This window comes from Pelodiscus sinensis, chromosome 8 (genome assembly GCF_049634645.1).
Source record: "Pelodiscus sinensis isolate JC-2024 chromosome 8, ASM4963464v1, whole genome shotgun sequence".
NCBI classification, from domain to species: domain Eukaryota; kingdom Metazoa; phylum Chordata; order Testudines; family Trionychidae; genus Pelodiscus; species Pelodiscus sinensis.
The window spans coordinates 61017867-61594582 of NC_134718.1; the positions used below are offsets into that span (position 1 = coordinate 61017867).

Below are 576716 nucleotides of genomic sequence, written 5' to 3' on the forward strand. Positions count from 1 at the left end.
AGGGAAGCCTGCACACTGAACCCCTCATCCCCAGCCCCACCCCAGAACAAAGATTTAAATGAAGAAAAACAAAACTTATATGAGGTAAGGACCCAAGCAATGCCAGGTAAATCTTCTAGTGATTCATATTGTTAGTACCTAGATGCCAGAATGTGGGTTGCATTAGAAATACCTTAACAGTTAGGTAGAAATATTTGTTATTGGTTGTCTTCATGGAAACCATCTTCCATATGTTTGTTCCTCCACCTCTTTTCTACCTCATTCTGGAAGGTTGCCCATATTTTCCAAAGGGAAAATGGGACACTGTGTGGAGCTGGCCCTAGCTCCTCCCTCCCCCCAAGAAAGACTGGCCCAAGTTGCTCATCAGATCTTGTGCCCCTCCCCTTGCTCCCCCCACCCCTGCCTCTGGCTGGCAAAAGCCACTTATCCAAGCCCCTTCCTCCCCACATAGGGGACAGGCAAGGCTCACAAAAGCAGCATGCTAGATAGTGACTATTTTTCCCAAAGGCTGGGGCTGGTGTCACTGTTTGCTCAAAGCCAGCCTACCTCCTGCCAGAGCCCTGCTCCCCCACCTGAAGCGTGGGGCTGGGATTGCAGCTTGTTCTCCCCGCTGCATGTTCCTTTGCGCGCGCACGCACACACACACACACACACACACACACACACTTTTTTTTAATTAACAAAAGTGGCAATTTATCCCATTTGCTCTTGCTGACTTGAGCAGTTGGCAAAAGCAAGTGGGACAAATGCTCACTCTTGCCAAAGAAGTCAGGGCAGCCAGGACATGGCTGAATAAAGGGACTGTCCTGGCCAAAATGGGATGTATGGTCACCCTACATAAAGGGCCCAAACCAAATTCAATGTAATTCAATCAGAGTCTCTCTAGTGACTTCAGTGAGCTTTCAGTCAGACCCTGAGCTAATCTGGAGGGCCAGGTGCAAATGAGTGTAGTTTTCTTGAAGGCAAAGGGGCGATGGTGACTTATATCAGACGAGTATGGGGCATATGTATTTTTACTGATTGATTTTTGTCTTAGCAACTCCAAAACTGTCGTCAAGTGATATGCCAGCACAACCACATCCAGCTCCACATGACATGACCACTCTAATTTAAAGGAAACATAAATTTGTGAGAGGGAAAGACCAGGTGCCCTTCATTTCAAACAATAGGTAGGAGACCCTAATTATGTGCTAAACAGAGTATGGAAAATTCTGCAGCAGGGTCAAAAATGCCAAATATTGTTAGGCTGTAAGTAAAGTTCAATTCAAAGAGATAAACGAAGTGTGAAGATAGCTACAGTTGCACATAAATGCATTATAGAATATGTATTATGGAAGCAGGGCAACAGGTTATTGCTGATAAGCTGCAAAATAGCTAATATAAGTGGAGTGATGTGCCCTTCCTGTACAAATTAAATTGTGAAGGTAACTGTTACCTAGCTCTATCATAAAAATTCAGGCAAAGTAACTGTAGCATTGAATTCAATAAATATGCATAATGAATAGCCTATTAACATAATATGAACAATACCAATAGACCTTGACCATAGTCCAATCATGTATTTCAGTCTCCACTAAATTGGATTTACTAGTTTTTGCAACATTACATAAGTTGTTTATCAAAGAATAAGGTCTAAAACCACCTTGCATATTGGAGGGGTAAATTACTACAGGAATAGAACAAACTCTCTTTTTTCAGTGCCACTCATAATATCGCAGGATGAGTGTGTTCTTTTCAAAACAGCCCACAAGGTAAACATCCAGCCATGCAGAAGTCACTCTTAGCCCTGCTTCACAAAGAGACTAGTAGCATTGAGAGCTTGCTACCATGAGACCTAAATGATTAAGATACTTTGATTGGAACAGAGATGCATGTAATTTATTTTCCTTTCTCAAGATTAAAAAGATCTTCTCATTTCCCAAGGGAAAAACAGTGTATTTTTGTGGGGTTTTTTTTTTACAGTCTTTTGGGTGATATTACAATTGTTTAGAAAATATCAAAGCTGTGTCCATTGCTGGTAAGTGCTGCTACAGAAATGTTTCAATTAATTATTTATAAAAGAGCAATATGTAGGTCATTTTCTATTGATATGCAATTTATAAAAATCTCCTATGTTGCCAGAATAAGCTGAGCAGTTTTTGCATGTTAAGGGTCCTGTTCTTTGCTGGCCTAAATGAGTGTGATGTGCAAACACTCACCAAATCCCACCTCCTTTTTGTTTTTTACCTTTCCCCCCTGTGTTTGCATCCCTTTGCAATGTATCTCTGTAGGAGGGAGCACTACTGTACATACTGCATCTGTCTTTATCTTTCAGCACTTCCCCAGAGGGTGAGCATTTCTTTGGTACTCTCTGCATGAAGTCAACCAGTACCAAAGTAACAAAATACAGGACTGTGTAGCACTTTAAAGACGAACAAGATGGTTTATTAGGTGATGAGCTTTCGTGGGCCAGAGTAGTACCAGAGTAGTCTTTTCTAAAACATGATTTATTTAAAATAAAGAGAAAATAGTAGTAAATCACAGTTTGAGGAATAAGTCTGCCAATTTATTCGTTACTTCTGTGTTGTAAAATATTTAGAAGGTAGCCTGCAGTGGGATTAAAACTTCCATGTAGTATCTGAAACAGACTTTTGTCTGGGGAGATGGAACAGGTGACTGTCCACAAAGGAAAACGGCCAGAACTGTGACAAAAATCATGCAAAAAAAAAACCTAACAGGTGTAACAAATCTCATTTGAATATTTTGGAAAATCTGAAGTAAGGAATGTTGCTCTTAGCTTAGTTACAGAAAAAAGATCTTGCCTCTCTAGAAATCTGCTCTCTGATGATTTCCTGATTACCCTAGATACAAACTCTGTGTGTGCATGTTTGTGTGTATCTCTCTCGTGTCCAGAGAAGTCTCTCCCTGTCCTCCATCCAATATGCTTATGATGATCCAGGGAGCTTTTTATCAGTTCAAGATGAGGATGCATCAATAATTCTACAGTTGAGTATTTGATGAGTAATACTGCCTGCAGGCAATGCAAAGTCTTTGACCCCTATATAAAGACAAAGATTTTTCCCCCATTAGTGATTTCCCTCCCCTTCTTGTCTCTAATACCAGTATTTCAAAGGCGACCTTGATCTCCGCTTCCTTAGATATAGAATAATAGAAATGTAGAGTCTCCAGCCTCCTGCCCTGAGACAGAAGTAAATAAACATAGATCATCCCTGACAGGTGTTTGTCCAACTTGTTCTTAAAAATCAGAATGGGATTCCACAACCTCCCTTAGAAGCCTATTTCAGAGCTTAACTACCCTTAAAAAGATTCCCCCGCCCCCCCCCCCCCAATAACTAATCTTAATCTCTCTTACTGCAGATTAATACCAATACTTCTTGTCCTACCTTCAGTGGACATGGCGAACAGTTAATCACTGAACAATTGAGCACAGGTGTGCTGGCAGCTATAGTGGGGTGAGGAGGCGGTCTAAGGGAGCATCGGGGTCATCATGCCTGCCTTGGATGCTGCTGTCTTGCACGGGGCTTTCATAGCTTGCCACATGGGAGTGTCCACACTAACACTATTTCGAAATAGCTATTTTAAAAATAGCATTATTCCCCAAGGAAAGCGGAAGTACAGATTTCTAAATAAGCAGCCCATCTTTTCGAAATAACGGGCTTGGTAATGTGGACGCTTCTCTTATAAATTCAAACTAAGGGGTGTTATTTTGAAATAACACCATAGTGTAGACCAGGGCAATCTGTCCACATCTTTCCTGAAGTGTGGTGCCCAGAATTGAGCATAGGACTCCAACTAATGCTCCACCAGAGGCAAGTGCAGCAGAACAATTACTTGTCACATCTAATATACAACATGTCTCCTTGATGCACCCCCAAATGGTATTAGCTTTTTCTACAGCTGCATCACATTCAGTTTGTGATCCATTATAAACCATCACCACCATCATCCCCAATCCTTTTCAGCAGTAGTACAGCGTAGCCAGTGATTTCCCATTTTGTTCATTTCCTTCCTAAGTGAATTAGTTTGCACTTGTCTTCATTGAATTTCATCTTGTTGAATTTAGACCAATTCTCCAATTTATAACAAGGTCCTGTTGAATTCTTTGCCTGAGTTCCAAAGTCTTTGAAGCCCCTCCCAGCTTGATGTCACCTGTAAATCTTATAAACATACTCTCTGCTGTATTATCCAAGTCACCAATGAAAATATTGCATAGTACCAGACTCAGGACTGACCCCTGTAGCATGAGATGCACATTCCCAGTCTGACAGCAAACTACTTTTTGTATAAGACATTGGCTGGCTAGCACACTACCTTCCACATCCTAATGACGTAACCAAATAAACAATGGGTACTTAGAGAAGGTGAAAATTATTCTTATCAGCTTCTTGTAACTTAAACACTCTAATTCACATCCCCGCCCCTTTCTCCTCCCCTTCCTCTATTTATTTTTGGATCTGGATTTTTAATACTCCATTCATCTGAAGAAGAGGGTTGTGCCCATGAAAGCTCATGATACCATCTACTGTACAGGTTTTGTTAATCATTAAGGTGCTGCTAGACTATTCATTGTTTTTTAAGTTTTTCCAGTTACAGACTAACTCGGCTACCCCTCTGATACTTTTTGAATATAATCTTTCAACCAGTTGTGCACGCACTTTATAATTATTTCATTTAATTTCATTTCCCTAGTTTGCTTATGAGGATGCCAAGTGTGTCAAAAGAATTGCAAAATCAAGATATATCATGTTTGCAGTTTCCTCTCATCTACTAAATCAGTAATCCAATAAAAAAGGAAATTAAGTTGGTTTCACATAATATGTTCTTGGCTGATCCATGCTGGATATTCCTATTGACCCTATTATCCTCTAGCTGATTACAAATTGAATCTTAGAATCATAGAACACTAGAACATGAAGGGACTTTGAGAGGTCATCAAGTCCAGTCCCTTGCCCTCATGGCAGGACCAAGTACCATCTACATCATCCCTGACAGATGTCTACCTAACCTACTCTAAAACATCTCCAGTGATGGAGATTCCACAGCCTCACTAGGCAATTCATACCAGTGTTTAACCACCCTGACAGTTAGGAAGTTTTTCTTAATGTCCAACGTAAACCTCTCTTACTGCAGTTTAAGACCATTGCTTCTTGTCCTGTCATCAGAGGCCAGGAGGAACACTTTTTCTCCCTCCTCCTTGAAACACCTTTTTAGATACTTAAAAATTTCTATTATGTCCCCTCTCAGTCTTTTCCTTTCTAAACTAAACAAACACAACTCTTTCAGTCTTCCCTCATAGGTCATGTTTTCTAGACCTTTAATCACTTTTGTTGCTCTTCTCTGGACCTTCTCCAATTTCTCCACATCTTCCTTGAAATATGGTGCCGGGTGCCCAGAACTGGACACAATACTCCCACTGAGGCCTGAGAATTGCTTCTCGTGTCTTGCTCATAACACTCCTGCTTAATGTGTCTCAGAATCATGTTTGCTTTTTTTGCAACAGAGTCACACTGTTGACTCATATTTAGCTTGTGGATAACTATGACCCCTAAATCCCTTTTTGCAGTACTCCTTCCTACACAATTGTTTCCCATTCTAGATATATGGAGCACTTTGCATTTGTCCTTATTAAACTTCATCCTATTTACCTCAGACCATTTTTCTAGTTTGTCCAGATCGTTTTGAATTATGACCCTATCCTCCAAAGCACTTGCAACCCCTCCCAGCTTGGTATCATCTGCAAATTTAGTAAGTGTGCTCTCTATGCCAATATCTAAATCCTTGATGAAGATATTGACCAGAACCGGTCCCAAAACAGACCCCTGCCTAATCCCACTTGTTATAATCTTCCAGCATGACTGTGAACCATTAATGACTACTCTCTGAGAATGGTTATCCTGCCAGTTATGCACCTATCTTATAGTAGCCCCATCTAAGTAGTATTTCCCTAGTTTATTGATAAGAAGGTTGTGCAAAACCATATCAAATGTTTTACTAAAGTCTACATATATCACATCCACCGCTTCTCTCTTATCCACAAGATTTGTTATACTATCAAAGAAAGCTATCAGATTGGTTTACAAATCCATGCTGGCAGTTACCTCTCATCTTATTATCTTCCAGATATTTGCAGATGAATTCCTTAATTATTTGTTTCATTATCTTTCCTGGCACAAAAGCTAAGATGACTGGTCTGTAGTTTCCTGGGTTGTTCTTATTTCCCTTTTTATAGATGGGCACTATATTTGCCCTTTTCCAGTCTTCTGGAATCTCTCTCGACTTTCATGACTTTTCAGATATGATAGCTAATGGCACAGATACCTCATCTAACCGCTGCTCAAATATTCTAGGATGCATTTAATCAGCCCCTGGTGACTTGATTAACAACTTGTTCCAGTGTCTTTCCAAATATTGAAGTTAAGCTGACTGGTCTATAATTCTCAGAGTTCTCTTTGTTCCTCTTTTTAAAGATATTTACCCTTCTCCAGTCCTCAGGGACATTAACCAGTTCTTAGGGACTTTAACTTTTCCATGAGTTCTTGAAGAACTGATAACATGCCGACTTTCATTTCACATCCATCATTCTTGGAATTGTTGTCAGATCCACATCTTGTATTCAACTTCTATTGTAGCTAATCACAGATGCAGCACAGATTTGCATCTTTTAAAGTCTCTCATCAATTTTCCTTGGTCACAAAATAGAAATGATTGATAGCCCCTTTGTCAAAAGGTGAAATTCCACTGAAGTCCAGTTATATTGGTAGAAAATTTGACACTATGGACTCATTCCTGAAAGGTGATGAGCACTTCAACCCTGGTACAACAAAGCATTTAATCCCATTCTGAATTTAAGCATCTGTAGCCTCATTGATTTCACAAGAAAAACACATCCGAATTGGCTGAATCCCCATTAGTCTATGTTTGTCATAGAGCATAGAGTCTCACAGCAAATCTGGCCCAACATTTTGGATTTATAAGAGATCTATGGCTTTCAAATATGGTGTTATAAATCTGGGTCAAAGCCATTCTTTGACAAGGTTACAGGACTAATAGATGGAGGGAAGCAGTAGATGTGAGATCTTGATTTTAGTAGGGCTTTTGGTACAGTCCCATAGTACATTCTCCTAAGCAAACTGAGGAAATGTAATTCAGATAAAATTACTACAAGGTTACTGCACAACTGATCAACAGATTATTCTCAAAGAATAGTTACCAGGGATTTATTGTAAAACTGGAGGCCCCTCCAGGGGGTCTCTCCTGGGTCCAGTACTATTCAACATTTTCATTAATGCCTTTTTCATTTTTAACAACACTAATGACATTTTCATTAATGACTTTGATAATGGCGGGTGGGTGTGCTTATAAAATTTGCAGATAACTACCAACCTAGGAGGGAGGTTACAAGCAAGGTAGAAGACAGGATTAGAAATCAAAACAACTGTGACAACTCAGACCATTGGTCTGAACTCTACAAAATGAAATGCAATAAAGACAAGCACAAAGGCAATTATGTACTTAAGCAGAAAAATCAAATGCATAAATAGAAAATGGGAGGAAATGACTACAAAAATATGACGCTGTTGCAAAAATGTCTTATACAGTACTAAGTTATATTAATAGAAGCCTTATATGCAAGAAAGGGGAGGTAATTGTCCTACTCTGCTTGCCATTGCTGAGGCCTCGGATAAAGTACTGTCTCCAGTTCTGGGTACTACACTTTAGGAAAGATGTGGACAAACTGACAACAATGATAATGGTATAAGAGGTTTAAAAAACATGACCTATGAGGAAAGGTTAAAAATAAGCCTTCAAATCTGTTAAGGGTTGTTAGAGAAAGGTGACCAATTTTTTTCCCAATGTCCACTGTAGGTAGAACAAGGAGTATAGGTCTTAATTTAGGTTAGATATTAGGGAAAAAATTCTAACTCTAAGCATTGTTACACTCTGAAATAGTCTTCCAAAGGAGGTTATGAAATCCTCATACATGGTGGTTTTATTAAGAACTGGGTAGACTAATACTGATCAGGGATGATACTATATACTTAATCCTGCCTCTGTGTACAATGCTGGACTATTAAGGTTGACTATTAAGGTTCCTTTGAGTCATACATTTCTAGGTTTCTCTGAAATCCATGAGTCTTTTCCACTGCCTTTGGATCAGGTCAATAGCAAGGGTGTAATGCAACTATGTATGCGCGTATATGTGTTTTTGTAATCCACTGGTGACTTGTATTGCAGATTCCCCTCTGTGCTTGATTCCAAAGAATATGTTTGTTTCAACCCTAGCTATGGATATTTGGGTCTTTAGCTCAGGAGGTCTCTAGCATGTTAGACAAAATGGTATCCATTACATATGCCTGGCTTTTTGTTGAATCACATAATATACTAGTGCTCACAAATGTTTCTTTTCTATTAGTTGTTCCAAATAATAGAAAAATATTAGAGTTGTGCAAATCTCAGCAGTCTCCACTCACAACCACTCTGGTCCTGTAGCTATGGAAATATATGTTTCACTTAAATTACAACACAGGAACATTAAAAATGTTCATAGAAATATGGTATACTGCTTTGAAAGGTAACTAGCTATAATTGTGACGGCACACATATTTTAGTTCTGCATTTAATATGCAGTATCATTAATTGCACTATAATTACAGTATTTTAAAATGCCATACCAACCGTGTTTAGTCTTTTTTAGTTTTATCTTCCAATCAGTGTTCCATCTTCGTTGTCCAGATGGATGAAGCATGCCATGGTAGGAGGGAATGACTCGGAAAGATCATGCCAAGGTCTCTAATCAAATGGTAAATTTTTTCAAATGAATCTGAATTATTTGTTTTTTATTATTAATCATAGTTGCAATCCGCTTATGAATGTGTGTTGATTAGTTAGTTGTCATCTTAGGGAAACAATGAGAGCTTCTATTTACCCAGATATACTGTGCTAGCATTATTATTTACTACTGATTTGATTTGATGGGGAAATTTACATTACCTCTGCAGATAGACCCACTTAATCTTATTCATGATGTTAATTATATACGCATATATTGCAATTTTATTTTTATGGTTATTATTAGGACTTGTTTATCTGTGTAGCAATTATGTATGCACATACACACCATGTCTGTTATGCAAATAATATCTTCAAACCATGACTTTAGTCAGACAGCCATGAGCTGTGATCTTGTCTACTCCTACAAGCCAGGCCTTATCAAATGTTAAATCTTCAAGGAAAAATTGAGGAGTTGCAAGGATTGGTATGGTGGATTCTGTAGGTGGCACTCTTCCATCCGAGATAGTACTGAGAACCTCTGGTGTGGATTTAATTAGATGTAAAACTGAACTCCTGACCATTTGTAACTATCAAAGATCCCATGACATTTCTAGCCAGTATAGAACTTAGCTAACCCTTGCTCATTAGGCAGCTGTATCCTGTCCATCAAAATTCTTCCTGAAATTTCAATTTGGTGAGAAAGTCTTTACTTCTTGCCTTTCACTATTGTGCAGTGTTGTCACATTCTTTTAAATTGCTGATGGAACCTCATCCCAGAAGATGGGTGTACTTCAAGAGAAATTCTCTATTCTGTGAAGAAAAAAACCCTCAGCCACCACAGGATTCCCTATTTCATGACTCTGTGTTTCACATCAAATATTCTTAGTTTGCAAGATTTTTTTCTAATTGCCAATCCTTTAAACTCAGGCAAGCTGATTTCTTTCCTTCTTATTCATCACACCACCAAGAAAGGTTTTGTAGGCTAAATTACTGGTATTCCTTTAGTGACATCTACGCAGCCTCATTTTTCATCATAAATAAATAAATTAATTAATTAATTAAATAAATAAAAAGAGAAGATAGGCAGTGAAGGTCGAAACGCTTGTTATAGCAACACAGAGCTCTGGCAATCAGTCGAGCTAGGCAAATTTTTCATAATGAATAATTTTAGACAAACTGCTTCTTTTTCTGTTTGTGAATTGTCTATGAGTAGATTGTTGTTTTCTCTCATTAAAACAATTTAAAGTACCTAATTTTTTCCGACAACAACTTTTTTATCTGCAAGCAATTTGTCCCAAGTAGTCTGTATTCAAAACTGGAGCTGTTTTTTATATGTGATATGGGTAATGCATTGGATTCCTTTATTGATAACTTATTAGATAGCTATGTTCCACCAAGTCTATTAAGTAAACAAGGGTATGTCTACACTACCACCCTAGTTCAAATTAGGGTGGTTAATGTAGTCAATCGAAGTTGCAAATGATGCCCGGGATTTATATATCCCGGGCTTCATTTGCGTCTTGCGGGGCGCCGCCATTTTTAAATCCCCAGTAGTTCGGACTCTGTGCCTGCGGCTACACGTGGCACGGAGTAAGTAGTTCTAATTAGGCTTTCTAATTCAAACTACTGTTACACCTAAGTTCAAAATCCTAATTCGAACTACCTACTCCGTGCCGCGTGTAGCCGCGGGCATGGAGTCCGAACTACCGGGGATTTAAAAATGGCGGCACCCGGCAAAATGCAAATGAAGCCCGGGATATTTAAATCCCAGGCTTCATTTGCAACTTCGATTGACTACATTAACCACCCTAGTTCGAACTAGGGTGGTAGTGTAGACATACCCCAATACAGACAGGCAAAGATTAATTTTATCTATTCCATTTAGTTTATCCCCTTCACCATCATTCTCACTTCTGTCTAACACTTTTTCACATTCATTTAGTCCCTTGTTTATTGGTAGGAAGAAATCCCAAGAGGCCTCTGAACAGCCCTGGGTTTAAAAGGATTTCTGCATCACCATTCCCAGAGCTTTCACACCAATATCTGCAGCCTGCCACTTAGGATAGTGGTTATGTGCAGTTAAGGGCATAAATAGGAGTTATCAAAATCATACTCATGCAGCTGACACAGCTATCTTAACTGTGTTTATATGGAGAAGGAGGTGCAGAGAGGCTTGGTTCAGGTTTAAATGTCACATTTTGCCATCTGAAAACCCATCCATGTTCCTCTGTATTTCTTCTTCGGTTTATAAGTTACACTTTCTTTAAATTCATGCTCCTGAAGAACTCTGTAAGCACTCTTTATTTTTTGTGGTTTCCACTGTAACTTTTCAGTGTCAGCTGTTCTGACATTGTCTCAGCTTACAATTTATCTCTATCAAGCTACACAGGGTATCTTTCCGGAGAAATGCTATGCTACTACTCTCATTTATTAATCCAGAGTTTCTTTTCTGTGAAGATCACAAGTATTTCCTTACATTCAAAGTTTCCATGAACAATCATGTTAGCTAGCCCCCTCATTAGGATATTCATGGATCACAAGATAACCACAAACACAGAATGAACTCTTAAAAAAATCTGGACAAGTATCTGCAATTTTTTTCTGTAAGTTGGCTACAATGGAGCTCTGTTCAGGAATAACAGTCCATTTGTGCACAATGAATTGCAGGATCACAGCATAAGATCTATTAATTGTAATTTGTCCTCAACTTCCATGATTTCATTGGTATTTGAGGGTGGTCAGCTCCTCTCAAGATTAGGCCCAATGACGGAAAAAAATAATGAAAAGCTCAGCTTCTCTTAGCTTTTTTACCCCACCATTTCAATATTTGGTTTTTGAGGTGGTTGTGCTTGCTAATCTGATTATAGAATTCACATTCTTATCAATTGTATGCAAAGTTCTGCATTCTTATTTTTGTAACTTGACTCCAAGTGCGTGCATCTGCATATGCCCTACTTCTGGGTCTTATTCATTGTTTGTTACAGCTCTGTTCCCGTGGCAATTTCCAAGGGCACAGTTCTTGCAATCTCTAAACTGGGGTGGATGTACTTCCATTGTTGGACCTCATATTAGTGACCAGGGCCAGCTCTAGGCACCAGCAAATCAAGCACGTGCTTGGGGCGGCACATTTCCAGGGGCGGCATTTCCAGATAAGCAGCCACCCCCGGCAAAGCCTGGCCCCGTCCCTCCCCTCCCCTCCCTGCCAATTTTAAAAGGCCGTGGGAGACACCAGTACCCACTGTGCAGCGCTGGAACCATGCATGCCCAGAGCTTGCTGGCCACCCTCTGCCTCCTGCTGCTGCCCGGCTTCGCCACCTACTTCGAGTCAGCCCTGCCCACAGAGGGCAGGGGCGGGTTCGCAGGGGAATGGCCCCAGTGCAGGAAGTGCAGGCTCCCCTCTGGCCAGGGCCATGGTGGCTGCAGGGGGCCAGGCACCCGCTAGGGCCCCTGCGCTCTGGGCATGGCCACATGGACCGTGCTGGACAAGGCCCTGCAGGCACTGGAGAAGCTGTAGATACTGGTAAAGCAGCCAGGCCTGGGGCTGAGGAACAACGCCCCCTGCCTGCCCCAGCTCCTGCCCCAGACACGCTAGCACCTGCTGCTGATCCGGGGCCAGCCCAGCCTGAACCTGAGCTGCCTCTGGGAGGCCGGCTACTTCCCCGTCTTCATCAGCAACCTCCAGCGCAAGGCCAAGCAGGCCACCAAGCTCTCCAAGGGAGACCCCGAGCGAATTTGTCAGGAGGGGTCGGCCTCCAGGGTGAGGTGGGGATGCCCAGAGCTGTGAGTTGGGAGTGAGGGACACTGGCAGGGCTGTGGGTCAGGTGTGAGGGTCACCGGCAGCTGGTGGGGGGATCCTATGGCTGGCCTGGCTGTGGGGGCTGTGGGTCAGGAGTGAGGGTCACTGGCAGCTGGGAGGGGGGGCAGGGCTGGGCTGGATGTGGGGACTGTGGATCGGGAGTGAGGGGTTCTTGTCCATAGGGAGGGGCTGGACAGGGGAAAGGCTATTGTGACCCAGCAGTGAATGAAAGGGGAGGGGGAGTTTACTTGAAGCGCCTTTGCCTCTATGGAAAAAAAATAATTAAAATTATATTTGTAGGATGAACTAATAGCTTTATCTGAGCTAATAAGTCTTAAAACATTTCCTCTAAAAGTATTAGAATATATAGCAAGAAATGATTTTTTCACTCCAAACACTGCTATAGCATTATGCATTCTTTTAACATTACCAGTATCAGTGCCTCTGGTGAGCGCAGTTTCTCAAAACTGAAATTACTAACAAATTATTTGAGGTCCACCATGTCTCAAAATAGTTTGTCAGGACTCGCATTAATTTCAATTGAAAGTACCATTGCAAAAAAATTTAGATTTTATTGAATTATTAAAAGACTACGCAAGTATAAAAACCAGAAAAATGCAGTTCATATAAATTCTTTTAATTTATGAGAAACTGGGTGCACCGGAAGACACTAACATTTTTCATTACAGTGTATAGTTGAACACAAATTGTTTGTAATTGTGATTTTGTTAACATTAAATGAGTATACTAGTAGGAAATTGTTTTATTTCACTAACTACAAATTTTCTGTTTTCATTTTTTTATTATTTTAAACAGTCAAAAAAAAAAAAAAACCCAAACCAAACCAAAAACATTGCAAAGTGCAAACATGTGTAAAAGCCAACTAAAAAGGGCGGGGAAGGAGTGGCCAAAATTTTTTTTGCTTGGGATGGCAAAAAACCTAGAGCCGGCCCTGTTAGTGACTTCTTTGAAATGTTTAATGACCCTTTTGAAAGTTTGTTATATTTTGTTCTACACTGAGTTTGTGGCCCAGTTATAAAATGTCTATATGCATATGAAAGTTATTTTATAAAGGTACCTTGCAGGAAGGGTACCTGTATAAATAAATACAGGGTGATGTCATGCCAAGAGTCTACTACAAACACCTCCCCAGGAAGATGAGGTGGATAAGGCTTTTTTTTTTTTTTTTAAATAGCTAACAATCATCCAAAGTGCAGGATTTGGTGGTGATGGGTGACTTCAACTATCCAGACATATGTTGGGAAACTAACACAGCAGGGCACAGACTATCCAATAAGTTCTTAGATTGCATTGGAGACAATTTTTTATTTCAGAAGGTTAAGAAAGCTACTGGGGGGAAGCTGTGCTAGATTTGATTTTAACAAATAGGAGGGAACTGGTTGAAAATTTGAAAGTGGGAGGTAGCTTGGGTGAAAATGATCATGAAATCATAGAGTTAATGATTCTAAGGAACGGTAAAAGGGAGAACAGCAAAATAGAGACAATGGATTTCAATAATTACTGGAGATTGATGCTGATTCTGGGAGAGTCCAGGCCAGTCCTGGAAGGTGGACAACTCTTCCTATAACCAGTAGCCAAGGCCTACTCAGTCCTCCTTGCTGCTGCTTCCCTGGGCTACTTCTTCCCGCAGGCTCTCTCTCCCACAACTGCTCTAGGCTCTCTTTCCTCTCAGCTCCAGGATTCTCAGGCCTGATCAACACTAGACAAAGCAGTTCAGCTTAAGATATGCCATCCAGCTACACAAAATGTGTACAGGCAGTCCCCGACTTACGCGGATCCGACTTATGTCGGATCCGCAGTTACGAACGGGGCTGCCCCAGAGTTACGAACGGTCCTGCCGCCCGTGTACTCTGAGGCTTTGCTCTGCGTCTCCCTGGTCTGCAGACCAGGAAGACGCAGAGCAAAGCCGTAGAGGGGCTCGGGCAGCGGGGCAGCCCCGCTGCCCGAGCCCCCCCCCCGCGCAGCTTTGCAAAGCCGCGGGGAAGCCGGCGGCGGGGCAGCCCAAGCGCGCCTGGACTGCTCCGCTGCCGGCTTCCCCGCGGCTTTGCAAAGCGGCGGGGGGGCTCGGGCAGTGGGGCACCCCAGGCACGCCTGGGCTGCTCCACCGCCGGCTTCCCCGTGGCTTTGCAAAGCTGCAGGGGGGCTCGGGCAGCGAGGCAGCCCAGGCTGCCTGGACTGCTCCGCTGCCGGCTTCCCCGAGGCTTTGCAAAGCCGAGGGGGGGGCTCGGGCAGCGGGGCACCCCAGGCGTGCCTGGGCTGCTCTGCTGCTGGCTTCCCCGAGGCTTTGCAAAGCCGCGGGGGAAGCCGGCAGCGGGACAGCCCAGACGCCCCGCGGCTGTCCCGCTGCCGGCGTCCTCAGTGGCTTTGCTCCCCGTCTCCCTGGTCTGCTGGTCTCCAGCAGACCAGGGAGACGGGGAGCAAAGCCGCGGAGGACCCAGGCGGCGGGACCGCGGTGCGTCTCGGTCTGCCGCCCGTGTCTTCCTGGTCTGCTGGGGTGGGGGGGGTGCACTAATATGCCCCCCCCCCCCGAGCAGACTAGGCTTTTCTCCGGACGCCTGTGGCAGAGCAGCTGGGGTGCTGCCGGTTGGTCCCGCAGCGCCGCTCTGGGCGCTACTGGTCCAACCCAGCAGCACCCCAGCTGCTCTGGTCCTGATTCAGCCACTGCTGGTCAGTTTCAGCAGCGGCTGAATCAGGATGCCTGGGGCAGAGCAGATGGGATGCTGCTGGGTTGGTCCAGTAGTGCCGAGGAGCGGCGCTACTGGAGCAACCCAGCAGCACCCCAGCTGCTCTGCCCCAGGCGTCCTGATTTAGCCGCTGCTGAAACTGACCAGCGCTGACTACAGGAAGCCCGAGGCAGAGTTGCTCTGCCCCGGGCTTCCTGGAATCAGCTGCTGATCAGTTTCAGCAGCAGCTGACTTGGGGACGCTTGGGGTTCTTAAGTTGATTCTGTATGTAAGTCAGAACTGGCGGTCAGTTTCAGCAGCGGCTGAATCTGGACGCTAGTTCCGACTTACATACAGATTCAACTTAAGAACAAACCTACAGTCCCTATCTTGTACGTAACCCGGGGACTGCCTGTATTTGAATTCAGCTTACTGTAAGCCAAGCCACCACATTGCAGGAAGCTGATGGGAACACATGCTCCCATCACCTTCCCTTATTCCTCACAGAATGAGGAGTACAGGATGCCAGTGGGGGCTGTCCTCAGTGTTTGATTAGGGGAGTCTACACTAGACCCACTAAATCAAACACCTGAAGATCGATCTCCAGAGAGTCAATCTTCTCCACAGTGTGGACGTACCCTCAATGTCCTCCCTTTGGGATCCCCTAATAAATATCTTACACTAAAAGTATCTAGCAAGTATCCACATTCTGTCCTTTTTATCAGGGCTAGCACTAGAGCCTTCTCTAGGTTGCTCCTGGCTGCTTGCCAGACTTGTCTGGCTGTGATCACGGAACTTCCTCTTCACACTCCCAGATTCTATACAGCCCTCCACTCCCAGATTCTATACAGCTCCCTTCTGCTACAGGCTTCTTTTCTTTATACCAACCACTCAGCTCATGCTCACCCGGGTTTCACGAGCATTTAAACTTGGCTCTTCCTCCAGATCCAGCTTGGTATGTTAATTGGACTCATAGGCCCACATTAACCCATTCAGGGCTTGTGTTGGGGATGCATTCCATCACACAGAAAAAAGTGAACACTGAATCCCCGTGAGATGACGTTCATTGATATGTCACAGTGAATATTTCACGGGTAGAACCAAGTCAGTTATCTTAACCCCCAGAGAAGTTAATCAGATAAGCAGGCGTGTGGCTGTCAAATGCTGTTATCGGTGACTGCAATAAAAAGAGGTATTTAACAACATCCACGTTTAGAAAAGAATCTGGAAGATGGCCAGCAAATGTCTCCTATTACGTTGCTCTCGCTTTGAAATTCCAAAGGTTTACATGAGCTGGGAGGCGTGACTAAGGAGTGTCAGGATTAGCTAATGATTAAAGTAGTTCTTGTCGGTACATAAACTGCCATTTTAGGAATGGTGTTATTGAAAACTGCTGAGTCTAGTGCTGCTGCTAGCACTATGCTCTCCAGTCGCTAGACTTAGGGAGTGCAAGGAATGGGAATGGGACTAGCCCTCATGCAAGGGGGTAGTTGGAGTGGGGATAGCTTCTTGGATTTTGCTTGCCCTTTCCCATAGTGGGACACATGGAACTAGCACTTAATTTTCTTATAGAAATATTAATATATGAATAAAGCGTTTAGAGCTAGATTTTGATTTAAAGGTGAAGCGTGGGCTAGCATGAGCTGCACAGCATGGAAAGCTCCCAGCAGGAGTTTTTGCTCTGGTTGATATTCCTCCCAGGAGTACCCAAAGAGCAGTAACAACACCTGATGTTAACAGTACATCATTCACTTTAGTCCAGGAGTGGCAAGCTCTACTGGTCAATGCAAAATGGAGAGGGAGGGCCCTGCTCCTTTTGAGTGCCACTGTTTATGTTGAAGCAAAATGCAGGACAATGTAGCACTTTGACTAACAAGATGGTTTATTAGATGATGAGCTTTCGTGGGCCAGACCCACTTCCTCAGATCAAATAGTGGAAGAAAGTAGTCACAACCATATATACCAAAGGATACAATTAAAAAAAATGAACAAATATGAAAAGGACAAATCACATTGTAGAACAGAAGGGGGATGCGGGGGGGGTGGGAAGGGGGAGGAAGGAAGGTAAGTGTCTGTGAATTGCTGATATTAAAGGTAGGGAGAGTGGGATGTTTGTGAGTTAATGGTATTACAGGTGATAATTGGGGAAACTGTCTTGGTAATGGGTGAGAAAGTTCAAAGTCTTGTTAAGTCCTTGTTGGCAAGTGTCGAATTTTAACATGAATGACAGTTCAGAGGATTCCCTTTCAAGTGCAGATGTAAAAGGTCTTTGTAGCAGAATGCAGGTGGCTAAGTCATTTAGAGAGTGTCCTTTCTGGTTAAAGTGGCAAGAAACTGTTTTCTCTTTGTGATCTTGTCTGATATCTGTTTTGTGGGCATTAATCCTTTGGCGAAGTGTCTGAGATGTTTGTCCAATGTACATAGCAGACGGACACTTTTGGCACATGATAGCATAGATTATATTTCTGGATGCGCAGGAATATGTGTTCTTGATCTTATAACTCACTTGGTTAGGTCCAATAATGGTATCAGCAGAATGAATATGTGGACAAAGCTGGCAACGGGGTTTGTTGCAAGGGAAGGTACCAGGGTTGGTATTAGTGTGGTATGTCCTGTGGTGGTTGGTAAGAATCATCTTGAGGTTAGGTGGTTGTCTATAGGAGACTATGGGTCTGTCTCCCAGAGCCTCTTTGAGTATGGTATCCTGTTCCAATATAGGCTGTAGTTTATTGATAATGTGTTGGACAGGTTTAAGTTGGGGGTTGTAGGTGATGACAAGTGGTGTTCTATTGTTGGTTTTCTTGGGTCTGTCTTGAAGTAGATGGTTTCTAGGTATTCGTCTGGCTCTTTCAATTTGTTTTTTTATTTCTCTGGGTGGGTAGTTGAGATTTATAAATGCTTGGTAGAGATCCTGAAGCTTCTGGTCTCTGTCAGTGGGGTTAGAGCAGATGCGGTTGTATCGAAGGGCTTGGCTATAGACGATGGATCGTGTGGTGTGTTCTGGATGGGAGCTGGATGCATGTAGGTAACTGTATGAGTCGGTGGGTTTTCTGTAGAGAGTGGTGTCTAATTTTCCATTGTTGATTTGTACGGTGGTGTCCAGGAAGTGGATCTCTCGTGTAGAATGGTCCAGGCTGAGGTTGATGGTGGGGTGTAGGTTGTTGAAATCTCTGTGGAATATCTCCAGTGTTTCTTGGCCATGTGTCCAGATCATAAAGATGTCATCGATGTACCGTAGGTAGAGGAGGAGTGAAAGGGGACGGGAGTTGAGGAAACGTTGTTCTAGGTCAGCCATAAAGATGTTAGCATACTGTGGGGCCATGCGTGTACCCATGGCTGTGCTGCTGATCTGGAGGTATAAGTTGTTCTCAAACTGGAAATAATTGTGGGTGAGAACAAAGTTACATAGGTCTGCTATCAGGTTGGCAGTAGTGTCCTCTGGGATAGTGTTTCTAATTGCTTGTAATCCGTCTTCATGTGGGATGTTGGTATATAGAGCTTCTACATCCATGGTGGCAAGGATGGTATTATTGGGGAGGTTATCGATGTTTTGTAGTTTCCTTAGGAAGTCAGTAGTGTCTCGGAGATAGCTGGGGGTATTGGTTACGAAGGGTTTGAGAAGAGTGTCTACATAGCTGGATAGACCAGTAATGAGCGTGCCAATACCAGAGATGATGGGACGTCCGGGGTGCCCAGGTTTATGGATCTTAGGAAGTAGATAGAACAATCCTGGTCGGGGGTCAGAAGGTGATTCTGTGAGGATTTGTTCCCGAGTAGCTGTGGGGAGGCTTTTAAGGAGACAGTGTAGTTTCTTTTGGTAGTCCAAGGTGGGGTCATAGGGGAGAGGTTTGTAAAATGTGGTGTTCGAGAGTTGTCTGGTTGCCTCCTGGTTATAATCGGCCTTATTCATAATGACCACAGCACCCCCTTTGTCAGCTGGTTTGATTATAATGTCCAGGTTGTTTTTGAGACTCTGGATGGCATGGTGTTCAGCGCGGCTAAGATTGTGTGTCGCTTGTTGTCGTTTGCGAATAATGTCAGTCTGTGCGTTGTTGTGGAAGCTGTGTATATAGAAATCCAGATTGTAATTCTGACCGTCAGGGGGAGTCCATATAGAATTATTTTTCCTTTGGTGTTGGTAGGGGGGATCTGGTAGGTCAGATTGATGTTCAGTGGTGGTTTGGAAATATTCTCGGAGATGGAGGCGGCGAAAAAAAGCCTCAAGGTCACCACAAAATTGTATCCAGTTTGTGGGGGACGTGGGGCAGAAAGAGAGACCCCGGGACAAGACAGACTCTTCTGCTGGATTGAGTTTGTAGCTGGAGAGGTTAACAATATTATCCGGTGGGTTGAGGCAGTTGCTGTTTATGTTAGCAGTGTGAAATTCCACATACCACTGTCTCCTGCACAAGAGTAGAAATTGGTTAGGGGATTGTTCCTTTCATCTCTTTGCTCTTTTTTGCTACTATGACTACTCCAGGCCTTTACACAGTGGTCCTTAAATCTGGTCATTCCAAATGCTGTAGGATTGCTCTACCACACTTCTACAGGATGATCCTAAGTAATTCTCACAACTGATAGAGAAACTGCAGATTATAAGAATATTCTTTCAGTTATAAGTCTGTGTCTTGCTTCAAGGGAAGAAATAACAACAAAGATGTCTGAACAAATATAGAGTGTCTTTTTTTTCTGATATACCTGTACTAAAGACATGTGGGAGCAAAGACCTCTGAACAGTTAATCATTCCTTAAAGAGAACAGATTTGCAAATCCTTCGGAATATCCACTTCTTATAACCATGTTATTGGTCTTGACTGGAGGGAGACTGATTATTTAATCCTAGCTTTTGCCCATATTTAAAAAGAATTCTAGATTATACTTTGGGTGCAACGTGTGCATCATTATGGAAGAAATACAAAATGAAGGACCAATATTCATTGATACAGTAGATGCCTCTTAGTTTATTTCTGCCAAAAGAGAGAGAGTGATATCAGGGGCAGCCCGTGGATGCAGGAAACCTTGGCAGTTGCCTAGGGCGCCATGTTTAATGCGGCGCCAATGATGACATCATGCCATTGAGGGCTATGCAGGCGGGGGCGCCGATTACGCATTCCGCATAGGGCGCCAGTTGCCAGCAGCTCTCCTCGAGCCGCTCCTGAGTGATATAGTTCATGTGGTTGTACATTCTTTCAATAAAGAATGTCACTTATTCGCAAGTTTCTATCAATGCTGATGATCAATAAAATGTATAGTTAAATAAAATGAGCAGCAACAGTTTTAACTAATTTAACATCAAAACCTTGCTCCTGAATTAACTGAAATCTGTCTGTACTGCAGCATCTTCATACTGTCAAAAGAAGAAGAATGGTCCAATGAATGAAGTTCTAGCCTTGGACTCAGGAGACTCTCAGTCAGGACCTTGTTTCCCACAAACTACCTGTGTGACCTTTAGCAAGTCACTTAGGGATAGATTTTTAAAAGCACTTAGATATCTAAAGATGCATATTGTTGCCTAGTAAGATCTTAGGTGCCTAAGTGTGCCTAGGTGCCTAAGTGTTTTTAAAAATCCTACTAGGTGTCTATCACATCTTTAGGCCTCTAAATACCTTTTAAAAAGCTGCCTCTCTGTGCCTCAGTTCCCCATCTGTAAAATGGGATAGTAGTAGTTCCCTCCCTCTTCAGGATGTGTAAGAATAAATTATGAGGCACTCAAATAATGGGGGCCATTCCTATCATAGGCTATTTTAAAAATACTTTGCTACCTTAACCAGAATAACTGAGCAAAATTCTCTCTATTGAATCTCTACTTTAAAAAAAAATGAAGACAATTTGGGTTTTTCTCAGGAAATTGTTCATATGTATTGCGCTAAAGACAGAACAATGTCTGAAATCCAGGATGGGATATTTGGCCTTGATTTGATCCAAAGGGCTGCCAACAAACCAAACCTCCCATTCCATTCCTCATATAAGGTCTCCAAGTGAATGTGTACACTGCATGCTGGTCCGTGTCAGTTGACTTTGACGCACGGGGCTGTAAAATTGTGGGGAAACATTCGGGCTCAAGCTGGAGTCCAGGCTCTGGTACCCTTCCCCATCATAGGGTACTAGAGATTGGGCTCCAGAATCTACACTACAGTATAACAGCCCTGCAACCTAACCTCTGTGAGGCTGAGTCAGCTGACAGACAGTCTTCCCCCTCAATACAAACTTTGTGGTGTGTGCGCTACTTCCCACCAGGCCTGCTGACAGGGGTGAGGGGAAAACAGGGTAACCTCCCTGAGGCCTTGCAATTCTAACGGGCCCGGAGTTCTGGCCATCATACCACTGGCAGGGAGGGGCAGGGAGAACTGAGGTTCAAGGCTTCAGGCCAAATGAACTCTTCAGGGGTTCCAAGGTTAGTGGATTTTGTGGGCACTCCTAGGCTCTGGGGTAGAGTAAAAAATGAGGAATCATGCCAGTGCGTGGGATAGAGATGGGAGTGCATGATCTAGATGGGAGGTAGGGTGCTGGAGTAGGCTGAGTGTAGGGTGTCTGGCCAAAGGAGAGGGGGCAGGAGCAGGCTGGGGTAGGTGTCTGGCTAGGGGGAGGGGGCAGGAGGAAACTGGGGGTAGGTGTCTGGCCAGGGGGAGGGGGCAGGGGCAGGATGGGGGTGCAGGGTCTGTGTGGCACTTACTTGCTTTTGCGCACCACACTGTTCTCAGGCTCCCTGTCCCAGACACAGCTTCCCTTTGGTCCATTAGCTGGATTCTGGCCAATGGAGCAGTAGGAAAAGCCTCCAGGCACATGTCTGTGCACCGCTGTTCCCTCAGCTAGTGAAGGGGGAGTGCCTGTGAGTGCGTGTGGCTCCACTTCCTCCCCGATCATGCAGCAAGACTCAGGGCTTTCTCCACCCCTACCATCCCTCAATAGGATGTTGCTGTTGGCTCCAATCTTGCGGGAGGGTGCAAGGCTAGATTGCCAGCATGGGCTCCCCATTGTGAGGGGGCATCGAGCTCAAGCTGTAAACCATATTTGGTCACTGACCTCTGCTCCAAGGGCAGTGTGTGTCGGGCGGGAGCACACTCTGGGCAATGTTGAGGACTATGGGGAAGGGGACCAGCATGGTATGCTCGCTATCTTTCTTCTTCTACTTGACATCCTGCCCCTTCCAGGAGTAAGGAGGCCACCTCCCCCACTTTCCTTTCTCCTGCTTCCAACCCAAGGCTTCATAGAATCTCTCTTAAATTGTCCCTGTGAGGAGAGGGCTTCACAGAAAATGTAAAATGAGGTGTCATCAGAGGAGGTTTTGGAACAAATTGATAAACTTTACAGTAACAAGTCAGGTCTAGAGAACATAACCTATGAAGGAAGGCTGAAAGAACTGGGTTTGTTTAGTTTAGAAAAGAGAAGACTGAGGGGGGACATGATAGCCGTTTTCAGGTATCTAAAAGGGTGTTATAAGGAGGAGGGAGAAAACTTGTTCATCTTGGCCCCTGAGGACAGAACAAGAAGCAATGGGCTTAAACTGCAGCAAGGGAGGTTTAGATTGGATGTTAGGAAAAAGTTCCTAACCGTTAGGGTGGTCAAGCACTGGATTAAATTGCCCAGGGAGGTTGTGAAATCTTCACCTCTGGAGATACTTAAGAGTAGGTTAAATAAATGTCTATCAGGGATGGTCTAGACAGTACTTGGTCCTGCCATGAGGGCAGGGGACTGGACTCGATGACCTCCCAAGGTCCTTTCCAGTCCTAGTATTCTATGATTCTAAGTCACCGGGACCAAACAGCATTCAACCAAGAGTTCTGAAAGAACTCAAATGTGAAATTGCGGAACTATGAACTGTGGTCTATAATCTATGCTCTAAATCAGCTTCTGTACCTAATAACTGGAAGATAGCTAATGTGATGCCAATATTTAAAAAGGGCTCTAGAGGTGATCCTGGCAATTACAGAGCAGTAAGTCTATCGTCAGTACCGGGAAAATTAGTTGACACTATAGTAAAGAATAAAATTGTCAGACACATAGATGAACATAATTTGTTGAAGGAAAGTCAACATTGTTTCTGTAAAGGGAAATAATGCCTTACTAATCTACTAGGCTACATCTACACTGCAAGGTTTTTGCACAAAAACAGCTGTGAAAAACAAACAAAACAAAACAAACAAAAGGAAATTTTTCTTCACTCAGTGCACAGTCATCCTGTGGAACACTTTGACAGAGGATGTTGTGAAGACCATAACTTTAACAGGGTTCAAAAAAGATAAATTTATGGAGGTTAGGTCCATCAATACTTATTAGCCAGAATGGGTAGAAATGGTGTCCCTACCCTCTGTTTGTCTGGAAATGGATGACAGGAGAAGAATCACGTGATGATTACCTGTTGTGTTCCCTCCCTCTGGGGCATCTGATATTGGCCACTATTGGCAGACAGGATCCTGGGCTAGATGGAACTTTGGTCTGACCCAGTATGGCTGTTCTTATGTTCTATGTCCTTAAGGAGGTTGAATTATGCTCCCTCTCAGCCCCATTGCCCAGAGATATCTTCCGTGAGTAGATAGTCCCATGATCTGAGAGACTCCATGTGATTCGGGGGCCAATCTGTTGCCTATTCTGGGGAGGAGTATGTGAGTGTGGAACTCTACCTTAATTATCAGAATTCTCCTCCCTAAAGGGCTAATTACTACAGGATTTCCCATGGCAGGCCCCTGGTCCTGACTCTGTTACTGACTGCAGCGTGAACTAGGAAAGATTTTAACCATGCTACGCCTCAGTTTTTCCATCTATAAAATGGAGATAATATACACTTTTGCAGAGTTCTTTGGAAATGAAAATTGCTCAAAAGTACAGTGTAATTATTATTAGTCTTTTATGAAGTAATAACTATTTGTATAATTATTTAGGCCTTCTGAAACTCTGTGATGAATGTGAATTTGCTTTTACTCTTCATTTTCTGTTTAAATAGGCTATGACACTGTTTTTGTTTTTTTGCCAATTACAATACTGCCATCTTCTATCTCTTTAAAAAAAATAACTGAAACAATAAAGTGTATTCATGTTACAGGCTAATATAATACATTCTTTTACAGTATTGGAAAATAATCAAGCTGTCTAGTAGGAGGTTATTTTCTCTTTTGTGTGTTCAATAAAAAGAAACTCTTACAGCAAAATCTCTTTTTGGAACACTTGGTTAATAAGAAACAATACTGAAGGCCTCTTCTGGCTATTATTTAAATGATGGATCTGTGAATGTTTTTGCAAAATGCTTTTTTTCCCAAAGAATTACAACTTGACATAGGTCCAGTTAATGAAGCTCTAATGTGGAATTACAGAAATTAAATATTTTGGCAGAATTCTGTAGTAGTGTCTTAATTTTGTACATATTTTAATGGAGGGGTTGACTGTGTATCTTGTTTCATAGTATCAGACCAGATTTTGTACCTACTCCTGGAGGCATATTACAGCCTCCTGAGGCATGCTGTAATTTATACTGAGGACTGTCATATTAGTTTTGAGATGGTAAAACAAAATGTGATTAAAAATTGATTTTGGATGCCTGAAATTGTGAGCTAGGCCTTGCGAGTTGCTGAGCACCTGCAGGCTATGTCTTCACTGGTAGGTTCTTGCGCAAGAACATCTTGCGCAAGGGTTCTTGTGCAAGAAGTTTTGCGCAAGAACATGTCCACACTGCCATGTGCAAGATCTGCTTTTGCGCAAGAGCATCCATGGCAGTGTGGATGCTCTCTAGCGCAATAAAGCTCTGATGGCCATTTTAGCCATAGGGCTTTCTTGCACAAGAACCCCCTGCCGCGCGTCCACAGTGCCATCTTGCACAAGAACTCTTGCGCAAGAGAGCTTAAACCTGTTAGAAAAGAGCGTAGTTCTTGCACAAGAAGCTCTCTCTTACCACGCTCTACTGTAAACCTTCTTGCACAAGAGCAGGTGGGCAGTGTGGACACTCTGCGGAAGAACGGCCATTCTTGCGCAATAATCTGCCCAGAGTAGACATAGCCACAGATGCCTTTTGACTTTGGATTGATGTTCTAAGTGCTCAGTATCTGAAAATCAGGCCCACACGTGGGTTGGTTAATAAAACCAAGTGAAGGCAAGGGAACTTTCTGGTTCTTTACAATGAGTGTGTAGTTTGGATCCAGAGACTTGGTAGCAGTTTGCAGGGTTTTGTTAAGTAAATATATATTAAATGTTTGAAAGGGAGGTTTACACTGTTGTGAAATGTCTATGTAAGGTTATTTATAGTCTATTGTTAGAAATTGTGAATGAAATATTTAAATATGAATCTGCTCTTTAAACAATGAAATTCCCCAAAGGAGGATTAAGACTTGCTTGTGCAATGGGGTGAGCACTCTTGGCACTAATCCAGTGAAGTGTACTTTTAAACTTAAGCACCTGCGTAGTCCCATAAGCTTTCAGGGTTAAGCCCTCGATGTGTGGCATGATTGGAACATAGCTTATATTTAGAATAATACATGGTTTCTTGTAGGACTTGTACAGTGCAGGTGTCATTATGGCTGGGCAGGCAAAATGCAACTTTGTGGAGGTTTCTGCAAAATCTAACCCGATCTGGAGGTATGCAATCCCTGGCTCTTTTGCAAGGGATGGCAAGTAAACATTGACCTTGATAGTTTTGGCAGCTAACTCCTAGAGCTTCCACCCCCATGACTATGTCATTACATCACTGGAGAGATGGTGGATATTAGTTTTTGTCATAATCTACCTTCATCCCTGATGGCATCAGTGACCTCACCGTATTTTCTTGCTTTAACTCTCCTGCTTCCACTCTCAAACACCTTGTGACTCAGCTACTATCCACCATGCAAACAATTTCTGTTTTCTTAAAAAAAAAAAAATATTGTATTGTTTTCATAATTCAAACTATAATATCTTTTGTGTGTTGAGTTTTCATAATGACTAACATGACCAATATAGAGGTTGGCTCTTTGGCTGGCTCTCTTCAGCTCTTCAAATTCCTTTTAGTGTGTCACTGAGTGAATCTGTATTTTTAATGCAGAGCAAGCTTGGTAATTCAAGATAAGAAGCGAGGTAAACCCCAGGAATTTGTATGATAATCTTTTAGAACAAAAAAAACCCAAAATAGTTTATGGCTTTTCCTATTTCATTATAAACATTTTAACATAACACACAAAACATGCAAGTAATAGATATATAAAAGGGAAGGAAATATCTCAAGTTTACCTCAGGCTACCTCTACACTGCAGGCTTCTTGTGCAAGAATTGTTTTACACAAGAGTTCTTGTGCAAAAGGTCTTCCACAAGAGTGCATCCACACTGCCATGTGCTTTTGTGGAAGAGATTTGTTTTTGCGCAAGAGTGCCCATGGCAGTGTGGATGCTCTCTTGCACAAGAAAGCTCTGATAGCCATTTTAGCCATAAGGCTTTCTTGTGCAAGAAACCCCTGTTGCCTTTTTGTGGAAGGGCTCTTGCGCAAGAGGGCTTATTCCTCGTGGGGAGAGGAATAATTCTTGTGCAATAAGTCCTGTTTTCTGATGCTTTACTGTAAATTTACTTGTGCAAGAATGCACGTGCAGTGTAGATGCTCTGCAAATTTTTGCACAAGAACAGCTGTTCTTGCTCAAAACCCTGCAGTGTAGTCATAGCCTCAGAGTTTATTGCAAGCATAGGGGGTCCAGTTCTTTGGTGATATGTTTACTTGCAAGCTGTCATTCACCCACTAACTTTGGCATTCTAGGCTAAAACAGGATATGTTCCTTGATAAACAAGGAAGGAAAAATCTGTCTTTAGCTAGAATTATTAAATTCCTCCCCTGCAAGATGGACTGTGATTTCCTATAGAGTGATAATCCTACTCCCAGGTTAATCAGCCTGATTTTGAGCTTATTTATATTGGTGTAAATCTAGAGTAAGTCCATCAGTCGAGGAGTGAGTTCAGAATTGGGCCCTCTGAATTCAGTGGGAGCAGCCCTGGACTCGGTGTATTTTTAGATTTTGTATAAACATGTGGTTCATAATTTAAGTAAAATCAGACATGTTGGCTCTAGCTAATCTAAAATTTGCCAGGAAATTAATATGTTCTGTTCTTTTCACTTTATTTACAGTTTTAATAATCAGTTACTTATCTTTCTTGCATTTTAGGTGCAGGGTCATGTTCTTAATGGGTGATTGAATCAGTTCCTCGGTCATCTCTAATGTACTCTGCAAATGAAGGGATCAAACCAATATTTGCCCACATCACATTGGAGTTCAGAGAATTTCAGACATATAAAGAATAAATATGAATGTTCCAAGGTAGAAAACAAACTCGCTGCAAGTATAAGTTCATACAGATCTTTCACTTTCTTTTTCAGAATTTGGGCATTAGAACTATAACGGATTAGCTATGATACAGGAATTGGAAAAATACATTGTAGGTGTTTGATGTGCATGTGAACAAACTGAACATCTCACAGCAAGATATCTTACAAGACTGGGAAGAGATGACAAGAAAATGAAGAAGTGGGGAGGAAAAAGAAGCACAGAACAGGTCTTTATAGTTCACGTGTATGAGTTTTTTGTTTGTATTGTGGCTATCTTTATCTAATTGCACCTGCTATGTTTGTGAGCATATTTTTGTGAAACGACACGTATGCCTTAGTAAATTATGGGTCTAGCTAAGGAAGGGAAAGGGAGATGCAATTGATTGGTCAGCATGAGAATAAAGTTCAAATTGCTAGCTACGCCCCTAGTTTAATAGATATTCCTGGAGTGAACACAGAGCTGTAATTCACTTGAGAGCTTTTGCTGATACCATGAACCACAGGACCACAGCTCCAGCAGTTTATGACTGGCAGTTTGTCTCAAGCAAGTTCAACCTTAAATTCATTTTTGGGCTACGTGTTATGCATTATATATATACTACATTAACATCTGTATTTTATGCTGAAAGTGTAACACTTTAAACAGTAAATGTTTAGTTTCTAAACTAACCAAGCTCAATGAACTATGTACCACAGGGTGAACCGAATTTCTGCTACCTTAAATATCGGGAAACACGAACATTACAAGGTAAGCGGGGGTTTTTTCGCTACCTTCGGGTTCAGTGGTACCTTGTAAGGCATGGGCCTGCATTAGTGATAGGGTAGAAGTACACTCTCTCACAATGAGGCTATGTCTACACTAAAGAGTTTTTTTGGAAGAACTTCTCTTATGTCCACACTGGAATCATGTTCTTTTGAAACAAAATTGAAAGAACAGAGGGGGTTTTCCAACATTAATAAACCTCCTTCTACGAGGAAGATGCATTTTTCCAAAAGAGGTCTTTTGGAAAAAGGAGCATGTGGACGGGGAAGAGGGAGTTCTTTCGAAAGAAGAGGAAAGAGGATAAAGTACAGGTGCCCTGGTGGCCACTCCATTCACAGCTAAAATGAGAGAGAGTGTCAATTCAGTGTGGATGCAATCTTTCGAAAAAACAGATCACTTTTTCGATGCACTTTAGCAACGTGGATGCGTGCTCTTTCGTAAGAAGTTTTTTTGAAACATCTCTTCAGGAAAAACTTCTTCCGAAAGAAGCCTGCAGACTAAACGTAGCCTGTGACACTATACTTCAGGAAAGAACAGAGATAGCCCTGAACCAAAATTCTTAAACATCTTTCCAAGTTGTGGGAAGTTTTGAATGCTAGGAAGAATGTTGTGCAGCTGCTCCTCCTGGCCAGGATGTTCCACTGTTGCACTGCTTGTGGGTTTTATTACCATCTCCTCCTACTTTGCCAAGCTCGCTCAATTTTATGTCCTCTTCCTCGCACTATACAGGGGAAAATGTATTGATGATAAATGGAAGTTTGTTATATGTTAATTAGCTTATTAAATGTACACACAGCTGCACTATAGACTGGTATGGAGAGTTTCCTTCCCATCCTTTTCTAGCACAAGAGTAGGCTTGGAAAGGTTAGATTTTTATTGGTAAATGTCAATTTCACCAAACACCCAAACCAATGGAAAAGTATTTCCAATAATAATAATTGAAATGTACAGCTAGACAAAGTAACAAAAATGCTTTCTGAGTACTTACTGGTGTCAAAAATCCAGTTATTTAGATTTTTAAAATTAGGCTTCTCACAATGAATGAATAGTAAAGACAGGTATGATTTGTTGGTGTAAGGATAGTTATTTTGTATATTTTGACAAAGGATGAGGAAAGTTTGTTTTAATATTGACAAAGCTTCAACTTTTTGAATCTCAGCATCTACTGTTAGTAAATTGTCCGACCAGCCCCATAATTTCCATGGTGATATGGGTCACTTATAAAAAAAAAAAAGCAAATTCTTCTAAATATACTTAACAAAAAATAGGTGTTTCCCAGGGGTGTGGATTCTGCTATTCTAAGAAATAACTGCACTAGGGAGATACTGTGTTTCTAGCCTACTTCTTCCTATGCCTGATTGAAGTGGTAAGGGGTGCGCGGGATATGCGTAGCCCCACCCCGGGTGCGTGGCGCTCCTTACCACTTCAATCAGGCTTCCCCCATAGGTTGGTGTCCCGGGCAGCTGCCCAGCTAGCCCCCCCCTCACCTTATTCCGGCCCTGCTGGCACTAATGGGGATGATTATTAAGGCCAAGGGTATATTTAGATTCTCTGACACTTCAGTGTTTCTGTTCCTTTAATAAAAATCAAAATACTAAACTGTTTATATGGCTCCTGATTTCAACTAATCTCCACCCCTCTTCTGCCTTAACGTATGGCATTAAGATTGCCGCTGCCCAAGATTACACTGCTCTCCATCTGCTATATCTCCCTCTCACAGGCTAGGTCTTCCTCCTGCAACCCTCCCCCCCATCTGCTCTGTGCGAAGGCAGGCCACGCTTGTGCTGAAAGCACTGGACTTGGGAGCGCTGAGTGCGGTTCCTAGCTCTGCCTTAAACCCTAGTTAAGCAAGTCAGTCACGTCACCGCCCGGTGCCTCAGTTTCCCCCTCTGCCAGGCAGGGCTAATGCTTCCTTTCTCCCACCCTCTGGATTGCAAACTCTTTGGGGGGCAAGGGCTGCCTCATTCAGTACAACTGCAGAGGGGTGCCAGGCGCATCTCCCAGTAGCATCTTCTGATGACCTCCCCCCTTTGCTACCCACTCCCACTAGCTCTCCTGCTTCCCCAGCCTTGGCTCTTTCCCCCGGGCCCCATCCCCCCGCCGGAGCGTAGACACCTCGCACATGCTCACTGGGGCCGCGGCGGCGCTCTGAGCATGTGCAGGAGGGGGCCGGGCCGCCGCCGCTGCAGCGTGGGGCTGTGTCTGGCGCCCCTCCCGCCCAGGTCCCAGGTGAGGCTGCGCTGGGCGGGGTGAGGTGCGCAGCGGAGCCCCCTTCCCGCCTGGCGGCCGCGGCCTCTTTGCCCCGCGCTGCCCGCCCCGGGCGCTGCAGGCGGCATGAGCGGCTCCGAGGAGGAGCAGCGGCTGGAGCGGATCACCAGCCTGAAAGCGCAAGGTAAGGCAGCGGCGGCCGGCCTGCGGCGTGCGCCCGGGCCGCCAGGGGCTGGTGCGCTGCAGGGAGCGGCTGCTGGGGCAGGCTGGAGAGCCATTGCACCAGCCCGCGTGCGGCGGGACGTGCCCCAGCTGCTGGGCCAGCGGTTGCCAAGGGGGGGTCGGCGTTAGAGCGGTGAGGCTGGGCCAAGGGGTCCAGGCGCTGGCTAGGTGGATCTGGCGCCGCCTCCTTACCCATGTGTGACTCAGCTTGAGAAGAGGGGTGGGGACAAAGGCGCGCTACAACTGCTTACCTTGGCCTCAGCATCAGCCAGGGGAGGTGCGGCCGCGCCTACCTGGTTTATTCTCCCTCTGCCACTTCCTTTTTGTTTCCATTTGAGATTTTCCTCTTGTTCCCTATTCTCTCGGTCAACTCCCCGTCGAGGTGTTTTATAGCTTTAATGGCTACACTCTTCCCTTTTCACTGGCTGTACATCAGTAAATCATCTTCCAGCACCCACCTATTTTTGCTTGATTGATTGTAGCCAGGGCTGCAGTTGGCATAGGGAATGATGGATGTGGGTTGATTTGGGCTGACGGGAGAGAGAATAAAATATTTCAAGATGTATGTGGTTTAACTTCTCTCTTTCTTGCTCCCAGCACTTGGGCAGAATAGCCTTTTAGTCGAATGAAAAATAATCCTGTGCAATAAACCCATTATCAGATCCCCAAATAAATTGCCTGAAATGGACCCTGGTGAACCCCAGACATATATCTTCCAAAAGGAGGCACATTAGGCAAAAGATTTCTGAGCAGAAGTGCCATTTGTTTCATGAGGTAAGACTGCAGCTACCCAGGAGTCTTGCAAGGGAAGCAAAAACTAGATACAGTTCCTTGCCATTTCTGAGCTAACTTTCAGAACCTTGTGTTCCCCTGAGGAATGCGGGACGTATTTAAAGTACTGAAGAAATAATAACAACTAAAAGTTTGTTCACTGCATAAGAATCATAGTCCACTCTTGATCTGGGTGCAAACCTCACATAGACATCAGTGAGACTTCTGTTGTGCCTAGAATGTGGTATGGAGTCCCTAGAATGTGGCATGGAGTCCTAAGTTCAACTGAAAATAAAATTTGGCCGTTGCTACCAATGAGTTTGCTACCCCTTCTTTAGTTGCTATCCTCTGCTTTTCATAAAGGCATTTGGTGTTTCAGCTCTGTGGATGTGGAGGTCTCTTGAATGCATGTTGTCACAGTTCAGGGCACCTGCACCTGGTATTTTCCCATTGTTGTGCAACAAGGGCACTTCCTCTCAGACTTCTAACTCCCCAGTTAGTGCAATCCAAGGGGCAGATCCACATGTCTCGCCCTGCTGATCCAGGTATTTGCAGGCTTCATAGTTCCTGCCCTTGCCTCTTTATTCCCAACACTGACAGATTGCCCAAGGACACCTGTTTGCTTTCTCCTCAGAGGTGGTTAATAGGTTTAATTGCTACAGTTTTAAAGTGCTTCCTAGGAAAGCCTGTTCTACTCTTTAGATAAAAAAGTGTAACAGAGAAGATCTATTAAAAACAAATAAACTACATGTATTCTAATGAGCTTATGAGAGTCCACCCCAACTCTATGGATTCTAGCAGGAGCAGTCCTTCAGTTGTGATTGCATTGTGATTGCAAGTGCACCAGTTTCAGCTCAGAACAAGCGCCTAGTCCTATGGGATATGGATAGATCCAGTCCTTTCAACCCTACCCTAAGGATTGGGGCCCTCTGTGGACCAATGATCCTGTCCCTTTGGTGAATCAAGAAGGCGGCCCTGAGCTAGTTTAAAACCAGGTTGTTTTCCAATCACCACCAACAACAAAACTGCCTTTCTTTGTCTCTTGGTCCCTGAAGAATGCATTTGGAACAAGAATTGTGTCTACCGCACCAAGGGAATGGCTTCAAACGGTTGATAATGGGGGAAATACATTAGCATCCACCTCCCTACCGGAGAAGAAACATACAATGCTAAAATAACATATACACACTTCACAACACTATTAATCCTAATTCATTGAGGCTTCTTAGTTCCATGAGGCTTTGTTCAGGATATGAAAGGGTATTGTTAGACTATCGCACTATTATACCATGATGTTTGGTTTAATCTCTAAGTAGAGAAATGACCTCCGAGAACTGGCTTTATCAAATGCTTGCTTTACAAATATGCATTTTCTTGAGCATGGCAGCTCATGTCCTCACATACAAAGGATTTGTATCTGTGTAGTAGTCACATACGAAGAATTTGTAGCTTCACCTTTATTTTTTGCAGAAGACTTATGACTTGAGATGCATTTTGTTGGTGTATGTTACATCACATTTCCTTCAGCCATTCTTAAACTACCCTCTGCTGCAGTATGAAATTTTTGTTTCGAAAAGGAACTTTGCACCTACAGCTAGTAGTAGTTTGCATTGCTATATTAGAATAGTAGGATGCAATTTTCTCTTCTATCAAATAGGAATGATGTAGGTCTGGTGGTTGGCATGGGTGCTTATGTTGTGTATGAGTTTAGTCGGATATACATTTACCCCCTCTCCTTCATTGTATAGTAGAAGTTTTGCTATGTCTTTAACCAAAATTCACCTGAATTTTTCTACCATTAACTCTAAGACTTCAGAAAGTTTTAGAGGTGTGTGTTGTTGTTGTTGTTGTTTTAAATTTCCCAGTAACTACCCTAACTACTAGATCCACTACTGCTCTAATTTGTATTCTGGCCTGTGAACAGGTTCAATAAGTGTTTGTTCATGGTTCTTAAGTGGACACATTTTTCTAATTCAACACCAGATACACAAGTGCAAACAAAGTTATTCTAAACAACTAGTCTTCACTGCTTTCCATCAGCACTATTGGTTACAAAATACCAACAATCACTGAAATGATTACACAACTTGGAGTATTCCTGACAGGCACTGGAGGGAAAATCCTGATCTTATTGAAATCAGTTGGAATAGGGCCAGGATTTCACCCTTGGTGTCACGGGATTTCCAGCCAGACAGCCACAACACTGTTAAACATCTAATGGAGCTTACAGCATTCCAGAAAAGAGATCATAACTCAACTATGTGTTGTCCTAAATTCACATCTGTAACTGAATGGGACACTCTTACATGCAAAGTGGAGCCACATTTTAACCTAAATGATATAGTATCAGAGGGGTAGCCATGTTAGTCTGAATCTGCAAAAGCGACGAGGAGTCCTGTGGCACCTTATAGACTAACTGAAGTGTAGGAGCATAAGCTTTCGTGGGCAAAGACCCACTTCGTCAGATGCATGTAGTGGAAATTTCCAGAGGCAGGAATAAATATGCAGGCCAGGATCAGGCTGGAGATGACCAGGTGGATCCAATCAAGGAGGATGAGGCCCACTTCTAGCAGCTGATCTGGAGGTGTGAATTCCAAGAGAATAGAAGCTGCTTTTGTAGTTAGCAAGCCATTCACAGTCTTTGTTTAATCCAGAGTTGATTGTGTCAAACTTAAAGATGAACTGTAGCTCAGCAGTTTCTCTTTGAAGTCTGGTCCTGAAGTTTTTTTGCTGCAGGATGGCTACTTTTAGATCTGCAATTGTGTGTCCAGGAAGATTGAAGTGTTCCCCTACAGGTTTTTGTATGTTGCCATTCCTATCATCAGATTTGTGTCCATTGATTCTTTTACGTAGGGACTGTCCTGTTTGGCCGATGTATATAGCAGTGGGGCATTGTTGGCACATGATGGCATATTTACCTTGTGGTCCACTGTGATCCCTAGATCTCTTTCTGCAGTACTCCTGTATGTGTGAGACTGATTGTTCCTTCCTAAGTTAAGCACTTTGCATTTGTTCTTATTAAACTTCATCCTGTTTACCTCAGACCATTTATCCAGTTTGTCCAGATCATTTTGAATGATCACCCCTATCCTCCAAAGAGGTTGCAACCCCTCCCAGCTTGGTATCGTCTGCAAACTTAATAAGCGTACTCTCTCTGCCAATATCTAAATCACTGATGAAGATACTGAACAGAACCAGTCCCAAAACAGATTCTTGCAGAACCCCACTTGTTATGCCTCCCAGCAGGATTGTGAACCATTAGTAACTTCTCTCTGAGAATAGTTATCCAGCCAGTTATGCACCCACCTTATAGTACCCCAATCTAAGTTGTGTTTGCCTAGTTTATTGGTAAGAAGATCATGCGAGACCATATCAAATGCCTTACTAAAGTCTAGGTATGCCACGCCCACTACTTCTCCCTTATCCACAAGACTCATTATCCTATTAAAGAAAGCTATCAGATTGGTTTGACATGATTTGTTCTTTACATATCCATGCTGGCTGTCACCTATCACCTTATTATCTTCCAGGTGTTTGCAGATGAATTCCTTAATTACTTGCTCTATTATCTTTCCTTGCGCAGAAGCTGAATTGACTGGTCTGTAGTTTCCTGGATTGTTCTCATCTCCCTTTATAGATGGGCACTATATTTGCCCTTTTCCAGTCTTCTGAAATCTCTCTCGTCTTCCACGATTTTTCAGTGATGATAGCGAAAGGCTCAGATACCTCCTCTATCAGCTCCTTGAATATTCTAGGATGCATTTCATCAGGCCCTGGTGACTTGCAGACATCTAAGTTTTCTAAGTGATTTTTAATTTGTTCTGTTTTTATTTCATCTTCTAAACCAGTGGTTCTTAACCTTACTGCAGCCTGCACCCCTTATGTTCTCACACCCCTTATTAAAAATCATTGAAGTAGGTCAGTTCTTTAAGATATATCATAAAAATCTGGCATGTCTTGCACCCCCAGAAAGGGCATCTCACACCCCGAAGGGGTGTGTGCATCTCAGGTTAAGAACCACTGTTCTAAACCTACCTCCTTCCCACTAGCATTCACTCTGTTAGGCATTCCTTCATCATCAGAGTTCTTGGTGAAGACCAAAACAAAGAAGTCATTAAGCGCCTTTGCCATTTACAAGTTTCCTGTTACTGTTTCTCCTTCCTCACTGAGCACTACTCATAGTGGGCCTACTCTGTCCTTAGTCTTCCTCTTGCTACTAATATATTTATAGACACTCTTCTTGTTTCCCTTTGTCTGTAGCTAGTTTGAGCTTGTTTTGTGCTTTTGCCTTTCTAATATTACCCCTGCATACCTTTGTTTGTTTATATTCATCCTTTGTAATTTGTACTAGATTCCAATTTTATATGACTCCTTTTTTATTTTTAGATCATGCAAGATTGCCTGCTTAAGCCAAGGTTGCCTTTTACCATTCTTTCTATCTTTCCTATGCAGCGGAATAGTTTGCTTTTGGGCTCTTAATAATGTCCCTTTGAAAAACTACCTACTATTTTCAGTTGTTTTTCCCCTTAGTCTTGCTTCCCATGAGACCTTACCTACCAGCTCTTTGAGTTTACTAAAATCTACCTTCCTGAAATCCTTTGTCTCTATTTTGCTGTTCTCCCTTTTACCATTACTTAGCATCATGACCTCTATGATTTCATGATCACTTTCACCCAAGCTGCTTTCCACTTTCAAATTTTCAACCAGCTCTTCCCTATTTGTTAAAATCAAATCTAGAACAGCTCCCCTCCCCTCCTCCCCCGTTGCTTTCTTAACCTTCTGAAATAAAAAATTGTCTCCAGTGCAATCCAAGAACTCATTGAATAGTCTGTGCCCCGCTGTATTAGTTTCCCAACATATGTCTGGATAGTTGAAGACATACCAGCTTATGCTGAACTGCCTGTCCTCTGTGCTGCTGCCTCTAATAAATGACCTCCGTGAAGCTGGTGCTCATAGGGCGCAGGCTTTTAAGCCAACTTCCTCGATCACGGCGCCTGCCTGCATGCATACCTTCCTCCCTCCCACCCCCGGTTGCCTCTGTGGGAGGCAGCAAGGGGGGGAGGAAGCAGGTGGCTTGGCAGAGTTGACGTGCGCATTGAGTTGGCTTAAAAGCCAGGTCTCTATGTGTATTTGCTCCTGCCTGCTCCCCTGCTTACTGCCTCTGATAAAGAGGCAGCGGGAGTGTAGTCGTTTGGGTTAACCAACTCTTAATGCAATCTGACAAATTCATTATCATCCTTGTTAAAAGGATGTGTCTCTGAATCTGTAATGCTGTCTCATGATCAAGGTGCGGTGGCTGTTGGGCAGTTTCTTTTCCATATTGAGCATTGCAAACCTTGTTACAATCATTAAGGGGAGCCATTCACCAGTTGAAATCCTGCATGGATGTCTTCTGCGTTTATTGTAGTTTTAACACATTCTTTCATTTAAATTTAATGACTGGTTTTCAAGAACACACAAAGATAAATCTTTCTGCAAAGTCTTAATGGCTAAGCTTTATAATGTATCGATGCACTTAATATACTTCCCAGTGAAGAGACCTGCGAGACTGCAAGATGCTGTCTTGGGGCCTGATTCTGCAAGTGCTTTGCATTGACATACACAGGCACTCAGGTTCACATGCAAGTGAATTTATGCTTCTGCAGGCTGTTAGTCATAGTCTGCATGTATGTGTAAATATTTAAAAGTAACTTCAAATGCATGCGTACAGGATTTTTTAGAAGCACTTGATCCTTAAGGTGATATCAGTGCTTATTTTTCTGGTGATGACTTGGTTTCTAAATTGTACTCTCATCCATAATGTGTCATGAGAAACATTATTTCATGGTTCTCTCTGCACATATGGCTGCATAGGATCCTCTCCAACTCATTCTGATAATGTTCTCCTCCCTAACTTCTATTTCTGACAGGTTTTATTATATTTTTTTAAATTACCCTTTTAAGTCCAGGAGCCTTTTGTGCTGAATCTTTTCCACAAAAGCTACTGCCTCATGCACCATCACTTCTTTTCGAGGTGGTGTTTTTACCACTAGAAAGACTAAAAAACCAGTCCTTGGGGTGTTGTTAAGAGGTGTGACAGTACTTGTGATTCATTGAGAAATGTGTACATAGGATGAGAAATCCACTCAAATGTCAACCAAACATTTTTCTGTTATCTTGATAATTTTTCTTTGTAATGAAGCAAATTCATAGAGGAGTCATAAGTTTTCTCCATTCCAGGATTGTTAGGACAATAATCATATTCCATAAATGAAGTATGTTTGAGTTTTTTTTGTTTGTGGGGAATGGTCTATTGTCCACTTGAAGACTGACCATTCGTTCTAGCTGAAGCAGCTGATCATGTGGTAAGGCTAACAGACCATAACCAGTGAGTTTCTAATTACTTTTTTTCCTATAGAAATGTTCTCTAACTGGTTGGGCTGTGTGTTATACCTTCCTATGGTATAAACTATAGGGTAGGCTTGGACCCCAAGAAACTCCACAAGGTGAACCAGCATGGAAGCTCCCAATTAAAACTCCTCTCAGAGGATATATTGTGGAGTCTCTGGCCCTCCCAGCACCATGGATCCTGGAGAATGGTATAGAGCAGAAGATCAAGTCTTGTGGATGATTGACCACTTTATAGTGTATTCTCTGTGCTGCTTTTTCCTCTTTCTCTTATGAAAGTATGGCTACTGTTATGTCGTGGGGAGTTTCACAGCATAGGAAGAAATCAGTGGAAAGGCAGTGAGCTGGAGTAGGTGCAAGTGTCCATTTTATTGCATAGCACAGAACTCACCAGAACAAGCCCAGACTAGCTGAGCTGACCCCAGTGACCTACTCAGTTACCATAACAACAAGATCTAGATCTACAACCCAATATACAACAGCTACTACAGGAGTTGTGCTTATAAAGCTGCCCAGTGTGCACTTACACAAATCTACCCTCTCTGCCAGAGTGAATGTGGGGAGCATAACATTGTTTTTTTTTTCTGCCAGTCCTAAGTGTGAATCCAAGTTATCTGTGGCTCCAGTGGAGTCCACCCCTGTTCAATCTTACCTGAAACCCTTTAAGGTGTTGACATTGAAATTTGGAAAAGGAGAGGGAACATAAAGTAGAGCCTCAGTTATCCTCCTTTTATGCCCTACCAGCGATTAAGAGTTCTTATCTTTGCTACACTTGTTTTACTATGGTGGGGTAGTGTTGTTTGAGAAATGTGCTGTGTGACAGACCCAGTTTGATTTTTGGACCTAATCTCTTGCATTCCATGCTTGCAGGAACCGCAAGCACAACACCATCACCTCCTTATGGCAGGTCTGCACATAAAACTTCTGCTTATGTAATATTAGTTAAGGATGTGACTTATTTATTTAAATATAATTTCTGTACCAGCAAAAGCACTAGTGTTGATTAGGGATATTAAAATATGCGTTATTGTGTGAACATAAGAATGGCCATACTGAGTCAGACCAAAAGTCCATATAGCTCCAGTATCCTGTCTTCCGATAGTGAGCAATGCCAGATGCGCTAAAGGGAGTGAACAGAACAGGTAATCATCAAGTGACTCCTCTCCACTCATCTATTTCCAGCCTCTTACAAATAGAGGCTAGGGATGCCTTTCCTACCCATCCTGGCTAATAGCCATTGTAGGACCTATCCTCCATGAATTTATCTAGTTCTTTTTTGTACCCTATTAAGTCCTGGTCTTCACAACATTTTCTGGCAAGGAGTTCTACAGGTTGACTGTGTACTGCATGAAGATAAACCTCCTTTTGTTTGTTTTAAACCTGCTACATATTAATTTCATTTGGTGACCTCTAGTTCTTATGGGAAAAAGAAAATAACTTTTCCTTATTCACTTTTCTCCAGACCAGTCAAGATGTTATATACCTCCATCATATTCCCCCTCCCTTAGTCTCCTCTTTTTTAAGATGAAAAGTCCCAGTCTTTTTAATCTCTCTGTTCCAAATCCCTAATAATTTTTGTTGCCCTTTTCTGAACCTTTCCCAATGTCAAGATAGTTTTTTTGAGATGAGACAACCACATCTGTCCTCAGTATTCAAGATATGGGCGTACCATGGATTTATACAGAGGCAATAAGATATTCTCTGTCTTATTCTCTATCCCTTTTGTAATGATTCCTAACATTGTTTGCATTTTGACTGCTGCTGCACACTGAATGGATGTTTTCAGAGAACTATCCACAATGACTCCAAGATCTCTCTCTTGATGGATATAGATAAATTAGTCCCCATCATTTTGTATGTATAGTTGAGATTATTTTTTCCAATATGCATTACTTCCCATTTATCAGCATTAACATTCATTTGCCATTTTGTTGCCCAGTCACCTAGTTTTGTGAGATCCTTTTGAAGCTCTTTACAGTCTGCTTTGTTCTTAACTATCGTGAGCAGTTTGGTATAATCTGAAAATGTTGCCACCTCACTGATTACCCCTTTCTCCAGATCACTTATAAATAGGTTAAATAGGATTGGTCCCAGGCTGGACCTTTGGGGGACACCATTAGTTACCTCTCCCTATTCTGAAAACTGACCATTTATTCCTACCCTTTGTTTTCTGTCTTTTAACCAGTTATCAATCCATGAGAGGACCTTCCGTCTTATCCTGTGACAACTAACTTTACTTAAAAGCCTTTGGTGAGGGACCTTGTCAAAGGCTTTCTGGAAATCTAAGTACACTATATCCATTGGATCCCCCTTGTCCACATGCTTGTTTTGACCCCCCTCAAAGAACTCTAGTTAGAGTAGTAAGGAATGATTTCCCTTTACAGAATCCATGTTGACTTTCCTCCAGCAAATTATGTCCATCTATGTGTCTGACAATTTATTCTTTACTATAGTTTCAACTAATTTAACCAGTACTGATGTTAGACTGATTGGTCTGTAATTGCCAGGATCACCTCTAGAGCCCTTTTTAAATATTAACATCACATTAGCTATCTTCCAGTTATTAGGTACAGAAGCTGATTTAGAGGACAGGTTACAAACCACACTTCATAGTTCCACAATTTCACATTTGAGTTCTTTCAGAACTCTTGGGTGAATGCCGCCTAGTCCCAGTGACTTGTTACTGATTATCAGTTTGTTCCAAAATCTCCTCTGACACCTCAATCTGGGACAGTTCCTCTGATTAGTGATCTAAAAAGAATAGCTCAGGTTTGGAAATATCCCTAACATCCTTAGCTGTAACATGTCCACCATGATTTCAACAGCTTCCACCCCACCATCAACCTCAGCCTGGACCAATCTACATGGGAGGTCCACTTCCTGGACACCACCATACAAATAAGTGGCGGTCTCAAAAACACCACCCTATACTGAAAACCTACCGACTGCTGTGCCTACCTTAATGCCTCCAGCTTCCATCCTGGACACACCACATGATCCATTGTCTACAGCCAAGCACTGAGATACAACCGCATTTGCTCCAACCCCTCAGACAGAGACCAACACCTACAAGATCTTCAACAAGCATTCTTGAAACTACGATACCAACATGAGGAAGTTAGGAAACAGATCAACAAAGCCAGAGGTGTACCCAGAAGCCTCCTGCTGTGGGACAAACCCAAAAAAGAAACCAACAGAATACCACTGGCCATCACCTACAGTCTCAGCTAAAACCTCTCCAATGGATCATCAGTGATCTACAACCCATCCTAGACAACAATCCCTCACTTTCACAGGCCTTGGGGGGCAGGCCAGTCCTCGCACACAGACAGCCCGCCAACCTGAAGTATGTTCTCACCAGCAACTATACACCACACTACAGTAACTCTAACTCAGGAACCAATCCCTGCAACAAACCTTGGTGCCAACTCTGCCCACAAATCTGCATCAGCAACACCATCACAGGACCTAACCAGATCAGCCGCACCATCACTGACTGGTTCATTCACCTGCACATCTACCAATGTAATATATGCCATCATGTGCCAGCAATGCCCCTCTGCTATATACATTGGCGAAACTGGACAGTTCCTACGCAAAAGAATAAATGGACACAAATCCAATATTAGGAATGGCAATATACAAAAACCTATAGGAGAACATTTCAATCTCCCTGGACACACAATAGCAGATTTAAAGGTAGCCATCCTGCAGCAAAAAAACTTCAGGACCAGACTTCAGAGAGAAACTGCTGAGCTGCAGTTCATCTGCAAATTTGACACCATCAGCTCAAGATTAAACAAAGACTGTGAATGGCTAGCCAATTACAAAAGCAGTTTCTCCTCTCTTGGTGTTCACACCTCCAGGTCAGCTGCTAGAAGTGGGCCTCATCCTCCCTGATTGAATTTACCTCATTATCTCTAGCCTGATTCTTGCCTGCATATTTATACCTGCCTCTGGAAATTTCCACTACATGCATCTGACGAAGTGGGTCTTTGCCCATGAAAGCTTAAGCTCCAATACATCTGTTAGTCTATAAGGTGCTACAGGACTCCTTGTCATTCTTAGCTGTGAAGACCAAAGTAAAGGATTTATTTAGTTTCTCCACAGTGACAGTACTTCAAACAGCTCAGTACATGGAACTCCAGATAAATAGACAAACTCAAACTCAGCATACAGTATGTTTCAGGCAACCAGCAAGTACCCCCAAACACACACACTACAGACAACCACTTACCTAAGGGTCCTGAAATCACTCCTCCTCCATCTGGAGAACTCCCTCACTAAACTCCCTGTTAGCTACTCCTGTTTGCTAAACCTGTAACCTCTGAAAAACTCCATGGTTGCACACACCTGCAGCCAGCTCCCCGGTAGCCAGTGTGCGCCGCTCCTGGGGCACCGACTACCATTCCCACTCTGTTGCCTCTGATATACAGACAGCAGTGTGAGGTGGCAGCCGGCTCCCCAGGAATGAGGCAGGAGCCTGTGTGTAATGGTGAATGTTATTGATAAGGCTAGGCTTATTGGTTAACGGTTTTCACATTTATACATTCATAATCTTATACTGGCCAAAGTGCTTTCGCCAGTGTAGCTTATTTCATTCAGGGAAACAGTTTAAGCTGTACTGGCAAAAGCACTCATGCCAGTGTATGCTAGAGCTGCTGCAAGACTTTTCTGATATAAATTAGGTATTCATCTGGAGGAGTAGATGATGGACTGAGCTTTGCTTTCCTTGACAGCTCTATTTACAAAGTGATTAAATGACCATTTCAACCCAGTAACACTGATTAAGTGGAGTCTTTGGTTGATTTGACATGGAAGGACACTCAACCATATTCTCTGGAGGTTACTCAGATCTCTTTAAAATAAAAATACAAAAATGTACACAAATGTAACACTGAAGCTACTTGAATGTTTGCAAGTTGGGAAATGTGAAACATTAGAAACACAAACATTGTAGCTTGTGATTTTAGGTGGTTTTGGTCACTGCCACCTATTGTTAATGTTGCCCAGTAGTTTCCATGATTAGATCCTGTTGTTGCTATTTGTGAAGACTAAAACAAATGAACTGGAATTTAATACCAGGTGTCTGCCTTTGGCTGATTTTTTGGAAAATTTCAGCACATTTTTTTCAGTTTTCCTTTTCAAAGGAAAAACATGATTTGTCCATTTAGACTCCCCTGCCTCCCCTCTTGCACAAGTGATTTCATTTTAAAGCTTTTGTGCCTCCACGGTCTGGAACAGGGACTTGAAATTTGGCAGTGTAGGGTGGTACAGTTAGTTGGGGTTTCAGAGCGGTGGGTTTTTTTGTTTTGCTGTCCCTGTGAAAATCCACCTGAATCTGGTCAACTAACAAGTCTCTGAAAATTGCAGTTCACACATGCTCAGAAGAGACTTGTTGGAGTTTGCCAGGTAGAGTTCTTGAAGATTCCATTGGTATTGGGTTCTCCATGCTGAGGCTGCAGGGACTGAGCAGACTTCTTCCTGCAGTTGCTTCTTCATTCATCAGGCACAGGAACTGAGGGAGACTGTCTTCTCTGCCCCCTTTAATTCCCATACTAGTGCTCAGGCTGCAAGGAGAAAATAGGCTGACTTGAATTCAGATCCGTGAGAAGCCAGGCTTGAGCAGGGTGCTGGTGGGGGAGCAGAGACTGGGATGAAGACAGGTTGGGGGCAGGTAGAGAGAGGGATGTACAGAATGGCCTGTAACCACTTGAGCACACTTTTCTCAAACTGGAATAGAACCCAGGAATCCTGCACCTCTCTATTCCATTTCTATGAGGAAATAGCGGTGAAATGTACTGCCAAAGGGTCTCATCCCCCGGACAGTGCTGGCCCACACAGAAAGCCACAGCCTGCTGTTGCTATCAGTTTGTTAGTTCATGTGACAGAGGTCTGCTGTGTGGACCTGAGAGGTCTAACTCTGCTGATGAGCTTTGAGAGAGTCAGTATGGTTCTACATGATATAATTTGTTTGTTTGATTTGTTTCATTAAATCTGAAAAATTACATACCAAACATATACTAATGGAATGTAAGGTGCAAGTCAAATAAGTAAGGAAATGCTGATATAAAGGTTGCCAGTGTATCCTTAAATTGGTCATCTTGAGCATCTTCGCAACCTTAACATTTTCAATGTTTTTTTGTGTGTAATATTAATATGTGATTGTATACTTACCCTATTAGAAGATTTTCATTGGCTTAGGCTTCCTGTATAACTTCTATGTTTTTATGATTATGCATGCACAATACACTTAAGTAGGCTATTTGTTGTCTTGTGTATTTGACGCTGTTACAATTGTTCAATGGTACGTCTTGTAAGCTGTCTCTCCAAGAAATCTTATAAGTTGCATTAACAGTATATATGGCTTATGATTTTTGTTTTACTCCATGTATAAGTTTTCATATGACATCCTTAAACATCAGAATCAACTGAATGGAGTTTGCTAAAACTGAAAATATTACACCTGTAGGTTGAATTTAAGCATGAGACTTTTGGCTCAAAAGATGTTCATTTCAAAAAGGTTATATGCAACTGCCAAAAAGGGTAATATCAAGAGCACTACTAGAGCACTTCATGTAATACATATAGACGTGTCTGTCTAGTGTTCGCTGTAAAGCAAACTTCATCATTGCAAACTTCTGCTTTTATGTTATTGTTCCAGCAGTAAGTCATCTTTTAGCATTTTGTAATAAATTAACATCAAATAATGGTCTGCTGGTAGCAGATTCAGCTCCGGGGAAAATGCATCTTTGTATCTTATCAACGAAACAGTGACCACCACATTTATATTTTCATCTTTTGCTTTAGTTGTTTGCTGAACTTCAGCATACCAGAACGTCATTAATATAAGTTTCCTGGGGGACCCATTGGGAGCAATTGACTTGGGACCAAATGAACATCGTATCAGTGAACAAAGTACATTGAAGATTTTAATTTAATAATAATGATAATACAGTTACATAGGTGTTTTCAGCAGATGGGCCAGCATATCAGCACTCTTTTTATGGCCCCATGGGATTTTTGCAGACTTGAACAAAAGCAGTCATGTTCCAGAGTCCGCAAACAGCTAGCAGGAATAGTAGGCACCAGGGTCCCCTGTAATCTGTGGGTTTGTGAGACCACCCAGGGGAGGTTCAAATGCCGCCCACCTGATTAGCAGACTGACCACAGCTAGGGTTTTTTTTTTGTTTCTACTGGTGGGGCATGCTTACACATGCTTTGGGTGCACATAAAAAATTATTCTGCACGTGGATGGAAAAGATTAAATGGAACATTGGTATGCACCAGTCTCACTGATTTTTACACTAACTTAAATCCATTGACTTTAATAGTTAATCTTGATTTACATCAGTGTAACTGGAAGTAGAATGACAGTATCTGTGAGATATGTAATGTATCCCTGTTGTGTGTGAGGTGATGACTCTGACAGTTAGGGTATGTCTAGACTACATGGCTCCGTCGATGAAGCCATGTAGATGAGTTTACTAGACATAGGAAAATGAAGCGGCGATTTAAATAATCGCTGCTTCATTTATATCAAAATGGCCACCGCACTGTGCCGATCAGCTGTTTGGCGGCACATCAGGGCAGTCTGGATGCACCGTGGTCGACAAGGGAAACCTTTATCGACCGCCCTGGTATGCCTCGTGAAATGAGGCTTTCCGGGGCAGTCGACAAATTATGGGTATGTTTGCACTGCCACCCTAGTTCGAACTAGGGTGGCTAATGTAGGCATTCGAAGTTGCAAATGAAGCCTGGAATTTAAATATCCCAGGCTTCATTTGCATCTTGCTGGGCGCCGCCATTTTTAAATCCCCGTTAGTGCGGACTCCGTGTCTGCGGCTACACGTGGTACGGAGTAGGTAGTTCGAATTAGGCTCTCTAACTCTAACCCTAACCCCCCCCCCCCCAGCCTACTCCCTATCTCCGAGGCTGAATTCACCCTGGCCCTGCCTCTTTGCTCCCTGCACCTGGCTGCTGGGGATGAGGGCTGAGGCCTGCCTCATTGCTCCTCTCACCCCTTGTGGCTCCTGGATCTCTTCCTCCCCATGAGGGAGGAGGGGACACGACTCCCAGCCGCTCCCCAGAGCACTGGGGAAGCCAGGTGGCTGCCTGCCTGCACCCCAGGGTTCTGGGGAGACTGGGAAAGCTGTGTGGCTGCCGCTCGCCCCAGCACCAGGGAAGTTGGGCCCTCGGCACCAGGAAGGGAGGTAGAGAGGTGGCTGAGGGGGGGAGGGGCTGTGGGACAGAGAGTGACATGATGACATCACTCAGTCATCCAGCAGGAAAAACTTTTTTATATATATAGAAAGAGATGTATAAATTAAAAGATGGTTGATTCTAGTGGTTTGGACTCTGTCTTGAGACACTGAAGATCAGATTCCATGCCCTCCTTTTCCACTGACTTTTTGACCATGGGCAAGTCACTATGGATCAGATTTGTAAAGTTATTTATGTCCAACTCCCAATTTAAATCAATGGAAGTTAAGGCATTCTATAACTCTATTCCCCATCTGTGAATGTATTGTGAAGATAAATATGTTAAAAATTGTGAAGTACTCAGAGATTACAGTAATGGGGAGGAGTCGTAAAAGTATTTTAGATACTTTGAGTCACCAGTCCTAAGGCAGTATCTGATCTCTAATCTGTTCTAATTTGGATTTAAAACTAAACTTGTTGGAGAACACTTTAATCTTCCCGGACACTCATTAATGGAGCTCCAAGTTTCTGTTTTGTTTTAGACCAATTCCACAAGCCAAATACACAGAGAAGGATTGGAACTTAACTTCATTCACACAACTTGATTCACATAAGTTTAATTTTTATGCTAATAGCCATCCTCTATTGAGTTCAGACTATCTTCCACCTTTTAATGACTTAAACAACCAACCAAACAATGGAGATGCTAATGGTTCTTAATAGCCTCTTGTAACTGTTTGTACATTCTGCTCTCTTTTTCTTCCTCCCCTCCTCTTTTTCTCTTCCCCCACCCCCTTCCCTTATTTATTCTTGGTTCTGGACTTACTATACTCTGGTCATCTGAAGAAGTGGGTTTTGCCCATGAAAGCTTATGATACCATCTACGTGTTTTGTTAGTCTTTAAGGTGCTACTAGACTATTTGTTGTTTTTTAAGTTTTTCCTTTTATATACTAACTCTGCTACCCCTCTGAAGCTTGTTAGTATGAGTCTGTCTAGCTCACTGTTGGTTGAAGAAGCTGATTTTTAAGACCCTGATGCTCCATAGGTTCCTGAAGTCTGATGAGTTGGTTTAATTCAACCACACATTATTGGGTTTAAGACAAGAGTTATTAGGTAAAGTTCTCTAAACTGTGTTACATAGGAGGTCAGATTAGATAACTTTGACAGCTTTAAAATGAATGACTATGGAAGTCAGTTGGATTTCTGTTCATGGAACAACTCATGAGAGTACTATTATACTATGTTAATATTGTTTTTTAATTCTTTTTTTTTTGTAGCTATTGGTGAATATGAAGATCTTAGAGCAGCAAACAAGAAAACAAAAGAGGAGGTTTGTACTCTGCAATATGTTTCCTTAAACACCTAATGTACTAGATAGCTGAAGTAAGTAGACAAAGACTTCCAGTGAGTCAAAGTACATTGAGAGGATTTTTGTTGTCTCTTGTAGCAGCTGAAGGCTAACTATACACTAGAGGTGAAGAATAACATACAGCGATGCATATGATTATTGTGAGACAAACACATTCCTCAGTGATGTAGCAGCAAGTTCCTGCTTGGCCTTGTGGCTTGAATACATGGATTGTAAATTTAAAAACTAACAGTTACACAGCCTAGCCTTGTCTACCTTAGACATATTTTTTAACATGTTTTTAACCTTGGTCGCAGCAGCGCCCAGTGTAAAAGTGCTTAAAATGTGAATGTAGAGCAAGAGAGAATGTAGAAAATGTAAACCATTCAAACATGTCATGGGAAGACTTGCTTCCCCTAACTATGAATCTCATTTGTCAGAACCAATTTACCAAATGCATATTTATGATTTAAAAAAAATCTAAAAAGACCTTGTGAACGTAGGCATGCAATACAAAAAATACATTTGAAATCAGTCTTTCCTCCCAGATTTTCCATCCATTTTAATAGAAATAAAAATTATAGATGTGCCCGATCCCATAGGCATGATGAAGTTGAAACTCCCCTGGACTTCATATGGACCAGTCACAACTACAAGACTGGACCTCTTAAAGTAATAAGTAAAACATTGAGGATCTCAGAATCGCTGGTAATCCCCAAAATGACTCGGGTTTAGCCATGCTACTTCCATTGGAATCAGCTGATGGTTCTGCAGCCTTTCAGTGGAAATTCTTAATCATTAAATCCCTGAGTTAGTTTTGAAACCTCAGCCAGTGACTCTGGAAGTGTCATATTTGATGCTCAGGCTCTGAAGTCCTGCTCCCTATCCCCAGTGACAAAATCTGTCTCTGTCCAAGTTAGTTTTTTTTTTTTTTTTTTTTAATTTCCATCCTGTTTCTTCTTTTGCTCTGAACTTACGTCTGCCACACCAAAACTCCAACCCTGGTCTCATAGTGATCCGTTCTATAGTCTAGGACAGAGATGGGCAAATTCTGGCCTGCAGGCTGGATGCAGTCTGCAGGGCTAATTTCTGGCAAGCCCCCACTTCTGTATTTACCTGTGCCTCTGCAGGTATCGGGTGGTTGCAGCTCTTATTGCCTGCAGATCGCTGTTCTCAACCAATTGGAGTGGTGGGAAGGGGCACGGACTGGGACACTGATTGCCACTGTTCCATTTGGCCATGAATGGCAATTCGCAGGCAACAAGAGCTGTGAATGCCCGATACATGCTGAGGTGCAGGTAAATATAGCAGTGGTGCTCTGCCAGGGATTAACCCTGGAAGGACATCGTATTTTTATTGCCCACCCCTGGTCTCGACTCTAGGAGACCAGATCATATCTGCCTTCATAGAGCTTTCAGCAGGACTGATCAACATTTTTTGTCAAAGCTTTCCTCCCTCCCAGCAAAATTAATTTTTTTTGCAAATAAATAATTGTTCAGAATTTCCTCACATTTTAAACAAAAAAAGAAAACTTTGTTTTTTGCTGCCATTTTTTTGCCTACCTCTAGTGTTGAGCATTGAGGTCTTGGTCCTGCAAAATACCTAACCATGTTTAACTTTATTTCAATGGGATTGCTGATATGCTTAGTTATGCAAGTACTTATGTTCTTTGCAGGATAATGATCACAATGCTCTGGACTTTGCTGCATTGATCCCTGAGTGTGAATGGGAGGAAGTGTGGTCCTGTGGACTGGGTATAGAACTTGAAACCAGGCATTCTGATTTCTGTTCTTTGCTGTGCCTTTCTCTCACTGTGTAACCCTGAGAAAGTTGCATCACCTCTCTGCATCTCTGCCCATTTGTAGAAAGGGGATGATTATAGAAACCACTTTGCTTTGAGACCTACATGTGGAAAGCACAATGTAAGATCTAAATGGTGTGTGTGGTGTTCTACCACAGTTTATTGGCCATTTTCCCTAAATGAAGAGCTGTGTTTTTATGAATATGGAAGATGCCATGCCAGATACTTTTCTTTCTTGGGGAAAAAAGGAATTTGGTATATATTAGAAAGTAGAAAGTGCTACATAGTCCTGTTTTTTATTCAAAATGCAAGCAGAGTTCAGTACACAACAAATAGCTTGTTTCAAAAGTAACCTGAAAAGAAAAATGAAAAATAGATCTATGCTCTTTGTACATCTTTACTGCAGAAAGAAGGCTTTTTTGTTTTTGTTTTTGCTGCTTGTTTTTGTATTGGAAAATACCTCAATTTCTATCTTCTTTTCCCCTGGAAGATTCTATGAAGAACTAGACTATGATGTCAGAGAGATCAGGGAAAACTTGATTAAAAGAGGAACTGGTTTTAATAAGGCTATTAGCACAAAAATGTTTTTATATATTAAAACTCAAGTAACAGGAGGAAAGATATCGCAGTCAAAAATTCAACAATTCCCCCCTCCCATCCTACTAAGGTGTACACAGTCAACATTAAGTTCTCCAAGTGAGGTATTCAGCAAAACAAGACTGACATGGCTAATATGTGAAGACAAAAGCAAATAATCCTGACCACCTTTTTCCTCAAAAAATTCCTTTAAAGCATCGTTTATGTATCGTAATGGAGTGAAAAAGGTCCTTTTTATTTAAAAAACAAAACATAATAGAACTAAAGATGTCAAGGTAACTAAGTCATATGAAAATTTACCCTCTGCCCTCCAAGGTACTAAATATGCAGCTCTGAAGAATTCAGAGTCAGGGAATGAATAAATATTTATGAATACTTGCTATAGATAATCACACGGAAACTACTTTTTTGAATCCGCATTGGCAATGTTTTGTCAACCTGACAGTAGAAGAGGGAATAAGACCAATATCTTTCAAGAAATAGTATATACAGTATCTCTGAATCTGTTTTTTAATATTGTTAATGTTCTTTCCTTGTGTTGCTTTCACAGAGAAGGAATAGTTAATTTGGGATATTTTAAATGTCAGTAAAACTAGAATTTCTTAAAAAGAAGAAACAGTGTACATTTTCATTGTTTGCTTGTACGTATGCAGTTTCTTTGAGACCAAATGGCAAATAGTACTGCAGTGAGAAAAGGAAACTAATTACTTGGCTGTTAGAAAATTAATCTCCTATTAGCAACCCTCTATCTAGAAACAAAGAAAAGGATCCCTATGTTGATGACATGCTTCTTTTTGTCTGTATGTTGAATGTGGCAAGTGTCATGTGAGTCCTTCTTGGATAGTGCTTAAATTTTAATTTGATATTTCATTACATTTGTAACATTTTAAAGTTCTTTGTAAAATGACCGTCTTAAAAAAAAAAAAAAGGAATGTTTGGCTGTGTAGTTAGTAGCTTAATTCTCTGTACGATGATGTTGTATACTTTGATAAATCCAGACATTTAGGTTAAATAATCACCCGTGATTATTACAGTGAACAGTTAGAATGTACTAAGCCTTCATATCTAATACATGACTCAGAAAGATGGTTCTCTTATTTAAAGTGAAAAATAAGTTGTCTCTTCTTATTTAGGGCTGGATCTTGCACTATTGCAATTAATAGGAGCTCTGGCATTGATGTCAATGGGTACAGGATAACTGAGCTCATTATAAGGATCTAGGGATGAAATTCTGGCTTCATTCCCTCAATGAAAAATTCCCATTGACATCAGTGCATCTCAGATTTCACCCTACGGCTCCAGACTTCCAGTGTGCTTTGCCTGGTGGGCTCATGTGTCCATGCAGAGTCTCATTTAAGTCAGTGGCGTTTCATGTGGGTGCAAGAAACAGCTTAAATGTGTCACATGGCAAGATCAGCGCGTGGGATAGGCAATGACAGTTTTTATGCTATACTGACCCAAGATCCTGATCAAATTTGAAGTCTTTCATCCCTCTCCCAACATGCGCTATACTAAACTGCATGGGTATCTTCGGCATTCACATATTTTCACTTGTAATAATGCCTTCCCTCTTTCCTGGGTGTTGAGACAGAAAGTGTGTGACACTTTCCTACTCTTTGAAAGCGAACATTGGCATGCTAGCTGGCCGATTCCAGGGATATTAGCTAGCAAAACTGAAATTTCAGAAGACCTTTGAGATTACAGTTTTAGACTTGGCCAATGAAGAATTGCTTGGTAACTTGAATAGCCAGAAGGCAGAAATCTAAACTTTAGTATGAGCCACTAGGGATGTGAAAGTGTAATCGTGTACATGATTAACCAATGAGCCCGGGTTCATCGGTTAATGTTCACAGTTACATGCAGGCTCCTGGTATGTGCAGGGAACCAGCTTAAAAATTGGCTCCCCACCTGCATCGACTCATGAAGAGTTGCCTGCCACCCTAAGCTGCTGCCTCGGTATCAGAGTTAGCAGCGCGGGGCAGGAGGTGGGAGCCAGTATGTATGGGGAGCAGACTGCCACCCTATTTGTAACTGCTGACATTTTCAGTGGGTACATGGTTATTTAATTGCACATGTTTTTAACCTCCCTCTTAGCCATTCGCCACATCTCTTTAACATGATTTGTACCTGTACCAGCTTTTGAAAGATCAGGTCCTAGAGAAAAATTAACATAAAATTAATTCAGTAAATTGAACTAAAGTGATCTAATTCTTGAAAATAACAACAGATTTTTATTTGCTTGCTAAGAAATTCAGACTGAGTTGCTAAGCAACAATTATATAATATCATAACTTGCTACAGTGCTTAATAAAAAACACAAAGACACTATAAATATTACACAACTGACGACATAAACACATATGCCTTAAAGTCATATTTTACTATAGCAAAGAAGCCTTATGCATGTTGGTGACTCATGCATGTTGGTGACTTCTTATGTATCCATTTTGATTTTAATATCTAAACATTTATCCTGTAATGGCTACTGTTAGGGTTGCCAGGTGTCCGGTATTTTCGCCTCCTTTCTGATTAAAAAAAAAAAATTCAGAAAATACCGGACACCTAAGATGTCCGGTATTTTCTGATTTCCCCCCCCGCCCCGCCCCCCAGCCAGGAGGCGAAAATGCCGGGCACCTGGCAACCCTACAAACACGCCTGGCACAAATTTAAACCCTACAAACTCAGCGCCCGGCTTCCCTCGTCCTCCCCCCGAGCCCTCCTGACCCCAGCCCCCATGCTTACCTGGTTCCTCAAGGCTGCCGGCACAAAATGGCTGCCGGCAAAAAGACCAAGGGGAAGCAATGACTCCCCTGTGTCTTAGTGCTCAACTTCTCCCCTATTCCTATCCCTGCACTCACTCTTAAAGGGGACATGCTGTTTTATTTTATTTTTTTTTGCTTAACAACTTTGGTTTCTCCCCCCCTGCCCCTTTTTCCTTCAACAGAATTTTTTCCCAGTGTTTTTTTTTTTGGGGGGGGGAAGAGGGGGACAGGTGATCAGTATTTTTGCTTCAACCATCTGGCAGCCCTAACTGTTAAATGGGAAATGTTAGTTAATACTGACAGTGGAAAGTTTGGTGAACTACTTTAAACTTGTTTCACAATAATGTCTTATATAATTACAATTAGTGATAGACTTTACACATTAATGGTAATCTTATGTACTTCTGTTCTTGCATTTGATGCCTATTGATATGAACATAAAGTATGTATTTTTAATGTTTCTCTTTCAACAAGGTTATTGTGTTTTTTATTTTATTTTACTTTTTGTTTTGCTTACCCTGAAGAAACAATAGTAGTTTTGGAAGCAACTGTCAGTTTTAGATTTGATGTCCAAAATTAAGTGTGGTGTTCTTTTAAACACAAGGTTGATTAGCTAATTTAAATGAATTATAAGCAAGTAAATGAAGACAGTTTTTGTTCCTCATTTTAAGAAACGGAGTGGGGCAGGGGAGATGGAATGATCTACATAATAAATTCAATGGGACTTTGAGGGGATTGAATCTGGCTGTGGAGGGACTAACTGTGTAGATCTGGTTGCATGGTTGAAGTCAGTGTGCTCAATGCTGCCCTCACTGAAATCATTGGTAAAACCTCCTTTGTCATGAGGCACAGCAGCAACAAATGAAATCTTGAGAGAATTATGACTTAGGATGGAAATTGTTTGCAGAGTTAGGAGTCAAGCCTGCAGTCTCAATCCTGCAAACAGATATGACTAACAGTGCACGTGAGTAATCCCATTGCGTTCAGTGGGACTACTTGTGTGTGTAAAGATTTGCCTTAGAACTACACACATTTGAATATATATGTCTAAGTAGGCTTCAGTGGGACTGCGTATGCAAAGACCGGCCTTGTGAGAGAAAGTCTGGAGGACTGGGCCATTAGCTTCTCATTACAAGATTTGGAGGGTGTTTTATCTAGCAGTTAGAGCCAGAGACTGTATTGGGACTTCTGGGTCCTAATCTTGACTGGCAGTGACTCAGTGTGACCTTGGGCAAGTTATAAAGGATCCAAACCGCTTCCCCTTAAATTCGATTGCAAGACTTCCATTGTTTTCACTAGGCTTTGGATCAGGCCCTTAATCTCTTTACATAGTTACAACTCCAGTAATAATGCTTCCCTGGGAGTTGAGGCAAACAGCTTGTGAAGCATTTTGCAATCCATGGATGAAGTGTGGCAGTACAATGTGCTGTTGCTCTACAGTATTAATCATTAGCTAAGAGTAGATCACACAGAATCCCTGTGCAAGGCAGTGTTGCTCTTCAATGAGGGTGACAAGTGAAACAGCAGTTTTAAAAAAAAGATACAAAAATTATTTTGCTTTTCTCCACTTCCCTTCTCTAGGCCGCTCTCCTAAAGTGAGGTAGGACAGAAGCTTCCTGCTGCAAAAACTGAGAGGAGGGAAAGAAGCAACAAGATGTTAGATTAATTATTAGTAAATAGAAACTGAGGTGTTGCTTTCCTTTCCTTTCCCTTCCCTCCCTCTCTTCCTTTTTTGGGGAAAACATTCAGCCATTATCAGAGAAGTGAGTTTTATGGGCTCATGGTGTCGAGGAACCAGGAATATTCCTAGCCTGTGAGCCCTACTCTAGCAATGTTTAGTTCTGGGACTAGTGATGTAAACGTTTAACCAGTTACCCAGTAAGTAGCCATACTGGCATGCTTACCCGGTAACTGGTTAACTGGTGGCCCAGCCTGGCTGGAGCAGCCTGCTGCCCATGTGACTTAAGGTACACAGACAGTGCTTCAGCCTTTTCCCCCTTGCTGGCTCTCCCTCTTTAGCTGCTTTGGGACTGGTTATTCTCTGCTTCCCTCCAACCAACAGTTACAAGAAGAAGGTACCAACCTCATCCTGACAGTCACTGCAGCTTGCTTTCTCCATTCCCTACCTGGCTTCACTACCTTCATCAGAAGCAGCTGACTGTGCTGCAAGAGGCGTCTGATCCCCTCCCCTGCAGCTACTCGCTGAGAGAGGCAATTGTTTGCTCAGTGCAGCTCCTATTCCTCATGGTTTTTCCTAGGATACCCCCAGATATAGTGTTTAACCAGTTAACTTTTTAACCAGGAATTTACATTCCTCGCTGGGTCTCTCCCTGGCTCCACCTGCCACCCCACGCAATCTAAAATGTCCCAGGGGGCCCCTGCCACCACCACCGGCAGCACAGCGGAGTTAGAGTGCCAGCTGCCAGCACATCCCTGCAGCTCCAGAGAGAGGTGGGTGTTCCTTGTGGCCAGTGGGAGCTGTGAACGTGGTGTGTGCAGGCAGCAGCACACATGGTAAGAGCCGCTGCCAGAGAGAGCGTCCCAGTTAAGTGCTGCACCCTCCCCCACTCCATCGCCTCCTACCTCCAAATTCCCTGCACCCCCATACTCTCTCCTGGGCACCCACTTCTGTCCTAAACTCCCTCCCAGAGCCTGGACCCCAATCCCGTGCCCAGCCCAAAGCGTAAACAAATCACGCAAACTCTGTGCCCAAGTCTGCACCCCAAACATTCTCCCATATCTAAACTCCCTCCTAAGGCCTTAGATAGGTGAGGGGGAGCTTGGGTGGGGAGGGGTACAGTCTGGGCATTCAGAGCACCACCCACCAAAATTTCTATAAAACTGCCACCCCTGGCCATTACGTATCAATAAAACCCCCTAAGGTACCCAGACAATGCTTCATCCATTTTCCCTCATTCCCTCTTTAGCTGCTTTAGGGCGGGTTATTCTCTCCCCTCTGCTTTTCTCCCAGCAACCTACAGTTACATGGAGAAACTGCCAACCCCACCCAGCTCTCTGCCAGTCCCTGCAGCTTGCTTTCTTCATCCCCTTCCTGGCTTCACTACTTTCCTCATCATCAGCTGACCCTGCTGCAAGAAGGGGGGGTAGGGGGAGGTGGGAGGCAGGATCTTATCCCCTCCCCACCCTGCAGCTACTTTCACTGAGATAGGCACTTGCTTGCTCATTGCAGCTCCTTTTCCTCATGTTTTTCATAGGATGCCCCCAAAAGTGGCTTCTGCAGCCTTTGCTGAGGCCTAGCTCCCTCCCTGGTTTCCCCCTCAGCTGAGTAGTGGGAATGGCCTGATCCATAGCCCATTGGAGTTAATGGAAAGATTCCAATTTTCTTTTGTCTGCTTTGGATCAGGCCCTTTGTTCCTGTGAGCTCCACGTTCAGTTGTCTGAAAGTGGGGTCCCCAGTGAGGAAATTGAAAATAGAAACACAATTTATTTTCAAAAATATTTTTTTTTAATTTGGCAGGATCATCTGAAATGTTTAACATGAAATCTGGAGATGTAGTTACACTGTAAGGATACTGATTTGGTGAATCCGTTCCATCGTTAGTTACTGCAGTCCTACCTGTGAGATAGAATGTACTTACATTGAGCATTCAGGATGCAAGGTGGGTGGGTTATTGTTTTTTATTGGACCAACTTCTGTTGATGAGAGAGAGAAGCTTACACAGAGCTGTTCTGTCCCAAACCTAAAGAAGAGCTCTATATAAGCTCAAAAGGTTATGACTCTTGTCAGTAAAAGTTGGTCCAATAAAAAATATAACCTACTCACCTTGTGTCTCTAATCTTCTGGGACCAGCACAGCTATAAGAATGTTGCCTGCTTCCATTGGCCATGTAAGAGATGTTATGTGGAAAGATTTCATGAAGTTCTCTCTGTAATGGTGTCATTCTTCCTCATACAGTCATGTGTTTTCCATGATTTGGATGATCACTTACAGTGTGTGTCATATGAGCTGTGCTCATTATTTCTTGGAATTACATCTATTATATGGAGTTGTGAAAGCTGTAGTGGCAAGTTACCAATTAAGTGTTCATTTGATTCTTCTCCTTTTAAAAAGAATTTCCATCATAAGAATGACACTCAGAACACTCACATCTCTTCTGCTCTAAAACTGAAACAACCCCCAAAGAGAGATTTTAATTATTTCCGCAACCTCTCCACCGCCATGCCAATTTTGAATGGTTTTTCTACCAAAAAGAGAGAGGTGCCAAAGACTTTATGTAGTGCACTAGGGAATTCACTATTGCTGTTGAGTTTACATGGAAAGCACTCGGGTGCTGTGGGGATGGGCAGCAGTATAAATCCCCCAAGTGAGAGAGATTTGTACAGAAATCAAGGAAAAAGTGCAAAAAAGTAGATGGTGTTGCTGATAAATATACGGTATATTTCACATGCCATTAATGTTACTTCTATGATTGTAAAATGTGTGCTAGAATTTACTGACACCTGGTTCGGACAAAGTGACACTCCTAAAATAATTGCAGACTAGCTGTGCTCATTTCAGTAACACTACAGTATAGAAACAAGACTGATTGCACTCTAGTCAGCTGTGATGTCAAACATCTCAGGAAACAACTTACTTTTCACAGATCTTTAGGGGCTGAGGGCAAAACAGCTATGGGTGTATAGGTTCCTTGTCTTTCTTAACCCTCTTTCCTAGGGTTTTATATGAATATTACACATACAATTAATTATACAACTATGTTTGCAGCTCTTCTTGAATTCCTATTTTCTCTTCCCTTATGCAGTGTGACAAAATTAAACAAGAGCGAGATGAGGCATTCAGAAAACTTGAAGAGCTTCAAAAAAGTAAGTAGGCTTTTTCAATGGAAATGTTAACTCTTAGAGTAAGACCTACAAGAATAACACTTGGCTTCACAGTGCACCATGGACAATGCAGCAGTTCAGGTTCAATTGCATTTTCTCCTTCAAAGCCCAGTTTTAAAGAGGTTTATCACACACCATTTCAGCTTGCATCAGGTTAAATGCTAGCACAGCAGTTGTTGACTCAATCCGTGAACTCAGTTAAGCCATCTTCAGGTGGGAAGCTCTCAAAACGTACTGGCCAAATTCTGCTTTGTCTCCCCAGTATAACGCAGTTGAATTACTCTGGAATTATACCCATGTAAACTGAATAGTTGTACCCATGTAAACTGAGTAGTGGTGGTGTGTGCGTGTGGTGTGTTTTTTTTGGGGGTTTTTTTTGTGTTTTTTTTTTGTGTGTAGAGGGAAGTGAGTCAAGCTGGTAAAAGAGAAATGGCATAAAAGCATTCTAGTACTATACACCACAGTCCCTTGGTAATTTTTATAGCAAGTCCTATTTTATCCTGTGAAAAATGTCACGATCCAATTTTACACTTTTTATGGTAATGGTTTTATTGACACTGTATAGTGTCGAGAACTAACAAAGCACAGCTAATGGGAGTGGAAGTATCCTAGTGGAATAGCTCCTCATAAGGGACCATTAAAATAGGATTTTGGTCTGTTACATCTGCTTTATGTCAATGCATGATGAGCATTAGGAATACAGGATTTGGAAAGCACACACACAAATATGCTGTGTGAGACTAAGTTTAATTTAAACTTTTTTTTGGAGGGGGGGGCATAATTGCTCATAAATATATTATAGCAAATTAATCTAAAAATGATAACCTTTACTCACCTAAAATGATCTTGTATATTTGCTTCATAAGGGAAGGATGTTCTTAAATAATCATTCCTGTGGAAAAAACTGCAGACTCTTGCTTTTTTATTTTTTTACGATACTGTGAATACCAGAGAGTGGCAAAAATGTCAAGTAGTTAAGGCTTAAAATTCAAAGTAATACTGGATGTAAAAATTTTATAGGTTTCCTTTATCTTCCTTTTAGGTTTTTAAAGAACATACCTTGTAAACACAGTGATAAAATGCCAGGAATATTAGGATTTTAAGGCAATAATAGAGCCCATTATTTAAATGACAATATAAAAGGCAATTATATTGATGAAGAGCTACACCGGCTTTGTGTCTGTGAATAAACTTGGCCTGTACTCAGCTTCTATTTGTTCTCCTGGCATAAACACATATTGTGTGTGATTCCAGTTTAATGGGGCCCCGTTTGTATGCCAAGCAGCTGCATTTTAGGCCCTATTGCGTGATTTCATAGCTCTCTGAAAATTGGTTCTATTCAGCACAAGAGATAGAAGATGGTGGTGGGGGGGCAAGCTTCAACACACAATCATTTCTTTTCAATTGGAGCCAGCAAGGTTGATGACAACATGACCATTGTGTTATAATGATAAGACCACTAAGGATCTGTACCTCTCATCAAGGCTTTCACACAACAGCAGATACAATTTAATTCACTGCTCTGTCAGCAGTGCTGATACCATTATGCCGTCTGTCTCCACAGTTATAATCACTGTCCTCCGAGAAATGCAGTTGAAATGATCTTGAGCAGTCAAAGAAACTCTCAATTAAGGCTGCCACTTCCAATGTGTCAGATTGTGTCTTATGCACTTGGTACAATTTTCACTTCCAATCCTGTTTATTTACAATGTCTACCAGTAATTACACTTAACGTGTCATTTAGTGAGGGTGCCCCTGCCAAGGAGATTGTTGGGTGCTGCTGTACCATTGAGTGGGAGTTTCTCGCAGTCAATGCCATCAGCAGCTTTTAGTCCCTGATGGGATGCAGTAGTAATGTTGATAATGCAAGTATCGTGCTCATCAAGTCATAATTAGATGCCACTCAAATGTGCCACTTGTAATAACAGTGTTGATTCATGTTTTCTCGGTGACTGCAACTACTAATTAGTTAAGTGGTTTTTGGCTGGCCTGCATTTGCTGCAGATTATTATTACCCCTGAAAAAACGTCAAGGTTAGAGATGTTTCTGGCCACTTAGTGCTGCTTTATGAATTTTAATATTAACATAATAAGAACTTTGGGCAGACTTAGGAAGTAATATATTTTTGTGTTTAATTTGGAGAGAATTTTTTCCCTGAGTTTAATCATAATTGCGGGTTAATTAAGCTTAAGTGAACCAAGAGTAATCTCTAGTTGTACTATCTGACCTGTTCCTTGTTCTCTAACTTTAACTAGTTTCGCATGCAGGATTTTAGCTAGGGTTCTTTCTGTCCTGATGGGTTTACAATATGTCCATCCGTCTCGATTTCTGAGTTTATGATGCAACAACAACAAAAGAAAAAGCACAAATAGTCAATTTCTTTAGTTTCCCTCTCTAAAATATGTTCCTCCACATCCTCCAGTGAAGGGCAGCTGTTTTGCTCCATATCAGTAGTGTAGTCTTTCTGTAAAGCAAGCATAACTAGCCACAAAAGATCACACCAGCATAGGCAGTTCCACAGGGACTGAGAGACTCGTGGTGTTCTTCTCTCTACTGCCAAGTTAGGGAATGTGATCTGAGGATAGGTAGAGGTTGTTGGACAGGTTTCCTCGATGTTTTGCAAATATCCAGCTGTTGTTCTGGCCTTTTCAGGCTGCTGGTGGTCAGTAGAAATTAGAGCAGACTAAGGGCAACTTTGATTTTTCCTGGAAAATGAACCCTGCACATATAGTGGTCCCAGAATCAGGGAATGTCGAGGTGACTTAAAACAGTCACCTTTGTCCCAGCTTGTGTGACCTGCCTTCCACCTGTAGCCACATACTTGGCCCATAATTTCCAAGTTACTTTACATTTCAAAACAAAATGTTCTTGTATTATTGACTCCATAGCATTATTAAAAGCACATTTGTAAAATAATGGTGAAACTTCTCAACTGACAGTGCTTTGCTGTCTTCCTAAACTGTTTAATCTGTGTAGTGTATGGTATCTGGGCACTGGTAGTGCCTGTTCCAATTTTTAACTTGTTTTATATCTGTGTAATGAGCTGCATGGCATGAAAATATGTTTCCAATCACTATTCTCAAGCTTGTTCTGGTGAGAAAATACCCCTATTTCTTTAGTGTATGAATCTGTAAGTTTTAACTCTCTGTCCCTCTGGCAATACATACTATGAATGGATTTTCCAGTTTTCCTCCCTTCAAGCTAAATTCTGCCACTCTAGCTGATGTTGTGTTCTGTGAGTGGTCCTGTTTTCTTATTGAAATCTTGATTCCTTTCTGTGCAAGGAAAGGAATAAGCCAGCATAGTCGGCTGCAGAGTCCCAGTACACTAGAAGGTGTCAAAATTAAGCCCTTAGAATAAAGATGGGACAGTTATTAGGATGCTAACCTGGGGACTAGAGAGACCCAGACTCAGTTCCCTATTCTGCCACAGAATTCCTGTGTGATCTTGGGCAACTCACTTAGAAGAGGGGATTTTCTAAGCCATAGATTATGGTTGAAACAAAATACAGGACTATGTAGCACTTTAAAGACTAACAAGATGGTTTATTAGATGATGAGCTTTCGTGGGCCAGACCCACTTCCTCAGATCAAATAATGGAAAAAAATTGTCACAACCAAATATACCAATTGTGACAATTTTCTTCCACTATTTGATCTGAGGAAGTGAAGTGGGTCTGGCCCACGAAAGCTCATCATCTAATAAACCATCTTGTTAGTCTTTAAAGTGCTACATAATCGTGTATTTTGTTTCAGCTACACTAGACTAACACGGCTACATTTCTATCACTAGATTATGGTTGGTATTTAACTCTCACTGAAGTCAATGGGAGTTAGGGACCTAACTGCCATCTGTGGTCTTTAATCACTCTGTGCTTCAGTTCCCCCTCTGTGAAACGAGGATCATATTACTTCCCTATTTGTGAGGTTTGAGGGTAAATACATTTATACATTGTGAGATGCTTAGATGCCAGGGTTCTGGGGACCATATAAGCATGTAAGAAACCAGATGATCTATTTCACAATCATTCTGAAATAATCTCAGCAGTTCTAATGTGGATCTTTCCAATGTGTGCTACTATCATCACTGTGTCTGATTTTAGGCTCTCCGGTCTCACCAAGGGATCTATGTGCCTGTTGGGGGTTTACCTACATATTAGGGATATTAAAAATCATGTATTTGTGAAACTGCTGAAATGTTTAGCAGTTATATGTTTACACGCAGGGGGCAGGCGAGAGCTGGTGCTCGTGGGGAGTTGGCTTCTAAGCCGGTTCTCCACCTGTATCGGCTCCCACCTGCCCTCCCACGCTGCTGCCTCTGATATAGAGGCCGTGAAGGGAGAGGGAGGAAGGACAACTCCATAGGAGCCGGTACACACAGGGAGCTGGCTTGAAAACCAGCTTTCTGCATGTACTGGCTCCCACCTGTGCCCTTCTCCCCAGTGCTGCTGTCTCTTCATCAGAGGCAGCAGTGCAGGGTGCAGGCGGCTACGCAGGAGTGCTATGTAACTGTTAGGGATAGCTGATAAGCCTGAGTACATGCTAACATCCCCACTATGTATATCTTTGCAGGACTAGGTGCACAGGTTGTAAAGTCTTTGTTTTGTTCTCTCTGTCCCTGGCACTGTACTAACTCCAGCCATAAATCTCTCTCTCTAAAAACAAACAAACAAAAAAAAAACCCACCACCGTTTCCTGTGGGATGACAGAGTGACGGCAGCATGTCACTCGGTGTCTACAGGCACTGTCCCCACCAACTGATCTTGTCCCTACTGTGGCAGGGAAAGTTTGAAGGAGTTTGGGGAGGCGGAGGCAGGAAGCTTCGGCAGGGAGGGGAGCCGGCAAACGGGATTTGTGGGCTTCCACTGCAGCCTGGGGGTGGGGGAAGGAACGAGGGAGGGGATTGTTGTCCCGAGAGAGGCAAAGGCTGTGGAGCCAGACCTTGGGGGGCATCCCTGTGTGCAACCTGGGGCTGGAGCTGCTGCCAGAGCGCAGAGTCACTGCTCTGAAATGCCAGGAGTGCAGAGTGGCTACTGCTCCTGCACGGCCTGGAGACATTTGGGATTTGACATGTGCAAAGGAAAATCAACCCCCCAAAAAAAGCCCAAGAGGAGGAAGGAAGCGTGGCCTAGGGAGGAAGAGGGGCAGGCTCCTGCCAATCCTGCCTGCTGCCTTCTCCTGCTAAGGTCGGGGTGGCAGGGCCATAGATTACCCCTCAGGACCTTCCGTCCCACCTGCGGTCCTGCTTGCACCACTTTGGCAGCACAACCTCCTCACAAGTCTGTGTAGATAGGCCTGGAGCTTGGGGGCAGGGAGTGAGGAGCAGCTGGGGGGCTGAAGAGTCAGGGCAGAGCCCATATGGTGGGCACATGTGTGGGCTCCCTCCAGAGGGGGGAGGGTAGAAAGCACTGAGGCTGCTGCTTCCCTTCCCGTATAGGAGAACAGCAGCGCAGGGATGTGCTCCAAGAGGCTGTCTGCAGGGCTCGGAGTGAGGAGGATGGGGGGTATGCGGTTTTGGCTTGGGGGGGCAGGCTGAAGTGCCAACGTGGCCCCAGCCCATTCATTCAACACCCTGCTGAGCCCCTGCACCCTGAGCCCCCTCTCACACCCACTGCCAAGACCCTGCACCCCCAGCATCCTAACATACCTCCTCCACCAAGACCCCACGCCCCGAGCCTGCTCACTCACCACCCTGCTGAGAGTCTGCAACCCCAGCCCACTCCTGCACCCTTCCTGCTCCTGCATCCTCTTCCCCACTCCTGGGCAGACACCTACCCCTAAAGAGAGGACGGTTGGTGAGCATAGTTCTCTCACTTTCTGGCCGCAAAAGCCAATAGATCCGCGTGTGGGTGTGGGTGTGGGTGTTGGGGGGAGGGAGGAGGGGATTAATGAGCATAACAAACAAGGAGCGCAGCCCCCCCAGTAATAATTAAAATATAAAAACCTTTGTTATTGCATCGTTCTGATTGCACAGATAAAATTAAGTCAGGAAATGCCAAAGTTAAAAGTTTCAACAGCAGTATTCATTATGCTGTGTTGCATGCCCATCCTATGGCTTTTATGGTGTATTGTTCATCCAGTAACAGAATTCTACATTATACCTTGAATGGTCTCATTGAATTTAGTGAGCATGCTTGTGGAGTAAGGTGCTACTCCATGTGAGTGCCCTGTGGTCTGAACAAACTCATACTTTGGGTCAGGGATGCACTCTCCCTCGCCTTCCCTTACTTTTCTTTGTACAGCACCTAGTATTATGAAGTTCTGGTTAGGGATGTAATAGTATAGTCGATTAAACAATTAACCAATAAGCAAAAGCTTATTGGTTAATGCTATCAACTACATACACTCCCTCTCCACCTCCCCAGTAAATTTTTTTAGAGGTCTGGCCAGCAGCCTGGCTCAATTTCAGCTTGCACCGGGTCCCAGGAGCTACCCCTGCTGCGGCTTTGCATTAAAAATATTTTAGGAGCTGGGCAGGCAGGCAGCCTGGTTTGCACTGCAGGGCAACTCCTGGGACTAAGCTGGGTTGCTCCCCGGCTGCCTGCCCAGTTCATAAAATACTTTTAATGCAGAACTGCAGCAGAGGTATCTCCCAGGACCTGGCATGAGCCGGGACTGAGTGCTTGCAGGACTAACCCTTATCAATTAATCGTGTAGTTGACAAAAACTTTGTCAACTGCACAATTAATGAATTACACACTTCTTAACATTCCTGGTTCTGGTCCCATTAGAGCTCCTGTGTGCCATTACAATAAAATGAATACATAATGATCATTGCCAACATTTTTTCTTCTGGACTTAAAAATTCTATCCATTATATGACATGCTTTTTACTGATGAGTAGTTTCTATAATTATTTTATTGCTAGCATGATTGTTAATCTGAATGTTGCTTACAAAGTATATCTCTTATTCTGTTTTCATAATCTTTCCACTGTACATGCATTCATACAGGCTGTGCTTTTCGGAATTAGCAATACCATTTTTAAAAGTGAGTGATGTGTAGTCATAATCACAGGATGAGTGTGTCAATTACAGCTGACTAGTTTTTAAAAACTTTTAGTAAGAAACATTTTTCCTTTTTCTAGTTTCTCACATGGTTATTGAAGAAGTAAATTGTATGCAGAACCACCTTGAAATTGAAAAGACTTGTCGTGAAAGTGCTGAAACTTTGGCTTCTAAGGTAAGAACAATTAATACAGTTCAGTTGTATTTAAATTCTGATTTCATGATCTCATTCTGAAAGAAGGGTTTTTAGTCTCTGTTAGCACAGCAGATGTCTGTTTGCCTTCTTTTAGGACATGAAATACCTTTTAAGATAGATAAAACTGTAATTCATGTGTGAAATACTGTACAGTATATTTGTTGTTTTGATGGAAGGTGCCTTCTGTTTAGAAGTATGTGTAGTTATGTTTTTGGAACAGCAAGCAAGATAACAGTAATTCACTGAGCATTACTTTTTATAGCCCATTTTTATATGCATTTGGGCTAAATGGTAAACAAGTTTAAAACTATTCCACATCCGACATAAAGGAATAATGAGCATCTCGGTATCTGAATCAAATGAAAAAGTCAGCCAAAGCATTACATTTCAGGTGATTGTTCATGAAAGCTAACCGAGGGCAGGCAAAAGGTGACCTTCAGTGCTCTGTTGATTGCATCTAGTCTGATGAATTTACCAAGTGTGTAATTTTCTATATTCCATCTCATCAGAAGTACATTATTATTAAAGAATGTTTTTATCTCTGTGTTATGTATTTTTGGTTGTGCAAAATGCATCTGAGCCACTTCATCAGAAAATGGATTACAGCAATTTTGAACCAAATTTCATTAGCAATGCCAGCTGGGTTTTTTTGTCTGCCCAAAGTACTTCTTCGGATGTGGCAGAAATCACACCAACAAGAAATCTGTTTAATTTAGATGCATTAGCAATGTACTTTCCAGAGATATTTACTTAATTGTTTGCATAATGACACAGTATTAGAATTCATAAGGTAGTCAATCCGCATATAACTAAGAAAAGTAATTTGTCTGTAAGTTTCCTTTCCTCAGTTCATGATGTGTAACATACATAGTGACATATGGCTGGCCGAAGACGAGGACTGTCCAGTGGGGCTGATGTGCTTGTTAGTATGTGTTGATTAAAACATGGAAGGTTCCTTTTGCTTCCTTTATCTCAGTCTTTGGAAGGTAGATGTGTTTTGAAGACGCTCAAAGCCAACCTCCCATTGTTATGGGTGGGAGTTTTGCTTGGATCCTGGGTTCTTTACCTTTTACCCAGTACAGTAACAGTAGGTAACATCCTTCTACTCAGAGGATGGATGGTCTCTGGCTGAATTTTCTCAGATTGTATAGGCCAGGGTGCGTTGTCCTTGGAGGCAGATCAGGGCCCAGTCTCCATAGGTACAGAGAGAGGTGCTTGGATGTTGTCACATGGGCATATGTCATCCTTTGTGCACCGTGGAACTTTGCTTTGGGGACCTGTGTGCATGCGGGCAGAGTACAGATGTGGAACAACCAAGGAAAGGCTGGGAGAGAGACTTAAGCTAATTTTTAGCTAGCTGGATCCTCCAGTTCTTCCAGTCACCACCAACTCACTTCATGGCAGGGTTCATGTAAGCTGCTTCATTGTGTTTGTCCAGTCATTCATCTGCTTAGCATACAGCCCAGCTACTGGGGACGGGCATAGACCTGTGGCAGTGGTTCTCAGACTTTTTGGCCTGTGGCCACCCTGCACAATGCAAACCCTTCCACGGACCACCAGCCAACTGCCTGTGATGACAAAATGGGTGTGGGGAGGACTGGCCTGGCTGGGTGGTAGGATGCAGGAGTGGGTTGGGAGTGAGGATCTGGGTGGAAGATTGGGTGCAGCGGCAGGCTGAAGGTGGGGGTATGGGTGGGAGGTTTGGTTTCAGGAGCCGCTTGAGGGTGGGAAGTCGGCTGCGAGAGCGGGGTGGAGATTCTGGGAGGGAAGGTGCAGTAGTAGGGTGGGGGAACTTGGTGGTGGAGGATGTGGGAGGGGAAGGGAGTCCAGGCTCTGGGCATGAGGTGGACGGGGGGTGCTTACCTGGCCCCATGCCTCCCATTGACTGTGATTCTGGCCAATGGGAGCAGTGGGAAAAGTCTCCAGGCAAGTGGAGGGGAACTGAAGCACACAGTTCCTTCCTGCACAAGCCAAACCCAGCCCGTGAGGCTCACTCCCCGCCTTGCAGCGGGAAGCCGGCACTGGTGCTCCAACCTTACTGGGGGCGGAGGGGGGGTAGTGGGGCTGGAGCATCAACGCAGGCTCCCTGCTGCATGTGGGGGTGGGGGTGATCCCTGAGCCCATAGGCCTGCCTGCAAGGTGGTCGTGGACCACTAGTGGTCTGTGGACTACACTTTGAGAACCACTGACCTGTGGCTATGACCTATAGTGCATTCAATGTTTTCAATTCTGTGTTATGACTGTCTTCTTACATATATGTTATGTTAGGTCACTGGCATGAAAATAATTACATGCTAAGTGTGACTTCTATAGGATTAGCACTTTCATTAATACCAATGTGAGGTTAAAGGCAGGAGCTGAGGCAGCTATCACAAAGAATATATAGGGTTTAAGTAAGCGTGTTAATTTGATTTGAGCCTATCTAGGATCTCCACTCACCAGAAGTACCAGAGAGAAACATTTCTTATATGAAGTAAGAAATGGACCTTACTGATCCAAATCACATCAGAGCAGTTGGTGGGGCCATTTTTAGTGTTACATGCTGTATTGTAAAGTAGTATCATTTTGTCTGGCTTTCTGCATGATTGACAAATCTTCTGGTTAAAAAGCAAAGAAGCAGAACACACTTAGTGAGGGTTTTCTTTTCTTTTCAATATGTTAATCTAACCTTAATTATAGCTACATACTGTGTGTATCTTTGCTTTTCAGTTGAATAAAGAAAATAAGACCCTGAAAAGAATTAGCATGTTGTATATGGCTAAATTGGGGCCAGATATCATTACAGAAGAAATTAACATTGATGACGATGATTCATCCACAGAAACTGAAGGTAGCTCAGATTCATGCAGCTCGGTGCATTGTCAACAGCAAATAAAAGGTGAGCTCTGGTTTTGAATAGACTGTGTTGTGAGGATAAGTTACCATATCAAACATATCTACCATAGAACAAATTACAGTGCAATGACCTAGTAATCCTACACACGGGGAAGAGATTTCAGTGTTGTTGACTCAATAAATTAAACATTTGCATCAGTCTAGTAACTGATGCAAACATTTGTTACTTTTTACGTACACAAGAAGACTGAGGGCAGGATCACTTGTGGCATTTTTCCAGTTGCTGTTTGCCTTGCATGCCTGTTCAGGAAACTTTACACACAGTTTGCTGCTAGCTTTCATTGTGTGTGTATTTGTTTGTGTCCATCTAACTTCACTGGAGGTATTGTTAAAATGAATGTGCTAAACTGAGATGTTTGCAGCAGGATAAACAGCAAAGCTTGAGGGTGACATAAGGTGTTTGTTAGGGATGCGATGTATGTAAACGGTTTACCTTCATGGTTATACACAGCCCCACTCCCCGCTCCTGCAGCAGGGCAGGGGGGAAGCAGGAGCCTGTGTGCGTGAGGAGTTGTCTGGTTCCCCACGAGCTGCCTTCTCTCTCCCCGCATGTGGTTACACTTTTACCTGATTAAATGCATTTTAACAGCCCTAGTGTACATTCTAGAGAACTCTTCTTTATTAATAAGTTTCTGGGTTCCCTTTTCTTTTCATGTAAGCCATCTGTACTGGAGTAAGAGCTTCCCTTCCAGCCCGATTCTGCTGTGAAGTCATAAGTCTGTGTTGACTATGATGGCATGGATTCTGACAAAGGGCATGCATGTATTTCCCAAATTCAGCATTATGAGACAGGGGAAAATGCTCCCTTCTTGAAAGAACCCCCCTCTACTGTTTCTAATCACAATAACTGTAATCCTACGACTTAGTGTTTTATGGTCCTGAGCTTTAATGGTGTTAATAACTCTGTTTAACTTGGGTGACCTCAATTACTGCTGCAGCTTATCTTAGTGAAAGAATGTGGATCTAAAAATCAGGCACTGTGCAGATATTAAACTAGTTAGTTGTGTAGTAGAGAAGTATGATTCTCCCCATTTTACCTATTGAAAAGATGAGGCACAGAACCGATAAATGCTACGCTGCCCAGCGAATCACTGTCAGAGCTGGGATCAAAACTCAAAAGTTCTAGTACAGGTTGAGCTTCCCTTGTCCGGCACCCTCGGGACTGGAGAGGCTCTGAACAAGGTAATATGCTGCACCGGGGGAGGTCAGACATTCAGGCTATTCCAGGGCTTCCCTCTTGGCAGCTGCCCCAGGAGAACCCAGAGACCTGATCCCTTCCAGCTCACCTGCCTGGGTCTGCTGCCCCCAGCCTGCTTGTGAGGCTCTGATCCCTATCCTCAGCCCTATGTGGGGCAGCAGCTGCTCCTGGGGTTATCTGACTCTGGTCCCATGCATGGTGGCGGCTGCTCGCAGGGCTCTCTACACCCAGGTCACTGCCCCTGCAGGCCGCCGTCAACCAAACCAGCTCCACTCCCAGCTGCTCTCAACCTCTGCAGCTGGGCTCTCTGGTCTAGCAACATCTGTGGTCCTGCCAGACTAAGGGTGTTGCTGCCCAGGGAGTCCTGGACCAGAGAGGTTCAACCTGTACTTTTCTTTGGAGAAAGAAGCCAAGGATCCTGTTGGAGGTTGAGAAGAGAGGGAGTAGGGAAAAGTTGGGTTGCTGAGAAGCTAAGGACGCTGCCGAGGACAGGGAGAAAATACCCCTCCAAAGGTTCAGAAAAGCATGCCCACAGTGGGGGCCAGAGGGGAGAAGGGTGCATTGTATCTCTAGTCACTGCTGAAGATGCCATTATAAAGGGAAATGAGGTCTGTTGTCCAGAACTTAGAATATCTGGTTTCTGTTCCCTGTTCTGTCACTGACTCACTATTAGATCTTGAGCAAATTACAACCCTCAAGTGCCTCAGACTTTCCTTCTGTACAGTAGAAGAAGAATAAATAATTTTGCCTACGTCACATGGGCGTTGGGAGTCTTCCTTAATATTTGTTACATGATACTGGAACAAAAGTGCAAAGTATTTTTAGCAGTGGCATAATAATCACTGTAGTAGGAGGGGATATATTGTGTGTCTGTCTGGAGGGAGATTACATTTGTTTAAAATGGGACATCTTTGCTAATTTGTCCCCAAAACGACACAGAGAAAACATCCCCAATCCTTGCCAATTTATTTGCAAGGATGCCTACATGGAAAGTTCTGTGGGTGCCTATCTCAGAGCAAGATGGAGGCTCCTATTTGGACAAAAAGAAGAAATGTGAAAAGCCCAATATTTCCAGGGATTTTAAATAATTTTAATCACCACTCCCAGTATGCAAGATGTCCAGCGATCTCTGCCCATTCTGCAATTGAAGAACAACAGATATTGAAGTTAATGGCTTGGCATTCAAAGAGCAGCAGTAGTATGAAGAATTGAGGGCAGGTGGGGAAGGAGAGGTTTCAATGAGAACGAATACATACCAGTAAAACTGTATCTTTGTATATTTTTTTTGTTTTTGTTTTTTTTAGTGCTAAGCAACTATTCTAAACTAAACCTTTATGCTTCCATTAAGTAGTGTTTGTAATCAAATGTTTTATTCCATTGTAATTTAATTATCAAAATATGAAGTAAATTAAGAAACAAATTCTGAGGAGAAAATTACTAGAATTAGCTCTTCTATCAATAAAAAAGGTTATATTCTGACTCCCGTCAAATTATGTCATAAGGGTTATAAAATTGGCAGCTATTCAGGAGAATTTTTTCACAGAAAACCTCCCAAAGTATTAAGTGCCTGTTGTTTGTTTATATCTTATTGTGACAAGAGATCATGATCCGAAAGGAATTAAAGTGCATTAATTTGTTTTACAGGGATCCTATAAAATTTATTTTTCTATTGCCACATGGCCTCATCTTGTGAGATGTTGAGCATCTTCTGAGAGCACAGAAGGTCTTCAGCAATTGGCAGCATTGGACCCATAGTAGAATATTGCCTTGCAAAGAGAGTTTACTGCAGAATGCAAAAAAAGAGAAGACAAAAGAACAGGATGAGGGAGTTTACCTTGGTAGAGCAAATCTGAAACTGTAGCCACCTTGCAGATCTGTTATATGACACTGAGGAGAAGCACACGTTTGCCTGTCTATTATGCTGTGTACTGTGACTGATATTTTGTCTTTGTAGCCTAGTGTTTCATGCTCAGCCTTAGCCACCTAATTGTTGGATTTGTTCCCCGTCCCAACCAAGCATAAGATGAAAAATATTTTTTTCCCTCCTGAAAATATAGAGCTGCGAGATCAAATTATATCTGATCAGGAGCAAAAGAAGACCATAACTGTTGAACTGGAAAACCTGAGGCGCAAACTTGTAGAAGTAATTGAAGAAGTATGTATTGTAGTGTGGGAAGTGAAGCCATTAGTGTGTATTCAGTACTTTCTGTATGTAGTGTGTTGGTTGAAAACAGTCAGTTGTGAAGTTAATTGAATACTGCCTAATCGGAGGGTTCACCAACCTTGTTGTGCTACGAAGGAGGGAAATATAATGTGAGGTGGGGAACTCCTTTTAACCCCTTTGAAAATTACAGCTTGAACCTGAAAGTATGTTCTCAAATCAGAAATTAACTATTAAAAGTAAATTTTAGCATCTTACGTAAGATGCAATAATATATTATGCTATTAAATAGATTCTCACTATTTTATTATTAATCTGTGTTTTATTTATACTCCTTTTAGGGAAATAAAATAAAGGAAGAAAAAGCTGTTCTTACAGCAGAAGTTCATGAGCAGAGAAAACTACTGGAAAAATGTAACCGAGGTGTGTGTTCTTAATATTGTTTTTCTCCATCTCCCTACCTTAAGCATCTTTTATCTCCAGATAATCAGCAGAGCTTTTTCTTAATTTGTCTTGTAATTTATCTCCGTAGTGACTGAAGTGACATTGGGGCCATTTTGGGCTAGGTACTGTGTAAACCAGGAGGACCTCATGCCTAGGGGCTGGATGCGGTCCCCGGCTTGCCTAAATCTGGCCCCTGAGGTTCAGAGACATCTCCAGCAGTGGGGAGCCCATGCTGGCACACTAGCCCCTCACTGCCCCACCACAGGCCCTGAGCACACAATCTACTAGGCTGGGCCCCGACAGGCTCTGGTGTGGGAGGGGAATGTGGGGAGTGTCTTTATCCTCAGACGGGGGCCACATCAGTGAGGGGTTTCGGGTTTTTTGTTACTTAACTTCTCACTAGTGTGCGTCCCTTCCCCCCTCCATTTGGTTTTTCTGTGGGTCAGTGGCCCCTGTCCCAAAAAACGTTCCCCACCCCCTGTAAATACACAGTAGGAGACAGTCCCTTTTCTAAAAAAGTCCATTCTTTAAATAGTCAAGGCAGGTGGAGTTTGGTAGTGATGAGGAACCAAGGCACAAAGAGAATTAAATGACATTACCCAGAGTTTCACAGGGAGTCTGTGGCAGAGGTGGAAATTAAACCCAGGTCTCCTGAGGCCTAGTCTGTTGTCTTAACCACAAGGACCAACCTTCCTTTTTACATAAATACTTAATTTTAAATATCTACAATTTCATATGCATGAGAGTTTTTCATTCAAAATGGCACACCTAAGGGGTTGCATCCAGAGAGCGAGAGCGATCGATCTCCCCTCACTGATAGAGCATTTCCTGTTTTAAGTCTTCTCTAACTCATTTCCTCACAATCATTCTCCACCAACTCCTATGGGAAAACAAGTAAGTAGATCCTGCAATATCCTCCCAAAATCTTCCAATTCAGGCTATTACCGACCAAAGGGCACAGTAAGTTTCAGAGGCCATGGTCGTCTCACAGAATATTCTCCAACCAACTCTGGACCGTTACATCATGAAGAGACTATTAAGTTTATCAGATGGCATGTGTCACACTGGTACATGGATGTGGTCTCCCAAGTAGCTAAGATTCCAGAAAATGTATGACATCATAGGAAGATGTATATAGGATCAGCATAGTCTGTGCCCTTGTGTGTTTGCCTTGTGGGTGTACCCTAAAATAGCGGCATGATGCACAGTACCTAGGAAGTATTTGCTGGTGTGTTGGGATGGATGAAAGCAATAGCTCTTCTTAAAACCTTCTACAATGTTTTGTTGAAATTTCTTCCTGTGCTTGAGCAAAAGGACAATCCGTCTTCCCATATTTGAAGTTTGTACTCAGAGTATCTAATGGAGTAGGCTACTAACAGCCAAAAGCCTAGCTCAGCGATATCTTTGAAATGCCCTTCTACCTTTAAGATAGGATACGTAGGCAGACAAAATTACTTTATCATAGACTGATCCCTCTGTACTTTGAGTGAGCTAGCAAAGTGCTACAGATTACTGATTTGCTAGTTGTAATGTACTATATTCCTGTTAGCTTTTGAATACTGTACAACTCTGTTGCAGAGTTCTGTAGAGGTAGAATCAATACATTATTTTGGCCAGGAATGGTGAATTATCTTAAGTTTTTCTCATTGTTTTGTTTAAGAATTTTCCTTTTTGTGTAATTTGAAAATCAGTTGGATTTTAGCAGCCTATAATCCACGTCACAAAGTACCACTGACAGTGCTTTGCTTTAGACACAGTTAAGCTTGTCTCCATAGAGGCAGGGGATTTACTGAGGGTGGTGTTAGAAATTGTATGTCATTACTCTTGGAACCTAGTCCTTAGTCAGTTAGAACTGAAGTGCATTGAGAGAACAATGTGTGCAAGTAGTCATTAAGAGACTTTTTTTTTAAAGAGTTTATTGATATTACCCGCAGGTCAGGATTGAGGTGGATGGGCAGAACAATATGAGGAAGCTTGCACACTACACTGCCTGACTTCACTATGGCTAATTTTTTAGCCTGCAATATCAGTCTCATTTGCATGACCATTGTTTTAACATATTGCATTCAACTGTACTGATAATACTTTTTGGTGGCAATCTTATTGGTCTCTGATGTAAAGTGACTCCTTGATACGGAGCCACTAATGTCAGTTTTCTGGAAATACACGCTGCTTTACCAAATGCGCAACAATCTTTTATGGATTGTGTATTATGCTTATGGTGCATGCTGACGTGGGGAAATAGGGGCCCTGTGCTCGTTACCGGGTTATTTGAGTCCAAGTATGACAAAGTAAGTAGATACTGTGCACTTTCTTATTCCTTCAGTAATAAGGGAGTGGGGAAATGGGCGGAGCCTCAGCTTATCCCCTGCTCGCTGGCATGCAACAATGAAATGACAATCTCTGTCTAGAAATACTGCAGCATTGTTACCAGAGAAAGAGGGAGAGTGGAGAGGGGAAAACAAAACAAAACAGAAGCTCAGAAAAAAATCAGCCTAATAGCCTCATGGAAAATAGGAATTAAATTTAAGCCTGTAGCCTGTCATGGATTTGTTTTCAACTAGCTACAAAGATGGGTGCCATTATAAAAGCATGGCTGGATGGATGGTGTTAAGGGATAGCATACTAAGTAGGCCTTAACACATGAAGAATTATGTTTGGAAATTGAAACAGTTAATTTATAGAATTCACTATGGTACGAAGTCACCTTCACACCATGACCTATTTCATTGGCAGTACGTGAGACAAATAATAGAAATAATGTCCTTTTTATTGTTTATATAACAAGAGACGTCCCAAAGTACTTTCCCAACATTACAACGCATAGGGTGCATATGCATGCATGGGGAGCATTTGTGCATCTGTGTTCTAGGGATGTTAAAAATCATGTATTTGGGGAAATGTGTAACCACTGAAATTTTTAGTGGTTACACATTTTCATGCAGAGGGGCAGGTGAGAACTGGCTTTTAAGCCGGGTTTTAAGCTGGCTCCCTGCGAGCATTGGCTCCTGTCTCCTCGCCCCCTTTATGCCTCCACTGCTGCCTCTGTCGGAGGTGGCCTCTGGAGCCAGACTGTGCGGAGAGCCAGCTTAAAAAACAGCTTCCCATGAGCACCAGCTCTCACCTCCCTAATACAAAGGCAGCAAGGGAAGGTGGTGCATGTAACCATTAAGATTAATCGATAAATTTGGGCTTATCGGTTAATCATGTAAATGGATACATGCTGACAACCCTACTGTGAACACACACAGATGTGCATAAAATGTAAGTAAATTGTGTGTGTCATTTCATCTGCCATTGAAAGGTAGCACTCGCTGTGTGGAATTTAGCTATATAACTGTCCGTAGCAACACTATACAACAGTTTAGGACCATAAGAAAATAATGCAGTACCTAATGGTTCCGTGTTATAAAGTTCAATATCTAATGGTTCAATGGTATAAGAAGGAACTTTTGGAGGAAGAAATCGAGGGCAAACCAAAGTCAGAGTAACACAAGTGGTTGAAAATGAATGCAGAAATATCAACCCATAGAACTGTTTTATATTTTTTGTAAGGACTCAAAATATACTGAGCAGTCTTGGCCTATGCCTTGTCCAGTAGGCTTTTAGCATTAATGCGCAGGAATAGTGTCCCTAGCCTGTGTTTGTCGTGGGCTGGAAATGGAAAACAGGAGGGGCATCACTTGATGTTTACCTGTTTCTGTTCATTCCTTCTGTGGCATCTGGAATTGGTCACTGTTAGAAGACAGGATACTGGGTTAGATGGACCTTGGGTCTGACCCAGTACGGCCGTTATGTTCTTATAAAACAAACTGTGTTTTTGTTAATTTTTTTCCTAGCCTTTTAAAAATTCATTTTGTCCTTTTGTTTTGGTTTTTTAAATAGTGTCTGTACTGGCAGTGGAAGAATATGAAGAACTCCAGGAGAACTTTGAGTTGGAAAAGAATCTACGGAAGAAAGCAGAATCATTTGCACAAGAGGTGAGTAGCTCTTATAGAAATCCTGTAGATGAAGCAATTCCATACAATATGGATCTTGTAAAATACAAACAGGGTTTTGCCTGACTTATAGCTAAGGAGAACACGTTTAAGGAGAACACCAAATATTGCAAGAATCACAATAAAATAAGAATTGGCAAAACTGCAGTGTGGTCAACAGTAAAAGCATGTTCGGTCCGATTGGAAATGTCTGTTCCATTTTTAACACATGGGCTCAGGCAAATAGAATGTGCTATCCGGGGTGCAAAATTTCTTTTTATCTTTTTAATCAATTATTTCATGAAATTTCTGCTTGATTACTTCTGTGTATCTAACTACACCGACTGTGCTAGTGATCATATTGTGAGGGCATTTTTTCATGGGAAAATATGGAAGGGAGTGGATATGTTTTCTGTTTGGTGTGTTTGCCAATTACACCTTTTGTCTTGGCCCAGGTATTCATAACACTTCATAGATGAATAGAGTCATAGAAGAAATTATTTTAAAAGAGAGCCAAAAAAGCCCCCAAGCTTTGTTGGTCTGAGAGCCTTAGGTAGGCTATGAATGAACTTAAAGACCTGTGGGTTCTTTAGCAGAAGATGATGATACTGTGAATGTAACCCACAATCACATAGTTCTGTGTTGTCATCCTCTTGCTAGTGATTGGACCATATGCAGAGGTATACCCGTGGCTAGCAGAGCTGGATTTCTTAGCTCAGTTGGTGGAGGCACATGCTTGTAGAACCAGAAGTCCAAGGTTCAGTTTCCCCTCCCTGCAACCCATAAGTCAGGAGATCTGTGTTGAAAGCATGGAGGGCATTCCAGCTCCAAAACTAGTGTGCATTGCTGTTGTGCACAGCAAATGACTCTCTAGTTCCTGTTCAGCTGTGTATTTGAATAATTGAACTAACTATTCATTCATACAAATATTCAAGGAGAAAGAGAAGAGATTCAAAGACAAGGTTGCTATGTTCTGCCAGATTCATTAATTCATTCATCTAGGGCTAGATATTGAAGGGTAATGAGATACCTTAAGACACAGATGGATGCCTAGCAGGATTTTCAAGAGTATCTCGGCATTTAACTCTCAATGATTTCAAAGATATAACAGTTTACTTCAGTGTAGGATATGTTCCATTGACTTCCATGCGATGGCTTCAGTGAATATGGAGTACTCATGTATTTAAGGCTTTGCAGGATTGAACTCTTTATGTATACATGAATGACCTTTAGTGCCTTTGAAAGCAGTATGGGAAAAAAAGGCTAGAGAAGGAGACCAATGTTTACCAAAGAAGGGTCAATAGTAGCTTTGTTTAGTTAGGGATGTATCTTAACAACTTGCTGTGGGCTATTTTCGTGTATCTATCTCGGGTGTCAAGTATCAGAGGGGTAGCCATGTTAGTCTGAATCTGCAAAAGCTGTGAGGAGTCCTGTGGCATCTTCAGTTAGTCTATAAGGTGCCACAGGACTCCTCGCCGCTATCTTGGGTGGGTAATCATTTTTGATGGGGGAGCCATTCCAAGAATTTGGTAAGTAGCCAAGGGCCACACTTTTCCATTATATTAATGGAGGAGGTGGGGGTCTGGGATAGAGGTTGGATGCAGAATGGAAGTTGGAATAAGGGATTGGTGTGGAAGAGGGAGAGTGGGGTCTGAGATGGAATTTGTGTGAAGGAGGGGGTTGTGAGCTGGGGCAGTGGACTAGGGTACATGAAGAGAGTACAGAGGTTTCGATTTTGACTTGGCCCAGGAGATTGGGGTGCAGGTTCTGGGAGGGGGTATGGGTCCAGGAGCGGGGGTGCAGAGGGTTATGGGATATGTGAGGTGGGGAACCAGAGGGTTGGGGGAGGAAGGGACTGGGGTGCCAGAGTCTGGCCCTGGTGATAGAGGTTTACCTAGACAACTCCCAGCCAGGAGCCAAGCAGGTTCTTCAGTCAGGCTCCCTGCTTTTCATGCCCCCACCAGCTGCTCAGAGCAGCCAGCTGAAGGGGACGTGTGGTTCTCTGAAGGCTGCAAGCCTGAGACAGGGGGAGGGGAAGCACTTTGCATGCTATCTGTTCTTCAAACAGGCAGCTCTCATTGGCCATAAATTGGCCAATGGGAACTGCAAGTTTGTGCTGGGGGCAGAGGCCCTTTTCCCCATGTTTGCAGCATTTAGAGATGCACATGTTCCCGCAGCAAGCTTTTCTCAATGGTGTGTGGGAGTGGGGCAGTCAGGGAGGTTGGCTGAGGCTCCCATTGTCCATGGGCCAGATGTGGTGGCTTTGTGGTCCAGATGCTGCCCTCAACCCTTATTTTTTACCTCTCCTGGTTTATCAGTTTGGAGGTGGTTGGTCTGATTGAGGTTTTGGTTTTTTTTCATATATTTATAATGAAAATGAGCAAATGCAGGCATATGCCATCTCGTACATCACAATGAACTTACCAAGAACATGCTATGTTTGCATTCCTGTGCATCATATCCACATTGAAAACAGAAAAGTGAGAACAGGCTGACAGGGAAGCACTCTGAAAAGAAAAGCCTTCATTAGATAGCTGGCAGTTTATCAAGTGCCATTGGCTATAAATTTTTCAAGGCACAGTCCTAATGAATATGTTAAGAACAACCACATGCTGAACTAGATTTGCATCTCATCATACTCCAGGAAAGAGGTCTTAGGATGTTACTGTACTTTTTTTTGTAAGTTCTTCCCTCAGTCCCAGAAACTGTGGAACAATGTTTCAGACACTTAAACTAGTAACAATATAATATGTCTGAGCGCAACAGCAGAGACTTGTCTACATGGAGACTTTGTACACAGCAAGTTGGGGTGTGAATCTGTCACACTTATTTGCCACATGCTAACTGGCCATATGGACCCTGCTACTGTTCTGTAAAAGTTCCATGGTGTACTTTGCCATTATTGCTATTTTGAAATGGGAAACACCCTAATGTGCCATGCACAAAGGCCCAGATTTTTAAAGGTAATTTGGCATTGCTGTGTTGCAAGGATGACCTGAATTGAAGGCCTAAACTGCATTTTAAAATGGGACCTAGGTGGCTACAAACCTGAATCCAATTGACAGTGTGGACCTATGTCTCTATGAAGACAAGCCCATAATTGTGAACCTCTGCTCAGGGCATATTTCAGTCAAGTACCATTGACTTGCTAAACCCTTAATTATTTAATGAACCAGTTTGTAACGAAAGCAGATTTAGATTTAAGTAATAGCCATATGTTAAAAATGCTCTTGTATATGAATCAGTACCAACCAGTGTAAATCTGGCAGCCCCTCCAAAATGATGATGAAAGAACAGTCAAATGGAAAATAAAAATTATCCATTGAAGAAAACAAACATAATCCTTTCTTATATGTTCCTTACACCTTTCCAACCATAAGAACATACGGAAAGAGATTGTCTTTCACGCTTTTCCTTTGAGACAACAGCTTTGGGCTATTTTGGACCAAAAAGGGAAGTGTTTTCCGAAGTCCTGGATCTCTTGAACAAAATCTTGGTAGCAAACCCTCTTCTTTTAGTATCAAGGGACCTGGAGCTTGAATGCTTCAGTTGGTCACAACTATAGAAGCATGGCAAGGGAAGAGGGCCAGACTCAGGTAGTAGCCTCTCTGGTCATTTATGGTGAGTTGAAATCAATGGGAACATTTCCATTGGTTTATCTTTTCTTTAAATAATTTAGAATCAGGGCCTAATTGGTTTCTTATAGATCAAAAACCATACCTGAAACTTTACTTCAGATTACTCAAAACAAAAGCAACTGCAGATGTGTAAACCAAAGTGAATGCTTGCCTATATATATGTAATAAAAATATTTACCTCTAGATTGTGTTGTCTTGCTTTAAATAATTTGTTCTTAGGACATTTTAACTTACTCATCACATGTAAGAGGAAGTTCTTCTCCACACAGCGCATAGTCAATCTGTGGAACTCCTTGCCTGAGGAGGTTGTGAAGGCTAGGACTATAACCGTGTTTAAAAGAGAACCAGATAAATTCATGGATAAGTCCATTAATGGCTATTAGCCAGTACGTGCGGGTAAGGAATGGTGTCCCTAGCTTCTGTTTGTCAGAGGATGGAGGTGGATGGCAGGAGAGAGATCGCTTGATCATTACCTGTTCAGTTCACTCCCTCTGGGACACCTGGCATTGCCCACTGTCGGCAGACAGGATACTGGGCTGGATGGACCTTTGGTCTGACCCAGTATGGCCATTCTTATGTTCTTATGTACTACAGTTAAGTGGCAAGCATCAATTTTCCTCTTTTAAGTTGTCTTGGACTATACAGTTGCTGCTGTTTTATTTCCATTTTTTTTACCTGCCATTATGTCCATGTAATATTTATATCCTGATCAACATATAGGATTACTAATCATCACCCGACATACCCTACATTTTACCAGGTCTTTCACACTTCGTACCATTGCTTTAATTTTCCCTTCTGAAGTCCAGCACAGTTATTTACTTCTGAATACTGGATTATGCAGAGAGAGTTCCATCTAAGAGTTTTACCTCTGTCAGAGATAAGTAATGTGTGTCTACAGAGCTAGGGTATTTGCCAAAATGTACAAGGGCGTTGTCTGCTGTTATGGGCCCAGAATTTTGAACTGACTGAATAAAAGCAAAACAAATGTACCCACAGAACTGAGATTTTCATAATTAAAATAATTATATGTAAGCTGCTTTTATATAGATTCAAAGTTTGACCTGCAAAGTGTGTTAAACAAACACCGCAGGTATACCAGACCATAAAGGTGAAATTGATGGTAGAAGCTACCATAAAAGTGGAAGTGATTACTTTTTTGACTTAACTGAATTTTGACAATGAAGAGACTAAACAAAAAAAAGGCAAAAAAATTATATTTATAAATTAATTTAGCTACTAAGAGTGATTATCATCTTAAAATCGCTTTATTAATTTTTAACCTAGTGTTACAAACGACACCTAATAATTTTCTTCTCCGATGTCTTTCAGATGTGAGGTTTTTTTTTTTTTTTTTTTCAAGTTTGTTAGCATTTGACAGTATAACCCACTGGTCAGTTTGTATTGCATTTCCTCCTTTGTAGCGAACCCATAGAGAATATGGGTCTGTTACAGCTCTCATATGGAGAGCCTGACTCTCTAGCTCAAGTGCTATACTTAAGCTTTTCAGCACTGGAGGTCCCTGGTTCAATCCCTGATGTGCAAACCAAGATAGCAGCAATTAGTATGAAGTCCATTTTACTGTTACCCCTGTTGATAGTTTGGTTTGCACATAACCAGCAGAGAAAAGAAAAGCATTTTAAAGTATTGGAAAATGTGATCGCAAAATCAGCATTTTCAGATGGATTCAGGGACAGTAGGAGTATATGAAACTAGTTTTAATAATTTTGACATGGATTTCAAGCTGCTATTTCTTTAGTATTCTGAGGAGGTGTTTAATGCATGGGCTACAACCTGCAGTCGCATCCATGCAGGCAGACCTTTGCACTCGTGAAGTTCGGTGAAGCTTCATGTGAGTGCAAGAATCTACTCACACAGCTGATGGCAGAATTGGAATCCGAGAAGGAATATGTTTAACAAAATACAATTTTTAGCATGTTGGTTGGATACAATGTTATAATTACTGCATTATGTTAACTCTGGCATTTCTGACATCACTGATTTCCACAATACCCTAGTTTCCAAGGAATTGCACATGTGGACTTCTGTATTTGCCAGTACTCCTCTCTGTCCCCTCCCCATGGTGGGTGGGGAGGGGTGGAGAGGCCGAGCAGAGACAGAATGTGGGCAGGATTTTGGGGGTGGGGTGGAAGAGGCTGAGTGGGGGTGGAACAGAACAGCAGGTGAGGCTTTGAGGGGCAAAAGGTGGGGCAGAGTGGAGGGCGGGGCCACACTCTGGGCACTGGGGCCCATAAAAGGGTAATCCAGCCTTGTTGGTGCTGAGCCACCTATGGAGTTAGTGCTCAAGCCAGGAACATCTCTTTGGACGTTGTGAAGTACTCTGACATCTCATTTTGTAAGGCAAGTTGTTGGTTTTTTGTTTTTTGGTTTTTTGTTTAGAATTGTAGCATGTGTGTTAAGAAAAATGTTGCTAAATGGCATAGAACTTGCTTTTAGTTTACCAGGAATATACAGGCCAATGGATTCGTTGTGATGAACAGTATTAGGAGTGAGTGTAGACTCTGCTAAAGCCATTTTTTTAATTTTTTTTTCGCTCAAAGTTAATATTAACCATATTTATTGAGAGCTTCAGGGTAAAACCATTCAAAGCATTGGTGCTGGAAATGTAGCCTCAGAGTGTGGGGCTTGTCTCCACTTACAGAAGGGTCGATGCTCTGGGTTTGATTTAGCGGCTCTAGGAAAGATCCGCTAAATCGAATGCTTAGGATGCCCCCTTCAGCCGCAGTACTTCTTGCTGTCGCAGGGACTAAGGGAAGTCAACAGGAGGGTTTCTGCCGTTGTCCTCCTGCTGTGGGGCCGCCTAGGAAAGTCAGTGCAAGATATGTTGACTCTAGCTATACAATTCACATAGCTGGAGTTGTGTATCTTACACTGATTTTCTCTGCCAGTGTAGACCTGGCCTAACATGCATGCGTTGATGCTGAGCCATGAAATAGCATAGTAATGCCAGAATGTACATGTTATCACAGTGCATTTCGGTCTTCTGTATGACTATTTTGTGAGCCTAAAAATATTCTCCTGGCTTTTTATCAGGAGTGGGGATCCTTTTTTGGGTTGGTACTGCTAATCCACGGAAAAATCAGTTAGGAGCTGAACACAAGTGAGAATTGTGTTCAATAAACAAACAAAACCACCTCAGTCGGGTGAAAAGGAGAAAAAACTTAAACAATAACGAATAGTCTTGCAGCACTTTAGAGACTAAAAAAAATGTAGATGGTATCATGAGCTTTCATGGGCACAACCCACTTCTTCAGATGAAGGAGGAGAAGGACACTCCCTACATATTCCCCTTGCACACCAGAGCCCTAGGGGGCCCAGTCTAGTAGATTTTATGCTCCAGTCCCGTGAGGGAATTGGTGGGGGCTGGAATACAACATGGGTTCCCCAATGCTGGAGGAGAGCGCCGAACCTTGGCGGATGGATCTAGGCAAGCCAGCCCCTGGGCCTTAGGTTCCCCATCTCAGATTTAGTTAATAGGGGCTTTTTACCTAGAGGGTCCTTATTTACTTTTAAAAAGAGATTAAACATCTGCATCTCCTCTTAATTTTAGTGGGATATCCCATAGGTGGATATGGAGGACAGGGCCCACCATTTAAAATCTAATCCTCCGTGGTACAATTATGCATCTCCCAGATGACACTCTTAGGGTCTTAGGGTACCATTACTGCAGAGATGGCAGGAGTCAGTAAACCATGCAGGCAGCTGGAACAGAGTGCATTTATGTGTGATGCTCTTTGTGCCCTCTGCCTTTCCTATAAGGGATGAGGATCTGCCACTGAAGTGCAAGCAGTCGGGAGTGGAGTATGTATGCTATGTGCAGGTGAAAGAGAAAATGCGAGAGTGCACATGCATGGGAATGAGTGAACACTTAAAAATCAACGCTTTTGATTAAAAGAAAATCCAATGTAGCTTTAATTATAGTCGTTCTGTTAGCACCACCATAATATGTATTTAGTTAATCAAAAATGATGTAACTTCAAACATTAGAATTCATTCTCTTTAGAGGTTCTAAAGATACTGAGTAAATATTGTCAGCTGTGGTAGGGGGGGCAGGGGAGAAAGAAAAAGGGCTTAAAGTGAGTCATCCTTTGTGAAAGCTACTGGAATCTTCATAAAAGAACTAAATAAATGGCGGGAGTGCGGAGGTGGGGGAAGGGATGGGAGAATGGAAAAATCTGTATCCACCTGAATAAGCCAGGGCTGTTAACCTAGGGATCTTGGCAAACGTAATCAAAATGCTAGTGTCATATTTTAAGAAACATTTTAAGATTCATCAGTTCTTTGTGAAATGCTATACAAGGAAACAAAGGCACAAGGAGGGGATCTTGAAGGCCACAGCTGTAATGTAGAGGCTAGACCTGAAAAGCAGTATTCCACAAAGGAGAGCAAACTGTGTTAGGTACCATGAACACAAATGAAAAGGAAGATATGACAGTCATGGAAGGGGGCGAGGGGAAGGCAGAGCTAAGGATCTTAATGCTGCAGTCACATATGCTCGATAAAATATTTAATACAAAACACGTATTAAGCATATATCTTGCATTGCTGGCACACTTGTAAAGTACTTGTAGTCACTTGGTTAGTATACCTTGTTGGCTCTCATACAATACCTGCACCTGAAATTACTTTTGAAACCTTTCTGAGAAATGAGGAAGTATGTTTCTCCTGGTTAAGAGTACAAGGCTGCTTTATGTTGCCCGTGTCTAAGAAAAATGAGAAACAAGTGGGTTTGTTAGGGCTGCTCTTACTTTGCATATTAGAATGTCTGCTTAAACACATCACTTGGTGAAAGAAGCAGGCTTCTGTAAATGTTTACATTCTGAATAACAGAATGGTTTTCATTCAGCTGGTATATTTTAAGCCAGCGTAGGCTATATCCAGGAGCAAATACACATTTTATAGGCCTCTCTTTAATAGAGTTAAAATAAAACAACCTTGAACCGCACCCTGCATAGAGCTTGCTTTATTTTTCTCTAATTACAGATGAATTTAAGTGTGTGTGTGTGTGTGTGTGTGTGTGTGTGTATAAATCAACTGTACAGTACTGTGTGTGTGTGTGTGTGTATAAATCAACTGTACAGTACAGTGTCTGTATTTAACTTTGTTACCTTCAGGATGCCCCATCTCATTATGGGGCCCTGTGGAAGTGCTGGGTTGTCACTTTATTTACTCCAGGATTGAGCCGTTCTATATAAAAAAGGGCAGATGCTGTTGTTGTTTTTGTGACTCTTAAGAAGGACTATCATAATTGCTACAAATGATGAGGACCTATGCCCCTCATGAGATTGCATGCAATTGAGTCAGAGATCTCAGTGTGTTGCATTAGTGATGAGCTGCACAAAAACTCTTGTTTGGATCCATTAATAGCGTTTGAGTCACTTATAATGACCGTGTGGCATGTCTGCAAGTGGATACTGCAAGACCTCCGCTCCTAAAAAGACTTTTCTGTTATGCATAAGCTGCATCTATGTATTACCAAGGACAGTTAACAAAAGCTGGTGTGTAATAATTATACTTTAATTTTTGATGGTTAATATCTGTTTATTTTTAACCTTTTTTTTTTTACTTTTATCTATTTAAATTTTCACAATTGCAGGGAATTATGGGGGGAAATCAGAAAAGAATTATTTAATGACAGATGTTGAGATTCAAAAAATTAAAGCTTTAAAACACAAATTGTCAACATCTCATGTCAAACTATACAAAGTAAATATTCTTACCTCAAACATTATTTTTTCCAGCTGCATTTTTCTTTGTAAATGTTGATGATCATCTAAGGACATATTTTGTGTGTGTGTGTGTATAAATATGTTGAAATCGACATTTACCAATACGCCTGGAAACAATAATTTAATTCACTGTCTAGCTAGTCAAACTGAAAAGAATTGAAATGGGGAAGGGATATATTTAGGTTGTAGACTCTAAGCTTGGATCTCTGCACCTTCAGAGCATGATACAAGACTAATCTCTCTGATCAAGCTTTCATCTAAGAACAGAGTAGTTAAATGGCCACAGCTGCATGCTAGGAAGTGTATCCCCTAAATCTGATTCCTCTAACATCAGCCATTTAATCTGTAGGGAAGAGGGTTAAGAGATTTTTCTTGTGCCTTGCCAACCTTAGAGGGTCTTCAGTGACATGGCTGAATGACCTCTTTCTGCTGGGGTATTAGAATCCAGTAAACAAACCACCTCTCTACCCTTGCTAAGGTCTTCAGCCCTGGCTTGGGGACCTTTAAAATGCAGCCCCTTATTCAGAGTCTCAAATAAGCCCTGTTTCCTTCTTCAGGTTTACACCACTTTACCTATAGCAGTTAGGCCAGCTCAGTATTCCAGATTCCAATGCAGTTGCTACCTGCACAAAACTCTCTCCCTCCCTCCCTCCCTCCGGGGGCACCCACTTCCTAAGGCTCAAAGCATAAACCTGTTAATTTAAATACTATCCCCTTATCCAATTCCTAGAGCTCAGGACATAATTTCCTGTGGGTTTGTGGGGCCTTTTATCAGTGAAAGAGCTTTACACTGTAATATCCTTACTCTCTATTTATTAACAGTTATCAAGAAAGCAGGATACACATTGCTTAAAAAAAAAAAAAAAAAAAAAAAAAGCACCCATGGTCAATCTTAATCAAGGAGACAGACTTTCCCTGTTTGCCAAGCAAGGTTAGTCTCCTCATCTGGATTCTGGTTGCTATATGACATGGTCGTGCACAGAATCTTGAGCTGTGTCTTGGAGGTGAGATTGTCATCTTTTTTTTCCAGGTCTTTCCTTCTTATTATTCTGTTGCTTCTTTCTGCTGGTCATCTTCGACTCCAGCTTATATATTGAAACTTGAGAGTCCTGCTTAGCTATATCCTAACCAATTATTTTACCTAGATTTTACTAATCAGTCCCACCATATTATAACATAATTCCTTTACCAGTTATATCCTACCATCTTAAATGATTTGCACCTAGCAAAATAACTATACAGAAGACTTGGCAATTAAAAAAACAGATATACAGACAAACAATAGGGGAGTGGGACCGTAAGGATCAACCAATAAAGAAATGAGGATCATTACTTTCTACTGAAGCAATAGAACTGAGGCTTATAAGCATAAGAGACAATTTTCACATCAGTGGATCTTTTCATATGCTTAAAGTTAAGCATGAGTTTGTGTTTTGCTAACTTGAGGCCTGCATGCAGAACCCAATTATTAGCTTTCCCAGAATTATACTTTGTACATGTGCGCACCCGCTTAAAACTCAAAAAGTTCTGTAGCCCATGCTGGGCTGAGGAAAGTTGAGTTTTTTAATAGGTCAGTATCCAAACAATGAATTTCTTACTGTTTAAATTAAATGTTCCTTTCTAAATTCTTCCATTTAAAAAAAATGCTATGTGATTTGCTGCTGTAATATTTTTATGCAGTGTAGCAGGCAAAGTAGTCCAATTCTTGGTCTGTGCTACAAATGAACAGTTTCAAAGCACATTTTCATAAATATTCTCTTTAGGAAACATTGGACTAAATTGTATGGTACTTTACATCAGTGCAAATGCAAACTAACCTCACCATCATTAATGCTATATAATGCTCTTTTAGGCTTCAGTGTGGTGGGATCATAGTAGTGTCCAAACAATGCAAAACAGCATCCTCCAACCAGCCCATTCCCACTGTGGAGAAGTAGATGAAAGGTTCCTTTAAAATGTAAGATAAGGAGGTAAACCTCTTAGACCTAACTCTCACTAGATCCCACAGTCCCACTTGTTCATGGCCCCAGTGTTCACGTAAAACTATGAAGCCATAGTGTATTAACTGCAAAGGGCATCTGTAGCTCAGGGTTGTAACAAAGCATAGTTAAATGTTCCTACTCCATCAAGGTGACTTTTCAGTTCTTTGGGATCTGCAGTGAGTGGATCAAGTAGCGGTCCTGAGAGTTTGAAAACGGAGTCTATGAGTAGCTTGGCAGGGAGTTAGAATCTTGCTCTTGTTTTCTTATGGAGGTGTTATTTTTGAAAGTCTCCAAATTCTGGATGTTACCTAGATGCAGCTCAGAGTTCTCAGAGTTAAATTTTAACTCTTCTAACCAGCAAGAATTCCCAGTTCAAATTCAGCATCAGCATCAACAACAAAAGCAAGTGCATGGGATGCAGCATTGTGTAATGGTCAGAGGAGTTGTCACCTCGGAGGAAATCCTAGTCCCACGGATGACTCTGGTAAAACTCCATTGATTCTTGTCTCAACTCTGCCATTGGATTGGTACTTGACCAAGTGGCAGTCTTTCTCTTCCACAGATTCTCTATTTATAAAATTGGAATAATGACATTTAGCATCTGTAATATAACAGGTGGCCTAGGGGCACCACTGTGAAGGTCAAATCAGGGCAAACTGCTTAAAACCAGGCCTGCTTGCAGCCCAAGACTGGGATCCTTCCTATAGGGCTCCAAACTAGTCACACACACAACTTCAGCTACAAGTCTAGCCAGCAAAAAGTTGTACAAGAAAATCCCCTTAGACGTTCCAGCTTTACATGTGCCACAACCAGCACCATTCCTTACACTGGTGAGAGGTTATAAAAACCAGTCTCACCAAATCTGAACTGGTTCTATCAGTCCTAAAGGACCACCCACAGTCCCCGGTCAGTTTATACCTCAGATCTTACCCAAAAGAGCATGCTGAGCCAATTCTTTAGCATCTAAAATCTAAAGTTTTATTGATTTTAAAAAAAGAAAGAAAAGGTTGAAAGTAGGATTGTTAAAGCACATTACATACACCAATCACACATATGTTCTTGATGCAGGCTCTTAGCAGAGAAGTAACAAACTACTAGCTTAAAGTCTCTGAAGTATATCCTGTGTTAGGCTGGGTCAACAAATCCTTCCTGGCCTTCTGTCCGTAGCAAGGATACTTCTGAAGTCAAAAGCAGGATTGAAGGCAAAGATGGAGGAACCATCAGGATCCCTCCCAAACTGGACCTGATCATATGTTCAAGTGACCTGTCCAAATCCTTTTAGGCAGGCAGCCATAGTGTGCCTGCTGGTCTGCAGGTTCCCAGCCGCACTCCTCAGGTGTTCATTGGCAACCTTCAGAGCCATTGTCCACGCAGCATCGTTTTTCAGCACAGTTATTCACTGAATAACCACTCCTCCCAATAGGTGGTCGACACCTATTGCTGTCTCCCAGACAGAACATTTAAAATATAAGTACAAAGCTCATATTCATAACTTCACATATAAACATTATACACGTATATGAGTAGCATGGACAGAATCATCTAAGCATAAGCTTTCATTAGACACTTCACTTGGCCCACTTGGTACAGAATTTGGGGCAAACGTACAACAGTGGGTGCAACAATGATCTGCATTTGCCTGTTACAACTGAATAACGTGACAGCGTCCTCCATAAAACACGTTTAAATCTTTGGATGATGTGCCTTTTATCTTTATCAATCTACTCTTCTCTGTAAATCTTCTTTAGCTGTAATAGTGGTTTCAGTAGATTCTCCCTAGTGCTGGCTTATGCTTCTAGTATTGATTGGGATGTTCTACAGATAATTGTCTGACAAGTGGTGAAGTCAGAACTAATCCATCAGTTACTTAAATTCCATCACAGATCACATAATCTCTTCAAGTAGATCTTTTGCTCTGTCAACAAACACGTTGATATTTTGGTGCTAAATACAGGATTTTGTGCAGTTGAAATTTGTTTTAACTAGCGGTTCCTGGGAACTTAATTTTTTATGTAATAAAAATGAATGTCTTTTATTTAGTGCAGATGAACTGACCTCCCAAGTTAGGGTAGAGTCATATTTTCCCCTCACTTATTCTGTTTTTTCCATCTTATCTATCCTATTCTGTTTTGTTCACTTAATTTAGGGCCTGATCTTGCAAATACTTATGCATAGCATGATATGGGACTACTCATGTTGAATAAATTACTCTCATTCATGATTACAGAGTCAGGCCCATACATGATAAGTATTTTTAAAATCTACATCTCCCTTTATCCATATTTTGTAAGCACTAGGCACAGCATTTATCATGCTAATAAAGTAGAATTAGTCAAAAAACCCAGGCAATTTTCTGTGAAACTTTTTGAACAAAATGTTTTCACTCATTTTTGTGTTTGAAAGTTTTTTTGATTTTCATAGGAAAACCTTGAGATAAAATTAATTGAAATTTTCTCCTCTCCTCCTCTCCCCCCAAACTTTGCTAAGTGGCTAAATTCTAATGTTTTATGTTTTGGATTTTTCAAAATCTGATATAGTCTGAAAAAGCTAGCATGCAAAAAGCAACCTTCCCTAAACTTATAGCCATCATTCATTCCTTTAAATTTGTTGGTAAAAAAGGAATGAAAGTAGAGAGGTGTGGAATTAAAAAAAAAAAAATCTAAAGTAAAAATTTTCATTTTGCTTTGAAACTTGTCAGGAAAATTTTGAAACATTTTTTTTCCACCTGTAAGCACTGTTGTATTTTGACAAAATCCTGTTTTTCATTAGGAAAATGTTTTGACTGAAAAACTGTGACCAGTTCTGTTAGTAATATATTGTAAGCACCTTAATTTGCATTGATAAACATTTTCCACAACAGAATTATAGAGAAATAGTTATGCTGTTTTCTCATGTTTCTGTCTTTTCAGAGAAGACTTAAATTCTCTGGGGGTAACTATTCTGTATGACTCAGGCCATGTCTTCACTTTCCAGATATCAATCTTCTGGCATTTGATTTAGCAGGCCTAATTAAGTCCCGCTAAATCAAATGCTGAGGGAGGCTCTGGTCGGCAGCAGTACTCCTTGTGACTGCGCCTGTCAGCCTCCCTCTGTGAAGATGGTGCCAAGCTCGGTTTAAGATAAGATAAGCCTACTTCAGCAACATATTTTTTATAGCTGGAACTGCATACCATAACTTGACCTTCTGGGTCTAATGTCGACTTAGACTTAGTGACTTTGTTCTGTGGAATTATTGGTTTCAAGTTTCCGTTTGCCAAATTGATATTGAGTCCTGATTCTTCTTTTACTTTCCTCTCCTTTAAACCACTAACACAAGTGCAAAGCAAGTGTTAAATGCTGCCATGTTTCTCATAGACTTTAGTAGAGCTGAATCAGATCCTAAAGCACAACTTGGGGTTTAGGGCAATTGAAATTCAGGGATCAATTTAATTCCATTACTCTACTTATAGGATACTAAGCTCCCGTTGGTAAAGAATTAAGTCATCTTGGGTTATGTAGCTTCTGAGTAAAGCGTACTCTCTTGTTCCAATAAATCAAGCTTGTAATTCTTACTGGAAATGTATTATCACAGTTTAAGGCTGTTGTCATGCTCTCCATTAATAACCTTTATTTCCATAGGTTTATGGAGGAATTCTAAAATGTTGATAGACTGAAATTAGCCGTAAATTATTTCAGTACAGAAACCATTTTAAATGCACACATTTGCAGTGTTGCTTCACACTAGTATAACTGAAAAATGACACCCTGCTAATGATTAGCCCATCATATAGTCTAATTGCTCTTATATTGTGCAAATCAAAATAACACGACACAGAAATTAAACCTTTTAAAAGTGGCTTCTGTTCATGTACAATAACTGCTTGCTGGATTTTCAGTAAGGCTTTTTTTGAGATCTTTACAGAAGTTTTCACTCTGCTTCTAATTTAGTGCCTGCAGTAAACTGCAGGTAGCATCAATTATAGGCACAAATGAAAGGATTCGGGCAACTAGCTACCAAGAAATCCCAGATGTAGAAATGTGGGTGTTAAATTCAAGCAGTTTTTCTAATCCTTTATTTTCCAAAATATGTGAGCAAGAGTGTCACCTCATTGGAGTCAGTAGGGACCAGCCTGGACAGACCACTGGGTCCATGCAGGACCTCATGAATGTCAGTGGGTGCCATATAGCAGCAGTTCCCAGCAGCCAGGCTGCAAACAGCTAGTTGCCAGGCTGTGGCGGCTGTTGGAGCTCAAGCCTGCTGTTCCTCCAGCAGCTGTGGTGGCTCAGGCGGGACTGCAGGAGGCAGAGAAGGAGGTGCCTCCCCACTCTGTGCTTGGGGAGGGAGGGGGCATGAAGGAGGAGGGAAGCACGCACGCTGCCAACAGCCGTTCCCCCCTGCCCGCATGGCTGCTTTTGTCAGTGGCAGCAGGAGCAGGTGGAGCAGGAGGCACCTCCCAGGTCTCGGCGCTTCCCCCCCCCCCGCACAGCTGCTTTTGCCGGTGGAGGCGCTGGGGCTGAGGCAGAGTAGATGGCGCCTTCTCCTCCTCCCCCGCTTGTGTGGCCACTTTTGTCAGAGGCAGCTCTGGGGCTGACGCAGCAGCAGGAGGAGGTAGAGCAGGAGGTGCCTCCTTCGCTCCTGCCCCCATATTGGTGGCTGGTCAGAGCTCCACACTCTCCTCCCTTTTATCTGATGGTAGAGGATGTTGATCAGCACGGGACCCCGCTGCCGCTGTGGCTTTGCTCCCGGTGTCCCTGGTCTCCTGGAGACGGTCCCCAGCAGACCAGGGACACCCGGAGCAAAGCCGGGGAGGCAGAGGGGTCCCGCGCCTCTGAGGCTTTGCTGTGGCAAAGCTGGGGAGGCACGGGACCCTGCCGCCGCTGCGGCTTTGCTTCCAGTGCCTCTGGTCTGCTGGGGACCATCTCCAGCAGACCAGGGACACCGGGAGCAAAGCTGCAGCGGTGGCGGAGTCCCGCGCCTCTGAGGCTTTGCCACAGCAAAGCCTCAGAGGCACGGGACCCCTCCACCTCCCCGGCTTTGCTCCAGGTGTCCCTGGTCTGCTGGAGATGGTCCCCAGCAGACCAGGGGCACCCGGAGCAGCTTTTCTCGCCCCGGAGGTCGAGGTGGCGGGACCGCTGCGCTCTGGGCGGTCCCGCTGCCTGCGAGCTCCGGGGCGAGAGCCCTGGTCGTAAGTGCGGATCCGACATAAGTCGGATCCGCGTAACTCGGGGACTGCCTGTAGTCATAGTTTCTTCTTCACTGAATACTTTTAGTTCCTTAGTGCCTTTGTCCCTGCATAGCTGTACCCAATGAGATGTTCTTTGTTGGCTTTTTTAATATTAAGCCCACATTGCTTCTCTCTGTTCTTGCACTCAGATTGCATTTGTGAGTCATCTCGGGCCAGTCTACATAGAAGAGCTACAGCAATGCAGTTGTCTCAGTGTAGTTGTCACTGAAATGCTTTTGGTGAAGACGTTCTAAGCTGATGGGTAGAGCTCTGCAACTCTGCGGATATACTCTTTATATCTGCAACTTTCTGCATCTCTGGATATGGACGCGGATATATTTACAGATACAGATGTGGATGTGGATACAAATTTTATATCAAGAACCCTGCAAATTTGTGGATATCCACTTAATATCCATAGATATGGATGCAGACATCCACAGTTCATTTTTGTAGATGTGGATACAAATTTAGTATCCACACATTGCTCTAACGATGGCGAACATTCCCCGGTTGGCATAATAAAGCATTTCTGTGAGAAATAACAGCGACGTTGATGGCAGAAGCTCTTCTGCCAACATATTACTGTTGACATCGGCTCTTAAGTTTGTATAACTTACGTCACTCAATGAGATGGCTTATTCACGCCCTTAAAGTTATACCAAAGTAAGTAGTAGTGTAGATGAGCCTGTTAAGTTCAGCAGTTAGCTGAACTTAATAATAAAACATAATGTGAATGGTACCAATAGAGTGCTAGATAGAAACTTGCAGAAGTCAGTTAAATAAAAAATACAGACATCTGATTGCATTTTTTTTAATAACATACAGTTAAGTCCAATAATAATGGATTGGAAGAAATGGTTTGTCAGAATGTTGTGCTGATAACTTTGGCCGGGAAATAAGCAGTGAGGGAAACTGTCAAGATTTCATGGAGCTTGTATTTATAATAATTTGGTCATAAATCATTGTGCTGAACAATGGATCAATTTTTCAGCAATTTGGGGACAATCACTGTATGCAGGGTGTGTTTTTCATGAATGATTGAAAATGTCTCCTACAGGATAAACGATGGCTGTGCTACATTCAGTGTTCTTATAAGAGATCGCCTCTCTTAGTTATAGCTGTCTTTTCTCCTACAAAGTTCAGTACAGCCCTGTGCGGATAAAAATTGGTATCCTCGTCTGCAAAAAATGATCCACAGATAGCTACATCCCTAGCTTAAAGCAGATATCTGCAGATTTGCAGGGCTGTAAAGATCAGGTTTACTTGGACCATCTTAGATTCCTTGCACACCCAACCCCCCACTGACCTCAGAAACAGTCCCCATCTTAGTGGCTGCATAGAACAGCAGGGATAGCTCCTTGGAGAATTTTATTACAAGAGAGCAGAATTCTTCCTGGAGCTTTCCAGCAGACAAAGGGAAGTGCCCTCTACATTCGATCTATGTGAAGGCCTGTGCAGTGCTTTTCGAAGGCTCAGTGTCCTATTTAAAAGACCTGGAGTAGTGACACTTACCTGATAATTTTCCCCTCACATTCTTCAAACCAAAACGATCAGCACTTGGGAATGGGAAAGAAGTGGATGGGGATTAAAAGGGGATCAATGGCTTTAAGGGTGAGTCGTAGAGCGTGTATGTGTTCCATTTGTGCTAGCCCTAAATCATGCTAAATGGCACCATCTTCCCAGCGGAGTAGGTATGATGACTGATTACATGGATTTGGGGAGAAATTCACCTTTCTCTTTCTCACAAACATGCAGATGTGCACGTGCACACATCACCCAGTAAATGTGCCTTTTGTTGGGAACTAAGCAAGGGATTGGGGGTGGTCTACCACCTGACCATGGTCACTGTTACAGACCCTCTGCTCTTCTGGCTCCTATCCCAGCGACTGAATTTCTCATTTAGTGAAGAACTGACTTTGTAAGTGCTTGTATACTCGGTGAGCTTTAATCTCTAAAGAGAATATTAATTTAAAGCATCTCAGAACTTAGAGTGTTGCAAACACACAATTTTAATAATAAATGACATCGTTCTCTTAAAAAGGAGGCACTTTATGCACTTAGCTATTGTAAACTTCCTTTTTTCACTCTCTGAGTTTCTTAATCAATGCCAGAGGATTTAGTGTGTTTTATTATTATATATCTGATTCAGGTTAAGTTCAAGTTTGCTTAACTATTCAGTTATTGGTGGAGGGTTTGTTTTTTGGCAGATGTATATTGAACAAAACAAGTTGAAAAGACAAAGTCATCTGCTTCTGCAAAATTCTGCTCCTGATCAGCAGCTTTTGAAAGCTTTAGATGAAAATGCCAAGTTGACCCAAACATTGGAAGAAGAGAGACTTCAGCACCAACAAAAGGTAGTGTAAGATTTTTCAACTGCTACAGGATTTTCGATAGTTTCTCAAACACATATTAATTACCACTTATTAAAAGTTATTAGCAGAGTTAAATGTAGAGATCCAGTCCTCTTCCTATACCCTGTCTCTTTGAGTCGTTGGTATGGTTTGAAAACAAAATCTTTAGTCTTATGACCTATTTCCTTTCTTCAAGACAGCAGGTAAGCACATGCTTAGTTTTAAGCATGTACTTAAAATTGCAGATTAGATTTCAGCATTTTCTTTCTTGAGTCAGTTCTGGAAAGCATGATCCTTGAACACTGAAGGTAAAGGAACGACCTCACTAGCTAGTAGTTATAGGAAGTGCTTAACTCTTATGAACTAGCCACTAAACACAAATCAGAGTATGTGCTAGTCTGGATTACCAAAGCACTAGGAAACCTGAATGGATGATAAATTAGAGTATTGTTTTTTAAATTAACATGGCTGATGTCACATTGACAAGTGTTAGTATGTATATACCATGGGGAAAGCGGTGATTTTTCAGGAAGAAATTAAATGAAGATAAAGTAGGATTCAGATATCTGTGATGGGGAGGTGATTCCAGAGATATAGGAAAATGAGAGCAATAGAAGGAAGTATAAATACCACAATATCGAGGAACTATTGAATAAGATAGAAATGGTACAAAACGCTGTGCATATGGGTGCTCTGGAAAACCCTATTGTTATGAATGGTCTGAGGGAGATGTCATCTTTGATCTTTACAGATCTCTGAAGTAAGACTGTGCAGTATATCACTGTATTAGGGATGTAACAGTGCAGCCATTTAGTTAACCCAGGGGTAGTTAACCCAGGGGTGGCCAACCCATTTAACAAAGAGAGCTGAAACAGCTGCGGAAAAAATGCGAAGAAGCTGCACCAGAATTGTCAAGCAAAAAAAAAAAAAAAAAAAAGGAGGCTACCTCTTTAAGGAGAAAGCAAGCTTAGGCTTTTTCAGCCATATCAGGCTCCTATTGGTAGCCGTCATCTTGGGTGCCATTTTGAATCACTGACCAGGGGAGCTGGGGGTCATGGGAGGGTGGGGTGCAGGAGCGGCTTCATGAGCTGCACTTTTGGTGGGGGAAGAGCTGCATGCAGCTCACAAGCTATGGGTTGGCCACGGCTGACTTAACCTATAAGCATGAGCTTATTGGTTATCATAATGGTTACACGCCACCTCCAAGCCTAGCTCCTAGGGAGCGGCTTAAAAGCTGGCTCCCAGCATGCACTGGCTCCCTGGGAGAAGGGCAGCAGGCAGGAGCCGATGCGCAGTGGGAGCCGGCTTAAAAACTGGCTTCAGGTGTGCACCAGATGCCAGGGATCCAGCTGCCGTCCTGCACTGTGGGCTTTGCAGTCTGATGTTCAAACTGCAGAGCCTGCAGTACAGCTGGCTCCCCAGAAGTGGGGCTGGGAGCTGGCTACCAGTTCACACTGGCTGCCGGTTCTGCTCCCAGGGAGCCGGCTACGCTGCAGTGTAGGCTTTATACGGCAATACCCATAGCACGTAACTGTGTATCCACTAACATTTTTAATGATTACACAGTTTTTAACATCCCTAGAGTTGATGATCATCTCTACCAGCTGAGGAGCTGCACCTAAAACTCACTGTAGTTCTCAGTGTGTGTATATACCATAGGGTAATAGTCCCCCAATTTTTTTGTCCATGAATTCCACCCCACCTCCCAGAAGCCATGATGGAGTCGAGTCCATGGTCAGGAGTGGGGCTGGTGCTGCATCTGGGGACTCAGAGCCAGAAGCAAACCCCTGGAGGAGCTGGGAGCAGAGCAGGTGCCAGTGGCTGAGTCCGTGGCTGAAGAGAAAGAGACTGAGCATGGGGGCTGGCTGGGTCTTTGCTGCAACCCTCTGAATATGTCCCCTCACCTCCCACCCCATAGTTTGGGTATCACTGCCATAGGATGGTGTTCAGTAGCTGCGTACGCATGCACACACACAGAGAGAGCTTGGTAGTTCATCCATTGATAACTGCATGAACCCCTGAAGGAGTGAGTTTTAAAATTATAACCTTTAAACAGAACCAATTAATTTTAGAAAGCACATTAATATTTTCCTCGAATGAAGAAGCATTAAGAAACCATTCAAGTAAGACGATTACATCTCGGCAAAGAGAAGAATGCCTTAGACATTGAGCATTGGCCTGCTAAACCCAGGGTTGTGAGTTCAATCCTTGCGGAGGCCATTTAGGGATTGGGGCAAAAATTCATCAGGCATGGTACTTGGTCCTGCTGTGAAGGCAGGGGACTGGACTCGATGACCTTGCAAGGTCCCTTCCAGTTCTAGGAGATAGGCAATCTCCATTATAAAACTATAAAACTTAGACAGACATTCCTGGTCTGGAGATGTTTGCAAAACAAAATTGGGGTTAGATTAGAAAATTAACAATGAGGTCTTTGTGACTGTCTGTCAAAAATATTTGCTTAAAATAAAATATTTGCTTTTCATTTATTTTACTGCAGTTTACAGTATTCCTGCTAATCTGATATTTTGTAAGGTCTGTAGTGTCTGGTAAATTGCCCATCTATTCATCAAGGCAAAAGACAGACTGAACATTTATTTTTTTATTGTAATAATGTCTGGTGTTTGCCATCTGCAGGTTAAAGAATTAGAAGAGAAGCTAGAAAATGAAGCACTACGTAAGGAGATTGGCTGTCTTAAACAGCAGCTGGAACTTCTGGAAGAAGATAAAAAGGAGTTAGAACTAAAGTGTCAGAACTCTGAAGAAAAAGTTAAAAACCTAAAGCATTCAGGTAAAATCACATAATTAAATTAAGTTTAAAAGTGAAATTCTCTCCAGGGTTACTGGTGCACACTTAATAGATTTATACATAATACTCTTGAGATGAAGCCATGAACATCTGTGCATATCTGGTGTTTCACAGTACGAGCTTCAGCAAATCCACTCAACAAAATGTCCAGAATTTATTTAGTAGAAAAATGTCTAAAACTTTTGTGGCATTATTATGGGCATTCAAACCTTCCTGGAGAATAAGAAGTTAAAGGAACTGCTCTGGTTCAGGCAGCCCTGTCCAGCCACACTTGTAAGGTCTGAAGAAAGTGGAGGTAGGACTTTAAAAAGGGAAGTAAAACAGCTCAGAGGTAGTGGGCAGTGGAAGGGAGCAGACAGTGGCTCTGAGGGAGAAGTGTCCAGGAACTCATTGTCTAAGACCTGACATTGCAGATCTGAGCAAACCCTGTAAAGGAGAGCCAAGTGACTTAGATTGATCTAGGGAGGCTAATGAGGGCAACCGAAATTGCAAATCAGGCCCGGGATTTAAATATCCTGCGCTTGATTTGCATGTTCCTGGCCGGTCGCCATTTTAGAAATTGACTAGTCTGAAGTAACTGCCCAAGTCTACATGTGGCAGTGAAACGGGATTCCGATTTAAAGCCCTAACTTGAATTAGCTGGTATTCCTCCTGCAGTGAGGTTTACCAGCTAATTTGATTTAGGGGCTTTAAATCGGAATCATAAATAGAACATGACTGTTCTTCCCTGAGACACACACGCGGCTTATCATATTGCAACCCTAGTATACAGATGATGGGGATGGCGGGAGAGGAGTTTCCATATACAGAAAAGTTTCCATATGTGGAATAGGGATGTGAGCGACTAGTAGAGTAGTTGACTCATTTACAAAGTGGAAGTTAAATCCTAGTGAGGAAAATAGAAAGGAGCATAAACTGTGTCAAATTAAGTGTAAAAAATATAATAAAGCCAAAAAGGAGTTTGAAGAGCAGCTAGCCAAAAACTCAGAGAAATAGCAAAATGTTTTTAAATACATCAGAAACAGGAAGCCTGCCAAGCAACCAGTGGGACCCCTGAACAATAAAGAGGCTAAAGGAGCACTCAAAGGTGATAGTCATTGCAGAGAAACTACATGAATGATTGAGGATATTAGGGAGATTCCCAAAAATAAATATTCTCTGTAGGTGACAAATCTGAGGAATTGTCCCAGATTGAGGTGTCATTAGATGAGGATTTGGAACAAATTGATAAACTTAACAGTAACAAGTTACTGGGGCCAGACAGTATTCACCCAAGAGTTCTGAAAGAACTCAAATGTGAAACTATTAACTGTGGTTTGTAACCTGTCCTCTAAATCACCTTCTGTGCCTAATGACTGGAAGATAGCTAATGTGATGCCAATAATTAAAAAGAGCTCAAGAAGTGATGTTGGCAATTCCAAACCGGTAAGCCTAACGTCAGTACCAGGCAAATTAGTTGAAACTATAGTAAAGAATAAAATTGTCCAGACACATAGATGGACATAATTTATTGGGGAAAAGTCAACATGGATTCTGTAAAGGGAAATAATGCCTTACTAATCTACTAGAATTCCTTGAGGGGGTCAACAAGCATGTGGACAAGGGGGATCCAGTGGATATAGTGTACTTAGATTTCCGGAAAGCCATTGACAAGGACCCTCACCAAAGGCTTTTAAGTAAAGTTAGTTGTCCTGGGATAAGAGGGAAGGTCCTCTCATGGATTGATAACTGGTTAAAAAACAGAAAACAAAGGGTAGAAATTAATGGTCACTTTTCAGAATGGAGAGAGGTAACTAATGGTGTCCCCCAAAGGTCCATCCTGGGACCAATCCTATTTAACCTCTGTATAAAAGTGATCTGGAGAAAGGGGTAATCAGTGAAGTGGCAAAATTTGCAGATGATACTAAACTGCTCAATATAGTTAAGACCAAAGCAGACTGTGAAGAGCTTCAAAAGTGTCTCACAAAAGTAGGTGATTGGGTAACAAAATGGCAAATGAATATTAATGTTGATAAATGCAAAGTTAGGCATATTGGAAAAAAAAATCCCAACTATACATACAAATGATGGGGACTAATTTATCTATATCCACCCGAGAGAGATCTTGGAGTCATTGTGGCTAGTTCTCTGAAAACATCCATTCAGTATGCAGCAGCAGTCAAAAAGCAAAGAGAATGTTTGGAACTCCTTGTCAGAGGATGTTGTGAAGACCAGGACTTTAACAGGGTTCAAAAAAGAACTAGATAAATTCATGGAGGTTAGGTCCATCAATGGTTATTGGGTAGGATTGGTTTCCCAAGCCTTTTTTTGTCATCCTATCCCTTTGTAACCTATCCCTTAAATCGGCTTCCGTACCTAATGACTGGAAGATAGCCAACATGACACCAATATTTAAAAAGGGCTCTAGAGGCGATCCGAGCAACTATAGACCGGTAAGTCTAACTTCAGTACTGGGCAATTTAGTCAAAACAATAGTAAAGAATACAATTGTGAAGCATGTGGAAGAACATAATTTATTGGACAAAAGTCAACATGGTTTCTGTAAAGGGAAATCCTGTCTTACTAATCTGAGTTCTTTGAAGGGGTTAACAAATATGCGGACAAGGGGATCCAGTAGATATAGTATACTTACATTTTCAGAAAGCCTTTGACAAGGTCCCTCACCAAAGGCTCTTGTGTAAATTACATGGCCATGGGATAAGAGGGAAGGTCCTTTCTTGGATTGAGAACTGGTTAAAAGACAGGAAACAAAGGGTAGGAATAAATGGTAAATTTTCAGAATGTAGAAGGGTAACTAGTGATGTCCCCCAAGGGTCAGTCTTGGGACCAATCCTGTTTAACTTATTCATAAATGATCTGGAGATAGGGGTAAGCAGTGAGGTGGTTAAGTTTGCAGATGATACCAAACTGTTTAGGATAGTCAAGACAGAAGCAGACTGTAAGGGACTCCAAGAAGATCTCATCAAACTGAGTGACTGGGCAACAAAATGGCAAATGAAATTTAATGTGGATAAGTGTAAAGTAATGCACATCAGGAAAAATAACCCCAACTATACGTACAGTATGATGGGGGCTAATTTGGCTACGACAAATCAGGGAAGAGATCTTGGCGTTATTGTGGACAGTTCTCTGAAAACTTCCACACAGTGTGCAGCGACGGTCAAAAAGGCAAATAGGATGCTAGGAATTATTAAGAAAGGGATAGAAAATAAGACCCAGAATATCTTACTGCCCCTGTATAAAACTATAGTACGCCCACATCTTGAATAGTGTGTACAGATGTGGTCTCCTCACCTCAAAAAAGATATTTTGGCGTTGGAAAGGGTTCAGAAAAGGACAACTAAAATGATTAGGGGTTTGGAATAGGTCCCATACAAAGAGAGGTTTAAGCGACTGGGACTTTTCAGTTTAGAAAAGAGGAGACTGAGGGGGGATATGATAGAGGTATATAAAATCATGAGTGGTGTGGAGAGGGCCGATAAAGAAAAGTTATTTATTAGTTCCCTAAATAGAAGAACTAGAGGACACCAAATGAAATTAATGGGTAGCAGGTTTAAAACTAATAAAAGAAAGTTCTTCTTCACACAGCGTGTAGTCAACCTGTGGAACTGCTTGCCAGAGGAGGCTGTGAAGGCTAGGACTATATTAGATTTTAAAGAGAAGCTAGATAATTTAATTGAGGTTAGGTCCATAAAAGGCTATTAGCCAGGGGATAAAATGGTGTTCTTGGCCTCTGTTTGTCAGAGGCTGGAGAGGGATGGCAGGAGACAAATCGCTTGATCATTGTCTTCGGTCCACCCTCTCTGGGGTATCTGGTGCTGGCCACTGTCGGCAGACAGGCTACTGGGCTAGATGGACCTTTGGTCTGACCCAGTATGGCCATTCATATGTTCTTATCCCTTTATCAGAAGCAGCAAGGGTAGGGGAGCTAGAGGTTGGGGGAAAACGGCTTAAAAGCCAGTTCCCCCAGCACCATCTCCGTAAGAAGCAAGGGACACAGAGGCACAGCAGGGACTGGGCATGAGCCGGAACAACTGAGTCCCAGCTTGCGCTAGTTCCTCGCTGCGGCTCTGCCTTTTAAATGTAGTAAGAGCAGTCTAGGCTTAGCTTATTACAGTTAAAAGGCATAGATGCAGTGGCTCTGCAGTTTCCCCATTTATTGAATAGTTGATGGAAATTCCATCAACTTCTCGATTAGCTGATTAAACGCTATTTAACATCCTTAATGTGGAAGTTATGAAGCAACTTAAGAAACCACACAGTCATTTAGTAGTCTTGATCAAGCAGTTATCAGTAAATTTGTGGGAATGATTTAGCCCTTCAGACTTTGTTGTGAGAAAACACCTCCTGCTGAAGTGTGGTTTTTTTCCTCATATTACAGGCTCTTCTGATACTGACATTTAAAAGGTAAATACTGTATTCAGAGCTCAGTACAGGGAATTAACAACACGACTCCTGTGGGTTTTAATGGCTGAAATCCATGGGAGTTGTGTGTCTTAATTCCTAGTGCATCATGCTAAACATTTACCCCCTTACTATCTGACTGAAAAAATTGTCTGGCTTTCTGACTGCTATTTGTCCAGTTCATAGGCTAAACCAAATCCTCAAGAACAGTGACAAAATTCACTTAAAGTATGTACAGTATGGAACAACTACTGTAATTTAGTTATCAGAATCTTATAGGGTAGAATGGTGCCTGACCAGCTTACAGCATCATGCCTATTAAATGCTAAAAACTGTAATTTAATGCTTTTTATTTAAAATTGCCATTTCATAATAAATTCAAAATATAGTTAGCAGCAGGTGAACCACTGTTTAACTGTCCAAACACAGCTGGAATGTGTAGATGGAAAATGTCAGAGAGAAAAAAGCATCCCAGTGCGGTGGTGTGAGCTTCTGGAAAAAATGTTTCATAATTTTGTGTGTGTCAAATTAATCATAGACTCATAGAATTGAATGGAAAGACTTATTAGATCATGGTGTCCATCCCACAATCAACATGGGTTTGTTAGATGCTTGGCTTCCATGATAATAAGCAGGGCTCGACAATCTATGTAATCTACTCGCCCGTGGCAAGTAGGTTACATCCCGAAATAGCCGGGTTCAGGCGATCTGCGCATGTGCAGAACGCTGGACTGCGTGGCTGGCGAGCGGGGCTTGCCGCGGCTCAGCAAGCCCTGATGATAAGAAGGTAAAATTCCCTAAGGAAAAAATATATAATTTTTAGAGCTTGTTTGTTCTGTCTAATTTTAGAGGTCCCACGTAACCTGGTTGTCATGGTATTTTCCTGATAGTCATCCTAAACTTGGCATATAATTAAGTTTTTAAAAACAGAAAACTAAATTATTTATTTAGTTTTACATCTGTTGTATCATTATATTGCACTAGAGTTTCCCAGCATTGCTCAGCTCCTTAGCTCAATTAATTTTCATTTTTCCTCATTTAAATCATTCCTCTTGGATGAAGCTGGGGATGAGGAATTCACTATGCAGGCTGCCTCAGGGAGAGAGGACTACACCCCCCCTGTCCCCACCCCCCCGAAGTCTGTCCCCTCCCCATCCCCAAATTCTGTCCCCATCCCCATACTCTGTCCCCACTCCCCTGTCCCCAGCTGTAGAACTCCATCCCCATTCCCATCCCCACTGCCCGAACTCTGTCCCCATTCCCCTGTCCCCAGCTACAGAACTCGGTTCCTTCCCCATCCGCATCCCCACTCTCACTCCCCGAACTCTGTCCCCACTCCTCGTCCCCATCCCCAGAACTCTGTCCTCATTCCCCTGTCCCGAGCCACAGAACTGTCCCCACTGGCACCCTGTCCCCAGCTGCAGAAACCTGTCCTCTGCCCTCCCAGCACCCTGTTCCCTCTCCCCTGCCTTCAGCTGCAGAACTCTGTCCCTACTGGCACCCTGTCCCCTGCCAAAGCACCCACTAGCACCCTTCCCCAGTACTGTGTCCTCTGTTCCTACTAACACAGTTGGGGCCACATTAGTGAAGCTTGGGGGGTGGGGAGGTGGAGGAAGATTTTTTTGCATCTCATTTGTGTGGCCCAAACTGACTTTTCTTGGGTCAGTGACCCCTGGCTCAAGACAGGCTCCCTGCCCTTCTCAGAAATAAAGACAATTCAGAAACTTTTTGTTTGACACAGTATTTTATTTAAAAATGAATCCTGGCCAACAAACCCCAAATAGGGGCCAAGCTCCCACCTGGCCACAGCATCATAACACTCCTGCACTCCCTTTTCCCCCAGACCCTACATCTGAGCCTATCATACACTGGAACCCCCTGCCCTGAGCCCCTCACATACCCCAACCCAAATTCCTGAACCCTCACATCCAGAAGTCTGTGGCTTGCTTAGTACCCCAACCCTACATCTGACCCCAGCACTCCCCAGCCTGGCGCCCTCTCCCTGAACCAGTGCCCCTTGTTCATCTTCTCCTGCATCCAGATTTTCTCCCAGAGCTTGCACCTCTCACTCCTTCCCACACCCAAATCCCTCATTCCCACCCCAGACCGTACACATCCTGTCTCAACCCAGCAAGTTTACGACTAGACTGCAGAGGAGACTAGAGAGGGCGGAGCTTCAAGGAAGGGGCGGGGCAGTAGATCTTGGCTTGTTCTGTCATTTAAAAAGTCATCTTAGGTGTGAAAAGGTTGGAGACCACTGATCTAGCTGAAGCAGTCTTGGAAGTGATAGTAATCATCGTTGAGAACTCATAAGGGCAAACATGGTACCATTCTTCAAAATGGGAACAAAAAGGATTTGGGGAATTGATTAATCATCTGAATTTTGATACCTGGAAAGACACTAGAGCAAATTATTAAGCACTCATTTTGTAAGCATCTGGGTAGTAACCCTGTCAAAGAAGGAAATTGGTTTGGGATAATTTCTTTCTGACAAATCCTCACTGGCTATTCCTTAGAACCCTAATATCTGCCAGATGCTTACAAAATGAGTAGGGGGGAAGCAGTAGATGTGATATATCTTGACTGTAGTAAGGCTTCTAACCAAGTCCATCATGGCCCTTTTCTTTGATAAACTAGGGAAGTGTCATCTAGGTAAAATTACTTAACGTGAGTGCACAACTGGTTAAAAGTTCCTGCTCAAAGAGTTGTTATGCAGGGTTCACTGCCAAACTGTGAGGATGTGTCTAAGTGTAGTTCTGCAGGGGTCAGTCCGGCATCTGGTACGATTCAATAGTGTCATTAATGACTTGAATAATGAGGTGGGCAGTGTCCTTACAACATTTTCTGATGACACCAAGCTGGAAGGGGTGGCAAGCATGTTGAAGGACAGGATTACAATTTAAAAAGGCCTTGATAAATTGGAAAATTGATGTGAAATCAGCAAGATGAAATTTACTAAATTCAAACACAAAGAACTTCACTTAGGAAGGAAAAGAATCAAATGCTCAAATACAAAGTGGGGAGTAACTGGATAAGTGGTATTATAGTTGACAAGGATCTGAGGGTTACAGTGGATCACAAATTGAGAAATAGTCAACAACACGATGCAGCTGTGTAAAACTGTTGTTCTGGTGCGTATTAACAGGAATATGATATGGGAGATAATTGTTCTGTTCAACTGAGGCTGACCAGTGCTGAATAGAAGTACAGATTGCTCCTCTAAAATCCAGGATTCTCTGGTCTGGCAACATCCATGGTCCGGCATAACCACTGATGTTCCAGGACCAGAGAGTCCTGGTATGATGCAGAGGGGTGAGGATCCAGGGGCTAGTGTGTGGCACAGTTGAGCTGTGAGTGGGGAGCCAGGAGCTGGCTCACGGCTCAGCTGGGCTGCTTTGGAGGTGGGGGGAAGAGCAGGAAGCCAGCGTGCTCTTTAGGAAGTAGGTGAACATATTGGAGAGAGTCCAGAAGAGAGCAACAAAAATGATACAAAGTTTATAAAACCTGACCTAGGAGGACAGGTTAAAAAAAAAACTGGGCATGTTTAGTTTTGAAAAAAGATGGGGGAAGGAGATTGATAACAGTCTACAGATATGTTAAGGCAGGGCTACTCAACTTCAGAAGCCCTGGGGGCCACAGTGATACAGCAAATACCGAGGGTCGCAACTTAAGTGTGGTTGCATATATATGCAAATAGCTTCTTTCACACTGACAGGCATGAATACAAAGACTAAGGCGAGACTGTACGACATGCAGGCCCCATTTAAGTCAGTTCTGCTGATATTAATAAAATGTAATATTTACCCAATTTCCACCCATATGACAGCACTTTTAATGAGCAATGACAGTCCAGGAATTTAACTACTAAAATTCATATCAACAGAAGATTATTATATGGAGTATTCCTTTGTTTTGGCTCCCACCCGTGGGCCACATGTTCAGCCCCACGTAAACCCAATCTGCACTGTGGGCCGCAAACTGTGGGGGGAGGGATAGCTCAGTGGTTTGAGCATTGGCCTGCTAAACCCAGTGTTGTAAGTTCAATCCTTGAGGAGGCCATTTAGGGATTTGGGGCAGAAATTTGTCAGGGATGTTACTTGGCCCTGCTGTGAAGGCAGGGGACTGGGCTTGATGACCTCTCAAGGTCCCTTCCAATTCTAGGAGATAGGCAAGAACTAATGGGCCAGCCGTATGTGGCCTGTGGGCCACATGCTGAGTAGTTCTGTGTTAATATCTATTATAAAGAGGATGGTAATCAATTGTTCTCCATATGCACTGAAGACAGAGCAAGAAATAATGGACCTAATCATCAGCAAGGGAACTTTAGATTAGATGATATGAAAAGGATAGTTCAGCACTGAAATAGACTTGGGAATCCACATCATTGGAGTTTTTTAAGAGCAGGTTGGACAAACCCCTCTGAGGCATAGCCTAAGTTTCCTTGTTCCTGCCATGGAGCAGGTGTCTGGACTTGTTGACTCTTGAGGTTTCTTCCAACCCTACATTGCTATGATTCTATGGGGAACCCATAACTCAGGCTCTGATTCAGAATAGACCTTAAAAACATGCTGAAGTCCATCTGTGTTCAGGCCTAATTGCTTTCTTGAGCAATTCCCAAGCCTGGGCTTATCTGGAAATACTGAGTTGAAGTCATTTCAATTAGGGATGTGAGGACTGGTTGACTATTCTATGAGCAAATGCTTATGGGATATCCTGTTGACTAGTAGCTTTCCCCCCCTCCCCTTGCTGCTTCTATCGGAAAGAGGCAGCAAGAGGAGTGGGGGGGAAGAGGTGGGAGTACTTCAAAGCAGCAGCGCCATGTGGGAGCCTGGGGTCAGTGAGGGAATGATCCAGGGCTCCACGTGGCTCTTTTGCCTTTGTAGTGTAGCTACACCCCTAGGGCAAAATGCATCAACTATTTGATTAGTCAATTACTCGCAATTTCACATCCCTAATTTCAATAGCCTTTAGTGTTGAAGAAAGTTGTTTGGTGCAGTTAATATTGAACACGTTTCGCCTGCGAAGTTCACTTGACAGCACTTGTATATAGTCTTTTCACTGTTTCCCCTGTGTACTGAGCTAGCTTCCCCTAGTTTGTGTTTCCCCTGTGTACTGAGGTAGCTTCCCCTAGTTTCTCTCATGTAGCAAAAGAGAAAAACATGTTGTAAAGAATGTGACTGTAAAACCTGCAGCTCATTATCAAGGGGTTTCTATTTGTTGTGATGCCCCTTTGATAGCTATAAAAACCAGCAGTCATCTGGTTTCTCCTTAAGGCTCCATTCATGGTATGTGAAGAGTTTAATCTTATGCAGCTAGGTTTCAGTTCTCAGAAGCTGACTTGATTGTAGAAATTGTATTCTTCTAGATCAGTGGCGTTGGTACAGATGAATGCAAAGACTGTCACTGTCCCAGTGTGATAGCAGATCTGGCATTGAGACGTGCTGCCATTTTGCTTTTGAATGAATCAGTGGTTTTTCTTTACAGGCAGAACTTCTGTTCTAGTTTCCAAACCCAGTAGCAGATGGGGAAATGCTTTTACTGACAACTCATTCTGCTTTTCTGTTGCTATCATGCAGTTGATGAACTCCAGAAACGAATACTCAAGTCAGAAAATCCCGTACCGCCACCTCCCCCACCACCACCACCTCCACTGCCCCCTCCACCTCCCAATCCAATTCGGTAAGTGCTAGAAGTTGGTCTATTCTGTCATTGGACAACAGATACTGTAAAATATATTTCTGAACAGCCATATTTAGACTCGTGCTGCTTTTACCTTTTATTAGCTCATGCGACTTGCTTAATTCTATTACACAATCGAAATACAGGTTGAACCTCTCTAGTTTGGCATCCTCGGGACTTGACCAGTGCTGAACTAGAGAATTTGCCAAACCACAGAAGGTCAATATTGTCTAACAGCATTACTAACACTTCCTCTGCTTAATGGGATCTTAGAGGACATTTAGGGGTAAATTAGAGCTACATTACAGCACAGAACACTGAGCACCAGGACTGGAGGCTGTAAACAAAGTATATGGGACTGTGGGAAACATGGCTGCACATCCATGATAAGAGGACATCTGGCTAACTAAAATCATACCAGAACACAGATGTTGCTGGATCAGAGTGCCGGAGTAGAGATTTTCAATCTGTATTTTATTCAGTTCCCCTGCAACTTATATACACATTTGAATAGAATGTTTAGAATATAAATTCATCCTATGCTATAAACCTCTTGAGAGACATTCCATAGCAAGTCAGGGTGGAAAAGACAATCCATTTTAAATGCCTGAATAACTTTTATATGTGTTCAGAAGCTCAGAAGGAATTTGAAGTGTTTGGAGTAATTATCATAGATAGCTACATTTACAGGACATATTTCATAGAGTGCTTTAAAAGTTGGGAGTTAGAGACATCATTTATTTAGGACAGGTTTCTGGATCTTCTGTTCAGAGAGATCTTTTTTCTTTTCAATAAGGTGTCATTATTTAAGATGGTACAGAAAATGTCAAGCCTAGGCCTTGGATTTGGTGATGAGAGAAATGTTGAAGAGTGTTCTAAAATAAGTAGTAGCTAAATTGTGATATAAACAGATTATTTTACAAACCTATGAACAATTAAACAGGAATTATTGCAACAGTTTATTTCAATCTGTCCTGAACACAATACTGTCTATAGAACCAAAAGAACTTGCATATTATGTAACATCACAAATTGCAAGAAAAATAAAAATCCATAATGACTAATATGGGCATTTCAAAAGTTTATTTTTAATTGTATTAAACGACATGTATACAGTCCAGTTGCCGTAACAGGTAATCCAAAGAAAGACAGAAACAATAAAGTAAGTATATGCAATGTATTTATCATAAAATGTTATGTTTATGAAATGTAAATATAAATGGATATTTCAAAACCTGACATGAACCAGATGTAAATTATTTTACTTCAATAAGGAAGTAATATTATTAAATGAAAACATTTATTTTTACAACAGTCTCCTTGACTGGAAAAAAATGTTATTCTGAAGCATTCTTGGGATATTTCCTGATAGTGTAAAACAAATACACAAATGAAATGTAGCCATAAGATATTATGTTGCAGTGTAAACATCTCAACATTATTTTTGGCATAATGGTACTGTGCCAAGTTCAAATATATGATTTTTAAAGCAAAATTCCCTATTTGTGTTACTAATACATTTAAACTAAAAGATTTTCATTTGTTAGCATAATATTGAAGTGCTTGTACTGCTAACACTACAGAAGAATGTTTTTGTTTTTTTTTTACAATCAATGGAATTAAACACATCTGTTGGTCGTAAGTTTTATAAACTTTTATTTTAAAAATAACCCCAAAATACTGCCACTTGAAAGTAATTATATTTCACAGTGCTTATCATGTTTTTTTATATTTTTTTTTTATCAAAACACACAAGCTCTGATTTTTTTCTGTTGATCTAGTAAACGTAGGTCAATATATATTCACTGAAGAATGAGGGAATAATATGCTTACCCTCTAGCAGTGTTCTCTGGTGAATAATGCTTGACATTAATATGTGCAATCTTTCATTCTTTTTATTCTGCGAGAGGGCTTTAATTTGTTGTGTCACAATGCCATGTTACCTTTTAATACTTAGCTCTTAAGTGTGCTACATGATGCCTGGCAACAGTAAAGGAAAAGTAAATAATATCTTTGTATTTTTAGGGTTGCTTCACCTCTGTCTCTGTATGGAAATAAAGATTAACACCTCTTTTGTAAATAGGAGAACTATAAATCAGTGATGCAAGCATTCAGTGCTGGCTTGTTTTATAATATATGACACATGTTCAGGGTCAGTTCTAAAGATACAGATGTTGTTCATAAGAGAAAGCAGGGTGAATATCTTCATTTTAATTGTCCTGAAAAGGTCCCTTATGTCCATGATTCGTAAGAGATCTCATCCTAGCAGCAGTGTGACCAAAAAAGAAAAAGCTCCTCCGCAAGAATCAGGTATGGCTCATCCTATTTCAAACAAATGGGGGGGGAGTGTTAGGGGGGTGTCACTTGTTAGATAATTCAAAAATAAAATAGTTTTCAACACTTGCTTCCACCCGTTTTTGGAACCATTCAACCTTTGGTGTCAGTTTTAGTACAAAGCAGGTTAGTAAAGACTAATTATTGTTACTATCTGTCCATACTAATAGGATAGTAGCACATGAAGGACCAAATGTGCTAGGTGCTGTGCACCTTTGTTGAAGAACAAAGACCCCAGTCTTGTAAACAGTTATACCCAAGCATAATTTTATGCAGATGAGTAGTCCCATTCATACTTGTACACACGAATAATTCACTTATGTAATTATTTGATGGATTGTCACTGTTTTCTCATTGTGTGTAACTGTCTATAGGAATGTGGACTAAACAGACAAGCCCAAGTGAGAGAAGGGAAATATTATCCCCATTTTACAGATGTGGTAACTGAGGCACGGAGTTTAAGTGATTTTTGCCAAGGTGTCACAGAAAGTTTATGGCTGTTAGCCGTTTACCAGACCACGAGAAATGAGATTACCAGTTACTGGTCCAAGATCATCAGAGAAATGACCTTGTAACCGTGTTATAAAGAGCTAATTGTATTTTCCAGTAACTGTTCAATGATGCTAGACCTATGTTGTCTTCATTTATTGTGGGTTTTTTTAACGGAAAGCATTTTAGATGTTTTGATTACACCTTTTTGTTGACTTTTCCCAACTCTGATTGAAGGAAATACTGTGAATAGTACGCCTCCCTCTTCCATTATTTATTAGTAAACTATTTAACAGTACTGATCTTTTTTCAATCACACACAAATTGCTTCTTCCCCTCATAGTTGAATGGTCATAAAAAAGATTAGAAGAGGTTTCTCTTGATTTGGTTACTGTATCTAACTTCAGATTTAGGACTTACAAGGAGTGATTCCTATTCCTCACAGCCAATTAATCTTTAACATTTGAAACAGACTGGGAAATAAAATCCTGGCATTAAATTGAGGCACAGTGCAGGAACTGCACTTTTATGGATCTTTAGTGTTATTTGGAGAGAGGGTTTTCTTAAAATTCCTGTTCTGTTAGGCACAGCATCAGATTGGAATAGTGTTGACCATATTTCTCTATTTAGCTCTCCTAATAAGGTTGGCCTTTTTTGTATGGTACAATGAAATGGTTTTAGTCCTATCTTCCAGTGCATCAATATATTAGTTGGAAAAGCTGACCTTCATCAGATAAGACTTTCTGTTTTACGTGAACATTTCACAGGTCTGTTGTTGGGTTCCTTGAAAGCTAGATCCCTTGATAGTGTTTAGGTGTTTTCATTTTTACAGTTAGTTCTATTGTTTTTCTTTTGAGACTTTTGGGGACAGATTCAGCAAGATTCATGAATACATGCATTACTTTCAGCATGTCGAGTAGCCCCTTTCCTTGAATTTAAACATGTGCTTAAGTTCCTTGCTGAATTAGGGGCTTGATACTTCCTCATCTGTAGGCATCATTGGTTTGACCATCTTGACCAACTCTAATCAAGCCAGTGAGATTATTTCCATTTACTGTGGTTTCAGTGAGATCAGAATATGACCTCCTGATTTAGTTAAGGTTACTATCTTCTTGGGATTTGAACCTAAAGACCTGCAATTCCGACTACTCCGAATAAGACCTGGTTCCCAGTAGGGATGTAAGTGACTAGTCAACTATCCAGTAAGCCAGCGTTTCCCAAACTATGGGCTGTGGCCCAGTACTGGGCTGCGGGAAAAAATACCGGGCCTCAGCATGCCTAGTGGCTGCCAGCAGGGCCAGCCTTAGGGCGATTCGGGCCCCGCGCCCCTGAACTCAGAAGTGCCAGCGAGTTATAGAGCCGGGGGCCCTGCTCCACCAATATGTGGAGCTGGGTCTCTCCCCCAGCTCTGCCTGGTGCTAGCGTGGGTCTCCCACGCAGGCGCGTCTTCCCACCCCGCCCCCAGAGCATCCCCGCCGTGCGCGGCTCCTCCTCCCCGCCTGCTGCTGCCCATGTGCGGCATTGCACATGGGCGGGGTGGATGCCCGGGAGTGACATGACATCACGGCCCGGGATTTTAAAAGTCTTCGGAGGCACGTGGCGGGGCCACACTGGCTCCGGCGGCCTCCAGCCCCGCAATGTGGAAGGCAGAAGGTAGGGAACGGGCTTGGGCAGAGGCAAGGAGGTGGTGGCGGTCTTGCACGGAGGAGGAGGAGTGGAAGGAAAAGGGGCTTGGGAGAGGAAGGCACCAAGGGACAGGGTGCAGGAGAGAGAGACAAATGCCAGGGGGCCAAGTATAGACAATGAGGGAAAGGGCAGGAGGGGAGGTGTCAGTGGGAGGGGGGACAGGGTGATACTGGGAGAGGAGAGGAGAGGGGAAGGGCATTGGGGGCTGGAGGAGGAGGTGCTGGGAGAAGGCTTGAAAGAAGGGGTGGGCATGAGAGAGGTGGGGATGGAGCAAGTCATGTGTGAGGGCACAGGGGCAGGAGGGAATGGGGCAGAAAGTGCTGAGGGGGTGGGTATCAGGTAAAGAGAGGGCAAAGGGGGCAGGGACAATAAGGGAAGGGGGAGGCACCAGGAGGGTACAGGGCTAAGGGAAGGTGCAGGTGCCAGAGGATTCTGGGGTGAGGAGGAGGGGAGAGCTGGCCACCAGAAGCAGCACTGGGTGGGGGAATCGGGGCAGGCTGGGGAGATTCGGGGGCCAGTGGAAGCAGGGCTGCCGGGGGGTGCGATGTTGGGGGCAGGGAGCTGGCCAGGGAAGATGCGGGGGGGGGGGGGGGAGAGAAGTGGCCGCCGGAAGGAGGGCTGGATGCAGGCAGCGGGGCTGGCCAAGGGAGATTGGGAGGAGAAGCGGGGGGGGACCTGGCTGCCCAGGAGGGGGTTGGGGGAAGTGGGGCTGGCCAGAGGCGCAGCGGGGGGAGCAAGGGGGAGGAATGAATCGGCATGCGGGGAGTGGGACTGACCCGGCCATATGTAGATCTTGGGACGCTGCTCCTGTTCCCCCCCCCCCCCCCCACAAAGCATAAGATAGTCAACTAGTCGTTCTCCTTCCCCTCCCCCCCCCAGCCTTGTTGCCTGTGCCAGAGGGAGGCAGCAGGTGGAGGGAGCAGGAGCCAGTGCTGGGGGGAAAAAAAGCTTGTTCCCTCCAGAAGCATCTCGGGAGTGGGGGAGGAGAAGGAGCGCAGTGAGGAACTAGTAGCGCTTCTGCCTTCAGAATGTAGTGAGAGTGAAGGTCTTGCTTCACTTCAAAAGCAGAAGCGCCGTGGGGAGCATGGGGCCAGTGGGGGACTCAAGCAGTCCTCCACTCGCCTTGTGCTCCCTGCTTCTGAAATGTACAAGAGCCCCTCAGGGCTCATTTCAAAACTGAAGTGTGTGGGGAGCACAGGCTCAGTCGTGAGTCCCCCGCTGGCCCCGTGCTCCCCGTGGCGCTTCTGCCTTTGAAATGTAGCAGGAGCTGGCGGTGCTCTTGCTATATTACGAAGGTGGAGACGCCCTCATCGACTAATTGAGTAGTTGATGCAAATTCAATGGACTATTTGATTAGTTGATTAATGTAAATTTAACATCCCTACTTCCAAGTCTGAACTGGAATCTTGCACTAGCTTAACACACCACCTGGAGAAAATATTGTCTTGATTCATTAGTGGGCTCCTAGGTGCTGTGCTGTTACAATGATTATAATTAGTATAATTATCTGACTGTAAAAGAGCGGAAGGTTTGAAGCCAGATCAGCAACTTGTGTAAATTGATTTAGATCATTTGGAGGCAATGGGATTGTAACAATTTACAAATGAGGAACTGTGTAGGATCCTGCATATGGTTGTGAGGTTCCTGGATCACCCTAAATCCAGGTAGTACAACTCTGTAAAATGATACAAAGTAGATTCTTCTGATGTCGGCTAACATGTGGATCGTGTTATTTCCATCTTACCATACCTTAAGTGATGTAAGGGGTACCTCTCTGGGGAAGGGAGAAGCTAGGGGCTAGGACAGAGGCCATCCTGTGGAAAAACCCTATAAATAGCCAAGATCAGAGTTAGAAACAAAGCTTATGTTGAAGTTTAGTTCTCATTTTTATTAATAATACAGCCAAATCTGAGAGAGTTTGTATTCTATATTGCACCTGCTCACGCTGACATGAGGAATATTTTCAGGTATACAGTTATCCACATTGCATGTTAATTGTTCCTTGATCATTGCTTTTTGTGACTACATTCCTATCTATTTGTAACTTGGAGCATGTGGTGAATGTTACTTCTTTCTATATATATAAAAAAGTTTTTCCTGTGGGACAACAGAGTGATGTCATCACGTCACTCTGCGTCCCACAGCTCCTCCCCCCCTCAGTCTCCCAGCCTCCTCCCTTCTTTACTGGTGCTGAGGGCCCGGTCTCCCTGGTGCTGGGACAAACGGCAGCCATGTGGCTTCCCTGGTGCTCCGGGGATGGTCTGGGAGTTGCGCCCCTCATGGGTGGAGAGGGTCCAAGAGTCATGCGTCCTTCCCTGGGGGGGGCTGGGAGCCACGAGGCCTCCACCCTTGTGGCCAGAGTCACGGTCAGGCCTCATGCCCCGCTCCCTCCCCCCGGCAGCCAGATGAGGGGGCAAAGAGGCAGGGGCAGGGGGCAAGGGCTGGGGTGGCTTTGGCCTCGGGACAGGGAGGAAGAGCCAGGGTGGCCTTGGACCCTCCTCAGCAGCTGGGGGGGTGGGGGAGGTAGGCCTGGGGCCAGGGTGGCCTTGGCCCTTGGCCCTCCCTGGCAGCTGGGAGTGGGAGGGGGAAAGCTGGGCCAGCCTCAGCCTGACCCAAGCCCCCCTAGCACCCAGTAAGCAGGGTGGGAGAGCTGGGGCTGGCCTGGCTTTGCGGGGTCCCAGTGACTGGTTGGAGAGAGCCAGGGTGTGCCAAGGCTGCCATGCCTCACCCTGGCCCTCCCCGGCCTCTGGTGTGGGGGTGGAGCTGGGCAGTGTTCCCTCAAAGCTGCGGGGCGGCACAGCTCCACAGGTGATTGATCAGCCCTGCTCAGTCAGAGACTCAGGGCTCCCTGCATGGAGTTAGCTGACTGGGCAGGGCTGATTAATCACCTGTGGAGCTGTGCTGCCCCACAGCTTGGAGGGAACACTAGAGCCAGGGCTGCCTACCCCCAGAGAGGAGGGTTGGTGAGCATAGTGAGCAGGGGGCACCACCCCCTAGAATTTTTAAAATGTAAAGTATTTTCTTGATCAGATATCTAGCATCTTTAACCTGATACTGTTTATCCCTTACAAACAGGGGAAGAAGTAAAAGATTTGAAGAGACAAGCGGTTGAAGAAATGATGGACAGAATTAAAAAGGGAGTTCACCTAAGGCCAGTTAATCAGTCAACCAGACCCAAGGCAAAGGTTTGGAATAATTAAACATTGGTTTCTTAGACTCCTAGAATACTGGGGCTGGAAGGAAACTCGAATGGTCAAGTCCTGTACCCTGCACCATCTAGACCAGGGATGAGGAACCTCAGACCCAGGGGCCAGATGCAGCCTCTGACTTGCCTGGCTCCAGTCCCCTGAAGCTCAGGGCCCCCACCCAGCATTGGGGAGCCCATGCTGGCATTCCAGCCCACCCCGTCCCCTGTTGGCCTGGTGCTCGGCTGGCGCGCACAAAATCTACTAGGCTGGATTTCCCTAGGCTTTAGTGTGCAAGGGGAACGTGAGGAATGTCTTTCTCCTCAGTTGGGGGCCACATCAGAGAGAGGTTTTTTTTATTTTTGTTTTTTCTTCTCACTTGTGTGGCCCCAGACTGATTTTGTTTTGGGTCAGCAGTTTCTGACCCAAAAAAGGTTCCCCAGCCCTGATCTGGATCATCCCTGGCAGGTATTGTCTAACCTGCTCTTAAAAATCTTCCATGACGGAGATTCCACAACATCCTTAGGCAATTTATTCCAGTGTTTAACCACCATGACAGTTAGGAAGTTTTTCCTACCTAAACCTTCCTTGTTGCAATTTAAGCCCATTGTTTCTTGTCTTATCAGAGGTCAAGGAAAATATTTTTTTCTTGCTCCTCCGACTTTTAGGAACTTGAAAGTTATCATGTCCTCTCTATCTTCTTTTTTTCCAGACTAAACAAACCCAGTTCTTTCAATCTTCCCTCATAGGTCATGTTTTTTAGACCTTCAGTCATTTTTATTGCTCTTCTCTGAACCTTCTCCAGTTTGTCTACACCTTTCCTGAAATGTGGCTCCCAGAACTGGACAAAACAGTCCAGTTGAGGCCTAATCAGTGCAGAGTAGAGGGAAAGAATTACTTCTCGTGCTTTGCTTACAACACTCCTGTTAATACTTCCCAGAATCATATTTGTTTTTTTCCAACAGTGTCACACTGTTGACTTATATTTAGCTTATGGTCCACTATAACCTCTAGATTCCTTTTTTCTGTACTTTTTCTTAGACAGTAATTTCCCATTTTGTATGTATGCAACTGATTGTTCTCTCCTAAGTGGAGTACTTTGCTTTTGTCTTAATTGAGTTTCATCCTATTTAGCTCAGACCAGACCATTTCTCCTATTGGCCCAGGTCAATTTAAATTATAATCCTATCCTCCAAAGCATTTGCAATCCCTCCCAGGTTGGTATCATCTGAGAACTTTATAACCATACTCTCTACCATTATCTAAATCGTTGATGAAGGTATTGAACATAACTGGTCCCAAAAGGGATCTATATGAAATCCACTTGTTCTACCCATCCAGTGTGACTTTGAACCATTGATAACTATTCTCTGGGAATGATTATCCAACCAGTTATGCACCCACTTATAGATACACCATCTGGGTTGTATTTTCTTAGTTTATTTATAAGAAGGTCATGCAAAACTGTAACGAATGCTTTACTAAAGTTTAGGTATACCACATCTATCCACAAGTTTTGTTATCCTATCAAAGAAAACTATCAGGTTGGTTTGATATTATTTCTTCTTGACAAATCCATGCTATTTCTTACCACCATATTATCTTCTAGATGTTTGCAAATAGATTCCATAATTATTTGCTCCATTATCTTTCCTGGCACAGAAGTTAAACTGACTAATCTGTACTTTCCTGGGTTGTACTTTGTTCCGTTTTTGTAGCTGGATGTTTGCCTTTTTCCAGCATTCTGGAATTTTTCCCGTCTTCCATGACTTCTGAAAGATAATGCTAGTTGCTCAGATATCTCCTCTGTCAGCTTCTTGAGTATTCTAGGATGCATTTCATCAGGTCCTGGTGACTTACAGATATGTAACTTTTCTAAGTAATTTTTAACTTGATCTTTTCCTATTTTAACTTCTGAACCTACCCCATTTCCACTAGCATTCACCATGATATATGTTCAATAACAACCAACCTTCTTGGTGAAATCGTTTTATATTTAATCTTGAACTGGGAGAAATTAGAATACTGTTAGCCTCATATGTTAATATATGCTGAAAACAAATTGCATTTACCATAATGCATTTATCAGAGCACATTTTTTTCTTTTGCTTGTTGTTTGAATAGAATAAGGTAAAGTCGTGGATTGTCTGCTGGACAGTACACCATTCAGCCTGAAAGGTTGAAGGAGGAGAAAATAATTGGGATGTAGGCTGTAGTCATCATGTAGTCTAGCTATAATACTGCATTTTTGTCCTCATTCTAGCCATCTAGCCCTTAAGTAATTTTTGTTGATTCTCTTAGAACTTTATCCTTATTCACAAGGTCTTTTTGGTATGTGAGTATTCAGAAGGGTCTTGGGTGCATTTGCCTTGATTCACAGAGACACTAACAGAGAGCACCTTCTCAAGCGTCATAGTCCAATAGAGCAGCGAGGAGTCCTGTGGCACCTTATAGACTAACTGAAGTATTGTAGGAGCATAAGCTTTCATGGGCAAAGACCCACTTCGTCAGATGCATGTCCAATAGAGGACACTCTTTTAGAAATCTCTAAGTAAACATAACTAATATGAAACAGAACTGAAAGACCAAGTTGAAGAAGAATGTGATTGGGTAATGTAAAGACATTCTGAAAGACTTGATCCTTAAACGACAGTCTAATATACTTTTCATCTCATCGGTATTTCTATTTTTTCCCTGTATGCAAGACATAGCAGTAATGTGTAAACCCATCTGCAGCAGCTGTCTGCACAAAAGCTTGAAATAGCCTGTAAACAAAGGGTAAGATAATAGAATATTGGATATGGAGAAAGTAGTGGATATGATAAACTTTGACTTTAGCAAAGCTTTTGATATAGTCTTCCACAGTATTCTTGCCAGCAAGATAAACAAGTAAGGCTTGGATGACTGGATAGAAAACTGGCTAAATCATCGGGCTCAATGAGTGGTTATCAGTGACTCAATGTCTAGTTGGCAGCTGGTATCAAATACAATGCCCGGGGTTACTCCTGGGTCTGGTTTTGTTCCACATCTTCATGAATGCTGTGGATGATGGGATGGTTTGCACCCTCAGCAAGTTGAGGATGACACTATGCTGGGGGGAGAGGTAGATATGATGGAGATAGGGTCCAGAGTGACTGCTCAAAGCAGCTGGCAGCTTCATGTGGCTCTCTGCACTGCATGTGGGAGGATTGAGCATGCTGCCTCCCTTCTCCTGGGATGGGGCGGTGCAGCACAACCTCTCAGCTCCCATTGGCCAGATTCTGGCCAATAGGAGCTGAGAAATTGTGCTGGGGGGTGGAGGCAATGTTCAATGCCTCTCTCCCTTCCGTTGGGCAGAGAGACACATTGAACAATCAGCTGCTCTATGTCCAGACTCCCAGTGGAGTAGGCTGTGGGCCAGATTAAAAGATTTGGCAGGCCAGATCCAGCCTGCGAGCTAAATCTTGCCTGCCTCGATTTATGCAGTGCCTCTAAAATATTGTTTAAAAACTTATTCCCAGCAGCCATTCATGACTCTTGGTACATAACCCATATATATGGGTTTTATTTATATATATGGGTTATTATACAATGCATTCCTGATCAGCATGTCACCAGTTTACACTTGATACCTTGCAAGATATCTTATTTACCAGGCTTTGCCAACAAACCCATTGCAGACTCATGTCTTGTGTTTTAGGACAAACAAAACAAATGCTTCTTCTACAGTCAGTATGTTCACAATCAGATTTGATTGTGTGTTTTGTTTAATTACAGCCAGAAACACCAAAAGCTTCTGAAGGTGCAGTGAAAGAACTAAAGGAGATACTGGTAAGTACACATGTTTACATTCTGTTGTTCTGTTTTCATTTGAGATGAGAGGGCCTTTTGAGGATGGGTAGATATAAATAGAGCCATAGAGATGTTTCTCTCACTACCTTCTTCTTACAGATATTTAAAGAACTAGAATGCCTTAATCTTTCTGTCCATATTTATTTAAATAATACATATGCATTTCTTATTAAGTAAAGCATTTAAATTTGGTATTTTGCTCAGCTTTGACAAAATGTGTTCAGCTTATTAGTGTTTTGTAAAGTACTTAGTCTGTACATTGTACATGTTCATTAGTTGCGTCTTTTGAGCAGGTGCTAAAATTGTGTTGAATAAAAATTAAATCAGCATCACTTCTTCTACTTGGCTTCTCTAGTCCTGAGAATTAATAGTTGAGGTGTAAGTTCAGCATAGGCATAGGATGAAATCCTGTCCTCATTGGAACCCAGGGGAGTTTGTTCTGGATTTCAGCAAGCCCAGGGTTTTATCGATATATTAATATTGCGCACGTGCTTGATAGTCAGTGTCAATAAGCAAAGATTTAAATAACCTGTATTCATATATATTATAATATTGTACAGCAATGGTTTAAAATACTACAGCTGACAGCATTGCCACTGCAGTGTTAGGGGCCTTCACTATGCTATTTTAAAACTGAGAACAATATTTTATGCCATCATCTTTGGCTTACCTGGTTGCATTCTTTTCTAGTCCACGGGACTGAGTTCAAGCCTCTTCTTCCCACCTCTTCTCTCTCCCCCCAGGTGATATGCTGAGAAGAGAATTTGCAGTAAGTCTGCAGTCCTGGGGTAGTAATAGTCTGGTGGTAGTTCTGTCCATCTTTGGCAGAAATTATTCACTAGCTGTAAGTTAAAGATCCAGTAGTGCCTTTGTGAAGAAAGTAGAGGATTATCCTGAAGCTGTGGCTAGTGTTCCATCTGCTAGGAACTAACTTCAGTTGCCCAAGGCTGAGAGTTAGGTCAATGTATGAGATGGCTCTTTCATTTGCTGGAAAGGGCCAGTTCACGATTGAACTCAGCCTTTGCCGTTGACTTCAGTCTGAGCAAGAGGAGACCCCTGATCACCGTGCTATCAGTATCTAGCTCAAGGGTGGGCAATAATTTTTAAGAAGGGGCCACTTCCTAAATTTCTGAAGTGGCCCTGGGCCAGAGGACTTCTCGTGTCCTCCCTTCTTCCCCCAGCCTGGAGTGGGGGAGTGCCTGAAGTTTAGTTCTGCAGCCCTCCTTTCCTCCCTCCCCCCGAGAATTGTCAGCTGTTTTAAAATAGCTGGTGGTTCCCTCTAAGTACTGCAATGGGAGGAGATCTTGCACGCTCCCTGGGCCGGGCCTGGGGGTTGTGGGAGCTCGTGATGTCTTTCACTCCCTGCCCCCACCCTGCCAGAGGCGTGCGGCAGCTAGAAAGAGCTGTTGGCAGTATTAAAACATGTGGCGGTTCCCTCTGATGCTGCGTGCACCTGACGGGGGGAGAAGACTTTGCAAGCTCCCCTCCCCCCATCCCTCCCCGGGCCAGTCAGGGCTGTTTTAAAACAGCTGGCGTTTCTCTCTAGGTGCCGTGTGCCCTTGGCAGAGGAGGGGGGAGAAGAGTTCACACGCTCTCCCATCCCCAGGTCTCGACTGGCTGGGGGCAAGGGAGTGGCAGGGTGACCACGGGACAGATCCAGTGCGCAGAGGCCCCTTTGCCCACCCTGGTCTAGCTCAATGCTTTTTTTGTAACTCTTCAGGCTATTTAAAGTATGAGAGGTGCTATTTAAACTAGACTCTAATCTGTTCTTGAGACTAATCATTATGCACAGTCAGATGACAAACATGGGGGTGGATGCTGAAGAAATAAATACTTACTTGTTTGTTGTTACTTTGCTAATTGTGCATTCCATGCAGACCTCCATATAATTGTGTTAAACACATTTATATTCATTCTGTAAATTGCAGAGTTCAAGGAAAGCAACTCATTTATTTGGTTTAGTTTTAGGTCTGTATGATTAATATACTCCTGAGGAATATTACTTGGTAATAATGCCCCAGCTCAATTAATTTCAGAATATCTAAAAGCTAAAATATATTAACTTATTGAGGGAAAAGCTTATGGAACGGGTACCATATGAGGAGAGGTTAAAGAGACTGGGACTTTTCAGTTTAGAAAAGAGGAGACTGAAGGGGGATATGATAGAGGTCTATAAAATCATGAGTGGTGTGGAGAGGGCCGATAAAGAAAAGTTATTTATTAGTTCCCTAAATAGAAGAACTAGAGGACACCAAATGAAATTAATGGGTAGCAGGTTTAAAACTAATAAAAGAAAGTTCTTCTTCACACAGCGTGTAGTCAACCTGTGGAACTGCTTGCCAGAGGAGGCTGTGAAGGCTAGGACTATAATAGAGTTTAAAGAGAAGCTAGATAATTTCATGGAGGTTAGGTCCATAAAAGGCTATTAGCCAGGGGATAAAATGGTGTTCTTGGCCTCTGTCTGTCAAAGGCTGGAGAGGGATGGCAGGAGACATATTGCTTGAACATTGTCTTCAGTCTACCCTCTCTGGGGTACCTGGTGCTGGCCACTGTCGGTAGACAGGATACTGGGCTAGATGGACCTTTGGTCTGACCCAGTACGGCCATTCTTATGTTCTTATGTAAGCTGTTTTGATGGAGTCATGGAAATAGTGCTACCTCTGTGACTTAAAAGCTGCTGTTTACTTTTGTAATCTAGTACCCCATTCAAGAGTGTACAGGTGCAGCACTGTAGCTTGTCTCTCTTCACTGATTATTCTGACAAAATGTTCCACTTCCAGATTGCAAAATTTACTGTCACGGCTTCTAAGCTGCCAGGAAGTAATAATTGCTTGTGCCTGTCATGAAACTCTATAGGAGGGCAATACCATGTCAGAAAATAGCGCCAAGTGAGCAGTTGATCCACTGAAGAGAGTGAGTAGGACTGAGCGTTGAAGATACCAGTTGTGTGCTGTCTCAAAATGGTGATAAAACAACTCAAGGTCTGTAAGATGAGCTGGTTAGCAATGAGTTGCACCATGCAGGGCCTTGAAACAGGTGATATTGGTCATGTCCCAAAGATTAGAGCCTGGCCATTCCCCTTCCAGAACATTGCCTTCTAGACTCCAACAAGATTGTCTTCCCATGTGTTGTATCATGCAAGCAAGGTAGTAACAAACTTCAACAGGCCTTTATTTACCAAAGGTGAAACCTCTTTACAAAGCTGCTGCTGCTCCCCTTTGTAGCTCTTACTCAGGCCTGGCCCATCTCCTACCCCCGCCTTCCTGTTTCCCGTGCTTCCAGATTCCCAACAGCCAGTGCTCCCAGTTCTAATAGTTACAAGCAGCATCTAAAACACCACACTATGTCTCTTTAACTGGTTACATGATGCTTTTGGGGAGGAATTGTGAGACACTGACGTTATCAACTTCAATGTCGGTCTCATGACAGTGAGAGACCAGGCTTGTCTGGCAATAGGTCCAAGATTTTGCCTTCTTTACAGTAGGATACCTATGACCACCGATGACAAGGTCTTTGTAGACTCACTCTTTTGGCCTGGCTTTCTCACAGCCATAACTAGAATTAGCAAAGGAGACACAAGCAAGAAGAGTAGCAAAGGGAAGTATAAAGACAAGCAGGCGAGAGGGAAAATAAATTGGAGAAGATAAGAAGGAAATGGGTGAGAGTAGAGGAGAAAGAGTACCCCAAACTGTCAGAAGGAAGTAGGGGGAAAAATTAAGGGTGCTCCCATCTGTGAATTTATTTTTAACTCACACAGAGTTAAAAAAGAAATTCACAGATGGAAGTGACCTTGATTTTTTTTTCCCCTCTGCTTCCTTCTGATAGAGTAGTTCTTATCTTATTTCTAGTCCTATATACATGTGTATAATGTTGCAAAGAATGCGCTAGACTGCCATGTTTTAGTAGTCATTTTTGACAACCAATTCCCAATTATTAATGCAGTTCAACAGTGAATAAATACGTATTGCTGCTTTTATTCAAATGAACTTTATATTCTCATGGGCCTTACAGTAACCCCAATGTCTTAGATTGCTCACAACTCCCCTTGAGTGCATCCACCACTAAGGCCCGTGAACATACAAAAGGTTCTGTCAAACAGGAGGTTGTTGGTTGGGTTATTTGTTTGTTTGTTTTTTTTTAAATAAGATCTTGAGGAATTTTTTGTTTGTTTTGTTTGTTTGTTTGTTTGTTTTAACACTGCATTTTTTACCTAAGCTGAGGTAAGTTTTCTTTTCAGTAACATGCTGTGTGGATCTCTAACGGGTTTTTTTGCAACTGCTGGCAAACAGGCTTCACATAGGTCACAAACAATGGTGAGACTCAGAGACAACAATAAATATATGTCCCAGAGTGTGAGCGCCATTTATAAACTTTTAGGACGATTTTACAGTCGATTTGGTACTGGACAAGATGGCAGTGTAACTCCAGCTAGACTGGAGGAGCATGCCGAGCATGCTTTGTGTCAGTTAAAATTCCAGTGGCAACCTTTTTAGAGGTTTCAGCTTAAGAAGCCTTTTTCTTAGGAGACCTGTAAAATAAGGCCCTGCTTCTTGGCCTAAGCCAGAGGTTACAAAAGTGTTAGTCTCCGCATAAGGCAGCAATGGTGTTGGTCTGTGAAAGGAAGCTGTAACCAGACATCTGATACTGCCACCAAAGGACACAGCCAAGAGTTTTTGGAGAGCAATGAAGATTTGTGAGGTCAGCACAAGGAGAGTGAGCATTTCTTTTTGTAAATTAAATGAACCAGCCATAACCATGACTAGTCTGGTAGTGTAGTATGGTTTTGAAGCTTTGTTCAATTATCTTTTTGTAGCAGAAAAAAGAAACATTAATGCTTTCAGTACAGGCAGTCCCCGGGTTACGTGCATCTGACTTATGTCGGATCCCTACTTAAGAACGGGGTAAGGGAACCCCGAACTATCAGCGCTCCCCCCCCCCCCCCCCAACAGACCGCCGAGACACGCCGCGGCGGTCCCGCCGCCCACGTCCTCCGTGGCGAGAAAAGCTGCTCCACGTCTCCGTGGTCGTCTGGGGGGGCCCCCCAGCAGACCAGGAAGACGCAGAGCAAAGCCGCAGAGGACGCGGGCGGCAGGACCGCGGTGCATCTGGGCGGTCCTACCGCCCGCGTCCTCCACGATGAGAAAAGCTGCTCCGCGTCTCCCTGGTCTGCTGGGGGGGGCTCCCCCAGTAGACTAGGGAGACGCGGAGCGGCTTTTCTCGCCGCGGAGGACGCGGGTGGCAGGACAGCGGCGCGTCTCGGCGGTCCCGCCACCCGCGTCCTCTGCGGCGAGAAAAGCCGCTCCGCGTCTCCCTGGTCTGCTGGGGGGGGGGGCGCAGCTAGTGCACCCCCACTCTTCCCCCAGCAGACTAGGCTTTTCTCGCCGCAGGGGACGCGCCGAGACGCGCCGTCGTCCCGCCGCCCCCGTTCTCCGCGGCGAGAAAAGCCTGGTCTGCTGGGGATTGGGGGGGGGGGGGCACAGCTAGTGCGCCCCCTCCCCCCCCCAGCAGACCAGGCTTTTCTCACCACTGGTCAGTTTCAGCAGCGGCTGAATCAGGACGCCTGGGGTAGAGCAGCTGGGGGGCTGTCGGGTTGGTCCCACAGCGCCGAGGTGCGGTGCTGCAGGGACCTACCCGGCAACACCCCAGCTGCTTTGTCCCAGGCGTCCAGATTCAGCCGCTGTTGAAACTGATCAGCGGCTGATTCCAGGAAGCCCGGGGCAGAGCAGCTCTGCCTCAGGCTTCCTGTAGTCAGCTGCTGGTCAGTTTCAGCAGCTGCTGAATCAGGAACACCTGGGGTACAATATGTACCAGTTCCGACTTACATACAAATTCAACTTAAGAACAAACCTACAGTCCCTATCTTGTACATAACCCGGGGACTGCCTGTATACTGACTTGAGACACTATGGGTGTGTCTAGACTACAGGTTTTTTTTTTTCCCCCCCAAAGTGGCCTTTTTCGAAAAAACTTCCTCTGCATCTAGACTGCTGCCACGTTCTTTCGAAAGTAAATCGAAAGAACGTGGCAGTTTTTTTTGACAGCAGAAAACCTTATTTTATGAGGAAGAATGCCTTTTTTCAAAAGTGCTCTTTTGAAAAAAGGTGCTATGTAATGCAAACTGTGCTTTTTCGAAAGAGAGCATCCACACTGCCTGGGTGCTTTTTTTTCGAAAGTACCAGTTGTAGTCTAGACGCTCTTTTTTGAAAGTATCTTTCAAAAAAGCCTCTTTTGAAAGAGGCTTGCAGTCTACACGTAGCCTATATGTCACCTATGAATGAACTTCATTTCGAAAAGATAGTGTACTATAGCAATCAATTAAATGTGGTTCTTTGGCCTTCAGCTAATAGAGAAAGTTTGTTGTTAACAAGATATTCCTCTTGTGCAATCTTGTTAAGATGTTCACAGCTTTATCAGGGAAATGTTTTAGTATTTGTGTTAATAGTTGGATTTGTTTCAGTAACGCTACTTAGCATATACATTGCACTTTAGAAATACTCCACCAGATTTCACCCAGAGCCAGCTTGACTCTTTACTGCACAGTGGGATTCACCAAGAAGGAACTTCTTTAGCTTGATCTCAGGGCTTCATGAAGTCTGTTCAGGGGAAGTACTAAACTGCATAGATATAATCTCTCCTGGGCCAGCACTACCCCCTTTTTGGACAATCCTGATCCCTCAAGGGATGGAATTTCTCCACAGATGGAATTTTCCACTGGCAGGTGCCTTCTTCTGGGCTTCATTATGGGCCAGTAAAGCTCACAAACTCTCTGTACTTACGGATCTCTCCCCATTTTGCCAGTAGATAAATTGGGGTAGAGAGGTTAAGTGACCTGCCAAGTGTCTTGCAAGGACTCTGTGAACATATTAGAATCTGCAGTTCCTGGTTTATAGTGCCGACCAAGCAGAACTGTTACTTAGTTAATCTAAAATGGTATCGGTTACCATCTCCAATATCTATTTTACTTGCTCAACCTTCTGCAAAGTTTTGGAAGGGCATGTGTTCTTATGATCTATGTTTTGGGAGGGCATATGTTCTTACATCTGTCAGGGATGGTCTAGATGGTACTGGGTTTTGCTGTGAGGGCAGCATTCTGGACTCGATGACCTCTTGAGGTCCCTTCCAGTTCTAATGTTCTCTGATTCTATGAGCTTCTGTGTATATTTTTTATTACAGGATACGCTCAACAAATCTACCAGTTCGAGAAGCTTAAAATCCCTTGAAACAGACAGCAGTGAAACTGAGTTAGAAAGAATTTTACGGCGCAGAAAGGTGACAGCCGAGCAAGACAGCAGCAGTGAGTTGGCTTGATCCTTTCGTAGTCCTGCTATTGAGTTTCAGAGAACTTGTGTTAAAGCTATTTAAACGCCAAATTGCTCTGTCTTTAAGACCTTTCCAGGTTCACCCAGTGTTATTGGGGAGAGCTCTAATTGCTTCCCAACTGATCCATTTCCCCTTAATAGCTGCACTCTGCCATCACGATTTTTTCTACTATAAATGTGTCTCAGTGCTCTCCGCCCACCCTTGTAAACCTTCTGCTCCCAAGCTCAGACAGCATTACTGAAGTCCTTGGGCTGTCTTTGCCTGTCTGTGTTTCCTGCAAAGGTGTACTTCATAAATTAATGTAAAATAGGAGAATGATAACCACCATATTGAATTTACTGTCTCTGAAGAAAGCAAGCACTTGTGGCAATATTTAACGGTTTTAAAGCTTTGTTCAAATATATTTTTATAGCAGAAAAGAAAAACATTAACACCTTCAATATACTTACCATTCCATGCCTCTCAGCTGAGTGAATTCAGACAGCAGCTGGGGTTCTGTAGTTCCCCTGGGACCCTTCTAAAGTCTAGGCTTTGTTGGATTGAGCCATGGCATTTTGACACTGTAGAGAAAAATAAGCTGATTCTAAATGGAATGCATTTCAACACTTTCTGTGAACTGGAAATTACTCTTTAAGGAAATGATTTGACCAAGCTAATTGACTGGAATTATATTGAGCTGGTCTGTGATTCAGTACTCCGGACAACTAGGGGTAACAAATATGCTAAGCTCGCTTTGGGTTTTAGGTCCAGCTGGAGTGTTGGCCACATCAGAATCCAAATCCATGCCAGTGTTAGGCTCAGACTCTACTACAGCAGTGAACAAGAAAACTCTAGAGGCAGAATTCAGCTCCGAAACACCCGAGTCAGGCACAGGGGCTCTTCAAATGAAGGAAAGCGCAAGTTCCAAGGTTACATTTCAGTAAGTAACGCTATTTATGAACCTCTAGTCCTATGGGAATGCCAGACCTGTTTCACTGGTGTATTTTTATGCCATTTACATCACTTTGTCAATCAGGAAACATGCAATATGTAACTGCCCGTACAAGTTGTCTCAGTCCTGCCTGGAGACTGAACTTTGCATTATAACAAACTTCTTCTCTGCCTAGAGTCAGTGAATGTACTGCCCAGAGAGATTCAGGATCTGTTGCTACAGAAAGATAGTGGGACTTTTTGAGGAACAGCAAAATGCTTCACTTGAGGTATTTTTCCCATTGTCAGTAAGAGGGAATACTGGTGGGCAGTGTAGTATTGAATTTATGAACTGTTTGGTTTTTTTAAACTAACGTTAGTAGTGAATAAACTTGACCAGTTGAAAAGCATTTGTTTTGGGTATTTCCCCTCCGTGGGCCAAAATAAATGTACATTTTCACAATTTCATTTTCAGTTTTAAATAATATTTACCAGCAGGAAATGGAAATGTCGAACTATCTGGAAACTACAGGATTTAGCTGCTGAAAGAAAATGTAAAATTGGATACTATTTTGACATAACAGAGGATTCTTTTTGCACAACAGATTGAAGCTTCAAAGTGCCATTTAAGCATCAAAGAGTTAATCCTGCTTCAGAAATATACATTTCAGGCAGATCCGGTTGAAGATCAGTTTGTTTTATAACAATGCAAACCTCTTTTTGAAATTAGTCTGCAGATTTGCTTTAGTTCTCTTGCCAGGATGGTTGTCAGGTAGTCTGTCTTTTAAAGAAAAAGGAAATAGGTGAGACAAATCAGATCAGCAGAATATTATAATCATGGTTAATTAAACCTCTGATTTCCTGTTCCATCAGTAGAGAAAGAACACCTATTCTCGTAGGTCTCCATTGCTCAGTTCAAAGGGGCGAATCAGGACAAATGAACTGGAAATTCAATTCCGATATATTTTTTGTGAACTGGTATTTGCTTTATTGTCTTGTTGGTGCTTTTATCTCTTTCTCTTTGTGTTTTTTTGTTTTGTTTTAATGGAAGGCCTTATATCCTTTCTATGCCTTACAGTTTTATTTAACCCTGATTTGAATTTTAAAAGCAAATTTCCCTGTCTAATTAGGTGTCTTCCTCCACTGAAATATATTCAGTAAGTGTCCTTAACAGAAAGATGATGTATACTTACTCTTTATCTTTCTGATTTAAATTTGTTTAACAGCTAATTTGACCTCAATAATGTAGCTGTATTTTTTAACCAATACCCTGATATAGAGGCAATTTGGAAGAGGTGAGTTAGTTTTTGTGAAACACTGTATTGTTAGTCTATAGATTTTTACATTTTGAACAGATAATCTTAATCAGAAAATTCTGCAACTCCTACCACCTTTTGTCTACCTTTTATTCCAGCAAACTAAGTGGAAATTACATTTGCAAGAAAGGAAATGAAATAATTGCAGGCCCAAGGTCTTACAGAATGCGTGGTGAATTGACAGTGAAAAGGATCTTGTGTTGACAGTCACAGTTGTTATGTGCTGTAAAAGCATATGTGAAGCTTAATTTATTTTGCAGATTGCCTATTCTGTGAGAACCTAAAAGACACATTTAATTTTAATCTGTTAATGCGCCAATACAAATGCTGTGGGCCAGGTTCTCTAGTGAGGTGTGCTGTTCCATTGGTGTTAACAGATCTAACGGGAGGGTGAGGGGGGGAACAATCCCAAAGCCATTTTCAAAGAGAGGTCTCCAAGGGAATACAGATGGTGCAGGGTTCTTGTGCTGTTCTCCCTTCATGATGCTGGACTGGGAGGGAAAAGAGGAAATGTCCAGGATACCTTACACCCTACTGATATCTAACGGCATTTTTGGTCCCTTGGGGTTATTTGCAATCAGGATCCCTTGAAGCAGCTGTAGGCCTTAGTATACGTTGCTTTAGACCGAGGATTGAAGTGAGGGCAAAGCCATTTTGCTGAACACAGCTGCCAACTTGACACTGTAATTAAGCAACATCCTAGACTTGGCTCTTAGTTAACCATACAGGTAAGAAACAAACAACACTCTGCTTTGAGCAGATACCTAAGCAAGAGGTACAAGTAAATTAACAATCACTGTCCTTCTGCCCAAAGTAAGGGGCTTTATCCATCTCATTGCCATTTAGATTTCTTTAAACTCTGACAAAGGTGTGACCTACGTTGTTGTTGTTGTTGTTCAGTGGTTTGTCAGACCACCTACAGTGAATCCTGTCTTGCAAGAGTATACTCCCTAATTATAGGAACTCTTTTCCAGTGTAATCTTTTTCTGTGATCAAATTTTGAATGTGAAGATCTATAGCATCTCTATCGAAAAATCATATAACCAGTCCTGCATGATATATTGTTTTTGCTTTATTGTCCATCTTCTATAGTCCATAGTCCGAATGGCGCTTAAACACTGTTAGCTATCAGTAAAGGCTCAATTTGACAACCTTTACTCATACTGATCACCTTATACTAATGAAGGGACTCATGTAATTTACTGACACTTGTAGACGCATGCCCACAGAACTCAATGAGAGTTTTGCTATTGACTTGAGTGGGGCCAAAATTTCACTCATTGCATGTGAATGAAGTTTCTTGTTTGCTTACAAGATGGTGACTTAAATAAAATAATTAAGCACTCCTTAATCTGAGCCAGGATTCTAGAACTGGGTCTTACATGAGTAGATGCAGGTCAGTTCTAAAATATCCCTGTAAAACAGAGACCATAACTGATCATATTTCAGAATTTGGAAAAAAAATTAGTTCAGAGGAAAATGTTTTGTTTTTGACCATCAGTTCAGTAATTGCAATACAAAACATTAATAAAATGAAAGGTAGAAGCTCGTGTGGAATCGGTGAATCTGCGTGGAGGGGGGGAGAGACAAAGGAAGGAATGGGTCACAAAACAGAAATTGAGGGCCTTCGCTTAACTTTAAGACAATTCCCCATACAACTGTCCTCCCAGACATTTATCCCAGCAGGAATCTAATTTAATGGCAATTCCTCAAGAGAGACTAGGTGATGTTTTGTTCGGTTGGAAGCCAGGGGAGTTCCCATGGCTCCTGTGGTGTGTACACAGAAAGGAAAGGTGTGCCTCCTTCTCCCACCCCCCACCCCTCCTTTTTTTTCCACACTTAGTAAACACTTGTTTCCAGGGCTGTAGATGACTCGGTTAACAGAATGAACCACGCAGAGGGGAAGGTTTAATCTGATGATTTTATACAATTAAAGGATTTATTCTCCTTCTCTCAGCTGTAATCTTAGTACCACTGAATTGTCTACTGACACTGCAGGAAACAGCTCGGCCTCAGCGAGACACAACTACAAAGGTTTTCCGTGAGCAAGTTGAACATAGACAATTAAGCTTGAACAACAAAATGAGCAGGACAATGGGATGTTGGAAGTAGAGAATCTTCTTATTTTTAACAAATAGTTTTAAAAGTAACTAACAAAGTCTAGGGGCATCTGTGTGCATTGCGTATACCATGTATAAAAATATCTTAAATTACAATGCAGATAGTTGACACTGAAACAGTATTAAAAACCATTCAGTTTCAGTGACCTTCACTTATTCAGGCTGGTAATGAAAATGGCAATGCTTTTAGGTAGTTTGAAAATCCAACCTGCTATCTATGGGATATTTCTAAAAATTCAGTTCTGTTGAGTGTTCAGTTCTTTATAACAAATACCACCTGCCTAGAACTTTCAGCATGGGCAAGGTATTCCATGAGTCTCTATTGGAAGGTTTCTTTCTCCTGGTATGGGCCACAGTGAGAGATAGGGAAAAGGAACAGCTGGACCAGTGTTCTAATCCATTGTGGCAATTTCTACAACCCAAAACTCACATTTGAAAGGCACTAGAGCGTAAAGAAGTTTCTGTGAAAATTCATTGTTTCTATATACTGGTATAACAGGTGTTTGCCATCAGTTCTTGGCATTTTGTTCACTTCTCTGCTACTGGTTCTGATGTGCCTTTCTGCAGCAGTTGCTGTGTTCACACTCTAAGGTCACATCTAGCGGGTCTAGTTAAAGCGAATGCTGAGGACACCCTCATCAGTCAGTACTTCTGTTCCTCATGAGGAGTAAGGGAAGACAATGGGAGCATTTCTCCCATCAACCTCCTGCTGTGGGGAGGGTGCCAAAGTTCAAATTAAGGTACATCGACTCCAGCTACGCAATTATGGTAACATAGCTGGAGTTGCATTTTTAATTCAAACTTGGGCCAGATCTACACTAGGGCATAAGGGTGAATTTATTCGCCTGCTGATGTGTGCTACACCTCTATAGAGGGCCACTGTGTTGGCTTATATGCTTAAATAGCCTAGTGAAGAAAGGAATTACTGGAGGTGGGTCTGGAGACAGGTTATTGATCTCTGATTTGGCCCAAATCCCCAGTTCAGGGAGCTGTAGAGGGCACACAATTTGGAGTAGTAGCCTCTGGAAAGTTGTATTCAGCCTTGTGGATTGAGGGGGATAAATGTCACACATGCTGACCCCTGTTCAGTTCTGTGAATAAAGCTCATTTACTGACATTTTCTAGTAGAGAAATGAATTTTGCCTTAGGTTGTGGGGAGGTTGTACAAGGAAATAACAAACCAAGTATGAGAGATGCGCTGTGTAGCTGGAAATCATCTTTTTCGCTAACAGAAATTGGCCTGATGCAACCTGTTACCTAACCTAGCTTGCCTCTGGTTCACAACTGTCATAACGCTTCAAACCATATTTCATTTTAGACAAAGAGAGCGCTCTTTTCATGAGATTTTGCTTTGATGTGCTAAATTTAATAGGGAAATCCTGAAATTGTTGTTAATGTAGAATTGTGTTTAATGCCGTCAAAATGTAGAATCAAAACATGAATGTTTCAATAGTGGCTTTTTTTACTCCTTAATGTCCTTTTTGGCCTTGTGCATTTGCAAATGGTCATGGCTGTGTCCAGACATGTATTTAGCAATATTTGGCTTTTAATATCTATAACAAAATTATATTAACAGAAAACCAGATTGAAATAATCTTAAAATTGCAATGCAAACCAGTGTCAAAAAGGAAAATCCACATCAAAGCTGACCGAGTCAATCTTCTGTTTGTCCTGTTACACTGCACCTGCCCCCAAGGTCAGAATCATTGCAAAAGTAACAGTGGCGCTAGTTCTCAGATGCATAGTCAGTCATAACTCTTTGTTTTGCTGCTTTTGTTGGCTTGTGTCACAGTGCTAATGTGGGTATTTTAGGTTAAAATTGCAAGCAATCCTACCCGTAACTGCATGGGAGCTGACATATTAGACTGTCAGTTACATTTTTACACGATAAACTGTAATGTATTTAGGTTTCATATCCTAGAAACACTGTCAGTTTTAAAATATTATATGTGTTGAATTAAGCACTATTATTATGTAAATATCAACTCAGAATATTTCAGCCTTCAACATATTTTTTCATAACTAATAATTTGAGTTTGACATCCAAAATAAAATTCTGAATGGAAAGAAGGTTGGTATAGAACTGGAAGTAAATATCTCAGTTGGATTTGTAGTTGTAGTAATAAAAAAAGGAAGCTAACCATACTACGCACTAATTGTTCTCTCAGGCTTTTTTGTGACAATAAAAGTTGATTTTTTTTTCCCCCACAATGTGTGAGATTTTCTTCGCTTTTTAAAATGACTTTGTTTAGCCTTGGACTGACACTTTGCCATGCCAAATTTCAATTATATTTGAACCTTTAGGAGTGAGATATATACATGGGATTTATAATTTTTTAAACAATAACACTCCATAGCAGCAGTCCTTCCAAACTGGTGTAGCTATGTAAAGGACTTGAAGAAGAAAATTCTAGTAAAATGAACTGTGAATAGTAATTCTTTTACACCAAGAAGTGTAACATTGTATTTAATCACCGGATTTCTCCATTAAACTATTTTATATCGACAGATTTAAATCTTTCATTTTTCAGTACTTGAAGGTGGTAAATATGATTGCAGTTTTATCCATTTTTATTGTAAGTGAAACAGACTTCAGAGTGTTTGGCTGTGCATCAGTTGTTGGATGGCTGCCACACACTAATGCAGACTCCCCGCTGTGAGCCCAGTGAAGAATTATACTTTGATTCACCAGATTGTATTAAATAGTCCAGCTGTTGAGATTTGAAAGATAGTTACCTCCAAAGTGAAATAAAAATGAACGTGGCATTTATGGCTTTGACCATTTTTATAGTGTTGGGCAATCAGCTTTTCAGAGGTAGCACTTTCTAAAATAACCCTCTTGTAGTTACACTGCTTTGAAAAGTTTCATTTACTATAATGCTCAAAATATCCCACCTTGTATTTGCAGCAAAAATAAGCTTGAGTGAGGCAGAATTTGCATAAAATAAGTGTTATTTTCTGTTAATTTTGTGTGTTTTGATCGTATTCCGCATTGTCTGCAACTGCATCTATTAGTGCCAGTTTCAGAATTAATTAATTTGTTCTGAAGTTGTTACATTGCATATGATACTTGTGAAGGGCACTTGAACGTGGAATTTCACTAAATACAGCAGCGATGTGCCATTTGAAATGTAGATGCAAAATATCGCTCTTTTGCATAAACCAGATGAGAAATTTCACTTTTAGGATGTAGAATACAAACCTTCAGTGCAGCTTTCTATTTCTGTGACTTGACTTGCATAAGTTCATGTTGCAGGATTTACTACCTCTGTCAGTCAGGTGGGAGTCCATGAAATCTCATCACTTGAGTTGAGTTTCATTTGCTGAACTAGGAAACTGTACATGCTTGTCTTCTAAAAGGATGTAGCTGCTCCAGAGAAGCCCCTTCTTTCGTCGCCTTTAGGCTAAGCCATAGTAATGCTTGCCCTGTTCTACACCGGTACAGTTGATCGAGCAGTCCTGTGGCACCTTAGAGTGCCACAAATTTATTAAGTCATGAGCTTTCATGAGTATAACTCACTTCATCAAATGAGTTGTAATGGAAAGTACAGAATTTGGGGTATGCGTAACAGCAAAAGAAGTTACCTGTCAATTGTAGGAACAATGTTAATGAAGCTGATTAAGTCAGAATGGATGTGGAGATGCAAATATCAAAAGTGGGGAAATTGGCTTTGTAGCTCATTAATTTAGTTAAGATCTTTATTTAAGCCTAAAGTCACCCTCAGGGGTTGCACTCATGTAGCTGTACCAGTGCAAAACTCCTTACCGTAGCGAAGACCTTACAAACAATGAGGTGTCCTGTGGCACCTGAAAGACTAACAGATTTATTTGGGCACAAGCTTTCATGGATAAAACCCACTTTCTCAAATGCGTCTGAAGTGGTTTTTACCCACAAAAGCTTAAACACAAATAAATCCTTTAGTCTTTAAGGTGCCACAGGACTCCTCATTGTTTTTAGATACAGACTAACACGGCTTCTCCTCTGAGGCCTAATATATGTTGAGCTATAAGGTCAAACTTAAGATTGGTTTTGTAAAATAGAAGGCACATGTCCCCACAGTGGACAAGAATGTGATGTACGTCAATGTATTGTGGTCCCAGTCAGGTGACTGCCATCGACTTTCTGAGAGATTCACTGTGGATAGCTGTCCCTACAGTTCTTGCTGCCCCTTTGCATTGTGAGAGTCTGGGTACATGTCACCAGCATCCCATAATGCACTTGTCTCCTACTCTCCCTCCCTGTTGGAAAGACTCCGATAACAGTCTTTTTGCACCTTCCTCCCTCCCCCCAGTTATCTGTGCAGATGCCATAGCAAGGTAAGCTTTAGGGATGTCAACGTGTAGTCAACTAATTAATCTGATCAGCTACACACTCCCCCGCCCCCTTGCTGCCTCTGTATTCGAAGCAGCAATGGTGCCTGTGAGGAGCTGGCTTTAAGCCTGCACCCTGATAGAGAGGCAGCAGCACAGAGGGTAAGAGGGGCAGGCTGGAGCCAATACGTGTGGAAAGCCAGCTTTCAAGCAGGCTCCCTGCACATGCTGGCTCCACAGACCCATATGCGCTCCCCACCCCCATCCCTCCGCTGCTTCCTACAGAGGCAGTGAGGTTGGGTAGGTAGGAACCGGTTTCCCCTAGCACCAGCTCCGCAATGTCGCCTACCAACCCCTCTACTGCCTCTACAGCACTGGAGGGGAGGGCAGGGTAAGCTGCTGCAAACATGGACAGAGGCTGTTCTGCAGCCCCTGTCTATGGGGATCTCATGGAGCAGCCTGTCTTTGGTGAGCTTTGGCCTGCAATCAGAGGCTATTCTGCAGCAGCAGCCCTTGTGCATAGGGGGTCTAGTTTTTAAACTTGCTCTCCTGGCAGCTTTCCACTCTGCGCTGCTGTCTCTGATACAGAGGCAGTGTGGCAGGGGGCTCCCTGAAGCAGGCCGGGAGTGCACTGGCTGCCAGCTCCCCCCGACTCCCTCCCCCAGGACTATCGAATAGTCATATAACAGCTAAGATTTCATGCGGTTACATGACTATACAATTACACGATATCGAACATCCCTAGTAAGCATGGAATCCATTTTGGAACCTGTTCCGCAGCAAAGTATTATGGCAATCATGATAACTGTGGTGGGCCTCAGTCTGGAGTATATCCAGGGTCCGCTGGAATGAGGGAAAATCGTGGGAGGCTGTGAACATACTCTTCCTCTTCAAGCACTTGCTCGTGTCTGTTCAGTATCGGGGTGTGTGCCTGCCTCATGCACCGGCGCGGAAGTTTTCCGTAAGCAGTACTTGTAGGGGCCAGGGTCAATTTGGAGTGGGGAAATTGACAGTGGGGTCTGTAAGGAAACGTGAAGGACAGACTTTACAGGAGATGTGTTGTCTTGTAGGGATGTAAAATCCTGTTAATCGGTTAATTGTTACATTCAACTGATTAACTGCTTAAATCATAGAATAATGGGACTGGAAGGGACCTCGAGAGGTCATCGAATCCAGCCCCCCGCCCTCAAGGCAGGACCAAGCTCCGTCTACACCATCCCTGACAGATGTCTATCTAACCTGTTCTTAAATATCTCCAGAGAGGGAGATTCCACCACCTCCCTTGGCAATTTATTCCAATATTTGACCACCCTGACAGTTAGGAATTTTTTCCTAATGTCCAGTCTAAACCTCCCCTGCTGCACTTTAAGCCCATTACTCCTTGTCCTGTCCTCAGAAACCAAGAGGAACAAATTTTCTCCTTCCTCCTTGTGACACCCTTTTAGATATTTGAAAACCGCTATCATGTCCCCCCTTAATCTTCTTTTTTCCAAACTAAACAAGCCCAGTTCATGAAGCCTGGCTTCATAGGTCATGTTCTCTAAACCTTTAATCATTCTTGTCGCTCTTCTCTGTACCCTTTCCAATTTCTCCACATCTTTCTTGAAATGTGGCGCCCAGAACTGGACACAGTACTCCAGCTGATGCCTAACTAGTGCAGAGTAGAGCAGCAGAATGACTTCACGAGTTTTGCTTACAACACACCTGTTGATACAACCTAGAATCATATTTGCTTTTTTTGCAACAGCATCACACTGTTGACTCATATTCAACTTGTGGTCCACTATGACCCCTAGATCCCTTTCTGCCATGCTCCTTCCTAGACAGTCGCTTCCCATCTTGTATGTATGGAACTGATTGTTCCTTCCTAAGTGGAGCACTTTGCATTTCTCTTTATTAAACCTCATCCTGTTTACCTCTGACCATTTCTCTAACTTGCTAAGGTCATTTTGAATTATGTCCCTATCCTCCAAAGAAGTTGCAACCCCACCCAGTTTGGTATCATCTGCAAACTTAATAAGCATACTCTCTATCCCAATATCTACATCATTGATGAAGATATTGAACAGTACGGGTCCCAAAACAGACCCTTGAGGAACTCTACTTGTTATCCCTTTCCAGCAGGATTTAGAACCGTTAACAACAACTCTCTGACTACGGTTATCCAGCCAATTATGCACCCACCTTATCGTGGCCCTATCTAAGTTGGTTTGCAGGGGGTGGTGGCTGTGCTCTAGCAGCCCCCCACCCATGACACAGTGGGCTGCTGTGGCCAGGCCCAGCCTATGCAGGTGAGGCTGCTCCAGCTGGACTACTGGAGCACACATCCCCCACCTGTGGTGTAGCAGGCCTGGCTGAATAGGTAGGCTGCCGGATATCCGGTAAGCACCTTAACCGCCGATATCCCTATTATCAAGCATGAGACCTAATCTCTTAGCATAAAAAATGATAGAGATGAGTTATGTACAAGGTCACAGTTACGCTTTTAAGTGCCCATTATGCACCAAGTACGCACAGAGATTTTTGGAGTGCAGCTGGACCCAGGTTAGTGGCAAGCCTGGTAAGGGACAGGCTGGAGCTTGAGTCTGTGGAAGTTAGGAGGTCTGGGTGTGGTGGCAGGGCAGGAGCACATTTGGTGGCCATGTTTGGCACCCCCCCATTTGCCAGGAGAGTGCAACTTGCCTTTTCCATCGGAGCATGGAGGAGTTAGAGGGGAGGGGGTGGGGGGAAGGGGTCTGGGTGTGGCGGCAGGGCAGGGGCTCATGCCATGCTTCATTGGGGATGAGCAAACGGAGGTTTACTGCAGAGGCATCAGTTAATAGCTTACCTTGCTTCATCCAGGTTGCCATGCACAATGTCAGTCTTCAAATCACACACAGTGGCTAGACATCTTAATCTTAAGCTCTATGAGAGCTTTAGGAGGATTCCCACTTCGTCTCCAGACACTTTAACAAGCTGTTCCAGGGAGCCCCCACTGTATAGAAAGAGTGGCCCCCACAGATCACACCCAGTGGTCTTAACTCACTGGTAGCATGATTATAAAATGTGAACTCACTAAAAGTGCTCTGCCCATCATCCGAGTCCGGCTGTGAAAGATCCTGGGAGGAGGAGATTGTTTCCAAAGTTATAAAAAGGTCCTGGCTGTCGGGGAGATTGGTTGCCCTGCTCGCCTACGGACCATTCTCCTCCTCCTCCTCCTCCTCCTCCTCTTCCACACTTTCCTCCATGCTGCTGCCAGAGGAGTGTATTGGGAGGAATCCACAGACTGGCTAGGGAAGCTGGTCTCCTAGGATCACATGCACCTGCTCACAGAATAAGTGTGTTTGTGATTATTATCTAGACTGTCCGTTTGCCTCCTTTGTCTTTTGGTACGACTGCCTCAGTTCCTTTATTTTTATGCGACACTGCTGGGCATCTCTTTTGTGTCCTTTCTCCTCCTTTATGCATAGGTATCTGCAGTTCTTTTGCTGGTTCATAGTTCTGTGAGAGCAGATTCCTCTCCTGCATGTTCCATGCTGGTGCTCATGTGTGACCCTGAGCATTCATAGTCAGGTGTGTTGCTGAGGTGTGCTCCCTACTCTGATGTCTGCTCACCATGCTGTCCACACAGGAAATTAAATTCACATGTTCCCGTGGCTTTCTTGTGCATGTGGAGAACAGCAGAGTTGTTGAAAGTCCTGGCCAGAATGGTCACAGCGGGATACCTGTAGGCCAAGAACATCAGCTTTCACAGTGTTGCGCCTCCACTATCTCAAAGTCGACCATGCAAGGTTGAATTTACTGTTACTTCCTGTGAAAAACAAGAGTCCTGAAATTCTCCTTTAATGGCCCTTAAAGTAGATGGAACAGGATTGGCGATAAGGCCTCCTTGGTTAGAAAATCAACCTAACATTGCTAAGTTCAACCTAAACTCTCAGTGTAAACCAGGCCTGAGGCTTATAGTTTGCTTTGTGGCTGTCTCACTAGGCAAGTAAACACAACGTTCTTTCTCCTTTAAGGATCTCCCCACTGCAAACAATCTGAATATAGTGCTATTACCCTCTGCATATTAGTGAATTTCTTGTGCCTGGAGTTTCAAAAGTGCCTTGCATTGAGAGCGATGCAGAGTGTGAGCACAGTTTAAAATCTGACAACCTAAGCCTACCTCTCTTGCATGGGGCAGAGGGACATCAGAGGTTCTGTTCATCCTCTTCAAGGGTGCAAAATGCAGATGTGGACAAGAATCCAGGTTTTTTTCTACTTTGTTACAGTATTGTGGTATGAACATCCTGAGTTTTATTTACTGCCACCTCCTTGGCTGACGTTTGGAATCTGAAACCTGGGGTCCAGCTATGAATTGTGTAGAAAAATCACAGAAAAGAGAATGCCACTTAAAAACTACTTTTTCCTTCATAGTCTGAACATCCTTGTTTGTTGCTATGTAACTTAATTTTTCCTGGTTTACTTCTTAATATACTACAAATACACTATGAACTGATTATTATACTGCTGTGAAATTGCCTATACCATGCAACTGTCTTGGTCATTCATGCTGTTAATAATTTAAATACATTTCTGCTCATAAATGTGGTGATAATTTCTTTTATCTGTCGATTTATTTATTCTATTTTTCTTTCCAGATCACCTAGTTACTTGGGATTTGCAAGAAAAGCAATCAGCAGTGAAAATCAAGCAGAGTCCATTGTAGTTTTAGATCTTATTTCCACCAGTGAAGCACAAACGAAAGACAAGATGCCTGAAAATATTATAAATCAACACAAGATGAAAGAAGAAAAAACCAAACAATTATACGAAGAAACTAGTGTTGACAAAACAAAAGACTCAGACAGTTCTAATTGCTAATTGTGATGCTAAAAGACTGATAGTGAATTGGCTGCTTAGGTGAATTGGCAAGGTCTACATTCTGCACTCGGAACTATATTCAGTAATAGTTTACTGGAATGGCCTATTGTATGCAATTCTGTTATTTGCCTTTGTAGGTAACATAACTATACACAACTCAAAATCCATTTTAATTTTGGTCTCCTATGTGTATTTTCCTAGATAATAGATCACTCACAATTTTTCAACTTTATACAAAAAAAAACCCTTCTTTAGTGTAAACACAAAGAAGAATTCTTCCTCATTTACACTGGATAATGTCAATAAAAATCAGTTTTAAACACTGCCTTAAATTTTTTTTTATGCCTGTTTGATACAGGACTCCCACTGATCTTCTCCTCACTAACATCTCCACATGGGCTATTGTAAATAGTTTTAAAGCACAAACATGAAGTGGTTTCTTCAGTAACTGGTTGACATTAGCAGTGAAAATAGGCAATGCGGTGTGACAGTTTGGTACCAACTGTTTTGGTAACTGTTCCAACATATAGAATGCCAAACTGATGCTTCTTTGGCCTGTGGGAATTGAAACTTGTTACGTTCTGATCACACTCCCATTGAAATCAGTGGAAAGATTCTTGACTCCAGTGGATTGAGGCCCTCACTAGAGTGTGAATAGGAAGATAATGAACAAGGCCCTAACCTGCAAAACTGTGCCTACACGCACATTTCCACTCACACGTTACTGGATTGGAGTCTGACAATCCATTCCTGTACATCATTACACATGCAAATAATCCTTATGCATAAGAGTCCATTATAGTCTGATTTTAATGAGCCAACTCCCGCTGAAGTAAACGTAAATCCTTTTGAGCTGAGGGCAAGGGATGGTCCTCCTATATGTTGTTGAGCAAATCACTTAATTTCTCCGTGCCTCAGTTTCCCATCTTGTTCTCTCAACTTTTGTCTATCATCACTGTTTAGATTGTAAGCTCTTCCGAGCATGGATAGCACCCAGCACAATGGAGATTTGAAGTTGGTTGCAGCCTCTAGTGGACTACTGGACTCCTGTGAAGTAAATTCAGGATCAGGGCTCTTTGTCATTTTGCAATTGAGCTGCCCTCCGCTCCCATTGACTTCAACAGCAGATCCAATATTACTCACACACAAACTTACAACGTGATCCTTGTAAGCTCTTTACTGTGGTGACATGAGTTGTGTTATGGGATAAAACAAATACCACATTTTATCATCACAGCCTTCCTTTCTAATGAACATAAAGAGTGATGGGCACACAACTTACCTTTCACTACCAATCCCCATTCCATAGAAAATTTTAAAAATCAGACCAATATTTCACACTAGTTGTCTATTACATTGAATAAGGCAAATGTAATCAGGGATTTGTTTTTTAACTTAAACTGAAGATTGGTGTTACTGATGTTGAGTGGTGATGTACTTGAATGCACTATTAGATTTTTTTTTATGTCCATAAGAAATAGTGGTGGTATTTTAACTATTGAATGAATGTGTTCAGTTTGTTAGCTTGGCTTTGCATGGATCTGTCTGGTGCTTCTCTTTTAGAAAGAAAATGATAGTCATGAATGTGGTAGTTGTGCCTTTTTGGGGTGGAGCATGTTTGCTAAGCAAATCTTGGTTGATCTAATTAGTCAACTAAATGTATTTCCTAAATTTGGGGAAATTTGTCATTTTATTGTATATCTACAGTTCTGTGAGGGTTTTTTTTTCTAATAGTTAATTTTACACTTAGATATCTGTTTGCTTACACTAAATTTAAAATGTAAAATTTTATAAATGTATTTTTCCTCAAGTTATTATTACTGATGTGTATGTTAACTGCAAGCTGTCCTAAAACAAGATTTTTTAAAAAAAAAATATTTCTTTCATGTAAACTGTTTCTGTTACACTGATGTAAATTATTTCTTTTTACTCTAGCTTATTAAAATATTACTGACAGTTTCCCAGACATTGTGAAATCTTGATATTGTTATTTCCTTCTTGAAAATGGTGTTACTTCTTTTACCTATGCAAAGTGCAGCTCTTTTTGTCTACACTTGGGATTTACCCTTGTCATCAATTGTTAGAATAAATTCCTGATGTATATCAGGCTAATCAGAGGTGTTGTATGATGAAATGCTGAACAGTCAAGTTTCTTTTTTTCATAAATTGTCCTTAGTTGTTTGTTCTTGTATATAAAGCTTAAGCATTATTTTAAAATGAGTAGACACTTATTGTTTAAAATGTAAATATAGTTATACAGAAATTAGAGAAAATAACGCTAATGCCATTCAGTCCTCCAAAATCTTGTTTTAGACATGTAGAGTAAGATTTTCAAAACTTTTCACTACTATCCAAATTTTGTTTCCACTGAAATCAGTGGTCCACAGGAAGCAGAGATTGGCCAGTGTTGGACAGTTTTTGTAAATCCCATCCAAAGTATCTTCAGATAAATGTTGTGGAATATCTAAAATAGCAAACCACTTATTGTGTATGATTATTTTGTGTTGCAAATTTTCCGAGATTAAAATATACACAAAGACTTTAGTACAGGTTGCACCTCTATAAAGTGAAACTCTCTGGTCCAGCAACATCTGTGGTCCAGGAGGACCACAGATGTTCCAGGATCAGAGAGTTCTGGTGCGCTGCAGGGAGTAGAGGGCCCAATGCAGAGGGGGGGAAATGCATGGCCAAGCTGGGTTGGGGGGGGAGGTGGGCATATAGCTCAACTGGGCTGGGATGAGTGGGAGCCAGCACATGGCTCTGCTGGGCTGCCGGGAGAGGGGCAGGAGCGAGCATGCGGTTCAGCTGGGCTACGTGGGGATGGTGGTGGCTTAGCTGGACTGGGGAGGGATTAAGGAAGCCCAGTGGGGGAGATAGGGCTAGCAGCAGGGTGGCCAGAAATGACCACTCCTATTCTGGTAAATCTTTCATCCAGGATCAGTCAGGCCCTGATTATGCTACTAGGGAGGTCCAACCTGTGCTACAGTGTCTTGTAACAGTTCTAGAGACAGAGCGAGTGAAGTAATACCTATTGAACCCACTTCTGTTGGTAAGACAGACAACTTTTTGAACTTACGCAGAGCTCTTTTTCAGTCTGGGAAAGATACACGGCATGTCAGAGCTAAGTACAAGATGGTACAGATACAGCAAAATTGGAGACGAATGCCCAGGTACAAAACCAGGACCAAGATAGGGTATGAATGAAAACAAAGTAATCGTTGAATTTCAGGCATTTAAAAATAGTTTATTGGCAGGCAGATGTAACAAGGTAGAATTAATGGCAATCAAGCAACTGATGATTCATCCACCATGAGAATTCACTAGGGCTTTCGCCTTATTGTATACACTTGAGGGGACATCCCTTGTACTCAAGTGGAAACTTTAGTATGGTTCCATACAAGAATTTATTCCCTCCTCGCGAAACTAATGGCATCGTCAGAGCCTCACAATTCCAAATTTAGGATCTAAGCATAAGTGGTGCTGAGCACCCTCAACTCCTATAAACTTTAATGAGAACTGAGGACTCTCAGCACCTTGCAGGACTAAACCCCTGATGATATCGTAGTGCCAAACTGTCAGTAAGGAAACACTTATGGGTCCATTTTAGAAGCCTCGTTGAGGTGTGGGGCACTACTATGTGAGGAAACAGAGTGCTGGTCCTGGGCCAGCACAGACTGAGAGTGCTGTGAAGGCCAGGGGCCCTGCTCTATGGGAGGGAATGCATTGAAAAGTTCTTCCACTGTTTGTGCTTCTTCAGCAAAATCAACAAATTCATGGTTTTCTCCTGAACCTGCAGTGGGAAAAAAAAGTATGATTGTTTCAAACAAACTTGTAAATATTACACTAGATTTTTAAAATATAATCCTAAGTGATGCATGTATTATGTTTAATTTTAGGTACATTTATAATTTTAATATTAATAATCTCACTATTTCCCATGGTCCTAATCTGCAATTGACAGAGCAGCTATGCTAGACTGTTAAAGATATTAAGACACCTAGAGATGCTGACAGGTGCCTAATGAAATATCAAAAGTGGCATCTAATTCCCAGATGCCCTTTGCACTTTTGAAAATCCCACTAGACAACTATCTGCATCTTTAGGTGCCTAAATATTTTTAACAGTCTGGCCCTTAGAGCCTAATGGAGCTAAATGCAGATGTAGCAGCTCACCCCATACACTCTTGGTTGCAATATTGGATCAGAACCTGGGTCCATAGCAGCCCTAGTTTAACTTTCAGGGCATGTTGACAGGTCGCTCCCTTCTCTCTGATCTATGTAGAGATGGGAGTAATTGGTGAGTGATGGTGATTTTGCTACTGGGGTTTATTACTGCTAGTGCAACAAAGTGCTAAAGTTTGGGGTGTATTTTTAAACATTTGTCAATGCTTGGCATCTTTAGTGTACAAAAATAATGCATTTACTTAAATGCCAGTTAAGTTTACACTGCTGTAGTTATCTGCTCTATCATTTGAAATCTACATAAGAAAGATTGTGCTGTACATGCATGTTCAAGTAAGTTCCTTTCCTAGTAAAAGGGACATGGCCAACTTATATTTAGGCTATTATATTACTATATTTCTGTTGTTGTAATTTTTACTTATGTAAACTGTTTTTATTTTTGTATAGTCCCAACTAAGTCCAATGTGAGAAGTAATGATGTTGGGGAAAGCAAGTCATGTATTTTTTTAAGAATGTGAAGGGGTGTTAATAAACATTTTATCCCCCCCATTTACATTAACAGTGTTCCTTGAACTCCCTCACCCTCTGAATTGAACAGAAGGAGGGCTATTACTTTTGTAAGGAACATTTTGGGCTCTGGAGCCCTATACATGTGTAAAAATGTATGCGGAGCCCCGGTGGTCCACTGATTGTGTTGTACCTATCGATGTTTCCAGTTTGTCAACCTTGCGGAGCCCCTGGAGATGTCTCGCAGAGCCCTGGCGCTCCATGGAGCACAGTATGAGAAACACTGATGTAGAGTATATGGTTACTGACAGTTATCATCTTAGGCTACATCTACATTGCACTTTCTTATTATTTTCAGGACAGAATGGCTCTTGCACAAGAGGGGGGTTTTGCGCAAGAAGGAGCAGTGTAGATTGCTGCTTGTGCAAAAGCCCCTTGTGCAAAATGGTAGCTCATTAAGTATGCAAATGAGGCATAGTGATATTCATCATCACCATGCCTCATTTGCATATGTTCTTGAGCAAGAAAGCGCAATGTAGACTTACCCTTAGACTATAAGAAAAATCTACAGTTAGTGTAAGTATAAAAGAATGGAAATATACTACATGCTGCACATGTGAATATAAAGTGTGAAAAAACTGAGATATTCAAGAAATAATAGGTCTTTTTTCCTCTGTTACACAAGTATAAATCAAGACTCCACAGATAGTGACGTTATACTAGCATAAAAGTGGCATGAGAGAAGATGCAGGCCACATCATGCATCCTGGTACATACAAGGAGCACAGCTAAGGTTGCACATGTATCCTTAACATTAGAGTTTCCTGATTCTGAGTGCTTCCTCATGCAACATGAACGTTCTTAGCTTAGTTTTTTGTAAAGAATATTACTGTGAAATGGGATATAAACTGAAGCTTTGCAAAAGCATCTGCTTTTGGCTAAAATTTGTGTGGAGAAACCTTCATCTGAATTTAATTGAAATGTTTATCTTATTTTTGCCAACATGGGCTTACAGATTCTACCCAATTAATTCTGCTGAAAAATGTGATGTAGGTTATCCCTCAAGAATGGGACCTTTTTAACATTCAGGTAAACAGATAATCCATTAGAACAACAATATACGTTGTGGCAAGTGCCATCCTAGTTTTTTGTTGCTGCTTATTTATAGTCTTTTCATTCCCCTTCCCTCCTGTGGAGCAGTTTCAATCATTCCTCCTCCAATCTTTGTTCTCTTATTCATTGCATGCTGAAAACAAGTAAGAAAGAAGCTCATACACAGTATTCCGTTCTTGGCTAGTTCTTCCTCTATAGCAAGAAGGCGGTTGTATTTGGTCACTCTCTCTCCACGGGAAAGACCTCCCAACTTGATAAACCTGGCACCCAGGCCAACAGCCTTAGGGCAACAAAATGAATATTTTAAAATTCCACAGTTTAGAAGTTAAATAATTTTCTTCACAGTTATTTAATTTGATATCCTAAAGTAAACCTTACTCTCAACAGTACTTCTTATCTATGTGGAAATAAAATCTTCCTTTAAGTAAAGATGTAGTTGGAGTTGCACACTAATTATCACGGTCATAGGAAATTAAATTTGCAAATGCAATGTCAATATAAACAGACTAACAGAGCTAAGACTTACTATGAAAAATTGTTATTAATATTCAAGAATAATTTAGTAATTCATCTGCATCTTTACAGAACAACATATGCAAATGGAGAACACATACTTTTAAGTAGGTTCTTTTTATCCTGTTTTGGCAATTTTCTTGCTTTTAGAAAAAAATAAAAGTTCAAAGATTAACTCAGTAAAAGGTGATTTTTCTAGGGAATAAATCCATTTAATAAATTATATGCTTTTCTCAAATACAGTTTTTCTCCTAAATACCAGTTCATGATAAAAACAATGGTTTAGCAATTCTGAAACTGAACAATTTTCAATACATACCAGATCCACAAGACTATCATCAGAAGATTCTCCAGCTGAAGTTCCTAATATGGCAATATGTCTTTGACCTATATAATATAATATTTTAGCCTTTATTAGTAATATTTTATATATTTTTTACAAACATGGCTCTCTGAGGTTAAATACAAATAGGGGAAAGATTAATTAAATTCTCTGTTATAAAGGTACACAAATATCAATTTAATTGTTGCAATACCGTCTGCATTTTAGGGTTCTCAAGCAATTTAAAAAATGGTGATTAATCGCACTCTTAAACAATAAAATACCAATTGAAAATTACTGTATATTTTGGATATCCTGCTTCTTGCTTACAATGTCACTTGAAAGTGAGAACAGGCATTTTCATAACATTGCAAGCAAGATATTTATGTGCCAGATCACTAAAGAGCCACGAGTCCCTTCATGCGTTAAACATCATTCCAGAGGATATGCATCCAGGCTGATGATGGCTTCTGCTTGATAATGATCCAAAACAGTCCAGACCAACACATGTTCAATTCCATCATGTTAACCAGATGCCACCAGCAAAAAAGGGATTTTATTTTTTTGGTCATTTGAGTTCTTTAATGTCTGCATGAGTGTTGCTCTTAAGACTTCTGAAACCATGCTCAGTAGCTCATCCCTCTGATTCTGGAAGGCACTTCAGATTCTTAAACTTTGGATCAAGTGCTGTAGCTATCTTTAGAAATATCACATTTGTACATTTGCATGTCATCAAAACTGCAGTGAAAATGTTCTTATAATAAACACGTGCTGGATCATCAGCCGAGACTGATATAACATGAAATACATGGCAGAATGCAGGTAAAACAGCATAAGCGGTATACAATTCTCCACGGAGTTCATTCACAAATTTAACTAACACATTATTTTTCTAATGAACCTCATCAGCATGGACACATGTCCTCTGGAATGGTGGTCAATGCATGACGGGGTATATGAATGTTTAGCGTATATGACATGTAAATACCTGTTTGTACTTTCAGGTGACATAAATGTAAACTAATTTGCTTCTTATAGTGACTGGCTGAACAAGAAGTAGGACGGAGTGGACTTGGAACATGGTTTTGTTTCTGAGTGCAGTTATGTTACTGCACAAGGTGAGTAACTTCTTTTTCACAGTCCTTTTCGCTAGTCCAAGGCCACTCGTGCACCAAGAGGGAAGGGAGACCTGGGCCCTCCCCCACTCCAGGTCTCAGCCCAGTACCTTAAGAACAGGGGATCCCCACACATGTGCATGCCGCGGCCTCAGAGCATGCCCTATAGTGCACTATAACACTATAACAAAAAAATTCTACAGTTAAAGTTGTGCTTTCATGATATAGTTCTTGTATGAGATGAATTAAAATACTATATTTTTTGTTTTTACAGTGCAAATACTTGTAATAAAAGTAATATAAAGTGAGCACTATACAACTGATATTCTGTTATTTAACTATGCAATTAGAACTGATTAATTGCGATTAATTTTTGAGTAAATTATGTGAGTTAACTGGGATTGACAACCCTCATTTTTATTATAGCTCCTTTTATCTTAAAACTTTTTTTTTCTTTCAGCATGGCTAAGGTCATGCCCAACATGTGCCCCCTAATTTTTATAATAATGCAGACCATGCTGATCATTCTGGCTATTCTTTAGGGATAAAAGTATAAAGTTCTAGGTTGTGTATTCTAATTCTAAATGTTTTCTCTAGCATAGCAGAAATGATTCTTGTTAACTATGAAAAGCAGCCTTTCCAACTTGTGTGATATAAATCCCAAAGATGAGAGATTTTTTTCTTAATTTGCTTTATTTTGGATAGGAGAGTAACAGTTACATATATAAAAATGTATTCATCAATAAAGTCTTTGGAAATATTTAAAGAACAAAATAACATTCACAGATGTAGACTCCCACAAGTATTACATATAGTAATCACCATGGATCAATAACAGAGAATCATTCATTTATCTGACTAAGCTACATTAGTGGACCAAACTAGTTTTGTTTGTTTATGGAAATGTGACGGGGTGGTAGGGTTTGAAAGGGAAAACCCCGCTCCCCGCACTGAAACGGCACTTGGCTGGGCATGCTCGGAGGCTGCTGTACGCACATGTGTGGGGATTCCCTGTTCTTAAGGTACTGGGCTGAGACCTGGAGTGAGGGAGGGCCCAGGTCTCCCTTCCCTCTTGGCACACGAGTGGCCTTGGACTAGCGAAAAGGACTGTGAAAAAGAAGTTACTCACCTTGTGCAGTAACAATGGTTCTTCGAGATGCGTGTCCCGTGGGTGCTCCAACTTGTCCAGACACAGCAGATCGGAGAACTTTTCCAGCCTTAGTCTGCCAGACTGCGCATGTGCGGAGTGCAGCTCGTGGCTTTTCGCGCCATTCGAATGCGCGTGGTCTGGTTCCCACCAGTTCCTCCTGCCTCTTGATCTGAAAACCATAAAATAGAGAAACTCTGAACAGGAGAGGTGGGCGGGTCGTGGAGCACCCACAGGACACGCATTTCGAAGAACCATCGTTACTGCACAAGGTGCGTAACTACTACTACTTCGAGCTGTGTCCTGTGAGTGTTCCACTGTAGGTGAAATGTACAGCAGTAGCTCGCGAATGGAGGCGGGTTCGGAGCTAATGTGCCGTAACCATGGATAACATTGCTGACGCCACCGCTGAATCTGGTATTAGGAGATTGGGGATGGCATAATTTGTAGCAAAGGTTGGAAGACCACGTGGCAGCCCTACAAATATCTCTCAATGGAACTCCCTTGAGGAAAGCAGTGGACGTTGCAACAGCCCGAGTCGAGTGGGCCCTCAATGTCGACAGCAGTGGTTTGTTTCGCAGGTTATAGCAACTCCTTATACACTGCATAATAATGGAGGAGATGCGTTGTGCAGACAATGGACGGCCCTTAGAGCATTCCGCTATTGATGTTAGTAGTGAGTCCACGTTTCAAAAGGGTCTGGTTCTTTCGATATAGAAGGCCAGCGCTCATCTGACATCCCAAGTGTGTAGGCGCGCATGTTCGGGCGAAGGGTGTGGTTTAGGGTGGAAGATAGGCAAAACTATAGGCTCGTTGATTTGAAAACGGGAGTTCAGTTTGGGGAGAAAACGCAGCTGTGGTCGCAATATTACTCCTTGGTGCGTGAATATTGTATAGGGAGGTGAGGCTGATAGAGCAGCTAATTTGCTGACTCTCCTTGCGGAGGTAATTGCTAGCAAGAAAATGACCTTCATGGATAGGTTATGGAGGTTGCACATCGCTAATGGCTCAAAAGGTTTACTCGTCAAAGCATTCAGAACCATTTCGAGATCCCAAGGGTCCTTCAGGTTGGGTATAATGTGGATACAAGTTGGCCATTCCTTTCAGGAACCTTTTCATTATTGGATGGGAGAATACGGAGTATCCCTCAACAGGTTGGTGAAAGGCGGTTATTGCGGCGACATGTACTTTAATGGAAGCGCAGGTAAGGCCAGAATTCTTGAGATGCACCAGGTAGTCTACGAAGCACTGTATGGGTGCAGAAGTTGGGTTCAGGCCCATTTGGAAACACCATGACGAGAAGCGAGACCATTTTGAGAGGTAAGTAGTTCGCGTAGATAATTTTCTACTATTTTGTAATATGTGTTTGACAGATTGCGAACATGCTATTTCTGACTGTTGGAACCAACTAGGTACCACGCTATCAGTGTGAGATGGTCTACCTGCGGATGGAGTAGGGAGCGATGATTCTGTGAAAGAAGATCATGTTGTATCAGTAAAGGATATGGAGAACATATCGACATACGATGAAGGTAAGGCTACCATATTTGCCGTTACCAAGAGGGGGCTATTAGGATCACTGTGGCTCCCTCTCGGATAATTTTCTCCACGACCCTGGTTATCAAAGGTATGGGAGGGAACCCATATAGCAGGTGACGTCCTCAGTTGTATAGGAAAGCTTCCCCTTTCAAACCTCGCCCAATTCCCGCTCTTGAGCAATACTGAGGACATTTCGCGTTATGGTGAGTGGCATATAGGTCTACTGACGGAAATCCCCAACATTGAAATATCGCAGAAAGCACTTTGGGATGTAATTCCCACTCGTGCTTGAGAGAAAAATGTCTGCTCAGGGAATCGGCTGTGACATTGTGCTGGCCCGGGAGATATTCTGCAATTAGAGAGACATTGTGATTGTTGCACAGATTCCATAGATGTACCGCTTCTGCGCACAAGGAGTGGGGATCTGGCTCCACCTTACTTGTTTATATAATAAACGGTCGTCATATTGTCGGTGAGGATTCATGTGACTTGCCCTTGAATAATGGGAAGGAAATGTTGGCAGGCTTTGTACACTGCCCTGAGTTCCAGAAAGTTGATGTGCATCAACGATTCGTCAGGAGTCCATAGGTCTTGTACTTGCTCGTGCCCAAGGTGAGCGCCTCATCCAATGAGTGACGCATCGGTTGTAAGCTGTGCTGACGACTGTGGGCGATGAAAGGGTACACCCAACATTAGATTGCCTGGAACGGTCCACCAAGCTAGTGACGCTTTGATGTGGGTGGGAATCGTTACTTTCATATGTACGTCACGGACGTTTGGGGGGCATACCCTTGCCATCCAATGTTGAAGGGAGCGAAAACATAACCTTGCATGTTTGACGACATACATCGTGGAAGCCATGTGTCCCATGAGTTGTAGACACCGTAGTATGGGAACCGTTGGACTGATGAGCAAAATCTGGATCAAATCCTGTATTGCCTGGAACCTTTCTGTTGGCAAGAAAGCTCGCTCGTGTGTAGAGTCGAGATGAACTCCGATGAATTGTATTGATTGGTTCTCCAAGGACGACTTCAGGATATTGAGAATGAGAACCAGCACTTCAAAGACTATGTGTGTGGTATCTGTAGCATGGTGTGCTTCCTGCAATGATTGAGCTCTGATTAGGCAGTCATCGAGGTACAGAAAAATCATAATGTGTAGACGACGAAGATATGTAGTCACTACGGCAAGGGTCTTGGAGAAAACCTGTGGAGCCGACGAGAGACCAAATGGCAGGACCTTGTACTGGAAATGGTCTGTGTCAATTTGGAAGCCAGGGTAACCATTCAGAATCGTTGTTTTCACAGGTAACAGTTGAGACTGCAGAAATCTCCATCCCCCCGATTTTTTTTCCATTAAGAAATATCGGGAGTAAAACCCTCTGCCCTTGAACTCGTTTGGAAGAGCCTCTATCGCACCAATGGTCTGAGTAACCTCTTGCCTGAGCAAGGACTCGTGAGATGGGTCCCTTGAAAGGGACAGGGCAGGGGTGATGGGGGAAGGCAACGGCATGAATGGAATGGTATAACCAAGCCTAATTGTTTGAAGGACCCATTTGTCGTTGGTGATGTAGGCCCATTGATGGAGATATGGTCTCAAGCGGTGGTGGAAGACTGTCATTGTAGCACTCAGACCAGAGATAGTGGGAAAGGTTCACAATCCCTCAACAGGAGCGTCAAACCTGCTGTATGTTACCCTGTTGGGTAGACGCTTTAGGTGGTGGATGTCTTTGTTGTTGGTGTTGTCTACTCCTTTGTTGTTCGTGCGGCCTGTATGGAGGAGGCTGCCAGAGAAGGGGTCTTTGCTTTTGGTAGGGAGTGAATTGTTTCCGGCAGTACGGTGGTGTGTACATGCCCAACATTTTTAAAGTGGTCCTGGAATCTTTCCCTGAGAGGAGGAATTGGTCCATCTTATCAGAAAAGAGATGTTGCCTGTTGAAAGGTAGATCCTCGACTTTTGATAAAGTCGGTCCTTAGGGACAGACGACTGCTGCAACCAGGATGCCCTGCGCATAACGACCGATGTAGCAGTCATGCACACTGCAGTGTCGGCTGTATCCAGGGCAATACGTAAAGCTGTTCTTGAGGCTGCATATCCTTCCTGAATTACTGCCTTCAAGATGTCCCGTTTAGCCTCTGTTAAGTGCTGAAACAATTATACCAAATTTGGCAGGGACGAAATACTTTTTATCTGTCTTTTTATTCGTGGGCGGGGTGGATGCGGGCAACAGCCCACATATCATCAGATATCTGCGGGCAACTGCCAAATATCATCAGATATCTCTAGAATGGCTTCACCTAACAGCAATGAGATTTTTGGGCTGATGAGACTGCTTGATATTACGGAGAAGGTGATGTTGTTTCTGTTGCACATCCCCCATTTGCACCTTTTGGCTCTCTGCCACTCTTTTAAAAAGCTCTTGAAACTGGTGTAGGTCATCCGAAGGTGAGGTGTCTCCTTGAAAAACTGCGTCGTCTGGGGACGAGGAAGATTGGTCCGTAGGCGATCCATCAGGTTCAGGCTCTCGAGTGGAAAGAGATGGTTGTGTGGCTCGAGTGTGTGAAGGAGACCCTGATGGAGTTGGTGGTCTTGAAGATGGGGGAGGAGCAGGATGCTCCCCGGTGAGAGAGGAACGGGAGTGCGCATAAGGTGACCGGTGGTGATGAGACGACAACCTATGGTGATGATAGGGTGATGCAGAACACCGGTACCATCTATCCGTCAGAATGGGTCGAAAGCATGGGTGATCTTGGAGACCGTGTCCTCTCTCTATAATAGATGGTGTAGCTGGATGACGGATGATCATGACGGTAGAGCTGTCCTGATTGTGGAGAAGCATGGCCAGTACGAGAGTACCTAGAGTACGCTGGGGATGGTGACCATACTTCAGGTGAGAATTCTGGGTTTGGTGACAGAGAAAGTAGTTTCTTGGTTCTGTGATGGGTAGGTAATGCCAACAACTGTTCCAGTGGAGAGGAAGTTGGAGTGGAGAGTGCTGTATGAGGAATTATCTCCACTGGTACCAAAGAAGATGGTGCCGAAGTGCCCTCCGGTATCGAGGGGTGGGCCGATGTCGAGCATGTCGTTGCCGGCGATTGTGATGGGCCCGAGTGGCGTTTGGAGGGAGAGGATCGCCTCGGTTCTGGACAGCGTCTCAAAGGAGATGGACATCTTGGTGCCGGTGAGCGCCTTGATAGAGAGAGACGCCTCTGTGACGACGATCGGTCCGGTGCTGAAGGGCAACTCGGTGCTGGAAAACGTCTCGGCGGATAGAGACACTTCGACGCCGGTGAATGCCTCACCAGTGATCGGTGTCTCAGTGTCAGCGAGTGTAAAGGAGGCAAAAGACTCCTCGGCGTCAATGATCGACTCGGTGCCAGCCAGCTTGTAGGAGACGAAGGGCACTCATGTGTCACACAGCATTTGTGCGCCAGTGGTCTTGGTGCCGATTGCCTTGGAGGCGAGGAACGTCTCGGTGCCGCATGTGCTTGGGGCAAAGAGCAACTCTGAAATCGCGGTTGTGCTAGAGTATGCGTCGGTGCTAATGAGCGCTCCTGTGCCGAGGAGCGGCTCAGTGCCGGAGCCAGTGCCGGGGAGTGTCCTGCACCGGGAGAGGTTCTCAGAGCTGTGGAGGTCCTTGGAGGCAGTTTGGAGACTGAGGGAATGGCTGAGACCATGGATCCCGATACAGAAGGGCTTGGAGCTGACTTACTTCGGCTGTCTTTTGGCTCTGCAGCGCCGCATGTGACAGATGCCACTGAGGTCCCTGGCTTATCGCAAATACTCACCCGTGAAGGTGGAAGGGATCGCGCTGCAGATGGTCTCTTCTTCGTCTTCTTGGTTTGTTCTGCATGCCCTTTCGGTTGCCGGGCTTGGGGCTGCAGGTCTTTAGTAACTAAGAACTATAACTATAACTTCTAACTATATATGGGTATGTCTACACTACAATGTTAGTTCGAACTAACATTCATAGCCGCTACACTAGCGCTCCGCTAGTTCGAATTTGAATCGATCTAGCGGAGCACTTAGTTCGAACTAGGAAAACCTCATTTTACGAGGATTAAGCCTAGTTCGAACTTACTAGTTCGAATTAAGGGGTGTGTAGCCCCTTAATTCGAACTAGTGGGAGGCTAGCCCTCCCCAGGTTTCCCTGGTGGCCACTCTGGCCAACACCAGGGAAACTCTATGCCCCCCTCCCGGCCCCCTTAAAGGGGCACAGGCTGGCTACGGTGCCCGTGCCAGGTGCAAGCCTGCCAGCACCCAGCCAGCAGACCCTGCACCTGGCATGGCACAGAGCCACCCACCCGATGTCCCCCAGCCCACCCCCTCTTCCCGGGACCAGGCTGGCGGCTCCCAGGAGCTTGCCCTGGACCGCAAGAGGCAGGCACCTTCCTGGGCTAGTGCGGACATCGTGGACCTCGTCCACGATCTCCGCACTAGACACAGGAAAGTGGCCGGCTAGGGCAGGAGAGCTGCCAGCCTGGCCACCCAGGAGCAGGTGTGCATGAAAATCAAGGGGGTCCACTGAGACCCCCGACCCTGAGCCCTGAGCTTACAATGGCCGTCCTGGGTCAGACCAAAGGTCCATCTAGCCCAGTAGCCTGTCTGCCGACAGCGACCAACCCTAGGGACCCTGGAGGGGATGGACCGAAGACAGTGACCAAGCCATTTGTCTCGTGCCATCCCTCTCCAGCCTTCCACAAACTTTGGGCAGGGACACCACTCCTACCCCCTGGCTAAGACTACTCCATGGACCCAACCTCCATGACTTGATCTCACTTCCCTTTCAACTCTGTTCTAGTTGTAGCCTTCACAGCCTCCTGCAGCAAGGAGTTCCACAGGTTAACTATTTGCTTTGTCAAGAACAACAACTTTCTCTTACTAGTTTCAAGCCTGCTACCCATTCCTTTCCTTTGGTGTCCTCTAGTCCTTCTTTAGGGGAACTCATGAAGAACTTTTCTGAATGCACCCTCTCCACCCAACCCTTGCTTTTAGAGACCTCTATCCTGTCCCCGCTCCATCTCCTCTTTTCTAAGCTGAACAGTCCCAGTCTCTGTAGCCTTTCTTCATCTGGGACCTGTTCCCAACCCCTGATCATGTTAGTTGCCCTCCCCTCTCCCAGCCTTTCTCTTCCCCTCTCCCACCTCCTTTTCCCAGTCTCCCCCAGTTTTGTTCAATAAAGACAGAGTCAATGTTGGAAGAAACGTTATCTTTATTTTGTACATCAATAAGAAGGGGGGCTAGGGAAGGGTAAGTGGAAGGAGGTGAGGGAGGAATGGGGTACGAGCCCCCGATGGGGAGGACTGGGCTGGCTCTGCGGGCTTCTGGGGGTGGAAGCTCTCCTGCAGCCCCCCGATTGTCCCCTCTCCCCAGATGACAGCCTGCGGCAAGTGCAGCCGGGCTGATGGCCGAGTGATGTGATGTGCCCAGTGTGGGTACTCCGGGCAATCCAAGCCAGGACTGCTTTGCAAGCGGGGCACCCCTTAGAACTGTCTGTCCAGGGTGGGGGTCGGGACCCTTTAAGCGCAGCCCTTGGCTAGCCTGAGACAGCAGCTCCACGCTCTAAGTCCTCCTCTCATGCCCTGCCAGCACTGCTTCCGGCCATCCTTAAGCCCTTTTCAGGGTCCACTCAATGTGGACTTGCTAGTTCGAATTAGCAAAACGCTAATTCGAACTAGTTTTTAGTTCTAGACGCGTTAGTTTGAATTAGCTTAGTTCGAATTAACTAATTCGAACTAAGTTAGTTCGAATTAACGTTGTAGTATAGACGTACCCTATAAAAATTAAGAACAAGCTCTCTCTGTGTCTCTATGAAACAGGAGTTCACGAGAGAGTGATCAGTCCGTCCGTGGCTGAGGACAGTCAGGAGGAACCATGCACACTCAAACGGCGCGAAAAGCCATGAGCCACTCTCTGCGCATGCGCGGTCCGGCACACTACGGCTGGAAAAGATCTCCAATCTGTGGCACCGGGAAAAGCCCAACACCTACAGTGGAGCACCCACGGGACACTGCTTGAAGAAGAAAGGACTGGAGTTGGATGACAGCAAACTACAACAGAAAACATTTCAGTTTCCTCCACATCAGTTTTTGTTTGTTGTTTCAGTTCTGGTGTCTGAATATAACATTAGCCCTAGCTTGAAAATACATTCACATTGAGCACATGCACCCTGGTGCATCTGAAGCACTGGAACATATTATAAGGACTCCTTAAATATTTTCAGAATATATGAACTCCTATATACATATGGCTGGCAATCAAGCCATGAATTTTAAATTTCTTTTAACAAGCACTTCCTCAACTGTCAACTGCTATATTTAAATGTGCAACATTATATATATTCATGGATTACATAGGTGTAGCCATATTATGTATTTGTTATAAGATTCTTGAAAAGATTTTTCTGCCACTCACCATCGAGAAGTCTGGTAAGTTCTGTAAGGTCAGATATCTTAGTCTGATTTGTGTATTTTATTATCAGACCACTACATTTTGGTATATTTATATTTTGATCCTCTAGAAGTTTAGAAATATTTTTGGATGCATCTTCTGCAATCAAATAACATTTGGAACCAAGAGTATCACACATACTGCTCCACTGCTGGCCATCCTGTGTAAAGGAAATGATTAGATATTTAAAGGACAAATTCAGGAAAACAACTTAAAAAAATTGAGGCGTGAAAACAAGGTGTGTAGGGGGGTGGCAGGGAGAGGGGAGAAACACATCCAAGTGTAAAATCTTGACCTCACTAAAGTCAATGGATGTTTTGCCATTAACTTCAGTGGGACCAAGATTTCACCCCACGACTATCTTTCACACAGATAAATTATTTTAAATAAATACCGTCACAAATAAAATATTTCACTGCCACTTTGTTTGACTGTAGGGATTTTGCTAGGGGCAAGAAGAAACCTAGTCACTGGTAAAAAAGCATCAGCTAATATACTACAGGTTAGACCTCCCTGGTACAGCACTTTCAGAACCTGAGTGGTCCTGAAGGAGAGATTTTGCCAGACCAAGGGAGGTAGTTTCTGGTCCCCCTGTCACTGGCCCTCCCCCCGAGCCCAACTCTGCTCCAGGTCCAGCCTCCCGGCCAGTTGTCCACCTGCCACCAGCCCCACTGCCCTGCCACGGCAGCCCATGGTCCTGCTGCTGGGGCTTCCAGCTCCAATGCAGCAGACCACTAACCTGCCACCGGTGCTCCCAGTCCCACTGGCCCTGCCAGCCTGCAGTCCTGCCACCAGAACTCTGATTCCTCCCCCACTCCTGGTCCCACAGTAGATCACTGCTCAGCTGCCAGTATTCCCAACTCTGCCAGCCCTACCTGAGCAGCATTGGCCCCACTGCCAGCGCTCCTCTCCTCACCTTGCCAGCCCTGTTGCAGTAGCTGGTGGTCCCACTGCTGGGGGTTCTAGCCCTACCACAGCAGACTGCTCCCTCGCCCACAGAGCTTTTCTGCCAGAGCCCACTGGCATTCCAGCCACCCTACTACTGGATTCCTGTGGCAAAGCGCCCAGCCGCTGGCCTCCCTGCAACCAGCCTAGCTGGATTCCTGGCTCCTGCCTCTTGCCCTCCCACCAAGTGTCTCTGGTCCAGCAACATCAGTGATTTGGCAGGTGCTGGACCAGCAAGTCCAGGTTGAGAGAGGTTAAACCTATACTGCAAAATGAACTGAATATATAAGTCTGCTAGCCAGATTACTCTCCTGCAAATTTGATTAAAGGAAAACTAATGGAATATAAAATATTTTCCAGTCACTTGATCCAATGTAAAATATGGCTAAATAGCTAAACATTTATTTTAAAATCCACATTTCATTTAAATATGACAGTAGATTTCCCCAGCTCGCATTAGGTAAGTTCAGCATTATTTTTAGTGATCTTGGATTAGCATAGCATACATGTTATACTAAATTTCCTGCCTCTTCTCGCTACCCCAAATACCATTTACTGACAATAAAATGGATATTTTGGAATATATAATTTACCAATAAAGTTTGCCTTTTTTTGTTCATAAATTATCAATGAATAGATTGTAAAATTCTCAAATGTATAAGAGATTTATGAATTTCCTCCATGAATAATTCTTGCTGTACCAAACACAGAATTGTGGATATCTGTAATTAGAAATTTCCACTATGCAGGGCTCCAATTCAATGAAGCATTTAAGCACGTACTTCACTCACATCGAAGTTAATGGCATATAAGCACATGCCTAAAGTTAAGCACACAAAGTATTTTGCTGTGTAAGAATGGAATGATCAAATGGGACCAGATCAGTCATAATACATAAGTGTTCAAATGTTGTGTTGTGTTCAAACAATGTGTTGTGAATTTGCTTTGTATGTTTTTTAATACTAAATTACTTTAAAATGCTCCATATTTTCAATTTTGATATTCTGCAGATTTCTGTATTGAAAGCACATGACTCCTTCATGGCTGCTGTCAAGGGAAGTTGGAAGTTTTGGCAGTTAGGAACAATTTGGACTTTTGGCACCTGGGGAAGAGCGAGAATCAGTTTAGGATTGTGACAAAAGCAAAGCTACTTATACATTTCTGCTACGATGATCAGAAGTGAAATAGTTTAAAATGTTTATATTTAAATGATCACCTTTAGGTTTCAGAGTTAACGACTCATTGAGAGAATAGGGCAGTTCACTCTTCTCAGAACTATTGTTTCAGGCTATGCACAGATTCAGGAAGACAACATTGCATTGCATTTACCCTTAGTACAGATTTTTAAGCTTGTCTTCATAAAACATACTAGTTTAAAATAAGAGCTTAGGAATTAGATGCACAATTCTTCTCCAAGGGATGGATTCCACATTAAATTGTGTAGCTATAGAAAAGGAAGTTACTCAACTTGTGTAGTAACAATGGTTCTTCAAGGTATGTGCCCCGGGGGTGCTCCACTAGGTGACTTCATAGTAGTAATCAGGTAAAACAAAGGATGGTGGGCTTTGGAGTAACCGTTTATTGGAGGTGGATAATATCACAGTGGCTAGAGAGGCATCATTGGACAGATGTGGAAGAATGGCGTAGTGCTTCATGAAGGTGTGATTTGATGACCATGTAGCACACAGTAGATGTCCCGAAGGGAGATACACCTCATTAGGAAGGCTGTGGATGTTGATACCCGCTTTGGTGGAGTGTACTCTTGGTGGAGTAATGAGCTTTCTGTGTCAGAGTATAGCATTGTGTAATACAGGAGACAATGATGTTGGAGATATTATGCAATGAACAGGACATCCCCACTCTGGAGCAATACTGGGGGCACTTGGCATTGGTGTGGGAAGCAAAAAGATTGATATGAGGCTATCCCAGTTCCAAAATATGGGTTGGAGTACTTGATGGTTGATCTCTCATTCGTACTTGGTGAAGTGTCTTCTCAAGGTATCCATTGCAGCATTGCTAATTCCAGGCAGATTCGAAGCAGTCAGGGTTATATTGTTGCTGATGCATCAGTTCCACAGACAGTTTGCCTCTGCACACAGCAAGCAAGAACGTGCCCCATCTTGGCGACTGATATAATACATGGTTGTCATGTTGTCAGTGAGTATTCTCACTATGTGGTTGCTGATGTGTGCTCAGAAGTGCTTGCAAGCATTCGCAACCACTTGAAGTTGCAGGAGGTTTATATGGAAAGCTGTTTCATGGCTGGACCATCGATCCTCTGGGAAATGTCCATCTAGGTATGCCCCCCATCTGATCATGGACACATTGGTCATGATCTGTACTGATGGCTGCTCACACTGGAATGGTACTCACACTAAAAGGTTGTTTGGGGCAGTCTACCACTTGAGGAAGGCTAATACATTGGGAGGGGGAGAGACATGCTACAGAGAGAGATGTTTCGCTAGTCTGGTGTGAAGCACCGTAGCGCGTGGAGAAGCATGTCATTAACGTCTAACATGACTTGGAGTGGTGTGCGCCAAGGAACCCTCTACCATGCCTGTGAATGCGGCACTGATGACGGTGACATCAGTGCCAGTAATCATATTGGTTCTGGGCTAGAGGCCCTAGGCAGCACCTCGTTGGACTTGGAGTAAGCGTTGGCCAGTACGGAAGGTTTTGTCGGTGCCGACAGTGCTGGCATGATGGACATTTTATCTGGTTTGCATGCCTTTGCCCGTGTCAGCGTTGTGACCGGCGCTGATGCAGATGATGTTACGTACCAGGACTTTGGTTCTGTCACTGTTGCAGTATGGATGGTTGTGGTGTCGGATGTTCCCAGCTTGTCCCTGGTGCTGACAAGGCTGGATTGCGAAACTCTCTTTTTAGCTGCCATTTTCGGTGTGGGGGAGCTCACTCATCATTTTTCAGCCCTAGGAGGGTCAGAATAGGAGGAAGATTCCCTGGACTCAGATGGTTGAAATGCCTTGTCAAAAAGGATGCAGATGCTTTTGCGCAAAAACTTGCCAGTTGTCTACACTGGCCGCTTGATTTTGCGCAAAAGCACTGACGTTCTACTGTCCGAAATCAGTGCTTCTTGCGCAAATGCTTTGACGTTCCCATTTGTGCAAAAGCCCTTTTCCGGAAATGTTTTTGTGCAAGAGGGCCAGTGTAGACAGCTAAAAACTGTTTTGTGCAAAAAAGCCCCAATGGCGAAAATGGCAATCGGGGCTTTCTTGCGCAAAACCATGTCTAGATTAGCACGGATGCTTTTCCGCAAAAAGTGCTTTAGCGGAAAAGCGTCCATGCCAATCTAGATGCTCTTTCCACAAATGCTTTTAACGGAAAAACTTTTCTGTTAAAAGCATTTGCGGAAAATCATGCCAGTCTAGACGTAGCCTCAGAATGAGGATTAAGTAAGATATACAGGTGATATATAAGTGTTGTACTGGCTCTTTGGACAGGAGTGAATTTTACCCACAAGTGTTTGTTTATGGCTTTTTATTTACAGGTAGTCCCCGGGTTACATACAAGATAGGGACTGTAGGTTTGTTCTTAAGTTGAATTTGTATGTAAGTCGGAACTGGTACATATTGTAGGGGAAATTCTAGCCAAACATTTCTCCAGAGCTCAGTTTTATTCTCCCACACCTCACTTCCCTCAGTACTTTATTCTCAAGCTGAGGTGTCTGCTGAGAGAAGCCGCTCCGCATCCCCCTGGTCTGTTGGGGGGAGTGCTAGCTTCGTGTCTCCCTGGTTTGCTGGGGGGAAGCAGCTAGTACGGAGTTGCCTCACCCCGTTTGTAAGTAGGGATCCGATGTAAGTCGGATGCATGTAACCCGGGGACTGCCTGTATTTTAGAAAATACATTTTCCAGAGCATTACTTCTAAGCATTATAGATACCTCTGTCTTACCTCTTTCCTCAGGGGATCTACTAGTGCAATAATAGAAGGATATTTGTTAATTAGGTCCACATACATATCAACCATTTCATCAGGACTCTTGTATGTTCCAGTTAATATTTCATATTTGCCTTTGGTCTAAAACATAAGTTAAATATGTAAAAGATAAAAATGGTGGCAATGTTGTGGTAAACAATTACTATTGCAATAATGAAGCCCAGTAACCACAAAACCCTCCTTTGGTGAGTGCAGGATACATAGCTGTTATTTCAGTACAGAGACCAATAGCTATTTACTCAGGCTTTGTGTGAGGTGGATGGAGTTAACCTCATGTTATTTTTAGACCTCTGCATTTCCTAAAGTTGCCAACTCCCATGATTTTATTGTGAGCTTTACAAAATTGGGGGGAGGGTATTTACTGAAAATTTCTGCTGCTGAATAAAGACACTGGCCAAAAACCTTTGTTTTCAAACAAACAAAGAAAAAACAGCTCCCTCAACCCTTCCCCCCCCAAAACACATTTCTATCCCTAATGGCTGTAGAGAAAATCTTGAAATATGAAATGAGGGCAGCCTAAAAACTCAGAAACCAGAAGGCAAAGTAAAAAACAAAATATCTTTGGTTTTGTACCAATCTTATGATTTGTGGGACCAGACTCAGGATTTTTACACTTTTGAGGCTGGCAACACCACGGCTACGTCTACACTGGCCACAATTTCTGGAAAAGCCATGCAAATCAGGTAAGTCAGGTTAGGGAAATCCTACTTCGAAGTAGGAATAAGAGATCCTCCAGAAAAGGGCTTTATTCCGGAGGATCGCGCCAGTCTAGACGCTTTTTTTCCGGCTTTTCCCCAAGCCGTAAAAAAAGCGGCGGACATGTTTATTTAAATCCCCCGGGGATATTTAAATCCCCCGTGGATTTCCCTATCCTGACTTACCTGATTTGCATGGCTTTTCCGGAAATTGTGGCCAGTGTAGACGTAGCTGTCACGTGTAGAATTAATGGTAGAATTCCAAACTATAGCCGAAAAACTTTTTCATCACTTTTGCATGCCATTAATATTATGGCAGTTTCTGTTTAATCAATCAAGATTCTGTTCATCTTAAAATAGGATTTTTGGGTGTCCCAACTAGCCATTTCTGTTGCACACCACAAGCATCTTAAAAATGTTAAATATTAAAAATGAACATTTTCTGTTATTGACAGCCCTCAAAACACAAAGCCAGACAGACTAGCACTTGATCTTTTTCAAATAAAAAGTATACTGAGTGATTTCTGACCACAGAGTTTCCACACCATAAGGTGCAGGGAATGCAGGCCTGGGTGGCGAAGCCTGCTGAAGTCCCCGGGTAATCAGATCCGAGACCAGTGGAAGTGCACGACAGGCTTAGGTGGGTCGAGAACCAGTGCTGCTTGGGCACGCTGGAGCAATGAGGATAAGGGATGCCCTGAACTCCTGCACCCACAGGAGCACATTGTGGACTAGTGGAAACAGTGGGAATGTGTAGAGGAGACCCCTGGGCCAGGGTATGAGTAATCCATCTCCCTGGGAGTTCTGCCCCAGCCCCATGAGGGAGCAGCACCTTGGGCACTTCCTTTTCTGTCAGGTGGCGAACAGGTTCAGAAAGGGAAACCCCCATTTGCGGAAGATCCAAATGACCACATCCCCCCTGAGAGATTACTCGTGGCTGGAGAATGACCTGCTTAGCCGGTCTGCCATGGCGTCCTGCGAGATAGGAGGCCATTCGGTGAATATCTGCCTCAATGCAGACGTTCCACAGGTGAAGGGCTTCCTGACACAGGTGAGGAGGGTGGGCCCCGTCCTGTCTGTTGATGTATGAAACTGTCGACATATTGTCTGACAGGATGAGGACTGACTTGCTCCTGAGCCAAGGAAGGAAGGCCACACAGGCACAGCAGACCGCCTGCTGCTCCTTGACATTGATTTGCAGGGAGAGGTCATCCTGGAACTACATACCTTCAGTCTTCATGTCTCCAAGGTGGGCCCCCCCAACTGCTGTCTGAAACATCCATCATGAGCAAGAGGGTTGGTATGGGTCTGGAGAATGGGATTCCGGTACAAACCTCCTCCTCCTGGGTCCACCAGTCCAGGGAGTGAAGGACATCAGAGGTAACTGTCAACACCCTGTCCCGCAGTGAAAAGCTGGGGTGTGGGTCCACGCCAACCACATCCGGAGTGCTGCGTGACATAGGTACATGTGGTCATTAGACCCAGAAAGCACATGCAGTCCCTGGCTATGGTTATCGGGAACGCTTGCATGTCCAGAACCACTGATCTGATCACCAGGAAGTGGGACCTGGGGAGGGAGGCCCTGTCCGATGTGGAGTCTAGATTGGTGCCCACAAACTATCACCGAAGTAGGCACCAAAGTCAATCTGGCCATGTTCAGGAGCAGGTCCAACTCCCGAAAGAGGTCTTGGACCAAGGTGACGTGGCCCCATACTGGATTCATGGATCGCCCTCTCAAAAGCCAGTTGTCCAGATAGGGGAACTCCTGGATGCCTCTTTTTTTCTCAGAGCAGCGGTGATGACAGCCATACACTTTGTGAAGACCCAGGGGGCCGTGAAAAAACCAAAGAGAAGGGTCGTAAACTGATAGTTGTCCCTGCCCACTGTAAAGCAGAGGAACCGGCGATGGTAGGGAGCAATGGAAATGTGAAAATATGTGTCCTTTAGATTGAGGGCAGCGTACCAGTCTCCAGGACTAAAGAAGAAATGACGGATGCCAGAGTCATTATCTTGAATTTGGTCTTGACGATGAAGGCATTGAGATACCTGAGATCCAGGATGGGATGAAACCTACCCTTGGCTTTGGGGATGAGGAAGTATTGGGAATAGAAGTCCCTGCCCAAAACCATGGTGGAGGGGAGGACCAGCTCTACGGCCCCCAGGGTGAGGAACTGAAGAACCTCCTCCCAAAGTAGAAGCTCATGAGAGGAACAGGGGAGGGGAAGAGAGGACAAAATGGAAGGGGATGACATACCCCCTTCCCACCATTTCCAGGACCCAACGGTCGGAGGTAATGGACTGCCAGGCCCGATGGAAAGGGAATAGAGGGTTTTGGAAAGGGAAGGATAAGACTGGTAAGCTGTCCTTGGACGCACCCTCAAAACTCTTGATGGGGCCCCGAGGACTTGGTGGGTGGGCCCTGACCTTGATCCTGGGCCAGCTGGGGCCAGCGCCTGCCATTTCTCCCATTGCTGTTCCTACTGTGATGACGGGAGAAGTCAGGACATGTGCCCTGCTGGGGAAGTCTGGGGGTGTTCCTGCCTGAGAAGGAATGCCATTGGGTTGCTGGGGTGTGAATATCCAGGGACTTTAACGTGGCCTGGGTGTCCTTGAGACCATGCAGACGCTGGTCTGTCTGCTCGGAGAACAGAGACAGGCCCTCAAAGGAGAGGTCCTAGATGGTACTCTGGAGTTCCAGGGGCATGCCAGACCCTTGCAGCCAGGAGCTGCAGCGTAGCACCAGCCCTGTAGTCATAGCCTGTGCATCTGCATCAGCTGCATCAAGGGCTGCCCAGAGCACTGCCTTACAGATTGTTCTTCCTTCCTCTGAGAGGGCTCTAAATTTGGGCTGAGAGTCTCTGGGGAGCAGCTCAGTAAACTTGTCCATGGAGGCCTAGGTATTATAGGCATAGTGAGACAGCAGAACCTGCTGGTTCGCTATGTGAAATTGGAGGCCCCCGGATGTGTAAGCTTTCCTGCCCAACAGGTCCATCTTCTTGGCATCCCTGTTCCTGGGGGTGGCACTTGGCTGGTCCTGCCACTCCCTTTGGTTTACTGCCTGGATGACTGAGGACCCGGGAGGTGGATGGGAAAATAAGTATTTGTTGCCCTCCTGGGACACAAAGTACCGCTCTTGTCCGTCACTGGGATAGAGGCTGGGGTTTGCTAGAGAGACTTCAAGATCTTGGCCACCATTTTGTAGAAAGGAAGTGCCGCTCTCGTAGGGGTGTCAGACTGTAGGATGTTGACCGTAGAGTCAGAGTCCTCCAACACCGTCTCAGGCTGGACCCTGATGCCAGGTGGCAAAGAAGGTCCTGATGTGCTCTCAGATCCATGGAAGGCATAGAGGGAAGAGTATTGCCCAGGGCCTCATCCGGGGAGGAAGATGAGGACTCCTTTGGGCCCATCTCCTCAGGGGCCATGGCTTGTGAGGGGGCCTGAGAGGCCACAGATGAAGGCACTTTAGGTGACTGGGCCACTGGGACCTCGCTCCCCGACGGCCGTGGGAACACCTGGCCCAGTGGAAGTGACTGCCCTGACATGGGGGACTGAGTCAGTGGAGTCTAGGGCACCTGCCCTAGACCCAGAGAAGACCAACTCCAGCCTAAAGGGGCTCCCACCCTAGCTCTGGTTGTAGGCCTAGGGGGTCCAAAATAGCCACTAACTGGGTGCTTGTGGGGGCCAGGACTGCTGCATCACTGGTATCGGAACCGGCTGCACCCACTGCTGTTGCTGCTGATGAGCGGAGGTACTACAGTGCCGTGTCTGATAGCAAGAACAGGACCAGTGCCGGGACTGGGATCTGTCTCCCCTAAATGACCATATAGATTCCACCTCCAAGTCAGTCAAATAGTCCGAGGCCGATCAGGTTGGAGCTGAAGTGGATGCAGACGGTGACCTTGCTGACTAGAGCTGCTGGGCCATCAATTCCGACTTGCCACAGTGCCGAGTAGGAGGAGGAGGCATGGCCAGGCCCGATGGGTCTTGAGTGGGGCTGGCAGCCACAGAGCTCGGTGCCACACCCGGTGCTGCTCGAGGGCCCTGCCGCTGGCTTCGGTGCCGAGTCACAGGTCGGGGTTGAAACTGCCACCAGTGCTGGTACTGCGGGCAGTGCTATACTTGGTGCCAGGACTGCATGTGGAGCATAGTGGTGTTTCCTCAGCTCCTGTGCCAGGGTGCTGGGTGCACTGGCTACTGATCAGTGCCAATCGGGGTCCTGATCAAGTGCCTAAGTAGGAGAGGTGGATAGTTCAATCGAGTTCCTGGCAGCTCGAAAGCCTCCGGAGTAGAAGGCTCTGGGAAGTCCCCCACTGGACTGAGATCCTGGTGTGGACTAAGTTGCTTGCCCGACCAAGATGGTCCAGGCTTAGCACCTGATGGTGCCATGTGCCCCACTTGAGGGTTAATGTAGAGCACTCACTGTGGGGGTGACCTGCCCCTGCTCGACCTCTATTTCTGAAGCACTGGGGATTGAGACCAGTGCCGAGGTTTGCGTGGTGCCAGGGAAGGGCGTGAATGTCCTGACATCTCCTGCAGCAAGGCCAGTGCGCTTTGAGTCACCGGTGCCAGGTCAGACATGAGTGCCAGCTGTAAAGCTGCCTCCATCAGGATAATCTTGAGGCGTGACTCTCTCTCTCGCTTCATGCACACCTTGAACGCTTTGTAGATTTTTGCAGACCTCCGACAAGTGGATCTTGCCCAAGCACTTAAAGCAGGCAGAGTGCGGGTCACTGCAGGCCAGAAGTCTTTGGCACTTCTTACAAGGCTTGAAGGCTTAGGGCCCGGGCATGCCCTGCCACTCGCACCAGAAGCAAAAACCGTGGTGGGTCCTTAGTGCAGGATAACACCACTTAACTTAAAAGGAAAAACTGATAAGAACGTAACTGAAACTAGAACAAAGAACTGTAACAGTGAGTAACTGCTAAAGGGTGCTTGCTGAGCAAGAGCAGAAGCACATTCCAATATCTGTCACGGGTGGTAAGAAGGAACCGAGGGGGTGGAGGGCCAGCAGGGCTATATATTGGCCGGTATACCACACCAGGGGGCTCCCCTGCAGGCTCGACGGGTACTAAGGGAAAAATTTCAGATGACGCATGCACTCTGCACACATATGCTTACATGGAATGGACATGAGCAGTCACTCGAAGAATATGAAGATATTAAGACACATTTTAAGACAGGGTGGGTGGCAGCTAGACATAAATTAATTTGCATATTGCTATGAAAGAAGGTGCTTTTATAACTTGGACTTGCATCTAGTTTAGTGAAATGTGAAATTAATCTGGCTTGCTCAATTTAATTAGCAATGAATATTTGTCCATGAAAGCAGTTTGCTACAATTAACAAGGATTAATCAGAAAAGTCTCAAAAATTGGAGTAGAGCTGCTTTCCACAATTAGCCTTTCAGTGTTGAAATTCTAAAATATAACGCGATAAAGGGATGGATGATGTTGCCACAACTATTCCAAGTGTCTTTAAAGAGAGCCACGGCTGCTATGCCAGGTCATAAGAAGAAATAGTTGCAGTGGAGCCATTGTGCCTTGCTCCACGCAAGATTTTATTCCCATGTATCCATTTTGTTAGTAGGTATGGGTATATTTTGTCACACTAGCTGCCCCTATCCCTTCTTCCCCATATTCACATGCAGAGAGTCACTACAGAGCTCTGCTGCACAGTACACAAAAGGATGAGAAAACAGTGATCTCCATGCATTTTGCTTCCTTCCACTCACCTATAACATTTCGCTGTGTTGAATAGTGCACACCACTTGGGGCTACATGTTCAAAGCCTAGTGTAGCAGGGGAGGGAGATGTGCTTTTGTTATATGTTTAACAGAAGTGTTGGAGCATAAGCTTTCGTGGGCAAAGACTCACTTTGTCAGATGCATGACATGCATCTGACGAAGTGGGTCTTTGCCCATGAAAGCTTTTGCTTCAACACTTCTGTTAGTCTATAAGGTGCCACAGGACTCCTTGCCGCTTTTGCAGATTCAGACTAACACAGCTACCGCTCTGACACTTGTATGTTTGTACACTAACTATCACAAAACAAATAATAAATATTAACAATATGAAATTAGCAATCACTTTAAAATCAGTTAAAAAGAGCTTAAATAACTTACATAGTCCATCAATTCATGAGCAGCGCAATTTATTGCTAAATGTACATCTATTCCTAGTTCCAGACCTAGATTCTTGCAAGCTGTTTGCATTAAGATCAGAGGTTGTTCTAGACTATCGCACCCTGTTATTAAGCACCCCAAGTGGGATATTCTTTTTAAAGCAGGTGGCTGGAAATAAAACACAAAGAATGCTTGTATTAACATATGGTAGCTATATGACAGTAGGATTCTAGTCAACCTCAGCTCAGAAAAATATAACATTCTCTCACAAAATACAATTAAAAACCTTATAGACAATACACTACATAATAAGAGGTTCCCAAGAGTTGTTCCATGGAGGGCAAGCTTGTTTGTGAAACTATGGCTGGTCCCATGGTTCTGGCTCACCTGTTTCCCGATGCTACCATTCATTAAAAGACAGCAAACTTGCTGTAAAGGCTCTCTTAATATTGCCTTTCCACACAAGCAAATCCTGAAATTGCTAAAAAACACAGTTCCAAAATTATAAATGGGCTTGGTCTTCACATCTGCGATTACCTTATGGATCTTTTTCCTACACAATGTCCATTAAGAAGTGATGCATACTCTGAAAAAGTTTTCCTTGCTGTGTAGATCATGTCTTTTCTACAAAACTGGTTCCTTTTACTTTCAATGTCATTACTTTTTAAATTCACTTCTATTGTCTCAACACAACACCATTGCTACACTCAAGAAGTAGTACAGCTCACTCAAGCTCTCATGAGGAAACAAAATGTTGTAGGGAAACATAGTTATGATCTTTATCTTGTTGAACATTATGTAATGTAATTATATAATAATGTTTCTGATATGGGAATTGACTAGCCAGCCATAAGCAGATTTGCACTAAATCAAAAGTCTCAGCTTTGTTTTGGTGTTTAACCAGCTACAAAACTTGTGTTACTTTGTAGACTCTACTACTATGTATGTTATGTAATAAATTTGTTTTGTAGCCTGTTACTCCCAGGATATTAGAGATGAGGTAATATCTTTTGTTGGACCAACATCTGTTGGTGAGTCAGGCAAGCTTTCAAGTGTACAAAAACTCTTTGGGGAATCATTCTTAACACAAATATGTACCAATACTTTCAGAACTTCAGACTTCCTGTCTTCACCTCCATGTAGAGTCTTTTGTACCACAAATTCATTTGCGAGTGCTCTGTCCCACAATGGAAATTGGTCTGCTTCATGTGGGGTAGCCCATGTTTGTCAGGAGACAAGAGAGCATAGTATTTGTCATGACCATGAGGGTTAGCCAGCAACGTGGGGACCAGGGCTGGCCTTAAGCCGATTCGGCTATATCAGGCCCCGCACCTCAGGGGGCCCCGCACCCTACACCCGGAAATCAGCTCCCTCGGCTCAGCTGGCTGGGCTCCTCGCCCTTACTTACGCATGCTGCCAGCTGCTGCTGCTGCTGCTGCCATGCAGGTGAGCGGGGAGACGCCCGGGCATGTCCTGACGTCACGCCCGGGATTTTGAAACTGAAAAGGCGGAGGGGGCGGCACATGCGGTATGGCGTCTGGCCCAGCAGAACATTGGGGAGGGGAAAAACTAGGGGAAGGAGTGGGAGAAGAAAAGGCTTGTGCAGAGGGGGAAGAAAGAAGAAGGTACCAAGAGACAGGGGTGCAGGAAAGACAAATGCCAGGGGGCCAAGTGCACAGGGGCATGAGGGGAATGGGGGCAGAGAGTGGTGAGGGGATGGTCATCAGGGAAAAAGAAGGCAGGGGCAGTGAGGGAGAGAGAGGCACGAAGAGGGTGCAGGGCTAAGGGAAGGTGCAAGTGCTAGGGGATTCTGGGGGTGAGGCAGAAGGGGAGACACCTGCAGGGGAGGGACCAGCACCAGAGGAGAGAGGCAGGGCAGGTGTATAGCGGGAGGTGTTAGCAGAGAGGTAGCTCACATGATCAGAGTGGGGCTACTGGAGGAGTGGGCACAGGGGGGAGAGAAGGGCTGGTGGAGGGGGGTCGCAGGAGAGCTGAGGGCAGTGAGAAGGGCAGGAGTCAGGACAACAGAGGAGGGTGAGAAGTTTGGGGGCAGCAGGTCCCAGAGATGATGGAGCAAGGAGAGGAGACATGGCAGCAGAGAGAAAAGGGAAAGTTTTATAAAATATTTATTAATAACTTGGTATGCTGCCCACAACCAGTTTGTTTGCGCCCCACGGTACAGTTTGGGTTTATATGGGGATCAACACGTGGCTGGTGAGTGGGAGCCAAAACAAAAAAATAGTCAGTATAATGATCTTCTGTTAATATGTTTTAGTAGTTACATTCTTGGACTGTCATTGCTCATGAAAAATGCTGTCACATGGGTAGAAATCGGGTAAATATTGCATTTTATTAATATCAGCAGAGCTGACTTAAATGGGGCCTATGTATTGTGTAGTCTTCTCTTAATCTTTGTATTCATGCCTGTAACTGTGAGAGAAGCTATTTGTATATATTTGCTTGCATATGCAAACACATTTAAGTTGAAGCCCTCAGCATGTTCTGTAAGTATCAGTATGGCCCCTGGGGCTTCCAAAGTTGAGTTGCCCTAGCTCATCCCTGACAGGTGTCTGTCTAACCTGGTCTTAAATATCTGCAATTTAAGCCCATTGCTTCTCATCCTAACCTCAGAGGCCAACCATAACAATTTTTCTTCCTTCTCCTTATGATACTCTTTTAGATACTTGAAAGCTGCTCTCATGTCCCTTTTTGGTCTTATCTTTTCCAAGGTAAACAAGGCCAATTTCTTCAGCCTTGCCTCACATCTCATGTTCTCTAGACCTTTCATCGTTTGTCGATAGTCTCTGGATTTTCTCCAGTTTTTCCACATTTCCTGAAATGTGGCACCGAGAACTTGACATGATACTCCAGCCGGGGCCTAATGTAGATAGCTCATTCCCTGCCTAGAGGATGTGAGACCGGGTAGGTTAATTTCCAATCCTCCTATTTATTCTTTTCCTAAGTTAGGAGGGCACAGTAGTTCTGATGGAGGTTGGAGAGGGGATGGAAGCCAGATCCAAGATCAATGAGCCCTGGGAAGTGGGCCCATTGAAAGGAGACTGGATCTGTGGATGCGTTGGGGGGTCTGCAACAAGGGCCTTCTTTGGAAGCCCCCTCTTTGGAGGTGAATGTGGCAGCATTGAGACACCACCCAAAAGCAGGTGCCACAGACACTAACTGCAGATTCATGGGATGGCTCTCACAGATCTTGCACATGCATAAGATGATAGATCTGCAGGAGGGGGGGGCAGTGCAGTAGTCAGGGGGCCGGAGGGGACAGTTCCCCTTGGGAGAAAAATAATATAAAATGTAGTTAAAAATAGATGTCATATATCTATCTCATCTTTACACACCTTTGAAAATCTGGTCATAAGTGTCCTAGTCAGTTCTGAACATGAGATGTAGGAGCCCAGGCCTAATTTCTTCAGGCTTTTTTTTTTTTTTTTTTTTTTTTTTTTGAACATTTATCTACACTCCTTTCTCTTTCACTATCCAATAAATGCATGGATCCAAATTATAGGTGCTTTGTGAATATGCTGACTTGAGAGTGGAAAGATTTCATATTGTCATGTATGATTCCTGGTAACCCATCTCAAATAAGAAAAACTAGGTTGATACCTGTTCAAATCAGGAGCTGTTGAATTCAGTTCACCATTTGCAGTATCTCATTAGGATGTTTAGTGGAGAAGACATTGTTTTGTTTTATTTATACTGTGGGCAAAGCATGGGCTCACAAGAATTCCTCCATTGTTTTACCATGAGTCTCAAAACATTTGGTATTTTTCTAAAGGCCTGCAGTCAATTGATTATGTAGGAATCTGTTTCATTTAAAAAAAAGTTCTCTATACTTCTGGGCCTTACAGCTAAGAGGAAAGCTTTAAAACATGAACCCTAAATACTCAAGAAACAAAAGGCCAATAAAAATCCAACATGTTTTATTTTTAAAAAATCATATGATTTGTAGACCATTCTCATAACTTTGTGTAGGCGTTCCTTGTGATTTTTGGGTTGGCAATACTGCTCTTTGATTGGTGAATTTAGAGAGGTCTCTCCCTTCAGTTTCCCTTTCCACCCTCCTTTTTTGTCACAGGTCATCAGAGAATCATAGAGACAATGGAGAGGAGGGTGAGTCCATGACTATGGTTAATGACTGGTCCGGGTGACTAATTATTATCAGCCAGTAGTCTGAATGAGCTATCTACTGCCATCTGTTAATCAACTGTAGGAAAAGGCTTCACGAGCAGACCTTATTTATATAGACAACTTACTTTGCCACAGAGATCAGTAGACACACTTGCTGTCTCAAGGTTATCAATTTTGGCTCTTTTGGGTTGAAATTAACTTAAAACTTGGAGCTGGGAGAATTAAATGTTGTTATCCATATTGTATGATTAAAAGACCTGAACTTTATATGACCTGGCTTAGAGTCTACCATAACTTGGACACTAAGCAGAGGATAGTGAGTCACATCTAACTTAAAGTCACAGAAGATGGAAACAGGTTTTATTTCTGGTGGTATGGAGTCTATTTGAGAGTCCTCAATTATATCTGACACTTTACATCCAGAGTTTAAAGGCAGGACTGACTAGAATCAATTGAGAGTCCTTGTCTTGTCTCAGTGATCACTTGAGCAAAAATCATTGATAAAATCTTGTGTAGACTGACCTTGGACTCAACATGCAGGCAATATGTGTTGAAGGGCAGTGCAAAGGAGGCAATGGTGGTGAGGTACCATATTACCTAGTGAAATCATTGGTGCTGAAATAACTAAGGACTGGAATTTGACCACAGAACTGACACTTTCTTAACAAAGACTCCATTTTTGCTATTAAAAAATAAATCAATGTAAGAAAAAATTGCAACACTTGCTGGTAATTTTTAAAAATCAAACTTTAAACTTTATTGAAAAAATTGGATAGTTTGCAACTGAAAATATTTGACTTCCATTTAAGGCAACTGATTTAATTTTGTGTAAAATTTTGCATAATAAAGGATGTCATCTTTAAAAAAAATGTTCAATTATATAGTTACACATTCTGATCAGATCTACTTGATGTGATATTTGTGTGTGGTTGTGGTTTGTTGTGTATGTGTGTTTTTTTTTTTTTTTTTGCTCCTCAACAAAAAATCCTGGGTGGGATGGAAGTTGGGGGGTCCCGCTGTTACCTCAGTTTGCAGTTAAGAGTTATAAGGTTGTGTGAAAGAAACTTGTGAGATGTTATGAGTGCGGACCATATCAAACTAAGATATTGGTTCGAACTAAGGGTATTCAAACTAGTAGTTAATTCGGACTATCTACATTAGTCCGGACTAAGGAAAGGGACTAGATAGAGGCTTCCCACCTTTTTGCCCACTGCACATGGCACTAATGCTTTGCACTCAGCCCCAAACAGCTTTGCACTCAGCACCAAATGGCTTTGCACACGGCTCAAAATCTAAGCACACTACCCGCAAAATTGTGCACCCGGCACCCTTGAGGTTTTCCCGCCTCAGAGAGTTTATATACCTTGGCTAAACAGGAGTTCTGGTTCTGGATTCTTCACTCCACCTGAGAGCGACTACCTTGATTTTTGATCCAGTTCCATTTTCTTTTGGTTTCGTAGTTTTCCTTGTCAGTGTGTATGAGAGAGTGAAAGAGTGTGAGTGTAGACAGTCATGTGTTAGTGTGAGAGTGGTGGGTATTTTTGGGGTTTTGGTGACCTGTGGAGTATTCCTGGGTCTGAAGACCAATTGGTTCCCCACAGATTACATTCGGAGAGCGGAAGGCCTTCGATGATAATCTACAGCCTGCCTACCCTAACCCAGAGGGCTTGGTCCAGTGTCATCATGGGACTCCTCACAGTTCCTCTGCCAAGGCTTGCAATTAGCTGCGGCATTGAGGTCGTGAGCTCCTCATGTGTCTACACCACGTGATTGTAAAGTATACTCCTTGTGTATCTAGGGATCTTTTCTATCTTCTTAATTTTCAGGGATAGGGAGGGAACTGTTTAGGAAGTTATTACCTGCTGTTCTGTATTTCAAATTTTACAATATATGGTTGGGCTCCAAATTAAGTCTCTTGTGTCTTATTTCCAGGAAAATCCGTGCCGGTGATAGATACGGCCTTGAGTAATTGGCCTCAGGCAAGCTCTCTTCTGGGACTTGGGACATTTAACATCAATCTCAAGTTAGAGCGCGTCCAAATTAGGTTTCAAAATGAATCATTACTGCGTCCCAGGGTAACACCGCCAATACAGTTCGAATTGGGCCCCACACTTCCTAAAGCAAGCCCTGCTGGGGACTAAGAGGTCAACTGTACCTAGCCAGGTAGCAGGCATCAAATAGAAATGCAAGTACGAATTTCAAACTGGGACAGAGGAATTTTTGGTTTTTCCCTTCTTTGTCCTTGAGCAGTTTTCTCCAGATACTGAGGGGGACAGACAAAATGTCTCTATCCAAGAAAAGATTCTTCACTATATATCAGTAGGGTAAAGTTTAGATAAATCCATTAGGTTTTATTGTTTTATGGTTTGGGAATGGGAATCTGATGACGGTGAATTTAAAAATGGGTTTTCCTCTCCTTTGTAGCTAAGCTTTTGGCCCTTGGGGGTCCTCCATGAGTATATTAATTGGTGACTTTTCCATCTAGTCATTATGCTAGCAACAGGAATATTGTGGTGATAATAAAAGTTCTTTCTCTTCTTTTTTTTTTTACTAACCTGGTATTGGTTAATTTTTTTGTGTCCTGGTTTTAATTTAGGGCTGAGATTTCCTAAGTGATCTCTTCCCTAGTTTTCTTACCATTACTTGGGTGGTGGCAGTGGATTTTTATCCCTCAAAATCTAGGTTTTTAAAATTTTGGGGGGAAGTTTTATACCAAAACCTGGATAGACAAGGTTTTGGGGTACTTTTGTGGGTCCCCACTTCTGCATTCATTGTGCCAGAGTGGGGATTTAGCCTTTACAGTATTGAATATACTAACAAATATAGCTGAAGTCATATACTGGTAACCTGATGCTACCATTTAAACAGATTGAGAACAAGTTATGTGAATGACTATAATAGCTGTCCTGGGTTCTGTTGAGGAAGAATTTAGTTGGAAAGTGACACGCTGTGTCTGCTTAAACTCATGATGCACTAAAGAAGTAAGATCCAAAAGAAGGAGCAGAAGATTAGCTATAGAGACTGAGCTGAGGACTTTCTTTCATATACATTTGGAGAGATAGGTACAGTTCAGATTAATGTGAGAGAGTGTGTCTCATACTAGGTGGAAGAGGTGAAAAGACAATTTATTTCGCTCATAGTTATCTAGATACAGCATTAAGAAAGAATAAGATCCTGCAATGGAGAGTGTATTAGCGAAGCAGTCCACCTGAGTGCTATCAAATTCCCGGCAGAAGGCTTAAGTTTGCGTTTTCATGTGATTTCTCTAAGTTTCTTTTAGATTTCTTGATTTTTGCTTCCTCCTGACCTCTAGTTTACACCTAAAACTTAGCTTGACCTAGCTACATTGCTACAAGAATTAGTTAAGCTGACCTAAGCCCTGGTACAGATACTGTGAAGGTTATGTCTACTACACAGAAGTTAGATGCTTGCAGCTGGTCCTTGTCAGCTGACTTGGGCTCCTAGGGCTGTTTAAGGGCGGTATAGATTTTCAGGCTCAGATGGGAGCCTGAGCTCTCAGACACTTCAAAGGAGAAAGGTCCCAGAGCTCAGGCTCTAGTACAAGCCCAAACATCTACACCACAGTTACACAGTCCCTTACCCTAAACCCTACAAGCCTGACTCTGCTGACACAGGCCAGCCACTGAGTGCAAACATACCTTAAGAGTTGATGAAAAATTCTTCCTAGCTACCATCTCTTGTGGGGGTAGAATAATTCAGTGAGGGGAGAAAACCTTACTGTAATGTGTAGCTATACTTTTGGGCTACAGTACCACAGTGCCAAAGCTGTGCAGTTGTACCATCTGTAGCAGAGCCAAGCCCTTTGACACCAGTCTCTTATTTAATCCTTTTGACCTGTTTAAGTAAAGCAAATACAGTAGAGTCCCGATTATCTGACCTAAACGGGACCGACAGGTGGTCAGATTACCGAAAATGTTGGATAATAGGGAGTACAGGGAGGGAGGGATAGCTGCTGGCGCCGCTTGGTCCCCATCCCTGCCTGGCCTCTTCCCTCCCTGCAGCTCCCGGGCGCGGGCTGGGAGAATGTCTCCGCTCACTGCCCTATCGCTCTCCTGACGCTGCTGATGCTGCTCCTGCCGGCACCACTTGGAACCCATCCTTGCTTGGCCCCTTCCCTCCCTGCAGCTCCCGGGTGTGGGGCCATTCTCCCAGCCCGCACCCGGGAGATGCAGAGAGGGAAGAGGCCTGGCAGGGATGGGAACCAAGCAGCTCTGGCAGGAGGCTCCAACCCATGGGAGGCTTCTGGAGCCTCTTCAACCGGGGAGGCTGCATGCGGCATAGCAGTGCAGGGTGGCTGGCCTTGAGGGCTGCATACTTGTGCTGTGCTTGGCTGACAATGGTCTGTGGCTATGTCGGATAAAGCGGAATGTCGGATTACCGAAGGTCGGACAATCCAGGCTCTACTGTAAGTAGTCTAAAATTGATCTGCCCTGGAAAACAGGTTGTCAGAACAAGATTATAACAGGGACTCAGTCTTGAATGGTTATACACTAATAGAGTGCCTGCTAGCATTGTGTTAACAAAACATAGAAGTCCCTTATATAGACTATTTACATTGCTAAAAATATATTTTTAGGCTGTATCTACATTGGTGCGATGTTGCGCCAAAGCGGCTGCTTTTGCGCAAAAACATGCTGCCTGTCTACACTGGCGGGGAGTTCTTGCACAAGAACACTGACATTCTAATGTGTGAAATCAGTGCTTCTTGCGCAAGAACTATGATGCTCCCGCTCAAGAATAAGCCCTCTTGCGCAAGATGCCAGTGTGGACAGGCAACATGAATTTCTTGCTCAAGAAAGCCCGATGGTTAAAATGGCCATCAGAGCTTTCTTGCGCAAGAGAGCATCTACACTGGCACGGATGCTCTTGCGCAAAAGCGCATCTCTTGCACAAAGGCACATACCAGTGTAGATGCTCTTTTGCGCAAATACTTTAACGCAAGAACTCTTGTGTTAAAGAGTATTTGTGCAAGATCATGCCAATGTAGACGTAGCCTCAGATAAAATAGTATATTGACATTTCATTCATTATGGGGCTTTATATATTGCATAGCCAACTCTCAAAATATCATTTCATCAGCCTCTTCAGGCTAAAAAAGAATGTAACAAATAAAAAACCAACCCTTCTATATTAAGCAAAACTTCCAAAACTTCAGTAGCACATCATGCACCCTAAAATCCATTAAAATTTTTAATAGCTTTGGTTTTAATTATTTATAATACCTAAGTAGTTGTTTGACAATACAATTTACAGTTTCAGAGGGGTGTGGTAAGTCAAGTAGAGTGGTTCCCCATGCAGTTGTGCCACTGGGGTAGGAAGCAATACAGTGGGCATGCCTACACAGCAGGGCAAAAGTCAAATTAAGCTATGCAACTTGAGCTTCATCAAGTGTGTAGCTTAAGTTGAAATAGCTTAATTTGTCTTTTGGCGCTGTCTACACAGCAGGAAGTCAAAGGAAGGACACTCTTCCTTCAACTTCCCTTACTCTTCGTAAAATGAGGATTACAGGAGTCGGAATAAGAAGTCCTTCAGCTCACCTTTATATCAAAATAATGGCTTGCAGTGTAGACATGCTCTTTGTTATTTCAGAATAATGTTGGTTATTTTGAAAAAACACTGCTGTACCAACATAGCCAATGGGTCACAAATCATGCATGCAGTTGACTCAAGACACTATGTAGTGGGAGGATCATGCTCTCTGCTGCGTCACTGGCCTCCCAAAATCTTCCTCCTCAATGCATCAGGGTCTCCACGAGAAGAACCACATGGAGTTTCTTATCACATTTTGAGGGGTGAGGTTGGTGTTAGTAATATAATCGAAAAAACACTTCCTATTATGCAAAATGTAGAAGTCTTGGCTTTGACTTTTTAAAAGGGCCACTGTAAATGAACATTTTATAACATAGAATGTTTGAGCTTCCTGTTGTTCATCATAATCTTTTAGAAGTTTAAAACTAAAATCTTTTTTCTTACCGGAGTTTTTTTCACTGCACTACGTGCACTGCCTTTTTTATTGTCTATTAGCTGAGGGCTGGACTGTTGGGGAAAAAGAGCAATGAAGCAGTTGTGTTTGTGAAAATTCAAGGATTACACAGTTATTTCAGGGAGAGAAAAGAAAAAAGGAGTTGAACAAACTTTGATTTTGTAAAGTTAAATGTTTTAGATTTGAAAACATTATTTTGGAAAACACAAAAAAAAAGAGTATTCCATGAACAGTATGTTACAAAGAAAATGATATTGTTTTATTATCACACAATAATTCATCTCCAAATGTTCATTTCAAGGAAGAATGTGCATTGTTGCTTTTTCCAGATTTTCACTTGCTATGCCAGCTGCATATGTACTTTCCAATCCTTACGAAATGTATGCATGCATATAACTTTATACACTTTGGGTGCAGCTATACAGCACCCTAAACTCGCAATAAGATACGCACTTTGCACTACGTAAATTGTGTATATTATTTTGAAAATATTTCTAAATTTGAAGTTTGGCATGTCCAGGGCTCAACAAATCATGTAATCTACTCGCCCATGGCAAGTAGATTACAAGCCGGCACAGCCAGCACCGCACGATCTGCTCATGCGGAGCGCGATCTGCGCATGTGCAGCTCGGAGAACCGCGTGGCTGGCGAGCTCTGGGCATGTCTACACAGCATCACATTTCAAAATAACATGCTATTTCAAGCCATCCCTTATACCTCACGCAACGAGGTTTGCTGGGATGGCAAAATAGCGTGCCTATTATTTTGTAAAATATTTCAAAATAATGGGCAGCTTGTGTAGAGGCAAGGTAGCTATTTCGGGATACCTCCGGTATCCTGAAATAGCTGTGCAGTGTAGAAGTATCCTTGGTCAATAATCATATTGATAAATTTGTGTGTAAATTTAAACATGTGTTTGGAGAATCAGGGTCATTTCTTTTACACTGTACTTGGTGCTGTATTGTGGTTCCTTCTTACCCTAAATTTTCTTGGAAATATAATGGAAGAGCTAATTGTCTTGTGTTTGTGAAAATGTTCTATCCTGATGAAAATTCAATGTCACCAAAGGTGTGTGTTTGAGAGACAGAGAGAGATAGAGAAGGCAAAAGACATTGTTAACCCACTTAAGTTTGCCTGTGTCATGCCCATCCAGTTCAACAAATTCAGTAAAACTAAAACTTCGTAAAGCCAGAAAATACAGATAGATACATTTCCCCTAGAGCTGGCAATAATCACTGAAAATTATCTGCATGCACTCCGTTCATTGTGTTGACTGTAGTAGGTGTACTAAATGATGGAGGAAAAAAGTGGAGCAGCTTGGAAGAACTGTGATTTTGATATGAAGAGGTCTGGGTCTGAGTCCCCTCATATATGTTATTAAAGGAGAGATATGTATGGGTGTCAGCATTAGTTCAATTCAGAACTGTGTAGGTTTTGTCAGTAGCAGGGAGTAGAGTTTTATTGCATGGGTATTGTCAGTAGAGAGGTGGGATATGAAAGAACTCTGTGGATTTAATGTTGGGTACGGGAAGGTCCCCATCCTCACCTCCTTGAGTTCCAAGCCCTCTTCCCTTCTCTCCACCCATTTCCATGTATTTCCCTTCCCCATAAAACTTACATCCCTCACTGCATACCTGACCCTCTCTTCTCTTTTTACCACTTACTCTTGCAATCTTCACCCCTTCCCTCCCAGTGAGCACTCGGCATGTGTAATTTATTTTCCTTTCAAAAATAGTTACAGAACCTTCTATCTCAAAAATACCCTTGATATAGGCAGCTGTTTCCACAATTGTTTACAATTCATTCATAGATTTCAGCCCAAGATTTCAAACGTCAAAATTGCTAAGATCTGTAAACTTCACAAAATACTATTTATTATTTTACTTTTCTGGAGCCTGTCTCTCAGATAACCATTTGTTAAATGGCCCCAAATTTGGATCACTGATTTTACCTCACCACCCTCTTAAGCAAACCAAATTTCAAGGCAATCTAATTACCTTACAGATTTTAGGCCACTTAGAACAGTCAAGCTTTAAACAGAAAGCTGGTCTTAATATTAACTATAATAGAACTATTGCTCTGCTATATTGTGTCTATAATATGTGAGCATGTGAAATAAATGCATTGGCTATATTGGACCTAGAGTGATCAGACAGTAAGTGTGAAAAATCAAGGACACTTCTTGAGCGGGGGAGACAGTTGCATATATAAGACAAAGCCACTAATATTAGGATGGTCCTGATAATATCCAGACATCTGGTCACCCTAATGCCATAGAAATGTAACACATGGCCCAATTTTTTCAATATACACAGGCAACAGATATGAATGTCAATACATCTTTTTTCCTGTATTAGAAAGGCCATGTTAAATATATCAGCAGTATTAGCTCAACAAATTGTTAAATTAGGATTAGTTTTTCTTACCCCTTTACCTACAGGATCCAGCAACCTCACCATTTGTTTCTGAATATCCAGAAGCCTTTCAATGCCCTTTAAATTAAATAATAATAGTCAACCAAACCAGATTATTTTGTATTAAGAATGTAAATAAAAACACGGGGAAATTTACTTTTATTTTAAAAAAGGTGTCCTAACGCACACATTCCAATGCAGTTTTTTATTTGGTAGGTCTGATTAGCAGAAAGGAAAAAAAAATCACATGCTATCCACAGCCTTCTGATTGGGTAAATCTGTCCAATGTTAGAGAACCAGGAGCAGTGGAGCTAGCACCAATGATTCCTTGTCGTGGTGAATGTGAGTATGAAGAAAGATATCCTGTTCAACCCCAAGAAGAACCCTACTTCAATTAACAACGAGCAGACTGATTGGTCTATCCCCTTAAGATCTAAGAAGAGGAGGAAAGCTAGAATACTGCCCATCTCAAAAAGTGATGCAGGCACCAGGAAAGAAAGCCACCTATCTATGCGCCACCCCATGACATGTAATTTCAGCTAAGGGATGTTGTGGGAGAAGTCCCCAATGGATTGAGGAGATGATATTTAGGGGTCAAATATTATCTGTATATCAGACCATGTCTACTAATTAGCACTTTCCTAGCTCTATCTAAGTAAGGGCTTGTCTATACAAGGATACTCTGATAAATTAATCTGAATTAACTTTTAAAGGAGGTTAGTTAAACTGTATTAAATGTCTGAGTGGATTCTCTTATTCAGAATCCAGAATATGATTTAGAGTAATTCACTCCCAAAGTGAATTGTGCTAAAGTGAATTAAGGGCACGTTCTTTCTGAATCAAAGCGTCCACCCAGGATTTTAATGCAGTTTAACTAACCAACATTAAATTCACACATTTAGTTAATCTGGATTAATTTTTCTGAGTGTCTTTGTGCAGACAAGCTCTAAGAAATTGGCATCTGAACACCTCACAAGCACTTATGTTTATCTCCCACAACTCTGTGAAGAAGGAAAGTATTGTGATCTCAATTTTATAAGCAAGGAACAGAGGAACAGAGAAGTTAAGGTAACACAGAAAGGTGGCAATCAGAAACTGAACTCCAATATCGAGTCATAATCTACTGCTTAACCACAAGACCTCTTCATCTTCAACTGAATAAGGAAAAGATTAACTGTCCCTTCCTAAATCATATGCCTTCATAGTATGTTAATCATGCCTACACAGGTGCACTAGTGGAAGCAGAGGTCACTGTCGATAACATAACTACACAGGGGGCATGATGTACTTGTAGCAAAGAATCTTCACTCCCCCACTCCAGCACCCAGGAGGTATTATGCCTTTGAAAGGCACAATGTCTGAAACTCCATCAATAGGTTATGGTGGCAATTATAAACAACAAGAGTTAAGATCAACTACTTTGTTCAGGTCACTGGCATACAAAACAGAAGCTACATGCATATGAGGCAGGCATTGTATGAAGATATATTCTGTAATGCCACATATAGTTAAGCAAATAAGGTGTTGACCCAGCCTGCTCTTATCTACCCTTTCTGCCCCTTTAATGGGTTTCTGTTCTTCTTTGCTTTCCCTTCTACACTGTTTCATTTTAAAAACAATTTGTTCCCAAAGATTTTGTATCTTATTGTGTACTTTTTTTAGGGTCATTCTTTTACTGTGTGCTATGCACTGAATGATATTATGATGTATTACCTATGAATGGCAAGTTGCATTTTATATAAGCCATTTTATATGCTTCCATTGTATTTCAGAACTCTGCTGCTGCTTTTAATTAAATTGATTCCTGTGATCCACTAGACACTCATACTTTACATTTGGAGAGCTGCAATATAAAACATTCCATATTCTAACCATTCAGTTCTGCAATAATATTTTGTTAAAGAAAATTTTGTCTCTCCTGCAAATAGAAATTTAAAAAATCACTTTTTTGGAACTGTATCTAAAAGATATGTGGTCAAAATTATGATATCAATTAAAGTGAAAATAGTAGCATACAGTACTTGTTTAACTGTTAACTCTGTGGGTGGGATGAGCATCACTTCTTTCATTAAGTTCAGTTTTCCAGATGATGATTTTCCACAGCTCAACAGAGTGACCATTGGCAGTGGCACAATAAATTTCTTAGGCAAATCCTGAAATTGAGAGAACCTTGTGAAAATAAACTCTTTAACTCTTATTGTTTAACCCAGTGTTTTCTTTATTTTCATTACAGACTGATCCAAAGCCCATTCAAGTGAGTGTAAAGATTCCCTCCATTCACCTCAATGAATTTTGGATTATGTAACATAAGGAGTCATCTGTCTATGGATATCAAACTATACAGCTTTCCGGAACATTGAACATTCCTGAAGTACACAACTTTGGAACAATGACTACAGCTGAGGAAAAATGAAAAGAAAATATAGACAAGTACCTGGTGTTTCATCAATGCAAGATGTAAGTACAAAGGTGTTTTGTTAATGCTGGCACCAGTTTTAGCAACAGCAAGTGATAATCCCCCAATGGCTATGCTACCACAGAGCACAGGTTCAATGGGTTCCGCAGGTGGAATTGGTTTCTCTGCAACAGAAGTCTTCTTCCCTAAGGTGATTAAGAATATTGACTAAATGTTTTCTTGGTTTAAAATTCAGTTATATACCTACAATCAGAATTCTAAAAAAAAGTAAAATATTTCCATTTAAGCATCATGCATATTATATGATGCACTAATACTATCTTAACTATTAATTTGATCTTTATTTCAATTAATGAATCTTTTTCATGTATCTTGCAGTCCTTACCGCTATCCATTCCAACTCCTTTCCGATTTTAAATCCCTCCTCAAAATTCACTTCCTTCAGCTTTTACCCACCAATCTCTATGTTATCTTTTGCCCTTCTCTGTATTTAGATGTAATAATCTAATCTCTCAAGCTCCATACACAAAGGGCTCGTCTACACTGGCCCCTTTTCCGAAAGGGGCATGCTAATTTCACAGGTCGTAATAGGGAAATCCGCGGGGGATTTAAATATCCCCCATGGCATTTAAATAAAAATGTCCGCCGCTTTTTTCCGGCTTTTAGAAAAGCCAGAAAAGAGCGTCTACACTGGCCCCGATCCTCCGGAAAAAAGCCCTTTTCCGGAGGATCGGGGCCAGTGTAGATACTCTTTTCCGGCTTTTCTAAAAGCCGGAAAAAAGCGGCGGACATTTTTATTTAAATGCCGCGGGGGATATTTAAATCCCCCGCAGATTTCCCTATTACGACCTGTGAAATTAGCATGCCCCTTTCGGAAAAGGGGTCAGTGTAGACGTAGCCAAAGTATTCTTTGCACGTTGTTGTAAACCTCATCCCTCCCTTTCTTTTTTGTTCTCATCATTTTCTACATTTATCTAGTTTACATTATAAGCTGATTGAGACAAAGTGCACCTTTTGTTTTCTGCAAAGCAACATGCACATTATGAAGAATAATATAGCACCCTTTAGTTATGAGCTCAGGGGACCTGATTTTCAAGTGTTCAACACCCACAATTTGGGCTAGATTTTTCAAAAGTCCTCAGCTTGCAATATACCTCCTTTGAAAATCCTATCATTATTTTGGTTTCTAAATACATGCTCTTTTGACAATCTGACCCTACATACAAGCATCCCAGAGTAATGTTCAATAACAAAAGAAAAATACAACAGAGTACATTTATAATACTGTAACTGAAGATTCAACCAAATAGGACCTTGACTACATTTACAGCATATGATAGATAACGCCACTTACACCCACAGAGTGAAGAGTCTCACAAATAGGATGGAGTAAGTGAATGATCAAAAGCTAAAGCAAACAGTTATTTTGTTCTGCAACCAGAGTACATTTTAAAACTCACTACTGGAAATTGAGTATCTGCCACGGCTTCACTGTGAGTCACAAGTGGTAGCTATTGACTTCTATAGCCAAAACTGTCTTAAATAAGTGTGAATTTGTCTATTTTTACATTCAGCAAGAAATCAATAATGACTAACTACATAGTCAATGACAGCTGGGTATCAAAACTCCCTAACTAAAACTACTGTGTGACACAAAAGATCACATCTGATGATGGATGTAACTGGGAATAAACATATCTAATAATCTAAGTTGGAAAGTATATGTATATTTGCATTAATGTACACGTTTATAACACAATCTCAAGACATTACACAGATATTACAAAATAAGCAGAAAGACAAGAAGAGAGAGTTACTCACCTTGTGCAGTAACGTCTATTCTTTGAGATGTGTGTCCCCCTGGCTGCTCCACTCAAGGTGCTGGGCTCGTCCTGGTGCTGGAAACCAGAGGATTTTTGGTAGCAGTAGCCCTACTGGACTGCACATGCGCGACTGCTGCCTTGCGCCGCTCAGCTGAGAGCAATCTGGTCTTATCAGTTTCCCTCTCAACCGGAAGCATCTGAAAAAGAGAAAAACAGAAGCTCCGAAGCAAGGAGGAGGGAGGGACATGGAGCACCCACAGGGACACACATCTCGAAGAACAGACGTTACTGCACAAGGTGAGTAACTCTCTCTTCTTCGTTGAGTAGCGTCCCCGAGGGTGCTCCACTTGAGGTGAGTACACAGCCATGGTCCAATGCTACACGCGTGCTTCAGACTTACTGCCTCTGCACTGTGGACAGGACAGCTTGGGCCACTGCTGAATCGGTCTTCAGTATGTTCGCCAGGGCATAGTGTTTAGCGAAGGTAAGAGCAGACGACCAGGTTGCTGCACGGCATATATCTCACAATGGCACACCCTTAAGATAGGCAGTGGATGCGGCCATGCCTCTGGTAGAATGGGCATGAGGTCACGTTGGAAGCGATTTGTTATGCAGAGCATAACATCGTGTGACGCATGTGACAGTCAAGCTGGAGATGTGTTGTGTGGAAAGTTGTTTGCCTTTGGAACGCTTGGCTGTAGACAAGAACAAGCACTGAGACTTCCTAAAGGCACATGTCCTGTCGAGGTAAAAAGCCAACTCTTATCTGACATCTAGCATGTGCAGTCGTGACTCTTCCTGGGAGGAGTGAAGTTTGGCGTAGAATGTCGGTAGACTTATGAGTTTGTTTATATGGAAGGCAGAATTCACCTTCGGTAAAAAGGTGGGGTGTATGCGAAGAACCACAACCATGGTCATAAAATATTGTGTACGGCAGATCAGCAGAGAGAGCCACTAATTCACTCACTCGGCAAGCTGACATCATGGCAAGTAGGAACACTACTTTCATTGTGAGCATTCATAAGTCACATGTCGCATGTGGTTCAAAGGGGAGGTGAGTCAGAGTGTCCAAGACTAAAGGCAAGTCCCACTGTTCCGGTGGGGTCCTGTGAGGTGGATATAGGTTGTTTAGCCCCTTTAAAAACCATTTGGTGAGAGGATGTGCAAATACCGAATAACTGTCGCTAGAGAGATGGAAGGACGAAATTGCCGCCAAAAGCACTCTGAGGGAAGGAATCGCCAACCCCACCAACTTTTAGGTGCAGAATATAATCTAGCACCTGTTGGACAGGTAAGAAGAGAGGGTCGAAATCTCTTGCTGAACACCAGGACTGGAACCGATACCATTTCTGAAGGTAAGTCTTGCGAGTAGTGTGTTGCCTGCTGTTAATCAACACATGCCTCACCTCCTGAGAACAGATTAACTCATGCTCTTGGAGCCAGCTAGGAGCCACGCCGTCATGTGCATGCGCTTGATGTGCGGATGGATCATTGTACCATGTTGTTGAGACAGTAAACTGAACAGCCTCGGTAGTCATTGTGGCTGGGCCACCGACATTCTCGACAATTGTGTTAGCCACGTTTGTTGGAGCCAAAAGGGCATTATCAAAATTACTGTTGCCCCTTCTAATGTTATTTTATCCAGAACCTTTGGAATGAGAGGGAGAGGAAGAAAGGCATAAAGCAGTTGGTGATGACTCCAGTCAAGGAGGAAGGCAACCCCCAAGGAATCTGTGCTGATGCCCGTCTGTGAGCAATACTGATGGCACTTCCTGTTGTGACGGGTGGTGAAGAGGTCTATATCAGGAAAGCCCCAGAGATGGAACAGGTTGCGAATGACTGTGTTGTGCAACTCCCATTCGTGTTGAGGAAGGAAGTGCCTGCTGAGGGTATCGGCGATAACATTGTCCTTGCTGGGAAGGTAAGATGTGATCAGGGTAATACCCTGCCAATTCACCCAGTTCCATAAACGTACCACTTCTGCACAGAGGGGGCATGAATGTGCGCCTCCTTGCCGAATGATATAATACACCGTGCATATGTTGTCGGTGAGAATCTGGATCGTAAGGCCTCGAATGATGTGGAGAAAGTGTTTGCAAGCATTAAATACTGCTCGTATCTCAAGGAAATTTATGTGCAAGGATTCTTGGGGCGTCCAGAGACCCTGAGCTCGATGTTCCTGCAAATGGGCTCCCCAGCCAAGTAGGGAAGCATCCATTGTGATCTGCAGGGAAGGCCTCTGGCTGTGAAAGGGGACCCCGTTAACATATTTCTGGGGTTGTTCCACCATGCCAGCGAGGTCCTGTCCTGTTTGGGAATAGAAAACTGTCCTGTTTGTGCCATGTGTACTGGGCTTGTAAACAATGAACAGCCAATGCTGAAGGCTGCGCAGGTGGAGTCTCGCGTACAGTACCACATATGTGGTGGCTGCCATATGGCCAAGCAGTTGCAGTCAAGTAAGTATGCGGGATCTGGGAGAAATTGAAACAGTCTGTACCAAATCCCGGATTAGTTGGAACCTCTTCATGGGTGAGTAGGCTCTTGTGGTCAGAGAATCGAGTCTTGCACCGATGAACTCTAACTCATAACTCGGTGTCAAGGAGGACTTCTCAAAATTGATTATGAGCCTAAGAGTCTCAAACATTGTCATGGTAGTGGTAACTGCCCATGTGGCTTCATTGAGCATGGGGGCCTTTATTAGGCAATTGTCCAAATACGGAAAGATCATGATGTCGCGGCGACGAAGGTAAGCCGCTTCCACCGCCTGGGTCTTGGAAAACACTCGTGGCGCTGCTGAAAGTCCGAAAGGTAACATTTGGTATTGGTAATGGTCAGCTCCTACTATGAAACGAGGGAACCGCTTGTGGGCAGGATGTATTGTTATATGAAAATAGGTGTCCTGTAGATCGAGGGATGCGAACCAATCCCCTTTGTCGAAAGCTGGGATGATAGATGCTAACGTGACCATCTTGAACTTTTGTTTCCGCAGGTGGCGGTTGAGCCAACGTAGGTCCAGGATAGCCTCCTTCCTCCCCCCCATTTCTTCTGGGTGAGGAAGTAACAAGAGTAAAAACCTCTCCCACAAAATTGAGTTGGCACCCTCTCCACTGTTCCTGTAGTAAGCAAATGAGAGACCTCTTGTTGTAGAAGTATCTCGTGAGAGGGGTCCCTGAAAAGGGACGGGGAAGGGGGGAGGGAGAAGGGATGGAACTGAAAGGGATGACGTATCCTGAAGCAACTATGTCATAGACCAAATGATTGGTTGTTATGAGACCAACGTTGTTGATAAGGTCTCAGCCGATGATGGAACAAGCCTTGCACGTTGTCTGGAGTCTCCGTCAAAGGGGTGATACACAGTCCCTTGATTAGCACATCAAACCTGCTGCCGACCTTGCTGGTGAACGGGTGCTTTGTTAGGTTGTTGTTGTCGCTTTTGCGGACGTTGTCTCAGCCTCTGTTGTTCATATGGTCTGGCTCGAGGTGTCGCATAAGAGAAGGGCCTCTGTTTGTTATATGGCAGGTATCTCTTGCGTATATAGGGAGGTGTGTACATCCCCAGCGTTCGCAAAGTAATGTGGGAAGCCTTGCCCGACTGGAATACCTGATCAGTTGACTGAGCGAAGAATGACTTGTGATCAAAGGGTAAGTCTTCTACCTTGTTTAGTAGATCTTTCGGGGAAGCAGCTTGATGTAACCAGGAAGCACAACGCATGACTACAGAAGTAGCTGTGGCATGAGTCGCTGCATCAGCAGTGTCAAGAGTGATCTGCAATCCTGTTCAGGCCGTTGTGTAGCCCTCCTGTATTACCGCCTTTAGAATTTGACGCTTTGAGTCTGGTAAATGTTCTAAAAGGGGAACTAATTTTGAATAATTGTCAAAATCATGATTTGCGAGGGGAGCCGCATAATTACACATTATCAGTGCTGAAGTGGTGGAAGAGTACACTTTCCTGCCCAAGAGGTCTAGGTGTTTGGCCTCTTTGTCATTTACAGTATTTTTAGCCTGTGCTGTCTTGGACCTTTGTTGTGAGGTGTCCATGACAAGGGAATTGGGCTGGGGGTGAATAAACAAGAACTCCATACCCTTCTGGTTTATGAAATACTTCTTATCCGATTGTTTGTTGGTTGGCAAGGACATAGCTGGAGTCTGCTAGATGTTGTTGGCAATTTCCAAAATGGCGTCATAAAACTTCAATTTCTTGGAAGGTTGCAAGTTCTTAAGTAAAGGATGCTGTTTTAGTTGAACATCCGTAGTTTGAGTGTTCTGAGATTGAGCAACCCTCTTAAAAAGTTCTTGAAATTGCTTATGGTCTTCAGTTGGAGATAAATCTCCGGGGAAACTGCGTCGTCTGGCGACAAAGATGAGTGGTCGGCAGGGGAATCCGGGCTCTGAGGTTCCCGGCTTGGAATGTGGTTGTCTTGCTGTTCCTCATGAGTTTGGATCGAGGCAATGTCCTCCTCAGGAGTTGGTAGAACTGTCAGAGGGTGCAAGACATAGAGACACCGGTCTACTGGAGCACGGGGATCACAAACACAGGTACTTCCTGCCAAGTGAGTAATGATGTTTATGGTAGTAACAGTCGTAATACCATCTGTGATTATATGAGCCCGGTGAGCATCTCGGAGAATATCCTAGTAGTGTTACATACCAACGCAAATATCTTGAGGGTCTTGAAGACCCCGGTGAAATAGATCTAATGGAGTAGCGGGAGGGAGATTGAGAGTAATGCGCTTGTTAATATTTTCATGGCAGTGAGTGATAAGGTGACCTGTAGTAATGGTCCCTGGTTGATCTATAACGAGGAGCACGGTGATGGCTGCCAGTGTATGATGAGGTTGGTGACAAAGGTCCAGGAGAAGAAACAGAACGGTTTGGTGTGAGCTATGGTGTTCAGACTCGTCTTGACTTGCGCTATGCCTCAGTCTGCATGGAGCAGTTGAGAGGGGAAGAGGGTGCCACCTGCAATGAGGTGGGTGGTAAAGAAACAGTCTCCATAGACTGGTTGTAGCTCAGCTGAAGCACCGGTGCCACTGGAGTAGGTGCCGCTAGACTAGTGTAGCCAGACAGGAACCCCCCCTTGTAACATCCATTTTTGCTTGCCTGGAGCATCCAGGGCACACAGAGCAGAAGGCCCAGGCTGTGTGACTGTGAATGGCTGTAAACAGAGATACGCCAATTGCTGACCAAGAGGCTGCCAAGGAGTGCCCTTGACTCAAACCCATATTGATACGAACACACATCCGTCCGCGGGGGAAGGAATCTCTCGCCCAGTAAAAAAATGTCTAGTATTCACAATTTAGTTATCTCTCTCTTGCAAGTGTAAATTAACTTGAAACTTGCTTGTAAGAACTGGCGCCACAAAACGGACCAGTACAATTCGGCATCTTAGATAAGAAAGAGGATACGGGCCCCCAGGGGCATATAGATGGGTCCAGCAGCACATTTTCTCTGAGTGTCAATCTACCATCTATCTGCTGGTCGGGTTAGGTGTTTGATCTCCCGAAGTTCCAGAGGGGACGCCCACCTCGTATTCGTCTTTCCTAGGAATTGAGAGACTGGCCCTGGCCTGACACGCTGGAGTCGAGAGGCACGGAAAGGGGTAAAAATTGTACCTGGTTGTGGTCCTTTGCTTAAGTATTTATATACATAGTGTTAGAGCTCTTTAAAGATTAAGCTGTCACTTGGTACCATTATTTCTATTTTCTATCTTTACCTTTTTCCTGTGATCATTTTTTTCCTGTGATCATTTTTAAGACCTATATATATCTATAGATATATAGATATATATATATTTGCTAGCATTTAAGAAATAGAGCAATAGCCATTGTAACCATATGCTTTTATAAGTCTTTTAATAAACCTGTAACTGTTTAAACTTTAACCTGACTCCTCCAGTTGCTGTAACAGAACCAAGCACAATTTAAAAGAACTTCAGCCGGTCATAAAGGGACAGACATAGGGAAAGCTTGGGCGTTTGGATCTGTGTCACTCCCAGGTGACAAGATTCGTTGGGGCACCTTTTCAGCCTTTCCTAGGCTGCCCGCTGCGAAGGAACCCCTGTGTTCTAGCAGCTAAAATCTAAGTTGTAATAAGCTCTTCCTATATAACGGGGCGTCTGTTGGCCTACTGGCCACCCTCTGCGACGGGACCCCGGTCCTAGCAGTAAAGACACGGACGTTAAACCTTTTCTCGGAAACATACACACACACACTGCCCTGACCATCGGCTGACAACTAGTTAGTTGCGGGACTGGAGGATGCAGTGTCGGTGCCAAGGGCTGTGGAGTAACAGTGCCTGCCTGTGGCACTGATGCCGATGCCTCTGGCACCGAGGAAAGCGGAGGTGCAGTTGCCGGCACCGCTGATGTGGATGCTGGCACAATTGCACTCATCTGCACATGCGCTGGATAAGCCGGTGCCAGGGCAGCCATTGTTGGCTTCAAACTGGCCATTGTAGCTGTTGCCGGTGCCGAGTCAGCTCGCAGCCCTGTCAATGGGACGCCTTGACAAAACGTGAGAGGTGCCCGATGTATCTCCGACACTCACCCTCTCAGAGGGGTTAGAGGTCCTGTGAGGAGACCCTTGAGCCGGTGCACGAGCTTCATGCGTCCCTGAGGCAGTGGAAGACAGCTCAGTCCTTTCAGAGGTCTGAAGGGCTTTGTTAAATAAAAGCATCCTCAGCCTCAGCTCCCGGTCATGCCTGGCACGGGCGGTTAATTAGACCCTCTCCAAGGCATTTTATACACCACGAGTGCCCGTCCATGGCATCCTGGCACTGGGTGCATTTCTTAAAGCCAGGTGATCCTGGCATAGTCTTTATCTATTGACTGAAACTTAAAACTTGAACTATGACAAGAAAAATTCTTTTCTTTTTTAATAGAACTGTAACTACCAAGAAAACAACGAAGCTAACTCTAATAAACAGTAAACTGAGGAAAAACTCTATTTCTAAAACTCATCTCCCGTTCTTCTCAGACAGGAGGGGGAGCATGTCCTAACTCCATCTGTGGCTGCGGACAGTTGAAGGGAAACTGACAAGACCGGACCGCACTCAGCTGAGCGGCGCAAGGCAGCAGTCGTGCATGCGCGGTCCGATAGGGCTACTACTACCAAAAATCCTCCGGTTTGCTGAGCCGGGACAAGCCCAGCACCTCAAGTGGAACACCCACAGGGACACTACTTGAGAAAGAACAAGATAAATATGATGGGGGTATCAAAGGTGTTGGGTCACTCTCCAATTCCACAGAAAGAAGATAATAGAAAGGAGGCCATTTCTTTGAGCAAGGGAGGATGGCAACATGTACTGCCTTTTGTCCATATGTTTATAATCATTGGTTTCTACCACCCATTTGCTTTTGCGTTCAGCATTCTTTTTGTGTTTCCCAATTTCTCTTCTCTTTTCCCCATTGGTTGTTCTCCCCATCTTCATTCCACTCACATTTTCCTGTTTATACCTATGGCTCCCACTTCCTCCATCATTTTCTTTTCTATAATCCATTCAGATCCTCCTTAATCTCATTCCTCAAAATGAAGAATGGACCCCCCTGGCTAGGCCAATCACAACTTGGAAAGAGGCTCTGTTACACTATCCCATGTGGCTGACTGAGCATGCTTTGTTCTCTCCTTTTCCTACCCCAAGTTCTGCAGTGGAGATTACTTATTCTCACTGCAGACTGGTGCTCTAATAGCCTTGGTCTATAACTCCCGTTATTTTGAAATAAGGGGATGGTTATTTTGAAATACTAACTCCGCTTCCCACATAAAATGACTCTTATTCACAACAGGGGTAGTGTGGATGTTCCAGTACTACTATTTTGAAATAACTACTCCCCAGAGTCATTCAAAGTACAGTAAACTTCCGATAATCCGGCACCTTTGGGACCCAGGGGGTGCCGGATTATCAGATATGTCGGACTATCGGAAGGGGGGGCTATGAGGGGTCTGGCGTGGGGGGGGTGCCACCCCAGACCTCTCATAGCCCCCCCCTTCCAATAGTCCGGCTCTGCCCCAGGCATCCCTGATTCAGCTGCTGCTGAAACTGACCAGCGTCTCTGAATTGGAGACGCCTGGGGCTGGACTGCTGCCGGGTTGGTCGGGGTAACGCCGACCCTCGGCACAGCAAGACCAACCAGGCAGCACCCCAGCTGCTCTTGGGGACGCCTGGGGCAGAGCAGCTGGGGTGCTGCTGGGTTGGTCCCGCAGCGCCGCTCCTTGGCGCTACTAGATCAACCCGGCAGTACCCCAGCTGCTCTGCCCCAGGCGTCCCCAAGTCAGCCGCTGCTGAAATTGACCAAGAGCTGACTCCGGGAAGCCTGAGGCAGAGCTGCTCTGCCCCGGGGCTTCCCTGAGTCAGCCGCTGGTCAATTTCAGCAGTGGCTGACTTGGGGATGCCTGGGGCAGAGCAGCTGGGGTGCTGCCGGGTTGATCTAGTAGCACCGAGGAGCGGTGGTGCGGGACCAACCCAGCAGCACCCCAGCTGCTCTGCCCCAGGTGTCTCCAAGTCAGCAGCTGCTGAAATTGACCAAGAGCTGACTCCAGCAAGCCTGAGGCAGAGCAGCTCTGCCTCGGGCTTCCTGGAATCAGCCGCTGGTCAATTTCAGCAGCGGCTGAATCAAGACGCCTGGGGTGCTGCCGGGTTGGTCCCGAAGCCCCCAGGGGCAGCGCTAGGGGACCTACCCAGCAGCGCCCAGCTGCTCTGCCTCCGGCTTCCTCTATTCAGCCGCTGGTCAGTTTTAGCAGCGGCTGAATAGAGGAAGCTGGGGGCAGAGCAGCTCCAATGGTCCGGCTGCGGAGCACTTCCAGGTTCCTGATGGTGCCGGACCATCAGGAATGTCAGACCATCAGATGCCGGACCAATGGAGTTTTACTGTAATTACTTCCCAGTATTTCCTGGGGCTCTAAGTCAAGGTAGTGTGTCTACATTAAGAGAGCCTGCCTCAGACTAATTTTGAGACTTCCCTGTGGTGTGGACATGCTATTTCAAAATAGTTATTTCCAGAGTTAATATTTCTAAATAAATTATTTTGAAATAATTTCCTAGTGTAGACATGCCTGTAGTGAGGAACTGCAGCTACAGGTAGTGGAATATAGTTACAAAAGCACTGTAGAGAAGCACAGCTACCTTCAATGCCCATTGGGAGCTACAGAATGCACGCTACCATCTTTGTTGACTATCTTTTTCAGGAAATATTAGAAGAAAATAAATTAAAACCTAATTTGGGTCCCTTTTTTTTGCCAGTCGGTGTTACAGTTGAAACAGCGGGAACACATGGAAGTGCAGAAATTGCTTCTTTTTGTTCTTCCCTTTCAATTTCCATTCTTTCTTTTTCTTCTTCTACCTTCTTTGCAAAGTATTCTCTAAGAGGAAAAGAAAAGGCACAATGATGGGTTGCTTAAGAATATTATTAGGTAAAAGAGGAGCAAGCATGGGCTACTGAGAAAAATGCATCTTAGGAGATGAAGTAAGATCTATTCATGAGTCTGCTTCTGAGTTCTCATGTAAACCTGGGAAAGTCAATACATGTACACTTTTCTGCCTTAGTCTAGCCAACTCTAAAATAGGTTTAATAATGCACAACACAAAGGGATGTTATAAAGCTAAGTAGATATGTACTTTGAAAACTTTGGACAAAAGAAGTAACAGAAGGGGAAAGTATACCTATCCAAATGAGAGTGCCAGTGCTGGTTAGTAATTACACTCCATTTTAAGCTATTTCAAATAGGAAGCCTAATCCGAACTACCTAGTCCGTGCCGTGTGTAGCTGCGGGCATAGAGTCCGAACTAGCAGACATTTAAAAATGGCGGCGCCCGGCAAGATGCAAATGAAGCCCGGGAAATTCAAATCCCGGGCTTCATTTGCAACTTCGGTTGCCTACATTAACCACCCTAGTTCAAACTAGGGTGGTAGTGTAGACATACCCTGAGGGTCCATGGAAGAACTTTAATGCTACTTATGTCCTAAAGGTCACTTGAAGAAGTAGCAGAGCTTCTGGCTGAGAAAGATTCCAACCTAAGCTCCATGAGCTGCTGAAGGAAAGACCCATGTATTGAAATCAATGGAAAGACTCCCATTGACTTCACTGGGCACTAGATCAATTCCATACATAGATCCAGTGTGTGAGGACTGTGGCTAATTTTCCAGATCATGACCAAAAATGGGGGAGGTACATATGTTGGCAGTATATTCTAAATCTCATCTTTGTATTCTGCACAATGTTGGTTTATTTGGATTTTGTACTTGCTGGAATTAGGGTTGCTAACTTTCTAATCACATAAAACCAAACCTCCTGCCTCGACCCTTCCCGTAGGCCCTGTCCAAGCTTCACCCACTGCTCACTCCATTGCCTGTCTGTCACTTGCTCTTCCTCTCCCTCACTCGCTTTCATTAGGCTGGACAGCGATGGGGTATAGGCTGTGGGCTGGAGGTGCAGGCTCTGAGAGGGCCCAGAAATTAGAGATTCAGAGTGTGAGAGGGCTCCAGTTGGGCAGGGAATACGGCATGGGGAAGCTCCAGCTGGGGGTGCAAGCTCTGGGATGGGGCTAGGGATGAAGGTTTGAAGTGCAAAAGGGGACTCTAGGTTAGGCAGGGGATTGAGGTGTGGAGGAAGTTTGGGGTGCAGGTCCCGGTGATGCTTGCCAGGGAATGGCACCCCTAGGCACATGGTCAGCCAGAGAAGCTCTTTGTGCTGCACTTTACACTCACAGGCATTGCCCCATACAGCTCCTGTTGGTCACAGTTCCTGGCCAATGGGAGCTACAGAGCCCTCACTCGGGGTAGGACCAGCTCTGAGAGCCTCTCAGTTCATGGCAACCCCTACACTTTGGGGTTGCAGAGATCTGGCAGCCACTTCTAGGAATAGCGCAGAGACAGGGCAGATAGGGATCCTGCCTTAGCCCTGGATACCCACTGCGCTGTCGACTGGAGATGCCAGGGTCCCTTTTCAACCAGAAAACTGGACACCTCGTAACCCTAGCTAGGATGAATTTCACATTATATAAATACAGCAGTGGGAAATAATATAGTGTACAGCTTCACGTGGCAGTAATATCCTAGAAATATTGTGTAGAAAGAATCAGGAATAACATTAGAAAAAAATACTGAGATTTTAAATATATTATTTTATTTACAACACAGTTATTTGCATGTCAAGTGCAAGAATTTGTTTTACTACTGTAAAAATCAATTAAATAAATATGCAGGACCTACCCAAGTAGCTCATCAACTTTACACTGGTCAGTAGGTTTCAAGTCTCTGAGCATTTCGTTCAGTGATCCATTTACCCATTCTAGGGCTCTATTAATAGAATCATTTATTTCTTTCTCATCAGCATCAATTGCTTCAGGGGAAGCATTTTCAAGGATTTCAGAGTGAGAAGAGACCATGATAGAACAAATGCTCTGCAAAATGATTGTGAAAAGCTTACAAACTATTCCAGTTCTAAATTTGAAATGTCACTTTAAAAGATTTCAAAGATACGGCCTTAAACATATCCCCTTGCCTGCAACTTAATTGATCCAATAGGCTTTTTCTTGGTTTCTTGTGCTCCTGCAATTATGGCTTTTCATCTAAGATTTTCAAACTATTAATGAGTATTACTTATGTGTTAATTTTCCTGTCACACATTTTTTATATTCATTTTATAGAACAGTAAGGTAAGATTTAGTGTGATTTAGCAACTGGCCCAAAATAAGGCCCTGAGCCTGCATATCTGATCCATGCCAACAGACCCTTAAACCTATGTGGCGTCTCCAATCCAATTCAGTGGGGCTCTGCATGAAAACAGGGATCAGACTGCACCTATGACATTGACAGCACTGGGAACAGAACCCAATACTCCTAGTTTGTGTTTTAGCCACTAGAATATTGTTAAAACTCTGCTAGACAAGGTGGGGGAGGTAGTATCTTTTACTGGACAAACTTCTCTTAGTAAACGAGACAAGCTTTCAAGCTTTCTCATAAGTCTTTGGCAGGTCTGAAGTGTGAACTTCTTTGCGTAAGTTATTGCTTTTTCAGATCTTTCAGCAATGGAAATTCTTTACAAATATTAGTGAAAATAGACTGAAAAATATACAAAATAAATGTTTTAAAAAGATGACTAGAGGTAACTTTATTTAGGAAAAAATCAAAACATTGCATCTATTTCCTCTTATGAAATAAGCATCTGCACAAGTAAGTTTCATAAGTGCTATTCGCCTGGTAATATGTTTATAAATTGCATTAACAAATCAGACACAAAAAGGGTTAATGACAGTATCAAATATGTATAAATGCTGGTGAACCACAATTAAGGATACAATTCACAGTGGTCATCAATTCTGTGATTTTTCCTGGACCTCTGTGACGACTTCTGGGACAGCTGTCAGCCTTATGACTGCAAGCATAGCTGACTGGCAGTCAGCCCTAGCACAGTATCTCTCAGACTAGCTGGAGAACCCGCTGGAGCAGCGGCTCCCGGCCCGCTGGAGCAGCAGCTGAGGTTGGGTCAGTTCCTGTGGGGCTGGAGCAGCAGTAGCCAGCACCTGTCACAGGAGCAGTAGCTGGACTGGAGCAGCTGAAAGCCCCAGCAGCACTCTATTTGTCCCCCTCTATCCACCCCAGCCGCTTTTAGTAAAAGTTGGAGACAGGTCATGGGCTTCTGTGAATTTGTTTACTTCTGCAATCACTATCTGACTTCTTATTAAAAATGCCCATAACAGAATCTTAACCATGTACAGGAATTGTCAACTGTTGCAGTAAAAAAAAAAAAGTCATATAATGGAAATGTGAATTTTAAAATGAACTCCATTTTGACTAGTCACTAATTACTGTGCATCCTTTACAGATTTCCTAAGGGAATGACTGCCTTAAGGAAGTTAAACAAAATGAACCTAAAACACTTTCCAATCTGGATTTTTTATTTATATATAAACACCATCTCCTTTTCTGAGCATCTTCAATTAAGTTAATTATAGTTATATTACTAGGAGGGTGTAAACAGCTACCATCTATAGTGCAATTGAGAGACAAAGTGGATGAGGTAATATCTTTTATTGGACTAACTTCTCTTGGTGAGAGAGAGAAGCTTTTAAGCTTATACAGAGCTCTTCTTCAGTTCTAGGCGTGTCACAGCTAAATATAAGATAGAACAGATTGTTTAGCATAAGCAGTTAACATGTGTTTCAGTGGACCATTCAAGTTGAAGGGTCTGTTAACATCATTCCAGTTGGGGGGGGAGGGAAAGTAGCTTGGATGGGAGGGGGTTGTTAATGGGTTACAGATTGTTGGACTGAGTCATAAACCCAGTGTTTCTATTCAGTCATCTATGGAACACCTTGGATGCTAATACAGAATAATGCTAATGTGAGAGGAATACAGCACTAGTCTTGAACTTCTGGAACACACAATAATATTTTTGAATAGAGTGAAACACACATTGCACTAAACTCTCAGGGTGAAAACCTGTTCTTTCACATGAACTGTGTTAATATTAGACAGTGTGCTTTTTTTCCCTGAAATACAATAGTGTAATAGGAATAAAAAGATATGTAACTAAAAAAAAATGAGAGAAAATAAATGTAGAGTAAAAATGTTTATACAAGCAGAATTGCCTCCAAGACCAGGAACAGTTCTAATGCCCTGATCCTGCAAATACATATATATGTAAGTTTAAGCACATGTGTAGTAAGGCTGTGAATGTTTAACTGGTAAGTCTCACCCTTAATGGTTAAGGTTAACTAGTGGGGACTGGAATAGCTTCTCACCTGACACAGGCAGGAGGGTGATCCAGCTCCATGGAGGACCCTCCACGGACAGGGACCGCTCTAGTTTGGCTGGTGCAGGGAGGGGGGGCCTGCAGCAGGCAGGGGGAACACGCCACTGGGCTGGAGGAGCCCCTCCATTCACCTTTCCCCTTTAATTGGTTAAACAGTTAAACAATATGTTTAACCATTTAATTAATTAAATGGGATTTTACATCCCTAATGTGTAGTTCTGTTGACTTCAGTGGGATTATTGAGCACATGTGTGTGTGTTTATAGGATTGATGCCTCACTTAGCACATTACCAGTGAAAGAAGACTCAGAAAGGTGCCACTGAAACATTTTTTAAAAAAGAAAAGCAAGACACAAAACTCCAAAACTCGTGTTATGTAGGGAGGAGGAGTTAAATTAGGGTCCAAGTCTAAGAAGTGCTAAAAGCTATATTCTGCCACCAATGGAATCAAGAGTTTTTCATGTGGTTGCTTTGGCTGCATAACAGGATATTTTTTGTGAGATAAGCAAGAGGGTACAATTATATGACAAACAACAACATATATAAATGTAATTTCACATGTGGGTCACAAATTGAAATACAATCATTATTATTCCCAAAACAGTGAATTCTGTATAATATTTGGGGGTAGTGCAAATTAGTCAATTTTCATTTGAGTTTTGCTACTTCTGACTTACAAAAGTAATTATTTCAGGAACTTGATCTACACTTATCTCCTCCATCTTGTCTCAATAACTAAAATGACCCATCACTAACAATGGTGAAGATGAGCATCTCTCTGTAATAATGTCCTGTTTGGATATATAACAAAATAAGATGCAGCTCATACCTTCTCATGGTTTTTAACCGTGCAAAATATTTCCACTTCTAATGTTGGTCGACCAGCTCCATCAAAGACTTTTCTTCCAATTAATTTGCATATCACTGGAGGTTTTGAAAATTTAGAGAAGTAGTTAGCCTTGAAGAAGAGAAAAAGTTTGATTAAAAAAAAATCAATTTTCTGTGTAAATTAGCCTTTCATTTTATTTTAGCATTAAATCAATCACTGGGTAAATCTATTTTTGTGCCTTGATAGTCATCAGGGTACTTCAGGTAATAGCATTCTTATTCCTGTGTTGTGTGCTTAAGAATCATTCTAAAACCTGGGCTTACACGACTGTTGACAATCTATATAATATTAATTTCTATTAATGTTCATATTGTGACAGATATTACAGCCCCATAGTGTTTAATTGGATACTCTTATATTAAATTTATGAATGGTTTATGTATTATTGTGTCCTTCTACATGAGGGAAGGTTACCACAACTCCACCAGTAGTTTAAACATACAACTCTCTGGAGTAGTTTGAATATACTGCTTTAGGCTAGTTTTCCAGAGACTAGGAAAAAAAGAAAGGGCTTTTGGTATAAAATAATTGGTTTTAATTCATTTGTGACCTTCCTTTTGATTCAGCAAATGGACTGGACCATTGCTCCTAGGGAGAAACCAACTCTGGAGGGAGGGGATGGAAGAGTGTTGATCTATCAAGGCCCCCTAAGACTGATGAGTGATTTCTGGCATGTTTAATAAGCATGTTAGACCTTCCATTGTTTTTTTTTTGGGGGGGGGGGGGGGGGTTCTGTGATGCTTTTATACTAAGAATAAATGTGCACAGCTCAGAAAAAGCAACATGGTAAACAATGTTCCCTCTAATCTTTTCCATCCATGTGTGGATTTTTTCCATCCATGTGCAGAATAGCATTTTAACGTACGCTGAAGCATGTGTGAATGCGCACCCACAATAGAAAACACAAAATCTAGCTGTGGATACTCTGTTAATCATCTGGGCGATAGGGATGCCCAGGCTGAAGCCTCCCAACACAGGTTGGGGGGTGGAGAGACGGGAGCTGCTCCAGCCTGGCTGGGCCAACTGCAATGTGCCATAGGTGCTCCAGACCAGCTGGCTTCACCGAACCATGACACAGAAGACCCAGGCAGGCCACAGCGGCCTCTAGCTTGTGGTGCGGTGGGATCCCTGCAGGCACCAGAGCTTGTCTAGCCAGCTAAGGGCCAAGCTGGAGGAGCCCCCACTGACTGCAGGCTATCCAGGCCCCAGTTAACCAGTTAAAATTATATCATTTAATCAGTTAACATTTTAAAGGAATATCTACATCCCGACAGTAGCATTTGAATGCCTCCTGAGGGGCAGCACAAGCAATAGCTTACAAGGAACAGTGATGGTAACTTGTAAATAGGCTTGGTAGGATTCAGTTTTAATCAGTAAATATCAATTTCAACTGACACGCTGCAAATGACTGAAAAAATATTAATTGGTACAAGACTGAATGTCACTGGCCCTGCAAAAGAGCAAGGAACCCTCTGCAACCATGCTGTCATGGGACTGAATGAGCTGGTGTTCAGCAGTGAAGATGCAGAGGGCTCCCTGAATGACTCTTGTGGCAGTACAGGAACCCCATAATAGCTCTCCTGGCTCGGGAGTGCCAAGGGACTCTGCTGTACTCTGCCAGGAACACAGTCTTCCTCACATCTTACGGGGTGTCACCAGCCCTGCAGCTCTGTTATCACCATAGTGAGGAAACAGGGCCATGACACCAGAGCTGCAGAGGGCTTCTTGCCTGGCTGCATGACTGAACCAATCTCCACACGTGCAATATGTGAGGAGGCTGTGATTACTGTGATCTAGAAAATCAGAGACCACCAGCAAGAACCCCCAGCTATGAGGAAGGTCCTTGTAGGAACAGCTCCCACACTTCTGGCTGGTGAGTGAATGAGTCTAGCGACATCCAATTCCTGCAGACACAAGTCACAGAGGTCCCACCAAGGGGAGGAGACACCAATGATACTCTAATTTTTTCCACCCATATGCAGAATACATTTAATTATGTGCACAAAGGTATGACTAATGTGCACCACTGGTAGAAATACATGTTGCTGGCTGGAGGCAATCTACTAATCAGCTGGGCAGCATCTTGAAAGGAGAATGCAAAGTACTCTACTTAGGAAGGAATAATCAGTTTCACACATAAAGAAAGGGAAGTGACTGTCTAGGAAGGAGTACTGCAGAAAGGGATCTAAGGGTCATACTGGACCACAAGCTAAATATGTGTCAACAGTGTGATGCTGTTGCAAAACAAGCAACATGATTCTGGGATGCATTAACAGGAATGTTGTGAGCAAGATATGAGAAGTCATTCTTCTGCTCTACTCTGCACTGATTAGGTCTCAATTTGAGTATTGTGTCCAGTTCTTGGCACCGCATTTCAAGACAGATATGGAGAAATTGGAGAAAGTCCAAAGAAGAGCAACAAGAATGATTAAAGGCCCAGAGAACCATCCTGTGAAGGAAGACTGAAAGAATTGGTCTTGTTTAGTTTGGAAAGGAGAAGACTGAGAGGGGACATGATAGCGGTTTTCGGGTATCTAAAAAGGTGTCACGATGCGGGAGAAAAATTGTTCTCCTTGGCCTCTGAGGATAGGACAAGAAGCAATGTGCCTAAACTGCAGCAAAGGAGGTTTAGGTTGGACATTAGGAAAAACTTCCTGTCAGGATGGTTAAACACTGGAATAAGTTGCCTAGGGAGGTTGCGGAATCTCCATTAGTGGAAATATTTAAGAGCAGGTTAGACAGACATCTATCAGGGATGGTATAGACCAGGCATGTCAAACTGGTGATTGTCGGGGCGCATGCAGCCTGATCAAAATTTTTTCCAGCCCATCAGTACATTTTTATAAAGGAATAAAGTGCAGCCCGCTTGGCATTCACATGGCTGAGTGCAGATCACAGCCAGCCGGGCTGCTCTGCGCTGCAGTGACTGCTCACGAGGCCGCTCTGTGCACAGAACCCAGCACAGGCTCGCGGCCGGCCGGGCTGCTCTGTGCTGGGTGCTCTGCACACGTGCTCACAGCCAGCTGAGCCACTCTGCCCATGGCTCCCAGCACGCTCTCACAGCTGGCCACTGTGCTCATGCCGCCCCAGCGCATCTGAGGAAGAAATGTGTGGCGGCAGCAATAGCGACTCCGGAACCCAGATATTAGATAGGGGGACCTGGATGTGGGGGAGAGAGGCGGCATTAGGTTTGGGGGGCCTGGCTGTGAGGGAGAGAAGTTTATACCTGTTTTTATTTCAACAAAACAAGTTATGTATCATATAAAAATTAAAAAGTACCTTAAATGTATATGTAAATTAAAAATTATTTTATCTGAGCAAATAATTTCACAAATCAAATTATTGTAGTATATTAAAACAAGACATGAAAAAATATTATAAACTATACCTAAAACATAATCTATAACAATAAATAATTACGACTTTCTGATAAAGTACATTTTCTTTGGTGGCCTGAAAGCTATCAGTTTTTGTTTGTGCGGCCCTCAGTAGGCTTCGAGTTTAACATGCCTGGTCTAGATAGTACTGGGTCCTGCCATGAGGACAAGGGACTGGACTCGATGACTTCTCGAGGTCCCTTCTAGTTTTAGTTTTCTATGAGTCTATGAATCTCTCCTGGGTGATCACCCAAGCACATTGCTTAGAGCAGAGGTGGGCAATAAAATGGCGGCAGTTTACCAGGGTTAGCTCCAGGTAGGATGCAGATGCTATACTGTATTTACTTGCACTTCCACAGGTACGGGTGACTGTGACTCCCATTGGCCGTGGATCAGAAAGGAGTGGAAAATTGGTCCCTACCTAACGACAGGTGATGGCTACAAGACTGGGAATTTCTAAAGCAGACCATAGAGGAAGAATACAGATGCAGTTACTCCAAAAACTGACATGCATAACTCGCCTCTCAGGCTGTGTCTACACTACATGCCTCTGTCGGCAGAGGCATGTAGATTAGGGTTGTAGGCAAAAGTAAATGAAGCCACGATTTAAATGATCGCGGCTTCATTTACATTTACATGGCTGCCATGCTGAGCCAACAAACAGCTGATCATCTGTTTGTCGGCTCGCCGCTAGTCTGGATGTTCCCCCTGTTGACATCAAAGCCCTTTGTCGGCAGCCCCGTTATTCCTCATGGAATGAGGTTTACCGGGGCTGCCGACAAAGGGCTTTGATGTCGACAGGGGGAACGTCCAGACTAGCGGTGAGCCAACAAATAGCTGATCAACTGTTTGTCGGCTCAGCGCGGCAGCCATGTAAATGTAAATGAAGCCGCGATCATTTAAATTGCGGCTTCATTTACCTTTGCTGAACAAACAAATCTACATGCCTCTGCCAACAGAGGCATGTAGTGTAGACGTACCCTCACTGTCTGGGGGCCCATTCAGGAGTTTGTGATGCTGCAGGAGTATGGTGTTCTGTTCTTGAAAAAGACATGTAAAAAAAAACGGCACCAGCCTATCTCTAACTAGTACAGGGAAAAAGACAAAGGAGATAGCAGAGTTGTCCTGATTAGGATAACGCCATTTGGAGGATGACTCGTGAAATCTGGCATGTCTTAATTTATTAGTTAAAAAACTACTATCAAGCAATGCTGGAGGTTGAAAAAAGCCACCCTCTTTCAAAAAGAGGTTCTCATACGTGGTGCAATGTGTATACACTGCTGCTGAGTTCATAATGTCTGCCACTTTTGCCTTCACTTAGGCATATGTTAAGGATATTAGAGAAACAGCCTGGGTAAGATAATATCTTTTATTGGACCAATTTTTCTTGGTCTCCTGTCTCTCTCACCCACAGAAGTTGGTCCAATAAAAGGTAACTAGGGGTCTGCACTTACTGCTCGCTACACTCGCCAACCCCTCTCTCGTGGGGGGTAGGCAACTCCGGTTAACCCGCAGCCACCAAGGAGGGCTACAGCAGCCTCTCTCCCCCCTTCCCCATCTTCAGCCGTGCCAACCTAGGTCCCTTCTCTTTCTCCCGGCCATGCCAGTGTGGGCCCCTTTCCCATCCCCAGCCATGCCAGCCCAGATCCCTTCTCTCTCCCCCGGCTGTGTCAGCTGGGCCCTTTCTCCCTCTCTGCCTACGCCAGCCCAGGCCTGTTTGCCCTCCCCTGGCCATGCTAGCCCAGGCCTTTTCTCCTTCTTTGTCTCCCCACCACCAACTGTGCCCCTCCAAGCCCTTTTAACCGCCCCCCCCCCAGCTGCACCCCCCTGGGCCCTTTCTCCCTCTCTGCCCCTACCCGTGGCCGCCCCAGCCCAGGCACTTTCTCTTTCTACCCCAGCCACACCAGCCTGGGACCCTTTTCCCCTCGCTGTACCCCCCAGTCCTTTTCTCTCTCCTGCTCCCAGCCATGCCCCCCGAGCTCTTTCTCTTACCTTCCACCCCCTCTTCAGCTGTGACCTAACCCTAATCCCATCCCTCTCAGCCACAGCGGGCCCAGCTCTCTCCCCCGGGGCTTCTGGGGGAGGGGATAGAGGGGGCCACTCACAGGCCCTACACTCTTCCCCCCCACCAACAGGGGGAGGGGGCCCACTCATAGGCCCCACACTTTTTCTCCTGGCTGCCAGGGGAGAGAAGGGGGACCGCTTGCAGGCCTCATGCTCCTCCCCCCGAACAACAGCTGAGCACCAGAGAGGACTGAGGCCCCACACAGCAGTTGAGAACTAGGGAAAGGAAGGAGGGAGGAAGGGGCTGCAGGAGGCAGAGTGATGTGATGACATCACACTGTCATCCTGCAGGAAAAGGTTTTTTATAGAGAGAAAGAGTTTACCAACCTCATCACTACTGACTTCAGTCACTAATCATATAAGTTAAAGGAAAAATATTTCTAAGTATTTAAAGAGAGGAAGCAAATAAGAGAGCTGACTACAAGACACAGCACAAAGAAAAAAGGATTGCTTGTAAATGTTTCTTTTACCCAACACAAGCACTTCATCTTCTCAGCTTTCTTCAGCTAAATATGTAGATAATGTGACAAGCTGACTAAGTCAAGTTGCTCATAGAGGAATCATTAATTATTTACAGTTGTTCAATCTGCGCTGATACAGTAAATGCCCCAGAGGGACATGCAGGTTGGATAGACATCTATCAGGGATGATCTAGGTTATGCTTGGTCCTGCCATGAGGGCAGGGGACTGAACGATCGCTCAAGGTTCTTTCCAGTTCTTTCCAAAGACAGCTGAAAAGAAACGATCACCAAATCCAGAGTGATTGTAAAGTAGGAAGTGAACTATAGCAGTTTGGAACTAAAGACACCAGTGTAACTATTGATGAAATCCTGATGAATGGAGTGTTGCACAGAGTAGAAAGCTACACTGAGGAGATAGAGGCACACCTAACTAAGAAGCAGAGTACAAAAAATTTCAAATATCACAAATTTTGTACGATTTACCATTTTAATAAAATATAGTCTGAAATTAGTGGTCACATCTTATCCTGGAGAGTAATTATACTTGAGGGCACATGGAACAATGTAATGAATAATGCATAAGTTTCAAGGCTTCATTAGCATAGAGACATTCTTATAGGAGGAAGCATTGGAAGGTAATTTTTTAAAACAGCTTCTTGTTGGCCATTCCAATGGGTATTTTACTAGCGATGCTAGCTCCTGTGTCTGACTGTGCAGAGCTTTGCTGCAAGATGCTCAGAGACTCTCTGAAGGCAGGGAGGTGGAGTGGCCTAGCAGATACAGCATTTGCCCGGGGAGTGCAGAGTTGAGGGCTTGAGACCCTCTGCCCACCCTGGGAGCACCCAGACAGCCAATACTGACTGCTCACAAGAAGTCATTCTTCTGCTCTACTCTGCACTGATTAGGTCTCAATTGGAGTATTGTGTCCAGTTCTGGGCACCACATTTCAAGAAAGATGTGGAGAAATTGGAAAAGGTCCAGAGAAGAGCAACAAGAATGATTAAAGGTCTAGAGAACACGACGTATGAAGGAAGACTGAAATTACTGGTCTTGTTTAGTTTGGAAAGGCGAAGACTGAGAGGGGATATGATAGCAGTTTTCAGGTATCTAAAAGGGTGTCACAACATGGGAGAAAAATGGTTCTCCTTGGCCTCTGAGGATCGAACAAGAAGCAGTGGGCTTAAACTGCAGCAAGGGAGATTTAGGTTGGACATTAAGAAAAACTTCCTAACTGTCAGGATGGTTAAATACTGGAATAAGTTGCCTAGGGAGGTTGTGGAATCTCCATCACTGGAGATATTTAAGTGCAGGTTAGCTAGACATCTATCAGGGATGGCCTAGATCAGTGTTTCTTAAACTTTTTAAGACTGAGGAACACCAAACAATATATATTTTTTTTAAATGGGGAACACCAAGGATTCTTTTTTCAAGAAAAAAAACCCCCGGCCCCCAGGGAAAATTTGTCGAGCAAAACAAAAATAACCACCGGACCAGGAGAGAAGGTAGAGGAGGGTCTCGGGGTAGGGTGTCAGGCCAGAAGGGAGAGTAGAGGAGGGGACTTGGGGCAGGGAGGGTGCAGAAGGAGACTTGGGCCAGGGTGTCAGTGTCAGAGCAAGCTGGGAATGCCGGGTCTTGGCAGGGGGAAGGGAGTGAGGGGGGTCTGGGCATCAGGGGGGATGCTTACCTGGCTTGGCACCCTGCTGCAGCAGGGAAAGCCTCCAGGGAGCATGCTCTTGTTCCTCAGGGGGGAGGTGGGGTGGGTTGTGGAGAGCTCAGTCAACACTCCCTTCCCCTCCTCCCCCCATGCAGTAGGGAGTCTAGCGCAGCTGCAGCACCAGGCCAGGCTTCCCGCTGGCAGGGGAAGAGTAGAAACTCCAACCGTCCCCACCAGATGAAACTCTGCCACTTCCCCAGCAGGCTGGGGAGGGGTGCAGGAGAGAAAGAGCAGCAGTGCATGGGGGGCAGCAGAGCCCAAGCGTGCCCCGTGGGGGGGTACGGGCAGCAGAGCCCGAATGCGACGCATGTGGGGGGGAAGGGCAGCAGAGCTTGAGCCAGGTTCCCTGGAGGCACCAGTTTTAAAACGCCGAGATCCGGAAGCAGCTCCTCATCTCCGGCCACCTTTCCCCCTCCCAGCGGCCGCTCCTCATCTCCGGCCACCGCTCCCCCTTCCAGCAGCAGTGGCCTCTGTAAAAGCAGCCGCCTGCACACGTGGAGGAGGAGGAGGCTGCGCAGCAGCAGAGGGCCGTCCTGAGGGCTAGGGGGAGACAGGACTCTGCAGGGGGTGAGGGAGCAGAATTTTTTCTGTTTTCTCCTCGGCACACCTCTGACTGTCTCTGTCGCGGAACACAGTTTAAGAAACGCTGGTCTAGATGATACTGGGTCCGCCATGAGGGCAGGGGACTGTACTCGATGACCTCTCAAGGTCTCTTCCAGTTCTAGTGTTCTATGATTCTGACAGAGGTGGGCTGATTGTCTGTTTCACCAAGGCCTAAGGGGATCTGATTACCACTAGCAGTGTGAAAACTAACCAGACTCCTTTTATCTTCATTCTGCTGCTGCTTGGCAGAGGTCTGCACAGCAGTTGTGGCTGTGAAAGCATCTCCCTACAGTCACAGAGTGAAATACTTTCCAGTCTTGTTATTCAATCAAGCTATCTTAGCATAACTGAATAGCTCTGTTAAAAGGGCCATCTCATGCTGTCATTCCAGCAGCTGACAAACTCAAACGTTCAAAAATAAAAAATCGTGTCCCTACCCTCACACTGTGACATGTTTTCAAATCCGTTTTAAGGTAAATTCAGCTCTGGTTTCTAGGCTAGGGCGCAGGCGGAGCCATTTTTAAAGCTTTGCTCCACTGCCCGAGGATTAAATGCTCTTTTGGTAGAAACTGGAATGGTCACAAAATCCCAAGAATCCAGGAGCTGGGGCTTCATGAAAATCAGCCAGGAGCCAAGCCTGATGCTAATATCACCTGAGCTGCACCCTTACACTGGGGCAGCATGGGGGGGGGGGGGGTCAGTCATGGGAAGCACCTTCTGAGTGATGCTGTGGCAGGCCCCAGGCCTTCTGCCACGGGGGGAGGAGGGAGGGTTGAGCCTCATTCTCGCTCCCTCCAGCACCTAAGCACCCCCCCCTTTGGCCTCCACCTTTCCCACCCATTGCCCCTGCGCGCGCGGGATTATGGGAGCCGTCAAGTGGGGGGGGGGGTGAGATAGCGCTGTCCTGGCGCATTAGCCGGCCCCTCTCTGCCCTCCAGTTCGGCGCCTGCGCACTGCCTCTCCCTCTGTAAGTACCAGGTGGCCATAGAGGTCCGCGGGACGCAGGTAAAATGTGGCGTTGAGCGCCTCCTCCAGCCGCTGCGGGACCTCGTTGCTGCGATAATACTCGGCCGCCTGGTGCCTGAGGTCTGGGAGACACCGCTGCTGCCGCCGCCCGCCTTCCCCACCGGGCTCCATCGGGTTGAGAAGGCTGCTGCTGCTAGGAGACGGGGCGCGCGCGCCGACTTCTCGCGACAGCTGCCGCCGGCGGTTGCTTTCCGCGTGCTCTGTGCCAAGAGTCGACCGTTAGACCCCGCCCTCAATCCCTAATCGCCCCTCCCCCCGCGCGGTTTCCCTCCGGCTCGGGCCCTCCCCGCCTCTGCCAGCGAGCTGCTGCGTGACCCTGGGCAAGTCACTCGCCAGCCCTGAAGCCTTCAGTTTTGCCCGGGAGCCGCGGCGGCTGAGCGTGCTTCCCGCTCTTCCTCACACGCGGCCTTTGGGCTGCAGGTGATGTGCCGTTGCCATGGCTGTGTGAGCAGCTGGGAATTCATCGCGATGGGTGGCGTCGCCCTGGCTATAAACTGTACCACGTTGCTGGGCTGCTTCTGGCTGCCCAGAGAGTCAGATGTTCAAGGTGAGGGTAGGCGCTCGCTCTCCGCCTCTTCCAGGGCTTGGTTATGCACTTGAGGGCTAGACACTTCCAAGCGAGTTCCCGTCTTGTGTTAAAACTGTCTTTGAACAACAAAATTGCGCAAGATTAGCATCCTGAAAGAGAGACAGATTATAGCTTGTGAAATAGCTAGTGAGGACAAAGCTGCCAAGTGCCCCCAGCAACTTCACTTCTGCTTTTAAAAGCCCTTTACTTTCAATGGGGGGGGGGGAGAAACATTTCACAACCTAAATGATCATTTTTAGTCTACAATTTCTCACCACAAAACTCTCTTCTCGCCCTGTACATTGGTTAAAGTGACTGAAAATGGAGACACTTTAAATGCTATTAGCTGAACACTTCCTCGCTTCTAAAACCAACTTGTGTAGACCTTGTGACTCATTTGTATGTTCACTTATCTGGGGTTGTTGGCAATCAAGAAAAATCCCTACACATTTTTTTCCCTATTGAGATATTCCAGTATTTCTCTGAAAACCTAATCCCTCTTTCTATGTCCGCTGCTTTCTCAGAATAATTTTCTGAACTGACACCTGGTATTCCTTAAGGAATTTGGCTTTCTCCGTCGTCGCAGTTTAGCAAATTTAAATAGTCATCTGAAACTGAGCTTGTGGAAATCTAAAATGTTAATTTCTTGCCTTATGCCTTTTATAAGGGTGTTGATAAAGCATTGATTAACTAAAGTTCTCAATCATATTCTGAGGCTACTTGTAATTGAATGAAAACTTTGAGATTTTTTTTCCAACACTGCTGGTCAACTGTAAGGAAGCAGTGACTAGAAGGCAGTTTTGACAATGATTGGTTCTTCTTGACTAACCCATCTAAAATAACAGTAAATAATCTCTTAGAAATATTTGTCATTTTAATTTATTGATAAAACTAACATGTGTATTTTCTTTAGTTGCTGATAATTTCCATTAACACTAATAAAAGCTGCAGGTATGTAGTAAAAGAAGGATTTATTCTACCTATTCTTGTGGTAACTCATTAATAAAGCCGTTTCATGCTATTAGTGATGCCTATGCAACCCTATTATTGTCAGTAGGCAAACACTGGTGTAATAAATGGGGATTCAGTGAACAGCTGTGTTAATTGAAAGGAATTCAACTCTTTCTCTTAGCTTTGTTAATTCCATCTGTTAAGAGGAGTAAAACACCATTTATAACTTGTATCTGTTTACTTTAGTAACAAATACAGGTTGAACGTCTGGCACTTTCGGGTCCGGTGTGATTTTAGTTAGCCAGATGCTCATATCCATGATTAGTTGACAAGTTTCTTGTGGCAACATAAAGTTTGTTTACAGCCCACAGTTCTGGCTCTCAGTTTTCTGTGCTGCTATTTACCCTAATTTACCCCTAAATGTCTTCTAAGAGTCAAGTCAGCAGTGGAAGTGGTGGTAATCCTACTAGACAATATTGACCTCTCGTGGTCTGGCAAATTCTCTGGTTTGTTACCAGTCAGGTCCCAAGGGTGCTGGACTAGAGAGGTTCAACCACTATGACTAAATATCTGCAAGGAACAGATAAGGATAGAGATGTCACTTGTACTAATTTATGCTGTAAGATATTACTATTGCTGAATGTCACCTCCTTCCTCAGTAGAATTTGGGTGGTGGTTTAACTTCGATGAATTTAGCCTATAGTTCTTTCTTGGTCTTCTGCAATAAGAATTCAAATTTCTGTAATTAAAAAAAAAAAAAAGGATTAAAATTACAAAAAACACACCATGTAAGTATGCCATCAGTACTATAGTGTGTAAAAATCCATTTACATTACAATAAAGATTATGCCTTAATAAACATGTAAGGTTAAAAAGGTTCACAAATCCTTGTCTTTGGATATGTAGAGTAGTGAAGGGCTGTGGTACAATTTCTTTGTTAGAATGTCTTCAATGCCTAAATAAGTCTAATAGGATTATCAGCTTCCCTCATATGTCACATAATTCAGAAGAATATCTAAAAAGATTTTTCACTTTACATTTCAGAAGTTGGTTGCATCATTCTTTAATGATTACCTAATACAGATAAAGAAGATGGTATGTGTAATTTGTATCATAGTGAAATAATATAAATAGAAAACAATATCCCAAAACCAGATACAGTATGTTTAGATGACACCATCCTTTTTCTTAAAATTGTAAAATAACTCTGTATATTTCTGTCTTATTTGAATTATATCTCTAGCTTCACTGGATATGTATTTCCTTTTTTGTTTATATTATAAGGCACACATATTGGGAAATATACATCATCAAGAACAGAGATGCATTGGTCTTTGTTTGCTTATTAGGGGTTATTAATATGCTTTCTGTCGTAAGTATTTTTATGGTGCCAGTCAACATAGTATAGATAGAGGCACTGTAATACCTATATTTCATATAGACCTGTAAGCAACGAATAACAGATTTATTTTTTGCAACATTATAATTGAGCGCTCAAGACATGAGCTCAGATCCTTAAATCTGCTAAGATCATAGTCTTTCTGTTGTCCATATTCTTGTCAGAGTTCACAATGGGGTACAATGTAATCACTTTCTACAAATAATAGGGTGGTCTTTGGAGTCAAGTCTGAGTATGAGAGAAATCCATGTATTTAGAAATGTAAAATCAGGGGTGCCTTTTCTGCTTTGCAATGCAAATGTTTTCAAAGTACAGTATTGCTCTTTAGTTTCATAAGCAAAGGCAACCTTTATCACATCCGTCAGTACTTTTGTAGAGTTCATCTTCACTTTCATCTTGAGGTAGTCTATTAATGACATGGGCTTGAATCATAAACTTAAGGTTAGTCTGACCTGATTTAGTCCTATATTTACATGGCCAGCCATGAAATTTAAGTTGAGATTCAAATCTACATCTAAACTTTCCCACATTTGGGATAAACTTAAAAACAACAAATAATCTGGTAGAACTTTAAAGACTAACAAAACATGTAGATGGTATCGTGAGCTTTCGTGGGCACAGCCCACTTCTTCAGATGACCATTTGGGAGATATTTGTGTTTGGGATAGTGATTCAGACAGATCCGTCCCAGACAGATCTGTTCCATCCACTTCATTCCCCCTCTCCCATGTTTCTCTTTTAGTTTCAGTATTACTCATATGAGTATTCATTCTCCCCTATAATTATCCAAAACTTTTATGATTTCTTCAAGTTGTGGCTTTCACAACCTCAGGGACACTTGTGGGTCTGTTAGGCTCTACCCAAGGCAGCTGTACCTCAGATTTTTCAAAAGACGGCTTTAGGACTAAAATGTGAGAGTTGGTAGCCTTTGATTTAGCATGCTCATTTTCCAAAGGAAGTTTTAAATAAAAATAGTTAAAAATAAAGAGGTGTTTTAAATTCTAATTTTGAGCTGCTCTAGAGCACTGGAATCCAAAAAGAAATATTCCACCAAATTGTTTAGGTCCCTGTATTGTCACCAACTTCTATGCTTATAGAAAACTGGCCTCAAATTTTTCTAAATCTATTTGTGGATTCTAATGTGTAGATTTTAATTTTCCTTAGTTTACAGGTTATTGAGAGAATAAAGAAGGAGCGGTTTCAGTTTATGCTTTCAAGGCCTACTTACAAGATTTCTTTGTACACAAGTTATGAAGGGGCTATTTATGAGCGATCATGTCAAGGCCTACTTAACGGCTTCTTAGTTCAAGGATCGTTGACACAATAAACCATGACTCTCTTGGCAATGTTATTGTCTGTTGAATTAGTGCACTTGTGAGCATTCACAAAGCCTATACATTAAAGATCCTTGTGAAATTTTCTGTTTCAAGCATATTACTAAGATAAGAAATATATATCTTTATTCATCAGTTATGCTTTTTATACCAAAGTAGCAATAAGATGTTATTTCAAAAATAAGAGCAAGATAGCATTAATAAACTATTTAAAGAGCATATATTAACAAAAAATAAAGAACAAAACCAAACCCCCACAACTAAGGTGAGAGCGCTGTAGAGCAGAGCCAGAGGATCATATATTTGAGTTTGTAAATGGAGGAGTCAGGTGAGCCTCCCTTCAGCTAATCAGCTTTTTACCTGGGAAAAATGGCTGAGAGACAGCTAATCCTTCTTTTTCAGAACACTTTTGAAATGGAGTCTAGACTCTGATATAGTCACCAAATTTTTCACTTCTACAAGCCTATGGTTCTAATTAATTATATGGCGATAGATCCAACACATGTAGATTTTGGGACCTAAAAGTAGTAAGTATCACTATGATTATCCTGACTGATGTCTGGTGTGACACAATTTCTCCTTGCCGTGGAGAGGAAATATACTTCCCTACACCTAAGTGAACTCTATTGACCTCAATGGCTTGTTGTTGAACTGAGGGTATCTTTAGTGAAGGGGACTTATATGTCATGTATGTCTGAACATTAAACAATAGTCACTAGAAGTGAACAGGTGACCCGTGTAATAGTTATAAATAACTATTATCTATTGAATATAATTGGTTTTAAATTACAGATAACTTCAAGTATATTTTAAAATGAATATCATGATAAAGAAAAAAATATTTGCTCAGTATTCAGCTTTTGGAAATCACTGAAGGTTAAACAGTTTTTATCACCTCTTTTTTTCCTCCAGAGAACTGAAACTTCTGGATTCTAGAGTTCAAAAGGAAGATGATAATTTAGTATTGTTATTTTTACACTGTTTTGAGACAAAATGTGTAATCATGTTTTCTTCTGAAAAGACATTATTTCCCAGGGTACAGCTCTAACTTTTACACTCTTAATCACTTGGGACATGTCTTGAACTTTTAACCTTTTCTAAGCTCTGATGCTGCAAATGATGGTCTAGCCTACTTGACACACAACCAAATTGTAGTTCAAAGTGGATGTCACAAACACTATGGTACCATCTGGAGTAAATATTTGGCTATCACGTTGGGATGAGCCAATAAAATCATAAATTCAAAATGTACTATTTTCTCCATTCCGCTAATTCAGGTTTCTGCAGTATACACACATTTTAATTTTCACTTAACCCCATTTCCACTGCAAATAATTTTCATATAACATGAATATAATTTTCAGACAAGATATGAAATTAATATCACATTACTATAATACAGTTCCACTCATGACCTGCTATAAGTCAGATGTAAATAGCTTCCCTTAGCCTAGGGAAATGATGTATAAGTCTTGGAGCAAAAGGGTCCTGAATTATGTATCCATTGCTTCCACCGTTGCTTGTGTTTAATCATATCCTGTACTTGATAACCTTTATTAAATGAAACCTGACAGAAGCATGACAAATATCATTAACCCCTTTTTAAAAATCTAGGAAAATCCACACACAAAGCTAAGTGAATGGTAAGATTGCACTGGTAAGCAGTCAGAGGTGAGGAAATGCCAATGTTAATGCTGCGTGTCTGATTTTTAACTGCCTTATTAATAAGAAACTTTAGGACACATGACACAAAAATAGTTACACTTCTACATACACTTAAATAATATACTTTATAAATGCAACTTTGTATGTATATTGCTTTAGTGACTGAGCTTCTAATACAAATGACTGTTCAAAGGCATATCTGTCTGCAAAGAGTCTGTTCAAGGAATAGTTAGTTCATAGGTACTGGTAACATTTATGTAATTACATAATTAATGTGTAAATTATCTCAAGGCAAAATCTTGAGAGGCATTGAGTACCTTCAACTTCCATTGAACTCAGCATGAAGTCAGCTCATGTCATCTCTTAGAAGATGGTTTGAAATCAAAGATATACTGGAATGCCACAACAGGTGAAATTAGCGGTGTATTACAAGATGTGTATACAGGCAGAGTCTAACAAATCAGCAGATATTCTCTTGATATTTGCTGATATGTAGATATCCATGGCTCATTTTTGCAGATACAGATGTGGATTTGGATATAAATTTTGTATCTAGAACCCCAAAAATGTGCAGATATCTGCTTTTGCACCTTGAAAGTTTCCTAAATTTTGAGGACGTAGTAGTGGCTGGTAATCATCCAGTTGGCAGGTGCTTCTCTCTTTTCCGGATTAAAACATTGACAACAATTAGAACACAAGAATCAGATATATGGATAGTTGTAGTAATAGAGAGATTAAAAAGACTTGGACTTTTCAGCTTAGAAAAGAGGAGATTGAGGGGGGATATGATAGAGGTCTATAAAATCATGGCTGGTATGGAAAAAATAACAAAGTTATTTACTTATTCCCACAATAAAAGAACTAGGAATCACCAAATGAAATTACTAGGCAGCAGGTTTAAAACCAACAAAAAGGAAGTTTTTCTTCACTCAGCACATAGTCAACCTGTAGAACTCCTTGCCAGAGGAAGTGGTGAAGGCTAGAACTTTAACAGGGTTCAAAAAAGAGCTAGATAGATTCATGGAGGTTAGGTCCATCAATGCTATTAGCTAGGATAGGTACGAATGGTATCCCTAGCCTCTGTTTCTCTGGAGGTGGGTGACAGGGGAGGGATCACATGAAGATTGACTGCTGTGAGTCGTCCCTCTGGGGCATCTGGTATTGGCCACTGTTGGCAGACAGGATACTGGGCTAGATGGACCTTTGGTCTGACCCAGTGTGGTGGTTCTTATGTTCTGTTGATTTTAGGCAAAGTACAACCTTGCTTTTGCTGCAAAGTAATGTGATTTTTACAGCATATTCTTCAGCATTACTATATAACAACTGAAAACTGCACCAGGAGAGTGAACACAAAATATGTAATACGGCAACTTGCAGGAAAAAATTCTATTGATTATTAACCTGATGCTTTAGTTTCCTAGAATAGTGAAGATATCAAAAGTATAAATTCACAAAAATTTTTCATAAGGACTTGATCTTTCTGTCCTTGGACTAGATAATGCAGTAAGTTGTAGTGGTATAAACCTGGAGTGACCCTCGTGATTTCTGTGCAAGAGATCAGAATCTGATCCAAAGAGCGTAGTAGAAATTTTTCCTGAGAAACAAATGATAGATCAAGCTTTGCATTTTCCGCTCTCAGTATTTATGTATTGTTTTAAAAACAACCATATGTAGCACATTAAAAAACTGTTGAAATGGGAAATATAATAATAGCACTTACAGTGATCTGCCCTGACATAGCAAAATAACTGTTTAAACTAGAGACAATATTTCAGCTTTCTAGTTGTCATTTTTTATGAATATCAACAGTAAACCAGAGTGGAAACACTTGAGAATGAAGCTAAATATGTTCTGACAGGAAACCTTTTTCCTGTAGTGATACAATGCATCTGGTCAGTATTCTGGGGTATATGTGGAGCAAACCAATCAGGCAGTCACAACTTCAGCCAGGCAAGATAGGGACTGTAGGTTTGTTCTTAAGTTGAATCTGTAAGTAAGTCGGAACTGGCATCAGCCACTGCTGAAACTGATCAGTTTCAACCGCGGCTGAATCTGGATGCCAGTTCTGACTTACATACAGATTCAACTTAAGAAACCCAGGCGTCCCCAAGTCAGCTGCTGCTGAAACTGATCAGCGGCTGATTTCAGGAAGCCTGGGGCAGAGCAACTCTGCCTCGGGTTTCCTGTAGTCAGCCGCTGGTCAGTTTCAGCAGTGGCTGCCTTGGGGACGCCTGGGGCAGAGCAGCTGGGGTGCTGCTGGGTTGCTCCAGTAGCGCGGCTTCTCGGCGCTACTGGAGCAACCCAGAAGCACCCCAGCTGCTCTGCCCCAGGCGTCCTGATTCAGCCGCTGCTGAAACTGACCAGCAGCGGCTGAATCAGGACGCCTGGGGCAGAGCAGCTGGGGTGCTGCCGGGTTGGTCCAGAGCGGCGCTGCGGGACCAACTCGGCAGCCCCCAGCTGCTCTACCCCAGGGGTAGGCAAGAAAAGCCTGGTCTGCTGGGGGGGGGCACTAGCTGCACCCCCTCCCCAGCAGACCAGGGAGACGGGGGTGGCGGGACCGCCCAAGTCCTCCACGGCTTTGCTCCGTCTCCCTGGTCTGCTGACCTGGGAGATGCAGAGCAAAGCCGCAGAGCACGCGGGCAGCGGGACAGTCCAGGCGCGCCGCGGCTGTCCCACTGCTGGCGTGCTCCAAGGCTTTGCTCCCCATCTCCCTGGTCTGCTGGTCAGACCAGGGAGACGGGGAGCAAAGCCGCGGAGCACGCCCGCAGCGGGACAGCCCAAGCGCGCCTGGGCTGTCCCGCTGCGGGCGTGCTCCGCGGCTTTGCTCTCCGTCTCCCTGGTCTGCTGGGGGGGTGTCCAGCAAAGCTGCTGGACCCCCCCAGCAGACCAGGGGGACAGGAGCAAAGCCGCCCAGGCGGAGGGACTCCCGCTGCCTGGGCAGCTTTGCTCGGGTGTCCCTGGTCTGCTGGGGGGGTCCAGCGGCTTTGCTGGACCCCCCCAGCAGACCAGGGAGACCGGGAGAAGCTTTTCTCGCCCCAGAGGACACGGGTGGCGATCCGCCGCCCGTGAGCTCCGGGGCGATAAAAGCCCCATTCGTAAGTGCGGATCCGACATAAGTCGGATCCGCGTAAGTCGGGGACTGCCTGTACTTAATTATGACAGATGTTTGAATATTTTGTCACAGACAGCAAAGAGAGAGGACAAATACACCGTTGATTTTTCATTACCAGACTGAGATAAGTAACAAATACACACAACTGTATTTACCAATGTACTATAAAACAATTATGTCAAATTGATGTTGCCACTGGTATTACCCACTCCTTTACAAAGTATATAAAAGTTAAAATTAGAATATTGCAACAGTTGGAAAGCAAGTGTAAACTAATTTCTTATGCTATTTACATTTTTATAGAAGTGCAAAGTGTTCATATATAAATGCAAACCTGATACTACTTCAGATCTACAAAATAATCTTTTTAAAGTTTTAACTCAAAATGAATTTGTATGTTCTTGAAGTAAACCACTTTATAATGCACAGCATATCTCTCAGATACTTTTGCCATATGTTTATTTCTCTGTGATTCTTGTTTGGGTTCTTTCAGAGTATTTCCTATAATGAAGTCAAAATAAAGGCCAGAGGAGCAAATTATATTCTCTAGCTGTTGTCAATAATTTTTATGCTTTTGTTCCATAGGAGGTGGCTGGGCTTTTTCTTTGGTGTTTTCTCCCTGTAAATAATAAGTTCAAGGGTAGTCATGCAATGGTGATTAAAGTGCTCTTGTACCAGCTCAGCCTGTCATGGCAGTTGATTCAAAGGCCTTATAGGTTAAGGACAACCAAAAGTACCAGTTACCACCTCCACTCAAGATGTGTTGCATTTATATCAAGGGATCCAGAGCTAGTCTTCCCAGTTCTTCTGTCTACTCTCCAAACACAAGACTGAAATTAGGTGTTTGTTCTCAATTCCTTGTTTCTTCTGAGAAACATCAGACAGAATTATTTGTACGAGGGAAATGTATTCTCCAGCCCTGTTCTACTGAATCCTCTTTATCTCACCACTGCAAAGATTGAATTAAATTCATCCAATTATTGGCAATGCTACCATTACAGTACAGGCAGTCCCCGACTTACGCGGATCCAACTTATGTCGGATCCGCAGTTACGAACGGGGCTGCCCCAGAGTACACGGACTGTGGGACCTCGCGGTCCTGCTGCCCGTGTACTCTGGGGCTTTGCTCTGCGTCTCCCTGGTCTGCAGACCAGGAAGACGCAGAGCAAAGCCGCGGAGGGGCTCGGGCAGCGGGGCAGCCCCGCTGCCCGAGCCCCCCCCCCCTCGCGGCTTTGCAAAGCAGCGGAGAAGCCGGCGGCGGGGCAGTCCAGGCGCGCCTGGGGTGCCTCGCTGCCCGAGCCCCCCCCCCCCTCGCGGCTTTGCAAAGCAGCGGAGAAGCCGGCGGCGGGGCAGTCCAGGCGCGCCTGGGGTGCCCCGCTGCCCGAGCCCCCCCCCCCTCGCGGCTTTGCAAAGCAGCGGAGAAGCCGGCGGCGGGGCAGTCCAGGCGCGCCTGGGGTGCCCCGCTGCCCGAGCCCCCCCCCCCCTCGCGGCTTTGCAAAGCAGCGGAGAAGCCGGCGGCGGGGCAGTCCAGGCGCGCCTGGGGTGCCTCACTGCCCGAGCCCCCCCCCCCCCCGCGGCTTTGCAAAGCGCGGGGAAGCTGGCGGCGGGGCAGTCCAGGCGCGCCTGGGGTGCCTCGCTGCCCGAGCCCCCCCGCGGCTTTGCAAAGCGTGGGGAAGCCGGCGGCGGGGCAGTCCAGGCGCGCCTGGGGTGCCCCGCCGCCGGCTTCCCCGCGCTTTGCAAAGCCGCGGGGGGGGTAGGGCTCGGGCAGCGGGGTACCCCAGGCGCGCCTGGACTGCCCCGCCGCCGGCTTCTCCGCTGCTTTGCAAAGCCGCGGGGGGGGGGGGGGTAGGGCTCCCTGAGGCTTTGCAAAGCCGCGGGCGAAGCCGGCAGCGGGACAGCCCAGACGTCCCGCGGCTGTCCCGCTGCCGGTGTCCTCAGAGGCTTTGCTCCCCGTCTCCCTGGTCTGCTGGTCTCCAGCAGACCAAGGAGACGGGGAGTAAAGCCGCGGAGGACCCAGGCGGCGGGACCGCGGTGCATCTCCGTCCGCCGCCCGTGTCTTCCTGGTCTGCTGGGGTGGGGGTGGGGGTGGGGGGCGCAGCTAATATGCCCCCCCCCCCGCAGCAGACTAGGCTTTTCTCCGGACGCCTGTGGCAGAGCAGCTGGGGTGCTGCCGGTTGGTCCCGCAGCGCCGCTCTGGGCGCTACTGGTCCAACCCAGCAGCACCCCAGCTGCTCTGGTCCTGATTCAGCCGCTGCTGGTCAGTTTCAGCAGCGGCTGAATCAGGATGCCTGGGGCAGAGCAGATGGGGTGCTGCTGGGTTGGTCCAGTAGTGCCGAGGAGCGGCGCTACTGGAGCAACCCAGCAGCACCCCAGCTGCTCTGTCCCAGGTGTCCTGATTTAGCCGCTGCTGAAACTGTCCAGCGCTGACTACAGGAAGCCCCAGGCAGAGTTGCTCTGCCCCAGGCTTCCTGGAATCAGCCACTGATCAGTTTCAGCAGCAGCTGACTTGGGGACGCTTGGGGTTCTTAAGTTGATTCTGTATAAGTCATAACTGGCGGTCAGTTTCAGCAGCGGCTGAATCTGGACGCCAGTTCCGACTTACATACAGATTTAACTTAAGAACAAACCTACAGTCCCTATCTTGTACGTAACCCGGGGACTGCCTGTATCTTAAAATTATTCATCATACTGAAGGATCAGATGTAGCTGGATATCTAAAGTGTGTTGTATATGATATATGTAATAGATGATATATTTAAAATGTTTATTTACAAGGATTTATCTGGGGTTTACTACAGTTTATCCTCATCTTCAGGAAGCTCCAGTTTCTTAACAATGTATGATAAACAATATACAATTTTTGAAATACACAGACCAACACTTTGTCAGCAGACTCCCCATAGAAGGAAAAAACACAAGGTGTATTACATCTTCCTGTTGTCTATGATCCCACCACCGAAAGAGCCACATCTTTCTTTAAGGCTTGCAAAAGGATGAGTTTTGCAATGTACCTGGAAAATTAACAATTTGAGACACTGGAGAACCAATTGTATTACTATCCTTATCATCACCCTATTCCTATTGTTTTATAGATATGATATAAGTGACTCCTAACAGCTATAATGAGTCTTTGTGTACATACTGTGGACTATGGGCCACTGCATTGAAGTCAATAGAGTTACTCTAGGACAAAAACGGATGTATTTAACCAAGATATGTTCAGACGTAGGACGTTTCTATAAGTCTGAGCATATTAAAACCGATCAGCTACTCCTGGGCTGTGTGTCATCAATCCACCTGATCACTTGATTGCCTTACTAAACGCTACAATTATCACTTACATATTTACATTATACATATGACAAAGTGGAGCCATATTGTAAATTACATTGTACTTCTGGCAGCCTCATCTGCACTCTGCCTTCTGATCAATTTTCCAATGATTTAGTCTAAAATTCTGAATGTCTAAGTAGCTACATTATACAGGAAATAGATTATATTTGCTGTGATATAAACGTTTGGGATAGCTATAGTACTCATGAATGTAAATGATTGTGTGTATGTAATAGAAAATTAATAGGAAGAAATTATTTTTTGAGAGGGATAGCCAACGTTTTGAGTCATATTCTGAATAAACAAACACACAGATGTTTGCTCTCTCTCTCTCATTTAAACTTATCTGCAAGTAGTGATGGTAAAGATAATATCAAAAATCCCACTTATTGCCCACGTCTCTCTCCCTGCAAGATCTCTCAGGGCCAAAAATATATGTGTATGCATATGTCTATGCCCATCTTTCATTATAGACTATAGATTTGTTAATAAACTAGGAATACAAAAGTATGTTTCTCCAGTAGGCATGCCCTTAAAATTGTGTAGTGTTACATCTATGCATATGTCTCTTACCAAAAACTCTTAGCAGAAATATATGCTGTCATGTATCGGGAGACAGAAAGCTGAATAAAATATTGGAAGTGAGTTATTTCTGTTCCTTTCATGATTTTATTCTAATTAGTTAAGAACAAGAGTTCTATTTTATTTCAGTAACCTGCTCTCTGCCATAGCATTTTTCTGGAAGTGGTCATTTGTTAAAACCATTGAGCAAAGCTTCCCAGAATGTGGACTTTCTCTAATCTGAACATTTTGTGTGTCACTGCTGCCGCCAAGTGACAGGTTTGGATGGCACAAAACTCAGAATATTTTGTAACTACAGTATACAAATAATCCTCTGCCCCCTTACCTCGTGCTAGACCCTCCCCTCTCACCACTTGCACAGAGACAGCCTTCCAAGGCTACATAGTCAGATCAGCCCTTTTGTGAGTAAATTGTTATTTTAGCAGCAGATCAGGCATCATTAAGAATATATAAATGCAATAGGCATCTATAGTTGTATCATATTCTCCTCCCAAGGTTCATATCCATTGGGGCCAAATGACATAAAGGACTGAAGTAACTGAAGAGAATATTTCCATATCTGGATTTGTGTATGTGTTTAACAACTTCTTTTAATCCCATGCAAATTGCTGATTTGTCAAAAGTGGTTCTCAGGAAGCAAGATTACATGCCAGGGGAACTGGGTCCCAGTAGGCTTATTACATATATAGATATAGATGCATCTACATGCATCAGTTGCTTCTCTTTTGCAACCTCATTGTTGAACTGCACTAAGAGCTTTTCAATTGCTGTGACATTTTCAGCCATAGATGTAGTTGTTTCAGCGCAGTGTTTTACAGGCAATTACTTTATCTGATCACTGGAGTAATACCCCCCAGAAAGGGACCAAAGCGATTAAATTACATCATTAAACAAAGGCAAGAGAAAGAGAGGGATACAGACACACAGAAAAAGAGTCTCATCTCATTAGCTGGTGTTTGTGCTGCAAGGTCCAGGGCTGTACACAACGAGGCTGGTCCTTTAAGACAATGCTGTGAAGTTGCCCCCTATAGCTGTTGACAGGTCTGAATCCTCCCTTCCAGTACCCATTGTGGCCACAGTGGGAGGCACCTACAAAATATGTGACAAAGCTTGGCAGGGAGCAAGAGCTTTTCAATGAGCTCCCCAGCTGGAGAGAAGAAGCCACATTGAACAGCTAAACTGGGAATGGGCATGTGAGGGAAAGGGGGTCAAACATGGCAGCTTAGCACTATCGACTTTCTAAGCACGGTATGGTTCAGGTTTCTGACATCTCTTAACATGCTTTTCTTCAGTTTGCTTAATATACTGAGGTATTTAGGTTAAAAGCACTAAATGCTCTATTATGATGGGCAAGTTGTCTTCCCCACTGATTATTGTCAGTAAGTAGGTCTTGCAGCACTTCATCTCCCTTTACACTACTAATCTGGGGAGGCAGTTAGGAATTTTTTCTCCTTCAGCTTCTTATTAATTATGAGCATTCTGAACATTAGTCAAAATAAGCTACCCGTATGATTACAAAGTGCAGACCAAACTAGACTAGCTGGGTCTGCCCCCAGAGAAGAATTCCCAGAGTTGCTTATTTTTTAAGAAATAGACATATACATTTTTTAGTATATATTTCCAGAGTGGCTTGAGGGGCCTATAAATATTGATTGATATATATACTGTTTATAATACTCAAAACATACAATTTATGTGTGAAATACCATTTTTATAAAGTGATGAGTGGATAAAAAGAGCAAAGGTGTGTGTGTATGTGTATAGATGTAGTAAACGGTATATGATTCCATATTCTGCATTCTGTAAATAAGTGTGGGAATCTCTTATTATTTTTGTATATATTGTAGTAGAGCCTATATTCTTCAGAATCTAAGAAAATTAGGCTTGATCCTGCAAACACTTCTTCACTTTATTAACTTTGCTTAATAAAGTTGGGCTTAGGACAGTGGGTCCTGACTGGGGACTTTAGACGGTATGATAATATAAAAAATAAGATTCCCAAACTTGATTTACATACTCAGGTAACAAATATAATAATAAAGAAGTGAGAGGAGAGGATTGTGGATAATTGGCAAGAAAATACAGTGATATAGTCTAGTTCTAGAATTTTGAATTGAATTCCATGTATATAGCCATTTTTTATATATATAAAATAAAATATGACATGTAGACAGTCCATGCAACATTTGTAGTGCTAGGACACCTAGACGTTCCGATCAGGAATTGGGGTCCCATGCTGTGCACGCATACAACTGAAAAGAACAAATACATATTTCTATGTATATTCCAGCTTGGGACACTGCCTTTGTGGTGTCACAGCAATGTTGGTTGTGTTTAGAGTTTAATTCTGCTTGTAAATTCTCCCCCCCCCCCCTTTCCTAGAAAAGGTAAGAGATTGCCTCATTTCAGGCCTTGTTTATGCTTTGAATGTATCTAGTTCCCTTGGAGAAACTTCCCTATATTCCCATCCCCCTTTAGAGAAAACAAGAGAACTATTCATGCAAAAAAGAGTGGGGGGTGTGGGTGTGGTATGGTGTGAGGGGGAGGATGCCACCGACAAACCCTATTGAGATGTACTGGCTGTTCATTTACATTCACACTATTTAAAATAAAAATGTTAACTAATGATGTTAAATGCTTTGCCAAAGGTCTTGGCGGGTCAGTTGCAGAAGTGCCATTTCTGCCTAATTAGGGCTCTTGTGTGAGCCTGGGGGCCTCCTAATACAGCGGGTGACAAGCCGGGAGCTGACAGCTTCAATCGGCTCCAACAGGAAGGTTGTGCCGGTCATGTTTTCCAACTCAGCCAGGTGTTAGTTGAATGTGGGGGGGTCTTGGTCAGACCTGAGCTCTTGTTTGATCTGCCTTTCTTTTACTCACTCTGTTTCGAGCTCTTCCCTTTGCCTGGCCCGTCTCGTGTCAAGGTCAAGAATGGGCTTGACTAAATCGGCAATTTCATTTATCTCTGGGAGGTGATTAGCAGCCCACCAAATAAATCTTGGGTATTGGTGCAGAAACAACACGGACTCCAGAAACCAGGCACTGCACAGACTAAATCTAAGAACAGGAGAGGAATGAAAGCAGATGTGTCCACACAAAAAATCTTTTACTGATCTGTCTTTATTAGACATGTCTTAGAAACCACAGATAAATTAATAATACCTGCACTTATTAAATACCTCTTCCAAGGCTCCCTACATGCTGTACTATTTAAAGGCTGTCACAATCATGAATAATCTTACAGTTATGTAACCTTTCATTTTGAGACCACACAAATAATTGCAACACAATATTACTTTCAGAATTCAAAATAAAACCTTCTCATCCTTTTGTCAACACTCATAGCCTTTTGTATCTCCCATTCTGTGTTATCCATATAAATTAGATTGTAAACTCATTTGAGGCATGGACTTCCTTACCTTTCGGAAAATCCTAAATTGGTATAAGTCACTGGAGCTTTGTGTTTAATAAAGCTACACTGATCTACAGTAGCTGAGAAACCTGCCTCTATATTTTGAAAACTCTGGGCACCACAGTGGTATTGTATAAATAATAATCCCAAAAGATACTGTTGACACAAAATATTTGAATATAACCCAGATTGTTCTAAATTTAATTCTCAAAATATGATCCATTTTCAGTTTTCTTAACAATTTCAATTAGAAACTTTTTCATTGAGACAGATGTTATTCACTCTTCTCCACTCTTTGAATAATCCAAACTTCACTGCATGTAGGAATCACTATGTATACTACTGAAACACAATCAGCTCTAGGATGAACTGTTTAGCAACACAAAGTGACACCACACAATAATTTAGCACAAGGAATTATTAATAAAACTATATCCTGTGTTGATAATTGCATGCATGATGCATACCTGCAGTGACCTTTTAATGGTAGGTAGGAAAAACATAACTGGAATTAAATAGAATATTGAGTTTCATATCTTTACTCTTTTAAAAAATGTCCCTTGAATTCTTTCTCCCATCGAAAAAACAAGTGTGCCAAATTCAGCACTGGGAAAAACAAATATAACTCCCTTGTAATAATAAGGCCTTGTTTACACTACAAGATGAGGTTGGATTTTTAGCACCTGATTTTGTAAAACTGAATGTGCACGTCCCCACTGCATGCAAGAATTCCACTTAGTTCAAAGTAGTACTTCCACAGTAGGGTGGCTAATATCAACTTTGAGAGTGATGTACTGTAGCTGTCCCACAGTTCCTGCTGCCCCTTTGCATTCTAGATTATTCTCCTATTGCCCACTGGTACCAAAACTGTACAGCGGGTGGTTTTGAGAACATGTTGTCAGCATCTCAGAATGCACTCACCTCTAGGGTTGTCAGATCGTTTAATACCAAACACCCCCGCCGACCAAAAAAAACCACCCAGGAAAAAATTCTGTTAAGAAAAAAGAAGGGGAGGGGGAGACCAAAGTTGTTGAGGGGGGAAAAAAAAGGACCCAGAGAGTTGCTAAGCAATAAAAAATAAATTAAAAAAAAAAACCAGTGTGGCTCCTTTAAGAAACACTTTTGAAGATTTTTGGCCCTAACAGGCTGCTGGCAGCCATCCGCCGTCTTGCCTCCATGCCCCGGGCCAGACAGCTCCCCTGCGGAGCCCAGGTAAGCACCTGGGATTTTCGCCTCCTAGCTGGGAAAAAATCAGAAAATACCAGACATTTTAGGTGTCCGGTATTTTCTGAATTTTTTTACTGGACAGGAGGTGAAAATACGGGACTCTCCAGTTCAGTACCAGACACCTGGCAACCCTACTCACCTCCTCCTTTCCTCCTACTTGAAAGCAATAGCAAACAGTCTTTTTGCATCCTTCTCCTCCAGTAATCCATGCAAATGCCATAGCAGGGTAAGCAAGGACCCATCATGGAACCTGTTGAGCAGCAAAGTATTATGGCAATCATATTTTTCTGGGGCTTTTGCTGTGCACTTAGAGAGCAGCAGAGTTGAAAGTCCTGGCCAGAGCGGTCACAATGGCGCATTGTGGGACACCTCCCAGAGGCCGAGGATATTGTCTTTAATACTGCTATGTCTGCATTTACTGATACCCCTCCTGAAAAGCAGGAGTACCAAAATTGACTTTCACAGCCTTTAAAGTCAATGGAAGGGGCTTGGTTGTGTGGATTCATTGTTTAAAAAGTCAACCTGATGTGGCTAAGTTCAACCTAAACTCCAAATGTAGACCAGGCCAAAATTGTACCTGTAAAACAGTGGGTAATTGAAGACTTTACCCTAAGTAGATTTGCAGGGCCAATGCCTTTTATAGCAACAATTTCTATGTAGTGAAGCACCAACATTCTGCTACTGAAAGTAATTCAGTTCTAGTGCCCTATGAAATGCTCTCTTCCAATAAGCAGCACTATCCTTAAGGCAGCAAGATAATTATAAATGAGGATAGCCAAAGGTTTATGTACTTTCATTATCTCGACTGTACGACAATCTCGGCAAGTGAGATGTTTATATTGTTATTAAAGTGAAAAGGTAACAACAAGATCTGCATATTTCAGGAGTTACATTATCCAGCCACATTAGGGAAAAAATCCGTCTGATTTACACTGTGGTTCTCTAGTGAATATCCAACATTAATTTCATTGTCATTAATGATCGTTTGTTCAGAACAGATATGGGTCAGGCAAGAAAGATCCACGGTGCAATTTGTGGAAGTTTTTTTACCCCTTTCAACTGGACTATGTTGAAAAAGTATTTTTGCATGTATTGTGAACATGAGAGTACATTGATAGTGCTCCAGTGTCTTGGAGGGCACTGAAATATAAGATACTGAAGCCGACAGCTCAATATTATTGTAATATTCATTGTTACAGCATCCTGAACAGTGGTTTATTTTTCCTACAATAAATTTAGACCTTTCTGGCCAGCTGATAAACATGGCATTGAACTGGTTATCTGCAAACTAATAGCAATGGATTCTAATCCATTAAATGTGCACTTAAATATAGTGGTGGTCACTAGTTTGAACACAACTAGCTGTATGTTCTCTGATTTCTTTACATGAAGTACCAATATCTAACCAACTACTGCAGGAGAAGCAGTAGCCTTGCAAATGGATTGGTTTTAATTTATGTATTTTTATTTAACAAAATACTGATAAACATCAATGTTATTTTTTACAAAATTATCTTTCATTCTTTCCTGTCTTATCTTCTTATCATCTACATACTGCTGCAGATATTAGAGCCTAAAGAACATGTATGATGCATGTATGGAGAGGTCAAGGAAACATGTTATCTTGACCCCAGGGCCCAGGGATCTGCACACATGGTCATAGAGCTGCAGCCTAGTCTCATATAGTTACGTTTTTGTAAAGTAATTACATGTAAAAATCTAATCACCATGTTTTAAGCTCAGAACCTTGGACAACTAGACCCAATGGGCTGAGTTAAGGACAGAGTGCTAGCCTTTAATTTAACTTCTTTTCCATTTGTGGGTTCAAAGCAGAACCTTCACATTATTTCAGCTATTTTCACTTTATATTTAACTGAACTTCCCAGCTGAATTTGAAAATTCTTAAATATATACTGTTCCAACATAGTAGAAAACTTACTTTCCTCTGTTGATAGCTATTTCATGGATACATTGTTCTGGGAAGTCATTTGATTATTTACTGTTGCTTTTCAGTAAAACAATTTCTCCTTCATTTATGCTGTGTACATTAAAAAGAAGCCCCTTTCTGTGAATATTTTTAAAGTAAGTTCTTTTGTAAATGAACACGTAACAAAGCAGACATGTAGGGTTAAATTATGCTATGTGGAGGAGAAGCTGTGCACAGCTGGGAGCATTCTCTGTCACAGGAATCTTTCTATACATGACAGATCCTTATTGCTGGAGGGCAGTGTAGTATTTTGTTTTTTCTCCAATATGGAGGTTGGAGCAGTCCAAGCCTGAGATTTGTCATAGACTTCATCATATGCAGTAGCTATCTGGTGGGGATGCAGTGTACATTATCCAATTTACCCATTACTCACTGTCTGGAATACTATGAAAAGGTTGTGCTAAGCTGCTTCTTTGCAGGAAAATAACCCCCTGTCCAGTATATACCAGAATTGAATGCTAAGGGCCTGATCCAATTTCTGCTGAAGTCAAGGGGATACTTCAATTGTTCTGATAGCAATGGTTCATATTCTTACTAAATTTACATATTTGTCATGTTTTAGACTTAATGTTCATTTTGATATGAAGTTAGCAGCATCTGTTTATTGCTGATATATGTTTACATGAGGTTCTGAAAAGGTCATAAGGGGAACAGATTTCTTTCTTCCAGATGGAAGCTTTAAAACAACAGGGAATAATTACATGGAAATGCAAGAATCCTCAGGTAACTGATTGAATTTTATCTGCCTGATCCTTGCATGATGTGAATAGAAGATCGACCTGGCCCTGAACTCTCTTGGCAGCTTCGCGGAATGACTTAAACAACATCAGCTAAAACAATTATGCTAGATGGGTTTTAATGATCGGGCAAACCAATTCATCAGCTTGTCTCCCATTGGTACTTTCATTCTATTGTGATACACAGTCTGATTTTATAGACTGTGTACAGGTACTTCTATTGTAGATTAAAGCACTAAAATAATTTTAAAAAAAGGCTTTAGAGCTCAACTGATAATTTGCCACATGAACTGAATATTAACACTTCAGCATTATACCATTATTAATAATAAGTTTTAGCTACTAGATTGTTATAATTGTTTTTTTAAGGAAAGATAAGATAATGATGTTCAGCAGTGTACAAGGCAAAATTAGACTGTTCCTGTCCCGAAGAGTATCTGATTTCATCCCTGACTTACACCTGCTGATTGTCTTGGACCAGGCCCTGAATCCCTAGTTGGACTCCTCCATGTCTGGTGTGCATGACTCCAAGGGCCTGTAGGCAGCTGCACACACTAATAAGGAGAAATCTCTTCTGGGCCTCAGAGATGTGCTTCCATACGACCCTTCTGTTCAGTCTGCCTTCAAGCTCTGTTGTTTATCTACCTGCTGAGGGCACAAACAATTGCATCTTGAAACCTGGTGTACACTACACACTGGTATCACTATGTCACTCTGAGGTGTGGAAAATCAACAAAACTGACATAGCTAATCCTAACCTTTTGTGTACAGTGTTATGTTGATGGGAGGGCTTCTGTCAACATAGCTACCACCTTTCAGGGAGGTGGAGTACCTATGCTGAGAGAAGAAACTCTCGTCAGTGTAGGTAGTGTGCTCACTGAGTGGTACTACAGTTATACCACTAGAGCACTGTAAATGTAGACAAGCCTTCAGAGGCAGACCGAAGATTATTTGAAAGACACATCTTCAAAAGATTTAGGTATGTATCATCATTGGTTGGGAAGAGTTGTAATTCAAGAATCTAAGATGGTACAGAAGTTTAGAGAACAGGTTTTTTTTGTTTTTTTTTTTGTTTTTGTTTTTTTAGTGGGTAGGTGTATTTTTATAATTCAGATGTTATAATTTCTAACATTAAAATATCTTGTTTCATATGGTGGCAATACGATTTTTGACTGTTATGTTTTGGCCAATAGGTTAAAATGGTGTTTAAAAACAGTGAAACAAGCTATAACATTTTTCAAACCCTGCAAATCATCCACTGTATTGCAGAAAGTCACTGATACAGAAAATCGGTAATGAAATTATTCTACAACATTCTCACTCTATCTTAGATCATCTGACAAAATAAGCGTAGAAGCAGGACTTCTCATTGTCTTTATCTAAACTTTAGGAGGCATATTGTGAACATAGGGTATTCTAGCTGAACATAGTAGATCAAATTTCAGAATGATTAGAGTCTGTGTTGTCTAATTAATTAGATTCTATGGCAGTTAATTAAGTGATGACATGTGGTTGCAAATAGTATATGAGGCAATAAATGGCTGCTTTTAGCCTTTACAGAACTGAAAGTGATTTGTTGTAACAATATTAATGTTACTACATTGGGGAGAAATTACACATGAACATAGTAATGAATGTAGTTTAAGATTTTAATGTTTTTATTTTTCTGTTTAAACACTAAGGCCATTGATAATGTGTATATGATCAAATCTTGTAGACCTTACTCAAGCAAAATGCATGTTTAAGGAATATATTCTAGTGAATTTTATAAAAACATCCCCTTTGAGATTAACAGGACTACTTCACAAGAAGAATAAGACAGCAGAATCTAGCCCAAAGTCAACGGGAAATTTGCCTGGAAAAGGAATCAAGACTGTAGAATTTGTTGCGTTTATTTGGTTTCTTTCATGTTATACACTAGAATAAATAATAAAGAGTGAGCAAGCACTTCTCCTGAGTGTCTCCTTTCTTGCACACCAAAAATCAGATTTTAATTTTTTAAATTACTCCTAGACACTTATGGTTGCACAGATAATGTGAACCATGATTATAAACCAATGCAGTGATGTTTACAGGAGTCTGCAGAATGCTTGTTAGAATACTTATGAGATCTGTAAACTTCTCCCAATAATTTCAATGGGCTGTCGACTCCGAAGGTTGTTGGCAACATTTTAATGTGTCATCATTACCTATTTCACTGTAGATAAAAATCATGCAGAAAGAAAAGGATCATAGCATAAAGATTTGCACAATTTGCTGGGAGGGGTATCTAATTTTGCATCAAAAGCGGGCAGAGTATTGCTTGTGGGTGGTCTTTTTTCTAATCTGAGCCCTGTATGCCCTGGGGCCTAGCTATGAATCTGCTGGGACTAAATACTCTGCCAGTGTGTATGCAATGCTATAATCCCATTTTGCTTCCCATAATCCATTATATGGTTGCCCTTTAAGCAGTATGTTTGGGCCCTGCAGAGAAAAGCCATGAGACTACCAGGGGAAAAAACTGAACAAAACTGAAGTGGATGGAGTGAGAAAACCAGGCATCCAAATAGGCTGTCTTGTCAGCCTAAAACTGCTCCTATGGATGGAAAATCCTAGTAGGGGGCATCAACCCATAGCTGGTAAATCCGAACACCTTATTTTCTTCCAAAGACAGATGCATCTTCCCTTCCTCCCAGACAGTAACTATACTGTACATTGTTAACCTTTTCCACTTTTCTTTTTTTTGCATTGAAATCTACAGTGTTTTGTAGGAACGCGTTTTTCTTTTTCTATTACTCCTAGCTAAAGACATACTGTATCTCCAAACTGTTTTGATAGATTGCACTGAGAAGAAAATGATTCAGAGGGGAAAAAATCTTTGAATGTATTTTTTGAAATAGATTAGTACTAAAGCTACCTTTAAACTCCCTGCAGGTTTAATGAGTGCCTGTTAAATTTTCTGGATAGAGAAGAATAATTTGACAAACAAAATTCTCACTGTAATACATTGCTTGCTTAACTATCTTTTTTTAAAACTTCAGAATAAATGAAAAATTGATCTGTTTGGTCACTTAAGTATTAAATTGTGTCACATGTTCAGCAATGGCTTCTTAGAAGGGAAAACAACAATCACAATCAAGAGTTCTTCAGTGCCCACAAGAAAATAGAAGCTATAAATGGACAGATGAATTATGTGCTTCCAGTGGTTTTCAAGAGAAGCTTTTACCAAGGGAGAAAATTGTTTTAATCTTATAACAATCAACGAGTTAGAGTTTGTAAAACATGGAACACCTACACATACACTTATTTTTTGTTGCATAGGAACGACACAAAATAGCCTTCAACAAAAACGGATGGGGAAAAAAGGCTTTTTTGTTTGCTATGTTATTTTAAATCCTTAACAAATCTCTGTGAAACACTTGGGAGACCTAAACACATTGGACTAGCTGAATGTTCATCCTTTTACAGTATTCAAAACATGAAGCTATTTCTGGCATTTGCTGAACATTTTATTAAAAAGTGAATAAAAAGTGTAAACTTGAGACATTTGGGGGTTTAATTTTTCTTTATGTGGGCAGGGGGTGCAGATAGCCAAAGTAATGTCCCAAACCTGAGAGTTTGGAGGTGATTGTTGTGTTTACAGGCAGTCCCCGGGTTACGTACAAGATAGGGACTGTAGGTTTGTTCTTAAGTTGAATCTGTATGTAAGTCGGAACTGGCGTCCAGATTCAGCCGCTGCTGAAACTGACCAGCAGCTGACTACAGGAAGCCTGAGGCAGAGTTGCTCTGCCCCGGGCTTCCTGGAATCAGCCTCTGATCAGTTTCAACAGACTGAATCTGGACGCCAGTTCCGACTTACATACAGATTCAACTTAAGAACCCCAGGTATCCCCAAGTCAGCTGCTGCTGAAACTGATCAGCGGCTTATTCCAGGAAGCCCAGGGCAGAGCAACTCTGCTTTGGGCTTCCTGTAGTCAGCGCTGGTCAGTTTCAGCAGCGGCTGACTTGGGGACGCCTGGGGCAGAGCAGCTGGGGTGCTGCTGGGTTGCTCCAGTAGCGCCGCTCCTCAGCGCTACTGGACCAATCCACCAGCACCCCAGCTGCTCTGCCCCAGGCGTCCTGATTCAGCCGCTGCTGAAACTGACCAGCAGCGGCTGAATCAGGACGCCTGGGGCAGAGCAGCTGGGGTGCTGCCGGGTTGGTCCAGTAGCGCCCAGAGCGGCGCTGCGGGACCAACCGACAGCGCCCCAGCTGCTCTACCACAGGCGTCTGGAGAAAAGCCTGGACTGCTGGGGGGGGGCGTACTAGCTGCGCACCCCCCCCCCCAACAGACCAGGGAGATGCAGGCGGTGGACCGAGACGCACCGCGGTCCCGCCACCCGGGTCCTCCCCGGCTTTGCTCTGCGTCTCCCTGGTCTGTTGGTCTCCTGCAGACCAGGGAGACGGGGAGCAAAGCCGCGGAACACGCCGGCAGTGGGACAGCGGCGGCGCGTCTGGGCTGCCCGCGTGCTCCGCAGCTTTGCTCCCGGTGTCCCTGGTCTGCTGGAGACGGTCCCCAGCAGACCAGGGACACCTGGAGCAAAGCCGGGGAGGCGGAGGGGTCCCGCGCCTCTGAGCCTTTGCTTTGTCAGAGCAAAGCCTCAGAGGCGTGGGACCCCTCCGCCTCCCCGGCATTGCTCCAGGTGTCCCTGGTCTGCTGGATATGGTCCCCAGCAGACCAGGGGCACCCGGAGCAGCTTTTCACGCCCCGGAGGTCGAGGTGGCAGGACCGCTGTGCTCTGGGCGGTCCCGCTGCCTGCGAGCTCTGGGGCGAGAGAGCCCCGTTCGTAAGTGCGGATCCAACATAAGTCGGGGACTGCCTGTATTACTTTTCAGCAGAGGACAGAGTTTGTAGGTTTATTCCTATTTCTAGTTCTTTAGGTTTCACATCTTCCAGGGTTCGATTCAGATTTCTACTTTGCTGTCAATCTTCCAGGGATCAGATTAGCAGTTTAGTGAAGACACGCTAATTTGAACTGAGAGGCTCACTCTGGTCAACGCAGATAGTCCTGCTTCCACAAGGAGTAAGGGAAGTCAAAGGGACCGTGTGCGCCCTTCAACTTCCTTCAGTGTGGATAGCGCCAAAAGTTGAGTTAAGGTACTTCGACCTCAGCTATACAATTAACTTAGTTGAAGTTGCATATCTTAATTTGATCTTGTCCCGCAGCATAGACATACTCTTAGAGGAAAATACATGGTGGCAGATCTGCCAGTAGGAGGCATTTACAGCCTCCCAACTTCTGATTAATGAGTTCTGGTCAGAGGAAAGACCTGTATTTTTCCATGCATAGTCTCTTGTATAGTTATAATTGAATTGTATTACACAAAAGCTGCTTTTGCATTTAGAACAAGCATGTGCTAATAGTTAGAACGTTTTTCTCTTTACAATTTGAAAAGAAACAACAATTTTTGGGGAAAAAATCGACATTTTCATAATCAAAAGGATTTAATTCTCTTTTAGAGAAAAGTAAATAAAACCTTCTAACTTTAAATTGGTATCAATTATCGTATGTAAAAAAGGACAAAATATAATCTGTAATAACAATCATATTTAAATCCCTCATCGATTTCAACAGGATTTGACAGGAAAAGTAATAGAGATCTGTTCTATAAAGTATTAATCCAGTTCCTGAATGGATAGTTGAGAAGACTGAATTATTGGCAAGAAAATGAAGTTCTCCTCCTTTTGTTGTATTGTGCTGCAAATGTGACAATGAAATTTTCCTGCTACTGAAGTCCTCTTTGTTAAAGTTTATCAGAAGCCTTTAATTTACCCAAAAGTAGAGAGGGAAAAATGGATTGTCTTTCTGTGCAGTAGAATTACCCGATGAGGTTTAAGGGTTATTTTAGTTCCTGTGTGTATGAAATGGAGATTGCAAAGTTGGCCTTATAGAGCTGAGCCTAGAAATTAGTTCACAGTGTATGGCAGGCAAATATTGTAAGATAATTTTCCTCCAAAGAATTATGTACAACTGAGTATGTGCTTTGCTCATGAGAAAGATTGGAAATGTAGGGCCTGCTCCCTTTGAAGTATTTTGTCATTGTGCAGTATCTTGCTCTTAGTGCTATATGAAGAAAATGTTTGAGATGGGCTAAGAGAGGAGAAGAAAATGAGTAGGAAGGTTTCTAGAGTGAGGGTTCAGGACAACCATGGTGGGTTTGTCTCTGAGAGTTTAATCTTTGTTCCCTCAGCTATTTTCACTTATTCCCAGTAACTGGTAGATATCAACTCAGTACTTTCAGGTAGATGGTTATGGAGAATTCTAGTTGAATCACCACCTGAACAATATATCTGTGTTAAAGCTGGCCAATGTGCCTGGGTAGGTCCTTCTTCAGTTGTTCTAATAAGGCCATTCATTTTGGGGTACATATATACTGGCAAAAAATCCACTGGCTATCTTGTTCTTGGTTGTATGTTAATGCTGGTAGCAAGATAAAGTGTTTGGTGTTTTTTCTCCTGAAATGCTTTGGAATCAGGTTTAACAGAGCATAAGTCAACGTATTGCTAGTAAGCAGAAGGAAGATGCAGATTGTATTCACGTGTAAATACTCCTAGAAGAAGTTTATGAATCATTACCCCGGGTTTTTCTTCGAGTGATGTCCCCCCGGGTGCTCCACTGTAGGTGCTGGGCTTGTCCCTCAGGACGGAGATGTTCAAAGCTGTATCTGATTGGACTGCGCATACGTGGCAGGGTGTCTCACGACGTTTGCATTCTCCTGCACTGCGCGATCCGGTCCCAACCAGTTCCTCTTCAACTTCCTCAGGCTGGAGATGGAGCAGACCTTCTTTCCTCGTTATCCGCTGTTTGTGAGACAAAACTGTTAATTCTTCAACTTATTTTTAGTTAATACCTGTTCCCGTTACTGTTCTTCTTCTTCGCCTAAAAAAAAAAAAAAAAGGAGTTTTTCTTCATATATCTTCTTTGAACTCTCTACGGCTAAGTTTCCGTTCTCTCCCCCTCCCCCTTACCATTCTTGTTTATAGTTAAAAAAAAAAAACAGTAACAGAAGTCTTTCACTGTCTGCTGAGATGCCTGGATCACCTGGATTCAAAAAATGCTCCCAATGCCGCAACACCATGCCGGCCTCCGAAGGCCATGAGGACACGGAGAGAGACATGTGCCGCAGAAATGCACCAACCAGAGCCCCTCCAGCACCGGTACTGAACTCAGCACCGACTCGGGCATGGGAGCAAACAAGTGCGATAACCTGCCCCAGCACGAGACCACACAGCACTGTCTACCGTGTGGAATCGAGAGCTGCTAACTCCTCCGCGGCACCAACTGGCACAGTCGCACGCGGCCGTGATGCGGAGCGGAGATGAGATGCACCGTCTCGGCCTCATTACCACGCGTTCCCCCCCCTCCCCCCCCGGTGCCGGAACACACGGGACCAGCTTCAGCATGCTCGGTACCCTCGGCACCGCAAACATCCACACCGGCTAAGGCAAGAGCAAAGACCCATCACCTCTGTAATCCATCGCCACTTTTAACATTCTCGCCAGCTCCATCGCCCTCTCCACCATCACCATTGAGCAGAGGATCTCCATAGCTTTCCTGGAGATAAACTACCATCACCATTCCTAACACCTCCAAGGGCTGCCACAAGGGACTCTCGTTGTTTCTCTGCTTCTCCATCACCTCTTCCTAGACGATCTTATTATCCGTCTCCATCACTTCACTCTCAGAGATCTTACTCCACGCATGATTATACCAGCTACCACCCATATAGACGTTCTCCATCTGAGTCATCATACCATCATAGAGTCCGCTATGGCTATTATTGCCATCGTAGGGACTACTCACCTCGTTACCACCACTCATGTTATTTGCCCACATCCCCACTGAGATCCATGATGGGATATTCATCCGCCAGGCATTCTCCATTCTTGGCTCCTACAGTCTTTGAACAGGATCCACCTCCCACCTACCCTCCCACATCTGAACAGGGTGAGATCCAACTGAATACGGTGGATGTACAACCACTGAAGGGTATCCCCAATGGATCAGTCCTCCTCACTGGATGAGGCAGTTATACCTGGTGATGTTTCTCCACCAGATGATGCGAGGCAGTTTCAAGATCTTTTTAAAAGAGTTGCGGCCTCACAGCAAATACACTTACAAGAGATTAAAGAAAAACAGCATCTCCTGTTAAAGAATTTACAAACAACCCAGAGCTCCAAACTAGCTATACCTCTGGATGAGGCGATATTAGAAGTGGCTATGGAGTTGTGGCAGACACCTGCTTCGGCCCTCCCAACCAACAAGCGTGCCGATAGAAAGTACTTTGTCCCCCCTAAGGGCTCAGAGTTCTTGTTTTCTCACCCACAGCCCAACCCATCAGATGGCAAAGGCACCTCAATTTAAAACTAATCCATCAGACACAGAGGTGAAAATATTGGATTTATTCAGTAGAAAGGTATACACTTCCTCGACTCTACTACTAAGAACAACGAATTACCTTGCTCACCCATCCAACCATAATTTTGACAGTTATACTAAATTGACTCCATTAATTGAAGCATTGCCAGAGTCTAAAAGGCCACTTCTCAAATCCATCGTCCAAGAAGGCTACGCATCCACGTGAGCAAGCCTACAAATAGTGACAGATGTCGCCGACACCGCAGCTCGAACCACAACCACTGCTGTGGTGACGAGAAGGGCCTCTTTCCTGCAGTCAGCTGCAGTTCCTAGAGAATTACAAGCAAAAGTAGAGGATTTACCCTTTGATAAAGACAAATTATTCGGTGAGCAGACAGATTCTGTGTTACATTCCAGTAAGGACTCTAGAACTACACTTAGATCACTAGGAATGTACACCCCACTGTTCAGGAGAAGAAGTTATACTCCATTTCAAAGACGTTATGATTACTTTCCCACCAGACAGCAGTGGCAGCATCAGCCACGACAATTCGAGCAACCACGCCACCCCCAATATCAGGGACCTCTGAGATGTAGGAATTCGGCCAATCATGCACAAACTTAGTCGAGCAACAAGCAGCACGTTTGACGTGTTGGTCAAGAGCAGGCAAACAACCCTATCAAACAATATGTTTCACCATGGGCTGAGGCCTTTCTACCATCAATGGCTCAACATTACCACCGACAGATGGGTTCTCGAAATAATTCGGTCAGGATACACCATCCCATGCTTATCTCTACCTCCCACAAACCCACCATCCCCATCCCTTTTCAGGGACCCAGCTCACAAGGATTTATTACTCACCAAAATTATCCACCTGCTTCATATCGATGCCATAGAAAAGGTTCCTCCTCAATTCCAGGGGAGAGGATTCTACTCCTGCTACTTTGTAGTTCAAAAGAAAACCAATGGATGGAGACGTATATTGGACTTCCAGCAGCTAAACAAATACCTCCACAAACAGTGCTCCAAGATGGTAACTTTGGCCTCCGATCTGCCCACATTGGAGTGGGGCGATTGGTTTGCTGCTCTCGACCTCAAAGACGCTTGTTTCCATGTAACAATTCATCCCTCCCACAGGAGATTTCTATGATTCACAGTCAGTACAGATCACTTTCAGTACTGAGTCTTGCCCTTCAGCCTTGCTTCTGCACCCAGGGTCTTCACAAAGACATTAGCAGTGGTTGCTGCACATCTTCAATGCAAAGGGGTGATAATATACCCTTACCTAGATGATTGCCTCCTGAAAGGAGGCTCATCGACAGAAGCATCAGAAATGCTGCAAGTTATAATCGAAACCTTCCTTCTCTTAGGCTTCTTTATCAACAACGACAAATCCACTCTTCAACCAACTTAAAATATAGAATTCATAGGGGCTCGTCTGGACTCCATTTCAGCAAGAGCTTACCTGCCTACTGACAGATTTCAGGCAATACAAGCACTGTTGGACGAGCTCCTCTACAAACGATCCATCGAGGTTATAACAGTGCTCAGCCTGATGTGCCATATGTCCTCAATGACATACGTCGTACCCCATGCCAGGTTACACTTTCGACCACTACAGCACTGGCTTCTAAAGGTCTACAATCCGACAAGGCACAACATGCACAAAACAGTGACTATTCCTGAAACAGTCAAAGCTTCTCTCCACAACAGCTTGCTCTCCGGTACCCTGTTTCAACAGCCCCCACCTTGGTACCATATAACTACAGATGTGTCTCTTATCGGCTGGGGGCCCTATATGGGCAGTCTTTCCATTCAAGGCCACTGGTCTGTGCAGGAGCCTCTGCTACACATAAATCTCCTAGAGCTCAGAGCAGTTGCCAACGCCTACAGACATTTTCACGGACACCTCCGCAATTCTACGGTCGCTATCTTCACAGACAATATAGCGACCATGTACTACATAGTCAAGGCGGTGCGCAATCCGAATCGCTCTGCACGGAGTCAACCCGATTATGGAATTGGTGCATTGCCAATGGCATAGCCCTTGAAGCATCCTACTTACCTGGCATCACCAACACAATAGTGGATTCCCTCAGCAGGAATTTCGCAACAGACCACGAATGGGAAATTCACCAGGGAGTCCTTCATTCCATATTTCAGTGATGGGGCACCCCTCAAGTGGACTTATTCGTCACCAATACCAACAAAAAGTGACACCATTATTGCTCCAGAGACAGTCTCGGCCTCAATTCTCTGGGGGACGCCTTCCTATACGACTGGGGGGGAGGGGTCCCTTATGTACGCTTTTCCGCCTACGCCTCTTATCTCCAAAGTCCTCCAAAATATCAAAATGGACAAAGCTACCATGATACTAATAGCTCCTGCGTGGGCATGGCAACATTGGAATCCACTCCTCCTCTAACTAGTGCGATAGCCTCTGTACCATCTCCCGTTAATCCCGAACCTCCTCATGCAGGAGCATGGCTCTGTCCTGCACTCGCAGTTACACTCCCTGAACTTTGCAGCATGGTACATAGTTGGCTAAATGGTTCTGAGACCCTTTGCTCTGACCAAGTTAAGAACATTTTCATTCACAGCAGAAAGCACAACACACGATCTACTTACCTTGCAAAGTGGACACAATTTACTTCTTGGTGTTCTCAGTGACATATGGATCCTCAGGCAGCCCTCATCCATGTTATCCTGGACCATTTAATGCACCTGAAACAGAGCAGACTAACCTTGGCATCTCTTAGAATTCATCTCGCGGCACTCACAGCCTTTCGGCACCTGATTGATGGGGCATCGGTGTTTGCTCATCCTCTCACAAAGAGATTTCTTAAGGGCCTAATGAACATAGATCCACCCACACGGGCTATCCCTCCCTTGTGGAGTCTAGACTTGGTCCTTTGGGCTCTTACAGCACCACCCTTTGAGCCCCTACCTATGATTTCTCTCCAGACTCTTACAATGAAGTTGGTCTTCCTCATAGCCATCAATTCTGCACAACGAGTGAGTGAGATTTCAGCTCTGATGGCAGTACTTCTGTATACCATCTTCAACAAAGACAGCATGATCCTCAGACATAACCCGTCATTCATCCATAAGGTGTCCTCAGAATTCCACCTTAATGAACCAGTGATACTACCTGCTTTTTTCCCGAAACCTCATGCATCACCACGTGAGAGACTCTTGCACACACTTGACGTCTGTAGGGCCCTAGCCTTTTACATCGAATGCACTAAGACACTTAGGAAGATGGACGGATTAATAATCTCCCATGCTGAATGCTCTAAAGGGGAGCCCCTGTCTTCACAGCGTATTTCCAACATTATTGTTTCCTGCATCACCCAGTGCTATGCTTCACGAAACGTGCCACTCCCACAATGCCCTAGAGCTCACTCTACAAAGGAGTAGCTACCTCCACCACTTTCCTAAAGGGTCTCCCTCTTTCTGATATCTGTAGGGCAGCCACTTGGGCTTATCATGACACGTTTGCTAAACTTTACGCCATTTAGCGCAGATGGCTCCCGGATACTTCTGTGGCATCAGCTGTCCTTTCTTCCATTAATAAATAAGTAGCCTCTGATCCCCACCTTCCTTTCCACGGGTAGGTACTGCTACTCAGTCACCTACAGTGGAGCACTCATGGGGACTTCACTTGAAGAAGAAAGCAAAGTTACTCACCTTGGTGCAGTAACTGTCGTTCTTCAAGATGTGTGTTCCCATGGGTGCTCTATTACCCGCCCGCCTCCCCACTTCAGAGTCTGTTTCTCTCTATTGCGGATCCTGAGGCAGGTCAGAGGAACTGGTTGGGACCGGATCACGCAGTGCAGGAGACTGCGAACGCCGTGAGACACCTTGCTGTGCATGCGTGGTCCAGTCGGGTACAGCTTTGAACATCTCCGTCCTGCAGCGCCGCGGCAAGCCCAGCACCTACAATGGAGCACCCATGGGGGGGGGGCGGACGACACATCTTGAACAATGACAGTTACTGCACCAAGGTGAGTAACTTCACTTTCTTGAATTCTGATAAGTTTTAGGACTGAATTCAGGTTCTTAAAGGTCAATGCAATACTAATAGAGAAAGTAATTGATGGTGGTGGGCAAGGAGAGGTAAACAAAACTGCGGAACTCTGGAACTTTGGAGAACCAGACCTCCTACTTTGTAACTGATAAATACAGAGGGATGTGGACAGCAGGTAGCCATGCCAGGTGTGCATGCAATGAATATCATGTCCTTGACGCACCTAATTTTGACTAGGACAGCCTATGTTCATTTGTTCATGCACAGAAGAGAAATGTGACCACAGATTCATTACAAGTGGTAGACATTCCACAGCTCTGATATGGAGGAGATAGACTGGTACAATCTATATGAAACTGAATTTAATTTGACAGATAAATGGAGACCTAGTGCAATTCAGTGGACATGAATTCTATTCTAAAATCTGCCATTAACATGCTGTGAGATTTTGGGCAAATCCTCCCACTTCTCTGTTCTTTGCTTTTATCATCTGCAGATTGTGGAAATTATATTTAATCTTTCTTTGAAAAGCACTTTTGAGATCATGATATGGGAGCTAAATATTCTTGATTCTGTTTTGTTGTTTTCAATGTGTATCTATGATATAAAGTAGCTGCCTTTGGGCAGCACTGGGATTTTCAGAGTTGGCAACATTTATATTTAGACTTTATTTACAAGAAGGCTTAGTCTGAATTATTACGTTAGATTTTCAGGCAGACTGGCTATTTGGACTGTTTACTGGACACTTTTATATTTATGATTATGAAAACATAATTCAGTGTTTACTTGACTGGAGGCAAGAGGGTAAGCCATGTATAGATCCAGATCCTTATACGTCACCATATGCAATCTCTTGGCTGAATGAAATTAAAATAATGTGGCAAGGTCACATTTTTCAGCCTTGCGAGTGCTCAGACACAGCACGAGTGCAGTCACAAGTTACTAATATAGAACTAGGCAGTATGCAGGAATACTTGAGGCCTGTAGTGGTACTGTAGCATACTCCAGCAGGGAAAGGGCTACCGACATGCCAGAGGAGGCTTGCCCAACCCTGGCCAATCCGGGCCAGTCAGAGCCTGGCTTGGCCCTATAAAAGGCTGGAGTCTGAAAGGAGCACATTCTTTTCTTGTCCAGGAAGGGAGTAGGAACCACTGGAGAGAGCAGTGCTGAGCAGATTCAGGGAAGCTGGAGAGGGAGGCTCTAGCCTGTTATCTCTCAGGCTGTGCCTTTGATTCAAGGGCCAAGAGGGGTCACAGGGAAGTGGGCCAAGGAATGGGACCAGTAAAGAGGCGAGAAGAAGAGCAGGAGATGGCTGCCACCAGAGAGTCACTGAGTTGGGACTCACAATAGTGGGTGAGCCCAAGTCCCTCTCTTCTCTCTTGCACTGCATCTAGCCACAAGAAGCATGGCCTATACAGACTGTGGCTTCTCCCGAGACATGGGGCTGCAGTTGGCCACAGTGGTAGGTTTATCAACTGAGGACTGCTGATACCCTAGAAGGGGGTGAGAATGGAGTGGTGGGCACTGCCAGAGGGCAGTGTCCTGCAGAGGATGCTGCAGTCCAGGAAGAGACATGGATCTGGAAGGTGGCTATATCAGAACTGAGAGCAACGATTAGCAAGACACCAACCAGAAGGCAGTAATTGGCCTAAACTGAGCTAATTCCCACTGTGACCAGCAGGAGATGCTGTGGCAATGAGTAGATCCGCTACAAGGCCCGATCCTCCATTCCTTACTCTGGCAAAACTCCCCTCTTGGATGTAAGGACTGCAGAGTTAGATTTGTGTTGGAAGGTGCACAGTTCCATTTGATGTAAGAGATTGTGCCTTAAACATCCATCTGTATGCTGCCATTTGTGATACTCTAAGGGTTAATTGTACAGATAAAATGACCTAATCTGTTGTTATATATGGGGATTCAAGTAAGGAAATTCTGTTGCTATGCTAAGCCTCAACACTTTAATTGTTTTCTTAGATCCTTATCTATAAAATGTTTCTCAGAGCTTTTTTAACCACTTTTTTTTTTTAGCTTGCAAAGAAACCCCCTAACATGTACCTATTTATTATGCTTATATTCACCTAGGATGACATTACCTTTTTCCAGAAAATCCACATGAGACCCCGTGCACAACTAGAATCCCATTTAGGCCTTGAAGTGTGATGTAAATGGTGCACAGCACCATGACGCAGGCACTATGCAAAAAGGGTGAATTTTACCCCTAGTGCATTGCTTCTCCGGGCTTCTGCTTGGCATAAGTCTAAATGAGGTGAAAAATCAAAAACAAAAGGAGTGTTGGGAATGACCAGAAGTATGGATAACATACCTACACATAGAGTGCCTGAGGGCAAGGGATTAAAGCATAGGAAAGAATCCAGAAAAGTGGGGTGCAGGAGTAATTGCAGTCCTAAGGCTTTATCAACTTAACTGCTTACCGTTTCTACATTGAATGGCTGGAGCATTTTATAGTGTTGTTCAGGTGGTTGGCATTAAATGCCTCAGCAATGAAGTTCTCATTCTTTCACTTTAGGTAACTATCTTCAAACACTTATTTTTAAATATTATTATTTAATATTCATAAAGAGAAACCAAACAGTAGGCAAAAACTGTATCACAAATATTGCCAATGAAAGAAGAAACAGAATCCCATTCTGTGAAGCATTCAATGCAAATCAAAGAGTCAGATAATTAAAAATGCCCATCAAGCATAGGCAGATAAGAGGGAAATAATTATTTGATTAAATTAATTGCTTACTGGGAAAAAAATGAGCCACGTCCCCAACTCTTTTCCAGTTTCTTAGTGCTACAAAAATTGGCTAGCAATGCTGATATAATGGGAATAAGATCTTGCAACATAAGGGATAAGAAGAGAAGTGCACTGTGCTCTGCCAGTCCTCCTGCCAACGGAACAGACCCTAAGAGATCATGTTTGCTAACTTAGCTGCCTATGGAGACTAGCATTGTTTACTCTAAGGCTTAAATTTGGCCCATGGATGGTATGGGAAGTACCTTATCCATTTTTTTTTAATCCATTACCTTTTTATTCTGTTGGGGGCTCTTTTTAAGTGTTCATATTTTAAGTCAATATAGAATGCTACATGTTTTGACAGGTCTTCAACTCTGTGTGTATTTGAAAAGTTTCTTTGTGTGCCTTCTAAATCGAGAGCTATAATTTGAGGAGAGAAAATTATGGTCCCTAAAGTGTTCCTCTTAAGTAACATGACTATGCTTGGACCACTACAGGATGGCCTACACTGAGAAATGCATATTTCCACACACATTCCAATATGCTGCAGTCAAGAGATCAATTAGAATGTCTGGAGACCAAGACTTCTCAAGTATCTCCATTTAGTCTGCCATTCAAACTAGATGAGAAATACTTCCAAATGGTGTAAAGAATTTGAATTTTCAGAGACTGTGTAGAGATGTTGGAAAGTAGCATTCCCTGCAGGTGGGACAGGCAGAGTCTATGAGATCCAGCAAGGAATTTGTAAGGATTCTACAACCTAACACTTTGTCTCCTGCCAAGAGAGAATTACAGAACCTGCTGCATATTGCAGAAAGCGTGATGGATTTTTCATTGGTCACCACTGTACAAGATTCTGTGTAACAAAGCTACTAGCTAAAACTCTTATATCAAGCAACATGATCAGTTTAAATCTATAGCACCTTTCAGTGGGAAAGAACCCAAAGCACTTCATAATTCAGTAATTGCTTCACCCTCATCTGAAATGCAGTCCATTTCTGGAGTGAAATACAGCAACTTTTTAACAGCATATAACATCATTACACAATTGATGACAGGAAGTGAATACTTTTAACAATCTGAAACTATACAGGGATATTTTCAAGGCAGCAGCATGGAATATCCCCTTTTGTTAAAATTGCAAAGAGATCTTTAAATAGCCAAAAGTTCTCAAGACTTCTGTTTGGCATCTGATCCAAAAAAGTGGTCATCTTGATGAAAGAGTAGCTAAGTTTCTTACCTTTGTACAGAGTCATGGGGCCCAGTCCTACACTTACTGTAATCAGTGGCAAAAATCTGGATATCTGTGGTGCCTGAGGCCTGAAAAGAACCCGACATGAGCAAGTTTAATTGAAAATCCTGCAGTGGAATTTGTGCTTCTGCTGTATCTCATTCAAACTAGATTGGGATTTTGAATGCCCTTGAAAATGAAAGGACAATTGTGAAAAATAGTATGCCGAACACCGAGCTTCTCTAGAGTAATCTGATAGGTTGGAAATATTGAAGGTTGGAAATATCACCTCTCCAAAGGAGAAAATTGGTAGAAGTTTTGAAAGACACCCTATGTAGAAAAGTTCTTCATGAGCATTAAGCCTACTTATTATGGGAGTATACAGTTAAACAAATGAATAAGAGATTGAAAGCAAATTCAGTTTACGAATTGCAAATGTCACTAAAATCAAATGAAACTGGACTTATAGCCAAGTCCTTATGGTTTTCTCTAATGAATGTAAACATTTTATATATATCAATTGCTTGAAATTCACCTCTATATCGTCATTTTTGACTGAAGCACTGAGTGACTTCAAGTATTGTTTTGCAATTTTTAGTAGAACAAACAATTTTCGCGGATGTTAGGAAAGCAGTCTTGACTAGTAAGATAGTATTTGTTCCCTTGCAAAGTAGTGCTTTAACATTAAAAAGTCTGTTAATTTAATAAAACAGAGCCTTGTAACTAAAAGTATTAATTAAAATGTAAAGACAAGGTTCCTTTTCATTTTTAATGATTTGTTATGCATTTGCCCAAAGGCAACATTAAAGAAGTCTCTTATAACTCCTTCAAAAAAGTACTAAACTTTTGGGAGCTTATAATTTGTTAATGGTGGAATGTTAATGCTGTCTGGGGGCACTGGAATTTCTTAACAATGTATAATGCATCTTCTTACAACATCTGTTGTGAAGGACCATCTGATCTTTATGGAAGTATAAGGGCCTGAGGACTAACCCTACAACATTTTTCTTGCATGAAGCATAGAGTTTTGTTCCCATGGAAGCAAGAGTAAGCTCTATAGTAAGCATGGGTTAGGTTTGTAATAAGGTAGACCAAGATTTTCAAAAGTGATTAGTAATTAATTGCTCAGGAAAATAGACCAGGGTGAGCTCTTCAGCCCCTTTACAACCTTGTAAAAGGGCTGGAGTGGCATAAAGGACCCTCAAAAAGTTTTGGTTCAAGCCCTGTGAGGATTCCCCCAGAGAAAGCACTGAGTAGATTAGTTGTAAAACTACCCCCAGGGATGTTCCTGACATGCTGTGAAACAGGGGATGGAAAATGTCAAGGCACCCAGCACAACAGAGATTTGAGACAGCATGGGTCTGTATTAGGAAGCTTGCAGTAACTTAGTTCCCACAGCTGCATAATCATGCTTTGAGTTCTGTGTTGAGTCTCTTAGAGGCTTACCACAGAATCTCAACCTTGGGCATTGCTGTGGATAGGAAACAAAATCTTAAATGGTATCTGAAAAGAAATAAAGAATAATGCCAAGAATATACAGTGGCATTATATGAAACTATAATATGCCCTCTCCTAGAATAGTGTGATCTCTTTCAGCCACTCTGTCTCAGTACAGATATGGCAAAAATAGGAAAGGACCAGAGAAGAGTAATGAAAATAATTTAGAGACTTTGAAGGACTTCTATGTAAAGAGACTATAAAGATTATGATTATTTAATAGGAAATGACTAAACAGTGATTTGATACAAATACTGATATGCATCATAATGAATGATGGTTATCTAGGCATCCCTATGTATTCTTTTTCATAATCCAAGAACAAGGGATAGAAAGCAACACATTTAAAACCAAAGCAAGAACATTTTGTAATACAAAATGGAATTACTTTGTGGAATCCACTGCTAGGTTGAAACTCTTTTAACTGGGATTCTCTGGTCCGGCAACACCCAGGGTCCGGCAGGATGTTGCAGGACCGGTGAATCCCGGTAGTGGGGGCCAGCAGCATGGATTGGCAGGGCAGTGGGCTGCCCGCAAAGAGCTGATGGCGGGGCCATCCAGCGCATGGCAGTGGGGCTGCCCAGAGGGATTAGGAGTCCTGGTGTGAGGCTGCCTGGCAGGGTTGGAAGTTGCGGTAGCTCAGTAGGGCAAGAAGCTGTGGTGCGCGGCTGCCTGGCAGATCCTGGAGCCCCAGCATGCGGCTGCCATTCAGGATCTGGAGTTCCAGCATGGCATGTGTGGTTGTTCTGTGGGTCCCGGAGCCTCGCCGTAGCATGAACAGCTACACGGTAGGTCCTGGAGCCACGGCAGCAATGGGGGTTGGCATGGCCAGCAGGAGGTAGGGAGCTGGCTGGGTGGCCAGTGGGCAGGCCAAGGGGGAAAGCGGCAGGGGTTCAGAAATGACCTCTTCTGATCCAGCAAAATCTTCATCCAGGACTGGTCAGGTCCTGTGGGTGCTGGACCAGGGAGGTCCAACCTGTAGTCAAGGAAGAACACAGGATGTGACATTTGTATAATAATTGTCTAGGGATTACACGGAGTACCAGTCTTGATTAATTGTCAGGAAGAAACTTCTCCCATAGTGTAGCCAGAGCCTTAAGAATACTTACTATGAAATGTTATTAATGTAATTTTTAATTTATTCTGATTATCCAGTGGGGTATTTTAGTTTTTTTCAGACATTCTTACTATATACAATTGCAGAATTCACTAATTTAGTTTTCATGAAGAATAAATCTTATGCCGATGCTTAAAATTTCAGCAAAGTGTATGTGATATTTAAATTTAGTTATACCCAGAAATTGAAGTTAGTCAAATTTTAAAACAAAATTTAAAAGTATAGACTAATTTTGCAATTTTAAAATCTTTACAAGAAGATAACATTGTGCTACTACTTTTTAGTGGGGAAAGTTTAGTATTAAAATAGAAGAATGGGAAGATTAATACAAATAAGACATGAAATTCCTATGAAAAGATATTAAGGCTGATCAATTGCTATTTTATGAGAATTCTGTAATTGATACATTGCACCACATGATGGCAGTGTATTGTAGGATATAGCCTAGTAGCCTGCTTCACAGTCTGAGATTTTGCAAAATGTGCTTTTATTAATTCCTGAGAAACTGCAACTCACAGCCACTGACTGTGTAATGAGGATTTTCACATTGAGGATGTAGTGTAATAGATGCACAAAGAACCTATAAATCCATGAGTATGAGATCAACGTCAAGGGGTTTAATCTACAGCTTCTTTTGAACTCCAGAATATCTGATACCATAACCACTAGAAGATTTTCTGGGACTGCCAAATATAGCTTTGTGTTTCCGCTTCCCGTGAAGCCAACAGCAAAACTCTAATTATCTTTATTGAGAGTTGGGCTGACCCATGATGGAATAGACTAAGGAAAGAGCTGAATTATGCTGTATCTTTACAATATCATTGGATGGGTCTATGTTCCTGTATATAATACTACTTCAACTGTTGGGAAGTCTGGGTGCTTCTATGGCAGGTGCAGTTCTGCTGAGGTGAAGAATAGAAGGAGCATTGATTACATCACAGCCAGACACAGGGATAGTGGTAAAAGACTGGCTGAGTGCTTGAAATATGATCTCTGTTAGCAATGATTAAATAATAATAACATCTGGGAAGAGCATTTCCTGGTAGCTGATGTCTAGTAGGTCACCCTTTACCTTGAACATCAACTGCCAGGAAATGCCTTCTTCATCTCCCACTATTCCTCTTCTAAATTAAACAAATATAAACAGGGGAAGAAGTTATATGGCATATTAGCAGCATTCCATATATTTATTTCAGTTTGTTTTCAAACATGTCTAGCTCCAGCTTGGCGCATTGGTCCATATCAATGAAATAGTGTAACAAATCAGGACAAGGGTTTATAATCAGAGATCCTACTAACCTCAAATTCTTCAGGAATCTTCTTCCATCCTGTTCAATCTACTCAGTCTATATTCCCAGAAAAAAAGTCTGGGATAAAAGATGAGCTTTGCATAAAATCAAAATCTCAATAAATTTGGGTTCTGGTACATAGAGCAAATTTCAGTACCAGGAATCCTTCAATAAGAACACCATGCCTCCAAATCTTTCCTGTTTAAACCCAGAGGTTATTAGAGCAAGAACCTTAACTGATTTCCATAATTATGATACTAAAAGGGGAAAGAGGTCATCTCTCGGGTAATCATAACTCCAAATACTTTAGACTGTGATTTTTTCAGAGGTTATCAAAGAAAGTTGGGCACTTCATTGCCATTGAACTCCAATGTGATTTTAGACCTTAACTCCCTTAGGCACTGGGGAAAAAAATCCCAGTTTAAAAGTTTCATAGGCTAAATGCAAGGCTCTTACTCCACTATAACCCTTTTGGTTAAAGATGAGATGAGGCGAAATCTTGGTCCCTAATTATGACCATAAAAGGGAAATTTACATAGAATTTGCTATGGTAACCCACTGTGCAGCCTCTATATGCAGGTTTTGGCCAAGAAACCATATACTTGAGGACCCACTGGCTGCATCCCCAAATTCCTACTTGAGATACTGAAGAGGTTACCATGAAACTCTGTTCCACAATATGTAAAGGGGTGTTCAGTCCCTTTGTACTATCTCTCAACATCCTGGCCCTTCCCTTGTAGTAGCATCCCACTGTTTCATTGTTATCAGGGCCTTCTACAGCTCTCCAGCACCCAAGAGGGGTTTGCCCCTCACCCCCAGTTTTCAGTCACTGTTACCAAATATTACTGTTCAGTCTCAAATTTTTAAAATGGGTAGTTCCTGTCAGCCAAAATAATGTTTTAATTTTATTTTGAGCATTCAGAGTTTGGCATCCAATTTATTATATTTCTAATCTGAATTAAATTGATTCCAAGGAGAAGGTGGAACCTCCATTTATTTAATAAGCAGTGTTTAAAATTTCCCTTTCCTTACATGCATGGGACTCAAACAATTTTTTTCTATCTTTTCCAGAGAATAATGGACAGAAAGCTCAGCTCGCAGTTAGTCACTAAAAGTGTTGACCAGATTTTCAAAAGAACTCAGCATGTTTGGTGTGGAACACTCCTGAAAATATGGCCATTTATCTTTGGTGAGGATAGCTGAGTTGAAAGTGACGAAATAAGTCTGCTGGAGAGATGATGAAGTTATCAGACATTAGGGTGCATCTCTCCTTCTGGATTTTACCCGTGTGGATTTTGGAAGGTGAGCAACTATTCTCATTAGTTTTTTTAATATGTGCATATCAAAATACATAGTGCCATTGTGGTTATATTATTAATTTATCTAGCATTCATCAAGTGATTTAAATGCTTTATGATGATGAACAAAAAATACAAATTTTAAAAATTAATCCTGTGGCTGTTTTAGAAATACCTAGATTGTCTGCTGCATAAATATAAACCATAGGGATTCCCATTACAGGGAAACAAAGCAAATAAATGACCTGCAGTTGGAAATGCTACAAGAAGGGGCCAGGGATATAGGTTAATTAAGGAAGAATATTAAATATGAAAATTAAATGAATCTGAAAAAGGGCTCTAATTTACCTCCCAGTCTCTGTGAAGTCAATGGGATTCTTTGTGACTTCAACGTGTAAGAAGTCATCTGAAAAGTCCCTCAGATACTTAATGTTGTTATATTAGAATTGGTCAATTTCACCACTTCATTGACGCTATTGGACATAGAAGCTGAACTTCCATTAAGGCTACACTAAGGAACAATTAAATGTCCTTTTGTTTAGTGATAACTAAAACAATTAAAAACCATCACCCCAGGAATAGACTGCATGCAAGCTAAGCCAATGGCTGGGTCATTAGGGGGCTTTCTGGAGGTCTGATAAATGAAGGGGCAGGGGATTAATTTGATTGCAGCTGTGCGAGACAAAGAAGCAGCAAAAATACCACAGAAGCACCCAGACAAGGCAGCAAAGAAATCTGACAACCAGACAGAAATATATGTAGAATTATGCTGAAAGAGAGCTGAATGAGAAAAGTGCTGAAAAGAGGTTTTGAATTGTGAGCAAAGAAATTCTCATTTTTGATTCCCATTGTGTTCAGGGTAACAGAACTTTATGTACATTCTCTGTAAATAAATAGGATTGCATCTGTAAACTTTCTGCCAGGTAGCACCAGGAGCAGCCAGGGCCGCATTCAATAAGTTCCTTTCATCCATTTCATGCAGAACTGGCTCAAGCCTCCACCCAGTAGCCTGGGTGCCTCCGAGCGGCAATGCTTCCCCACTCGCAAGCACTGAGTCTGAGCACAGAAAAGAAACATTTAATGAAAGAAGAGAAGTAACATGGCATTAGCTTGGGAAAACACTACAAACAGAGTTCATAACCAAACCACGAGTAAATGTCCCAGCTCAAATGGATTGAGCAATGTCCTTTGCCTCTCAGGCTCACAAGTCCAGCAATGTAAGTGTCCCATTCACATACCCAGCCTTTCTCCATACCCCAGTCACAGTTGCTGCCCTTGGTTAGGGCAGACCAGAGCTCAGAGGTGATTTTCAGAGTTCACTTCCCACCCTTGGGGGAGGTGTGGATGAGAGCATCTCACTACTCCATTGGCCACCCGCCTGCTGCTCCCGTCTGCCGGCCGCCTGCTCCTGCCAGCCGCCCCACTGGCCACCTGCTGCTGCCAGCCACCCGCCACTGCTGCTACCAGATGCTCACCGGCTGCTCCTACCAGCCACCTGCTGGACGCTTTGTTGGCCACCTGCTGCTACTCCTGCCAGCTGCCTCCTGGCTGTTGGCTCCTGCCAGCTGCCCCACTGGCTGCTTGCTCCTGCCATCCACCCTGCTGGCCACCAGCTGCAGCTTCCATGGTGGGTCTGGCTCTGGGCCAATCCTAGTGATTTCAGCTCTTTGTCAGTTTCTCTGTGATTTCAGCTCTTGGCCAACCACCTAGGCTGGCCAAAAGATTCCAGCTTCCACTGGAATAATATTTCAAAATAATAAAGAGACTCCTTATGGAGTCTATTTAAGTCTATCTTTAGAATGGGAGGGAGAGGAGGGAAGGAAACAGGTTGAACCAGTCTTACAGCTCATGCCTCGAGGGCATGTAGCTGGCTGGTTCAAGCTCCTTCCCTTCAATTTAGTCTACTTGAATCTGTAAGGGGAAGGCTTCTTCTCCATCCGAGACTCTTTACAATGACAGTGTCTCTCCTGCAAGTGCTGGTGGTCATAGTTTACAATTCCTACATTTAGGATTAACATAGTTTGTGACCCCACTACAGCGAAATTAGTTAAAATACACAATTCCATTCCAACCATCAGGGCCAGCCTTAGGCCGATTCGGTTGAATCGGGCCCCGAGCCTAAGGGGGCCCCACGCCCCTGAAGCTGGAAGTGCTGTCCAGCATTACAATTCAGAGCCAGGGGCCCTGTTCCACCAATATGTGGACCTGGGTCTCTCCCCCGGCTCTGCCTGGAGTGGGCCCCAAACCTCCCCACCAACCTCCCTGTGCATTCTCCCACCCCGGCCCCAGAGCGTCCCCCCTGGTCCCGGACCGTCCCATGCATGGCTCCCCCCTCGCCGCCTGCTGCTGCTACCCATGTGTGTTGTTGCAGATAGGCAGGGCATGCTCGGAGGTATGTTGCATGGCTGCCTCCGAGTTCGGACTCCAGGGCCTGAGCGCAGACTCTGGCCCTGCAACGTGGAAGGCAGAAGGAAGGGAAGGGGCTTGAGCAGTGGGGGAGGGACTGGGGAAGGGACTTAGGGGGGCTTGTGCAGCAGGGAGGGGGAGGGGAAGGGGCTTGTGCAGCGGGGGAGGGGATGGAGAGGGGAAGGAGAAGGGGCTTGTGGGGAGGGGAAGGGGGATGGAGAGGGGAAGGAGAAGGGGCTTGTGGGGAGGGGAAGGGGGAAAAAAGGGGAAGGCACCAAGAGACAAATGGCAGGGGGCCAAGTGCAGAAAATGAGGGTAAGGGTAGGAGGAGAGGTGTCAGCGGGAGGGGGGATAGGGTGATGCTGGGAGAGGAGAGGGGAAGGGCATTGGGGGCTAAAGGGGAGGAGGAGCTGCTGGAAAAAGGCTTGAAAGAAGGGGTGGGCATGAGAAATGTGGGGATGGAGCAAGTCATGTGTGAGGGCACAGAGGGGCAGGAGGGGAATGGGGCAGAGTGGTGAGGGGGTGGACATCAGGGAAAAAGAGGGGGAAGGGGCAGTAAGAGAAGGGGGAGGCACCAGGAGAGTGCAGGACTAAGGGCAAGTGCAGGTTCCAGGGGATTCTGGGGTGAAGCAGAAGGGAAGACACCTGCAGGGGAGGGAATAGCACCAGAGGGGAGAAGCAGGGCAGGTGTGTAGACAGAGGTGTTGGAAGAGGGGATGAGGAGGCATAACTCACTTGATCAGAGTGGGGCTACTGAAGGAGTGGGCACAGGGGGAAGTGAAGGGCTGGTGGAGGGGAGCAGGTCGCAGGAGGGCTGAGGGCACTCAGAAGGGCAGGAGTAAGAACAGTAGAAGAGGGTGAGGAGTTGGGGGGCAGCAGGCACCAGGGGAGATGATGGAGCAAGGAGAGGAGACATGGCAGCAGAGAGAAAAAGTAAAGTTTTAAAAATATTTATTAATAACTTGGTATGCTGCCCCAGGCCAGTTTGTTTGCACCCCATGGTGCAGTTTGGGTTTATGTGGGGATCAACACGTGGCCAGCGAGTGGGAGCCAAAACAAAAAAGTAGTCAGTGTAATGATCTTCTGTTGAGATGCGTTTTAGTAGTTACATTCTTGGACTGTCATTGCTCATGAAAAGTGCTGTCACATGGGTAGAAATCGGGTAAATATTGCATTTTATTAATATCAGCAGAGCTGACTTAAATGAGGTCCGTGTGTTGTGTAGTCTTGCCTTAATCTTTGTATGCATGCCTGTCAGTGTGAGAGAAGCTATTTGTATATATTTGCTTGCATATACAACCACACTTAAGTTGAGGCCCTCAGCATGCTCTGTAAGTATCAGTGTGGCCCCTGGGGCTTCCAAAGTTGAGTTGTCCTAGCTCATCCCTGACAGGTGTCTGTCTAACCTGGTCTTAAATATTTCCAGTGATGGAGATTCCGCAATCTCACTAGGCAATTTATTCCAGTGTTTAACCACACTGACAGGCAGGAAGCTTTTCTTAATGTCCAACCTAAACCTCCCTTGCTGCAATTTAAGTCCATTGCTTCTCATCCTAACCAAGGAAAACAATTTTTCTTCCTCCTCCTTATGATACTCTTTTAGATACTTGAAAGCTGCTCTCGTGTCCCTTTTCGGACTTCTCTTTTCCAAGGTAAACAAGGCCAATTCCTTCAGCCTTGCCTCATATCTCATTTTCTCTAGAACGTTCATCATTTGTGTTGATCTTCTCTGGACTTTCTCCAGTTTCTCCATGTTTCCTGAAATGTGGCGCCCAGAAATGAACATGATACTCCAGCTGGGGCCTAATGTAGATGGCTCAGTCCCTGCCTAGGGGACGTGAGACTGGGCAGGTTAATTTCCAATCCTCCTGTTTATTCTTTTCCTAAGCCAGGAGGGCATAGTAGTTCTGATGGGGGGGCTCTGCAGAAAGGCAGCCCGCACTGCTCCCTGCTTGAAACCTTGTGCAGGTGTTAAACAGTTGTCCAGCCCACCCTAGAGGTGACTGCATTTCAGCGTGCCTGAAGTAACACAGCACCAGCAACAGACAGGGGAATGGCTCCCGGGCATGGCTTGCTCATGACTGCTTCAGTCCCATTGGATGGGCCTCTGCCTCTTTTCTTCCCCTCCCCCGCTTTGCAGTGGGGTTGTAGACTCTGGGGGGAGAGGGGTGGACGCAGGCAGAGGTATCTCCTTGCAGCAGATGTGGACATTCTCTCATTGAAGTTTTTAGCTTTGTATTGAGTCTTTTTACATGGAAACTTTGTATTAAGTCTTGGTAGACTAGTCCATAGGACAAGTGAGGCAGAGACTATCCCTGTGGGGTTAATAAGGTGGGAATGTATAAGGCGGAAGGTGAGCACCTCTGGGCAGTTGCAAAGGTTAGAGAGGGGATAGAAGCCAGACCAAAGATCAATGATCTCTGGGAAATGGGCCCATTGAAAAGAGACTGGATCTGTGGATGCTTTGGGGGTCAGCAGCAAGTGCCTGCTTTGGGAAGCCCCCTCTTTGGAGGTGAATGTGGCAGCATTGAGACACTACAGAGAAGCTGGCACCACAGACACTAACTGCAGATTCATGGGATGGCTCTCACAGATCTTGCACATGCATAAGATGATAGATCTGCAGGAGGGGGGGCTGTGGCTTAGTGAGGGGGCCGGAGTGGTCAGTTGCCCCTGAAAGAAAAATAATATAAAATTTAGCTAAAAATAGATGTCACGTTTTTAAAAGGAATACCATATCTCCTGCCTTTTGTCTATTTTTGTCTCTTTAGGCCCCCAGTTAAAATTTTCAAAAGCACTTGAGTGACTAAAGCCATTTTTGAAAATTGGACTTGGAAATCTAAGCTCAGATTTTCAAAGGTAATTAAGCTCCTAAAGAGACAGTTGCCAACTCGGATCTTCAAAGATATCTATCTGATCTTTACACACCTTTGAAAATCTGGTCATAAGTGTCCTAGTCAGTTCTGAATGTGAGGTGTAGGAGCCCAGTCCTAATTCCTTCAGGTTTTTTTTTTAATTTGAACATTTATCTACACTAATTCTCTTCCTTTCTCTTTCACCATCCAATAAAGGCATGGATCAAAATTATAGGTGCTCTGTGAATATGCTGACTTGAGAGTGGAAAGATTTCATATTCTCATGTATGATTCCTGGAAACCCATCTCAAATATGAAAATCTAGGTTGATACCTGTTCGTATGAGGAGCTGTTGAATTGAGTTCACCATTTGCAGTATCTCATTAGGATGTTTAGTGGAGAAGATATTGGTTTTTTTTATATATACTGTGGGCAAAGCATGGGCTCACAAGAATTCCTCCATTGTTTTACCATGAGTCTCAAAACATTTGGTGTTTTTCTAAAGGCCTGGAGTCAATTGATTATGTATGAATCTCAGCTTTAATTTTGAAAAAGTTCTCTATACTTCTGGACCTTATAGCTAAGGAGGAAAGTTTTAAAACATGAACCCTAAATACTCAAGAAACAAAAGGCCAATGAAAATCCAACATGTTTTATTTTAAAAAAATCTTATGATTTGTAGACCATTCTCATAACTTTGTGTAGGCATTCCTTGTGATTTTGGGTTGGCAATACTGCTCTTTGATTGGTAAATTTAGAGAGGTATCTCCCTTCCGTTTCCCTTTCCACCCTTCTTTTTTGTCACAGGTGATCAGAGAATCATAGAGACAATGGAGAATAGACTAAGTACATGACTATGGTTAATGACTGGTCAGGGTGCCTAACTATTATCAGCCAGTGGTCTGAATGAGCTATCTACTGGCATCTGTTAATCAACGGTAGGAAAAGGCCTTATTTATATAGACAACTTACTTTGCCACAGAGATCAGTAGTCACACTTGTGTGTCAAGGTGATCAATTTTGTTTTTTTGGGCTGAAATTCACTTAAAACTTGGAGCTGGGAGAATTAAATGTTGTTATCCATATTGTATGATTAAAAGGTAAAAGACTTGAACTTAATATGACCTGGCTTAGGGTCTACCATAACTTGAACACTAAGCAGAGGATAGTGAGTCACATTTAACTGAAAGTCACAGAAGATGGAAACAGGTTTTATTTCTGATGGTATGGAGTCTATTTGGGAGTCCTCAATTATATCTGACACTTTACATCCAGTGTTTAAAGGCAGAGCTGACTAGAATCAATTGAGAGTCCTTGTCTTCTCTCAGTGATCGCTTAAGCAAAAATCATTGATAAAATCTTGTGTAGACTGACCTTGGACTCAACATGCAGGCAGTGTGTTGAAGGGCAGTGCAAAGGAGGCAATGGTGGTGAGGTACCATATTATCTAGTGAAATCATTGGTGCTGAAATCACTAAGGACTGGAATTTGACCACAGAACTGACACTTTTTGAACAAAGACTCCATTTTTGCTATTTTAAAAAATAAATCAATGTAACAAAAAACTGCAACGCTCTCTGCTAACTTTTTAAAAATCAAACTAAACTTTATTGAAAAGATTGAATAGTTTGCAATTGAAAATATTTGACCTGCACTTAAGGCAACTGATTTAATATTGTGTAAAATTTTGCATAAAGGATGGCATTTTTTTTGAAAATGTTCAACTATATTGATATACATTTTGATTAGATCTACTTCTGATGTGATATTTGTGTGTGGTTGTAGGGGCGTGGGTTGGTTTTTTGTTTTTTGTTTTTGTTTTTTCTTTTTTGCTCAACAAAAAATCCTGGGTGGTGGAGCCCTGCCAAAACTGTTCGTATTGGGCCCCACACTTCCTAAAGCCGGCCCTCCCAACCATTGACCATCCATCAGGCCTATAACACTAGCTGAACTGGATTTACATAACCACACCCCGGAGTCCTCTCCCATTGCAGCATGACCTATATTTACATATAAACAGTTGATTATCTTGCAGGGCTAAATGACTGAGTGAGTATAACCACACCCAGGGCTCCCTTCCCTTTTCAGCTGGCTGCATTGGAAACAGTGGTTCAGACCCTGCTTTCACATCAAAGAAATACTTGCATCCACTATCATTTTCTCCTCCTAATGGCTAGAACTCACAAGACTGTAGAGTTCTTAGGGCTAATTTCTCAAGCCAAAAATGGGTAACAATACCATAAAGCCTTACAAAACAGTGAAGAGAGAGACCAATAAGGTTATTTAATACCCTGTCTTTGCCAGTGTTAGATTGTTTCTTACAAGGTATCTTCTAGTGGTTTGTTGTGATGACTTGTAACTGTACAAAAGCATCTTCTCCTTGAACAATCTCCTGGATCTTACTTTCTGGAAATATCCTGATAGTCACCATTAGTGTTCCCATGGGTGATGGGTGACGGTCCAGCTCAGAAAGGCAAGTTCCAACTCCACCCCTTCTGCCCAAGTCCCTGCCCCTTCAGCAAACTCCCTTCCCTGCTGCCCCCTGACCTGGAGCCAAGCCCCGCCCAACCCCAGACCAATCCTTTCTAGTCACCTGGAGAGCTGGTGTTGCGGGGGAGTCAGGCTGCTATGCCATGGCCCCAGCCTTCCCTAATTGTCAGGAAGCAGGGCTGATACAGCCCTAGCCCTAGCCTTCCCAGTGGCCGGGCTGACATGGCCCTGACCCTAGTCTTCTCTGGTGGCCAGGACATATAGGCAGTTTTGGGAAGGCAACCCTTGCCTACGATACCAGCTGTCCATGAGTGTTTCCTTTAATTTTTTCCGTCCATGTGCAGAATAAAGTTTATGTGCACTGAGGCGTGTGCGGATGTGCACCAGTAGTAGAAACCCATGCTGGTGGCTAGGGGTGTTCTGCTAATCAGCTGGGTGGCATTTGAATCTCTGCTGGGTGGCCGATGAAGAGCATAGCTTCTAGGGAACACTGGCCACCATAAATGTTCTTAATTTCACCCCATTATTCAATAGTTGTACCTCCTTGAAAGGCATGAAATAATTCCTTGGAGTTTATGAGCCAAACAAACACATTGATATCAATTGAGAAACCGTGTTGACTTATAATGGGGTGTCTGCCCCACATTGGTGGGGGAGTGTTCAAGAAGCCCTTGCAGAGGCTGTACAGGACCCTACCCAATGAGAAGAGTGCTTGTAGAGGAGAAGGCTTGCTGGAGCAGCCAATCAAGGCCAAGGAAGGCCATAAAAAAAGGTCTGCTCAGCAGAAGAGAGGACAGTCTGTCCCTGGAAGGCAAGAGAGGAGATCTGGCTGCCTAGAGTAGTGTTAGGGGACCGAGAGAGAACTCCAAGCTGATGGCCTGATACTATGGTAGAGAAGAAGATTGGGCTACAGGGAAATGGCTCAGGGAAATGAACAGTAGGGGACTGAAGGAGATGCAGTGAGTGGCTGTTGCATATAGGGTCCTTGTTTTGGGACCTGGAGTAGTAGGTGAACCTGGGTCTCTCTGCACCACACTCTTTGCTCCACTTGCCACAGAGAAGAATGGCCAGTAAGGTTATTTCGGTATACCCCCTCAAAGTTATGTTGGTATACCCCCGCATCCTTTGAATGTGACCGCTATTTTGCCATCCCTGTAAACCTTATTGTACAAGTAGTAGAAAGGATGGCTTGAAATAGTGCTGTATTTTGAAATTTGGCTCTGTGTAGACAGCACCAAATGTCAAAATAAGCTATTTCAAAATAAACTCGAAATAAGCTACGCAATTTGCATAGCGCAAACTGCGTATTTTATTTCAAGTTTTGGGTTCTGTGTAGAAGCACCCTAACTGAATAGCAGTTTGCCACTGAAGTGAGTGGCTAAGCTGGAAGCTGAAGTTTGCCACCAAAAAAATGGATGAACTAAGAACTGCTAGTCTCCCAGAAGTGGGGAAAGAACCAAGTAACGGCATGGCCAGAGGACTGTGCCCTGAAGAGGACACTACAAACCAGGGAGCAGTGCGGGTCCCAGCAATGGAGCAGACAGAAATGATAGCAGGGGAGACCACACTAGAGGAAGGCACACTGTTGGACTGCAAAGCTAATTCCCATAACAGTTAGTAGGAGGTGCCCCCACAGTGAGTTTGTACCCTGTTATGTAACTTTAATGAAAACATACTGATTTACGGTTACAAGAATCTGGCTCCACATTACTCAGATATTTGTGGATGGTATCTTCACACCACAACCCCACATTCTTTAGATACCACTAATGGAAAACAATTAACTATTTGTAGTTTAATTGTTCCTTGTAGATCAGTCCCTTCACCGCCTTACTCATTTTAGTTGCTCTCCTTTGTATTCCCTCCTATTTGTCATTAGTTTGTTACAATTTTAAAGATTAACATCAAGTATTTAGTTCTGTTTCTCCATTTCAAAGTCATCTTTATATGTAGAACAATTAATAGTTCATGAAAAAGACAATAGGCCCAGCAAGAGATTAAGCAGCATGATTATAAATAAATCATAAGCCAAAAGAGCAGCAAAAAGACCATTGAAATAGTTAATCTGAGAAACAACAAAGCCAAATTCTAAAGCATTCAGAAGCAGAAAAAATCAAAGCATTTTAAATGAAAGATCATACAAGCCAACTAATGTGAAGAGCAAAAGATAAAAATATAAGTTAATTGAGATCCAGGTCTCCTAATTATAATTATAGACCTGTGGTTCTCAGCTTATTATACATTGTAGACTGTATATGCAGGACAGCAGCAACCAGGATCCCAACTCTGGACCCCATACCTACACCCCATACGGTGATCGGGTGGCTTGATGGGCTGAGTGTCTTGATGGGCTGAATGGCTACTCCAGTCACGACTGTGTAGCTGCCCAGAACCTCGCCGCAATGGGTGGTAGGGCAGCCCTGACCCTGAACCTTCCATTCTGGATAGTACAGCAACCTGGACCCCACCATGCCAGGCAGTCAGGAACTAGTGGACCTCAGCACACAGCTATCCTTTAATACACAGCTGTGCACTAATTGGGCTAGGGCCCTAATTGTCTTAGTGTCTTTGAAAATCTTCCCCAATGAAATAATAGTGTCTGTGATGGGGCTTGGGATGTATGTTTGCTCAGGCACATAGCCACATATTAGAATTAAGGCTCTTCTAGGTTGGCCTAGCGAAGGGCAGAATGCTCTTTGAAAAGCACTGCCTATCATTAGTGGGAGTTACCTGAGGGATGACAAAAGCAGCAGATACCTCCTCATGTGTGGCTGACCTGCGACTGACCTATCAAGCGTGACAGAGAACATTTTCTATCACAGCTGTGTCCTGTGTTATTCCCCCAAAGACCTAGAAACCATTCGAATGTATAATTAGGACATCAAAGTTGAATTATCGCCACAGGCATAGGAAGCAATAAAAGATTAGAATAGCTAGCATGTGAGGGAGAGGGGATGATATGTAAGCCCAAGAATTAACTGTGATAAAGGTGTGAAACACAGAAATATGGATTATTACTATTACTATTTAACATTTATATTGTGATAGTGCCTATAATGTCCTCCAGGTCAGGCCTATGAATGCTAGGCATTACACAAATATATATGTATTTTTCCTCAATCCTAGTTTTTCCCTGAACTTAGTCACTATGGGTATGTCTACACTACAAAGTTAATTCGAACTAAAAGCCGTTAGTTCGAATTAACTTTCATATGCGCTACACAGGCAAACCACTAGTTCGAACTTAATTTGAACTAGCGGAGCGCTTAATTCGAACTAGGTAAACGTCATTCTACGAGGACTAACGCCTAGTTTGAATTAAGTAGTTCGAATTAAGGGCTGTGTAGCCACTTAATTCGAACTTAATTCCAGCTTGTCCTGGTGGCCACTCTGGGCACCACCAGGGAAACTCGTCTGCCCCCCTCCTGGCCCCGGAGCCCTTTAAAGGAGCACGGTCTGGCTATGGTGCCTGTGCCAGGTGCAAGCCTGCCAACACCCAGCCAGCAGACCCTACACCTGGCACGGCACGAGCCAGCCACCTGCTGCCACCCAGCCCTCCGCCTCTTCCCGGGACCAGGCTGGCGGCTTCCTGGAGCCTGTCTGGGGCTGCAAGAGGCGGGCGCCCGCCTGCTCTAGTGCGGAGATCATGGACTTCATCCAGGTTTGGGGGGAGGCCTCCAACGTCCACGACCTCCGCACTAGACACAGGAAAGTGGCCATCTAGGGAAGGATAGCTGCCAGCCTGGCCACCAAAGGCCACATGTGAACCCAGGAGCAGGTTTGCATGAAAATCAAGGTGGGCCAGTGAGACCCCCGACCCTGAGCCCTGAGCTTAGAACATAAGAACGGTCGTAGTGGGTCAGACCAAAGGTCCATCTAACCCAGTAGCCTGTCTGCCGACAGCGGCCCACACTAGGTACCCTGGAGGGGATGGACCGAAGACAATGACCAAGCCATTTGTCTTGTGCCATCCATCTCCAGCCTTCCATAAACAGAGGCCAGGGACACCATTTCTACCCCCTGGCTAATACCACTCCATGGACCCAACCTCCATGATTTTATCTAACTTCTCTTTAAACTCTGTTATAGTTCTAGCCTTCACAGCCTCCTGTGGCAAGGAGTTCCACAGGTTGACTATTTGCTTTGTGAAGAAGAACTTTCCGTTATTAGTTTGAAGCCTGCTATCCATTCATTTCATTTGGTGTCCTCTAGTCCTTCTATTATGGGAACTAATGAAGAACTTTTCTTTATGCACCCTCTCCACACCACTCATGCTTTTATAGACCTCTATCATATCCCCTCTCAGTCTCCTCTTTTCTAAGCTGAAAAGTCCCAGTCTCTTTAGCCTCTCTTCATATGGGATCTGTTCCAAACCCCTGATCATTTTAGTTGCCCTTTTCTGAACCCTTTCCAAGGCCAAAATATCTTTTCTGGGGTGAGGAGATCACATCTGTACACAGTACTGAAGATATGGCATACCATAGTTTTATACTTCCCCTCCTCCTTCTTCCCCTGGCTTCCCCCTTCCAGCTCCCTCCTCCCAGGTTTCCCCCTCCCCTCTCCCACCCTCTCTCTTCCCCTCTCCCACCTCCTTTTCCCAGTCTCCACAGAGGTTAATCCCCACCCCACCCTCAGTTTTGTTAAATAAAGAGAGTTTCTATTTTTGAACACGTGTCCTTTATTTTGTACATCAGGAAGGGGGGCTAGGAAGGGGTAAGTGGAAGGAGGTGAGGGAGGAATGCGGTACGAGCCCCCGATGGAGAGGACTGGGGTGGCTCTGCAGGCTCCTCGGGGTGGAAACTCTCCTGCAGCCTCCCGATTGATCTCCCCGGATGGCAGCCTGTGGCAAGTACAGCCGGGCTGATGGCCGAGTGCTGTGATTTGCCGAGTGTGGGCAGTCAGGGCACTCCAAGTCAGGACTGCTTTGCTGTCCCTCGTCGAGGTAGACTAGCAAGCAGGGAACCCTGAGAACTGTCTGTCGAGGGTGGGGGTTAGGTCCCTTTAAGCACAGCCCTCGGCTAGCCTGAGGCAGCAGCTCCACGCTCTAAGTCCTAACCTGATGCCCTGCCGGCACTGCTTCTGGCCAGCCTTAACTTCGGTTCAGGGTCCACTCAATATGGACATGCTAGTTAGAATTAGCAAAACGCTAATTCGAACTAGTTTTTAGGTCTAGATGCACTAGTTCGAATTAGCTTAGTTCGAATTAACTAATTCGAATTAAGTTAGTTCGAATTAGTGCTGTAGTGTAGACATACCCTATCATAGTTGCAAATAAACATTATTGACAAGGATGGTATCCATACACTCCAGCAGCTACTGTTACATTGCCCAATTTAAAAAAATTCAGGCTATCGATTAATCATAGTTAACTCAAAAATCAATTGTGATTAAAAAATTGAATCACAGTTTTAATCATACTGTTAAACAATAGAATATCAATTTAAATGTATTTATTTCAGTTTTATTTATTAAATAATTTTGGATTTTTTCTATATTTTCAATTAAAAGGGTTTCAGTTATAACACAGAATACAAAGTATACAATACTCACTGAAATTAATATATTTGAAAATGTAAAAAACATCCAAAATATTTAAATGGTATTCTATTACTGTTTAATGGTACAACTAATAACACAGTTTAATTGTGATTAAGTTTTAATCACTTGAGTGCCTTTAAAAAATTCAAATAGAAATGAAACAGAAATCATCTAACATCAATAATCTCAAACCATTTTATCAAGCACAGAAATTAAGAGTTCTAGAATGAAGGGCAGAATAGGCGATCTGAGCCTTCCAAACAGATGAGATCATTTTGGCTTTTTTGTCAATTGCTGCTGTCTCTGAACCTCAAGGATTTTCTGATTACATAGCTTCTTTTTGTTCCCAAAACCTTTTGCAGTGGCTGTTCAACTGCTATGGTGGATCCATCTTCTGAAGCCTATGTCTGCTTCTTCTGGTATTTTTCATTGTCTCTAAGTAAACACATATTACTCCTTCCAGCACAGGAATACTGCCAGTAGCATTTTGGATGGCCTCAAGAAACAGAGAGCCAGTGATCTCCTTCATTTCGTCTAGACATATTCTGTTTCTCTTACTGGACTGACCGTCAATGGTGGATTATAATGTATGAGCTTGATGTGTATTGTATAATTGTGAACTTGGCAGGTTGCAAGTCATTCACTCTGTTGACAATCTAACTTTCTTTCCCACTTGCAATGGGGATAATTGTTTGGAATTCTTATATAATTTTTTCTTTTCTAATTTCCTGGCTTTATGACTCTTCTGTAGTTACTTCAGGCGTATTTGTCTCTGAATCAATAAACTTTTTGGCATTAAGATTTTCTCCCTTCTGTTCACAAGTCTCTGTGCCAATGATTCTAATAAACCATTGAGAGGTGCGCTGTGATATTCTCACGGTAGAAATCCAATGACTCTGCCAGACTTTGGTTTTGTTCATAATCTACTATTTGTGTTTTTGCTAAGCCATTTGACTAAGTATAGTGTAGACTTGATGTGAGTTCCTTGCATTGATGTACCAAATATGTTTGCTGCAATGAGGTACTCATGAATGGTAGTCCTTTATTTCTCATGAATGGTAGTCCTTTATTTATTATTAATTTAAAATTTGGGAACTCCCAAACTGTGATTTACAATAGATTACATTGCTGCTTGGTGTGGTGTTCATCATTTGAGCATTGTCCTTTAGTTTCATGTTACGTATTCTCTCTACATTCCCTATCTTTACAATCTATCCTAATATGGAAGACTCTCCATACCTCTATCACTATCCTCTGTATCTCCCCAGTTTCTAATATATCTTTTGAAATAGAGTGAGTGAAACCAAATAATATATTCCAGTTAGGTTGAACTCTTGATTCATGTAATGCCTTTATAATATTCTTTGTATTATTTTCTATTTCTTTATACTTTTAACATTTTGTTTGTTTGTTTCTTGTGATAGCTGATGAACATTTTTTATGCTTCTTTGATGGCTACTGCACATTTTGCTGTCCTCAATGACACTGAGGTCTTTTTTCCTGCATAATTGAACTTAATTTAGACTTCAGCAGCATGAGTGGTTCAAATTACACCTTCCAATGTTAGCCTTGGACGATCAAATTCTAAATTTTAGTATGTGGAGAAAGTGGGTCAAAGCTACTAATGCAAAAATATATTCTGCTGATGACTGCAGTGCCTCCTACTTTCGTCATTCACTACTTTAAGTTTGTATTAGTCTTGAAGATACCAACTAGAGATTCCCCATCTAACCTGGGTGGCTTTTGGAAAGACGGATTTTCTTAAGTTGGCTTGAATTCTCAGCAACCTGCACAGCTCTAACTACCAAAAGTTGTCTTCATACTGATGTAAATTTGGAGTCAATGAGACTGCTTCTGACTTACATCACTGTAGCAGTGTAATTGATAGCAGACTTGAGCCTATTCCCTCAATTAGATAAGCTTCCATCTTGATTTTGTCAAGGTAAAAAGGTATAACTAATTGAGCAAGATACTAGATAGCAACCACATATCTAGTGCATATCATAGGCCAGGAGTCACCAGCTTGTCAGTTAGGATTGACTGTTCAATCCTGGAGCCTCAACAAGTTGATCACGATCTCTGGGCTAGCGCAGAAGTGCTAAGGCTACGTACCGGCTGCAAGCTTGTCTCTGTGCTCTTCTTGTCCGGGAGAAGAATAGTGTGTCTCTGCAAGCTGCTCATGCCTGCAGCTCCCATTGTCTTGCTCCTAGCCAATGGATGCTCTAAGGACAGTTCTGGGGGCAGGGGACAGCATGCAGAGACATGCTGTTACCTTCCCCCCCACTCCTCCCAGGGAAGCACAGACAAGTCTGCAGGCAGCCAGCTCTGGAATTGGCATGGAGCAATGGCAGACAGGCAACCTCTTTGAGCCCTGCTGCACTGCCAGCTTGGAGCCACCTGCTCTCATCCAGAGCCTGCACCTTGCATCCCCTCCTCCACCCTTGTTCTAGTTCTGATCCCCTCCCACTACTAACAGCCACACAGTCTACTTGTACCCCAACACTCTTTCCTCAGCCTGCAGCTCCCTCCCAGAGCCAGCACTGCCTTCTCCACCTCTCCTGCACCCCAACATTCTGCCACTGCCTGAAGCCCGCTCCCAGAGCCAGCACCCCCTTCTTTATCCCCTTCTGCATCCCAACACTCTGCCCCAAACTGGACACCCCTCCTGCACCCAAATTGCCTGCCAGAGCTTTCACTCCTCACCCCATCCTCCTTCCAGACCTTTCCGCACCAGGGAAAAGCCTGCAGCCACTGCCCCAGCACAGTAAAATAAGTGAGGAGAGGAGAAAGCACGTGATGGAGAGAGGGGGAATGGAGTGGGTGGGGCCAGCATTCCCTCTAAGGTGCACAGCTTCACAGGTGATTAATCAGTAGGGTTGCCAGGTGTCCAGTATTGACCTGGACAGTCCAGTATTTTTGCGTCCTATCCGGTAAAAAAAAAAAAAATCAGAAAATACTGGACACCAAAAATGTCTAGTATTTTCTGATTTTTTTTTCCCTGCCAGGAGGCAAAAATACCAGACACCTGGGCAACCCTACACACACTCAACAACTGGGCCCATCCCCTGAACTCCCCCCCCCCTCTCCCCCCCGCTTACCTTGTTCCGCAGGGAAGCTGTCTTCTGGCTCGATCAGGAAAACAAGATGGCCACTAGCAACAAGCTTCAAAGGCTTTTCTTAAAGGGGCCATGCTGTTTTATTGTTTATATTTTTTAATTTGTTTTGCTTAATGACTCTTGGGGTCCTCTTTTTTTTTTTTCTCAACAGAATTTTTTCCCCAGTACTTTTTTTGGGAGGAGGAGGGCAGTATTCAGTATTTTTAATTAAACCATCTGGCAACCCTATTAATCAGTCCCATCCAGTCAGTAAGGGCTAAGCAGGGCTACTTAATCACCTGTGAAGCTGTGCTGCTGTGCAGCTTAGAGGGAACACTGCGTGGAGACTCACGGAATGAGTGGAATCTTGGGGAAGGGGTAAGGAAGATTCCTGGTTGCCCTGAAATTTAAAAACTGATCTTGGACATAAAAAGTTGGAGACTACTGTCTTAGGCACTGCTTGCTTATCAGTTTTTTGATTTTCAGCTATTTCTGCTCCCATCATGAGCTGTTCCTCATGTGTCAGGTATAACCGGGGATGGTAATAAAATGGGCACTGTGACAAAAGAACTAACCATAGTATGTTATATACAGCAAGGAATTGATTGTCTGTTTTTGTTGTTTCACAGTCTGGAGGCAACTAAATGGTAACTAGAAATTAAGGTGCTGGCAGTTTTAGGTCCACAAGAGAACCAAAATCATCAGCAACTGGAGATATAAATCTAAACCATTCAGCAAAGTTTTGAACTGATTTAGATTTGACAGCCAAGTTTACAGTTACAGTAATTTGGTAATTAGTATATTTCCATTTCTTCCCTGGGTTGTGCACTTTTAATTCAGTTGAGTAATTGACAGTAAAGTGAGTTATGCAGGGTTATCTGCAGGCCAAATTGAGCATTCTGTGAACAAATAAGAGAGGAGAGGAGTTAGAGTTGGAGAGGAGTTTCTAAAGATGACATCATGTTATTCTGAAGATGTCCTTGGTTGCTTTGGAACGCTTAGATAGCAGCAGCAGCCACGATTGTTTTTATCATTTGTGTTTGTCCAAGAGGTTGCAATCTTTCCTTTTGTGTATGGACTTTGCCATAGTTTTCTCTGCCTCTGTTGCCTCCAGATTAGATTAGTGCAGTGCACTGTACATTGGCTTGTACTTCAAGATCATTTGGAAACTACATCTGGTATGGAATGTGGCTGCACACTTGTCAAAAGATGCTGATTTTATCCTATAAAGAGCTACATGATTTGAGTTTGGATTAATTCTGAAAGTATCTTTGTCCCATACTGCTGGAGGTAGGATAACCTGAGAGGTTTGGACTAACAGCTCTCTGGTTTAAAGAGAGGGAGCTGGAGCTGGAGTCTTTAGCAAAGGATTCTTGACTCGTCACTTGGTACCCCATTGATCCACCAGTATCTATTAATCTTTGGGTCATAATACAGAGTTTTTATGTTCTCCGAGGTTTTTCAAGGAAATGATTGAATGAGTGAAGGGAGTAATAGAGAGCTGTTGATGTGAGGATTTAGCAAGGATTTTAGTTTTACCTCTTGACCCAGTTGTACAGTGTATAGATTTTAATTAATTGTATATGTGTTCTCAAAGCTTTGGGTAGATGTATTTTAAATCAGATTCAGTGAATAAAGAGTATGTTTGAGATGTGCTGTCTGAGGGTTCCCCAGGGTGTCCTGGGCACCAGGTAGGTATATTTGCCAGCAGAGTAATGTAATGTGTTGAATGCACCAATTCAGAACTTTAGGGCTTCCCTGCACAGAGAGTGTGATCTGGCTCTGCCTTGGCAATTTATGCAGAACATACATGTGTGTTGTCTATGAAAGTACATATGGTCTTGCCTTGTATTATTCCTGTGGTAGATCGTGCTGTGTGGTGGCAGCTGTATGTGGCTCAGGCATCCATGGTGGCCAAAACATGAGATAAGAAGATGACAGGTATGGCCACAGTTGTTCTTACCATTGGTGGGGCAGTGGTCCATATGAGGTCCTTGCTGATCCCCGTTCCCTGAAAGGCCTCCTCTGGGTGGGTGAGGAATGTTGGAAGAGAAGCGGCAATCATGCTCATCTGCTTCAAACACACTATATGGTATGGAGGCGGTGGGGTACTGAAGTGGATGTTCCATTCTGTCAGTAGGATTAAGAGTAGTCAGTGCTGAGAAGTGGTGGTCATTGCCAAGAAGCAGTGACTGCAGAACTAAGTGGACATCTATATCAATGTGGTTCAGGAGCTGTGTTGGTGCAAAGAGGTTTTTTGGCGTTGTCTGTTTTGGTGTTGCTTTGGTAGCAGACGTCAGTGCCAGATGTCCCTCACTGGATAGTGCTGAGCTCTGTGCTGAGCCCAGCACTGGTGGTGGTGGCATCTCTGCACCAGTGTTGTTGGTGCCTTTGTGGGGACCTTGTGTTTCATCTCTGAGTAGGATCATTTGTGCACCATCAGAATGCATACCGGGGTGGTGCAGTAGATGCCAGGTTTGTCAACAGTGCTAACTCTAGAACAGTGTTTCTCAACCTTTTTTAATAAAGTACCTCTTTTTAAAAAAAATTATAAGTATCCCCAGTACCTACAGTTTTAAGACACACAACATTTTTTTCTACCATTGCAACACATTTGTTTAAACAATTAAATTGTAACTGGGCAGGTGATGAAATTTTTGGGTGTAAAAAGTACAAAAATAATAAAGCACTGTAAAACTTAAAATAAAAAATCAGTTTTCTCCAACTTTCAGTTGTTTTGACGTACCCCCCAGACTTCTCTCGAGTACCTCTAAGGGTACTTGTCCCACTGGTTGAGAATCACTGCTCTAGCAGATCTCAGCACTGCAGGCCAAGATCTTACCCGCAATTTACAAGAGTCTTGATCTGAGGAAGATGCAGCTCTCTTCCTGGAAGCGATGAAAGTCTGAGCCTTGTTCTTGGATCCAGACTTCAAAGGGTCAGAGGCAGGGTCTTCCTGATTCAGCTGAAGGGATTTTTCTAGGAGAATAATTTTCAGGTATAGCTCCGTATCCCACCTGGTCCTGGCCTTCATGTTGCTACGGTGAGAGCTCTTTGGAGGAATATGGCTCTCTCCAAGACATCTAACACAGGAAGAATGTCTGTCAGAGAATGGCATTGTGTCTCTACAAGTGTCACACTTTTTTAATACCAGGAGAACTGGGCATGGCTCCAGTGGAGACTTTCATCATCTTCTTTCTTTGTGACAAAAAAACCCTTTTTTGAAAGAACACTTATTCCTGATAAAATGAAGTTTACAGGGTTCTTTGGGAAAAGGGTGAGTTTTTTTCCCTAAAAGAACCCTGTCTAGACTCCTTTTTTTTCTGAAAAAATCTCTTAAAAAAAAAAAAGATCAGAAGAGATTATGCAAATGAAGCGTGATATTTGTAAATCAGCGCTTCATTTGCATTTTCAATTTCCCTCACTTGCTTTCCTCTTTTGAAAGAGGAATGTAGTCTAGACACATGCATAGTGTGTGAGCATCCTCACAATCTTTAATGTGCTCCCCCTCACAATGCTCCAGTGAGGTGGGGAAGTACTTGTTATCTCCATTATACAGATAGGAACTGAGGGTCAAAGAGACAAAGTGACTTGCCCCAGGTAGCACTGGACATCTTTGGCAGAGCAGAGAATTAAAGAAGGGATGTTAAATGGCGGTTAGGAAGCTAATAGAGTAGTGGATGGAATTGCCATCAACTACTTGATTAGTTGATAAGGGGGTTCACTGTGGCTCTAAATTTTAAATTTTGTAAGAGCTACAGAGACAGCAAGGAGGGAGGGGAAGTGACTAATCGAGTAGTGACTTGACTGCCTGATAAGCCTAGGCTCATCGGGTAGTCGACTAGTCACTTACATCCCTAAATTAAACCTAGGTTACCCAAGACTCAGACTTGTGTCCTGACCCATGTACCATACTTCCTCTCCAATTTTATATAGTCAGTGTAAAAACAAAATGAAAAACCTTACTAACTTCCAAGAATGGGGGGATTTGAGGTGGAAGTGAAAGGTGGAAGGTTCTTTGGGAGCCTGCCATAGCCCTGAATATCTTCTCGGTCAGGGCTAAACTCTAAGGTGTGCTGAGAATATGAAACTCTCAGTGAAGCTGTTAGGAGTCAAAGAGGTTCAGCACCTCCTAGGATTTGGCTTCCAAGACAAAGCTCTGTTATTAGGCTGCCAAATTGGCTGAACTAAAGTTCATTGGTTTCAACTGAGCCATTTCTACTCAGTGTTTGGGAGATGTATTGTATTCAAACATATTAACACAATTTACTCAATTTTAGGTAAGAAATCAATTATAAATAGTTGCAGTGAGTGATTGGGAAATACGAGGACTCAGGAGGCTTCTTTTGGACGGGGGATGGACGAGTCGGGAAAAGGGATGGTGAACTAGGCTTTGGTCAGGGGTCAGCAGCCATTGTGGTCAGGCTGCAGCCAAACAGTCTCTTTAGGCATTGTGGCTCTTCTGAGCTGTCTGAGAGCCTGGCAGCCAAGATACAGTTTGTCTTCTCCTGGCCCTGGAGTCCTCCAGGATCTCTCAGGCAGCCGGGAGGAAGAGGGAACGATAAGGGCATTCAAGCCTTCTCTCTCCACCAGGTCCCAGCCCATGGACTCAGGGGAGAGAGGTGAGATATGGCTCAGTCCTATCTTGCTGCCATTCCAGATCAGCATTCCCAAGGCCACTTCCTACCATTCTTGTTTCACTTGTGTATTTAGATCAGATTTGCTCAAATACAGCTAACAATTGGGTTTCAAATGTATACAAGAATACCCTTGATCCTTAAATGTGGTAGCAAACTCTATAAACTGCTGCCTAGCAGGGCAGATCTGACCACATAGGTGAACTAGGCAGTTGCCTAGGTCAGCAAGCTTTAAGGGGCACCAAATTAGATGGAAGAGAATTTTTTTCTTTAAAAATATATTAATATCTTATCTCTTATAAATGAAAGAATCAAATATTGTATATATAATACAATCCATCATTGCAATGTCAGAAGTTGTTATATTATTTGTTTCACAAATGTGAAAGAATGGCTGTGTATTTAAATACAGTTCAAATGCGTCATAGCATAGCTTCAAAAGAACAATTAAAATGTTTAAGGTGCTAAAGGGACTGATTTACAAGGAACAATTAAACTACATATATGTTTAAACTACATATATATTTAATCATTTTCTATAAGGGGTGTCTAAAGAATGTGGGGTTGTGGTAACTTGTCAGGAAAGATTTCAATAGGCAGAGAGCTACCTGCTCTTTTGTCCCGTGGCACTGTAGTCTAATGGTGGCATAGCAAATTCATATTTTTCTCTTTCCATGCATTATTTATTCTACATGTAATCATTCTGACTAATCATTATTATTAATTTATCTTTTAGTTTAATGTAAATAGTATTCTACTTTACTATCATTGTTTTCTATATTTGATGAGTTAGCTGAAACAATTGCTTCAATATTTTCAAAAAATTAACACCATAACAGACAAAAAGAAACCATCTGGAGCTCAGTGACCTGGGAGTAAAGAGCCCTGGGAACAGCTGCCACCCAGCTGCTTCTGTGGTTCCGGGGAGTACTTTGTTCTTGTCTTTATTGAATTTCATTTTGTTGATTTCAGACCAACTGTCCAATTTGTCAATTGTCAAGGTCGTCTTGTCCTGCAAAATACTTGCAACTACTCACCACTTGGGCTGTGTCTAGACTGGCAAGATTTTCCGGAAAATCAGCCACTTTTCCGGAAAAACTTGCCAGCTGTCTACACTGGCTGCTTGATTTTCCGCAAAAGCAATGACGATCTACTGTGCGAAATCAGCTGCTTTTCTGGAAAAGCTTTGCTGCTCCCGTTCGGGCAAAAGTCCTTTTTCCGAAAAACTGTTGCGCAAAAGGGCCAGTGTAGACAGCTAGCTAACGCTGTTCCGAAAAAGCAGAATAAACGGAAAAAAGCGGTTTGGATGCCTGGAGACCCCGTAGGAGCCCCGGACTTCCTAGTAACCCGAGCTCTTAAAGAACACGCAGGCTGCTGAGCACATGTGGCAGGAGCGTGCCACAGAGCTCTTGGGCCTGAGGTCTGCCACAGTGCCCCTGTCCTGCTCAGCAGCCATCAGAGCCCAGCCATAGCAGCTCCGGGCGGTGAGCCACCTGCACCCCCAGCGCAGGAGGCCCCCAGTGGCCTCAAAAGACTGGCTCCCTCAGGGTCCCCCAGGGAGTGGGAGACCCTCCTTGACCTCTGGCAGGAGGAGGAGGGCCTCCATGATACAAGGTCCCGGCGCCGCAATGCCGATATCTTCGGCCCAATGGCCGAGGCGCTGGCCCAGCAAGGACACCCTGCCCGGAACATCGACCAGGTCTGGGCGAAGGTCAAGGAGCTGCGGCTTAAGTACGTGTGGGCCAGCGAGGGCAAGGGGGCAGGACCAGACACCTGCCCCAACTATGACTGGCTGCATGCCATCCTGGGCCAGCCAGCCCCGCAAAGTCCAGACGTGCCTGTGGACACCTGCCAGCGCCCCCCTGTCATCCAAACCACCGAGGCGGGAGAAGGAGAGGAAAACAGCGCTTCGGGGGACGAGGCCAGCATTGCCACCCAGCAGGCCCCCTCCAGCAGCTCCTCTGAGGCCGGGGAATGATCCACCAGTGAGTCTTTGCAGTTTGCACTCACAAGGGTGGGGGGCGGTGGGGAGAGCCAGGCACCCGGAGGGGGGAGGGGGACAGCACATCAGTCAGGCCATGTGAGCTGCACACTGTGTAGCATTAGGCAGCAAGCAGCACGTGCAACCACGTGCAGACTGGTGACCGAGCGGCACATGGCCGCGGCAGGCAGCTGCAAGGCATGCCTGGGATCATGCTGCTCACACACATGTTGGCGGGACCAGGGGGAAGGGTGGATGGCAGCTGGAACCGGCCAGGGCCCCAGGAACTCAGCCCAGAGCCCGCACCTCCGCCAAGGGTGCAGCATGGAGAACAGCACATTGTCCCATGCCTGGCTGTGAGGCACAGCCAGCTGCTCTTGGGTAAACCGCAGCGTCACAGCCCTGTGACCATGGCCCCCACCGAGCCCCTCGCCTGCTCCCGGTGCCTTGGCTGGCTCCCCGAGGGAAGTCCCCACTGTGATCACACATGTCCCTATGTGAGGGATAGTGGGAGGGAGAAGGGGGGGAAAGCGCTCGGGCCGCCCTTAGGGCCGCCCTGAGTTTTGCTGCAAGGATGGGACACCCCCCTCCGCAGTCACTCTTCTGGTTCCATCCAAGAGATATCCCACACGATGGGTATCTGAGATCCCAGACCACCTCTGCCAGATGTGCTCTCAGGCATTGTGTGGGGATGCATCTCGCTCCCTGTCAAACACCAGTGATTAGCCCAAAGCTTTCACAGTCTCCACCGGCAGGGAGTTTCACAAGCGCCCTCCCACCCTCCACGGGGCCAGGACACAGACCGGTGGTTACAATACATGGAGGAGGACCCTACTCCTGGGACGGTCCTCCTTGCAAACATACAACATGGGGGGCAGAAGGGGGGAACCGAGTGGGCCCAAGCCACACAACTGTGGGGTCACCTGGGCTCAGGGGTGGAGGGCATGAGGTGTGGGGACAGTGGCCGGCCTGCCTGACTGACCCATCCTTTCTTCTCTTCCCTGCAGTGGGACCGAGCACAAGCCGGGGACCCTCCAGTCCGGCAGCAGCGGCACCTCCAGTTGCCCAACCATGCAAGCGCAGGCTCCGCCACCGTGACCAGCTCCTTCGCCGGCACGTACAGGCGGTGGAGGCAATACAAGGCTCCATTCGGGAGTGTGTCCAGGGGGACCTGCAATGGCGCCAGGAGCCCTGGGGTGCCTTCCAGGCCCAGTGCACGAGGATGGCTGACTCCATGGCCATCCTCATTGCGCACGCTATTCACTACAGCATGGCCGTACCCCATGCCCCCACCATCTCTCCCGTAGCACTGCCCATGCCCCCTCCTGCCCCTGCAATGTTCCCTGCTCCAATGCCCCCTCCTGCCCCTGCAATGTCCCCTGCTCCAATGCCCCCTGCCGCCCCTGTAATGGCCCCTGCTCCTGCTGTCTCTACAATGTCCCCTGCTCCTGCCCACCTCCCCGTGCAGCCTGCCCCGATGCGGCCAGCCCCGCATGTGCAGGTCCGCCTCCGCAGGAGCGCTCGCAGGGGCCACCCGTCCCAGTAGCTCCTCCCCCTCCCCGTCCCAGTTGAAGGTCTCCTCCCCATCCTCCTTGTAAATAAAAAGACAATTTTTCTGTTGATTATTGTGTTGATTATTGTGTTACTCGAGGTAACTGTAAGAAATGATTTGAGATGCCCATTAGCCACCTAAATTTAAAAGGATTACAAAATGCGGACACCAAATTCTGTATTCTATCACCGGTGGTCCCTTTAAGTGGTCATTGGTTTGTGGCACATAAATAAATATTGAGACTTTTAGGTAAAATTTACACCACAACTATATTAACATAGATAACAAACAAGCAAGAAAGGTTAAAAGATGCACACAAAAGAATATGTAACATAGTCTAGACGCAGGGGGACAATTGTAGTGTTGCTGGCATCCTCAATCCTTTGGTCCTTCCGGGCCTTGGGAGAGGAAAAGCCAGGAGATCCCTCGACGGAAGATGACGGCGAAGCTGGCAACCTCAATCCTTTGGTCCTTCTGGGCCTCGGGAGAGGAGCAGTCAGGAGATCCCTCGAAGACGACTGGAATCAGGTACGCTTACTCGAGCCTTCCGCGCGAACCACGAATCCTCTTCCTGTTCTTTGGGACAGCTCGGACAGGCGATGGTGGCCTAAACCCTAGCCTAAACTGAAAAGAAAAACCCTAAGTACGTCCGACGCACCTGACAAACAGTCACGATGACGGCCGATGTGCTTGGAACCGACGCTTTACAATGGGGAGAGATATGGGGAGGGGGTGGGGAAGGGTAGGGGATGGGAGGGAGTCGTATGGGGAGACCCAGGCGACCCTACTACGGGGCTTGTGCGAACATGTCCGTCAGGGCCTCTCTGATGCGCACCCCATCCTGGTGAGCCTGGTGGACGGAAGCTGTGTGGGGCTGTTCGAATGTCTGTGCCTCAGCTGCCATCCATGCAGGGAGGAAGGCCTCCCCACTCCGCTTCACAATATTGTGGAGCACGCAGCACGTGGCCAGTACCTCCGTTGCATTCCGCTCACCCATCTCAAGACAGGTAAGCAAACAACGGAAGCGGGCTTTCAAACGTCCGAAGGCGAGCTCCACCTGATTTCGGACCCGGTTGAGGCGGTCGTTGAACCGGGCCCGGTTCTGGTCCAGCCGCCCCATGTAGGGCCGCATTAGCCAGGGCAGCAGGGGGTATCCCCGATGACGCAGATGGGCATAGGCACATCCCCGACAATCAAGTCCCGCCAGGGGAATTAGGTGCCCGCCTCCAGCCTGCGAAAGAGTCCGGAGTTGCGGAGGATGCGGGCGTCATGTGCCCAGCCGGACCAGCCCCCGTAGATGTCCAGGAAGCGGCCCCGGTGGTCCACGAGGGCCTGGAGAACAATCGAGCAGTACCCCTTCCTGTTAATGAAATGGGCTGCTCGATGCTCCAGGGCCCGGACGGGGATGTGGGTTGCGTCCAGGGCTCCCCTGCAGTTGGGGTACCGAGAGCAGCGAAGCCAGCTATGATACCATCCACGTCGCACAGGCGGATGACTCTTGGGAGCCGGACGTCGTTGATGGCGTGGACGACCTGCAGAAGGGTGAAGAAAAACAGAAGGGAACACATCACATTCGGCAGGGGTAAGTGTGCGCTCCCTTGGACCCCCCCCCCCCGGTGATTCCCTCTGTCCTCAAGCGCGCGCGCACACACACACACACACCAGGGCCCCCCTCACCCCATTTCCCCCCCCCCACCAGCAGGCCTGTTCAAGGGAGGGACGGCCCAAACCCCTGGGCGACCCAGCCTGGAGTCTTGGCTGCCCCTGGGCATGGAGTGCAGCACCCTCCCCCGACCACACTCCCCCTGGGACTTACCTCCATGACGATCACACCGACGGTTGATCTTCCCACCCTGAATTGCTGTGCCACCGAGCGGTAGCTGTCCGGTGTGGCCAGCTTCCACAGCATGATGGCGACCCTCTTGTCGACGGGGATGGGTGCACGCAGCCGGGTGGTGGCTCTCTGTAGCGCGGGGGTGAGCCAGGCGCACAGCTCCAGGAACGTCCGCTTTCGCATGCAGAAATTCCGGAGCCATTGCTGGTCATCCCATTGTCCGAGGACCAGACGGTCCCACCAGTCGGTACTGGTGTCCAATCTCCACACTGGCCTCTCCACCCTGGGGTGCTGATGCCACAGGGTCGCCATGGCCTCCCTGGTGAGGGAGTCGAAGGCGATCTCTGCCTCCTGGTCCTGGAACACCAGGGCACCGGCCTGCAGCATGAGCTGCAGGCACTTGGACATGGCCAACAGGGGCCAGAGCAGGCACATTGCCACTCACGGGTCCATGGCAGACAGAGCAGGGCACAAGAAAGAAAAATCAGAGAAAAGCAGTAGGGGGCAAAAGGGTGGTGTCCCCAAAAGTCAGAGGGCAACCACCAAACCTGCTATGTCTGTCAGTCCCTGCCAGAGGTCCCAACGCATGGAGCCGGAGACAAATGGCTATCCGGCGAGACCCCTTTAAGCACGTGTCTGAACAGAGCTCCGGCCCCGCCCCCGGAAAGGTCTGGTGGCCTTTTTCCCGCTTCAAAATGGTTCCGGGCTTCTGCTTTTGCGAAAAAGCACGCCGCCAATCTAGACGCGCTTTTCTGCAAAAGCGCATAGTTATAACGATAACTCTGGGACCAATCTAGATGCGCTTTTCTGGAAATACTTTTAACAGAAAACCTTTTCCGTTAAAAGTATTTCTGGAAAATCATGCCAGTGTAGACATAGCCTTGGTGTCATCTGCAGTTTTTATAAGCATACTCTCTACTACTCTGTTATCCAAGTCACTAATGAAAATGTTTAATAGTACTAGATCCAGGATTGACCCTTGTGAGACCCTATTAGATACATCCTCCCAGAATCGCAGTGAACCACTGATAAATACTCTTTCAGTTCCATCTTTCAACCAGTAGTGCACCTACCTTATGGTAATTTCATCCAGACCATATAGCTCTAGTTTGCATATGAAAATGTATATAAAGCCTTACTGAAGTCAAGATATATCACAGTTATTGTTTCCACCCTGTCCACTGGGCCAATAATCATATCCAAGAAGAAAATTAAGTTGGTTTTGCATGACATTTCTTGACAAACACATGCTGGCTATTATTTATAATCCCATTATAATTTTGTTTACAAATTGATTATTTAATTTGTTTCAGTATCTTTCTAGGTATGGAAATTATGCTGACTGGTCTCTAATGCCCTGCATCCTCTTTGTTCCACTTTTTTTTTACAGATAGGTACTGTTTGCCCTTCTCCAGTCATCTGGGACCTTAAGGGTACATCTACACAACAACATTATTTTGAAATTGCTTATTCCGCATCTATGCAGCAGGCATTTATTTCAAAATAATGTCGAAATACTGTCAAGCTGGAGAACTCCAACTCCTGTAATCCTCATTGTATGAGGAGTAATGGAAGTCAGAGGAAGAGTGCTCTGTTTCGAAATAAATGCTGTGTAAATGCTCCCAATTTCAATTTCAAAATAAGCTACGCAATTGACATAGCTCAATTTGCGTACCTTATTTTGAGTTAAGCCCTGCTGTGTAGATGCAACCTACCTGTCTTCCATGAGTTCTCAAAGATAATTTCTAGTAGTTCAGAAATTGCTTCAACTAGTTCTTAAATACCTAGAATAATATGTGATAACAATTGTTTCATTATTCATTGAAACAGCTGCATCACTCCCACACCCACACCCACAGTATCTGTATGTTCAGTTTGTAACTTGGAATATAATTTATAAAAAGTGTCTTTCCAGATTCATTTATCTAAGGAAAAAGCCCTTCAGAATTCACATTAGCGAGCAGAAAGCAGTATCAGACATAAGCAAACTTGTTTCCCTATAGCTATTTATTTCACAGCTCATCAACATAATGAATCCATTTTGAAGTTTATAGTCCTCGACAAAGTAGCACCTCAGGGAGGAGAAAGGATGACAGATACAATTTACTTTTACAAAGTCAGTCCTTTTGGATCTGTTTTTGGACAGCTTGATACCAAAGGCTATAAACACAGACAGGAATCTGAAACCTTTTCTGCAGTGACCTTGTTTTGGAAAACAGTATTCTTATCTCACAGCACTATTCTCTATGCAGTTATTTCTCACTGCATGTTCCTCAGCATGTGTGATTTCCATTTTCTTAAACAGTGATTGCTTTTGTATGTTTCTGTGCTGAACTTATGAATTTAATTTACATATGCTGGGAAACGTCTTCAGCTGGCAGCAGAAGGACTCTGTTTAAATTATTTGATTTCTTGTTGTTCGTTTTTTTTTCTCTTGACCATTTATATCACAGTTGTTCCTGAAGGCCTTATCCTAGTGACAGTCCCATTGTGCGAGGTACTGTATTAACACACTAAATGACTGGTTTTCTTACTTTGCCTCTGCAGTAATACTCTTGGGGTATGTCTACACTACAAAGTTAATTCGAACTAACGGACGTTAGTTCGAATTAACTTTGATAGGCGCTACACAAGCGCTCCACTAGTTTGAACTTAATTCGAACTAGCGGAGCGCTTAGTTCGAACTAGGTAAACCTCATTCTACGACTAAGCCTAGTTCGAACTTACTAGTTCGAATTAAGGGGTGTGTAGCCCCTTAATTCGAACTAGTGGGAGGCTAGCCCTCCCCAGCTTTCCCTGGTGGCCACTCTGGCCAACACCAAGGAAACTCTATGCCCCCCTCCCGGCCCCGGACCCCTTAAAGGGGCACGGGCTGGCTATGATGCCCATGCCAGGTGCAAGCCTGCCAGCACCCAGCTAGCAGACCCTGCACCTGGCACGGCTCGAGCCAGCCACCCGATGCCCCCCAGCCCTCCCCCTCTTCCCGGGACCAGGCTGGCGGCTCCCGGGAGCTTGCCCAGGACCGCAAGAGGCGGGCACCCGCCTGGTCTAGTGCGGACATCGTGGACCTTGTCCACAACCTCCGCACTAGGCACAGGAAAGCGGCCGTCTAGGGCAGGAGAGCTGCCAGCCTGGCCACCCAGGAGCAGGTGTGCATGAAAATCAAGGTGGTCCACAGAGACCCCCGACCCTGAGCCCTGAGCTTACAATGGCCATCCTGGGTCAGACAAAAGGTCCATCTAGCCCAGTAGCCTGTCTGCCGACAGCGGCCAACCCTAGGGACCCTAGAGGGGATGGACCGAAGACAGTGACCAAGCCATTTGTCTCATGCCATCCCTCTCCAGCCTTCCACAAACTTTGGGCAGGGACACCACTCCTACCCCCTGGCTAATACCACTCCATGGACCCAACCTCCATCACTTTATCTCACTTCTCTTTAAACTCTGTTCTAGTTCTAGCCTTCACAGCCTCCTGCAGCAAGGAGTTCCGCAGGTTGACTCTTTGCTTTGTGAAGAACAACTTTCTGTTACTAGTTTGAAGCCTGCTACCCATTCCTTTCCTTTGGTGTCCTCTAGTCCTTCTATTATGGGAACTAATGAAGAACTTTTCTGTATGCACCCTCTCCACCCCGCTCATGCTTTTATAGACCTCTATCATATCCCCCCCTCCATCTCCTCTTTTCTAAGCTGAAAAGTCCCAGTCTCTTTAGCCTCTCTTCATATGGGACCTGTTCCAAACCCCTCATCATTGTAGTTGCCCTCCCCTCTCCCACCCTCTCTCTTCCCCTCTCCTACCTCCTTTTCCCAGTCTCCCCCAGTTTTGTTCAATAAAGAGAGATTCTGTTTTTGAACACAATTGTCCTTTATTTTGTACATCAGGAAGGGGGGCTCGGGAGGGGTAAGTGGAAGGAGGTGAGGGAGGAATGGGGTACGAGCCCCCGATGGGGAGGACTGGGCTGGCTCTGCGGGCTTCTGGGGGTGGAACCTCTCCTGCAGCCCCCCAATTGCCCCCTCTCCCCAGATGGTAGCCTGCGGCAAGTGCAGCCGGTCTGATGGCCGAGTGCTGTGATGTGCCCAGTGTGGGTACTCTGGGCACTCCAAGCCAGGACTGCTTTGCAAGCGGGGCACCCCTGAGAACTGTCTGTCCGGGGTGGGGGTCGGGTCCCTTTAAGCACAGCCCTCGGCTAACCTGAGACAGCAGCTCCACGCTCTAAATCCTCATCTGATGCCCTGCCGGCACTGCTTCCGGCCATCCTTAACCCCGGTTCAGGGTCCACTTAATGTGGACATGCTAATTCGAATTAGCAAAATACTAATTCGAACTAGTTTTTTAGTCTGGATCTGTTAGTTCGAATTAGCTTAGTTCGAATTAACTAATTCAAACTAAGTTAGTTCGAATTAGCGCTGTAGTGTAGACATACCCTTGGAGCATGTGTACACTTATTTTGAAATAATAACTCCCGAAATAACTATTTTGAAAGAGTGTGTCCACACTACAGGGAAGCTACGAAATTAGTCTGAGGTAGGCTTCCTTAATGTGGATGTGCTACTTAGACTTAAAGCCACACAAAGTACTGGGGAACAGTGTTCTCACTAAGAATTTCCATTGTTGGGTTCACTGAATTTTCTTTAGTCGCCCTACCCGGTGATCCTGGGGCGGGACTGGCCCGGGTTTAATGAATTACTGCAAGAAGGGAGTGGTGTAAGGGCAAATATTGTCCGGGCACGGCAGGCTTGTCGGGCCGCACTAAGCCCGCCCCTCGAGGTAGCGGCGGAGGAAGGGGCCTCACAGCACGCTATGTCCGGAGCCCCAGCGGCGAGCATGGACAGCGACCCTACAGGTGCCCCACCTATTGACCTAGAGCTAGATGGGGACTTCCTGGAAGAGCAACGGAATAACCCCACGCTTAGCCGGGCCGGGGAGGAGCCAGTGGCAGGTCAACCCCAAGGACCGCGCTTCAGGGTACAGCAGGACCGCCTTTACTGCCTTGTACGGGACCCCCAAAGCCAGGAGGAGATACACCAGCTGTTGGTCCCACACCGTTTCCGCCGGGGCCTGTTACAGGTGGCACACGCAAACCCCTGGGCGGGCCATTTGGGCTGAGAGAAGACCCTACAGCGAGTGGCGCGACGGTTCTTCTGGCCGGGAATTCACCACGAAGTGTGGGAGTACTATGCCTCATGCCCTGAGTGCCAGAAGGCTAACCCCACCAGCATTCCCCGGGCCCCGCTGGTGCCGCTGCCTATAGTGGGGACACCCTTCGAGCGTATCGGCCTAGACTTGTTGGGGCCATTGGAAAGAAGCCAGACAGGATATAAGTATATCCTCGTCGTGGTGGACTATGCTACACGGTACCCAGAGGCCGTCCCACTGCAGACGACTACTGCCCCCGTCATCGCTGGAGAGTTGCTGGAAATATTCTCCCAGGTGGGTCTACCCCGGGAGATCCTCACAGACGAGGGGACGAATTTGACATCACGACTCATGGCGGAGCTGTGTCAGTTACTGAACATCCAGGCGCTCCGGTCCTCGGTCTACCATCCCCAGACAGACGGGTTGGTGGAGCACTTCAACCGCACCCTGAAGTCAATGCTGCACAAGTTTGTGGAGGACGACACCCGTCATTGGGATAAGATGCTCCCAGCGCTGATGTTTGCAGTGCGAGAGGTCCCTCAAGCCTCTACAGGGTTCTCGCCCTTCGAGCTCCTGTATGGACGACAACCCCGAGGGGTTCTAGACCTGGTCCGTGAGGCCTGGGAGAAACAAGAAACCCCTGCCTGAGGCTCCGTACACTACATCCTGCACTTAAGGGAGCAGTTCCGGGAGCTAGGGTGTTTGGCCCAAGAAAACCTACGCCGAGCCCAGGAGAGCCAGACCGCTCATTACAACCGGGAATCCAGGACCTGGACCTTCCAGCCAGGAGACCGGGTACTACTGTTGCTCCCTTCCTCAGAATCCAAGTTGCTAGCCAAATGGCAAGGCCCATTTGAGCTGGTGAGACAGGTGGGGCTGGTGGATTATGCAGTACGGCTAACAGGGCGGAGGAAAGAAGTGTGGATATATCATGTAAACCTGCTCAAGGGGTGGAAGGAGCGAGAGGCCCTGATGATCACCCTTTACCCTATGGAACCAGAGTTGGGGCCATCCGCAGAGGCAGACCCCACACCCGCACTCCTGGACCTCAGTCCTGACCTCGAACACAGACAGCAGGAACAGCTCCGCCGGCTGCTGAGCGCCTTTCCCCAGGTCCTGTCGTCAAAACCTGGCCAGACGAATCTAACGAGACACCATATTGCCACCCCCCCCAGGGCAGAGGGTACGTGACCACCATCGCCTGCTGCCCAGGAAGTTGTGGGACATGGTGCGAAGGGAACTGGACCAGATGCTAGCTCTGGGCGTGGTGGAAGAGTCCCGAATTGACTGGAGGAGACCCGTAGTGCTGGTGCCAAAAGTGGATGGGTCGGTCCGGTTCTGTGTGGACTTCAGGAAGGTAAATTCCATCTCCCGCTTCAACGCCTACCCAATGCCACGGGTGGATGAGCTGTTGGAACGATTGGGGCACACCAGAGTCATATCAACCCTTGATTTAACTAAGGGCTACTGGCAAATCCCCCTGACACCCGCATCTCGAGAGAAAACGGCCTTCCCAACCCCGTTTGGCCTCTTCCAATTTACAACAATGCCTTTTGGCCTCCATGGGGCAGCAGCCACTTTCCAGAGGCTCATGAATAAAGTACTGAAGCCACATAATGACTACGCAGCGGCGTATATCGATGCTATCGTGGTATACAGCCGGAACTGGACAGAACACCTACAACATCTGTCCCAAGTGCTGCAGGCATTAGCGGAGGCTGGCCTCACCACCAACCCAGCCAAGTGGCACTGGGGATATCCGGAGGTGAGCTATCTCAGCTATACAGTGGGAAAGAGGCAGCTCCGACCCTTGACAGACAAAGTCCAGGCTTTACAGGAAAGCCCTACGCCTACCATGAAAAGGCAAGTACGACAGTTCTTGGGGCTGGCAGGATACTACCGCCGCTTTATACCCGACTTTGCGACCATCGCAGCACCCCTGACAGACCTCACGAAGAATCCCCGAGAGCGCCACATAGAGTGGACCCCGGAGTGCGAAGCTGCCTTCCAGACCTTGAGGAAGTGGCTGGCTCAGGGGCCGGTGCTCGTTCAGCCGGACTTCAACAAGCCATTCATTTTGCAAACAGATGCCTCCCAAGTAGGCCTAGGAGAGGTATTATCTCAGGTGGTAGAGGGGGAGGAGCACCCTATCCTATACCTTAGCCGCAAGTTGTTCCCGCGAGAGACTAAATACTCGACGATAGAGCAGGGGGCTCTGGCGGCGAAATGGGCCATAGAGTCCCTAAGATATTACGTATTGGGGAGCCCGTTTACTTTAGTGACTGACCATGCCCCCCTGAGATGGCTCCATGCCATGAAAGACTCAAATGCGCGGATCATGCGTTGGTACTTATCATTACAACCATTCGCTTTTCTGGTAGCGCATCGGCTGGGAAAAGCCCATACTAACTCAGACTTTTTTTCAAGGACGAGTGAAGAGGGGTCGGCCAAAACCCCGTCGCCGACCCTCTTAAGGGGGAGGGTGTGTGACGGGGTGAGGCAGCCCCGCATTGAACCTACAGGGACCAGCCAGGGTTACCTGGCTGCAGAGGCCCCTCCTCCACAGTTCTACCGAGCATGCCCGGGCTGCAGCAGGGCTATAAAAGTCTAGGGAAAGATTCAGTCTGGAGAGACGGCCGGAGGAGAAGGACCGGGGCAGCTGTTGCTGGGGACGCCAGGAGAGGTGGAAAAGGACGCGGAGGCGAGTTGGGGCAACCCCGGGACTACCGACCGAGGGGACACCGGCATGGAGCTCACAGCCGGCTGGGCAGGTACAGGGGAAGGCACCCCCGGGGACTGGGTAGGAAGTGGCCCAGGGCAGGAGCGGGAGCCGCCTCTCCCGCCCAGAGAACCTTGGTGCGTTTCGGCTGGACTGCCCCACCAAGGGAGTGACCCGTTATCCGGTCGCTCACAGGGCCCTGGGCTGGGACCCGGTGGAGTAGGGTAGCCCGGGTCCCCCTACCCGGGGGTGTGCCCCGCTATAACCCCTGAACTGCATTGTGACTGCGCTGTGGACTCAGGCCAGAGGGCCTAGGCCTTGTTTAAAGGGCCAGCTATAGACGGTGGTGTGGACTCAGGCCGGAGGGCCTTGGCCTTGTTTAAAGGGTCAGCTACAAACTTCATCGTGACTGCACTGTGGACTCAGGCCAGAGGGCCTAGGCCTTGCTTAAAGGGCCATCTATAGACTGTGGTGTGGACTCAGGCCGGAGGGCCTTGGCCTTGCTTATAGGGCCAGCTATAAACTACATCGTACCAGTGTTGGGGACTCAGGCGGGTTGAAATTTCTCATATGCAACACCAATATTGAGGTGGTGTGTGAATGCGCACCCACCAGTACAAACAAAAACCATCAGTCTAAAAATATATTTTAAATAGTCTATAGGCATGGAAGAAAGTATATTGAAACAAGAGATAATTAACAAGGAGCAATGCTTATGATTATTTAATTTTAAATCAAATAAAAAGAAAATGAACACTACCCTTGGCTGAAGAAATGGGTTGTTCCCACAAAAGCTCATGATACTATTTATATATTTTTGTTAGCCAAAATTATAAATATATAAATCCAGGACCATTGTTGTTTTTAAAGTTTTTTTTAGTTACAGACTCCCTTTGAGGCCTTGGAGTACATGTATCATCATCCTTTCTAAAAGATAGATGCATGTTTCAAAGATCTTGCAAATAAGGTTTTATCCTACAAAACAGCTAGCATCACACCTAGTACTTGCTACTTCTGACTCATAAGAGCCAGAACTCTACCAGATAGCAAAGATCTGGCCTTAATGCAATACAGTTTACCATATAGTAATTAGTAACACAGGATTTTTAAAAAAATCCTTAAGATCAAAGTTTTAGATATCTGCAACACTAAAAACATTTTTTAAAAGAATCATTTTCTTTCTTATCTTAAGCCATTAACACAGAGGTGGGCAATAATTTTTGATGGGCTGCCATACCAAGAATTTGGTAAGTGGTTGAGGGCTGCACACTTCCACTATATTAATGGAGGAGGTGCGGGATGGAGGTTGGGTGTAGAAGGGAGCTTGAGGTAATGGACTGTGGGATCTGGGAGGAAGTTGAGTGAAGTATAGGGGATTGTGACCTGGGGCAATGGACTGGGGTGAGGAGGGGGTGCTGGGCCTAGGAAGGGGTTGTGACCTGGGGTGCAGGAATTTGGGCTGTGACAGGGATAGCAGATTAGGGTGCAAGGTCTGAGACCGGGTTGTGAACTGATGAGGTGTGTAGGAGGGGATACACTGTCTGGGAAGGTATATGGAGGCTAGAGCAGGGGTACAGAAGGTTTGGGTTACATGGGGTAGGAAGGCAGAAGGGGAACAGAGAGTTGGGGATGGAGGGGCTGAGGTGCCAGAGATAGATTCTGGCTGGGAGATCTTACCTGGCTCCCAGCCAGCAGCCCAGCAGGTTCCGTAGCCAGAGTCCCTGCCTTCCAGCCACTGTACATGCTCAGGGGAAAGGGAGCTACAGGAGTCATGTTTATTGCTTTAAACCAGTGTTTCTCAACCAGTGCTACGAGTATCCTTAGGGTACTCGAGAGAAGTCTGGAGGGTACGTCAACACAACTGAAATTTGGAGAAAACTGAATTTTTGTTTTTAGTTTTATAGTGTTTTATTATTTTTGTACATTTTATACCCAAAAATATCATTGCCCGCCCGGATACAATTAAGTTGTTTAAACAAAATGTGTTGTAATGGTAGAAAAAAAATTGTGAGTCTGAAAACTGTAGGTACTGGGGGTACTTATAATTTTTTAAAGGGGTTTTTTTAAAAAAAAGGTTGAGAAACATTGCTCTAAACTGAATGCTGTGAACCCAGGTGATAAAGGAGGAGGTCACTTCACATGCTGCCAGTCCAGCAAACAGGTAGTTGCTATTGATCAAAACCAGCCAATGGGAGCTACTGGGAATAGGGGCAGCATGAGAAACCTGTCTCCCCTCCCTCCACGCTATCGGCATTTAGAAACATACACATGACCCTGCACCTGGCTTTCCTGAGTGCTGAGTGGGTGCAGAGCAGGCAGCGAGCTGGCTGAGGCTCTTGTGGCCAGATCCATCCCACGGATCATCTTTTGCCCAGCCCTAGAGTAGAGGCTGGAGCCAGCTTCTCCATTTATAGCAGGCAGCAGCAGCTGTTGCTGCTTCCGTTCCTCTGAGAGGGCGAGTGCCCCGCCTCCCTTCCCCAGCCGATCAGCTGATCTTCCTGCCTGTGTGGGGCTCAGAAAAGGACTGCTTACAGGGAATCTTGCTGGGGAGTAATTACTTTGACTGCGGAGTAGTTATTTCAAAACAGCAGTAGAGCGTCCACACTACCGCTATTTCAAAATAACCATTTCTAAATAAGCATTATTCTTCGTGGGAAGCAGGAGTTCTTATTTTGAAATAACCAGCCTTCTTTTTTAAAGTAATGGGTTTGGTACTGTGTAGACGTTCCGCCTGTTACTTTGAAATAGGGGGAGTTATTTCGAAATAACTCCCTACTGTAGACCAGAGCTCGATCTCAAACCCTGACATCCCCATTGAGAAATGTTCCCACTGAAATCAGATACTTCACATTTAATTGATGTTTACCAAAGTAAGAACTGCTTGGCTTCTGATGGGCATGAAGGGTATTTCTTTACTGCAGAGCTAACTTAGATGATTGGCCCTGAAAATAGCCTATCCCAGATGTGAGTAACCGCATTGCAAAGCTTTATCCAAGTTAATGTGCCCTCACTGGTTCTGCACTCACCTGTATGTGTTGCTAGGACTTCAGGGCACACATCCTAATGATTTTGTGTGGCAGTAAGCTGTAGCACTCTGATTCTTTTCCCATGGATAGTAGAATTCGCTTTCTTTGGGGCCCACATCTGGAGCAGTGGGAAGATATTGGAGGACTATCAGCAGTAAAGTGGTTTACCCTGCATTCTCAGTGCAAAATGAGCAGGCTCCAGCAAAGTGAAAGCCTCTTTTGGGTGTTAGCCTATACACCAGGATGGGCCAGATAGCCCTGGTTAAAAGCACCACATACAGTAAACATCCAATAATCCAGCACCTTTGGGACACAGGGGGTGCCAGATTATCAGATATGCCGGACTATAGGAAGGGGGGGCTGTGAAGGGTCTGGGGTGGGAGGGGATGCCAACCCAGACCCCTCATAGCCCCCCCCACCGATAGTCCGGCTCTGCCCCGGGGCTGCCGGGTTGGTCCCACAGCACTGAGGTGCGGCACTACTGGACCAACCCAGCAGTACCCCAGCTGCTCTGCCCCAGGCGTCCCCAAGTCAGCCGCTGCTGAAACTGATCAGCGGCTGACTCCAGGAAGCCCGAGGCAGAGCTGCTCTGCCCCGGGCTTCCTGGAGTCAGCCGCTAGTCAGTTTCAACAGCAGCTGAATCTGGACGCCTGGGACAGAGCAGCTGGGGCGCTGCCGGGTTGGTCCCCGCAGCACCACACCTCGGCGCTGCAGGGACTAACCTGGCAGCACCCCAGCTGCTCTACTCCCAGTGTCTCCAAGTCAGCTGCTGCTGAAACTGATCAGCGGCTGATTCCAGGAAGCCCGGGGCAGAGCAGCTCTGCCTCGGGCTTCATGGAGTCAGCCGCTGGTCAGTTTCATCAGCGGCTGAATCGGCGACACCTGGGGTGCTGCCCGGTTGGTCCCGCAGCCCCGAGGGGCAGTGCTAGGTAACCTACCCGGCAGCGCTCCAGCTGCTCTGCCTCCGGCTTCCCCGATTCAGCCGCTGGTCAGTTTTAGCAGCGGCTGAATAGGGGAAGCCCGGGGCAGAGCAGCTCCAATGGTCTGGTTGCCCGGAGCACTTCCGGGTTCCTGATGGTGCCGGACCATCAGAAGTGCCGGACCGTCAGATGCCGAACCATTGGAGTTTTACTGTACTTGGCTCAGATATTATATATTTGAGTGGGAAGGGGCCAATGGAACAGCATCGAAGTGAGAGCTAGGACTAACTCTTGTGAAGTTCTTCCTGGTATTTTTTAGTTGTAGCCTCTCTTTCCTAGAGTTCCCCCACTGTTTAAAATTATAATGTAAGATTGTGCCCATTATGCTTAGCATTCTAAAATCTCCTGAGACTGATTGATAATCCTTTTTTGGGGGGAGGGGGGAGACGGGCTCACATGCAATAAAATTGGTGTCACTGCTTTGAAGTACATGACTGTCATCAGCAATAGACTGAGAGATATCAAATGTATTGTTAAAATCATTTTATACACATTGCTATTTATAAATAGTGTTAACTATTCCTTTTCCTGTGCTGAAAAAGCAGTTATCTTTGGAAACGATTTATTGATTGGACTTTCACCCTGTCTGCACATACATACTTTTTCCCTCAAATCAATTTTAACAAATACTATAAACTCACTTTCAATACATTTTCCTCTTGAGCGAGGTGACCTTATACTAGGTAGGAAAGTCTACAAGGACTGCTCACATAAATCTCCATGCATTTGATCTGCTTGGGTTTCATAGTGTCCTTGCTAAGATCTGCTGGGCTTGCAAGATCCAGAAGTCAGTCTTGTCTCTTTTTCAGCTTATGTTCCCTTTTAAACAATGACCTAGAGCAATGTCCCACCAAGCAGCATACTTTAAATTAAAAAAAACCTTTGGTGAAATACAAACTGCATGGCCGTTATTTTGACGATACAAAAAATTGCAGTTACTGTGTAATAATTCCCTTTATTAAAGTGATTGCTAAAATATAGCTGTATTGAAAACATATGCTTTTATGTTAACTCTGCCATATTTTGTCCTGATACCCATGCACTTGTAATACTACTGCCTTTGGGCCAAAGCCAAAGTTCATTGAAATCAACTGAAGCCCTTCCATTGCCTTAGGTAAATTTTGGATCAAGCCATGTATGAAAGTTGTGATTATAGTCCTGTGGATCTTGAACATAATAAGACATACGGTGTTTCTGAATAAGTCTATGAGTCTCAGTTTGATCTCAGACTTGTCCATAAAAAAATTATAAAATAATCAGAAGCATACTTTGCAAGAGAATAGCCTGCATAGTTGAAATAGGAAATAGATATTTTGTCATTTGTTGCAACTAGTCATGCCAATATGATGCACTTCTATTATCAGTGAAAATGTGGATGCACTTTCTATAGGAACTTCAACATCATCTTTCTGATAGGAAAAAAAAGAAGTGGCAAATATTTTAAGGTGAGCATTGGTTTTTCTTTGGAATAAATTCTTGGTTTATTAAATTCACAAACTAATGCAGGTTAGAGATAATGCAGGCTAAACATTAGAAGACACATTAACCACACTCTTTTCTGCTGGCATGGATGATAGAAATCAGAAATATTTATTGGGAGTACTGTGAGCACATCCAGTGTATTTAACAGCGTGGAAAGACATTTCTGGTCTTTAAATATTTTAGTGCAATTTTGCTATATTTAAATGATGATACATAAATAGCATACCTATCTTAATCATGCATTACCTACACACATTGTCAAAACAAGTATTTCAGAAATAAAGACTGATCTCAGTTACGCTTATGTAATTCCATTTGAGTGAATGCAGTTTCTCTGTGTTCACACTACTGTATCCAAGCACAGAATCTGTGATTCAATCTAGTAATTCTTTTGTGTTTAATAGTGTTAAAGAGAGAGAGAAAGAAAAAAGGTGTTTTTTCTGTTCTATGCTTATGTAGCAAAAGCAGCAGTAGTGTCACATTCCAGTGTTCATTTTCAGGCAGACTTTATGTAAAATTATATAAAAAGTTATTCTATTAAACTAATTCTAATACGGTGACTGGTGTTCCTTAGAGAAAGGGTTGTCATGCCCCACTTCTCTTTGGGTATGTCTACACTACAGAGTTAGTTCGAACTAACGGACATTAGTTCGAACTAACTTTAATAGGCGCTACACTAGCGTTCCGCTAGTTCGAATTTAATTCGATCTAGCGGAGCGCTTAGTTCGAACTAGGTAAACCTTATTTTACGAGGATTAAGCCTAGTTCGAACTAGCTAGTTCGAATTAAGGGCTGTGTAGACCCTTAATTCAAATTAGTGGGAGGCTAAGGCTTCCCAGGTTTCCCTGGTGACCACTCTGGCCAACACCAGGGAAACTCTATGCCCCCCTTCCGGCCCCGGACCCCTTAAAGGGGCACGGGCTGGCTACGGTGCCTGTGCCAGGTGCAAGCCTGCCAGCACCCAGCCAGCAGACCCTGCACCTGGCACGGATCGAGCCAGCCACCCAATGCCCCCCAGCCCTCCCCCTCTTCCCGGGACCAGGCTGGCGGCTCCCGGGAGCTTGCCCAGGACCGCAAGAGGCGGGCACCCGCCTGGGCTACTGCGGACATCGTGGACCTTGTCCACGATCTCTGCACTAGGCACAGGAAGGTGGCCGTCTAGGGCAGGAGAGCTGCCAGCCTGGCCACCCAGGAGCAGGAGTGCATGAAAATCAAGGTGGTCCACTGAGACCCCCGACCCTGAGCCCTGAGCTTACAATGGCCGTCCTGGTCAGACCAAAGGTCCATCTAGCCCAGTAGTCTGTCTGCCGACAGCAGCCAACCTTAGGGACCCTGGAGGGGATGGACTGGAGACAGTGACCAAGCCATTTGTCTCGTGCCATCCCTCTCCAGCCTTCCACAAACTTTGGCCAGGGACACCACTCTTACCCCCTGGCTAATACCACTCCATGGACCCAACCTCCATCACTTGATCTCACGTCCCTTTCAACTCTGTTCTAGTTCTAGCCTTCACAGCCTCCTGCAGCAAGGAGTTCCGCAGGTTGACTCTTTGCTTTGTGAAGAACAACTTTCTGTTACTAGTTTGAAGCCTGCTACCCATTCCTTTCCTTTGGTGTCCTCTAGTCCTTCTTTATGGGAACTAATGAAGAACTTTTCTGTATGCACCCTCTCCACCCAACTCCTGCTTTTAGAGACCTCTATCCTGTCCCCCCTCCATCTCCTCTTTTCTAAGCTGAAAAGTCCCAGTCTCTTTAGCCTCTCTTCATATGGGACCTGTTCCCAACCCCTGATCATTGTAGTTGCCCTCCCCTCTCCCAGCCTCTCTCTTCCCCTCTCCCACCTCCTTTTCCCAGTCTCCCCCAGTTTTGTTCAATAAAGACAGATTCCATTTTTGAACACAATTGTCCTTTATTTTGTACATCAAGAAAAGGAGCTAGGGAAGGGTAAGTGGAAGGAGGTGAGGGAGGAATGGGGCACGAGCCCCCGATGGGGAGGACTGGGCTGGCTCTGTGGGCTTCTGGGGGTGGAAGCTCTCCTGCAGCCCCCCAATTGTCCCCTGTCCCCAGATGGCAGCCTGCGGCAAGTGCAGCCGGGCTGATGGCTGAGTGGTGTGATGTGCCCAGTGTGGGCACTCTGGGCACTCCAAGCCAGGACTGGTTTTCAAGCGAGGCACCCCTGAGAACTGTCTGTCCGGGGTGGGGGTCGGGACCCTTTAAGCACAGCCCTCGGCTAGCCTGAGACAGCATCTCCACGCTCTAAGTCAAGCATGTCCAAAGTCCGGCCCGCGGGCCAATTGCGGCCCATGTTCCGGTTTAATACGGCCCCCCAGGTAATTTGGCAATATCTATCTTTTATAGCCCCCAACGAATCCATATGTATTGAGATGAATACATTGTAAAATCTCAGTTAATGTCAGTTGGTCTAAATCAGTTATAAATATATTTGGACACAACATGTATACTTGGTGTTATGTTCCTGTTCATATTTTTTGAACTTAAAAGTTGACAGACAACCTTTATTACCAATAATATGTAATGTACTTTACAATGTTTCTGACATATATTTCAGCTTCCTGGATTTTTTTTTCATCTGGCCTTCAGATATGAAAGGCAGAGTGATTTAACACCTGTTTAGATTTGTCATCCATGTGACAAAATGAAAAGTATGCCGTTTGCAATAAACTTTGCATAAAATAGTTAATTTGCATTTAATTTTAATGGTTCAAAGAATGTCAGGCAAAATGGTCGGCCCTCATGCACGTTCACTTCATCAAATCCGGCCCTCTTTGAAAAAATTTTGGACACCCCTGCTCTAAGTCCTCCTCTGATGCCCTGCCGGCACTGCTTCCGGCCATTCTTAAGCCCTGTTCAGGGTCCACTTAATGTGGACATGCTAGTTCAAATTAGCAAAACGCTAATTCAAAATAGTTTTTAGTTCTAGACGCGTTAGTTCGAATTAGCTAAGTTCAAATTAACTAATTCGAACTAAGTTAGTTCGAATTAGCGCTGTAGTGTAGACATACCCTTGGACAGTATTGTTTCTGTTGCGGAAATTGGCTTTTGTGATTATTACTTGCAGTCTTTCATATTAAATTCTTAAATTCACAAGAAGGGACTGACTTTCTGGTTGGTGCAAGTTCTTCCATATTAGTTCTAGACAGCTATATCTAGGGATCTCTGAAAACCGGCATTGATCTCTTCTTTCAGAAAGGCAGACTATTTGAGTTAGTGATGGAGTGATCTGGGGTTCTGTCTCTGCATGGTTTTAGCATTTCATCAAATACTATGCTCAAGGGAGAAGAAAGCTACCAAGTGGTTCCAAAAGCTGACACAAAGTGACAGAAATTTAGATATGAAACAAAGCCTTAATATTTATTTTGGACTTGTTGAAATTAGAATCAGTATGTGTGAGGAAGATTTCAGGAAAGGAAATAAGTGGTCATTGGAAAAGACATGGCAGAAAGCCACATGTTAAGATCTTTGGAGAAACCCTGCTAACAATCATCAATACACTTTCCATTTCAGTATTTCAGAATACCATTGAGCAAATTATTTGTAGTTATTAATTTATAGATAATGGTAGCCCTTTATCTGTTGGCAAACTGTCCTTAATTCTGATTTTTTCAAATTTGTTCTTTTTGAAATTTGTTTTAATACTTTGAACATATTTCAATCCCAAATATTCACTTTTACTATTAGAGTAGTGTCTATTTTCTTTTTCCTGATTCATGGTGTATAATCGGTCACTGTAGTCATGTGACAATATTTCCACTTCCTGACTGAATAAATAATACTTGTCATATGAAAACAGTCGTCTCAAATCTTTGTGCAAATAATATTCCACAAACAGCTGACCACCTTTCTGCAAACATTCTTACCAACACACATCACTGCCATAAATGTTAATAGAAAATACATCTTAAAATGCAAAGCCTGTTGACACCAATTCTTAATTTTTAGTCCAATTAATGTTGACAAATATTGCAAAGAAATATTTGCTCAATTCTGTTTCTGACCTGGGTGCTGGCTTTTGGTTGATTAGTCTCTGTCTTCATCTATAGACTACAAGAATTCTTCGAGTTGAAGCTGTGTGACTGCCAAATGTCTGGTGGAGGTCAGTACAATTCATTATAAACTCCCTCTTCTTATTCCACGGTCTTTTTAATGAGCACTATCAGACTTTGGATCTTATTGATGTATTTTCTTTCCACACAAAAGAGTATTCTTCTCCATCTTTTAGGTCAGTCATTTGGGAAATTTAGTGCTTCAGAATTAAAATGAGGGAGGTGTAGCCTTCATTGCAGTATGGAATGTTACTCATCACCAATTAATCTAGGGCTTGTCTATGCACTAACAATGTAACCAAAATAAATACATGAGAAGATTATATAGCATTAGTTAAACAAAAAAAAATAGTAGTCCTGTAGCACCTTATGGTACATCTACACTACATGCTTATTTCAAAATAAGCTATTCTGGAGTAGTTATTCTGAAACAGCTTATTTCATAATAGCACATCTACACTGCAGTGAAGTCACATAATTAGTCTGAGGCAGGTTTCCCTAATGTAGACATGCTATCTCAATTTAGAGCCCTAGGAGGCACTGGGGAAGAATAACTTAGAATGGCCCTGGAGAGGGGCTATTTCGAAATTGCAGCGGTGGAGTGTCTACACACACCTTATTTCGAAATAGCTATTTTGGAATAGGCGTTATTCCTCAGAGGTTTACAGATTTTGGAATAAGCTATCCATTATTTTGAAATAACGGAATGGCTGTGTGGACGCTCACATTAATATTTCAAAATAATTCTAGTTATCTCGAAATAATGTACAGTGTAGATGCACCCTCAGAGACTAACAAATTATATATATAAAGTATCATAAGCTTTTGTGGGCAAAGCCTACTTCCTCAGATAAGAGTGGAGAAAAAAGTGGGAACCTCACAATTTATAACAGAAAAAAAAGGGAGGGGGAAAAATACCTGTCAATTGTAGTACCAGTCCTAATGAGGCTAACTGAATGGGCTGTAAGTGTACCATACTTAGCTTTTGATGTCATTTGGGTATAGCAGCCCATCCAGTTCATGTATTTGTTCAGGCCATGAGAGAGAGTGCCAAATTTGCATATGAAAACCAGTTCTGCAGTTTCTCTCTCTGTAGTTGGTTTCTGAAATTCCTTTGTAGAAGAATGGCTACTTTTAAATCCATCTTTTAGTACTCTGGTAGGTTAAAATGTGCTCCTACAGGTTTTTGTGTATTACCATTTCTGATGTCAGACTTGCGTCCATTTAATTTTTGTCATAGAGACTGTCCAGTTTGGCCAATATACATGGCAGAGGGCCATTGCTGGCACTTAATGGCATATATTACTAGAGGATGTGCAGTTGTATGAGCCTTTGATGATGTGGCTTATGTAGTTAGGTCTTGTGACGGTGTTGCTTGTGTACATGTGTGGATAGAGTTGGCAACAGAGTTTATTACAGGGGTATGTTCCTGGGTGAGTATGTGTTGTGTGGTAGGGATGTTAGATATCGGGTAACTGAATAGTCAAGTAACTGCGTGAATTCTTATTGGTTACTTGACCATTCTATAGTCCCCGAGGGCAGGGCTGGCAGCCAGTCCCTGTCCACGGAGAATCCAAGCTCCTTGTGGACAGAGGCTGCTTTGCTTCCCATAGAGCAGCCTCTGTCTGCAGCAAGCCTGGGTTCACTGCAGACAGAGGCTGGTCCCCAGCAGCTCCTGTCCGCGGGGGATCCAAGCTCCCTGTGGAGAGACCGTGGATAGAGGCTGCTCCATAGAAGGCAGAGCACCCTCTGTCCATGGGGAGCCCAGGCCTTCCATGGACGACTGCTTTGTGGCAGCCTCCCCTGTCCCCCACCCCTCTTACACTGCTGCCTCTGATAGAGACGGCAGCACCATGGCTCCTTCCAGCACCAGCTCCTGCTTCCCCCCTCACTTTTGCTGCCTTTGATACAGATGAAGCAAGGGGAGGGAATGCATGTAGTCAACAAGATTAACCAATAAGCCTAGGCTTATTCAGGTTAGGGGGTTGTCTGTAGGCAAGGATCGGCCTGTCTCCCAAGGCCTGTAAGAGTGAGTTATTGTTTTCCAGGATAAGTTGTAGATTGTTAATGATGCACTGAAGGGGTTTGTTGAGGGCTATAGGTGATGACTAGTGGTGCTTTGATATTTTCCTTGTTGAGCCTGTCTTGAAGAAGCAGATGCCTGGGTACTCATCTGGCTCTGTCAATCTGTTTTTAACTTCCCCAGGTGGGTATTTAAGATTTAAGAATGCCTGATAGAGATCCTGCAGATCAAGGCTACTCAACTTTGGAAGCTTCAGGAGCCACAATGATACTCATATCACATGCTTAGGGTTGCAACTTAAGTGTGGATGCATATACATGCAAATATATATGCAAATATCTTATTTCACACTGACGGGCATGAATACAAAGATTAAGGCAAGACTACACAACATGCAGGCTCCATTTAAGTCAGTTCGGCTGATATTAATAAAATGCCATATTTACCCAATTTTCACCCATATATATGACAGCACTTTCAATAAGCAACAACAGTCCAGAAATTTAACTACTAAAACACAGATCAACAGAAGACCATTATACTGACTATGTTTTTGTTTTGGTTTTCACTGCAGGCCACGTGTTGAGCCCCGCATAAACCCAAATTGCACTGTGGGCCACAAACAAATGGGGGCCACATGTTGAGTAGCCCTTCTATAAATGTTTGTCTCTGTGGGACTGGAGCAAATACGGTTGTATATTAGGGCCTGGCTGTAAACAGTTGATCATGTGATGTGCCCTGGATGGAAGATAGAGGCATATAATTAAGTATAACGGTTGGTAGACTTCCGGTATAAGGTGGTGGAAATGTGGCCATTGCTAAATTGTGCTGTAGTGTCAAGAAAGTGGATCTCTTGTGTGGACTGGTCCAGGATAAGGTTGATGGTGGGGTGAAAGTTATTGAAATCTCTGCAGAATTCTGCAAGGGTCTCCTTCCCATGGATCCATGTGATGAAGATGTTGTGAATGTTGCATTAGTAGAGTAAGAGTACTAGGGGACGAGAGCTGAGGAAATGTTCGAGGTCAACTTCAAGTTCTGTTTTCATGTTACTGGTATGGTCCCTAAAATTACTCTGGATTTTCACCAGTCTAAGAGCAACACTTGGCCCAATAGCTGTTCTCTTTCTCTCAGTGGGAATTGTAGAACTGTATGATTGGAAGAAACCTCAAGAGGTCATCCAGTCCAACCCTCTTTGCTGAGGCAGGACTAAGTAAACCTAGACCATCTCCTGTAGGTGTTTTGTCTATCCTTTACTTAAAATTTTCCAATAATGGAATTCTAGAACCTCCCTTGGAAGCCTGTTTCAGAGCATAGCCTCCATTATAGTTTGAAAGCTTTTCCTTATATCTAACTGAAATCTCCCTTCCTGCAGATTAATTCCATTACTTCTTGTCCTACTTCCAGTAGATATGAAAAGCAATTGATCACAATTCTCTTTATCTTATTTATCCCATAAAACTTCTTGCTCTGAGAAACCCAAATTTGTAGTTCATCTTTATAAGAAAAGGTATCCCTTATGCTCAGGGCTCGCCAAATGACGGTGAGCCCCGCTTGCCAGCCGCGTGGAACCACATGCTGCGCATGCGCTGACCGTGCTGTGCGGCCGCACCGGGCTAAAATCTACTCGCCACAGGCGAGTAGATTACATTAATTGATGAGTCCTGCTTATACTTAGCCCAAGGAACGGTGAAATACAATTCAAATTCAAATCAGAAATAAACACCAATTTTTGTTCAGGAATATTCACCTCTGCACAGCTCCATTTTTTTAAACTGAAGGCTCCATTCCAACCAGAATGGTCTTAAAACCAGAGTAACAGTGATGACTCAGATCCAAAATGTTTAATTACAAATGTCATTTCTAAGTTTAGTAGTTGTGAGCAACCATGTTGCTAAAAAGTATTACCCTTTCATAGAATGACAATATGGTAACCCTGTATAGAGCTTTTAAACTAGTTACAAACATGTTTTAATACCAGTTTAATTACAGTGTAAACTGCACAAAAGGCCACTCTCATTAAGCATGATCAAATAGATTCTTACCTTTGTTAAAAGATCATCTCCATTAACTAAATGATTTGGTCAAACTTTGGTCAGAGGTGCAAGATTCACTGTATGGTGTTAATACCTTGTTTTAAAATTAATCATTTTGTTTCACTTATTTATCCAATGCCACTATTGAATGTCACTTGCTTCTTTTTCAATTGACTTTTGAGCTTATTTTATTCCTCCACACAAAATGTGTATCTCACTGTTATATCTGTCTTGCCTCCTACATAATCAGTGATACGGGCACCAAGAGAGAGATGGGGAAAGTGAAATTTAATGACCTTTGAAATGCACACTATAAAGCAATGACATACTATTCTCTTTTTTCTTCTATTAATCTAGAGACTCTGGTTGGATATATTCTTCTGTTGTTTTGTGTATTCTAAACATATCTTCTCAGATAATCTGAAAAAAATCTAACCAGACACATGCCTTTGGAATATAGTTCTTGGGACCTAGATCTAGGACAATATTTTTATCTTATATTATTCAGTTTGTGGAAATTGTATATGCTTTTACTTGCAGATTTTCCAGTTTTATTTAATTTGCTTTGAGCATCATGTGAACCATGTGCTGATTAACTTGCAGCATTTCTGCTTTTTGTTCTGGTATTTAACATGTGAAATGTGCTTAGATTGAGTCAAATGCTTTATGTATTTCTGTTATGAAAATTTTGTGCATATGGGGGAGAGGCCATCATGTACCTAATATTTGTTGATGTTGCTCAGAGTCTGAATCCCCTCTCCTAAAACCATCCAATGTTACCTTTTTAAAGTCACTTCTTGTGGGGGATATTTTAAAAGATCAAATTCTGCTGCTCTTATTTACATCAGGTACACCTCTACAGCTTGAGTAGTCCTATTTCAATAGATGAGACTATTTGCAGACTAAAACATTGCACAGTGTCTCCTATTCAGCACAGCATTTACACACAAGCTTGAGAGCTTTCCTGAACTGAGGCCCTAGTAAGTATGAGTGCAGGAATCTGGCCTTATCTCTCTAGTGGCCTAATTTTCAGGGATGTTGAACACTCATAATTCCTGAGTTCAATGCGAGCTGCAGAGCTCACCCCCTCTATAATCAGGCTATACATTCTTTAGATATCCTGTAAACAAAACTACGTTTAGCTACTATACACAACACACACAGAGAGAGATTTGTTTAGTTAGGAGCTACAATAAGAAATGTGCTATAAAAGAAGTCACTGCAGAGACAAAATGAAATTGACCTTTTAAAGATCATATAAAACATCTGTTAATTTTTTTCTATATACAATAATGTGTATATACCATGGGTGGGCAATACTTTTTGATGGGGCAGGGGCACTCCAATATTTTGGTAAGTGGTCAAGGGCTGCACTTTTCTATGGAAGGGTGTGGGATCTGGGATGGAGATTGGGTGCAGAAAGGAGGTTGGGATAGGGGACTGGAGTTCAGGAAGCAATGGAGGGTCTCAGAAAGAATTTGGGTAAAGGAAGTGGTTGTGACCTAGGGCAGGGGATTGGGATGCAGGAGGTGGTGCAGGATCTGAGAGGGAGTTGTTACCAGGGGCAGGAATGTATTAAGGAGTGCAGATGGTTTGGAGTAACGACCTGAGGCAGGAGTTGGAATGCAGGATGCAGTGGGGTGCCAGGTGCAGACTCTGACTGGGAGGCACTCACCTATACAGCTCCCACCGAGCAGCCCAGAAGGACCCTCGGGCAGGTTCCATGCCTGTCATGCTCCACACCCTGCTCAAAGCAGCTAGATACTGGAGACATATGTGTGTCTGCAAAGCATACCATGGGCAGAGGGAGGTTCCATGAGCTGCTTGCTCCTGCAAACATGGCCCAGGCAGCTCCCATCGGCCAGAAGCTAACCCATGGAGCTGCGAGGATTGTGCTGAGGGTGGGGATGACATGTGGAGCTCATGCAGAGATGCATAGGCCTGTCTCAGCAGCAGGTTACTTCGAGCAGCGTGCAGGGCATGGTGCCATAGGATCCCACTGGGCTGAGAGATACTGGCTGCCCAGAGGATCGTGGTGGATCCAAAGCTTTGGCAGCCAGATCTGGCCCATGGGCTGTATTTTGCCCACCTCTGGTATATGCTTATAGAATAATGTGCTCACAGTAAGGGTGTGTCTAGACTACAGAGTTTTGTCGACAAAAGTGGACTTTTGTCGACAAAACTATACCTGCGTCTACACTACCGCTGAGTTCTGTCGACATAACGTCAACAGAACTCAGCAATTTTGTTGACGCTGGTAAACCTCATTTTACGAGGCATAACGCCTTTTGTCGACAGAGTTCTGTCGACAGAAGGTGTTATTGCATCTAGGGGTACGTCTAGACTACAGGCTTTTGTCGACAAAGCAGCTTGCTTTGTCGACAGAACTGAATGTAGTCTAGACGTTCTTTGTCGACAGAAGCTTTGTCGACAGTATCTGTCAACAAAACTTCTGTCGACAAAAGCCTGTAGTCTAGACATACCCTATGTTACATAATGCTTGTAAACTGAACCTGGACAGCTGTCTTTTTCCACAGAACAGGAACAGCATGATTATAAGCTCTTTAGGATAGGAACCGTCTTTTTGTTCTGAGTTTGTACACAACCTAGTACAATTAGTCCATGACTAGGACTCTAGATGCTACCACAATACAAGTCGTAAATAATAGATCAATATTGGAAAAATTACAGGGTGACAAAGTTGCAATGTGTTAATTTTTTCCTTTGGCCACTGCAACTTTTCCAAAGTTAGAGCCAGCTTGAAAACTTCAGAGTGGAAAAAAAAGGAAAATTATAAATGAAAAAGCTATGGCATTTTTGTGCCTTAGAAAATCTTTCCCTAAATGAATAAACCTTTTTACTGAAGGTCTGAGCCACTGAAGAAGATTATATCATATGAGCACAGGAAATACTCTCTTAAGATCTGCAGCATGGTAGATTTGTCCTAAAATTGACTCTATTAATCTCTGCAGGGGCAAAGTGAATCTGTGCTGAGAATAAAGAATTTTTGCATCTTTCATACAGGTGTTTAAATTCCACATGGTAGGTAACCATATAGAACAAACAGATGAATGCTGGAAAAAAGGGACTAGAGGAATCTACTATTCTTGGGAAAAAACACTCATCCATCTCAATGCTCACACTTAATCTTTTCATCTGAGGCTTTCTTATCTTTTGCAAAGAACCAAATAGCAATAACAAGAATTGTCTTTAAGAATGGAGGAAGATTCTCCAGCACCTATTTGTTGTTGGGGAGAGACATATTAGAAGGAGGAGAGCTAGATTGGTACACAAACATATGTCTTGATCTGGGAATAGCACCTACAGTCAGCATATAGCAGTGGTTTGCAAAGTTTTTTCTTATGACCCAGCTGAATAAAATTATTGATGCTACAACCCAACATAATTATGTCTTTTGACTAGAATTCAGGCTCCAAGGTGGAGGTGGGGATGACAGGTTTGGAGTGCAGGAGCGGGCCAACGGCAGGGGACTGGGGCGCAGGCTTACCTCTGGCAGCTCCTGGTCAGCAGCACAGAAGAAGTGCCAAGGCAGGCTCCATGCCTGTCCTGGCACTGTGGGGCATGCTGTACTCTGGAAGCAGCCAGCAGCAGGTCTAGCTCTTAGTTGGAGGTGTGGAAGTGGCTCTGCATGCTGCTGTCACCTGCAGGTACTACACCCCAGCTCCTATTGGCCAGGATAGGCAGAAGGCCTGCCTTAGTACCCCTGTGGTAACCTGGTTACCCTACAGCAATATGACCCAGTACCTGACATTCTGCCACCCAATACTGGGTTGTGACCCATACTTTGAAAACCACTCGCATAAAGTATGTTATTTGAAATAATAGCTGTGAAAATCCAACAGAAAATCAGACTCAGAACGTGTCACATGTTCCAGAAAATGTAAGGTGGCAGCTCTTTGTACTGTGAATTCATTGTTTACAGAATACCAGAACAGGTAGACCGTGCTCTAGATCAGTGATTGTTGTGCTGTCATTACTTTTGACAGGCTTAACGTATTATATGAACTTTCTTTTATTTTGTTGTAAATTAATTGTGTTTTTAGGGCTTTATATAAAAAACTCCCACCGATATCAATAGAAGCTGTGTTGTAGACTTTGGGGCATTATGTGGCCTTTTGTATTTGACTGTAATAATTTCTGTCAGTCTTGCTATCAGAAACATTAAAATGGTCATATATTTCTCTTGATTTGCTCACACAACATCAGTTGATGCTAACAGAAGTTGCGTGTGTGGGGAGGGGTATGTCATGGTGGGAGACAATCACTATCAATACCGTGTCCTCCGATTCGGACTCTCATCAGCTCCCAGAGTGTTCACAAAAGTACTCTCTGTGGTCGCAGCTCATCTCCGTCACAGTGGAGTACCCATATTCCCCTATCTCGACGACTGTCTCATAAAAGGCCGTTCATCTACAGAGGTTGCTAGGATGTTGACCATCACCGAACAGACCTTCCACTATCTAGAATTACTAATAAACAAAGACAAATCCGAGAATCCAGATCCTTTTAGCCCTCAAATTTATGGGGCACATGGCCGCGACTTCCTTCATAGTTCCGTACGCAAGGCTACATTTTCGTGCCCTTCAACATTGGCTGGCCACCATGCACAATCACATCACTCCAGACATGCACAAGACAGTAGCGATTCCCCTCCCCCCCCCCCCCAACGTTATCAGGTCACTTCATTGGTGGACCGCACAAAGGAACTTACTGTCTGGGGTACCTTTCCAACAACCACTAGCAACACATCAAATTACTACAGACACTTCCCTCTTGGGATGAGGTGCCCACATAAGCGATATGTCTGTGCAGGGCCGCTGGACACACCAAGAGACATTGCTCCATATAAATCTACTGCAGCTCAGGGCCATCTTCAATGCCTGCAGACATTTCCGGGATCACATTTGCAATTCCACGGTAAAGACCCTGACAGACAACGTGGCTACGATGTTCTACATCAATCGTCAGGGCGGGGCACGCTCACGATCCCTATGTACAGAGGCGGTCTGACTCCAGCATTGGTGCATCACCAACGGCATCACTCTTGTGGCATCATACTTACCTGGCATAAGCAATGCAACAGTGGACTGACTCAGCAGAAATTTCACACCAGACCACGAATGGGAGCTTTACCACGAACCCCTTCATTTCCTATTTCGCAAATGGGGCACCCCCCTCATAGACTTATTTGCGACATACAGCAACAAGAAGAGCCACCAGTATTGCTCCAGGGCAGGTCCTGGTCATTATTCTCTGGGCGATGCGTTCTTCATCAGTTGGACCGGCCCACTGATGTATGCCTTCGATCCCATATCCCTAATCCTAAAGGTATTGCAGAAGATCAGGACCGATCGAGCCACAGTAATATTGATAGCCCCTTCATGAGCCAGACAGTACTGGTTTCCTCTACTGTTGCAACTATCCCGTCGGCCACATTATCAGCTGCCACTTTTTCCGACACTACTCACCCAGAACCACGGCCTCCTGTTCCACCCACAACTTCACACGATGCACCTCACAGCGTGGTACCTAGCTGGCTAAGCGCCAGTGAGACCCTATGTTCCGACGACGTCAGAAATGTTCTTATACAGAGCAGACGACATAGCACAAGAACTACGTACCTGGCAAAATGGTCAAGATTTACTATCTGGTGTTCAGACCCCCAGATTGACCCAGTATTGACTCCTATCCATAACATCCGTGACTACATAATGGGCCTTCACCAAGCATGTCTGGCCATGCCATCCTTGAAAGTACATCTCGCGGTGACAGAAGATTTCCGACAGCCCATAGACGGGTCTTCTGTGTTTGCACACCCCCTCACTAAAAGATTCATCAAGGGGTTAACAAATTTGCACCCACCCGTACGCACACCACCCCCCTCTGTGGGATTTGGATTTAGTACTGCGGCCCCTTACAGCCCCACCATTTGAACCATTGGCTACGATACCTCTGCAACTCCTGACCCGAAAATTGGTGTTCCTGCTTGCAATTACCTCGGCGCGAAGAGTCAGCGAGCTTTCAGTGTTGATGGCTATACCTCCATATACCATCTTCCAAAGGGACTGTGTCATACTCAGACACCACCCAGCCTTTATATCTAAATACCATATCAATGAGCCTATAGTATTACCTGTGTTTTCCCCTAAACCGCATGCTTCAGCTAAGGAGGCTGCTCTCCACACATCAGATGTGCGTAGGGCGCTGGCCTTTTATATTGACCATACTAAGTCCTTTAGAAAAGCAGGCAGACTTCTCCTCTCACTAGCTGAGCGTTCCAAGGGAGAGCCCATTTCTGCCCAGAGTAGCTAACTTAATTGTCTCCTGCATACCTCAATGCTACTCTAGTCGGGGAATACCCTTTCCCGAGCATCCCAGGGCGTACTCCACAAGGGCCATTTCAGCTTCCACTGCCTTTCTTAGAGGCGTTCCCCTTCCAGAAATTTGTAGGTCAGCCACATGGGCATCCTACCGCACCTTCATAGAACATTATCCTGTACAGTACAGATGGCTGCTGGATAAATCCGTTACAGCCACAGTCCTTTCATCAGCCAATTGTTAAGCTCCAAATCCCACCTACCTTCTTTTTCACAGGGAGTGGGACACTGCTGTGCAGACACCTACAGTGGAGCACCCATGGGGACTCCTTGAAGAAGAAAGTGAAGTTACTCACCTTGGTGCAGTAACTGTCGTTCTTCGAGATGGTCCCCGTAGGTGCTCCACTACCTGCCCACCTCCCCGCTTCAGAGTCTGTCTCCGCTTTATTGTGTTACAGATACTGAGGCGGGTGCGAGGAACTGGCTCAGACTTGACCGAGCAGCACGAAAGCCGCAAGACACTCCCCGCGCATGCACAGTCCAGCCAGACTACTGCTGCAAAAATCTCCATCCTGCGGTGCCGGGCCAAGCCCAGCACCTACAGTGGAGCACCCACGGGGACCATCTCGAAGAACGACAGTTACTGCATCAAGGTGAGTAACTTCGCTTTCTTTTGCTCCAAAATTCTTGCAAATGCTACCACCAGTTCAGTTCCACCAATGTTACCAATAGTGGGAACATTGGCTTAAATTAGGCAGTGGCCTGACCATGTTAGCATGTCAGATAGACTTGATGTGAGCTGGGTTAAATCCCACAGGCTATAAAATGTCAGCAGCCACCTGTAACCGTGGCTTTACTAGTGTTCTCATCACTGCTGCCACCAGTGGAATCAAACTGGTGGCATTCACAGTAAAAAACTGGGCACACAAAAGTCTAGTATAATCATGCCCTAAAATCTGTCCCTTAAAGCTGGCTTGATGCAGCACGACCATTGCCGAAGGTCAGATTTATTAACATTTCTGACTGACCAAGGAATGGGTATTAAGTTAGAATTGTTAATTTATATCCCAACTCCATTGGGTTCTGTTGACTTAAATATCCTCTGCAGTTTGAACTGGTAGTTTCACTTCCTGCCCTGAAGTGCTGTGTAGTGTTGCTAAGTGCTGTTTCCCCCTCCTGAGGGCAGAACATACCAGTATGGCTGAATCAATCTATGTATCTACTTAAGTTTGTGTGGTGCTTTAGGATCATTTGGGATGAAATGTGCAATGTCAGTGTGAAAAAATGGTGGATTAAGTCACATGACAGTTCCAAATAGGGACTAGAGATGGGACATAAGCCATAAACGTAGCTATTTGGGTGATGATGCATCGATTATGGTCAGCTCACTGTAAATTGTAATTACAGGATTTAATGCTTAGATTCTGTACTGATGGATGCCTAGAAATACCAGTAGTCCATCAAGTCAGAATTGTGCCTCTGAGAATGGCCAGTACCTGATATTTCAGGGGCAAACAAACTCCTTCTCTTCTCCTCCCCATCTCTGTTCCCCCATAAAGTACCCAGCAATTGTTACAGTACTCTACTGGAGATTATAGGAATTTCTTCCTAACCCATGCAGTGATCAAATCCCATGCATCAGGGTATATCTTGATTACCTGGATATTAATAACTACAGAAGATATAACTGGTCATATAGTTATCCAGTCTTTTTAGACATCTATTCACAATATTTATCTGTGTGTGTTTGTATTTATTTATTTATGTAGATTCAATTCCAGTTGTGCTTATCAGAATCTGAGCCATTAAACCCACAAATTCTATACAGCTTGTCAAAATGACCATAAAAATGGCAGTTTTCAGAGGGGTAACCATGTTAGTCTGTATCTAGGGTTCTTCGAGTAGTGTCCCCGTGGGTGCTCCACTCTAGGTGAAGGGTCGCCCTGAGCCGCAGATCGGAGCTTTGCAAAGCAGTTTCCTCCCTGTTGAGCCGCGCATGCTCAGAAGGCGTCCCAAGCCCTTCCCGCCCTCTGCAGCGCGCAGCTCAACCCCTTCCCTTTCAGTTCCTCTTCAACCGCCCTCGTCAGCAGACGGAGCGAGCAGGAGCTCCCTCTCAGTCTCTCAGACTGTATTTCCATTAGTTAGGCTACCACAGTTTTTCCCCCTGTTACTCCAAGTTAGTTTCCCATGTTTTTTTCTCTTTAAAATAATAACAAATTTTTTATATAAGAAGAATGAAACTGACAACAAAATCTCCCCTCGGGGACTAAAACTCGCTTCAGACTGGAGCCCCGGTGAACCGGGGCTCTCTCTCTCTCTCGGCTCCTCAGCTGGAAAAACATATAAACCAAATAAAAAGGAAAGGAAAGGACTATAACAACAGTCACAAATAAATAAAACACTGAAAATACCAACAGTTTAAAGAAATAAGAAGCTCCCAAAATATGTCTGCCTCCTCAGGCTTTAAAAAACGTGAGCAGTGCCGCGAGCCTATGCCGGCTTCTGACGGCCATACAAAATGTATTCGGTGCTTGGGGGAAACTCACTCACCCCACAGCTGCACACATTGTGCTTCCCTCACGGCGAGAGCTAGAAAGGACGGAGAGCTCTGCCTGAGGATGATTTTGTTTGAAAAGGCTCTGCAGCCTACAGAGCAGGGGGAACCGCAGCATGAAAACCCCCCGCCGCCAAAAACTACAGAGAGCCTCACCGTCGCGCTCTCTCCCACCTTCTTCCTCCCCAAAGACCCAGGGAGAGGGGCAAGGAAGTCCAAGGACCCCTGCTAGCAAAGCAGAGGGAAGATCCTCGCGTTCGGCACCGGGACCGGTGCGCGCTGCCTCCGAGCCATCCCGGGAACGCGCTAACCACCCGGGGCGGAAAGAAAACCCGGTGCTGCTTCAAACCGCGGCGCCGCTTCAAGCCCTGGCACTGCGGAAAACTCCGGCGCCGCTTAAAGGGACGGCGCCGCTCAAACTCTCGGCACCACAGCAAAAGAAGCCCCATGCACAGCCGGCACCGGCTACAACTGGAAACCAAAGTTCTACACCGGCGCCGGCAGCAGACAGTGAAATGCACCCTCATGAGTCTGCTACAGAGCACTCTCAGACAGCGTCTGACACTTACAGCAGGCAACAGCATTCATGCCTGCCTCCCACTAACTGCTCACCTGGGAGATCCTTTACCAGGCATTCCCCTCCCAGATCTATGTCTCCAGTGTCCCTGCAAGACGCTCCCTTACCGGATGATGACCGTCATACGACATATTCTTTGCGACACACGTCGTCAAGGAGGTCTCGTTCCTACTTCCATAGGGCTGGGCCACAACAAAGCCTATGGCACCCTTATTGGTCTTACCCACCCCCACCTTTCCCACCCCAATGGGGGCCCTGGGATCATTGGGACCCATACAGACGTCGGTCCTCAGCCCACTCCACACCATCTCGAAGGAGTCTGCCTCATCTACAGCCCCTACCTCCTGTAACACACATTGAGGAGGAGGAGGAGAAACGAATTTCAGACAATGAATCCGATATTCAGTCAATAAACATCACACACCCAGATGACCTAAGTGCCCAACAGGACGATGCAGTTATACCATCAGATACAGTAGCGATTGACGACCTCAAACAGTTTCAAGAACTATTCAAGCGAGTAGCGACAAGTCAGCATGTCTCCCTACAAGAAGTGCAAAAGAAACAACATCACTTGTTAAAGAACCTGCATCCTACATTGCATAGTAAGATTGCCCTGCCAATTGACGAGGCAATCATGGAAACATCTGAGGATCTGTGGAAGACACCTGCATCCATCCAACCGACTAATAAAAAGATTGACAGAAAATACTTCGTTCCACCAAAAGACAACGATTTCCTCTTTACACATCCACAAGCAAACTCCTTAGTGGTTGAATCCGCACAGCAAAGAGCGAAGGTACCACAATACAAGAATGGCAATATGGACAAACACCATAAAAAGCTAGACTTCTTCGGCAAGAAGATATACTCCTCTTCTACCCTACAACTAAGAATATCAAATTATTCTGCCCTCTTAGCGAATCATGACTTCGATAATTATTCGAAGTTGGGAGAACTGATACCACATCTCCCTGAGTCCAAAAGATCTATCTTGAAAGCAATAGTCCATGAAGGCCATACGATCGCTCACACTCCTCTCCAAACGGCAATGGACGTCGCCGACACAGCAGCCAGGACTACAGCTAGGACGATAGTCATGCGCAGAACTTCCTGGCTACAGTCATCTGGAGTTCCCCGAGAACTTCAGCCCAAAGTAGAAGACTTACCATTCGATAAGCAAAAATTATTTGCAGCTTCTACAGACGAAATGCTACACAACAGTAAGAACTCGAAAACCACACTTCGCACATTGGGCATGTACACACCGCCTTTCAAACGCAGACGATACACCCCATATAACACATACAATTGCTACAGATATGGGCAATACAACCGACCACAGAGACCCTATGAAGATACTAGGCCAAGACAACGACCTCAGAGAAGGCACCCTAATCAAGGCCGCTCACCCACTGCTCAGTCCTCCAAGCAGCAAATTTGAAGAGGTGGTCGAGGGTCTGCAATACCTCGCTCACGATCTAGCAACAACGCAACATGGCCATCTTTTTACCCAGCGTTTACGGCCGTTCCTTCCACAATGGGAATCTATAACATCGGACCGCTGGGTTCTAGACATCTAGGCTACACTATCCCATTTACCACTACCCTTCCTACCCTTCCCCCTACCCCGTCACTTTTCAGGGACCCCTCTCACGAGACTCTACTAAAACAAGAGATCGATCAACTCCTTTCAATCGGAGCCATAGAAAGAGTACCAGTAGGTTTCACGGGAAAGGATTTTACTCGAACTATTTCTTGATCGAGAAAAAAACGGGGGGCTGGAGGCCCACATAGACATCTGTCAGGGATGGTGTAGACGGAGCTTGATCCTGCCTTGAGGGCGGGGGGCTGGACTCGATGACCTCTCGAGGTCCCTTCCAGTCCTATTATTCTATGATTCTATGATTCTATGATTAGACCTCCGCAAACTGAACAGGTTTCTCAGGAAACAACGCTTCAAAATGGTCACACTTACAACAATCATTCCTGCGCTAGATCAAGGGGACTGGTTCGCAGCCCTCGTCCTGCAAGATGCGTATTTCCATGTAACTATCCATCCTGCCCACAGACGCTATCTATGCTTTACTCTCGGCCCAGATCATTTCCAATACAATGTTCTCCCCTTCGGCCTCTCGTCAGCTCCGAGGGTATTTTCAAAGGTACTAGCAGTTGTCGCTGCGTACCTCAGACGTCAAAATGTCATCATATTCCCCTACCTAGACGACTGCCTTTTAAAGGGCTCGACACAGGACGAAACCGCCTCCATGATAAGTACGACCACATCCCTCCTCAATCGTCTAGGCCTTCTACTCAACGAAAACAAATCAACACTGCACCCAGTTCAAGATATAGAGTTCATTGGTGCATGTCTGGACTCAATCACAGCTCGAGCATACCTACCTCGACAACGTTTCATAACTATACACGAAATTATAAGCGTGATGTTTACAACTCCTACCACTACAGTACTTACTTATCTCCGATTAATGGGTCACATGGCTTCCACCACCTGCGTAGTACCCCACCACGCTCGTCTGCATTTTCGATGCTTCCAACTCTGGATAGCAAGTGTGTATATACCGTCACAACACTCCCTCAACAAGACGGTGACTATTCCACCAAACATTCTTGCATCCTTACGATGGTGGATGATACCGAACAACCTCCTGACAGATGTTCCATTCCAACAAATTGAATCCACTATACAGATTACCACAGATGCTTCCCTCCTTGGCTGGGGAGCACATATGAACGATCAAGGGGTTCAGGGAAGGTGGTCCCCATCCGAGGCACGACTACACATCAACCTCCTCGAACTGCAGGCAGTAAGGAATGTCTGTGCACACTTCACCTCCAACATTGCCAATCAGATGGTCCGCATCCTAACGGACAACATCTGCACAATGTTCTACATAAACAGGCAAGGCGGAGCCCGCTCCTGCTCCCGCTCCCTCTGTGCGGAAGCTATCCGCCTGTGGAACTCATGCATCCGCAACCATGTCACTCTGATAGCATCTTACCTGCCCGGGGTGAACAACACCAGAGCAGATTCACTCAGCTGCAACTTCACCTCAGATCACGAGTGGGAGTTACACACGGAGGTCGCAAACTCAATCTTCAACCAATGGGGATGGCCATCCATAGACCTCTTTGTGTCTACCCAGAATGCCAAGTGCCCCCAGTTCTGCTCACGCGCAGGACTTGGCAAACATTCCCTGGGGGATGCCTTTCTAATCAAATGGACAGCCCCCCTACACTATGCCTTCCCCCCCAATCCCAAAAATCCTACGCAAGATCTGCAGAGATGGAGCCCTAGTCATCCTGATAGCCCCGTTGTGGCCCCGCCAAACTTGGTACCCGTACCTGCACAGGCTAGCGGTTCACCCTCCTTACCTGCTACCACACCGTGTAGACCTGATATCTCAGAGCAATGGAACAATACTGCACCCACAGCTCCATACCCTACACCTTCAGGCTTGGCTGCTCTCTGATTCTCGGAGATAGAAAATCACTGTTCCCAGCAAGTGAAGGACATCCTCCTCCACAGTAGGAGACAGTCCACTCGAAAAACTTACCTGCAGAAATGGACATGATTCTCTCACTGGTGCCAGCGAACCAAAGTAGAACCCCATGTCGCCCCGCTAAATACGATCTTGGACTACATTCTAGACCTTAAAGTGTCAGGACTGTCAATCTCTTCTTTAAGAGTCCATCTTTCTGCAATAGCGGCGTTCCATTCCTTCATTGATGGCTTCTCCATATTTGCCCATCCTATCACTAAAAGATTCCTTAAAGGGCTCCACAACGTATACACACCCTATAAGGCACCCCCCCACCCCTCTTGTGGGACCTAAATCTTGTTCTCCATCACCTCACCAGACCTCCTTTCGAGCCTCTGGCTACAGTACCACTCCCCTTTCTCTTTATGAAAGTCTGCTTCTTATTAGCTATCACGTCGGTCAGACGGGTGAGTGAAATTGGGACATTAATGGCAGAACCCCCCTACACAGTTTTTACGAAGGACAGGGTCATACTTAGACCTCACCCAACATTCCTGCCAAAGGTCTGTACAGAATTCCATTTCAACGAACTGATCGTACTACCTACCTTTTTCCCAAAACCGCATGCTTCACAGAAGGACGCCACTCTGCATACTCTGGACATTCGGAGGGCTCTCGCCTTCTTCCTGGAAAGAACAAAACCATTTCGTAAATCCGAAAGGCTTTTTATATCCATCGCTGAGCGTTCTAAAGGAACACCTCTATCATCACAACGAATCTCAAAATGGATCTCGACATGTATAGTCAAGTGTCATACCTTGGGCAATAAGCCACTACGGTGCCCACCATGAGCGCATTCCACTCGAGCCACGGCCGCTTCTACAGCCTTTTTGAACAATGTCTCCTTAAGGGATATTTACCGAGCAGCAACGTGGTCTTCAGACCATACCTTTGCCAGACATTATGCAATCCTACCACAACTTAAACATGACTCAGCAGTAGCTACAGCGGTGCTCTCTACCACCGCTAAACATTGACTCCGGCTTCCTCCAGCCATATATTGAATACTGCTTTGTAGTCACCTAGAGTGGAGCACCCACGGGGACACTACTTGAAGAAGAAAAGGGAGTTACTCACCTCGTGCAGTAACGAGTGTTCTTCGAGATGTGTGTCCCCGTGGTTGCTCCACGTCCCTCCCTTGCTCCCCTCTGCACGGAGTCTAAATTACTCGGGTGGAGACGAGGAACTGAAAGGGAGGGGGTTGAGCTGCGCGCTGCAGAGGGCGGGAAGGGCTTGAGACGCCTTCTGAGCATGCGCGGCTCAACGGGGGGAAACTGCTTTGCAAAGCTCTGATCTGCGGCTCAGGGCGACCCTTCACCTAGAGTGGAGCACCCACGGGGACACACATCTCGAAGAACACTCGTTACTGCACAAGGTGAGTAACTCCCTTTTGCTAGATGGTGTCAACAAAAATACCAGACACACTTGACATTACATCATAATCTACATTACATCTTATTTAGAAAACACCGGACATTTATATTTTCTCATTTACATTTTCTCAATTCAGGGTCGGGGATGTGCACATGCCAGTGTGCCTGCTGGGGGATGCAGTCTACCCCCTACAGCTGTGGTTCATGAAGCCCTACACGGGACACCTCAGCCTCTCCCGGCAGGCATTCAATGCCAGGCTCAGGAGGGCCCACACTGTGGTCGAGGGGGCCTTCGGCCGACTGAAAGCACGGTTTAGATGCCTCCTCACCCACCTAGACCTCTCCCAGCACAATATTCACGTGGTGGCAGCATGGTGTGTGCTCCACAATTTGTGCGAGAGGAAGAGGGAAGCTTTCCTGCCAGCCTGGATGGCAGAGGCTGACCGCCTGGCTGGCCAGTATGCACAGTCCCGCATGGCTGCCAGCTGGGAGGCAGTTCAGGGGGCTGTCCGCATCTGGGAAGCCCTGTGGGAGAGCTTCCAGGCGGACAAGGACTGAAGTCCCCCCTGGCGTGCCCCACTGGGGCCTGGGGCCTTATATTCATCCCCTACCTCGTTCTCCTTTCTCCTCCCTAACCCTCCTTCCTGATCTACAATAAAAACACCTGTATGGCCACAAAAAAAAGTCTTTATTTTACATAACTGGGGTGGGAGGAGGAAGGGAATGAGGGGGGGGGGAACCCTGGGAGGAGGGATCTGGAAGGGGGAGGAAGGGAGAGGGGAAGCTCAGGGTTGGGGGTCTTGCTGGCTCTCCTGTCTCGTAGCACCAGCCTGGTCCTTGGGAGCGGTGGAGGGCTGGGTGGCAGTGGGTGACTGGCTCATGGTGTGCCAGGTGCACAGTCTGCTGGCTGTGTGCTGGCAGGCTGGCAACTGGCACAGGCACTGTGGCTAGAGTCTGCCCCTTTAAGGGCTCCAGGACTAGGGGGGGAGCAGACAAGTTTTCCTAGTTTGGCCCAGAGTGGCCACCAGGGGGAACTGGGAAGGGCTGGAGGCCCCCTAATTCGAAATAAGTGTCTACACAGCACTTATTTTGAATTAGCTATTTCGAATTAGGTGTTATTTCTCGTAGAATGAGGTTTACCTAATTCGAAATAAGGGCTCCGCTATTTCAATTTATTTCGAAAGAGCAGTTTGTATGTGTAGACAGCTATTAAAGTTAATTCAAAATAACATCTGTTATTTTGAATTAACTCTATAGTGTAGACATACCCTTAGAAACTAACAAAAAAGTAGATTGTGTCATTAGTGTCATTACCTTTCATGAGCATAACCCACTTCTTCAGATGACTGGAGAAAAAAAAAGACAGATCTCCTAAAAATATTACATCTTCCCAGCCCCAAATCAGGCTCAGTGAACTTCTGTGGATGTTAATTCCACTATTTTTATTTTTTTTTATTTGTTCACAAAGGAGAGAAACGGCAAAGGGAAAAGATCTTTCCTTCATCTCTTTATTTTCCTGTAACATACTTTTCTCTATACATAAACTCTCAAGAAAATATTAAGGTGTCACAGTCTTGTGTATGCTTTTTGCCCTGAATTGGAGACCTATATTTTAGCTTTCTAACCAGCTTTTCAACTCATTAGATTTTTAGCAGCGATGCTAAGTGTACAAGAAAATATTTTATTTTTGTAACTACTAGCTACACATTTGGACATGCTCTTTCTGCATTATTCACAACACCTACAGCCGAATCTGTAACTTAGGCAACCTGGCTGGATACTGAGTAATGTCGTCACTGCCTTGACATTAAAAAAGATGTTTGCATCTAACAAAAGCTTGTGTTATGTGGGCATTTTGTTTGCTTCAAAGATAAAGGAAAAGCAGAAAACTAGCTTGTATGTCATATTTTCTCCACAATGGCAGATTTTTGTTTGTTATTATTTAAACACATAATTGTAAGGCCACAGATCTGTTGCAGTTAAAGTGTATTTAATTGTATGTGAATGTTTTAGCTTGTCAGGAAACCATAACATTACATGAAAGTTGTTTTGTTTCCTATTTCCTATGCTGATAAATAACAGTTCAAGTTTTGAGCCAGACTCTAAATATACAATTAAAGCAGACTGAAGGCCAGATGTTGCTCTCTGCTGCATGCATGGAGCAAAGGAAAGGAGGAGGAAAGAAGCAGCTCTATGGCAACCTCCTCACTTCCCTGGGAGATCCCTATGTGAACCTGAAGCCCTTAGGGCTTCTGCAAGAATGTAGTCAGTGTAAGTGCTGGGGTGACATACTCTTTTGCTCCACTCCATTGCTTACGGCGAGAATACAGCATGCTTCCTTCCCCCTCTACTTCCTGCCACTGCCAGTGCGCCTTCTTACCTCTAAGGTGCAGAGAAAGAGTTCTCCCTAGCAACACAGTTGGGCTACATCTAGACTGGCATGATTTTCCGGAAATGCTTTTAACGGAAAAGTTTTCCGTTAAAAGCATTTTTGGAAAAGCGCGTCTAGATTGGCAGGACGCTTTTCCGCAAAGGCGCTTTTTGCGGAAAAGCGTCCGTGGCCAATCTAGACGTGCTTTTCCGCAAAAAAGCCCCAATCGCCATTTTCGTGATTGGGGCTTTTTTGCGGAAAATAAATCTCTGCTGTCTACACTGGCCCTTTTGCGCAAAAGTTTTTCAGAAAAAGACTTTTGCCCGAATGGGAGCAGCATAGTATTTCCACAAGAACACTGATAATCTTACATGAGATCATCAGTGCTTTTGCGGAAATTCAAGCGGCCAGTGTAGACAGCTGGCAAATTTTTCCGGAAAAGTGGCTGATTTTCCAGAAAAAGTGGCCAGTCTAGACACAGCCTTGATGTTTAATTTGAAATCTACCTTTGTAGGTGCTTATAAAGGTCTCATCGCTGTAATATTTGTCAGATGCATGTTTAAAGCTTTTATTGTAAATCTGTAAATGTTCTGCCACAGCTCCTCCTTCACAAAAGGGACTGAACATAGCCACATGGCTCAGAACTAATTGTATCAAGGCTCCTGCAACAGTTGCACCACAAGGAAGGTCTGGTAGATCTGGCACCAAAAAGGAGGGACAAGCATGATGAGTAGCCTAGGTGTCCTCCATATGTGTGGTTTGCCTAAGGAGACTCTGTCTTGCAGGGTTTCACAAGGATCTCTGAGGCAGCTTTAGTGGGTGGAGTCAGTAGAAATGATTCGGTAGAAACTCTGGGTAGGATTTTCGAAAGCTCTCAGTCACTGACCTAAGTCAATGGGAGAGAGTTATCACAGCAGCAAAAGTGTTTCTGCAAATCCCACTCTCTAAGCTCAAGGTCCTAGGATCTGATTCTGCATTGCCTTGCAATTTTGTGGTCATTTATACCAATGCTAAGTGAAGAGAACTGAGACACAATCAGAATTGGTAGCATTAACACCCACTTTGGATTCACTTTCTATGGGTTTAAATAACACATTACCACACAGGACACAAGGTATTGGAGGACACAGCCTATGGAGTTCCAGGGGAACTTTTTCTTCTACGGGTTTTTTTTTTCAGGGGAGGAAATAAGCTGTATTTTTATTGTTTTGCTTGCAAGGGAATTGAATCCAGTGCTAAAAACTCATGATTTTATCATGAAATATTTGACAGTTTTTCTTGAAACTTCAGCTCATGGAGGCATGTGATTATTTGAGATTCTTGTCTTTCATTAGGAAAAAAATAAAAGTAACATTCTAGCTTTTGTGGTGATGGAGAAGCGTTTGAAGTAGGAATGTCATTGGTTAACTGGTGTAAGCCTCACTCTTACCATGTGATGCTTACCAGTTAACTGGTGGCCAGTCCAGGCCTGTTGTGGGCTGCGGGTGCTCTAGCCCAGCTGGCCCCATCATGCTAGGAGTGAGGGGCTCTCCAAGCCAACTACTGTCAGAGGAGCCACCAACTACAGCAGGCCCAGCCTGGCTGGAGCAGCCTGCAGCACTGCACCACATGCAGGAGGCTGCTCCATCTTAGCCAAGCCCACTGTCCAGCTGGAGAGTCCTGCCAGCCATGCCAGAGCTGGAGTGGCCTCCTACAGGACCCCATTTAAGCAGTTAACTGGTTAAATGTTAGGTTTAAGTAGTTAACTGATTAAACGGGATTTTACACCCCTAGTTTGAAGATGTTTCAAACATGTTTCTGAAAGACTGAAAGAAAATGTTTTTAATACGATTTTTGAACCTTCAGAGCTGGCCCTACTGTTCCTCTCAGTAAATGCAAAGCCGAATAACCAATGCACCTTTTGCAAATCATACTTGTCTTATTTCCACAGCTCCCTACTGCAGTGAGGTGTTTTTTCCTGTGTACAAAAGGCCCGACCACGCTATTAACACTATGCAGCATGCTCCAGTTTCCAACCATTCAGCCACGTGCAGGGTGCTGAGTCCTCATGACGTTGTCATCTTCATTTGCCCACCGCCAACGATTACAAATGACAGCGAAACACACAAGGAAAGCTAGGCTGGGTCTGCGCCTCCCCTAAGCATCTCCGTCCTCTAGCAGCGCCACAAGCCGTCCTGTCAGTTGCAGCCGGGGTCCCCGCGTGAGGGGGAAGCGGAGGGCGAGCGCACGCTTGCAGGGGAGGGGCTCTGCAGCAATCTGAGCAGCCGGCGCCCTGCAGCCCGTAGGAAAAGCTTCTGAGCGCAGGGGTCAAACGCAGCCGCCCCTCTGGCTCCCTGCGCCGTCTGTAGGGAGGCGCTGAGAGCGTGGGGGAGGGGAGAAGGGAACGAAGCCTTGTCTGCGGCTCCAGCCTGCTCAGGAGGAAGCGGCAGCCGGCGATGGCTCAGGCTGCGGAGTGAGGGGCGCCCCGCGTGCGGCTGCCGGGCTCTGTCTGAAGGACCGAGGGATCGGCGGCTCCAGCCATGTCTGAGACGGAGGGCGGCGCGGCAGGTAAGAGGAGCCGCCTTCCCCTTCGCCTGCAGCCAGGAAGCCCCTGCCGGCCGGGCCCGGGCCAGCCCCTCCGCAATGCAGGAAACCCGGCCGGCCGGGCCCGGGCCAGCCCCTCCGCAATGCAGGAGACCCTGCCGGGAATGCGCACAGAGCTGCGGCTCGCCAGCACCTCAGCCTCTGCAGCAAGGGGGCCGGGCAGGGCTGGTGCAGCACCGTCCCGTCCGGGAGTGCACGGCCGCCAGCCTGCAGCGCGTGCACTGGGCTCCCGGCTGCTGGGCGGAGGCGGGACGACAGATGCGGGGGTTAGAAGTGGCTCTGTACCGGGCTTGAGCTGGCCCTGCCTCTGGCGAGCAGCGCTCCGGCCCCAGCTCAGGCTGCACGTTGCGGCTGGATCGAGCCCTCCGAGTGGCTCCGCGGCAGGGATGTGCCCAGCGCTCCGCTCCCGCGGGGGGAGGGGGCAGATATTGGCCTGGATGGGGTAGGGGTTCTGCTCAGTGGCGTATTGCAGCAGCGAGCGGTTCCCAAGCGTAGCCGTTCTCTCCGGGCGTCCCCCCGCGCTGCTTCCAGGAGGGGGCCAGTGCGGCAGGGCGGGCGGGCGGGGCTGATGGTGAGAGCCAGGTGAGACAACAGTGCGGGGGGAAGTGATGCCCCCGCTGCCCGCATCTCCTCCCTGGCCCCGGGCTGCCTCGCAGAGCGGCTGCACGTGCGGCTGGGGCGGGACGCTGCTGAGTCAGCGGCGAAAATCGCTTTCCCAAAGGCTAGTAGTGAATCCAACCAGCGCAGGCCTTTGTACCCGCCTTCGCCCCTGGCAGCTCTCCTCGCCCAGTATGGGTTCAGGCCCTGAGCAAGGGCTCGCTCTGTAGTTCAGGTTGGAACGCTATTGAAATAAAGGTAAAAGCAACTTAGACTTGTTGAGAGGCAGACCCGTCAGTGCATCAATCTGCCCCTGCGGCTGGTGATACCTCTGCCCTTTGGATCACATCATCTCCTTAGCATCCTGGAGCAGCCAGACAGCTCCTAACCTTAGGAGCCCGAGAGATCGCATACAAAGAGGCAATTTTGCAAAACCTTGTTCACGGGGGTTTTGACTACATAAAAGCAAAAGCTAGAATTGTTCTGGACTCTGTTTTATCCAGCTCAGGAGGGTTCTATTTTTTAAAATTTGGTCCATTTGGAGGGAGGAATTGCATTGTCTATGCATATGTATATAAAGACTATCAGCATGCAAAAAATATAGCCAGCATAAGATACTTACTTCTTCTCTATGTGTGTGCAGGGGAGGTTTGCAAATGTTTGTAACTTTGAATTCCAGTCTCTGCACAAAAGGGCTGGGTTTATAAAGGGTCAACATGTGATTAAGATGAGTATATTCCTGAATAAAATAATTCAACTGCAATGCACATGATACGGGAATGTCCAAGAGCATCCATTTTGAAAACTCTATTACAGAACATTGTTTGAAAAACTAGTTGAATCTTAAAAGATATTTGTTTTGGTTTGTATTTCTTTGCTTGCCAAGAGTTGCCGGGAACTCCAGTATTCTTCTTTTCCTCATATACATTTTTTTAAAAAAATAAAGTCTCTAATGATTTGTCTTTCTCGCTTGACAAAGTTAATTATAATGTTGTTATCGCTGACAGCTGACAAAAGGAAGAGTAGAAATCAGATTTTCCCATCTGTTAGATGACAGTATATTACTTATTTTTCTGCATAGTTTATTGCAAATCTGGGGGGTTTAATGTTGAAATTATATGTTCCAAAGAAGAATCTAGGCAGGAAGGATTCTTCTGTAAGAAGGAATATGATGTAGCAAAGTAACAATTTGTCATACCAGAAATGCTTACATCTTTTATAGTCTCTCTGGAACACTGAAACACTGGGAGGAAAAAAGGAATCTGAAAAAAACATACTGCCAAATGAGAGTACATATACCGGCAGTGCTAGGGCTGCAAAAACGTATCACTGTGTAGTGTGCTGCAAAAATGACACACACCTATGTAAAATAGCAAACTGCCGTATGCACCAGCTGTTAATCATTTTTATGGCTACAAGTAGCACAGCATTGCAGTATTTGCAGTTTGGCTAGCATAAGCATGACTAATTTTATTCATAGAAACTTGTATTAAATCTTTAATAATACTATCATAAGGAAATATAAACCACTGGCTAACATTTGAATTATACCAATTTAGCAGATATGTTTATTTTTTAATTTTTTACAGTACACAGTGAGATAAGATTTTAACCTGAATGTATAGCAAATTTTAGCCCCAATCCAGACCCTGTATTGCTTCTCCAATGATGCAAAATTTGCTTAAAGCCTAACAGGCTGCCAAAGGATCTGTCTACATTGGGTTTATGAGAAATAGGTCCTGTCAAACCAACTGAATTTTTTTTATAAGGTTACAAGTTTGATTGATAAAAGTAATAGTGTTGATATATATTTAGACTTCTTAAGGTATTTGACTTAGTACAACATTTTGACTAAAAATGAGAGTGATGCAAAATTAACATGTCACTCATTAAATGGATTAAATACTGGCTAGCTGATAGGTCTTAATACGTAACTGTAAATATGGAATCATCATCAAGCAGGTGTGTTTCTAGTGGGGTCCCTCAGAGATTGGTTCTTAGCTCTAACCAACTAAACATTTTTATCAATGATCTAGAAGAGAATATAAAATCACCACTAATAAAGTTTGCAGATGACACAAGGATTAGAGAGAGATAAGTAATGAAGAGGACAGGTCACTGATACAGAGCAATCAGGATCCCTTTGTAAATTGGGCATGAGCAAACTATATGCATTTGTATCTATGAAGAAAATGGTAAACCATACTTACAGGATAGGGGACTTTATCCTGGGAATCATTTGGGCGTTGTGGGGGACTGTCAGCTGAACATGAATGAGCTCCCAGTGTGCCACTGTGGCCAGAATGCCTAATGGTATCCTTTGATGCATAAATGGGAATTTTAAATAGGAGTAGAGATTATTTTACCTAAATATTTGGTGCTGCTGGGATATTGTGTCCAGTTCTGGAGTTCAGAGGTCAAGACCGTTGCTAAATTGGAGAAGGTTTGGAGAAGAGTAACAAGAATGATGAAAACATGCCTTATAGTGGGGCCAGGGAATCTTTTTTTTTTTTTTCTATCAGGTGCTATTGACCCACAGAAAAAGTCAGTCAGGGCCACACACAGATCTGCAGGGGGCGTGGAGGCTAAAGACTTTCCCTAGGCCAGCAATGGGCAATCTCAAGGGTGAGCAAAGGGCCTCCTCAGGTAGGATCTGGCCTGCCCCTTCTGGGGCGGTCCAGGGCCACTTAAAAAAATTCTGAAGTGGCCTCAGTCAAAAATTATTGCCCACCTCTGGGCAATCTAGACTAGTGAGTGGGCCACATGAGTGGTTCTCCTTCATTTTAGTGGGCTGCAAGATTTTCATAATAAGATGGTCTCACTGTGTTTGCGTACCTGGAATTTGTACAGTGTAACAATTGAACTATAGCAGCACTTTGGATGCAGAAGGAGCACATGGCTCTCTCAGTTAGTGGTGTGTGCAATGAGCAGGCACCTCACCTCATGTACCCTTGCTGTATATGCTGGCATGACTTCTTTGGAAATGGACAGTCAGTGCAAGCTAGAACAGCCTTTATGCTGCTCAGTTTTATGTAGGAAGACAGGACTGTTGCCTCAGGTGCATCAAATCTGTCCCAGTTAATGTAAAAATTGACATTTGAATCCATTCAGTTCTCTCTCTGTGTCATTTTTATTTTTTATTTAAGTATAATACATTTTGGAAGATTTTAATGGACTCCATCATCCCCATATTTTGATCTTGAGTTTTTGTTTTGCATGATTTCAGGTTTCTGCAGGTGAAGTCCTTGCCAGAGTTAGCTTCTGCTTATTGTTTTGAGTATGTGGTAGGGATGTTAACTAACGATTAATTTACTAGTCGAGTAGTTGATGGAATTTCCATCCACTACTCGAGTAGTCGATAGGCACTTTTGCATTCCTCCTTCGAAATGTACAAGAGCCCCCACTGGGTTCTGCTAGAGTTCTTTGTGGGGGTCAACAAACATGTGGACAAGGGGTTTCCAGTGGATATAGTGTACTTAGATTTCCAGAAAGCCTTTGACAAGGTCCCTAACCAAAGGCTCTTAAGTAAAGTAAGTAGTCATGAGATAAGAGGGAAGTTCCTTTTGTGGATTGATAACTGGTTAAAAGACATGAAACAAAGGGTAGGAATAAATGGTAAGTTTTCTGAGTGGAGAGAGGTAACTAGTGGGGTCTCCCAAGGGTCTGTCCTGGGGCCCATCCTATTCAACTTATTTATAAATGATCTAGAGAAAGGGGTTAACAGTGAGATGGAAAAATTTGCAGATGATACCAAACTGCTCAAGATAGTTAAGACCAAAGCAAACTGTGAAAAGCTTCAGAAAGATCTCACCAAACTAAGAGTATGTCTACACTACCCCGCTAGTTCGAACTAGCGGGGTAATGTAGGCATACCACAATTGCAAATGAAGCCCGGGATTTGAATTTCCCGGGCTTCATTTGCATAAGTGGGGAGCCGCCATTTTTAAATCCCCGCTCGTTCGAACCCCGTGCCGCGCGGCTACACGCGGCACGAACTAGGTAGTTCGAACTAGGAAGCCTAGTTTGAACTACCGTTACTCCTCATTCCACGAGGAGTAACGGTAGTTCGAACTAGGAAGCCTAGTTCGAACTACCTAGTTCCCGCGGCACAGGGTTCGAACGAGCGGGGATTTAAAAATGGCGGCGCCCCGCTTATGCAAATGAAGCCCGGGAAATTCAAATCCCGGGCTTCATTTGCAATTGCGGTATGCCTACATTACCCCGCTAGTTCGAACTAGCGGGGTAGTATAGACATACCCTAAGTGATTGGGCAACAAAATGGCAACTGAAATTTAATGTTGATAAATGTAAAGTAATGCACATTGGAAAAAGAATCTCAACTATACATACAATATGATGGGAACTACCCTGGCTACAACAACTCAAGAGATAGCTCTTGGAATCATTGTGGATAGTTCTCTGAAAACATTCACTCGGTATGTCTAGACTACATCCCTCTTTCGACAGAAGGATGTAAATTAGGCACTTTGAAATTGCAAATGAAGCCAGGATTTGAATTTCATGTGCTTCATTTGCATAATCACATCATGGCACTCTTTTGAAAAAGCACTATTTCAAAAGTAAAACCACAGTACAGATGCAGTTCTTTCAAAAAGGAAAGGCTTTCTCGAAAGATCTTGTAAACCTCAGTAAATGAGGAGTACAGGATCTTTCAAAATGGGGCATTTCTGTCAAAAATGCCCTTCTAAACTGCCTGGTTTTTTTCCCAAAAGCCCCGTTTCAAAAAAAGCAGCTGCTGCCATTATGCAAATGAAGCACAGGATATTTAAATCCCCGCTTCATTTGCACATTCGATATGTCAAATTTACATCTCTTTATCGAAAAAGGGATGTAGTCTAGACATTCCCTCAGTGTTCAGCGGCAGTCAAAAAAGCAAATAAAATGTTAGGAGTCATTAAAAAAGGGATAGAGAATAAGACAGAAAATATCTTAGGGTATGTCTACACTGCCACCCTAGTTTGAACTAGGGTGGCTAATGTACTCATTCGAAGTTGCAAATGAAGCCCAGGATTTAAATATCCCGGGCTTCATTTGCATCTTGCCGGGTGCCGCCATTTTTAAATCCCCGTTAGTGCGGACTCTGTGCCCGCGGCTACACGCGGCACGGAGTAGGTAGTTTGAATTAGGCTTTCTAATTCAAACTACCGTTACTCCTTGTGGAATGAGGTGGATATTTAAATCCCGGGCTTCATTTGCAACTTCGAATGACTACATTAGCCACTCTAGTCCGAACTAGGGTGGCAGTGTAGACATACCCTTATTGCCTCTATATAAAACCATGGTGCAACCACATCTTGAATACTGTGTACAGATGTGCTCACCTCATGTCAAAAAAGATATATTGGCATTGGAAAAGGTTCAGAAAAGGTCAACAAAAATGATTAAGGCTTTGGAATGGGTCTCATCTGAAGAGAGAGAAAAAGACTTTGACTTTTCAGCTTAGAAAAGAGGAGACTACGAGGGGATATGATAGAGGTCTATAAAATTATGACTGGTATGGAAAAAATGAATAAGGAAAAGTTATTTACTTATTCCCACAATAAAAGAACTAGGTGTCACCAAATGAAATTTTTAGGCAGCATGTTTGAAACAGACAGAAGGAAGTTTTTCTTCACTCAGCGTACAGTCAGTCAACCTTTGGAACGCCTTATCGGAGGATGAGATGAATGCTAGAACTTTAACAGGGTTCAAAAAAGAGCTAGATAGATTCATGGAGGTTAGGCCCATGAATGGCTATTAGCCAGGATCAGTAGGAATGGTATTCCTAGTCTCTGTTTCTCTGGAGGTGGGTGACAGGGGAGGGATCACATGAGGATTCCCTATTGTGATCCCTCCCTCTGGGGCATCTGGTATTGTCTGCTGTCAGTGGACAGTATACTGGGCTAGATGGACTTTTGGTCTTTCTTATGGGGAAGTCCCACTGACTCTGGGCTGCACGTGGGCGTGCCAGCTTTGAAATGCATTTCAAAGCTGAAGCGCTTTCATGGAGCCTGGGGTCAGTGTAGCATTTCCCTAGAACATGGGGCAGCTGGAGAGTCCCCAGCTGATCCCGGGTTTCGTGGAAATGCCTCACGGAGCCCGGGATCAGCTGAGTCGTCCCCAGCTGACCCCGGGCTCCGCATGGTATTTCAAAGCAGCAACGAAGCATGGAGTCCCGGATCAGATGGGGACTCTGAGTCTCTCATTGATTCCAGGTTCCATAAGGGCGCTTCCGCTTTGAAATGCCATGCTCCCGAGGCGGCGTTTCAAAACGGCAGCATCACACAGAGCGGGTATGGGCTCCGTGCGGCGCTGCTGCTTTGAACTATGCCCGCCCCCCCCCTTCTGCCTCTGTCTGATAGAGGCAGTGGGTAGGGGAGGAGGAATTGACTAGTCGACTCGACTGTCCAATAAGCATTTGCTTATCGGATAGTTGACTAGTCCTTAACATCCTTAGTATGTGGCTGTCAACTTTGATTCCAGTTAGGGGTTCTGCTGCTGCATTAAGTTCAGTATTCTGGTCTTTTCCTTCAAGGCTGTGCACAGCACCTCTCCTGGCCACATTACTGAATTATTTTCCACAGTTCCCTATGCCAAATTAAACCTCTCTCACAACCACTCCCTTTACGTACTCCCCACTTTTTTTTTAAATCTTGCTTGCTGTTCCTTATTTTCTCTCCGGCTACGTCTAGACTGGCATGATTTTCCGGAAATGCTTTTAACAGAAAAGTTTTCCGTTAAAAGCATTTTCGGAACAGAGCATCTAGATTGGCACAGACGCTTTTCCGCAAAAGCACTTTTTGCGGAAAAGCGTCCGTGGCCAATCTAGACGCACTTTTCGGAATTTTCGGAATCAGGGCTTTTTTGCGGAAAGCAAATCTCAGCTGTCGACACTGGCCCTTTTGCGCAAAAGTTTTGCGCAAAAGGACTTTTGCCCGAACGGGAGCAGCATAGTATTTCCGCAAGAACATTGACAATCTTACATGAGATCGTCGGTGCTTTTGCGGAAATTCAAGAGGCCAGTGTAGACAGCTAGCAAGTTTTTCCGGAAAAGCGGCTGATTTTTCGGAAAAACTGGCCAGTCTAGACACAGCCTCCATGTTCACCAGACAACCCCCCTCTGCCCATTCAAATCCACTCTTAAAACAGTTTTCTGCAAAGGGTTGCAGAGTGCTCTTTGAATGGTTCCAGCATTTTCTTACTAACACACCAGTATCCAGTCCATCTTCAGTACATTTGTCTAGACTCTTCTCATGAAATATGAGCTAAACTCATTACTGACATTACTCCAGCTTTGGTGAAGGAACACCAGGCAGGAAATCAGCCCGATAGATGGGGTTTCCAAAAATGGTTTTGCCTATCTTTGCCAGTTTTACCATTGGCTTCAATGAAAGGTAACATTAGTCAGCTAAGTGTTTTTGAGTTTCCTTCCTTGTCTATATTAGATTGCATGTGTGACATTCCCCTCCCAATTTATGAAAATTGGCTTATGAATATAAGATACATAACTTGAAGATGCTTTGGACAAAATACCTTATGTAACCTATGAATTTTAATGTTGCATTCGGCATCATCTGTATATCTTATTGGTGCATGTGTTTATACTTTTAAACCGGGTGATGAACTTAATGACTTGTAAACAGCCTTGTCCTATAAGGTCTTACTAGTCCAATTATCTTTGGCATGTGACTACACTAGCATGTACTGGGATTCTAGTTTGACCAGGTAATTTTCCAGGGAAGAGGGAATGGAGAACAAAAGATTCCCATCCCCAAGAGAAAGTCTGTTTAAGCAAGGAAAGGTCATCAGATCTTTGTCTTCAGCTGGATTGGAAACAAAGAACTGGAGAACCAAGTTAGAGTGAAAGATGGTCTTTGACTTGAAGACTTGCCTGAAATAAGAACAGCTCTTTAGGTTAAGAATCTGCTTGCAATAAGTTTTTTAGTGAATTAGAACTTTATTCAGTTAACTTAATTGGTCAGGGGGCTGGACTCAATGACCTCCTGAAGTCTCTTCCAGCCCTAGGATTCTATGATTAATATGCATTTTCTTTTCATTGTGGCAAGGTCCTTGCTCAGGCCCCATGCTCTGGATCCCCTTCTTTGGCCACAAATCACCCAGAGAACCTAGTTTGTGCAGTCACCCGGGTCTTTTTATTGTCTGTGCCAACTTCCTACCACCTTCTATTTACAGAGCTTTGTTTTTCCAGGAGCTAAGTCACCTACCCTATCTAGCTGGCTGGGGAGCACACTCAGCTACTCTCTGGCTCCTTCCTTTCCACTTCCCCTCTGGCTGCCTTATCTAGTCCTCTGGCTAATGAGGCTCACAGCTGCTTCCTATTAGCCCCTCAGGCATGGGCTTGCTCAGCTGGCTTCAGTTGCCCTTTCAGCCAGGCTGTAGTGGCAGAGCACTGGCTTAGCCAGCAGTCTGTCACATAATTTTTTTAGTAACTTACTTTGACCTGTCTGTTTTCACTTGCAACCACTTAAATCCTACTGTTTGTATATAATAAAAACACTTTTGTTTACTATCAGGGCTAGTGTAAATAGTTATTATGAGAGGGGGCAATCAGTGTACATATTCCTCTTTTATTGATAAAGGAGGTTTATGAATGAGCTTTCATCATGTAAAACTTTTTACACAAAGAAGGATTTATGTGGGATTTTGATCCCTTTTGGGGTTTGGTTTCATAGGTGCTGTGACCTAGAACTGCATCTTCCCAGAGCTGAAGTGGTTCAGTGTCTGCATTGCTCCTCAGAGGGATGGTAACCCCAACTCTGTGCAATGTCTGGGGGAGACCAGAGAATCTGGCCCAGCACGACCGGGTGGTGGGGAGCCCAAGAGAGCAAGAAGGCGCATGTTAGTGTCATGATCAGCACGCTAGAAAACAATCCCAAGGAGTCTATGGTGACTGCACCCCATCACAGTATGTTCTGTAGAACAGGAGCTGTGAATATTTGTTTTAGCTGTTTTCAGTGTGCTGAAATCACTCTTGGTCTAAATAAATAATTATGGAAAGCATGAATAAAAGAAAAGTTTCATGTAAATGTACTTTTATAAGTTTAGAAGAGGAAAGAGCTTAATCTGCTGTCCATCAATATGCTGTTCTATAAACATAAGAACGGACGTACTGGGTCAGACCAAAGATCCATCTAGCCCCGTATCCTGTCTACCGACAGTGGCCAGCACCAGGTGCCCCAGAGAGGGTGGACCGAAGACAATGATCAAGTGATTTGTCTCCTGCCATCCCTCTCCAGCCTCTGACAAACAGAGGCCAAAGACACCATTTTATCCCCTGGCTAATAGCCTTTAAACTATTAGCAAACTTTGTGAGGTAATTGTTTGGCTGTATTTCTTTTTTTTAATATAAATTTAATTTGACAATCTCCACAAGTTTGCAAGTGAGTACCTTATACCTCTTTGTTAAGTACTAAGTTTTGAGCCATTTGCCTCTTCATAATTATTTTCTTTATTTACATATTAGGCATGTGCATAGCCTTCATCAGCTTTCCATCTAACAGCCTCATTAAATTTAAGAATTTGAAGTAGTAGGAAAGAATGAAGGTTATTGAGTGACACTTAGGTCTGTTCAGCTTGAATTCACCAGCAGGAAAGAGGGTAGAGCAGCAGACAGAACTAATGTGAGAGAGTTCTAAAGCTCTTAAATATACAGGCCCTGAGCACACTGGTGTACCCTAATAATGGGGATATGACTCTTGGGGTAGAGGTGTCATCATCACATAGTGGAAATTAGGTCTGTAAAGCAATTTAAAAAAATAATTGCAATTAATCACGTGCTGCCTCTTTGAAACGCAGTAACAGTGTTTCAAAGGGGCAGCACCGCGTTTCAAAGGGGCAATGGTGCAGAAGCTTGGGATCAGCTGGAGGGCCGGTGCAAAGGGCCAGTGCAGCATTAATGCCTGCGATTAACATGTTAAAAGGATTAATGCGTTAATTCTGTCCTGCATTAATCGCAGGTGTTAACGCAGGTCAATTGACAGCCGTAATGGAAATCTGAACGGGTATTGGGCCTCTTTAGTGATGTAAGCTAGTAGTCAACTACTTGACTACCTGATAAACATAAACTTATTGGATAGTCGAGTGGAGTATTCACTACTTGCTTCCCCCCCACCACACATACACACTTGTTGCTGCTGTACGAGAGGCAGCAAGTGGAGGGGAACAGGAGCCGGTGCTGGGGGCTCTTACTACATTTGAAATGCAGAGCCACAGCGGGATAGAGCCAGCGTGAATGTTAATCAGGTGCATAGTCTGCTCAGTCCCAGTTCAAGCCAGCTCCAGGAGCTACCCCATCTCTGGCTCTGCAGAGCGGCCCTTATTGACTAATCGTGTAGTCGATACAAATGGTATCGACTACATGATTAGCCAAATAACCGCTCTATAACATCTTCAGCCTCTGTAGCATTCCTGTGGCTGGTATATTTGTCTCCTGATGACTACCAACTGCCGTAAGTGCTCCCGGGCACTTTAATTCTATTCTCCTCTGTGTCAGGGCAGTCTCAGAATGGGGTGGATACAATGGACAGTTTGAGTCTGTCCCTCAGATGCGTTGAGTGCTCCACTGTCATAGCTGAGGCTATTCCTACAAGCTGTACTCCTAGGAGTACATTTTACTCAGTGCCACTGAAGTGAGCTGAACTATGCACCTGATTAACATTTACACTCATGAGCAAAATCAATGAGTAGACCAAACTCATAGTTTGGTTAGAAATAAATAATACTGTGTTTCTTAATGACAAGATATGAGTGCTGATACTTTGCACATTTGCTGTGGTGGTGAGTGGCATAGTAATGCATATGTAACATAGATAAATAAATACATGGAATCTTTTCATCAAACCACAAGGTATTTTTAAAACAGAGAATGCAGTGTTTTAAAAGTAAAATTGCCACAGTGAACTGGTAAAGGATAAATAGATATTTTAACAGGAAATTCCTCCCAAGTCTGGTTCAGAGGGTTTTAAAAAATGTTATCACATAACAGAAGAGTAAAATGTAGTCAGTCTAAAAATAGAATGCACTAAAATACTCTCTTTTTCCTTCTTTTACAAATTGAATCTAAAAGACAGGAGAGAGAATTCTCAGCACAGAGGGCCTTTGTTCTTATCTCCTGAGTGGCACTATTTAGGACTGCAGAAGGGTGGGTAAAGGACATATGAGAATTGCTTTAGGAAGTTGCTGAGTATGAGTCTCCACTGCCTTGTACCCTGTGTACAATTTGGGTCTGGCAGTGTGTTGACATAGCCACTTCACATTGCTTGTCCAGATCCTTGGCTTCGTTATGGCTGATTTGCATTGCGGTAGTGTCACAGCAGCTTTAATCTCAGTTAAACTGGCAAGTGGAGGAGGAGTCCTATGAAAAAGAATTGTCCATAAGCATAAGTCTGCAGTATCAGCTTCTATGCCACAGGTGGCATGTCCCAGAAAAGGCTGTAGTTGGGTGTCCCTGCACTCTGGCAATCCCTGGCTGTCTGAACATCTGCTTGGGGACACAAGCAATCAAGAATAACTTTGATCAACCTTGAGGCTGTCATAAATTACACCAGAGTCTAGATAGACTCTGCAGTTCCAGGATCCCACAGCCACAAAAGTTTAGAACTATTTGTCCCTCCCCAGTTCTCAACTTTGCGCCCCCAGGACCAAGGCCAGGAAGACAGCTTTATTGGCCCTTTATAGCCACTATGACACCTCAAAGGCTCTAGATGTGGAGCAGAATCTGATTTAAAGGTTATGCAAAACAGAGTTACACAGAGCTACAGGAAATTCCTAATCACAGCTACATTTAAGGGAGAATCCTTAATAGTACCACTCCACGTGTTGAATATCAGTTCTGTTCCTTTTCTCTCTTCCATTGTTGATCTGGGAGCCAAGGCCCACGCACTCTATGGATTGTTCTCTATATTTTAGTGAACTTTTAAGTTATTTTAAAATTGCTAGAAAGATCTTTACAAGGTTTGAGGCTCAGATAAGCATCGAGAACTGTACATACTTAACTGAACCTGTGGATGTCATCATCCCACCCATGTAGACCAATGTTGCTCTATCCCTAAATCTCCCTCAGTGAACTTCCCTACCTGCAGTTGCCTTTCTGGACAAGGAGACCTAGAGCCCAGCATTTATTACTTTCCAATGCAGAATCAACGTGGGGAAATCTGTACCACACTGCACATCCCACATCATCTTCTGGAAGCATTGCCTGCATTCTTTCACCTTCTGGGTGTTTAGATCAGCTATCCACACTTCTCTCTCTGCTGGGGTCTGGACATCACCCGCACCCTCTCTCTACTGGAAGTTGTGTGTGTATAGAGCAGGTCATTTGCCTGCTCTTTCCTCATTGGGAGGATCTCCAGTTCCTTGTGCCATACAGGAATCCCCATGCTGCCCTCTCCTTCATGGCCTTGTCATGTGATACCAGATATTGGCATCCTTTATCTTGGGATCTGGTGAAGAATTGTGCTTATCCCTGTTCTGTGAGAGGAACAGGCTGGTTGTCTATAACAGCAAGTAATGAGAGCTTAAATATCACAATTTCTTTAAAGTATTCTTAATGTCTTATGCTACTGGGTTGGGTGAGAAATACATTCCTGGTCTGTCTAACAGTTTGATCCATTAGATTTCATCTTAGCTCTCTCCACTTTTAAAAATTTAAATAGCTGTGGTTGTATCAGACAGACTGGCAATTAGCCCCTTTTCCCTGTGCCAAATAAATAACAAATCCAGCACCTCTTTCTTAAGTTTCCATGGATACCTTCGAAGAGTGCACACACTGTAATCAAAACAGTAGGGAGTACAGTTTACAAATGCTTCCAGTATTGTCAAAATGGAACTGTTGCGTTCAAGAAATAGCTCTTTGAAATAGCTCTTCCACTTTGTCAGCTCTGTTTCCCTTATATTTATAGCCTTATCAAGTCCTTTTGCAACTGCAGAGATGTAACTTTCATCTGAGTACTCAGTGTTTAGTTGATAACTTTTGCAGGATTCAAAAATCAATGCCTAACTTAGCTAAGGCACTTGGATATTACAGTGATGGGCTAATACAAGAATCTACCTAGCCGTGTCTTGGGTCTTGTCTACACTACCACTTAAGTTAATGTAAGATACATCACTCAAAAGTATGAAAAAAAACATCCTGAGGGTAACTTAATGTGCATCTACACTGCACTATGTTGGCAGGAGATGCTCTCCCATGACACACATCTGCCTCTCTTTGAGGTGTATTAATTACATCAACTGGAGCTCATGCTCCCATCATCATAGAGCACCTTCAGCAGATGTACTAAATCACCACCACTACATAGATTGCAGCAGCACTGGTTTCGTGCTGATTAGGAAGCGAAGACAAGCCCTTAATTTGTATTATATGACTTCTCGGAGTCACAGCATTTTCATGGAGTATCCTAGCTATTTTAAAGGTCTGATGTCTTGTTTTCTCATGCCCCTGAGCGAGAAGTTTCAGCACAGTAAAGTGGCAATATAGCCACAGCTTCAGATACTAGGGATTAACATGCATTCAATTAAGAAACTGTGCAACCACTGAAATTCAGCTGGTACATGCAGGGCAGGACAATTGGCTCCAGGGGAGCCGATGCTTTAGGCCATCTCCCCATGTGTACCGGCTCCTGGCTGTGCCCCAACCCCCTGCGCTGCTGTGCGCTATGAACCTACGTGTAACCATGTACAGTAAATTTCTGATAATCTGGCACCTTTAGGACCCAGGGGATGCCGGATTATCAAATATGCCGGACTATCAGAAGGGGGGGTGATGAGGGGTCTGGGGTGGAGTCGGGGGGGTGCGCCCCTTGGCGCTGCAGGACCAACCCAGCAGCACTCCAGCTGCTCTGCCCTGGGCTTCCCGGCGTCAGCCGTTAGTCAGTTTCATCAGCAGCTGACTTGGGGACGTCTGGGGCAGAGCAGCTGGGGTGCTGCCAGGTTGGTCCCACAGCGCCAAGGGGCGGCGCTATGGGACCAACCAGGCAGCACCCCAGCTGCTCTGCCCCAAGCGTCCCCAAGTCAGCCGCTGCTGAAACTGACCAGCGGCTGACTCAGGGAAGCCGAGGACAGAGCAGCTCGTATTGTCCGGCTGCCCAGAGCACTTCCGGGTTCCAGATGGTGCCGGACCATTGGATGCCGGACCACTGGAGTTTTACATTACATAGTTACACTTTCACATCCCTATCAGATACTAATTCATGAATCCTAGTCTGTAGCTCACTGTTGGCTCTGCCAATGTATTTTGAAATTTGATATCATCAGTGTGGTTCTGCAATTGCCCACGTTCTTTTATTTCCACATCTGTGAGCAAATGTAGGACGTTTAGCCTTGTAGAATATCAAGGGCTTTACTGAGAACATTCATTACCATGTGACCTTCTGTTATTTATTTACATCCTGCTTTTCACAATCAGACATTTTCATATTAGTCTGTTCTATCATTTTCCTAGAATTTTTTTGCTTTTGTTTGTAGTCAAGAGCATCTTTGGGATACCCAAACATTGTGAAAGGCATTTTTCCCCTAATATAATACACTGTTAAAAAACAAATGTCACTGAAGTCGTCTTGTTTAGTGAATAACAAAAACTTTTGTGTGAATCTTAACAATCATGGTGAAAGCTGAGCAAATAACTGATCAACAAAAGATAGTAAACAAAATATCCCAAATGGTTTCCTGTTTATTCACATTATATATATTTTCTATACCTAACCTTTAAACCAGGTGCAGGCAAAATAGGGTTCACGGGCCAGATCTGGCCTGCCACGGCTTTGGATTTGGCCCACAGCCCACCGGGAACCTCAGGCAGGCTTCCTACTTGCCACAGACCCAGGCTGCTCAAAGTGGCCAGCTGCTGCAGCCATGTGCCTCTACGCACCACCTGCCCCTTGCTGGCAATGAGAGCTGAGATGATTGTGCTAGAGAAAGCAGCATGTGAAGTCTGCTGTTCCCAGGGAGCGTGGCACAAAGAAGCACACGGCCCCATTAGCTGGCCGCTTTGAGAAGCCTGTGGCTACATCAGGCATAGAGCCCATCTGAGGGTCCCACTGGGTTGTTGACTAGGAGCCACCTAGGTAAGCACCTAAGCACCTCCGAGCCAGACCCTGCATCTGACACCCAACCTCCTCCCGTATTCCAACTCCCTGTTCCAGGTCACCATCCCCTCCTGCTCCAGGTTATCACCCAAACCCTATGCACGCCTTCTTGCTCCCCCCCCCCCCCATTCAAGGTCACAACTCCCTCCCAGAACCTGCACACCCTCCTACATCCCTCCACCAGAATTCTTTCCTCCATCCGTACCTTCTCCCCAATCTTGCATCCTCTGCTGCACCCTAGTCCCCTATCCCTTCTCCCCCTGCCTCAGGTCACAACTCCCTCCCAAACTCTCTGGACCCCCTTCTGCACCACCTATATCTCCTCCCTAACCCCACATCTCCAGCTGCATCCCAATCCCCTTTCCTAGTTACAACCCTCTCATTCACCCAAACTTAGTCAGACTCCACACCTTCTCCTGTACCCCAGTCCCCTAACTCAAGTTCCCTTCTGCACCCATCCTCCATCTCAGACCTTGGGTTGCCAGGTGTCTGTTATTGACCCGGACAGACCGGTATTTTCACCTCCTGTCCAGTAAAAAAAAATCAGAAAATACTGGACACCTAAAATGTTCCGTATTTTCTGATTCTTCTTCGAGTAGCAACCCCCATGAGTGCTCCACTTCAGGTGTCAGGTTCATCCTGGCACTGCAGGTCAGTGAGTTGTCAGCCATAGTCCAGCTGGACCACGCATGCACAGCAGGCATCGTGTGCCTTTTGCACCATTTCTGAGCGTGTGCATAGTCCAGTTCCTACCAGTTCCTCCTAACCATCCATGGTCACAGGCGGAGTGAACTGCATCTCCTCAGACCTGAGGAAAAAGTTATATTAGAATTAGTTATATAGATAGCTGTAGTCATAGTTTAGTCTAGTTCTTAAGTATACTTTGTTATAGTTTGTTAAAACAAACAAAAAAAAATCTATGTGTGTAATAATTTAATATATATATTCTCCGTAACAACATCAACGATGCCAGGATCTCCGGGTTTTAAAAAGTGTGTGGAGTTCCGAGACCCAATGCCCACGTCTGCCAGACACGTGAGTTGCATTAAGTGCTTGGGCGAGGGGCACATCCCTCAAAAATGCCCACATTACACTGAACTCATGGCACTGGCCAGAAGAGATAGCAAAATGCAGCTAAAAATGCTGCTCTTCAATAAGGCCCTGCAGCCTCTGCAGACAAGTACTCCCAGACCGGGATCAACAGACCGGGTGAGACACAGTGACCCACCCACGACCAAAAGAAAGCCTTCCTCTCCCTGCCACTCATCATCCAAGAGACTGTGTGTGGGAGATAAGCCCGGCATATCAGGAACAGCCCCTGTTCACCATATGGAAAAGCGTCTCTCGAGCCGAAGTACATCGGCGCCAAGTCCGGCGCTTTCTAAAGAAGCGTCACCAGCTATTTCATCAGTGCCCAGGGCTGACTCAGCACCGGCACCAAGAAGACAAGCCCTAACAATGGCACCGCCTATCGCAGCACCAATTCATCTGGCACTGCAAACTGCAGCACCGAGCCCTTCGACACCAGCAGCGGCACCAAGCCCGCCGTCATCACCTGGTAGATCGGCACTGAGTCCTGCGGCACCAGTGTCCCCTGCCGCTGCACCAGCATTCCAAACAATGGCTCCAGCACAAACACTACCAGCGGCACTGAGACAAGACGTAGCCTTGCAGCTCCGGAAATCTTCTCCGATACCTCAGAAGGCTAGGCACAGGTCTAGGAGAATGATAACACCATCTCCTAGCCCGGCTCTGGCAGCTTTCTCCCCACAGCCTCAATCTCCATCTCCTCTCCTCTCGCTGCATTCAGATCAAGATATTTGCTCCAGACCAGTTGAGCAACATCACAGCTACTCACGCCAATAGTCGCCTTGTCTTATCGGCACTACAGGAGATCCCGATACCTATCTCATTCAAGGAGCAGATCTTGTTCACTGAGATCATCAACCAGATCTCCATGCTCCAGCCACTACCATTCAGCCAGGAGAACATACTCTCCCTACTATTCTCTAAGACACCATTACAAACACAGACATTGTTTGTGTACCACAGGCGACATCACTATTTCACAGAACATTCACGCTCCAGATCGCCTAATCACCATGATGGCCAACATTCTCATAGCAGGCTGCGCACACCCTCAGAGGCGCCTACACGACCTCCTACCCCATCAAGAGATACACTGTTACCAGCTCGCCAATCTGCACCACAGGAGACTCAGGCAATCGAACAACAGCAATCGAATGCAGAGTTACCCACGGACCAGTCCTCCTCTTCGCCGGATGATGCAGTTTTTCCGGGAGACTCATCACCAACAGATGACATCCGGCAGTTTCACAAGTTCTTTAAACGAGTTGCCGAGTCACAAGAGGTACAACTCCTCCAAGTGCAGCAAAAACAACACTGGCAATTGAAAAACCTTCAGCCATTGCAAAAATCCAAGATGGCTTTACTGCTAGATGACACAATCCTCAAGATTGCCAGTGAGATATGGCAGATTCCAGCCTTCTCTCAACCAACAAATAAGAGGGCAGATAAGAAGTACTTCGTGCCATTGAAAGGCATGGAGTTTCTTTTCACGCATCCTCAACCCAACTCGCTAGTTGTGGATGCCGCCCAACATAGAGCAAAAGCGCCCCAATACAAGAATCCAGTGTCCGACAAAGAAGGGAAACGACTGGACCTGTTTGGAAGGAAGGTTTATACCTCCGCAACATTAACCCTCAGGATAGCAAATTACGCAGCTCTTTTGTCCAACCAGAATTTCGATAATTATACGAAATTGGTAACGCTTATTGAACACCCTCCTGAGGACAAACAACAACTATTAAATTCCATAGTACAAGAAGGCTATATATCGTCTAGAGTGGTGTTACAAATTGCCCTAGAAATAGCAGATGCAGCAGCATGTACTACAGCTGCTACTGTAGTGATGCACAGATCATCATGGCTCCATATGGCTGCGGTCCCCAAGGAATTACAGACCGAAATAGAGGATCTGCCTTTCGACAGACAGAGCTTGTTCGCGGAAAAGACAGATCAAGTACTGCATTCCGGGAAAGACACAAGAACAACGCTCAGGACCCTCAGGTTGTACACACCACCATGCCACAGAAAACGATACACCCCATATACCAGACAGAGACCCTTCTCTTATGCCACACTGAGATTTAGACAATACAAACCTCAACAACGGGGGAAACCAAGACAACAAAAACGATTCCCTCAGACCAACAGATCAACCAATTCCCAGAACAACCGGCAGCCAGTTTTACAGGATCGTCGAGGGACTGCAGACCATTTCCCCCACCACCCACTGTTGAGGAATCTATTTCATCACAGACTACGACTTTACCAACACAGGTGGCTCGCCATCACCACCGACCATTGGTTCCTGGAGCTAGTGACATCAGGCTATACAATTCCTTTCCTTTCTTTCCCCCCAAACTCCCCTCTTTCCCCGTCCCTCTTCAGGGTCCCATCTAACGAGGCCCTCCTAATGCAAGCGGTCCTGTGATTAATACATATCGGCGCTGTGGAGAGAGTATCACACCAATTTCACGGCAAGGGGTTCTATTTTCGTTATTTCCTAACAGAGAAAAAATCAGGGGGATGGAGACCTATCCTGGACCTCCAAAGACTCAACCGATATCTTCGACAAACAGATTCAAGATGGTGACACTAGCTTCCATTATCCCAGCACTCGACAATGGGGATTGGTTTACATCCCTTGACTTACAAGACACGTATTTTCATGTGACAATACACCCAGCGCACAGACGTTTCCTGAGATTTCTTGTAGTACGGACCACTTCCAGTACAAGGTCCTCCCATTTGGCCTATCATCAGTGCCCAGAGTCTTTTTGAAGACTCTTTCAGTAGTGGCAGGACATCTATGCAGACACAGCATCATGATATTTCCGTATCTAGATGACTGCCTGATCAAGGTGCACTCCCTCGAACAGGCAATACGTGCCACAAACATTACAAGAACGCTACTCGAGACCCTTGAGCTCATGATCAACTTCCCAAAGTTGTCTCTTACACCTCAGAAGTCCCTTGAATTCATTGGGGCTCGGTTAGATTTTACAATGGCCAGAGCTTATCTCCCACTAACCAGATTCCATACCATACAGAGCCTCGTTCAAACTGTTCCTATCAGCCCAAAGGTATCCATACTCACCTGCTTGCCGCTCATGGGGCACATGGCAGTGACCACTTACGTAGTCCAACATGCAAGATTACATCTCAGGTGCCTTCAACATTGGGTAGCTTCCATCTATCGCCCAGGCAATCATGACATACGCTGAAAAGTGTCAGTGCCTATAACAGTAAAAGACTCCCTGGCGTGGTGGGCATTCCCTGACAATATGCTCAAGGGTGTTCCCTTTCACCGACCACAGCCTACAGTACAAGTTACTGCAGACACTTCCGTCCTCGGATGGGGAGCCCATTGCAGGGAATCCCACGCTCAAAGCAAATGGAGTCTACAAGAATCTCTCCCAACACATAAATTTATTGGAACTAAGGGCAGTATTCAACACATGCAAATGATTCACAGCCATCATTCACGGTCGCGCTATTCAAGTCTTGACCGACAACATAACTACAGTTTACTATATCAACTGTCAAGCTGGAGCGCGATCCAAAACTCTATGCACAGAGGTGATGAAACTATGGAACTGGTGCATTCACCATGAGATCATACCTCCCTGGCAGGGATAAGATGATTGCTGATACTCTCAGCAGACTGTTTTTTCCACAACATTAATGGCCACTCAACCAAGATATAGTGAGGCATATCTTCCAACGGTGGGGGTGCACCACTATAGACTTATTCACAATGCACCACAATGCCAAATGTCCCAAATACTGCTCCAGAGCGAGAATCAGACCGAAGTCCCTTGGAGATGCATTGCTGTTGGATTGGAGCCACGAGCTTTATGCCTTTCGTCCCATTCCCCTTCTCCCAAAGGTGCTGGAAAAGATCTTAACAGACAAAGCCTCAGTCATTCTGATAGCCCCATTTTGGCCCAGACAGTCGTGGTTTACGATACTCGTTCAAATGTCTTTGTGTCCTCTGTATCATCTCCCAGAGCGCTCCGACCTTCTGACACAAGGAATGCTAGCAAAGGTACATCTACAAATCGATCTCCTACACCTCACAGCATGGCTCATAGCCGGTTACAACATGCAGAACTAATTTATTCCCAGGAGATACAACATATACACAGTAGACACGATTCCACACAAACGTCTTACCTGCATAAATGGCGGCGCTTCTACTCATGATGTACTTATAAAGGCCTGGACTCACTGGACTGTCCTATCCATCACATCCTTAATTACCTCCTGCATCGTGGCATTATCATCAATAAGAGTGCATCTGGCAGCAATTTCTGCCTCCAGACAGTCGATAGATGGTTATTGCATATTTGCCCATCCATGGTCAAGCGCTTTTTAAAAGACCTACATATCCTCCAAGGAGAGAACCCACACCTGTATGGGAACTCGGGCTAATTCTTGATACTCGTACCTACCCCCCATTCGAACCGTTGGCGACCTGTGACTTGGCATCACTCACCATAAATCTTACCTTCTTGCTAGCAATCACTTCTGCTCACCAAGTAGGTGAGCACATACACACACTTTTTTTTCCTCAACAGTGTTTTTTTGGTGGGGGAGGGAGAGTGTTCGGAATTTTGGTTAAACCATCTGGCAACCCTATCCAGACCCTGAATTTCCTCCATTAATATCATGGAAGAGTGTGGCCCTTCACTACTTACCAAAATTTTGGAGTGCACCCTCATCAAAAATTATTGCTCATCCCTGGTGTAACTGGACTGAATTCTGTTTTCCTCCAAGAAGACAAGATCTTGGAGACAGTGCAGTTCACTACCGAGCAGCAGGCCAAGACAAACTCAGTGGCCCACTTAAACTCTGATTGGTAGCTGTCTGCAGAGGGCTATCGCCCATAGCAATTAAAAGAGGTTGTACTAATCCAGAGTTCTTTTTGGTAATGACAGTGTAGAACTGAAGAAATCTTGAGAATCCTTGATGAAGGAACACAGATATGGCTCTCTGGTTGACTCAGAAAAGTGATTTGAAACAGAGTAGCTATAAGAAACCAGAAAATACATTAGTTCTGCTTGGACAAATTTTATTTGTAGATGTTTGCTTCAGCTGTGGCAGTGCAGATATCTTTGCCTTTATCAAACTATTACTGAGTTCTGAATGCTATCAGTGAGATTACATTGCAGCATTCTGCCTGATTGATTATTATGAACAGGTAATAGAAAACCTAGACTTGGAAATGAAGGATATTTCACTCTTCAAGAAATAAGCTGGTAAATCAGCTGATGTTTAAAATAAAGTATCTTACCCTACTTTCATTGGAGGTAATAGCAATACTCTTGTTGACTGCACTGGGAGCAGGAGATATTTATTTTTTATGTTGGTATGGGGTTCTTTCCATGTATATATTGAATGTTTTAAAATAAGTATTTTTTAATTTTTCTATTTCTGTTTCTTTTTGTTTCTTTTTTTTTCCCTTTGAAAACATTAAAGCCATCCAGACATCATAGTCTATCAGGTTTCTGTGACACTTTGGGGATCTCTGATATTTTTCTTTTCAGTCTTGTACCTAAGTAGAGAGGTAGTATGCCAGCAATACTTTACTTCAGTGTAACCAAATAAAGCTATCTGCCTCAGTACAGTTTCTGCCAGCTGTGTTGCTTCTCAAACAGTCATGTAATAAATCCTGCATTTCCTGTTGTGCAAACATCACTGACAATATGAAATATGCAGACCACCAGCCTTTGCTTTCAGAAAAATTCTCTTTAATGTTAAAATGTGTGTGAAGAGTTTTGAAGTGCATTTTGGATTTACTGTACTGTGAGACCTAGGGATGTTAGAATATAATGGGTTAAATGATTAACCTTTAAGCCTGGGCTTATCGGTTAATTCAAATGACTACACATGTCTTCTTCCCCCCTTCCCCTCACTGCCTCTGTAGCAGAGGCAGCAAGTGAGGAGAGGTGGGAGCTGGTGCCCATGTAAAAAAATGACACGGACAGAAACCTGTGGAATCTGGCCACGCTGTGCATGGGCGACAGAAAACAACATTTTGCAGCCACGAATAGAACACTGATGGGCTGCAGGTTGCCCACCATAGCATAGGATTGAATGCTGAACTTGGAAGTTTGGAACAACCTAAGTTCTGTTCTTGGCATTTTCACTGACTACTGTTTGATATTGTGCAAGTCATTTGAACTCTCTAGGCTTCTGTTTCTACTCCCATTTTTTTATCTTACTGTCTTTTTATATCTATCTATTTGCTGGAACAGTTTATCTCCATCACCTGAAGTTTTTGAATAAGATAGTCTGTCTTTCTAAAAAAGTACTTTAGCTCAACCAGAAGTTATGAGTTTCATGCAGCAAGCTATTGGGTCAAATTATATGGCCTGTTTTATGAGGGAAGTCAGACGAGATTACCATAATGATCCCTTCAGTCTTTAAAATCTCTTCAGTCTTCATGAAATCTATTTAGATTATAAAATTTCAGGGCAAAGATAGTCTCTCAGTATATGCTTGTACAGAACCTCTCATAATGAGGCCTGTAGGCCCTAAAGCAATGCTAATAATAATAATTGTTTATAAATCTTTCAGTGTTTATCCTTGATAAAAGCCTAGTGGGAATACAGAGGACACTATTAACGTTTATATGGAATAAGAAAAAAAACAAGAGTGAGTGCAGATACATTATACAAATGTATTAAAAAGAGTAGAGTAGCTGTTCCAAACATTCTATAGTATTGTCAAACCAGCCAGATCGATGCAGTAGCAGATTGGAGTGCTTTAACCCAACTAAACACTGGGCCTTTATTGAACAAGAAAATTGCAGCACTGTAAACATTGCTAGACTAACACAGATTAATAAAAAAATCATGTCACCCAGAAATTTACATATCTCCTTTAGCAAAGGCTACTTTATATATTTTTGACAGAAATAGTGTTTAGTTCTTTTTCCTCACCAGTGATAGTCCTGCAACATTTCTAGTTCGGCAACATCCATGCTCTGGCATGGTTTTAGTTAGCCTCATGTCCATTTATCATATGCATGTCCAAGTTTCCTGTGGTCTTATAAAGTTTGTTTACAGCTTCCAGTCATGGCTCTCATGCTGTTATTTAGCTCTAATTTACCCTTAAATATCTTATAAGAGCCCAGTAAACTGTGTAAGTGTTAGTAATGCTGCTAGACAATATTGATTTCCCATGGTTTGGCAAATTCTCTAGTTCAGCACCAGTCAGGTTCCGAGGGTGGTGGACTAGAGCAGTGTTTCTGAAAGTGTTCTGCGAGAACACTTTGAGAAACACATTAACTGGCCGCCCCGGGTTGTTTATTTACCTGCACCGCGCCCATGGAGCCTCGCGGCTCCCATTGGCTCCATTTTGCTCTTTGCAGCCAAGGGGAGCCGCAAGAAGCAGCATGGGCTGGGCTACCACTTCGCATTGCTCTGCTTGGCTGCAGAGAGTGAAATGGAGCCAATGGGAGTCGCGAGGTTACGTGGCTCTGGCACCAGTAAATAAACAACCCGAGATGGCCAGTTAATGTGTTTCTCAAAGTGATTTTGCGGAACACGTTCAGAAACACTGGACTAGAGAGGTTCAACCTGTACCCTTGTAAATAATCCAGATCTTAAATCAAATCATGAACTAAAGAGCATCAAAGATCAAATATACTTGAAATACATCTGGATAGCTAGCTGTTCACTAGAGGAAGTTTTCTAATTTATTTAGAAAGGAAAAGCTACTGTAACTGGCCCTCTCTCCCCTGGTATCAGTATTTAAAGTCAGGCATTATGTATCTCATCTTTCTAGACAATTTTCTGTATAAAATAAGTCAACTCTTAATAGAAGTTATGGCATATGGTCAATTAGGAAACAAAAATATTAACTAATTTATATAAATGTTTCTATACAACTCTCCTAAGAAAAAAAACTTCCATATATGACACTCTAGTGAAAGGACCAAGGCAAATTACCCCAGATGAATGGGGTTTGAGCAAGAAAAGAATACAAGCAACCTCAGTCTATAGCATAATGAAATAAAATTTCTTTAAGATTCTTTGGATGGTACTTCACACCAGTCAGGTGAAAAATACATTGAGATTGAATGGGGATGCATGTGGGAGAAACTGGTGACAGAGCAGCTTTTATGCATTTATGGTGAACATCTCTAGCTATTAGGAAGTATTGTTTGCAGTGGACAGGACTGCCTGCTGCAAATAGGGTTGCTAGATTCAGCACTAGCTGGGACCGAGCAGTCCTGGCTCCTGCTGGTCGAGGATGCTGCGCCTCTGCATTTTAAATGTAGTATGAGCCCAGGAGCTCTTACTACTTTTAAAATGCAGAGCCACAGCACAGGTGGCACCCGGAGCTGGCACGAGCCAGGACTGCTCAGTTCTGGGGCGAGCCAGTTCTAGGAGCTACTCCCCTGAAGCTCTGCAGAGTGTTCCTTATCAACTAATTGTGTACAATCGATACCATTTGTATCAACTACACGATTAGCCAGATAACCACAATTTAACATCCTTAGTCAGCATCTAATAAAAATGCAACATTTATTCATGTTTTTAACTTGTTTCTTCATATCTCTGTTAGCTGGTGACATGAAGCACGTTCAATCATGTTCCTAAACTTGTTCTGATTGTAATACATTGTGCTAGTTAGCAACATGTCCCACCAGCTGAGTTGCTGCTTACGTTTGGAGAAATACTTATTTAGAAGCCTTTATGCACTTGCAAAAACTTCAGCTTATCTGTTGTCTAAATTTGAGGTTGTGGGGAATTTCCTGCTGGGATTGAATGCACTGTTATGGCATGCTACTTTGCTGTTGAAATGAGCAATTTCTCTGATATGTCAAGCAGAAAATCTGCCACTAGTGCCTCATGAATTTAAAAAAAGATAAAATGAGAAAACAAGAAGAAATTGAATCTAATAAAGGAGGAAAGAATCTGTGCACGCAGTTAAAATAATTTATACTTAGCATTAGCTTAATTGCCATTATTTATGAGTATAAAGTTATCAGTCATTTTTCTGACAGCATTTACAAGCTTACTGCCTTGAATCATGGAGGGGAAAATTCCTAAATAATTCAGAGATTAACTTAAATTGAATCCCATCATACTGAAATGATAGTCATCTATATAGAGTTTCATTTATAGAACACTACAAGATTGACAGATGTCAAAGAAGCAGAGTGATACAGTTATGGGTCCTCTAAAATCTGCTTTGATAGAGAGTCCTGTGGAATACATGGGATAATGTTAGCTTACCTCTAGCATTGTATTTATATATTTAATTTTTGTTTGAATTATTTTATAGTTTAATCAAAAACTGTTCTCTAGAAAATTACCATTGTCAAATTCTATAGGATGGTTAAAAATACAGTAGAAAGGATATTATTTTCCATTACATTCTGTACACTATTCAAATAGTTTCTATAGAACCTTTTATATTTCAGGGGGCTTTTCCTAAAGGCAAGCACAATACTCTAATACTCAGGAAGTTAAGGAAAATACTGTAGAACTCAGATACAAGAGATGGTTAATTCTGAAATTCTTAGCTTTTCTCATTTCCTCTTAGAGCAATATTTTTTTTCTTATGTAGTTGTCATTGGATACAGTTTAAGAGACAACGAGACTATGACTGTGCTTGTGGTGACTAGTTCTTTTGGAATCAATCATTACAAATAATAAAACTTGTAGTAGAAAGAGTACTACTGTACTATTTAACCTCTGCCACTTTCAACTCCACAAGTTGCTACTGACCCATCCGCATGATCCAGCTGAAGTAGATGGCCTATTATTGAAATAGCTCATGTTAATCCTCTCCAACAGGTCCCAGAGAGTAAGAGATCCTTCTCATTTAAAAAATCCTTCACCTTCAGAATCCTTCAGGGATCCATCCTCTCTCTCTTGTCAATATCCATATGAGACCATTTCATAGAATCATAGAACTGGAAGGGACCTCGAGAGGTCATCGAGTCCCATCTCCTGCCCTCACTGCAGGATGAAGCACTGTCTAGACCATCCCTGACAGGTGCCTGTCTAACCTGCTCTTAAATATCTTCAGTGATGAAGATTCCATCCTCCCTGGGCAATTTATTCTAGTGTCTAACCACCCTGATAAGAAGTTTTTCCTGATGTCCAACCTAAACCTCCCTTGTTGCAATTTAAGCCCATTGCTTCTTGTCCTATTCTCAGAAGCCAAGGAGAACATTTTTTCTTCCTCCTCCTTATAACACCGTTTTAGATACTTGAAAAGGTGATTTGAAGAGGTGGACGGAGGCCACAGGTTTCCTGGACAGTTCTGTATTATTTGCACCAAGTTCTGTATTTCACTTTCCACAGATATCAGAATGCCTACAGGAGATCAGTTCCTAGAATAACAGCTGGTTCAAACTGAGGTGATGCTGGTAAAAAGGGAAATAGCTAGCTATGACTCTTCTTCCCTGTATGTCCTGCCCTTTGTCAAAGAAATCAAAGAATCATGTCCAGCTCCCCATTAAGCCTAGAGGATGAGGTATTACTCGTGGGGAAAAAAGCCTTCTCCTGTGTACAGCTTGGTAGGCAAATCTACCTGTAACTCCCATATGAAGATCTGATCATAGTGATCCATGTGTCACTCACTTTTTGATCAAATTATTGGAACCTGATGTGTATGTGAGAGGGAAAAGCAATTCATGGGCAACAGCTTATGAAGGATGTGGCTGTTCATCTTCAGTACTGCCATGGACACATCTCTCTTATATACTGATCCCGCTGCTGACTTGGCAGAGGGTTTTGTCCTGTCTGAATTCCAAAGCCATCTTTGAGTCAGGATCAAGCTACATCAGTGACTATGTTTCATCTTTATCTGGCCAAGAGATTGTGAGAGTTTCTTTCAGATATGGACTTTACAGTTGTAATTTGTACCTTGGTCACCTCAAGATTAAACTGCATTGGTCAGCACCTTAAGTCAAGTCTGAAACTGATGCTTGTACAGAATGGTCCACCACTTACCTTGTGGTTTCTCTCTCAAGGGACACACAATACTAGTGCTCTGCAATACACATTGGCTGCCTCTTATTTTCCAGGTAGAGATTAAGATGTTGGTTTCGTTTGATAACTGACTTGCAAGTTATTCTGTCACTGTTGCAGTCAGCTGAGGCTCTGAAGGTAGATACCCAAAGTAAAGGCAAGTTTCTTTTTATATGTATTATGCCTCTAAAGATATAAATATGAATATTAAAAATTGGGCTTCAGTGCCGGGGCAAAATACTTTCCTCTTGTCATGTTCACAGCAAACATGCAAAGAAATTATATGAAAACATAAAATTGTCTTGCTGAAAGCTTTAATTGAACATTACCTTATTTCTTAGAATTCAGAACACGCTGCAAAAATGGAGAGAGAAAAAACCAGGCTACTCCCTAAAACAGAGAAACACAACTAATTCAAACTTACTGTAAGCTGGCTCTTCTGAAGATTGTGTATGCTAGGTGCAGATCTCATTGTTCCCTACAGAGCCCCCTAACCTTTAAGCAGGACCAGCATTTAAAGTGACAGCTTATATTTTTTACAGTTTTCAATACACCCACCACATTTCTGAGTAGACCCAAAGGCCCCACAAAAAGATCTCTGAGCCACTAAAGGTCCCATATGACATATACTCAGGTACTTGGGGAATTTTGGTAAAAGGATGTGGTGATTTAAATCCACTAAGATATATTCTAGGTTATGAGCTCTCATTTTTATGATCTACAAACTATTTATTTATTGATTGATGTTTGAGTCTTCTCCTTCCATGTATGCATTAAACTTCCATTTACAATTCTGAGAGATTCTATAGTGCTGCTTTCTTTCCGTTGTATCTTTTGCTCTTTACGCAAGACAATGAAGAAAACACCTAGGCACAGCTCAGTCTCAGATAGCCAGGTTTACTTCGTATACACAAACATGCAAGGCCTTAGCAATACCCATTTTGGTGTTGACTGATTTCTGGTAGCTTTACTAAGTTTTACCCAGATTTTGAAGCAGTGTGGAACAAATTGTGGAAATTAGATGTGCATCTGTAGGTAGAGTTTCTCTGGGAACTATGGCTTCCAAATCCTTCAACAAAATCACTTTTTGAAGCTTCTGGAATCTCACAGAAATTGCACTGGTATGGTCAAATCATTTTCTAAATAGTTTTAGCTAAATCAGTGCAAACCACTTGTGTTGATGTTCTTAACTCATTTTGAGAGAGGCAAATGCTGATAAAGGTCAATTGATTTTAGACACCCTTTAAAATTGAGTTTAAAAAGTCCCTGCAAGAAGGTTGCACCAATTTAACTAAATTACTTTTTTATTTTAAACGTTAATAGTTTGTTTCTGGGACTTGTAATATTCCAGATTTCAATCTGTACTTATGATCAAACTCTTTCAACTGCCTTAGGTGAGCAATTTACAAGCTATCAGTGATTAAATATTTGTTTACCATATATCATTCAGCCACTAGTTGTCTGTGTTATGTAGCTTGATAAAGGATATTATTTTAAAGATGGTGCACCTGCTGGAGATAGAACATAAAGCATGACAACAGCCATATTGGGTCAGAACAAAGGTTCATCTAGCTCAGTATTCTGTCTTCTGACAGTGAACAATGCCAGATCTCCCAGAGGAAAGAAAAGAACTGGTAATCATTAAGTGATCCCTCCCTTGTTGCCCATTCCCAACTTTTGATAAACAGAGGCGAGGGATACCATCCCTTCCCATCCTGGCTAACAGCCATTGATGGACCTATCCTCCGTGAATTTAGTATCTAGCTCTTATTTGAACTCTGTTATAGTCTTGGCTTTCACAACATAATCTGGGAAGGGGTTCCAAAGGTTTACAGGGCATCGTGTGAAGAAGTACTTCCTTTTGTTTGTTTTAAATTTGCTGCCTATTAATTTCATTTGGTGACCCCTAGTTCTTATGTTATAGGAAGGAGTAAGTTACTTTTCTTTATTTATTTTCTCTACACCAGACATGATTTTATAGATCTCTGCCATATCACCCTTAATCATCTCTTTTCCAAGCTGAAAAGTCCCAGTCTTAATTTCTCCTGCTATAGTAACCTCTCCATACCCCTAACCATTTTTTGTTGCCCTTTTCTGAACTTTTTTTAGTGCTAAGGTGTTTTTTTTTTTCAGATGAAATGACTACATCTGCACACAGTGTTCAAGATGTGGGCATATTGTGGATTTATATATAGGCAATAAGATATTCTCTGTTTTAGTCTCTCTCGCTTTCTTAATGATTCCCAACATTCTGTTTGCTGTTTTTTACTCCCACTGCACATTGAGTGGATGTTGAGAACTATCCACAATAATTCCAAGATCTCTCTCTTGAGTAGTAACCGCTAATTTAGTTCCTATTATTTATACATACAGTTGGGGTTGTATTTTCCAATATGAATTATTGTGTTTATCCACATTGAATTATCTGCCATTTTGTTGCCCAGTCACCCAGTTTTGTGAGATCCTTTTGAAGCACTTCACAGTCTGCTTTGGACTTTGGTCCCTGATAAACAAGGGAGATGAAGCTGGAACTTGAACTGTGTGTCTGTGTGTTTTGGTTGGTTCTATAAGAGGAGTGGGCTATAAGTGGCCCACAGGCCAAATATGGTTTGCCAGGGTTAGCACTGGCAGGCCAGAAGATGTTTATTTACCAGAGTGTCCAGAGGTATGGCGGCTTGCAGCTTCTGTTATCCACAGTTTGATGTTCCCAACCACAGGGATCTGTGGGAAGTAGTGGCCCAGCCTGTGGGAAGCCACTGACCTTGCTCAGGTAAAGAAAGTAACCTAATGAGTCAGGTACAGCTTGCAGGCCACTTATTGCTCACCTCAGTCTATAATTTAACATTTTCTATGATAAATATCCTCTTTTTAAAAGGACTGTTATTCTCTATATCATGACACTATCTAGAATAAGGTTTTGTTTTTTTGAAACTTTCCCCCAAGTTCTGGCTTTATACAGGCAGTCCCCGACTTACACGGATCCGACTTATGTTGGATCCGCAGTTATGAACGGGGCTTTTCTCGCCCTGGAGGACGCGGGCGGCGGGACCGCTCAGACGCACCGCGGTCCCGCGGCCTGCGTCCTCTGGGGCGAGAAAAGCTGCTCCGCGTCTCCCTGGTCTGCTGGGACCCCCCCGCCCCCAGCAGACCAGGGAGACGCGGAGCAAAGCCGCGGAGGATGTGGACAGTGGGACCGCAGCATGTCTCGGCAGTCCCACCGCCTGCGTCTCCCTGGTCTGCTGGGGAGGGGCGCAGCTAGTGCGCCCCCCCCCTCCCCCCAGCAGACCAGGTTTTTCTCACCGACGCCTGGGGTAGAGCTGCTGGATTGGTCCAGTAGCGCCGAGGAACGGTGCTACTGGACCAACCCGGCAGCACCCCAGCTGCTCTGCCCCAGGTGTCCCCCAAGTCAGCCGCTGCTGAAACTGACCAGCGGCTGACTACAGGAAGTCGGGGACTGCCTGAATGAGATTAAAAATTAAAAGTAAAAATATGCACCCAATAGATCTTTAAAAATTTCAGGAGAGTCCTTTTGCTAGATGAAATCTTGTGCTACAGAGTGCCTACATATAATTAATCATTCACTGTTTAGTAAATCATTTCCTTACTTATGATGAAAACACTATTAATCCAAAGATGAATGGAGTGTGAGAAACTGGATTCCCACAGCCTCTTTCTATAAACACCTTTCTGGCTCCCAAGCATCATAAACTTCATTCATTCATTCATTCATTCATTCATTCATTCATTCATTCACATACATGGCAACTCTCTGATAATATCAATGCCACTTTGTTAGTCCATAACTCAGATATTGAAGTTTTCTTCATCATTGCAAATTAGTTGTCAGTAGCATTGGGAAATGTCACCAAATTATTTATTAAATGTGTAAATGACATGATGAAACTGCTGTCTCCGGCCTTTTATGCTGCAATTACACAATAAATAATAAGTTTTGATTAAAAGTTCAGTTTGCTATGTTTGAGCTGAGTTCTCCAAGGTGATTCCATGCTCTGGAATTCTCTCCTTCTCTTGGTTCAGTAAAATCCAAGGCTCAGTTCCTCTATTTATTCAGGTATTTGCAAACCTGAGGTGTTGGTGGGATGAATCCATGTTGTGGTCATAGGAGACTGGGAGCTGATATTTGTTAATCTGTTTTTGTTTGTGGGTGTTTTTAAACATGCTCAAATATAGTAGAGATGCAAAATTGCATTTAACTGACCAGTTAAACATTGTTTAACTGGTTAACCAATTAAACTGGGGAGGAAGTGGGGGGGGCTGCTCCCACATAGTTGGGCTGGAGCGCCTCTACCCCCTCCACAGCCAGGTGGACGGGGGGCTGCTTTAGCCCCCGCCAGTTAATCATAACCTGTAAGCATTAGCCCATTAAGGGTGATGCTTACTGGTTAACCAGTCACGTCTAAGATACAGTGGTGGGTTTGGTTTTGCAGGTTTAAAATGACCAACGGCCTGGTTTTTCAGCAGTCCTGAGCATGTTCATTTCCCATACTTTAACTGGTATTGTGGTTTCTTGACACATCTGTAGATCAGGTCGTTACAAAGACGTTCTAAAAGATCATTCTGTGACTGAGGCTCATGGGCAGTTGATTTTAAACATTTTGGTAAATGAAAGCATATAAAAATAGATTTTAAATGTATGCAAAACCAAATAATTCCCGGATAATTCATTAATGGTGTTTTCCTGCCTCCCAGCTGGGATCACTACTGCAGCACTACCAACAGCTGTACCATGTGTTTCACTGTGGAGTGTTTAAAGAGAATAAACAGAACATTAAGAGTTTTTAAGAATAAATGTTCATGACAAAGTAACTGCAATTTGCGCCTATGGATTTATCAAATTGATTTAAACTGCTTTTTTTCTATTGAAATTAGCCTTTTTGATCTTACATCTTGTATTCATTTGCTGTGTTTGCAGGAATTCTCAAATTTTAACCATAAGCGGCTGGCAGAAGTGTATGCCTGTTATTCTGAAATAACTATGCAAGTGTCTACACAGCTAGCCCGTTATTTTGAAATAATTTCAAAGTACCAGGCAGCTGATTTCAGCATTTGTGAACCTCATTCTATGAGGAAAAACGCCTCTTCCGAAATAGCTGTTTTGGAATAGCAGTAGTGTGGACACTCCACTGCTGCTATTTTGAAAGTGCTCCTCTCCCAGGCCATTCAAAGTAATTACTCCCAAGGGCTTCCTGGGGTTCAAACTTGAGGTAGCACAGCCACATTTGGGGAGCCTGCCTCGGACTAATTTCCAGGCTTCCCTGTAGTGTAAACGTCATATTTCAAAATAAGCTATTTTGGAGTATTTCTTCTAGAATAGCTTATTCTGAAATAATCGTGCAGTGTAGACATAGCCTTAGAGACTAATAAAAATGTAGACAGTATCATGAGCTTTCATGGGCACATTTTTGTTAGTCTCTAAGGTGCTGCAGGACCATTTGTTGTGTTTTACTTTTTTTCAGTTGCAGCCTAACACGGCTACCTCTCTGAGACTTTTTATCATTACAGACTCCACCTGACTTGGAACATGTCAACTAGAAAATCTTCAAAAGAATCAGCAATATTTGTAATAGTTTTAAAAACCAAAATAATATACCATAATTTATAAGAGAGCTTGATTTTGTGAATTTACCTTCTTTATGGCTGCTTTAATGGTAGGATTGTCACAAAAAACAAATTGTACACTGGTAGAGAAAGTAAATTATTCTAATACTCATCTGCTTGTTCTGATGCAAAGACATTTTTGTATATTCTTGTTGTTGAAGAGTTTTTGTTTTCTTTCAGATGTAGTTTCCACATCTGCTTACTCATCCCCGGCTAAAAGTTTAGGAGACCCTGGAATAACACCTTTGTCTCCATCACATATTGCGGTAAGAAATATAGGGTATATGTCGTATGATATATTGTCATTATTTTCTCCTGTCTTTCTCATCTATAAGAACTCAGAACTCCTGACTCCTTAGCCTGCCGAGCATCAGTTACAGAACTCACAGCATATGTGAAAAAAGCTAATGGAACAATTTCATTAGCTCAATCAGAAGAGATAAAGAATATAATCCTGGCCCAATTGAAGTCACTGGTGGTTTTGCCATTGTCTCCAAGAGGGCCAGAATTCCATCCAAAATATATAACGACAGATGTAGAGGAAAGTGACACCCATCTACATAAGTCAGTCTACTATCACCCTACATAATAGTCCCTTCTGTGACCATCTTTGTCATTCTCTTGCTGTCATCTTGGCAGTCCCTGAAATATTCCCTGTTCTCTGAAAGTGATAATATTGGTATCTCAACACATATGTATCATTCTCTTTGTCCTATCTCTTTCTCCCTTTTTCATCACAATGAAAAATAAAACATTTTCAGTTGTCTAAGGGGAACATCCTAAGAAGTAAGGAAAAGGTCCCATTAAAAGCTGCTTCTTTAACCTATCTTAACTATCCCTCTTCCTCCCCCCATCTCATTAATTTCTTTGGCATCCTCCACCCATTATAGCTAAGTTCCTGACATTGCCAAATCAAATATCACAGAGTTATGAACACCGCTGGAATGGTGGTTGTTAATAACTCTGAAATATTTAAAAACGAATAGTCCTGTGGCACCTTAGAGATTAACAGAAATACATAGCATCATGAGCTTTTGTGGGTAAGACCCACTTCATCAGATGAGTTGGAATGGAAATAACAGAATCCAAGATATGTATAATAGCAAAAAAAAGTGTCAGTCAATTGTAGGACCCATTTTAATGAAGCTAATTAAGTGGACTGGATGTGTCCCATTCATAGCTTTTGCTGTGAAAATGAGGATGTCAGTGGCAGGGGAAATTGGCGTTGTAAAGCATTTGTAGAGAGATTCAACCTGTAGTCAGTTTTGACAATTTAGGGCAAGAACTTCTATGGGTGATCACCTTCCAGGTTTTTCAAACTGAACAAGATAAGTGTTAATGTCCCTTTAAGATGTAATAAAAACATAGGCTGTGTCAAAAAGTGTTTTGACATCTCTCAGATAAAGGCATTAAAAATGCAAGATGTGTTATGTATTCTGGATAGGTATGTGAACTAGTCGCTTCTCCCCACCTTGCTGCCTCTATTATAAAGAGGCAGTAAGGGGTGGGGAAAGAGGAGGGGGTGCTTCAAAGCATGAGTGCCATATTGAGCCTGGGGCCAGATCTTGGGTTCCACCCAGTGCAGCCACTTTGAAATGCCATGTGCAGCCCGAAGCCAGCTGGGAGTCCCCAGCTGGCCTGGGCTGAACATGATGTTTCACAGAGGCAGCGCTGTGTGGAGCTTCCCAGCTGACCCCGGAATCCATGTGGCACTGTCACTTTGAAACGCCACAGAGAGCACGGGGCCAGTAGGGTACTCAAGCAGTCCCTGACTGGCCCCATGCTCCGTGCAGCTCTTTCACCTTTGAAGTGTAGCAACAGCCCTGGGGCTACACTTCAAAGGCGGAGGTGCCCTTATCGAGTAATCGAATAGTCAATGCAAATTGCATTGACTATAGATAGGTAATTTAAATTTTACATCTCTAATTCTGGAGGCATTGGTTGCAATTGCATAGTTCAGGTTGAATTAAGTTTTGCATACAATACAGTTTTTTCCATGTCCATGGTGGCAAAATCCAAAAATGGGCTATGTGATAAATGATAGAAACATGAAAAAAGTACAATTTTATCATGCATCACTTACACTCTTTTCACTAATCTATCTCTGCCAGGATTTATTCCATTAGTCCAGCTTCCTGAGCAGCTTCAAATAATTGTCTTTGTCTTAAAAAAAAATTGAACCGCCACAAAATATTCCTTCCTGTTTCCTACAAATGATAGTGGCACAGGACTCAGAACAAACAGTATTTAGTTAAAGGACAGTTATTTCATACGTGCACATAGCTAGAAATGGGGGAGCGTGTGCCTGAGTAATGGAGAAAATCATGGTTTTCCTGTTGGATCTTCAGCATATGCTTCTGTGGATAGAAATGCTGGTTAAAGATGTTTTTAGAGATGTATTCTATTCATTAAAATTTTTCTTTCTCTGGGTCCTGTCAAATTAAACTGATTGTAACTATGGTCCACAAATTTACAGGAAGGGGGATAGGCAGCAGGATACCAGAATTAGTCCCAGGACAATCTGTAGAATGTTTCCAGAATAGGTTTTCCGTAAAAGATACTGCATATGCAGTGCTGTTGTGTGATATAAAGCTTTATTGGCAGTTATTGGAGTAATCTGCATACTTCAACTTAGCTTCACCAATTCTAAGCAGTCTGACTACCTCCCATGCTGATATAACTTTTATAAACTTCCATATATCATATCACTGTCATGTATTCCATATTAGATACACACAGGTATAATATGTTTTTCAATTAATGCAATTCTAATTTAGTAGCTAACCTTATAGGTCTCAGCTATTACTGGAAGTAAAACAAAAGGAATTTTGATTCATTTAGATTTGTGTTAAAGGTACCAAAATTAATTGTTAACTTGGTTGTCTGTTGCATTTCCATGCCCATTAATGGATATAGCCTAATGACATGATTCTCAAGGACCACATTTCTCTGCAGGAGTCAGAGGAATGCTTTCTTTGCTGCAGTTCAGAGCCACTGAGAGGTAGGATAGATTACAATTCTTTTTCTAAACAGTGACGCAAAATCTGTTCTGTTTCTGTTATTTTAACAGAAGGACCCTGATGCAAATGACACTATAGAGCAGTCGTTTCTTGTTGTTGTGGCTATTGATTTTGGCACAACATCCAGTGGTTACGCCTACAGCTTCACCAAGGAGCCAGAATGTATTCATGTAATGAGGTAAGGGCTGCATTGCAGCACTGAGCACTTGATGATGACAATGCATATTGTCTGCAATTGCTACATCTGAGGTCAGCATAGGTTTGGAATGGCTGGATTTGTATACAGCCAACACTGCAAAACCATCCCTTCATGGCCTCTTCTGTCCCTATCTTATTTTAGTTGCTTTAATAATAAACATAAATATGTGCTGTGTGTCTTATTGCTCAGTTTTATAAAATGATGGGAATTAAAGGAAGAATCTGCTAAGTATTCAGAAGCATTCAGGGAGCAGTTATAACTGTGGAGGTCTTGACTTTCTTATCCACATTAACATAATGAACAATGCATATTTATAACAATAATAATGACATTTCTTAAAGTGCCTAATAAAGAAATCACTGCACATGGGGTGGCCCCCTGACCTTTTGCCTGTTATCATACAGAACTTGGCAGATACAAGCTGAGATATTTCCACATCTTATTACTTAGAAACTTGGGGTAAAATTTCCATGGTCCTATTTCCAGGCTCCTAAGTCACTTTTGGCCAGATTTGTCTATTTAAATTTGTTACCTTTTTTAAAAACTTTTTGGCTATAAAGCTCTGGTTAATGTTAAAGTTGTTAAGCGTTCAAAAGTCAGAAAATGTGAAATTGAGACCTATTGCACAAGTGTAACTCTCACTTTTATGAATGTATGTAATACAAGATAGCCATTAGTTATGTGATTACATATAATTTTTCAAATAATATAATGCAATACCACTTTCCCCCCAACAAATTTAATACATATACATCTAATAATATGATCACAAATTTGAAGACTACTGTGATAGATATATAAAAGGAAAAGAACACTGAGAATGAGTTATTTGGGAAAAGCTTTATTTTTTTTCTTTGAGTTGTTCCATGTTCTTTAGTTAGTCTGCTAAAGCATTCTTTCCAATGCGAACATTTAGTTCTTCATCCAGTGACAGTGGTCACTGAAGAACCTAAAAATAGATGAATTGTTGGACTACTTCTGGATGGTTTGCACTTAAGGTAATTGAAGGATTTTAAATCCACCATTCAAGAGTACTGAAAAGAAGATTCCAAAGAGCATAGGGGGAAGAACATGTCCTTAAAGATGTCTGAAGGGAAGCCATCAAACTGGATAGTTACTTCCATGTTGTTGTGGAACGAATATATAAGACTTTACAGGATTAGTAGGCATCCTATGTTTTCTAGTATTACAAACAAATGTGCTCTGCTGACTGCATCAAATGCTTTGGTTAGATCCACAAAGGCAATGTACAATGGTTGGTTTTGCTCTTTTCACTTTTCTTGGAGTTGACAGAGAAAATATGTCTATAATTGATCTTCCAGCCCTGAATTGGGACTGTGATTCAGGGTAGACATGATTCTCCAGCTGTCGTAGACACACTGAGATGACTTTTCTGCTACACTTAGTACTGAGATATCTCACGTGAAATCCATGCCTGCAATAACTGCAGAGATATTTCAGTACTAAGTGTAGCAGGAAAAGTCAACTTAGTGTGTCTGATGAAGTTTGCATCACATATCTGTTGTGGTACCTTACCCTTTTTCCAGTATTTAAGTAGCAGCTGATGAATATATGGTAATGAGCCATGTTTCCTGTACTTGAGGATTTCCGGTAGCATGCCATCTTTTTCCAGGAGCCTTCCACCTTGATAGCAGATTAATTACCTTGCTTATTTCTTTGACAATGGGCTCCACATCTAGCTCTGGCATGATCTGTAGAGTTGGTATTTGGTCAAGTGATTTGCTGGTGATATTTGTTTCTTGTGTGTATTGCTTTGAATAGCATTCAACCACAAAGGAGTAAGAAAGGGAACCAAAAGTTAAATATGAGTCAGCAGTATAACACTGTTGCAGATAAAAGCAAACAGCATTCTGGGATCCATTATCAGGAGCAATGAGCACAACATGAGAAGTAATTCCTCCACTCTACTCTTCACTGATTAGGCTTCAGCTGGAGTATTGTGTCCAATTCTAGGCACCACGTTTCAGGAAAGATGTGGACAAATTGGGAAAAGTGCAGAGAAGAGCAACAAAAATTATTAGTGATCTATAAAACATGACCTATAAGAGAAGATCGAAAGAATAGGGTTTGTTTAGTCTGGAAAATTGAAGACTTAGAGGGGTCATGATAATACTTTTCCAATAGGTAAAATGTTGTTACAAGGAGGAGGGAGAAAAAATATTCTTCTGAACCTCTGATAATAGGACAAGAAGCATTGGGCTTAAATTATAGAAAGGGTGGTAGGACATAAGGAAAAATTTTCCTAACTCTCGCAGCAGTTAAGCACCAGAATAAATTGCTTAGGGAACTTGTAGAATCGCCAGCATTGGAGATTTTTAACTGCGGATTAGACAAAATCCTGTGTGGCATGGTCTAGATGGTGCTTGGTCCTGCAATGGGTGCAGGAGACTGGACTTGATAACCTATTAAGGTTCCTTCCAGTTCTATGATTGCATGGTACACTCTGAATTCTCATGGGTGTTGCTAGGAGCTTTATCCACTTGTTTCTCACAGCAAAACCCACACTGTGCATAGTTTTCTTCGCTTTTACCCTGCCACCAGAAGGTCTCATTGCCCTCTTGGAAAGAACCAGAATCTGCAAGTCTTATTTTCTGAAGTACTGCAGTGTCTACATTGAGTTTGTACATCTCATGGTCTATCAAAGCTGACTGTCATATGCTGCTTGTGTATTATAGGTCACTATCAGTCACATGGTCCTGACATTCCATCTTCCCAATTTGAAAGTCCTTGGGTTTTTATTTGTGCCAGGTGCAAGGTTTCTGTCTGCCTTTCAACTTCCACACACCCCATGAGGTGGACAGACCATGACAGATCAGCTCCTGACTATCCGAACGCTGCCCAGCTTTGTGTTGGTTGGTGGATGGCCAGTAGAACATAGTGATTCCTCCCATCATTGAAGGTGACTTGTGGCGTCATCCTCTATGCCACTCAAGTGAGAGCTTATAACATGGAATATCCTCTCCATGTGATGTGGCTGCAATAGCCTGGGCAGTTGGTATGGAGGCATTGCTTTGTTCACCTGTCAGAGCCCCCCCTCCCCTTCCCTTGACTTCACTGGTTCAGACCAAAGGAAGGAGGGGAGTCAATACATTTGGAACCAGCTATGCTGCAGGAGTCATCAGTGCAGAGATCTTCCATCTGTGTGCCTTTTGGGGCTTCACTCTTCGATTGGTTATCAGCCAGATCTGAATGGCCTAATCTGACCTGTGTTGATGTCATTCGCATCAACACTGTGTGAATTTGCTTATCTGCCTGTTCATGGCTTTATTTCCATCAAGGGTTCCACTACCCTCCTCTGGCGCTTATCAGCTCAGAGCCATTGACGTTTCTTGAGGTTGCTGGGTTAATTAACTGCTGACCAGCACTTATCATCGATAGTTAGGTATAGAAAGCAGAACTGAATCCATATTCAGGAGTAAGTTTGCATATCCAATTTTGACAAATGAGTTTTAAAATGAAAAATAAAATTCTTGATTTTAATTGTTAAAATAAGGTACCCGAATGAAATATTGAGGATGAAGAAGGAATGGCATCTCTGTGTTTCTGTGATCCCAAACTATAGTGCCATTCTTACAAAGCCTTAACATCTTTAACAAAGTCTGTAACTAATTGTAGATAGTGATGCCATCCAAGCTTTTAGGCTGTAGTATCTTAAATCCTCAATTTGCAATTGGATCCACACCCTCTACTTGTGCAGAAATCAGTTAAACGCATAGGACTCCATGCAGCTGCATAAGTCTGCCAGTGCCAATATTATTGCAGGATTAGGTAAATAAAAATTAGTTGCTGTATAATTGATGGAAAATAGTCTCCAAATCCTAATTATCACTTTACCACTCACTTGTTGAGAATTATTTCACATAGAACCTAGGCAAAGCCAATGCCAATAAAGGGAACAACATGGTGTTATGATGACTTGAACCTGTGTAGACATTATGTTAGATCCTAGTGCAAACCAAGAAATAAAAGACGAAGGTTTATTTCTTTCAAGCTAGAAAGAGAAAATTTAAAAATATACCAAATTGGAAGGACATTTGAAGGAAAATGAATGTGGTTCTCAAATTTCCAATGTGGCATAACAACCATTTTAGTAACAAGAACATTTACAAAATTACTGACTCTGTGTCATGAAGCTGTATACACAAAGTTCATGGAATATGGTTTTGGCAGTAACACACATTAATAAATTTTTACTTTCATTGTCTATTAATTACCACAGAGAACACTGGAGGAAGTGTTTCATGTGGAAGTGGATCCTATTCCAGCTATAACATGTTTATGCAATTATTAAATTCAAAGAATAAATGTAATTTTAAAATTTTAAGAAGTTTGACAACCAGTAGTTCTAAGGGTATTAGAAGCTCAAAATATTTACACAATTATGGTTACATGTAGGATAATTTACAAATATTTGCGCACAGGAAATGTCACTTCCAGCTGAACCATTTTTGAGCATGCTTACATTAAAATGTAACACACCCCAGTGCTACATTGTCCTCTTTCCTTGCTAACAAATCTTGGTTCTGTGCCTGACTAACATTGATCTTTTCCAGGCACTTGGATTTTTGGCCACATTGTAACAAAGCTGCTTCTCTGTAAAATGTCTCATAGTAGCGTCATTTTGACTTTCAGCTAAAAATCCCTCCATCTGTATAAAAGCAGATCTCACAATTTCAGTGATATAGATTAGTAGACTATTGAGTCTCAGAAGCATATTAGCATGCTATATGCGAGGAAAATATATTTGGTAGGCAAACCAAAATGATCGTTTTGACTCCGGTTGTTATTTGTTGTGAGTCTTAGTACTTGCAAACAAAGGAAGACTTTTAGGCATTGATCCAGAAAAACACTTTAAGCCTGTGGTTAATTTTAAGTATGTAAGCAGTCCCATTGATCTCAGTGTTTTGAATTGAGCATGTGCTTAAAGTGCTTTGCTAGATCAGTGTCTAATTAATTTTGATTGCATAGTTTTAGTTTTGGTTACACCATTTACAATATTCAGTCCCGTGCACAGGAATTTCTGTGTGTGGGGTGTGTGTGTGTGCTTTTTTTTGTAAATGTGGACCACAAGGGTGTGAATGCACCCCTCGTTGGTCCCCCAAGTAAGTGGGGAAATCAGCCCCAGCCTTTTCCCAGCTGGTCAGAGCATGGGGGAAAGAGGCTCTGGCAGCACGCTGTCTTCCCCAGCCGGCTAGAGCATGTTTACTTGGGGGATAATGGGGGTGCTTTTGCACTCTTCACACAAATACCCTGCATATGGGCCTGATACTTCATGCCGATAAAGTCCCATAAACTCCTCCATGTTTCTATCAGGATATTTGTTATTCATGTCATGAGTTAGGAAGAAATACCCTGCATGCTCTGAAGAAGTTCTGTCATTGGATAGTGATTTACTCAAAGCTCTCAGTATTTAAGCTGTTTTTTAAATAGCAAATACTTGAATTTGTCTTAAGTATTTTAGTGGGGGGGGGGGGAAGAGACATAAATTCATAAAAACTGGATGCAATTTTAAAAGAAATGCTAAGTGCATGATCTCCTCTGGGTCCACAAATAGAACTAGTCCCATTTATGTCCGTGGGCATTCCACACATGGGGGAGAAAAGACTGTCCTCTTGCTTCAGTGTTGCCGCTGTACTTCTGTCTCTAGTTTCCCCCTTCTCCTTCCTTGTGGACTGTGATTGGTAGTGCTCGCTTTCTCCCTCATCTCTCCACTGCTGTCTTAGAGACTCCAACTCCTTCTCAAGACCCTACCAATTCTGCTATGTCTTGTTTCTTGGCTTAATTTGCTGCTTTAGATCCACCTCCCTTATCCCACTAGGATCACTCCCTTAACTGCATCTTTGTCAGCCAGAAGTGTGTGTAGAGAAAAAGCAATCATGTGATCTTTACAGGAGCCCTTGTGCTCCCTCTTCCTATCAACACTTTCTTTCTCTCTCATTGTTCCTTGTAACATAGGGCCAGATCCCATGCTTCTGAAAACTGACTACGATAGTCAGAGGAGCTGCACCAGTTTAGACGGCTGATGATCTGGCATGTTATGTCTTAAAGCTAAGATCCTTCAGTGAGTCTGCAGGGACAAATCCCTAGCTCTCTCCAGCTCCCCTGATTCCATACATGCGGGTAGAATGCTATTACTTTGCATTTATATTGTTCTTTTCATAGGCATCGCAAACTGTATGATAAAGAAAAGTAAGTATTATTACTGTCACATTGCAGATGGGCTAATTTAGGTGCAAAGACGATAAGTGATGTGCCTAAAGGGACTGAAATCCTGATGCCATTGAAGTTAATGGCAAGCTCCAATTACAGGCTTCAACAGAGCCAGAATTTCCCGTAGGGTGTGTCTAGACTACAGAGTTTTGTCGACATAAGTTTTGTCGACAGATTCTGTCGACAAAACTTATGTCGACATAGAGCGTCCAGACTACATCGCTTTGTCGACAAAGCGATCAGCTTTGTCGACATAAGAGCGTCCAGACTGCAGGACGCTCTAGCAACAGAAGAAGGCACCTGGAAGTGCTTCTGAAAGGTCACAGGGGCAGCCATAAAGCCCTGGCACTGCTGCATGCTCTCTGCAGAGAAGCGTGCTTAAAGGGATACTCCTGGATAGCCGTTCCTCTGCTCCTGCTTCTAGCTTGCCAACGTTTACAGGGAAAGCAAAGCTGCTGCAGTTTTCCTGGCTCTGGTTGCCTTGCTTTGTCGGACACCACAGCTGTGTATTATCTGGTTTGTCTGTTTGTTTGTGTGTTTGCTTGGGTTTTGACTTTTTTGGTTTTTGGTTTGTTTGTTTGTATTGTTCTTTTGTTTGTGTGTTATTTTGGCTTTTTTTGCCATGGAGCCTGAGCTGCCTCTGGGCAGGCGATGGCCCCACACCGTGCTGCTGGAAGCTCTGCTTCATGCTCAGGAGAGCATGCTGACCTTGGCAGCAGAGCTGGATCCTGAGCCCAGCTTTGAGCCCCTCGCTCAGCATCCAGCTGCAGCCCTGCTGCCCTTGCTCCCCAACTTTTTCCTGGAGAGGCGGGTTTGGAGGCTGGACACCAGTTCGGACTGGTGGGACCGGCTAGTGCTGCAGCAGTGGGACGACGATCAGTGGCTGAGAAACTTCCGGATGAGGAAGGCCACCTTCCGGGAGCTCTGTACCTGGCTCACCCCTGCCCTGCAACACCAGGACACCCACTTGCAGCCTGCCATCCCTGTGGAGAAGCGCATCGCCATTGCGCTCTGGAAGCTGGCCACCCCCGACAGCTACCGCTCTGTGGGGCATCAGTTTGGTGTGGGGAAGTCTACCGTCGGGGCCGTCTTGATGGAGGTAAGTCACTCTCGGGGGACAGTCCAGAGGGGCAGTCAGGACCAGGCACAGGGAATTGGGGATAGGGTGGCAGAGGTAGAAGCCCTCTCAGCCTCACCCTGCCATGGTGCTGAGTCAGGGAAGGGATTGTCTGGGAGACAAAGGGGGGAGCACTTCTCATCAGGTGAGCCAATCCCTCTAAAGTCCTGTGCTGTGTGTTTCTATTTGTCCCATTCTGCAGGTGGTGACGGCCATCAATGCGGAGCTGCTCCACAGGACCGTTCGCCTCGGAGACCTGCAGACCATCCTGGCCGGATTTGCAGGGCTTGGGTTCCCAAACTGCGGTGGAGCACTGGATGGGACCCCATCCATGCCCCGCCCCATCGAGCGGCACAGTATATCAATAGGAAGGGCTACTTCTCTATGGTGCTGCAGGCTCTGGTCGACCACAGGGGACAGTTCACGGATGTTTGCGTCGGGTGGTCAGGCCGGGCACACGATGCCCGTGTGTTCAGGAACTCATACCTGTACCGCAGGCTGCAGACTGGGGCATTCTTCCCCGAGAGGAACCTGGCAGTCGGGGATGTGCAGATGCCTACGTGCATTGTGGCCGATGCGGCCTACCCTCTCATGCCCTAGCTCATGAAGCCCTACACTGGCTCGCTTGCAGGTGGAGTGCGCCTTCGGCCGTTTGAAGGGCAGGTTTAGGTGCCTGCTGACGCAGCTGGACATGGGGGAACACAACATCCCTGATGTGGTTGCAGCATGCTGTGTGCTGCACAACCTCCTAGAGAGAAAAGGGGAGGCCTTCCTCCCAGCGTAGAGGACACAGACGGAGATGGAGGGAAGGTAGTTTGGGCAGCCCCGGACAGCTGCCACCCGGCAAGCCCACCAGCTGGGCCTACACATTCGGGAAGCCCTGAGGGAGCAGTTCTCACAGGGAGGCCCCTGATTGTCCCCAGGGCCTTCCACATGTGGGATTGCCCCATACCCCTGGGGCCTTCCTCCCTGCAACCCCTCCCTGCCCCACCTTCACCCATTCTACTCAGTCCCCACTCACTGAGAATGGAGACAGGCGATGGTGAACAACAGAGTATACTTTATTTAACTGTTTTTTTTAAACAAATGAAAATAAATAACTCTTGGATTCAGAGAAAAAATAAAAATAAACATCTTTGTTTTAGAAAATAAAGTGCTTAAAAAAAATGCATCCCTCAGTTTGTGTCACTGGTGGGAAGGGGGAATGTGAACTTGGAAGGGGGGAGAGAGGCTCAGGGCTGAGGGGGCTGCCTCGAGGCCGAACTCCTGCTGCTTTGGCTCTGGCGGCCTTGCCGCGCCCGGCTGCGCGTGCGGGATGCCACAGAAGGGGGCTGAGCAGGAGATGGGGCTGGGGCTGGGGCTGGGATGGCAGGGCAGAGGAGGGGGCAGGCTGAGGAGGAGGGGCAAGAGCAGGCAAAGGACCGGGGAAGGCCATGGCCTCCCGGATCACTGCGCAGATGTCCCTGCGCTGCTGGGTAAATTTGCACAGCAACTGGCGGCGCTACTCGGCGTCTGCCTCCAGCCCTCTTTCCATGGAGTCCTTCATCTCTTGAAGGCCTCCAACGTGCTGGCGCACCAGCTCTAAGTAGCTGCGCCAGTGCCTATGGGTGCCCTGCAGCCGCCTGGGTGGTCGGGCAGGTGGGGCATCCCCCTCCTGGTCAGCTGCTCCGGCTGTGGAGGACAAGAGGGAAAAGTCGTCAGTCATGCATGCTCACCCTTTCCCTGAGAGGGCATGCCCTCCTTCTTCTCAGCAGGCAGTGCCTATGCTAGGGTCAGAGGCTGCTCATGTGTGTCTCAGTAAGGCATGGTGCGGCCAGGCCCAGGCGGTGTGCAGACCACCATCGTACCCCCCCACCCTCACGCATCCCCCATGGCTGAGGAGCACGGATGAGTGTCGGGCCACGGTCAGGGTTCCCACTGAGTGCTGAGAGGCCTGCAGCTGTGAGGCTGTCCCAGCGTCTCCAGCCCATGCCTGCATGTGGCATCCCTGCCTGCAGGAACAGGCGGTGCCTAGCAGCCATGTGGGTGCAGGGGGATAGCACGGTCCTCCCTGAGGGCAGCCATGGGTGTGCCCCCTCTCTCCCCCCGGGCCTTGCTCAGCATGACATGTCACAGCACTGCACCGTCCCCTTTGCTCCCGCCTGCCCTGCCCTGCCCTGCCCTGCGTGTTTATTTTGGACCCTTACAGCACTCACCTGATGTTCCCTCCCCGGGGTCCGAGGTGGTCTGGGAGGCCTCCTGTGTCTGGGTGCCTGGTTCCTGGGTACCATCCTCCTCCTCTTCTTCTTCCTCCTGGTCCTCCAGCAGGTGTTCCAGCCGCGGTAGAACCGGGGTCTCCAGGCCAGACTCCACGAGCCTCTCAGGAGGCAGAGGATCTCTTGCCCCCAGGATTCTGTCCAGGTCCTCATAGTGCTCAAAGGAGTGCGGCCTTTCCCCGGAGCAGGAGCTCTGCTCACGGGCCCAGACATACCCCTGCCTCAGCTCCTTTACTTTGGCTCTGACCTGCTCCAGTGTGCGGTGATGGTGGCCTTGTTTGGCCAGCTCTTCTGCCATTCGGGCATAGATGTCTGCATTCCGCCTCTTCATGGAGTGCATGGCCTGTAGGGAGTCCTCCTCAGCCCAGAGGCCCAGGAGGGCTTTTATCTCTGGCCCTGACCAGTAGGGTGCCTGGCGCTTGGTGCCCTGGGGTTCCCGGGGGGATGATTCCCTGGAAGGGCCAGAGGGGTCTTGGGGGGCTTGTCCCTGCGACATAGCTCGACCTGAACTGAACAGTACAGCCCTGGTCTGCTCTGGAGCTCGCTTGCTGCCAGAGTGCTGCTCCTGGGTGCCTGTGCCTTTTAAAGATGGCTACGGCCAGGAACAATAGAGTTGCAAGCTGTGGCAGGAGTGTCCACCAGGGGTTCTCCCTGGAGGCCTTTTATGTCGACATAACTTTTCCCCTGCGTCCACACTGCTGTTTTGTCGACAGAACTACATCGACAAATGAGTTATTCCTCGTAGAATGAGGTTTACATACATCGACAAAACTGCTGAGTTTTGTCGACGTTATGTCGACATAACTCAAAGGCAGTGTGGACGCAGGTATAGTTTTGTCGACAAAAGTCCACTTTTGTCGACAAAACTCTGTAGTCTAGACACACACTTAGTGAGCTAGTGGCAGAATCATGAGTAGAACATGAGTAGGTTACTTAATTAAGTCCACAGGACCATAGCTTCCCTACCCTAGAAGAGAACAGATGCCATATGAGTCTTTGGTCTATATTATTATTAAAACTAAAGTCATACTTTCTGTTGCATTTTATGTCTGCACAGAGATACAAATTGAGATTTTAAAATCTGTGTAAGGGATTTGGAGACCAGATTTCCATTAGAAACAATTAAGAATTGGGCATGTAAATCACTTAGGTGATTTGGAAATCTCTGCACTTATGTCCAGTATGTGGGACTTCAACATTTTGATTGAACAATGTTTCATTTGGTCTGCATCCCTATATTGGTTCCTTATCTCTTCAGTTCTTTCAGACATTGGAGTCCTTTAATATCTAATCCAAGATTTTTAAATTAATCAGAAAAGCCCCAAGTGGCAAGTTACAAACGATAAAATTAAAAATCAGAACAGATCAATTTGATACTTGACATTTTCTATTGCCGGGGCCAGTTAGCTGAGTGGCAAATCAAATGTTTTGAGCAAAGTCTCTCCTAATTGAGGGACATTGAAAACATTCCATTGCCCATCATAACTGTTCTTTCAGACTAGTGGGAGCGTCCCTTGAACTTTGCAGTGTGTTTATGTACTGCAGTATTTCTCGACTTGGCAGGGCACAGGTGAAGTGAAGAAGAGTGACTCCACGCTCTCTTTCCCTAAACTGCTCATGGAGTGATACGTCAATAAGAACTGAATTGTCATTGATCCATTTTTTAAAAAGTCTTACCTGGGAAAATATTATAATTTGTTTTATATTTATTCATTTTCCTAGGATCAGTATTGCAACTCATATATAGTATATAATAGGTAAAACAAAGCATGATAAATTAAATATCCAATGTTATATGCTGAGGAAATAGCTCAGCCTGTAGTTAACATTGTCCAAAACTCCTATTATATGGTCCTGTTCTCAGTTGCTTATAACTTTGCCAAATGCTAACTGTTCAGGCTGAAGTTTTCCATATTGTGTTTGCCTTAAGCTGGATTTTAGCCCAGTTCAGCAAAAGTAGCTCATCTGTCTGAGGATAAGATTAAGGGGTAATACGTTGTTTTGCTCTGTTAACATTTTTTTACAACCTTTTGGTTGAAATCTCTAGTGTCCCCATGCTCAGAGCCCTGCAGATCCACAGACATCTACTTTATATTTGTAGGTATTCACATTTACAGATCATTTTTTGGATAATATGCAGATATAGATTTTCTATCCGTCCAGGCCTCTACACATGCTTTGGAGCAGGGACTTAAAAATTCAAAGCGGGAGAGACTGTGTTATCAGGGATGGGCCTTTTTCTGCCCCCATGAAAATTTGCCCAAAATTTGGCTAGTTATAAGAAAAATTGAAAAATTTCAGTTTCCAGTTGATCAGTAGAAACGGCTTGAATTTGTTAGCTCCATTCTCCTAAGATTCCATCTACAGTCCCTGTGTGTGGCTGGATTGCACCTCTGCTGCTGCCCATCATAGAACAGGTACACATGTTTCATCCTAGGCCGAACAGGACTTCCCCTTAAATTGTTTCTCTAAGTTGCAGGGGGATGAGGAACCGAGAGCAAGGGAACTGTCTCTCTGTTGCTCTCTAAAGCTGACCATTCTGTGCATCTGAGACAGTCAAGTCTGGTGCTTGATGATGATGATGAGAAGAAGAAAGGCAGAGAGACGATTGTAGAAGGGAAAGTTAGTCAGGAACGTGAGCATAGCATTGACATAGAGTACTGCTGATTCTTCTGAAAGGGAGAGGCCTTCTTTACATAACTGTAAAGTTACACAGAAACCCTGTCCCCCCAACATTATAGTCACAAAATCATGCACTCAAAAATTAGGAAATACCAGAAATGACCCCTTGTTTGTATACATTATGATTATGGCTGCTGGAAAATTTTCTACTTAAACTGTTTTTGACTGAACTTTGAATTTTTAACTAAGTAAAATCCAAAACCAGAAATACTCACCAGGTGCTTCACAAATATTAATGAATTTATCTTCATAATCCCCTTTGAGGTAGGGATTTATTATTATTCTCATTTTGTAGAGGAAGATGTATACAAAATTTGGTGGGTCTTAATGTTTAAAAGTAGTTCTTGAACAAATGAACAGTCAGACAAACTTGCTCATTCACAGGCAAACTCTCAAATATATAGTAGCTATTTCATTTGTTCATTATTTTATTGACTTTCAATTATCTTACTACTTTTGTCCCCTTGTTACTCTTTTGTAGCTCACATTGTGGGAGTTATATACATATCAAGGATAGGATTGAAAATTTCATGTTGAAAATTTGTTGACTGCTGAAAATTTCATGACTGTGTGAAGGCCGTTAAAAGTTATCTGGAACAAAGTTTTCTTGGATGTGAATAAACATTCACTTTTGGCCTAAACAGGATTCAAATCCAGTTCTGCTTGTGAAATTCTTATGTGCAATCCACTGCCAGATACAGCTTGTTTACACAATGCATTAATAAGCATATCATTGTGAATGTCAGTTATCACTAAATTGAAGCTTGTTAACCTTTTTCATAGGCGTTGGGAAGGTGGTGATCCTGGTGTATCCAATCAGAAGACTCCAACTACTATCCTTTTAACACCAGAAAGAAAGTTTCATAGTTTTGGTTATGCAGCCAGAGATTTCTATCATGACCTGGATCCCAATGAATCCAAGCATTGGTTATACTTTGAAAAGTTTAAGATGAAGCTACACACCACTAGTGTAAGTAATAACTGAGCTCTACTTCAATTATTTTGATTTGTAATTAAACATATTTCTGTAAGTGTCATATCAGATTTCATTAGAAATTATGAGTCAGGTGTGGAGCCACTAGCGTTCATACTCATACAAACATTTGTACAAGTATGAATAAAGGGTATATTAAATTAAATTTAGAACATTATACACATTGTTTTATTTTATTTCCCTCTGCCAACAACAAACATTTTAATTAATACCATTCTACACATCGGGCAGTTGCCTCTCCTGGCCCATCCTGTTTTGTCTGTTCTTTTTGGCTATATCTACACTACCAGGTTATTTTGAAATAAGTTATTTAGAAATAATAACTCCTGAAATAACTATTTTGAAATAAACTTATTCCTCTTCACAGGCAGGAATTATTATTTCAAAATAACCAGCCCATTATTTCTAAATAACAGGCTTGGGTAGTTTGGATGCTTATCTCATTATTTTGAAATAAGGGAAGTTGTATTGAAATAATTTCCCGGTGTAGACATGCTCTTTGGAATTTAAAAATATACTGTATGATTTTTTTCATCCTTACCTTGGATTTTGAGTTTTTTTGCATGCAATTTCATGGCTGCAGTTATTGCAGGGGAAATTTATGCAAATGAGGTGTTTAAATATCCACAAGCTCTGCCTACAATTATTTGTAGTTACAGCTGCTGGGTACAAAAAAACTCTCTTTTAACAAATAACAAAATATCGTAATTCAGAAAATCCCTGTGGTTTGTTAGCTCCTCTCCAAAAGATAACTCAGGAAAAAATACCTCAAAACAATGTATGTCAGTTTTTCCTAAGCTGGTAGGGCCCAGCAAGGAAGAATTCCCTTCCCTCAAGCAATGGGAAATGAATTTAACATTTACCTCTTATTTTCTTCCTTCAGAATCTCACCATGGAAACAGATCTGACAGCTGCAAATGGCAAAAAAGTCAAAGCACTTGAAATATTTGCTTACGCCCTGCAGTTCTTTAAGGAACAGGCATTAAAGGTAGGAAAAATGCTTCCTTATCCAGTTCTTTATATTTATAACTAGCACAAACGCTGTCCCATCAATTTAAACCATGCCAAGCTTCAGCCTCCAGCAGTGTTTGATATAAACAAAGTGGGGCAGCTGTAAAACTCCAGGAAAGTTGGGGGCTGTAAAAGGTCCTGCATAGCCTCAAGTGATTTCCTTCCTTGCAGGGACAGCAAGAGGAGGTATTGGTATTACCACAATGCAGAGACTGAATGTTCTCTCAATCAAATGTTGATTTTATACCTATTAATTTCTTGTCAAGGAAAATCTTTGTATTTAGTATTTGCCTTTGCAAAATAAGATATAAAATCTGAGTACAGAAAACTCAGTGCTTGGCACTATGTGCACATGTAAGTCTCTAGAAGTAATACATCTGAGACCCTTCTCTGGGTCTGTTCATTATGCTTCTCCTGCTGCTGGGGTACAGTATTCCATATTCTGTACTCATTTAAAGGTTCTCGACTGTCTAGGAAATTGTACTCTAATCTCCCAGGGCTGACTCCTGCTGATCTTTTGTCACACAAATCTCCAACAGTTTGCAGGGAGTAGGCAGAAGTCAGTCAGGTGAGCAGAATTTGTTCCTTAATGGAGATGAATTTTCAGAGCTTTGCTAGCTTTTAGCTGTAAGAGTCTTAGAGTCAAATAGCTAAACCTCTTTGTACTCGTTGGGTGAAATTCACTCCAATACAGATTCTAGTCAAGTTCCCGTTAGGTCCTGTTTTGCAGGTAAATATGGTGTCTTGACTTTGTGCCAGTTCTCTACATAGGGTAGACTTCACCCAGTTGTGAACTGAAAGCAGATGTTGTTTTTTGTTCCTTATACAAAATGATTGCGTATAAAAATCTCACCTGCATTAGGGAGATACAAAATAGACAACATCTGTTATAATTTATTCTAGTGTCATTCCTCCCCAGCATCACTTCTGTTTTAAAAGTGAAAATCCACCCTTTTGGATTTTGGCTTTTCAAGTAACATGGCTGCTGTTTATTGATAAGAGAGATGAAAGTGGCCTGGTTTCTTTGTAATAAAGAAAACAAAATTCATAACATAAGCATCACAAATTAGAGAGCATGGAATCATATTTTCCCCTAACACATACTGAAAAGTTGCAATACTTCACACTTTCTGTAACTGCTTCCTAGACCATGGTGAGCTATATGGCATGTATTATCCTATAAAAGACATTTCTATTTCTTAGGTAAACAGTTCATGCTGCTGTAATCCTCTCTTGGGTTGCCCAAGACCGTGAGTCACTTTGTCACCCTCCAGTCTCTGGAGAGAGAGAGTTGTTTGTGCTTAACTGGGTGTCAGGTCCCTAACACCACCAGTCTGTTAGCCACCCAAACCATCTCACCCAGGCTCTGCCAACCTGTACCTTATCTTGTAGCCCCTCTGAAAGTATCTTCTATAGTATCCAGCCTGTGCTGGACACTCACAGAAATTACCAGGTTTGCTGTCCCTAAGGGAACATTATACACACAGCTTGAATTGGTACAGCTCAGGATTGTGATGACTTAAGAGTTGAATTCTGGATTCACATACACCCATGCTATATAAATAGGGTTTGCTATTGCAGTATTTGTCCCTAAAACTTCATTTGGACACATTGCACTTAAACAACTTCATTGTTAGATAGCTAACCTACTTTTTTCTTTGACTGGGATTTATTTATTCTCTTTGACTGGTTATCTCACTTCTTTATGGCTGACATGAGAGAAGACACCAGCCTACCTCTACATTTCCAAGGCCATATTTAGGACTCCTAACTATTTTGTTTTGCTTTGTCTCCACACTTGAGTGTTAGTGAGTTACAGAACGGAAACCCTTCACAGTCCAGGGAAATTCTGCAACAAATGGGCATGTTGTGGGGCACTGTTGCACAGACACATTTACAGTTTTGCTCCATTGCATCCTCTGGATCTGAACTGGTTTAAAATAAGCAGAGTTCTGTGATGTGATGTTATGTGTATAAAATAATTAGATATATGTAAAATAAGCAGTATAAATGGATCATAACTTTGTGTGTATAATGATCAGATCAAACAAAATGCCTTGTGATAAAAGATGTCTACTTTTCTACCACAAGATTTGAATTGTATTGTAGCTAAGTGAACCCAGTACCTTGGGGAAATGCATATAGAAAAATATTTTATATTCTAAAGGAGGCTGTTGTTTACCCTGTTTGAATGGAGATTTAAATGGGCCATATAATAATGACATTTCAGTTGGAACTTCTCCAAAAGATATCACAAATATTACCTAATCTGCAAATGGACTACAAGCTTTTTTTTTTTTAAGAAAAAAATGCTACTACATGTTTGTTCAACAACAATTTTTTTCAAGTCCTCAACAGTCAAATTTTTAAAAAATTTTTATTAAGAGGGAATTTTATTGGCTCAATTTTTAAAAAATGGATTGATTTGAAGACGAGCCATAAATAAAGCAACCATTGATAAACACAGATTGTACAATGCAGTGTTTGTCAGTGCTACAGCAAATAATTTGCTATACATTAATCAGGGTGTAAGTGTGAATTCTTTAAAGTGGCTACAAAGATCAGACTTTTACCATGAACACACATAAATAAGCTATTACATTCAGCAAAACCTGAACTTCATGTTGGAAAAAGTAACTCCACCAAATCTTTCTGTAGGCCTCCTAGAGAAGGCATGCTATAACTCCAGAGTTGGTATTATGAGCATTCTTGACATCGGCTAGTGATTTAAACATTCTGACTTGTAATGTAGACATAACATTAAAAATTACAAAAAGTGAAAGTTACCTTCACCGGAGCCAGCCGAAAACCATATGTACTTGCAAAACAGCTGGTGTCAATTTTACATCTCTCTCTGTGTTTTCATTTGGTTTAGGAGCTAAGTGATCAAGCTGGCTCAGACTTTGAAAACTCTGAGGTAAGATGGGTCATTACAGTGCCTGCTATTTGGAAACAGCCAGCAAAGCAGTTTATGAGACAAGCTGCATACAAGGTAAGACTGCAAAATGAAAGAGAAGAAATAACCCCCTTAAATCCTTAGTAATCATTCTAAAGCATTTGTCCTGTATCAGTAGGAAGAATATATTCTGCATAAAAGCATGTCAAAGAGAAAGGAAATGGACTGAGTTAAAAACATTGGAGTTAGCCACCCAAAAATAGTGTGTACCAAATTGTATGTTTTCACTGCAGGCTCTGATCCTTCAGTCATTCTGTGTCCTGGACTGCCACTGTACTCAGTGAAAGCTCTGCATGTGGAACAGATGCAGAATTGAGGCTCAAGAACCAGACACTTTAAATACGAGTTATATCTTTTTCTTAACTGTCATCACTGGCATCTTAATTTAAAAAAATAGGATAAGAGGGCAGAACTCATCTTTGTGGAATTATTTCTATTTTGCCAATATTCCCACAATAGGAATAACTTGGACAGCCTGGATAGAAAATTAAATGCAAACATGGATTTCACTTGAGAAATGGATTATATTCATTTAAAAACCCTAAAATCCTTCTAGAAAATTCATACAATGTCTATCTGTCCTTTCAGACTCAGTTTGTGTCTTTGGTATGTGAGATGTACATATCCTTCTTTTTGTTAGTATACACAGTGCTGGAATATTGTGTATAGTGGGAGTGCTGAAAGTCATTGAACCATGTGCAAGGCTGCCAGATTCCACTGGTTTCCATTTGCGTAGTTTTTTCCTACTGGTTTTAATAATGCGACACACATGTAAAGCAGGGGCACATGAAATGAGGTGAATGCTGATTGTATACAGCCTTGACAGTGAGAGCCATGGACTCTCTCTGCATTCAAGAGTGCTGCTATGGTTCAATCAGCATGCCCCATGAATTCCATGTACGTAGGCACTGTTAGCAGAACTACCCTACCCCGGGAGGCTGTCTTGGATACAGCAACCTTGTGGCCCACTGAGATGAAGTTATACTACTCATATGGCCCACTCACTAGCCTACGTTGTCCATTGCTGCTATATATATGGAAACTATTTCAAGCACCCCTAATTCCAACACCTATATTAGGGTATTCATTTTGTATTTTTGATTTTTCTGGCCATTAAGAACTACATGTCCCAGTAGCAGTATGTATTCAGTGCATAGTTTGTAAGATTTCTAGGGGTTCACAAGTAACCCCCCAAAGCATTATAGGGAGACACCCAAGTTTTTTGGATTCTGTTCTTCCTATCTCTAATGTTGAGCAACATTTTTCTTAACAGTCTGTATTGTGGGATTGCTATTGATAGTTCCAGAAGCAAAACACACTTAAAGTTCTGATGGAAGAACACAGTTATAGGTAAATCTGAAATGCAAGAGACCCATCTGTTATCTATGTATATTGTTGTCTGCCTGCTGTCTATGTGCATGTGTGCTCATGAAATGGGAGTTATGAAAGGAGAAAGATAGAGTAGGTTCTACTGACATTTCTCATTTGTGGCACAGTGGAATGTTGTTGAATAGTGTCTATGTCTGTGACTGTGTTTTTTTTTTATCAACAAGCTTGATAAATAGTGAGGACTTACAGGGCTTTAAAGGAGGATGCGTGAATAGTTGAAGAAAAATGAAAAGAAATGGAGAAATAATCAGATATATACTTGAAATACAAATTGACTCTTAAAAATGTAAATAGAACAGCAAAAGAAGAAAACTGATTCTTTTGGTTCGTAGTCTTATGTATTCCAACTGTCAGATCCACCCTGTTGCTCAAACCAACACTTGCAACATTTTTTTAAAAATTGAGCCTTTGCCACTAAATATTTGAACGTGCAAGCATCTAAAAAATGAAGATTTGCTGCCACAAGAATATCAGGGTATAGAAACAAGTAGAGGAAAGTATGAAGAGATAACAAGTCATCACTTTGTAATTGTAAATATTCTGCATTTTGGTTAGTCTAATATGGTTGATGGTGGCTTGAATCTATGAGTTCGGGGTAGGGGGGAATCTGTCTGAGAGAGCTGGGGCAGGCAGTATAACATAAGAAGGGTGAATATCTTGGGCAAAGAATAAACATGTTCAGTCATTAATTTATAGTGTACAGCTTTTGGGACAAACTACTGAAAAGGATTTTGCAGTCTGTGGTGAAAGGTTCTTCCACCCATGTCAGATGGGTTTCCAAGTAGAAGCCAAATATCTCCTGGAACTATGAAAACTGAGAGGATATAACCCTGCTATGTCATGGCCAGTATTGCTGATTCCCGTGTCACAGGGAGTCAGTAGAGATCCCCCTATTTCCTGGCCTCTGCTTATTCTCCCCTACCATTAGATGGTGCATTATAGTGATGTGGTTCTATATTCAGGGGATTGATTTGCCCAACACTCTTGCACTGAAATCAGCAAGATTTTGTGATTAACTTCAATAGGTATTGAGCTAGAGCAGGCATGGGCAAAAACCTTTCAGCAGGCTGGATCCAGCCCACATTGGGCTTTGATCCAGCCTGCGAGGGGGGAAGGAGCTCAGCCCTGCTGCTCCACCCCCCACGCTGTCGCTGGAGAAGAGGAAGCACTGGGGCTGAGGTTCCTTAACAGGGCCAGCCCCGGATGGGCTGCTTCCGCAGCCACATGGTCTGGGGCTAACCCCAGAGGCTGGAGGCACCGCTGCCTTGGGCACCTCTGGGGGCGGCCCCAGGCCACAGTGGCTGCGCTACTGGTGCCTCTGGGGCTGGCCCCAGGCTGCGGTAGCAGTGTCTTCGGGGCCGTCCATGGTAGCGGTGCCTCTGGGGCTGGCTCTGGGCCGCAGTGCCTCCGGAGCACTCTTTGGCGACAGTGCCTCTGGGGATAGCTCCAAGCTGCATGGCCGCAGTGCCTCTGGGGGCAGCCTGTGGCCTCAGGGCCAACCCTGGATCTCGTGGCCATGGCAGCAGTGTCTCCGGCCTCCAGGACTGCATAGCCGTGGCAACGGGGACTCCCTCTGGGGCAGCTGGGACCTCGTGACTGCAGCCATGCTGCAAGGGAGCACAAAGCCAGGTATGGTTTACCTTCATGTTCAGACCCCCTATTCTCCTCTCCTCTCCGATCCCATCACTTCCCTTCCCCAACCTCCCCCCCAAGACCCAGCATGCCCAGATTACTCTGACACCCTCCCTTGTTCTTGCACCCTCTCTCCTGGCTACATACTGCATCCTCCCTTGTTCCACCTGGCCAGACACCCAGCCTGCTTCTGCACCCAGATCTCCCCCAAATCCTGCACCTCATCCCTATCCTACTTGCTGGCAACCTTGTCTCATGCACTATACCCCTCATTTTTGTCCCTACCCCAGAACCTAAGAAGGTTCCATAAAATCCACTAACTCCAGAACTCCACAGAAGTAAATCTGATCTATGGGACGCCCTGAACCTCAGTTTCTCATTTCCCTTCACCCCATGAGGTTGGGGCACCAGAAGAGTGAGGTGTCTCAGTTGGGGCCACATCAGAGAGTGTTGGGGACATTTGGAGGAGTTTTTTGCTTTTCACTTGTGTGGTCCCCAACTGATTTTTTTTTGTAGGTCAGTGACCCCAGACCCAAAAAGGGTTCCCCACTCTCCCATAAATAAAGAAAACATTGAAACCTTTCGTGGAGGACACAATATTTTACTTTATTTAAAATGAAGTTTGATAAACTAACATGAGAAAGTTAAAACGCGTAATCTGTTTCATAATTTAAATTAAACTGTTCTTACTCACTGCAGCTGGTTCCAAAAATAAGGTCACTGTACCCAACAGGGCAGTTCTCAGCCCCACCCCTTTCACCCGAGGTCCCACCCCTTCCGGATTGGCTCAAAGCCACTTCCAAAATATGTTAAGTGGCTCCCCTTCCAAAATTATTGCTCATCCCTCGTCTGGAGAATGGAAGTAATATGAATAGACTTTCTCAGAATTTTGTAAATCTTATGCTATGTATGCCAGAAAGAGGTCTTTGTATTGCAGTGTAAGAAAGGGATCTGATGAAAAGATGAAAGCTGTCCAAACTGTTCAATAGCATTTATGGTAAATTTCTAGAAGTGTGTTGTGTGTAGTTAAAAGAGAAATAGTGGCCAAATCTTATAGACATAAAATACTAAAATTGGAGGGAACCTCGAGAGGTCATCAAGTCCAGTTCCCTGCACTCCTGGCGGGACCAAGCACCAGGTAGATCATTCCTGATAGATGTTTATCTAACCTGCTCTTAAATATCTCCAATAATAGAGATTCCACAACCTCCCTAGGCAATTTATTCCAGTGCTTAACCACCTGACAGGAAGTTTTTCCTAATTTCCAGCCTAAACCTCCTTTGCTACAATGTAAGTCCATTGCTTCTTGTCCTTTCATCATATGTTAAGGAGAATAATTTCTGTCCCTCCGCCTTGTAACATCCTTTTAGGTATTTGAAAGCTGTTCTTATGTTCCCTTTCAGTCTTCTCTTTTCCAAATTATACAAATCCAGTTCTTTCAGCCTTCCCTCATAGGACATGTTTTCTAGATCTTTAATCATTTTTATTGCATTTCTCTGGACCTTCTCCAATCTTTCCTGAAATGTGGTGCCCAGAACTGGACACAATATTCCAACTAAGGCTTAATCAGCACAGGATACAGTGGAAGAATTACTTCTTCTTCGGGTAGTGTCCCCGTGGGTGCTCCACTGTAGATGTTGGGTCACATCCCGGTGCCGCAGATCGGAGGTCTCTTAGCTGTTGTTTGCCGGACCGCGCATGCGCGGCAGCCATCTTGCGGCTTTTTGCGCCGTTTCTGTATTGCGCGGTCCAGCTCATTAGTTCCTCTCAACTGTCCACGGATGCAGATGGAGAAACTGCTCCATCTCCTGTCAACTTCATTCCTGTTAGAAGAGAAACACCAGCTTAGTTATAATTATAGTTTCAATACAGTTATATCATAGTTACAGTTGTAGTTGTTAACAAAATAAAAATTTCCTCATAGTTGTAGTTCGTTAGTAGTTAAAATGCCTGGATCCCCCGGATTTAAGAGGTGTGCACTTTGCAAAGACTCTATACCCACTTCAGACGGGCATTTGGCCTGTATTAAGTGCTTAGGTGAGGGGCACATCCCGCAGAAGTGCCCTCACTGCTGTAAGCTAACGGCCTGCGCCCGCAGAGACCGCAAAATGCGGCTTAAAATACTGCTCTTTGACAAGGCTCTTGCTCCACAGACAGACCTGCCATCAGAGTCCGCTCCTGTTTTAACAAAAGCAGCATACAAGAAAAGGCCTTCCTCTCCGTCTCACTCATTACCAATGAAAATTAGTTCAGCGGACAAGCTGGGTACCTCAGGGTCATCGGCATCCCGCAGGCCGGAGAAGGATAAACATACCCATAGTGCGTCGGCACCGAGTCCATCAGAGCAACTTTCTCATAGGGAAAAGACAGCACTGCCAACACCGTCACCAGCACCAGAACGCACGGTGCCAAGACCCTTAGACTCGGCGACAGTCAGGGCGCCGTCCTCGCCCCCGGCACCGAGAAGCTCGGCACCGACATCACCGTCGGCACCATGAGCCTCGGTGCCTACAGTATCGTCAGCACCGAGACACAAGACGCCGACATCACCTTTGGCATCAAAAACCCGCGCACCGACACCACTTCCGGTGCCAAGAGCCAGGGCACCAGCGAGAGAGCTCAACGCCTCGCATCCCTGTCTCCTAGTCCGGGACCAGAGGCATTCTCACCGGAGCCTCCATCCCCCCACGCTCTCCCAGGGTTCCTCACCACCAGTCACCAACTGTGAGATGTTCTGGATACACACTGCCCTCACAGTACTACTACCAGCGTTATTACTCCCCATTGCCATCATGCTCCATGCGGCGCTCCAGATCGCCCCCGGTCACCATCGTACCACAGATCATCGCGCCATGAATACCGCTACGTGAGGTACTACGACTACAGACCTTATCACAACGACAGATGGTACCATACGTATCACACCAGAACCCGATTGCCTTGCTTCCATTCTCATTCAGTGGCTAGATCGGTATCACCAGCCCCATCGTCTCCTCCTCCACCTACAGCGGTATCTCTCGCTCCACAACCTGAGAGACCACCGACGCCTACAGATGAGCAATGAATGCCGCTTGCCTCTGGGCAACAACAGGTGATTCTTCCTCCGGATACAGAGGAATCTCACCCTCAGTCCCCGACAGAGGTTGCATCATCATCCCCTGATGACGCCATTTTCCAGGGCGATGCCTCCCCTACCGATGACATAAAAGACTTTTAGGGCTTCTTCAAGAGGGTTGCTGAATCCCAAAATGCTAACCTAGGCGAAGTACAGCATAAACAGCACCATTTGCTCAGGAATTTACACCTGTCTCAGTCTACGAAAATAGCATTGCCACTGGACAAGGCCATATTCGAAATAGACGATTCCATCAGGCAGGCACCAGCCTCTGCTCCACCCATGAACAAAAAAGTGGACAGGAAGTACTATGTTCCTGCTTTGGGCATGGAAGTCCTTTTTAACCATCCTGGGCCCAACTCTTTGTTCTGGACACAGCTCAACAGAGAGCTAAAGCGCCCCAGTATGAGACCACAGCAACAGATAAGGACGTAAAGTGCTTAGACCTTTTCAGTAGAAAAGTCTACTCCTCCACCACTCTGTCGCTCTGAATGGCTAATTACTCTGCTTTATTAGCGAACCACTCATTCGATAACTATGCAAAGTTGGTCCTTCTCCTTGAACACCTGCCGGAATCGAAACGTCAGGTTTTAAAGGCCATCATCCAAGAGGGCTTTACATCATCGCACTCAGCGCTTCATATCGCACTCAATACAATAGACACAGCCGCGCGCACCACAGCAATGGCTGTAGTAATTAGGCGAGCATCATGGCTCCACATGTCGGCAACTCCCAAAGAGCTCCAGTCAAAAGTGAAGGATTTGCCCTTTGACCGGCAAAATCTATTTGCAGATTCCACTGACCAGGTCCTGCACTCTGGAAAGAACATGCACACCACATTAAGAACTCTGGGGATGTATACACAACCTTTTAAGCGCAAGCGTTTTTATACTTTCCCAGAGACAACCTTTCCCTACCCGCCATATCAGAGCAGGCATTATGAATCCCACAGAGGTCGTCAACGACCCCAGAAACGTTGCCCTCAGCAACACAAGCCAGCTCAGCAACAGGCAGCCAAACAGCAAGTTTGACGGGAATATCAAGGGATTATGTGCCATTACACTGATACCTGAGGCCAATGTCAAGAAACTACTGTTCCACCACCGTTTGAGGCCCTTCCAACATCGCTGGGCCGCCATTACCTCAGATTGATGGGTCACACAGCCAATAACATCTGGTTATGTGATACCATTTCTTTCCCTTCCGCCAACCTCCCTCCCCCTTCCCTCCCTTTTCAGGGACGCTTCTCACGAGCCTCTACTCACGCAAGAGGTATCCCATCTCCTGGCACTGGGGGCTATAGAGGAGGTTCCGCACCCTTTCCGCGGCAAAGGCTTCTATTCCTGGTACTTTCTGACAGAAAATAAGTCAGGCGGATGGAGACCCATACTCGCCCTGCACCAACTGAATCGTTATCTCAGATGGAAACGTTTCCATGTGGTCACATTGGCAAAAATTATTCCAGCACTCGAGCAACACGATTGGTTCTCATCCCTTGATCTCCAAGATGGCTATTTCCACATCACTATACATCCAGCTCATCGGCATTTTCTTCGCTTCGTAGTGGGAAACAATCACTACCAATACAAGGTACTCCCGTTCGGACTTTCGTCCGCTCCGAGAGTCTTCTCAAAGACCCTCGTGGTAGTAGCAGCTTACCTTAGCCGCCTTGGGATTATCATAGTCCCGTATTTGGACGACTGCCTTCTGAGAGCGCAGTCGCTCACCGAAGCCTCTCACGCTGTCATGACTGCTACCCAACTGTTCGATCTACTATGGCTTGTACTCAACATTCAAAAGTCCACTCTGACTCCGCGACAATCCATAGAATTTATTGGAGCTCACCTAGATTCCACGACAATGCATGCATACCTACCTCTCTCCAGGTTCCGTGCTATTCAAGACTTAGTCCAACTTCTATCCATGAGCCCTACCGTGCCGGTCCTTACATGCCTAAAATTGCTCGGTCATATGGCCGCCACTACTTTCGTCATACCCAATGCGAGACTTCATCTACGAGCGCTTCAACACTGGGTGTCCAAGATATACGCACCTGGCAAACGCGACCTCCGCAGGCCCATAGTAGTACCCATCACGGTCAAGCGTTCTCTCCCCTGGTGGACAGAATCAAGCAATATCATGATGGGCATGCCCTTCCACAAATTACAGCCCACAGTGCAGCTTACTACGGATGCCTCTCTGATCGGCTGGGGAGCGCATATTCAGGACAAACAGGTCCAAGGTCAGTGGTCTCCAGAGGAGTCCCTCCTTCACATAAATCTGCTGGAATTGCGAGCCGTGTTGAATGCATGCAGACATTTCCTTCCTTATCTCCGCAATCGTGTCACCTTAGTTCTCACGGACAGTATTACCACTGTTTACTAATAAACAAACAAGGCAGCGCTCGGTCTCATTCCTTTTGCATGGAGGCCTTTCATTTCTGGAACTTCTGCAATCGTCACAGCATAACTCCGGTTACCGCTTACTTACCTGGGAAGGACAGTATTACAGCTGATGCGCTCAGCAGGCACTTTGTGAACCACCACGAGTGGGAGGTACATCCCCGAGTGCTCTGCGACATCTTTAACTTGTGGGGCCACCCATCAGTCGACCTCTTCGCCACGCACAATGTGAAATGTCCTCAATACTGCTCCAGAGCAGGCATAGGCCATGCTTCTCTAGGCAACACCTTCCTTTACAAATGGACAGGCAAGTTGCTATACGTTTTTCCCCCATACCTTTAATACCAAGGGTCTTGGAAAAAGTACTATTGGACAAAGCAACAATAATTCTGATAGCACCATTCTGGCCCAGACAGACTTGGTTTCCTTACCTCTCTCGGATGTCTCTTCGTCACCCCTTACGTCTTCCGGATCTTCCGGACATCCTCACACAGAATCACGGTCGCACTATTCACCCGCAACCGCGACATCTCGCTCTCACGGCTTGGCTCCTATTTGGTTCAAACAAACAGAAATGACTTGTTCTAGAGAGGTGCAGGAGGTACTCCTACAGAGTAGGAAGCCATCAACACGCAATACTTACCTCCACAAATGGCGCAGATTCCAACAATGGTGCTCAGCTAATGCATTACATCCTGCTACCTCACAGCTGTAGTCTATATTGGACTACATTTTACATCTTAAGCAAACAGAGTTAGCTAACTCCTCCCTCAGAGTTCATCTGGCTGCTATCTTGGCCTTCCACGAGCCTATAGACAGACTTACCCCCTTTTCTCATCCAGTGACTAAGAGGTTTCTACAAAGGATCACTAACCTTTTCCCTGAGCACAAGCAACCGGCAGATCCCTGGAACTTAGAGCTTGTACTAGATATGCTAATGCGTCCACCGCTTGAACTCTTGGCTACATGTGACTTTAATACTCTTACCATGAAAGTCACTTTCCTCTTGGTTGGCAGCTTTATCCACCAAACCTCCATATACTGTCTTTACTCCTCAGGCAGTACTTCTTCGCCCGCAATCATCCTTCCTACCAAAGGTTAACTCTCCATTTCATATTAATGAACCTATTGTCCTACCTGTGTTCTACCCAAAACCTCACACCTCAGAGCGGCAAGCAAGATTGCACTGTTTGGACGTACGCAGGGCCCTCGCTTTTTACATTGAACGAACCAAGGAAATACCACGCTCCCATAACTTACTCATCTCAACGGACACCCGTTCTAAGGGGTCCCCTCTCTCTTTGCAAAGAATTTCCAAAATAATCATTGCCTGCATAACTCGGTGCTACGAATTGAGAAACAAACCACTCCCGAGTACCATTACAGCCCATTCCACCAGAGCAATGTCAACCTCAACTGCCTTACTTAAGGGGGTTCCCCTTAAAGACATCTGCCGAGCAGCAACCTGGTCTTCGAACTCCACATTTGCAAGGCTCTATGCACTACAAAATATTATGGTGACGGACACATCAGTAGCCACAGTGGTGTTAACATCAGCACAGAATCATTAATTCCGAACCCACCGCCTCGATTAGGCTACTGCTGTGAAGGCACCCATGGGGACACTACCTGAAGAAGAAAAAGAAGTTGCTCACCCTGTGCAGTAATGATGGTTCTTTGAGGTGTGTGTCCCTGTGGGTGCTCCACGACCCGCCCTCCTCCCCACTTCAGAGTCTTTCTTGATTATGTCTTTCAGGCTTCAACGGTCTCGAGGAACTGGTGAGCTGGACCGCACGATGCAGAAACGGCGTGAAAAGTTGCAAGATGGCCACCGCGCATGCGTGGTCCTGCAAGCAACAGCTAAGAGATCTCTGATCTATGGTGCCAGGATGGGACCCAACACCCACAGTGGAGCACCCACGGGGACACACTTTTTCTCGTGTCTTGCTCACAACACTCCTGGTAATGCATCCAAAAATCATGTTTGCTTTTTTTGCAACAGTGTCACACTGTTGGCTCATATTTAGCTTGTGGTCCACTATGACCCCTCGATCCCTTTCTGCAATACTCCATCCTAGACAGTCGCTTCCCATTCTGTATGTGTGAAACTCATTGTTCCTTCCTAGGTGCGATATTTCACATTTGTCATTATTGAACTTCATCCTATTTATGTCAGACCATTTCTCCAGTTTATCCAGATGATTTTGAATTATGACTCTATCCTCCAAAGCACTTGCAAGCCCTCCCAGCTTAGTATCATCTGCACACTTAATAAGTATACTCTCTATGCCAATATCTAAATTGTTGATGAAGATACTGAACACAAACAGTCCCAAAACTGATCCCCGTGGAACTCCACTTGTTATACCCTTCCAGCATGACTATGAGCCACTAATAACTACTCTCTGAGAACAGTTACCCAACCAGTTATGCACTCACCTTATAATAGTCCCATTTATGTTGTATTCCCTTTATTGATAAGCAGATCTTCTAGAAATTTGTCGTCATCATATGTTGTTTTGCGTGATACTTGTAAACTCTGATTGTGTCCCCTCATACAAATGAAATTTGGTGCAGTAGCCTGTTTATCACGAGACCTTAATATTTCTAGTCAAGTGTCTCTTTTTAATAGTGGCATTCTTGCAGCTCATGTTTCACTACAACTTCTGCAAGCTCAGCAAGGAAGGAGTGGGATCTGCAGACTGGAATTTCTTTAATATGCCAGTAGAAATAAGGGTTAGGTAATGGGTTGGGTTGTGACAGGAATATGTGAATGCTGAAGCTGTAAAGAAAGGAAGTAAAGCATAGCATGTGAAATATGACCAGTACGGAGCAAACTAGCCTGCAGATTTATAAATGTCAGTTAACTGAGCAGTTATTTAGCGATGTTGTAAACATTGTTTCATTATAGGTTCTATGAATCTCAATATTGTGCATGCAAGTCTCTCAAATAGATTTATAGCTTGATGACATATAACAGGGGATACCATAAATTACACAGAGAGAAGACTAGAAGAATAAAGGACTAAACACAGAGCCAGGAATTCCAGTGGGTTAACCTTTGGCTCTTTTTTTTAATATCATATCTGTCTCAGTTCTTCTTCGAGCAGTGTCCCGTGGGTGCTCCACTGTAGGTGTCGGCTTGTCCCGGCGCTGCAGATCGGAGATCTTTCTAGCCGTAGTCTGCCGGACCACGCATGCGCGAAGTACAGCTCGTGGCTTTTCGTGCCGTTTGAGCAGTGCTGGTCCGGCTCCCGCCAGTTCCTCCTGACCGTCCTCGGCCGCGAACGGAATAACGTCTCTCTGGCGATTACTGTTTCTTACAGAGACAGAGAGACTATAAATGTTATTGTATATAGTTCCTATATAGAGTTTTCCAAGTTATAGTTATATTCTAGTCGTTAGTCGTTAAAAAAAAAAAAAGTTTTTTCTTCAATAGTTAGTTATCCCAATGCCGGGTTTTAAGAAATGTGGCGAATGCCACGAGGCAATGCCTGCCTCTGAAGGCCACTCTCTATGTATTAGGTGCCTCAGGGAAGGACATATACCCCAAAAATGTCCCCACTGCTCCAAACTAACAGCTAGGGCTAGACGGGAAAGAGACATGCGTCTAAAAGTCCTTCTGTTCGACAAAGCCTTACAACCGGACGTCAAACAGTCAAAAGGACACTCGGAACAATCTAAGAAAGTTAAAAGAAAACCGTCTCCGACACGATCCCTCCCGCCCTCAAAATCGGCAGACGATCAGCCAGGGATGTCAATGGCACCGCCCGCAAAAGTAGCGAGGCCGCCGAAAGACAGCCGGAGTAAGTCGGCCCCGAGCCCTTCTATATCGGGCTCGACCGTCTCAGCGTTTCCTCGGTCTCTTAAGCCGCCTACGACTCCGAGAACCGCTCCCGGCACCAAGCGTCCCCCTGCACCGGTACGTTCCCCGGCGCCGAGACGTAGCCGCTCCCTGGCACCGAGACGCAGCCACTCCCCGGCACCGAGCCGTAGCCCGGCACCGAGCCGTAGCCCGGCACCGAGCCATAGCCGCTCACCGGCACCGAGGGCCCCGGCACCGAGGCGCTCCCTGGCACTGAGACGTTCTCAGGCACGAAGCCACTCTCCGGCACCGAGCCGCTCCCCAGTGCCGAGACGATCACCTAACCTAAGACGCTCTCCGGTACCTAGGTGCTCACCTGCACCGGAACAACTACCGACGCCGAAGACCGCAACCAAACGTTCGGTGGAAGTTAGCCGCCCTTCAATGCATGCGGCTCCATCGGCACCGAAGCGTCCACCGCCCCCCACCAAACAACAGGAGCCCCAACGATCATCGGCACCGAGACACTCCCCGGTTTCGACCGCGCCGGCACCGAGTCGCCCTTCGGCACCGAAAGACCCGTCTCACCACAGACGCTCACCGACAATGCGACGGCCTTCTCCTCTGCATACATCTCGGGAGCGCAGTCAGTCACCGGTGCCGAGTCGATCAGCGACGTCGACGGGGCCCACCTCGGCACGGATTCCCCCAATGCCAGTCAAAGTGATTCCGCATTCAGTTATCTCTACCCCGGCATCCTCTCCACCGGAGCATTTACTAGCCCCAACGGCCCACGCAACCAGGGGATTATCCTCCCTATCCCCGAGCCCTGAGTTTTCTCCAGAGCTGCGATCCCCGTCTCCACAGTACTCCTAGTACTCTCGTACTGGCCATATATCACCACGTTCTGGTCATTCTTACCGCCGTGACCTGCGTTCACCCAGTCGCAGCACTTATTATAGAGACAGGTCACGATCACCAAGATCAACCCACTCGGAATACTCAATGGGATCCCGTCGCTCCGCATCTCCTCATTATCGCCATACTTCGTCCTATCAACGCCGGTCCCCGCAATCCCATCCAGGGCAGAAATACCAGTCCTCTTCTGCTCCCTCAAGACCACCAACTCCCTCCGGGTCTACCTCTCATGTCGAACAACCTCCTCCCGTTCGGGATGTCGAACCTGACCAGTCACCAGCACAACAGTCCTCATCGTCCCCCAACGATGCAGTGTTTCAGGGTGACACTTCACCTTCTGACAACCTCCGTCAGTTTCAGGAGTTGTTCAAAAGGGTGGCGGAGAGTCAAAGCGTACAGTTGGGTGATGTGGAGCAAAAGCAACATCATCTCCTTCGTAATATCAAACACACTCATCAACCAAAGATCTCCCTACCATTGGACGCAGCCATTCTTGAAATTGCTGATGACATCTGGCAATCCCCAGCATGCGTTCCACCGACAAATAAAAAGGCGGATAAAAAGTATTTTGTCCCTGCCAAAGGGATGGAATTCCTCTTCATGCATCCGCAACCGAACTCCTTGGTTGTGGATGCAGTTCAGCAAAGAGCGAAGATGCCACAGTACAAGCCTACTGCTGCGGACCGGGATAGTAAACGTCTCTATCTATTCGGACGTAAAGTCTATTCCTTGGCAACCCTAACACTTAGAATGGCCAATTACTCCGCACTGTTGGCGAATCATAACTTTGATAACTACGCCAAGCTTGTACCTTTGCTTCAGCACATTCCAGAGTCAAAGCGGGACATCCTAAATGCTGTGATAAAAGAGGGCTACGCAGCCTCAGGAACAGCCTTGCATATTGCTCTGGACACAGCCGACGCAGCAGCGCGCACGACAGCCACATCAGTCGTTATGCGCAGAGCATCCTGGCTGCACAGTCTTCTGCTCCCAAGGACCTGTTTTCGAAGGTCAAGGACTTACCTTTTGACAGGCAGAACCTCTTCTCCGAGAAGACTGACCAACTCCTACACTCGGGGAAGGATTCCAGAACCACTCTGAAAACACTCGGAATGTACACCCCTCCATACCGCAAAAAGCAATATACGACGTACCAGAGACAGAGGCCCTCCTTCCGGCAATCCCCTCAGTATAGACCTCAGGACCAACAGAGGGGTAGGCAGCGGCAACAACGCAGATGCCCGCCGCCCAAAACGACTTCCCAACAGGGTACCAGGCAGCAAGTTTGACGCGTCCCTCGAGGGGTTGAGAACCATTCCCGTCAATACCATTCCGAGTGCTTCGAAGGCGATATTTCACCACCGCCTCAGACTGTACCTCCATCGATGGGCTTACATCACCACCGACAAATGGGTCCTCGAAACAATTCGTCTCGGTTATACCATTCCATTCACGTCGCTACCTCATTCATCCCCCCCTGCCCCGTCCCTTTTCAGGGACCCATCTCACGAGATACTGCTCAGACAGGAAGTCGCCCGTCTTCTTACTGTCGGGACGATAGAGCATGTTCCGGACGAATTCAAGGGCAGAGGGTTCTACTCCCACTACTTCGTAACGGAAAAGAAATCAGGGGGATGGAGACCGATACTAGATCTCCGCGACCTCAACCGTTTCTTGCGAAAACAACGCTTTCGAATGGTTACCTTAACTACAATCATCCCAGCACTTCAGAATGAGGATTGGTTCACATCCCTCGATCTTCAGGATGCATACTTTCACATTGCGATCCACCCAGCACACAGACGATTTCTGCGCTTCCAAATCGGTACAGACCATTTCCAGTACAAGGTCCTGCCGTTCGGTCTCTCGTCGGCTCCGCGGGTTTTCTCCAAGACCCTGGCTGTGGTGACCGCATACCTACGTCGCCTACACATAATGATTTTTCCATACCTCGACGATTGCCTAATAAGAGCCCAATCATTGCAGGAGTCGATCAGTGCCACTCAGATAACACGCAGGCTCTTTCACGAGCTGGGCCTCCTTCTCAACGTTCCAAAGTCATCACTGGAACCACGCCAAACAATACAATTCATAGGCGCCCATCTAGACTCTACGACCGAACGCGCATCATTACTGATGGAAAGGTTCTCCACGATGCAAGACTTGATTCAGATATTACTCATCAGTCCAAAGGTTCCCATACTACTGTGCCTGCAGCTCATGGGTCACATGGCCTCCACAACGTATGTAGTGAAACACGCAAGGATACATTTGCGATGCATTCAACATTGGATGGCTCGAATTTGCCCCCCCAACGTACGCGACATCCACAGGACAATAACAGTCCCCATCCACGTCAAGAAATCACTTGCTTGGTGGACAGTACCAAACAATCTGCTGTTGGGAGTGCCCTTTCATCGTCCCCAACCGTCGATGCAATTGACAACGGATGTGTCACTCATCGGATGGGGTGCGCACCTCGGGCGCGAACAAATACAAGGCCTATGGTCACCAGACGAGTCGCTGATGCACATCAACTTTCTGGAGCTCAGGGCAGTGTACAAGGCATGTCAATACTTCCTTCCTGTCATTCACGACCAGGTCATACGAGTCCTGACGGACAATATAACGACTGTTTATTATATAAACAAGCAAGGGGGTGCCAGGTCCCACTCCCTGTGCGCGGAGGCGGTTCGTCTATGGAACATGTGCAATCGCAACAATGTCTTTCTAGTCGCAGAATACCTCCCGGGCCAGCACAATGTAAGGGCAGACGCCCTCAGCAGACATTTCTCTCTCAATCACGAATGGGAGCTGCACCCGACCGTGACTGCGACGATATTCCAATGCTGGGGTTTCCCAATAGTGGACCTCTTTGCAACTTCTCACAATACGAAATGTCCTCGGTATTGCTTGAGAGCGGGGATCGGACAGAATTCAGAGAGCGACGCTTTCCTATACAACTGGGGGCGTCACCTACTCTATGCATTCCCACCCACATCTCTAATTCCAAGGGTGGTAGAGAAAATAATTCGAGACAGGGCTACAGTAATCCTAATAGCCCCAGCCTGGTCCAGGCAAACATGGTACCCATACTTACATCGCATGTCGAAGCATCCTCCATTTTCTCTGCCACCTCGACACGATCTCCTATCCCAGGATCATCGCTCCCTGCTTCACCCGCAGGTGAATCATCTTGCGCTCACGGCATGGTACCTAGTTGGTTCCAACAATCAGAAGTGCTATGCTCACAGTCTGTCAAGCACATTCTACTGAACAGTAGAAAACTATCTACACGGACTACTTACCTTTCTAAATGGTCGCGTTTCTCATCGTGGTGTTCACAAAAGGACCTGGACCCAGTCTCCTCACCTTTACAGTGTATCCTAGACTATCTCGTACACCTTAAGGATTCAGGCCTCACCTGTACCTCCATCAGGGTTCATGTCGCTGCAATTGCAGCCTTTCACCAGCGGATTAACGGATGCTCAGTATTCTCTCATCCAACAACTAAAAGGTTCTTGAAGGGAATGTCCAACCTTTACCCGCACTATACTCAACCAGTGGATCCTTGGGACCTCGAATTGGTTCTCAATTCCCTAATGGCCAGACCCTTTGAACCGCTAGCGACATGTACGTTATACAACCTGTCCATGAAGGTCATTTTCTTACTCGCCATCACTTCCGCGAGGAGAGTGAGTGAACTAGCTGCATTATCAGCCTCTCCCCCATATACGATTTTTACGCACCAAGCAGTAATACTCCGAACATTACCACGCTTTCGCCCCAAAGTGATCTCTCAATTTCACATTAACGAATCTATAATCCTCCCTGTATTCCATCCTAAACCGCATGCCTCACCAGAGCATGCACTCCTGCACACTTTGGACGTCAGACGGGCTCTCGCCTTTTACATCAAGAGGACCAGAACGTTCCGTGTGTCGGATGCGTTATTAATATCAATGACAGACCGTTCCAAGGGTCGCCCACTGTCCGCCCAACGCATCTCTTCTTCCATCGTACAGTGCATAAGGTCATGCTATGAACTACGTAAGAAACCATTGCCTTCAACTATGAGGGCTCATTCAACTTGGGCGGTCGCTACATCCACTGCTTTTCTCAAGGGAGTCCCCTTGATAGATATCTGTAGAGCTGCTACGTGGTCTTCCAACTTAACCTTCGCCACGCATTACGCTATCCTGAACTTGTTAATACCTGATTTCACGGTGGCGACAGCAGTGTTATCTTCAGCTATGGCACGATAGCTCCGCTGCCGGCTTTCCCGAGACTTTGCAAAGCCGCGGCGGGGGGGGCTCGGGCAGCGAGGCAGCCCAGGCGCGCCTGGGCTGCCCCACTGCCCGAGCCCTTCCGCGGCTTTGCTCCGCGTCTTCCTGGTCTGCAGACCAGGGAGACGCGGAGCAGCAGCTTTTCTCGCCCGAAGTACACGGGCGGCGGGACCGCGAGGTCCCGCAGTCCGTGTACTCCGGGGCAGCCCCGTTCGTAACTGCGGATCCGACGTAAGTCGGGGACTGCCTGTATTTAATATCTAAAGACAAAGATGACCTTTTGAACATGTGGAGTCCTCATACTGCAGCCAGCTGCATTGTAGCAAGCCTTTGAAGTAAACTTCATAGAAGAGAAAATGGATTTAGATGTATTAGGGAGACTGAAAAGTTTTCTTTAATGGTACTTGCTAGCAGAGACAGAATTGTGTTAAGTGAATTGATTGTCCTGATTATCAGAGGCTCATGGAGTTAGTTACCTTGCTCTGGTCATGGAGTGAAAATTTGCATAAGGGAAATGTGCGCTAACAAAACTCATTTTAAACCTGTTAATAACTGCAAGTAGTCTGACATGAAATCATTAGGCAGTGGACTAGATAAGCCATTTTATCAGGCTTTGCGAAATTCTATTCATCCACTTGTCTGGGGCAAGGTTTGTTTAGTTTGACTTGTTAAAGGCAAGGTAAATGAAAGGCTTTTTATTATGTTTTTTGTTTCATTATGACATCAGCTCTTGCCACCTCGTATTCAGTGATGGTACAGTGCCCCAGTATGGAGTTGATAGTCATACACCAAATTGGTGGCTAAACAGTTATATGCCATCATGTACAACATCTTCAGCACCCTGTGTCTGTGTCCACTCCCATGGATTTCCGTTTTTAGCAAAATTGCTCCTTCTCATATCAGATGAGAGGTTGTCACTGGCAAGTTACTGGAGAACATATGTGGCAACCCAAGCCTGCTGCTGCACAATGACCTTTTAAAGCTGCTAGCCGCATGTTTTCCATCATGTCGCCCATTATGGCCTCATCCACCATGCCAGGATATTAGGACAGAAACACTCTGCAAGAGGATTGAATATCTGTTATAAACCCCAGGCAGTCCCTCATCATTGACCCTACAATCTGCTTGTCTGGTTTTGACCTGCCCTGTTGTCAGTGATCCCTGTTGAACAGGTTCCAGGCTGAACATGGTTTCTCTGCAACCAACCAGTATTACTGTGGCCTTTGTGAGCGCTTTATATGCAGCTGCAGCCCAACACAGATGATGATGCACATCAACGGTGGTCTAGTATAACTGCAGCATGCCAATGAATATGCCATTGTTTGACTAGATGACCTGCAAATGCTAAATAAATAATGATCCTGGTTAAAAAGCAGATGGATATCATTCTGTGCTTAGGTAGTAAATATGCACAATTTCACAAGTGTAAATCCATGTGTATCTTCCTTGAAATGCATTTGGAATCTCTTCCATAGTAACTGTTTCACTTCAGTGATGTCTATTGTACATTTTATGTAGAAAGATGAGCATCTGTACTTAGAAGTGGAATTGTTAACAGAGAGTATCAATGTAGCATAGAAAGGCGTATGAGACAAATGAAAACAGTAGAACTAATAGAAAAATGTGAATGTCTGTCCTGCCTGAGGGAAAATCACAGTACATGATGGGATACCCGTCCGTAGAGGGTAAAGGGGCAAGCAGGCAACAAAATAACAGCTTCCCTGTGGCACCGGAGCAGTTTAGGTGGATGCAGATTAATGTCAGCCTGGCCTAGAACAAACATTTTAATTTGGTTCATCAAGCCAACATTTTAGGGTGGAATTTGAAGTGACACCACCCAAAACTAAATATTTCATTTAAACTTTCCCAAAAAAAAAAAAAAAATAGCAAAATCAAAATGTCCTCCACAAAAGTCTTTTTAACAAAGTTTGCATAGATCTCTTTATAGAACTAGTCTGATCCACAAGAACATATGACAAAGAAGTAAGGGGGAAGCTTGATGAACATTGTAACGTTCAGAAGGGACATGAGTGAAGAGAAGCACTCTGGTATACCTTCCACCATGGCAGTTTGTATGCATGTATAGTGCACAGGGATATTCCTGCAAAAATGGAGAGCTCATGAGAATCTAATAGGCTATAAAACTACAAGTACTAGGCATAAAATTCCCATCAGCCCATGGCTGGTGGCTTCCTGCACCCTGTAAAATGTAATATGATGTAGGGATGTTAGCAATCATGTAATTGAATAGTCACATAACCACATAAAATGTTAGTGGTTACTTGTCTATTTGATAGTCCCCGGGGGCAATGTCAGCAGCCAGTGTGCTTCCAGCCCCACTTCTGGGGAGTCCCCTGCTACGCTGCTGCCTCTGTATCAGAGGCAGCAGTGTGGGGTGCTAGGAGGGAGCTGGTCTGTGAGAGGAGCAAGTATAAAAACCAGCTCCCCATGCAGACTGGCTGCCTGTTGCCCCACACTTCTGCCTCATAGCGTGTGTCTAGACTACATGGCTCCGTCAATTTTAAGCCAGCTCCCCCAGTACTGGCATCTGCCTTCCCTTCCCCCCACTGCCTCTATAGGAGGCAGCAAGGGGGGGCAGACGGGTCCGCGCTAGCCTCCACATGGGGAGCTGGCTTGAAAGCTGGCACCTTGCACGTATAGGCTCCAGGCTACCCCTCTCACCCTCTAGAAGAGGCACCAAGAGGGTGAGGAATGCTTGCAGTTGACAGGATTAACCAATAAACCAGTCTTATGTCAACACGTTGACATCTCTAATATAATGCAGTCCATAATTATGGTAATGCCACTTTTTGCTATGACTTCATCTGCTGCATAAATGCATCCTTCCACAACAGTCATTTTAGAACTAGCTGCAACAGAATGACCATAGTGGGAGAACAGCTCTGTGCTAGTGCAGTCCTGTTTCTACCTGAAGACCTGCCAGCACAGCCCGTCACGTTAGCCAGCTTTTCTATCCACAAGGGCTAGAAACTTTAATTTGTAAATGAGGAGCTGAGATTTCACATAATTACATGATTCCAGAAGCTGGAGCTTTTGAGAAAAATGTCCAGTATTGTGAGACGTATGATAAAATCATGAGAGTTGTCAACACTGTTCTTCCTATTGTACATAATTGAAGTTCTAGAAATGTATAGGAAGAAACTATTTTATCTTACTCAGTCTCTCTAAGGGTGCATCTACACTGCACTGTTTTTCTGGAATAATGGCTGTTATTCCGGAAAAATAATACTAGCATCCACACTGCAATCAGGGCCGGATGGGGGGAAGAGGGGGCTAGCCGAGATGCCAACCTATGGAGGGAGCCTGATTGAAGTGGTAAGGGGTGCCATGCGCCCGCTGCCCATGGCACAACTATGGCCCGGTCCAGCACTGGCTGCAATTACGTTATTTCGACAGAAAGTTGAAATAACGGACGGCTTTTTCCAAACGTGATAAACCTCATTCCACAAGGAATAAGCCCTTTTCCAAAAAAGCTTTTTTGTAAGAGGGTGTGTATAGTTGCTACACTGCTGCTATGTCGAAATAGCTCCTCACCAGGGCCATTCTAAAGTTATTCCTCCCCGGTGCCTTCTGGGATTCTAAGTTGAAATAGCGCATCCACATTAGGTGAGCCTGTCTCAGAGTAATTTTGAGGCTTCCCTGTCGTGTGGACACTTTATTTCAAAATAAGCTTTTCCAGAAGATATCTTCCAGAAAAGCTTATTCTGAAAAGAGCTTGCAGTGTAGACATCCCCTAAGTGAACGAAAATACCACAAGCAAAACTATTAAATGGATATCTTGATCCCACCAAGATCCAAGATGTGTCCATTTGTTATGATGACCCAGAAGGATTGTGACTGATCTGCATGTGAGAAGTAGAAGCCCCTGGTCAGCTCTCCATATATGCTTTTAAAGATTAACTGATGAGAAAAGGCAAAACTAATCCACACATCACACAATCCAAATTATTTCAACTCTGTTCTAGCTGCTGGTGACTTCTCCAGGCATGTTCATCTCATCTTTCCCCAATGTGCATTCCTCTCAAATATCTGCTGTTGGCTTCAGTAGCTAGCAGTAATCTGCCAATGCCCATTGCCAGCAAGCTGCATAACTCCCCTTCCCTAGAGAAATGAAGTCTCATTGAAACAAAAATCTTCGGAAGGCATGTCTGGATCCTAAGAGGACTGTAGGAAATGATCTCCCCATCCTAAGACACAGTGATGGGGAAGAAATAGAGGTACTGCCACATCCAGCCTCTGGATCTGAGGTGGTTCCCACCAGCAGTTTCATTCCTGTGAGGCTCTCTTAGAGGCAGCATGAAACAGATGCTGCTGTACTTCTCCAAGAACAATCTTCAGTGACTCCCTGAAGGGTTGTAAATCATAATCTCAGGAGTTGGATAAAGGAGGCAACAGAATCCCCATCTGCTGCATGGGGAAAGCTGGTAGCAGCAGAATATTACACTCTGGTGTGCCATGTGTGTTGGCAGCAGACTCATCACAAACACACCATCAGCAGGGAGCAGGCAGCAAGGCTGTCACCCTTTCGCACACACAACAGTCAGGGTGCAGCATCTCCCATGGTGACTGAACTACAATGCCAATTTGGGGGAGAGCAAAGGAAGTTCCTGGGGCTCAAGTGAAGGCTATAGAACTTAGTGTTTTATGACTTCTGTAAGCATTGGTACCAAATTACTGCTCTGTTCATGCAAATTACCCTGTTTATGCAAGGGAAGGGTGCTTTGGATTTAGAATGTGCTGTCATGTACACAAGTGAATGAGGGAGGTGACAGCCATCAGAAGCGGATCCCAATACAGGCAGCTGGATCCCAAGTTCCCCTGGCTCTATCAGTTCCTGCAACCCTACAAAGTCTTCAGGCTTCCCTGGAGCTAGTGGTAGTGGACCTTTGGGTCTCTTGCTTTCCAAAGTTATCTCCTATATACTGATAATCCATGCATCAATTCCTGCCCCAGTTTTGGCTTCCTGTGAACAATCTGCCCTGGCCCATTGTTCCTGCTGAACTGCTAGGATCTGTAAGGGTATGTCTACACTACAAAGTTAATTCGAACTAACGGATGTTAGTTCGAATTAACTTTGATAGGCGCTACACTAGCGCTCCGCTAGTTCGAACTTAGTTCGAACTAGCAGAGCGCTTAGTTCGAACTAGGTAAACCTCATTCCACGAGGACTAAGCCTAGTTCGAACTTATTAGTTCGAATTAAGGGGTGTATAGCCCCTTAATTCGAACTAGTGGGAGGCTAGCCCTCCCCAGCTTTCCCTGGTGGCCACTCTGGCCAACACCAGGGAAACTCTATTGCCCCCCTCCCAGCCCCGGACCCCCTAAAGGGGCACGGGCTGGCTACGGTGCCCGTGCCAGGTGCAAGCCTGCCAGCACCCATCCAGCAGAACCTGCACCTGGCATGGCTCGAGCCAGCCACCCGATGCCCCCCAGCCCTCCCCCTCTTCCCGGGACCAGGCTGGCGGCTCCCGGGAGCTTGCCTGGGACTGCAAGAGGTGGGCATCCGCCTGGTCTAGTGCAGATATCGTGGACCTCATCCACGACCTCCGCACTAGGCACAGGAAAGTGGCCGTCTAGGGCAGGAGAGCTGCCAGCCTGGCGACCCAGGAGCAGGTGTGCATGAAAATCAAGGTGGTCCACTGAGATCCCCGACCCTGAGCCCTGATCTTACAATGGCCGTACTGGGTCAGACCAAAGGTCCAGGTAGCCCAGTAGCCTGTCTGCCGACAGCGGCCAACTCTAGGGACCCTGGAGGGGATGGACCGAAGACAGTGACCAAGCCATTTGTCACGTGCCATCCCTCTCTAGCCTTCCACAAACTTTGGGCAGGGACACTACTCCTACCCCCTGGCTAATACCACTCCTTGGACCCAACCTCCATGAATTGATCTCACTTCTCTTTAAACTCTGTTCTAGTTCTAGCCTTCACAGCCTCCTGCAGCAAGGAGTTCCACAGGTTGACTCTTTGCTTTGTGAAGAACAACTTTCTGTAACTAGTTTGAAGCCTGCTACCTATTCCTTTCCTTTGGTGTCCTCTAGTCCTTCTATTATGGGAACTAATGAAGAACTTTTCTGTATGCACCCTCTCCACCCCACTCATGCTTTTATAGACCTCTATCCTATCCCCCCTCAGTCTCCTCTTTTCTAAGCTGAGAAGTCCCAGTCTCTTTAGCCTCTCTTCATATGGGACCTGTTCCAAACCTCTGATCATTTTAGTTGCCCTCCCCTCTCCCACCCTCTCTCTTCCCCTCTCCCACCTCCTTTTCCCAGTCTCCCCGAGTTTTGTTCAACAAAGAGAGATTCTATTTTTGACCACACGTTTTCTTTATTTTGTACATCAGGAAGGGGGGCTAGGGAGGGGTAAGTGGAAGGAAGTGAGGGAGGAATGGGGTACGAGCCCCCGATGGGGAGGACTGGGCTGGTTCTGCGGGCTTCTGGGGGTGGAAGCTCTCCTGAAGCCCCCCAATTGCCCCCTCTCCCCAGATGGCAGCCTGCGGCAAGTGCAGCTGGGCTGATGGCCGAGTGCTGTGATGTGCCCAGTGTGGGCACTCAGGGCACTCCAAGCCAGGACTGCTTTGCAAGTGGGGCACCCCTGAGAACTGTCTGTCCGGTGTGGGGGTCGGGTTCCTTTAAGCACAGCCCTCGGCTAGCCTGAGGCAGCAGCTCCATGCTCTAAGTCCTCATCTGATGTCCTGCCGGCACTGCTTCCGGCCATCCTTAACCCCGGTTCAGGGTCCATTTAATGTGGACATGCTAGTTCGAATTAGCAAAACACTAATTCGAATTAGTTTTTAAGTCTGGATGCGTTAGTTCGAATTAGCTTAGTTCGAATTAACTAATTCGAACTAAGTTAGTTTGAATTAGCACTGTAGTGTAGACATACCCTAACTGGTCTGTGAGCTTTGGAACAACTGCAGAAACCAAAAGTCTTGATGGGGAGCAGGAGATAAAGATATGAATGAAAGCTGGGGAGAATAGGTGAAACCAGGCCACAATTCCATCTGACTTCATTGGGTGCTTCAATGCATATAATTCCTATAAACCAATCCCTATATGTCTCAAGTTGGATACTCAGGCATACACAGATTTCTGGGCTCTCTTGCAAATTTAGGCCTGAAGGATGTGCAAAGAGATCACAGAGGAAGTTTGTAGCACAGGCAAGAATAGAGGAATCAAATCCAGGTCTCCTGACTTGTTGTCTCAGGCTTTAATCACAAAATCACCTTTTACTCTTTAAATAAAAACAGAAAAATTATTTTACTAGGAAGGGAAAAAATTCCCCAGTGCCTCCTTGTATTAAATAAAAGCTTTTTATGCAGGTTGAATTCTTATTTTAAACTCAGCTTGTGACAAGGTACCAGTGCAGTTTTCAGTCTGACAGTGTACTTAGTGGAAATATTTGGTATTTAAATAGATCCTTTTTGTATTTAAATAGATCTTTTCTATATTGATTTACTGAGTTAAAAGTTCTGATTACCACTAGTGGTGCAAGAGTGGTACACTGCTACACTTTTTACCCACTCAGATTAAAGAATCAGCTCTTCCCTTCAAAATCAGAAGGATAAAGTGGAAATTCTAACTGGAAAGATCATTGAACTCTTTAAATAGTCCTGTGAGCACTTGAATAACTTCAGCCTTTTCTCAGTGAGTCTGATGGTGCTGTCATGTTGTCAGATAAGATTTGCTCCTTCTCACTGATATACCAAGACAAGCTCTTAACACAACGGTCACAGAGGGGAGACATTAAGGACGTCATGTGAATTTGGCTGATGGAAAAGACGCTGGATAGTAACAGATTCCTTATCAGCTTTTATAAAGTATTCTGGTCCTTTTCCTTCACCTATAATGTTATCTGTGCCCGCTTACGATCCATTTTGCAACCCTTACTGTCAGTGAATAATATTCATAAATACTTGCAAGCAGAAGTACTACCCAATATAACAATAGTTTATACTTTGATAGCTCCATTCATCCCAGGATTTCAAAGGTATTATACATTAGTTAAATGTCAAGACAACCTTGAGAGAGAGGCAGTTGTGTTGCTCTGTTACAAGTGAGTATGCTGGGGCATAGAGATGCATCCTTCCTCCTCCGTGTCGTCCAGTTGGGAATGAAAAGCAGAAATCCTTATCCCCAGTCCCCCACTACACAGCATTTACCACTGTGTTCCAGAAGTTGTCTTGTACATCTGTCTTCCTTGTATTATTAGTCATAGAGATAGCTTAAAGAACATGTCTTACTGCCTCTGTAATGTCTTGCAGTGTTAAGTGTCAAGGCAAGACTCAGAACTATAGTTCTGGAAAGGAAGGGTAGGGAGACTGACTGGAGGAGAGAAATTAGGAAATGGTCCTGATAGAAATGGGCTTGAAAGAGAAGAGAGAGAATATTTGGAGAAATGGGAAGTGTTTTGCATTTAGAGGACAGCATGTTGGAAAAGGCACACAGCCAGGGATGGCTACTTTAATCTCCCGCAGATGGTAGCAGTCCCCCAGGGCTGTCTGCTCGTTGAGAATACCAACCCCCATGTTTCTCTGACATGTCCCCTACTCCAGGGTCAGAGTGGAGATTGCAGCATAGGAGCCAGCTACAGTAGTTCCACACAAGCTAAGGACCCCTCACATTGGGGAAATCCTTAGCTGGTAAGGTCCAGCCAGTTTCAGTCATTTTTGCTCCTCCAAAGCAGCCCAAAGAGGAAGATAAATCCGAGGATCTGGCCCCATGGCAGCAATAAACCGAAAGGACTGAGAGAACCCTAGGAACCAGGAGAAAGAAAGTAGGAAGAAGTGAAAGCAGGTATCTAGGATTGTAGTGGACTTGCTCTAGGGTCTTGGTGTTGGAGGGAAGGAGGGAGCTATGAAACTAGCTAGAAGCAAGGGAAACATTGTTCAAGAAGGGACATGTGTTATATGATTCCAGAGGGTGATATCACGCACTATGAAAATATGGGCAACAGCAGCCATTCTCAAACTGGGGTCCACAGCCATTCAAAAACTGGGGGACGTGCCCCCCCTTGGGGGTCTGTGAGCCATATCCGGGGCCACAGGCCTCACTGATCAGCTCCTCTCCCTCCCTTCTAATGCCTCCTGCATGCCATGGAACCTCTATTCAGCGGCATGGAGGAGGCAGGTGGTGTGAGGGCGGGCAAGGAGCAGGGATAGGGTGCGCTTAGGAGAACAGGAGAGGTGGAGTAGGACAGGAAGGAGTTGGGGTGAAGCCTCTGACTGAGTAGGAGTAGAGCATCCTCAGGGAAAATTAGAAGCTGGATTGGGGGCCCCCAAAAGATTTTTTAAATCAAGATGGAGGTCTTTGAGAACTGCTAGGCTAGCATATTGACCTATTGGTTAGATCAGTGGTTCCAAAACTTTTTGGCATCACACCCCCCTTTTTGATTTTTGGAAAACCCTCACGCCCCCCCCGCCCTGGACGGGAGGTTGGGTTGCCTCACCCCGCCCTGGAATTTCTTCATGCCCCCCAGGGGGGCACGTCCCCCAGTTTGGGAACCCATGGGTTAGATAAAGGGTCTAGACAGAATAACTGCTGAAATGCCATTAGTGAAGGAGAGAACCCTTAGATAGAAGCTTGACATGAATTGTTGATGTTTCAAACTACACCGTCTGGACCAAACAGGATTTATCATCAGTAGAAATTCATATGATTATAACTGAGCATCTGGTCAGGCTTAACATAGAGGCAGTACTGCAAGAAAAAACAGTCCCCAGTCCTTTGAGTAGATGCCAAAATGTGGGAGTTTGTGCATTCAGTTCCTGACAGTTTCATGCAAGTTCCAGCTTCTGAAATTGTCTCGGTACTTCATCTGCTTCTGCTAAAGATCAGGTCCTAACAAACACAGCCAGTCATGCTGCCAAACACAGTATTTACTCTCCATTGATTTCACCTTCAGGTTGGTGACGTGCATGTGCCTTAGTACAGTTGATTCCCTACCCAGGCCTACACTTGATCACTTTTCCCCACATGGATCTGAGGTCATGCCTATATGCTGTGGAGGGGAAAATGACTTCCTAGAAGATGAGGACAACATTCTGCTGTATCATTGCCCTATCTACACTGCCCCACTTACAGTTTTCTCTTCTGATTTGCTTCTTCCACAATATGTCTGAGTAAGTAGGTTACTGTATCTATGCAAAATGCCTCTAGTAGTAAGCATTTTAGATGAGATTAGTGAATAATATGCTGGTACTGACCTCAGAACTCTATAATCACTTATGTGAATATTTAAAATGCCTAATTTAATTCTACTGAAAAATACTTCTTGAGAGATTATGCAAAATGTGTGTAAAATCATTAAAATAAGAGGCTCTGAAAAACCAAGGAAAACTGTTGTAGTAATCTTGACTATTATCTATCCTGTTTCTATCTCACTACCGAACCACCACTCAGCAAGGGTGCTGAACTTAGGGGATATAATTAATGATAGATGTTAAGTGGTTAAACTTGGATTTTGACTCTCCATTGCATTATTTTTTTTAGGGATGTTAAAAAGGTGAGCTGGTTAACTTAGGGCCTGCTACCCAGTCTGCTGCAGCCATGGGTTTTAGCCGCAGCTGTGGGGTCCTGCTGGCCTTTCTGCTGGTCCATTCACAGCCAAACTGCTCCAGTCCAGCACAGCTGGCCACCACCAGAGTTCACCGGGAGGGACCGGTTAACCAATAAGCATACCAGTAATGCTTATCAGTATGCTTACTAGTTAACTGTTTAACATCCCTAATTTGTTTGTGCTGTTTGTGTTACTGATTTACTAGAATTTTTGGCTTCTGTCTTGGGGACAGTTGTGTTCCATAAAGATGACTATTGAGCCACCAACCATGTTTCTGAGTCTGAACTCTTCTGAAGTTCAGCGATGTTTAGGACATCCATAGGTTGTAGGTGTTGTGGGGTAACCATGTATAAGATTGCAAGTGACTGTGTCTACTAGGAATGGTTCAAGAAGCAATTAGTTCAGTGGATGTCACTTTAAACTGTAAGAGTGTTTAGAAATGAAAAATGCAATGATGGTAAAAGATGTGAAGTAAAAAATATAAGAAGACAGAGGCCACTGGAAGAACCGGTGGAGTCTTAGGGAGATAATTGGGGAGCATAGCAATAGCTGTCTGTGCTCACCAGGAAGAGTGAAAGGAACATGCCAGACACAGAGCTATTTCCTAGAGGAGGTGATTGTCAGGAAGAATCTAAGTAAACTAGGGATGGCTCCAACATGGAGGACAAGGAGAAGGAATATATTAACAAAGGGCAAACAAGGCTAGACGACTGGACAGTCAGCACACAAGCATTTTTAAAACAATTATAAATGTTATGTAAATATATGGTAGCAGTTTATACTTATCACCAGGAAAATGGGAGATAAGAGAGGTTTCCAAGAAAGCTAACAGGACAGTTATAAAACTAAGGGCTATTAATCTTGCCCAAATTACATAGGGGCTAATTCTCCCATGTCTTTCATATTACATAGCCATTAAATGAAAGTAAATAAATGAGATTAGAAAAATGAGAGTAGTGATAATAACCAGTGCATTTACATTTGTATATACAAAGTGTTATGTGCAGTGAGTAGCATAGATGGGAACAGAGTCCAATCTCATTCTTAGTCCACCATAGTAAACGTTTCTTAGGGCACGTCAACACACCAGGGCTAGGGCTGAAATAAGCTATGCAACTTGAGCTACGTCAATTGCGTAGCTTATGTTGAAATCGCTTATTTCAGCTTTTGGTGCTGTCTGTACAGCAGGAAGTCTGAGTTAGAGCATTCTTCCTCCGGCTTCCCTTACTCCTCGTAAAATGAGGGTTACGGGAGTCAGCGTAAGAAGTCCTTCAGCTCAACATTATTTCAGCGTGATGTAGAAATAACTGTTGTGTAGACGCAGACTGTGTTATTTCGGAATAACTTGACATTATTCTGAAATAATGCTGCTGTGTAGACATAGCCTTATAGGTTACCTTGCCTATTGCTCCTCCAGGTCTTTCTAATTTACAAATGTGAATTTTCTAATGAAAATACCTTTTTTATTTTTCACAAATATCCAGAATGTTGGCTTGGTTATTGTTTCTTGGAAAGCACTTAAATTCTCAGGTGATGGGCGCCACAATTAGAGGACAGATAAAAGTATTTTGGTAAGAGCAAATAATTTATAGTTTTGGCCAAAAGTAAAGACAGCAATAGAAGCTGCAGCCAATGAATGTATTTAAAAGACAATTATGGGATATCTTTGATATTGCAAAGTGCTTAGTGTCTTTGATTCCTCTTGACTTCTGTAGGAGTGGAGAAGCACAGGACTGAAACCTGCAAACACTCAGGGTCAAATTTTAAAAAATTCAGCATTTCTCATTCCCACTGAGGCACCTACACAACGTGTCTGGAATGGATTTTCAAAAGAATTCAGCACCCAACAGCTCTCATTATTCTCTCACGTCATTGAGGTGTCTAAATCTGAACTCTTTTGAAAATTCAGCTCCAGTTGTGAGGGCTAAACACTTTTGGAAGTCTGTCTGAAAGCAGTTAAGTGGTCTGAGTTAACTTGGCTATCTGACCTCATTCTGTTCTGTTCATATATTACTTACTGTACTGTGAGTCTCAGATTATTCTGAACACAAATCATAACGTATGTGTGAGGATGTCATGATTTTAAAACATTTTGGGAAAATCAAACCTAGAGATTTAACAATATGGTGTTAAGCATGTTGTTGAAGTAGCCTTCTGAAATACATTACCCCTTTGCAAGTCTCTTTGTGCTAATGCAGAAAGTCTTTTTTCTTGTTGCTCTTCTATAATGGCATGCTCCAGTGTGCAATGAGATCTCAGTTGTTTATTTATGACATCTCAGTTTGATGTCATGGGCCCAGAAAAACTGCTAGCTAGTAAGAAAAAACGGATTAAAGAAGAGTTCACTTACTGACACACTAAGTAGGAGATAACAATGAGGAGTTCTGTGGCACCTTAGAGTCTAACCCACAAAATCTTATGCCCTGATAAATCTCTTAGGGCAGTCTACACTAGGAAATTATTTTGAAATAACTTACTTTGAAATAACTCCTGAAATAACTGTTTTGGAATAGCGCGTCCACACTACATGGCAGAATCGAAATAGCACAGAATTATTTCAAAATAGCATGTCCACGCTGATTGAAGCCTGCACTGGATTTAAACCCCCGGAAGCACTCCAGGGAGGGCATGAGGAAGGCAGACACGTCCCGTGACTACTTTTTGAAGCTAGCTGAGACATGTTTTATAGGGGCTCCTCTCTATAGTGGCGGACCACAAGGGATGGTTCGTGGACATTAATGTCGGCACTTTTTCTCCTGACTGCACCATCAGGGTTGGGGTGGTGGACGCGCCCACATGCATCCTGGGCGACGCAGCCTCCCCTGGCTGATGAAACCCTACATGGGCAAACTGGACCCCACTAAAGAGCACTTCAGTGTCAGGTTCAGCAGGTGCCACATGGTGGTCAAGTGTGTCTTCAGCTGCCTAAAGGGGAGGTTCAGGAGTTCCTCACCCATCTGGACTTCGGTGAGCGAAACATCCCCTACATCAGTGGTCCCCAACCTTTTCAGGTTGTCGGGCGCCAGGGGGCGTGGCCGTTTGCCCACCGGGCGCCAGGGGGCGGGGACACTTGCCCGCCCGGGGGCAGCCCCCCCCAGCTGCATGCCCGGGGCCGGCGCTCCCCCCGTAAGCGCCGCGCGTCTGGGGGCGGGGGTGGGGCCAGGGCACGCGCGGCGCCCCCGGGGGCGGGGCCAAGGCCGGCGCCGGGGCCAGGGCACGCGCAGCGCACCCATGGGCGGGGGTCAGGGTCGGCAACGGCACGCGCGGCACACCCGGGGCCGGGACCGGCCATGCACCCGGGGCTGGCACCTGCCACACGCCCAGGGGCAGGGCCAGCCCAGATTGCTCCGTGGGCGCATGTAAAGAGCCCGGCGGGCGCCATGGCGCCCGCGGGCACCGGGTTGGGGACCACGGCCCTACATGGTGGTGGCCTGATGTGTGCTCCACAATATATGTGAGAGCAAGGGGGAGACTTTCCTGCCAGGGTGGGGGGCAGAGGCTGATTGGCTGGACAGGGCTTACTAGTGCTATCAGGAGAGCACATCACAGCTTTTGCTCATCTGGGAGGCCTTGAGGGAGAGTTTCAGCCAAGGCCAGCTGTGAGACTCTCCCATGGGCTCCTCCACAAGGGGGCACTGCATTGACCCTGTGTGCCTTTCTTTCCCACCTTCCCTTTCTACCTTCCCCCCCTGCAGACCAAATAAAAAAGACTTTTTGTTTTGAAAACACAACTCTGACTTTTATATGGGGGATATACAACAGAGGAGGGACTGGGGAAAGAATCTGGAATGGGGAGGGGGCGTGAGGGGAGACGGGGGGCGAGGGCATGAGGAGAGACTAGCACCTGCCTCAAGTAGCTCAGGAGGTTTTGGCTGCTGAGAGGTCCCACCATCACATGTTTGAGGGCACTGGTGGCTCCTGGAGTGAGGGGGCTAGGAGGAGAAACCAAGGGGCAGGGAGTTGGGGGATGGGGAGGTGGCTGGTGGCAAACATGCACGCCATGACAGATGTTATGGAGGAGCACATGGCCTCTTGATAGTATGCCAGCTGTTCCCACATGGCCTTCTACTGTTCCTGTTCAGCCTGATGCTTGCTGTTGGTGGCCTGCTCCTGGTGCTCCTCATTGAACCCCTGGATGAGGGATTGGAGGCAGGTCATCTGGTCCCTGGTACGCTTTCTACGGTGGATCCCACACAGTCAGGAAGATGGCATGGGAGGTGGTGGACCTTCCGGGTTCACAGCTGGCCTAGCTGTGAAGAAAAATTAAAAGGGCAGTCAACTGAGGAAATTCTGTACATGAAGTTTAGCTCTAATCTCTGTGCCAATGCCGAAGTTCTCAGTTCAGAGGATGGCAGTGTGCTTCGAGCAAGGCTATCTTTTGCTTAGACAGTGGGCACTTTCCTGCAGGGGCATGGACATCCCAGAGGAGCATCACTACTTCCATGTCCTGGGACAAGCAGGAATGGGGATGTTCTGGATAGGCCAGGAGCCAGGGGATGGAGTAGCTCAGCTTCCTTCTGTGTCCCACACGTGCTGGTTGTGGCACTGGTGGTGTCCTGAAGAGAGAGAACTTGTATTCCTGTCTGCTGAAGGAGGAGGTTGGGGAAAGTGTGTGTGAGTGGGAGATGCTGCTTGCCAGAGAGAGTGTTACTGGAGTCCCCTTCTCTTCCTCCGTCCATCGGGTTCTCATGCAGGGGATCAGTCTCTGCATCATTGCGCTTGACCCGGAATGGATGCTGACCAAGTGTGGGCATGAGCCTGTGCCATATGTGGCACTGTTGGCTTGTCATGGGAAGGTGTTACACCATGGAGTCCAGAGTAAGGCAGGCCTCTCCAGGAACCTTGTTAGAAGGAGTGAGGGGTTCCTGTGTGAGAGCGTCATGGAACTAAGTGCTCTGGACTGGTGCTGTATGTGCACAGGCTGTTGTGTGGTCCCCAGGCTGAGAAGGCTGAGTGAGGAGCATGCAGCCCCTCACAGCCCATTGCCTGCCCCCACATGTGTATAGAGAAAGTGATGGAACTCACCTATAGTGCCTTCACCTGTTCAAGCCCTGGGAGACATCCTGGGAGGGGGTGACTGGCTCCAGGGTGAGGAATATCCTGGCAGGTGAGCATGTAGTTGTGGCTGGCCTGCTCGTCCTCCTCCTCCTCTTCCTTGTCCTCCTCCTCCACAAACCTGTCCTCATGGAGGCTGATTCCGGGCATCTCCTGGCTGGAGTTGATGATGGTGGTGGGAGATGACTGGCCCCCCTCTCGGGATCGCATCCTCCTCTCAAGAGGAGCCTCTCCAGAGCATCTACTTTCTTCTATGGCCTTAGTGTAGGGTTGCCGGAGTTCTTTTATTTTCATGCAATCTTGTTTGAGGGTCCGCATGTGTCCCTTCTCGGCCAGGCTGGTAGCTATAAGGCCATAGACATCGGCATTCCTCCTTCTGGTGCAAAGATCCTGGAGGTTGGACTCCTCCCCCTACACTTCGATGAGGTCCAGGATCTCTGAACCAGTCCAGGCTGATATCCTCTTTCATCACTGGGAAGGGGCATCAGAGGGTGCTGTGGAAGTGCTGGCAGCTGTGGTGGGTGTAAAGGGAGCACTGGGGTTGGCCATGACTCCAAAAAATGCTGTATGGCATAGGGCTGGCAAAGCTCTCCTTGTTTCACAAGCCCTTTCCTTCTGCCTGCAGCTTTAAACTCTGAAGAACAGGAATATTGGAGTTGTCAGAAGTGTGGCCAAAGCAGACACAGATGCAGCTGTAAGAGGCCTCTGAAGGACAATTATTTCGAAATAGCAGCAGTGGAGTGACCACACTAATGCTGTTTTGAAAAATTTTTGAAATAAGCATTATTCCTCCTGGAAAGCAGGAGTTGTTATTTCAAAATAACCATCCCGTTATTTCGAAATAACGGGCTTGGTAGTATGGATGCTCCGCTTGTTATTTTGAAATAAGGGGAGTTCTTTCAAAATAGCTCCCTAGCGTAGACCAGGATTTCTTCTCTAAGCATTATTCCTCCTGGAAAGCAGGAGTTGTTATTTCAAAATAACCAACCCGTTATTTCGAAATAACGGGCTTGGTAGTGTGGATGCTCTGCTTGTTATTTTGAAATAAGGGGAGTTCTTTCAAAATAGCTCCCTAGCGTAGACCAGGATTTCTTCTCTAAGGTGCCACAAAACTCCTTGTTGTTTTTGCAGATACAGATTAATTCAGCTACCGTATTTTCGGGCGTATAAGACGACTTTTGATGTTAAAAAACATCCCCCAAAAATCGGGGTTGTCTTATACGCCGGGTATACAGCTTTGCGGCTTTGCAAAGCCTCGGGGGAAGCCGGCGGCGGGGCATCCCAGGCGCACCTGGGCTGCCCCGCCGCCGGAGCCCCTCCGCGGCTTTACAAAGCCTCGGGGGAAGCCGGCGGCGGGGCAGCCCAGGCGTGCAGGGGCTGTCCCGCTGCCGGGGCGTCCTCAGAGGCTTTGCTCCCGGTGGCCCTGGTCTGCTGGAGAGGGTCCCCAGCAGACCAGAGGCACCGGGAGCAAAGCCGAAGCGGCGGCGGGGTGCCACACTTCTGAGGCTTTGCTCTGGCAAAGACTCAGAGGCGCGAGACCCCGCCGCTGCTGTGGCTTTGCTCCCGGTGCCTCTGGTCTGCTGGGGACCATCTCCAGCAGACCAGGGACACTGGAAGCAAAGCCGGGGAGGCGGAAGGGCGCTGGGGTATAAGACGAAACCCTATCTTTTAACTAAAAAATTAGGGGGTCGTCTTATACGCCCAGTAGCCTTATACACCGGAAAATACGGTACCCCTCTGAGACGATAAGACAGTGATGTTATCAGAAATCTGTTAACCCAATGAACCAATTAGTTTTAACAGTGTACATTTCACAAGGCACTTAATTTCCAGCTGCAGTCTTAGTTCAGCTACAGAATAATTTTCCTACAAATGTTATGCTGTGCACTACTTGCTATCACAGCTTTCCTGTTGTTCATAATTATAGTAAATATTCTGATAAAACACAAATTTGCCATTTATTCATAGCTGCTGTTTATTTGGAATAACAGTTGGGTGAATGGTATCAACCTGTAGAACTCAGTTCCGTAATAACCCATATCAACTTTATTTATATCGATATTGTATCAGCCAGCTTTATAGCTGCCCCTGCAGATTTTGCACATACCAACTAGCATTTATATGCACCAGTAAAATAGATGCCTAATTGCCCGTGAGAAAAAAATTAGGCTTGTAGCTTAGGCACTGGACTAGAACTCAGGAGTTGTGGAATTAGAATGCCCTTTTCTGCCACAGACTTCCTATGTGACCTTGAGCAAGTCATTTAATCCCTCGTGTCAGTTCCCCATCTGTGAAATGGGGATAACAGTACTTCTTTTCTCCCATCCTTTGTCTTGTCTAATTAAACTAAGCTCTTTGGGGAAGGAACTCTTTCTTCCTACATGTGTGTTAAGTATCCATGATGATGCCTTTACTGGAGTATTACCCTAGCTGTGCCTATTTGGAGTTGGTTCTGCAGCAGTCTGTCCAAGACCTAGTTGTAGGAAAGTAAGTTACTTCGATTCATACTCACTGTGCTTTCCAGCTTGCAAAGTGGCTGTTTGTCAATGCATTAAATAAAACTCCATGCATACTTTATTTCTCTTTATGTCCCCAGTGCAGCAAAACTCTGGAGCATCTACATTCCTTTTAAGCACACAAACAGTCCCCAGGAAACTACACTGCACCCTTAGCTCGAAATAAGCTATGCAATTTGAGCTATGCAAATTGCGTAGCTCAAATTGCGTAACTTATTTTGAGTTAATTTTGAAATAGCTTATTTTGAAATTTGACGCTGTCTACATAGCGCCATATTTCAAAATAAACTGCTATTCTGAAATGTCCCTTAATCCTCGTGGAACAAGGTTTACAGGGACATCGGAATAGTGCGTCCATTATTTCAAAAGATATTTTGAAATAATGGGCTTGCTTAAAATACACAGAATAGCTATTTTGGGATACCCTTTGTGGGCTACTGTCAGCTCAGATTACAAGTGGTATTACTATGCTCCCTGGAGCACATATTGGTATGTATTGGGTGATTCCTTGACTCTGTCCCTTTACCTCTCCCTGTGCTCTCTCTCACCATGGAGTCAATAGTGGGAAGTAAGCTCTGCCAGGTAAAGGACTGGTGGAGTTTACTTTCCTTCTGAATCAAGAGTGAACTAGGGACTAACATTTGCCTCTCTTCAGCAGCACATCTACCATGAGCCTGGTTTAGGCCTTCTGCTGTCTCTTCTGTACATTGACTGCTACACATCAGTGAGATTCTGTACAGGTATAAGAGTCTGTCTCCGTGGATCTGATGGTAGGAATTGAGTCCTAGAAGGAGCTGCTCTATCTATTAATTCTGTGGCTGCCTCCTGCAGTTCCACACCATCCATGTCCGGGGGTTAATTGTCTTTTATCTAATGACCCATTGGCTTCATCACATCTTGTGAAAACACATTTTCCCTCTATTTTTGCCAGCAGGGTAATGCTGTTTCTACATCACATTATTTAAATTCTTGTTTTTAAATATCAAGGCATTTTTGCCTACAATAAAATAACACTCAGGTATCAGAAGACTTCTATAACTCATTCTCTGAGGCAAGGGGGAAGAAACATCTCTTTTCTTCTTTTTCTCACCTTTTATGTGTAGATAGAACTGTCATTGAGGTAGGAACATGCCTTGAAGCCAGTGAATTTAGAGTCTCAGCTGATGTAATTCACTGTAATTCACTGATGTAATTCCAGTGATGTTACCCAGGGGGTATATTTGTTTTTCCCAACAAGTTTATAAATTTAAAATACAGTAATTTCTACAATCCAGGAAAAATCTCCCCTAGTCCTACTCCCTCATGTATCTTCCAGAGGGAGGCATGATCCTATATTGCTGTACCAATCACAAACCTGGATCCTTTGCAGATACAGGCATTCCCTGTGCCCTATCAGCATATACCAAATCCTCAGCATCATGTGCTTTGATTTTGTGTGAAATGTCACAGTCTTGCAGAGACCTGGCCTTTCTTCTGTTGCCCATTATATACAAAAGTGGTGCTTAGCCATGTCACCAGGATGAACCAAAACATTCTCAAACTGTCCATAGACATGCAGAGTGGTGCATGGACACCTTAACTCTACCTGGTGCTGCCCGCAGGGCCACTCAAATATTTGTGGATTTGAGAAGTGAGCCATATCTTGGCACTCCATTACAGTGCTTGATGTGACACTATCAATGGTGGTCACTGGCTAGCATGATAGTCCTCTGTAGACTCAGCATGTTCAGTGATAATGATCACAAAAGTCTAGAGCGGGGTGGGCAATAAGTGGCCTGTAGGCTAGATGTAGTTTGCTAGGGTTAGTGTCTGGTGGGCCGCTGGGTGCTTTATTTACCTGTGTCCCTACTAGTATGGCTGCTCGCAGCTCCTGTTGGCCATGGATCACCATTCCTGGCCATTGGAAGCTGCAGGAAGTGGTGTCCCAGTCTGTTCTTCTTCCCACAGTGTCCATTGGCCGGGAATGACAATCCATAGCCACCCGGAACTGCAAACAGCTTTACCTGTGGGTGCGCAGGTAAATCATCTGACAGCCCATCAGGGACTAACCCTGATAAACCGTATCCAGCCCATGGGCTGCTTATTCCCCACCCATGGTCTAGAGGGTAATAAAATAACTACACTAATCTGAAGAAAGTGTGATATCCTTTCACTAGTTCTTACTGTGGTAGCATTAGGAGGCTTCAACCAGGTTTTGCATAGTGAAGAATAATTCCCACACCTGTACTGGCTATTTTCACATCTGTCTAGCTCACATGGCTGATATCACTGTAGTATCTAGTTGGGTCGTTAATAGATTCAATAATCCTACAAGGCAGGAAATAATTATCCCAGGTTTATGGAGGGATAACTGAGGCACATGGTGGATAAATAATTTGTTCAAGGTTTCCCAGGATATCCAGGGCTGACCTAAAAATTGGACACTATTTTTTCAGGTCCAGTCAAGTGCCTTCCCCATTTGGTCACCGTTTCTACATGCCAAAGGCACAAAACAGCCATCTCTCTTGTGTGAATTTGGATTTATACAAATATTTCCCTTGTAAATAGGGTAGAATTCTTTGGAGATCTGCACAAGATGATGAGGCGATGCTTTCTATCACCTCAGTGGTGGTATTTATAATCTAGGTTTGAGTATTAGCTATTTCATAATCTAGGTTTGAGTACTAGCTGTGGGTGGGTAGAAAGCGGGGGATGCATGGAGAGGGGGTTCCAGAAAGGCGTGGTCATCTGTGTCTGTGGAGGCAGAGAGGGAAGAGTTTATATAAAGAGCCATGGGACTGATTCCAGTTAACATCTTATTCTAATAATAGGTCAGGACAGTCAATTTAACAGATGAAGCACAATGGGTTTTTTGGGGGGGGGGTTGCACTAATTGAGCCCTCTGTGACAGTTCTGCTCCTCAGTTTTAAAGTCTAAAGATCTTGATATGCATCATAGATAAGCTATATTATTTAGCACTGTGGATTTTAGGGCTGATTTTAGTTATCCTGCCTGCCAAGGTGCCTAATGTGTCCTTTGAAATAGGAAGCATAACTATGGTCTTCAATAGTTTAAACAGATAGTATTAGGAGCTTCATTTAAACCTGGTGAATGACTATGTATTTCTTACTACAACATTCATTTTGAGTAGGTCACTGTGAGATAAAGCCTAACAGAGTGGAGTGAACAATAGCATGATGCATGGCTTTGTGAAATACAGAAGTCAAGCATGGTACGAGTTGATGGTGCTAATTATAGGTTTTTGGAGATGGGAGCCATTCAAACAGGTTGGTGCTGAGCTTTGCACATGTTCCTTTCTTAAAAGCTCCAGTTATGCCAAATACTTCTCTATAGTGCTGGCTGCATTTTATCACGTTTTAAAAAACTAAAATCAAAATGGTATTTCATTGTGACCTGAAATATGGCACACTAGTCTAGGGAGAACAAGGTTAATTCTTGAGACCACTGTGGTGATGATAATTCTGCATTTCAAATGACTGAGAACTACTTAGTGATATGGAGCTATCATGAGACAAAATGCAGACCTAAATGTTTGCTAATTTGCAGCCAGTCTAACACTTTCCAAGCCTTAGGTTTGTTGGTCATTAGATTTGTTGGTCATAAGAAATTATTGCTAGCATATGTTGTAGGTGTCATGCACTCCAGTGGTCCCAGTTTCTACAGAGCCTGCCTGCCAAGCAAAAGATGTATCTGTATCAGCAAGCTAACACCTTATCCCTATTCGGTTATCTATGCTACAGTGCACAATAGATCTTGAGCTGCTTCTGCAATCCTGAGACTAGAGCCTTTTCTATGCAATTTGAACTCTTGGACTACTAAGTATTGGAGCTTCCGGTGGTCCTTTGAAGATAGAGTGTGCACAACTGAATGGGGGTGAGGTAGGGAGAGAGGCAGTGGCACACAGAGGCTGATCTTTAGTGGCTGACATTCTCTAAATAAGAAATACAAGTACTGATACAAGTATTAGCAGTGCAGCACTGTTGATGACATGCTGTCCTAAAGGAATTATCCGTTTTTATGGCTAGCGTAACCTCTTTTCACTTGGTGCTACCTGGCATTTAATCATGTGGCCATTTTCCAGACATACTATATATCGATTTTTTTAAGAACATTTTTAGCATCTTCTCCGGTATGCACACATCCCAGGAGGCACTGGGACCCTAGCCCAGAATTCCAATCTGCTGCAGAGATTATGGAATAGCTACCCACTGTGCATCTCTCCTTGAGTTGATGCAACCTCTGGTAGTAAGAATTTGCTCCGTTGACCATAGCCACCCAGTGGGGACATGCAAAATGTCATTTGTTAAATCAAATGTTCAAAGCTAAATTAAATAAAAGCGACCTAATTTTGTAGTATAGACATACAATAAGAAACAAATTACCCTTGTCCTTGTGTTGGCATGGGTTGGCTTTTATGCATTTATACAGTAGAAAAAACACAGATTCTCTTCTGTGGTGTCACATGGGTAGCTGAGCTTTATGCAAATTGAGTGGACTAGGGAGGGGAAATCCACCCCTCCAGTCTTGAGTCAGGATGTGAGGCTGTAGTGCTGTGTCCCATGGCCTAGCTGGAGAGGAGCCACAGCATCTCCATGGTGGTCTACATAGAGTCAAATCCTATGGCCTGTTGAGCAGTCCAGAGGCTGGGGCCTATCCCTGCCCCTCTCTCTCTATCTCCCCCCTACACACAATGGCTCTTTAAGGGCTCCCAGTGGAGATGGTTACTGTTTGCTCTCAGTAAAAAAGGTCAAACCAAAGAATTTAACCCAGGCCTGCCAGGCAAGTTCATTGAGAAGGAAATCTACCAGCAGTAAACAGGTTACATCAAGCACACAACTCCTATGTTAGACATAGCAATACATTAGAAACTGTACATTCCCTTAAGCAAGCCTCTCATTCACAAACATTCATGGACAGTTCCTGTGCTGGCCCCACACTAGGGATGTGAAAGGTTAATTGGTTAACCAATTAAACAGGATTTTGCATCCCTACCCCACACAGTGCCTGCCTGCCTGGCAAAGAGGGAAGGTGGTTATCAATCTATAGATTGCTACTTTTCTCTTTGTTCCTTCTTCCCAGTTTTCTGGCCTGAAGCAAGGCCTTGGTTGCCTTAAAAGCCTTCTGGTTCACTGTCCCATAATCCACAAAACAGAGTGTCATTGGCATCTTCAGGAGCTTGAATTAAGAAATTCTCACAGCCAGTAATTTATTTTGCTTAATTCTTGTACTTTCTTTCCTCAAAGGAGTCACATGTCTTAAAAGCCTTTCCCAGAAAGTGTGTTGTTACTTATTTGTACTTAATTAGTATTTTTGGAATGGGCTAAACAGGGTGATACCCAAAATCCCCCCATTTTTACTCACTCATCAATTATTTCCTCTGGCTTATGCATGATCTTTTGCTGTTAGGTTATGATGACCAAGTCAGCTTGTGCTTTGTACTGGAATTTCAGTCATACATTTACTTTTGTATGGGCCCATATTTATCGACCAATACATCCAGTATGATTATACGTGCAGCTGAGTTCACAATCCTTGCCAATTTCACTTATTAAGTTTACTTCGGTTCATGTATGCTTAGAGAGGACCTGCTCCAAGAATCCTCTGTTTAAATGTTTAAATCCATGTTTAAATTATGTCGGGTTCTGCTCACATTGTTCTTTTAGTATGGTCACACCAATTTGGCCCCATCCCAAGGCCCTTTTCCTGATCCATCCCTATTACAACCCTCTAATGCCTAAATCTCCCCTTTTAATAGTGCACATGTATATGTGTGCATACATCTGAGAGCATGAAAAAGGCAGAAAGAAAGACATAAAGACAAAAATTACACTTAGTCCCGGAGAGCGAGGCCTTAACATCTTTAGCAGCCACAATCTGATATTCCTGTTTCTTTGTCTAGCTCTTTTGTATGCTCTGTACTTGACCATGATCCTTGAGTATGTGTCCTCCACTTATATCATAAACTTCATGAGATAACGACACTCTTTTATGTGTATGTACCATTCACACTGAGGGTGCTATTGCAAGGGAAGTTTCAGCACCACATTCCTTGCCACAAATCAACACATTCTGTTTCTACATACATGTGTTTCTGTGTTTCTACATACATGTGTTTCAATGTTACATTGTACAAAAGTGTTTAATCTGTTTTTGGGAGAGCTGGTAGGGACCCCTAGATTTAGGTTGCATACTACTTTTCAGGGTTAAAAATTCTTGCAATTTCTTTTTTTGTGTGTGTTTTATTTTTTGAGACATACTGACACCTCTGTTGTTTGCAGCTGGCCTTTGAAATTTGCAGGGAGAAAGCTCTTGGGTTAGAAAAATACCTTTTTTTTTCTCCTCATGAAATTCCATTCAGGCTTAGTTGAGTTATCAACTGTTAAAATTGCCATATGCCTTCTCCTGCATGTATTCCCCAGGATATTGTTTTGTGTATGTCAAAATGCATTCTAAAGAGCAAGTCTTGGGTCACTGCTTCTGCAGCAGCAGCAACATACACTGTACTGGGAATGCCAAAGGGCAGTGGGAGCGACACAGAGGAAAGAGGTAGAGCAGGCTGGATTGCTGTCACCAGGCATATCCCTGGGACACAGTACATGACCTTAGAGTCCTATCTCCCCTCTAAAAGGCACTGTCTGTGGCAGGAACCACTCTGGGGAGGAGAGACAGTGCATCAGGTCAGGCCTTGACTACCCACTGGCTCCAACACATGGCATCAACAGCTCATCCAGTCCCCAAGAGGCTAACAGACTACTACTGCTTGCTGATGTAGTTAGTCCTATAGCTCAAAGAGTGTAAGTCTGTACTAAAATGCTGAAAGTTCTGGTTCAAACCTTGCTGGTGATGTATTGTATGGAGAGGCAGTTATTATAGTTGCACATAGAATTAGTTTCTACCTTTTTCTTTTAGAAAACAATACACTTAGGAATTTGAATGTAAAAAGCTACACCAAAAAATGTATTTTGGTTGCAAAGTCACATTTCAATGTTAGGAAATGCCTAATTGACAATTGAACATGCAACCTTCATTCTGACCTCTTGTGCATCTGCTGTTTGTTACTGTTTTTAGTTATATTATCACATACTGTTTTTACATAGCTTTTTTCACAGGAATCTTGCCTCCTTCAATGCATAGGTTAGACACAAAATGGGGTAATAGTGAGTTTGCATGGGCAACTGTATGCTTGTCATTTCCTTTCTTTTAACATAGGATTTTTTAGTATATATAATATGAGTTAAGTGGTCAGATATGATACCCATACTCATGTTGAACAGTACCTTACTCCATAAATAGCCTGACTGAATTCAATGAGATGACTTGTGAAGTAAAATGCCACTCAGAGTGAGTAAAATTATCCAAATTTGGTCCATAATGTATTGATCACAGTCCACAAAGTTTCATGGTTTGTGTGCTTTGAAATCAGTGAACAGTTCTTGTTAGTTTACTCCTACTTTGTGGAGTGGGAATTTACTTACCATATAGTTTCTCCTTTTCGACTTTCCCGGTAGCTGTAGGGGGAAAGATGCTTTTGTTGTAAATACAGGTTTTTTTATGGTTACAAGTGAGAGGGAAACAGCAAGGTGGCAAGAAGACAAATGGTGAAAAATATCACTTTCTTTGTGCTGAGCACTGTTTTAAGAACAAGCTTTATTTGCAGTTATACTTTCTCATACAAACTAAATTCTTTCCCAGCACACACAACCAACAGGTGTCCTGTTACTTTAGTGTGAAGTGTAACTATGTGAACTCTTTTGGTTTCCGGTTCAAATCTGCTGTTTTTTCATCTGAGCCTCTTTTGTTTGTTTTTTGTACTTTTAAAGGCTTGCTTACATCTTGAGTAATTATGTCTTTTTTGGAAAGCTCTCAACCAGAGTTGCCTGGGAGATTGACAATGAAAACAAATACACCAAAAGCCTATTCTCTTCCTTACTAAAATGTTTTAACACTAAGGAATATAGTTTACTAATAAACAATATTAGCAGGAAAACCTCAACTTCAGTTGGAACTGAAGGAACTTGGAAATGTCAGTGTTGCCTGTTATAAGAAAAAATCAGAGTCTAGGGGAACACACAGGAGCTTGTAGGAGAAGAGAAAAGTAGGACAAAATTGCAGATACCAATAAGGATGTAAAGGGTAAAGCTGTTATCCAGTAAGCATTAGCCTTACTGGCATGCTTTTACTGGGGTAATCAGTCAACCAGCAGCATGGCTTGGCCTGGCTGGAGCAGTCTGTGGCATTGTGCAGCAGCATCTGCCCAGCCCAGCTGGAGATGGCCACTGCCCATAGCCTGGTGCAGCGAGCCCTGCCTGGGTCACCCAGACCAGTCCCCAGCCATGGTGCAGTGAAACGGGCCCATCCCAGCCTGAGCAGCCCCCATCTGCAGTGCAATGGGCTTGGCTCGGCCTGGCCTGGCCGAAACAACCTGTGGTATGGTGGGCCTGGCCGGGCTGGAGCAGCTCCCCGCTGCAGGATTCCAGTTAACTGGTTAATGGTGAACTTTTTAAATGGGATTTTACATCTCTGGTTGTCAAGTTACGTGATATTTGGTATTTTGTTTTAAAGCCCCAACATTTGCAGGCATGTGATTACATAAGAATCTTAACTTCCATGGGGAGTAAGGGGAGAAGTACATTTGCAGCCCTTACAGTTGTAGAGAAAATCTTGAGTAATTATATTGAGTAAGATTGACCCCCTAAATACTCACAAACTGGAAGGCAAATAAAAAGAACTGTAAATGTTTTTACAAATTTTCTTGATTTTTAAGCCAATCTCATGATGTTTTGCAGGTCTAAGACGTGATTTGAAATGCATGGGTTGGCAATACTGAACATTTTAAAATTCTTGCAGAATATGGATGTGTGTTAAAGTGACAGGAATAGGAAAAGTCAGCCCTAAATCAAAAGAGTTTCATACAGAGTTGCTTGTGGAAATTCTTCACTCATACCACAGATGTGAACAAAATTTGCTGGGCTGATACAATAAGCACTGAATCATCCACTTTGTTTTGTGCAGTGATAGGATATAAAACAAGTGGTGAATTCATGTTATTGTTACAATGAAAGCAGGGCAAAGGTATTTCTCCGTTTCTTGACAGACAGTTGGGACTCTTGAAAAGTTTAGATTCAGATGACAACGATTTTAGCCAGGTCACTCTGGATTTCAATATGTCTTCTCTTGCTCACTCTCTCTGCCTATCATATACAGCGATCACCTCATTAACTAGATACTAAGCATGGGAAGTGCATGCATCTTACCCAGTTACAACCTGCAAAGTTGTGGAAAGTGAAGACATAATTTTTTCCAAGCCAAGCTCCTTAGCCAGTGGTTTAGCAGCTTTCTAGTGGCATTTAACTTAGAAAAAAAATGCAGAGCTGGTTTAAATGTTCGTTGTTCACCTTCCAAACCAGTCTAAGGTGAAGACTGTTTGGTTACATTTTTTCCCACCCCACTTCACTGAATTATTCTGTCTCGCAGGCAGGAATGGCAACTCCTGAAAACCCGGAGCAGCTGATAATTGCCTTGGAACCCGAAGCTGCTTCCATCTACTGCAGAAAGCTGCGCCTTCACCAGATGATAGACCTGAGCAGCAAAGCACCCGTCAATGGTTTTAACTCTAGTGACACCGTAGGAGCTGGATTTACACAGGGTACCTTTTCTACTAACTGACTTGAGATTTAGTGCCTTTGGCCTGCATTAGATTTAGTCATGAGGACAGTTTTCTTACCATTTCCTGAAGGTTATCATTGCCTCTTTCTGTTAGTGGAACATTACGGGCTCTTATGGGAAAACTTCACTAGTTTGCTCTTTTGGGCACTGATCTGGCAAAAGGATGTGCACAGTGCTTAACCTTAAGGGTAGATCTAAACTATGCTTTATTTTCGAAAGAGGATATGCAATTCTTCAGGAATTTGCGTATCGTCTTCCGATCTCACTTTCAAAAGCAGAGCTTTTGAAAGTGAAAGTAGTCTAGACGCATTTTTTTTCCGGGAAAACTCCCCTTTTTGCGAAAAAAATCACATAAACCTCATTTTTTAAGAAAGAGCATTTTTGTTGTTGTTTTATTTTTGAAAAAGCGGTTTTTTTTTCCCAGAAAAAAAACCTGCGTCCAAACTACTTTCACTTTTGAAAGATCGGAATTTGCATATTCTCTTTCAAAAATAGAGCATAGTCTAGACATAGCCTTAGTGTGCAGGTAGCACTATTGACTTTACTGAGACATGAGGAACTGCTCACAGGTTTGAAGTTAAGCAAAGGCATAGTGTGTGCAGGATTGGAGCCTTACTCCTCTGTTTTAATGTGATAGCTAATTGTTTCCTAGTGCAGATTTAAGGTTATTATTGTGAGCTAACCATGATGTGTTAAACTAGCTGTATTAATTTAATAACAGATTACACCTTAATTTGCCATTGATGTTTCTGGAATTTATGTCACGAGTTGGGCACTTAATAATTTTTGGTTCATAATTACATTAGTTACCAAGAAATTGTCAGCAATCACCAGTAGTTAGCAAAGTTGTGTTGTGTGATATGGCACGGCATTTTCTCCAAACTTAGAAACTACGTATTTATTGTATTTCAGATATCATGGTGTGTTATCTATTGTGACTGTGAACGTGGAGTTTTTACTTGCTCATGTGGTAGGTTTGGTGCAGACCAGTATCCCCTCTAAGCTGAGGGGCAGCACAGCTTCACAGGTGATTAATCAGCCCTGCCCAGTCAGGCTCAGGGCTCTTTGCAGGAGCTGACTGGGGGAGGGGTCTGATTAATCATCTGTGAGTCTGTGCTGCCATGCAGTTTAGAGGGAACATTGGTGCAGATTCATTTACATTGAGAGGCAGACATTGTGAGTGTAATTTAACTAGTTTGCAGATGGATCATCTTTCACTGCAGAAGTTTTTGAAAATTGCCATTCTGATTGAGTTAGAATCTCCACAGTGAGTAAGGGACAATGAAGGTCCAAATTATCTGCTATTTTAAACTGGTGCAGCTACATTGACAGCTGGGGAATTGTGCTTACAGCAAAATGTGTTTACAGCAGCATAGAATTTGGTAAAAGATCTCTGTCATGTTTTCCAGCTCAAAACAGCAAACACAAATGGAAGATTCAGCTAATAAACTCATTCAAGACATTTTATATCTCCTGGTACTTAATGGAAGCCATTCTTTTAGTTAACAGGATGTGATGACCCAGTTTGCCCCCAGAAAATTCATAATTAGTAAAATTGATTGAGTCCTTTTAATAAAACAGCATCTTATTTATCTAAATGAAATAATATTTAGCCACCACAATTTTAGTTCTGTCCATACCACAAAGAACCTAATGCTGGTTTTCAATAGTACCACAGGTAAAATCCTCACCCCTGCACAAAGCCTATGTTAAGTGGTTCAGAGGGGTAGCCGAGTTAGTCTGTAACAGGAAAAGCTTAAAAAACAACAAACAGTCTGGTAGCATTTTAAAGACTAACAAAATATGTAGATACTATCAAGAGCTTTTGTGGACACAGCCCACTTCTTCAGATAACCAGAATGTTGGATATGATTTTGGTTCTGGTCATCTGAAGAAGTGGGCTGTGCCCACGAAAGCTCATGATACCATCTACATATTTTATTATCTTTAAAGTGCTACCAGACTATTTGTTGTTTTTTATGTTACGTGGGTTTGCCCAAGGGTGTCTCTTAATGGGCAGGAGGATAACAGCCTCCCTCCAGTGCCTAGACCACAGAATTTCTTTACAGTTGGAGTCTAAGCAGTGGTGCACCCCTAAAAAAGTGATTTTTGGCTAGTGCAACCATATATTTGTAGATGTTCTAGTCATGCCTCTGCCCCTGTCATATGGCTGCCATCCTGATTCTAGCTGATGTAGCCCCTGCTGAGCATAGTTCTTACAGAACATAGGGGTTCACACATTCTGCCCCATCCTCTGTATAGCTGAGCCACACCGATTCCACATGCTCAAAACCTTCCGTGACCCCTTACTTGGGCTCCCAGGAAATTTGTCTCTATGAAAATAAAACTATTTTTTTCTCTTTGTTTGGTTAAAGGGGTCTACAGGACTGGGCTGTTGAACAAAATCTATTCACCATGTTGTAGGATTCTGTTAAAAGTCAGTTATTTTTCTTGACTTTATAAGGTAAAAGTTGGTGTAGATAAAAAAGGATTTAATTCAGTCAGAATTAATAGAAACAAGGCTTTGAGTGAATTAATTTAGTCTTCAGTCTAAAATTCAATGAAGGCATGGGCAGGGACCCAAGCAAAGCTGAGAAGAGACCAAGAAGGAAAACTCTTTAAACATAAACAGAGAGAAGCACTTGAAGGACTGTTTTAGTGTAGTCAAAACAAAAGTTGTACTTTTCATAATACTGAGAATAAATTTGTATTAGGAGGGGAAGCATAAGCTAATAGGCAAAGGGTAGTATTATCATTATCTTGCAAAATATAATTGGCCTCTTAGGTATATATATTGTAAATGTACTTTTTTCTAGTTTTATATAATATTTTTTCAGACAAAACAGTGTTTTGCTATATCATGGAATGTGTCTGCATTTTTTCTTTAGTATACCATAGATTAACTTTAAAGATGAATGAAAGTTAGATTAGAAATTATTTAGTAATCAGTTGCACAAACTGAATTTAGAACGACATTAATAGAGACACTAGCAAATCACATTAAATATTTTTAATGTCTGGGTGGATTTTCATAGCGTGAATTAATGATATAACTATGTCAGAGAGGTAGCTGTGTTAGTCTGATCTTGGTAAAACAAAAAAAGCAGTCATGTAGCACTTTAAAGACTAACAAGATGGTTTATTAGGTGATGAGCTTTCGTGGGGCAGACCCACAATGGGTCTGGTCTGCCCCACAATTGTGGGTCTGCCCCATGAAAGCTCATCACCTAATAAACCATCTTGTTAGTCTTTAAAGTGCTACATGACTGCTTTTTGCATGTCTTACTAGATTTGTATTTCATTTTTAAATCATATATATATAAATTGATCTATGCTGGTATGTGCATACATGTTAATGAGTCAAATCTTACAGTCCTCCATTAAGTAAAACTGGAATCCAGTGGGAGGTTTGCCTGAGTAAAATAGCCAGGATTTGTTCCTACAACCCATGCCATAGCACAAAACTGACAAAGGCCAAGATATTCAGAAGTAATTAAGGATTGTGGGTGTTCAGCTGAAGATATTCTGAAGGGTACTAATTTCAGAAGGTGCTGAGCACCCACCCTCTGAAAGCCAGGCCCCCTTAAGGGAGCTCAGCCTGAGCCACCAAAAATAGGGGCACCCAGAATCGACAATCACTTTTGAAAATCTTGGCTGAAGTGTCTTTAATTCCTTGATTATTGTATTATGCATCAAGTGTGCCACCTACTGGCAAAAATGCCTCTTGGCATTTCTAGAATCTAGTTTTCATTTTATGTATTAAAAGTATAATGCGTAAGTACTACAAAGAATGCTTTTAAAATCTTAGAGCATTATTTGAAATGCAGTTGTTATAACTAAATAACAGAATATCTGGGTTTTTTTCCTTTTCAAGAATTCAATTTAATTCCTAGTTTTAATGTAGGTTCATTTGTTTTGTTAGAACTTATCAAATGATACATAGAAAGCTTTCTTTCTGATTGCATGTGCTTCTTGCATTGTACTTCATCAGCTTGTTCCTGTTTCCTTATACTTAGTAATTTTCTCTCTGTCAATGATTAGCCAAGGAACACGTACGTCGTAATCGGCAAAGCCGCACCTTTTTGGTGGAAAATGTCATAGGAGAGATCTGGTCTGAGTTGGAGGAAGGTAGTGTCCTTTCCTGAATTATCTTTGCTCTCGCTTTTTTCATATTGCTGGCAAAAAAAAAAAACCAAATGTTTCCCACAAATTTTTTATGTGTTTTTGTGTTTTCAAAATGACTATAATTTAAAGGCAAATACAAGTGCCTGCACTGCTCTTTGTCTACAAGGCTGAGTTAGAATTTTGCATGGTCTAGAAAAGCACTTATTGTTAAATTGATGGATTATAAGAAGGACAAACTTGAGATTTAAAAATACAAGCCAGAGTATAGAGTCCTTAGAGTGCAATTCGTAAGAAGGGTGACACTGTAACTAGAGATGTGAAGGACTAGTTGACTAGTTGCTTTCCCCGCACCTCCACCTTGCTGTCTCTTATCAGAAAGAGGCAGAAAGGGTGGGGGGAAGAGGAGAGGGTACTTCAAAGTAACAGTGCTGTGTGAAGCCTGGGGCTAGACCCTGGGCTCCATGCGGCGTTATCGCTTTGAAAAGCTGCGTGCAGCCTGGCGGCAGCTGGGATATCCCCAGACTGCATGCAGTGTTTCAAAGCGGCAGCGCTGCATGGAGCCTGGGATCAACAGGGCCTCTCTTGCTGACCCCAGGCTCCGTGTGGTACTGCCACTTTGAAACGCCATGGGGAGCCCGGTGTCAGGCTCCTCGCGGCATTTCAAAGCGGCAGCACTGCATGGAGCCCGAGATCAGCTGGGGACTCCCCAGCTGATCTCGGGCTCCATGCAGTGCTGCCGCTTTGAAATGCCATGAGGAGCCTGACACCGGGCTCCCCATGGCGTTTCAAAGTGGGGAGCTCCATGCGGCACTGAGCTCCATGCGGCACTTTTGCTTTTGAAATGTAGCAACAGCCCTAGGGCTGTTGTTGCAGTCCACACTGTTGGCTGTGGACTGCTGCAAAATGCATCGACTATTCGATTAGTCAATTAGTCGATATTTAACATCCTTAGCTGTAACATTTCTGCAGAACTGTTAACACAATGGAATGTACACAGATGGTGTGGACAACTCTATTGATTGTAAATGTACATTCTTCAACCATGGGTGCTTAAATCTGTAGCATTCCATATACAAGTTTTACTTCCAAATGAAATAATTTGCAGTGATTTATAAGGGAAGTGTTAATTATCAAGCCAGTTGTCCTAAGTACTGATATTTGTGGCTTTGTGCTTGGAATGATGACAGTGTTGCCTGTGGACTGCTGTGTTGATGCTGATGAAAGTGATGAGTACTTGTTTCTGTTGCTTAACAGGTGACCGTTATATAGTTGTTGACAGTGGAGGAGGCACAGTGGATCTCACTGTCCATCAGATCAGGCTGCCTGAAGGACACCTAAAGGAATTGTACAAGGCAACTGGTAAAATTACATTATTCCTTGCTCAGTGCACTTGTGTAGTATTTTGAGTTGATCTTACTCTATGGCCAGTAAGGATGCTGTGATGTTTTACATTTTGCGTAGTTTAGTTAATACAGGTTGAACCTCCCTTGTCCGGTACCTTCGGAAGCAGAGTGGTCTCGAACAAGGGAACTTGCCAGACCAGGGGAGGTCAGGTATCCGGGAGAAGCTGGAGACCTGACCTCCTTCGGCTCATCTGCCTGAGTCTGCTGCCAGCTCACTTAGAATCATAGAATCATAGAATAATAGGACTGGAAGGGACCTCAAGAGGTCATCGAGTCCAGCCCCCCGCCCTCAAGGCAGGACCAAGCTCCACCTACACCATCCCTGACAGATGTCTATCTAACCTGTTCTTAAATATCTCCAGAGAGGGAGATTCCACCACCTCCCTTGGCAATTTATTCCAATATTTGACCACCCTGACAGTTAGGAATTTTTTCCTAATGTCCAATCTAAACCTCCCCTGCTGCACTTTAAGCCCATTACTCCTTGTCCTGTCCTCAGAAACCAAGAGGAACAAATTTTCTCCTTCCTCCTTGTGACACCCTTTTAGATATTTGAAAACCGCTATCATGTCCCCCCTTAATCTTCTTTTTTCCAAACTAAACAAGCCCAGTTCATGAAGCCTGGCTTCATAGGTCATGTTCTCTAGACCTTTAATCATTCTTGTCGCTCTTCTCTGTACCCTTTCCAATTTCTCCACATCTTTCTTGAAATGTGGCGCCCAGAACTGGACACAGTACTCCAACTGAGGCCTAACTAGTGCAGAGTAGAGCGGCAGAATGACTTCACGAGTTTTGCTTACAACACACCTGTTGATACAACCTAGAATCATATTTGCTTTTTTTGCAACAGCATCACACTGTTGACTCCTATTCAACTTGTGGTCCACTATGACCCCTAGATCCCTTTCCGCCATGCTCCTTCCTAGACAGTCGCTTCCCATCTTGTATGTATGGAACTGATTGTTCCTTCCTAAGTGGAGCACTTTGCATTTCTCTTTATTAAACCTCATCCTGTTTACCTCTGACCATTTCTCTAACTTGCTAAGGTCATTTTGAATTATGTCCCTATCCTCCAAAGAAGTCGCAACCCCACCCAGTTTGGTATCATCTGCAAACTTAATAAGCGTACTCTCTATCCCAATATCTACATCATTGATGAAGATATTGAACAGTACGGGTCCCAAAACAGACCCTTGAGGAACTCCACTTGTTATCCCTTTCCAGCAGGATTTAGAACCGTTAACAACAACTCTCTGACTATGGTTATCCAGCCAATTATGCACCTACCTTATCGTGGCCTTATCTAAGTTATATTTGCCTAGTTTATCAATAAGAATATCATGCGAGACAGTATCAAATGCCTTACTAAAGTCTAGGTATATGACATCCACCGCTTCTCCCTTATCCACAAGGCTCGTTATCTTATCAAAGAAAGCTATCAGATTAGTTTGGCATGACTTGTTCTTCACAAACCCATGCTTGCTATTCCCTATCACTTTATTACCTTCCAAGTGTTTGCATAGGATTTCCTTAATTACCTGCTCCATTATCTTCCCTGGGACAGACGTTAAACTGACCGGTCTATAGTTTCCTGGGTTGTTCTTATTCCCCTTTTTATAGATGGGCACAATATTTGCCCTTTTCCAGTCTTCTGGAATCTCCCCTGTCTGCCATGATTTTTCAAAGATCATAGCTAAAGGCTCAGATACCTCCTCTATCAGCTCCTTGAGTATCCTGGGATGCATTTCATCAGGACCTGGTGACTTGCTGACATCTAACTTTCCTAAGTGACTTTTAACTTGTTCTTTGTGTATCCTATCTTCTAAACTTACCCTCTCTCTGCTTGTATTCACTACGTTAGGCACAGCTCCAGACTTCTCGGTGAAGACCGAAACAAAGAAGTCATTGAGCATCTCCGCCATTTCCAAGTTTCCTGTTACTGCTTCTTCCTCCTCACTAAGCAGCGGGCCTACCCTGTCCTTGGTCTTCCTCTTGCTTTTAATGTATTTATAAAAAGTCTTCTTGTTTCCCTTTATGCCTGTAGCTAGTTTGATCTCATTTTGTGCCTTTGCCTTTCTAATCTTGCCCCTGCATTCCCGTGTTGCTTGCCTATATTCATCCTTTGTTAGTTGTCCTAGTTTCCATTTTTTATATGACTCCTTTTTTATTTTGAGATCGTGCAAGATCTCCTTGTTAAGCCAAGCTGGTCTTTTGCCATATTTTCTATCTTTCCTACACAGCGGAATTGTTTGCTTTTGGGCCCTTAACAACGTCCCTTTGAAATACTTCCAACTCTCCTCAGTTGTTTTTCCCTTCAGTCTTGCTTCCCATGGGACCTTACCTACAAGTTCTCTGAGCTTATCAAAATCTGCCTTCCTGAAATCCATTACCTCAATTGTGCTGGTCTCCCTTCTACCTTTCCTTAAGATCATGAATTCTATTATTTCGTGATCACTGTCCCCTATACTGTCTTCCACTTTCAAGTTCTCAACTAGTTCCTCCCTATTTGTTAAAACCAAATCCAGAACAGCTTCTCCTCTGGTAGCTTTTTCAACCTTCTGAAACAGAAAGTTGTCTCCAATGCAGTCCAGAAACTTATTGGATAGCCTGTGCCTCGCTGTGTTAGTTTCCCAACATATGTCTGGATAGTTTAAGTCCCCCATCACCACCAAATCTTGGGCTTTGGATAGTTTTGTTAATTGTTTAAAAAAGGCCTCATCCACCTCTTCCACCTGGCTAGGTGGCCTGTAGTAGACTCCTAGCATGATATCACCCTCGTTTTTTACCCCTTTTAGCTTAACCCAGAGACTCTCTACAATCTCCTACATTCATCTCCACTTCAGTCCAAGTGTGTACATTTTTAATATACAAGGCAACCCCTCCTCCCTTTTTTCCCTGTCTGTCCTTCCTGAGCAAGTCGTACCCTTCCATACCAACATTCCAATCATGCGTCCCATCCCACCAGGTTTCTGTAATACCAATGATATCATAGTTGTATTTATTGGTTAGCAATTCCAGTTCTTCCTGCTTATTACCCATACTTCTCGCATTTGTATATAGGCATCTAAGATACTGATTTGATCTTGCCTCCCTGTTGTGCCCTGACCCTCCTTTCTCCTTGCCATTATAGGCCGTAGTCCCCCCCATTTCCAACCCATCTCCCAGTCCCGCACATGCAGCACTTACCTGTGGGCTTTGCTCACCTGCCCCCAACAAACCTAGTTTAAAGCCCTCCTTACAAGGTTAGCCAGTCTGTGTCCAAACAGAACAGAACTTGCAGGGCTCTGCTCCCTACACTGAGCCCACGCAGGGCAGCAGCTGCTCCCAGGGTTCCCTGTCTTGTTTTAACAGCTCCGTGTCTTGTTTTAACAGCTCCATGTGTGGCAGCAGCAGCTGCTTCTGCTTCCAAGATTCCCCAGCCCCGCACGCGATGGCGACTGCTCCTGGGGCTCTCTGGGCCTGCACACTGGGCACCAGCTGCTCCCGAAGTTCCCCAGCCCCACACACAGTGGCAGCACCTGCTCCCGGGGTTTCCCAGCCCAGTGCATGGCAGCAGCTGCTCCCGGGGTTCCCCAGGCCTGTACGCTGTGGCGGCAGCTGCTCCCAGGGCTCTCTACCCTCAGGTCACTGCCCTTCACTGCCCCAGCTGCTCTCAACCTCTGTGGCTGGGCTCTCTGATCTAGCAACATCTGTGGTCCTGCAGGACCAAGGATATTGCCAGATCAGGGACTCCCAAACAAGAGAGGTTCAACCTGTAGTTCATCCTTTATTAACATCAACATTCAAAAGGCCTTATTAATTTTGTGCAATGTCTGACTGCTAGTCAAGAGATAGAGTTAAATAATGTTATGTATATGTTTACTTGAGGAAAAGTAAAACTTCCTTTGACAAGATGAGAGACAATATCAAACTCTACCTCATTCTGGCTCACTGCCAGTGTTGGTCTGAGTTCCACCATTAGCAGTCTAGCCACCTCCTCTCCCATTTTATCTCTCGTAGGCCTTCTGTAAATTGTGGTAACATGCACAGGCACTTAGGGGGTCACTATACAACAGGCTGATAGAACAAAAATTGTTGTGAAGTCCCACCAGGCTATGAACTGAGTGAGTTGTTAGCTGACTAGTATTCTTCATTTTCATGTAGAAGCCCCATTAACTTTCAAAGGTAGAGAGCACCAAGACGGGTTAAGCACCTTGATGATAAAGTCTCAAATCAAATGTGGTGATTGGTTTATGGCAAGGAAGTAAAATTCAGCCCCTCAAATTACTTTCCTATCCCAGATTCAGATTCCCAGAATCTTGTGAGTTTTGTCATTAGCCACCTGAAACAATCTCTTAATTTTCAGAGCGCTCATGAAATCCTGAGTTAGTCCTGAATATTCAGCCTTGGTGACTCCAGTGTCATCACGGATGAACCCAGCGTATGTGTTTATCTGTGTAGTAAGTAGGGAAACCTTTTCCTGAACACATGCTCCTTCTTGTCCTCCTCATACTCAAGATGGAACCATCCATATTTTTTTGTCTTTTCCTGTCAGCAAAACTACTTAGCAATGTCAGTATGAGCTGGATTTGCATATGATGGTCTCACATTCTAATAAGCAATACACTATTGTTCACAGTGTGTTCTGTTTCTAACACAGGTGGGCCATACGGTTCTGTAGGCGTGGACTATGAGTTTGAAAGACTTCTATGTAAAATATTTGGAGAGGATTTTATTGAACAATTTAAAATCAAGCGTCCTGCTGCTTGGGTCGATCTGATGATAGCATTTGAGTCTCGTAAAAGGGCAGCAGCCCCAGACAGAACCAATCCACTGAATATCACTCTGCCTTTCTCCTTCATTGACTATTATAAGAAGTTTCGAGGTCACAGTGTGGAACACGCCTTAAGGAAAAGCAAGTAAGTAGACAATTGAACCCATAGATTTGTAATTAACTACTCAGTGCTGGAAAGAATAATAATTAAAATAGTCTAATTGTGAGTAGAATAATAGTGTGAAAGTGAAGTCTAATGGTGGGATAATCATAATGCCTCAGATAGAGTTATTAGAAAATAAAGTTATATTCAAGCTTTTCTTAAGAGTTTTCTCCATAACACTTGCATCCTACTGTAGACTTTTCTGAGAGTTTCAATTAACCTATCTTCATTTACATAGTACCATTTCCAGTGTTTTCACAGTGAGGCAGTCTCCTGTATTTCTAGCTACATGGTTAGGACTAAATTATTAACAGCACTGAGTTTATATTTCACACAACCACATCTATATTCAGAACATTCCCACACAACTCTGTCTTCTAAGAAGACTTGAGTATGATTTTTTTCCAATTTTGGAAAAAGTATAAACAATTCTATTTCTCAATTATTTATTTAAACTGGAGTACCCATTTTGCAGATAGAGATGGAGGCAGTGTGGAAACCATGAATAAAATTTTACAAACCACTTAAATTATTTAGGAACCTAAATCCTATTGTAATTCCATTCTAAGACAAAATAACTTTTGAAAATGGGTCTTAGGCTCTTAAGTCTAAGACCCATTTCAAAAAGTTACCCTTCTACTTACTATATACCCTTTTTCCTTTCATCATTCATAATGGTGCCTTTTGGAAGTAATGTAAATGCCAAAAAATGTAGAAGGCAAGAAAAGGGGACGAAAAGCACTTATAAAGTTGACACGGTAAATATTTGTGAATGAAAAGGAGAAAATGACCCAGATGTAACTAGCTCATTTTAGAGTGTCAGCAGTGGAATAACTTATCCCTGTATTCATTTAACAAAATTTCCTTGCCATGTTACCTGCACCTCACAACCCACTGCTAAGGACAGAATTGCCTCCCTAGAGTTCCCAAGCCTGTTAATCTTTTTTGCCTACTTGCAGTAGTCTTGAGATCTACTGCTGCTTGAATTGAAAGGATCAACTTTTTTTTGGGGGGGGGGGAGGGTAATGCATTAGCTTTGTTTCAGGTGAGCAGACGTTAGAGGAAACATAAATTGTATTTCTTATCCACATGCACTACATCTCAGCTACCAGCTTACTCTTAAAATTAGAACTTGTTTTAACAGCCTCCTTTGCTCTTTTGTTGCAGCGTGGACTTTGTCAAATGGTCTTCCCAAGGAATGCTCAGGATGAGTCCAGATGCAATGAATGCCCTTTTCAAACCTACAATTGACCAGATCATTCAACATCTTAGTATGTATCAAGGGGTGTAATGAATTTCCGACCAGATGTAAACTCAAGGATGATTTATCCAAATCTCATTTATCACAGCCCCTAACTGGGAATTATGTTTAATTTGGTAATTTGACCCCACAAATAGTGGATAAGGAATTTAATTTCTAGGTATTCTGTAGCTGTTGAGCAAGCAAGCATAAACTTTATTTCCTCTTGAGCTTTCATGAATACAAGTGACTAAAACCTGATGATTAGTCAAAATTCTTTCCTTCCTTCCTCCCTTTTTCCCTCCCTCCTTTCCTTTCTTCCTTCTCTCTCCAAATTAATGCTTGGGAGATAATAATAGAAAGAATCAAAGACATATTAGGACATCTGGTTCATTCTTGTGCCAATGCAGGATTGTCCCCCACAACATATTCTGCATTGTTTTGATTTCCAGTTCAGTATTACACAAAAAATAACTGATCTACCTGGGTAAAAATAATTCCAAGCTTTGTGTAGACATCACTGGATTTATTAATATAATCATGGAAGATGATGTGGCCAGACTGAGAAACCCAGTGTCTAAATTCTTAGTCCAAAAGAATTTAAGGCTTGTATCAAGTGGATTGTATTCTGTACAATAAACATGACAATATTATTTTAACATTCTACAAGACACTGCATTGATTGTATTTGGAATATAATGTCCAATTTGGTGCATCCTTTATGAAAAAATGTATAATTATTTAGAGCAGAGCTTAATAAGGCAATTAATATGAATGAAATAAAATAGCTTATATATAAAGAAAGAAAGAGAGAACTAGGATTATTTTGTTTTGACAGATAATCGAGGCAACATGACTGACACCTTTAAACTAGTCTCAGAGAGATAGCTCTGTTAGTCGGTAACGTTAAAAACAAGTAGTCCGGTGGCACCGTAGACACTAACAAATATATTATCTTTGTTAGTCTGTAAGGTGCTACAGGACTGCTCGTTACCTTTAAACTAGGTTCACTTAACTGTCACATTAAACTTGATTTGGATAGACCAGAACTAGAGAACATAGATTTAAATTAAGAGGGTACATATATAAGAAGGGTGATATTATGGAGTGTATAGTTAACATTAGTCAGTTTTGTCTAGGCATACCTAGCTGCTGTCTAGGAGATCCTGAGGGATATTCCATATAGCAGGGTTCCCTGTCCGCCTCCAAGATGGCTGTTGGATTGTTTCGTGCAGAAATGTGCCTGCTTTTATCTAGCAGAGAAAAACAAATAAAAATGTGACTTAAGATAAAAATAAATTTTAAAATGTGAATCTAGACTGTACTACTTTAAAATTTTCTTCTGTTTTGTGGGATATGCTCCATTCAGGTACATCCTCTGTGTTAAATACAGGACATTTGTCTCTCAGACCAATAGAATCAGAACAAAAGACACTTTGGAAGTGTGACTACCATGTGATAGCAGTGGCAGAGTTCATTGAGCCATTTCAGACCTACTCACTCTCTCTGGTTCTATGCATGGATATATGTGATGGTGTACCCAGCATGTCTCTTAGGAGATTATTCCACAGTCTAATGGATTTTGCCATTAGGAAGTTTTCCCAGCTGAGCAGGCTTTGTCTCTCTGTTTAGGTGACCTGTTTGAAAAGCCAGAAGTAACCAATGTCAAGTTTCTGTTCCTGGTGGGTGGATTTGCTGAAGCCCCTTTACTCCAACAAGCTGTCCAGAATGCTTTTGGTTCAAAATGTCGAATCATCATTCCTCAGGATGTGGGCCTTACTATCCTCAAGGGAGCTGTCCTTTTTGGCCTAGACCCTGCTGTCATCAAAGTGCGACGTTCCCCTCTGACCTATGGTGTGGGAGTCCTGAATCGGTTTGTAGAAGGAAAGCATCCGCCGGAGAAGCTGCTGGTTAAAGATGGCACACGCTGGTGCACTGATGTCTTCGACAAATTTATCTCAGCCGACCAATCTGTAGCTCTTGGAGAAACAGTGTCACGTAGTTACACACCTGCCAAGCCTTCTCAGTTGGTAATAGTGATCAATATCTACAGCTCGGAGCAAGATAATGTCAGTTTCATCACTGAACCCGGGGTGAAAAAGTGTGGCACTCTTCGTCTGGATCTCACAGGCACTGAGACTTTGGTGCCAACTCGGAGAGAGATCAAAACACTAATGCAATTTGGGGACACAGAGATTAAAGCCATGGCCATTGATGTTGCCACTTCTAAGAGTGTCAAAGCTGGTATTGATTTCTTAAATTATTAAGAGTCCCCTCTCCACTACAACCCATCTGCACGTCTGTTTCATTGTTCCATTTTCTGACTTTCATATACGACACAAATCACTTGAATTTAAGCAGGCTAGATGAGAACAGCCAATTGGTAGAAATATATCAAAGGACTTTTTTTTCTTTTGAATAATCAAGTGAGATTTTCCAAAAGTCCCAAGAGATTTAGGGACACAAGTTCCATTGAAAGCCAGTGTTCCTAAGTCACTTAGGTGTGTTTGAAAATCCCACCTCTATTAAATAGTACAGGGGTGGGCAATAATTTTTGTTGGGGGGGCCACTCCAAGATTTTGGAAAGTGGTCAAGGGCCACACTTTTTTGTAGAGGGGATGTGGGCTCTAGGATGGAGGCTGGGTACAGAAGGGCACATGGGGTAAGGGACTGGGGTGCAGGAAACAGTCTGAGTGTGAGGCCTGAGAGGGTGTTTGGGCGAAGGAGGGGGTTTTGACCTGTGTGCAGGGATTGGGGGTTCAGGGTTAGGGAGGGAAAATGGGTGCAAGAGAGGATTCCTGCCTGGGGGAGGGGCTCTAGGAGGAGGTGGAAAGTCTGGGAGGGAATTGTGACCTGGGAGAAGGGGAAAAGGAGGTGCAGATTGCAGAGGGTTTGGGTGGTGACTTGGGGCAGGAGATTGGGGTGCAGGGTCCGGGGTAGGGTCTGGGTGCAGGAGAGGATTCTGGCCTGGAGGAAAAGTGTAGGAGGGAGTACAGCGTCTGGGAGGAAGTTGTGACCTGGGGCAGGGGGGTACAGAGGGTTTGGATGGTGACCTGAGGGTGGGGGAGGGAGTTGGGATGCAGGAGGAGCAGGGGTGCCAGAGGCAGGCTCTGCCTGGGAGGCGCTTTCCTAAGTCTGCAGCACCCTCAAGGCAGGCCGGGCTCCCTGCCTGCTGCAGCCCCAGATCACTTTAAACTACAGGCTTGTTCCCTCCACATATCTGTCAGCTCCGGGAAAGAAAAGAGGCTTGTGCTGCCCACATCCCTTAGCCAATCTCTCAGCTCCTATTGGTTGATTGTTACCAGCCAATAGGAGCTGAGAGATTGGCTGGGGTCAATTTCTTTTGCCCTGTTGTTTCCAGCCTATAAGAGCTGAGGATTGGGCTGGGGGCCGGGAGATCACATGAAGCCTCCCCCTTCCTGTAGAGCAGAGAGCCACACAGACTGCGCTTTAAACTGTGGCAGCTGAGTGCCTGTAAGGGTCCTGGTGGAGTAGTCCACAGTCTAGATCCGGCGGCTCAGTGGGCCAGATCCAGCCCCCAGGCTGTATTTTGCCCAACACTGAAATAGTATGAACTCTTGCCAGCGGAAGATCCCAAAATGGTTTTAAAAATTTTCCTACAGGATTGTTGTGGGCATTGGTTATTTAATCAGCATTGTCTTCTGCAAATCACCTTTTTGCAGTGTTCATTTGTTCTTGATATTTTGGTCAATTTTTTCCAAATATGGATGCCTAATGTTAGGCTTCTAAATCTGTATTTAGGCACATAAAGAACAGAGGCCTGATTTTCAAAGATACTGACCACCACAGCTCCCACTGACGTCTAGGACTGGAGTATACTCAGCAGTCTGGAAAAATCAGGACTCTTCTGTGCTAGGTGCCTATCTATCAATTTAGGAGCCAGGTTTGAAAATGTCTGCCTTTATTTCTGAAGCTCTCATTTGGATAAAAACATTACTGTACTGTTACTCTGATTTACATTTGAAATTTCTCAAATAACAAGGATCTTTCCATTTTAGGTTTTTTAGTATTAATCTGAAATCTCTGATTTCATTTTGTGATTGTTAAAATCCACTGTTTTATCATTTTGGAAGAGTGCTCAGTAGAGGACTTGTCCAGAAGCATGTATAAGTGAAAAAGGGAAACTTTTCTGCAACAGTAATGTTACAAATTTTAAAGTAAACATTTTTGTTGAGCAAAATATATTTTGGAGGCATGCTGAACAGGCAGTAAGGTGGGAGACAGAAGACAAAAACCTCAGTCTATCAGGGAGCTCACCAACCAGATACTAGAGTCCAATGCACGATCAGGGATCTATATCTGTAATGCAGGACAAATACAGCACTGTCCATGGTGTCACCATGATTTCCAAATGATACTGCTTTCCTGAAATGTCTTCTAGCACTCACACGTCTAGAGCACCTCATCGCCAGACAGGGCAGTTTTCATTTTATACATTTTTATAAATGATGAGCCATTCCTAGATCCCTGCAACACCCATGGACTAGGAATTTCAGACTCAAATCCAAATCCCTGTCCAATCTTGAGGGCTTCAACAAAACTGTAGCATTGGCTGAAAAATGCTGATATTTTTAATACTTTTAGCATTTTTATTTTAAGTAAGGCTGCCTTTTCACCTGCTGCAATGCACTTTCAAGATATGGAAAGATCAGTTGTTAACCTAGCTGAACACTTTTCCTTTAGTTAGGTATAGGTTAAAACCATAGAAGACATTACTGATTTTTTTTTTAAAAGGAAACTTTATCAATCACTTCAGTAATTTATGCCCCCTTGCTACACTACGGTACTTATTGGAGGATATTGCTTAATTGAGATTTTGCCTAAGAAAAGAGTGCAGGATTGGGCCCTTGTATTCTGTCCTTGAATTTGTTATATCTCCTGCAAAATTCCCTACTAGAATGTGAAAAAAAAATACTGAATTAAATAAAAAGGGTCTGGAGGATGCTAGTCACATTATCTGGCTAGATATTTCTTATATAATTAAAAACTGTGCTTGCTAGCATTGTTTCCTGCAGCTTGCTATGCTTAAAATGTTAAATGTAAGATTTTTTTGATTGCCTTTCCTGGTTTACAAATAAGAGAAACTTTAAGATGAGTTGTGAACAATATAAGTTTATGTATATACAATATTTAAATACTGTACAGACTCTTTCTTTCTACAGTGCTATTTTCTTGCATAAAAATGCTCTTTGCCTCTGTTGATTGCATTCAGCTATTAATTTTAAATAACACAGTCTTCTCAGCTTTTGTAATTATAGGCTTTTAAAGATGGCAAGATGTGGAATGTGCAGGGCTGATCTTATAATAATGAGAGAGCAATGTTGGTATGCCAGATAACACAACAGTCTTCCTGCAATGCAAGTCACAGCAGTTGAACATACTGTACAGACATACTGTCTTTTGCTGGGGTTTTTCATTCTTGTTTTAAATGGTCACCATTTCATTTTCAAGAATGCATAATAATAACGAATGAATTCTCCTGTAAATTATGTAAAAATTTAGAACTTCTGCCCTGAGCCTTCAAATACTGCAATAGGTTCTTACATAGCCTTCTCTAGGTAGCTGGGTATCATGACTATGCCAAACTATATGAGTTGAGGATCTGGCCCAATACTTTGTTTAATAGTACCAAAATATGACTTGCTTTCAAAAAGCAGGTTTAAGATCCTTACGTCTAATGTTAAATTATGTGAATTCAGTTTTGTGTAGATGTATACCCCATCCAATTCTGCTGATATTAAAGTATTTACACGGCCTCAAGTCAGTGCAGAATTAATTTTAGTAATGCTTTATGTGGATGCAATGCCCGCTGAATGAAGGTTCAGCAGGGTTGATTTTGTCCCCTTATTTGTAAGTGTTAATTTCAAGCATGTCGCTGGTGAATGGAGCTTCTGCAGCTTTTCAGAAGCATTGCTCCAGAGCAGCAGTGATTCTCTGCACTTTTCATAGTCACCTTTTGAAAGATTCAAACTTGATCCAGGGTTTTAGTTGTTTAAAAGGTTCTGTTGTTGTGACACAAGAAGAGTGTCCACAGTTTTGCACCTCACACTTCTCTTTCAATCTAATGAGAGCACTATAAAACTGGATTGCTGAGCAAATGACCACTCAATTCCCAATCCATCTTCTGTCCCCCCAAAATAGAAAGCCTAGCCTTTTAGAATTACAATAGTACACTGCAACAACATGCTGTTATTTGTAGCCCCTTTAAACAACTTCAGAATGCAAGTGGCATGTGGAAGACCATTTTAGCCTCATATGTTGAGCCAGCTGTTGGACTTGCAAAACTGGTAGGAACTTCAATAGGACACAAGTTTCTAATTGAGTTATTTATGGAATAGACATTCCATTGTATTCTGCAGCAAATTCCCTGCAGAACACTTATCAATAGGCATTTCAGATCACATTGTGCTATTTACATCTTAAGGGGATAAACCCTGCAGTCCTTAGGCAAAACTTCCAAGACTTCAATGGGAGTTCTGCTTGGGTGACAGCTGGAGAGTTTGACCCAAAGTTGCTTAGCTCTAGTTTAGAAGTTAGCAACTTTTCGTGGTTGAGTCTGATCAATGTACAATAATGGTAAAGATGGCATGTATCAGTATTCTTAAACTGATTTTTATATATAGGAGAATGAATGCATTATTACAAGAAGGCCTAATTACATATTTCAGAGATTTAATAGCTGAGATAAGCTGCATATTTATGCTACAAAGTGGCTTAAGTGGATGAATAGCATAAAAGTTGTTGGGCATAACATTACAGTACTCACCTGCTTGGAGTATTCTTAAACTATATTATAAAATATCAGTAATTGTGGTGTTCACCTCCCTGTGCAAGATAAATTCAAATTTCACTGACCTTTGGAGCAGTTCACCACTAGTTAGGATTGTACCTGAGTACTCTTGTGTCTTCAAAAGTGTCAAATAAAATACAATTAAGCTCTGAATGTTGTGTGGTGGAGTGTTTTATTACCATTCATCTTTGGGTTTTATGTAAAAATTGTTATAGAAAGTAAATGTTTTTAGAAAGTAGCGGGTTTAAGTATATAGTTAAATTTACTTCTCCTGTATTTGCTTACTTCCTAACGTGATACAGAGTGAAGATGGAATAGTTACATACGTTGTAGATTATTTGGAGGGTTGTACAGATTGATCCAGCTCTCTCCATATTGGAAACTATAGCTAAGACTTAAATGGCTTTGTAATATTATGTTTGCCAAAAAGCAGATTATGACTCTTGTATACTGAGGATTCAGGATTTTATGAAAAATAAGGAGAGAGCTGAGAAATTGTTGGAACTCCAATAACAGAATATACAGCCTTTGATTCTCTGTTGGAGCTGAGATGAGCTGAGGTAAGACATAATGGAAAATAAAAGCTTCAAGTACCTTATTGTAGCTCCCTGACCTTTGGCCATCCTTCAAAGTTAGAGCAACAGGGGCTATTCTAACTTCTACCACTGGGATAAATTCCATAATGAAGCTCACAACAACAGAGAAACAAGCATAGCACCGTGGGATCCACCACATCTTCTGTTTCTGACCCCATCAGATTGCCCAAAACCTGCCTCCTCCTCCTCATGCCGAGGGATGGGAATGCAACCAACCTGAAAAAATGAGGAGTACAGGTTCTTTCAAAAAAGGGTGTTTTTTTTCCGAAAGAACCTCGTCTAGACTGCGCTTTTACTTTTGAAAAAACTTTTTTCCAAAAAGCTCTCGGATGGGAATATGCAAATGAAGTGTGAGATATTTAAATCCACGCTTCATTTGCACTTTTGATTTGCCTCATTTACATTCCTCTTTCAAAAGAGGAATGTAGTTTAGACATAGCCTGAGATAGCTAGAAAACACCCCAGTGTTGGAAAAGGTGCAAGCCCCAAAGTATTGTATCTACTAATGTTAAATGATTCTATAGATTCACTGTCACCTTCTTGATTGTCTGGGTCCATGTAAGAGTTTACAGGGATTAGATAGAAAATGGAAATTTTAGATGTTTGCATTTGGCCCAGTTATAAAATTAACTGGGTTAAAAGAGAAATGTTGACATTCAAGCTTTTGTCAATGGAGGACTTTAAATATTTGTTCAACCCCTTGCTTGTGGAGCTCTTTAAATTCAAATAAATCATTGTATAGGATACATTTAATAAAATATATTGGACTGTCAACACTTTAGGCTACCATGAACTATGTCTACAATATTTATGCTGTAATTTATTTTAGTGTTTATATTGGGGACTGTACCTTTGAAACAGTGAATATCGAAAGTTACCATGACTCATTTAATTTTAGTTTTGTCTGCAGCTGTATTAAAAGATTTTGAAAAAGAATCCATTACAGAAGGCCCCCGCTTTACGATGGTCCGATTTACGACACTCTGCATTTATGATCTTTTCCATAAGTGCGGAAGGGACCGAAATCCTCAGCCTTGCATTTACGACGGTGTATGACGCCTGTTGTAAATGTGGGCTCAAGTTACAATGCCCCTGACTTGCGACACTATTCCCGGAACCGATCGCGTCGCAAGTCGGGGGCATCTTATAGTTAACAAAATTCACCGATAATGACCCTTTCTTTCCTGTGAGGCATACCAAAATGACAATGTAATGACACCACCACACACACACAGTTGAAGGATATCTTATATTTTTCTTCCTGGCTACAACAAAAGAAAGTGCAGGCTCAGACTCTGAGGGTTAGTGTAATAATGTGTATGTGTAGCACGGGTTGTGTGCTTGCTAGGAGGTGTAGCACAGACTGTGAGTGGGGTATGAGTGCTGACTGTGGGATACAAGTGTGTGTGTAGCCAGACTGAGTGTTCATTGGGGTGTAACAGGCCATGAGTGAGTGGAGTGTGCTATGCAGGCTGTTGTTAGATGAAGGGTGTGTGCTGTCCCAGATAGGGTGTAGCACACTAACAGGTTGTGTGATCAGTGGAGGAGTGGGTGTTACAGTGGCAGTTGCCAGTCCCAGGCACAAATACTGACTTCTTTTCCTGGTGCTCCCCTGCTCACCAGCTTGGGGCAAGGTCCTATTGGGTCACTTCCTAGCACAGCTGTGTTCCCAGCCACTGCTCTCCCACTCCAGCTGGCTGATGTCACAATGCCCTGGCTGTGTGCAGAGACTGTGGGTGGTAGCTGCCTTAGCAGAGCCTGTCCAACTGTGGAGCTTATCCAGCAGCAGGAGCCACGTGGCACACTGGGGCGTAGGGGAGGGCTCTGGGTAAGGATCCGTGGACCTAGTGCCCATGCCCAGCCCACAGTCTGTTCTGAGTCCAAAACTGCCAGCTGACCCTTATAGCGTAGGGCCCAAGCCTGCTCCCAGTTGACCCTGGGAGCTTTGCAGGGACTTCAACAGCAGGAAGCCTCAGCACCCCCACCGCAGGGCTGGCAAACTTCAGCTGCCAGAGAAATCAATAACAATGCCCCACTCTGCCAGCAGTGGGAGTGTCTTCACCATGGCCAGCGGTGAATGTTCAGTTCCAGCCAGTGCTTTTAATCAGGCTCCTGAGCTGTGACTTCCTGTATGTGGCACACCTGAATTTCTCTGATCTTTTTTATGCCCATAGCATAATCTGCACTATAGTATCTTATATTGACTTCCAGAGGCTACTAGCCACATTGTACTAGATAGCAGTTAAGAATAAATTCCTGGCTGTGATATCCTTAAAAACCTCTTCAAAGTAGATTTGCCCCCTAATTATAATGCCATTTTTACCTGCACCCTTGTGGCTAGTGAATGAAAGTCCAAGAAAAGGTGTGATGGATGGGAGGAGTCAGTTTCAATTACAGTGCACAGGGAGGTTTAGCACAGAGGAGTTTAACCAAAGGAAAAACCGAAACAGGCAAAACTTGTTTCATTTCAGAGTTCTTTCCCTCTCTTCTCATTGGCTCTCCTTGCTCCCTGCCAACACTTCCTGGATACCCACTGTTCTGGTTTTATCGTTTAGTTACTGAATACTGGGATGTTTAGAAATGAGTAGTACCCTTCTCATCCATTACATGCCTCCCAAATCACAGATGGTGCTGGGTAGTGCTGGTCCACATTCGCTGTGATTTCTTCCTGGAGTTATAGGAGAAATCATAGCTCATAAGATACACGCACATCCTAAATTAACGCTAGAATACATGAAAACTAAACAAGATTTCCCACATTCAAGGAATACAATGACTTAGATTACAGAGATAGTTTTAACTAGATGAGTCTCGGAAACTCTCATGGGAGAGTGCGTCAGCCACTTTTTCAGAAGCTATAGCCTTGATAAAAGGTAATTTAATGACATAGAAGAATCCTAAATTAAAAATTGTGGGCTGAGCTAAGACCTTGGTTCCTGCAAACAATTCCTCCTAGACATCTCAGATTGGCAAGGACTCTTTTACTATGTGTACTGTGCTTAGCACAATGCAGCCCATGTCTAGCCATGACTGCTAGGCATTACCACAATGATAATGTGTGAGTCTGCAGGACTCTGTTAACTATTATTATAAACTTTTATTGCCCTAACTTACTCTTGCAGTTTAACTCAAATGAGTTTTTGAACTTCTTTGAAATCGTTACCTAAGGCACACAAAATGATTTTTGTATAATCTGACTCATTACAACAAGCTACAATCCACTGCTTCTCCTTTGTTCTATAGCTATCGAGTGTTAACAGGGGCGGCCCGTGGATGTAGGCAACCTCAGCAGCTGCCTAGGGTGCCACATTTAACGCAGCACCCAATGATGACATCACACCATTGAGGGCTATGGAGGCGGGGGCGCTGATCTTGCATTCCGCCTAGGGCGCCAGTTGCCAGCAGCTCTCCTCGAGCCGCTCCTGAGTGTTAACTATCCATTTCACCTTGCATGGCTTCTTGCAACATGTTAAATCTTTAGGCTAAACAATCTGTTCCACCTTTTATTTAGCTGTGACAAGCTGAGTACTTTTCCCAAACTTAAGGTCTGGTCTAGACTAAAGAGGAAGGTCGAATCAAGATACTCAACTCCAGGTACATTAATTATGTAGCTGGAGTTGACATACTTTGATTTGAGTTTCCCTGCCATCCCCACAGTGGGAGGCCAACAGAAGCAAATACTCCTGTTGGCTTCCCTTATTCCTCACAGGAGCAGAAGTACCAGCCGTCGATGGGGGCACCCTCTGATCAATATAGTGGGTCTTTACTAGACCTGCTAAATCAAACTCTGGAAGATTGATCATGGCATCATCCATCTTCCTCAGAGTGAAGATGGGTCTTAAGAATGAGTCAGTGCCTTCCATCCATACACAGAATATGCAGTTGCGTAGGCACTGAACATTTGGGGAACTGCTGGGTCTCAATGTCCACCCAACCACCTCTTCCTAGCCCTGTTCAGTGCTTCTGCTGCCTATAGGATCTAGTTAACTTAAAAGGGAAAAAGCCTGCCAGACCTAATAGCAATAGAGAGGTAGCCATGTTAGTCTGATCTTGCTAAAACAAAAGGAAAAACTATGTAGCACTTTAAAGTCTAACAAGATGGTTTAATAGGTGATGAGTTTTCGTGGGCCAGACCCATTTCCTCAGATCATATTCTGGAAGAGAATTGGCATGACCATATATACCAAAGGAATGCAATGAAAAAAAGTGAACACATTATTAAACTGACTAATCAGATTTAGTACAGAAGGTGGGATGAGGGAGAGGGAGGGAGGGAATAAAAAGAGTGTTCACTTTTTTCATTGTATTCCTTTGGTATATATGGTCATGCCAATTCTCTTCCAGAATATGATCTGAGGAAATGGGTCTGGCCCACGAAAACTCATCACCTATTAAACCATCTTGTTAGACTTTAAAGTGCTACATAGTTTTTCCTTTTGTTTTAGACCTAATAGCAGACATTGAAACTGTGAAAGAGCCATTCAAGTGGTAATGAAGCTATTTAGCAGGCATTTTCCAACCCAAGATACATACTGTGAATTTCTGAATTTACTGTATATTTTATATTATATGCTGTATACTGTATATATATATATTGGCCAGACTGGTCGTCTGTACGAGAAAGAATTAATGGACGCAAATCAGATATCAGAAAAGGCAACACAGAAACCTGTTGGGGAACATTTTAACTTGCCCAGGCACTCATTAATGGATCTCAAAGTCACTGTACTGTTTCAGGCCAATTTCACAAGCCAAGTCTACAGAGAAGCCTTAGAACTTAACTTCATTTACAAGTTTGGTTCTTATAACAGAGGCATGAATAAAGACTTTGGCTGGATGGCCCACTACATTCCACATCCTAATCACATAAAAAACCAAACAATGGGTACTTAAGAACAGTTAGTAGCTTCTTTAACAGCTTCATGTAGCAAAGACACTCCAACTGACTATTTCTTTCCCCTTTTTTCTTTTTTTTCCTTTTTTTCCTTGTCTCCCCCCTCCTCCTCCCATCCCCTTTTTAGTTAGAAACTGGACCTTTAATAACTCCATTCATCTGCAGAAGTGGGTTGTGCCCATAAAAGCTTATGATACCATCTGCATGTTTTGTTAGTCTCTAAGGGTATGTCTACACTAGCTCGTTAATTCGAGCTAGGTAGGCAAATCAGACAACCGGAGTTGCAAATGAAGCCCGGGATTTAAATATCCCGGACTTTATTGGTATGTTCTCGTCCGGCTGCCATTTTTAAATCCCTCTTAGTTCGAACAAACTGCCCGCGGCTACACGTGGCAGTTGAAAGTTAATCTGAACTAAGTCCTTAGTTCGGATAAACTGTTACTCCTCGTGGAATGAGGTGTAACAATTAATCCGAACTAAGAACTTAGTTCGGATTAACTTTAAACTGCCACGTGTAGCCGTGGGCATATCGTTCGAACTAAGGGGGATTTAAAAATGGCGGCCGGACGGGAACATGCAAATAAAGTCCGGGATATTTAAATCCCGGGCTTCATTTGCAACTCCGGTTGTCTGATTTGCCTACCTAGCTTGAATTAACGAGCTAGTGTAGACATACCCTAAGGCTATGTCTAGACTGTAGAGCTTTTCCAGGATACCTGTACTCCTCTCAGTGAGAGGAAAAAGGGATGTTCCGAAAGAGGACCTTTTTTCCAAAATTTGGCCCCGTGTAGATGGGCCAAATTTTGGAAAAGCCTCTTTCGGAAAAAGATACACAAATTGCGGTTTGCAACTTGCATATCTTTTTCCAACTTTTCTCTGCAGTCTAGACATAACCTAAGGTGCTGCTACAAGACTATTAGTTGTTTTTCAAGTTTTTCCAGTTACAGACTAACTTCACTACCCCTCTGAAGCTTTTGAATTTTACCGAGTTAGTCGATAGGACTTTAGTTTAAAATTTGCTTGAAAACTATTTCATTAGTTTGTTGTTGAAGATCATAAAATCACATCTTTCTAAAACCATCATTCCCTCCCCCCACCAAGCTCTCATTGGGCATAGGAGTATCAGTTTAATAGTACTGTGTAGAGGGCCCCATAAATCTTTGGGATGGTCCTGGAAGGAGTTTTCGAGTAGCTCAAAAGTTTGTCTCGCTTAGCAACAGAAGCTGGTCCAGTAAAAGAGATCACCTCACCCACCTTGTCTCTGTAATATCCTGGGACCAACATGGCTATAACATCGCTGGAAATTTAATACAACGTCCAACTTAGTTTCATGTCGTATTGGGTCACTACAGTGGAACACAGCTGCCGTTTACAACCAGCTTTGAACACCTCACAGAAGCAGCCTACGACACTTGGGGCCATGAAGAGATGAAGGATGTATTGTCCCATAGAAAAGAACAAGAGCAATATGTTGATATATTAAAATTTAATTCCCGACTCTTGCTGGCTCGGAATCCCTTCCTCTTTCTTTCCTCAGGGCTTGGGTAAGGTTGCTGTGCCACAGCAGAGCTGCACTTCAGAGTTGGACAGAACCGCAGTGACTCCAGATGCATAATTCATAAAGTACCTTTGGGATTACAAGAATCATGAACAAGTAAGTTCTTGCTCAACATGGGAAAGTTGGTGTATTTCCTTTGTCTTTAGTAAACTTACTTCTGATATACACCAGCACCAGTGAAGTCACAAGAAGGCCCATCTATCTTTATAACATGTCTGCACTGATGTCTCTGCAATACATTATGTGCTCATAGAGTTCTGTGCTCGGGACAGCACTGTTCCAGCACAGATACTTGTATTTAAGGGAATTACTCTCATGGTGGTAGAGTTAGGTCCTGTTTTTTCACTTCAACGTCCATCCTTATTTGTGGCATAAGGTACTAGTGAGCATATATATGGGTGGCAGAAACAGCCTTTATTGAATAACTGCAATGCTGGTGCTTTTTAGTGTATACCCTGACCCTACGGCTCTTACTGCTAAGTAGTCATTCCTAATATGTAGCTGGTACTTCAATTTTTGAGGCTGTAGCTCTTTTCGTACTTGCTTATTGAGGCAGTTCCTTTGCTTCATTTATGTTATTATCTTAAAGGTTTTTTTTTTTTTACACTGTGATCATACCCTTCCCATGAATTGTAGATTGTATTTTCAAGACTGTAACATGTTAGCTTCTGCCATCTCTTCTCCTGCTTTATTCTCCATTATTTGTCATCTTTATTGCTTTTTAAATTTTCTTTATTTCTCAATGCAATCTGTAAATTTTTCAGATAGACCATTAGAACATAAAACTGGCCATACTGGTCAGGCCACTGGTCCATCTAACCCAATGTACTGTCTTCTGACGGTAGCCAGTGCCAGATGCTCCAGAGGAAATGAACAGAACAGATGACAGAACAAAGAGCAACAGTCTCAAGTTACAATGAGGGAGTTGTAGGTTGGATATTAGGAAAAACTATTTCACTACAAGTATGGTGAAGCACTAGAATGGGTTGCCTAGGGAGGTGGTGGCATCTCCATCCTTAGAGGTTTTTAATTCCTCGCTTGACAAAGCCGTGGATGGGATGATTTAGTTGGGATTGGCCCTGTTTTTAGCAGATGGTTACAGTCTCTTCCAACTCTATGATTCTATGAACAGAACAAATTTTGAGTGAACCATCCTTTGTCGTCCCGTCGCAGCTTCAGTCAGTCAGTGAGTTAGGACCATCAAGAGCATGGATTGTGTCTCTGACAATCTTGGCTAATCACTATTCATGGACCTATCCTCCCTAAACTTAATTAAATATTTTTGAATACAGCGTTATTTTTGACCTTTGGAACAAGTTCCACCAGGTGACTGTGCATTGTGTGAAGTACTTCCCAGTGTTTGTTTAAACCTGCTGCCTATTCATTTAATTGAGTGATCCCTGGTACCTCTCTTATGTAATAGAATAAATAACACTTTCCTATTCATTTTCTCTATCGTTTATAACTTTATAGACCTTTTTCCAGGCTCATACACAGGAATTTCTGTGTGGGGAGGATGCTTTTTTTGTAAATATGGGCTGCAATTTTTTTAAATAGAAAAGAGTTCAAAATAGTCAAGCAATGAGTGTGCACAAGAGAGGTTAATGAAAAATTGGAGTGGAAACAGTGATTGATAAAATGATTTTGTTATAACATACTAAAAATGTATGTAAAAAGGTTTTATAGAGATTTCCTTTGCAAATCTTGCTGAAATATCATAAGTGAAAAACAATATTCCAAAATATTCTAGTGTTCATCTTCAAGGTTTTTCAGGTCAGACTATATATAGGCTAAAACAAAATACAGGACTATGTAGCACTTTAAAGACTAACAAGATGGTTTATTAAATGATGAGCTTTCGTGGGCCAGACCCACTTCCTCAGATGAAACCGGTTTGATCTGAGGAAGTAGGTCTAGCCCACGAAAGCTCATCATCTAATAAACCATCTTGTTGGTCTTTAAAGTGCTACATAGTCCTGTATTTTGTTTCAGCTACACCATATTAACACGGCTACATTTCTATCACTATATATAGGCTAGTAAGAGTGAAATAGATTTTAGGTTGCCCAACACCTGTGAAATGCCCAGCAGGGCCCAATTATATCCTATATCTGGGGTGCCCAAGAAGTCGATTGCGGTCGATCGCGAGCGGTCCACCACTGGATCATGAAGCAGACCAATATCCTGCTTCCCCAGCTGCCAGGAAGAGCTGAGGCAGAATCAGCCTGTCTGGTTGGGCTGTGGCTGTGGTAGCCCAGCCTGAGCCGTGGGAGGGGCTGGTGGCTGCCCCGCTCGTGCCACGGCAGCCCAGCCCCACTCCTGGCCTCACTCCTGGAGGAAGGGGTAGAGAAGTCACCCCCAGCCTTCCACTGGCCAGAGCACGGAGGGGCAACACGCCACCCTAGTCTTCCCCAGACTGGCCAGAATTGGCCCCTTGGGGAACTATACGGGGGAGGGAGAAGGTAGTCACCCCCTCCATCATCTTTTCTTCTAAGCTAAACAGTCCCAGTCTTTTTAATCCTCCCTCATAGGTTGCCATTTCCAATTTTACCCTATACCTTTTCCAATTTTACAATATATGTTTTTGACATGGGGAGACCAGAACTGCATGCAGTCATCAAGAAGTGGGTGTATCATAGATTTATATAGTGGCATGATACTGTCTGTGTTGTTATCTTTTCTCTAATGGTTCTTAACATTTTATATTTTTTGAAAGCCTCTACACTTTAAGCAGGTGGTTTGAGAGAACTATCCACGATGACTCGGAGCTCTGTTCCTTGAGTGGTAATTCTGAACCCATTGTTATGGATTATGTTTTCCAAGTGCATTACTTCACACTTAAAACATTGAATTTCACCTGCCATTTTGCTGCTCATTCAGTTTTTAGGATCTCGACTCTTCACAGCCAGCTTCAGACTTAATTATTTTGAATAATTTCACATCAGCTGCAAACTTTGCCATCTCACTGTTTTCCCCTTTTCCTGAATTATTATTAAATACATTAAACAGTCCCGGTCCCTGTACAAATCCCATATTGCAAGTATAATTCCATCTATCCCAAGAGGTGAGACTTTTCCCTGGTGTATAGTTTCTTCTGGCATTTCATTGCAGTTTGTTGTTCCATTTTTTTCAGGGTATTCTATAGTCAGGAATTTAATTATGGTGAACATTTCACTCTGATCTAGATTTTCCTTTATGGCACGTCTAGACTACATGCCTCCATCGATGGAGCCATGTAGTCTAGATGTGCCCTTAGAAAACTAATTGAGGCACTGTGATCACCTTTATAACCTTGCTGATTTTGCCTGATGTAAACAGAGATGGTTACCTCAGTGCGGTATTTGTAACTAATAGGAAATACTTAGAATGCTGCAAATACAGAAGCAATAGTAACTTTGGCATGATCTAAAGCCTAAATATAATTGAGCAAGGGCATTATCTCAAACAGTGGGCTAAGGCATAAGAGGGCTTATGTATGTTTTTCAGTAATGTGAAAATAATGTATGCATATCTGACACGTGTTTTCCCTGGTGATAACATTAATACATCATATAGAACTTAATGTTTCTTTCTGGGTATCTTCTTATAACTATACAAAAAAACCCACCCTTGTTATTTAGGTGTGTATTTAGAAAAAAATCTATTGCATGGTATTGCGTCATAGAAAAAGTGACAATTAAAACAGAAATATAGTACATGCTCTTCTTGATTCCACTGGCATAACATAGTTCACATGGCTGCAGTGATGTTACTCTGAGTTAACACTGCTGTCATAGAGAAATTTGGCCCATGAGCTGAGTTCTATGAGTGGTTAATATTGATTCTTAGAAATGTAGCAGATATTAGACATGAACCAGTTAACCAATATTGTTATATAAGTTCACCCAGATGTTCAGTTTCTTTCAAACAGGTACAGAGAAAGCATGCAACCAAATCAAAACACTGTGGATGTATGGAACAGTCTGATACCTGGATACACAGGTAAACAATATATTTTGCCAAATTCTGACCTTCTTTCTCAGGATGGAGGAGAACATCTTTTCCTGCCTCAGCAGCTCCAGGGATGGGGACAGGGGAGAGGCGCCTCTCCTTGACACAGCCCTGGGGCTAGGGGAGTGCTCTCTCCCTGCTGCAACCCTGGAACGGAGAAGTAGAGATGGCTTTTCCTATCACAGTGCCGAAGCTGTGCCGCAACCCTGGAGTTGGGGAGTTAAGTGCATGGCCCTTGGTGGCCTCCTGGGCAGCCACATAGCCTCACACCTTAGAGGGAATGTAGGCTCACACCCCATCTGATTTACATCAGATTCTTACTTCTATTTCTTTAGCATTTAAAATAGCCATAGATTCAAGTTTAAAGAAATACATAGTTGTGCTCTACACATCTAGTTTTTATAAAGGAAATAAGTTATTACATGGTAAAAGTCAGTTTCGAGGGTTGGTCTCCTATATAAAAGACCTTCATCTACTTCTTATAATGCAGGAGTTCATTTTAATTGCAGTCCAAATTTCCTTCCAAATGAAATGAAGGATCTGAAACTGCATTTTCAAACCATCTTTGTAAAAGAAGGACTATAAACAGAAAAGCATTTCATACTACTGTTCAGATTGACTTTTTGGGACAATAAAGGGAGTAGTTGCTAGCAGAATTAATATGTCATAAGAGGATTGTACTTGCATAGCCCTTGTCAAAATGTGGTTTGTATCTAAGGTCACATGAGATCATTGTTGTGACCATCTATATAATAGTGTGTGTGTAATTTGAAGAACTAAGAATGTCAGTTAACGTTCTATGTTTGTTTGATAATTTCACTCTGTAAATGCTTGCAATATGTCCCATTCAGTCTTATGAACAATTAGAATGTATTCTGCTTACTCTTTTAGGCTACATCCCCCAAAGATTCTACAGAATTGGTACTACTTATGGAGATGACTCAATGGCATGTATGACCTCCTTCCATAGTGCTACTCAAAGAAACAAAGAAACGGTGGATGAGCTGAAACACATAGCAGCCACTACACCCAAACTTCCACCTATTTGCTCCAATGAAGATGTTTTACAAGCACTTTATGAGTATAATTATAAACACCATCCTCATGTGCTAGGTACTGTATTTAAGTTGTAATGAATTTGATTTCAGCCAAACATTCAATTAATGTTACTCGTACAATGTGAATTATAATTACAGTGTTCAGGGACATAGGAAGAGCCAAATTTTGTCTTCAGTTGCTAGCACATTGCTCTGAATTCAGTGGGAGTTACACACACATGCATTCAGTGACAGAATTTGACCCTCTGTGTTATTCGTTTTTCTGCTATATCTTGGGTATTTCTCTAATAAGAATAGGTGTGTGTATCTATATATTTAAGGGTATAGACTCATTGTGATGTCGAATGATTTACATTGAGGCTTGCATCAGTTGTAATTGTTATCCAGAAATCCTTCCATTAATGGGGTTCTGAATACACTCATGCAATAGTATGCTCTCAACTTGTACTACTTTCTAAAAATCTGAAGCCAATGTTTTCAAACCTGGCAAACTAAACTTAGAGTAAAACTGGTCTGCTGTTTAGAGGAGCTGAGCACCTGTTTCTCAGACTGACTATAGTAGGAACTACAAATGCTCACCATCCCTGAAAAACTCAGCTTGTCTGGGAATCTAATGTTAGTCACTCAGATTTGAAAATTTTGGCCTCCTTTTCTGAATCTTGATTCTGCCACCTTCACTCATGCTGATGGCTAACTTCTCCTGCAAGTGGTCTCACGCTTTCTCTCAGTGATACTGTGCTACTCAGTGTGACAGAGGCTGGCACCAAACCCCAAAGCCTGAACATGACTCCAAATGCTGTGACCCAGTCTGAGTTCAAACCTCGTTGCCCATCCTAGATTCCTGATTACCAGCTGCCACGAGCTACCATTTCTCATCTGATCAGAAGTGTTTTGGGACTGTAAAAGATGTTCAGAACTTCCTCCTGCAGTTACCTTAGAAAGCCCTTAATGTCATCAGATAGAATGTTCCTGAGTGACAGTTCTGAACTGTCACTTGCACCTTTCTTCCGAAGTCCTGTCATAGCATCAGGAAGGATTGATTCAAGAGTGAGGAAGAATTACAGGATATGGCCCCATAAAGAAGAAAAATCACCTCTAGGCCGCACTAAGGGGCATGTCAAAAGTTGTGAGACCCACTCTCAGTGATACAAAGTGGCCATTGAGCATTTTATGAGCCAAGTCAACTGGGAACATTTGTTCCAAGGCATTTATTGTATATAACATTTAAATTATTTCTTATACAGCCTCTCCCCGAGTTACGAACGAGTTACGGACCAAACACTTGGCTATAACTCGATCTGTTCGTAACTCGGACCCCATTGAGTTACATAGCGACCTTGCTGTTTGTAAGCGCGGGTTGTGTTCGTAACTGAGGGACCACCTTTATGACCGCTCCATGGGAGCATTGGTCGTAAATGTGAACGGTCGTAATTCGACCATTCGCAACTCGGGGATCGGCTGTACTCTATAGCATCAGTTCTCAAACTTCAATACACCCTGACCTTCTTCTGACAACAAAAATTATTCAGTGACCCCAGGAAGGGAAACTGAAACCTGAGACTGCCTAAGCCCCATTGTTGCATGTGAGGGGCCAAAGCTGAAGCCCCTCACCTGACCTTAAGCCTGCCACCCAGGGCCGATGCCCTTAAACTTTGGCCCTCAGCAATGGGATTTGGCTGCAGCAAGTCTAATGCCAGCCCTGGTAGCCCCATTAACAGGGGGTCATGGCCTGCTTTGGGGTCCCACTCACTGAGAGTTTGAGAACTGCTGCACTATGGTTGATATAAGCAGGTATTTTCTTAGACAGTGAGATGTAATTTTGAGGTGGTATCTATTCAATCATTTTGCAGGTACTATAGAAACTAAGAGACATTTCCTAGAGCCTCCTATTCCTGGCTGGACTGGGTTTGTGCCTAGAGCAAGGGTCACTGAACTGGGATATGGAATTCGTTACCATGAAATGGCAAAAAAGTGTTTTCAGGATTTTAAGAACATAGTAAATAAGGTCCACTGCGATCCATCCAACAATTTACACAAGTAAGTTTTTACTAAAATATATCAACTGAAAAGTGCAATATAAGATGGTGATGATGATCAATTGTATGGTGAAGTAGAGCCAGAAATAAATGTAACCTCACCAACTACTAAAGCAATCAAAGGGAGCAGGACAAGTAACAGGTTTATGTAGACTGTAGGTGCTCTCCTGGGGTACATCTAAACTACATGCCTCCGTCGACGGAGGCATGTAGATTAGCCAGGTCGGCAGAGGGAAATGAAGCCGCGATTAAAATAATCGCGGCTTCATTTAAATTTAAATGGCTGCCCTGCTCTGCCGATCAGCTGTTTGTCGGCAGATCGGGGCAGTCTGGACGCGCCGCGCTGACAAAGAAGCCTTTCTTGATCGGCACAGGTATGCCTCGTGAAACCAGACTGCCCCGATCTGCCGACAAACAGCTGCGCGTCCAGACTGCCCCGATCTGCCGACAAACAGCTGATCGGCAGAGCGGGGCAGCCATTTAAATTTAAATGAAGCCGAGATTATTTTAATCGCGGCTTCATTTCCCTCTGCCGATCTGGCTAATCTACATGCCTCCGTCGACGGAGGCATGTAGTCTAGACACACCCCTGGGGCATGAGTGGTAGGAATCTGTGTAGTAGAGCATAGGTACTATAAAGCATATGTTTTTTGAAAATGACTACAGCATACAGTGTATTATTCATAAGAGAATTTTAAAACCTTCCTTATCTAGAGGAGACACTGAACAGAGACAGCGCATGAGACCTACTGTACACAAGAGCACATTGTCATATTTTGGCTATGCTGATATTTAGACCTTTTGGCTACGTCTACACTGGCACCCTTTTCCGGAAATGCTTAAAACGGAACAGTTTTCCGTTATAAGTATTTCCGGAAAAAGCGCATCTACATTGGCAGGATGCTTTTCCGGAAAAGCACTTTTTCCGGAAAAGCATCCGTGCCAATGTAGACGCGCTTTTCCGCAAAAAAGCCCTGATCGTCGTTTTCGTGATCGGGGCTTTTTTGCGGAAAAGAAATCTGTGCTGTCTACACTGGCCCTTTTCCGGAACAGTTATCCAGAAAAGGACTTTTGCCCGAACGGGAGCAGCATAGTTTTTCCGGAAAAGCACTGATGATTTTACAGTAGATCGTCAGTGCTTTTCCGGAAATTCAAGGGGCCAGTGTAGGCAGCTGGCAAGTTATTCCGGAAAAGTGGCTGATTTTCCGGAATAAGTGGCCAGTGTAGACACAGCCTTTCTGTTCACCACTAGAACCAAAAACATTTAAAAGAAATTGTATGAAACCCTGTGGGTAATCCTTCTTCAAGTACTTCCAGTACTTCCTGCAGTATTCTGGATCTATGGCCTTCCTGACAGTGGTATCAGGTACTGGTGTAGCTGAACTGTCACAAACATCTAGTCAATTTTCATCATTGTTTCCACCAATGCCGCGTATACCAGTAGCTGAAATGTTAGTGTGGAAAGGGTTTATATTCTGCAGCCTGGAGTGTTCTGACAATTCAGTGTTGCTGTGAGGAAAACCTCTTGGGAAAGTAGCTTTTTAATCCAGAAAAAGCACAGAAAGTGACTACTCTTTTGGATATTTAATAAAAAATCTCTGATTCTTTTTCTACGTACCTGACACTTGCATTGCCACTGCAATTTCAGTTTTGCCTCTGAATTAAGAGTAGACAAAGCCTTAGTAGCTGTCAGCAAGAAGCAGGCCAAGTGAGTCTGGTTTTTTTTCGCAAGGTGGGCAGGAGAGTTTGTCTGTACCACTAGAAGCAGAATGGGCCAGGTCTCTTACTGACTAGGAAAGTATTTTGGAGTTGAGCAGGGAGAAGTGTGTGACTGTGAAAATTTGGGAGTTTGAATTGCCACCGAGAGGTGTTCAAGGCATCTGAAATGGGGTTTTCTTTCCCTTTGGGAGAGGGAGTATTTCCCTTCTTCACTCATCTCACTGAGTGACAGATGCTACAACTCTGCAGAAACTTCCGTTATCACCAGGAGGCAGAAGGAACCCCGTGGATTCAATACATCCATTTCATTCCCAGTACAATGCACAACCCTAATTATGACATGTTGCTGCCTATACATACTTGCATGCGTCCCGATACATCATTGCTGAGCATGTGCTCACAACATGAGGCTGTAACTGATGTTTTATGTTAAACTGTAAGGGGGTATAGTGTGTGCTGAGTTCTGATTCATCAATTGAAAACATTAAGGGACTTATATTTGCAGTCCCCTCCCCCCTCACTCTCAGCCATGCACCCCATTTTCCTCACAGGTATACCCATGCACCCAATGAAGTTGATTTAGTGGGTGAAATCCTGGCCCCTCTGAAATCTATAGGAGTTTGCCATTGACTTCAGCAAGTTCAGGATTTCAGCCAATTATTCTAACTAAAGTTCCTGTGTTACTTCAGTGGCGATCTGCTGTTGATATCAGGTGGAGCCCATATGCCATGTGTAACCGCCACCAGGCAGATTTGAACCTGGGAGATGCACACACAGATCTTCCAGGAAAGGCAGTGGGTGTTTGGCATGTGCAAGTGTTGAAGACATGTGGGGAGCACTTACTGAGCAGAACACATGCAGTAGGAAGTCAACTAAGGCCAAGAGAGTTAAAAATTAAGTCTGACAATTATGTAAAACATGGGGACGTATAAACAAATTCTGAAATGTTGCAAGTGAGACAAGATACTTTTGAATTGCAGTTTTGTTTTATTTTAGAGGCAAAAAGGATGAAGTTAAAGTGAGCAAAGGTCCCAGTATAGACCGAAGATTCTACAGGCCAGAAGGGATGCTGCCAAAATACAGTGGTCATATTCCACGTAAGAATTTAGAATTTCTCTCCTTCAAAAACATAAATTTGCTATTGACATGCTGCAGTCCAGCACTGATTTATTATTTATTTGGAATGTTATTACTGTAGCTAATAAGATTGTCTGTTCAATGCTCTGGGAGTCCTTGACAGTCTTTTAAAAGTGTATCTAAATAAACCCATCATATCAAAATTAAATAATGCCGCAACACCATAAATATAATAGAAATGAATGAATCACCTCACACTGTCACTAGTCTACCTCACCCCATCATCCATCTCTTTATAAGAAAGGTAGAAAAGATAAGCCTTCCAGGATTTTCTGAAAGCTGACAAACTTGATCTGTTGCAAAGTGGGGAACTGAATTTAGAGGTTCAGGACTGTAAGGCAGACCAGCCTGCCAGGTCTCCCCTGCCCTCCTTTCTGTTCGACCAGTGAAGCACAGGCAACTTTCACTGACTGTGAGCGCAGAAGTATCTCATTGGACTTCAGGGATTAAACAGTGGGTATTTGTTGCTTGCAGATGAACGTCTTGTCATAGGGAAAACCTTTGGAAACCTGTGCCGAAGCTGCTCTGTATGTTCGCACATGGAGGAGTCCTATGGCGTATATCTCACTAAGAAACATAATGCTGCACTGAAGCTCCAGAAGAACTTGAAATGTAACGTGAGAAGTTGAAATGTGCAATGATGAGGACTTTAGCGACTGATTAAAAACTACTGAAATATCTGAAATGCGCATGTTTTAACTTTTTAGGCTTGATCTTGGTGCTTAATGCTATGTTATCTGAGATGTACAATGTTTGGGAGATACTTCACTTGTGAGGTAAATATGAAGATATGCTTATATACCAGTGTGTTTCAATAGCTATGAAACTAGCACATGCCCAATGTGCCTCAGGTGGAGCATGATCAGGATTCATCACTGAATATGATCTGCTGGTTTCAGGGCTGTGATTAAGTCATCTGGATCAGCTTTGCTAAAGCATTTCCCCTGATGCATCTTAGCATTATTGCTTACAGTTCTCAGAATCATTCATTTTTACTGCAAGGAGGGTATTGAGTTTTTGGCCTGAAGTTGAAAACAGTGGAATGAAAAATGCCAAAGAGCAAAAGGAATCATAAACGTCCAGAACAATAAGCTGGGAAGGGGGAGGGGGCACGGCAGGGCTCACTTGGGCTACGTCTAGACTGCAAACCTCTTTCAAAAGAGGCTTTTTCGAAAGATACTTTTGAAAAAGCCTCTTTCGAAAAAGAGCGTCTAGACTGCAAGCAGTACTTTCGAAAAAGCAAGCCGCTTTTTCGAAAGAGAGCACCCAGGCAGTCTGGATGCTCTCTTTCGAAGAAGCCCTGTTTGCATTCAAGAACGCCTTTTTTCGAAAGAGCACTTTCGAAAAAAGGCGTTCTTCCTCGTGAAATGAGGTTTTCCGCCGTTGAAAGAAAAGCCGCGTTCTTTCGATTTAATTTTGAAAGAACGCGGCTGTAGTCTAGACGCAGGGGAAGTTTTTTCAAAAAAAGGCTACTTTTTTCGAAAAAACCCTCGAGTCTGGACACAGCCTTGGTTACAACATTTTAAGTAGGACATAAAATGCAATTTGAGACAGCATTTTGCAAACTTTTGGAATCTGAGTCCAAAGTTTTTGAGGAAAACGGAAGTCATTACATCCTTTAATCAAACCCATGTCTTCATTTATATAGCTTCCGCACTCTTCCCCATCCCAGCATGTCCTTCTGCTCCTTTATGGAAGCCCTACCTTTTGAGAAACATGACCTTAAAATGAGAAAGGTGGTGGTGGGGAAATAGATCAGCAGATTGTATTAGAGCCAATCAGTTGAACTTCATTGTATTCAGAGTCAGGGGCGGGGATCATATGATTTTTTATCAGAACCTCTCAGAATTCCCATTTATCCTCAACTTCAGGCCCCAAAAGCTCACTATTTTTCTGATTCAGCTGTAATGAGCATCTTCTTTAAAATGGTATCAAAAGCTAGTGACCAATCTACACTTGTGTTCCAGGAAGACCAACACACAAGTGGAACTGAACCATTGTTAGGAACAGTGATACATGTCTGCCTAATGTAATTAGTGAGCTGAATCCTGATTGCTGTCCCATGGGAATGCTTTGCGCTCCTCCCCCAGAAATTCTTGCTCCCTGGTCCTCTTAGCAAGGACTTTCACTTGGACAGACCTCCAGAAGCCTGATATGCATAAAAAGACTGGGAAAGAATATCTAGATCATAACACATGCTCTGCTAATATCTGTTGATATGTTTCCTGTTCAGAACCATGTTGGTCAAATAGAGCTGTTTAGAAACTAAATCAAAGAAGGGGCAAAGCAAGGAATGAAGTGCCAACTTTATTCAACTCTATTATCCTTTTGGTATTCTCATTTGGTAAGTGAGGCATATCTACAATATAAATAATTAGCTTGCATATTATATATTGAACTTTGACAATTTGTTCTGTCAAACTTATCAAAATCTGTGACCCAGTAGAGTTATGAGGGGACGGTAGATTTAGATTTGCTAATCAATTCTATAATATCTAATTCTTTACAAATGCATAATTTAATAGCTCTAATTTCTGCCTTCACATCTTTGACTTCCTTGTTAAGCATTTAAGTTTCAATTCTTTTTTAAAAATCTTTTAACCTTTATCCCTTTGATTTTTTTCTCAGCCTATAATTTATTATAGTCTCCTGTCAGAGGGGGAGGTAGACTAGGTGACTTTTAAAGTATTGCAAATTATAATTATTAGCGTTATTTGCATTAGTAATGGATTCATTCTTACCACTGAAAACAATTCCATTATCTGATCAGACAATTATCTTCACACATGGTTCAGATTGTCCGTGATCATATATTTTTACTAGGCACCTCTTCATCAGTGGGTCAAAAGGAGAATTATTCTTCAGTGGCGTAAGTGGTCTTTCTGGTCCCAACACATCCCTGAGTAAAGATGCTAACAGGGAAGTAGAACAAAACCATCTCCTTTACCTCAATGGTTTCATAGTATAGACTGAAACACCCTAGTCCAGCACTCTCTGGTCTGGCAACATCTGTGGTCCAGCATGAATTTAATTAGCTGGATGTCCTCTTATGGTTATGGCCAAGTTTCCATGATCCCATAAAGATTGTTTACAGCTAACAGTCCTGGCTCTCGGTGCTCTGTGCTGTTATGTAGCTCTAATTTACTCCTAAATGTCTTCTAAGAGCCCAGCAAGCAGTAAAAGTGTTGGTAATACTGCTGGACAATATTGACCTCCCACGGCTCGGCAAATTCTCTGGTTCAATATTGGTCAGGTCCCGAGGGTGCTGGACTAGAGAGGTTCAACGTGTATGTGGCAAGTATAGCGAGACATGTTTTCATGAGATCTCAAGGGAAAGCTCTGTGACAACCATGAAAAGACGCCCATGGTTCTCAGTAGGTATTTGATCTGGCTTGTTATTCCAGTTCAATGAGAGACACAGTGAGGATGATTCTCCCTTGACAGTTTGAGTGCTGTACATTCCAACAGGTGTGTGCACACCACATGCATGATCACTGGTAGGTTCCCGTTGGGCTAGCTGTGCAGCCCCCTGGCGTGGTGCAGTATATAATCACTCCTGACCTGCTGCCCCTTCAGTTCCTTGTTGCCAGTGACGGTTGTTGGAGCTTCCTCGTGCTCCTGCTTTGCAAGCGCTGTTAGTGATATCCATAGTTAGTTGTATTTGTACATAATTAGGTTCTCTAGTTGTAGTACTTAGATTCAGTTAGTTCAGGGGTCTTCCCCCCACTTTCAGTTCTCCTGACCAGGACATGCTGCAGTCTCAGGATTTTAAATCCCGTGAGAGCTGCGGGGAGCCTATGCTCAAGGGCTATCTGCACACTTCATGCCTCAAATGCCTCACAAAAGGCCCTCAAACTGCTAAGTGCCCTATTTGCAAGAGCTTCCGGCCTAGGACACAGAGAGAACATGACCATCACCTAAAGTTCATACAAATGGATGCAGCACTTCACCCTCAAACGCCACTGGCCTCAGCACTGGCAACAGTGGTGAGCAGCGCACCAGGCTCAGTACGGGACCTCTTGGCACCAAGGAAAAATTCTGTGAGGGGGCACCAACACCAGTCCCCACACTGCAGGTGAGTTTGAGGGTGCAGCACCGTTCTCACTCCCCAGTGCCGCGTAAGAAACCAAAAACAGACAGAGGTCGGTCCCCAGCCAAACAGCCACAGAAGGATCCTAGTAGGGTAGGCCCTAAGTCAGGGCATCAAATCCTGTCACCATCGACTCTGGTCCCACTGCAGGGCTTGTTGAGTCCAGTGCTGGTGGGCTTCCCAGGCAGGGAGGACCTGGAGGAAGAGTTGCACCTCCCCTCCACACCAAACACCTTAGAGGCTGTCAAGGATCTAACCAGTAGGACAGCATAAGGGCACTGATGCTGGCTCCAGCACCAGCACCGCTACAGATGTAAACCTGGGCACAGATCCCTAGTTGATGTGGTTCCCGGTGACCTCTGTGGCATCTTCAGGGGCACCGGCAGTCCAGCGCAGGGCAAGCCTATAATGATACCGCGCTTATCTCCAATGCTGGGTACCACCATGGTCAGACTTGGCCTATTCATCAGACTTGGGTATACAGATTTTGACTTGTAGGTGTGGACAGTACCAATCCCAGCACTGCTCCTAGAACTGTAGATCACAGGACATGCTGGCTTTGATGCCATCATGGCTGCAGTGGTGGCAAGCGCTCATCCAGTAGCCCTTCTGGATGCCATCAGGCTCAGGGGCAAGCCTTGAGGGCCATGTCTCTGGCATCCATGCCCTATGTTCCCCCCTTCCACCACCTCTGACTGGCATCAGACTCAAAGGGTGGAGGAGAACCCATCCATGCAAAGGGAATGGGGTTCAGCACTGAAGACCCCTATTACAGCACTACTACTTAGTGCTACGCCAGCACCTGAGACTGCCATAGAGCCAATGACAATGCCAGGGCCAACTTCCAGGGAGCTGTACAGACCAAGAGGAGTCTCATGCTCGTCCCTGGACAAGGTGATAGCCAGCACCTCTGCCACGATGCTCCCAGCAATGGGCAGCAAGAGTCACCAAGACCTCCTCAGGTAAGTGGCACAGAACCTGCATCTTCAGAATGAGGAGGCCATTCAAGATGCAGACATCCTAGCCCAGGAAGCCCCCTCCAAAGTGGCTTTACCCCTGTTAAAGAGCATTCAAAACAATACAAAAATGCTCTGGCAAAGTACGGCATCCCTACTGCTCATGGCCAAAGGCTTTGAATAGAGGTACTTCATGCCACCCAAAAGGTAGGAGCACCTCTTCACGCACCGCAAACTTAATACTCTTGTGGCTGATGAAGTGAACCATATCAGCGCTTAAAACCACTATTCCCCTCTCGCCTCTGTTCCTGCCTTGTGTAAGAACGCAACTGAGCAGGAGGTTGAAAAAAAAAAGAGGTTATGTTTAGCAAGAACAATGTATATTGTAAACCTTGTCATCTAATCTGTGTTACTATGAGTGGTTGTAAAGTTGAAAATCAGTGGCTTGTGTTCAACAACGTAGAGTTGACAATCTTTGATTCCAGGACTCCATCTTGGGCTTTGCCCCCTTTGGAACATTCAGTGACTGTTAGGGTATGTCTAGACTGCGGGTTTCTTTCAGAAGAAGCTATTCTGGAAGGATATGTCTACACTACCCCGCTAGTGCGAACTAGCGGGGTAATGTATGCATACCGAACGTGCAAATGAAGCCCGGGATTTGAATTTCCCAGGCTTTATTTGCATAAGCCGGCCGGCACCATTTTTAAATGCCGACTTGTTCGAACAAGCCGGCATTTAAAAATGGCGCCGGCCGGCTTATGCAAATAAAGCCCGGGAAATTCAAATCCTGGGCTTCATTTGCACGTTCGGTATGCATACATTACCCCGCTAGTTCGCACTAACGGGGTAGTGTAGACATACCCGAAGAGATCTTCTGAAAAAACTTCTTCCAAAAGAGGGCGTCCACACTGCCAAAGCACATTGAAAAAGTGATCTGCTTTTTCGAAAGAGAGCATCCTCACTGAATGAATGCTCTCTCTCAGTTTAAGCTGACATTACTATGGACGGAATGGCCACCAGGGCATCTGTGCTTTTTTCCTCTTTCCTCTTCTTTTGAAAAAACTCTCTCTTCCACATCCACACATGCCTTTTTCCAAAAGAGCTCTTTCAGAAGAGGCGTTCTTCCTCGTAGAATGAGGTTTACCAATGTCGGAAAAACCCCTGCATTCTTTCGATTTTCTTTTGAAAGAACGCAATAGCAATGTGAACGGAAGTGAACCTTTTTTCAGAAAAACAGCCATTTTTCTGAAAAAATCTTGCAGTTGAGGTGCACCCTTTGGGTACTGGATCCATCCAGAATTTTCCACCTGTTCCAAGAGGTTCACTCATCTCTGATTCCTAAAAGGCTTCAAGTGACATCGGCTGGCTTCTGTCCTCCCCAGAAGCAGCGAGAGCACAGGTTCTCTTTTAGCCATCTGTGAGGGGGTCACTCACCACCGTAGCGGGGGTCCGTCATCTGTCCCCGGAATCAGTCCATTCCGCCCGCACAGGCCTCCGCTCACGTGGCGTTTCCCCTCTGGAATCTTCTGGTCGCGTTGCTCTCTTCGCCACACTGCCCTCCGGCAGTACCCAAGTCACTCGCTCTGAGCCCCCCTTCTGGGGGTTTGGTGTCTCTCCAGCAGGCCTGTCCGCAGGCCTAGCAGGCTGGCCGGTTGGCTGTCCGAGTGCCCTGGCCCAGCCTAACTCTCTAGCCCTGCCCTAGCTCCAGAGAGCATCCTGCTCCCTCGGCAGCCAGGCTCACAGCCTTGCCGCAGGCCTAGCAGGCTGGCTGGTTGGCTGTCCAAGCGTCCTGGCCCAGCCAGACTCTCTAGCCCTGCCCTAGCTCCAGAGAGCGTCCTGCTCCCTCGGCAGCCAGGCTCACACTGCCTTGGCTGAAGCAGCCCTTCCCTTTTATAGCCCCCAGCTGGGTCTTAATTGGCCAATGTCGCCCAGCTGGGCTGAACTCCCCGGGCCTGCTCCAGGCTGGGGTTTGGCTCTTAAGGGGCCAGTACAGGGCAGCTGCCCTGTTACACCATCACAGAGGATAATCCATCAGCACCTGTCAGAGAAGGAGAAAAGAAGAGACATTCCCATCCGGTTACCATCTGTGACAGGGCGCCTGCCCTGCACTGGCCCTTTAAGACCAGGACTCAGGCCCTGAGCCGGGGCTGGGAACAGAGAGGCCAGATGAAGCTGTTAGGGCTAGGGAGAGCCCGGCTGGCAGCTATCTAGTGCAGCACGGTTGGCTTGGAGAGGCCAGCTGAAGCCATTAGGGCAAGTGAGGGCCCAGCCGGCAGCTATATAGAGAAGCACAGTTTGCTTAGGGGGGAGCCAGTGAAGGGCTGACTGCAGAGGAAGCAGGAGATCCCCGGAGGGAGACCAGCTGGGGATAGCCAGCGAGGGCTGGGAGAAGGCCAGCTAAGACTCCTCCTGGCTAGGACTGGAGGCAAGGCCTAGGGTTTGGAGGCAGATCACAACGTGGCTTAGGTAAGCGGGGCAGTAGAGATAACCCAATGCCAATGATGAGCAACCCATACAGACTGTAACTTGCCCTGAGAGGGGCTAGATGAGGACAGTCAGGGGGCACTGAGGCACGGTGGGGGCGTGCACCCTGACACCATCAGTAATCATCAGCTACTTACTGGCAAACCATCTGTCATCTGTGACTTTTCTCCATCCAAGCAAAAACAGAGGGACTCCTCAGTTGTCTTCCAAAGGGCTCTAAAGAGCCTACAGGTTGAGGGTCTTAAACGCCTAACCTTCTCAGTGGCATCCACAATCTGTCATCAGATCAGGTAAACTTTGTATTGGAGTTTACTTACCTGTTATTCACAGGCTGAGATTTCTTAGTTGGGGCCTGGGCTTCATACCCCTGTGATAAGTCACTGTATCACAGTTTCTTTCATGTTATTCATTGTTGTGTTTCTGCTTCTACTCTCCCTCCCCCTCATTTTCTCTCTAGCATTGTACTCAATCTCTAATACATACTTCCTTGGTTTATCCCATAAGCTCCTCTCCTTGGTATTTGGTGGAAGGGGTAACCTGAATGGTTAACCACAAGTGATAAACCCTGCTCAAAGGAACAGGTCGGCACCTTCAGCGCAGGACAGGCTGGTCAGATTCCACTTTGTTAACATCACAATCCCTGATTTTAATTTCCCCGTGCTAACAATGTGGCTCACCACTTTCTAATTATAAAGCCCCGACTTCAGAAAATCACTTTAAACATGTTTAACTTCAAGCAGATGCTTATATTTAATTAATTTCAATGGCAATTAAGCACATTCATAAGTGCTTTGCTGAATTATGGCCTCTGTGTTCATATTCCCACGCTGGTGCTGACGGTTTATAAACCTGGGTGGATTGATTTAGAGATTGTTCTTTCTTCTGCTCCCTTCTGAAAGTGAGCCCATCACAACACAAAGAAAAGGACAGATTTAATGAATGCCAGAGAACTTCTTTTTACTAGAATCTTGGCTTAACACTGCTCCTGCTTCCCAAAGGAATAGCCCCTCTTTAGTATTACAGAGCAGAAGACACATTCCTTCATTTACAGAATACAGTATATGCCATGAGGCTTACTCTAGTCCAATATTTAAAAAAAAAAACCTGACAGCTGAAAATACAGCACTATTGTATATGTGAGAGAGACTGCATAGCCCAGGACAAGGACAATCTAAAATGTAATGAAAATACATAAGCTGTTTTGTCTCCAATATTTGAAATTCTAATGATAATACTGCACACCAACAAAATAATAGTAATTTCTAGCAGAGATTATAAAAGGTAAACTACAGTGTAAGGTGTTAGTCATCAAATAACTCCCCACACACAACCGTGTGTTTTCTTATGTTGATAACAAAAGAGATATTTGGAGGTCCAAGTTGTATTTCTCTTCTTTTGCTGAACAAAGTCACTTTTTAAAATGCAGTAAAATACTTTGCTGAAATGATGCCAGTATACCCAAAACATTTCTGCATTTAAAGATTCAGTCAAAGATTTGCCATGAACAGTGTGATATTAAAGTTTAAAAAAATCAATCCAGTATGTATTTTGAACATAAGTTGTCACAAACAGCATTTCTAATAGATAAGAGTGATTATATGGTAAAGAGCGTAATTTATATATCTCAAGCACTATGCTTTTGTCACTGACATCATTACAGAATTTGACACGTTTGCAAGAGAACAATATATGTCAACTGAAATATATACCAATTAGCTATAAATGGGACACTGAAATGAATGATGCATGCACATGCTATACTTAGAAGTAATAACATGTGGTTTAAAGTCACTTGCGTTTTCAAACAAGAATTCTTTTTATGTTGTCATTTTAAAAATCTTAATATTTCAAAAGGTCAGGAATAAATAGCACCATTAGCTTTAAAAGCAAGCAAAAAGGAGAGTAATTTGTTGTTCATTTAACAATGCACTTTATGTAACAGCTTTGTAAAGTATTTTTGTTCTGCTTTCAGTTTTGTTCTGCTAAAACAAGGTAAAAGCTACTCCAGTTCATTATTGAAGAAGGACTTTTTATTATCCTATTGTCAATGTTAATGTCCTGATTCTGTTAGGTACTTGTTAAAATTATATGGTCTGCTGGATGGCTATGGCAGAGGATAATGCTGAGAATATCACCACTGTCAAAACAAAAGTGTAGGCAAGTATCTGCTTATATCAGGCCATGAGGAATGAAAAACAAAGGAGAAAATCTCCCTCTATGTTAGGAAGTTAATAACCCAGTAGAAGGTACTGCAGGAGGAGTCGCTGAAGGAAGATAGTCCCTTTGTAATTAAAAAGGAGCAGGTGCTGCAATACCAAGAGGATGCAAGCTGCATCAAGCTGCAGATTACAGTGTTCATGTAACCAAGCTATGGCTACTGGTGATTGATTATAGACGGAGTGGCAGCCACTCTGCTGCTGCATGTGCTATGGATGTCTCACATGTACATATCTCTCTTCCTGTTATCTTGGGGAGGTCACATGCTCAGTAGGCAAGTGAATAGAGTGTTCTGTGGAAGGGCCCTGGGTTTTTAGACTCCCCCCAACACTCATACTACTTAAGTCCCTGCCTGCATAAACCAAGTAAGTATTGGAACCTATGTGACTGCCCATAGCAAGCAGGATCATAAGAGTAATTAAAAATTATGTTTTCACAAACATCCTTTTCCTTTGCTTCTTCATCTACAGTCTGTCCATGTTCACTTGCTTCTGTCTGACTTCTACTTTAATAGGGTTTCATAGGAGTAACTGAGGTTAGGATTTACTTCAGTATGTCTTCTGATTTGAAAGAACTAATTCACTTCCTTAACAGTTAATAAACTCCCTGATCTCTGTGCTTATATATCATAAACTTGTACCCTTCACCCCATATGTTTGCCTCTTTGAACATTGTAAGCCCTTCCACATAGGGACCATTTCTTCTTGTACATTTGGATAGTAGCTAGCACCTTTTGGTTTCTCACACAGTACAAATAATGACGATAAAACATTACATCTAGCCATTGAGGCTGTTATGTATGATTAACTTTTATTAATATTAACATACAGAGCTGACATCTTTGTATGTTGTTAGCAAGATGTAAGAGTTAGCAGAACATTCTCTCGCACAGTTTCACTGCTACAAAAATTAAACCTGTGGAGAAAAACAAAGTATGTAAGGTCTTTTAATTGTCTAGATTTATTTTTTGTAACTGTGCCAGTGATTTTGCAATAGAATAAGCCAACCTAATTTATTTTTTGACAAAGCTGTGGTAGAATATTGTTACATTGGCACAAAAGAACATGCAAATGCTTTGGATTGCTAGCTGTGAAATATCATTTCCTACTAAAACACCAAACTATTCACCATGATTGGTGAGCCTCTTTCCTTCAGTTTTATACCTTTCTTGTTGAATTTGCATGTCATCAGCACTAGAGAGATGCCAGGACATGAGTATATAGAATAGCTGATGGGTACATTTATGGGATTAGCATCCATCAACATGTTGATCTGTTAAATGTAAAAACCAGAAGTGGACTTGTACACTCTGCTTTACCATACTTTATGATGCTGTGGACATTTTTGTCAGCTTGAGATTTCCTCATTTCTATTCCAAATGAATCTCTTCCCACATATCTATTTCAAGTGAATGGGCTTCAGCTATGTGATCTTAATTATATCCATGACCCATTTAATGTACCTCCCCCTTCATTGTGTCTTCATTCAGGAGGACAGGAAAGGTTAAAAAAAAACCATTTGTGGATAACTGATTGAAATATGCTGTTTTAAAAAAAGTAACAAGTATCTTCCAGTTAGTAACTGTCATGCAGTACATTGTTTTTCCAGTCTACAGATGTGGGGCTTGATCCAAAACCAATTGAAGTCACTGGGAATCTTTCAGTGAAGTTTCCTGGGCTTTGGATCAGGCCTTTAAAACATAAATCATAACTACTAGTAGGTCTGTGAGAACTGAGCTATGCAAATTGCATATCTTATTTTGATGCTATTTCAAAATAGCTTATTTTGTCATTTGGTGCTGTCTATGCAGCACCAAATTTCAAAATAAAGCACTATTCCGAAACATCCCTTACTCCTCACAGAATGAGGTTTACAGGGACATTGGATAGCGAGCCTAAAATAACAGGCTTGCTGTGAAGATGTAGGATAACTATTTTGGGATACTCCAGTATCCTGAAATAGCATTGCAGTGTAGACATAGCCCCAGATTCTGATCCAACACCCATTAAAATCAGTGGAAAGACTCCCAAAGTCTTCAATGGCTAATGGATCAGACCCCCACTGGTGGCCATCTCAGTATAAAACTTGCAGTACCCAATAGCCTGATACCTGTGAACTTAGCAAAGAGCTAGTTAGGCCTCAGCTGGAGTACTGTGTCCAGTTCTGGGTGCCACATTTCAAGAAAGATGTGGAGAAACTGGAAAGGGTACAGAGAAGAGCAACAAGAATGATTAAAGGTCTAGAGAACATGACCTATGAAGCCAGGCTTCATGAACTGGGCTTGTTTAGTTTGGAAAAAAGAAGATTAAGAGGGGACATGATAGCGGTTTTCAAATATCTAAAAGGGTGTCACAAGGAGGAAGGAGAAAATTTGTTCCTCTTGGTTTCTGAGGACAGGACAAGGAGTAATGGGCTTAAAGTGCAGCAGGGGAGGTTTAGATTGGACATTAGGAAAAAATTCCTAACTGTCAGGGTGGTCAAATATTGGAATAAATTGCCAAGGGAGGTGGTGGAATCTCCCTCTCTGGAGATATTTAAGAACAGGTTAGATAGACATCTGTCAGGGATGGTGTAGGTGGAGCTTGGTCCTGCCTTGAGGGCGGGGGGCTGGACTCGATGACCTCTTGAGGTCCCTTCCAGTCCTATGATTCTATGATTCTATGCTGATTACCTAAACCACGGTCAGGAGTGGCCTGAGACTGGCTGTGGCAGCTGGCGCCCCAGGCGGAATGTGCAATCGGTGCCCCCGCCTGCAGGGCCATCAATGGACTGACGTAATCGGCAGGCGCCCCGACCACCTCCGTGACATCATCATCGGGCACCCCGGGCAGGGGCCGAGTCCACCTATAGCCATAGGCCACCCCTGACCACAGTTAATCAATCTTTCCTACCCAAAGCACAGAGGCTTATATAAAAACTTTGTTCTTGTTGAAGCCAAACACTGAAGTGTTTATAATTATTTCTTGACAATATCTGACAAATATTTAATGTACCAGTAAGCTAAATTGCTATCTTGTGGGAAAGGAAATTAAAACTTTCCCTCTTGTTTTTAGTTTAATGCTCTAAATACTTATTCTTGTGCAGTCATTGTTACCCTCATATGTCATACTCACCTTGTATCAACTAAATAATTTTAGATTTTCACAATAAATATACATACACATTTCTAGTTTCTCCAGCTTGTACTGTGACCTTTGCTGCTCCCAGTGTGGGTAGGGTTGGGTTTAGGATATGGTTGTTCCAAAGAAATTTAACTTTACTAATCGTCCCAACATTAATTTCAGCGTCAATGAAGCTGGTATGTTTATCACCTGGTTTGAGGGATCCCCTTCAAGAAAAGGTATAAACAGATGAAGTTTAATATTAATGACCAATACAGTGCAAGTGTTTGAGTAGCTATAGTAGCATGTTGATCGTGAACTTGATCTTCAGCTTGTGAAACAGCAAGGATCTTATTTTCCAACTTACCTGCATGTAATATAAATGTTCATGTTACATAAAAATGTATAAAATTGTCCTGTCCCCATGTGAAATCAATGTTCATCCAAATGCATTACCTGCTGACCAAAGAGATATTTACCTGGTACACTTATGTTCTACAGTGCCTCACCTATATTAAAATATAGTGGTCTAATGATTCCAGTTATGACATACTGCTCCAAGGCTTGGCTTCAGCATGGTTTCATTTGGTAGTGTAGGGAGGGTCTTGGCCATGTTTTGCACATATATTAGACCTGCTTTATAACTTTAATTCAGTTTCAGGCAATAGGCATGGCCACATATCTGCTACAAAATGTAGGCATGTAAACTCAAAGTCAGGAGACACTTGTATTTTCACTGAGCCTCTGACATGGTTGGATTGGTAATGCAGAGAAAGCCTTAGGAAAAGGGGAGAGTCTAGCAAGAACAAAAAAAAATCTACTTGAATGACAAAACACTCCGGCTGTGTCTAGACTGGCCAATTTTTCTGGAAAATCAGCCACTTTTCCGGAAAAACTTGCCAGCTGTCTCCACTGGCCACTTGAATTTCCACAAAAGCACTGACTTCCTACTGTAAGAAATCAGTGCTTCTTGCGGAAATACTATTCTGCTCTCGTTCAGGCAAAAGTCCCTTTTGCACAAAGCTTTTATGCAAAAGGGCCAGTGTAGACAGCTCAGATTTGTTTTCTGCAAAAAAGCCCCGATCACGAAAATGGCGATCAGGGCTTTTTTGCGGAAAAGCGCGTCTGGATTGGCACTGATGCTTTTCCTCAAAAAGTGCTTTTGCAGAAAAGCGTCTGTGCCAATCTAGACGCTCTATTCCGAAAATGCTTTTAACGGAAAACTTTTCCGTTAAAAGCATTTCCAGAAAATCATGCCAATCTAGATGCAGCCTTCATGTATTGTTGGAAAATGATAGGCGGAGAAGACAAGGCTGCCCCAAAGAGCTTTGGGATTAGGATTCTAGGGTAGTCTGTGCTGTGAATCTCTTCTCTGACTGCTCTTTGCTCACCAGGCCAATTCTCCCACTAGAGACCAAGGGATAATTTCTGCTCTCATGTTTAGAGACAAAAATCTGTAGCAGCTCCCTTTACTTGCACAAAGGATTCATTAAAGAAATGGGTTTTGAGAATGGATTTACAGCTCCTGGCACAGTGAATGCATGGGAGTGGGCATGGGGAAAGGATATAAGGAGAGACACATATTGACAAAGTGTATGTGTGGGTTGCCCATCAAGCAGAATTCATTGGGTAGGTGTTTTGCATCAAACCTGTGCCTTTTGTTAGCATCCCTTGGGAATCTAAAGCCAATCTAGTTGAATATAATTTATAATGAAAATCATCTTCCCATTAAAGATGCTTTCCCTCCATATTTCCATGACAGCATAATATATTACTAAGCATGTTATATAAATAATAATCCAGCACTAACATATTTGCATTGCCAGCTTAAAAAAATGAGCAGGATTGTTAACACAGAAAATGAAAAGAAACTTCAGTTTCAGCAGAAAATGGCAGTGCTTTGCAGTGCATAGCTTTATTCACTGTACTTTACAGCTGGGATTTTTAAAAGATCCTAAGGGAGCAAAGCACTTAGTTCCCACTGAATTTCCAGGGGATTTGGGTAACTTCAACTTCGATAGGGAATTTAGGCTCTTTGAAAAAGCTCAGCTTGCTAATGCTAAATCCTTTAGCAGCGTACATATAAGGGTATGTCTAGACTACATGGCTCCGTTGATGGAGCCATGTAGATGAGTTTACTGGAGATAGGAAAATGAAACGGCGATTTAAATAATCACTGCTTCATTTACATCAAAATGGCCATCGCGCTGTGCCGATCAGCTGTTTGGCGGCACAGCACAGTAGTCTGGACGCACCATGGTCGACAAGGGCTTCCCTTGTCGACCACTCCATTATGCCTTGTGAAATGAGGTTTACCGAAGCGGTCAACAAATCTTCCCTTGTCGACCATGGCGCGTCCAGACTACTGTGCTGTGCCGCCAAACAGCTGATCGGCACAGTGCGGCGGGCATTTTGATGTAATTGAAGCGGCGATTATTTAAATCGCTGCTTCATTTTCCTATGTTTAGTAAACTCATCTACATGGCTCCATTAATGGAGCCATGTAGTCTAGACATACCCCAAGGGCTCGTCTACATTGGCCCCTTTTCCGGAAGGGGCATGGTAATTTTTGAAATCGCAATAGGGAAATGCGCGGGGGATATTTAAATCTCCCGCGGCATTTAAATAAAAATGTCCGCCGCTTTTTTCCGGCTTTTAGAAAAGCCGGAAAAGAGCATCTACACTGGCCCCGATCCCCCGGAAAAAGCGCCCTTTTCCGGAGGATCTTATTCCTACTTTGAAGTACTTTTCCCTATTGCATTTCCCGCGCATTTCCCTATTGCAATTTCAAAAATTACCATGCCCCTTCCAGAAAAGGGGCCAATGTAGACGTAGCCTTAGTGTATAGATAATTACATTAAAAAAATTAAAAATTCATTGTTAAAGTCAAGCTCTCATAAGTTCAAAAATACCAGGCCTTTGTGTGTATATGCATTATGACACAGTCTCAAATTACACAGTTGCATATTACCTCTAACTTACTTGGTCACATATTATACATCTTCCTCTGCTCCTGCCCTACCACACCCAAACTCCACTCTCTGGCTCCTGCTCCCTCCCCTTTTGTTTCTCTCTGCACCCCCAGCTCCTGTATTTTGGCCCCAACAACCATCTCTCTCCACTAGTTCTGTTATCTCTTAGTTCCTTGCACTTCCTCACATCTCTGCATTCCCATCAGGTCATATCCACCTCACTGCCAGGCATGGGAGAGCATTGAGGGTACAACAGGTACAGTGATCCTACTCTCAATTCCTGTGCCTGGTACCATAGCGGCCCCTGACTGCCTAGAGAAACCTCTGCAGGTAAAGTCTTGCTAAGCCCCTGCTGCCATGGGATAACTTTGTTGGGATGGTCCATGCACAGTCTGGTTGCAGATAGCAGCTGCGAGGCACTGCGAGGCACTGGAGTATATTCAATGCAGATGGACTCTTCAGAAACTTTAAATGTCAGACTCTAATATCAGCTCTTTACTAAGCATGTCAAGCTGAGATTGTTCATAGGCTCAGCACTTAACAAATGTGGATGAATATTTACTGAGATGGCAAAAGGCACATTCTTGACACCAGGAAGAGCTCACTAGTAAGTTTAAAGTTCCTGCTCTAAAGCATGGAGGCAGTACAACTTCTTAGTGAAATAGTTATAAGAAAATGCTGTGTTTACCCCAGTCTCTCTCTCAGAAACTTATCTATCACTTTGCTGAACTTTTATGTCTGCCTCTCTGTCTGTGTAAGGCAGAATTCCTGACATTGAACATTTCTGCATAAATGATTAAAGTTTTGCAAAGTTATGAGCACATGAAAATAGGGTTTTGTGAAAGAAAATGTTGGACAATCTTAATTATAAGCAGCACTGGTAGCACAGCCTATAATAAAGGACGCAACATTTTTACAAACATCCAAAAGGAAAAGGATCACTATTGCACTAGTGTAAATCCATAGTATCATTTTTTAATTCAGTTAAGTTACATGGCATAACAGATCACAAACTAGCCCAAGCATAGCCAATAAGTGCCCTATGGACTGGACGCGATTCGCCTCGCTTAACACTTGGTGGTCTCCAGAAGCTTTATTTACCTGTGCATCTGCAGGTATAGCTTCTTGCAGATTTTGGCCATAGTTGACCATTCCTGGCCAATGGGATTTGTGGGAAGTAGCATGGTCCTGCAGCCATTGGCTGGGAATGGTTAAATATAGCCAACAGGAGCTGTGGATGGCTGTATCTGTGGATATGTAGATAAATAAAGCATTTGTCGGCCCATCAGGGACTAACCCTAGCAAATTGTCTACCCCTGAACTAAATTCAGGTTCTTGTAGCCTCACAGTTATGACTAAATTCAAAGTCGTCTTCTGACATAAATCCAGAGTCAATACAGTTAATATGGATTTACACCCCATATGTGAAAGCAGAATTTCGCCTATAGTTTAGAAAGAAGCATTAATTAAAAAGATTAAATTTTCTAATAGCAGAGAAACTAATTTTCCATTATAATACTGAACTTACTTAGCAATTTGATATTGCCTTGTGTTTCCTCCTGTTCCATACAGGGCGATATTTGCATACCCGCTTACTTTACTCTTTCCAGATATTGTCACAGATACTTCATACCTCCAACCTACACAGTAGAAATGAGATGAAAGCTATCAGATTGGTTTGACATGATTTGTTCTTTACAAATCCATGCTGGCTGTTACCTATCACCTTATCTTCCAGGTGCTTGCAGATGAATTCCTTAATTACTTGCTCCATTATCTTTTCTGGCACAGAAGTTAAATTGACTGGTCTGTAGTTTCCTGGGTTGTTCTTATCTCCCTTTTTATAAATGGGCACTATATTTGCCCTTTTCCAGTCTTCTGGAATCTCTCCTGTCTTCCATGATTTTTCAAAGATGATAGCTAAAGGCTCAGATACCTCCTCTATCAGCTCTTTGAGTATTCTAGGATACATTTCATCAGGCTCTGGTGATTTGCAGACATCTAACTTTTCTAAGTGATTTTTAACTTGTTCTTTTTAATTTTATCTTTTAAATCTACCCTCTTTCCCACTAGTATTCACTATGTTAGCATTCCTTCATCATAAGACTTCCTGATGAAGACCAAAACAAAGAAGTCATTAAGCACCTCTGCCATTTTCAAGTTTCCTGTTACTGTTTCTCCCTCCTCACTGAGCAGTGGACCTACCCTGAGCAGTGGGTCTTCCTCTTGCTTCTAATATATTTATAAAATGTCTTCTTGTTTCCCTTTATGTCTGCAGCTAGTTTGAGTTCATTTTGTGCCTTTGCTGTTCTAATCTTGCCCCTACATACCTGTATTGTTTGCTTATATTCATCCTTTGTAATTTGTCCTAGTTTCCACTTTTTATATGATGCCTTTTTTATTTGTAGATCATGCAAGATATCCTGGTTAAGCCAAGCTGGTCTTTTGCCATACTATCTATCTTTCCTACACAGCAGAATAGCTTGATTTTGGGCCCTTAATAATGTCCCTTTGAAAAACTGCCAACTCTCTTCAGTTGTTTTTCCCCTTAGTCTTGCTTCCCATGGGACCTTACCTACCAGCTCTCTGAGCTTACCAAAATCTGCCTTCCTGAAATCCATTGTCTCTGTTTTACTGTTCTCCCATTCCTTAGAATCATGAACTCTGTGATTTCATGATCAGTTTCACCCAAGCTGCCTTCCACTTTAAAATTCTCAACCAGTTCCTCCCTATTTGTTAAAATCAAATCTAGAACAGCTTTCCCCCAGTAGCTTTTTCAACCTTCTGAAATAAAAAGTTGTCTTCAATGCAGTTAGTTTCCCAACATATGTCTGGATAATTGAAGTCCCCCTAATCCTGCACTTTCGAAGATTTTATTAGTTGTTTAAAAAAAGCCTCAACCACTTCTTCCACCTGGATATGTGGTCTGAAGTAAGTCCCTAGCATGACATCACCCTTGTTTTTGACCCTTTTTAGCCTAACCCAGAGACTCTCAGTACATCTGTCTCCTATGTCCATCTCCACTTCAGTCAAAGTGTATACATTTTTACTATATAAGGCAACACCTCCTCCCTTTCCCCCACCTATCCTTCCTGAGCAAGCTGTATCCTTTTATACCACTATTCCAATCATGTATATTATCCCACCAAGTCTCTGTGATACCAACAATATCATAGTTGTGTTTATTAGCATTTCAAGTTCTTCCTGCTTTTTACCCGTACTTCTTGCATTTGTATATAGGCATCTAAGATACTGATTTGATCTTGCTTCCCGGTTCTACCTTGTCCCTCCTTTTTCTTTACTATTATAGCCCATAATACCTGCATGGTTCCCTCCTAGGCTATGTCTACACTGAAGGCTTCTTGTGCAAGAACATCTTGCGCAAAGGTTCTTGTGCAAGAAGTCTTACACAAGAAAACATCCACACTGCCGTGTGCGAGCTGTGCTTTTGCACAAGAGCACCCATGGCAATGTGGACGCTCTCTTGTGCAAGAAAGCTCTGATGGCCATTTTAGCCCTTGCACAAGAAATCCCTGCCTGGCGTCCACACTGCCCTGTTGCGCAAGAGCTCCTGTGCAAGAGGGCTTACACCTGATAAAAAAAGAGCATAGTGCTTGTGCGAGAAGCTCTCTATTACCACACCATACTGTAAATTTCCTTATGCAAGAGCAGGCAGGCAGTGTGGACGCTCTGCAGATTCTTGCAGAAGAACAGCTGTACTTAAGCAAGAAGCCGTGAGTGTAGACATAGCCCAAGTGTCTACCAGTATCTCTACAGTGCCTCATCTCCAAAACCACATCCTACTCCTGGCATTCCACTAAACTGACTAACAGAGAGGCTTTTAACCAATTCCAGCTAGTAGTCCTTGATTGGCTGCAGGTGTCCCAATCAAATATGTCTCAACTGGTTCCAGCAGGTTCTTCTAAATTTCTTCCAGGTGCCTTAATTAACCTAAGTGCCTCTTAATTGACTCCAGGTGTCTTAATTAACCCAGTAACTGCTGTTTGGTTGCCATAGCAACAGGGAGTTGTTCAGCCTAGGGCTAATATATCTGTCTTTTATTACTTTCTGGCTTTCCCCCATTACGCTTGTTATAGTGTTGGTTTTCACAATAGCCTCTGACAAGGAGTTCCACAGGTTGATTGTGTGATGAAATACTTCCTTTTGTTTTAAACCTGTTCTATTAATTTCACTTGATGACTCATCGTTTCAGTATCAGTGGAAGGAGAAGTAGCATGATAATACAAAGCTCTGCTACATATGATCCTTCATTTATTAAAATTAATTTAAAGCAAGAGGGAAATATTTTAAATTATGTTGTTACTCATGTATAAGTAGAAACAATTAAAAAAGAGGAACTTACGAGCAAAATTTTTGGCCTCTCCAGTGTTCAGATAAAGTTTATTAATCCCAGAAGTAAATTTGTCCTTATATTTATCTGCATAGTGACCCATTTGTGGGCATCCACCTTGAGGGCATGGGAAGCAGTTTTCCTAATTGAAATACATGTACCCATTAATGAAGATCTATCCCAATGAGACAGGAAACAATTATTTGGTCACAGAAACTCTAAAAATGTAATTGTTTCTCTAGCTCTCTGGTAGAATCCTATAAAATGCTTCATTCTCTGTCCCCTCACAGTCCCTCTACCCCTCCCCACCATTTGAATGTCAACCCTCAGTACTATCCAGCTGATGCCATGCAGTTCACTCTAGCCCTTCTGGTAAATAGCCTTGTGTAGTCATGAGCTGTGCAGAAATATGGTGCTGAACCATGTCTATGGGACAACTCTAAAAAACTCTCAATTTGAAATGACCCTCCCTAGAGAGGGCAGCAAGAGGAAGAGCCCTGTCTGGCACCTCACGGCTTTGGAGGCATGGATGTCTCCTTTATACTTCATCATTTGATTGTTGCTTGCTAGGACAGTGTTTCTTAAATTGTGTTCCGCACCATGTCGGTGTGCTGCGAGGCAGTCGGAAGTGTGTCGTGGAGAAAAACAGAATTCAAAATGGGTGCCCTTAAAGAGACAGGCAACTTTTTTTTTTCTTAATAACTTTCCCCCAACCCTTTTTTTCCCTCAATAAATTTTCCCCCAACCCTTCCCCCCCCCCCGAACCTTTTTTTCCCCCTCAACAAAAATCCTTGGTGTTCCTTGTTAAAAAAAAATTGTTTGGTGTTCCTTGGTCTTAAAAAGTTTAAGAAACACTGTGCTAGGAGGAGGCATCTACATTTCTCTATGTTCCCTCTGAAACTCAGTGCTTTAGAATGGGGGTAGGAGACAGAGCTCAGGCTCTTCCTGGCTCAGGTGTGGCTGCAAAGTGCTTTGGTGATGCAAAGGTTTAGGTATTGTTATTTTCCCCTTGCGTGTGGAGCTCTGGTCCCTTCTATTGGTAGCTGGGCCACATAGCAAAGCTGACGAGCCTGCTACAGGGCTGGCTAACAGAGCTGGGTCATATACAGAATTATGGGACAGAGCTTTAGGCTACATTCCATCTGTATTTGTTCCTTGAGGCCAAGAGTTCATCAGGGAATGCGCTGAGCATTTACTGAACCTTAAAGGTAAATTATTTCATTTCAAAATTATTTGAAAGGCAAAATGCTAAAATACAGGGGCTTGTTCCCTTCTCCTTGGATGTGCCCAATAAATAATTACTGGGGCAGATTCTTCCCCCAGTCTGAGACCCTCTTTGACACAGCAAGGTAAGAGGTTTCAGGAGCACCTCTGATTTATGCCACTGGCATGAATTCTCCCAGGAAACTTAGACCACTGATGAGGCAGGTGTAACTCTGCTCCCCCTTACCCTTTCCGTGCCTCAACCCCCACCCCTCTTCCCCAGTTCCCCAGCACACCCCTTCATGCCCCTTATGCCTAGACTCACGCAGCGCAAAGTGGTGTAGGCTAGCAAGGCTCTATTTCTACTGCATGCAGATATACAGACAAGAGCTACTCATTTTGTAATTGACCTAAGATGTGAGAATGACTTACTTTTGTCTCAAAAATGTCATATGAAGCACAGATGTATCCTAGAAAACCATCAGGGAAGACGATGCTGTCAGAATAGTACTTGTAGCTTCGCAAATGATTACAAGCAACAAAGTCACGAGTTCCTGTGGAAAGAAGCTCTTATTAAATATCATACTACAAAGCTTCTGGTTCATTTTTCTTTTCTGTAAACTATGCAGGATAGAATTGTGGTATTGGACTCATCATGTCATTTGCATGATTAATAAATTCCTCGTTACATTGTCACAATTCTGGGCAGCACCTGAGTTGCAGTTTGAGTCTTATTTCTTCAGTGACTATTTACCTTTGGTGAACTGCCCAAAGTACAGAATGTGTAAAATGCAGATGGGTACCAAATGCAGGGGTGGATTGTGGAAGCCTTGTACATGCTGGTGAATGCTTACATGAGTAGCCCCCTATTGTGTATGAACTTCATTAATTCTCACCAGTATGAAAAAAGGGCCCCTGTAGAAAACAGCTCATCTTCTCATTATATGAAAGGAAATAAAATGCAGTGTGTTAAGTATTATGTCCTCTTTAACACTGATTTTCCTGCAGCAATGCTGATTTACACAGACAGAGGTCACCTCAGGAGGAGGGGCATATTATTTTATATATATTATTTTGCACTCCAATTTCCTAAATCCTGGGTAAAAGTGGCAATTAAGTGAAAGGGGTTTTGTGTAACATTATTAATAGAGAGCTTCATCCTGCAGTGCTGACACATGCCAGAATTTCTGAGTAAAGACTACATAAATAGGCCAGTAATTGCAAAAAAGAGCTTCATAGACTCATACATTTTAAGGTGTTCATGGTGATGAGCTAGAAATAAAATCCACAAAAAATTTCAGATTTTTTTGAGAGAGAAAGCAAGTGTTTGCTGTAGCTGAGGTGTTATCTTTCCAGTATATCCTGATTTATCAATGAAATTCCCCAAAGAATAAAGGTTCGTGCATGCTAATCCCAGTGCAGTTTCAGGATTTTAAACTGCAAGTTTTTGGGGTCAAGGTATGTGCTTTGTTTATGTTCTGTCAAATACAATGTACATTTATGGCATTATATACAGATTCTTAACAATAATAGTTGGAAAGAGTTTGGCATATTTGTATTTGTTCCTTATTTTGCACATGCCAAATAAATGCTGCCTAATAATTTATTGATCCAGTGCCAACTCACACTGCTAACTGGTAACGACAGAACAGAACACACTTGAATTTAGCAGCTATTGATCACAAGCCAGAGATCCCATTGCAGAAATAGATGTGAATGTTGTTCCATTCTCAGCCAGGGCAGCTGCCAGGTTAGTATGTAAGAGAAAGCTGAATAATGCTGTCCTGGAGCTAAACTTTCTGGCACAGTTTGAGTAGGGTTTGTTTAGCTGATTAGCTAACTGGCAGCAGTTGCAGATGAGAGAGAGCAATTAATGAATGTTTGTTTCTATTGTGGCATTACCAAGGAACAGTGTAAAGAGCACTGGAACAATTACACAAAAGTTTGTTCCTGTTATTTGGCAGCATGATGTACTATTTACAGTAAAGTCAAGTGAATGTTGCTCCATTAGGTATGAAGCTGAATAGTTTGACTAGTGGGTCACCCAAAATCCTTGAAGAAACAAGGCTGGTGGGATCTGGGATTTTGCAGACTCATGGAGCCCAAACAGACATGGAAAGGCAGCAGGCTGTTATTGCTCCTTGGCCCTCACCTTGTTCTGATACCCACAGCTTGACAGTTCAGACGCTCTAGCTGGTTGGAGGTGAAAGCTCCAAACCTTGATGCCATCGTATTTTTCACAAAGCAGAGTTCTTGTGCAACTCCTTCTTTGATCCCTCTACTATACCATGTTCCCCACTATACATAAGAGCTGTACTATCAGTTTCACTGTTGTATGTGGCAGTAGTGGTTGGCAGACAAAAATAATATCTAAAATAATTGAAATACAAAGACTGCTACTGTGTTAGGTTAATTCAGTTTGATGTTGACTCTTAACAGAAGTCGTCATCTGCTTAACATATTTACCTTCCCAGATGCCATCAATGTCAACAATCTGTGAAATAGGATTCTTCTTGCATCCAGGCATTTGTATGCCTCCATTTGGGTAAAAATCAAGATGTCCAACTGCCTGGCTCATTCCAAAACCTGCAATGTTTGTAAGAAAGATAAGCAAATTTCAATTTAAATTCTGTCATGTATTTCCTGGCAGCAGCTGTACATACCACTATATGGCTATAGATGGTAGGCTCTTTGGGGCAAGGACTTTTTGGTTTGTTTGTTTGTTTCTGGCAGTTTACTTTATTTTAGTTATTTTTCCTGTGTTTGTACAACACCTAGCACAATGGGGTCAAAATTTGACTCGGACTTGTAGATTGCCAAGTGCTCCACTTAGGAAGGAACAATCAAGTTTCACACATGCAGAATGGGAAGCGACTGTCTGGGAAGGAGTATGGCAGAAAGGGATCTAGGGGTTATCGTGGACCACAAGTTGAATATGAGTCAGCAGTGTGATGCTGTTGCAAAAAAAGCAAACATGATTCTGGGATGCATTAACAGGTGTGTTGTGAGCAAGACACGAGAAGTCATTCTTCTGCTCTACTCTGCGCTGGTTAGGCCTCAGTTGGAGTATTGTGTCCAGTTCTGGGCACCGCATTTCAAGAAAGATGTGGAGAAATTGGAGAGGGTCCAGAGAAGAGCAACGAGAATGATTAAAGGTCTAGAGAACATGACCTATGAGGAAAGACTGAAGGAATTGGGTTTGTTTAGTTTAGAAAAGAGAAGACTGAGGGGGGACATGATAGCAGTTTTCAGATATCTAAAAGGGTGTTATAAAGAGGAGGGAGAAAACTTGTTCATCTTGGCCTCTGAGGATAGAACAAGAAGCAATGGGCTTAAACTGCAGCAAGGGAGGGTTAGGTTGGACATTAGGAAAAACTTCCTAACTGTCAGGGTAGTTAAACACTGGAATAAATTGCCCAGGGAGGTTGTGGAATCCCCATCTCTGGAGATATTTAAGAGTAGGTTAGATAAATGTCTATCAGGGATGGTCTAGACAGTATTTGGTCCTGCTATGAGGGCAGGGGACTGGACTTGATGACCTCTCGAGGTCCCTTCCAGTCCTAGTATTCTATGATTCTATGATTGTACCACAGGACAAATTAATAATAACAATACACAACAGCTGCAAACTTACCCAGGTATGGAATTGTAGGAGCTGAATCAGTATGAATAACGTCAACAAAAGCTGCATCAGTTGTATCCAGTCTGACTTCAATTGGTGTACCTTGGAAATAGGGCTGAGCAGGATCCAGTCCTTAAGGAAATATATGCACAATTGTGCACTTATGTGTATATATAAATATAGATTGCTATACTGCTATATATAATTGAAAATGGATCTATAGAGACAACATAGTTTTATTCACTTCAAAATTAGAGTCGCTAATATATGGTATGATCAAACATATGATATGATCTATCTGTGGTAAATGCCACAGGTGTGACCAGAGAAGGGTGACTCAGGCAAATGCCAAGGAAGTAAAGCAGTGCATGTGGAAAACGGGTGGAAAAATGATGAAAAAAATGGTAGGAGATGCAAATGTGTTTGCTGTCTGGGCACTAAAATGTTTAATTACCGCACTGGTAAATGCTGTGGTCAGAGTCATGGGATGAATCAAGGAGGTCATCCCAGACCCCACATTTTTGGGGGCTCCACAGCAGTGGATCCAACTGTCCTATGGATGGGAGGGACTTGGGATTATGGAGGCCTGGTGTGGGAGGACAGCACGGGTCCTTTCCACTCACCAGGCAGGCGGCAGGAGCTGGTGCAGCCCGGCAGCTTGCTCCATCCTACTATGCTGCCCTCCCAAGCCACTGCATTTGGCTTCTCCATGGTGGTGGGAAGCAGAGTGCCCTGGTCTCAGGGTGCTCCCCTTCCCATTGCTGCGGAGAAGCTGAGCACAGCAGGCTGGGAGGGTGACATGGGGTGGGGTGGACCCAGCTTCCAGGCTGCCCCCACTCTTGCCACCCACGTGGTAGTGGGAAGGGACGACCCCATCTCCCACTATGGCAGGCTCATAATCCTCCGTACCGTGTTGCTCAGGGAAGGGGAAAAGGGGCGGAGCAGCAGCAGGGCGGGGCTTGAGGACGAAAGGGAGCGGGGTGGGCCTGTGATGGAATAGGAGGGTTGCCCCAGACCCTGTGCCCACCTTGGAATGGCCCTGACTTATAAATTTTTATGCTTCAATGGCAACTGCTGCAACATAGATTTTTTTTTAAAAGAGCACCTAAAGTGATACACTGTTAGCCAAGATTAGCCCCAGAGAGGCACCACAAGTACAGCACTCGCAGCTCTCATTGGCCATGGATTGGTGTTCTTGGCCAATGGGAGAGGTGGGAAGCAGTGTCCCAGTTCACGCCACTTCCAACAGCTCTCATTGGCCGGGAACGCCGATCTGCAGCCAATGAGAGCTGCAAGCACCCACACCTGCTGTGGCACATGTCAATAAAGATGCAGCAGCCTGCCAGAGGCTAACCCTAGTGAACCATTCACAGCTTATTGCCCACCGCTGGACTCCATACAGATATCGGAGCCTAATTTTAGACACATAGTTTTGATATTAGCATAAAACTGAGACTCATTCTTTTTCATTCTCTGCATCTGTCTCAGATGTGTGTAAAATCTTGTAAATTGCAAAGCCTTTATTATCCTGTGTAGTATATTATGCTTTCCCAGGGAATTTTTCAGATTACTAGTCCAAGGGGTCCAGACTCTTTGGAAGATGCTATGATGGAACAGAGTGAAGTTAACGTCTGAAATTGGCTACTGTGCGTGAAGGGTAGCTTCTCTGTCTAATGCACATGCCCCTTGGCCTGGCCTGTGTGCTGAATGAGAAGTTCAAACACGCAACTTGTTCTGGGTGAGTACAGAATATGTCAGTAAACCAGCCTGACACTGGCATCTGTATTTTCAGAAAAAGCAACTCAAGGTGTATTCATGTGGTGAGTTGAACTGCTATCCCGGAGCTCTCCTAGCACAGTGAAAACACACACTACTAAAAACAGTCAAGTTGCAGCTTGTCTGGGCTATACTCAAAAAGGGCAAACTCCACAGCCATGCACTAAAGGAGCCATATGAGTTGTCATTCAACTCAGAGCCAGGGCAAGGAACACTCTGTCTGCACTTCTTACTCTGGCCCCATGAGCTGTAGCAGTGGCCACGGGCTGTTGTGCACTCGCTCTCACTCAATCTCTTAATTCAAAGGTTTTGCTGTCTTTGAATCTGTGCAGTTGTCACATCCAGTGGCCATGCTGGTGTCATTCTCTGCACCTACTTATGAACCCCTTGCACAGTCTCCCGGATATGGCCAATGTGGAGCATTGTGCTGGAGTGGGTTGGTGCAAACCTCGCGCACATTCTGTTATGCTGCTTGTTCTCCGCTGCACAACAGAACAAAGGCATTTCTACTGCTATTCAAGCCTGGTGCATCCAAGGGGCTTATGGGAGAGGAGTTTAGGATTTCCCCTAATACATTACTGATCCTGCAAGATGTTAAGGGCTCTGTCTATGTGCCAGAAAAACTCATTAGCACGTGCTTAACTTTAAGCATTGGAGTTGGGTTTTTTAGACCAATAGGCCCACTCATATCCCGTAAGTTAAACACATGCTTAAATAGTTGGCAGTACTGGGCCCAGAGTGCTGAACATCTTGCAGGATCAAGCCCTGAAACAGTTGCTATGGTCAGTTTCACTGAACATTTTTGAGTTGTTGTTGTTGTTGTTTTGTTATAAATCTAAGAAGTTAAGCAGAAAAATATCTGATGGAAAATGAACAAAAATGAAAATGTAATGTGAGTAAATACATGGCCCAGGTGTGAAAGATTTGATGTAAACCCAGCAAAAAGCAGGGAGATTAAAGGGTTACATTTGAAGGTTCAACCTCCTGTTTTGCTACATCAATTTCAATCAGTCCTTTTCTGTAGCAGATATTGGAACAATAAAACCATGGCACCAATTAACTCTGCTCAAAACTGTGCTGCCTTTAGCTCACTTTGCTGGGTGTGGCGGGGTAGCCCCGCCCCTCCCGGAAGCCGCCAGGATGCCGCGTCCACGGGGGAGAAGCTCACCCCCACGCGCGGCTTGCAGAGCCGTCTGTCTTCCCCGAGTGGGGGGGCCGGCGCGCCGGCCGGGTGATGAGCCGGGGCCGGCAAACGACGCCGTCAAGGGACAGGGGGAGGAAGCGGGGGAAATGACGTCACAGGGAGGCCGGCCCGAGGGGGGCCGGAGGATGACGAGGGGACTGACGTCATTTGCCTGTGACCGGCGGGCAATTCAAAAGGCCGCAACGGACCAGCAAGAAGGGGGAACGCCGAAGAGACGGATCCCCCCTGGGAGCAAGCGCTCGGATCCACGTATTGGCGACTCTGGGCGGGACTGGAGCGGGAGCCTGGTGGTGGAACGTGCTGACGCGGGGGAAGTAGCCGCCCAGGGCGGGGACGTGGACCCTGAGAGCGGGGGAGTTTAGGGTTCTCGACCCCCTCCGCTAGGTGGGGAACCTTTCCCTTACCTTAGGGCCCTGGGTCGGGGTCCTGAGTGAGGGCGGGCCCGGACCCCCTTCCCCAACCGGGCAAGCTGAGCCGAGTAAAGCCGGCGCATGGAGTCACTAACGACTGGAGAAACCGAGGGGGGGGCGGACGTAAGCCCCTCCGCACGGGGGGGGGGGAACCCCTACACATGGTGGAGAATGTGGGTACGGTAGACCCCGAGACGGGGGTCCGGATAGGGAGAAAGCGTTAACGAGGTATTGATTGCCAGGATATGATGGAGGCGAACAAGATCCTGGAGTGGTGGACGGAGACTCAAAAGGTGCAGCAGCAGCAGCAGATGCAGGCGCTGCAGCAGCTCCTCAAACAGCTCCAGGAGCGACAGGAGCAGATGGCGCGAGGGGCGCCAGTGACGGTACCCGGGGCGGCCGTAGGGTCCAGAGGAGGAGAGGGGGTCGGCACCCAACTGCCCATATGGCTAACGAAATTGGGGCCGGAGGACGATCCAGAGGCCTTCCAGGTGACGTTCGAGAGGGTGGCCACCGCCGCGAAATGGCCGCCAGAACATTGGGCTACCCTCCTCGTGCCCTACTTGTCAGGGTCGGCCCAGCTGGCCTACCAGGGGATGTCCGCCAGTGATGCCTTGGGCTATTTCAAAGTTAAAGAGGCAATTCTGGACCAACTGGGAGTGACCCCAGAGACGCACCACCGGCGGTTCCGCGAGGCCAAGTACGACCCCTGCGAGCGATCACGAGCCGTGGCACAGCGGGTAAAGGAAGTGGGGATGAGATGGCTCGAGCCGGAGACTAAGACTGGGGTCCAGGTGGCCGACCTAGTGATATTGGAGCAATACGTCCGTATCCTCCCCGCGGAGGGGCAGCAGTGGGTACGGCGACATCTTCCGGAGACCTTAGACGAAGCAGTGACCCTTATGGAACACTACTTAGCCGCGGAGGGGCCGGAGGGGAAAGGAGCTACGGGGCCCCCGAGAGAACCCCGGAGGAGTGAGGACGGGGCGATAAAGCCGGCGGGAGCCCAGCGTGCTGGGGAAGTATCCGGGAGCTCCCTGGGCCCCCTCCCGGTGAGGAGGCTGGCACCCCGGTGGAACCGGACGGGCGGTGAAGCCAAGATGGATCGGGCGACCGAGATGGGGCCAGGCACCCCTTCGCCCGAAGGGGCCCCGAAGGTGGTCTGTTATCAGTGCGGCCAGGAGGGCCACTACAAGAGGGACTGCACCCTGATGGACTGCACCTTTGGGCAGAGGCGCGCTGAGGGCATGGACAGGAGGGCAGCAAGCGCAGCTCAGGTAATTAAACGGCTGTGGATTAATGGGAACCCGGTGGAGGCCATACTCGACTCGGGATGCGGGCAAACCATTGTCCGAAGGGACGTGATACATCCGGTGCGAGCCCGGGGCGCGCCTGTAGCCCTCCGGTGCGTCCACGGAGACATTCACTACTACCCCACGACCCGGGTACGGATAGGGGACAGGGAGTTGGAAGGGGAATGCGTAGTCGCCGTCAGCCCTAAATTAGCATCCCCCCTCCTGCTGGGACGGGACTGGCCCGGCCTGAAACGACTCCTGGGGCAGTGGGACAGTGGGAGGAGCCCCGGACAGGAGCCAGAAGCAGGGCCTGGGACCCTAGTAGCCCAAGGAGAGCAGGATCGGGGGGGGGGGTCATGCCAGCTACAGCCCCATCGGCAGGGACGCCGGCCGCTGCCCACTTCGACGTAAAGGAAGGGGACTTCCTCAGACAGCAATGCGAGGATCTCACCTTACGGGCATCCTGGGAGCAGATGCGCACCACGAGCGAGCAGCCGGGAGGGGACCCGCCCAACCAGCCGGACGGGCCCCAATTTGAGGTGAGGGACGACCACCTGTATCGAGTGTCCCCAGGGGAACTTCCTGGGGAGGAAAGATGGCAGCTGCTGGTTCCGAGGCCGTACAGGTGGAAGGTCCTGGAATTGGCCCATGAGCACCCGTGGGCCGGACACCTGGGCACGGAGAAAACCCAGCAGAAGGTACTCCAGAGATTCTATTGGCCTGGGGTGTACCAGGAAATTAAAAATTTCTGTAGCTCCTGCCCACAGTGCCAAAGAACGTCCGGGACCCGGGTCCCGCCAGCTCCCCTGGTTCCCCTGCCCATGGTTGGGACCCCCTTTGAGCGGGTGGCATTGGACCTAGTAGGATCGCTCGAGAAATTGGGGTGCGGGCACAGTTACATCCTGGTCATCGTGGCCTACGCCACCCGTTGCCCAGAGGCGGTGGCCCTGAAAAGAGCCACGGCACCCGCCATAGCAGAGGCGTTGGTCAAGCTGTTCTCGTGGGTCGGGCTGCCCAGAGAGTTGCTGACGGATCAGGGGATGAACTTAACTTCTAAGGTTATGACGGAACTGTGTAAGATCTTGCAGATTAGGAAGCTCCGGACGTCGGTATACCATCCCCAAACCGACGGGCTTGTGGAGCGCTTCAACTGCACGCTGAAAGGGATGCTCCGGAAGTTTGCACAGGACAACCCCCGGGAATGGGATAAGCTGCTCCCTGCACTGATGTTCGCCGTCAGAGAGGTACCGCAGGCATCGCTCGGGTATTCTCCCTTTGAGTTGTTATACGGGCGGCGACCGCGGGGGATCTTGGACCTCGTAAAGGAGGGATGGGAAACGTTGGTCTCTCCCGCCCTGGGGGCCGCCCAGTACGTGCAGAAGCTGAGGGGGACCCTCCATGCCCTGGTGGGCCGGGCCCGAGAGAACCTGGAAAAGGCGCAAGAAGGGCAGAAGGCCTACTACGATAAAAAGGCGCAGGTGAGGGAGTTCGAACCAGGCGAGCAAGTCCAACTGTTGCTGCCTAGTGGGGAGTCCAAGCTGTTAGCCCACTGGCAGGAGCCCTTCCGGGTAATAAGGAAACTCGGCCCGGTAGACTATGAGGTGCGGGTGGATGGTAACCGACGGGAAACTCAAATTTACCATGTAAACCTCTTGAAGAAGTGGCACCTGCGGGAGGCCCTCCTGATCGACCCTCGGGACACCGATATCGAGTTGGGTCTGTGGGGGGAGTCGGAGGTGAAGATCGAGGGAATACGGATCGGAGAAGAGCTCCCCGGGCTGAAGCAAGAGCAGCTGTACCACCTCCTCGACCGGTTCAGGCCGGTATTGACCAGCTGACCCGGACAGACCTCGCTAGTACAGCACGAGATCAAAATGGAACCCGGCAGAGTGGTGAGAGATAACATGCGCCCCCTCCCCTGGAAGCTATGGGGTACGGTGAAAGAGGAACTCCAAGCCATGTTGGAGTGGGGGGTCATACAAGAATCCCGCAGCGAGTGGCGAAGCCCCATTGTTTTAGTGCCCAAAGCAAACAGGTCAACGAGGTTCTGCATCGACTTCCGCAAAGTCAACGCGATCTCGCGATTTGACGCGTACCCCATGCCGCGTATAGACGAGTTACTGGGGCGCCTTGGAACGGCGGCCTATTTGTCAACCCTCGATTTGACTAAAGGGTATTGGCAGATCCCGCTCTCGCCAGAGGCCCAGGCAAAAACAGCGTTCGCCACCCCCTTTGGGTTGTATCAATTCAGGAACATGCCGTTTTGACTGCACGCGGCCGCTGCTACGTTTCAAAGACTCATGAACCAGGTCTTAAGGGACCATCAGGACTACGCAGTGGCGTATATCGACAATATCGTGATATTCAGCAAGTCCTGGGAAAAACATTTAGACCACATTGCGAACATATTAGAGGCCCTGAGAGAAGCGGGACTCACGGCTAACCCAAAGAAATGTCAATTCGGGAGGGCCGAAGTGTCGTATTTGGGGTACACAGTGGGGAGAGGGAAGCGCAAGCCCTTAGTGGACAAGGTCCAGGCCGTACGGGAACACCCTACCCCAACCACAAAAAGGAAAGTACGGCAGTTTTTGGGATTGGCGGGCTATTATAGACGGTTCATCCCTAACTTTTCTTCTTTAGCCGCGCCTCTTACAGATCTCACACGGAAAGGACAACCCGAAAGGGTGAGGTGGACCCCAGCGAGCGACGACGCGTTTCGGGAGCTGAAAGACCGATTGGTCTGCGCCCCAGTGCTGGCTCAGCCCGATTTTAACAAGCCGTTCACCTTACAGACTGACACGTCGGAGGTGGGGCTAGGGCCGGTACTGACGCAAGAGGAGGAGGGACAGGAGCACCCCATCCTCTATCTTAGTCGTAAACTTTTTCCCCGGGAGAGGGGATACGCGACGATTGAAAAGGAGGCCTTGGCTCTCAAATGGGCTATTGATTCACTGCGATACTTTCTTTTAGGCGATAAATTTACCGTGGTGACGGACCATGCCCCATTACAATGGATGCAGCAGATGAAGGACACTAACCCACGGATTTTGCGATGGTACCTCAGCCTACAGCCATACCAGTTCCAAGTCACGCACCGCCCCGGGGCCAACAACGGGAACGCGGACTGGCTATCCTGTGTAGCAGAAACCCCAGGGACAGGGACGGCGAGTATGACGCCAGACTTAAGGGGGAAGGTGTGTGGTGGGGTAGCCCCGCCCCTTCCGGAAGCCGCCGGGATGCCGCGTCCGCAGGGAAGAAGCTCACCCCCCCGCGCGGCTTGCAGAGCCGTCTGTCTTCCCCGAGTGGGGGGGCCGGCGCGCCAGCCGGGTGATGAGCCGGGGCTGGCAAACGACGCCGTCAAGGGGCAGGAGGAGGAAGCGGGGGAAATGACGTCACGGGGAGGCCGGCCCGAGGGGGGGCCGGAGGATGACGAGGGGACTGACGTCATTTGCCTGCGACCGGCGGGCAATTCAAAAGGCCACAACGGACCAGCAAGAAGGGGGAACGCCGAGGAGACGGATCCCCCCCGGGAGCAAGCGCTCGGATCCACGTATTGGCGACCCTGGGCGGGACCGGAGCGGGAGCCTGGTGGTGGAACGTGCTGACGTGGGGGAAGAAGTAGCCCAGGGCGGGGACGTGGACCCTGAGAGCGGGGGAGTTTAGGGTTCTCGACCCCCTCCGCTAGGTGGGGAACCTTTCCCTTACCTTAGGGCCCTGGGTCGGGGTCCGGAGTGAGGGCGGGCCCGGACCCCCTTCCCCAACTGGGCAAGCTGAGCCGAGTAAAGCCGGCGCATTGAGTCACTAACGACTGGAGAAACCGAGGGGGGGCGGACGTAAGCCCCTCCGCACGGGGGGGGGGGGGAACCCCTACACTGGGCCTCTAAATAGTTGGTGATCTGAAATACTGGACATACTGCTGCACCTGCACAACAAACTGGATTAATGAGAGAAGGGAACAGTCGGAGTAAAACTGCCAGGATTAGGAATGTGGGACTAGCCACATCAAACTGGAATTGTTATAATGGGCGAATGCTTCGGAAACAATCAGACCCATTAAAACTGGCTCAGGCAACATCTGCCGAATAAATTTTGGTTGTTGTGCACTTGCACTGAGCAGTGTTGGTGGCAGGTGGTATGCCACAGAGTCATGATGTACCAAGCCAGAATAAAAGCCTCAGGGGGTAGCCGTGTTAGTCTGTTACTTAACAGTCCATGCCCCTTGGGATCATCCTTATAGCACAGGTGAAAAAAGATAACCTGCTGTATGGATCAGAGAACAGTCATATCTTAGAGATGAGATGCTAGGAGAGATCACTGTTCCATGCAGCTTACCATCTCCTGCCCAATTTGTCCCCAAGAATCCACTTCATGCAGGGATTCTTAGGGAAAAATTCAGCCCTGAATTCTTGGGGATATTGTGCAGGGGGCCTAAAGGAACACCACACTGAAGGAATCCTTATGTGTAATCCCTTCCTGAGGGTGGCATGGTGTTACTGGAAAAGAGCGCAATTTGATTGTTAGCAATATAAGGCTATGATAGATTTGTATTGCTCTTACTCCATCCTGTAGAGGGCAAGGGCACACACACCACACACTCATGCACAAGTGCACACCCCCAATTCATTACAGTTTTCCGTCAGTCAGATACTGTAGTAGTTCCTAAAAAATGCAAGGTAACGTTAAGATTTAATACTGTTCTCTTGAAATTCTTCATTGCTATAGACTGAGGAGTAATTCATTAACCTACCAGTTATTCTTCCAATGCCTGGCCTTCTTCTTCCTGTCTCCCCAGCAGCATGTGCTCCAAGACTATGGGCTATGAAATGGACTTTGGAAGGAGAGTATCCGTATTGTTCCTGAGGAAAAACACCAATTGTAACAAAAAGGAAGCTGTTTTTACTGATATGAGGCCTAGATAGAAGCTCTAGATTACAAGAAAAGTCAGAAATGGGCTGCACAGAGTGGAAGTTCATGGAATTGGACAGAGCAGTAACAGGACCATTCAGTAGCTGTTACTACAGCCTCAGGGCATTGTTAACCTCTGCAATGCACTCATGGGATTTTGGCAGTGGATAGTTATGATTTCAGCAGCCAGATCCCTTATTCCCAGCTCCACTGTGAATGGAAGCGTATCTGGCATCCTCTTGACATTGTATTAGCTGACTCATGAATGTCAAGGGAAAAAATTCATGGCCATTCTGATGTAGGGCACCCATGCTCTGCTGAAGTTTGATTCTTCATTGCTTTGCACCTCCTGCTGAACTTAGCACCAGTGCAATGGGAATGTTAAACATTATCATTCCGATTTGTAATTTACAACACAGGCTGCAATGCACTGGTGAGCTAGCTCCTAGTACTTACACTAGCCAGAGGCAAGCTAGTTCAGAAAATATTAGGAGTTATCCTTTTCCTTTTGCTTCACTCATGCCTCGTTTTAAGTCCTTAGATTTAGGGACAGAGGGAGAAATTTTCAAAGATGGTAGTTAGGTGCCTACTTCACACTTACTTTTAACTGGAATTATGTCTGTAAAGACCCTTTGTGCTTTTGAAAATACCCCTCCTTCCCAAGCACCTCATCTGGTGTAAAATGGTGAATTACAATGATCTCAATGGAACTATGAGCTTTTCTGAGCTGAACATCTGGCCTTTTGTTTGATTACAGGCCCACACCCTATCTTTCTGTGCTGGAGCAGCTGGGAAGATCCCACATGTCCCCAAACACTCACATATAGCTATGTCTACACTGCAGATTTTTTCCGGGATACCTCTGGGATTCTGGAAAACCCCCATGGCATCCAGGAAACGCGTTTGCTCTTCCGCTTTTTTTGTGGAAAAGCAAACGCGCTCTTTCAGGAAGTCCTGTATTCTTAATTCCACAAGGAATAAGGGCTCCTCCGAAAGAGGAGGCTTTTCTGAAATTTGCCCTAGTGTAGATGGGCCAAATTTTGGAAAAGCCCCTTCCGAAAAAAGTATCAGAAAAAGCTATACAAATATCGGAATGTAATTTGCGTAGCTTTTTCTGATAGATCCCTGCAGTGTAGACATAGCCAAACTTAGGTAACACTTCTAAAGGGGTTGGGAAAAGAGCCCTGCCCTCTCCTCCTGGGAGGTGGTTTTTGCTATCTGATGACCAGTTGCTTTAGGGTTTTGTATATGTATCCCTTAAGATGGATCCTATAGCTTTAGTGGTTAAAAAAGGGTAAATGTGCTGTGTTCTTTACTTATCTGTCTTTATAACTACCCAACCCTTGCATCCACAAGAGTACGTAAAAGTAATTGCAGAATACAGGCAGTCCCCGGGTTACGTACAAGATAGGGACTGTAGGTTTGTTCTGAAGTTGAATCTGTATGTAAGTCGGAACTGGCGTCCAGATTCAGCCGCTGCTGAAACTGACCACCAGTTCTGACTTACATACAGATTCAACTTAAGAACCCCAAGTCAGCTGCTGCTGAAACTGATCAGCGGCTGATTCCAGGAAGCCTGGGGCAGAGCAACTCTGCCTCAGGCTTCCTGTAGTCAGCGCTGGTCAGTTTCAGCAGCAGCTGACTTGGGGACGCCTGGGGCAGAGCATCTGGGGTGCTGCTGGGTTGCTCCAGTAGCACCGCTCCTCGCTCCTTGACGCTACTGGACCAACCCAGCAGCACCCCAGCTGCTCTGCCCCAGGTGTCCCCAAGTCAGCCGCTGCTGAAACTGACCAGCAGCGGCTGAATCAGGACCTGGGGCAGAGCAGCTGGAGTGCTGCCGGGTTGGTCCAGTAGTGTCCAGAGCGGCGCTGCAGGACCAATCGGCAGCGCCCCAGCTGCTCTGCCCCAGGGTCCACAACAAAAGCCTGGTCTGCTGGGGGGGGGGGGCACACTAGCTGCGCTCCCCCCCCCCCCAGCAGACCAGGGACACAGGGAGCAGAGCCGCAGCAGCAGCGGGGTGCTGCGCCTCTGAGGCTTTGCTCTGGCAAAGTCTCAGAGGCGAGGGACCCCGCCGCGGCTGCGGCTTCAGTCCCGGTGCCCCTGGTCTGCTGGAGACGGTCTCCAGCAGACCAGGGGCACCGGGAGCAGCTTACGAACGGGGCTTTCTCGCCCCGGAGCTCGCAGGCAGCAATCCGCCACCTCGACCTCTGGTGCGAGAAAGCCCCGTTCGTAAGTGCGGATCCGACATAAGTCGGATCCGCGTAAGTCGGGGACTGCCTGTACACATATTTAAACTTTATGTATTTTTAGGGGAGTTGATAGGACTTTTGCATCTTTTTCTGGGAGGAATCTTTTGCTGGATACATGAAAATTCATTGTTATTGGCTGTTTAGATTAGAATAATTTTCAGCAGCTCTGTGATTATAAATTTACTTTGTAGGGAGAAGAAGATCCCTTACCATAAGCACATTGATAAAATAAGCCACTTCAGCACCCACAACACGGATATTGTTTGATGCCTGAGTATATGGGCATCTTGATCCACTGCTCCAGTCTATGCAGATACAGTTTACGTCTTCCACTTCAAACATCCTCTGGTGAAAATATATATTTTAAAAGAACAGAAGCAAAGATTATCAACTACCAGGTCAGCTCACTGATTAAACAAAACAGACAGACTTATAACTGCCATATAAATTCCCGGTATAGGTTTTCAAGTACAGCCCCTATGCTACATCAGGGCTGTCCTCATGTCTTGATTCTTTAATTAAATGATGCAGAGAAACAGCCTTTACAATTTCAGTTAGAAGCTTTTATTTTTTTTCCATAATAATTAACAGGTGGGATAATTAAAAACTTATGGGTGACCTGTGTCAACCACCAGCTGGTGATAAATTTTCTAGAGGATGGATACATTTCTGCTGCCATTTTAGTTGGTTTCAAATTTATGGTTGTGTTTAGATGAGTAGATACTTTACTATTTGTCACATAATACTAGATTTTACTTTTCTCTGACCTGTGGAATGGTTTGCTAAAGACACCGTCCTTTAGCAGTTGTGACGTGCTTTGTATTGTGTTATGTATTATGCTACACCCAGGGCTGTGTGTCAGTAATGCCAATGAAAACAAGGGAACTACTTGCCAGTAAAGCACTTCTTACTGTGAATAAGGATGGCAGAATCTGGCTGTACATCACAGTGGGTTTGAAACTGATCAATGGATCGCTAGCCTCTTTGGAGAACTGGAGATGAGGTCATTTAGAACCAAGTACAGTAGAACCAAGTACAGTAGACTTCCGATAATCCTGCACCTTTGGGACCTAGGTGGTGCCGGATTATCGGATATGCCGGCGTATTGGGAGGTACTCCGGCGGGGGGCTGTGACGGGTCTGCCGGGACCCGTACTGCGTCCAGTGGGTGGGCGAGGAATGGCGTGATGAGGGGAGAACCCTCTGCCGTTTTGCAGGAAGGCGGAAACTGTCCACGGCTGCGCGGGGCTTCATCCACCTTCCTACAAAATGGTGGAGGCTTCGCCCCTCGCCGCGCCGTTCCCCACCCACCTCCTGGCCAGACACAGTGCAGGTCCCAGCAGACCTGTCATGGGTATAATCCCCTTCCCCTCTTCTCCCCTTCCCTTTCCCAGTTGCGAGCACCCATGGGGCTCACAGCAGCTCCAATTGTCCAGCTGGCCGGAGCACTTCCGTGTTCCAGTTGGTGCCAGACTATCAGGAGTGCTGGACCACTGGATGCCGGACAATTGGAGTTTTACTGTAATGGGAGGAAGGGAAGAAAGCTGGAGCAAGGAGAAGGATTCTCCACAGTGAGAAGGTTGGAGAAGCTCTGGGGTTGTGTGTTGCTGCTTCCAGAGCTGCAAATGGGTGGTTTTGTGCAGAGCTGCCTACTAGAGGGCTCCTTTGGCATCACAAAGATGAATAGCAGAATTTTACTGTTAGAACAGAGCCAAAGAAGTGCCACATCTCCTCTGCACTGGGCTAAATCCTGGCAGTTGGGGAATACTGGCCAATCAGCACCCTTCTCCCCTATCTGGCCTATGACTGATTCCTGGGAAAGAGCTGCCTATCTCTTGGCAAGTGTCTCCCTCCCTTGGCACTGTCACTTTGCCCCATTAGCCACCTGCCCCATCATTTCCTCCACCTATTGACATATGTGGGTCATGGCTGCCTCCACCCATTGACACAGGTGGGTCATAAAGAAGATTAGGAAGCAAAATTTTACCAGATAGCAAGTCAGCTTTCCCAGAAGATTGTTTTTTTTTTAATTTTTAAAAATTAGGGTGGATAATATTAATGCCTATTTAGGAACAGAGGGAATATAACCAGTCATAGCAGCATCCCTGTCTAGATCGATATAAGATGTAATTAAAACATTAAGTATTAAGTGCCCCATAATGAATAAACTTGTGGAACAAAGACAAGGATGTGATTTTCAAATATAAAACTCTCGGATTCCCTAGAATTACCTACTGATTCAAGACAAAGGAATAAACTGCACAACTTTGACCTGACAGCACAGCCATTCTGATTGCAAATGCTCATTCACAGAAACAATGTTAAAAGAGGAGATCGTTCTGAAGTTGAGTTAGAATGTGTCAGAGGGGCAGAAGGTTGGGATAGAAATGCTAGGGGCACTTGGCCTTACTCCTGACTATGCTATCTCTCCAGCAGTCATAGCCACATTCAATTTTGTGGACCATCCCACCACTCCTTAGGGGACCTTCCAACCTCAGAGCCTTCCTGTAATAATACCATACCCTGCACATGTCCGACAGCCAGTTTTCTTCTCCTTGGTCTACAAATCCATGGGTAATAAAACGGGTTATTTTGCTGGGACTGAAATTCGAGTAACCGATCGTTGATGGATTTATTGCAGTAATCTCCTGTTGTAGATATTAAAATAGCAAATATTTAGATTATTTCCTATGAAAAGCTTATCAGAACAGCAATATGAACAGAAAACAAGACTTATTATGTTAGCCTGGATTCTAGAAGCATTTACACATGCAAATAACTTCACATGTATGACATTAAGTCAATATATCTTTGTAGGATAGGTACTGAGGGATTTTGCACATGATTTCAGTGAAGCCAGGATTTCACCTTTATCATGTCCTTTCAATTTCGCACCAAACAACTTGCAGTGCTATAGATTTTTCTTCATCTCTCACTATATACAGGAAAAACGGAAAATGTACCTACGGGTGACTTATGTGCTCTTTTCTGGGGAGGGACAGACTTCACTTTGCATAAGGCTGGTAAAGAATTACTGGCTCTATTCAAAGAATCATCTGTCATATCCGCCTGTGAGAATTCTGTCCATCAAGACTTATGAAACTCATGAAAGGCTGGACAGGAAATTTCTGAGAGGCTGGAAAATGCTACCTCCTGACCACATTTCAGAGTTGGCCATTTCTCTCTTTGGCTTTGGGAGTGCCAGGAGCACTAATAGATGATGATTTTATGTTCTTTATATATGCACCACTGGTAAGATTTAACAGAAATAGGTCTTACTTCAAAGTTATTTGGATTATTTTTTGTGTAAAGAAGGAAGCGGGTGTTTATCTTTTCTGGACTCCAGGGTAACTTCGCCACTGGTCTTTCTACAGTTCCAGACCATGGTATGTCATCTGTGAAGCATCCAAGCCTTTCAAAGCAAACTTCCTTTCCTATAGCACAGAGATCAAATGATTAGGGTGTGAATGAACATAAGTTCTAATTGTCACGCACTGTCCTGACAGCACTTTTCCTCCAATGGCCTCTCAATGCTTTCTGGACACATCAACCTGCATTCAGGCCAGCTACATCTGCAGGCATTGCTCTTGGCAGAGCACAGCAACAGCTCCCCTTGGACCACAATCCACCCTAGGTTGCAAGGAGAGGGTGGCCATTCCACCTTCTGCACAGGCCCACAGAATAGGGCCAGCATGCAGGGAGGAGTATGTGTCCCCCCTTCCTCCCACAATGAGGCTTGATCGCCTACTCTCTGGGGAATATTCCTCCACAGGCTCCCTCTGGGTCTGTGCAAATTGCCCATGACAAGGGATAGCACAGTGTGAACCAGCCAGATTGTGCCCATGATAGTCTGGATTTGGGATGTGAATGGATAACTGGTAACCCGGTAAGCTTTACCCTTAACGGGTGATGTTTACTGGGTAATGATTAACCGGTATCCAGGATCAGGATCCCTCCTGCGGCTCACCATGGGTGAAAGGCATTCCTGTGCAGGCCAGCAGTCCCGCACTGGGATTGGGAACAGCTGCTGCCTACAATGGGTGTGCCACTCCAGCTTGACCACAGAGGGCAGGGGAGCTGCTCCAGCCCAGCAGGGTTAGATCAGCCCCTCCACCCACCTACCCTTTAACCAGTTAACTGGTTAAATACTATGTTTAACTGTTAAGCAATTAAATGGGATTTTACAGGCCTACTCTGGATGCACCAGGGAGCAAGTAGGTACAAAGATGCTTTCCTTTTACCTAGTGGCCCTGTGGAGAAGACCAGGATACCAGCACTCTTTGGGGAAAGCAATTTCCCCTTATTTTCTGCTTTGTAAACCCAGGTTGGGACTTCCTGGGGGGATGGGAAATCATACCTCTTACCCTTCTTACAAATGAGCTGCAAATTCAAATAATCATGATGCATAGAACCTTCATCACAAAGAACAAAATCCGGACTAAAGAAAATGATTGTGATCAGAACAGAAATGCTGTACTGAAATTGACAAAAATCCTATGCCTTACCTCTGGCTGTCCCAAGCAGAAAAAGTGCAAGAATCCAAATTCCAAGCATCTAGAACAAGTCAAAAGAAAAAGCTTAGACTGGCTAATCCAGGTGATAAACAAAGCTTTGTGTCGATTGGTAGTATGTGGTAATAGTTACAGATTTAACTGAGAAAAAGCAATGTCTTAGAAACAACTTTTACTCAGTAAGATTATCAGTGACTTACTGTGCAATGCTTTACCTGGACTCCCGAGGAATGGTTGAATAAACTTTGCATGAGCTTTTTATAACCTGGTTTATCCTTGAGGCTTTTCTTCAAACAGTAACTCCCAGAAAGATAGAAAATGGCACATGTGTACTTCAGATACAGATTATCATGAACACACAAAGGAGTGTCAGCATATGTATCCGGTAATGAGTTTTTATTATATAATGTTTCTGGAGCAGAAGAATTTATTTTGATGGAAAAAGCTGCTGTTAAATGTGCATTTTAGAAGAGCACGTGACAATGCTCGATGCTTTCAAAGTACTTAAAGATAAAAAACTACTAAATAAAAATAAACCTGAACTGGATTCAGTTGCCTTTTTTCACATTGCTTTGCAGTAGTCCCATTGAGGAAAAGGATATTATGTATAGTTGTATAGATTTTAAATCCATATAGGACCATTGTCATAATCTAGTCTGAAATCTTGCATAAAACAGGCCAGAAATTTCATCTAGTGACACAGTTCAGAGTAAGGTACATACAGTGAGTAAAGGTCATAACCTTAATTATAAAAAAATCCATCTAGTAACTAGCAGTTCTCAGCCTTTCCAGATGAATGTATCCCTTTCAGAAGACTGATTTGTTTTCGCTACACCAAGTTTCATCTCACTTAAAAACCACTTGCTTAAAAAACAGACATAAGAATACAAGAGTCCCAGAACACACTAGTACTAAAAATTGCTTATATTCTCACTTTTATCATATCAAATAAATTAATTGGAATATAAATATTGTACTTACATTTCAATGTGATAATTGAGCTTGTTTTTCACTTGTGAGCCTGACATTTTGCAAGGCAGTGAAGCGACAGCAACAATTAAGTTTTTCTCCACATTGAGTCTATTTTTGCTTTTTAGCATGATAGCAGTCATAGCAGAAAATGAGACTTCACAAAGATATGTTGACCCAAAAGGTTACAGACACCCAAAGGATGGTTCTCAAGGTCAGTGTGTGCTTTCTATACTAAACATCCAAACTGCATTAGTGTGGAGTCATTAAACTTGATTTGCAGACCACCATCTGAAGACAGCTTGAGATTATCATGCTCAGTGGCAGAGAGGTTACTGCTGCCAACATCTGACAAAATGAATGGTTTCTTACCTAGTTGAGTTAAGCTAAATGTTGGGGAAATATGACTTGCTGCCAAGAGGGCCAAATAATCTGTATGTGAAGCCTACATGCTTTGTAGAAGTAGTTGAAGCTCTTTTCATTTTAAGCTGATAAGTCTGGAATTCAGAAAGCTTTCTTTGAAAAAATTCCACTGGCTTACGTGCATGCTCAGAGTATTTGTACTCTTCAGATGTTGTTGCAAACACAATAGCTTCCTGCTGTTATTTGATAGTTTCCCTGCAAAGAAAATCCAAAGTTTGGGTTGGATTGCTATTTTTAGATGCAAATCCAAAGGCAATATATTCCTTTCAGAACCGACAATGTTTTTCCCCATTTTCAATTCTTTACGATTTTCACAGTTGCCATTACTGCTATTTTCAGCTCTTCATTTTAAAAAGCTATCCGTTTTTACATCACAACCACATATATACCATGACAACTTCAATGTAATGAATGTGCTTGCACACATCAATAAATGATATACAATATGAGTGTAATATCATGTATACATGCATTTTACTTTATCATATAATATAGAGAACAGTATAAACAAATTACAGACTGTAGGAAATTTTAGTTTGTACTAAGTTAGCTAGTGCTTTTGGTGTGCCTGTTGTAAAACTAGGGAAATATCTAAATGAGTTGATATGCCCTTTGGAAGACCTCTACACTGGCTCCCCAACATAGGGGAAGCAAAAGAGGCAACTGCCCCGGAGCCTGGCGATTCAAGAGGGCCCAGAGCTCCTGGCCACTGCTGCTGCTATTGGGGCAGCTGCAGTAGCTAGAATCCCAGGTCTTTTAAGTTTATGACAGAGCCCTGAATGGCAGACCCAGGCAGTGCACCCCCAGCAACACTGAAGGGCTGGCAAGTCCCAGCATAGACCCTTTTGCCTGAGGCCACACCCCTTTCAGGAGTGCGGACCTGCCCCTCCTCCCCCCACCTGGACCAGGGGTGACTCTGATGCTTATATATACCCCCAGAGTTACATATAACCCTAGTTGAGAAGTACTGCTCTGAATTGTTAATGTTATTTCTTTTGGTGGTGAAATTTAAAATATAAAAACTTCAGATCTGGAATGTGTCAGAAATAGTTTAATGTTTGACATATTTTCTAATTCAAAGGACATTAATCCTTTCAGACATATTTACTTACTTAGAAATGACCTGATCCTGTATTCCTTAAGCATCAACACATCTATTGAAGGGACTTTTGAGCGTGTAAAGAATGGATTACCAGATCAGGTTTATAATGTAGTTCGGTTCACTGATGATGAAAATTTACTCACCTGATCGGGGAATGCCTGTCACACAATGAGCTTTTTAGCTAATGTCTGCATCACACATTCATCCTCAACCCTTATCTACAACTGCTGCTGTAGAAGTAGTTACTGAAGTTATAGAAATAGGGAAGAATTGTGACCTGTCTCTAACCCAGACATAAAGATCTGTGTAGGATCAATATTTTTGTCAAAGTGGTGGCACAGAGAAAAAGTAGTGTGAGGAACGTGGGAATTATAAAAAATGGCACAACATTTATGTGATAAAAAACCATATGGGCCATTGGAAAGGAAACTGTGGGGATATGACCCAAGTTCCCATAATTCCCGAAGTACTTTCCTGGCATCCCACAATCCAATGGGAAAAAGATCCACAATGCACTGAGCCCCAGATGGTGCTGCAGAAGCTGTATTCTGGTGAAAGTTTTGTTTGCCAAACTTTCTGGTGTAGCTATGCCTTTATAATGCTGTTTTTATTATTTTATTATTTTATTATTTTATACTAGCAGTGCTATGATAATAATAATGATAACACATAAGTTTATGCTGGCATCATTCTTGAATGTAAATTAAAAACTTTAACTCCATCTGTCTTCACTTGCTTATCTCTAATGGTCTGGGTATATGTAGCAGAATTGAAATTTAGATCCAGTTACTAATCTTTTGTTGCAAATAATACCTGACACCATTAAGTTGCTGTATACCAATGATAAGTAGCATATAGCATGTTTAACTGCTAATTTTGGTGTCATTTTTATTAAAAATAAAACCTGCCTCTTTCCCTGCCTTGTGGCTGTTGTCATCTGGAGCAGTTTGAATCCTCGCTGTGGAATTCTGTAATTCTACCTGTAAAAGACATAAGTTTCAGAAGATGACATTAATGTTTGTGCAAAGGGCCAGCACCAGGGTTTTATACCACATGAGTCTCAGGGCTTTGTCTACACTACAAGATAAAGTTGAGTTTATTAAGGTTGATTTATTTTTAGCACTTGATTTCGTAAAGTCAAAGGTGGATGTCCCCCCCCTTTATGCAAGAGTTCAACTCAGTTCGATATAGTGCGTCCACAGTGGAATGGTGACCATCGACATTGACAACGATGCAGTGTGGGTAGCTATCCCACAGTTCCTGTTGTTCCTGTGCATTCTTGGATGGACTCCCAATGCCTGATGAAACAAAAATAGTAGAGCAGTGGTTCTGGGTACGTCATCAGCATCTCATAATGCACTCATCTCCTCCCTCCCCCTCGCAATCTCCTGCTTGGGTATGTCTACATGTCATTCCTCTCGAGAGAGAGAGAAATGCAAATTCAGACACCCGAAATTGCAAATGAAGCGGGGATTTAAATATCCCACGCGTCATTTGCATAATCACATTATGGCGCTATTGAGAAATAGCGCTATGTCGAGAGATAAAATGGGGTTATTTCGAGATAAAACCCTTCCCTCAAAATAACCCTTACTCCTAATTATGAGCAGCCAGAAACAAGGGCAATAAGGACAGCATATTGAGGGGCACTGCACGGCAGAGAGGCTTTGGAAAACAACTTTGTGAATGATCAGTCATGTATGTTGCTCTTAATGAGGTGCCCCCAGCATTAAGTGTCCTGGCTTGTAACAACTTCTCCACCCCATATAACACAAGCAATAAAGGAACTGTTGTGGACAAATGATACATTTTTATTTAGGGAATACAAGACCGCACAGACAAAAAAGAAGTCCAACGGGAGAGGTTCGGGGGGGAGGGCAGAGCAAGGGCAAGCAGCATATTACAGTCCCCCTGTTCAGCAGTCACAGGAGTGGGAATGATAGCTTACTTTGACAGGAGGCATCCCTGGGGGGTTGAGAGGAAGGCTGCCCTTGACCCCCTATAACTGCATTCTAGGGCACCTGGGATGGGAGATTATGGAAGTTGGGCTATGTCTAGACTGCAGGCTTCTTTCGAAAGAGGCTCTTTCAAAAGCATCTTTCGAAAGAGCCTCTTTCAAAAGATCGCGTCTAGACTGCAGGCGGATCTTTCGATAGAGGAAATCCGCTTTTTCGAAAGAGAGCACCCAGCGAGTCTGGATGCTCTCTTTCGAAGACGGCCTCTTTACATTGTAGAACGCCTTCTTTTGAAAGAGGAACTTTCGAAAGAAGGCGTTCTTCCTCGTGAAACGAGGTTTACCGCCATCGAAAGAAAAGCCGCGTTCGTTCGAAAGAACGCGGCTTGAGTCTGGACGCAGGGGAAGTTTTTTCGGGAAAAGGCTACTTTTCCCGAAAAAAACCCTGAGTCTGGACACGGCCTTGGTGAGGTGGGTATGTAGTGCAGCAAGGAGTGTAGAGTGGCTCTGTGCTCCCCCTGCCTCTCCTATGCCTCTACCAGGCATGTCAGCAACTGTGTTTAATACCCCAGACACCTCAAGATCTCCTCCTAGGGCTTTACATTGCATTCCCGGCATGCTCTCCTCTCCGCACGCTCCGTTTGCATCTCCTGCAGCATCAGTCTCCTCCAAGCATGTAATTGTATCCTGTCCGTGCATTTGCTCATGGCACATCTCATCCCGATTATGTTTTTTCTTTGGAGCTGTGCCAGCCAAACAGCTGGAGGAGTTGGGAGAGTGGGCAACAGGCTCATTGTTGCACGAACTGTAATGAAAAAAGTGACGGGCAGACTGCAGAGGAGATACGTGGTAGAATGCAGAACGTAATTTCTTAGCACACAAGTGTCCGTGCAACACAACAGGCGTGTGTTATGTATAAGGTCGAAGCTGTGCTTTTAAGTGGCTACTATGCAGCAAGTACAGCACAGAGATCTTCAGGGAGCAGCTGGACTCAGTTTGGTGGCAGGCATGGTAAGAAGCAGGTTGGGGGCTCACTCTTTTGCTTCCGCTTTGAAAGCATGTGCGACACAGCGGCTGCAAATAGCTCCTAAGCTGGTGTTAGTTTGATTGCCTGTGCCTACCTGGTATTATTTCCAGTCATTAAGATCACTGTCGGGTGGGAACTTCGATGTGCACAATGGTAATACTCACACTCCATTTTCCACTAGCTGAGCAATCCACATGCTAAAACTCAGAGGCCCTGCGCCCTCATGCTAATTACTTTTACAGGGTGTAGGCCTGTATGTTTCTTGTATCCCTGTTAAATAAAATATCATTAAAATTAGCACTCTGGGTTACAAGAGGAGGGGGCTGAAGTGGGCTCAAGAAATGCACAGACCTTGTGTTGGTCCTCCGAATCAGACTGACTTGGAGCAAGGAGGGCTTGCCAGCCTCTTTATGCCCATGAAGTATATTCTTAGTGCTGCCCGTCCTTCCAGGGGCTGATATTTCCCAATCTCTACCTGTGAGAAGGAATGAAAGGACACCAGCTGTACACACGTATCGAGCTGACAGAAGCAAGAGGTTGGGTTTTTAATGGCTTTAAGCCTTCATTCAGGACTTGATTCTACCAGTCATACTCTGAGTAATACCTTAACCTTTGGGCAGGACCATATGGGTGGTGAGGGCGAGGTTTCAAACAGGGAGCTGTTGGGACTTGGGCAAGTCCCTAATAAATGGTCATATGAATGATAAGAGGGATCAACAGCCCTCCCCCCCACCCATCCATTTTATGAGTCAGTGAGAGAACATGTGCATTGGCTCTCATGTTAATTGAGCCTATTCTCCCAATCTGAGTAATCATAAACAATGCTCATTAGCAAATGGAGTAACTGGCCTAATCCTTGTCCAGTTCAAGCTGCTCATCCACCCTCCATTCAGGCGGTGTTTTGGGAGCTGGAATGCTTAGGAATCTGGATGAGGCTGAGTTAGATGCGCTGTCCCTATGAGACTACTCCAGCTGGCTTAACTTAGAGTAGCCCAGGGATGGCTCTCTGTTACATCAAGAGCTATTTTGGTTCTTAAAACAGAATAAAGGTGCCATAGAACAGTGATTCCCAAACTTAGGGTGGTGATCCAGTACTGGGCTGCAGGATGTGGAGCACTGGGTCAGCTGCTAGAGCTTCGCGTGTGTGTATGGGGGGGGGGGGGACTCTAAAAAGATATAATTATTGGATCACGGGCATAATTTTTTTTCCCAAGTGGGCCACAAGAAAAAGAGTTTGAAACCACTGCCTTAGACCTGTCTTACCCTACCTTCCTTCCCCCAAATTGTTTTGAATGTACGTGTTGCTTGGCTGAGGATTTGGGCTACTCTGTTTAGCTCCAGCAGCCGATTAGAGCCTGAGAACATTAGAATCATAGAATTCTAGGGCTGGAAGAGACCTCAGGAAATCATCGTGTCCAGCCCCCTGCCCAAAGCAGGACCAATCCCAACTAAATCATACCAGCCAGGGCTTTGTCAAGCCGGGACTTAAAAACCTCTGGCTTTGTCTACACTATGGCTTTTGCCGGCAGAGAGTATGCAAAGGAAGCACTGATTAGCATTTTGTCATGCTTCATTTGCATAATCTATTCCAAGATGTTTTTGCGCAAGAGGTTTTTGCGCAAAAACAAGCAGTGTGGCTGTTTCTTTTTTGCACAAAAAACACATTGGCTACGTCTACACTGGCCCCTTTTCCGGAAGGGGCATGTAAATTTCACCAGTCGTCGTAGGGAAATCCGCAGGGGATTTAAATATCCCCCGCGGCATTTAAATAAAAATGTCCGCCGCTTTTTTCCGGCTTTTAAAAAAGCCGGAAAAGAGCGTCTACACTGGCCCCGATCCTCCGGAAAAAGTGCCCTTTTCCGGAGGGTTTTATTCCTACTTCAAAGTAGCGGGGGGGAGCTAGCCAGGCAGCTGCCCGGGGCACCAACCTATGGGGGGCGTCTGATGGCAGCTGTAAGGGGTGCTGCGCGGCCCCTGACCCTGGGTGCGTGGTGCCTGATGGCAGCTCTAAGCGGCGCAGCGCGGGGGGGCAGGGCCACACATGCGCCGTGCATCCGGGGGCGGAGCCGTGCATGCATTGTGCGCCCGCTGCCCGGGGCGCAGGAATGGCTCGAGCCGGCCCTGCCTGGACTTGAAATTTAGATGCTGATCAGCAAAGACTCACCTATGCTTACATTTAAGTGTGTGAGTGGCTCCTCTGATCTCACTAGGACTATTCCTATGTCTGAAGCTAAGAGGTGTGATAGTCTCAGGCCAGGTCTACGCCCCAGAGTTTTGCCAGCACAGCTATGTCTATGAGGAGGTGTGAAGAGCCTAGTGCTGTGAGTTTAGTGTAGACACAGTTATACCCTGAAAATTGTGCTTTGGACATGTTAGCTTACTTGGTGAGGCAGTTTTATTGGTACAAGTTGTGGCCATACTAGGAGAACTTTTCCAGTATATTACACCAGTACAGCTATACAGTAATTCCTCATTTAACACTATAGATATGCGTCAGAAAATGATCGTGTTAAGTGAAAACGTGTTATACGGGGTCAATTTTCTCATTGAAAATAATGGAAAAGGTGGGGGTTGCGTTTCAAGCGATGGTGTCTGTTGGGACCAGGACATAAGGTTGGGGGAGAAAGAGGACTGGGTTATAGCAGGGAGGGGAGGTGTTTGGCTCTGGGGAAGGGAAGAGGAGGAGAGTGGAGGGGGATTGGGTTGGGAGTATGCCCCTGTGACGGGTCTGCTGGGACTTGCACTGCGTCCAGTGGGGGGGGGGGGGTCACCGGGGAACGGCTCAGCAAGCAGCGAACCCTCCGCCACTTTGCAGGAAGGCGGGGGAAGCCCTGCACAGCCGCTGCTGCTGGGAAAACCCAGCCACCGGCCTGCAAGCAGGGGCAGAGGAGAGGGTACAAGGCGTCTGGCAAGAGGGGTCAGCAAAATACTTTTAGCATAGACTGTCTTAGCTAACCAGTCTTCTGCTAATGCATGAGCCAGGAAAGACTCCAGCTCATACTCCGATCATCCTATAGTTCTGCAAAGCTAGGAGGAATTAAAAAGAAGTTGTAAAAGTACATTTGTGTCATTATTGTTAATGGATCTGATTTTTCAGACACTCTGGGAGTAGAAGGAACTGTGGCGACAGAATGGATTTCTAAAGTAGAACGACACTTTAAGAAACATTTTTAAAAAAGAGCATCCTCTAACAAAAATAAAGAAATCAAATCAATATTGCAGAGACCTGAAAATAGTAGGGAAATGCAGGAAATTTTTAAAGAGGAAGGAAATAAATATGGGACCAACCCGAAACAGAATTTAAAAAGGAAAAAAGTTCTAAAGTTGTTCAAGTAAAAGAGATAGGGGCGGGGCAAGGTGGACTGACATGGATGTGAGAGGATTCCACACACTAGTACCCACCGCAGGAATTACGTCTGCGTTGTTATGCTTTCTTCACACTCCTTCACACTGGCCTTTATAAGCTGAGGTTGAGGGCTGGTCTGACTGTGTGGTGAATTTTGTATGACCTTTATTGATGGACTTTAGTTTGGCTCACTGGGTTTATTTTTTCAAATAATTTTATTTACATTTTTTCCAGTGAATTTGAAAAGGTTTGAAATGCACCATTTTCCTTGCTATCTAATAGAAGTTAGTCATAAATAAATGCTTGCAGGTTGGTTACGAGGTGTAAGAAAACGATGCAAGCAGGTAGAAAATTAATATGGTTGGGATTATATTGTGTACATTAGCAGTTTATTTACTTTGAGTAAGTCCACTTCCTTGAACTCTAACAGAACAATCCATTAACAGCTACAAGCAGATCACTCATGACAAGCTGTGCAGATTTGAAAGAAACAGAGTTAGTTTAAAATGTGTACAAACACATTAAGAGCCTACCACCAATAGCAATTTGTCCAAGTTAATTTGTTTTAAAAATACAAATTAAAGCCATTATACTTTTTTTTTGTATGGCTGGATACCTTTCTGGGAGATACAAGTTTTTGGGATCAGTTCAGAAGTAATTGGGTGAAAGAATAAGATCTATGTTATACAGGATTTTAAACTAGATGACCTAATGTATGCCTTGGAAATAAACATCAGAACCCCCAATAGTGTTGTATTGACACTATGTTCCTGTAAAACTTATGCACAAGTTTAACCTGATGTATGGGAGCCTAGATTTTTATATAGGGATGTAATGCATAGAAATACCTGGATGGCTTCATGAGTCAGAGAGACAGGACTAGTCAAGTTGATTTCAATGGAAAAGCTGATGTGTGTGAAGTTAAGCAGATGCTCAAGAGTTTGCAGGACTGGGGCCTAACAGACTTAAATAAGTGGGGTGCATTGTGAGACCAAGAGCAGGAAGTGAATATTGAGCGTGGTGGAGTTTTTATATGTAACACTGGGTTAGATAGAAGTATTGCCAACCTGAAATGCTAACAAACGAGGCCCAGGAAAACCATCAGGCCAGCTTAAATATCAAGAGGTAGAAAATCTGAAAATTAAATAATAAACATTTACAATTAATCTCCAGTTTGTATTTAACTTCTGGAATTGGAATGCTTGGAATTCATATTTTCAACCTTTTCTCTGCAATCATGATGTCTGGGAAACAAACTTTGAAAGAGAAAAATGAAAGGGAAGATGGAGTTCAGCAGCTGAGCTCTAACAAAGTCACCAAATATCTTTAGACACATAATAAAATCAAAAGAGTTGGCAATATTTGAGAGAGGGCGGTCTATGTAGATCATCAGGCCTGTCAATACAAGAGGACGAAGGGGCCAGTTGTCCCAGGGCTTGGTAATTTAAAAGGACCTAGGGCTCTCAGCCACTAGCACTTTTACTGGAGCCCAGGCCTCTTAAATCACTGCCAGAGCCCCAGGCAGTGCACTAGAGCTGAAGGGCTCTAGCCCCCGTGTTTTAGGGGTGCAAAGCCAAGGCCTCTCCCAATCCTGTCTGCTGCCTAGTAGATTAGTGTTTCTGGTCTTTCTGGAAAATGAGAGTGATCACAGCTCTGACCTCAGCTTAACCACATGTTTTTCCTGGCAATTTCTTATTTTAAAATCAATTTTGTAGGAACACCTGTGGTATTTTTTACTCATGTTAGGTTTGTAAAAGGTGTTTGTGTTCAGCTGGATATCTCAGCCTTGCTGATATGGTATGAACAAAATAAATAAGAATCCGGTAACCAAGCACAACACAGCAGAGTAATTTGCAATCTTATTGCCCATAGCTGTGAAGGTATCAACGCTAGACTGGGAGTCTTCAGCCAGGAGACACAGGCTGTGGGAGGCTGTAGTGTAACACTCCTGCCACCATGTGGTGCTGTGAGTCTGCAGCCGGTGCCAGGCCCACACACCCATTGTTCCAAAATGGTGCCCCCCCTTCAGTGTGCAATGGCTGCTGGTTTGTTCTATGCTTCCCGGATCCTGAGGAGATACTGAGCAGCAGGGGACATGTGCCCGAGGGGTGAGAAAGTTCCTTGGTTTCTTTCTGTTCTATACTGTGGCAGGGGAAGGGAGCAGGTGTGCTGCATGCACCTGTCCTGGGCTGATTGCATCTGTGGGTTCTGTAGCAGCTTTGATGGAAAGGTTGTGAGGTATTTAGGGTGCTTATTGGGGGTACCTCTTTGAAGGTCCTTCACCTCAGGCTTTCATTGCCTATCAGGTAGAATGTTCCAGCACAAATTCTTTGATGTGCTAGGACTGCCCTTTGTCTGTCTGATTCCTTGGAAGTGTTGTATTCTCAGGCATGGATGTGCCCACAATGCTCATGAACAACAGCAGGAAAATCCAGGAGCTTTCCTCCTCCCCACTTCCGGTGTTCGGTTAACAGGGGATTAGGGTAATGTAGTAATTGTCACAGCTCAAGGCAACTGCATTTGTACTCCCCCTCTATGGGCCAGTAATGGCTGAACCTTAGGCTTCTGGCTGCCCCACCATTACCTTTATTTGGCACATGCCCACACACACACGCGTCTCCCCCTCCAGATTGGGCTGTTTCCAGGCTGTGCCTCCAACTAAGACTCTGGCCAGGGAACAGTCTTTCAAACCCTCCAAAAGGTTTTTCTGTGATTGCAGGTTTGTAACTTCTTTTGTCAAAACTGTGAGCCATTCCTTTATTTAGTTGGGTTTCTAATCTTTTTTTAATGTAACAGGTGATGAGCAAAGGTCCCCTCTTGAGGGGGAAATTTCAAGAATGGGGTCTGGGGAAATTTGCATTCCTTCTGCCCAGGTATTTCCTAGCGAACCCCCTCAGTCTTGCCTATCCCAGAAGTTCTGTCTCATCTGAGCCATTATTTTAAAATAGATCTGTGAAGTTCTCATAGTATTTAAATTAGTCATGTATCCCTCCTTCATTCAAATTGCATTCTGTCTGTCTTTTAAGGGTTGTATTCTCAGGTCCTGAGGGGCCCAAATGCTCATGAACAACCAGATGAAAACCTGTTACATACAGTCTCATCAAAATAGAGAAATATTTGATTTTTTAATACTCCTAAAATATTTAAAACTTACTTCATACGGTTTAATTTAATTCAGCAAGGTTTGTCCAGTATTTGCAAGAAGTGATCATGTCTGTCACAGTATGAAGTTAGATAAGTTTGGCTATATCTGATGAGCTTTTCTGGAGGCATGTGGTGGCTTAAAGAAGAATTCTCATTTAAATGCAAATCAGGGACAGAATTCTGGGCCCTTGCTTAGAACTTACATAGAGTTCTCTTGTACCCCTAACCCACTCCATTGTGTAGAACCTTGTGTAATGGTACGTTTTCCCATCAGGACTTCACGGGCTAGTACCCCTGTGCTATAAGCCTGTGCAAATGGAGGAGTAAGGACCACGGCCCTGCTTCTTCTCCTCAATAGCTAGCAGGGCTACCCAGGCCATTTAAGAGCAGCAGAGCAGCTGTGCCATCAAAAGCTTGACAAGGCACAGTCCAAAGTGACTTCTGATTCTTCTCCTAGGTTGGTGCATCTCAGTACTACCATTAATGCAGATATGTGGCTTACTGCTACAGCTTAGCTCTGTCATTCTCCTGTCAAAGGCGCGTTTTATTTTACAATGTATTTGTGTGAGATTGCAGTGTATAGTGGGTAATTTTGACTTCCACTGAAATGGTGATTTGTTTTTGTGTGTGTCTGCTCTTACCTTGTACATATTGTGTGTAAGTGTAATAATTTATTTTAATGCATTAATACAGTAAGGCAAACTGCAGAGAGGTTTTCTGCATGTACTCCCGGCATGTGTTTAGGGCTGTTTTGAGATTGTGTGCCATCTAACACATTAAAGGGGGAGCCTGCAACACAGTGGAAAATATCTGTATTTGACAGTGAATCTGTTTAAATAGACTGTGTCAATGTTACAGTGTTAATCAATGCTCCTACATATGTACTCCAGTGTGTACTGCCTGTCTCTTACAAAGGAAATGGACTAGGATAAATTAAACAATGACTTCTTGTTTGAAAGCCATCCATGTGTTTGCACAGAGCTGAGAAGACAAAGGAAACAACCTATTTAATATCTTTTTTCTATCTATAGCTTTGTGTGAAAACAACCCAAAAAAGAGGACAGATAATACAGCAACTAGTAGTGGATGTAATTTAATTTAGCAAGGTGCAAGTAATTGTGGAATTCCATATTTCACATTTCCATTGCCACAATATGTAGACCTGAGGGGGGAAAACAGCTAAATCAATATTTCCTACATATGGTTTTTCTAAAGGCTTGTAGAAACATTGGTTACATTTATTGGCTCAACAGATGCTGCCAGCCAGGATCTTGATAGTTTAAGGCCATGTCCATACTTACCTGCAGATCGATCTTTTGGTGTTCAATTTATTGGGTCTAATAAGGATTTAAGCAAGTAGTCGACTACTTGCATTTCCCACCCCCACTGCCTCTGTATCAGAGGCAGCAAGGGGAGGGGGAAGCAGAAGCTCCTACTAAGGGGAGCTGGTTTAAAGCAGGTTTCCCCCAGCACCGTCTTTGCAGTGCCCCCTGCTCCCCTATCAGAGGAAGCAGCACCGGGGGGAGGCAGGGGAGGCTGCCGTGAAGCACCCTCTGTCTTTGGCAGGCTGAGGCTTGCTGAAGGCAAAGGGGAAGCTGGGCCTGCCATGGGCAGAGGCTGCTCCAGCAGCAGCCCCTGTCTGCGGCAACCTGGGCTGGCTGTGAGCAGAGACTGCTTCTGCAGCAGCCCGTGTGTGTGTGTGTGTGGGGGGGGGGGTCACAGTGTGGAGCTGAGACCCCACGCAGATAGGGGCTGCTGGACCCAGTGCAAGCTGGGACTGGGTAATCCTGGCTCAGATATGGCTTGCGCCGGGTCAGGGAGCTACCCCTGTTGCAGCTCTGCATTTTAAATGTAGTAAGAGCTGGGTGCGCAGGATCCGGATCCAGTGTGAGCTGGGACTAAGTGCACAATTAGTGAAATACCCACTTCTTAACATCCTAGTAAGGACCCGCTAAATTGAATGGTGATGGTGCCCCCGTCGGCGCTAGTACTCCTCCTCCTCACGAAGAGTAAGGGGAGTTAACGGGAGTATTTCTCCCATTGACCTTCTGCTGCAGGGATGGCGCCAAAGTTCGAATCAAGGTGCATTGACTCCAACTACACAGTTAATATAGCCTGAGTTGCGTATCTTAATTTGAACTTACCCCGAGTGTAGACCTGGCCTAAGAGATTCTGTTCTTCTGGGAGGAGGAGTTATACTTATATACAAGTAGTTCAGCCAAATAGTGTAAAGGGGCGATAAGAATTGCTAGGACACTATATCTATCCACCAGTGTGAATCGCCATCTTCAGTTTTGTTGCATGCACTCCATGTGCATATAGTGCCACAGTGTATGATAATCTTGTTAGAAATGGGTTTATCTGAGTACTTCCAAACACGGAGGAGTCTGAGTACCCACTAATAAATCTGTTTATGTTGATGTCCTGACCTATCTCTTTGAACAAAAGTATGGTGGTAGTTCTGTTTCTCTGATGTCACTCCTGGAAATATTTTCCTTGAAAATGACACATCTGGGCATGGTCTGCACTAACTGGTTAACAGCCTCTTGAAATGCTGCCTGTAGGGTGGTCCTTATGGAAATTCATGTATCAGAAACTGTAACCTAAGGGTTAATTTTTTAATTGTAAAAAATGCTTAATCGTAACCTAGGGGTTAATTTTAAAAAAAATTAACCAACATGTATAATAAAGGTGCATCCCTTCAATGCTCTGGGCTCCCTTGTCCATTTATAGGCCAAGCCAGGTGAAATCTAACACTCAGCCCTTTTGCATTTTCCTGTCTGCCTGGAATGTGATCTCACTGAAACATCATGGCTATGTCTACACTGGTGGCTTCTTGCGCAAGAACTCTTTTGCGGAAGAGTTCTCGTACAAAAAATCTTCCACAAAAGCATGTCCACACTGCCATGTGCTTTTGTACAAGAGCATCCATGGCAGTGTGAACGCTCTCTTGCACAAGAAAGCTCTGATGGTCATTTTAACCATAGGGGCTTCTTACGCAAGAAATTCATGTTGCCTGTCTACACTGCCCTCTTTTGGAAGAGCTCTTGCGCAAGAGGGCTTATTCCTCATGGGGAGAGGAATAACTCTTCTGGAAGAAGCCCTGTTTTGCACAAGTAAATTTACAGTATAGCATTGTAAGAACGCATGTGCAGTGTAGACAGCAGGCAAGTTTTTACGCAAGAACATCTGTTCTTGCGCAAGAAGCTGCCAGTGTAGACATACATGTCTGACAATTCCAAAACTTCAGGACACATGTCAGGCATTAACCCTGTTGATTTTGCTATAAATCAGAGTGCCAGAAAAGCCTGATTGAATGGAAAATTGGTGCTCCAAGACTGTCTGGCACTGCAGGCAGAAGAATCTCTCTGCCACCCTGTGCTACTCCTGCCTAGACATATCAGAGGCAGCAGCTTACCTTGTATGAGTTGATTGTAACATGAGCTTTACCAGCAATGAGAACTTTTCAGGGCAGGGGCTGCAGGTTTGTATAATTTTGGCAATGCCTAAAAAGGGTCCAAGTCCTCCCTCCCCCTCCCCTCACCTAAGGCTCTAGGAGGGAGTTTGGATGCGGTTTTTGGAGTGTGGGCTATGGACTGGGGTACGGGATTCAGGACATGAGGCTTGGCCAAGGATGAGGACTTTGGGGTACAGCAGGCAAGAGCTGAGGTGCGGGGGGGGAGGGGCAGAGAGGAGGACTCCTCCGAGCCCTATCCCCACTGACAGCAGCGAGCTCTGAGGTAGGGACCCTTCAGTTTCTCTTCTCCCCAACAACACTCCCCCAGGCCTCTTTCCCAGGAGGTCAAGCCAGGATACGCTCCCTCCTCCCCCAACCATTCAGACAGTGCCTGGGGGAGCGCTTCCATGCACCGTCTCCCTTCCTCCTCCACAGGCACAGCAGCTGTCCCAGCCTGCCCTGGGCATGACTCCCTTGTAGTTGACCATGGCAGTGGCTGGTGAGGGAGCACAGCAAGGAGCTGCAGGTGACAACCAACTGGGACACTTGAGGGTGACAGGCGGGGCCAGGGGATGCAGTCAGTAAGTGCGGGGAACGCCAGGTAGGGCTGGGGGTGAGTTCTGGCTCCAAACATTGATGGAGCTGGGCCTCTGGGCCTGGAATATTCCAGGAGCCCAGGTATCATGGGCCCACATAACTTGCTGCCCCTGTTACAAGAAGGGCTGCCACTCCTGCCCTTGAGCTCCCATTTAAGCTCTGTTTGTGGGATTTAAGTGGGACTGAAGTAGGCCTCGCCCGAGGATGTGAGCACTTTCCTTAGGGGTATACAGTCTTTATCAAATTTGACTCTAAAATGAAGTGTAAAACACATGTACTTACACATGTCTATTTGCTTCATTGACGATGTAAACAATCTCTGCTCCCAATTGGGCCCAAAGCAGGGTCAATATATTCTTGTTCCAGAGAAATTCCACTTTTCTAATATTTGTAGGGTCAATTTCAATATCGATATGCTTTGTATAAATGCTACCTTGATGAAGGAGTCCACTGCAAATAGGAATAGGAGAAGAGTGATGCTAGCCGTTGTGGTCCATAGGCAGGAGTTCTCAACCCTCTCCTTTCTGAGCCGCCCTTACACTCCAATATGTTATAAAAACGGCACAGTCCAGCTGTGCCCCAACAGCTGCTTTTCTGTATATAAAAGCCAGGGCCAGTGTTAGAACGTAGCAAGCAGATCAATTCCCAGAGGCACCAGGAAGCTAAGTTGCTCAAACTTTGGCTTCAGCCTCTGGTGGTGGGGCTCAATTCCTTGAGCTGCAGTCCTGTAAAGGAAGGCTTCAACTCTCTGTTCTGGGTCCTTGGTGGACTCGCTGAAACCTGCACGTGCCCTCTTCACCTCCCCCGATGCCCTCAGATTTCTGCTTGAGAACCACAGCTCCAGGGGGCTGCTGAGCTAAGGTTGGTTCTAAAGAACTTTCAGCATGTTGTCATTATTGTATAACACTTTGTTCGTATTTTATTAATTATTTGCGTATTTGTAGCTCTTCTGAGGAGCCCCAGTCATGGGCCAGGAACCCAGTGCTAGGCATTGCATCTATAAAACATTGGCCTCTGTCCTAAACGGCTTGCATTCTAAGATAAAACAAGAGACCACAGACAGCGACAAATGGGGGAGTGAGGGGTGAGGATGCATAAGGAAACAATGAGACAGTATTGGTCAACTCAGTGGGTTGTGGTCTCAGCATACTATGAGCTTAACCATTGTCAAGGTTTTTTGTAGACATTGGGAAAGGAGAGTTTGAAGGAGGATAATGACATAGTTCTGTGGATGTTCATAGGGAGCTCCTCCCAAGCATGAAGGGCAGCATGACAGAAAATATGAAGGTTAAAATTTAGCAAGTGGGAGATGGAGGCTGACATTGTGGGCTGAACATTGGGGAGAGTCAAGTTGTGAAGGGTCATATACTACTTGCACCCTTCATCCAAATGTCTGTATGGTTCTCATATTAATAAAGTCTTTTAATGTAGTCAAGGTAGGTAGTAGACCCATTTTACAGACTGGGTAAACCGAGGGGGAAAGAGGTGAAGCAGCTTGTGAGAGTCAATATGAGAAGATACCACAGTGCTAGCATGGAAGTGGCTAGACTAATCCATGTGGTAAAGCTGTTCTCCATACCTGGTGAGACCTGGATGTTTTCTGGAAGTATGAACAATCCCAGAGCTGGCTGTTACAGAGCTCAGGAAAAGGAGTTGACTTCCATGTGCCTGCTCTAACCATTATCCCACACTTGCGAGCTCTGACTGTTTTAAAATGTGTTAACTAACGTGATTGCAATGTTAAAACATGATTTGTAAGCAGAGGTGTGAATGACTGTGTAAACTGAATGGCACACTACAAACGCGAGTATTAGGCCAATTAACTTACCAGATAATTTGGTACTGTTTTGTGAACCCGTTTGCATCATGGAAAACTATGTTTAGTTCCCCCCTCACTTGCTTTGTGCCCGATAGCTTGAGAGAGATACTGTGGCTCCAACCTACACAAGAAAAGCCAAATAAAATCAGATTGCTGGCATCCATCACCATTCAGCTCATCCAAGGTTTATCACATCACAGAGAATTTACAGTTTCATATCTCATTTCAGACCCTCCACCTCTCCTCTCCCCTCCCCTTCCCCCATGTCCATATGGCTAATTAATTAATTGTCTACACTTACTAGTAAAGGGTGGATCAGCTCCTGTGTTTAAAAAATATTTTTGGTTTATTTTCTCCAGTTTAGCTGGAAATTGATCAGCATAATGACCCATCATTGGGCAGCCTTCGCTGGGACATGGGAAGCAGAGTCCCTAGGGAAAATAAGAGCATCTGGGTAATGTGGGATATTTTGATTTTTCATGCTAAAACTAAGGCTGATGAGGATGTCCTGATGCACCAAAGTCTTGGATATTCCCTTGCTTTAACCCACTGCATTTCAGCTTCTTGTTTCTGATGTCAATTTCTTTGCTGATTCTATGCTTGTCCACTTGAGGATGAAACAAACTGCTTAACCATAAAAACGAGAGGTGCACTTACCTTTTAGGTTGTGATGAGCTGAAACATTTAATTTTAACCACTCTTTTTTTCAGCCTGAGATTTGTAGAAGCTTATGCTAGATGTACACCTCCAGTGGAAAATGTAGCACAGAGTTTCACAGAGGAGCAGCTGGTGTGAGAGTCAGGATATATTCATCTCATTCCTGCCAGATTGCTTGCTCTCTACCACCTGACATTACTGTTGTTGGAGCTTCATTCCCCCCAAGCCCTGATCTCAGCCAGGCACAGGGAGAGCAGAGACATCCGAGCACCTGACTCAGTGTGTGATATGTGCATGTGATTTTTGTAGCTCACCCATTTTGGGGCTATTATGCTTACCAACTGGAAGAAGTCATATCTACTGCAGGGATAGGCAAGAAATCCTTTGGGATGGAGGATACTTTGGAAATAAAACTGATGGCTGCGTGAATGATGGCATGAATTAGAAGCACCTGTGAAAACAAAATTATGAATGTCTGTGAAACCATCTTCGATTACATTTGGCAATGGCAGCATTTTCAATAAGAATAATAAAAATAATGGGTAGGAGGGTAGCATGATCCTGTAGCATTTCTTAATGTGAATGTTACAGGTTCCTGCTTTTCAATAGCAGATGAGAAGTTCGCTGCTTTAATTAACCAGTGCATTGACTCATAGCTGGAAAACTGGGTTCCCACCTCCCTAAGATCTGTGGCTATTGATCCAAGTTACATTACAGCTACACAATACAATATCATTTTCTGCATTACAACATGCCATAAAGAATGCAACTGAGATGAAGGGATGCATAAGTGTATCCACCATTTCAAGCTATGTGGAGTGGGGATTCTTTCCCCTTCTCCTTGGAGATGCTCGGCCCAGCTCTTTGCATCATGCTGCTATAGGGAGGGGAGTTCTATTAAGATCTGTGCCTTTAGAACAGAAGAATGGCCATACTGGATCAGACCAAAGTTCCATCTAGCCCAATATCCTGTCTTCTGACAGTAGCCAGTGTCCTAGAGGGAGTGAACAGAAACAGGTAAGCATCAAGTAATCCCTCTCCTGTCATCCATTTCCAGCCCCTGACAGAGGCTAGAGACACTATTTCTACTCATTCTGGCTAATAAGTATTGATGGACCTAACCTCCATGAATGTATCTAGTTCTCTTTTGAACCCTGTTAAAGTCCTGGTCTTCATGACATCCTCTGTCAAGGAGTTCCACAGGTTGACTGTATGAAGAAAAACTTTGTTTTGTTTGTTTTAAACCCGCTACCTATTAATTTCATTTGGTGCTCCCCTCCCCCAGTTCTTATGTTATGGGAACAAGTAAATAACTTTTCCTTATTCACTTTCTCCATACCTGTCATGATTTTAAAGACCTCTGTCACCTTTAGTCTCCTCTTTTCTGAGCTGGAAAGTCTCAGTCTTTTTAATCTCTTTGTATGGGACCCGTTCCAAAACCCTAATAACTTTTGTTGCCCTTTTCTGAACCTTTTCCAATGCCAATATATCTTTTTTGAGATAAGGTGACCACATCTGTACACAGTATTCAAGATGTGGGAGTACCATGATTTTATATAGAGGCAATAAGATATTCTCTGTCTTATTCTCTATCCCTTTTTAAATGATTCCTAACATTCTGTATGCTTTTTTGACTGCTGCTGCACAGTGAGTGAATGTTTACAGAGAACTATCCACAATGACGCCAAAATCTCTCTCTTGACTGGTTATAGATAAATTAGTGCCCATCATTTTATATGTGTAGTTGGGATTATTTTTTTCAACATGCATTACTTTGCATTTATCAACATTACAATTCATTTGCCATTTTGTTGATCAATCACCTAGTTTTGTGAGATCATTTGGAAGCTCTTCAAAGTCTGCTTTTTTGTTAACTATCTTGAGCAGTTTAGTGTTATCTTCAAATTTTGCCACCTCACTGTTTACCCCTTTCTCCAGAGCCTTTATATATAGGTGAAATAGGATTGGTCTCAGTACGAACCTTTGGGGGACACCACTAGTTACCTGTCTCCATTCCGAAAACTCACCATTTATTACTACCCTTGTGTTTCCTGTCTTTTAACCAGTTATCAGTCCATGAAAGGATCTTTCCTCTTATCCCTTGACAAATAACAGGGACCTTGTCAAAGGCTTTCTGAAAATCTAAGTACACTATATCCTTTGTATTCTCCTTGTTCACATACTTGCTGACCCCCTCAAAGAACTCTAGTATATTAGTAAGGCATGATTTCCCTTTATGGAATCCATGTTGACTTTTCCCAACCAATTATGTTCTTCTATGTGTCTGACAATTCTTTTCTTAACTACAGTTTCAACTAATTTTCCCAGTACTGAGGCTAGAAATTGCCAGGATCATCTCTTAGAACCCTTTTAAAATATTGGTGTCATATTAGCTATTTTCATGTCATTGGGTACAGAAGCTGATTTAAAGGATAGGTTACAAACCATAGTGAATAGTTCCACGGTTTCACATTTGAGTTCTTTCAGTACTATTGGGTGAATGCAAATCTGGTCCCAATGACCTGTTACTGTTAAATGTAACAGTTTGTTCCAAAACCTGTTCCAATGACACCTCAATCTGTGACAATTCTTCAGATTGTGGACTCAGGTTTGGGAATCTCCGCAACGTCCTCTGCCATGAAGACTGAAGCAAAGAATTTATTTAGTTTCTCCTCAGTGACATTCTCATCTTTTGAGTGCTTCTTTAGCATCTTGATTGTCCAGGGGTGCCAATGGTTGTTTAGCAGAATTCCTGCTTCTGATGTACTTTGCTGGATGCCTTGTGGGTGCAGGATGCAGCATGGTCATCACTTGCAGCCTTGATACCAAAATGGGAGCAGTGCTGCCCCAATAAGTCATGAGATTGTCCTCACCCTAGACAAACACTTCCCATTACAACTGACACACTAAGTGATCTCTGCCCCTTTGAGCTCCACAAATCCTCAGTCAAATCGTGGAAATTAAGGCTGATCCCACATCTTCTGTGTGACCATTTTCCTCCCCCCCCCCCCACATCCCAAACTTCAGGCTATCATGGCTGTAATCTGGCCCTCATTGGTTCATGCTTTTTTCCACCTATCACCAAATATGAAAAAAACATTTATTTCTTAAAAAATTAACCCCTCCCCCCAGAAAGGTTCACTTTCCGTGCTCAGAATTATACTATGAACGGACACTGTGAATTAGTGCTGCAAATGCTTGAAGGAGATTTACATTTAAATAAGGCTTTCGGGTCTCTCTTTTCCACTGGAGTTCTTCTATCATTGCATCCAGGCATAATAGTTCCTCCATTTGGGTAGAAGTCAAGGTGGCCAGTGGTATTAACCATTCCAAACCCTGAAATACATACATGACATGGTGAATGACTTGATTAATTCAGTGTCATGATTGTTGCTGCAAATGTTTGCTTGTATCTGGGACCTTACCTACAACCGGTAAGTGGGCAGCATTACTGTGAATAACATCAACAAATCTTGCATCCGAAGGGTCCAATCTGACTTTAGGCGGAGTGCCTTCAAAAAGGGGACCAGCAGGATCCAAGCCTAAAAAGAAACAAACGATTCACTGTTTTATGAGAGCATCAGTTTGAAATGAAGTGAGTAGTACTATAAACATGTATTAGAAATCCATGGCAAAGCCCTGAACATTTTAATGAAATAAACATTTGTACAGTGTCAAAACACCTACACAAGTCAAAATATTTCCTACAATTTAGTACTCCAATGATAATGAAGCCTCATTTTCTCTTGGTGGTCTACTTGTTTTTTCCCAAGTATTCTCAGAACAAGTCTCAACTTCTAGCAGGCAGCCTTTCTGCAAACTCATCCCAGTGCAAGCACATTTCTATCAGTTAGTGTATAATGGTGTCATATGGACAACGATAAGAAGGGATTTTAATACGATTGAGTTTTCTATATTATGTGTTGGCGTGGGGTGAGAGACTAAGGATTTTTCATCAGTTATATATTTGTAGTACCCATTGGGCCCAACTGTATCAGGCACAATACAAATGTAAAGTAAGAGAAAGTCTGTGTGCAAAGGATCTTGCAATCAAATTGGAGAAAGGAACTATTATTACTATCTCCTCTTTAGAGATGAAAGATTGAATGAAGCACAGAGATCAAGTGACTTGCCCACGGTCACATAAGAAGCTTGTCATGTAGCCAGGAACTAATCTATTCTAGTCCAGTGCCTTGATTACTCACCTCCTGCCACTAGCAGCACTAACTACTATAAATGAATCTGGGGAAGTGTGGGAAGATAACCACAAATACAATACAGGAACGCAGTTATAGCACATCTGGCTTTCTAGCATCAGCTGCATTGCACTTAGGCTTGTGGATTGAGTGTCCCCTAGCACTCCCATAGGCAGCTCATAAAGGGTGTGGGTCCTCCCAGTTGAGAGGAACCCCTGCCTCAGTACATGATTTCAAAAGTGTGCCTGTCTTCCAGCCTCACAGAGAATGAAACTCTTTGGCTGCTTCAACACTGGCATGATTTTGCGCAAATACTTTTAACAGAAAAGTTTTTCCATTAAAAGTATTTGCGCAAGAGAGCGTATATACTGGCATGTGCCTTTGCGCAAAAGATTTGCTTTTGCGCAAAAGCATCCGTGCCAGTGTAGATGCTCTCTTGCACAAGAAAGTGTCAATGGCCATTTTAGCCATTGGGCTTTCTTGCGCAAGAAATTAACGTGGCTGTCTACACTGGCCCTCTTGCGCAACAATACTTGCGCAAGAGGGCTTATCCCTGAGCAGGACCGTCAGAGTATTTGCGCAAGAACCACTGATTTTGTACACTACAAAGTCAGTGTTCTTGCGCAAATACTCGCGGCCAATGTAGACAGGCGGCAAGATTTTGCACAAAAGCAGCCACTTTTGCACAAAATCTTGCCAGTCTAGATGCACCCTTTAATAGCAGTAGCTGTAATAGACTCTGTATTCTTCAACTTGCATAGACTCTTACAATATGTGTTAACTATTTGTGCTAAACAATCTGATCCATCTTGTATTTAGCTATGAAACTCTGAGTACCTTACCTAGAACTGAAGAGCTCTGTGTAGCTTGAAAGCTTGTCTCTTTCTGGTTGTGCCCACAAACCTAAGGAGAACCATCTTCTCCCAATACTTAAGACCTTCATCATGGCTTACAGCAACATACAGTGCAAGATACTCCACTCTGGCGGGAGCCCCTTGCTGTAAGAGAATGTGGGAACTGTGCCACAGGCTTCTGCTGCCCTAGGCAGAGCTAGTTTGGTATGGAAAGGAGGCAAGGCTAGTGTGATATGGGAAGGAGGTGACTGTCCCCTTCCTATACTTTTCTACAGCAGAGCTTGTGCTTTTGGCATGCAGGGATTGCTGTCATGCTCTATTGCTAGGCAGGTGCATGTAGGGATGGAGAAAACCAAGAGGAATCACGGAAAAGTCTTCAGGGGACTTGTGGTTATTTCCTCCCCATGGCCTGGGGAAAGATCATTTAGTGAGATTCACATCCGTGTTCCCACCTCATCCCTTAAACTCATTCAGAGCAAGACATATGTCGTAACAGTATATCAATTTTTTTCCACTATTTGATCTGAGGACGTGGGTCTGGCCCACGAAAGCTCATCACCTAATAAACCATCTTGTTAGTCTTTAAAGTGCTACATAGACCTGTTTTTTGTTTCAGCTACCCCAGACTAACACGGCTACATTTCTATCACTATTCTGCCTTGTTAGTAAGTCCAGCCCAATTCTCACTTCCATGGAGAGTATGTTGAGGAGAAACGTAAACTTTACTTGGCAGATGGATTATAAGATATGGAAAGGTATGTTTGGAGAGAAACTTACGGTATGATTTTCATTATTTGCTTGAGGCCACGAAAAATACAGATCAGCATAAGAATTGGCACTGTTGATATTTTAAAACTATTACAAAAACAATAATGATTGCATTTGCAGCTGACACACACGGTGATAAATGCTGAATATCTACCAGTATGCAGAGGCACTATTGTTTTATTTAAGAATTTTGCTTACCCATGTTTACACCATAAACAATGCATAGTTATATCTATAGGAACAACCCATATAATGGACTAAATTCTGCTCTAGCATAAGCAAGCACCACAGCTCATTGATGTTGTTGGAGACATATCCATTTATGCCCGTCTGGCTCAATGTGTCCAGCTTTGCAAATTTCGTAAAGAACATACCATGTAATCTTCCATTTTCGTGATTAACCTACCAGTTATTCTTTTGATGCCTCGTATTCTTCTTCCTGCCTCTCCTGCAGCATGTGCCCCCAGACTATGGCCAATGATATGGATTTGAGAAGGGCTGTATCGAAACATTGTCTGATGAGTTTTGAAAAAGAAAATACAAGATATGTATTTAAATGTCAAGCACAGAAGATATATCTTATTTTCATAGATTATACAGCCAGAAGGTTCCATGGTCCTAATCTAGTCTGATCACCTGCACAACACAGACCATAGGGTTTACCAGTATTAATTCCTGTTTGGACTAGAACATTTTTTAGAAAACAAACAAACCAACCTTCCCAGCTGGATTTAAAGAGTTTCAGCAATGCTTAGTTATTCCAATTTGATTACCTTCTCTTTTAAGTGAGCATCTTATTTCTAGTATGAATTTGTCTCGCTTCAGATTGTAGCCACTGGATCTTGAAATACCTTTGCCTGCTAGACTGAAGAGCCCTCTATCAAAATTTCTTCTGCATATAAGTACTTATGGACTGTGATGAAGCCATTCCTTAAGTATCTCTTTGATAAGCTTGTATGCTGCTGAGCTGTGCGTTTGTACAAGGCCTCTCCAGCCCTTACAAATACAGTATTCTCACAGATACAGTGCTCAAGGAAAACATATACTTTATATTGTACAGACCTACGACATTTACACTGGAGATCTAGTTTTAATACAGTAGCTTCATATTCAGTTAGGCACAAAGAGAAAATATCTGGCTGTGTAGCATTCCTGCTGTAAGGTAGCCAAGAATTTGGCCTGGATTGGATTCAATTTTGTGCCCAAGCTTGGGCAATAGAATTAGGCTATGCAACTGATGGAGGAGAAATGCTTAAACTACATGTTAAACAAATCAGTTTACAGCTTTGTAAAGGTCTCCGAGGAAGACTCCAATCAGGGAGTAGAAATGGTATGCAGAGATTTTACTATGGCAGTATTTTTGTAGTGGAGAAGCCTGGGTCTGGAGAAAAAACACTCCATAAAACAACAATAGCAAATGGACAGAGGGAGACAGAGATCTCATGAGGAGCTGGCATCTCCTTGTCCAAGGAAAGGAGAGAGCTCTTCCTGGAAGGCAGGATAGTTCATAACTGCATAGGAAGAAGACTAGAGGCATAGGAACAAAGCCACCAGGCTGGAAATAATAGCAGTCAACAAGATCAGAGGGTACTCCTTTGTGATGCTAGTGTTTGCAAAAATCAGTATTGCCAGGTGGAGCCTTAAGCATGTTGGCCAAAACTTTTAGACATAGACATCTAATGTTTCGCATCTAACTGTATATATTTAGATAAATAGGTGGCCGAGTTCACAGAGGTACTGAGCATCAACAACTCTATTTAAAATCAATAGAGAGTGGGCAGGTGTCGGCACTTTTGTAAATCAGCCACTTTGATTTAGGTTCTTAAGTAAGAAATTCTCTGCTCTTGTGTCAGACAGAGTCTGGGGACTGGCAGCAGAGGCAGGGCAGGTCATTGCTAAAACCACAGAAAAACGAGTTAAAAACTGCAGAAATGGGGCCTGTTTCAGGCTCAATTGGTTTGTGTTATTTAGCTTGAAGCTTGCTGCTTCTTTTTTTGTGATTGGCTCCTGGTAAGTAGGGTAAGAGGGGGGCAAGCAGGAAGCTGTGGGTGAGGAGGGGACAAGTGGGGGCAAGAGGGGCAAGCAGGGGCAGTAAGGGGAAAGAGAGTTAAGGGATGCATAGCAGGTCTACTGCAGTCCCAGAACCCAGAATGCATGATGGGGGTGGGGGGGAGGGAATGAAGTCACATAGAATGTTGGGGTTCTTTTATTAATTGGCTTGTTTTGGCCTTGTTTTTAAATGAAATTTGCTTGATTTTTTTCTGGCTTACTGTGAAAGTTGGGCACCTATTTATAGTATATGAAAGTTGATAACAGGGAACTTCTGGGATAATGCTGTTGATCTGTTGTACAGGAAGTAACAACATTAGAACTAGAGGATTTAAGAGTGTATACATACTGCAGCCGGACATTAGAACCAGAAATCCATCAGTATTAATTAAGCTTCTGGATTGCTGCAGCTGGACATTAGAACCAGACATCCATCAGTATTAATTAAGCCTCTGGATTGCTCCAAGCCTCTGTTTGCTTTGGGAGTGAATTAAGACTGAAACTCTCTCTCAAGCATAAATATGTATTCCTAACAACTATTTCCTATTTGCTTTTAAGAGTTATGTTGGTGTATCCCTGGAAGAGGATATATAAATACAGTTGAGAAAGTAAAGAAATATTGCCACCTACTGGTCTTTTAAATTAATTAGTCGCTTCTATCAAATTACTGTACTACCGGCATATGTCAATGCTCTTTGTGAATGTGTGGGTATCCCAATTTTGGTGATTCTCAACTATCAGCTATGTTTACCATTTCAAAAAACATTAAATTTTTGAATTATACTTTTCTGGCTACATAAAACAAGATCAGAGCAGAAAGACACCACTCACGTAAACCCATTATGCTTATGCGAATTTAGCTTTAAAAACATAACTGAAATTCATCTTTTTTTTTTACCTTAAGAGTCTTTATAAAATAAGCAATCTCAGCTCCAACAACACGGAGATTGTTCACTGAACTAATGTATGTGCCTTTTGCACCATCTTTCCAGTCCACAGCAATGCAGTTCACATCTTCCACTTCCACCAGCAGCTAGTGTGTAAACAGAAAACACTTAAGAAAGCACACAGTAAAATGCAGGTTTAGCTTATCAAAATTAATCAATTGGGTAAATTGAGCATTTGAGTTCAGTGTTGTTTGCAAAGGACAGCACTTTCCTGCAGCATGTATGCACTTCTAATGAAACACAAAATGAGGAAAACTTTGACATTTATATAGGCAGTGCCAGAGTTACGCGGATCCGACTTATGTCGGATCCGCAGTTACGAACGGGGCCCATGTGCTGCCCGCGTGTTCTGCCGCTTTGCTCCCCGTCCCCCTGGTCTGCAGACCAGGGAGACAGGGAGCAAAGCAGAGCAAAGCCGCGGAGCCCGAGGGCAACAGGACAGCCACGGCGCGTCTGGGCTGTCCCGCTGCCCCCGTGCTCCGCGGCTTTGCTCCGTACGCCTGTGGTACAGCAGCTGGGGCGCTGCCGGTTGGTCCTGTAGCGCCGCTCTGGGCGCTACTGGACCAACCCGGCAGCACCCCAGCTGCTCTGCCCCAGGCGTCCTGATTCAGCCACTGCTGGTCAGTTTCAGCAGCGGCTGAATCAGGACGCCTGGGACAGAGCAGCTTGGGTTCGTGCTCTGTTCGTGCCTGGGGCAGAGCAGCTTGGGTTCTGCCGAGGAGCGGCAGCGCTACTGGACCAACCCAGCAGCACCCCAGCTGCTCTGCCCCAGGCGTCCCCAAGTCAGCCGCTGCTGAAACTGACCAGTGGCTGACTACAGGAAGCCCCTGCCCTGGGCTTCCTGGAATCAGCCGCTGATCAGTTTCAGCAGCAGCTGACTTGGGGATGCCTGGGGTTCTTAAGTTGAATCTGTGTGTAAGTCAGAACTGGCATCCAGATTCAGCCACTGTTGAAACTGATCAGTTTCAGCAGCGGCTGAATCTGGACGCCAGTTCCGACTTACATACAGATTCAACTTAAGAACAAACCTACAGTCCCTATCTTGTACGTAACCTGGGGACTGCCTGTAGACACAAATATCCAAGCTATAAAAGAGCACAATCAAGATCTTTTTCAGTGTTTGTCACCATGACCACTTCAAATCAGAACAATAAACTTATTTCTTGCTGTATACAACATCTGGCTATTTATTTAATCTCCTCTGCAAACAATTTAGTAAAACTATTGATTTTAAAGCTAACGCTGCAGTTCTGAAGAGAAGCAAAGGAGAGCTCAGATCTGAGTGGGAGGTTTCTACAACAGCAGGTAAAGCTAAAGACCAATGACTTCTACATTGGAGGTTTACAAAAGTCAAGAATGTTCACCAGAAGAAATCACAAAGGCAAGCTGCCATTTCTGCAGGAATGTATCAGCTGGCTAAGGCCTAAGTATGGACTAAAGAAAAAGCAGATTGTTTACCACTTTATGCTTAGACCACTGTTTGGGGAGGAGGTGCAGAGGTGCATGGGGTTCTTACCCTCTTATTCCACAGAGCAGGTACATGGATCACATTATAGCCTGGTTTTTTTTGTGTTCAATGGATGAAAGTAAATTTGGGTCACACCCCATATAACATGAGACAGTGAGAGATACTATGTGGTGGTCTTTTTATTTTTTAAGTTAATTTCTCTGCGGTGTATTGACTTTTCATATTTTTGATCTTGGGTTGTTTATCTGTACTCCATGTCTATGATGAGTCCAGTAATTGTGAGTAAAGCTAGTAGGAATATTTTTTTCTCTGGAAAATTTCAAATTGTCATTGAAAAACTGACCATTTTAATTCAAAAGTTTTATTTTCTAAAAACCCAAAATAACCCGTGAGAAACTGACACTTTTTACAAAAAGTCACTCTGTCAAAAGCCCAATTTTCTGTATTTGCAACCTGCCTTAATTAAGAGTTCTGGGTAGGGAAAAAAAAAATTGTGTGCTATATTAGGCCAGCACATTGGTATTACTGTAGCTTTTAGCCTTCATGTGTTATTCTTTTGGAACAATGAGAAGTCCCTTGGCACCTTATAGACTAACAGAAAGCTCATGCTCCAATAAATCTGTTAGGCTATGTCTAGACTGCAAGCCTCTTTCGAAAGAGAGCGTCTAGACTGCACGTTGAACTTTCGAAAAAGCGGCTTGCTTTTTCGAAAGAAAGCATCCAGTGAGTCTGGATGCTCTCTTTCGAAGAAGCCCTATTTACATTGAAGAACGCCTTCTTTCGAAAGAGGAACTTTCGAAAGAAGGCATTCTTCCTCGTGAAATGAGGTTTACCGCCATCAAAAGAAAAGCCGCGTTCTTTCAATTTAATTTCGAAAGGACGCGGCTTGAGTCTGGACGCAGGTGAGGTTTTTTCGAAAAAAGGCTACTTTTTTCGAAAAAAACCCTGAGTCTGGACACAGCCCAAGTCTATAAGGTACCAAAGGACTTCTCGTTGTTCTTGAAGATTCAGACTCACACGGCTACCCATCTGATTCTTTTAGAAGAATCTCAAGGGCAGAGTTTTGGGAGGGCTAGTGGGGTAGCAGCCATCCGCACCAGAACGTGGTTTGCTTTTCATCCCATCCTTGGTGTATCAGGGAGTGAGGGGAAAGTACTTGCATGTCGTGATTTACTCCTCTGCCCTCTCCCTTCACCAGCCAGGAGTGAGAGGCATGCAAGTACTTTCTCCTTGCTCCCTTATAGTCCGGGGAATGGGATGAAAAGCAATCCGTGCCCTGGTGTACATGGCTGCTATCCCCCCTACCCTCCCGAAACCCTGCCCTTGGAGGTTCTATTCAACAACTAACTAACCTTTGGATAAAGATTTTTTTTCCTTTTACATTTAAGTTGTGAGTTTTACAAACAATGATAAGAACACAACAGCCATAGTGGGTCAGGCCAAAGATCCATCTAGTGCAGTATCCTGTCTTCCAACTGTGGTCAGTGCCAGGTGCGCAGAGGGAATGAACAGAACAGGTACTCATCAAATGATCTATTTCCCCATCCTGGAATGTACAGGCCAATTCACTCCCACACCCAATTCTCGAAGAGGGCAAGGTGATTATTAAAGTTGTTACATATTAGTTAGCACCTCTCATCCATTAGTAACACCAGGTGGTTGTCAAAATGCAGACTTGATACTAGCATTTAAAAACCAATGATCGAATGCGGCTGCAGTTAAAGTTGGAAATTGGAGGATATTCTCTCATACCAAGCACATCTCTGCCACCCAGCCATATTTTCCGGTGCTTCTGAATCCATGAACAATGAAGCGTGTTTTCCTATGTGAGTAGAAATGCGAGTCCTTAATAGTTGAGGAATGTATTGCAGAGATCACCTGTTTTGAGTAAAAACAACAGTAATAATCATCATCTTCCAGCTCTTCTTAACTAAGGAACAAAAATAAAATGTGGCCTAGATGGTCCCTTGGATAAGAGTAGTGAATAAATGCTATCTTTAATCCTGGAAATCCGTAGGTCTCATTGGCTTTCTACCTCTCCAGCTCCAGTGACAGCAACACTCCTAAAGGAGCCATTCTCCTGTACTGTCCCTACCACTGCTTTTGTATGCAAACACGGCTTTATACAGAGGGCCAGCCAGTATAAGATAATGACAGTACCCACTGAGTAGCCTCCCATGCCAGCCTACACACTGACGTGGCTCCCCAGTTCTGCAGTGTACCCAAAGAGCGGCTTTGGGAAACCACAGGGGATGGAATGACTGCTGTCACTCCTCTGTCGAAATATGCTGATACAACCCCATGCTAGGTGCAATAGTAGAAGCCTGTTGTGTGTTAATTTAATGGGGTCCTTTCTTCTGCTGCCTGATTGACATCTAACCTGCCGTGTAACTGTTTAAACAAATGGTGGGTCTGTGTTCTGGGTGAGGGGAGAGGGTGGGACTCTGAAGCACTCCGGAGCAATGCCTCTGTGGCAGTGGTGGGCAACTTGCAGTCTGCTGCCCCCCTGGTTATTTCCCTCCCCCACGCGCCTCTGGCACACTGGGGCACTGGACTCCTGTACTTCCTGCTCCTCCCCCTCTTTCCCAGCGCTTTTGGAGGAGCACTCCATCCCTAGCTTCCCCCCAGAGTTGGAATGCCACCAACAGCTGATTGGTGGTGTTCCAGCTCTGATAGGGATGAGGAGCAGTGTGATGCAATGCAGATCTGGTGATTCACTGACTCCAAAAGTGCTGGGATGGAGTGGAACGTGCAGGTAAGTGTGGGGCTCCGGTGCCCTAGTGCGCAAGAGGTGCATGGGGAAGGAGGGGCAGATAGGGGGCCCCCAGGTGGAACCCCAGTGGCCCATGGGCTGCTGTGGCTCACTGAGGTGAAGGAGGGCCACTCGTGGCCGACCCACCATTCTTGGTTGCCCATCCCTGCTCTATGAGCTAAGTTTGAGACATTTGTATTCAATGCAAATTAAGCTGCTGGACAACAATACAAGAGATGTGCTAACAGATTTAATTTGCTGGAGAGCAGTAATGTTTTGTGTATGCCACTGCTGAGTGTGTTACATGTCCTCATATGCTCTCTCATAGCCCTGCCAAGGGAACTTTAATAGCTCCTTTTGAGGTGCCCAGTTGGATCCCTATTGTGTTGGTCACATGGTGGCTGTCACATTTACACAGTCATAGCTTGTGATGGGTGCATTTTTGATGTTCAGGCATAACACAAAGGGCAAAATTTTCAAAAGTTCCTACGTCCCATTTTTTAGAAGAGTCTTAGGCTCCTAAGTCTCAGTGCACGTCAATAGGACTTAGGCTCCTAAAAGCCTACATCACTTCATCATGGAACCTAGACATCTAAGTCACTTCCACCCCCAAAGTGACAGTGTTCTGGCTCTGTGGGATGGTACTAATATTGTAGAGTCTAAGGGGCAGCAAACCTGCAGGGATGAGATCATAGAATGGAGTTAATTCTCCATGCACGTTTTGTCCTTTGCAGTATGATGAGGGCAGACATGCTTTTTGGAAATGGACTGAGATGGACAAATTCAACTAGGCCACCCCAGAAGAACAGCCTTCATTTGAAGGTGAACTAGACTACATTGGCACTGTGAAACGCTCCTTTTTCCCTTGCAATTTCCATTCAATTCTAGATATGTTAATGTGTAGACAACTACATGACTAACCCATAAGTCTGGGCTAATCCTGTCAACTATATACATTCATCCCCCTCCTCCTTGCTGCCTCTGTATCTGAGGCAGTGAAAAGGGGAGGCAGGAGCCCGTACCCATGGAAAGCCAGCTTTAAGCCGGCTCCTCATGTGCACCAGATCCACTTGCACCCCCAAAAGGGTTACCAGATGATTTAAAAAAATATTGGACACACTTGATCTCAGATGGGGGGGCAGCTGGGAGGGGAACGGGGCTGGCTGGGAGGAGGTCGGGGGGAGTGGGGCTGGCCAGGGGAGGGAGGGGAGAATGGCTGGCGGGAAGCAGGGCTGGCCGGGAGGGGATTGAGGGGAGCAGGGCTGGCCAGGGGGGGACTGGCCGGCGGGGAGCAGGGCTGGCCGGGAAGGGGTCGGGGGGAGCGGGGCTGGCCAGGGCAAGAGCGGGGGGGGGGGGGAGGAGGAGGGAGGAAATGGCTGGCGGGAAGCGGGGCTGGCCTGGGTGCATGCAGATCTCAGGGTGCTGCCCGTCCCACGCATGGTCCCGGCGGGGCACATGGGCGAGTCCGGCCCCGGGGATTCCATCCCTCCCCGCCCCCACCCCCCTCCTCTCTACTGTGTAATTGTGTAGATGCATCATGAGCGCGTCTACCAGCCAGGCAGTACGCAACTACGTACTGATACTCGTGATAATAATAAAAAAACTTACTTACTTAATTAGAAAATACCGGACATTTATATTTTCTCAATTTGTTTCCTGGACAGAAAGCTCAAATACCGGACTGTCCGGTTCAAAACCGGAAACCTGGCAACCCTAAACCCCACCCCTGCGCTGCGGCCTCTGATAGAGCGCCCCACTGCACCACCCACGTGCCTGACATGGGACTCCTGGCCGAGTCGCAAGCCCAGCTACTGAGCTCCTACCCTGCCGCCAGATCTCCCTATTCCTAGGCTATGTGGTCCAGGAACATCCATAGTCTGCCAGACCAGAGAGTCCCAGATTAGGGAGATACAACCTATATTAAAATAGAAATAGGTTCTCACTTCAGAATTATTTCTAGTTTCTTTAGTGTAAAGAATAAAGCTGATCTTCATACTCTCTGGAGGGTTGGGTAAACCGGCCAGAAATCTCCCTGGCATTCGAGCCCATGGCGGTTCATTTGAAAAGCAGCCAATTCTTTTGTAGCAGACTTCTTTGCCTGTAGCATATAAAGCAAATAATTAGTATTTTGGAATCCATTACAGCTTGGTGGTACATTTGAAGCTACAGCAACTTTAAAAGAAGCAGACACTAGGCTTTTGGTTTTATGATCAATTTTGAAGTCCAGATTCTGTTCTATATGTCAGTATTAGCTAATGCAGATAATACAGTACAAATGTTAGTTATTAATGGATAAACAGAATGAAAAACCAGGACACTTCTGTGGCAGCGTTTTTCCTTAACATAGTAAAAAATAGAGAGTGGACTTATAAAAAATGTGTAATGGTGTCATTGCTGCCAGCTCCTGACTCAAAGCAACATGTGTGTATTTCACAGTTCCCAGATGAACTGCATCTCTGACCCTTTCTGATCTTCACGAGGGCATCCAACCTAGGTCTCAGGCTCTAGCTGTTATCTTCCTTGGATTGGGATCTTCCCTCTGGCCCAGGAAAGTAGGTTGCAGATTCCTGCAGTTCTCTATCATCTCCTTCGCTGAATTGCTTTCCGCCAGCACCTGTTCTTTCAGGTGCAGTGGCAGGGTTAAGCAGTGAACAGCTAGCTTGCATGGAACATGCTGTTGTTTAAGCATTTAAGAGAAAACGTAAAAACAATACACTGCTTCAACACATGGCTAGCTTACCAGCTCTCACCCATCTTCCACATGGAGACCCTGATAGGACAAAGTACTGAATTCAGGACCTTTCACGGCAGCCGTCTCTCATGAGCACTGTCTAGTGTCAGTCCTTGAACTGGGTGAGAACGACCCTCCCCTCCATTCAGGGCTGTCGCTTGGTGCGCTTTCAAGTCTTTTGAATTAGCCGTCTTGAACCAGGCCAACCAGTATAAACTGTTTCCCATGAGCTAAAACTTCAGAAATCTGGTTACCTGCATTTTTTTAAGCATTGGAAATTGCATTAATCACTCCCTATTGAGTTTACCTCCTGCAGGATGTACCTTTCAGTTCACCTGTTGAGCCACCCCGCCTAGCCATCACATAAAGATGCAACAATCTTATAAAGTTGATACAGCATCGAACGATTATACTTGTTGGATATTCCATATTTCTAAAGCATAGCATCTCTTAGCCCTAGTCTACACGAGGGAGTTATGTCAAAATAACTCCCCTTATTTCGAAATAACAAGCAGCGCGTCCACACTACCAAGCCTGTTATTTCAAAATAATGGGCTGGTTATTTCAAAATAATAGCTCCTGCTTTTCACGAGGAATAACGCTTATTTAGAAATAGTTATTTCAAAATAGCGGTAGTGTGGATGTCATTCATCCACTCACCACCATCATTTGAAGTAATGTGCTTGCTGGAGCTCTAAGTCGAGGTAGCGTGTCCACATTAAGGGAGCCTGCCTCGGACTAATTTTGAGGCTTCCCTGTAGAGTGGACACTCTTTCCAAAATAACTTATTTTGAAATAATTTCCTAGTGTAGACATGCCCTCATAGAATATGTGTAGGAGTGGAGGATTTCTTTCCTCCTAAGAATGCGGAAGGAATTTATCACAAAATTCTGAGCATTATTTCCTTTGCTCAAAAGAATAGCTTTGACCTCTTACACAAAAAAGTCAAATGAATGTATCTCAGACATTGCATCACATTGAATGCTCATTCCACTGGGCTGTTCCTAATAAACAGTGCACACATGTGTACTAAGTATGTACAGTACATAGGACTTTGCTGACTCGGGCTCTAAAGGTGAACAAGAGGTTTTTATGCATCGCTGGAGCCCTTACAATAAAACTTAAGTGCTGCACAGGCCTTTTGCTAGTTCCCAGTACCAAGTGAACTGCATCTTAAAGTCTCATATAGTATAAAATGAGTTCAGAGGTAAACAAATTTTCATTGTACCCGTATTCATTTTTTATTCCATTTGAAGATGACTACTGTAAATCCAACATGTGGTATAGTCATTTATAAATACCATATCTCACCTGCTGTTAGGTTGAGCAGATAAAGTGCAGCAATCCAAATTCCAATCATCTAAAATAAATTAAATAAACACGTGAAGTAACAGATTTTTTTATTTGGATACTTATTGATTTAGATTTATCCATCATGTAAAAAGTGTATAATACACCAGTGTTTTCCCAGCAACCAATATAGCAAGCAATCTAACATCAATTTTCTATGCATTTATTCCTTATGTCCTGCAAAATAAAGGCAGCGTGTCCTAAGGGTGCATTTTAATCTATTCCTGTTTCAAAGCAAGGTAGATCAAAATACACCACAGAGCATTTAGGGCATGGCAGCAGGGTGCCTATGGATGCTCCTGCATGGCAGGTTAGTGCAGGGTAGATTTACACCCCAGCTTTCTGCAGCCTAAGTGATCATGAAGACAGGCTTTAGTGGAAAGTGCTGTTTTCTTGGTGTGGCTCCTTTTGAGTTCACCATTTAATTTCTCTGTTTTTTGCAACGTCATATTTTGAAGGGTTAAAAAAATCAAACTTTAGTCTATACACTTATCCTGGCCCTGCATTCTATGGATGCTCAGTCTTCCACTGCCTTCCCTGGAAGGTTGGCAGCCTCTTGAAGGAATAAATTCTGTCTGAAGTAGATCTTGGAAAATTTCAGACAAAACATTTGAGTTCTTCCCCTTGTCATTCTGCTTTATTTCCGCATTCCCCAGGTACTGCACAAGCCTGGGCTACATGGGCCATTGGTCTGACCCACCATTCCCCTACAAGCTCTCCATGTGGCCTTTCATCCTCTTTTATTTCAGGTACTCTCTGCAAACTCCCCACCCCTTTCTTCATGCCAGGTTTAGCGCACCATGCTTTAGGATTAATACACAAGACCAAATCATCAATTGGTGCTTATTCACTAAGCAATATGGACTTTGATACAACAGTTTATCCCCGCTGAGGGTATGCCTAAGAAAGACACAAGATCAAAGGGCAGAGAGAGGTGCATCCTGGAGGTGAATGCCTGGCTGCGACGATGGTGTCGCCAGGAGGGATTCGGCTTCCTTGATCACGGGGTGCTCTTCCAGGAGGGACTGCTTGGCGGAGATGGAGTTCACCTTTCCAGGAGCGGGAAGGCCTTGTTTGGACACAGACTGGCTAACCTTGTGAGGAGGGCTTTAAACTAGGTTTGTTGGGGGCAGGTGAACAAAGCCCACAGGTAAGTGCTGCATGTGCGGGACTGGGAGATGGGTTGGAAATGGGGGGGACTACGGCCTATAATGGGAAGGAGAAAGGAGGGTCAGGGCACAACAGGGAGGCAAGATCAAATCAGTATCTTAGATGCCTATATACAAATGCGAGAAGTATGGGTAATAAGCAGGAAGAACTGGAATTGCTAATCAATAAATACAACTATGATATCATTGGTATTACAGAAACCTGGTGGGATGGGACGCATGATTGGAATGTTGGTATGGAAGGATACGGCTTGCTCAGGAAGGACAGACAGGGAAAAAAGGGAGGAGGGGTTGCCTTGTATATTAAAAATGTACACACTTGGACTGAAGTGGAGATGAATGTAGGAGATAGCTGTGTAGAGAGTCTCTGGGTTAAGCTAAAAGGGGTAAAAAACGAGGGTGATATCATGCTAGGAGTCTACTACAGGCCACCTAGCCAGGTGGAAGAGGTGGATGAGGCCTTTTTTAAACAATTAACAAAACTATCCAAAGCCCAAGATTTGGTGGTGATGGGGGACTTCAACTATCCAGACATATGTTGGGAAACTAACACAGCAAGGCACAGGCTATCCAATAAGTTTCTGGACTGCATTGGAGACAACTTTCTGTTTCAGAAGGTTGAAAAAGCTACCAGAGGAGAAGCTGTTCTGGATTTGGTTTTAACAAATAGGGAGGAACTAGTTGAGAACTTGAAAGTGGAAGACAGTATAGGGGACAGTGATCACGAAATAATAGAGTTCATGATCTTAAGGAAAGGTAGAAGGGAGACCAGCACAATTGAGGTAATGGATTTCAGGAAGGCAGATTTTGATAAGCTCAGAGAACTTGTAGGTAAGGTCCCATGGGAAGCAAGACTGAAGGGAAAAACAACTGAGGAGAGTTGGAAGTATTTCAAAGGGACGTTGTTAAGGGCCCAAAAGCAAACAATTCCGCTGTGTAGGAAAGATAGAAAATATGGCAAAAGACCAGCTTGGCTTAACAAGGAGATCTTGCACGATCTCAAAATAAAAAAGGAGTCATATAAAAAATGGAAACTAGGACAACTAACAAAGGAGGAATATAGGCAAGCAACACGGGAATGCAGGGGCAAGATTAGAAAGGCAAAGGCACAAAATGAGATCAAACTAGCTACAGGCATAAAGGGAAACAAGAAGACCTTTTATAAATACATTAAAAGCAAGAGGAAGACCAAGGACAGGGTAGGCCCACTGCTTAGTGAGGAGGGAGAAGGAGTAACAGGGAACTTGGAAATGGCGGAGATGCTCAATGACTTCTTTGTTTCGGTCTTCACCGAGAAGTCTGGAGGTGTGCCTAACGTAGTGAATACAAGCAGAGAGAGGGTAAGTTTAGAAGATAGGATACACAAAGAACAAGTTAAAAATCACGTAGGAAAGTTAGATGTCAGCAAGTCACCAGGTCCTGATGAAATGCATCCCCGGATACTCAAGGAGCTGATAGAGGAGGTATCTGAGCCTTTAGCTATGATCTTTGAAAAATCATGGCAGACAGGGGAGATTCCAGAAGACTGGAAAAGGGCAAATATTGTGCCCATCTATAAAAAGGGGAATAAGAACAACCCAGGAAACTACAGACCGGTCAGTTTAACGTCTGTCCCAGGGAAGATAATGGAGCAGGTAATTAAGGAAATCATATGCAAACACTTGGAAGGTAATAAAGTGATAGGGAATAGCCAGCATGGGTTTGTGAAGAACAAGTCATGCCAAACTAATCTGATAGCTTTCTTTGATAAGATAACGAGCCTTGTGGATAAGGGAGAAGCGGTGGATGTCATATACCTAGACTTTAGTAAGGCATTTGATACGGTCTCGCATGATATTCTTATTGATAAACTAGGCAAATATAACTTAGATAGGGCCACGATAAGGTGGGTGCATAATTGGCTGGATAACCGTAGTCAGAGAGTTGTTGTTAATGGTTCTAAATCCTGCTGGAAAGGGATAACAAGTGGAGTTCCTCAAGGGTCTGTTTTGGGACCCGTACTATTCAATATCTTCATCAATGATGTAGATATTGGGATAGAGAGTACGCTTATTAAGTTTGCAGATGATACCAAACTGGGTGGGGTTGCGACTTCTTTGGAGGATAGGGACATAATTCAAAATGACCTTAGCAAGTTAGAGAAATGGTCAGACGTAAACAGGATGAGGTTTAATAAAGAGAAATGCAAAGTGCTCCACTTAGGAAGGAACAATCAGTTCCATACATACAAGATGGGAAGCGACTGTCTAGGAAGGAGCATGGCGGAAAGGGATCTAGGGGTCATAGTGGACCACAAGTTGAATATGAGCCAACAGTGTGATGCTGTTGCAAAAAAAGCAAATATGATTCTAGGTTGTATCAACAGGTGTGTTGTAAGCAAAACTCGTGAAGTCATTCTGCCGCTCTACTCTGCACTAGTTAGGCCTCAGCTGGAGTACTGTGTCCAGTTCTGGGCGCCACATTTCAAGAAAGATGTGGAGAAATTGGAAAGGGTACAGAGAAGAGCGACAAGAATGATTAAAGGTTTAGAGAACATGACCTATGAAGCCAGGCTTCATGAACTGGGCTTGTTTAGTTTGGAAAAAAGAAGATTAAGGGGGGACATGATAGCGGTTTTCAAATATCTAAAAGGGTGTCACAAGGAGGAAGGAGAAAATTTGTTCCTCTTGGTTTCTGAGGACAGGACAAGGAGTAATGGGCTTAAAGTGCAGCAGGGGAGGTTTAGATTGGACATTAGGAAAAAATTCCTAACTGTCAGGGTGGTCAAATATTGGAATAAATTGCCAAGGGAGGTGGTGGAATCTCCCTCTCTGGAGATATTTAAGAACAGGTTAGATAGACGTCTGTCAGGGATGGTGTAGACGGAGCTTGATCCTGCCTTGAGGGCAGGGGGCTGGACTCAATGACCTCTCGAGGTCCCTTCCAGTCCTATTTTTCTATGATTCTATGATTCTATGAGTTGCTAGCTCCTTTCTTTGGCCTACTTCAGTTCCACTCCTTCCAATCCACATAAAATAGCTACAGGAGAACAGCAATGCAGATGAATTTTCCTTTGTAGGCTCCTCTAAAAGAGACAGTAAAAATCACAAATCCTCTCCTGCCAATTCCATCACGTCACACCCCTGGCAAATGCATATGCAGGCTGACCCTGTCCCGTATGTTTCAAGCTCCTTAAGTTCTGATGAAGTTTCTCAACTTTGCCTGTTTATAATTCTGCTTTCTTTTTTCAGACTTGCGAGGCACTGCACAACCCAAATCCCTTTATCTCCTCTAGCATCGTGCCTCAAACTTAGAATGCCCTTTAGTTTTTCAGACCTCTTTTTATGGCCTCTCTGCACTTCATCCCCATGGTATTGCCTAGCATTTAATTAATAAATGAAGTGTCACCGGGGTTTCCACTCTTGTAGTGCAGTTATTAATTAAGTGCCATGCCAAATAGAGAGGATGGAATGTCTTAGAGCAGGGGTGGGCAATAATTTTTTGCCGGGGGCCACGTAAAACATTTTTGAAGTGGCCCCCAGCAAAAAATTATTGCCCAGTCCTGCTCTAAGATTCCATTCTCTCTATTTTTCAGTAGTCCCAGGCCGCATTGGAAGGGGCAGGGCTTCAGGTGGAAGTGGTGGGGCCAGGATACTTGCCTGCTTCCCCACCCGCAGACCATGATTGGGCTGGCGGTGAGGGAGTGCATGAAGTCTTTGTGTCCCCCTCCCCCCAAAGGTTCTCCCTAGGCACCCATGTCCTTGGCAGTGGGAGGACACTTCATGCACTCCCTGCTTCTGCCCCCAGGCCAAACAGGGCTGGGGGCGGGGGAGAGCGCGCAAAATCTCCTCCTGCACCGTCAGGAACGTGTGGTGCTTTTAAGACAAGTTTCTAAGGAAACTCTGTACGCTCCCCCCGCCCAGGACAATCAGGGTTTGGGGTTGGGGGAGCGCATGAAGTCTCCTCCCGCCCTGCCAAGAGCGCATGGCTAGAGACATAAGAACAGCCATATTGCATCAGACCAAAGGTCCATTTAGCTCACCACACTGTCTTCCAACAGTGGCCAATGCCAGGTGCCCCAGAGGGAATGAACAAAACAGGTAATCATCAAATGATCCATCTCCTATCACCCATTCCCAGCTTCTGACTAATAGAGGCTAGGGATGCCATTCCTGCCCATCTTAGCTAATAGCCCTTGATGACCATGAATTTATCTAGCTCTGTTTTTGAACCCTCTTACAGTCTTGGCCTTCACAACCTCCTCTGGTAAGGAGTTCTACAGGTTGACTGCACTGTGTGAAGAAGTACTCCCTTTGGTTTGTTTTAAACCTGCTACTTATGAATTTAATTTGATGATCCCTAGTTCTTATGTTGTGGGAGGAGTAAATAACTCTTCTTTATTCACTTCTTCCACCCCAGTGATAATTTTATAGACTGCTATCATATTCCCTCTTAGTCACCTCTTTTCCATGCTGAAAAGTCCCAATTTTATTATTCTCTCCTCAAATGGCAGCCATTCCACGCCCCTAATAATTTTTGTTCCCCTTTTCTGTTTCCAATGGCAAGATACCTTTTTTTGAGGTGAGGCAACCACATCTGCACACAGTATTCTTAGACGGGCTTACCATGGATTTATACAGAGGCATTATGATAGTCTGTCTTATTCTACATCCCTTTCTTAATGATTCCTAACATTCGGTTTTTGTTTTTTTTTCTCTTTTGACTGCTGCTACGCACTGAGTGGATGTTTTCAGAGAACTATCCACAATGGCTCCAAGATCTTTCTCTCTTAAGTGGTATTAGCTAATTTAGTCCCTATTATATTATACATGTAGTAGGGATGTGAATGGGTAACCAGTTACCCGGTAAGCAGCCTATGTGAGGTTGCTGCTTTCGGCCCCACACAGGGCCAGCAGAGTCCCCCCGCCCACCTGCCCTTTAGTCGGTTAACCAGTTAAATGTGTTTAACATGATGTTTAATCGGTTAACTAATTAAACAGAATTTTATATCCCTAACATATCGCTAGGATTATGTTTTCCAATATGCATTACTTCGCATTTATTAACATTAAAATTCCTCTGCCATTTTCTTGTCCAGTTTTGTGAGATCCTTTTGAAGCTTTTCACAGCCTGCTTGGGACATAACTCCCTTGAGCATTTTAGTATCATCCTGCAAATTTTGCCACCTCACTGTTTACCCCTTTTTCCAGATCATTTATGAATATATTGAATAGGATTGGTCCCAGTACAGACCTCTGGAAGCCACTACTAATTATCTCTCTCCATTCTGAAAACTGACCCAAGTTTAATTCCTTTCTCTGCCACAAATGTCCTGGGTGACCTTGGATAAGTCACTTAGTCTTTCTTTCTCATCTGTATAATGGGTTTAATAGTCTTATCAGGATAAACACATAAAAGATTGTGAAGTGCTCATATATTACAGTAATGGGGGTTATATAAGTACCTAAGAGAGAGAGAGAACTAGATCTTTTCCATGCTATATCTTTGTTCCTATCTTAGGCTGCTGTCCTGGAATGGTTTATGTCAGCTGCTGTGGTGCTGTTTTCTGCTCTTTCTGTACAGATCATATTACAAATTCTCCAAAGCAGGAAAGATGTTTTTTTAATGTGTCACAGTCACCAGATCAATACAGTATGTCTAAGTGTTCACCTGTTGTCTGTTATACTTCAATTTAAAGCCAAGGATCAGGTTCATTGGAAGGAAACAAGTAGATAAAAGCATGCCAGGTGATTACAGTTAATATTATTGCAAACTCAAAACAAAACCCTTGATGATGGAAATACTCAAAAGTACAAAGTTCTGTGCAGAATAACATGGCTCTTGAATGCCATACGTCCCCTCTTACCTATGTGATCACCCAGTTCACCTCTAAAAAATAATTACTTGGAAACATGCCTGAAAAAGAAACTGATAGTTGCCTCTTCTCTAGGCACATCCACCCCCAGTAGCTCAGATTGGAGATGGCACAGTAGGTTCCTAGTTAGCTGCCCAGGCTCTTCTAGACACTGAAAGCTGTTGCACAAAGAATTGTATGATTTGCTGGTGATGTGAAGAGTGAAGTAATCTGTGTAGGAAGTGAAGGATTTCATCCTGCCTACTCCTCCCACATATTTGCAAAGTAATCTCTAACTGCTATTCAAAATACATCTCAGAGGGGAGCATCTTGACATTGGTCAGTAGGAATTCTATGGGTGAAATTCTCCAAGATGCAAACTGACTTTTTAAATAAAGGCTAAACATGATAAAAACTTTAAATTTAGGCATATCAGCATTCCAGTGGAGCAAAGGTCCTTGGAACGTCTTGTGGACTCTCCTCAAACTCAGCAGACATAGCAAAAGCAATAATTAGGTCAGGGTAGAGCAGAGCATTCATTCACATCACTTTGTCTGGCATACGTAAGAATGAAGGCTCTCTAATATCCACTGATCTCCTAAATTATATAGGAATCTCTGCATTGAAACAGTGACCCAGAATAGTTGCTAGGGGATGTTTTTCAAAGGTAATGAATGTGGGGAATGAGGATGCTAAGTACAGACATATTTGCTCATAGTTGGAGACCATGCATCAGGGCTTGTGATTTCATAATGTTAATGCTATAGCCTGATGAACAATCAACTGCAATTAATATGATAGTAATGTAGGGTAGGCGAGAAGGTGACATTAATCCATAGCCACTTGTTTGGGCATAGATCATAGTCTAATGAACTCAGAAAACATAGTGATGAAAAAAACAAAACAACCCATTCAACCCAGTTTTTCATCTTGCCATTGTAACATTGTTCCATGCAGCATTGTGTCTAGTCTAAACCCAAGTCTACACTCAACCTGGAAGGTCAGCCTAAGGTACGCAACTTGAGCTATGTAGAATATGTAGCTGGAGTCGGCTTACCTTAAACTGAGTTTGCTGGCATCACAGCGGAAGGCTGATGGGATCAAACACTCCCATTGGCTTCCCTTACTCCTTGAGACTGCGAGGAGTACAGGCTCCAGCTGGAGCTGCCCTCCGTATTCTATTTAGTGGGTCTATACTATACCTGTTAAATCAAACATCAGAACATTGATCTCTGTTGCAGCGAGTGAAGACATGCCCTCTTAGAGGATTCCACCACTTTCCTGCACTGGGATTCCAAGGTAAAAAAGGACCATTATGATCTTCTAGTCTTGACCTCTACGTAGCAAAAATCATCAAAGAGTTGGGCAAGTGTCTATGCTATCTGTGGATTCTTCCTCTGTTTTATAGTCATTGCCTAAAATGTCTTGCTGTTTCTTACTTTCTATTGGCGCTTTTTCTCCTTGTTTCTCTGTCAGTAGCTAGGCTCCTGTTAATCTCTGGCCTGTTCTCAGCCTGATCCTACTTGTCAACTAGCCAGCCTCAAAAAAATGCAGGATCACTTTTGCTGGCAATCTGCCTGAGTGTCTTCATAGATGATTGCATAATCGATTTTTTTCCCCTGGTTGCCACATTCTTCCTTCTAATATCTCCATAGTAATCCCATTGATTCTTTAATCTTCTGATGCCTCTGACTTTTCTTTGTACTCCATTTAATTTTGTATCCTTGGTGACTTCAAATATCAGTCATTGCTAGAGCAGATCGTGAAAAGGTTTTCCCGTCCAGCAAAGTTTTTTGAGATTTCAAATATGTTCCTCTTTTGCACTGGGATGAAATTTTTCATAGGGACACACACACAGCCCCAACCCAGAATAGCTAATATCATGATGCTTCAAATCAGACAAAGCTGGGGCTTAACCAGGGCTCTCCTATATCTCTATAGGAGTGCTCCAGTGGCTAGGCGGATGGTGATGGATTTTTCGCAGTGTCTCCTGTTGGAGCTATTCCACTTTGTATAAATAATTAATTAGTCATTGAGCTAGAGTACAAGCAGATATAGAGTACACTATAGCACAGCCATTTGGACACTGATGTGGGAAACCAGGGTTCAAGTCCTTGCCCTACAGCAGGGATTTGAACCTGTGTGCCCCATTTCCCAGGTGATGTGCTAATCTAGAGGCAGATGGACAGAGATTCACAATTCTAGATCTGAGAGACCTTTCTGACCAACATTTTGTTGACTGTGACCCTTTTCCATGAAAAGCTTTGGTTCTGATAAATCGATATTCTCTCACAAAAACCTGTTTCATCAAAAAATTCCCTACCAGTTCTACTTGTGCCCCTATATATTTGCCTCTGGAAAGGAATCCAGATTCCACTTACTGCAGAGACAGCTTTTCTGATTTTCTTTCAAATTGGGACCACATACGCCCACCACCCTCAATCCCAGTTACCTTACATTCTCTCTCCAACGGCGTCTCATCACTTGTTGGGATGTGTCTGTGTAGACACTGTAACCTCTTTCTTTCAGAGTTTCCACAGGTAGCCCTCAGGACTTGTTTGTTTGCTTCTCACATGTTGGCTGAGTCACTTCACTGTCCTGCCTCAGATACATTCCTTGGTTAGCAGTAATGGATCCCACTGCCCCTGCATGGAAACAATCGAACACAACACACTTCCCTTCTTATTTGTAGTCACTTACCACTCTAAATCCAGCATTTGTGGTTGCTTTGTGGCCTCTGTTCTGCTCACTTCCTCTGCTTCCTGCTCTCTTTCCTTTAGACTGTGTCTCGTCTGTTTGGGTATGGACCCACCCCTAAAATGCCTAATTATGTATTTAGTGTGGGGGAGTGTGAATCTTTGTGATGATCACACTCTCATTGTATCCTTGTTCCACCCTTTCCTGCATTTTCTTTTCTTAACATCTGCTTATCTTACACCTATTAACATTTCACCATTTACCTAATTAAATGAAGGGTCAGGCCTTTTAATCTTTGGGGTAGAGACTGTGACTTTTTTGTGTAAAGTGCTGTGCTAACTATGACATTATATACATAGTCATAAAAAATGTAGGAGTTGAGAGCATACTACTGCCACTTCTGTTCAATGACCATCTTGGACCTGATACTGCTTCAATTAAGTCAATGGCCAAACTTCAGTGGACATAGACCAGTGCATGTTAGTAATGAACAGTATATACTCCAGTAATTGGGCATTGATTTGAATTAGAAATGAAGCACCATTGATAGCTTCACATCTTGCCAGACTGATGTTGGTGTCTGATAAGGAGGGGATTAGGTCCTGAGAATGTTAGAGATTGAAGGAGGAAGGGGTTTGTGCCAGATTTTTTAAAATGAAGTCATTTGCCAACATTTTTGAAAGAGACTGGTGATCTTTGGGTCCTTTTATTTATAGTGCTCAATTTATGATGCCTTAAAGTGGTAGGCACATGCCCTCTGAAATCAGGCCCCTTTACGATGTCTTAAATTAAGAACCCCAAATCACTGGATACTCTTCAAAATCTCACTTGCTGCCTGCACAGTGTATGTACTCACTCTCACCACAGATCATTAGACAGAGGCATAGTTACAAATCTTCTGAAACAGCAACTTTACCATACTAAGAAATAAAAGGAACTTTTCAGGCTCTGCTATGAACAAGAACAAATTTGGTCAAATGAATCCAACTGATGCCTGGTTTTCACCTGATCTAAATTTCTGGAAGGGCCATATATAGAAAAGCCTGTTTGACAAGATCATGGATATTTTGAGCATTGAAAGGAGTTTTATTGATGGGGTATCGGAGGAGAACCTGACATCATATATATTTAATAAAATACCACCGAGGATAACTGGGATGAGTCAATAAACCAATGGCTTTGTTCTCTAGCCCAAACAGCAGAATTTTTGTGAAGTCTGCGTTAAGAAGGAGCTTGGACAACTGGACAACAGGATCTAGATTTAAATTAGTCTTGGTCTATTTTTATGGATCAGAAAGATTACTTTAGAGGAAGCGACTGGTTTTCGTATAAATATCTCTGATGTCTTGTGTTGATTGGAGGGGAGAGGTATGGCCTTGGCTTCATGCATTCTTTAAGGATAGCCCACCAGCAGTTAAAGATTTATTAACTCCCAGTTAATATACACTATATGAAACCAAATATTTTATCTAGGACCATGGGTAGCCTTCAGACCAGACTCTGGACTGCCCTACTGTAAACCAGCTAAAAAAACCAAGAGGGCGACTTGCATTAACATAAACACTAGATTGTTACACAATGCCTCGGCTTCCTGTGTTGTAACATGACTGATTCTTTGGCCCCAAACATTCTTGCACTAATTGGAATGAAAGAGGTGTGTTTCATTCAGTGGAGCAATGTAGACGTGTGCTGTTTGCAGAGAAAATAATCATCCTTTAGCAGGAGTTTTGAGAGAGAGAAAATGCCAGATCTTCTAGAAATCTGGCTTAAACAGCCACCTGGGACTTCCCAATTACTCCTACTCTCACAAACTCCACTAATCATGGAAAAGATATCCTGTTTCTAGTCAGCACTGTGTAGAACCCAGTGATGAGGTATATAAATCCCTCCCTGGCCCCAAAGGCATTAACAGGCAAAACTGGGCCCAGGTAGCTTCACTTCTCCAGGCATGCCGAGCATATGCCAACCAGGGAAGCAGGTTAAGAGAGAGCTCAAAAATCCAGAGCAGGAGTGATGGATGGGCTGCATGAATGGGAAACCTTTCTCCAGGAAGCCATGCAGGAGGCTGAGAGGGGACCCCAGAGTGAGAACGGCCCACAGGAAATGCCTTCTTTTCCACCACGCTTTTGAGAACCAAAGGCTCCTTTGGATTCCTTTTTTTAAAAACTGAATTGGAGGGGCTGTGCTCTAAAAAAGGGGATCGAGAGGTAGGCAGTAGCTCTCAGAAGCAAACTTAGACTTGCTGAAAGGAGGATGAGTTGGTCCATGGCACCCTGGGTAGTGACTCAGTAGAGAGAAAGAGCCTGATTCCCCTAGCGCTCCCCCTTACAGGTTGAGGCTTAGCTGTGGGTGGAAAGCTGAAGATTCATGTATGGTAGGTTGCTGTAATTTGTGTCCCAAGGGGATGTGTGTGTGTATCTTTTTCACACCCCTAAGTTACATAAATTAAATCGACTTAAGCAGTAGTATACGCCTGCCCTTAGTAAAGAAATGGTGTGTATTGTTTATAGAGCACAACATGGGGAACATGATGCTAGGTAGTAGGTGAACATAGTACAGGCAGTCCCCGACTTACGCGGATCCGACTTACGTCGGATCCGCACTTACGAACGGAGCTTTCTCGCCCCGGAAGTCTGGGCGAGAAAGCCCCGTTTGTAAGCTGCTCCGGTGCCCCTGGTCTGCTGGAGACGTCTCCAGCAGACCAGGGGCACCGGGCGGGTTCCCGCGCTTCTGAGGCTTTGCAGCTAGTGTGCTCCCCCCCCCCAGCAGACCAGGCTTTTGTTTTGGACTCTGGGGCAGAGCAGCTGGGGCGCTGCCGATTGGTCCTGCAGCGCCCGTGGGCACTACTGGACCAACCCGGCAGCACCCCAGCTGCTCTGCCCCAGGTCCTGATTCAGCCGCTGCTGGTCAGTTTCAGCAGCGGCTGAATCAGGACGTCTGGGGCAGAGCAGATGGGGTGCTGCTGGGTTGGTCCAGTAGCACCCCAGCTGCTCTGCCCCAGGCATCCCCAAGTCAGCTTCTGCTGAAACTGACCAGCGCTGACTACAGGAAGCCCCAGGCAGAGTTGCTCTGCCCCGGGCTTCCTGGAATCAGCTGCTGATCAGTTTCAGCAGCAGCTGACTTGGGGACGCCTGGGGTTCTTAAGTTGATTCTGTATGTAAGTCAGAACTGGCGGTCAGTTTCAGCAGTGTCTGAATCTGGATGCCAGTTCCGACTTACATACAGATTCAACTTAAGAACAAACCTACAGTCCCTATCTTGTACGTAACCCGGGGACTGCCTGTAATCCAGAAGCAACTAATAGACTCAAATGGCTTGGCTTAAAAACTGGGGAGCAGCAAAGCGAAAATTAAAGAAGTACACTGAATGCCGCACTGATTCTTACTTATTGTTCTAGGATGATGGGAAGGCAATATTGAGGGATTTAGGGATAATGAAACTGCCCAGGAGGAGTCAGAGTCCTGGCGAACTGAAATAGGCCCTATGCTGAGCAGCAGTAAACACTTTTTTCTCCCGAAGGCTAGGTATTGGAGGAATCTCCTGGTAGAGCGGGGGTTCTCAAACGAGGGGTTGGGACCCTGTGGGGATAGTGAGCTTGCAACCTCCATCCGAAAGCCTTCTTTGCCTGCAGCATTTAGAATTGTGTAAAATATATTTAAAAGTGTTTTAATTTATAAGAGGGGGCCATACTCAGATGCTTGCTGTGTGAAAGAGGTCACCGTTATTAGTTTGAAAACAGTTAAAAATCGACAGAAATATACAATTGTAGTACTAATGGAGGAGGATAGAGACAAGCTCCCAGAAGGGGAGGGGGGTGGAGATATATCTCTTTTGCTGCCACTACTGTGTATAATTGATGTCACATAGATTCTGTCTGAAAAAGGCAAAAAGGAACTTTGGCTCCCAATTGCCTCATCCAAGCCATGAGCCTCACCCGCATGAACTGACCTCTCACTCCCTTTGCAACCTCTGTGTTTTCTCCCAATTCTAGTGTCCTGGGACAAAAATGTGAAGGGAGTATTATTTGCCTTCCTGCTCCACTATCAGATAAGTTATATGAACTACACTTTTCCATCTGTAGGCTCAATGGTGGAAACTCTCCCTCCAACCTAGGGAGAGAATGAAGCAGTTCAAAATGAAATGATATTGAAACACAGTACATATTTTTCTTTGTGCAGAAATCAGTTGGGAGCAAATAATATAGAGATCCTGGGGAGTTATCTGGTGAAGCAGGAACAAACCTAATGCATTTCATGAAGACTTTCTTATCACAAGTGCTGAACGGGGGGGTGTATGTGTGTGGCATATGATTGTGATATTAACTGATAATAGGAAAGGATAGATTTTTACAGGCATTTGTGTGGATGAGTGAGGAAATGTATTTGTTTATTTGTCAAGGCTTTAGTTCTCTAACACAACATTGAAGAACATGACTCTAGCAAGATGTCAGTTTTGAATGATCTGATGATGAAGCTGTATTTTCTGCAAAATTCTTGTCAAAGTTATGTTGTTTTATTGTGGGATGTTAGATGTGCATGAAAGCATCTAAATACTGCACAATGGGAAAAGAGATTATGAGGATCAGAAGGGGATTACTAAGGTTAGAAAGATAATATCCTGTACATTGACTTCACCTAGGTCGGATGTAATTTAGTTAATTAGTTGGTTGATTTGTTTATTTCAGGCTGCTTTTATGCTATTGTTTACTCAGGCATCAGTACACTATAGCCTCCATATTCCGGATATCCCTAATTTGGGAACATCCGTGGCATGGACCCTGGCAGGCGGAACGGTTGTGCGCACTGCCAGTCCCCCTCCTTCCCAGCCAGGGGAACGGCTGTACAGCGACGGCAGTACAGTACAGAAGCTTTTCTCTGCTGCTCCCATAGCGGCATGGACAGTGCCTGCGAGGACAGTGCCTGCGAGCAGTGAGGGACATGGAGCACCAGGTAAGTGACCCACTTCCATCCTCCTCACTCCCTCCCTGGCCTGGCAAAATCTTCGGTCCAGCAAATCCTGTTTCCCAGGGTTGCTGGATTAGAGAGGTGCAAGTGTATTTATATTTATGGACTATCTATTTCCCCCCCCCCCACCCTTTTTTTGGGGAAGGAAGAAAATGTGTTGTGGCATGCAATTAAACATTCCTGCTAATGGAGACTACTGACGTTCATCTTTCTTGCTATCCAAGCAGAGCACTTTTATGCATCATTATGTGTAAAGTGCATCCTTCCTCCTAAAATTGTCCCTCTGGGGACACTCACATTGAAGGCAGTTAGATAAGTGGCTCTAAAACATGATTGTATTTTGGTACTATAATTTAATATTCTGGATTATTTATTTATGTATTGGTCACTTCTGGGAATCACAGCCAAATGGGAGCTATCAGGCAGTGTCTGCAGGTGAGGGCAGCATGTGGAGCCACCTGGAGTCTGTGCCCAGGGCACTGGGCCAATTTGGGGGCCCTCATAGGAGTGCTGGAAACTGTATAGAAGTTGGGGGAGGGGCAATGGTGCCATAACTATGGCTCTGCTCCTGCTCCTCCTCTTCCCTCCAGGTCTCTGCCCCTGGCTAGGCCAGAAGCTAGAGCCAGGCCATGACAAGACCAGTCCCTGGCTTGTGTTTCCATCCCCTGGGCGCATTGTCCAGGGCGGATGGAGAGTCCAGAGCTCCTGGCAGCGGCCGGGGCTCCCTGAGCAGTTCTTACTATGGCCCAGCTCTGGCTTCTAGCCTGGCTAGGGGGCAGGACTTTTGGTGGAAAAGAAGTAGAATCAGGGCCCCATAGTGGGGGAGAGCAAAGGCCCACCTGAAACTGTCTGCTGAGAAGACCCTGGCTCTACTTGCAGGAGAGCTGATTCCCCACTGCAAAGTGCAGTCCCTGCAGCGCAATGCTTGCCTGAGGCGATTACACTCTCATTAAAAAGTGAGCAGGCATGGCAACCTTCCCTCCCTCCCCCCACTCTGCCCCGGTTCTGACATACCTGTTGTATGGGGGGGCCCAATGTTATTTGTGCTCAGAGCCCAAGTAAATCTGAATCCTCCTCTGCCTGGTCCAAACACTGAATGGGTGAAATTTGCATCTGAGTCTTAATTTCATGGATGTGGCCTATTTCTTGTCATGAGCAAATCACAATGGATGTAAAATTTGTAACTTTAACCATTATTATCACTGCAAAAGAAACTATAGAACTATGGGTGGTAAGTGTACTCACAGTAATCCGTCTTTTCTGGATACCGCTGTAATGTTTTTTGCTCCAAGATTTCCAGCAAATCACAATTTATTTTGAGTTAGCACAACACCCTTGTGGGACTATAGATATGGCATACAGGCCCTTGTGTCATCTCTCCATGTCCTGGGTAAATTTCATACTCAGAAAATAAAACTATCTGAATATGTAGTTTGGGGAATTTTCGTCACTTTTCAGTTTTTTATTACTAATGTAAATGATCAGTAATACAAACAAGAACATGGCTGAACAGAAATTAAAGTTGCCACCTGTACATTATTGGCAGAGTTCTTTTCTTCCAAAGCAATGTTAAACTTACTTGGCAATTGTATACTTCCTTTTGAACCCATTCATTCCAATCAAGGGTATCTCTATATTCCCTACATTATCTGTGGTCCCGATACTTTGACAAATATTTTCTCCCTAAAACCTATGCGAAAGCAAAATAAATAAAGTTGTACTGCTTAAAATTAGTTGAAACAACAGTAAAGAATAAAATTGTTAGACACATAGAAGAACATAATTTGTTGGGCAAAAGTCAACATGGTTTCTGTAAAGGGAAATCATGTCTTACTAATCTATTAGAGTTTTTTGAAGGTGTCAACAAACATGTGGACAAGGGGGATCCAGTAGATATAGTATACTTAGATTTCCAGAAATCCTTTGACAAGGTCCCTCACCAAAGGCTCTTACGTAAATTAAGTTGTCATGGGATAAGAGGGAAGATCCTTTCATGGACTGAGAACTCGTTAAAAGACAGGAAACAAAGGGTAGGAATAAATGGTAAATTTTCAGAATGGAGCGGGGTAACTAGTGGTGTTCCCCAAGGGTCAGTCCTAGGACCAATCCTATTCAACCTATTCATAAATGATCTGGAGAAAGGGGTAAACAGTGAGGTGGCAAAGTTTGCAGACGATAGATACTAAACTACTCAAGATAGTTAAGATCAAAGCAGACTGTGAAGAACTTCAAAAAGATCTCACCAAACTAAGTGACTGGGCAACAAATGGCAAATGAAATTTAACCTGGATAAATGTAAAGTAATGCACATTGGAAAAAAAATAACTCTACATAAAATATGATGGGGGCTAATTTAGCTACAGCTAATCAGGAAAGAGATCTTGGAGTCATCGTGGATAGTTCTCTGAAGATGTCCACGCAGTGTGCAGTGGCAGTCAAAAAAGCAAACAGGATGTTAGGAATCATTAAAAAGGGATAGAGAATAAGATGGAGAGTATCTTATTGCTATTATATAAATCCATGGTACACCCATATCTTGAATATTGCGTACAGATGTGGTCTCCTCATCTCAAAAAAGATATACTGGCATTAGAAAATGTTCAGAGAAGGGCAACGAAAATGATTAAGGGTTTGGAATGGGTCCCATATGAGGAGAGATTAAAGAAACTGGGACTTTTCAGCTTGGGAAAAAAGGAGACTAAGGGGGGATATGATAGAGGTCTATAAAATCATGAGTGGTGTGGAGAAAGTGAATAAGGAAAAGTTATGTACTTGTTCCCATAATATAAGAACTAGGGGCCACCAAATGAAACTAATGGGCAGCAGGTTTAAAACAAATAAAAGGAAGTTCTTCTTCACATAGCACATAGTCAATCTGTGGAACTCCTTGCCTGAGGAGGTTGTGAAGGCTAGGACTATAACAAAGTTTAAAAGAGAACTAGATAAATTCATGGAGGTGAAGTCCATAAATGGCTATTAGCCAGTATGGGTAAGGAATGGTGTCCCTAGCTTCTGTTTGTCAGAGGGTGGAGATAGATGGCAGGAGAGAGATCGCTTGATCATTATCTGTTTGATTCACTCCCTCTGGGACACCTGGCATTGGCCAATGTTGGCAGACAGGGTACTGGGCTGGACGGACCTTTGGTCTGACACAGTATGGCCATTCTTATGTTCTTATGCTCTTAAGATAAAGGTATTTTTAAGTGGTAAAAAGTTGTATCTTTTTTGTGTGTACAAACAATATATTACTGTTTTCTCTTCAAAAACATTAGCTCTAAAAAATTAACTAAAATGAATTTACAGTACCACAGTCTAAATTGTAAATAGAAATGTCCAAAAGCTTTCACGGGTGTGAGTGAAAGCAGAAGCATTCGCTGTCCTACAAACCAAATCCATGCCTCTATATCTCAGCACCTATGCAGAGTTCCATACAAGCCAGGAGATCTTTGCATGGAGATATTACTGTAGCATCAGGGTCTAAAACGATAATGGTTCTATATACATAATAGATTTCAAGTGCTCTAAAGCAGGGGTGTGGACCCTTTCTTGGGTCAGAGGCCACTGACCCACAGAAAAATCAGTTGAGGGCTGCACAAAAGCGAGAAGCAAAAAAACAAAACAAACCCCTCGCTGATTGGTCCCGACTGAGAAGTAGAAAGACGCTCCCCACATTCCCCTCACACACCAGAGCCTACAGAGGTCCAGGCTAGTAGATTTTGTTTGCTTCAGCCTTGTGGGAGAGTGGCAGGGGGGATGGAGCATGAACTGGTGTGCTGGTGGCGGGGGTGAATCTCAAGCCTCGGGGGCTAGATTCAGCTAAGCTGGGAACTGCATCCGGCCCTTGGGCCTTAGGTTCCCCAACCCTGCTCTAAGGGATAAGCCATCTCCAATCAGAGACTATTGACATGGATTTCACTATGCATGCACCAGTGCTACTTGAAGAACAACAACCTTGCTCCTACCTCTATGCACATGTAGTCCACTAGGGCAGTGACTGACTTTACAGCATTCCTTCAAAATGTGCCAATACTAGACATGTGCAGAGCAGCCACATGTGCTTCAACACGCACATTTACCTAATATTATCCCATAGAAAAACCACATAGGACACACAATTTGGTCTGGCTGTCCTCTCTTATATTCATATGCAACTTCTGAAGCCCCTCCTTCCAGAAAAATAAGGTATTGCTCCTTAGTCACCTACAGTGGAAGAAGAGGTACTGCTCCTTAGTCACCTAGGCTGTGTCTAGACTGCAGGGTTTTTTCAAAAAAAGGAGCCTTTTTTCGAAAAAACTTCTTTTGAAAAAAGGCGTTCTTGAATGCAAACAGGGCTTTTTCGAAACAGAGCATCCAGACTGCCTGGGTGCTCTCTTTCGAAAAAGTGGCTCACTTTTTTGAAAGAAGAGGTTGCAGTCTAGACGCTCTCTTTTGAAAGAGGCTTGCAATCTAGACGTAGCCCTACAGAAGAAGAGGTGGTTACCTTGTGTAGTAACTGACACTCTTCAAGATGATTATCCCTGTGGAAGCTCCACAACCTTCCCTCCTCCCCTCTGCTTCCGAGTCTCAATATACCTCTCTGTGATAGAGAAAGAATGGAGAGACACCACGCAGGGTACGACTGCTGTGAATCTCTGACTATAAGTGCAGTGCGCTGAAAGACATAGAGTGGAGCACCCAGAGAGACAATCATCTTGAAGAATCTCAGTTACTGCACAAGGTGACTAACCACCTCATCTGGAATGGGATGAAAATTTTTATCACCTCCACAATTCAGTGTTCAAAATAAGATCTTTCTTCAGATTTACGAAATAGCCAACTTCTGTGTTTACCAAATGCGTTCCTTTCAGAGTGTTTTGCTCTTAAAAAGTTGTGAGATGGTGTACATTATCCCTAATTTCTCTTTCACGTTCTACTGCTTAGTGAGTAGGTGTCATTATTTCTTCTCTAATTTATTTTCCATGATGCCCAATATGAAACAGCATTAATAATGCTTTCATTTATGAATGTCCTCCTTGATGAGCTCCATGCAGGTTCTATGTTTATCACAAATGGAACTATTCCTTCTTACTAAGTCTTATAATTATGACAATGTGCTTTGCAAAAATGTAATGATATGACCTGATCTCATACAGTTGTTCCAAGCTCTACAATACAATAAAGACTTATTTGCTTCAAAATTTTGAAGAAGTCTAAAGTGGATATTTTCCCGTACCTTGTAGAAATTCTGAAACCATGAAATAGTTCATAGAATTCAGTAGCAATATTGACTTGAAAATGTCCTTTACCAATTGAATTGATTCTACAAGATTTCCCAACCTCAAGATAAATTAGAGCACATTGCTGACAGATTCTCTTTAGAGATGCATAAAGGCCTAAATCTTATTATGAGTACAGGCAGTCCCCGGGTTACGTACAAGATAGGGACTGTAGGTTTGTTCTTAAGTTGAATCTGTATGTAAGTCGGAACTGGCGTCCAGATTCAGCCGCTGCTGAAACTGACCGCCAGTTCTGACTTACGTACAGAATCAACTTAAGAACCCCAAGCGTCCCCAAGTCAGCTGCTGCTGAAACTGATCAGCAGCTGATTCCAGGAAGCCTGGGGCAGAGCAACTCTGCCTCGGGCTTCCTGTAGTCTGCGCTGGTCAGTTTCAGCAGCGGCTAAATCAGGACGCCTGGGACAGAGCAGCTGGGGTGCTGCTGGGTTGCTCCAGTAGCGCCGCTCCTCGGCACTACTGGAGCAACCCAGCAGCACCCCATCTGCTCTGCCCCAGGTGTCCTGATTCAGCCGCTGCTGAAACTGACCAGCAGCGGCTGAATCAGGACCAGAGCAGCTGGGGTGCTGCTGGGTTGCACCAGTAGCGCCCAGAGCGGCGTTGCGGGACCAACCGGCAGCACCCCAGCTGCTCTGCCACAGGCGTCCGGAGAAAAGCCTAGTCTGCTGGGGGGGGGGGGGGCCGTACTAGCTGCGCCCCCCCCCCCCCCCACCCCAGCAGACCAGGAAGACTCGGGCGGCGGACCGAGATGCACCGCGGTCCCGACGCCTGGGTCCTCCGCGGCTTTGCTCCCCATCTCCCTGGTCTGCTGGAGACCAGCAGACCAGGGAGACGGGTAGCGTCTCTGAGGACGCCGGCAGCGGAGCAGCCCAGGCGTGCCTGGGGTACCTCGCTGCCCGAGCCCCCCCCCCCCCCCGCGGCTTTGCAAAGCGCGGGGAAGCCGGCGGCGGGGCAGTCCAGGCGCGCCTGGGGTGCCTCGCTGCCCGAGCCCCCTCCCCCCCCCCGCGGCTTTGCAAAGCGCGGAGAAGCCGGCGGCGGGGCAGTCCAGGCGCACCTGGGGTGCCTCGCTGCCCGAGCCCCCCCCCCCCCCCCGCGGCTTTGCAAAGCGCGGAGAAGCCGGCGGCGGGGCAGTCCAGGCGCGCCTGGGGTGCCTCGCTGCCCGAGCCCCTCTGTGGCTTTGCAAAGCCGCGGGGGGGGGGGCTCGGGCAGCGAGGCACCCCAGGCGTGCCTGGACTGCTCCGCCGCCGGCTTCCCCGCGGCTTTGCAAAGCCGCGCGGGTGGGGAGGGAGGGGGGCTCGGGCAGCGGGGCTGCCCCGCTGCCCGAGCCCCACCGCGGCTTTGCTCTGCGTCTTCCTGGTCTGCAGACCAGGGAGACGCAGAGCAAAGCCCCAGAGTACACGGGCGGCAGGACCGCGAGGTCCCGCAGTCCGTGTACTCTGGGGCAGCCCCGTTCGTAACTGTGTTCGTAACGTCGGATCCGCGTAAGTCGGGGACTGCCTGTACTGTGCAAGCCAATCCGTGGACACACTGACTTGAATGGAACTTAAAACAAATTTACAAGGGGCTGTCCCCACAGAACTCATTGGCAGAAAGGGGTCTAATAATGATAAAACCACACCAGAGAGGGTATTTAAACCCATCTTAATTAAGCAGAGAGAGCACTCACAGGCAAATGGTGGCAGAGGTCCTTGTGCTAATTTTTGTATGTGTGTGTTCTTCCTTAGTTCTGCTAGGAAACTTATTTGCATAGTGACTCATCATTGGGCAATCTTCTTTGGGATATGGGAAATAGGAACCCTAATTTGATGTAAGAACATGTATTATTGTCTTTTCATTTCAACCCTTATGACATTCGGGGTCAGGATACATTGGTTCAGTACTTCTTTCCAATTTGGAGGTGCTGTTTACAAATTAGGACAGGTGGAAGTTCTTGCTTCTGAGATAAAATAATTTCCCTACTATTTGTGGCTCTAGTAGACCTGTGACACAAGCTGGTCTGGTTAAGTCACTGAAGAGGAATTTTAAAGACACGAGTATAATTCCTTGAGCTGCCACAGGCTTTTTGGGTGACATTGGATGAATCATTTAATCTATCCTGTACCTCAGTTCTCTGCCTATAAAATGAGGATAATACTTTTTTAATTTCCTAGAGGTGTTGAGAGGCTCAAACTCATTAATAGTTGTGAGGCCCTTAGATACTACAGTGATGAGGGGCTGTGTAAGTACCTAGGTAGAAAACAGAACAGATAATGGTGATTAACCTTTTTGGTCAATCTTGATATCTGCTCTGTATGCATGTAGGCCTTCTGCTCACGCAGAGTCCAAATGAAGGCAGCAGGGCTCTGAGGTCTGCCCATGTTGATCAGGACATCATCGCTGCCCATAACTAAACATGAGTGCACATAAGCTGAGTTAGTTTTTAAGTATTTACATTTAATTTTCAGAAGGAAAACGTTGCCACTTTCAGAGAGTACAATTTTGTTGTTCATGACTTATTGTGAGTAGTGTTCTTGCAACAATAGCTATTTAGACATTAAAATGATAACAGAGCTAATTTGGGCATTATGATAATTTCTATTATTTAGTCTGACATTCATGGAATTATTTTCCCCTCCGAAGTAAATTGCATAGAGTAGGAAAGAACACTGTTTTTATTCTAATGCTGAATTATATCAAATTTCCGAGTTATTCTTTAAAATTGCTGCAAGGAACAATAAAGCTTCTTGTTGATCAGTAGTGCGGTAGTCATTCCTTTTGTGAAGAAATGAGGCAAAGGATTACAGGCTGCATTCCCTATATAATCATCCCTCAGTTGCATTACCAGAGTTCATTAATTAATGGCCCAATCCTGCCAAGTGCTGAACATCAACAGCTCCCATTGACTTCCCAGTTTTCAGCACTTTGAAACATGAGTGTTTGTATCCTGTATAAATGTTGATCCCATTCTGTGAATTTGTGGGTGTATTTTTATCTATATAAATACCTAATCAACCAAGACATCCAATTAAGGCCTTGGCCTCACTGATACTTGTTGGCCATGAGTTCTGTTGGGATTGGGTCTACAAATTGACCTGAAATATGAACTCAACTTTAAAAAGCATGTAAAGTTCATAAGATGTTACAGTAACATGATGGTGAGCAAAGGCACGAAAACTTGACAGAATAACTGAGCGAGTTTTCAAACAAAAAGGCCTACTGATATGATTTAAGAACTGTGTTGAAATTATGCTTGTTAAAAATAAGAGAGGGGGAGGTGGAAATTAATGAGTTATAATTAGTATATTAAGCCTAATTGGAAGACAAAATAATGAGGATCTGGGCTATTCCACTCATCACTCCTTTTTTGGGACCTCAAAAGAAAGAGAGATTAAGGAGAATGATAAAACAGCAGCAGCGAAAAGAACCCCCAAAACCAACATCAGATGGCAAGAACAGAGGCTATTGGAGCAAGTGTCACCATCATTGCTTCCACCCCACCATTTCCTGAGACTGTAGCTCTTCCTCATTCTGATCTGGAGACATGTACTGGCCAGAATGGGCCAGAGAGAGAAGGACCCAGATGATATCACCACCCTATTAGCTCCATCTGAATCCAAAACACTTTTTGGAATGATAGTTACTGCTACCTTTGATATCATTTAAAAGACTTTGATGGGATTCACACACTCCCCCTGTGTCAGGATTCTCTCACCCTTTCACACCATCAAACGAGGGAACTTTTCCCTTCTGAATCTGGACTTTAATAAGTGCCACAATGACATCTCCAGACCATCTCAACTAACTTCTCTTTCCCCAAAAACAAGACTTATTACCATCTAAGACTGCTAACCAAGAGGGGATTTCTCCTTTTAAAAACTTGCTCCCGCTAAGGGGACAGGAAACAAGGGATGACATTAAAATGAAAGCCTTAAATGCTTTAATTGTTTTTTTTTCTTTTTTATATCTCTAATACAAGGTTAAAAGGATGTTTAATTGTGTGTTTTCATAACGCAAAACAGGCCGAGGTCTCTGGATACCAAGCATTGGACCCTTTTTTACCCTTGTTTATGTTGAACAGTGTCTCGGTTATGTTAACATCATTAGCCCATTTATTCCATCTAAATTAATCCAACAGTTTCATTGATTAATTATGCATTTTAAATAAACCTAATAATTTCCTTTTATCAGTTTTAAATGTACTTTCAACTAAATGCTCTCTTGTTCCTGTATTATATGAGAGGGTAACAATAGGAGCGCGTGACTTCCTTTCTCTGTGCATTCATTATATTTCCGTTCCTATTATTCACCCTTATACTCATCTCTTTAAACAGTGCTGAGTCTTTAATCTCGCTTCAGGTGGATCTCTTTCTTTGCCTTTAGTCGTTGTCCTCATCGTCTTCTGAACTTTTCAGTTTCTGCTCTTGATCCTTGCTTGGGTCTGATACTTATTGATTTAAAGGCATTATATGTTTTACACTGATACCGAAGAAATCCACTGGGCATGATAATTAGAGCCCTGCATGGCTATGAAAGTTGTATCTGCACTGGTATCTGTATCCACAAAAGTGACCGTGGATATTCACATCCATATCTGTCAATGCTCGTACCTGTGAATATAAAGCAGATAACCACAGATAGATAGCCACAGCTTTGCAGAACCCTAATAATAATAATTTCAGAAATACTGGTGCAGACAGCAAACCTCTTATTGTCTAATAACTTGTGGATATGGTTGATTGGAAAAGATCACAATCTGAAGTACTGAAGGAAATTGTGTTCAGTTGAACTTTTCAGAATAAATATAGATTTTGAATGATTAATGTGTAAAAATCTGTAACGGCAACCACAACAGCTTTACCTTAAATATTTTGCAAACGTTAATTAATATTCTTAGCAGAATTTCCCTGTGATTTGTAGAACCCTGTGCAAAGTGACATGTGTGGAGTCCCACCCATTGGTGACTGCCTCCCTCCTGCCTCTATGTACACTTGACACTTCCAAGATGTTTGGTACCTCTCACTTTATACACTAGGAAGCTAGAGGTGCAGCACAATCTTCCTAGCATGGAACAGGTGAGGGACAGTTAAGAATTTCACTCTGTTTTGTAAGCTGGTCTTCCTGGATTCAGACGTGGCTAAGCAGGGGAATTTGGGGTAATAGTATGGCTGGCAGGTCAGACATATATATGCAGGTTATGTGGGGTGTCTGGAAAGATAAGGCCATCTCTGTATCTGATCACTAGGCTTAATGCTATCGCTTGCAGTCTATGTTGTGGATTCACCAGCGCCAAGTCCCATCTGATGAAGTAGTAGCCTATGGTACCTGTTATTCTTCTGATGCCCAATTTCCTTCTCCCAACCTTCTCATCAGCATGTACTCTGACTATGGCCAATGAAATGGGGATTGGCAGGAGAGTATCCAAGTTCCTTCTGTTCATGTATGAAAATGAAAACAGAACATGCACATGTTTGTACTGACAAAGAGAGTGCCAGGGAGAGGACTGGGTTGGGAGCTAGGTCTTCTAACACAGTTCCCTACAACTATCTGTCATGTCTGTGTCAAAAATGTGCAGTGTGTGAAAATGTTAGAATATACATGAGACCTGAAAATTAGAGCTACAAGCCTGGTGCAGTGGCCTCATGTGCAGGGCCCAATCCTGTGAGGTGGATATATGTCTTTCCCCAGCATGGACTTTATTACCAATTTACCCCCCCCCCCCCCAATCTCATGCTACATCAAACACTACCGTAGTGTCTAAGACACTGACTATCCTGCCTTCCCACCTACTCCTGGAGTCTGCACAGGAAGTGCAGACTGGTTCTCTTTCCTGCCCTGAGCCCTTCTTCTCCCTGGACCCATCCTCATCCTTCAGGTCTAGGGTTGCCAGATGGTTTAAACAAAAATACCGGACACACTTGACATTACATCACAATCTACATCACATCTTATTTAGAAAATACCGGACATTTATATTTTCTCATTTATATTTTCTCAATTTGTTTCCTGAACAGAAAGCTCAAATACTGGACTGTCCGGTTCAAAATTGGACACCTAGCAACCCTATTCAGGTCAGGGCTGTGAGGCCTGATGGGGAAGTTTGCTCTGTACCCATGCTGTGGATAAAATAGGCCATTATTGTACAGGGCTGTCATTCTGAGCCACCAGCTCTCAGTTCACATGCACACTAAGTAATACCATGTAATTTAAAAGCAGTTAAAAAATAATATATGTATCATGTTCCATGTCTCTCACTCCTAGTTATAGTCCTGTCAGCTTCAGTTGTGTGTAGAAACACTGCCACCTAATGGCATGTTGGGTTAATTAGTCACCTCTTTTATAAGGCCAAACCCTATCATTTCATAAGGGTGTATCCTGCATGTTTTGTGGCTGTGACCCAGATTATGCAAACACATGTTTAATTTTAATGGGAGTCTCAGGCGCTTAGATTCAATAGAGGCTTTACACTATTTGTAGGATTGGGGCTGCATAAGGCAGTCTCTTTTATGTGATTATGAACTGCTGCATTCAGCAGTCCCCTGCTTTTTGATTATGCCAGGCACAAGTTAAGGACACTGTTGGTATTTTCTTAGATCCATCATGTGAAAAAGCTTTATGGAGTTTAGGGTTTGTAAAAAAAAAATAAAACCGAATGGAAACTCCATCACATGGACTGTATGTTAGTGAGTAAGTTTCACACAGCCTTGAATGGTGGCTAAATAAGATAGTTTTACCTGAAGAAAGCGTACAAGGTGTTTGAGCTGCCTCTCTAGTTGACAGTAATGCAGATTACATCTTCCACTTGAAACATGAACTGGTGGATATGAAAACAAAAGAGTGGAGGGAAACCAGCAGGAGTTAAAAATCAGGCAGAACTAAATAATTAAGCATTGATTGAATTATATTGGGCTATGGCATAAAGTCTTATTTCAATCACCGAGGACTAGACCAGCAGACCAGGCTTTTCTCGCCGACGCCTGGGACAGAGCAGCTGGGGCGCTGCCGGGTAGGTCCCCGCAACGCTGCACCTCGGCGCTGCGGGGACCTACCCGGCAGCGCCCCAGCTGCTCTGTCCCAGGCGTCCAGATTCAGCCGCTGTTGAAACTGATCAGCGGCTGATTCCAGGAAGCCCGGGGCAGAGCAGCTCTGCCTCGGGCTTCCTGTAGTCAGCCGCTGGTCAGTTTCAACAGCGGCTAAATCTGGACGCCAGTTCCGACTTACATACAGATTCAACTTAAGAACAAACCTACAGTCCCTATCTTGTACATAACTGTGGTGGGGTAGCCCCACCCCTCCCGGAAGCCGCCGGGGTGCCGTGGCCGCGGGGGAAAGGACCCCCCCCCGGCGCGGCATGTATAGCCGCCCGCACCCCCGAGCGGGGGCGGAGGCGCACCAGCTGGGTTATGAGCCGGGGCCGGCGGACGGCGCGGACAAGGGGCAGGGGGAGGAGGCCACGAGGTTGACGTCACCGGCGGGCTGGCCCGAAGGGGGGGCCGGAGGCCGACAGGGGGAGTGACGTCATCTGCCTGCGACCCGCGGGCAGTTTAAAAGGTCACACCGGACCAGCGAGCTGGGGGGACACCAGTGAGGCAGACCCACCCTGGCAGCGAGCGGGAGGGCTCAGGTACTGGGGCCCGAACGGAAGGCCTCGGTGGCGAGGTGATTTAGGCCGGGGGAAGAAGTGGCCCAGGGCGGGGACGTGGACCCCGAGAGCGGGGGAGTTTAGGGTTCTCGACCCTTCCCCCCCGCTAGGTGGGAATTCTTTTCCTGACCTTAGGGCCCTGGGTCGGGGTCCGGAGCGAGGGCGGGCCCGGACCCTCTTCCCCCAACCAGCTGAGCAGAGCAGAGCCGGGCGTGCACGGCCGACAACGGCTAAAAGGACTAAGGGAGGGCGGACTTAAGCCCTCCCCGGGGGCGCAATCCCCCACACGTGGTGGAGAACGTGGGCACTGTAGACCCCGGGACGGGGGTCTAGACCAGGGGCAAGGCGCTAACGGGATGTTGATTGTCAGGAGACGATGGAGGCAAATAAGATCCTGGAGTGGTGGACGGAAACCCAGAAGGTGCAGCAGCAACAGCAGATGCAGGCGTTGCAACAGCTCCTCAACCAATTCCAAGAGCGGCAGGAGCAGATGGCGCGAGGGGCCCCGGCGAAGATACCCGGGATGGCTGGGGGCCCCAGAGGAGGGGAAGGGATCGGCACCCAATTACCGATACGGCTGATGAAAATGGGGCCGGAGGATGACCCGGAGGCTTTCCTGGTGACCTTTGAGAGGGTGGCCACCGCAGCGAAATGGCCCCAGGAACATTGGGCAACCCTCCTCGCTCCCTATTCGTCGGGGCCAGCCCAGCTGGCGTATCGGGGGATGTCGGCCCGCAACGCATTGTGCTACTTCAAGGTTAAAGAGGCATTTCTCGATCAGCTGGGGGTCACCCCGGAGACCCACCGCCGGCGGTTCCGCGAAGCCAAGTACGTCTTCATGAGCAACCGCGAGCCGTGGCCCAGCAGGTGAGGAAAGCAGGGATGAGATGGCTCGAACCGGAGACCAAGACAGGGGTCCAGGTGGCCGACCTGGTCATATTGGAACAGTATGTCCGTATCCTCCCCGCAGAAGGGCAGCAATGGGTACGGCGGCACCTACCGGAGACCCTGGATGAAGCTGTAACCCTCATTGAACATTACTTGGCCGCCGAGGGGACAGAAGGGAAAGTAACTATAGGAACCCCGAGGGATCCCAGGAAGGGCGAAACGAGGGCGCCGAAGCCCGTAGGAGCTCAACACGGCGGGGAGGTGCGGAGAAACCCCTTAGGGCCCCTCCCTGAGAGGAGGTTGGCACCCCGGTGGAGCTGGCCAGGCGGCGAAGCCAGGGTGGACCGGGCGACCGAGACGGGGTCGGGTGCCCCCCCGCCAGAAGGAACCCCGAAGGTAATTTGCTATCAGTGCGGCCAGGAGGGCCACTACAAAAAGGACTGCACCCTGATGGACTGTACCTTCGGACAGAGGCGCGCCGGCGGCACCGACAGAAGGGCGGCAAGTCCGGCACAGGTAATAAAAGAACTGTGGGTGAATGGGAACCCGGTGGAAGCCATATTAGACTCGGGGTGCGGACAGACCATTGTCCGAAAGGATGTGATATTCCCGGTGCAGGCCAGGGGCGCTCCCATAGCCCTCCGGTGTGTCCATTGGGACATTCATTACTACCCCACGACCCGGGTACGGATAGGGGACGGGGAGCTAGAGAGCGAATGTGTGGTCGCCGTCGGCCCTAAACTAGCGTACCCACTCCTGTTGGGGCGGGATTGGCCCGGCTTAAAAAGACTCTTAGGGCAGTGGGGCAGAGCAGGCAACCCCGGGCAGGGCAGGCAACCCCAGACAGGAGCCAGAGTCCGGGCAAGGGACCCTGGTAGCCCAAGGAGAGGAGGATGGAGGGGGAGCCCCGCCCACCACTTTCCCATCAGGGGGAATGCCGGCCGTCGCCCACCTCGAGGTATAAGAAGGGGACTTCCTCACGCAGCAACGGGAGGACCCCACCCTGCGGGCAGCCTGGGATCAGGTGCGCACAACCAGCGAACAGCCGGGAGGAAACCCGCCCGACCGACCCGACGGGCCCCTATTCGAGGTAAGGGACGATCTCTTGTACCGAGTATCCCAGGGGGAACTTCCCAGGGAGGAAAGATGGCAGCTGCTGGTTCCCCGGCCGTACCGGTGGAAGGTCCTGGAATTGGCCCATGAGCACCCGTGGGCCGGACACTTGGGCACGGAAAAAACCCAACAGAAGGTGCTACAGAGATTCTACTGGTCCGGGGTGTACCAGGAAGTTAAAAATTTCTGCAGTTCCTGCTCGCAGTGCCAAAAGACATCCGGGAATCGGGTGCCGCCAGCCCCCCGGTCGCCCTTCCCGTGGTTGGGACCCCCTTTGAACGGGTAGCGTTGGACCTGGTGGGACCCCTCGAGAAGTCGGGGCGCGGGCATAGTTACATTCTGGTCATCGTGGACTATGCCACCCGTTGCCCAGAGGCGGTGCCCCTGAAAAACCGAGGCATTGGTAAAACTGTTCTCGTGGGTCAGGTTGCCCAGGGAATTGCTAACGGACCAAGGGACGAACTTAACATCTAAGGTTATGACAGAACTGCGTAGGGTGTTGCAGATCAGGAAGCTCCGGACGTCAGTGTATCACCCCCAAACAGACGGACTAGTGGAGCGCTTCAACCTCACACTGAAGGGGATGCTCCGGAAGTTCGCACAGGACGACCCCCGTGAATGGGATAAGTTGCTCTCTGCACTGATGTTCGCCGTAAGAGAGGTACCGCAGGCGTCACTCGGGTATTTATACGGGCGGCGACCGCGAGGGGTTTTGGACCTCGTAAAAGAGGGGTGGGAAACGTCGGTCTCCCCCGCCTTGGGAGCCGCCCAATACGTGCAGAAACTGAGGAAAATCCTACATGACTTGGCGGGCCGGGCCCAAGGAAACCTAGAAAAGGCGCAAGAAGGGCAGAAGACATACTACGATAGGAAAGCGCAGGTGAGGGAATTTGAACCAGGCGAGTAGGTCCTACTATTGCTTCCTTGCGAGGAGTCTAAGCTCTTAGCCCACTGGCAGGGGCCCTTCCTGGTAATAAGAAAACTAGGCCCAGTCGACTACGAGGTGCGGGTAAACGGGAACCGACGGGAAACTCAAATTTACCACGTGAACCTGCTAAAGAAGTGGCACACGCGGGAAGCCCTCCTGATCGACCCTCGGGCAACGGACATTGAATTGGGCCCGTGGGGGGAGCCTGAGGTGAGGATAGAGGGGATACGGATTGGAGAAGAGCTCCCGGCCCCGAAACAAGAACAACTATACCACCTCCTCAACCGATTCAGGCCAGTATTGACAAGCCGACCCGGGCAGAACCCTTTAATACAACACGAGATAGAAACGGAACCAGGTAAAGTGGTAAGAGATAACATGCGCCCCCTCCCCTGGAAGCTATGGGGTACAGTGAAGGAGGAACTCCAGTCCATGTTGGAGTGGGGAGTTATACAAGAATCCCGTAGCAAGTGGCGGAGCCCCATTGTCTTAGTGCCCAAAGCAGACGGATCAACGAGGTTTTGCATAGACTTTCGCAAAGTCAACGCGATATCTCGGTTCGATGCATATCCCATGCTGCGCATAGACGAGTTACTGGGCCGTCTCGGAAGAGCCGTCTATTTGTCGACGCTCGATTTGACCAATGGGTATTGGCAGATCCCACTCTCACCCGAAGCCCAGGCAAAAACAGCGTTCGCCACCCCCTTTGGGCTATATCAGTTCAAGAACATGCCGTTCGGGCTGCATGGGGCTGTGGCCACGTTTCAAAGACTCATGAACCAAATCTTAAGGGATCATCAGGACTACGCGGCCGCGTATATCGACGACATCGTAATATTTAGCGAGTCCTGGGAAAAACATTTGGACCATATAGCCAACGTGTTAGAAGCCCTGAGGCGGGCGGGGCTCACAGCTAACCCAAGGAAGTGTCAATTTGGGAGGGCCGAAGTGTCGTACCTGGGGTACACAGTGGGGAGAGGGAAACTCAAACCCTTAATAGATAAGGTACAGGCCGTACGGGAACACCCTACCCCGAACACACAAAGGAAGGTGCGACAATTCCTCGGCTTAGCGGGCTACTATAGACGGTTCATTGCTAACTTTTCATCTTTAGCCGCACCCCTCACAGATCTCACATGGAAAGGACAACCCAAGAGGGTAAGGTGGACACCAGCTTGTGACGACGCGTTTCGAAAACTGAAAGACCGGTTGGTACTCGCCCCGGTGCTGGCACAGCCAGATTTTAATAAGCCTTTCACCCTACAGACCGACGCTTCCGAGGTGGGACTGGGGGGCCGTACTGATGCAAGAGGAGGGAGGAGAGGAACACCCCATCCTTTACTTAAGTCGCAAACTCTTCCCCCGGGAAAGGGGGTATGTGATGATCGAAAAGGAGGCCTTGGCCCTAAAGTGGGCTATCGATTCACTACGTTACTTTCTTTTAGGCGATAAATTTACCGTGGTGACGGACCACGCCCCGTTGCAATGGATGCAACATATGAAGGACACGAACCCACGGATTTTGCGGTTGTATCTCAGCCTGCAGCCGTACCAGTTCCAAGTCACGTACCGCCCTGGAGTCAACAACGGGAACGCGGACTGGCTGTCCCGTGCGGCAGAAACCCCAGAGGCAGTAATGGCGAGTATGACGCGAGACTTGAGGGGGAAGGTGTGTGGCGGGGTAGCCCCACCCCTCCCGGAAGCTGCCGGGGCGACGCGGCCGCGGGGGAAAGGACTCCCCCCCGGCGCGGCGTGTATAGCCGCCCGCACCCCCCGACTGGGGGCGGAGGCGCACCAGCTGGGTTACGAGCCGGGGCCGGCGGACGGCGCGGACAAGGGGCAGGGGGAGGAGTCCACGAGGGTGACGTCACCGGCGGGCCGGCCCGAAGGGGGGCCGGAGGCCGACGGGGGGGGGGGGTGACGTCATCTGCCTGCGACCCGCGGGCAGTTTAAAAGGTCGCATTGGACCAGCGAGCGGGGGGGACACCGGTGAGGCGGACCCACCCTGGCAGTGAGCGGGAGGGCTCAGGTAATGGAGGCCCTGGGCTGGGGCCCGAACGGAAGGCCTCGGTGGCGAGGTGATTTAGGCCAGGGGAAGAAGTGGCCCAGGGCGGGGATGTGGACCCCGAGAGCGGGGGAGTTTAGGGTTCTCGACCCTTCCCCCCCGCTAGGTGGGAATTCTTTTCCTGACCTTAGGGCCCTGGGTCGGGGTCCGGAGCGAGGGCGGGCCCGGACCCCCTTCTCCCAACCGGCTGAGCAGAGCAGAGCCGGGCACGCACGGCCGACAACGGCTAAAAGGACTAAAGGGGGGCGGACGTAAGCCCTCCCCGGGGGCGCAGTCCCCCACAGTAACCCAGGGGCTGCCTGTATACAAAATGTTTCCAAATAAGTGTAAAGCAATTTGGCTAAGATTGTTTTTCAACATTATTTCTTTATCCTGTTATTTTTGAATAGCCCCTCAGGAGCTCAGATCTTTTTTGTGTGTTTGTTTCTATTTAGTGGCAGTATAATTAATAATGACACAATTGCCTCTTCAACTAATTCGATTGTCGAAGATAAACTTTGAGTTGTTTTTTTACTCCTTTTAGTGGAGTCAACATATTATAAAACCCCTGTGCTGAAGGATGTCCTGTAGGTAGGGTACTACACTAGGGCTTGGGAAACCTGGGTTGAAATAACTTCAATACCACAGATTTCCCTGTGTGATCGTAAGCAAGTCACCTATCCTTTCTGTGCCTCCATTCCCCCTCTGAGGATAATAACACTTCCCGTCTCATGGATGTGTTGTGAGGATGAATATATGAGAGATTGTGAGGAGCATACATGAAAGGTATTTATCAAGCAAACAATAAAATGTTAGGACAGTCAGAACAAAGCACTCCCCAAAGTAGTCAGCAATTTTTGGAACTGGACTGTAGGTTACCAAGTATTTGTCACTTTACTTTCTTATTTAAAAGTCTCAGAGGAGTAACCGTGGTAGCCTGTAACTTAAAACATTTTAAAAAGGAGTGGTCCTGTGGCTCCTTAGAGACAAACAAAAATTTAGATCGTTTCCTGAGCTTTTACGAACACAACCCACTTCTTCAGCTGATGAGTAAAGTAAGAGTGTTTAGGGAGTGCTGAAGAGTTTGTGTGACGTTTTTCTCTATTGTAATTTAAATACATTTCCAAAATTATTGAAACTGATTGAATGATTGAATTGCATTATTTTGACAAATATAATATGAAAAATTTGCAGACATTTTAATATCTGATTCATAATTTTTAAATTTCTGGAGCCAAATTCCCTCCAGGAGTACCGTATAGAGAGCTTACGGAGAAAACAGAGCAGACAGTGTTTTGAAATCAGTACATTTAAGCTAGAAACGACATACCAAATAGTTCTGGTAAGGAAAGCTGAAATTTCAAGTTGAAATGCAATGGTCATATTTTACCCTTCCTGTATGTGTTATCCAGGTGTGGTCTTCAATGATGGTATGCTCATGTATAACGAAAGGACTTTTCCTGTGTGTTCAGAAATTTGAAGCTTCACTATTGAGGGATTTATAGCATAATTTTCCTAGCATTGAGAAAGGAAAAGACAAAGGAAAAGACCAGTATATCCTGCAGGACAGGGTTTTTAAAATATTTGGGACACTGAAGCCTGGTTCATAGTGCAGGCTGGCACTTTGGAGAGTTGTGGTTTTATTCCTAGCTCTGTCACTGGCCCCCTGGGAGACCTTGGGCAAGTCATTTTCTCTCTCTTTGTTTTGGGTCTGGTCTATAAATAAAACTTAGCTACATTGCTCAGGGCTGTGAACAATTGCATAGTATGTGTGATATAGGGAGTTTGACTAAATTCCTAGTGTAGATGCAGCAAAAGCAACAGAAAAATTGGTCCATCTGACCAAGAGGAGCCAATATCACCTCTAAAGCTGCCACCAATTTAGAAGAAATTGACCATCAAAGGAGCTGAGAATAGTAGAATCAGATTTGAATAGTACATGAGTCCATTTCTAGAGAGAGGGGGTTTACTTCTAGTCTTTTGGCTACTCCTAGCAATCCCATTGAAGTCCTACTGTGAGTAATACTGGAACCCAGTGCATTCCAAATTGCCCCTGTGCTGTTCCTAAAAAAAGATAAGAGTAATGTATGGAGCAAACTTCCATGGCTCAATCATCCACACTAGCCACATCAAGGAGGAAATGGGAAGGACCTGAGGATCTCTGCCATGCAAAGTTCATAACACTGGGATTGTACTGATTCCTCTGTTTCCTGTAGGTGGGGCAGGAGTTGCCCTTTATTGTAGACATGTTGACACATAACAAGCCCACACCTTCTTCGGGTGTTAACAGTGCACTAACAGAACAAGGAGTTCCCAAGAAGAATAGCTGTTACTTGTTGCATATCCACCAGCAAACTCATGATATCAGTTGATTCTTAACCATTTGTAGATATGCCTGATACAGGTCAGAACACTAAAGATGACAGCAGTGTAACTATAAACTTCTTCAAAGCCTGCTTTTAATTAACCAATCTGTACATCTTAGCAAACTGTGCCTGCAGTTCTGTACATATAGGACACATTACCAGAACCGTTCTCTCTGGTATCTTGGTTTGCTGTCTGCTAAAAGCCATTTGGCTATTTCAAAATGGTTGTCAAGTGCTGTCAGCATACACAGGAACTAGGTCTGAAGATGCCTAAAGAGACTGTAACGTGATTGTGTTTCACCTTCAACACTTTTTGATGTCATTTCTTTAGAGATACCTAAGGTTGGGTCTTCTGTCTAATAGGATGAGAAAGCAAATGGGAGATACATTTAGCCTTTGGAATACATTGTTACAAGCTTACTTGGAGCCACAATCTTAATAGGAAATTTATGTGACTAACAAGAATATCCAGAATTGCGTTAGTGAAGAATTTCAAAAGAGTTTTGGAAGAGATATAAAACTTACATATTTCAGAGAATAAATACACTTATAACGAATGAGGATTAGGAAGAAACCTGCCGTGGCAGCTAATTAACCCAGGACTGCTTAGTGCAGAGTTTCTTGCATCTTTCTTTGAAGCGGCTAGTAGTTGCTGTCAGAGACCAGATAGTGGACTAAGTGAGCCTTGTGTGTGATCCAGCATGACTGCTCTGGTGTTCCAATGCACTGATTGTGAAAGGCTTAGGATCTTCTTGGCCCATATCTAAATATCTACTTTTATTAGTCAAAAGGTTTGCAGTGAAAGCAATGGCACCCAAAGCAATGCACAGTCTGGAGAAGTGGTGAACCCTTAAAAAAAAGTTGGAATCTCTTAGCAGTACAATTACAGTATATTGGAGTTGCCATTTCAAAGTCCCCACTTACCATATTCTCCAACTATAGGGAGATAATACAAATGATCACGAACTATGATATAATTATTCTTGGTTTTCATAGTTTCCAATCATTTGTATTATTTTCCTGTTGTGGGAAACAGAAGTAGCAGAAAATAAATTGAACTTAAGTGTTCTTTTGTTTCTTTTGTGCAGCAAAATAAATAGGGAATGCACTTAAGTATCGCCGCTTCCAGAGAAAATCCCTCCTTAAAATAAAGGGCAGATGAAAAGTCAATCAAATGTCATTAATGGGCCATACATCATAACTCAAAAAGGCTAGATCTAACAGGATTATGAGTTAAGGCCAGGCTGTTCCACATCACACGAATTAGCTTGGCATTTAGCATTAGTGACATTGTTAAATAGTATATGATGAGTAGGAGAGACAGGTTCACTCTACTAAAGAAACTATAACTGAGGGAAAAGGGGCTAACAGATGTGTGTGAAATTCCAATATCAGGACTCAATGCTGCAATGAGTTCTGCATCTCCACAGAATCCCACTGAAGTCAATGTAGCTCTGCTAGGGACCATCCATACAGAGCTCATTGATGGTTCAGAGCTTAAACCTGTTCTCCTTGGCTGCATCTACACTGCAATGCTATTTTTGGATACTGGAGTATCCAGGAATAACTATTCCGCATCTTCACAGGAAGCCAATTATTTTGAAATATAATGAGCTTGCTATTCCGACATCCCTGTAAACCTCATTCCACGAGGAGTAAATGAGGTTTCGGATCAACGGATTATTTCAAAATTTGGTGCTATGTAGACCGTTCCAAAGTACAAAATAAGCTAGTTTGAAATAAGGTAAGCAATGTGCATAGCTCCAATTGTGTATCTTATTTCAACCTTCTGTGCAGTGTAGACACACCCCTTGTATCCTTCCTCTGACAAGAAATATCTAAGGCCCTGTCATGGCCCACTTTATAGATTCATGGTGAAGGACAGAAGGGAAGGGCCAATTGTGATGATCTAGTCTTACCTCGTGTAATAACACAAGCCACAAACCTTCCCCAAAATAATTCCCAGACCAACTATTTTTAGAGAAATATCCTATATTGATTTAAAAATGGTCAGTGATGGAGAATCCACCACAACCGTAGGTAAATTGTTCCAATGGTTAATTGCTCTCACCAATAAACGTTTACAACTTATTTTCCTTGTATTTTTCTAACTTCAACTCAATGGCTGGAAGCTGTTATCTCTTTCTGCTAGGTTGAATAGCCTGTTATTAAGTACTTATTCTCCAGGGTAGGTACTTATAGACTGTAATCAGATCATTGCTTAACTGTCTCTTTGTTAAGCTAAATGAACTGAGCTCCTTGAGTATATCATTATAAGGCATGTTTCCTACTCCCTTAATCATTCTTACCTTACCATATGTTCTGAGACATCCCTAGCACCCATACAATACTGCAACTTACCAATGGGCAGACTTAAGCTGTATATTCTGGGCCACCATCTTGGCGTACATTGTAGCTTTTGTGGGGCACAACCCACAGAAACCCTAGTGCAGGGGTCTGCAACCTATGGCTCTAGAGCCAAATATGGCTCAGTACGGAACCAAGTATGCCTCTTTTGTCATTCCCAAAATACATGCAACTTTTTAAATTAAAATGAAAAATTAATTCAAAATTGTAAAAACATGTATGATGGTCTTTTTGTGTCTATTTCACCTTTAACAATTCATTTTAATGACCATCCATCCTCTCCACTCATTGGGGCATCATGCGTATTCTGAATGGTATCTTTCCTGCCTTATCCACCCACTGACTTTGATCTTTATCTACTCAGGTTTAACAGCCTTTCTCCTGATACTTTATGCACAGAGGTAGGGGGTGGGTGGGTGACAGAACATCTTCCCCTCCCCTTCCCTTCTCCTATTTATTTCGAGTTTCCTTATCCTCTAATCATAACTCCGGTCATCTGATGAAGTGGGCTGTGCCCATGAAAGCCCATGATACCATCTACATGTTTTGTTAATCTATAAAGTGCTACCAGACCATTTGCTTGCTGTTTTTCTTCTCTTTTTATTTGATTGGTCAAGAAACCTTTCCATCATCGTACATTGTACATCATCTAACAGTAAAAATAGAAAAGAACGAGAGATGATGAGTACTGAAATTTTAAAAAGGAGTGGACAGATCTCTCTGCATTTATGGAGTGGTCTGGATCACCACACACTCCCATTTGCAGTGAAAGACTGTCCTCAAACCAAAAAAAAAAAAAAAAATTTAGAGCCACATTTCATGACAAAAACTGCACCATTCTTTACAAAATATCCTGAGTATGACACATGGAAAAAAAGCCAGCTAGGAGCTGCAGCGAAAAATGAACATTGGATAAAATAGCCATCTGGCATAGTCAAAAAAAGATGGGAGCTTAATCTCCACAGGTTTTGGAGGCTCATACAGCATTATTTGCAAGGAGAAGCCTGTCACTGACAGGGATTAGGAGAAGAGATGCATGCTAAAAATTGGTCACGAACTATTTGACGAGTTTCACAACAAGGACAAAACCTTACAGAAAATTCAGAACATGCCATTATTGGCAAAAACAGTTCATGACAGAGCCGTGAAAATGGCCCATCAAATCAACAAGGAACAAATGCAAAATTTGAGTACAGCTACTTATTTTTCATTTGCTTTGGACAACCCAACCGACATTTGTTAATCACTTGTGTATTCTCGGACAATATATTTGTGGAAATGCTGTGCACGAAGAAATGATTACAATATTACCAATGAAAAATCAAAGAATGGGCGAAGACATCCTTAAGGCTGTGGTGAACTTTGTGAATGAGAAAGAAATACAGTTGGATAAGCTTTCTGTTGGAAAGAACTTCCTGTCTGTGTATACAGACCGTGCACCTAGAATTGTCGGTAAATTCAGAGGATTCCTACACTTTTGTTAGAACAGCTGAACTGCCTACTATTGAACTTTCATTGCATTGTGCATTGCATTGTGCGCAATCTTTTGGAATAAAACTCAGAAATGTAATGGGAATGGTTGTTCGCATTGTCAATTTGATTCTTGCACAAGGCCTTAATCACCGTCAATTTCAGTCACTGCTTGAGGATGTAGATTCTGAATACCCAGATCTACTAATGCACAGCAATGTTCTCATGGCAAAGTTTTGTCTCATTTTGCACATGCATTAATGAGATTAAGTCATTTTCGGATATGAAAGGTGTCAAACATGCTGAGCTTTCAGACTGTGCCTTGTTGCTCAAGTTTTACTATCTTATCGACATTACTGGTCATTTGAATAAGTTGAACCATAAGCTACAAGGGCAATGGAATACAGTCCTGACTCTGTAGCAGGTAGAGTGTGGCTTTGAATCAAAATTGACTGTCTTCATCAAAGATATCAAGATGGCAAGACTTGCACATTTTGAAAGATTATGAATGTTTTGTGATTCATATCAGAAAGAGAATCCAAATAACAGCCTTGATTTGCAGCAGCTTGCTGGTTTTGTTTCTGAGCTCCTGAAGGCATTCAAGTCTTGTTTTCTTGACTTTTGCAAACACAGTGCTCTGTTTAAGTTTGTGATTCATCCAGATAAAGAGTCTGCTGAAGAACTGGATTTGACAGTCATTCCAGACATCTCAATCAGTAATATAGAAATAGCAGATTTCAATGAGTCAGCTACCTGGGTGGAAAAATTCATCAAGCTGAATTCTGATTTAGAATACCTTGCTCCACAACGTGCAGAATTGGCAAAACTGCACGAATGGGCTGACATGAAGAAATTGGAACACAATGATAATCTGAATCTTCAAACTTGGAAAGAACTTCTTGTCACGTACAACACCATGCAGAATGTCAGCTTGGCCTTACTTTCAATGTTTGGCTCCACTTATATGTGTGAGCAGGTTTTCTCTCATTTGAATCACATCAAAGGTAATTTGCACTCAAGATTGACAGAAGACGGCCTGAATGCGTGCATGAAGCTGAATTTAACCAGTTATGATGTAAACTTCAAAGAAATGTGTGAAAAGATACAGCAGCGGAAGCCCATTAAATAAAGTCTGTGAATACAATGTTTCAATTATGCTATTATTAATCATGTCTATTATCAATAATATTAAGTTGTATATTTTCAGTCATGCAAATTGGCATTCTTATTCTAGCTCTTTGTTAATCTCTTGTTCTGTATTTTGATGTAGTTTGGCTCTTTGGTTTGAAAAGGTTGCCAACCCTTGCCCTAGTGAATAGTCATTAATTATTTTTAAAAGAACCAGGAGTGTGGTAGCAGCCTCACTCTACAAATAGATTCTATGGCCAAAATCCTATATTAATGCAGAGGTAAAGTTGTTGGTAGATTGTCCCCTTGAAGAATGTTACATTGAGCCAAACCTAAAACTTCAGAAAATCAGGAAGCACACAGCTAAGGGTTGCCCATGCAGTTTTAACTAAGTCCTCTTTTGTATAGGTTTTAAAGCACTTAAACATTCAGGTCTTGTTATGCCTCTAAGTGACTTAAATACTTTGCAAATGGGGCTTATTCTTTTAAGACACGTAAGTGCCTTTGAAAGTTTTACCTATAATGACAATATCACAGTCTTGTGTCCGAAAACTAAAGCAGTGCTTCCCAAACTTTTTGGCATCACGCCCCCTTTTTGATTTTTGACAAATCTCACTCCCCTCCCCCCAAAATAGCAGCAAAACTTGTTGAGCAAGAAACTGACCAGGGCAAAAATAGTAGCAAAACTTACGGGGAAGGGGGGAGTTAGGTCACCTCGCGCCCCCCCCCTAGAGTTTCTTCACACACCCCCAGAGGGGCACGCCCCCCCAGTTTGGGAATCCATGATCTAAAGCAACGATTTAGACTGTATAGTTATTCCTGTAATTCAGTATTCAAGATATGACTTTGCAGGAAATTGAACTCCTGTCGGCTTTTCCCAAAGTACCGGAGATAAATTTGCAGAGAGTCCCTTACTGCTGTGTGGCAATCAGTACTATTACACAGTTCCCACTCCACCACATGAAGCATCAAAAGCCAAGATTGCAGATAAAGCAGTGGCCAGCCAAAGCATCTTCATTTATTAACAATTCAATCAGAGTATTTACTAGAGCAGACAGGCATGAAATGAATTCTCCATAATAGTTTATTAATGCCAGGAAAGCTTGCTCCACAGAAGCCAATAGAGTTTGTGTACAGTATTAACCCCTGGTTTTCTGTTCTCTCCTCACAGTCTTTCATTCTTATTCCTGCTTCCAAGTTCTACAGTTGTTCCTCTAATAATTTGGATGTCATCCAAAAACATAGGATCCCTTTTAGATTTTGCAATGTCTGGTTAATAATTGATTGAAAAACATAACGAAGATTAAAGTCTATGATAAGACAGAATTCCTGCCTCCCCAGCCAATCTGCTGATTTAAGAAGCTCTACCCCTTAAGTGTTATTTATTTACCTCTACTGCTGGTCAAAGTGTGGAGATCAAACATAGTGTCCATTGTGCTAGTGCATCTTTTGGAAAGTTGCTTCACTGTGTCTTTATTGAAAGATATCTACAGATGAAAACTAAGTTCTTAGTCTACAATGCAGTAATTATCCCTGTGTCAGGTTGACACCATCTTGGGATTGTCACCGGATTTGCTAAAACCCCACTGAGTCGGCTTTTTCCTGACATATAGGGCACCCTGTAAGCCTGTCTTTCCACTCTGTTTCGGCTGGACACATGATATAAGCAGCACATTGTGAGACCTTTTCACAGCACGCAGATACACAGCCACTCTGGGAGCTGAACCCTAGATAAATCTGTCTAATGCTATATAGAGACCTGTACATGCCATTTGCCATTTTAGTGTAAAGAGAGATATCATCAAATCGTATGACTGGAAGGAACCTTGAGAAGTCATTGAGTCCAAGCCCCTGCACTCATGGTAGAACCAAAGCACCATCTACACTGTCCTTGACAAGTGTTTATCTAACCTGCTCTACCCCTGAGATGGAGATTCCACAGCCTCCCTAGGAAATTTATTCCAGTGCTTAACCAACCTGATAATTAGCAAGTTTTTCCTAATGTCCAACTGAAACCTCTCTTGCGGCAATTTAAACTCATTGCTTCTTGTTCTATCATCAGAAGTTAAAGAGAACAATTTTTCTCTTTCCTCCTTGTAACAGTCTTTTAAATACTCAAAAGCTGTTATCATTTCCCCTCTGTCTTCTCTTTTTCAGAGTAAACAAACCCAGTTCTTCCAATCTTCCATTATAGGTCATGTTTTCTAGACTTTTCATTATTTTTGTTGCTCTTCTCCAGACTTTTTCCAATATGTCCTCATCTTTCCTGAAATGTGGCACCCAAAACTGGACTAATCAAGGTTGAGTAAAGCAAAAGAATTACATCTCGTGTCTTGCTTACAACATTCCTATTAATACGTCCCAGGATGATTTTTGCTTTTTTTACAACAGTGTCACACTGCTGACTCATATTTAGCTTGTGCTCCACTGTGATCCCAGGATCCAATCCAGTTTCAGCAGTACTCCTTCCTAGGTAGTCATTTCCTATTTTGTATGTGTGCAACTGATTGTTCCGTCCTTCCTATATGGAGAACTTTGTATTTGTTCTTATTGAATTTCATCCTATTTACGTCAGACCATTTCTCCAGTTTGTCCAGATACTTTGAGTTATTATCCTATCCTTCAAAGCAATTGCAACCCCTCCCATTTGGTATCATCCACAAACTTTATAAATGTATTCTCTATGCCACTATCTAAGGGTACTTCTGCACTTGCTCCCTAGTTCGAACTAGGGATGCAAATGTAGCTGACAGAAATTGCTAATGAAACAGGGATTTAAATATCCTGCGCTTCATTAGCATAATCTCACCCACACACTATTCTGCTCGCCAGCTAATTCGAACCAGGAAGTGTGCTCCGGGACATGTTAGATCAAATCAAACCCCCTAGTTCGAACTAACGTTACTCCTCAAAAAATGAGGAGCACACAATGCAGAGCACACAAAGGAGCCTCAGGCATCGTCTCCAAAAGCTATGTAAAAAAGTCACAAGGCAGGCTTCCCCTATCTTGAATAACCTCATACTGGGCTAGTGAACAAGAGGGGTTACACAGTCTTCTGGAATCTCTCCCGTATTCCTTGACTTTTCAAAGATAATAGCTAAAGGTTCCGATATCTCCTCAGTCAACTCCTTGCGTGTTCTAGGATGCATTTCATCAGACCATGGTAACTTAAAAACATTTAACTTGGTGTAGGTAATTTTTAACATGTACTTTCCCTATTTTAGCTTCTGAGCCTACCCCATAATGGCATTCAGTATTTTAGGCATCCAGTCACTACCCTTTCTTCCCTTTAAAGCATATGCGAGGGACTGGCTCACTTTCAAATGCTGCTGAATAACGTTAATAACTAGAGCCCTGTGCAGAAACAAATGTCCACCCACGGATGCAGCTATCCGCGGACAGTCACTGAGATCGGCACATCCATAGGGGTCTACTCCCAAGAGATACTGTGGCCCATGGAGAGGATTGTGGTCCTGTCATCTAGCACCCCATGCTGGCAGCTCCTCCTGGCCATGCTACTGTACAATCCCCACCCCGCCACCAGTGGGTTTGTATGGCCCCAGACAGGAGATGTAGTGGGTATGGGTGGACCTTTGGGGCAGTGCGGCTGCGCTGCCACTGCACTGACTCCTGGACGTGATGGGGCCAAGCTTCTCTCCATTGGCCGCAGCATTTCTTGGTAGTAAAGCCATGAGGATCTGTGGCTCCTGATATCAATCCGTGGATATCAGCATTTGCAGGTTGACATTTGTATCCATGCGGGGCTCTATTAATAACCTTAATTTGCAGCTCTTTAAAATATAGGGGTTATTGCTATGTCTACCAGTTTAAGTCGTACGTTGCTCGTTTGCAGCGCATTGGATAACAAGATTAGTTTCCCTCCCTTGATGTGCGAGGGGTTGTATAGAGCAGTGTGTCTCAACCATCGGTCTGAGGACCGGGGGAACTGCAACCAGCTTTCATGGGGTTGCCAATCAAGGCCAGCATTAGACTCACTGAGGCCCAAGCAGAAGGCCAGAGCCCTGTCACTTGGGGTTGAAGGCCAGGCCCTAAGCTCCATCATTTGAAGATGAATTTGAAGCATGAGAATGTCGGTTGCAGGGGCCCTATGGCACAAGGCCCCAGGCAATTGTTCTGCTTGTTACCCCCTAATGCCAGCCCAGGCTTTATATGCAGAAAATCAGTTACTGTGACAAAGGTGGCCCACAGAGTTTTTATTGCATGTTGGGGGACTCCAGAAAGAAAAAGGTTGAGAACCCCAAATGTAGAGTGTCTGCTTTAAGGTTCCTGGACCAAAGTAGGTATGCTTAATGCTAGCCAAAAGACTGATGATACATTTCCTGGTAAGCATCCTCCTGAAGAAAATGAATGTAAAATACTGTGTGAGCAACATAGATCTTGACTTTCTTTGTTAGCTGCATGTCCTCTGGATGCTTTCTGTTGAGATACTTGGGTCTTCACTAGAGTGGCAAGAAACATAACATAGGTAAAGTGATTTCAAAAATCCTTGTACAGTTTCATATTATGCTGCTAAACTGTATGATTAATTTCACCACACCCCTGCATGGAGATCTGACAAGAACCAGTTCCCATTTCCTCCTATCAGCAGACTTCCAGAATGGATGATGAGTTTTCATAGCATTTGGAAACAAGAGCAGCACCGTATAAATTTGTTTGTGTGCCATCCTGTTTACAGGTGACTCAGTATAATTACTGCAATAATAATCAGAGCTCTAGCAATCACATGTAACATTCAGTAACATAGTTATTAACCTTGATAGTTTAGATCAGAGTGTCCAAACTGCAGCTTTGGTGAGCCACATGCGGCAATTTTACAGTTAAAGTGCAGCTCGCACAGTCTCCCCCATCTTCTGCCTACCAGGTTGGGGTAGAAAGTGCTTGGGACTTTAGCCTTGTAGCAGGATGGTGAGGTTAGGTGCTTCTGCCCTCTGGGGAGGGAGGAGGTCTCAGGGCTTCTGACCTGCAGGAGGCATCTGCTGAGGCTAGGGGCTTCTGCAACACATGGGCTAAAGCCCTGATCCCCAGCAGGCAGTCCCCTCAGGGCTGAAGCCCCAAGCCCTGGCAAATACACCCAGCTCTCGAATTCTTGAAGATTGTCATGTGCAACATAGCAGGTCAGGAAGTTTGGCCACCCTTGGCCTAGATGTTTGCAGATTAGGTCATGGGTATAACTACTGGATGAGGTAATAAGGGGCCATCGTGGGATATTGCTCATCACTGATAAGTAGTTGCAGTAGAATCTCAGTTACAAATAGCTTGGGAATGGAAGTTGATTGTAACTCTGAACAAAACCTTTGGAATATCCTTTGCAAGTGAACATTGACTTAATTCAGCTTTGAAACTTTACTGTGAAGGAGAAAAATGCAGTTTTTAATCATTTTAGTTTAAATAAAGCAAGCACCGAACCAGTTTCTTCACCTTTTCAAATCTTTTAAAACTTTCCCTTTATTTTTTGTTACTACTCAGCTATTGTAATTCCAGCAGCACTGTCACATTTTCCACTTGTAAGTAGAGTGTCTGCTGTTTTAGGAAAGGGGATGAGATCAGAGGAACATTTTCAGGACCTTTTGGGGACAAAATAATCTACTGAATCTTCATGTGCAAGAATCTTCTTCCTATTAAATATTCAGTATCTAATTAGTGTGCTGCAGAATTATGCAAACCACCCACCTGTTCAGACATGCATTGAAGCTATCTGAAAATAGTATTCACCACACCCTTGCCTGTGAACATATTGGAAATAAGTCATCTGCTTATCATCTAATATGTGTTTCTGCCAGAGATAAGGAAATTGGCAGCCTATGTGGATTAGGTCAATGTTATCTATTTATAAAGATTGTAATTTGCCATATGATTGCTAATACTGAATTCTGGCCAACAAACTGAAGGTGAGGTTTTCAGTAAGGTTAGGCATACAATTATTTATGCAAAATGTCTTGGTGCACAGCCATTATAGTTTCACAGTTAAGTAACTGCATAAAAATGTGTCTACTATTTGCATGTAGAATTCTTGATCTGCATACACAATCACTAATTACAAATATATATTAGAGGTACAACTGCAAATGCATTTTGTGTATACAGTGGCATACCTAAGCTTTCGGAAATCAGGTTCTGCACATTAGGGATATAAGTGACTAGTTGCTTTCCTCCCCCCGGCTTGCTGCCTCTATCACAAAGAGGCAGCAAGGGGGGAAAGAGGAAGGGGTGCTGGAGGAAGCCAGCTTAAAAGTCGGTTCCCCCCAGCTCAAGCTCTGTGGGAGAGGGCAAGGGTGCAGTGGCGGCCAGCTTTGAAATGTACAAGAGTCCCAGCTGGGACTCTTGTGCATTTACAAGCTGGCACACTGCATGGAGCCCAGGGTCAGGGGGAGTCCCCCGCTGACTCCAGGCTCCATGCGGGCACTTCCCTTTTGAAATGTACAAAGGCCCCTAATGGTGACTCTTGTACATTTCAAAGTTGGAACGTGGTATGGAGCCTGAGGCCAGCAGGGAGTCCCGCTGATCTTGGGCTCCACGCAGGCACTTCTGCTTTAAAATGCACAAGAGCCCCAGCGGGGGTAATTCTTGTACATTTCAAAATTGGCACACAACATGCAGCCTGGGGCCAGCGGGGAGTCCCCTGCTGACCCTGGGCTCCATGAGGGTGCTTCCCTTTTGAAATGTACAAGAGACCCTGGGACTCTTGAACATTTCAAAAGGGAAGTGCCCGCTTGGAGCCCGGGGTCAGTGGGGGACTCCTTGCTGGCCCCGGGCTTCATGCCACATTCCAACTTTGAAAGTCACAAGAGCCCCTCTGGGGCTCTTATACAAAGGTGGAACACGGAAGTTCTTATTGACTAATCGAATAGTCGATGGAAATCCCATCAGCTATATGATTAGGTAATTAATCAAAATTTGCCATCCCACGTGCACATCTGTCACTATGAGAACTCACCAGTGAGCACATGATTGCAGCATTTTCTCACTGCATAAAGTCTAGGTAGGCATTCCTCATAAAACTGTAGACTGAGACAGCTTCAGATTATATGAAAAATTGTGTATTGATTGAATAAGCATAATTTTATTTATATAGCTACTTCACTTTCTAATGTTTCAAATTCGTATTCCTCTCTTTAAAATCCATCATTTTCCCCACTCTTGACTTTCCCCTACCTTCTTTCTTTGGTTTCCCTTTTGAATTTTCCTCACCTCCCTCATCTATCTCTGGTTCCCCACATCCTCTCCTCCTAGCAGGATGTTAAAGAGCAGGTACTTAGACATTTTTTTAAATCAGCAGATCAGGATAACTTTAATGCAAGAGCTTTAAAATTGCTGGTAGAGGAAT

The 576716-nt window shown here is 44.1% G+C and overlaps 7 protein-coding genes across 25 annotated transcripts; 4 read left to right on the top strand and 3 right to left on the bottom strand.

The window, feature by feature from the left end:
- The first annotated feature begins 30426 nt into the window (after positions 1-30426).
- On the top strand, positions 30427-141427 carry SHTN1 (shootin 1). Of its 2 annotated transcripts, XM_075935385.1 has the most exons (18): positions 30427-30675; positions 47352-47404; positions 57346-57406; positions 64511-64605; positions 67336-67504; positions 70777-70874; positions 71222-71303; positions 75210-75304; positions 94086-94232; positions 96864-97017; positions 107016-107118; positions 109346-109428; positions 114703-114812; positions 118569-118622; positions 125817-125937; positions 126708-126882; positions 127070-127162; positions 139239-139377. In XM_075935385.1, exons 1-17 carry the CDS (start codon positions 30618-30620, stop codon positions 127122-127124), a joined length of 1713 nt encoding a protein of 570 aa, XP_075791500.1. In that variant the 5' UTR covers positions 30427-30617; the 3' UTR covers positions 127125-127162; positions 139239-139377. The 2 variants fall into 2 exon arrangements, with proteins under 2 accessions (XP_075791500.1, XP_075791499.1); XM_075935384.1 differs by lacking the exon at positions 127070-127162 and having other exon boundaries at positions 139239-141427.
- Positions 141428-142684: 1257 nt separating this feature from the next.
- ENO4 (enolase 4) lies at positions 142685-208992 on the bottom strand. Of its 5 annotated transcripts, none has more exons than XM_075935394.1 (14): positions 208700-208992; positions 199446-199574; positions 196073-196263; positions 194077-194222; positions 183061-183227; positions 182648-182779; positions 180639-180704; positions 178203-178265; positions 168066-168233; positions 161205-161330; positions 156313-156508; positions 146095-146162; positions 145425-145542; positions 142685-143251 (listed from the first exon to the last, which is right to left on the bottom strand). In XM_075935394.1, the coding sequence occupies exons 1-14, from the start codon at positions 208859-208861 to the stop codon at positions 143052-143054; spliced, it is 1932 nt and encodes a 643-aa protein (XP_075791509.1). In that variant the 5' UTR covers positions 208862-208992; the 3' UTR covers positions 142685-143051. The 5 variants fall into 5 exon arrangements, with proteins under 5 accessions (XP_075791509.1, XP_075791507.1, XP_075791511.1 ...); XM_075935392.1 differs by having other exon boundaries at positions 208682-208992; XM_075935396.1 differs by lacking the exon at positions 178203-178265.
- A 66-nt stretch (positions 208993-209058) lies between these two features.
- On the top strand, positions 209059-435722 carry HSPA12A (heat shock protein family A (Hsp70) member 12A). 6 transcript variants are annotated; one of them, XM_075935391.1, is made up of 14 exons: positions 209061-209297; positions 250415-250645; positions 294430-294482; positions 351431-351516; positions 354324-354448; positions 367538-367724; positions 368632-368736; positions 371635-371751; positions 416883-417054; positions 421116-421202; positions 422454-422558; positions 427242-427500; positions 428686-428789; positions 430391-435722. In XM_075935391.1, exons 3-14 carry the CDS (start codon positions 294470-294472, stop codon positions 431023-431025), a joined length of 1995 nt encoding a protein of 664 aa, XP_075791506.1. In that variant the 5' UTR covers positions 209061-209297; positions 250415-250645; positions 294430-294469; the 3' UTR covers positions 431026-435722. The 6 variants fall into 6 exon arrangements, with proteins under 6 accessions (XP_075791502.1, XP_075791506.1, XP_075791501.1 ...); XM_075935390.1 differs by having other exon boundaries at positions 209063-209297; positions 354321-354448; XM_075935389.1 differs by lacking the exon at positions 294430-294482 and adding an exon at positions 317195-317811 and having other exon boundaries at positions 209063-209297.
- On the top strand, positions 354472-363224 carry LOC142830452 (uncharacterized). The gene is made up of 2 exons (XM_075935398.1): positions 354472-361799; positions 362020-363224. The coding sequence occupies exons 1-2, from the start codon at positions 361323-361325 to the stop codon at positions 362422-362424; spliced, it is 882 nt and encodes a 293-aa protein (XP_075791513.1). The 5' UTR covers positions 354472-361322; the 3' UTR covers positions 362425-363224.
- Positions 435723-437918: 2196 nt separating the features above from the next.
- Positions 437919-453236, top strand: SPMIP5 (sperm microtubule inner protein 5). Of its 4 annotated transcripts, none has more exons than XM_075935400.1 (7): positions 437919-437993; positions 442274-442713; positions 446514-446598; positions 447499-447720; positions 449516-449702; positions 452417-452517; positions 453032-453236. In XM_075935400.1, the coding sequence occupies exons 3-7, from the start codon at positions 446541-446543 to the stop codon at positions 453184-453186; spliced, it is 723 nt and encodes a 240-aa protein (XP_075791515.1). In that variant the 5' UTR covers positions 437919-437993; positions 442274-442713; positions 446514-446540; the 3' UTR covers positions 453187-453236. The 4 variants fall into 4 exon arrangements, with proteins under 4 accessions (XP_075791515.1, XP_075791514.1, XP_025039362.2 ...); XM_075935399.1 differs by having other exon boundaries at positions 446528-446598; XM_025183577.2 differs by having other exon boundaries at positions 437946-437993; positions 442597-442713; positions 446528-446598.
- Positions 453237-463068: 9832 nt separating this feature from the next.
- On the bottom strand, positions 463069-495483 carry PNLIP (pancreatic lipase). 2 transcript variants are annotated; one of them, XM_025183582.2, is made up of 13 exons: positions 495413-495483; positions 493897-493945; positions 492671-492825; positions 491914-492039; positions 489603-489737; positions 486986-487094; positions 477566-477685; positions 476398-476517; positions 474364-474485; positions 472741-472870; positions 469906-470017; positions 465465-465632; positions 463069-463219 (listed from the first exon to the last, which is right to left on the bottom strand). In XM_025183582.2, exons 1-13 carry the CDS (start codon positions 495416-495418, stop codon positions 463156-463158), a joined length of 1416 nt encoding a protein of 471 aa, XP_025039367.2. In that variant the 5' UTR covers positions 495419-495483; the 3' UTR covers positions 463069-463155. The 2 variants fall into 2 exon arrangements, with proteins under 2 accessions (XP_025039367.2, XP_025039368.2); XM_025183583.2 differs by lacking the exon at positions 495413-495483 and adding an exon at positions 494103-495394.
- A 1826-nt stretch (positions 495484-497309) lies between these two features.
- On the bottom strand, positions 497310-539290 carry LOC102454456 (pancreatic lipase-related protein 2). Of its 5 annotated transcripts, XM_075935405.1 has the most exons (16): positions 539215-539284; positions 538972-539112; positions 529474-529522; positions 527375-527529; positions 524432-524557; positions 521163-521297; positions 518622-518730; positions 515823-515939; positions 515611-515733; positions 512736-512848; positions 512042-512171; positions 511750-511861; positions 510204-510371; positions 499729-499852; positions 498953-499647; positions 497310-497694 (listed from the first exon to the last, which is right to left on the bottom strand). In XM_075935405.1, the coding sequence occupies exons 2-14, from the start codon at positions 538993-538995 to the stop codon at positions 499849-499851; spliced, it is 1365 nt and encodes a 454-aa protein (XP_075791520.1). In that variant the 5' UTR covers positions 538996-539112; positions 539215-539284; the 3' UTR covers positions 497310-497694; positions 498953-499647; positions 499729-499848. The 5 variants fall into 5 exon arrangements, with proteins under 5 accessions (XP_075791520.1, XP_075791519.1, XP_075791517.1 ...); XM_075935404.1 differs by having other exon boundaries at positions 497310-499647; XM_075935402.1 differs by lacking the exons at positions 497310-497694; positions 498953-499647; positions 499729-499852 and adding an exon at positions 506949-507029.
- Between the last annotated feature and the right edge of the window lie 37426 nt (positions 539291-576716).

Coding starts and splice junctions, on each gene's coding strand:
- ENO4 (XM_075935392.1), bottom strand. CDS start 208,861: ATGGAGCCCGGTGGGGAAGGCGGGCGGCGGCAGCAGCGGTGTCTCCCA. Junction 168,234..178,202: donor GTGCAGTGAAAAAAACTCCG/GTAAGAAAAAAG, acceptor TTTTATTTCCAG/CCACCTGCTTTAAAAAGAAT. Junction 161,331..168,065: donor CTCATGAATTGATGGACTAT/GTAAGTTATTTA, acceptor CTTATGTTTTAG/ACCAAAGGCAAATATGAAAT.
- SPMIP5 (XM_075935399.1), top strand. Junction 449,703..452,416: donor CCATCCAACAATTTACACAA/GTAAGTTTTTAC, acceptor GTTTTATTTTAG/AGGCAAAAAGGATGAAGTTA. Junction 452,518..453,031: donor ATACAGTGGTCATATTCCAC/GTAAGAATTTAG, acceptor TGTTGCTTGCAG/ATGAACGTCTTGTCATAGGG.
- LOC102454456 (XM_075935402.1), bottom strand. CDS start 538,995: ATGAGACGCCGTTGGAGAGAGAAT. Junction 524,558..527,374: donor AAACTAGAAATAATTCTGAA/GTGAGAACCTAT, acceptor TACTCAAAACAG/GTGATCTCTGCAATACATTC. Junction 521,298..524,431: donor GGGTGGCAGAGATGTGCTTG/GTATGAGAGAAT, acceptor TTTACACACTAG/CTGCTGGTGGAAGTGGAAGA.
- PNLIP (XM_025183583.2), bottom strand. CDS start 494,153: ATGCAAAGTTTATTCAACCATTCCTCGGGAGTCCAGGTAAAGCATTGC. Junction 477,686..486,985: donor AGGCATTGGAAGAATAACTG/GTAGGTTAATGA, acceptor TATTTCCTTAAG/GACTGGATCCTGCTCAGCCC. Junction 465,633..469,905: donor AGGCAATATCAAATTGCTAA/GTAAGTTCAGTA, acceptor CTTTTCTTGAAG/GGGATCCCTCAAACCAGGTG.
- SHTN1 (XM_075935384.1), top strand. CDS start 30,618: ATGAGCGGCTCCGAGGAGGAGCAGCGGCTGGAGCGGATCACCAGCCTG. Junction 94,233..96,863: donor GACTTCAGCACCAACAAAAG/GTAGTGTAAGAT, acceptor TGCCATCTGCAG/GTTAAAGAATTAGAAGAGAA. Junction 97,018..107,015: donor TAAAAACCTAAAGCATTCAG/GTAAAATCACAT, acceptor GCTATCATGCAG/TTGATGAACTCCAGAAACGA.
- LOC142830452 (XM_075935398.1), top strand. CDS start 361,323: ATGGAGCCTGAGCTGCCTCTGGGCAGGCGATGGCCCCACACCGTGCTG. Junction 361,800..362,019: donor TCGGGGCCGTCTTGATGGAG/GTAAGTCACTCT, acceptor CCCATTCTGCAG/GTGGTGACGGCCATCAATGC.
- HSPA12A (XM_075935386.1), top strand. CDS start 250,579: ATGATGAAGTTATCAGACATTAGGGTGCATCTCTCCTTCTGGATTTTA. Junction 367,725..368,631: donor TGAAGCTACACACCACTAGT/GTAAGTAATAAC, acceptor TTCTTCCTTCAG/AATCTCACCATGGAAACAGA. Junction 422,559..427,241: donor GGAATTGTACAAGGCAACTG/GTAAAATTACAT, acceptor TTTCTAACACAG/GTGGGCCATACGGTTCTGTA.